The following is a 498,023-nucleotide window of genomic DNA, read 5'->3' as shown; positions in this document are numbered from 1 at the left end:
CCTCATTCCAGTTTCCTGGCTGAGTAAAGCAACTAGGGGCTCAGTGGAGAATATGGAGGTGGGGAGCCTTAGCATCCAGAATCATACAGGAAATGAAAAGGAAGGCGAGATGTTTGAAATTTCTCATTTGGAAATAAACATGTTTGGAAACTCCCAATCTGGGCTCATCCTTGTTTGGTAGTGATATATGAGCAGTTCTCTTGACCTGGAAGCCTCATTCCTAGATTAGTCCCTTCCCTTATCACCTTTAAGGCTTTATTTACTGCCTCCTCCCTTCCTTCTACCCTCCCCAGTGGAATTGGAAATCGGGCAGGATACTTTCTTATCTGCCCCTGTTTTTGTTTGTTTGTTTATTTTTATCTTTCAGGTCTCAGATCACAGAGAACTTTCTCTGAGATGCCTTCTCTTGACCACCCTGTGTAATGTTGCTCCCACCCCAGTCACTTTCTATGACATTATCTGCTCTGTTTTCTCCACAGCATTTTTAACTCTTTGACATTCTTTTTGCTTCTTTCCTTGTTTATTATATACTTTATTCATTCAAATGTAGGTTTCATAAGACCAGGCACCTTGTCTGTCGTGTTCATAGTCATAAACATTTTGCGTATAAAAGATGCTCAATAAATATTTATTGAATGAATCCACTGCCATTTTCCATTCTGGCTCAGTGATTCTCATGCTTGTGTTTTGGACTGAAGTTCACCCAACTACTAGAGGTCATTTTAAGGAGCCCCGCAAACAGTTGAAACACATTCATTTCTGGATTGGACACAATTTTTCTTTCTCTGATGTCCCACCTTCCCATATAATTTTGCCTTTTAATATCACCTGGCAATCTTTCTACATGGTCTCACTTGGGAACATCTCCTTTTCCTTTCAACGTGTTTTGAAACAACAGACATTTTTCCCCCTCCCAGTTCTGGAAGTTAGAAGTCTGAGATCAAGGCGTCAGCAGGGTTGATTTCTTCTGAGGCCCCTCCTCTTGCTTGCAGGTGGCTCCAAACTCCCTCTGTCTTCACATGGTCTTTCCTCAGTGTGTGTCTGTGTCCTAATCTCTCCTTATAAAGACACCAGTAATACTGGTTAGGGCCCACCCCCAAAGACCTCTTTTAACCTTAATTACCTTTTAAAGACCCTGTCTCCAAATATGCCTTCACCCTGAGGTGCTAAAGGTTAAGACTTCATCATAGAAATTTGGAGGCTGGAACAGTTTAGCCCATAACGTCAATCTTGTCAAGTCCTCTTTCATCCCACCCCACCCTCCACCTTCAGAGGCAGAAACAATGATCTGGGAACTCCAACTTCTCATCCTTCCTGCTGGCTTATGAATTTGTCTGTGAGAAATTCTCTCCTTTCCTCACTCCTCCCCTCAGTGAAGGGTGTCCTCCCTTTTTTATTTTATTTTTTTTAAAGATTTTATTTATTTGAGAGAGAGAATGAGAGACAGAGAGCACGAGAGGGAAGAGGGTCAGAGGGAGAAGCAGACTCCCTGCTGAGCAGGGAGCCCGATGTGGGACTCGATCCCGGGACTCCGGGATCATGACCTGAGCCAAAGGCAGTCGCCCAACCAACTGTGCCACTCAGGCGCCCTGTCCTCCCTTTTTTAATAACTCTCGCAACTAACCCAAGATGGCTCCCATCTCTGCTCTAGCTGGCTTCTCTTCCCACCACGTTTGGGTCTTTGAGCTGCCAGTTATTCTCTCATGTGTCTCTTCAATACCCCCGGTGGCAAATTTAAGCCAGAGCACTTGATCCACCACATCTGGCTCCACAGATCTCAAAACACTTCTGCACCCATGACAGGTCCTTTTCATGTTATTTTGTGTTTGGGACTCTGCTGGGGGCTATGGGCTCCTTGCCTGGAGCAAGGATGTTCTATGCAGTTATTTCCCTCCCAGGGTCTGAGGAGAGGAAGGATGGCTTCTCCGTTTGAGTGCCTATATTCACTCTACCTTTGGGGGTGGGGGCAGGTGGGGAGGCCAAGTGATGCCAGTTCGGTAATTCCTAGCTCACTCCTGGTTTGGGGGGCTGCTGGCAGTCACTCCTCTTGCTGAGTCAGGGAGGAAGAGTTTTGTGGGCTCCCAGAACTTTTTGCTGCCTTCTTGGCCTCCTTGTTTCCAGAGCCACCTGTACTACCCCTTCCCTTACAAAGCTGTTTTCGTTCCATGTCAAAAAATCATTTGAAACTTGGAGATAGGGGCGCCTGCATGGCTCAGTTGGTTGAGCGACTGCCTTCGGCTCAGGTCATGGTCCTGGAGTCTCAGGATGGAGCCCTGCATTGGCTCCTTGCTCAGCGGGGAGTCTGCTCACCCCTCTCGTGCTCGCTTGCTCTCTCTCAAATAAATAAATAAAATCTTTAAAAAAAAGAAACTTGGAAATAAGCAGAAGAGCTGGCAGAATATTCTCATTGCAGTGTTGGGCTTGACGTTCTGTCATCTCTGAGCAAAGGTTAATGTGTAAGTTTTTGTCTGTTAGAGATGCAAATAATCCTGTCTATTAGAACAGACGATCCCAAAGGTTATGGTTTATTGTCTCGTTGGACGTTAAGCAGTTTTGTGTCTAACTCCCACATCTTATTCTAACATTCCCCATCAAAACCTAGCTTCTCGAATGTTCTTTGCATTAGTCTTTTTTTTTAAAGAATTTATTTATTTATTAGAGAGAGAGAGAGAGAGAATGAGAGATAGAGAGCACGAGAGGGAAGAGGGTCAGAGGGAGAAGCAGACTCCCCGCTGAGCAGGGAGCCCGATGTGGGACTCGATCCCGGGACTCCAGGATCATGACCTGAGCCGAAGGCAGTCGCTTAACCAACTGAGCCACCCAGGCACCCTTAGTCTTTTTTTTTTTAAAGATTTTATTTATTCACTTGAGATACAGAGAGAGAGAGAGCATAAGCAGGGAGAGAGGCAGAGGGAGAGGGAGAAGCAGACTCCCCGCTGAGCCAGGAGCCCAATGTGGGGCTCGATCCCAGGACCCTCGGATCATGACCTGAGCCGAAGGCAGACACTTAACCATCTGAGTCACCCAGGTGCCCCGCTTTGCATTAGTCTTAACATCTTATTAGTTCTCTCATTAATTAAGGAGTCAAATCAGATTTTGACACCCGTTCATTTTTTTATTTGTATGAGAGTCATGGTATTATTTTTTTTGAAAGTTACACTTTAACACTCTTTTATGGTATGCAGGGGTAAACAAAAAGGAGAGGACTAGACTTTGTGGTCAAACCATTTTTAAAAATTATGTTGCTGAACTTCTCTTTCTATTATTTATCTTTCACATGAAAAATTGTTTAAATCCTCTTTCATTTATAAGGAGAAAGCTCCCAGTAATCCTTTATCATCCTGTGGCTGCCATATAATACCCTCTTTGTTTAACACAGTGGTTTGAAAAAGTTTCGAGAGTTGTTTAAAAACTTGTCTCAGACCAAACGTCTAAGGCAATACATGAGAAACATCATCGAATACCTAAAGTTAATGTTAGACGAGTGTGAAACATTTCATGCCTACGTGAGGTCATCGCAACAACAAGAAAGGAGTTCTTGATGCTTTCCCCCTGCCTTTGCTGCCAAGTTTTGACCTCTGCCAGGCATTTGCAGGGTCTCCACTGACCCTCTACCTCAATCAACTTTAACTACCTTTCAAAGTAAGTGAAAGCTTCCAGTTGCAACACCTCTGCACAGATTTCCTCTTGTATCACCATAGAAACAAGACCCTCATGGTGGAAAAAGAAAATCCCCATCTTAATGAGGAAGACTGTTGTAAAATAGGGATTAATGAGCTGAACAGCAAACAGAGTGGAAGTTGGAGTAGGCAGGAACTGAGTGACAGCAAGGGCCGTTGTAGGAAGGAGACACGATGTCTTGTTGGCCTCAGAAGGGAGAGACAAGATGTCGAGTTTAACTCCTGTTCTATGTGCCTGAGTTCCTGCACATCACGGTACTGGCATGCAGGCTCCCACTCTGGGGGCGGAGCAGTAAGAACAGGCAGAATTCTCATGGCCCTGAGTTGCCTTCGTATTATTTGGGGGGATCGGGCAAAACTGACATGTGAGATTTCATAAATGTTAGGGACTGAATGGGCGCGTTTCCCAAAAATTCATGTTGAAATCCAATCCCAAGTGTGGTGGTATTTGGAGGTGGAGACTTTTGGAGGTAATTAGGTCCTAAGGGTGGAGCCCCCACGATAGGATGTGTGCCTTCTAGGAAGAAGGCTGGCGAGCTAGCCTGTTGTGAGGGCACACTGAGAAGTCAGCAGCGTGCAACCCCAAAGAGGGTTTTCACCAGAACCTGACCATGCTGGTACCCTGGTCTCAGACTTGTGGCCTCCAGGAATGTGAGAAGTCAATTTCTGTTGTTCTCAAGTCACCCAGTCTATGGTACTTTGTTACGACAGCCGGATTGAAGACAATAAACTTAACAAAGAGAGAGTGCAAATGAACGAGAAAAATAGTTTCTAAATAGGTAAGTGGGCAAATTTTATGAAAAACAGTGCATAACGAGGAAATCTAACCGGCCAAAAAACATATGAAAAAATTCAACTTAATTAGTAATTAAGGAACTGTAAACAAAACCATGTTCATCAAATTGACAAAGATTTTTAAAGGACCATACTTAATGGTGATGAGGGATGAGATGAGTGTATTCACACATTTTGGGTGGAAACGGAATCTCTACAACTTTCTGGGAAATTGATTTTGATGTGGTGAATCAAGAACTTCAATCCACTTAATCCAAGATTTCCACTTATTGGAGTCTAGACTAGAGAAATAATTTATGAAATGTTGAATGCAACATTATTTGTAAAATCAAAATACTGGTAAAAGCCGAGAGCTCCCAAATAATGAAATTGTTCATTGTGTGTATCCTGCCAGTCTCCCCTTGCTCACCTCACTTCAACCACATGGCCCTTTCTGCTGTACCGGGAGCCGGACAGGCTTGCTCCAGCATTAAGACAATTGCTCTTGCTGTTGGCTCTCCTTGGAATACCCTTCCCCCAGATACCTGCATGGTTTGCAACCTTCCCACATCCAGGTCTTTGATCAGATGTTGTCTTGTTAGTGACACCCTTTTAAAACCTGCACCTCTCTACCATATTCTTCTTCCTGCCTTCATTTTTCCTCCTAGCCCTTAGCCCCCTCTAACATGCTCGATTACAAGTCAATCTCTCTACAAAGTTCATCGTTATCTGGTAGCCTTGAAAAAGGTTTTACATTTTAAAGCCCAATTAAATTCTGCATTTCATTGCAGTGTAAGTTATTCCATGTTTCTAAAAATAAGACAGCAAGAAGGACCTTTGAGTCAAATCAGGTAAAAGGGCAGAGACTCCAAAATGTGAAATTGGCTGAGTGAGAAGCTGTCTTTCCTTGTTATATGATGGTGATGAAGCTGGTTAAACTCTTCCGCACTGCAGACCAGGATGATAGAAAATATTGGCTGTGTAGAGGAGAAGAAATAAATTATCCTCTACTCTTCTAGGTTTTCAGCTGAGATACCCCTGGTAACAAAAAAGAGATTAATAGGAAAAAAACACAAATTTAATTTCATACCTACAGGGCCCCAAAGATATGAGACCCAAAGAAATGACCAAAGCAGGCAGCTTTTATTTTATGTTTTGACAAGGAAAAGATTAATTTGTGAAAATGAACAAGACAGAGAAGTTGGAGCTTGGGGTAAATTAGAGAGGAAGTAATAAGGTTTGTTTATGTAGCCTTCTCGGCTCCAAATTCCCTGTCTCTGGTGATAAGGACGTCCCCTTTCCTCCTGGCACAGAGAGGGTACATTTCACACCGGAGATTTCTTTTTCTGCTCTTAGGGAGACAAAGGACAGTCAGAGTGTTCTTCTTGTAACAGCTGTTTCTTATATAACTTTAATTCAAAATAATCAATATGCACATTTTGGGGCGGCCTGCCCTGAACCCCCTCAGCTGTTTCTTGCTGCCTTTAGAAAGACAAGCTTTGATCCGAGCTGACCAGGCTGAAAGCAGAAAGGAGACAATACGCAGCTCTGTAACAGAGAGCCTTCTGCCCATGGCAAGATTGCTGAGGCTCACTTACTCTTGCTTCTTGCAGAATTGCAAAACCCGGACTTTCTGCCCTGTTCTAAAATTAGCATAAAAGGCAAGGAGGGGGGTGGGAAACACAACAGGGGGATAAAATTGGGACACCTGAGAGGCAGAGAAACAAAGGAAGCCAGAGTCCTTGGGCTTTTCCCACAGCCCTTCTTCCTGGAACTATGATTTAGGGTATCCTTCCCGGTGTGGGCTGCAGCCTGATCACGGGCACAGATTATCCTGCCTTGGCTTTTGTCTCACAAAGCCAAGAGGGAAACAGTCGGATATATAACAGCTCCTCCCAACTCCCCCCTTGCCTCTATAAAAGACTGTTCCTCTCTTTTTTCTCCAGACATGCCCATGGTTTTTTCCGTAGCTTACATGTACCGAGTTGCCATTCTCTGCTACTCCTGAATTAAACCCATTTTGCTGGTCAGATAACTGGCAGTTTTATTTCTAAGTTTAACCACATGACATAATAGATCCCTTTCTTGTTAAGTGAGTTTGAGTTGGGTGTCTGAAACTTGGAACAGAAAGGGTCCTGCCTCATACCATAACTGACCATCCAGTCTTCCACAGACCACAACCTGGCTTGGGTCCCAGGACTCCTGCAACGTTCACCACTGATTGACTTTCTGGGTCTAAATCTGATGAACCCTTTCCAATCTTTACCTTCCTGGATCTATTTATTGAGTTTGATGCTATTTATGATTCTTGTCTTGAACTTCTCCTCCATTGACTTTTAAGAGACACTGGCTTTTTGTTTTTTGTTTGTTTGGTTGTTTTTTGGTGGTTGTTCCTACTTTTTTGTTTCTCCTTAATTTATTTTCCAGACCAGTGCTTTTCTCTAAAATGATTTGCTCCCAGTGTTATGCTCTTGACCTTCTTATTGTCCTCACGAGACAACTTCTCCCTGGGTGACACCATTCATGGCGGAAGCTTCAGGATCTTTATCTTTAGACTCTTGACTTCTAGATATAGTCCACTGCCACCTGGAGGTCTCCTCTCAACTTGCCTCAGATACCCTCAAAAGTAACATCTCAAATCCAATCTTGTCATTTACCCACCCAACTATGCCCTTCTTCTTTTGCTCCAATCAAAGTGACTGGTACCACATTTAAGCATTTGTCTTGGTTAGGAATCTGAGTATCATCACTGGCTCTTCCTGTTCTTTATCTTTTCATCAAATTCTGTCAATTATATTACACAAATATTTCTCAAATCTGTAGCTGCATATCTTACTGCTTTTGCCTTAGTTTGGTCCAGGACGATATAGGCTCTGCATTGCAGGACTCCAGGAGCATCCAGGTAGCCTCATGGTGAATGGAGTTATGATGGTAATGGCCCTGATTTAGGCCCTCATAACTTCTGACTTGCCTTTCTGCTACTTCTTTCTAATGTTCTCCTCACCTCCAGACTTGTTTCTCTTAAACCCTCTCTCCAAGTGGGACAAAAGATTTCTTCTTTTTTAAAGATTTTATTTATTTTAGATAGAGAGAGAGCGCATGTGCTCAAGAGCTGGGGGAAAGGCAGAGGGAAAGAGAAAGAGAATCTCAAGTAGACACTGCACTGAGTGTGGAGCCTGTCGCAGGGCTCTATCTCACGACCCTGAGATCATGACCTGAGCCGAAATCAAGAGTCTTAACTGACTGAGCTACCCAGGCGCCCAGCAAAAGATTTCTTCTAAATGAAAATGAGTGTATATTAATTTTCTGCTACAAATTTTACTGCTTGCCTTATCTTTCTACTTTAATCTTTTACCAGTTCAAATCTCTTTCTGTGCTTTCGTCTTATCAAATATTTGAATTTCCCCAAGTGTGCCATGCTTTCTTCTGCCCCATGCATTTGCATATATGCCCCTGGTGGTTTGAAAATTCATCCTTCCATCTTGCTAACTTATTTATCTACCTTCCAGATTCAGTTAGGATTAATGTCCCAGACCATCCCAGTCTGAGTTGGTAAACTTTCTTATCTTTGTCATATAATCACACCTTACATTTATCTCTATAACAGCATACAATACACCCTGTTGAAATATGTACTTACTTATCAGTCTTGTCCATTAGATGTAAATTTCTTGAGGGAAGACACCTTGTGTTATTTATCTGAGTTATTTATTCTCAGGTCTTGGTATGTCACTTGGTGCATATTAAATGCTCAATAATTCTAAGAAAATGGTAAAAAGTAAAACAGTTTTTGGCATCTGGCATCCAGCCAGTCCAGTCACATATGTTGTGAATATATATATGAAATTATATATATATCTGACAAAACTCATAAAATTTAAAGATCAAAATATAAACAAAGTTGAAATTTGGAGTAATATTTAGGTATAACCTTAAAGTAGATGAGATATTCTTAAACATGGCATGAAACCCAGAGTTCATAAAAGAGAAAGATAAATGAAAAAGATAAATATATTTGGCTACATACAATTCAACATTTTTGCATGGCAAAAGATACCATAAATTACGTCAAAGACAAATGATAGATTTGGAGCAACTATGTGCAACACATATGATTTGATTATATAATGAGCTCCTATAGATCAATCTGTAGGATCTATAGGATCCCTCCCAAACCACAACAAACCACAAACAGTTCAATGGCATAATGGAAAAAATGTGAAATAAAAAACTCATAAAACATATAATCTAAATGATCAATAAACATGAAAAGATACTAATTTCTAGTAGTAAAGAAAATTCAAATTTAAGTAAATAAGCAATAATATTATTAATGTACCCCATAATCTTCACCGTCTCTCCTAAATAAAAAGTAATCTGAAACTAACAGCCTGGTTTTTACTTTTTGCACCTTTTTCTGTGCCCAAAACTATATGCAAAGTATGATTACAATTACATAGCGTTTTCTTGTTAATTTCTTTTTAGTCATAATGATTTATTCAGTATTCCATATTATCTTTTTAATTGAAGTATAGTTAATGTACAATATTATATTAGTTTCAGTGATTCAACATTTATAAACAATACAAAACAATCACCACTGTAAGTCTAATTACCATCTGTCACCATACAAAGTTATTACAATATTATCGACTATCTTCCATCCCCGTGATTTATTTATTTTATAACTGGAAATTTGTACCTCTGTATCCCCTTCAGCCATTTGATGTACGTCCCCACGTCCTCATGTCTGGCAACCACCAGTTTGTCTCTGGGTTTATGAGTCCGTTTCTGTTTTGTTTTGTTTGTTTTGAAATCATACCATATTTGTCTTTCTCTGTCTGATATTTGTATTTGTAAAAATGGTAAGCATTTCTCTGCTGCTTTTCTCACTTGATAATATATAAGGAACATCCATTCAGGTAAATAATATATGCATGATCCATTATTTTGATAATCTGCATAATAATCTATTGAATGAATATGCTATAATATATTCAAATTTTTGTTCATTTATTGGACAGAAAAAAAATAAGTAGTATACAAAAAATAAGAATTAGATTGACATTAGGGGTGCCTGGGTGGCTCAGTCAGTTGATCTACCAGCTCTTGATTTTGGCTCAGGTCATGGTCTTGAGATCGTGGGATCCCGCCGTCTGGCTCCACACACAACAGGGAGTCTTCTTGTCCTCTCCCTCTCTTCCCCCCACCACCCCATTCTCTCTCTCAAATAAATGGATAAATAAAATCTTTTTAAAAAATTAAAACACAAGGGCGCCTGGGTGACTCAGTCGTTAAGCGTTTGCCTTCGGCTCAGGTCATGATCCCAGGGTCCTGGGATCGAGCCCCGCATCGGGCTCCCTGCTCCGCGGGAAGCCTGCTTCTCCCTCTCCCACGCCCCCTGCTTGTGTTCCCTCTCTCGCTGTGTCTCTCTCTGTCAAATAAATAAATAAAATCTTAAAAAAAATTTTTTAAATGAAAACACATTAAAAAAAAGACTTTAAACTATTCATAGCTGTCTCCTAGAAATTCTACTGATCTGTCTTTAGCCTAAAGATTTAATTAGGTAGAGAAGCAAAGCTTTGTCAAGAAAGATAAACACAGCATTATATGTAATAAAGAAAAGCCAAAATAAATAAATAAATAAATAAAAAATAAATAAATCAACAACAGGGAAATTGTTAAATTAATTGTAGATGATTTATGAGGTGGCACATGCATCTTCTAAAAGTCATATTTTTAAAGACTATGTAATGCCATGAAGACTGCTCAGGGTACAATATTAATGGTAAAAAAAACAAAACCAAAAAACCCATGGGTTTCCTGGTAAAATACTTTGTAGCCTAGAAGTTTGTTACTGTAATATCTACCTACACTTAGTTATAAAACTAAACAAACCATCACAGAACACTAGGATCAACCGCCAACTTACAAAAACTAGATATTCAAGAAGAAGGTTTTGGAAAATTTCATTGCATATGAAGGGACATTGGTATTTCTGCAGAGAACAAGAGGGCCCCTTTCACTCAATGCAGTTTGTTCTGTTAATCTGTCAGCCAGCTGGAATTGCGTACCAATGTTCTTGGTGTGGTGCTACAGCACACAGAATAAGCGGTCATGGTCTTGAAGGAATTTAATGTGCAATGTCAGAAATACAGAGGAGTATGTCACCAACTAAAATAGGTCATCAGAGTCCTTACAAACATGCATTGAGTGAAATCCAGAATCATAGTTAAGCTGGTGGCTTGAACATCAAATGACACTCTTGATGTGGGACCCACATAACTTCTAAAATCTTCCCACAGGTTACCATTATCCGCCCCTAACTTTGCACTCATTCCCACCTGATGCCAGGATGGTGCTGGGGGACCCTAAGGGTAAGTGACTTGTACTGATCATGACCATGTGTGGGTGACCAGACTGTGGTCACACATGACTCCTCACAGCCCAGCCCAGGGTGTGAGTGTGTGTGCGTGTGTGCGCTCACACTTTTCCAAGGACTCGGTTCTGGCCCTGAGTTGTTATTCTTTGAGTCCTAGGTCTTTATCAGAGGAAATGTTAATTTTTGTCTTCTTCCTCCTTTTTTTTTTTTTTTTTTGATTCCTAAGGATAAAAGGTCAAATCTCTAGTCCAGGTTATAGCCATCAATAGCCATTGCCCAAGGCACTTCTGAGCCAGCTACTCTTATTTGCAGAAGCCCCTGGCTTTGCTCTACTCAGAACACAAAGTCAGAAGGTTTCCATAAGGATTCTGCTGTGAGGGAGAGAAAGCTTAAAGAACTCCTTCCAGAGTTCTCCTGATGCCTTTGTCTAGGAACTTTTTCACTTCAGATCTAAGAACAGCCCAGTTTTCAAACAATTCACCCGATTGTTTTTAGAGTGCAGTTTATTCAAAGTTACCAAATTTTACTATTCTAACTTTAATGTGTTGCCATTTGAAGATTGGTCTTTCAAAGTTATCTGTGGTGTTATGGGACTTTTTTTTTTAAAGACAGGATTTTTGTATTATAAAAGCAATGCTTAATCTCAAAAAAAGATTAGCCTTCAAAATAAAATAAGATGAAAATTGAGAGGGAGGCAAGCCATAGGAGACACTGAACTCTAGGAAACAAATGGAGTGTTGCTGGAGAGGAGGTGGGCAGGGGTATGGGGCATGAATTGAATTAATACATGAAGCATGAAGGAGGGCACATGATGTAATGAGCACTGGGTGTTGTATGCAGATGAATCACTAAATTCTACCTCTGAAACTAATGAAAAAAGAAATACCTGAAGAAAATTAGTTTTGATGTTTTGGTAAATTTCATTTCATATCTTTTTTATGTCCTTCTTTCTACTTTGACTTTATCTGCCATTCATTTAGGAGCTTCTTGGGTTGAAAAGATACTTCTGTAATTTTCAGTCTTTCTTAAATCATTTCTGATTCCTCTATATAAATTTGTATATCTGTGTGTTTTTTCTGAGTATTGCTTTGACTGTATCCAATACACTTAAAAAGTTCTGGCATATTCTCATTGTTCATCTCTAAATATTTATAATTTTTGTTTGAATTTCCTTTTTAACTAAAGAATTTTTAATGAGGGTATTTTGACAAAAATTGTTTTGCTGTCCAATACAGTAGCTACTAGCCACACATGCCTAATGAACACTTGAAATATGGTTAGTCCAAATGGAGACAGGCTTTAAGTGTAGAATATACACTAATTTCGAAGACTCAGTATGAAAAATTAATTATTTTTATATTGATTACATATTTCAATGGTAACATTTTGGATATATTTGGTTAAATAAAACATTAAATTTCACCTGTGTTTTTTGTTCTGTAGCTATCAGAAAAATTTAAATTATGTACATGTTTGCATTTGTGGATCACATTATATTTTTATCCAATCTCAATATAGACTTATTTTTTCATTTGAACTGTTAATTTTAGTGTGTTAAATTCGTCTGCTAAGATTGGGATTTGACAACTTTGCAGTTACACTGTTAGGCTCCCAAAAGATTCATAACATATTACCTTGGTGGAGTGTACCTTTTATCAATATAAAAAACTATCCTTATTTGCCCCCTTTTTAATGCTTTTTGCCTTGAATTCTGTTTTTCTCTGATTCTAACATTTCTACATTTGCTTTCTTTTGATTAGCATTTTTACATAGTATCTTTCTGTATTCCTTTATTTTCAAATGTCCTGCATCATTTTGTTTTAGGTATATCTTTTGTAAACTGCATACAATTATTTTTTTAAATGCAATTTGAAAGACTCTTCTTTTAAATGTATTAATTCAATTCATTTGCGTTTGTTGTGATTATTAACATATTACAAATGGTTCCTGAACACTTCTTTTGTGTTTCTGATTACAAGGGTATTGTTCTCTCTTCCCTGACTTCTGACTTATTGGATCAGTGGCCTTCTGTTTTTCTCATCCTTACTCACATTGGGTTTGACACCTTTGCTCTTGGCTACCTGGCAGAAGGGCAGAAACTGGAGAAGAGGCATCCCTCCAGTGCAGCATCTGCAGAGAGTCACCCTGACCACTGTCCCCTCCCGCTGCCTCCTGTGTCTCCTGCTTCCTGGCTCAGATCACCATAACCAGTCCCGCATTTTGACAGAGTCCTCTCTTCCAGGACTTGGGACTATGGTTCCATCTTTAAGATGGCTCCTCATTCCTCACAAATTCTAGTTCATCAAGAACACCACTTCATATTTACGCATGCTGCTCTTGATTTTGTTAATCTTAAAAAGAAAACTGCTGGTTGTTTTTTAGCAACAATGGGTTTATTCCTGTAACAGCAGAGAATTGCAATTTGGGACATGCGAGCTACTGCAAAGCCACTGGCAAGTCAGGAGAACAAAAGAGAGGAACACTCTTTTATAGAGGAAAGGGGGGCATTGGGAGCAGGTCCGAGTATCCTGGCTTCTCATTGGCTGAGTTGTGACTGTCTCTCATTGGCTGGGCTGTTGCTGGGGAGAAGAAAACCTTTCTTCCTCCTTGTGCGGTTGTAAGGTAGTATAGACTTACAAGGTAAGTCTCTTCCTGTTGGAGTCTGTAATTAACAGGGAGTGGTAGGGATCACAGTTCCCCCTTCTGGCCTCCTGACTCCACTTCAGTGAGGTTTTCTTTTATTAATTATCCCAGTTTTCTTTTTCTTTTTCTTTCTTTTTTCTCTTAATCTTCTTCATAATATCTAGTGATTTAGTGTGGAGAGACAAGCAGAAGTATGGCTGAATTTATCATCTTCATCTCACTATGATATATTTACTTTCTGCTTTTTTTCCCTATATGTATTCTTTATCTTAATATAATTTTAGTCCAATATTTGCATACATAATTTTGTGTCCTGATTTTCCACTTAGCATTTTAAGTTAAGTATTTTCCTCATGATATTATAGCTATTTAAAAATTTTGTTTTAGGGATGCTTGGGTGGCTCAGTCGGTTAAGCGGCTGACTCATAGTTCAGGTCAGGTCATGATCTCAGGGTTGTGGAATTGAGATCCGTTTCAGGCTTTGTGCTCAGTGTGGCGTCTGCTTGAGATTCTCTCTCGCTCTCTCTCTGCCCCTCCCCCCACTCATTCACACACACACTCTCAAATAAATAAATAAATAAAATATTTAAAAACAAACAAAAAACCCTTTGTTTTAAATGTTTGTATAATATCCCATTAAGGAAAAATATCCACCATTTCCCTGTTTTTAGCAATTTAGGTTATTTTCATTTTTTTTGCTGTTAAAAAAATGATAAAGTTACTAGCTATATTTTATATTTTGAATTGTAGTCTTGAGTGGGGTGTTGAGGTTCTTACAATTGTGAGCAAAAAGTTTAGGTCATTCCAGACTTACTCTAATTTTTTTTTTTTAAGATTTTATTTATTTATTTGACAGAGAGAGACACAGCGAGAGAGGGAACAGAAGCAGGGGGAGTGGAAGAGGGAGAAGCAGGCTTCCCGCTGAGCAGGGAGCCCTATGTGGGACTCAATCCCAGGACCCTGGGATCATGACCTGAGCCAAAGGCAGACACTTAACGACTGAGCCACCCAGGTGCCCCCAGACTTACTCTAATTTTAACAATTAGACAATATATATGTGTGCTTAGAGCATACAGTTTTCTCTGTGCTATTGCAGTTCTTTTAGATCATATGTCACTGAACATCAGGAGACTAGAACAACTCTTCAATAGGCATAGATCTGTATTTAGGGTATAGGATTCTATCTATGTGGATGCCCATGGATACTGATATAGTATTCTCTGTTTCAAAACTCTGAGAAAGGTAAATTATAGCAAAGTTGGCCACATTTTCTGGACCACATCTCATATATTGTCCTGGTCTGACAAATGTTCTATATCTGTACTATTCAATAGGAAAGTCATTAATCACATGTGGCTACCTTAAATTGAGAACTGCTTTTAAGTGTAAAATACACATTGGAATTCAAAGACTTGGTATGAAAAAAAGTAAAATGTATCATTAATAACTTTTTACATTGATTACTTGTTGAAATGACAATATGTGGCTCCCATTATAAGTTCCATTGGACGGCATTGTACTACTATCTCATGCCATTTTGGATCAGGGATGTATGAAACCATGGATACAGCTGCTTCTTACCTTGTCTTGCTGTAACACTTTATTATTGATTTCCTGAGACTCCCAGTCCACATAGTCTATGTCACCTGCATAAGCAGCAGCTAGACTTTAACTTGAGTATTTGAGAATTTGAGAATCTAAAGATCATGATTTCCCTCCTGTTTTCGACTTCTTAGCATTCCTGCTTTGCTGAAGGTCAGGGCAGGAACTTAGTGGGTACTAATGTTAGGTAATAGGAGCATTCTTAGGTTTTTTTTCCCTTAGGTAAACAAGTTTTGTATGGTTTTTTTTAAAGATTTTTAAAATTCATTTATTCATGAGAGACGGAGATAGAGGGAGGCAGCAGGCAGAGAGAGAAGCAGGTTCTGCGAGACTCGATCCCAGGGCCCTGGGATCATGACCTGAACAGAAGGCAGACGCTTAGCCAACTGAACCACCCAGGCGCCCCTAGGTAAACAAGTTTGAAATAACTTTGAAATTGAGAGCTTTAGATTAAAAATGCACAAGTGAGTAAAGCTCTTGTGTAGGAACATATAGATTGACCATTCATCCACTCATTCATTCAACAAATATTTATTGAGTACTTACTATGTGTCAGTCTCTGTTCTTGGCACTTGAGATACATCAATGAACAAAACAAAGATCAGTGCTCTCTTGAAGTTTACTTTCTAGCAGGTGATATGGACAACAAACAGGAAACATTATAAATAAGTAAATTAAATAGTATGTTGGAAGTATAGTATGGTGGAAAAAAGAAAAAGTAAAGCAGTTTAAGAGGGATCCAGAGTGCTAGAAGGAGAGGAGGAGTAGAGAGTGGCCAGGTTTGGGTTCACTGGGAAGTGACACTTAAGCAAAGACTTGCAGAAAGGGAAGGTGATAAGTGTGCAGATATCTGCACACAGATATCTGGGGAACAGCATTTCAGGCAGAGGGAACAGCCAATGCAGAAGCCTTAAGGCAGGAGTATGTTCAGCATGTTTGAAGAACATAAGGCCAGTGTGGCTGGGAAGGGGATAACGATGAGGCCAGAGAAGTAAGGGGGCAGCACAGATCATTTAGAGCTTTCTAGAACATGGTAAGGATTTGGACTTAGCTATTGTGTGAATGTTGGTTCACATATTGAAATTCATATGTTGAAATGAACCCCGAGTTGATGCTATTAGGAGGTGGGGCCTTTGGGAGGTGCTCAGGTCACTAGGGTAGAGCCCTCACAAATGGGATTAGTGCCCTTATGAAAGAAGCCTGAGAAAGCTCCCGTACCCCTTCCATCATGTGAGGTTATAAGCTATGAACCAGCAAGCTAGCCCTTACCAGACACCGAATTTGTCAGCACCTTGATCTTGTTGGGCTTCCCAGCCTCCAGATGGTGAGAAATAATTTTTTTGTTGTTTGGAAGCCACTGGTCAATGATAATTTTGTTACAGCAGTCCAAGTGGACTAAGACAGGTTTCTACTCTGAATGATAAAAACTGCAAGTTTTTGTTTTTGTTTTTTTAAGATTTTATCTTTATTTATTTGTCAGAAAGACAGAGAGTGGGGCGCCTGGGTGGCTCAGTCATTAAGCGTCTGCCTTCAGCTCAGGTCATGATCCCAGGGTCCTGGGATCCAGCCCTGCGTGGGGATCCCTGCTCAGCTGGAAGGCTGCTTCTCCCTCTCCCTCTCCCACTCCCCCTGCTTGTGTTCCTGCTCTCGCTGTTTCTCTCTCTGTCAAAAAATAAATAAATAAATAGTACCTTAGAAAGACAGAGAGCGAGCACAAGCAGGTGGGACTGCAGGCAAAGGGAGAAGCAGGCTCCCCGCTGAGCAGGGAGCCCGACGCAGGACTCCAATCCCAGGATGCTGGGATCATGACCTGAGCCGAAGGCTTAACCAACTGAGCCACCCAGGCGTCCCCAAAACTGCAAGTTTTTTAAGAAAAAGAATCACTGCTCTAGCTGAAGTGTTTAAGGATTACTCAGACCCCTATGTTGAGGCGAGACTTTAGGCAGGCCAGGATGGAAGCAGGGAGAGGGCTGGTACTGGCTCACACTAGGTGGTGACAATATTAGGCTTTGATTTATAGAGAGGGAGAGAATCAGTAGGATTTCCTGACAGAGTGGAGGGGAGGTATGAGACAGAGAGGCCGGTGACATCCTGACTGGCACCTTATGAGAAACACTGAGCCAGAACCACCCAGGTTGGCCACTCCTGAATTCCCAACCCACAGAAACTCCGAGATAATAAATGGTCGTTGTCCGAAGTCACCAAATATTGGAGTATTTTGTTATGTAGCAATTAGGTAACTAATACAGCCTTCAAACCAAACTCCTCCTGTTTTCCCCAAACCTGTTCCAACAGCAGCCTTCTCTACCTCAGATGATGGTAACTTCATCCTTCCAATTGCCCAGGCTTCAGACTTTGGAGTCATTCTTTTTTTTTTTTTTTTTTAAGATTTATGTATTTATTTGAGAGAGAGAGAGTGGGGGGGAGGGGCAGAGGAAGAGGGAGAGAGAGAATCTCAAGCAGACTCCCTGCTGAGCATAGAGCCGCATGCGGGGCTCTATCCCACAACCCTGACATCATGACCTGAGCCTAAATCAAGAGCCAGCCACCCAACTGACTGAGCCACCCAGGTGCCCTTGGAGTCATTCTTGAGTCCTTTCTTTGTAGCTGGCATCTAAGGGGGGCAGACATGTAGGGGTGAGTCCTTAATCTGTAGGATCTATGTTAACTCCAGTTAGTGTCAAAAGTGGATTGAATTGTTAGAAACCCAGTTGGTGTCAGAGACTGGAGAACTGCTGTGGGAAATGACAAGTATTTGGTTTTGGAAAAAAACCACACGTTTGGTGTCAGAAAACATCACACATTTCCCCCTGGGAGAAGGGGGAGTCCCTGGTCCCAGCTGGCTCTTTGTCCAGGCAGCCAAGAGTGAGACCCCATGACCATTTTCAAACAATGAACTTATTACACTACAAGTATAACTTTCCACTTCGGCAGGGTTCTCAAGAGTGCCGTAAAAGACTGGGACAGACCACCCAGAATACGGAAGAAAATTAAACTGTTATAAAAGATGGACAATAGAAGAAGAGTGATTAGCCACTTCTATTAACTGGGACCTAGAATAAATTTTGAGTATGATGATTTGTCATTTATCACACCGAAGGAGATCTGCGCTTTCCTGACAAGAACCATGCCTTAGTCTGTTCAAGTTGCTATAACAAAATACCATAAACTGGACTGATTAAAAACAGCAGAAATTTACTTCTCACCATCCTGGGGGCTACAAGTCTGAGATCGGGGTGCCAGTGTGGTTGGGCTCCAGTGAGGGCCTGCCTCCAGGTTGCAGACTGCTGGCATCTTGTATCCTCAGAGAGCAGAGAGGGGAAGCAAGCTCTCTTGTGACTCTTATGAGGGCACTGATCCCATTCTTGAGAACTCTACCCTTAGGACCTCATCTAATCCTAATCACCTCCCAAAGGCACTACGTCCTAATCCCATCACATTGCGGGTAGGTTTCAACACATGACTTGTGGTAGACACAAACATTCGGCCCACAACACCCATCCCTCTGTTCTAGCTGCTGCACGTTCTCACCTCACCATTCCACAAGTGAACAGTGTGTGGACGGCCCCACAACCCTCTCCGCCAAAACACATCCTCCTCTTGCTCAAACCTCTTCCTGCATAGGGCCTTCCCCACCCTCCATTCCTGGGGGACCACGCTCAGTCCTTACATTAGACAGCTGGACATCTGACTACTTATTGTCATGTCATTAATCACTTCCTGTGGGATCATTTTCCAAAATGAAACCATACATGTCCTGAGGGCAGAGAGAAGCCTTATATGTTTTCTGTCCCCAGGTACCACCTGTTGAATTGCACAGACCAAAGGCTGAGCACAAGCCTAGCTTATTAAGAGGCAGGAGTGAAAGGTACAAAAGAGTAGATGCTTCTTCAAACAAAGGAACAGTTTAAATAGATTTTAGAAATATCAATCAACCCTTTCAATGAATTTTTATAATTATTTTCTTTTATAGATTGTTTTACCCACAAGTGCTCTACAGGTCAAAGGTAAGTGACTTTTTAGGGTAATGATGATAGAAAGATCATTTGTGGGACTTCAGGAAAGGTCAACCCAAGGATTCCACAGCCAGGAGTGAGAGGAAATATTGAACCTGAATTCTGACTAGCCTCGGGCTGAGCCAGTGTTCCTCCCCTTATGGCTTTGAGAGCTTGCCCCTCAGTAGCCTCATCTTTGATACGAGAGTGAAAATAACAGTGTCTACCTCACAGGAACAGGAGAAGATGAAAGAAGACGCATGTGGAATGCTTTGGTACAGCCCCTTCCACAGAAACGCTCAATAGAAGGGACCTATTATCATCTTTATTACTATTTTTCAATCTTCTCCAGAAGGCAGGGGATGCTGGAAGGACAGGAAGCAGAACCAGGGCTGCATTAGGAGGGAGATTTGTTTTGAGATGAGGCTGTGAGAAGCATGACAAACTCCCAGTGGGATTTTGGAGCAGATGGGCCTGAGCTGTTCCTACGGCATGACCTGGGGTTAGTGGGGGGAGAGGGCTGGAGGGCTGCCTGGCAGAGTACCCCTCGGAAAGTCTCCAAGCCAGAGGTGAGCCGCTGGGCATTGTCTAGACTGGATGAGAGCCATCTGAGAGGACAGAATAACGTGGTCCATGAGGCCCTAACAGTGAAGACACGTCTGGGCTCCAGGGTGAGGCGAGGACTGAGGGCAGAGGAGGTTGCCATAAACCGAGGAGAAAATGAAGACTAGGGCTATGGTGGTGGCTGAACAACACAAAGGGAGGGACAGAGACTAGACATAAGCAGAAACAACGGACATGGTCAGGTAATGGATGAAGGAGGCAAGGAATGGAGAAGTGAGCTCTGCTCCTTCATGGGACTTTGGTGATTTTTGTTTGTTTAAGCAGGCCCCACACCCAGCATAGAGCCCAATGTGGGGTTCGAACTCATGACCCTGAGATCAAGACTTGAGCTGAGATCAAGAGTCGGATGCTTAACCCACTGAGTCACGCCAGCGCACCTGACTTTGGTGATCTTCTAAACAAGAACCACTTCGGTGTGACCATGTTTGCTGTGATGATGGAGTGTGGCCCACTGAGAAATGGGAAGCTGGTCTGGGGAAGGGGTTGAGGAAAACTCTGCATATTCCCTGCAAGACTGAAGTGATGTTAGGACAGCCAGTGGAAATACCACAGAGACACCTCCATAAAGAACGCATGGACCTGGGCGCCTGGGTGGCTCAGTTGGTTAGGCGACTGCCTTCGGCTCAGGTCATGATCCTGGAGTCCCGGGATCGAGTCCCACAACGGGCTCCCTGCTCGGCGGGGAGTCTGCTTCTCCCTCTCACCCTCTTCCCTCTCATGCTCTCTATCTCTCTCTCTCTCTCTCAAATAAATAAATAAAATCTTAAAAAAAAAAAAAAAGAACCCATGGACCCATAGCTTCCACCATGCCAGTTGTCTTCCCAGGGTTGGGTTCAGCAAGAGGGAGGCCACAATTGGCACTATGCTTGGGGCTGTGTCATGGCCTTTAGGGGTCTTCTTTGCTCCTTGGCCCCTCTCCCAGTGAGAATGCATAGCAGCAGGACAGACAGGAGTGGTGTGCTGGCTGATAAAGTGTCTGTGATCCCTGGGCCCACAGAGGCATGAGTAAATGGGAGTCCCCGACTGGCACGGGCCAGAGTGGCCTCTGCCATCAATTCCCTTCTCCCACATCCTGCCCAATCCCCCATCCCACTACCCAGCTCTGGTAATTATGATCTTTCTAAGGGTGAGCCTCTGTCATTAAACTCTCCTATTTTCCTTTTTTTTTTTTAAGATTTTATTTATTTATTTGAGAGAGACAGATATAGCAAGGGAGGGCACGAGCGGGGAGGAGAGGGAGAAGCAGGCTCCCCGCTGAGCAGAGAGCCCTATGCAGGACTCCATCCCAGGATCCTGGGATCATGACCTGAGCCGAAGGCAGATGCTTAACTGACTGAGCCACCCAGGCGCCTTAAACTCTCCTATTTTCTAGGAGCAAAGTAAGAAGGTGGAGAGAGCAGGTGCTTTGGACTCAGACCTGGGTTTGAATATGGGCTCCACATTTATTTACTGGTGCAGTGTGTGGCTTTACGGAACCACTTCTGTAAAATATGATGGATAATAATGCCTTTATGGTAGAATGCATAATAGGACAATGTGAAAGCCTGGTACATCGGAGTGCTCAGTAAATGTTAGTTCACCTTTCCTGCTCAAAAGATTTGGAGGCTGGGACACTGGGGAATGTATTAAGATCTGGCTCCCAGGAGGAGGGTGGGGAGGAGTTTTGCCATGGCACCGCGCCTGGCCCGGAACAGGGCCCACGTTGTCATCAGCAGCTGGAAGCAGCAAAACGTGGACCGGGCAGTGGCCGCGCTGCAGGGGGAGGGGCCGAGCATGACCGGCACGGTGTGCCACGGCGGGGGGGGGGAGGGGGGCGAGGCCGAGGACCGGGAGCGGCTGGTGGCCACGGTGAGGGGCCACAGGGGGGGTGGGGGCTGAGAAGAGAGCATACAGACCCAGCCCAGGGGAGGAGGGCTCAAAGTTAAAATGCTCCTCTCCTTAGCATATTTTTGAATATTTACTATGTGCCAGGCATATACTAACACCCTGTCACATTAGTATGTGAGGCACTCGATGTTGTTATAACAGCTTTATGGTGGGAAACAGACCTGGAGAGGTTAAGTGGTAGGGATAATTGTGAACCAGGATCTGCCTGACTCCCAAATGCACATTCTTAACCACAGCTGTGGTTCTGCCCTGGGGGACCCTGCAGGGACATACACTCGAAGTCCAGTGACGCTGGGCTAACACCCGTGACAGGGGCAGATCTGTGGGCTCCAACAAGGAAATACCAGGCTGGGGAGCCCATCGTGGCCACTGTGGGAGTGGGAACTGGCCAGATATGTTTTCCAGAGAAGAGACTCCAGGTATATGGGGCTTGGAGAGTGATGATCTTCAGAAATGAGGGAGGGCTAAGCAGAGGGGTCTGCCTGGAAGTACAAAGGGGGAGAGAAGAGAGCCCAACAGCACTGAGCTCAGGTCAGGTGCAGGGCTATGACTTGGCACTGTCCATTTTTCTCTCAGAGTAAAGTCTTAGGGTGAGAGAAATCAGCCTGGGGCCCCAGTGAAGCCTCCAGAAATGCTGCTGCGTGTTCTAGGACCCATCCTCCAGGGAGCCTTCCCAGACGGCTGTGAAGGGAAGGAGAAGGTTTCTGGTCCACGGCGTCAATTCCTCCTCCCCCTCTGTGCTGCCTCTGCCTCCCGAGGCCCTGGAGCACTGTGGGGGTGTCGGCTTCCTTGTGTGCGAGACTGAGGTCAGTGCCCTGGTGGGCAGCACTCTGGAGGCCATGAGCAGGTGTGGGACGAGGTGAGGCCCGGGGAGCACGGAGCTCTGAGGTTCTCCCTGCCTCCCATCCCTACTCAAGGGAACAACCTGCATGTGTTCTCAGCTGCCACTTGTGTAACTTCAGGCCACAGCCCCTGGTTCCACGGGGTGAAGCCACCTGGGTCAGTCCTATTGGACTGGAGCCCTACTCCAAGCCCCAGAGCTGAGAGGCCACACCCTGCTCTGGCCCAGAGCTTCTCTGCTGGCTCAGGGTTCTGAGGCTGTTCCAGTCTGGACTCACGGACACCCACTCTGATCCCTTCCAGCCGGCTGTCCCAGGGATACCTCACCTGTCCTCAGACACAGCTGAGAGGAAGGACCCCATCCAGACTTGCCGTCCCCACTGGAACCCACCAAGCATTCTTGGGGCTCCTGTTGCCCCTGCTGTCCTGAAGGCCCCCTGAGAGGGCTCTGTACAGTCCTGACCCGCCCCCTCTCTCACCTGACCCTGTCGGCAGAGATGGGTCCGTGGTCAGGGTGAGCCATTCCCTCCTCGTGGAGTCTTCTTCCGCTGACCAGCTCCTGCCGTCTGTCCTTGCAGACCCCGCCCCACCTTCTCTGTTCGGTTCTCACGTTCCCTGTCCTTCCTGGCTTAGCTCCGTGCTCACCCTCCCCAGCCCAGCCTCTAGCTTCTATAGGACACTCACATTTCAGCATCACCCCTGAACAGTGCCCCACACGGAGCTGGTGTTTACTCAGTGTGAATCCTCACTCTCCTTACGGACACAGATACCACGGCACCAGCTTTCCTAGCATCCTTTCCTGATACTATTTTTATTGCTGTGTTTTTCTGGTGGGCAATGGGGAGAATCTGTGCAGCGAATGGCAGTGAGCGGGTTCTTAGGCTAAGGATTGGGCAGAGCAGGACCCTCAGACCCCTTCTCCTCCTCCAGCTTGGGGCGACACAGAGAAGAGCAGGGCACACCCCCAGCTCCCCTCCAAAGCCACTCAGGCCTATGGGACTGCAGGCCAGCAGAGGTGCCGGGGTCCCTGACAGCTGCCCCCCCACTGCCCCTGTTCTGATTTCAGGTCTCAGCCATGAAGGCGAAGGCCCAGGCTTGCGGCTGAGCGAGCTGCTGCCCTCCATGGAGAAGAGAGGGTAAGGGCAGGGAGAGCCCCTGGAGTTGGGGTGACTGCCTTGTTCTGCCCTACGCCAACGGGACACTTGGAGAAGGGGCCCCTAAGCGGAATATCCCAAGGGCAGCAGGTAGGAGGTGTGCTCTGGATGCCAGCCCTGTCTCCTGTTGCCTCCTGAACCACATCTGCAGGCTCCCTGTTCCCCGGGGGATGCAGCCAACACAGTGAAAGGGCACATTTGGAGTGAATGTGGAAGGTGCATTCCAAACCCACAGAGGAGCCTCTCACATGCTCTGTCCTTGAGAATGGCAGAGGCAGCCGCAAGAGACAGGGGCCTCATGGGATAACCCAGAGGGCTGAACCCCTCCAGGGAGGCGGAGGAAGCCCCTCGGTCCCTCCCCCTCTCTCCAGCTTTCTCCCCCTTCTTACTCTTCATCTCTTCCTGTGTCAGTCAGCACTCAGTTCCAGCTCTGGCTCTAGATTGTGGATTTGGAACTCAGGTGACTCTAGATGCATTTCCCTCCTTTGTGAGTGGCCTTCCCCGGGGCTGCTCTGACCTTGTACCTGGCTGGCTCCAGGCTCCCGGGTCTGTTCTCCAGAGACCTAGCTGCTGGTTAATCTGGTTCCAGCGAGTCCTGGGGAGACTGTGGCTTCACCGGCCCAGGTCCAACCTGCCTGGAGCCCCCGGCACCGTCTGTACTCTCCCTTCTCTCCTTATGCCTCAGCTCTGCCTCCTCAGCCCTTGGAAGCCCGTGTTCTGGAAGCATCTGGCTTCTTGGTTGTGCCTACCTTCCACCTGGTCACACCTGTCTGTCCCCTCACAGGGAAGGCTCTGTGGTGCCGATTGCCACGGCTGCTGCCCGTGCTCCTCAGTCAGTGGGGAGCGTGGAAAGGGCGGTGCGGCGTGGCATAGGGGAAGTGAGTATTGATCCTGTGTGATAATAAAATTCAAATGCACAGCACTGCATGCCATCTTGTCCGCATTTACAGTTATGCTCATTGCCTTTGTCTCATTCAGTGCGCACAACCCCAGGGCGACCACATCCAACTGTAAGGCTGTTCACTGTGCAAGGGCATCGAATCCAGAGACAAGTCAGGGCTGAAATCCAGCCCGTACCCTGCTGGCCGAGCCTGGAGGAAGGAGAGGTCTTTAACGTTTGTATTCACCAAGTCAGGCTTCTGTGGGGCTGTAACAGCTCACTGGAGAGTTCTTTTTAAAATCCACACTTGGGGGGGCGGGGGGAATAAAAAAATTAGAATAGAATAGAACAGAATAAATTAAAATAATAAAATAAAATTCACACCAGGGGGCAGCACAGGTTCTCAGTGTCCCTCCAGGACACCCCTGTGACTGTTGCACAGCGTCTGCACTCCATGTGCCAGGGGAGGGAATGGGGACGGAGGTGGGCCAGTTCACAGTACAGCAGGGATCTGGCCTTGGGGCCTTTCGGTCTAGTTTCCGGACCTGGCACTGAAGCTCCTCTCTCTGGGTCAAGCGAGCACGGGCAGACGTGGCCTCTGCTTGCCTGACTTTTCTTTAAGCCCGGGCTTCCTCCATCTCCTGCTCAGATTTTGTTCCTAGGGGCAGAGTGGGAGATGCATCTGGTCGGGGGCCCAGGAGGAAGCATGTCCCTCCTCCGGAGCTCAGGAGGGCTGGCTGGAGCCCCTCCTCCCACTTGCAGAGCACCTCTCCTTCCTAGATGCTGGCGGCCGGTACTACCAGCAAAATGCCCTGCTGCCCACCAAGTCCACGGCTGTGGAGCTGGCACCAAAGGGCATCCAGGTGACCTCCAGCCTCATGGCGAGGATTCAGGAGCTCCCAGGCCACCCACCCTGTGCGTTTCCCAGCCCAGGCATGCTCCCTGAGGCACGCACGCTCAGGCTGCTCATGCCGAGACCCAGGCCTGCGGACACCGAGACCAGCCACTTCTCACTTCTCAGTACAGAATCACCCACCTGCCAAGGGGCGGCCTCTCTTTTGCCTCTTTTTTTTTTTTTTTTAAGATTTTGTTTATTTATTTGAGAGAGAGAGAGTGCACATGAGAGGGGGAGGGTCAGAAGGAGAAGCAGACTCCCCGCTGAGCAGGGAGCCTGATGCGGACTCGATTCCGGGACTCCAGGATCATGACCTGAGCCGAAGGTCATGGCATGGCCACCAGTTCCCCTCAGCTTAACCAACTGAGCCACCCAGGCGCCCTCTCTCTTTTGCCTCTTGACAGTCCTATCTGGTACTGACGCTCTGAATTTTTTCAGGTTGAAGGTAATCTGGCTTTGCAAAATTCTTTAAAAAGTCTCTATGGATGGCAGTGGTAGGCGGTCTCCCCAGAGGAGACAGGACTGTCTGCCGCATCCTTGTCCGTTGGCCCATCCTCCTACTGTGTCTGCTGTCGCACAGCCCGGGAGCTGGGGTCTGGAGGGTGGGAAGGGCCCCACTATATGCCTTGAGGGGCCTGGGAGGTGGGATCCAGGGGTGGAGGGTACGCTGGGCCTCCAGCCAAGTTAGCCGGGCCAGCGGTCAGAGTTCATTAGCACATGGGCCACGATCTCCGTCCTGTCCTCCTTCTGTGGGGGCCGGGCAGTCAGAGGACTGCCGGGACTTTGCCCTTCCTCGGCTCTCCAGGCACCAGCTACAGCATCGGGGGGACACCGTGGTGGCTGGCTTCTCCTCAATGCTCTGATGTCCCCCACCAGGCCTAGGGGCTGTAGCTCTGGGTAGATGCCCTGGGAACCAGATGGTGATTGACTAGGAGAACAAAGTCCAGGCTTCTAGGCACTGGTTGACAAACAGAATTCTGAGACGGCTCTAGCTTAGGGTGTGATAGGTTATGGGACAGAGTTGCTCTGAGCAGTTACTGAGCTGAAATCTATTTGGTCTTTTTTTTTTTTAATTGGCCACAAACTTGTTTTGAAACTCTTCACCTTGGCTTCCTGTGAGGCTGGCACATACAAGCAGCTGCTTTGCCTACAAATGCCATCCCTGTGGTCCATTTCCTCCACTGTCCCCATCCCCTGGAAGTCCTTCCTCCATGTTTGTCACCAGCACTGGAGCCTCCTGAGAAGCAGGAGAAGAGTGTTTTTTGCCTCAGGAGTTGGGGGGTGGGGGGGGGTAAAGGTCATGCCCAGTGGTCCAGGAGGTTGGCCAAGATCTCATCCCTCAGAAGGCTGGTGGCTCTAAGAGGAGAGTCATCTGGTTGTCTCCCTCCCCACTTTCCCACCTGGGAGCCATAGAAATAATCCTGGATTAGGAATGGGCCAACCGCTGAGAGTCCCTTTCTGCCACTGTCTTTACCTCTCTGGGCCTCAGTGTCCTCAGCTGTCACATAAGGTGTTGTATCGATAACCCCCACGCCCTCTTCTCTGGCTTTCTGTGAGACTCACTCAGTGTTTCCTGATCCTCTAACCTCCAAGTCACAACGGTCTCAGTTCCAGCTCCCTCTGGCATGCGCCTCTCAGTCCTGCCACCTTGTGAGGTGATGGCCTCTCTCAGAACCAGGTTCCCATCAGGGAGCAAATAACGTGAGGGAAATTTGGGGCCCTCAAAGGGCAGTGGCTCAGACCCGTGGCCCCACCACACATAGGGTTTGCCCCTCCGGTCCAGTCGCTGTGACTCTCCGGCCCTTGTCCATCTCCTCCCCTGAGCTCACACCACTGCCTCCGCCACTTGGCATCAATGCCGCCCATGACACTTCCCTCACGCTCTTCCCTTGGCTGGCCCAGTCCCTCAGGTGCCTCACTGTTTTTCCCAGTACCTTTCTAAAACTGCCACCACTTCCCCACAGCTTCACCTCTGTTCACTCTAAGCAATGACCTTGTTGCATACTTCACGGAGAAGGGTGACAATAAGATGCTAACACATCGACTCTCCCCACTCTGTCCAGGGTGTACTGTCATTTGCTTCTCTTCTTCCCTGGAAGGCATCAGGGGAATAGGTGTATCTCTCCTCTCCTGGGGACGCCTTCCATCTCCCCTAGGGATCTTACCCTCTCCCATCCCCGCTGGGCACCTCCTTCCTCGAACCATCTTTTCCCTTCTCTACAGCTTTAAAGACAATGCAAAAGCATCCAACAAACTCAGACTCTCATATCTCTCCCAGAGCCGCTATAATGTTTCCCTCCTTCCCGTGGGAGTCCCTCTCTTCTGTGCCTCTGCAGGGTTTGTTTTTTTATTATCAATGCACATGCTGAAGTTTTATTTTCCTGCCTTTTTGGGTATTTAGGAATTTACTGTGCAGATCCTTGCTGCTCTCCACATATTTAAATACTCAGTAGGCTTGTCTAGAGTTCTTTCCCAGTCACAGCCTCCACCCAGCCTCCACACCCATTGTTCTCTCATTTTTTTTTCTCTTCTGTCTCAGAAATTGGCCATTTCTGCACTAGCTCTACAACGTGGCCACTCTCCTGGGCTCCACCGCCTGCCCAGTCACCTATTCTATCATTTCGGTCCTGCTCCAGGGAAGTTTTTCCTAGGTCTCTAGGGAGAGGGGGAGATGATACCTGCTGTGAATTTCCTCTGTGGTTCTGGAAACAAGCTAGTGTCCATAAATGTTGCTTTCCAGATGACCTTCCAAGACACGCTCGTGATCCTTCTCAAGAGAATGTAAATCATGCTACCCCCTAGGGAGCTCACAAAGGAAATAGGTAGGCTCTCTCTGCCTGACGTTTTGGGGCCTCAGGGGTCCATCCCAGGGCTCCAACTAGGCAAAGAGGTTTCATCTCCTTTCCCCTGGTTGGTATCTCAAGGCTCCTGAAAGGGCAATCTATACCCCAAGGTCCCAGCCATGAAGGATTTGGTCACCATGGTTCTGAGTCATGCCTGAAACCGAGAAGTGGCAAATCCCACACCCACCTGGAGGGCATCGGAATTTGCAATATTAGAATCCCCTCAGGACGGCCTCCAAAATATGAATCAGGATTTCCATGCTATCCATGTGTCTATGTGTAGAAGAAGGGTCATAACAAGTGTCACAAATCATTATTTCTTTGGCTTTGTCCCATCAGCTCCCAAGGAGCTCCATGGGCCTCACAGATTTTTTCAAGCGGAACCTTTCTTATCTTTTCTACACATTCTTGCTTCTGCTCATAGAAGAGGACACTTTGTACAATAGTTCAGTCCTTTCAAAAGTGCTGGTGGGGAAACATCCACCCTTTACTCCACTGCCTTATTACCTCTCCCTGTAGCCTGAGGAATAGCTAAACAGATGGGTGCACATTACTGATCGTGGCTTACACAAGCAAGGCAGTGTGCCCTGTCTCCTTCCCTTGGGCCAGCTGCACTGAGACGTGGCAGGTTCAAGTGACATCTCTAGTCTCTAGCAAGCAGGTCTGGCTTCTGCTCTATCCATCCAGGTCTCTGCTCTGGGGGGAAAAAAAAAAAAAAAAGATGTTTTACCTGAAACTTGCTGGGTACATCAAGTCAGCTCTACTCTGCCAGTTGGTAGCAGATTTAGAGAGGAGGTGGTAGCAAGCTCGTTCTCCAAATCAGCACTAACAGTGTGAAGGTGACCTTGGCTTTGATTCTGTCTCCTTCCATAAAACTCTCAGGTGCTTAGAACCCACTGGGGAAGGAGATAAGTGACTGGCTCCTTCTGTGACTATCCTGTGGTAGGAAACATTCTTCTTTCCTCCGTGACATGGTAAGAACTGGTTATTTATTATTATATTACTTTAAAATTTATATAACTTCATTTTTGTGATTCCCTTAAGTACTCAGGACTCTTGGAGTTAGACTGGAGGAAAGTTAAGGACAGTGCCATGCAGGAGCACTGGGAAGTCAAGATTCTTCTAAGACTGGGCTTGTTCACACTGGGCTTTTTAAATAATGATGGGTGAGTCAGCTTCCTTTAGGCCGGCCTCCTTGCTTTTCCAGAATTATACGGAAATCTGAATGTCTCGTTGTTTTGAACACAAGCATCCCAGCTCTATCTTGATTTTTCTGCCCCGTAAGGCAGCACGTGGAGAAGCCATGGCTCTTGCAGTAAAATACAATGAAATGCAATGAGTTGCACGGCTACATATGAACACACGTGCTGAGCAGAGCGAGAGGCAGAGTGAGATCCCCATATCCCAGGATCATTTATGTCATAAAAAGGTGCGCAATAAGAATGTATACAGATCAAGAGCTATAAATCGAATCTATTAGAACAGAATCCTTTGAGGGGAGGGAAATGGAAGTGGAAGTTGGGGAGTAAAAAAAAGGTAAATAAGTAAAAGAACAGTGGAGCCCTGGACAGACCAGTGGGGAGAGCGCCCCCCGATGTCAGGAAAAGGAATGTTACCCCTCTCTTCTGCAATTTAAAAAAGTTAGAGATGGAATAAACCCTGGGTCTTGGGATTGGATGGTACAGCCAAGTGAGGTCCCAAACAGTGGAACCATAGAACTTATAACTCCTCCCCTCGGTCTCTCAGGAAGGAAGGAACTTGTTGCTGGGCTGTGGGGCCACTGCTGTAGCGTGAGGGGAAAGGGTGAACTTGCAGAACTCTGAAGCAAAGAGGAGACAGACTGCTCCACAAGAGGAAAGTGGGGAGCTGCTGGAGAAATACAAGTAAATCTCCAGGAGTTGGATAAGGTTTGTGGGGGAAGGGGAGAGAAGAGAGAAAGAGAGTGAGAGAGAGTTGTCTTTAGTTGGATATGTGAGAAAGTACTGATAGGTAGACCGGGAAGGTTGCTGGGGCCCGGAGAGCCAGCACATTTGCATAAGGAGCCCAGGAGCATTCTGGGAGGAGAGCAGTAAGACCCACATTCCTTCTTGATGGGTTTAAAATCAGGGGTCCCCAGGACAACTAGACCAAAGCCCAATAAAGCTTCTAGCATATAATATAGGCGAATGTGTTCATGATCTCCTAGTAGGGAAAGATTTCTTTAATGGGATAGAAGAGTACCAGCCATACAGAAAAGAGTAATATATTTGACTACATTAAAAGTTAGAACTTCTTTTTATCAAAAGACACTAGTAAGAGGGTAAAAAAGTAAGCCACTGAGTGGGAGAAAATGCAACCAGCAACCAACTCAAAAGAAAATGGGCAAAAGATTCAAACACTTTACAAATTGGGATTTCCAAATAACCCACAAACATGTGGGAAGGGGCTCAGCCACACTGGTAATCAGGAAAATTCAAATAAAAAAGACAATGAGATAAAAGGCAGACAAAAACTGACGACATCAAGTGTTGGCAGAGCAACCTGAGTGCAAATACACATCTGGGCCAATTTAAATTGATGCCAACACCAGGGAAAACAGAATGACATTGTCCCCCAACATTGAACATTCCTTATGGAGCAGCGATTCCACGTCTAGGTACATAAACTACAGAAGCGTGGGCACTCGTGTAGCTTCGTTTGCCGCAGGCCTAAACCAAAACAACCCCACGTCCATCAACAGTAGAATGTATAAGCCAGTGGTGGTCTCACCATATAATGGCATACTCCACAGACATGAAAAGAAATGAGATGAACACGGACTGTTCTTGAAAAAGGAAAGAACGTACAGTAACAGGGGCTCTATATTTTCTCAAATGTAACACTGAGTCAAATTAGCCAGTCACAAAGGAGTACGTATTGTATGATTCCATGTATGTGAAGGTAAAAGAAAAGATGCAAAAACGAAACCATAGTGTTTAGGGATGCATGGAGCGCTTGGATGGTAGAACTATAAGGGGAAGCAAGGCAGTGGCTGCCACCGCAGTCAGAATACTGAGGGAGTGGTGGTGGGGAAAAAGGGGTGCATCGTGTTTAGGAGGGAAGATTCAAGGACTTTTGGGGTGCTGGTGATGTCCGTTTATTGGCCTGGGTGGTAGCTATCTGAGTATTGATCTTGATTATTCATTGTGCTTGCTGTACATTTTTGTTTGGGGCCCTCCTTTGTATGGGTGCTCCACTTTACAGTTGGAAAGTTAAAAAGCTCCTTTACCTTAATAGCAAAGGAAATGCAGATACTTGGAATGGACCTGCTTACAAAACTCTGGTAGTTGTAGTTTGTTGTTGTTGTTGTTTCTTGTGGATTAGTGCGCGAAAAGTGGTGGCACTTTATTCTTTGGTATTGCAGTTGGAGTCACTTTTCTCTCCTCCATCTTTCTGTTGGGACTTTATAGCACCCATTTGCAGCTGGGAAATCGCTCTGAAAGAGAATTCAAGGACCTGGTTATCCACCTAAGGAAAATCATCCATCCTGACCAAGTTCAGAGTATACATCAAGGATTCAAGTTCTCTAGATGTGGCATTATAATCTATAAGTGCTGGGGCGCCTGGGTGGCTCAGTCAGTTAAGCATCAGACTCTTGATCTCAGCTCAGGTCTTGATCTCAGGGTCCCACGTTGGGCTCCTCATTGGGCATGGAGTCTACTTAAAATAAAAGTAAGTAAGTAAGTACATACATACATACGTACATACATACGTAGAATCTATAAATGCTGCTCCAAAGAGTTGGTAAAGAAACCAAAGCCATCCTCCCTGAGCCAAAGAATAGCCATGTATGGACCTGGGAGTTTGTTGTGATATAGCACGGCTGCAAATGTTGATTCTATTAGTTTACATTAGACCTCAGATTTAGTACTCTGAGATAATTGACTTTGAAATCAAAACTGCTAAACATGAAGATGGTAAATCATTCTTAAATGTTGCATGGTCTAGGATTCTTGGAAGTATGGGCTAGCTTTCATGTTAGTCCTGCATGATAAATTGTAGAAAGTAGGTATGGAAAGAGAGTGAATTGATTGGGTTTAATACTTACGATACATCATTAGGAACCATTGACCAAAAAGAAATTCCTCTGTGTCTTTATTCCGGTCATATCATGTTTATACCGTGTTTAGAGGAAACTCCATAAGAGAGGACTGTTATCAATTGTTTATACATCTTAACTAATGGTCTGGAATACTTCTTACATTTCACATTGGGAGAAAGTGATAAATAATAACTGTGAGTCCACGGGGGGAGATTAGCTCAGGCAAGTTTATAAGCTATCACATATATAGAACCCTAAGATGTACCTATGGATTATTTTAAAATAAAATATCCTATTTGCTCTTAAGTGGTATATACAATTTTGTACAGTTCAATTACTAACAGTTCTGTTCTATTAGAGATTTTGCTGTAAAGGTTGAAGTGAGAGCAGGTTAAGAATAGAGTTTGTGGCATGGGTCGGCTGTCATGAGTCTGATATGGTTCCCATAGACTTATATAATCTATAAGTGTTGGGGCGCCTGGGTGGCTCAGTCAGTTAAGCGTCAGACTCTTGATCTCAGCTCAGGTCTTGATCTCAGGGTTCCATGTTGGGCTCCACATTGGGCACGGAGCCTACTTAAAATAAAAGTAAGTAAGTAAGTACATACGTACATACATTCCTTTGTCCTGGATCTCCTTCAGACCATCCTTTGCTAGTAGAAAAAGGCACATGAGCCTCAAGTGACCGATGTCTTGTGAAAATAAATGTCATAATTAACCTGTACATACCTAGCTCACCACCTCTATTATTGTTTTTATATTTACCTACCCTACCATATTTCTATCCATCACTATGTTTTTATCTATCTGGCTAGATAAGTGGCAATTTCATATGGTTCAGCTAAATGTCTATCCTTGGGGCGCCTGGGTGGCTCAGTCGGTTAAGCATCTGCCTTCGGCTCAGGTCATGGTCCCAGGGATCCTGGGATCGAGCCCCACGTCGGGATCCCTGCTCGGCGGGGAGTCTGCTTCTCCCTCTCCCTCCATCCCTCCCCCAACTTGTGTGCGTGCTCTCTCTCTCTCTCTCTCTCAGATAGGTTTAAAAAAGACTTCTCTAAATAAATAAACAAATGTCTATCCTTCATCCATCCTGCTATCTGTTCAGACAAGGACCTGTCCCCTTTAAGATCCACCTGCCCCAAACCGCCATCTCATCCCCCCGGCCCATCTTCCCCTCTCCAAGGGGCCCCCGTCTTCCCCTCCTGACCTGGAGTTCCCATCAGATGAGCACTGTGGGAATACTGTGGTCACAACACTTGGGGGTGAGGCTACCTCAATCTTAAACCTCTTCCTATCCTTTTTGCTAGAAGTGAGGTCAAATATCCCATTATGATTTGGGGTCAGAGGCAAAAGACTAGCCCAGTTGCGCCAAACTGGTCAAAACGCGAAGGGGGGTGACAAGCCCCATGTTTAAGGAAGGCATTTTACTCACCTTTACTAGTACAACTTTAACAATTGCAGCTAAATCTTGCATGTAGTCAAATGAAGATACCAACGTTTAAAAACTGTAGGTGCTGTGACATTTCTAAATTCTTTCAATAGTGATACATTTTAAAATGTTTTTAGGTCAGATGCCTGGTTAAATATGAGCCTGCTTATCACGAACCCAACATACCATTCAGGGCTGAAATTAGATATTTAACAACCCTCACATTTTCTTAAACAAAACAGAAACATAGCATTCAAAAAATGTATGCTTATTTGTGGGGAAAATGGAACAAACACTTGAAAGTGGAACTTTTCTGGGAAATCTGGGTCATATGGTTGTGTATTTTTTAAAGGATCCAGGTGATATCAGCAGAACCCAAACTGTCTAAGAACTGAGTGTTTCCACTTTGCTTTGTGCTGGGCAGACCCAGTGCTTCTGTTGCTCTGGGCTAAGGTGCACGTGATGGTGGTTTGGCTTCAAAGGCAAAAAAAAGGAACATTCTTTACCAGCTACTAAAAATTCAAATCCATTGTATCACTTTTAGTTAGTAGTGCTTTTATTTATTTTTATTTTTAATTTTTTTTTTTTTTTTTTGAGAGAGAGAGAAAATGAGCAGGAGGAGGGACAGAGGGAGAGAGAGAGAATCTCAAGCAGGCTTCACGCCCAGCACGGAGCCCAACGTGGGGCTCCATCTCACCACCCTGAGATCATGACCTGAGTCTAAATCAAGAATTAGATGCTTAATCCACTGAGCTACCCAGGCGTGCCTAATTAGTAGTGCTTTTAAATGGAACATCCATAAATAAGAGTAAAACAATTCTTCAACACAGGTAGTTGTTGTATTCATTAGGACTTGGATTCTTATTAATTCACGGAGCCATTTACCAGTTTCTATTGTGAACCAAGTAAGTGCCAAGTACTGCCATGAGGTTTGGGGATATGGAATCCAGACTAGTCCCTGACCTCAGTGTGCACCCAGTATAGGAGGTAAACAGATATTTTGGCACATCAGAGCATGGTTAGTGCTGTAACTGAGGAGTGAGCTGGGTTTGGAGGCTAAGCACATAGGAGGAGTACCACTTCCCAGTCCAGGTGGGACAAGAAGAATTGGAAGCTAAAATGCACAGGCCTTCAGCCAGGGAAACAAGACAGAGAATGGCATTCTCAACAGAGAAAGCATCATTTGTGAAATCACGAGGCATTTATGGAACTTGCCTTGGTATCCCTGGGGCTCAGACACAGTGAAAAAGGAGCAGTGGGAAATAAGGCTAGAGATAAGAGCAAAGGCCAGAGCAAGAAATCCCTCAATGTCAAGCCAAGGATGTTGGACCCAGTCCTGAGGACAGTGAAGAGCCATTGGAGGGTTTTTCTTATCCTTGTTTTCTGAATGAGACAACCCTCTGTGGCTCCTAGCTTTATGCAAGGAGCTCAGATTGAGTTCTTGGCCATGTCCAGGCCTGAAACATGATCTTCTGTCCCATAGGGTTGTTAAAACTCCAGCCTCTATGTTTCAAGGCTCTCCATTCCTTCACCATTGAGTATCTACTTTGTGCTTGGCACCTCACTGGGTAATGTTGATAGAAGATTGAATATGAAAAGTGAATTGATTAATGTAGTATTCTGCTATAACGTATAAACTCCAAAAGTGTAGTGGCTTGTTACCGGGGTCAGCATACGACCACCCACAGGCCAAATCCAACCTTTGCCCGTTTCTGTAGATATTTATGGAACATGGCCACGCTCATGCATTTATGTAGTATCTATAGCTGCTTTCATACCACTATGGCAGAGTTGAGTGTTTGCACAACAGAGACCACATAGCCTGCAAAACCCAACTATTTACTCTCCGGCCCTTTACAGAAAAAGGTTGCTGACCCTGGACTTAATATGATAGAAGTTTATTTCTCTTTTATGGAAAGTCCAGTTGGAGGGAGAGAATAGTTCTGCTCCACAGAATCAGACATCAATGGGGCCAATGGAAGCTCTGCCATCTTCAACATGTGACCTCCAAGCTAACACTGACGCTGAATCTGGGAAGCCAAGAGGGGAGTTGGGGTATGGAGGATGACACAGGAAGGTTTTATAGGCCCTCCTCTGATATGTACTTTCAGGGTAAAGCTGAGTCAAGCTGGAAAGGGAAGAAGCTTTCACTTGGAATAGATTCCGGCATTTTTATTATTATATGGGACAGAACCAGTTAATTACTAAAGTGAGACTATGTTGTGACTGAAGGGGACTGGTGGGCTTTTCCTGTCTACGAGGAATCCCATCCAGTAGCAAGGCTGTGCCGCTGTAAGGAGCCCCACCTTGAGACCAGCATAGCCTCCGGAAGCCGGCTGTCTCTGCAGCCACAGTAGTGGCAGCATGAAGAATTTGCTCGGTGCTTACTCCATTTACTTCCAGATCGAAGTCTTGTGTGGGGGTCCTCTGATTGGCAGAGCCAATGCCTATGTCCTAGTGCGGAGGAGGCAAGGATATCATTTTCTGGCTGGAGAGACAAAGGTAGAGGGGTGCAGACCCACTGGTTGGAAATTCTCCAAACTTTAGAAGAGTTTTCAAAAGGAGCCAGGCAGCCAGAAGAAATGCAGTGGTCCAAGTTTTAACATGAGCTTAAAAAGTAAGTGTCTACCTGGGATATGTTGGAGACAGTTGGTATAGTACCAAGATCAGTGGTTCTATGTTCACTGAGTAGCGACCTCGGGCAAGTTATTGAACTTCTTTGTGCCTCACTCAGTCTTTTAATCTATCAAATGAGGGACTGAGCTAAGTAATTTCTTTTTTTTTTTTTTAAGATTTTATTTATTTATTTGAGAGAGAGAATGAGAGAGAGAGAGTACATGAGAGGGGGAATGGTCAGAGGGAGAAGCAGACTCTCTGCCGAGCAGGGAGCCTGATGCGGGACTCAATCCTGGGACTCCAGGATCATGACCTGAGCCGAAGGCAGTCGCTTAACCAACTGAGCCACCCAGGCGCCCCGAGCTAAGTAATTTCTAATATCCTGTCTTCCGAAGGAAACAGCTGTACATGCACTTGTCAGACACTTTTAAGCCACTCAGAACTTGAGGACAGGCTTGTGTCCTTCCACAAATTTTGAGCACGGAAAGAGTACTTGGGACCTGATGCAGAAATGGGGACAACTTCACCAAAGATCGGTCTAATCTCAGAGAATACCATATGACACTGAATTATAAGGACTCACTGAATTCCAGTTTGCACTTGAGATGTCACTCGATTGGCATTTGGGCATATCTTTGCTGCACTGTCTCTTCCACTCATTGCTGGGGAAGATGGTGATCGTGAATCCACTGAAGACAGAAGCAAACTGAAGCTTGCTGAGCTTGGTTTGCTCCTGCTTCATCCCCCACCCCCACCTCCCAGCTCCTCTCACCCTCTCTCACTTCCCAGGAGACCTCTGTTCCCTCAGGTAATTTTAGCTGTTGATTGCTAGAAACTCAGAATTATATGACATTTCACCTTCAAAGATTATCTTAAAGCAGTATAGCAGAATTCCTTAGGAATAGGGGCAAGTGCTCCCATAAACATCAGTGATATCTCAGAAAGGGCTGACGTTTGGCTCTTGTTTTCGTTTTTAAAATCAAATCAAATCATGCTATACCTTCTTGGTTCTAGAACAGTTCCCTTAGGTCAACACTGGTGATGCCCAATGGTCTCCGGGTCTCTGGACGGGAGGGAACATGTATCTCAGACTAATGTGGTAAATGAGTTTCTAATGTGCAGTCCCAGCCTCCCTCATGTACCTTCAATTTCTCACTTTCACTGTGGGTCTAGAGGAGAAAGTGTGATGAGTGTACGAGGGAAAGGCACAAGTAACTAAGACCCACTTTTTATGGTTAGGAGGAAATTAATGTTCTGATTAAGGATGAGATGTCAAAATAATTTTTCCCAGTTTGCCCAGCAGTGTGGCAAATAGCAGAAAAGTAATGTTGGAATATGCAAAAAGCCTCCTAGGAAGGTGGAAGTCCATTTTAGAAAAGACTGAATTCGAGGGGCACCTGAGTGGCTCAGTCAGTTGAGCATCTGCCTTTGGCTCAGGTCATGATCTCTAGGTCCTGGGATGAGCCCGCACCCCACCCCCCACCGCCACTCCTGGGATGAGCCCACACCATCCCCCCCAACTCCCAACCCCCACTGCACATGCTCTCTCTCTCAAATAAATGAATAAAATCTTTTTTAAAAAAAGATTGAATTCGAATAACTTAGTGGCAAGTGGGGACCTTAGAATTATAAGTACACAAAGATGAACTTAGCAAACCACTTTCCCTGATGAAAGGAACTGTAGTTATGTTGAATGCATTTCCAATGAATAGAAATATAGCAGTATCATCTAAGATATCATGTCCACAGGAAAGTTGTGGGAACTAGAAATCCAAGGCTCCATAGTTAACTGGGCTCAAATTATTTCTACATTTTCTGTACTTCCAATGAAAGGATCTTAGATAAGAAATAAGAGCGTAGTGGATTTGGGGTTTGCAAAGAATGGACAAATTTATATGCTGGGAGCATCAGTAAATGCAAAGTAAATAGGACCATCAGGGGCTGGTATTTCCTCTGAAGTCATACTTTTCTTTGAAAGAATTTATCATATGACTCAACCAATGGAAAGAGATATGTCATTGACAATGTCCTCAAGAAGATTCCTACAAGAAATATAGTATCTGGTTTCATAACCCCCAGTCTGCTGATTGATCACAGAAGAAAAGTCTAAACATAGAAAAAACATATACTTATTAAAGGCATTTGTCAAACAACTCTGATAGGGAGATAAAATAGGGGATGGGGTATATCTTTCCCGGATGGGGTAAGTCTTTCCACACTCACACATCTCCACCCTGCTGGTCCACAGAAACATGTGGCCAGCCCTCCCACCATCCTTCATCCCTCCAGGTTGGCTCAGCCACCAGCCAGGGCCTCTAGGATCTGAACAGATCACTGGTCCAGAATCAAGATCTAGGACTTGACCTGAAGCCCACATAGCTAGGTAAGATCCTGTTGCCCATGGATAGATAGCCTAGGTCATAATCATGTGACCCATGAAACAATGAAAACGCTCAGGATAATCCCCACTGATGAACCTCTCCCTCTCCCCACAAATGCCATGGCAAGTCCTGGCCTGCATACCTTTATTTGCTGTGTTCTTTGCACATTCTACTTCACACACTGGGCTGAACTTCCGGAGTCCTCTTTGGGTAGTTCCGTCATGTCAAGAACTTACCCACCATTGTCTTCTAATTACATCTAATGCATTTTGCAGGTTTCATGAAGAATTTCTCAAAGATTGCAGTGTGATCTGCAACAGATTTCACATGCTCCCTGTTTAGTTACAGTTGTTTACCACCTTCACCAAAGGAGGAACCTATAAATCCTCGGCCCTGTTTGAAAAATGGATAAAATGGCCCAGCTGCCATGTCATTCCAGATTGAACCAAACAGGTGTCAGCTGTATTCATTAAAATAAGGCCTCCCGGAGCACCCGGGTGGCTCAGTCGTTAAGCGTCTGCCTTCGGCTCGGGTCATGATCCCAGTGTCCTGGGATGGAGCCCCGCATCCGGCTCCCTGCTCGGCGGGAAGCCTGCTTCTCCCTCTCCCACTCCCCCTGCTCGTGTTCCCTCTCTTGCTGTGTCTCTCTCTGTCAAATAAATAAATAACATCTTTAAAAAAAATAAAATAAAATAAGGCCTCCCTATTTGACAATCGTCATTCTATGTAACTTCTTTCTATTAAAAAATCCATTTGCCGCCTCTCCTCTTATCCATAATTACAAAATTCTGAATTGAAAAGGAATGAAAAAGTAAGAAAATAGTTCAAGAGAAGTTATTAAATTTAGAGACTGAATTTTCAAATAAAAGGGTTTCCAACTGTGGGGGAGAAAAAAGAAACAAAAAGATCAAAATCAATGCTCAAAGAAAACAAATCATATTTGGAAAAAATTATAGAGAGTATGTCCAAAGTCCCAGGCAAAATCAATAACAAAAGCAACACCATGACATAGTTTCACAAAAATTTTAAACTATAAGGGGGGAAAAAAAGAATTCTGCAAGAGTTTCCAAGCAGAAAAAGTAGGTCATTTTCAAAGAGCAAAATATCAGACTAGCTTGGGCTTTTTCCACTGCACTGAGCCATGCCAGATGACAATACGATGACATCTTCCATGGGAGGAATAAGCAGCCGTTCAAGAATAATGGGCCACCTCAAGCCACTTGTATAGGGAGGTACCAGAGAGACGTTCTCAGACATGCCCAGTCTCAAAAAATGTGGCAGCCAGGGCCCTTCTCTCTTTTTTTTTTTAAAGATTGCTCAAAGCTACTATATATACCTATATATACATATATATAGGTATATATAGTGTAAGGCTAAAATTAGAGAAAGAAATTTGAATGGATAATGACTAAAAAAATGAACCCGTGGTAATTATTGATACCAACTATTGTTAAAGAAGTAAGGATACCAGTGGAAGGATTATTTCTGATACCAGTGTAATTATTTGGTTTTTTTTTAAGATTTTATTTATTTATTTGACAGAGAGAGACAGTGAGAGCAGGAACACAAGCAGGGGGAGTGGGAGAGGGAGAAGCAGGCTTCCCGCTGATGCGGGACTCCGACCCAGGACCCTGGGATCATGACCTGAGCCGAAGGCAGACGCTTAACGACTGAGCCACCCAGGCGCCCCAGTGTAATTATTTGAAGAAAAGTAAGACACAGAAAGCATAAAAGAAACATGAAAGAGGAAAAAAAAAGAGAAATATCAAATTTAATTATGAATGTGAAATTGGAGTAGGGAGTAAGAAGTGCAGACAAAGAGCAGTATCCTTTCTCTTCTGTATAGGAGAGTAGAGCAGGTTTTTGATTAGGAAAAGAGACTTAGAGTGCTTATAGGATGTTTTAAGATATTAAACCCATATGGTTTTAAAGTAGGGTTTTTTGTCTTCCAAACCATATTGAAAGATAAAGGGAAAAATAGAGTCCATATAACTAGAGACAATAAAGACACCTGCTATACGTCAAAGGATTAAGGCCAAGTATACCAAAAATACTAGATTTAATATAAATAATTGAAACCCACCATTAACAGGCTGCTTCTGCCTAAATCACAAGCGAATTATCACTTAATAGCTAGAAAGGTTGGTCCAAGATAGGTCATTTCAAAACAGTAAAGAAAATAAAAACAGGGGAAAAAAAGAAATTAAAGTTGGTAAAATTAATAACAGAGTTGAGAACAAACTGAGTAAGCATGATAGAAAATTTCAATAATGAAAGCTACCAATATCCAATTAAATGGAACTGTAAGACAATAGATGTTAGGAATACGAGAAATTTTGGGGCGCCTGAGTGGCTCAGTCGGTTAAGCACCCGACTCTTGTTTTTGGCTCGGGTCACGATATCAGGGTCCTGGGATTGAGACCTGTGTTGGGCTCCCTGCTCAGCATGGAGCCTGCTTATCCCTCTCCCTCTGCTGCTTCCCCAACTCTCTCTGTCTCTCTCATAAATAAATAAATAAAATCTAAAAAAAAAAAAAAGAAATTTCCCATTGCTATATCCTCCTTCATCCTACAGTAAGCGGAAGCAAGCGCAGCAAAGACTGCGTTTTACTTTCATTAATCTGTCGTAAACCTTTTCTGTGATTCTATGTGATGTAGGAAAGACATTATCAGGGTTCGAAGCCGATGGCCAAGGAAGAATTCTTGAGGCGTCTTTGGTGCAAAAAGGTGGTTTTATGAAAGCGCGGGGACAGGACCCGTGGGCAGACAGAGCCGCACCGGGGTCAGGAGGAGGGGCCCCCATGATATACTTTCAAGTTGGGAGGGGGTTAGGGATAACGTAAGTCTCTAAGGAATTTTGGAAACAAGGTTTCCAGACCTTGAGGGAGGCTAGCTATTGTTGGGAAAAGACCATTTATTACCATCTAACAAAACCTTAGTCATGAGACCCTTCAGATGTGTATCGGTGGGCCATATGCTTGGGGGATGACTGCCAACCTGTGTCTTGGAGGGTTTAGAGATAAAGGAAGTTTCCAAAGGAATTTTTATATGTTAAACTAGACTTACAGGATCCTGGCGGGGAGGGTGTCAGGTTAGGATTGCCTTTTGCCTTTAACAGAGTATTAACATCGAGGCAGTTGAGTCCCAGGAGGGAGTGTCACCCTGCCTGTTTCAAGGGCTTGTCAGTGGGCTCTACGTAGTAAGGAATTTAATAATTTTTCTTCTGCCTTTGTTTCCTACATCACTATGGACAGAAATTAATTATATGAACAAGATGTACATTCTTGGCTAGTAATATTTCTGCAAACTTGTACGCTACCTCAATACCGTTGTGAGGGTCAGGATGGGCACACACATAAAGACCACTATGGAGTCACATTGGCCAGAGATGGTTCATCTTGATGTAAACTATTAAACACATCATTGCTCAGATAATATTCACCAGACTTTTGGTGAACTTGGTAAGTATTTCCATGAGCTCTGGTTTAGTTTGGTGTAATGGCCAAAGTGAATAACAAGGTTAGATATAAATCTCTCTTGTGCATCATTATATAGGTACTAATTTTCTCATTTGGGTTAATATTAAGGTAACTGGAAAAACAGTATCACTCATTCATAGTTTTTCTGTTTGGGGAGCTTTTTTTTGGGATGGGACAATAATAGATCCTCACAGGAACAACCCCATTCCATTAATGGAGAATATAGATTCTGCAAAAGAATGACCCTACTCCTCAAATAAGAAACTTTAATTTGAAAGGGTCAAAGGCCCTAAAACCCATCATTTATCCAGCCCTGAGGCATGCTCTGAAAGAAGGAGTGCGAACAAAGAAGGCCCTCCAGGGTTCTGCATAACAAAGAGCCAGGGCTGGCCTGGGTTTGGGGCTAAGGCGCAGATGCTACAATCTGGGAAATGTTCTGCTCACGAATATTCGTTTAAGGCTCTAAAGTCTTAGACTTAATGTCTGTCCTTGGGAGGGGTGTGTGTGAGGGGGTGGTTAACGTTAATGAAACGATTGATAGGCCTCAGAGTACAGGAGCCTCCGGGAGGAGAGGCCTTGGAGGAGAATGCTCACCCAGATGTTTTTACTAGACTTCCTGCTCCTAGAAGTCCTTGTGATTATTTACACCAGGCTTTGCAAAGTGAGCTGTGGGGTTATTACTAGGTCTCACTGATATGGGGAGAGAGGGAGCTCGACCACTAGAGCCGGCTTTCTAACAAAAATTAAAAATCCAGAGGTAATAAAAGACACCAATAAAACAAGCAAACCAGGGCTCCCAGGAGAAATGGTTGATTCCAGGACTGGGACAGGGAAATTATACAATGAGCCCGGAATATCTTACAGGGATAGTAAGTATGAGAGTGCTAAAAAAAAAAGCTGGAATAATTTGAGCAAGAACATAAATGTTGATAGTATTGGATTAAAAGCCATAGAACAAAATAAATGTCCATGAGTCCATATTGGTATCAATAAATGACTGAGTAAATAAACAAGGGAAGAGAAACAGGAAAATGCAATTAGTAAATGTAGGAGGGGTGAAGAAAACAGAATAATCAGTAGGCAAGCAGCACAGCAGAGCTGTTGCAGGCATGATTTGTTTCTAGATGCTAAAGATTAGTGAGCAAGAGTTCAAAGAGAAACTGAGTATTTGCATAGCTTCAAATTACCTCTACATGAGACAATTAGGAATTACAAAGGGAAAAATATTTGTACTGTAGAGAAATCTGGCAGACACCATCTTTTTTTTTTTTAAATAATTTATTTATTTGAGAGAGAGAGTGAACGAGAGAGAGCAGGAGTGAGGGGAGAGGCGGAGGGAGAGGGAGAAGCGGACTAGACTCCCCGCCCAACCAGGGAGCCTGATGACATGGGGCTCCATCCCAGTGATGTGGTTCTGGAATATAGGTGAATTCAGTGGGGTGAGGTCCGGAGCCGACCTCAGAGAGAATTCTTGAGATGTGTGTGGTGCAAAATGGTGGTTTTATTAAAGCGTGGGGACAGAACCCGTGGGTAGAAAGAGCTGCTGCCCTGGGGTTGTGAATGGTGGCTGATTATATACTTGGGAGTTGGGTGTAGGGAAAAAGGGAGGTTTTCAAAAGAGCTTTCATGTGCTAAAAGAGGACCTACAAGATACCGGAGCCCTTGCCATTGTCAAGTTAAGGGTGTTTTTCCCTCTAACAAGGCATTAACATTAAGATAGTTGGGGAGCTTCCTAAAGGACTATCACATATATCCCACCCAGGAGTGGGGCAGGGTGAAGGTTGTGGGGCGTCAGCTTGTGCTTTGTCCTTAGCTAACCTTCTCTTCCCGCATCACCAAGACCTAAAGATCATGACCTGAGCTGATGGCAGATACTTAACCAACTGAACCACCCAGGCACCCCTCGCAGATGCCATCTTAACCAAGGGATCAAGGTATACATCACCAGGAACAAACCACGCTGACCTCACATCCCCTGGTGAGAGGCTCTGGACCGGGGACAACAGCACTTCCATGGTATTCTTGCTAAAAAGAGTAACTTCAGCCTCATAAGAAAGCGTCAGACAGACTCAAACTGATAGGCATTCTACGAAATCACTGAACAGTACTCTTCAAAAGTATCAAGGTTGTGAAAGACCAAGAAAGACTGAGGACTTGTTACGGAATGCAGGACACTGAGGAGACAGATCAACTAAATGCAGTACGGGATCCTGAGTAGGATCTTGGGAGGGAAAAATCTGGTGAAATTTGAACAAGCGATTTAGTTTCGTTAATAGTATAAATGACAATTTCTTGGTAGTGATCATTGTACCATGGTTATGTAAGATGTTAACATCGGGGAAGGTAGGTGTAGGGCATATGTCAATTCTGTACTCGTTTTGCAGTTTTTCTGAAAAGTTGAAATAATTTCAAATAAAAAGTTAGAAATCTTATAATTGGCTTTTAAAAACAGCATTAATATATTAAGCACCTACAAATGGGAAGAACAAGAAATTCAAAGATTTCTAAAAATACTTTTCTGTTTCTTATACTTTAAGTATGTAGTTCTTTAAGGAAATTTATCTTTGTAAAGCTGTAATAACAAAAAAGAGATTTTAACTGTCGGTTTAATTAAAAGTCTTGGTTACTAAAAGAAGTAAATATAGGGGCGCCTGTGTGGTTCAGTCGTCAAGTGTCTGCCTTCGGCTCAGGTCATGATCTCACGGTCCTGGGATCCAGCCCCACATCAGACTCCCTGAAGGGCGGGAAGCCTGCTTCTCCCTCTCCCACTCCCCCTGCTTGTGTTTCTGCTCTCGTGCACTCTCTCTCTCAAATGAATAAATAAAATCTGATTTTTTTTAAAGATTTTATTTATTTGACAGAGAGAGACACAGCAAGAGAGCGAACACAAACAGGGGGAGTGGGAGAGGGAGAAGCAGGCTTCCTGCGAGCAGGGAGCCCAATGCGGGGCTCAATCCCAGGACCTTGTGATCATGACCTGAGCCCAAGGCAGACGCTTGACGACTGAGCCACCCAGGTGCCCCATAAATAAAATCTTAAAAAAAAAAGTAAATATAAATAACTTTAAAGCTTTAATATTAGCTATGTAATTGCACACAAAAAAGCATGCAATATTCCTAAATGAGATGTCTCTTTGGACAAATTAAACTGATTTAAAAATTTTGATTTAAAAGCCATTCTGTGTCTTCTCCCTGACTTACACCATGTAAAAGTGTTAACACAACCTTCTACTTTATGAAAGTCTTGGGTTTATTTTCTCATGAAAAGCTTGATTGATTTGAATTTTCTAAATTTCCTTCACTAGTTGTGCTGGTCAAATAAACTAACATCACTTTATATTTATAAAATTGCAAAATTATGTGTTCAACTAAGTTACTTGATAATATCTAATAACCTTCTAAAAAGAGATTAATTTTTTTGATTCTACAAATGACTTAATGCGTCAACTTAAATTGTAGTTTCTGGATCCTGAGTTAATTTTCAGTCTTTAAGCCAATGTAAATTTGCATTAACTAATAAATAATCTTTGGACAACAAAATTTATGTACCTGTGCTATTTAATTCTTTACACGGTAGCATCAATCACCGGATTTTAAAAGGATGTCCAAATGCCTTTGGGTCAAAAATACTTATTTTTGTAATGGACCTTCTTTGTCACCCAAGTTAGTACTTGAGAGTAGGTCTTCCCCTACATCTTTCACTTAGGTTCCTGACTAGAACGTAAAATGGTGTGTGTAACTTGAGATTTTTGAGGTGTGGAGCCTGGACAGACAAGTATTTAAAATAATATGCGGTATCGGGAAGCCCGTAGTAATTGATTGGAGATATTTGGGAACAAATTTTGTCTTTTTCCCTCATTAGAGTATCAAAGAAGAGATAAGCCTCCTAGTATGTGAACATCAAAAGCTTCTCTTCCTGAAAACAGGTGCCACGCACCCTGGTACTGGGGGGAAGCTGGTACAGCATTTATGGGGAGGTGTTTGGCAATTTTTAATCTAACTGTTTTGTTGAATGTGCTGGTCATAGTGGGGTGCAAGCTGCAGGGGAAAAAACATGATATTTACTCACTACCCTAACTTTCTTCCATGCTACACTGACTCTCCATTCTCTCCACTCTGATGAAATCTTGGGTAAATCCAATAGCTTTTCCAGTTGCTATTAAGTTGAATAGTCTCATTATATCATATTGCTATTATCATATTGCTATTAGTTGAATAGTCTCATTTTTAAGTATGAACAGGCTTGGTCCAGTTGCATATCAAAACTTTAATCTCATCCAGCTTAAACCTTCTCCCCAACCCCTGGCTCAGTCTTGACTCAGGCTCAGAAACCTGAAGCCCAGAAAGGGGCCTTGGTCAGCTTTTCACTATTTTCTTCTTGTTCTTTTCTTCTATTTCTTCCTGACTCACTCTGTGACCTCTGGCTCCCTGAGGGTTGGTGCTGGTGGAGAAAGACAAACAAAGGGTGGAAAAGGTCTTCAGGGATTGGAATAGGCATAGTGTGGGTTTGGTGCCCTTTGGGTGTGGCCAGCATCCAAATGCTTGTTCTTTTATGGGATGATTTTGGGGTTCATTGGAGACAAACATTCACCTGAACATGCCTGACCCCTCCAACACACTCTCCTGTTCACTGTTTTTGTGACGCTCACACTCAGACTCTGCTTCCCTCCCCGTGCCAATGCCCCCAGCCTGTTCTTGGTGGGCTCCTTGGCAATTCCCGCTCTCTTCCATAGGGCCTGCATCGGGTCACAGGAAACACGTGATTGGAGGAGGTACACCTGCTCCCACGCGACCCACAGAGGCAGCTTTGTCACAGATTGTGGCCTTAGGATGTTTGCACAGTACTAGTCCCTCCTTCCCCTAAATTCCACGGAAACAAACAAACTCTCTGAGTGGCTCTTATGAACCCCCTCACTTAGGTTAGACTAGAAGGGCAACAAGGTCTGGAAAGGAGAAAGAGCTTGGTGCTGCCAACTCTCCATTCTCCCACTCTCTAAAGAACCCTTCTTCTAACCTTCACCCCTCCAGGAATTCCCAGCCTTGTCTTATGGACCCTGGAGGCCGAGGTGAGGCAAAGGCAGAGAGAAAACTGGTCCAGGTATCCCTCACTTTTTTAAAGCTCACATGACAACAACACCTCACTTTTATGAAAGACCTACATTAATACTTGTTTTCATTAAATGACAGAAATAGGTGGTCTGTCACTTAGTTTGGTCTTTGGGACCTTTGCTGATAATCTAAGTCAACAGAAAAAGTCACATCTAATATCTTATTACTCTATGAAAATTAAAAATGCACATTTCCTTGCACTTTTGCACAACAATTCTACTTCTATGCATTTATCTTATAGATATATATGTGTATGTATAGAAAGACATATGTACGAAGACACTCATTGTAGAGGCGCCTGGCTGGCTCAGTTGGTAGAACACGTGACTCTTGATCTCAGGGTCATTGAGTTTGAGTCCCACGCTATGTGAAGTAACTTTTTTTAAAAAGTTACTTTTAAAAAAAGATATTCGGGGCACCTGGGTGGCTCAGTCATTAAGCGGCTGCCTTTAGCTCAGGTCATGATCCCAGGGTCCTGGGATGGGGTCCCACATCGGGCTCCCTGCTCAGCGGGGAGTCTGCTTCTCCTTCTCCCACTCCCCCTGCTTGTGTTCCCTCTCTCGCTGTGTCTCTCTCTGTCAGATAAATAAAATCTTTAAAAAAATAATAAATAAAAATTAAAAAAGATATTCTCGGGGCACCTGGGTGGCTCAGTCATTAAATGGCTGCCTTCGGCTCAGGTCATGATCCCAGGGTGCTGGGATCGAGCCCCGCATTGGGCTCCCTGCTCATTGGGGAGCCTGCTTCTCCCTCTCCCACTCCACCTGCTTGTGTTCCCTCTCTCGCTGTGTCTCTGTCAAATAAATAAAATCTTTAAAAAAAATAATAAATAAATGAAAATAAAAAAAGATATTCTCGGGGCACCTGGGTGGCTCAGTTGTTAACAGTCTGCCTTTGGCTCAGGTCATGATCCCAGGGTCCTGGGGTCAAGTCCCATGTCGGGCTCCCTGCTCAGCAGGGGGTCTGCTTCTTCCTCTCCCTCTGCCACTCCCCCTGATTGTGCTTGCTCTCTCTCTCTCAAATAAATAAATAATTAAAATCTTTTTTAAAGGTATTCCCTATAGCTCTTTTTATAAAATCAAGAGTTCTGAAATAATGTGAATGTCTATGATAGAGAATATATTACAGTACATCCATTCAAAAGAATACTCGGGGTTCTGGGATCGAGCCCCACGTGCTTGGCGGAGAGTCTGCTTCTCCCTCTCACTCTCCCTCTGTGTTCTCTTTCTCTCTTAGATAAATAAGATCTTTTTTTAAATTTTATTTATTTATTTGAGAGAGAGAGACAGAGATAGTGAAAAAGAGCACAAGTGGGGAGAAGAGGGAGAAGCAGGCTTCCAGCTGAGCAGGGAGCCCGATGCGGGGCTCGATCCCAGGAGCCCCGGGATCACGACCTGAGCCAAAGGCAGACGCCCAACCGACTGAGCCACCCAGGTGCCCAGATAAATACGATCTTTAAAAAAATAAAAAATAAATAAAATTTAAAAATAATAATAAAAAGAAGGAAGCAGCTTTAGCTTTTGTCTGGGCTGCCCACATGCCAACCAGACTGAGGAAGACCTGGAAACTTCGGGCCACCTGAGCCACAGCCACATCAGCAAACACTGGAAGCCAGAGGAGGCCAGGGTAATGCTGGAGACATGCATCATCACAGGATCAACTTCAGCAAATATCACCCAGGTTACTTTGGAAACGTTAGTATGAGGCATGAGCACTTGAGGAACCAGAGCTTCTGCCCATCTGTCAACCTTGACAAACTACGGACCTTAGTCAGTGAGCAGACACGGGTAAATGCTGCCAGAAACAAGATGGGAGCTGCTCCAATTCCTGATGTGGTGCACTCAGGCTACTACAAAGTTTCGGGAAAGGGAAAGCTCCCCAAACAGCCTGTCATCGTGAAGGCCAAATTCTTCAGTAGAAGAGCTGAGGAGAAGAATGAAGGGGGCTGGGGGGCGCTGTGTCCTGGTAGCTTGAAGCCACATGGAAGGAGCTTCATTAAATGCTAACAAGGGAAACAAAAAGAAACAGAAAACAAAACAAAACAAAAAAACATACAGAAATGGGCAGCTTTAACTTACCAATACAGTATCATCTCCAAGATATACCTTTAACTGGAAAAAGCAAGAGAGTAACATGTAAGAATTTGTGCAACAAACAGCCTGTGTATATGTGTGTATGTTGGTAAATATACAGAATATCAATGAGAAGATAAATTAGAATTTGGTACAGTTTGTCACTGAAAGGAGAAAATAGGGAGTAAGAAAAAAGGTGACTTATCTTTCACTGTATATAGTTTCTTATGTTTTCATTTTTTTACCATGTATATCTATTGCCCTTTTAACATATAAATTAATAGCCTCCCCTCCTGTCCCTTGCTAAGCTATCCCTGTAAGGTTCTGCACTCTATTTAAGAGGAGAACTTTTTGCTTGTGACCCTGATTATTTTCCTACCCTCTCAACCTAAGCCAGGTAATGCAGAAAGAAGCCCCAAAGTCCACTTTTCCCCTCTGTCTAAAAGCTTAGGTTCTAGGACGATTATAATCAACCCAGTTGGTGGGTTCCCTTGGTGTCTTTCAGAGTTCTACAGATCTGTGTGTCCCTGAATTTTCCTCTCTCCCCATACTTTATCACTCCAGAAGGCAAAGAGAAGGAAAAAAAGTGGAGAAGGTCCTTAAAATCCCTTGCCCCAAGGGTGTTCAACTCTCAACTCTCCAGGCCTGGGTCATTGTCCATTGGTAACTTTGCTGTAGATGGTTGCTGCCAGAATAATCCTTTCTTCATCTCCCTAAGGAAGGAAGTTAGAGGATGGAGGAATAGACTATGAAGCCAAGCCTTGGTTCTAGTCCTGGCTCTCTTTTGTGTTAGCGATGGGCCCTCACTGGTGGCAGTAATAACAGCACTTGGTCACAGAAACCCACCCGGGGCCAGGCCATATGCAAGGTGGCTTACTTATCCATGGCTTTTTCTTCCGTTTCCCACAAGGTCTGCCTCAGATCTCTACCATCTCCTCAAGTCCTCCACCTGCCCTGCTGCGATGCCTTACCCTTGTGTGTGTGCCCCAGCTTTGTGGAGATATTTGAGGCAGCCCCTTGTGAAATGCTTCCAGTTCCTCCTCCCCTGCATGTCTCTGTGAATTTCTCTGATTCCCCAGGTGGAATTAGGTGCTCCTTCCTCTATGACATTTGGCATTTCTCGTTCTGTCCGGAAGACCCTAGAGATCATTCCTTACATCACCATGAATTCTGACTGTTTGTCTTTGTCTTCATCAGATGATGAGATAATTGAGGGCAGACAGGGCCATGTTTATCATTCTATCGCCGGCCAATTAGCACGGGGCCCCACACGCAGCACAGCCTCCATAGTTGTGGCAGGGTTTTGTGCGGCATGAAAGCTCTGTAATGCATGTGTCTTAGAAGGATCATTCTGGCAGCAACATGGAAGGTGAAATGAGAGGAGATGAGAGACAAGAGCAACCAAAAGGCCATAACTTAGGCCCCAAGCACCTGGGATCTGATGAGGGGGAGGAGGGGAGGGTAGATACAGGAGATTGGAACCACTGACAACTCTTGAAATTAATTTGATTTTGAGGGTGAGGGAGGTGGAGCTTTCTATAGCAATGCTGTGGTCCCTGCTTGGGGCATTGGATGGATGTGGTTGCCATGGACAGAGATAAGAAAAAGTAAATAGACAATAAAATATCAAGTTCCATTTTGGCCAGGTTGATTTTGAAGTTAACTGTTCAGTAGAAAATTAGCTATTTGGATTTAAAACAAGAGAGAGGTTTGGGTTACTATATTTGAAAGTCACCAGTAGCTGCACAAATAATCCTATCCGTAAGAATTTTAAGCCAGAAGAAAAGAAAGTCATGAAGAAGGAAGAAATGACAGTATTTGATGAAAACAAAACAAAACAAGGCCCCTAGGAAAAAGAATTTTCTGTTGCTTTTCTCCTTTATTGGACAGTTTGCCATTCTTACCAGGCTCTGGCATAAATCATCTAAAATGATGAGAAATGGGTGCCTCCCATGTGAAACAGCTCTTCAAGGACCCAGTGCGACTCCTTTCGCTGGACAGGAGACACCAGACAGTCACCCAGAGCTCCAGTGAAAAAGGTACTTGTCACTAGAGGCTCAAAGAGTCTCCTCCACAAAAGGAAGGAAGCTAGATTCTGATAAACCGAGTAAGTACTAATACTGAAAAGGTTTTTCTGGCTATACATGTGAAGAAAAAGAAAGCATATTTTAAATAAATCCTGGCAGACAATGTGGTGACTTTGCAACAATAAGACAATACAGCAGCCAGCAGGTTGTCCCAGACACTGTGTACCCTGGACGGCAGCAAGCTTTAAAATTTACTCAAATAACTTAAATTCCGGTCTTAGCAAATCTGTATAAATTTAGGTCCATCATTCAGAAGTTGCTGGGATGGACGTTTCCCATCAGTGAGTGTTATCTTGGTTCCGGCACAAAGAAGATTCAAAGAGTATTTGGCCTTGGCCAGAATGGACCACCACCAGGAACAAAATGCCTGTGATATTTTCTTGCACGCACAGGACAGAACACCTGAATTTCCAGACTCCGAAAGGAAGGAAGTAGAAGAGTTCTGGGAAAACAATGCATATAATCGTTTGCCTCTCTACACTAATATCCATTTATCTCTCTATCCTCCACAAAGGGAAGTCATCATTTAGGAAGAAAAGGATCTTGACTAGCTAAGAAAACTCTTAAAATTGCAGAATTTTGAAGCACAGAGAAATGATGAGATCGCGAGCTCTCTTTGTCGTGAATCGTGGATGAACTACTGAAAATCAAATCATCTCTTGGAACTGTTTGTAGAGTTAAGGACAGAGACTAATTAAGGAAAATTTATTTAGAAATTTTAAATAGTCAACATGCATGACCTTAATTTTATTACTACAATGTCAGTAGACAAAGCAGCAAAACTTGAAGAAAGAGGAAACTGATGCACCAACAGGTGATGATTTAGGTGGAAAGCAGGATGTGACAACAAATGGGTATTGTTAAATTATTGTGAGAATTTTCAGAAGCAGATCATTTCACTAGCAGAACAGAATAAGCAACAATGCCTGGAAAGAAATGACAAATATGCTAGAATGACACTCCAAGAACTGTTATTTCTTTTAAATTACAAGTTTCTCGGGATGCCTGGGTGGCTCAGTGGGTTAAGTGTTTGCCTTTGGCTCAGGTCATGATCCCAGGGTCCTGGGGTAGAGCCCCACGTCAGGCTTCTTGCTCAGCGGGAAGCCTGCTTCTCCTTCTGCCTGCCACTCCCCCTGCTTGCTCTCTTTCTCTCTGTCAAATAAATAAAATCTTAAAAATAACTAAATAAATTACAAGTTTCTCTTAAGGTCTCATGCAAAGCAGTTCAAGTATTCTTAAAGCCAGCCAGCGCCCTGGCCACTCAGGGACACACCCAGGCTGAGCAGCTGATATTTTCCTACAAAAGAGGTCTCTCCCTCTACAAGGCTGAGATGCCTCCAGCTTGTTACATTCTGTATACACAGAGAATGGTTTTTGGTATGTTTGTCCAGCTTTACAAAAAAAAGGGGGGGGGAGGGCAGATAAAGCCAAACATATTGTTTTGCAACTCAATTACTTACATAGTATCTGGTTATATGGATACCATAAGTTACTAAACCTTTTATCCATTGCTACGTTTTCAGATTGCTTCTATATTCTGCTATTGTGACAATACTGTAGGGAATATCCTTGTATGCTCATCGTTCCATGTTACTGTAGGATCAATTCTAAGAACAGAGATTATGAGTCACATGTTAGTCATATACATTTTGACATAAAATAATTGAGAAATATTTGCTTTACATTCTTTAAGGATTTTGCATTTGAAATATTCGTTTATATAAGAACTTTGCTGCTATAAATACAAGTGGTTTTATTTCACTCACCCCCATACCTTGGTTTTGATTAATAAAGAATTATGCAAACTTTCTAATACTATGCTCAAAAATACACAAAATGTATATTTTGACTTCACTTTTCTTTAAGAAGTATTTTAAAAACAAGACTATTAAAACAATGACAGATATGATCTGTCATTTGGTGCTAAGCTTTTAGTTTATTATGTTTTGTAATTTTAAATGTAAAAACAAGAAAAATAACAGCTTTAGTTATAGATGCATTAATTAAATAATTCTCTAATGAGGACTTGTAATAAACTCTAATTCCTCTTGACTGAGGATCTCAAACGTTTTTCTCCAACTTCAACTTCCCAAAGTTGTACATAGGTGATCTAAAATTAAGTAAATAAAAAAAGTAAGTAAGTAAATTTGGGGGAGATACAGATCCAGAATTACCAGCATTTAGTGTTTAAACAAAAGCTGACACTATATAAATATTGTTGACTGTCCTCAACACAATAATGAAATTACTTTCAGTAATTAAAGCATATTATCCCATAGCAAATCTGAAAAAATACCTCTATTTAGGGTGCCTGGGTGGCTCAATCGGTTAAGCAGCTGCCTTCAGCTCGGGTCATGATCCCGGGGTCCTGGGATCGAGCCCCGCATCAGGCTCCCTGTTCAGCGGGAAGCCTGCTTCTCCCTCTCCTACTCCCCTGCTTGTGTTTCCTCTCATGCTGTCTCTCTCTGTCAAATTAATAAATAAAATCTTTAAAAAAAATACCTCTATTTACATTTATAAAAAGATGACTTTTCTAATAGTACCCTTGAAGGGAGATGCTGAAGAAATCATGGAATTAAGCAGGCATGTGAATGCAACAGTGTAAAAATATTCAGTTGCTTAAATTAATCTTTCCTTGCACAGTAAATGCAAATGCAAATTATGTTATTTCATACATAAATTTCAATAAGTAAGATTGAGGGGCTAAACTTTTAAATGGAAGAAATCACAATAAAAGTTTAACTTTTAAAATATTCAAAACTTCTATATGTCAAAAACCCATAAATAATAAAACAGTCTGATATTGGTAGAGAAATAGAACAGAATAACCATCAGAACAGAGAGTGAGGAAACAGACCCAAGTGTATATGGGAAACTAATAAATGATTAAAGTAGCATTTTAAATCAGTGAGGCAAGAATGGGTTCTTTGGGGAAACTGACCACTGAATGGAAAACTCAATAGAGTTAGATCCTTACCTCACATCATATGTACAAATAAGTCCAAATGGATTAAATATTTAAATGTGAAAAAAATCATAGACATGCTAGGTCAAAATATAGGAAAATATTTTTATAATCTTCACATGGGCAAGGAATTTCTAAGTATAAACTGAACTCCCAAAATCACAAAAGAAAAGATGCATAGATCTGATTGTAAAAAATTTACAACTGGTACATATTAGAAAATAGGCACAGTGAAAAGACAAATGACCAACTGCTGACACATGTAAATGTTAGCGACTGTTATTATATAGGAAAGTCATTCTCATTAGTGCTCACAACAAGTTAAAAGGAAATAAGACAAGGGCGCCTGGGTGGCTCAGTCGGTTAAGCGTCCAACTCTTGATTTCGGCTCAGTCATGATCTCATGGTTGTGACGTCCAGCCCTGCGTGGGGCTCTGCATGAGGAGTCTTCTTAAGATTCTCTCCCTCTCCCTCTCCCCCTCCCTGCCATGTGTGCGTGCTCTCCCTCTCTCTCTAAAATAAATCTTTTTTTTTTTTAAAGGAGATAAGACATGCAAACTCATTCCAGTTTCCATGCACACATATCCACTGGGTATATGCTAAATGCCAGTTGTGGTCCAAGGTGCTAGTGATACACATCTTGTTAAGTCTTTGGAAATTATGGTGAAAGCAATAGGGTATCATTAAAGGATTTTAAAGGGTTCAGGAAGGTTCATGCTTAGATTTGAATTTTAGAACAGTTGTGCTGGTTGTGGTGTGGAGAACCAACTGGAGGGTTGTTAAGTAAGTGGATTTGAAGATTGGAAAACCAATTGGGAGGTTATGACAATAACCCTGGTGGTGGTGATGGGGGTTTATATGGGGCTAAGTATGGGATGTGGGGGTGATGAAAGAAGAATGCTGTGCACTGTTTAGATGGTAAACTAGACAATACTTTGTGGATTGCATTTGGGGGTTGATGTAGACACAGGAAGAAAATGGCTTGAGCAACTGGGGAAAAGCTGGTGCCACTTTACTAAGATGAGGAAGCCAGGTGGAGGAGAAGAGAGTAGAGGGAAAAATAATGAGTTCAGTTGCTGACCTGTTGAGTTTTTGGTCATGTGGGACATCTAAGTGGAGAGATTCGGAGTACTGCTTAGTAGAGAAATCTGGGCTAGAGAGTGATAGATCCCAAGTGTCTCAGGTTTCAGTATCCAGGAAGAATAGATGTAGTCCCATTATCATTGTTTCCCAAGTTTCATGTGGTCAAGTCTACCATCTATATGATTATAGGAATTCTACTCTCCTGTAATTACTCGGTCTCCAAGAATTTCCACGAATTCTCATGGGATGCTTCCAAGCATCCAAGAATTGAACCTATCCTCAGTTTTCAGGGTTAGAACTGATCTCCTTACCCAACCGTGCCACACGTACAGTCGGCTGAATGGGAAATTCACAATACACAATGTTGGAGAAACCAGGAATACCAAGGGCCACACTGCAACACCTTCCACGCTCAGGTTGCGATGGGGTATTTGAGCGTGTCTGTTTCAGTGTTCACTGCCCTTCTCTCTCCTGCAGCACACACATTCTGGAAAGGTGATCAGATAACGAGCAGTTCCAGTGTCATCCTGCTCCTCTGCCTAACTTAATCCTGTGCAGTGAATTCTCCTCTGCCTTCCTCGATGTCTGTCCCTACAACCTGCCTCCTTTGAGGCTCCTCTAGTCATCAACATTTTTCTATATATCTGAATCACAGAGCCCTTCCGCCCTTACGGAAATAAATGGCTACAAGTCGTTAGGGGAAGAAGTGTCATTCAATCTCCCTCACCTGCAACATCTGAGCTCCGGTTGTTGCCAGGACAAGATTCTGTTTTGTATTTAGTATGACAATGCCTTCATCTGAGTTGGAGTCCTGCTTAAAAAATTAGGAGCTTAGGGGCACCTGGGTGGCTCAGTCAGTCAATCATCTGCCTTTGACTCAGGTCATGATCCCGGGGTCCTGGGATAGAGCCCCGCATCAGGCTCCCTGCTCAGTGAGGAGTCTGCTTCTCCCTCTCCTTCTGCCCCTCACCCTGATCATGCTCTCTCTCTCTTAAATAAATAAATAATATATATTTTTTAAAATTAGGAGCCTCTAAAAGTCTCATTCGAGACCTTCCACATTCTGGCAGGGGACTACGTTTACAACCGTCCATCCATTTCACACCCACCTGCTGATCAGCCCCTCTTCACTAACGTGTCTCAGACTCTAGATGTGTCTGCAGTCATGGACAGCATCGTCCTCCTGTGTCCGTTCCTCTGACAGCCATAAATAGAGTCTAACACTCTCATTTTATAGGCCTACAGTACTTAGCTTGAACTTTGGCATTGTCCTTATCATTTATTCATGCTGCAAATATTCTTTGAACAAAATTATTAAGGCAATTAGCATAGTGGCCAAGAACACTGCAGTAAGATTGCCTGGGTCCACAGTCTGAATTTGCCACTTTTTAGTTGTGTAAGTTCTGGCAAGTTTTTCATCTCTCTGTGCCTCAGTTTCCTGGTAAAACATGGGGATATGTAAAAATGGGGATAATGAAACACTTCCCTTTGGGGGTTATTATGAGAATTAAATCAATTCATTCAGGCAAAGCACTTAAGAGTGGTGCCCATACAAATAAGTACTAAGTAAGTTTTAGTTATTGTTATATGTTTTATGTTTAAGATACAGAATAGCACCTGCTACACTAAATTGCCTCTCAGTCACTTTCTCTGGGTCAGCATATAGGACAAATACAAAAGCTTAACATCTGTCTCTGATTGTACAGAACCTGACATGCTTTCTTGAAGAATCCTTTGACACCTTCATTTTTAACAATTTTTATCCTGCCGAGAATTGTCCCAGAATGAGCTGAACACATTTTTTTTTTTTTTTGGTCCTGACTGCATCAACTCTTTCTGGCTTCACTTCTCATTGAATGATAATTATTTGAAACTTGTTACATGCCAGGGCTAAACGTCTGTGATCCTGTCCTCAATAACACTTACGGAAGACAGGCATCAAATAAATATAAAAATAATTGCACAAATAAATATATAATAACACAATGGTAAGTACTTGAAGCAACAGGGCAAGAAGGAAGCAAAACAAGGAGCATCTAATTTACATTGGGAGGTTAGCAAGGATCCACTTATTTTTTTTTCCTTTTTTTTAAAAAAAGATTTATTTATTTAATTTTTTAAAAATTTTATTTATTTATTTGAGAGAGAGTGAGAGTGAGAGAGCACAAGCAGGGGGAGTGGCAGGCTCCTCACTGAGCAGAGGGGCTGGATCCCAGGACCCTGGGATCATGACCTGAGCCAAAGCAGATGATTAACTGACTGAGCCACCCAGGCACCCCAAAGATTTATTTATTTATTTTAGAGAGAGAGAAAAGGAGGGGGGGTAGAGGGAGAGAGAGAATCTGAAGCAGACTCCCTGCTGAGTGCAGAGCTTAACATGGGGCTGGATCCTACCACCCTGAGCTGAAATCAAGAGTTGGACACTTAACTGACTGAGCCACCCAGGTGCCCCAATGAGGATCTACTTAAAGAAGTGATGTTTAATAAGAAACCTAAAGTTTGAGCAGGAATAGCCAGGTGAAGAATGAAAGGGGGCATCTAGGTGTGTGTGAAGGCCAGAAGGAGGGGAAGAGCTTGTTGAGATCAAGGAAATGGACCTCAGCCGGCGAGCAGCGAGATGAGACCCTAGAGGGACATGGGGTCAGGTGACATGGGGGCTCGTGTACAGGGTCAGGGATGTGTGGTTCTATTCCAAGAGTTTTAGAACGTCTGAAGGGTTTTATGCAGCAGAGTAACAAATAATGGTTTTGTATCTTTAAAAGATTTCTCTGGCTGTGGTATGAAATATGGATTAGAAAGCAGTGGAAACAGATGAATTTCAGCTCCCTGAAACAATGGATATGGTTTCCAAAACACATTGCTAAGCAAAAAAAAAAAAAAAAAGCAAATCACAAAAGAATGCATTTAGATTGACCCCATTTATATAAAGTGCCAAAAAAAAAAAAAAAAGACAAAGACCCATTAAGGATTTGTATATATATGCTACAAATATAAAGAAATGCAAGGAAACAGTTATCACAAAAATCAGGATAGTGGTTACTTCTGAGGGGACACAGCGGAATTCCTGGTTTGGAAGGGGCATACGGAAGACTTTAAAGACATTTGGAAATATTCCACGTCTTAAGCTGAGTAGTGAGCGCATAAGTATTTGTTCTTTAAAGTGTTCATTTACATTATATATACTCTTTTCTATGTGTGATATATTTCATAATAAACATTTAGGCTATCTAACTCCAAAAATTTTTGTAAAATGTTAAAGTGTGAACAAGTTTGGTGATGGACATGTGAGTATATGTTATATTACTCTTTATAGGTTTCGGTGTGCCTGAAATATTCCAAAAATTAGAGTAAATAGCAAAGGGAAAATAGGTCCAAGGAGGGAGAGCATTATTGCTTACCTCCAAGGGCATCTTCTTGTTCTAACCAATTGTGCAGGTGGAGGTGTGCACCAGGGTGTACTGACACAGGCTACAAGGTCAATGTTGTTCCCCGGAGCTCTGCAATGCAATGGCTCTCTCACTGGTGGGGACGCCACCGCAGAAGTCTGGTCTGTAGAGAACGATGACTTGAGTTAGGATATGGCTTAGAGAAAAAGAGACATATCCCAGTTATATTTAGGAGGTAAGAGTGGAGTTGAGAACAGACTGGATGTCTCACTGTATCAAAGGGACGGGAGACACACCTGCTTCGTGTCATTTGGCTTTTCACAAAATGTTATTCCAAGAGCTGGGAGCTGCTGGGTCACAAATGCTTCACAGAGGCTACCTTGGAGGCTTTGAAACTTTGATACAACTTTCCCAGGCTGTGCCTTTTCCAAAGTCACTCCAAAGACCTTTGAATACTGTCCCTGTGCCAGATTTCCCAACAGCAACTGCCAAACAGCTGTGGAAGGAGCATGAAACAGAGAAGGGACTCCTGCGGCACCCCAAAGTTTGAACTGACTTCAAAATCCTTCTAGAATTCCACCTACATGTCCATGCCTGCTAAACTCCATGGTTTATACTCACATACTTAAGTCATTAAGTTATGGGTTTCACTCATTCATGCTGGCAAGTACCATAATTCCCATCCCCCTGGCATGTGCACCCACAGTCAGTTATCACCTGGCCCTGCTTCCTGAGCCCAAGTGGTCCAGCCTTCCTGATCCACCTGAATCAGCAGCCACCCAGGACCAAGAGTGACAGTGGCGATCGCCAGTCCTGGCCAGAAGAGGCAGAGCCCAGGTGCCCCACGCTCACCAGCATTGCCTCCCCTCAAGCGGCAAACATTTGTGCAGTGATTGAAAAAGAGGTTGCTGTGGCATCATAGTCTAGGCTGAGCCCATTAGAGTAGGACTGTGGGGCTCTCCAGTGCACTGCGTGTGGCTTGTGGACACTTGGGGCACCCATGTGATAGCTGATAGGCCAAGAGAACAGTTATCTCTCCTTTGTTCATTCAAAGTGCTTATTGAGCATTTCTCTGGTGGGAGCCACTGGGTCAATCTTGGTATAAAAATGAACAGGACTGTCAAAATACTGCTTGTACTTTGTGATGTGTATTGAGTGTTCTGAGAGCTACTTTGTTGTATGTTTTTTGTTTTTTAAGATTTACTTATTTGAGAGAGGGAGCATGTGCGAGTTTGAGGGGACGGGGGTGGAAGGGAGAGATATAGGGAGAAAAATCTCAAGCAGATTCTCCACTGAGCGCAGAGCCCATGACCTGAGCCAAAATCAAGGTTTGGTGGCTTAACCGACTGAGCCACCCAGGTGTCCCCTGAGAGCTACTTTGAAAAGTCTTTGAAAGTCACTGTCTTTCCTACCCATGCACTAAATTTTTCTACCTTCCTTCAAAGTTTTGCTCATGTAAAAGTCTTTTATCCATTTTACTGGTAGGGTCTATTCTATTTGTCTTTCTTTTTACCAGTGGAATATTACTTAGTTGATTTTCTTTTTTGGTTTTTTTTTTAAGATTTTATTTATTCATAAGAGACAGAGAGAGACAGAGAGAGGCAGAGGGAGAAGTGATGCGGGACTCGATCCCAGGACCCTGGGATCATGACCTGAGCTGAAGGCAGACGCTTAACAATCTGAGCCACCCAGGTGCCCTACTTAGTTGATTTTCAAAAATCCATTGACTGTTTTCTGTCTAGCAGGTATTTCTACCAGGAGTATTTTATAGCCTACGATCTTATGCTGATGCTCATGATCTATCTGATGGTATTTCTCCTGGCTTGTCTTCCCTGGGGCAAAGGAATATTAATGATGTATGTTCTTGGGGTTCTGTATGTGAGGGATACACAGGAAACTGAGTGTGAAACACCCCAGTGGGCCAGATTCAATTCAATTCACCAACTATCCTGAGCAACGCACAGTGGGGAATGTCATTGTTTATATTAAGATTCTGATACCAAAGTCTGACAAAGCAAATGAAACAAATATCATTGACCAATTTTACTTGTGAATACAGGTGGAAAAAATACAACGTTAGTAAGAGCAGATTCAAAAGTATGTTAAAAGAATAATGACCAAAAAAAAAAAAAAAAAGAATAATGACCAAACTGTAATAGCACTGTACGGCGACAGATGGTAGCTACACTTGTGGTGGGCATAGCCTAACATATAGACTTGTCAAATTGCTGGGTTGTACACCTGAAACTGAGTAACACTGTGTGTCAACTATACTTCCATGAAAAAATAAAATTAAAAAAAGAATAATGACCGGGAGTTTTATTTCTGAAATGAAAATACAGTTTATGATGAAAGAATTTATTATATTCATAAACTACAAAAGAAAAAAACCATTTCCGAAGATGCCAAAAAGGGACTTAATATAATTTAACAGGCATTTCTAATTAAATAAAAGCTATTACAGTATTACAATAAAAAGAATACAAGAGACACCAAAAGCCACATCAGATTAACAGTGAAACACTAGCAGGAAGAAGAAGACAATGAAGGATATGATCACTGCTACTTAAGTTGCCTGTGTTCATGGATTGGAAGACTCAGAATGTCATTTCTTCCCAAATTGAGCTATAGATGCAATTACAATCCAGTAAGAGTCCCAACAGCTTTTTGGTAGAAATTGACAAGCTGATTCTAAAGTCCATATGGAAATGCAAATGACCTGGAAAGCCAAACAACTTGGTGAAAGAACAAAGTTGGAGGACTAACACTCCTGGATTTCAAGGCTTATATAAAGCTACAGTAATTAATACAGTGTGGAGTTGGGGTAAAGATAAGCAAATAGATCAGTGGAACAGAATAGAGAGTCCAGAAATAGACCCAGTTACATGAAGACAACTGTGTTTTGACAAAGAGGTAAAGGCAATGTAGAGGAAAAAAGAGAGCCTTTGGACAAGTAGTGTTGGAACAAGTGGATACTTATATGAAAAAAAAAAAGAAGAACTTGAGCCATACCTCACAACATATGCAAACATTAACTCAAAATGGATCATAGACCTAACTATAGGGCCTAAAACTATATCATTCTAAAAGAAAATGTAAGAGAAAAATCTCTGGGACCTTGGGTTAGGCAAAGATTTCTTAGATACATGCCCCGAGTGCCTACAATAATCATCTTTGCTGGGAAGCCCTGACTCTTATCCCTGGACAGTTTTTTGTTGTTTCATTCTGTTCTTCCTTAGCACTTTATATATGATAGTCATCAAATTATATTATAAACATCTGTTTATATTTCTCTCCTCCATTGAGCACACGTGGAATAAAGATCATGTCTTAATTATTTTAATGTCCCAAAGTCCAATAATGCTACTTACATGATGTTTGCAACTCCAAGCTTAATCAGAAAGAAACTCTTTCCTAGAAGTCTCCCAGTATAACTCCCTGATGTCTCATTGGCCAGAACTGGGTCATGGGGTTACCTCTAAGCAAATCACCAGTTAATGGAATTACCATGATTTACTTGGACCAATTATGCCTCACTCTCTGGGGACAGGCTTCCTTTCCCCAAGGAGCGATGGCTCTTGGGTAGGCTAGCTGCATAGAATTCAACAAAAGTATGGTAATGGTGGAGTTGGTAACACTAACCAGGCTGCTTCATTTTCCACTGTGAAAGTATCATTCACAAACAACCTTGCCTTACATCTGAATCTCAGAAGGGAAAACTGTCAGATATTACTTTATTTGAAAATGAAAAGAAGAGCACAGCCCTGTTACAGTAAGAAGGAGGAAATCATTCATCTGAAACAGCGAAATTTTGCACTGAGCTTTTTATAGCTTTTTAGATAATGCATCTATAGAAAGAAGCAGGGTAAGCTTTACTGCTGAATCATTTACATCAACTCATACGATTTCAAATATTCATTACTTTTCACAATAGCCATTGTCTCAGAACATGTGCTATTATATAAACATTCTTCACAAACCTTAAAACTAATCCAAATAGAAGTATCTTTATTGTAGATGTCAGCAGCAAAAAAAAAAAAAAAAAAAAAATCTAGCCAGTGTTGTGGGTACTCGGAGTTTGTATTTTCTCTGTGAATATAGGAGCTTAGAGAAAATGGAGTGCAAGAAAAAACGTGTAAATGTTGAGAGTTGTTTCTAGCTTAACAAATCTGGCCAGCAAGCATTCCCCCCTAGAAAAACTGGCTTCTTAAAGGAAAAATTCGTATTTCTGATTTTATGTGTTTTGTTGGTTGGTTTTGTTTTGTTAAATAGGATCTTATATTTTTCTTCCACACTCTGAATCCCAGGCTCTGTCTCAACCACTTCAGGGTGTGAAAGCACTAGAAACAACCTCTTAGACCAGAGAACATGGAAAGATAGTTTTCAGGTCTGGACACAAGCAAATGGGGAGAAGAGGAAAATCTGGAGCTCCGTTTTTCATCCCCTCCCTCTGACTCTATAATGATTTACATTTTAGAGCCCTGAGAAAAATGTGGATAATCTGTACTCAGCTGCTCTTCCTCCAATCCATATGCCAAAGGGAAATCTCCCAGCTCCAGGACTGAACTCCCTGGCTACCTAGTTCTCCTCAGACCCATCTGGAAACTCCCAGATGGGTTGAAACTTCCATCAGATCCACCCTAGCTGATCCACAAGGTTTGACAGGCCCTCCTTGTTTTGACCTGAGCAGCATCAGTAACCAGGAAGGCTGACCTCACCACAGGCCTATATGCAGCCCCATTCCTAGAGTCCTGTCCTTTGGTGACTAAAGGGTCAGCAGGAAGTAGGGGTTTGTAGCTTCAGTTGTCTCTGTGGAGTTGGGATGAGGCACAACCTCAAGTGGGAAGAACATGAGAGCCTTTCCAGCTTATTGACCATTCCTTTTGCTGAAGTTCAGGACAACATTATCTGAGGCTGGAAACTGGGGGACCAAAGTGGTACTGCTGAGTGCCATGTTTCTCCATGCACCCCAGCCAGTGCTATGGGGTATCTGGAGCTGTAGGACCCCAACAGCTAGACCCTTAGCCAGAGGCCAGACCTCATCAGTTATCAGTTTGTTCACTGATCATCCAGGTTCAGGCAATGGTAGACTGACCATATCATGTTCTCCAGATGCTTCGAAAGCATCATTATGGCTGCATTTTTTTTTTCAAGACTCTAAGACTTGAGGATGTCATGCTGCAGGATCCTGGGTTCTGAAGGGAAGATGGACTGGACTATGAATCTGGAAGGCCCTGGACAATGATATCAGGACAAGTGTAACTGGTTGCAATTGTGCTGGAGCTATCTTAAACTCCCTATGATAATCAAAGGCTTGTAAAAATAATTTGCAATATTTGCATAATCCAGATGTAAGCTGAAATAACTCTGCCATTTCAGAGGACAATAAAATTGTATGGAGGGTCACAGCATAAAAACTTGCCTCATTCCTAAAACTACAGTGCTCAATGAAGGTGACACTTTCATTGAAACCAAAAACAAAACAAAAACTTCCTTCGAATCCTTGGCTATCTCTAGAACTATGCATGAACAAGGAAAAAAATCTAAGAAATTCAATGGAAGTCAACAGCTGGGGTTGGTGGCATAGATTTCAATAGCTGTCTGGTGCTAGGAGAGGCATTTTTCCATTGACCTCCAGAAGGGCCATGTCTCAAGAATATGCTCAAAGACTAAGGACTTTAAGACAAAGGGTAAAAGTGAAATAGCCTTATTCTTATAAAGCCTAAAACTAAACTTGCATAAGATGAAGGTAAACTTCCAATGATTTAGTTGCTGCTAGGACAAATCCAGTGCTCTTCAAAAAAGATATGAGGGCGCCTGGGTGGCTCAGTTGGTTAAGCCACTGCTTTCAGCTCAGGTCATGGTCCTGGAGTCCCGGGATTGAGTCCCACATCGGGCTCCCTGCTTGGTGGGGAGTCTGCTTCTCCCTCTGACCCTCTTCCCTCTCGTGCTATCTCTCATTCTCTCTCTCTCAAATAAATAAATAAAATCTTAAAAAAAAAAGATATGAGAATCCACAGTCTCTTACAATGTATCACTCATAATGTAGAATAATATTCAGTCAAAAGTTAGCAGATATGTGAGGAAGCAGGAAAATGTGACCCATAGTGAAAAGAAAAAGTGGAAAAAGTCACTAGAAATAGACCCACAGACAACCCAGGTGTTTGAATTAGCAGATAAAAAATTTCAGATACCTATGGAAAATATGTCAGAGGGGCGCCTGGGTGGCTCAGTCGGTTAAGTGACCAACTCTTGATTTCGGCTCAGGTCATCATCTTTGGGTCCTGGGATTGAGTCCTGCGTCAGGCTCACTGCTCAGTGGGGAGTCTGCTTCTCTCCCTCTCCCTCTTCCTCTGCCCCACCCCCCCACTCACATGCACACTCTCTCTCAAATAAATAAATCTCAAAAAAAAAAAGATTTAAAAAATATGTTAAAGAACTTATGGGAGGGGCACCTGGGTGGCTCAGTTGTTAAGCATCTGCCTTCGGCTCAGGTCATGGTCCCAGGGTCCTGGGATCGAGCCCCCCATCGGGCTCCCTGCTCGGCGGAAGCCTGCTTCTCCCTCTCCCACACCCCCTGTTTGTGTTCCCTCTGTCGCATTCTCTCTCTCTGTCAAATAAATAAAATAAAATCTTAAAAAAAAAACTTATGGGCAAAGTGAATAAAATGGGTGAAAACTGGGAACTCTAGAAAAGAATTGAATAGAACTTTTTTTTAAAGATTTTATTTATTTATTTGAGAGACAGACAGACAGACAGCTAGAGGGAGAGCAGAAGGCGAGCGGCAGGAAGAGGGAGAGGGAGAAGCAGGCTCTCCATTGAGCAGGGAGCCCGGTGAGGGGCTCAATCCCAGGACCCCAGGATCATGACCTGAGCTGAAGGCAGACGCTTAACCTGAGTGAGGCACCCGAATAGAATTCTCAGTACTGAAAAATCCAGTACATAAATTCTTAAAATCCACTGAATAAGATTAGCAGCAGATTGAACAATCTGGAGGAATAGATTGATAACCCTAAAGATAAATCAATAGAAATCATCCAAATTAGGATGCCTGGGTGGCTCAGTCAGTTAAACATCTGCCTTCAGCTTGGGTCATGATCCTGGGGTCCTGCAATCAAGTCCCACATCAGGCTCCTCACTCAGCCTGTAGCCTGCTTCTGCCTCTCCCTGTCGCTTCCCCTGCTTGTGCTCTCCCTCTCTCTCTGACAAATAAATTAATAAAATCTTAAACAAACAAACAAAAAAAGAAATCATCCAAACTGAAGTACAGAGAGAAAAAATATTAGGAGAAGAAAGAGAACAACAGTCTCAAATACCTGTGGAACAATTTTAAGTAGTTGTAACTGGAGTCTCAGAAAGAGAAGACAATATATTTGAAGAAATAATGGACAAAATTTTCCAAATTTGGTGAAAAATATCAAGTCTTAGATCCAAAAAGTTGGGTGAGCCTCAAGCACAATAATTAAAAAGAAAACCACATCTAAGCACATCGTAACCATACTACTGAATACCAAAGATCAGGGCACCTGGGTGGCACTGTCAGTTAAGCAGCCAATTCTTGGTTTCAGCTCAGGGCATGATCTCGGGGTCCTGGGATCAAGCCCTGCCTCAGGCTCAGTGCAGAGTCAGCTTCAGAATTCTCTCTCCTTCGGGCACCTGGGTGGCTCGGTTGGTTAAGTGACTGCCTTCGGCTCAGGTCATGGTCCCAGAGTACTGGGATCGAGCCCCACATCAGGCTCCTGGCTCAGCGGGGAGCCTGCTTCTCCTTCTGACCCTTCCCCCTCTCATGCTGTTTCTCTCTCTCTTAAATAAATAAATAAATAAATAAAATCTCTAAAAAAAAAAAAAAGAAAAAATTCTCTCTTCTTCTCCCTCTGCCCTTCCCCTCCCTCCCTCTGCCGCTCCCCCCCCGCCCCTCCCTGTTCTCAAATAAATAAATCTTAAAAAAAAAATAAAGTTCAAGAGAGAATCTTGAAAGCAGTCAGAGAAAAAAGGACACATTATGTACAAAGAAACAATGATAGAATTAAAGCTGACTTCTCTTCAGAAATAATGGAGGCTAGAAGAACAGCCTCTTCAGAATGCTGAACAAAAAACAATAGCAAAACTATCAACCTAGAATTCTATTGAGTAAAAACATCCTTCAAGATGGAGGGGAAAATGAAGACATCCAGATAGTCAAAAGCTGAGAGAATCCATCACTGGAAAACTTGTACTACAAGAAATGCTAAGGAAAATTCTGGCTGAAGGCAAATGGTACCAGATGGAAACTTAGCACTACAGGAAGAAAAGATCACTGGAAATTACAGATATATGGGTAAATATAAAGACTATTTTTTCTTACTTTTCTTCAATTCTTTATAAAGTATTTAACCCCTCAAAGGAAAAAAAAAACAATGTAATGTGGGGCTTATGATTTATGTAGAAGTAAAATATATGATGACAATTGCACAAAGGATGGGAGGATGAGTTAAGCAAACTATAAATAAAATTATACAGTAAAGTAGAATAATATTAAATCAAGTTGGACCATAATAAGTTAATGCAGAGTGTAACCACTATAGCAATCAGTAAAAACATAATACAAAAACATTTTTTTCTGGTAGGCTCTATGTCCAACGTGGGGCTTGAACTCACAACCCTTAGATCAAGAGTTGCATGCCCTACTAACTGAGCCAGCCAGCCACATGCCCCGGCCCCTGCTAAAAATCGTTTGCTTAAAGGCTAATAGAAGAAATAGAATTGAATAGTTAAAAAAATACTGCACTAACCCAAGATATGGGAGAAGGAGGAAAGTAGGCAGGAACAGAGAGGAACAAATAGAAATCAAGCAGTGAGATGGTAGACTTGAATCCAGTCGTTTCCATAATTATGTGTAATGTACAGGAATTAGTTACACCATTTAAGAAGCAGAGATGGTCAGATAGGTAAATAAGCAAGACCCAATTATATGCTGTTTATAAAAGACACGAATACAAAGACAAAGATCCATTGAAAGCAAAAGGATAGCAAAAGATATATCTTTAAAATGCCAAGCATAAGAAAGCTGGGGTGGCAGTGTTAATATCATATAAAGTAGGCTTCAAAATAAAGAGTATTATAAGAGATAAAAGGATCATTTCACAATAATAAAAGAATCCCGTTTATTCAGTAAATATAACAACCCTAAATTACATGAGCCTAAAAACAGCTTCATAATACATGGAAATAAAAGCCATAAAGCTACTCGAATTAAAAACTAAAAGGTAAGTAAATGTTTATGGAATCTCAGGATGGTAAAGCCTTTTAAACAAACAAGCACAGACAGACTCACTCCATAAAGGAAGCATCTGACCTCAAATATTTAAACTCTGATATTAAAAAATTACCATAAACAACAACAAAAGAAAAATTACAGATTAGGGCGGATGACCATAATATCTATAAATAGCAAAAGATCTATGAGAAAAGCCCAGGGATATCACCAAATGGAGGCTTTTGTCATTTTAGGAAGAATAATTTCAAAGTGAAGGTATGCACCAGATTCCATCCTAGGCAGGCAATGTCATTACCTCCTTAGTGGTGATAGTACTTACTTGACCACTTAAGAATCATCACTATAATTGTATTGGTTAGCTATTGCCATGTAACAAACCATCCCAAAACTTAGTCACTTAAAACAACAATCATTTATTATTTCTCAGGAATATACAGCATGGATGGGTGATTCTGCAAGTCTGGGCTGGTGTGGCTGATCTTGGTGAGGCTCATTCATGTGTCTGTACTCATTTGACAGGTCAGTTGTGAGTCATCCTAGATTACCCAGCCCCAGCCAAATTGGCCCAGACTGGAATGGCCAATCCAGCCAATATGCAGAAATGTGAGATAAATAATAAATGGTTACTGGTTAAAGCCACTTAAGTTTGAGATGGTTTGTTATGCAGCAAAAGTTAACTAATACACACTGTCAAAAAAAAAAAAAACAAACTTTCTGACTATCCACAAGTTATATGATGAACAGGATGATGAAAGAAAATGAGCATGTCCCTTCCTTAAAGACCCTTATAACATTCTAGCAGAAAGAAGAATAAACATGTAGTTAGCTGAAATATGTAACTACAGTCATTACAAAAGTGCCTTCTAGAGATAGAAGTGAGTCAGAGATTCTCTTGATTACTTGGAGTATGGGTTAGACTTTATAGAACCATCCATAGGTCTCTAATATATTTTATGCTGGGCTCTCCCCAACCTCACTTGAAGCCCTGCAAACTTTCTTTTAGAACAGGAAGAGCTAACTAAACTCAGGGGAGACTTAAAATTGTCCATTAGAATGCAGAGAAAAATATAACTCCTTTTTTACATTTATGTTTATTGTATCTTCTTAAAATTTATGTTTTTGTTTATATTTTATTATACACAAAATATATCAGTACGGTACTATAAACGTAAAATGTAAAAGTTTGTAAATGCTCAAAATAACTAATTGATAGCATTATAGACATCTGGAGACCCCTAATATAGACACACCCCTAAATTTGCACATGACAGACATCCCAGCACATAGAACATGTAGCTCGTTCTTATCTATCTTCAAGAAAATTCTCTTCATCAGGCATCAGATACCACCCTCCTATGCTCCTTCTTCTTTTCATGGGTCTTAGAGCTTGTCCTTTATCAGTAATTAATTGGCCTTGTTATGTGCCAGTGTCAGGCTCTGGGAATAAGTGTGAGCAAGAGTCACAGCCTCTACCCTAATGGAACTTGAAGGTGCTTTAGTCTGTTTGGGCCACTATAACAGAATACCACAGAATGAGTGGCTTATAAACAACAGAAAATGACTTCTCAGAGTTCTGGGGGTGGGGAAGTCCAAGATCAAGTCTCTAGAACATTCAGTATCAGGTGAGGGCCTGCTTCCTGGTTCATGCTTTCCTGGAAGAAGGGCAGAGAGGAAGAAAGCTCTCTTGTGGCCTTGGTAAAGGGTACAAATTCATCCCTGAGGGCCCCACCCTCATAACCTCATTCAATCTTAATCACTCCCCAAAGGTGCCACTGCCTAATATGATCACATTGGCGGTAGGGTTTCAATATAGGACTTTGGGAGGGACATGAGCATACAGTCTAGAACACAAACTCCCTCTGGTCACAAAACCCCATGTCTCTTCCTGGGAAAGATGATTTATCCATCTCCATGATGCAGAGTCCTGGCTCCTGATCCGTGATCCTGAGAGGAAAGAACACCACATGGTTTCTGTGGAAAATTCAGATCAATTTTCATGCTCTAATGCATCAGCAAACAGGATGTGGAGAGAAAACCTAAGGGATGTTCCCTGAAGGAAGAAAGCAAATAAAACACTCTCAGTGTCTGACACTGCCCCACTGTCCACCCAGAAGCAGCCTTTCCCTGGTCACGGCGGGCAGGCAGGGGAATGCTTTAGGAGTCAGAGGACAAGCAAAGATGCTGTCTCCGCCACTCCCATCCCTTTCTTCCCTCATGGTACGGTGATACCAGAGTTGCCCACAGGGCCCCTGAGTATACGCACGAGCTGAATACCCTTGATGGTGAAAGAGAACTCGTGGCCATGCACAACAAAGAAAGGAAAGACATAAACTTGGTATATGAAGGAGGGAAAAAGGTGCCTCTTTTTTTGATAGCATGAATTTTACCATCTCTTTTTGAAGTGTCAAATGGCTTTTGAACCACTCAATCATTTTCTTCCCTTTCTTCCTTGTTTTTTTTCCTATGATTTTATTTCTTCTTTATTGTCCCCCAAACCCAAAGCTATGCAGGAATGGAAGAAGGAGAATGTATGCTTCTATAGGATGCATTTGATGAGTGTTCGTAGGAAAAGAGATAAATCACTCTATTTCGTTTTCTTCCTACATGCCAAGGAGAGTAACAGTAGAGCAGAAGTGACTTTATATTATAATATTTAAGTATTGTTAACTTCACATCATATTGTTTGACTTACAGGGTATCAAGAAGAGTATAAACGTCACCCAAGGACTTTGCATTCTGTTCTGAGTAAAGGGTTAGTGTGTTTTTGATTACACACAAGATAATTGTATCATCTTAGGTGGAAGTATGACCTCGTTGTTGTCTTTATTTAGAGATTAAGTATGGTTTAAGGAGATGCATATGGGTGCCAAGTTGACAAAAGGCAACCTTGTGATGGTTAATTTTATGTATCATCTTGGCTGGGCCATAATGCACAAATATTTGGTCAAACATTATTCTGGCTGTTTCTGTGAAGGTGTTTTTTGGATGAGATTAACAGTTCAATTGGTGGACTTTAAGTAAAGCATATCACTCTCCATAATATGGGTGAGCCTTGTCCAATCAGTTGAAGGTCTTGATAGAAAAAAGACTGACCTCCCTGAACAACAAGGGATTTTGCCAGTAGACCGCCTTTGGACTTAAACTGCAATTCTTCCCTGGGTCTCTAGCCTGCTGGCCTACCTCGTCTGACTTCGAATTTGCCAAGCTCCACAATCATGTGAGTAGATTCTTTAAAATAAATCTCCCTCTGACATACTCGACAAGATGCAAAAAGAATTTCTGGAATCCCCACACTTGTGTGAGCTGCTCTCCTAGTCTGCATTGGGCTGCAGGTGTCCACCTGTCTTCACTAAAGGAGAGGTAACTGTAAGCCTAGGGGTCTCCACGGAAAGAAGACAGCGTAGTTGGTTTTCCAACCCCTTCTAATTTCTGGTTTTGCCAGTCAAATATCAACAAGTGATCCTTAAAATAAAGCCTCTTGCTTATCCATTACAATTCTCCCAGGTCTCACCATGTCCTGACCACTGCAGAATTTTTTTTTAAAGGAATTAATAAAGATACAAAAATATTCCGGGAGATGTTGTCAACATAGGAACACAACAAAAACATCCAATCCTCAATCAGCAGAAGTTTACAAAAATATAAGAACAAAGGAAGTAGAACTCATTAAATTAAAAAAAAAAGAAAAACTCCAGAATTGCACATAAATCAACCAATCTATCAATCAATCACCGATTGAAAATCATACCAAGAGAGTCTCTAGAAAAGTTACCAACACAAGAAACTCCAAGACATAGCTTCTTCGACATTTTCAACTACAGGGAAAGAGAAACTGACACGTGCCGGAGTCCAGCTCCAGCAGGAAAGGGTTCCTCGAAGGAAAGGACGGGGTCGGCGAGTGAGGAGACACAGACACAGGATCAGGTTGTAAAGGATCTCCCACCCGATAGCCTCGGAGGGATTTTATTTATTCATTAGAATGTTTCCTGTTTTTCCATTCTTTCATAACATGTGATTTTATTTTTTACATTTTATCGCAATCATTTCGGATTTAAAAACAGAGCGTGACCGTGCGAGACAAAGCGTGACCTATCTGCTATTGTGTGCTAAAGCCAAAAAAGTTATATTTTTACTCTTGCTTAAAGGTTATCTAAAGTTTATTCTTTCTCCAAAGGCAGCTTACAATGTGTGCACCCTATCTTATCAAAGTACTTATTCCATTTCTATATGTTTTCGTCTCTTGTCCTTGCTCCATAGACACCATGGAGGATTACCCCTCTTAATCCTTTCCCAGAGGCTGACAGATAATGCCCGCACCCTTTTTCCCTTAATCTTATACCATTTATTCATGTCCTCATCATCAACTCCAGTATAAGGAATGGGAGGAGTAGGGGTAAGGAAGTTAATCCTACTCCAGGGCTTGCGTCGAGGGGCATACCAGAGGTGACCTCCTATTTGTATGCAACATAGGGAGGTCTCTGTACTGTGGGAACGACATGAGATGCCCTTCTCTTAGAACACTGGTGCTTCTGAGATGCCTGTGGGATCTCATCAATAGGAATTTTTACTGGGCCTGGATCCAACAGCTCCCTTAAACGAAGCTTATCAAAGAACTCCGCGTTGCTCATGTTAGATGAATTACAGACTGGAGGACATTGGGTAATTTTACTTCTTGGCCCATCATCAGCCTTCTTGGAATCAGTTTCATTATGATTGCTTGCATAGGCATAACTAAATTTATAAATCATTTTATCATGAAACCCTAGAAAAAAATCCCATGATTATAAAGATTGCCGCAAACAAAATGAAAGGAAGTAGCAGGAGCCAGCTGTGGAGTCTCCTGATTTTCAGGATTATCACCCATACTTGGACTTTGTCAAACAGCATGAGTAGCTTGGCTCGCGCCAGACACGGTTTCAAGCAGGAAAATATGGGTCATGTTCAAAGGAGCACGCCCTCGGGCTTCGCTCTGGATTTCCCACCTCTCACAAGCAATGCCAGATGGTGGGGTGGTATCTTCCACTGAAGACTGAGTGCAAGGTTGTGACCCACCATACCTAGTTGACATTTCTTGTGGGGAGGAAACAGAAAGGGCTTTGTACTGTCTAAACACAACCTTGGTCAGCCAGCAGCCTTATGCCAAGGCTGCCCAAACAAGCACTATGAGATACTTGAGTTGTAGTTAGTTAGATAACGTGCCTGGCATAGTTATTTTTATTGACGAATGTGTACTAACTTCCAAATACCATCAGGAAAGTAACTGATTTTGCTTTGAATGTTGAAATCAGTACAGTTGAAAACCTGAACAAGGGGCGCCTGGCTGGCTCAGTCGGAAGAGCCTGAGACTCTTGATCTCAGGGTCATGAGTTCAAGCCCTCCTGTGGGGTGTAGAGATTACTTAAATAAATAAAACTTTAAAAAAAAAAAAGGCAACTAAAGGAGAAAAAAAAATGGAAGATGAGGAGCTACTCAGGTTCTTAAAAAGAAGAAAAGTAAAGGGAAGTGACAGTGTTGACCAAACAGGCAATGTTGCTTGCCTTCCTAAAAAGAAGTGCCCCAAACTGGAACTCATTCAGTAGCTATAAAATTAAGAATAATAAAATATTTTAAGATATTCAGAAGAATTCCCTTCCTCTATGTTCATCTGTTTTGTTTCTTAAATTCCACATATGGAGTGAAATCATATGATATTTGTCTATGTTATAGGGGAAGGGAAGGAAAAATAAAATCAGATAAAAACAGAGAGGGAGGCAAACCATAAGAGTGTCTAGTTAAGAGAACAACCTGAGGGTGGCTGGAGGGAAGATGGGTGGGGGATGGGCTAGATGGGTGATGGGTATTAAGGAGGGCGCTTGTTGTGATGAGCACTGGGTGTTATATGTAAGTGATGAATCACTGAACTCTACTCCAAAAACCAATACTACACTTTATGTTAACTAATTTACATTTAAATTTTAAAAAAAGGTATTAAGCAGAATTTTTAGGAGTTTTTTTTTAAATGCTTCACAGGCTAAAGGGGACCGTCATCCAGTGCCCCACCTCAGAGTTCAGTAGCGAGTGGGAGGGTGACCTCCAAGCCACTGCAGGTAGCTTCACTTTATGCAGACAAGAGACATGACCAGATTTGCATTTTATAATTTTGCCTGGGTGGCCCAGTCAGTTAAGCGTTCCACTCTTGACTTCAGCTCAAGTCATGATCTCAGGCTCGTGAAATCAAGCCCCACGCAGGTTCCCCGCTCAGCGGGGAGGCTGCTTCTCTCCTTCTCCCTCTCCCTCTGCCCCACTCCCTGCTCTCTCTCTCTCTCTCTCTCTCTCTCTATATATATATATATATCTTCCTCTCTCTAAAATAAATAAATAAATCTTATAAAATATCACAAGTGGATATGGATCGTTGCTATTGCTTCATTCATGCTCCTGATCTCTCACTTGAGCTAATATTGAGATTAGCATGTTTCCTGAATGAGAACATGCATGCGTGTTGACAGCATGTCTCTGGGGAAGGCATCCTCAACCAGTCTGTAGGGCAGCAGTGTCCTTATTGTCACAAAAGATATACTGCAGGACACCTGGGTGGCTTAGTTGGTTAAGTGTCTGCCTTTCGCTCAGGTCATGATCCCAGGGTCCTGGCATCAAGTCCCGCACTGGGCTCCTTGCTCAGTGGGGACCCTGCTTCTCCCTCTGCTCCCACCACTTGTGCACTCTCTCTCTCTGACAAATAAATAAAAATTTAAAAAAACAACTTATGTTTAGAAATTTATTTTTAAAAAAGATATATTGCCTTTAACAACATTAGCCGTTAAGATCTGATTCCAGGATCACCAAACAACCTTCTGATTATAACTAACTTCCCTTATAGATTTGTCTCTAGCAAGATATTAAACTGATCAACAAACATTATTTTTTCACTGTAAATCAAGACCTAACATTATGGTTTTTTTTTTAAGTGAGCATTTCTATGAATCCCCAATCTGCTATTTTTCTTTATTATTTTGATACAAGCCTATAATCCCTTATCCACTACTCTGAAATCCAAAAAGAAAGTTTTTTTTTTTTCATTTGGCAGCAAATCTTGACATGAACAGATGCTAAGGCTATTTATAGTCTCTGTCCTACTCAGGGGGAATACTGGTATATTTTGCTAGAGAAATGTAATGTGTTTGATTACAAGGTATCTTTGATCTGTATATATTGAGATATGGTTTTTGTCTTTTTTCTGCATCTATTGAGATAATGTAGTGTTTGTCCATTATTATGCTTTATAGTGAATTATGCTGATCGATCTCTTAATGCTAATGCTTGACAGCACCCCTCCCCCACTTTCTTTCCTCCTCTTCATCCCTACAGCCCAACGATTGCAGTGAATGTTCCTGAATTAAAAGGTACATGTGTACCTTTAATTAGACCTCTCTCAGTACCTGAATCAGATGCCTTTTCTGTCCAAATATAGCCTGCTTCTAATGGGGGCTGCCTCATCAAGGAATAGGATGTGGCTGTGATTCAGGAAGACTAGGGAGGGGCCCCTGAGCATCTCTATCTATATAAAGCTCCACAGACATTTCTGACACCCTCCTCCAGCTGAGAACCACTGCTCCAGAGAACTCTGTATCTGCTTCTCCTTGCATCTCTGCTCCACTCCTCTCACTACCAATCAGACATTCCCGCATGAGAGAGAGGACATGCCAGCTAGGAAAGTGGCAAAAGACTCAGCATCCCTGAGAACTGCCTTGGTTCTGCGGCAAATTCCGGAGTGGGTGAAAGTGTCTTCTGCAATCAAAAGAGCTTAAGTAACACAACTAATATTCTGTGATGGTCACTTTTACGTGTCAGCTTGGCTAGGCCATGGTACCCAGATATTCGGTCAAATACCAGTCTGGATGTTGCTGTGAAGGCATTTGGACATGAGATCACACTTAAGAATCATTCCCTTAGTTCTGGTACTTTGGCTACAGGCTCAAATGTATTCCCAGAATAAATGTGTGGGAGACTTCCTGCCTCCAACATTCAGAAACCTGTCCCTGGCTTCTCAGCTGGATGGGGAACCCTGGCAAAGGAAGGAACCTGGGCTTTCTGTATTCGGTTTCTCACAGGTCTCCCTAGAGCTCCCATTGAAGATGATAGCCCTTCTCACCCCGCCCAGGGACTTGGTCATCATAAATTCCCCATCTACCTGCATGAATCACCTTGTCAAAGGTGCAAAGAAGACCAAAACTCTACATTTTTTTTTTCTGCCTGAACAAGATCATAAACATTCCAACTTCTAGCCTTCCTGGTTGAGTACAGTGAGTTAGTATTCTGATGATCTGGACAGAAGCCCATTTTTACCTAAATCAAATCAATGACATACTTCCCAACATCTTTATCATCACACTTTTATGAGGAAAACCTGATTTTTCTATGAACTCAACTATGTTGATGCGGTAGTGAGAAAATTGTGAGTTTGAGCCCCACATTGGGCTCCATGCTGGGTGTGGAGCCTACTAAATAAATAGATAAATAAATAAATATAACATCAGATATGTTTACCTTCACCTATTCCTAATGCCACAGTGAGGCTTTGGGAGTTGAGCTGTGTGGTCCTGTGATGTCTACTGCATAAATTACCTGGCAATTTAAAACAAAGCCTTTTGAGGAGGGGACCAGATGATAGGTTTGGAAAGCCAGAGCTTTAGGAGAGAGTAGTGCTTGTTTAAATTAAAGAAAATTGAGATGAAGCACCTCCTTCTTCTTCCCAAGGTTCAGGGTGTGGTGGGTATTAACAGCAAGGGATCATCAATTTCTAAAGAAAACTTTTCACAAATCTCTTCAGAAATGGAGTATGTTCCTCCCCATACCCTGATTCCTTTTTTATGTTCCTAAACTGGGAGAAAGGTTTTAAAAGTCATGGAACAGGTTTTTACATATTTTCTTTGAATAGTTGCTTATGGTGACCTGGCTTTGGAATTTCTCAGCTGTAGCATCTTGTTGCCTTACTCAAAATCTCAATTTTAATATCCTGTTTTTTATATATATATATATAAATCAAAAATATAATTATAAGGAAAAAAAGGCAAATCCATAAACATAGGAGGAGATCTTAACACATTTTTTTGGAAACTGACACCAAATAGACAACATCAGTAAATATATATAAAATATTTAGAAATAAACTTAATAAAATATGCACATCTTTATAGGAACAAATAAAAAACCTTATCAAAAGATAGAGAACAAAAGGTGAGTGTAAACAGATGTTTATGTTTTCTGGATGAGATAACTTAACATTGTAAAGATGTCAATTATCCCCCAAATTAGTCTATAAATTCAATGCATTACCAATTGAAACCTCAGCAGAATTTTTAGGGAACTTAATTAGACTGTTCTAAAATGGAGTGGGTAAAAAAAGGCACACTAATAATTTAAGCAACATTAAAAGAGAAGAATGCAGGTATGTGTGTATGAGGGAGGTCTGCTTGCCCCATTAAAACAGACGTATTGAAGGCTCTAGAGTTTAAAACTGTAGTGTTTTCATGGGAGAAGAGAAATAGATCAGTGGAATGGAATAGAGAGCCCAGATACAGACCCATGCACACACGGAACCTGGTGGACAGTACAGAAGGCATCAAAACACGGCAAGGAAAGGATAAACTACTCCCAAAAAGGACTTGGAAAACTGGCTCATCTTTTGGAATTTAAAAAAAAAAATTAGATCATAAATTTATAAATAGAAAAAAACACAAATTTTCAATCAATTAAAGCAAATAAAAATTTTAACCTATTAGAAAAATATAAGGAATGCCTGGTGGCTCAGTCGGTTAAGCATCTGCCTTCGGCTCAGGTCATGATCCCAGGGTTCTGGGATCGAGTGCCACATCAGGGTCCATGCTCAGGGGGGACCCTGCTTCTCCCTCTGCCTGCCACTCCCCCTGCTTGTGTTCTTGCTCTCTCTCTCTCTCCCTCTCTGACAAATAAATAAATAAAATCTTAAAAAAAAAGGAAAGAAAAATATATAGAAGTATATCTCTATGATTTGGGCATGAATGGACTTCCTAAACCAGACACAAAAAGCGCAAACCATAAAGGAAAAGATCAATACATTTGAGGATATTTGAATTGAAAACTTCTGTGTGGCAAGAGACACCCTAAACAAATTTAAAAGACAAGTGGCAGACGATGAGAGCACATTTGCAACATATATACTAGATAAAGGATTAGTTTCCAAATATACAAATAACTCCTACAAATGTAAGGAAAAGACAGTATGGAAATGTGGCCAGAACACATAATTCAGGAGCACACAATTCATAGAAGTAGACACTCAAACAGTAAATAAGAATATAAAAGACCCTCAAACTCTTAGTTACTATGGAAAATAAAATTAATCCTAATTTATATACCATTTTCTACTAATTAGAATGACCACAATTTAAAAGATTGCTACTACAAATGCTGGCAAGAAGATGGCAGTTTTGAGCTACAAGTTAATACAATATTTTTGGAAAATATTTTGACACCAATTAAAATTTTAAATGTTTTTACCCTTCAATAGCCAGAGTCATCCATTCCACGAACATCTGTTTACTTCCTCGTCCAAACCAGGACACCCTTGAAGGCTTGCTGGCTCTCTTCTATCAATTTCTGTGACTCACCCCAGACACATGAAACTTGACACCTTTCCTCACCTGTTCCCTCCCCCCGCCCCCCCTCCGGCCCAGGGCCTTGGAAAGTGTAGAACTGTTTCTGGCCTTCACTTATCCCAAATGCAAAGCACTTGTTGTCTGTGTGACTCCAGGCCTCACGGCCAGGAAGACTGCTTCCTGTTGTTCAGGAAGTATGACCTGATTCTCTCTATTTTCAGATCCTAAGCATTGAGGGGAATGTTATCAGGTAATTGGTTATGCCCACTCTAGACTAGGCAGGGACAGGGTGTTTCTACAGCACCCCCATACTTCCTCTCTACTCCAAACTCTTCCCTTGTACCAGCTCATGGGAGTTTTCTAGTCTGTTCTATTGGCTTGCATCTTTTTCTGATCTTTTTTGATCTAAGACCTGGATGATCACTCAGAATCTAAAAATGTGGTGCTTTATTTACTGAACCTTCCTAAACTTCTACTTCCTCACTAGGTATGGTTGTTTTAAAATATGTTCACAGCTTCATTGGCCCACCTTCCCTCAAATGGTGGAGTAGAATTCCCAACACTTTGAGTGTGGACTGGGCTTAGTAACTTGCTCCTAATGAATAGAATAAAGTGGAAGTGACAATGTGCAAATTGGGATAGTAGGTCACGAAAAGTACAGCCACTTCTTGTTCATTCTCCTTTGGATCTCTCACTCTGGGGCAAGCCAACTGCCATATGGTGAGGTCGTTCTTTCAGGCAGCCTATGGCGAAGCCCATGTGGTAAGAGCTGAGGTCTCTTGCCAACAGCCAGGTGAGCAAGCCATCTTGGAGCACATTACTCCAACCCCTTTCAGTCCCAGCTGACATCTTGATTGCAACAACACAAGAGATTATGAGCCAGATTACCCAGAAAAATTGACCCACAGAAACTGTGAGCTAATAAATATTTGTTGTTTTAAGCCACTAAGCTTAGGAGTAATTTGTTATACAACAATAATAACTAATAACATGGGGGGAATTGGCAACATCTTGTCTCATGGCCAGAATGGACATAATCAAAGAGAGAAGAAAAGAACATCCGGATCTCTATTTTTTATAAGCTGAACTGCATTCCCCCTCCAAATTCATATCTTGAAGTCCTAACCCCCAGTACTTTAGAATGTGACTATATTTGGAGATAGGGTCTCTAAAGAGGTAATTAAGGTTAAATGAGGTCTTTGGGGTGAGTCATAATCTCCTGTGACCTGTGTCCTTATAAGGTGAAATTAGGACACAGACACACACAGAGGAATGACCATGTGAAGACACAGGGAGAAGGCAGCCATCTCCAAGCCAAGGAGAGAGACTTCTGAATGAAACCAAACCTGCTGGCACCTTGATCTTGGACTTCTAAGCTTCCAGAATTGTGAGGAAATAAATTTCCTTTGTGTAAGACACCCAGGCCATGGTATTTTATGATGGTCGCTCTAGAAAACTAACGCAATATTTCAAATTGTTATTGCATCACATTCTTCTATCGGTAAAGATTTGATTCCCAATATAAACAACACTCATTCTCATATGAAGGTTCTAAACTCCCTTCCAAACAAGTAGAAATTAAGTCTTTATTTAAAACTGTACTGTTCAATATATTAGCCACTAACAATAGGTGATGAACTGAGAATTTTTGAAATCCAGTATATATTTTATACTTACAGTATAAATTGTAAGTAAATATTTTAAACTTACAGTATAATTCAGATGCTAAATTTCATCAGAAATACTTGGTAGGTGTTTAGATTTAATAAAATCTATGGTTGCAAAAGTAGGTTCACATACCCACGCTCTTCCAAACATACCTAAAAATTTTCCAATAACAACTGTCAGTTTTAAATTAAAATTAAAATAAAAAATTTAGTTTCTCAGTCATATTGGCCACAATTCAAGTTCACTTTTGTCTTTGTTTCCCTTGCCTTTGGCGATGTGTCTAGCAAGAGGTTGCTGCGGCCGAGGTCACAGAGGTTACTGCCTGTGTTCTCCTCTAGGATTCTGATGGATTCCTGTCTCACATTGAGGTCTTTAATCCATTTTGAGTCTATTTTTGTGTATGATGTAAGGAAATGGTCCAGTTTCATTCTTCTGCATGTGGCAGTCCAGTTTCCCAACACCATTTGTTGAAGAGACTGCCTGTTTTCCATCAGATATTAGGAAAGTGTTACTCCTGAGGACAGTCTGTGCCATGCCACTGCTGTTCTCCCATGGTCACCCAAGGTGAGCCATTGCAAAGTTGGCAAAATACGCCCAATTTTGAATCAAAAGGTATAGAAAAGTCTTGCATTGACTTCGGTTTGGGAAGATGACAAAAGTTGTGGAGATGGATGGTGGTGATGGTTGCACAACAATGTGAACGTACTTCATGCCACTGAATCATACACTTAAGAATCTTACAAGGGTGGGGGGCGGTGCCTGGCTGGCTGAGTTGGTGGAGCCCGCGACTCTTGATCTCGGGATCATGGGTTCGAGCCCCACATTGGGTGTAGAGATTACTTAGATAAATAAATAAATCTTAAAAGAAAAAAAAGAATCTTACAATGGTAGAAGCCATAAAAAAACTATGAGATCTTGCCATTTCCGAGAACATGGTTGGACCTAGAGGGTGATATGCTAACTGAAATAAGTCAGACTGGGAAAGACACATACCATATAAGTTCACTCATATGTGGAATCTAAAAAACAAAACAATGAATAAACAAACAAAAAGCAGATTCAGTCCTATAAATACAGAGAACAAACTGATGGTTGCCATAGTGAAGTGGGATGATGGGCAAAATGGGGGAAGGGATGGGAGATACAGGCTTCCAGTCATGGAATGAATAAGCCATGGGAATAAAAGGCACAGCACAGGGAATATAGTCAAAGATATTGTAGTAGCGCTGTATGGTGACAGGTGAGAGCTACACTTGCGGTGAGCCTGGCCTAAGGTATAGACTTGTCGAATCACTATGTTGTATACCTGAAACCCACGTAACACTGTTTGTAAACTATACTGAAATTAAAAAATTTTTAATCATTAAATGGTAAATTGTATGTTTTGTGTATCTTGCTACAACAACAACAAAAAAAGCTGAAGCTTGAAAGATGAGTGTAAGACAAGGAAGAAGATGCAAAGAGACTTCTATTTTGGGCGCCGGGGTGGCTCAGTCGGTTGAGCGTCTGCCTTCGGCTCGGGTCATGATCCCGGAGTCCTGGGATTGAAGCCCACATTGGGCTCCCGGCTCAGCAGGGAGCCTGCTTCTCCCTCTGACCCTCTCTCCTCTCATGCTCTTTCTCTCTCGCACGCTCTCTAATAAATAAATAAATAAAATCTTTACAAAAAAAAGAAAGACTTCTATTTTTTTAATTTTTTAATATTTTATTTATTTGAGAGAGAGAGAGAGAGAGAGAGAGCACGAGTTGGGGGAGGGGCAGAGAGAGAGGAAACAGCAGACTTCCCACTGAGCAGGGACCCCCCCCCCAATGTGGGGCTCGATCCCAGGACCCTGGGATCATGACCTGAGTCTAAGACAGACGCTTAACCAACTGAGCCACCCAGGTGCCCCACAAAGAGACCTCTAGACAGGGGAACAGAATATGTAGTCTCAGGGGTAGAAGTCTTTTGATTATGAGAAGTAGAAAAAGGCCAGTGCTGATGGAGGGTGGGGTATTGGCAGAAGACAAGAACTAAAACCATCTCTTATCTGGGCTCCTCCTGCCCCCCAGTCTTTCCTCACTTAGCTCCCCATGTACTGAATGGATGAGACCACAGGCTCTGGACTCAGATGACTAACCGTGCAAACTGTGACCTTGGGCAAATCACCAAGTGCCCATGGTTAAGTGTAGCAAATAATAGTTCCTGTGCCATAGTGTTTTTGTGAAGATTCAAAAGCCAATACACGGACAACATATACAAAGCTCAGGCAACAAATTCAGGTCTACACAAAATGTAACTTTATTCTCCTGTAATCAAATGTTTTTAGTTTAAGCAACCATTCTAGTAGTTGCCAGAAAGTTAATCTGCATCCCAGAGGCTTTCATTTCAGACTTCCCAGAGCCACAGCGTTGGTCGGGCAGGAACCATGTGATCACACTCTTGAAAGTAGGAATGAGGGCAAGCAGTTTGTTTCAGAGGTGATGGCTGGAAGCGCCAACAAGTGAGGGTGACAGGAATCACAGAAAGGAAGGAAGACAGGGTGCCTCAATGAGCAAGTCACTACTTTGGGCTCCTGGTAGGTTTGCCAGATAAAATACAGAACTCTCAGTTAAATTTGAATTTCAGATAAACAGTAAGTTTTTAGTATGTATATGTCCCAAATATCACAGGACATAATTATACAAAAAAGATATTTATCATGTATCTGAAATTAACATTTAACTGGGTGCCCTGTATGTTTGCTTGCTTAATCTGGCAACCCTAGCTACTGGGGTTCGGTCCTCCTTGAGAACTTCTCGTGGACTACACCTCACAGATGGAACATGGCCCAGAGTTGTCCTCAATGAAGGGTGAAGAAGATGGGGCTATTTACCCACCCAGTCCCATTCACCCTTGTTTGAAGACTGCCCTGGCATTTCTGGCCTTCCTTGCTCCCAAGCTGAACATCCTCGGGCCATCCAAAGCCCTCAGGCATCGTCACAGCTTCTTGTCTTAGACTGCGGTCTGGGGGATGCTGGGAGCTAAGGGGAAACTGAGGAGGCACGGGCAGTGTCAGCTACAACGGGCCTTACCACGTGACAAGGCTGGCATGACCTGAGTCCTCGCATCCCTATGTTGTCTTTAATTTCCTTTGGCCCCAATGGTTAACTTACCCAAGGGCTTATTGGCTCAGATGCTGTGCTAATAAATAAATAAATATGAATTAAAAAAGGAATTATGGGTCCGTGATAATGGACAAGGGCTCCTGTGTGGCACATTCTTTCACACCTGTTCTCTTAAGGAAAGCATCCCCATATGGTCCAGACCCTAGCAGTGGACATCTGTCCCTTCATTCAGTATCATTCACTGCAGTAATCTTAGACTACAACCACACCACGCGTTAGCCAACCAGCTCATCGTAAGCAAAGGGCCTTAGAGTCAGGCTGGGCTCCAGCAAACCAAAGAAGGCTATGAGAAGAGAGGCCATAAGAACTGGCCCTATTTGTCCTGCTCCATCAGAAGTGACTGTCATTGGGGCACCTGGGTGGTTCAGTTGGTTGAGGGTTTGTTTTTGGCTCAGGTCATGATCTCAGGGTCCTGGGATCAAGTTCCGAGTTGGGCTCCCTGCTCAGCGGGGAGTCTGCTTCTCCCTCTCCCTCTGCCCCTTCCCCTGCTTGTGCTCTCTCGCTCACTGTCAAATAAATAAATAAAATCTTAAGAAAAAAGAAGAAGAAGAAGACGACGACGAAGAAGAAGAAGTGACTGTCATTGTACAGGAAGGACTTCTGGTCCCAGAGCTGGAGGAATTATCCAGAAGCTGACTGGCCTACTATACTATCAATCTGCCAGGAGTGAGAGTTGCCCTCTACCACCCTGGGACCGCCCTCGTGAAAGGCGAGGGGGCACCGCAGCCTTGTTCATGGGTCAAGGCTCTCGGCGGAGGAGAAGCACTTCTGTATCCCGAGGAGAAAGGACTTAGAAGCTTGCACAATAACTGGAAGGGTTGGGGAAGCAGCATGCAGACTGCAGCTGGTTCATGAAACGGGAACGGGGGCGGCCTAGGGAAGCTGCTGATGGTAATCCCAGCTGTCTGAAACACCAAAGCAGGTGATTCTCAGGAGGTAGCTGCAGGCTACAGCAAATCATATGTCTACCGTATGTCCAAGCATCTGTTCACAACGGCCAAAAGAGACACTGACTTCTCTTCTGCCTTCCAAACGTCCTGTGCGTACCTTTAATCGGCAGACTCTGACCCAGCGCATACAGGAAAGTGAGAGCGGGAAGCGGGCTCCAGACTTGCCTGCCATGCAGGGGACAACAGGGAAACAGACGGGGATGACACCGAGTTGACCCCGAGAGCCTGGCACAAGCAAATTAAGCCAAATACCCGTATCGAGGCTGGAAGGCACTCGGGACGCCATCAAAGCCCAGGACTTCTCGTGTATTAGTAAAGAAGCTCATGCACGCTATGGGCAGAACCCCTGGGGAAAATTAAGCCCAGGCAGATGTGCTGGCTTCGTAACTCTGCCAACTTCTGTCTCCCTCTCACATGTCAAGCTGCCTGGAAGTCTCAGATATGGATCTGCCACACACAGAATTCCCGTGTGGCGCACGCCATCTTTCCCTCAGCCTGAAGCATGACTAGACTCTTCAAAGGCTGGGCCCAAGAGAGCAAGGTCTAGAAAGAGAAAGGAGTTTTCTTCTCCCCTGCCTAAGCCCTCCCTGGGGCATCCCTTTGCAGGGTCCAGGGGCTCCCTGATAACCGACACAAGTACCCAAGGCCATCTGCTCTCGGTGACGCCAGAGAGGTATGGCCCGAGCCTACGGCCTCACAGGACAGCCAAGTCGTCATGCAAACAAGTAACCAGTTACCGTATGAGACGTAAGCATACAGAGTAGCAGGGAGTTTGTTTTGTTACTCTCTCAGAGGTCTCACAGGGAAGATGGTGGATAAGGAGCGCAGGAGAGAGAGGAGATTGAGTGCAGGAAGGTGAATTTGGGGCGCCATATCTGCCGAGGAGCCAGGCAGCTAGAAGCAGCAACAGCGCCCTGGAGCTGGGCTGCTGGGCGTCTTTCTTGCTGAGAATACACAGCAAAACCTGGCAAGCTCCTTAGCCTTCCAGATTCACTCTTGTTTCTCCAGGCATTTCACGCCCTCAGGGAGCCCCTGCAGATCTGTCTCCTCTCTGCTGCCCCTTCCCTCATTTCCCCTGCCTCATCAACTGGAGCCATTCACGGATGCACGGAGCATGGGCTAGGCCTAGGGTACTCAGTGTGGTAACTTGGTCATCGAGGAGCGGTCACCTGCTTAATATTTGTTGCATTGAACTGAACGGAGGGGAAAGGCTAAAGTTGTTTAAATTATTATGCCTTATGCCGTCTCCAAATCAGATTGGAGGAGAAGCCAGTCAGGGTCAGACTGAGCCAAAAGCGGGAAGAGACCAGTGATGCCTGGGGTCCTGGGCCCAGCCCCTCAAAGTTCCCTTTTGCCTTTTGTGCTGCCACATCCAAATCTACCAGCTAGCCAATCCTAACCCACCAACTAACTGCTGGGATGCAGAGAGAGGAATGACATCAGGTGACATGGGGTTGCTGTGGTCAATCCTAGAGGCATGGAGTTCTGGCTCAAGAGGAAGCAGCTCACTCCTCCCCCTCCCCTGCCATACACACTTGTCTGGTTGGGCTTGCGCCTTCTCTGAGACAAAATGTGGTTAGTGATCTCGGTCCGGCTATCCCTGTGGTGCTGGTCTGGCTCTTCCTCCCTGGATATAGCCAAGAGAAAAGATCCTTGCTAGCCCTCATCCCCACTGTAGGAAAGCCAACCCCAGAGGCCTGAGCTAGACTGGGCCTGGCTAGGCTGAGCTCCCAGTGTGAGCTTCACCTTTGGGGGTGCAGAAGCATTGATCTTCTAGTACCTGCCTCTTTTGGGGGTCTGAAACTCATTGGACAGAACTGAGCAGGACAGAACTTGAGGCTATAATTGCATTTTGTCATCATGTTGAGAATCCAAACCCCGTCCGGTCCAAACCCCCTCGCCCTATGGCTTGGCCGGAGCCTTAGAAATCAGAAGTCAAGGCAAAGCTTATCTGCTCACGCATTATTGAATGGCAAGGCAGCAAACGTGAAGCACAAAGGGCAGTGAGTGGGGGATGGAGCACAAGCGAACTCAAAAGGGCGTGTTGCAGAGCTGTCCACAGCCTCGCAAGGAACTCTGCCAGGAGCTCAGTCATGCCTGGCACCCGGGATTGGCTGGCGAGAATCACAATGCCTCAGAACCATCTGTCTGGGACAGAAAGGACAACGGCTTCATCTGTCAGCACCTTCCTAGCTCCCGTCTCTCACTGCTCCAAGCTCACCCCGTGGGGTGTGAACTCTCCTCTGTTTCCTGGTTTGTTAGCAGCTGGTGGGGGAGCCAGAGCCTCCATAGGTCTGATAAAGTCAGGTCGCTTCTCTACAATCTTTGTGTACAATCTCCCCTTCATAGGGGAGAAAGAACAACATATTCTTACTTCCCTTGGCTGTCACGATGTTTGTTTGTTTGTTTTTAACTGAGCGTAATTTGGGCTGTCTCCTCCACTGGGTCCTTGGTCCAAAGTCTCTGCCTAAAGACTCAACCTATTTTGCCTTCCCTACCTGCATGATTCTGCCAGCATTACCGTCGGAGGCTTTATAGGATGGCTGAACTATCATCACAAGATTCTGTACCACATTGCCTCAGACCAAGAGACCCATTTAGATATTGCAATAGGTGCATGACCAAGATATTCACTGGTCCTGCCATACACAGCACCACCTAGAAGCTTCCATCTAATAGAACAATGGGATGGCCTATCAAAGGCTAAGTTAGGGCACCAGCTTACAGGTAAGACGCTGTAGGGTTAGGATTCAGTGTATGCCATGTATATATTTTATATATATATTTACATTTTATATTATATATGTACATATATTTATACATATTTATACATATATATAAATAGAGATATTGCTAACAATTATTATACATATTATATTATGTATAATTATATATATTGTATTATGCATGATTGTTATGTGTAATACTTGTTACCAATATCTAGAATATATGGGCCTGGAACCCAAGGACTGGAAGCAGTAATGGCCTCTCTTACCATCAATCCTAGTGACCCACTGGTGGAATATACACTTCTGTCCCCAAAACCTTAGGCTCTGTTGGCCCAAAGTGCTAGTTCCTGGACAACAGGGAGCAGGGGGACACTTCTCAGAGTGTCAGTAAGCAGCCTCTTCCTCTGAACTCAAAGCTATGAGTACTTCCTGGTCATTTTGGGCTTCTCATACCAAGGGGTCAGTAGGAAAGGAGAGGACTTAGTAGGTAAGAGAGGATATTGATCCCAATTACCATGAGCAGCTGGGTGACTGCTACACAATTAAGAAAGGAAAGAGAACATCACATTACATATGTTATCCAGGGTCTTCCAAGAAGCAGACACCAAAACAATACTCATGAGGGAAAATAGTGAAGGAAGAACCAGGAGAGGCTGGGAAAGCCATCAGACCACCATGGGGGTCTAACTCTAAATAAAAGAAAGGAAAAGAACATTGAGTGGAAGTGTCCTAGACTGCTGTCCAGTGTAAGGAAAGTTGAGCAAAGTTGGTTGTTAGAGGTGTCTCGTATTTCCCAGGACAAGCCCACCTCGGTGTCCTTGCCAGGCTCAGTCATCGTCTGGGAACAGCTGGGGAGAACCTGGACTCATAGGAAACGTCGACTGATTTCAGAGTACAGCAGCTGGGGCCTCAGTCAATCACGCTCTCTGCAGTTGGAAGTCGGCAAGACATAGTCTCTTGGCACAGATTAGATACATACATACATACACACACACAGACACACACACACACACACACACACACACACACACACAGAATCTCCCTGTTTATTGTTCTTTGTTCAGCCCTTCGGAGCAAACTGTCTCAACAACTTTCCTTTTCTCCCTTCACTTAAGACATTTTAACCAATAATTTCAAAACTCAAATATCTAATCTTCCAAGCCACAAAAGATTGGCCAGTTTTACTGTGAAAAAACTTAAAACTTCTGGTTGGTAATGACAAAAAAAACTGAGACAGAATGTTTGGAACATGTATGATAAAAGGACTAATTTCTTCAATGTATGGAAGTGAGGAAAGCGGAAAGTGCTAACAGCCTGATAGTAAAATGTATAATGCAGTACGAACTCACGAACCTCACTGTGGAGTCTAAGGGGCCATCATACATTGTACAAAGTGGCACATTTAAGTACAACCCAAATTTTTACGTACAAACTTGAAAAACTATAACAAGTTACAAAGTCTTGTTGAAAGACATGATTGATAGTGAAAAAATGCAAACGATGCTTAAGCAATCTGCAAGGAGAAAGGCAATGGAAACACCCGGCCTCTGTGGGAAATCTTAGTCGAAATGGATGACAAATTGGCATTCAATTTGAACAAAATGTCTCCTAAAATAATCCAGTTCCATTTAGTGAGTTCATATTTCCCAAGCAAAGTTCTGATAAGAATTAGGTTCTCAGTCAGGGGTAAAAAGCTCTGATTTGACTGACATGACATCATCAACCCTTTAGTTGGTAAATTTATGGGAGTGAAATATCCTGCCACAAATCCATTTCAGTAAGTTCCGGAGCTGGGGAATTTGCCAATGGTCTGATCACTCAGGAGTAAGAGGACAATGATGACCTGGGCCCGTTGAGCTAAGGGAAGACTTCACACTGGTGGTTATCCTACTGAGGTGAGATGCTCCAGGAATCCCAGCACCAAGCAGAGCAGCCAGCCCCATGCGTCCATGACTTCTTCCTTGGAGATCCTTTAGTTCATTCTGTTGCTTTTATGAAGGTGAAAAGGGCTTGGTGCACCTGCCCCTGAATCTCAGGGTCTTCCATCTACACCAACTCTGCTGAGGCTGCTGAAGCCAGGCTGGATCTCAGTGAGTTACAGTTCTGTCTTCAAGGCTGGTGCTGAAGATGGGAGGCAGAACTCACAAGGAGGTGGGTTTTCAGCCAGGGACCCGAACCACTATTTGGCTATGGGGAAGAAGCAGGAAATACAAAGACCTCTGCTTCATTAAACGTTAGGACAGCATGAGCCTCCCAGAAGGGCTGGCAGTTGAGTGAGCAGAATCACATGGCATCGTTATTCCACTTCAAGGCCAGCATTGCAACCGTCCATGCAGTCAGGCAGCCTTCAGTCCAAGAAGGTGACTCCTGCTGGCTAGTACCTGACAGGGAGAGGGGTGGAAGAAGAAGGAGAGTGTCAGGTGGTGGAGGTAGGGGAGGATGGAGAGGCACAGATGGGAAGGCATGCAGTCCAGTCTCTTCTTTCTGCCCACATGCCTTTGCCATCACATGGAGGTACAGCTTCTTGTCATAGGGGGACGGCGAGTGAGGCTTTGCAGGGGTAAGAGTAGTGATGGGTGTATGCACTGACCATAGTGAAAAGGGACAGGAAGAGGAAAACCACTCTGAACCTCTTATTTTTATTTGTTTTATGGGCCACATCCATATAAACCAAAATACATTTTCAAGTGATTCTGAAAGAGGTGAGATGGTAATCCCAAGAGCTTTCAGGTACAATGAACTTTGTGTGTGTCACAGCTTCTGAAGGACTAACCAAAGTCTCCATGAACTATGAGAAGGGAGTGTCTTTGTATATTTGGGGTGTATGGACATAAGGATTAGAGCCATGGAGTTCCCCTCTGGAGGAGACACTAGAAGACACTTATATTAGTTGCCCTGAGACTGGTTCTTTGGCAACTACAGTGAATTATTATCTAATATAGATTCAAATATTTGAAAGTACAGGATGTCAAGAACATGGTTCATGCCATCAACTCTAAACATTCTTGCAGTAGAAAACAAATATTTACACCCTCTGTGCATGAGACTGAGCAGTGGAAGACTGAAGAAGATCTCCCAATCCTATCTATTTACAAGCAGTAATAGAAAAACAAGAACTCTCTTCTTTCCCCTAAAACTAAGTCTCTCCGTCTTCCTCCAACACACTCCTAGTACACCAGCACCTCCTTTCTCCTCCTCCCCCTTTTCCTTCCTTGAACAGACCCCCAACCTGGTAGTATGTCAGTCAGATGTGATTTGTGGATCCAAACTATTGATTTAAAATTTGAATTAGTTGTCAACACTTTATTTTTTTTAAAGATTTTATTTATTTACTTGAGAGAGAGAATGAGAGACAGAGAGAGAGAGCGCGCATGAAAGGGGGGAGGGTCAGAGGGAGAAGCAGACTCCCTGCCGAGCAGGGAGCCTGATGCGGGACTCGATCCCGGGACTCCAGGATCATGACCTGAGCCGAAGGCAGTCGCTTAACCGACTGAGCCACCCAGGTGCCCTAGTTGTCAACACTTTAGAAAGCACATAAATCCATATAAAATATAGATTTCCAGCCCACTGTATTATTTAGATTATCGGCCTGACCTCTCTGAAATATTTGAGTTTGAGATCTCTACCCCTGTGGCCAAGTTTGCCTCACCCAAGAGACAAAGGATGTCTTGTTTTTGTTTTAACTTACTGTCAGCGTCATAGACCGTTGGGATGAGACAAGACCCAAGGGTATTTGTCATCACTTTTCACTTCTTCTAACAGATGAGGAAATTGATGAATAAGAGAGATCATAGAACATGGTCAAGGCTATATATTGATTGGGAGCAAAACCAGAGGAGGGTTCAGACCCTTGTTTTCTGAGCCCATAGCATTTTCCTTAGTGTACCCATCATGTTGTAGAAGTGGGGAGGTAAGGAAACATTTTTCATTTCCCTCTTCATCTGTTATATTGATTTGACATCTGCTGTGCCCCAAACCAAAGCCACCTTTCATGGCAAATTTGAGCACCTATCATCTACCAGTATATGGCCCACTATTAGGTAATTGAGCAATTATTTTTAGATGTAACCCAGATATTCCCACTTGCTCTAGCTACCAGGGATCATGCTTCCCTTAGTATGAGAACCCTGAATCCCCATCCTGCTTGCTTATAGAAAAATCCCATCTTTTACCAGGTTTCCCTTCCCAAATATTTCTGATGATCCCCGAAGAATGCTTAATGGTCCCACAAATCCATCCAGATTGTCCCTTGTCCCCCTTGCCTGTGTCTAGACGGCTGCCCATCTCTGCCACCTGTCTCTTTTCATCACTAGCTTCTCCCCACAGATAATTCTCCCCTCAAACCACTTTCTTCAAGTCCGTATTTCTGTCCACTACTGTATTCCTCAGGTATAACATTGCACAAAACTATGCTTAAGCTTTCCATGATAACAAGATCCAGCAACTCTGCAGAGAAAGAAATGTAAAGAAAGAACTAGTTGTACTTGCTCCTACATTCCCTAGGTTAACCACCCACAGGACATACCCATTGACCAGTGCTCTCCTTTGCCCCCCGCCTGCAGGACAGTTGCAGGGGCCAAAGATAGGCCTTTGACCATTTTACTGCCTGGGAACTAGACCTTCCAGCTCTTCTGAACCCAGTGAAAAAGAAAATCTAAGTTTAAGACCAGCTTTCCACCAAACATAGTCATCCACAATGCCAGGTGTACCCACAGGGAAGACTGAACCGTGGAGTTACTTGTTTAGCAGTTTGTTTCTTTGCTGTCTTGTACCTCTCCACTCCAGAATAGTATTTTAGCTTGACTTTTCAGAATCAAAAGTCCCATTGACATTTTTTTTTACAATATTAAAAAAGCAAGGCCTCTGCTTCCCAAAAATGAATTCTAACTTGCACCTTTAACAAAACAGGAAAATTGCTGGCATTCTTAAATGCTTTTTCTTTATACTTCTAGCCAATTAGTTGTTGTTTGTTTTTTTTTTAATGTAGGGGTTTAAATTTTACTAGAAACAAGAAAAAAATGTCTTATAGACCTTCCTGGGAAGTGAAAGTTTTTATTTTTAATATCTCAACATGGTTTATGGGGAGTGAGTGATCCCCGAAAGAAATAGTTGATAAGATGGTCTTAGTTAAAATAAAAAAAAAAAAAACTTCTGTTCAAGTATCAAGAGAATTAGAAGACAAGGCACAGGCTGGGAGAAAACATTTGCAAAAGCACATCTGATATAGGACTGTCATCCAGAGTATACAAAGAACTCTTAAAATTCAACACTAAGAAAACAAACAACCCAATTAAAAATGGACCAAAATCTTAACAGACCCCTCACCAAAGAAGATATCCAGAAGGCAAATAAGCAAGTGAAAAGATGCTCCATATCATATGTCATCAAGGAAATGCAAATTAAAACAACCAGATACCACTATCCACCTTTTAGAATGGCCAAAGTCTTGGAACACTGACAATAACAAATGCTGGGAGGATATGGAACAACAGGGACTCTCATTGCTGGGAGATTGCAAAATGGAACAGCCACATTGGAAGACAGTTTATCATTTCTTGCAAAACTAAACATACTCTTACCATATAATCCAGCAACTGTCCTCCTTGATATTTACCTAAAGGGGCCAAAAATTTATGTCCACGCAAAAATTTGTACATCAATGTTTATTGACAAAACTTGGAAGGAACCAAGATGTTCTTCCCTATGGGAATGGACAAATAAACAGTGGTACATCCAAACAATGGAATAATATCCAGTGTTAAAAAGAAATGAGCTATTGGAGCGCCAGAGGCACTTGTGTGGCTCAGTCGGTTGGTCATCCAACTCTTGATTTTGGTTCAGGTCATGATCTCCACAAATAAATAAATCTTCAAAATAAAATAATAAAAATCAACCAATATAATTCACCGTATGATTCAAGGAGAAAAATCACATTATAACAATTAACGCAGAAAAATCATTCAGTAGAATTCAACATTTATTCATGACAAACTAGTAGCAAACTAAGAATAAAACTTCCTTAGCCTCATAAGTAGTATCTACAAAAAATATATATATAACACACAGATAACTTAACGAGGCCATTTGAAAGCTTTCCGTCTGGAATCAGAACAAGACAGATACCTGATAAGATCACTTCTATTTGACATTATCGTAGAAAAAGTAGAAGGCAAAAATAGATAAATATGAAATATGATATGGTCAAATGTAACAGCCTTTCCTTTTATGACTTCAGTTATTAAGTCATGCTTAGGGAAGTGTCACACGTTAAGAACATTTTTTAAAATGTTTTTTCTCACATTTTCCTCTAGTACTTCTATAGTTTCATTTTTATGTCAACTTGATTTCTGTGTAATTAATTTTATTATGGAAAGATGGAGTAGTGATCCAGCTTCTTTGTTTTTCCTAATCTCTAGCCTCTGGAAGAACTGAAATACAAGGGGACTTGAGATTTTACTTTTCATTTGATATTTTTCTGGAGTATTTCATCTTTAAGCTATATATATGTGTGTGTGTGTATATATCTATATATATCTTTTATAATTTTTAAAACCAGTTTTTAAAATGATTCTCATGTTTTTCATAGTCTTTACTTGAATGTGGCTAATCTAGGATTTTACATCTCCTGTGACAGTTAAAAAAAAGTTTTTTCCAGGGACACCTGGGTGGCTCAGTTGTTAAGCGTCTGCCTTCGGCTCAGGTCATGATCCCAGAGTCCTGGGATCGAGCCCCGCATCAGGCTCCCAGATTGGCGGGAAGCCTGCTTCTCCCTTTCCCACTCCCCCTGCTTGTGTTCCCTCTCTCACTATGTCTCTCTGTGTCAAATAAATAAATAAAATCTTTAAAAAAAAAAAGTTTTTTCCATACCTCCTCTAGCAATATGGATCTACTAATTCCCCTGACTACTTTCATTAGCCCTCCTACTAATGTCAACACTGAGAAGACTTGGATGAGAGAGAGTCCTGATGGAACTCAAGTAGAGGAGAATGACCATAGGGCCAGAGTGCAGACACCGTGCCCTAAATCCGGGGTGGGAGGTGCGTGCTATTTCCATTGACATGGAACAAAGGCAGAGCTAAGATCTTTGCCCAGATCTTTTCTGCAGTGAGCCCAGAAGGCTAACTTCAGCATGGCTGACTTGTTCAGACGCTTCCAGAAGAACTAGGAAAGTTCTCCCTAAGACACATGAATTCACCTCCTCTTGATGAAGCAAGCAGCCCCAGAGGACTAAGAGTCATGGGAATGGCCAAGGGGACTGCATTCAGTAACATTCACTCCAGTTAAACACCAGAATACGCTAGATCCCAAGTTAGCAGAGTGGTTTAAAATATGTGAAGCACTCCAATCAGCCAGAGCTTCAGCACAGAGAAGAAGACGTTTGTGACAGAGGAATAAAGCATTTAGCCCTATTGTCCTGTTCTTCTCCAAAGCTGACTTGGGTTCGATGTGATCTCTGGTCACACAGCTGAAAAAAAGAATCAGCAAGCATGCCTCGGTTGTGGTGGTACCAGGCATGGCCTCAGCACCCGTAACAATGCGACAGTGGGTTCATGGACCAGTACATTGGCAGAAATGCTCGGCCAGCAACCATCATCAGCACCAAGGACCAGGCACCCATCTATCCAGACAAATAAGGCCGAGGTTGACAAGGTGATGGACAGGTTCGAAAGCCACCTTAAACCCTCTACTATCTGTGGGACCATTCTCAGGGTGAATGAGAACTTCATTCTCCAACTAGCCAAGGCCGACAGCTCTCAAAGAGCTTCTGACTGGAGAGGATCATAGATGTGGAATATTTGTCATAAATAGTGAAACACACACCGCCCCCCCAAAAAAGAAAAGAAACTGCCCAGTCCATCACACTAATAAACATACCAGGAAGAATGAGAGACAGCCTACCCCAGACTACAGCCATCAGCAGCAGAGAGGAGGATGTGGGTGTACAGTACACGGAAGCAAAGCCCACACCAAGGAGAGGTAAACAGGTCCTGGGGCTTTACATTTATTGGTAAAGCTCTTTATTGATAGTCATTGTAATATTTAAGCACAGACAAGGAGCAGGAAGATCAGATGTATTGATAATTCAGGCAGCCACTAAAAGGCTTATAACTCAGCACCTGTCAGGGCCAAGGTTACACTGGGACTCAGGCTAGCTCAGGCCTCCTATACCCACCCTCTCTGTGCAGTGACAATGACCAGCAAGGATCTTCTGTACGGTTGATCCAGAAGAGCAAGCCCAGGTCAACACACACAGAGACAAACGGAATCAAACAGGGAGCTGAGGACTGTGATAATTAACCCTGGGTTGGCTCAGACATGACTCAGGGAAATCATAACCAGGCCCATGTGCAAGCCTGGTGAGGAAAAAATTTGCTACCTTTAAGCCAGAACTCCATGCTTCTGCAGTTGACTACAGTTTCTCATGTTCTGTGGACTCACTACACCACAGCAGGATTCTAGAAGATAAGAATTTCTGGAGGCATCTCTGGGTGCAGGCAGAACAGATTGTCTTTTCTTGCTTTTAGCTCAGTCTGACCCCTGAGCCTGGCTTTTCTTCAAATCTGATGGGGAGACAGCTAAATCCAAACAACATTAGCTTTCTCCATTAATTCAATGAAACATTATGGAACACCAACTCTTCGGTGGCCGTGTTAATCTCGCAGTACTTTAGGCCTCAATTGTTAATGTGCCATTGGTAAACTAGTGCCATTAACGTTTTGAAAAAAATCAAGAAAGCTGGTAGACTGTGATGGGGGGAGAGAGAGCGAGGTCTGCAAAGGCACCTGAAAACTGGAAGTAGTTGTTTTACTCATAGGGACGGAAGCCTCTATGTGACTATAACGGGGACTGGCTCAGTGCTCGTCCATCCCATTTCCTCTCCTGCAAACGTAGAAGGGCCACCCTGGCAATTCCGTCAGAGCTAAGTAACAACTTCTGCCCACGCCTGGCCCCTAAAATTTCCTACAAGAACCTCGGCCCATCCTCTCTCTCCTGTTTGTATGGTTGGAAGTAAAGGATTCTGAAATGATGTTGTTGCCAGAGGGAAACCGCCAGAGTCCCCGAGTTTGTACTGGAAGAAAAGCTGCCTGGGAGTGCAACAGAGAGCCTGCACTGGCCTGTGACACCAGCAATAAATGCTTTTTGGGGTAAACCACGGAGATTTGGGGATTGTTTGTTACCCAGCATAGCTGAGCCTGCCCTATGACCATGGGCAAGTGTGGAGCTGGGAGGGTCAGGCAGCCACTTTCCCCTGCCACTGGTAGTGACTTCAAGCATAAATAGACTCCTTGAAGCCCAGAAAAAGGAAGGAATTGGATTCCCTAGACAGGTCTTAGTCAGAGGGCGGGCGCCTCTCCATGGCCACTGCCACAAGCTTCCGTGGTTATCATCACTGGGATGGTCATGGCTTCTCCTTCAGGCAAAATCCCTCCTGTTCACAGGACTATGGCCTCCTTAATTGCCCCCACAGATAAATGGTGGCACCACCAACTGCAGGAGGAAGAACAATTTTAGGGAAGAAGCAAATGCAGAGACTCAAATGCCATAATACTACAATGGACAGCTATCCACCCGAGCACCATGGGTAGGAGTTTATTCCCAGAGGTCATCTGGGTTATGAATTACGTAGATTTCTTTATTCTACTTGTTTAGAACTTTCCGTGATCCTCCCAGCTCCATCCTAAATATCCTGTGGCTTCATGCCCTGTAGGCATTGAAGCTATAAACAGATTCTCAGGTGCCCTTCCCTGTCCCTGGACACCTGCCTGGTTTTTTTCACTGCAGTGATGTTGCTTACCAATAGCATCTATACTTTCTAAGTTTAAGGCAGTGTGGGATCATTTGGCCGTCACATAGTGGCCATTCAATACATTCCTGTTGAATTAATATGAACGACTCAGAGGGCATGGATTAGAGGCACACCTTAGCATCCTCAAATCAAATTTGAAGAGAAGCCACTGGCCCTCCTGATCCCAAGGCAGAAAGAGAAGAACCCAGACCCACAGTAGGACCTGGGGTACCCATGGTCAACTGCAGAATCATGAAGTTCTGGCTTAGAAGGAAGAAAATGTTCTTCCTTCCCCCAACCTCCCACCGTCCCTTTGCATTTCCTGTGTCTGAACCAAAATGCTGGAGATGCAGAATCATTAATAATACCCCAGTGCCCCTGAGAAATTGGCACTTTCTGTGAAGACATGACTTTCCCAGGGAAAGAAAGAGAGACGGAACCTAAAGGCACCGACCAAACCTGGTAATTTTGCGGGGAACCAACCCTGGTGACCAGGAATGTAACAGGATTTAACAATGGAGCGATCCATCCCTTTGTGAATTATTTGTATAGCAGTAAAAGGATATTAAACTGAATGAGGGCCTGGGTTCAGGCTCTACAGGCGAGTGGAGTCACATCAGCCCTCCCCTGATGTACCAAATGGAATATGATATATGGTTCCCGGATGCTACCAGGTATCCAAACAAACCTAAACCTATCTCTCTTTGCTCTCAGACACTGACATGGAAGCAGAGCTCCTAAGAGGAAGGAACCTGAGTCCCTCTGACCACCAAAGTCACTACAGCATGCCTGAGACTAGCTGGCAGGACCACTAACGCACCCCCGACAGAGAATCCGCAGAGAGGGAAACAGGAAGGAAGTCACAGTGGAAAGAGAGCTCAGCTGATGCTGAGAACCTCCTCTTTCCCCAACAGCCCAAAATCAGGTTTATGCCCCACCCAAATGACTCAGAGTGGCTCTGAGCGGGAATATGGGAAGACTGTGTCAGTATTATGTGGTACCCCTTTGACAGGGTATAACCCAGGGGACACACACACACACACACACACACACACACACACACACACACACACACATTTTGTAACTACATATAACCCAGTAAGAAGTGGCTCCTCTGACTGGGAAAGCTGAGGTGGTGGGGTAAGGGATTGAGGAGTTTCTGGGCAATGACACAAAAATGAATTCTTCACCAGGCTACTTTTTCTGAAGTCCTACAATGTAATTCACAAATGATTTGAAGCTCAGAGGGGAGGAACAAAATATTAACCTACTCTCCACTTCTTTTCCTGATTTCTAGATTTTTTTAAAGATTTTTTTAATTTATTTACTTAATTTGAAAGAGCACGCAGGTGAGCGGAGGGGAGGGACAGAGGGAGAGGGAGAGAAAGAATCTTAAGCGGGCTCCATGCCCATCACAGAGCCTGACATGGGGCTCGGGGCGATCTCATGACCCTGAGATCATGACCTGAGCCAAAACCAAGAGTTGAATGTTTCACCGACTGAGCCACCCAGGCACCTGCTGATTTCTGGATATTCTTAAGTAGCATGCAATCATTTTTAAAACAAAAATTGTAAAGAATAAAATTTAAATGGCTTACCACTTCCCAGACATTTGCTATTAAGTATAAATCAAAGCAATACAATACATGGGTATGGTTAGGTAAGTCAAATATTATAGAAAGATATAAAAAATTTTTCTTAAACTTACCAATTTCACTCCCTAAGGGCAACCACTACTTTAAAAAAAATGCTTATGTATCACTCAGAAAAATATTGTGTGTGCCTATGTCAGCATGCATATTTATATATTTTCATTTATATCAAAAGATTTATGTAGACTATTCTGCACACTGTTTTTTTTTTTTCCTAACTGAACATTACTTTTCACACTCACTAATGTGTCTTGGAGATGAGCACATATAGATCTACTTCATTCTGTTAAAAGATGAATATGTTCCATGATAAGAGGAGATACATCATACTCTATTTAACTAACCCCATATTAATAAGTATTAGGTAGTTTCCAAGTAAGTTATTCTGTTTTGCAATATAAATAATTCCAACATAAACATTCTTATATATATACATATATATATAAAATATGACTACATAAAATATATATAATAAAATATATATATTTACATATACCCATAAAATAAATTTCTACAACAAATAAAGAGGTTTGTATTGAAGAGATTTCCCATAGAGCCTTCTCAGTGTGATCCTTCCTGCTCCCACTGTGTAACAGCAGTTCTGTCTTGCTTAATGATCAGAGTCAGTTAGTCCTGTCAGGATGATGAATCCTTTATTTCCCTGCTGTACCTTGTCACAAGTAGCCCAAAGTATCCAGATGGCAGCCATAGTTTATAGTTCAGTAGAATTCTTGCCTTCTTCCAAATGAAAGAATTTCCTCCATGGGAATGTTGTAAATTCACAGAGCCCAGGGATGTAGGAACAGGAAAGAGATTTTCCCGAGTTGGTCACCGGGAGTGTTGGCAAACAGGGCCACTCCTGCTTTCTACTCCTTGTTTCCCAGGGGAAAATGAGGATTCATAATTCTGGAGTATCAGCTCTGATGGCCCATCTCATGTGCAGGGGCCCATTCTTTCCCATCAAGGGCCCTGTCCTTGGCATAACAGACCTGCCTCCGTTGGGAGGTGAACCTTCTTTGGAGCTCCTCTACTCTTGTGCTTAAGCCTTGAGCCTGATTCTCAGCTTTCTTTACCTTCTCACTTCAAGAAGTAAGAATCTCTTTATATGCCTCCAAAGAGGTCCTCCAGCTCTGACACTTAGCTCTTAATAACTGAATGATTATCCTCAGTTTTTGTAACCTCTTCCAGAGCATAAACATGGTTATGATTTTCCCTGTAGGTCTCAAATGCACTGCAACAGCTGAGGCGTTCCCTCCCACCAGTACACCATCATGGTTCGCAACCAGCAGAGGACAATTACTCAGCCATCTTCTATCAGTGCTCTGCCCACCACAAGCGACATCAGCTGGCTGGCCAGTCACCCAGCTCTAAAACCCTACCTCATTATCTGCTTTCTTAGAATGCGCCTTCCCTGCTTGGGTTTCCCAGGAAGTGGACTCTGAGCTGGAGACTAACTGCAAGAGGTTTATTAGGGCGTCCCTCTGGTACCGGCACCTGTCAAAGGGAAGAGTGGGAGGTAAAGTGGGCAGGGGATGGAGTCTAGCCGCAATGCAGTCTTCATGGAATGCCTCAGGGAATGCTGCAGGGGCATCTGGAGATGGGATGGCCCTTCAGGGCCCCCTGAGTTGGAGAGAGTGGTCTGCGCTCCGTACTGCTCATTCATCAATCATGAGATGTGGGCTACCGGAGAGGGGTCAAGACCTTGGCATGGTGTCTCTCTCAGCTAAAGAAATCCTGAAGGGTTTGATTGTTGAGGGTTTTCTGCCAGCAGCACTCCCAGCAGCTGAGGTAATAAATCCTCTCATCCTGAAGGATAATACTAGCAGCAGATATCAGCAACCACCACATAACTCAAGCTCTGGGAGTAGATGTACCTATTACCTAAACCCTTAGGTATTCTTAATCAATAGAAAAGTGTACCTGGGGATTATGTGCTCTGTCCCCGGCTTATTCCCAAGAAAGGGAAATCCCGAGGGGCATAGTATCTGACATCAGAGAACCTGTGCCCTCAGAGGTGGCAGAACCTATTACAATAATTTTTTAATGGCTCAATCATATGGGTGTTGGTGGGAGGCCTCAGTTCCCCACCACACGGGCCTCTTGTCAGGTCTACTGGAGTGTCCTCACCACAAAACAGCTGACTTTCTCCAGAGCAGGCAGTCCAAGAGAGTGACAAAGAGGAGAAAGACCTAATGCCACTCAGGTCCTAACCTCAGACATCACAAACCATCACTTCTGCCACATTCCATACTTTAAAGGCAAGTCACTAAGTACCTCCTCCACTTAAGGTGAGAGGAATTAGGCTCCACCTTTTGAAGGAAGTAGGATCAAATGATGTGGACATATTTTCAAACCACCACACATACAGGATTTTCCCAAATCAACAGTGATAGAAACTTCTGAGGAAGGGAGTAGACCGGAAGAGTCGAGTTAATTAGGTTTTTGTTCTTCCCCCTCTGTTGTTTTTTTTTTTAAATAATAAGTGTGTATTCTTGTCATACTTTTGTAATTAAAAAATAGAAATATTACTGACCATTGAAAATGTAGCAATCAGTGAGACTGGGAAAGAAGCCAGATGCTCATCAAAGGGGCAGACTGTGACTTTCTGCCCATCTCTGTCAAGGTCTTTTCTGCCTGTCCCCACCCAACTAGACACAGGCAACAAGGAACACAATGATTGTTGCTAAGAGCCTCTCAGAGAAGTCATCATTTTCCTAGCACACAAACAAGGAGTCCGATGACTGCACTTTATTGAGAAGTGAAAGGTTGAGGAAAAAGCATTAGAACCATTAGTCTGTTTCCTGCATCCCCATTCTTCATCCACAATTTCATTTTATGCGGAAATCATCCCATTAGCTTTGATGGCTTGATTACAGGCTCTGGCTGGGGCACAGACATTCCAGGGGAAGCATCCAAGAGGGCAGGGCTGGGTGGGTTGGGGGGGGTGGTCTACACCCTTGTGGCTTCCCTCAATCCGGCCCTTGGGCCCACTCCCTTTCCTGTATCCCACACAGACGCCCATTCTCCAACCCCCAGAGCCTGCCCCAACAACTCTAGGCACTTAGGGGAACCCTGTGGGAAGATCTGTCGACGACGACGTGCAAGCAGAGAAATCACACAGCATCTAGGTAGGGACTGTCCCCTGGGCCTGATGGTCTGTTAAGAATTGTTTCTCTCCTGGGAGTCACGAGGTCTCCACCCTTCCTGGGCCTTTGCTGACCCCTTCAGGCAAGGGAAGGAACTTCAGCTGTGTCCGCTCCAGCATAACACTCCCATCTCCCTGGACCCCGCATCTCCCTTACCTGACCCTTTGCATAGGAGAGACAGCTAGAGTCCCCAGGTTGCATGCTGCATGGATGAATCCCAGCATGTCAGGGAAGCACGTAGGAACAAATAGGACTATCTCCCCTACCTATGAGAGTGTATTTTGTAAAGGTGTCCTATCCCCCTCATTTTACAGACCAAGAACCATCCTGTGGGCCCCAAAGACATTGCTAGAGGCACCCTTGTTTTAAGCACTAACTCCCTAGTCTAGACTCAAGTCTTGCATTTGTCTCCCTTTTGGAGGCCATCATACCCTGGAGAACTCCCAGTTTGGAGACATTTTTGATTGAGTAAGTCTGCTTCTACAAATTGGTCCTCCTGCGGGTATGGGCCAGAGCGCAGACCTGAGGCAGCCACCCCAGAGGCGGTGAGCAGCAAGAGCATCTCTCTGATTCCATCTGCCACCTTGGGGGGCTTCTTTTTTTTTTTTTAAGATGACTTTTTTTAAAGATTTATTTATTTATTTTGAGAGAGTGAGAATGAGAGAGAGAGAGACAGAGACAGAGAGCACATGAGAGGGGGGGATTTTGAGAGAGTGAGAATGAGAGAGAGAGAGACAGAGACAGAGAGAGCACGGGGGAAGGGCCAGAGGGAGAAGCAGGTTCCTCACCGAGCAGGGAGCCTGATGCAGGATTCGATCCCGGGACTCCAGGATCATCATCTGAGCCAAAGGCAGTCGCTTAACCAACTGAGCCACCCAGGCGCCCCCTTGGGGGGGCTTCTTAAAAGGCAAAGTCTCTTTCTGACCTCATTCCCAGCACAACACACCCTTTCCCCAGCCTCCCCTCCTCTGAGAAAGCTCCACAAGGCCAGGTTGAGGGTCAGCAAAGCCCAAGGGTCCATCCTCCTCTAGGAATGAGAGTCCCATCTCAGCAGCGTCTCTAGAAGCATATCTCTACATATGGGTCCTGGTGTTTGTTTTCCACGGAGCAATCAGGTGGTGAAGATTTTCCCAGCACCTCACCAGTCAAACTGACCAAGGCAGTGTTTTAAAGGGGGATATGATTAGAGATGAGTTAACAAAGGGTAGATAGAAGCCTGTAAAAATAGGCAATAGCTTTGGACAGGATGGCAATATTTGCTTAAATGGCCATCCTTCCCCTAGCCATCTGAGCCCTCTCTGCAAGAAAAATCATGGCCCATGTGAGAATGGGTTTGAAATGTTTAAGTCGCTATACTGGGGATGCCTTGTAATGGTGCACTGGAGTAACATGGTGACTCCTGCACAGAGAGTTTTCCAGGTAGTATCCAACCTGGAAGTTGTCCTCTTCTCTTCAAGAGCCAGGGCTATTTATAAATACTTCAGTGCAAAACAGAGAGGGATAAGGCATTCCCAGACACTAAGCAACATGCATTTTTTTGAGAGAGAGAGAGTGTGTGTGTATGAGTGGGGGGCGGGGAGGGGCAGAGGGAGAGAGAGAGAGGATCTTAAGCAGCCTCGATCCCATGACCCTGAGATCATGACCTGAGCCGAAATCAAGAGTCCGATGCTTTTTGCAGCGCAAACAATGTACCATCTGAGGCGGGCTTAGTAATGGCCCCTGAAGATAGGAATGTCCTAATCCCCAGAACCTATAAATGTTTCCTTATATGGCAAAGAGCACATTGCAGATGTGGTTAAGGATCTTGAGACAGGGAGGGGGCGCCTGGGTGGCTCAGTCGTTAAGCGTCTGCCTTCGGCTCAGGTCGTGGTCCCAGGGTCCTGGGATCGGGCTCCCTGCTCGGCGCGAGGCCTGCTTCTCCCTCTCCCACTCCCTGCTTGTGTTCCCTCTCTCGCTGTCTCTGTCTATCAAATAAGTAAATAAAATCTTTTAAAAAAATTATTTAAAAAGAAAAAGGATCTTGAGATGGGGAGGTCATCCTGGGTCATCAGGGTGGGCCCTAAATGTGATCACAAGTGTACTTATAAGAGGGAGGCAGAGGGAACTCTTACTACAGAGAAGGAGAAGGTGATGTGATGATGGCAGCAGAGATTGGATGCCCTTTGAAGGTGGGGGAAGGAACCACAGACCAAGAGATACAGGTGGCTACTAGAAGCTAAAAAACACAAGGAAAAATGGACTGTCCTCTGAAAGCCTCCAAAAGGAACCAGCCCCACCAACACCTTGACTGTAGCCCAGTGAGACAGATTTTGGACTTCTGACCACCAGAACTATAAGACAATAAACGCATATTATTTTAAATCACTACGTTTATGGCAATTTGGTAATAATATACCATCTTTAAGCCCATCGTTGTGTGTGTGTTTTTTTAACAGCTTTATTGAGGGATAACCGCACATAAAGTGCACAATTTGATAAGTTTTGACATGCATACACTTATGAAACCATCATAACAATCAAGATAGTGAGCATATTCATGACCTCCAAAAGTTAGCTCATGCACCTCTGCAATCCCTCATTCCTGCCCTCCCTGGGCCCCCCACCTCCCCCCCGCCCCAGGCAACCACCAGCTTTTTTTTCTCACTACAGACTAGTTCATTTTATATAGGTGAAGTCCTACAGTATGCACCTTTTTTGTCTGGCGTCTTTCAACTCTACCTCATAATTTCAAGATTCAACCATGTTGTGTGCATATCAATAGTTCATTCCCTTTGGCTGTTAAACAGCATTCCATTGCATAGATAATACTACACTTTGTTTATACACTCACCTGTTGGTTCACGTTTGAGTTGTTTCCCTTTGGGCCTATTATAAATAAAAATGCTATGAACACTTCTGTAAAAATCTTTATATGCTTTCAATTGGGCGGGGGGGGGGCATAAATACCTATTAGTGGAATGGCTAGATCATATTATAGATGTGTGTTTTACTTTTCAGAAAACTGCCCGACTGTTTTCTAAAGTGCTTATACCATTTTACATTCCCAGCAGCAATAACAGCAGCTTGCTTTTATAGTTTTCAAACTCTTTCAGATTTTCATTAAGTGAAACTCAACTCCACCTCCGAAGTAAGGTAAATAAATGCAGTATTACTGTAATGAATAGTATGAAACTAGGTGATAGAGAGGAAAAAAGGAAATGAAGATCAGAGAGAGGAGGTAGGGATAGAAAGGAAAGACGGTAGTCCGAGGGAGGGAATGGGAGGAGAGGAAGGGACAGGGTGAACGAGAGAGGACAAAAAGAGAGAGGAACCCAGAGTGGGATCAGAGCCAGCTGTTAACACATGGCTCATGCAAACCAGGCTAGTGGCGACTTTAATAAAGGCCCTGTTCACGGAGCCACAGGCAGGGCTTATGAAACAACAATGGCTACTTCATACCCTGGTTACCCCCTCTAGGCCAGAAGGGTCTCAGGAAAGAGAGATTCTGGGCACCCCCGGAGCGTAGCTACAAGGAAAGGGCCACTCATCGGAAGTGGGACACAGCATTCCCTCTTGAATTGGAAGGAAGCAAGCCTCTGGAATACACACCTCCACCTCCTCCGGACCCACCATCTCCGCCTCCTGCTGATGGCTTCCATTAGCCAAACCCCACTGTAGCCAGAAGGCGAGTATGTTGATGACATCCACAGGGGCCAGCCTCCCTGGCTGGGAGTGGATGGGTGGAAAGCGCGTCTGTAGGGGCAAAAAGAAGACCTCAAGTATAGGCGCCAACAGAGGAAAGGGACAAGGAGCTAAGCTGCTTTTCCATCTGCCTCCATTAATGACGCACACAGATTGAGAAAACAATCTACAACTATTTAGACATATGCTGAGGGGAGGCAGGGCCTTGTGATGTGCAAGGCTGTGCACTAGAATTTTGCTTACAATTGGTTCACTCCATTTTGAAGATCTATTTTGAAGTAGTTAATAACTTGGGTTTTAAACACAAAACAAACAAAATGATTAATTCTAAAACTGCTGCATTTGCTGATCTTCTCCTGATTGGATCCTCGTTAAAAAGGGAAAAACTCTTCTAAATCATGAAACACGGTACTTGGGGATTTGTGTGAATATGGGCAAAGGAGGCAGGTATCTCCAGCACGAAGGCTTGAGCCTGAAGACCCCGGACAAGCTGGATGAGAAAGACACAAAAGCCTTTAAACCTTAGAGGAGATGCAGAAGGTTTAGTAGAACAGGTCCTCCTGGCAGATGGCTATTCTTCCTCTTCATCAGATGACCTGCCTATTTCTGAGTTAATCATCTGCATTCTATTCATTTCCACATGAGGACTGCTGGCAAAGGAACGAGATAATCAAGGGAAGAACTCAAGGGTCCATCAGATCGACCGGAAGAGCTGGAAACTTTCTGTGCATCCTTGCTTTTTAATCTCATAAAACCTTAAACTACATCTCCCTTGAATTATATCCATAGCTCATCTTTTATGGAACCTTTTGGGTGTCCACAAACAAGTAATTTATAATAAGATGTTTTTAGAACACTTTATCTCCGGTGGGAAAACCGAAGTCTTCTTTCTCATTGATTTTTAAAGCTGAAGGTATGAACATGACAGCGCCTGGTATGGATGAATTCACCTGCCACTTTTTACAAAGTAGACACTGAAGAGAAATCTCTAGATGATTGGCAGCAGTTTTGTCATCTGGATATGCAGTCAAGTTCCCTTAATTGGCACTTTTGGGTGATCTGGATTCTTAGCTGTCTTTGCTCAGAACCTCTGAAGGGGAACATTAAGAAAAATCGAGCTTATTGCTATTAGTTGCTTCTTCTGGTTCCCGTAGTCCCAGACTCTAATGAGGTGCCACTAACAGGACAAGTAGTTTGCTATGGTTCCACACATTTTGAGAGGTGTAAAGATCGTCAACAAAAATTTTCCATTATTTTACTCACAAATGTGAGACCATTCACGGTTAGAGTGGAAAAACAGTTAAATATGAGGTCAGAATTTGGTATTCTAATTTCAGTTATCTTACTAACTAGCTATATGTGCTCAGGTAGAATTCACCCAGTTCTTCTGCATCTGTTTCCTATAGTTTCCCAACAGAATGATTATACTTGACAAGACTAATCCACCTGACAGTGGGCATAAGATCATTCAACCAAAACAGCCCTGGGGCAGCTCCAGTCCAGGACAGATTTAATGGTATGAACAAGAATTCTCACAAAATGCAGGTAAAGAACAGCCTTGGACAGCACAGCTGTGAGCAGAAAAGGATAGAATAGACCACAGAAGGGTCAACACGGAACAGCTGCACAGGCAGAATCCCCACCCCAACACAGAGCCAGACGCCGTCCCCATGCCGGCAAATTAGCAGCACGCACCTTGGAGAACACCTTAGAGTCTCCTCAGGAACAAAACTGGCAAGGCAAACTTTGAGCAAATGCATTAACAAAGGCCCCATATTCGTCTGCTAAGGCTCCCATAACAAAACCTCACCAACGGGGTGTTTAAACAACAGACATTTATTTCTCACAGTTCTAGAGGCTGGAAGTCCAAGACGAGGGTATCAGCAGGTCTGCTTTCTCCTGACACCTCTCTCCTTGGCTTGCAGACAGCCAGCTTCTTGCTGTGTTCTCATATGGACTTTTCTCTGTGTGCTGGCTCCAGTGTGGGAAACATACCAGAACCCTCTCTATATCATTTAGAGTTCATTATATAGAAACATGCCCACGTGACCTGTATGCTCATGCTTTAACAGAGTTTGTCTGGTCTTTGTCCCAGGTTCCTGACACAGAGCTTCTAAAATCCTGGGAATTTCCCAAGTGATAGACGTGTACTTGCTATTCATGAGCCTCTGGATCATACCTGAGTTTATGCTAATAAGATGATGGGCTGGGGGTGGGGGTTCCTGGATAGCTTCAGGATGGGGGCTGGTCACTACAAAGACTAACAACCTCCTTAGAAGGTTGGGACTGAGCAACAGCCCCACCTCAAGGGTGAGGAGGAGAGTTGGGGAGCACATTCAATTACTTAGTCAATGATTTAATCAATTGCACCTACATAATAAAACCCCAGTAAAAACTGGACACAGAAGCTCAGAAGTGCTTCTTGGTTGATGAGCACATTGATGGGCCGGGAGGGTGACAGCTCCTGATTCTCCCAGAGACTGCATTCAGGAGCCTTCTAGACCTTGCACCATGTATCTCTTCATCTGGTTGGTCCTGTTCTGTATCCTTTACAATAAATGTATAGTCCTTAACTATAGTGCTTTTAGCAAATTACCAAACCCTGAAGGGGCTGTAGGAACCTCCCAAATTTGTAACCCATTGGTCAATAGGGCAGGTGACCTGGGAACCCCCAAAGTGTGCCTGACATCTGAAGTAGGAGCAGTGTTGTGGAGGACTGAGCCCTCCACTCATGGAGTCAGCGCTAATTCTGGGTGGTTATTGCCAGAAGTGGATTACAGTACACAGGCGACGTCAGACCAGTGGGGGGATGAAACAGAATCCAGGCCATATTTTGTTTTCACCACTCTCAATTTCAAATCAAAGAATCTCTTGTCAAAGGGAGTAAAAAATCTTGTCTCAAAACTAAGATGTGGGCAAACACCACTGGCTTTGGGCAGCTCAAAATTCAGATCTTGTTACCTGGTGGCCAGGTAGGCTCCAGGTAGCCCCCGGAGACTTAGTGTCAAGCAGGTTTTCTCTATTGGCCCTAACACCACTTGGGGGTGAAGTCTTGGTATTCCCCTTCCTGGCCACACTGCCACCACCGGTCATCTGCGTCTGGGAAGTGTTGCACACACACCCCCGACCCCGGGCCTCAAGCTCTGCACATTTGCACATCTAACAATGTCCTGCCATGAACCTCCTTCTCAAGAACCAGTGTGCACTTGATGTTTTGGTGACCTCTGCCTTTCATACTTCTTAAAAACTAGCCGCTGACATAAGCAGCATTCACCAAAGCCAAAACCCCTCCTTTCACATCCTTCATGGATGAGGACACTCCTTAGCTTCCCTACAAGCTTCCCACTAATTCCCCACAAATTAGTAAACCCTGAGCTGTGCTTGAGATCAATTCATCTAAGAAATTTTGTTGAATGTCTTTTAGGAATGACTGCAGTCAAACTTTAAGTCAGCAGTGGGCAGCGGGGAAAACTCCTCTTCCAGAATGCTGTCTTAATCAGGTCCATTTCAGTCCAGATAGATCACAGTTGATATATTCAATATGCCCAAGCAAGGCACGTGAATTAGAAAGATGGGGTATTCATGGTGAATATACCATTTAACAAACTCTGCCATTAACGTTCTTCAGGCCTTTCTAATCATTTGTATTACAAATTTGGGTATCAAATTTTTTTAGGACCAGAAGTAAAATCCCATTACAAATGACTCTTCATAATGGTTCTCTTCCAAGCCGTCCATGGTGGCAATGCTTCGGATCCCACCGGTAGTCTATGTAATAGTAATTGTCCAGGAGGAAAATCCCTGATTGTTTATTCTCTTTATCGTGGATACGGCTGGAAGAACTCAACCAGCCATGCACAGAGCAATTCCATTTTTTTCCCCATCGCTTTGCAGCAAATGCCTTTTTACCACTTTCCTCTCTCCCTGACCACCCTAGGCATTCTAACCATTCCTTCCAGAAAAACACATAAAAAACAGGGGTATTATAATGTTTGGAAGTTGGAGAAAGAAAAGGAATGGGTTGGCTAGCATTTTCTCCTTGTTCTCCTGGGTGCAGAGCTCCTGATCGTGCACTTGAGAGTTGGAGGCTTCGTTCTGAGTCATCCCCAGGTCTATAACCCTGGCACGCTGTCTTCTGCCTGAGCCAGTTCGGCAAGAACCACATAAAACCACATGGTGGTGAAATAGCTAGTAGAGCCTGCCCCTCAATTCCTGAGCTCCCTCCTTTATCTTGTGCCACCAAGACGAAGCTTAACTACAGGTTCCCATTTTGGGTCGATCTTATCAAGATTTCTAGAGGTCACTAGAAATCTGTCATTGCCAATTGTGTTCCTGAATCTACAAGAAAAGAATAATATTCTCTATTGCAGAGTGGACGGTAGGAAATATATGGCATACATAATTTACACACACACGCACGCACACATTGTTTACATATATTGCCCCATTTTGTTTCTGTGATTTGGGATTATGTGCCTTCTCACATAACTTTCCACTTTTTTCAAAATATTTTCCCTTAACGTAATATTCGGAGATATTTTCAGGTAGCAGTGACTGGATAAGAAAGAAGTCAAAGTGCTTTAATAAGCACCTACAGTTTTCATCAAAAATGAATGTTTTTATATACACCTGGTCCTTATAAGTATATAAATATAGTCATATTAAACCTGAAAATGTCACTGATGAGATTTTGTTATCCCCCATTTGGACCAACTCTAAAGCCAACTAAGATTGTTAAGTGTTATTTTTCATTCTCAAAGAAAAGAGAATTTTTTTTAAAGATAAAAACTTCCTGGTCACAGGGAGAACCCCAAGGACTATTCTATCTGTCTCTTTGCGTGTATTTTACCTCAAACACACACATACAAAAATCTACTTCAAACAAACCACTACCATTAACTCAAACCTGACCAATAAAGTCAGCAGAAGAGGGCCTCTGTCCCTGCCATTAGACAGAAAATACACCACCATTATTTGGGAGGCCTGGGAAGAAGCAGATCTAAACCTTTTTTCCCCTTGGAAATAGTAAGAAAAGTAAATACCAGCCTTTCAGATTCTGCGAATGAGGCCATATGGGCTGGAATTTATTATGCAAGGTCTTTATAAAACCCTCGTGCTACTTTAAATTTAACATTAGAGTTTTGTTAAATCCGGCGGTAGAAATAACCAAGACTCAGATGAAACAGTAAATTTTGCTCTGCAAACTACAGTGGTCTTCAGTGCTGCCGGCCCCCCGACAGATTGTCTTCTCATCTACAGAAAGCAGGATCGGGAATAAGACAGCACAGCAGTTCCGTAAAGGGCTCAGGACAGACACCAACCAGCATCACTTGGTGCAGGTGGAATGGGGAGCCAGCTGCCTGCCCTCCCAGCCTCCCGAGGAGCAGCATGCTGGGGCCAAATCAATGGCATGTGCTATGGAGATGTCCAGCACCGCACTCCCCACGCCCCACCCCGGCACCTTGTACTCTGCTGTTTTATGAGATGTGTATAAAGGTGGCCCCATGGGGGGGAATAAATATTTTACATATGCACACCACGCGGTTCTAATCTTAGGTGCCTACGGTTTAGGGGGATTCTCCAACATACCTCAGCTTCCTCAGAGAACTTGATAGCCCTCCATCCCGTGGGACATTGGATCTGAGAGCTGGCTCATTGCTACACGACTTAGAGAGAGGCCCAGGGTCAGAGTCCCACACCAGACAGTCCTGCCGGTCTCCACCACAGATAGCAGTATATAGTTGTACATGATACGTGCGCAACATCTGCAAGTATACGGTTGTCTGGGGGTTTTGTAACTGATAGATTTTATATTTTAGAGTAGTTTTAGGTTCCGGGTGATAATGACGTGTCAATGTAGATTCATGAGTTGTAACAAATGTGCTACTCTGGTGGCAGATGTTGACGATGAGGGAGGTTGGGGGGTGGGGGTGGAGGGTATAAGGAAAATCTCTGTACCTTTCATTCAGTTGTGTATTTGTAATGTTCCAGTTGAAACATAGGTGCTTAGAGTTGCCCTTTCCAGAGATGTCCCATCATCCCTATGACCTAAAATAATATGGGTGATAATTGTAACTTTTTTTAAAGATTTTATTTATTTATTTGATAGAGAGCGAGAGAGCACAAGCAGGCGGAACGGCAGAGGGAGAGGGGGAAGCAGGCTCCCCACTGAGCAGGGAGCCCAACTCGGGACTCAATCCCAGGACCCCGAGATCATGACCTAAGCCAAAGGCAGACCGTCAACCAACTGAGCCACCCAGGCGCCCCTGTAATGTGTGTGTGTGTGTGTTTTAATGCTACCTTGAAACTGCAACTATTGGTCCCCTCAAAGATTTGGAAGAGTTGATCAGCAGTGTTACAATGACAGCCTTGCTTTCAGGAAACATTACTGAGAGAAGAAAAAATCATTATGTCCACTGAGCACTTCATACTGTGTTGTCCTAGACATTAGCAAGTCAGTTCTTCCTCCTCTTTTCTTTCTAGTTTTTAGTAGCTTTGCCCCCATCACCCTAGCCAGAAATCATAAAGTCACCTTTGCTTTATCTTCATCCAGCCGGGCTCCCATCACAGCCAGTCACCAAACGGTCTGATTCTACAGGTCTCAAACGTCATCACCTCCTCCAGAGCCCTACTGCTCCCTTTGCTCACACCCTCAGCGCTCCCCACCTGGCCTCCTTGGTGGTCTCCCTCATGCCCACCTCTTCTCCAGAACCACCAGCGCTCTCTTTCACGCATGTACCAAATGTTGATGTCTTACCAGGAATGAAATTGTATGTCTCTTACTAAAGACACAGGGGTGGATAAGATATCTCCCCAGCTCTCAAGGATCTCACATCTAAAATGCAAATTCCCGGGGCGCCTGGGTGGCTCAGTTGGTTGGGCGTCTGCCTTCGGCTCAGGTCATGATCCCCGGGTCCTGCAATCGAGCCCCACATCGGGCTCCCTGCTCAGCAGAGTCTGCTTCTCCCTCTCCGACTCCCCCTGCTTGTGTTCTCTTTCTCACTGTCTCTCTTTCTCTGTCAAATAAGTAAATAAAATCTTTAAAAAATAATAATAAAATAAAATGCAAATTTCCTTTTGTCACTCACTTGCTTGAAATTCCCATTGCCTGTAGGATGAAATCAAAACTTATCAACACAGCATACTTTGTCACCGTTCATACTCATGGGATCTGGTCCCCATCAGACTGCTGGGCCTTGTCTCCCACCCATTCTGCCACCCGAAGCCAGGCTGCAGCCCCCTCAGCTCCCTGCAACCCGTCCCCCACTCCAAGATTCATGCAAACCACATCCTCTATCTGCAAGCTCTAGAAAACTCTTGGACTTTTCTTCAAAACAAATGAAATCTCCTCTGCTTCCCTCCCCTAACACAATAGATTGATTCCTCCTTCCTTTTCATATAGGGCTGTACAATTTCCATGCATATCTGTATCCCAGGGGGCTGCCAACCCTGGAGGATGGGGTAAGTAAGCAGGCAATTTCATTCATTCATTTACCGTTTGTCCATTATGCCTGCTCTCTGCTCTTTTCTTCTTTGTGTCCACTTTCTCCTCAGCGGGGACAGCGGTGCCAGGGGCAGGACCTCCCGCTGGGGCAGTGCCATGACTGTCACCTCACTGCTATGCAGGATGACGACCCAGGAGACACCGGTGACCTCCCAGAAGAAGGCCCAGGTGCGGCATGCAGGGCAGCACTGCCGGGCCCAGAGCTAGTCACAGGATGAAGCAGCGCCCTCACCCAACAGGGCCTTTACTCCCTTGGGAGGACAGAGCTCCTTGGGGGCCACTGAAGACAGGGGAGGCAGAGCTGGAATTTGAACCTGGTTCCGAAGTTGGTGTTTTTAACTATTTTGGCGAACAATGAGAAACAACTCCCAAGGGGACCGCTTACTCTCACCTTCCAATAGGAAGTTCTATCCTCCCTGTGGGGCAGGCTATGGGGAAAGGCAAGGGTTCCTTTGGGGAGCATGTGACCATGACTCAAATGTTTGATGGGATCAGAGCAGTCAGAGGCACCCCTTTACACAAAAACATCATACTTGTCCCTCACCCGAGCAGCGCCTAGCCAGTGTAGACACCTGCCACTCCTCAGGGCTCTGTGGTTCCTCAGCTCTTGTTCAAACAACTTAATATTTTTATTCAGGCTTCAGTCCTTCTCAAGTGGCCTGAGAGTCTTTCTGCCTCCTTCAAGGTGACCTGGCGCTTCTCTGCTTTGATCTGTTTTATGCTGATTTTCTAGCTCAGATTTTCTAGATCAGAGAGCACTTAGCTCCCCATCTCCAAATGCGTGCAGGTGGCCTCACTGTTGCCTCCCCATTCTGCCTCCAGGTAATATAAACCCATATTTGAAGATGACAAAACAAGGATTATAGTCACAGAGCAGGTCTCCAAAGCAGGACTCGAACCCACATGGGGCTCTGTGCTCAGCGAGGAGTCTGCTTGAGATTCTCCCTTTCCCTCTTCCTCTGCCCCTCCCCCTGTTCACACGCACAATCTCTCTCTCTCTCTCCCCACCCCCGCCAAAAATAAATAAATAAATCTTAAAAAAAAAAAAATCTGCTGCTACTCAATGCCAGCGGCCCTGGATCCCTGGGCCCAGGCTGGAGCGTCCGCTTCCTCCCACTTAACCTTGGCCACAGCAACCCGCCCCCGGACCCTCCCCTTGTTCCAAGCCTCCGCGGTGTCCCCACTTCACAAGCCAGAGGCTCTGGCCCCACTCCAAGACCTACCCCCCGTGGCTTCCATCCGCGCTAACCTCCCGTGCCACGCGGCCCACACCGCCCTCTGCTGGCCGACGGCGGCACTTGCACTAGCCCTTCTGGGGCTTTATCACCATCTCTACTCACCTTCACCTTTCACACTGCAGCCCTCCGCTCCTTGGCCCTCAACTCCAAGGTCTGACCAGATCTCCACCGTTTCAGCTGGACTCCCAGGAGGACCTACTCCCACCCCGTGCCCTCTGTCTAGCCTCAGCATGGCTTCCACTCCCCACCCTTCCAATGATTTGGCACACTGACGAAATGCTCTGGATTTTCCAAGGCCACGCTGATTTCAACTATTCTGTCCCATCATCAGACCATTTGGCCCAATTTTTGGATCAGAAATAGAGTCAATGGAGATTTATTGCACCTGGATGTCATTTTCGTAATTGGTGCCACACGCACAGGATACAAAATTCAAAAGGCATCAAAGAAGATAGAGTGCAAATGAAGTCTCTTCTCAGCCCTGGCCCCCAGGCCCACAGTTCCCCCAGCTCCCCCACTGAGACACTGTGACTGTGAGCAGTTTCTCATCCTTCCGAAAAGCCCACAGATCTCTGACCTGGATGGGACTGGCCATATTTCAGCAACAGCATTGGCAATTTCTTAATCATTTATAAATTAAAAATTATTTAAAGAAAGAAATTAGAAAGCTCAGCTTCAATCCCACTCCCTAAATAAATTCATGTCATTTCTCTAAACTGCATTCTAATTTTTATCTATATGCACACGTTTTTCATTGTTTAATCATGGTAATGTGAAAAGTTTAGATCTACTCCCATTGCTAATTTCAAACACACATTTCATTTTCATTATTTTTAATGGCTTATGTAATATTCATTTGGGCTAAAACCCAATTATTGGGTTTTTATTTCAAGTTTTAACAATTATAAATAATATCAGTATAACCACCTATAACTTTCTTCTTTGAATTATTGCATTAGGATAAGTTCCCAGAGTGGTAGTATTGAGTGTAAGGGATAGTTCCTGTCACATTTAGCCAAATAGCTCTTAGAAAGGTGACAGAAGTTTACAATGCCTCATACAGAAAGGAGGATACATCTTACTTCCATTCCATAAAATATAATAATTATAATTATCAACAAAAAACGCTTCCTCATACTGTTCTCACTTACGTATTTTTGTAATAGATAACTCAAGTCAGTGCCACCTATTTAGGTTTCTGTGTTTCATGTTGATTTCTGTTGGAAGCAGTCCTTAGAGCTAACTGGAAAAAGGTGACCAGTTGGCTTTCTAGGACCTTGGAGAGGTGTTTGTAGCGTCCCACATGGAGAGCAGTTTGGCAGGGTCATGAGTGAATGGGCACATTCTCATTCTCTCTCCCTCTCCCAACTCTCTCTCCCCCCCCCTCTCTCTCTCTACTCCCCCATCCTTGGTGATATGTTCCATATCCACCAAGCTCTTTTTATGTTACTAGAAAGGGCAATAGTGTTTCCAATCTACATTCTTTTAAAAGTGATCTTCTCTTTTTGAGTGTCATTGCAGATGTATTTTCCTTAGTGTGTAAAATGTGTATAAGACCCTCCCAATTTGGAGAGTGAGACTTGGACTTGAACGTGGACTCTGTACTAACTAGTTATATCTCTGGACAAATCACTCAGTTTCTCAGAGGCTAATTTCTATCAGTAAAATGAAAGAAAATAATACCTGTCCACCTCACATAATTTTTGTAAAGGGCAAATGAGAAGACGCAGGAGCGTGTGAACTGTGTTGTAAATAGCAAGTCGCTCTTGAAATGTTCTATGGATGGACTCTATGAAATCATATGATTCTTCTCACTTCAAATCTCATCTCCTATTGGTTCTGGAGAAGATATTATTGCATTTTTAACTATTGACTTAGTGCCTTTTATTTTGTCTGCTAATCCAGGAAGTCTAACTATGCAGAAATTGCGGTGCTGAGCTCTATTCCTCAGAATGGCCCTCCTGAAATGCTTCATTTCTTAGTTTAGTTTCTTAAAATTCTGGATATATTGCTCAAGGGTTTTTTGTCTTTTTTTTTTTAACCGAGTTGTGTAATTTCTGCTTTGCGCAGCCTAAACAACACCCTCAGTTTGTCTTTTGCAATGATCATTACTCTCATTCTTTTTAATTCTGACCTTCTCTCGCTTGAGAGGATATGGTATCTTCTTCATTTCTTTGAAAAGAGGCTCCAGCCGTTTTCTGAATTCTGTGTGTGGCTCCCTGTGGTTGCTCTTTGTCAGGGTTAATTAAAACAAAGCTTTTTGTATGTTCTCTCTTCTTTTTTGAGTGATGACACTTTTTCAGGGAGCCACATTAATTTTTCCATCTTAATGCATTCTCCCTTAAGTTACCCTAGTGACTGATATCTGCTGTATTACTGGAAATTCTTTAGTAAAATTCCTGATTGAATTTAATAGAATTTGTGATTAGGAGTTTGATTGGGTTTCTATTCACTCCACCATCTTCCTGGATAATTTCCCTACCCTGTCGGGTCTTTCTATCCTCTGGTTCAATAGAGTCTGGAAAGAACCCAAGGGCCAAAGATGGGATTAGAACCGAGAGTCAACCTTTTTCAACAGAAAATCGGAAAATGCCTTTTTGTGCTTTGTTGCTGCTGTTAAGGTTCATGTTACACCTAAGAAAATGGGAGCAAAGATGGAGTACTGAAATAAAATCTTACCACAAACCCCTTAATAACTCAATGTATTGACTGCATTCCTAAAGTTTCTGAACCTTCCAGGCATCTTGCAAGCAGCAAAAGTTATGTTGGTTTCTCTAGCTACAAATGAGGGAGACGCTGAATTACTTCCAAGGTCTTCTTCCAGCTCTGAATTTCTTCAACACTAAATAATATTTAACCTGCAAGTTCGGGCATTCATTGATGTGACCAGAATTATCCCCACTTCCTGCTACCTCACCTTCAAAATGCCCACCCACCCACACACAGACCTATTCTGATTTCCTCATTTGTAAACTTTTCAAATCAACTGTTATGAAACGTAAAATGAACCTGTGAAAGAGACAGTGAGGGAACTGAACCTCTAGAAGCATGGCAGCTCTGCTCCCCCAGATCTGCTCCACCACATGAGGTGCCAAAGAGTGGAGCCCACAGGACTGCTCGCACAGCCGGGCTTGGGTGAAGCCCCAAGTCCCCACCCAATGTGGACGCTGAGGGGCAGCCCTGAGGCCCTCTGGTGGACGAACTGTGGAATAGCAGCCTTCCGGGCCTTGGCAAGGGCACGGGAGCCCACCTGGGAAGAAAGTCTCTGGTGGCTCGGCCCGAGTGACCTGAAACCCTAACCCAGGGCCTACCCCTGAGGGACAGGCTAGGTGCTTGCCTCAGAAATGGGGGACTTGTGTCATTTTGAGGCACGCTATCCTTGCAGCTGTTAGATGTGAGGCTCAAAATTAGGTTGGGATTTCAAACGGGGCCATGTTGAAGGGCCTAACATCTTTACTGGTACGTTGGGTAATCCCCGCAAGAGAACATTTTTTTCAATTTAGGCAATTCAGAATGAAGTTTCTGACCCCAGGCTCTTGCCTCCCCTTTGAACTTCAGTTATACTTCATTTACATGGGCCAAACTTATGTCTCAAGAAGACACCTGAGGCAACCATTAGCAGAGAAGTGAGGGGTGGAATAGTTTTGACAGCCTGTGAATGCGAGGATATGGCTCCGTTAAACACTGATCAGCCAATAATGAGCGCGTGTCCCTTTGCCTACTCATTTGTGTAAGCAAGAAATATTTGTTCTTCACCTTGCGCCTGTCATGGCTATTTGCTCTCAGATCTCTTCTGTGTCCTCAGCAAACACTGTTCCCTGTTTACCCTTGCCAACTGCCCTCCAGCTGGAATGGCCAGTGGGAGGCCCTAGCAATGGGTGAGAGGTTGGGAAGGAAGAGAAACCAGGTTATTTTTTCCATCCCTCTCTCCGAATTTTGAGCATCATTTTCCTGCAACAGGCCCACCTCCTCACCAGACAGCCCCTCCCTTCAGGGTCCTGGACAGTCCCTGCCAGGGTCAAGCCTCAGCTTCTGATTTTACCAGCACCATCCCTCCCCTGTGTCCTTCTAGCCCTAATGGTAGCAGCAGCTTCCTGTGGGTGCTAACAGCTGGTTGTTTCTTCAGCCCATTCAGCTTCTCCCCTCTGTCCCTTACCTGTGTGATCCATTCCATTTTAAATTCCCTCTTTGAAGTGCCCAGGACGATGCTGTTGCACTTGGGAATAGGGATACAGCAGTGAGCAAGACAGGCTCGGTTCCCAACTGGTGTTGCTCATAGTTGATCACAGAAAACAAATACTAAATAAACAATTTTATAAGTATTTCAAAAGGGAATTACGTAGGAACGTGGAGCAGAGAGGCCTGATCTAAAATACGAATGAATTCTGTAGCTCCACAGGTAACACTAGAGACTCTAAGTAAGTGGGCCTTTACACCGAGCCATGGTGGCCGCACAGCGAGTCTGAAAGCCGCTTCTCAGCCTCCTGGCTCCAGCAGGGCAGAAAAGGAAGGGTCTGTAGCGAAAGGGGAAAGCGGGGGCTTTCAAGCAGGATTCCGTTCCCGGCGGCCACAGAGAAGCAGGAATGGAGTTGTTCTGTCTGCCGGCTAAGCTCTGCCTGGTCCAGCCAAGGGCAGAACCGGAATCGTGGAGGAATTATCGTCCACCCCGCCTCCGCCCCGGCAACCTCCAAAAGCATGGGAGTCAGGCAATGCCCAGGCCAACCCCACTTCAGAGAAAATGTTTTCCCAAACACTGAAGCTGCAACATGACAGGATTTTCTAGGCGTCCTCCCAGCCCAGCCCTGCACGGTGAGATTGAAGATGGGGGAGCCAGTGGCTGAGGTGCTGAGCTCCTGTGAACCAACAGGTTCCTAGTCTTGTCTTGACAGGTTCCTGTTGTTGTCCTGTTGAGCTCGGGGCACCCTGATCTTCTCCGCTTAGCCCGTCAGTATTGACGAGTTCCAGAGTCACTCAATACCTCGACTCCTCTTGCCAAATCATAAAAGCTCTAAACTTAGAGATCAGATGAGGCAGACATACTTCCTTAACCTTGGCCATTTAAATCACTGTTTACAAGATCTAAAATGTGTTTTGTGAATGGAGGTTTTCCAACTGCAGACTACAGACCAGAGTCGTTACTCAAATGTATGGCCATTCCAAGCAACCCTGCCTTACAGAGTTCCCTGATACGGAATGAGGGAGAGAGCATGTTTGAGAGTCTTCTCCTCTTTCCAAGTTCACTGCCCAATCTAGGTTCGTATTAGACCCTAGTACAACTAATAACATTCCAACTCAACATACTACAACCCACAGGGCTCTCTGGTCTTGCCTTGGAACTCCATTTACTCAGTGTCAAAACTCATGACTCAAGAAGTCATGATGGGTGGGACGCCTGGGTGGCTCAGTCAGTTAAGCGTCTTGCCTTGGGCTCAGGTCATGATCCCAGGGTCCTGGGATTGAGTCCCGCATCAGGCTTCTTGCTCAGTGGGGAGTCTGCTTCTCCCTCTGCTTGCCGCTCCTCCTGCTTGTGCTCTCTCACTCTCTCCCTCTGACAAATAAATAAAATCTTAAAAAAAAAAAAGATCATGATGGGTCAGTTATGGTAACTGAGTCAGGCCAAGAAAAGGAGGGAGTCCAGGTGTTGCTTGAGACTCTGGGCTCCATGAGAAAATGAAGCCCTAATGCCCTAAGGCATCTATTGCATGTAACAAATTAACCTGCTTCTAGAATGGTCCTAGCTATGTACCATCCTTGGGAGAATCGAGAAAGTAGTCACCTGAATAATACTCTATAGACCTCAATTCTCTTCTGGGAGCTCCTGTTGAGTAAGGCTGGCCCAGTAGCAGAAACTGGTTCCGGTAATACTTCTGTCACTCTCTTGAACCTGTCTAGTTCAAAGGACCACACACAAATGATTACACTCACAGCATTAGCACTAGTCTGGGAGGAATGTTTATTTTAAGAATATGGGTATAATAAAGGCATAATGAGAGAATCTGGCAAAGCAACCAAAGGAGCCCCCAAGAAGTCCACACCCTGGTCTCCCGATGGCCTTTTATCGTCCTTCTGCAGGTGTGAGACCCAGCAGATGCTTATCAACTTAACAAGGTGTCCATTCCACGAACCAAACCCATTCAGTTTTAACAGAAAACGTTCAAAAACATTAGACCTATTTTTATCTGACCTGATCACCTTTGCTGTGTCCATTTTCTGTAGAGATCTCCAGGAACGCCTACTCCCAACTACCCTTTCAGAGTCTTGTGGGCAGGGAGGGGACTAAGACACTGGAGTGAGGAGCGGGTGGGGCATGGGGGGGAAGGAAAGACTGCCTGGAGCTTCCTCCCTTCTCCCTGGGGCCAGGGAGACCTGGTGGGGTGGGGGTAGGGAGACTCAATAGAAGGGTGGGAAAGAGGTGCAGATAAATAACACTTAGTTTAGCACTTTTTTTTAGCAGTTGTTTTCTGGATGTTTCCATGTTTGACATGTCCTAGCCCCTTAGTTAGAGTGTAAATTCCTTGAGTGCAAAGACTAAGTTCATGCTGTAAATCTTGAATCTCTTACAGTGTTTAGCACAGTGCTTCTCCGGAAGATGCTTAATCAGCATACTGTTGATTAATTAGAATCTGCTTTGGGAAAAAAATGTGTATCCTTGCAACAATTACAATATGAGGTTTATGTGAAAGTACTATGTGAATATTATAAAGCTTAAAATATTGTATTCTTGGGCACTATGAGCCATCCCGCCCCACCATGCTTCAAGGGAGCCACCTCACCCCACCTGAATGTCTGACAGAGATAGAACCCTGAGCTAGGGAGTCTCTCTTCACCACTGGAATTGAGAGCCTAAAGGCTTCTTTCTCAATTTCCCAGAAACTGTAGTCAGGACAGAAACTGAGGACAAAACTAACCCCTACACACATTCCACTGCTGCTCTGCTCCCTCAAGTCAAAGCTTTCTCTCGCCCCACCCCCATGTGAATACGCACTTTGTGGCTGAATTCTAGAGTCTCTCCAATAGTCAGCAACCAGCTTATACTTCATCCCCCAGGGTTTGCCCCTCAGCCGGGCGGGGGTCTGATACTCCTCTGTGGTCTTGGAACCTGTGAGATCTGACTGCGCATTTCAGGCTGGGCCTCGCAGGGTCCTGACCCCTGGCATGGCTCTCTGGACTGGTCAGCCTAGAACTTGGATAGTCAACACCTTGGCGGGGAATATGATACTGACTCTCACAACCCAAACTCACATGAAATTGATTTAGTCTCAAAAGCCAACGGAGTAGATTTCAGTGGGGAATGTCACCCCCAGTGATGAGGAAAGGTGTTAGCTGCGATCCACACCTCCTACCTGGAGTAACAATCCGAAAGCAGTGAAGTGAATTCGGAATCAGTGGGGAGGGAGTTGGCTGGTGCTGAAGGATCCTTCAACCAGAACTTGACCGTGCTAACAAGCAGCCATCTCCCACACTGCAGTCCACCTTTAGGGTGACCAGAATGGCCACATCTACCAGAAGACATGGCTCTTCCCTGGGACAATATTAGAAACCCTATAAATTCTTCACTTTAGCTGCCTTCAGTCAAAACCTCATAAGCTGAGCTCTCCTTCCTTTTTCCTTAACCATTCCATTGAATTTTCAACACATCTTAGCTCTTTACTAAATATGGACCCCATCTTACATCATGTACTGACAAATAAGGATCTTCAACTGACACCACGATGACAGGGCTCCCAAGGCTTTGCTGGGAAGTTGGGTGTCTTGCCCTTTCTTTGCACTGCCTTCCAGATTCCATCTCTGCTGTACTTTGGGAACCGGTACTCTTTTCTCTTCACTCATGGCTTCCAGGTCTGCCCTGGGATCTCTACTGATCTGACCGACAGAAACTCGCCAGACCTCTTTGCTAGGTGTCACTAGCTGTTGGTGAGTATTGTGATGTGTCATCTTCCCTTCCTTTTAGGTGCTGCATTTATCCCCTCAGGGTCAATGCAGAGCAATTCTGAACACCCCACCTCTCTCCACCAAAGGCCAGAGCTCTGGGATGACTATCCAGCTGTGCAGTCAGGCATACCCTCTGGCTCTGCTCCAAGGCAAACTTGGTCTTCCTATTTCTGCCAGTCTGCAAAAAATTAACACTCAACCATCATGATCTTTATACCGTATTTACCAAACTTAGCAAAGGGAAATCTGGACTTTGAAAGCTATTCGGCAGGCTTGACTGCCCAAAGAAGTTCAAAGAACAGCCTAACCAATTGTGTCAAAGTTGATGGTGCTCTCTAGACCCATGACTAATACATTTTTATTCAATATATTTTAAGTCGCTGTACTCAAATAGGCAATAAGACCTGGAAAATGATCTGCAGTTCTGATTCTGGAGCACCCAGGAAACTTTCCAGCTCAGTGAATTCAACACAAATAGAGACAGCTTAATGTGCTATAGGACAGTGGCTTTCAACCTTTTTAGCTCCCCAGGAAGAAATGCAGGTTAAACAGCTACACAAGATACAGACACACATATGCATGCACACACACGCCTCTACATAACTGAAACAAAGCTTTCTTAAAACAGTACTGCCTTAGAGAAAGATGCATGTGAAAGAGATTTATTAATGAATATTTTCAGGGAAAAGATTTAGAGGAGTTGGGGAGTCTAGACCATGTAAGGTGCAATATCGAGCCAAGTCACAAAGAGGGTAATCTGGACTTGGCAGGGCTTAGGGGGACACCGTGGGTCACACGTCAAAGGCATCTCAGTGAGAAGACAAAAAGAGCTAGAGTATGTATATCTCATCTCCAACGGTCTTTGGTTAAGAGCTGTGGAGGGGGGTGCCTGGGTGGCTCAGTTGGTTAAGCAACTGCCTTCGGCTCAGGTCATGATCCTGGAGTCCCTGGATCGAGTCCCGCATTGGGCTCCCTGCTCGGCAGGGAGTCTGGTTCTCCCTCTGACCCTCCCCCCTCTCATGTACTCTCTCTATCTCATTCTCTCTCTCAAATGAATAAATAAAATATTAAAAAAAAAAAAAAAAAGAGCTGTGGAGGGAGGGAAGGAACATTCTTAGGGCCCTGGCTCTCCTGTCCCTTCCAACAACATGCTGGCTTTGAGGAAAGAGCAGGCCTGGATTTCCCCTGCCGCACCCGGAAGTACAGAGATCCCAAGTGACGTGGGCAGAAGAGAGACTGCTACGTTTTCTACTCTGGTTTTTCATTGCTGCATTTTGGTTTCTTATTTGCCATGGATTTGAATCTCAGCGCAGCCACTTATGATGTTATTTTACCTGCTTGAGGCTTTTCCTCATTCCTAAAATGAGAATAATAGTATCAACTTTGCTCCTTGTGGTGAGAATCAGAATTGACATAGATATCCCTAGCAAACAGTAGGTGCTCAACTTGTAGCTATAATGGTTAATAAATGTATCCTCAAAATGACTCAAAAGAGTAGTACAAAAATTTCTTTATGCTCTTGACTGTATTCAAGACATGCATGCATAAAAACCCAAGTGGTGGAGTATGGGATCCTTTGCATGGATACAACAGGAATCTGCACAAATATTCACCGCCGCCTGCCTCCACGTCTTTGTTTTTTTTCCCCTTTGACTAATGAAGCTCATTTGAGCTCCGCCTTAAATGTCTCTCTTTCATAAAGCTTTTCCAGACCACCCGAACTAAAAATACTCTCTCCCTCCTTTGAATTGACATGCCATTCTATCTGAAATTATTTTATGGCACTTTTTCCACTTTCTTTTTTCCTCTCTGCAATAGCTATTAAAATCCTGACTTGGGAACAGATAGACAAATCAATGGAATGAAATAGAATCCAGAAATAGGCTCAAATACATATGGGAATAATAAAGAAATCAAGGCATGGGGGGAAAAGTCCAACAGGGCTGAGATAACTGGCTAACCATTGGGGAAAAAAGTTAATTTGGATCTCTATCTCACTTCTCATACAAAAACAAGTATCAGATGGCCCAAAGATTTAAACATACACACACATATTGAGTAACTACATGAAAACATGAGTGAATTTCTTTATACTCTTGGAGTAAGAAAGGCTTTTCTGAGCATGACATAAAACTCAGAAGCCATAAAAGAAAAGATAAATAAATTTGATTCCATAAAAATTTAAAACATCTACATGACATTAAAAAGACATAAATCTGGGGTGCCTGGGTGGCTCAGTCCTTAAGTGTCTGCCTTCGGCTCAGGTCATGATCCCAGGGTCCTGGGATCGAGCCCCGCATTGGGCTCCCTGCTCTGTGGGAAGCCTGCTTCTCCCTCTCCCACTCCCCATGCTTGTGTTCCCTCTCTCGCTGTCTCTCTCTGTCAAGTAAATAAATAAAATCTTTAAAAAAAAAACATAAATTCAAAAGTCAAACAGAAAAATATTTTCAACCCATGACAATAAAACGGTTAATGTCCTTTCATAAAGAATAGACAAGAAAACAGAGTAAACAACCCAATAAAAGTGGACAAAGGACATGAATAAGCAGTTTATGAAACAAGAAATACAAATACCTGTAAACATACGAAAAAATATTCAATCATCTTAATAAAGAAATGTAAATTTAAAAAAAAAGTGTTTTCACCCAGATTGGCAAAAATTAAGATATTTGGTGAAACTACACACCAGGAGGCTGCAAGGAACTGGGCGCCGTCACACTGAATTGCCCTTTGGGAAGGTTCCCTGAGACCGGAGAAGGATAAGGTTTTCTGGAGGGCAACTGACAATCTCTATCAAATGCCAAAGGTACATACCCCTTGGCTTAATGACTCAACTATTAATGTGGGTTTAGTAGGAGTTCTCCTAGCTATGTGTACAAAGATGCTATTGCAACATCATCTGTATTTGAGGAAAGTCAAAAACAACTAAAAATAATAGGGGACTGACAAATAATAGTCCATCCAGATAATTTAAGAAGGAACAAGAATGAAGTAGGTCTGTATGGCCCTGCTAGTCAAAGCTCTCCAAGATATACCAAACAGGTTGAACAGCAGATACCCACACACATGAATGCACATAAAAAATGGACACTGAATAGGGCCTTTGTTCTAGTTAACTGTATTGCATCAATGTCAATGTCCCGGTCTTTTTTTTTTAAAGATTTTATTTATTTATTTGAGAGAGAGAATGAGATAGAGAGCACAAGACGGGGGAAGGTCAGAGGGAGAAGCAGACTCCCCACTGAGCGGGGAGCCCGATGTGGGACTCGATCCTGGGACTCCAGGATCATGACCTGAACTGAAGGCAGTCGCTTAACCAACTGAGCCACCCAGGCACCCAATGTCCTGGTCTTGATATTGTATTACAGATGTCACCTCTGTAAGGTGTCATCATTGAGGGAAGTTGAAGGAAGCATACACTGGGACACTAGGTACTACTTTGGAGTCTATCATTGCTTCAAAATAAAAAGGCTTTTTTAAAAACAAGGTGCAGAATGTGTGTATTGTGTGATTCTTAGGTTTTTTAAGAAGTATCAAAAGATAAGAACAATCCCTCTGTCATTACATTCAAAATGAGTGGGTAGAACATATGCAACCAGAAGGACAAACACACCCATCCCCTTCACTCCCACGGGTTTGCATGAGACAAAAGGATAATAAATTTTAAACGACCCCCATTTCTTTTGCAGAGATTAAAAGGAGTGCCGTTTTGCTCAAGAATTTGATCTGGCCCAACAAAAGAGAAAGCCCTCAGAAGTAGACTGCTCTGTCCTTTGGCAAGGCTTGTGACAGGGCTTATTCATTTCATACCACAGGCTTCTTACACTGTTCTAAAAGCAAGGTAAAGGAACTGAAACTGCTTTGCATAATAATGTCAAATGTTATCTCCAGAGAGGGCAGCCTGGCACCTCTAGGGACTCGGTTCTCTTTTTTAATGTAGCTTTGGGTAGCATTGTCCCTAAGAATGGCTGTTGGGTCTTAGAAGAGGGTGTGTGTGTGTGTGTGTGTGTGTTTTCAGTTCGTCATAGGAAAATGGGGACAGGCTCCTCTAACCTCAGGCGAGGGGACATTTCTTCGTCTCATCCTACCAGTGAGATCTCACGGGAAACACATGGAGTTCCAGAACTGGACTTGCACTATGGTGCTGGCCAGAGCCAGCCAAAGCCCACCCTGCAATTTTCTACCAACACCCCCCATCATGTAAGTCAAACTGGCAGGAATTAATAGCTTCAGGAGACTCTTGCTTCAGAGTACTCTGAGGCTCTGATTCCAGGACAAGCATAGATTCTCTGGGAGAACAACTCCCGTTGTTGCATTGGAAAGATTCTGAAGAAAATGTTAACTGTGTTTCAAGGCTATATACCTTTAACCCACTGACCTGTGCCCTCTAGCTGATAGCTTGACTAATTATAGCTTCTTTGAGACGTCAACAGAATACCGACTCTGGGGAAATAAAGAACCATGTATTCTAAGAAGATCAACCTTGACCACACTAGAAACTATCCTTCCCTGATGCTAGCAAGTTTGCTTGAGATCATATCAAGAATAATTAACTATACGACTGCTTCCCATGCATATGGACCCTCACCTGCTTCTCCTTTAAAAACTCCCTGCTTGGTGCAGGACTTTGGAGATGGTCTGCCATCTTCCGGGGTTACCCACTTCCTAAATAAGGCAACCTTTCCTTCCCAACCGACACTTGTCTCTGGAGTATTGGCTTTCAAATGCCAAGCAGCCAACCTTGGGTTTTGGTAACAAAAGAGGCTGCCAGTGAGTCCTCAGCAAAGCAGATGCCTGGTTAGAGTCAGGAGGCAGAGTGTTGAGTGGGATAAACACCTGCAAAAGGAGAGAGAAGAAGCAGGACAGAGGAGGAGGAGCTGTTGGACCCAAAGACACAGATATGACAATAAGGCCAGCCCAACAGGAAGCTTTTAAGCAAAGATGGCGTGTCAGAGGAGACCCGTGTTAGGCAGAAACGGGAAGGTCCTTGTTCCGCTGTCCTGCTCAGTCAATGGCTGAGGCCAGCCTGAGAAGGAGTTAACTGTCAGCTGAAGGCTGGCAGCTAATCAGGCTCCCAGCAGCCAGCATGAGTCCTTTCTAGAAGGAGAATCTGAGCTCGTTTCTGCATCTCCACATCTGCATCTCACAAGGACTGTCTCTGCCGGAGGAAAGGGGGAAACCACAATTTTGAAAATAGGGAATTTATGCCTAAAAGGGACCCTAGAGGAAGTCATATTAGGCATTCCTTTTGCGGGATCTGTCCCTCTATATTGTAATTCACGCTACCCATAATTCCTCTGTGAATTTCTTGGTGTGATGGAATTGTGAAGAATAAAGAATGAGGCAGCTGGGGAAGTGTGGCCTTCCCCACCTTGTCCCTTCCCCAAAGCTTGCATCTCAGCATCCACGTGGAAACCACAAGAAAGTTAGAATCCTGGAGTTCCCAGAAGTGACCAGCAGCAGAGAGCACTGAAGCCCAAGATGGGGCCAACTGCTACCTGAGAATAGACTGGGGAACATCCACCACCACCACCACCACGCATTCCTAATACAGCAGCAAAAAGCAATCCTGGGCGTAAGGCAAAAGAGAAGCTAATGCCTGTCTTATAAGACTCTTTTGCCTACCACTGCACAGAGTTCCTGTAAAGGACCTGTACAAAGACTGGATGCATGAAACTAAATGGTGTTCATGAACAGTTGCCTAAATACAGGGCAACCGGGGATAAAAATTGAAAAACCAGAAACTGAATAAGCTATACAACAGAGTTAGGAGATTCTAGATAGGTCAGTATCTCACAAAATAAATAAGCCATTGCATTTATATTTTTTTTAATTTGTTTTGTTTTGTCTTATGTAAACTTAACACCTAACATAGGGCTTGAACTCACACCCGAGATCAAGAGTCGCATGCTCTGCAGACTGAGCCAGCCAGGCACCCCAAGCAAGCCATAGCATTTGAATAAGCAGAGACCATGTCAGTCTCTGTCACTGACAGATACGTTCACTGCTTTAGTTTTGGGTTTTGTTTTGGGGGTGCTTTTTTTAAGTAAATTAGTTGCCTACATTAAAAAATCAAAGAGTTCATATTAAAATAGAGATTTCTACCTTCTGTTTAAAAAATCTTAAGATCTGGCATCATGGGGCTGGCATCTTCGATGGCAAACATGGGCAGGAGTACACATCAAGCGTACAGGCTGCGGGTCAGCAGGACCCAGCAGTCTCTACAGGCTCCCAGCCACTGAGGCCACGCTGTGTTGCCATTCTTATGAGCTTCTGACGTCAACCGAAGTTTAAACCGTTCTATGTACTAGGTAGAAGAGGGTAGGACGATAGGTAAATCCATCAGAACTAGTCAAACCTTTTTTTTTAAAGATTTTATTTATTTATTTGAAAGAGAGAGAGAATGAGAGAGAGCACATGAGAGGGGGGAGGGTCAGAGGGAAAAGCAGACTCCCTGCCGAGCAGGGAGCCCAATGTGGGACTCGATCCCGGGACTCCAGGATCATGACCTGAGCCGGAGGCAGTCGCTTAACCAACTGAGCCACCCAGGCGCCCCTGATCAAACCTTTTTTAAGGTAATTTGATCATAGCCCTCAATTGAAAACATTTGACCCAGGGCACAAAAGTATTTGCACCAAACACAAAAAATACATACACCCAAGCTTGTACACTGTAGCATTGTTTGAAATAGCAAAACACGGGAAGTGACTTAAGTGTTCATCAGTAGGAGACTGGCTAAATAAATTATGGAATATCCACACAATAGAACACTGTACAGCTATTTTTAAAAGGGAGAGAAAAAAGTAGATCTATTGTGTACCACTCAGAACATTCTCTAAGAACATATTTTAAGAAATGAAGGAAATAAAGGAGAAAACGGGAGAAAGAAAAGAAGCAAGCAGTTTGAAGGATAGTATGTATAGTGTTCTTCCATTCGTAGGAAACATTTTTAAGGGAAAAATGCATGTAATGCATAGGAAACTTCTAGAAGGATACACCAGACCAAGAGCTATATGGGGAGCAAGTAGAAGCAGCAGAGGGAAGAGTTACTTTTTTATTTTTCACTTTAAAACCTTCTGTCTCCTTTTAAAATCCTGAACATGTGTTATTTGTATAACTTAAAGACTAGATATTTAATGATTCAAATAACAGTGCTGAAAGTAAAATTTCAATTCAGAGAAAATTAATTTCTATGAGAACTGTCATTCCCCAACAGTGTCAGAAAAACGAAGCATAGCTATTCAACACACACAGCAGGTCAGATTGTCATGACTCGTTCTGATTTCACATGTGGGGATATAAATGCCTCACCAGATTAGAAAAATTCAATAAAATTTATAAAAAGCACCAAGCACTTGCCACACTTAGTAAGTGGGCGTTCAGCAAAGGTCGCTGTTATCCCCCAGCCCTCCCACCCTGCCCAGTCCTGACTCGTGTCAGTGACCCATCTAGGATGATTATTGCAAAATGCAAGATTTAAGTACCATCCCAGGTGAACATCAGCCCTCAAGGAAGATGGGAACGTCTTCCCAACAATGAAGGCATTTCCTCAGGACCTGCAGATGGTACCACCTCCATACATACAAGAGCAATCCCATTGCTTATTACTGTTCCCCATTTCAAAGAGACTCCTGCACACCCACGTATTTACCCCAAAGATTTCCTATCCCCCCATCCCACCCCCAGCCCCAGCAAACCAGCCTGATGAAGAGTAGGAGCTAGACTCCCACACCCCTTTTCTTCCCGCTATCATTTCCTGTCCACAGACCCCTTCCCTAATGTGCCTTGTGCTCTCCCCAAAGAAATGGTGCTGGAGACCAAATATCAACCCTGACCAGACAAGGAGGGGCCATGTGATGTTCACCAAGCTCCCAGGCCAGAATTCTATTTTTTCAGAACACTTTGTTCTTTGAGGTGTGGTCTCCCTCTCCCTCCCACAACCTCAGCGCCTGGATCTGGCTGCTCACTTCTGGGCAGGAGATGAAGAGAGATCAGGTCTGCCCTGGAGGCCTGTCCCTGTGAACCCAAAGCCCTGAGAACCCGAGCTCCCATCCTCCTACATACTGTCCCCACAGGCCCACAGGTGGAGAGCACTGGGAAGGGTTCCCACAGTGCATTAGCTCTGAACGGGGAAGGAGGAAGAAGAGTGTCATGCTATCCAGCCTCTGTTGTCAATAATTCATGAGGTTCAGACTGAGGGGCACCAGTGAGAGTCAGTTTTCCCCGGACATGGGGAAAATTAGACTCAAGCTCTCTTATCTCATCAGGATGTGCTGAGTACCAAAGCTGAGTACCACAGCTGTAGCTCCTTGGTTGAGGAATATACTCTAAATCCAGTGCACGCCTGATAAATCACTTGCTACCCAGACACTCCCTTTTGAACACTGAAATACCTTTTTAGCTGCTCTGCAGAACTACACATATACTAAATGAATCTCTAGCAAGTATGAATTCTATTAAACAGCGATTCCCAGAACTGAATTTCATAGCCCAGGATTCTCTTTCCTCTAATTGTAAGGACTGACATAGAGTTGCCAGACTGGTGATTTCACCAACTAACACTCTTCTCAACCTACCCATCTGCTTTCATCATCTTTTCTTAACAAAAAGACTAACACACACACATACACACACACACACAAAGGAGCAAAAGCATATCCCAAATAAAGAACTGTCAGGTTAAATAAGCTTAGCTTTATGAAACTCACTATATTGTCTTTCTCTGTCTCAGTTTGCCTGGAACAAGTGCAAACTTTGCCATAGATCAGCACCACTTCTCAGTCTGGCATTTGGAAGCCCCTGGGTTAAGTCAATTCAGCCACTGACACTTGGGTCTGTTGGGGCCTTTCTACAGTGTCCCATAAGCCATCCAGATTTGTTAATTCTCCCAGAAACCCAGAAGGGAGATCATTTCAGCCTGCTCGGCAGAAGTGTAGGGTGAAGTCTTGGACACAGAATTTATAGCTCGAGAGGACTTTATTCATCTCCCCCAGCATCCTCTGTTTACAGATGAAGAGCCTGGCCTGTAGCAACAATAATAGTAACTCTGTGGTGACAATAATTACTATGTGTTTCGTAGTTTCCAGTTTATAAAGTGCTTTTACATTCTGTAAATATTTATTGAACCGGGATGGAGGCTAAGACCTGGGGACATGGTGATTATGGAGAATTGAGTACCCCTGAGTTTGTGTTTCCACCACTGGCTGGGAGACCCTCTCACCTCTTGCTACCACTTAGGCCCTGTACGATGGGGCAGTCCTCTTGGGGTGGAGGGTACCAGAAGTCTAGTCCAGTCAGGATCTTTCCCCCTGCACACTGGTTACCATAGTGATCAGAGTCTGCCCTCCAGGCCTGTGAGGATAGAGGAGACCCATGAGCCAGTGTGAAGGGCAGTGCCACACCCTAGCCCAGCTGCTCCTCCTCATCACATCTCTCTCCCAGGCTCCTCCACCCTCACCTGAGACCCTCACCTGGTGACTCCGTATGGACCATGGGCAATCTCAAAACATTTGCCCTCTTGTGAGCTATCACATACGTAGACCCAGACTTTCCTGGAGATGGAGGTCCATCTTGAAGTTCCGGGAAGGTAAAGCAACCAACTCAAAGCTCCCCCACTCCGAAAAAATAGCAGGATCAAGCGGCGGGACGTTGCCTGAGGGCGGGGAAGTGTGTGGGTTCCCGCAAAGGAGCGGGCCCTCGAGGAAACCTGGGGGGACCGCCCAGTCCCATGCCGGCCAGGGTCCAGCCGAGGCCAGCGGGGCGCGGCGGGCCGTGCGCCGGCAGGGGGCGCCCCGCGGCCACAGCGCGCTCTGGCTGCGAGGAGCCGGCGCCGGGCGGGGCTCGCTAGCCGCCCAGCGCCAGCGCGGGCGGGGAGCGGGGCGGAGATCTGGCAGCCGGGCGGGGGGCGGGGCGGGGAGGAGGCCCGTTCCTCGTTACCGTCCTTCTCGGGTTATTACCGCCCTTGAGTTTACGGCGAGACGGCGCCATGCGGAAGGCAGTGCTCTTGCCAGCCAGCTGCGCCGGGGCGTGGAGGTCTGTGCGGATGGCCAGCTCCGGGATGGCGCTCCGGGGCCCGCTCGCCAATAAGGTGGCTCTAGTCACGGCCTCCACCGACGGGTGAGTGCCGCGGCCGGAGGCTCTGAGGCCTCCGCTCTCTGGAAACAGGTACTAACCCCATGACCTTTGCTTCCGGGCCGAGCCCTCCGACCTCACTGCCAGGCAGTCTGATTCCCGAAGAAAGGAACCACGTGGTCGGCCTGCAGCGCCTCGCAATCCTCTCGCTTTGGCCCCGCTTGCTGCCAGTCTCCTGTCACTGCTGCCCCTGGCTCAACTGCGCCACTTCAGTCTCCCAGGGCTCTGGGCTGACCAAGTCAAGCGGCCCCAGCTAGAGTCTGGGAAGACCAAACACCAAGAAATCCAAGACAGTCCAGATTTCAAAAATCCTATCCCACGGCCTCCATGGACTGTGGAGATGTTCCAGACACCCCATTTGGCGCCCCTTTCCTGGACAGGACACAAGACCCATGTGTGCAGGTTTTTGGTTAGCTCAGTACATTTTGCCCTTGCCCGACCTGTTCTATCCGTTTCTCATCCCCACAGGACTTTGCTAGATGCCTGCACTACACAAATCTAAAGTACAAATGTATGCGAAATGCTGATGACTCACATCTGCCAAGTGTGGAACCCTTACTCCCAGGGGCGTAATGTTAAAAAAATGACATTTTTTACTAGAGACCCACCCTTTCACATGCACCCCCACACATAATTTAACAATTTTGAGAAGCTGTAGACCAGTAAGGGAAGTATCTGGGGACAGGGGCTCTTTCAAGTGAGACCCTCCAATCATGCAAGGGGCTGTTGCTACCCCTCTGGCTCATTTCTCTCCCCTCAGTCCCTACAGGGTGTGGGGCATGTCACTGTGGGGATGCCTGTGGAAGGTAATGTCAGTTCCTGAGAACCTAGCCTGAGGGCCAAAACCCTAGGAAAAGTAAGTAAATGAGTGCTAAAAACACGCTAAGCACGTCCATCTGTATGGTAATGGCTCTTTTACACATAAAGCAGACAGGAGGTCCTACCGAGGGAGACCAGGAATTCAGACCTGGGCATTCTGACTTCGGAGCCCATCTCTCAACCGTTTCCCCTGTACTGGCATTGACGGGCATCTCTCTCTGCCGCAGGATCGGCTTCGCCATCGCCCGGCGCCTGGCCCGGGACGGGGCCCACGTGGTCATCAGCAGTCGGAAGCAGCAGAACGTGGACCGGGCAGTGGCCGCGCTGCAGGAGGAGGGGCTGAGCGTGGCAGGCACCGTGTGCCACGTGGGGAAGACCGAGGACCGGAAGCGGCTGGTGGCCACGGTGAGCAACAAGGGTATGGGCACAGAGCCAGGAGGTAGCTCCTTCCCTGCTTTCCTAGGAGCCAGCACTATTAACTAAAACATGACCGGTCGTTCTGCATACCAATCGACCAACACATTTTTATTGTGTGCCTTTCTATGATATCTCTGAGAATCATCCCATCCCCGTCAGAGAATCAAAAACCACTCTAATGCTTCAACCCTGCGTCATCCCTTGGGTTACCCAGGACAACAGCTGGCCCTGGTTCTCCAGTAGTTTCCAATCTAATTGGGCAGATGAGAAAGGTAAATACAATTGCAAAATAGATGTCTCCACCCAGGGGCTAATAATCAATCCCCTGTTCTTTAGCTTGTAGAGTCAAGTCCCTGGGAACCTCTTCTGGGAGGCAGCCCACCATGTTTCAGCCACCTACTGTGTGTCATTCACTTTGTCCAGAGCCTTCCCTGGTTACCTCTAAACCTGACAACAATCCAAGCAAGGCAAGAACTATTCTCCCAGTTTCGGAACGTTCAGAACATTCTGCTCTGAAAGCTGGAGCAACATCCTGAGTCCCACAGCCAGTTAGAAAGAGCTGTGAGTCAATCCAGACCTGCCAAGCTGACTACAGACCACCAGGCATTTCTCCATTAGCATCGGATCAGGCCTTTCATGCCCACTTGGATGTTAGTCTCAAAGAAAGTGTCAAAGCCAGTGTAGAGTTGGTACTTGGCACCAGCCTTCCAGCGACACAAGAAAACATGAATATCTGGCAAAGGAGGCTGCTCTTCCCTCAGGCTCAGGACACCCACTTTATTCCCTGGAGTAGAAAGGAGACTCTACCCTAAATGGAAAGTATAACAGACTGGAAGGCTGGCAGAAATAACTTTGTAATCATAGAAGAGGGGTCCCTTAAACAATGGTAAACGGTGGTATGATAGGATAAAGTCATTCCATTTTTAGGGAGCCATTTGGCAGATGCCCAACTGTGCACTGGAGAAAGCCAGATGTATGTCCAAGAAAGTCACCTTGGGGTACCTGGGTGGCTCAGCCGGTTAAGCACCCAGCTCCTGATTTCAGCTCAGGTCATGATCTTGGGGTCCTGAGATCGAGGGCTCTGCGCTGAGCGTGGAACCTGCTTAAGATTCTCTCTCTCTCCTTCTCCCTCTGCCCCTCCCCACCTCCTCTAAAATAAATAAGTAAACTTTGAAGAAAGAAAGTCACCTTGTCTGAGATTGGGACCTTGATCCTGAGGGTGAAGAGAGCCATCTGGGATCCGGGGCCAATTGCTGACTAGCCATATGAAATGTGCCTAGCAACTTAATGTCAAAATCCTGCTGGGGAAGCAACCTCTCAGCCCTACAAGGTCCACTTACCCTGAACTACAGCCCTGGCTCAGAGGTGGGGCTTGAGCTAGACCTCTAGGAGGGGGTGAGGCTGGGCAGATGGAGGAGGGACAGGGTTCCAGATGACCCTGCAAAATGAGCAGCCAGCCAAGGAGGGACCGACGGGGAGAGCGGAGCACTGTGAATTCACAGCAGAGAGCACAGATTTGGGAGTGCCACTGGAAAATGGCCTGGTGGGAAGGGTAAGGGACAGGGGCTCCGTAGCCTCCCAAAGAAGTTTAGATGTTCTTGGAGGAAGTAAGCCATGTGAGGTTTTGAGCAAGATGAAAATGGATATATTTGAAAAAGATAATCTGGCACCAGTAAGCGGATATATTAGAGTAGAAAAGACTCTGAGCCAAGGATGTTAGCAAGGAAGCTGTGGCTGTCATTCAGGTCTAGAGCAACGGCAATGGGACCAGAAGGGATACACCCAGGAGACATTGAGTGAGAACCCAGCAAGATTTTTTTCTTCCTCACCCAGTGTCAAGAAATGGGAAATAGGAGGGATGAGTCAAAAACAATTCTCAGGGGCGCCTGGGTGGCCCAGTCATTAAGTGTCTGCCTTCGGCTCAGGTCATGATCCTGGGGTCTTAGGATCGAGTCCCACATCAGGCTCCTTGCTCAGCGGGGAGTCTGCTTCTCCCTCTGCCTCTGCCTCTCCCCCTGCTTGTGCTCTCTCTCTCGCTCATGCTCTCTCTCTCAAATAAATAAAATCTTTAAAAACACACACACAGAGGCGCCTGGATGGCTCAATCGGTTAAGCGTCTGCCTCTGGCTCAGGTCATAATCCCAGGGTCCCGGGGTCGAGTCCCGCATCAGGCTCCCTGCTCAGTGAGGAGTCTGCTTCCCCCTCTGCCTGCCGCTCCCCCTGCTTGTGCACACTCTCTCTCTCTCCCTATGACAAATAAATACAATCTTAAAACACACACACACACACACACACACACACACACACACACAACCCTCAAATAATCTGTATGGCCAGTGTCAGGATGGAAAATGACTGGAGAGGGTACTTATTAGCTATCGGCTACGGGCTCTGCCTATTGTCAGCTGTTACCCTACAATGGGGAAAGCTGCTCCTTAAGAAGGGTTACTATCCGGGGCGCCTGGCTGACTCAGTCAGTTAAGCCTCCGACTCTTGATTTCTGCTCAGGTCATGGCCTCAGGGTCATGACAATGAGCCCCAACTGGGGCTCTGAGCTGATTGAGGAGTCTGCTTAAGATTTTCTCTCTCCCTGGGAATATAATGCTAAGCAAAATAAGCCAGTCAGATAAAGACAAATATCATATGATTTCTCTCATATGTGAAATTTAAGAAACAAACAAAGGGGAATAAAAAGAGGTGAAACAAAACACAGACTCTTAACTATGGAGAACAGAGGGTTACCAAATGGGAGGTGGGTTGGGGGGATGCGTGAAATAGGTGAAGGGAATTAAGAATACATTTATCTTGATGAGAAGCACTGAGAAATGTATGGAATTATTGAATCACTATATTGTACACCTGAATTAAAATTTACAAACTTAATAAGAAAAAAAAAAAGATTCTCTCTCTCCCTTTGCCCGCCCCCCCAAAGTACACGCACTTGCTCTCTCTCTCTCTCTCAAAAAAATAAGTAAATAAAAAGAATGGTTACTATCCAGTGGCTTCCTAATCTGCACTGCAAAGCTTCTCAAAAGCGTAGGGGAGCAGAATCCAGATCAGTCACTTCTCCACTTGACTATACTTTTTCTAAAAAAATATACCTATCAGAAAACAGAGCACCCAACTCCTAACCTCTTTAGTGTAGTGAGCACACAATTTAGGGCAGGCTTAGGAGACACCTGGGCGGTCATAGTGCCTTTCTCATGAATCTTCTATGGTTCCCTGTTCAGTCAAAACCTAGACTTCTCCCCTCTCCGAGCTGCTAGGCTCCCTGCCCCCCAACCACACACCTGCAGGGCACAGCACCCATCCCTTTCTTTCTTTTTTTTTTTTTTAAGACTTTATTTATTTGACAGAGAGAGACAGTGAGAGAGGGAACACAAGCAGGGGGAGCTGGAGAGGGAGAAACAGGCTCCCTGCTGAGCAGGGAACCCACTGTGGGTCTTGATCCCAGGATGCTGGGATCGTGACCTGAGCTGAAGGCAGATGTTTAATGACTGAGCCACCCAGGCGCCCTGCACCCATCCCTTTCTAGCTTATAGTGCACTTCGCTCGTCACAAGTCCATAGGCGAGACTTACACAGAGCCAAGGCAGGTGACTGGGGCTTTGTGCCAGGACACCAAAACTTAGCACCAGACAGTATCGATACCGGTTTTAAAAGCTTATGTGATTTTAAATTTTGTTAAATTTACATGTTGACAGCCCAAGCCATTCCTTCAGCAGTGTGGAAGCAACTGAACTTAGCACCTAGTTAGCAAGAATAATTAGTTAAAACGGGAGCTAGCAGATGGCACACATTGTTAATAACACCCCTCTGTGCGCCAAATCATGAAGCACAAAGTTGATCAAGGGCCCGTTTAGTGCTGCTCGCCCAAAGCATCAGAATTGCCTGTTCTGGGCAAATGCATAGTCTGGTTTCAGAGTCACGTACTGTTGGCAGATTCCGTTTGGTCACTCATTACGCTGGCATATGCCTTCGCCGTCTACTTTCAATTTATTAGCAAGGTGAGATGTTGCCTTTCTTGGCTTCCCCAGTTTAAATCTCGGTTTCTGCCTTGAATCTTCCATGCCTCCAAGCCACAAAAGGGGGAGGGGAGAGAAAATGACATCATAACTGAATGGGAAACCGCTTTAAGCCCAGGCTGGTGTCTTCCCTACCGTGGCTCCTGGGTAACCAGTTTCACAGTGACCCCAACTCACTTTCAGAGGACTCTGAAGGATTAGCTCTGCGGTAGAAGGGAGACCGGTTCTCAGATCTGCCACCACTAACTAACTAGCTTTGTGCCCTGAGCAGATTACTTGGCCTCTCCCAAAGACCCAGTGAGCAGGCTTCCTCCTTTTCCTTAGCCAGCCCCCGTATGTCATTACTGAGAAATCCACGGAACTCAGTTTCGGCCCCTGTGCCATGAGGACATTGGGCTGGGTGATCTAAAGGTCCCTCCCAGTGGTGACATTCTGTTGGTCTATTTAAAACAGTTTCTTGGGGTGCCTGGGTGGCTCAGTCGGTTAAGCGTCTGCCTGCACTCAGGTCATGATCTCAGGGTCCTGGGATCGAGCCTCGTGATGGGCTCCCTGCTCAGCGGGGAGTCTGCTTCTCCCTTGCCCTCTGCCCCTAGCCGCCCCCCCCCCCCGACTCATGCTTGGGCACATGTGTACTCTCACTCTCCCTCAAATAAATAAATAAAATCTTTACCAAAATATAAGTATAAATAAATAAAATAAACAGTTTCTCCATTCAGGTAGGTGTGGACAGATTGAGTTTGAGATCATGCTAACTCAGTCAAGGAGAACTGGAAAGTAAGCACTTGGGCAAATGGGGCTGGGACTCTGCGAAAAGTGAAAGGGTCTGGAAATGGATTTTGAGGTGGGACCTGAAGCCATGAGAATAGAGGAGCTCCCCCAAAGGGAAAGTGTAAAGAGTAAAAGGTCAACAACAGCCCTAGGAGAGGGGCGGGGGGGGGGGGCAGGAAGAAAAGCCTGCAAAAGAAACTAGACCCAAAATGTTTAGCAGCAGAACTTAGGGTAGCTGGGGAGAGAGATGTTTCAAGAAAAAGAGATGTCATTTTGACATCATTTTGTTCCTAAGAAGGAATTCTTTATCCACATTGATAAATGCACCTCCCTTACTGACCTGCAGTCCTACTTCAGACCTTACTCCTCTCTCTAGGCCGTGAACCTTCATGGGGGCATTGACATCCTGGTCTCCAATGCTGCCGTCAACCCTTTCTTTGGAAACCTAATGGATGTCACCGAGGAGGTGTGGGACAAGGTGAGAGGGGATTGAAGGAGCAGGGAACAGGCCTCAGAAAATGGCCAGAACAAACTCAGGCTGCTTTTAGAAAACGTTTGTCAAGTGCCATGGAAATGTGAGGAATCCTTGTGATCTGCACACACCTGGAGTGCACCTGGTAGAGGGCAGGTGGGGGGGTGGCTTCCTCTTTCCTTGCCCCCATTTCATTTCTGCTTCTCCCCAGTTTGGCTCTTCCATTTGCTCCTGGCTAGCCTTCTTCTGCTTCACTCTCCAGCTCTCTCCTCCACGTACTCATCCAGGCTCTTCTTCGGGTGTACTTCCAGCAGAGACGTGGCAGCTATCTGCTAATAGCTAATACGCTTAAGCCTACACAACCTCCATCCCCTTTTCAGCGGCCAAAAAAGAATGATTTCGCATTAGCTGGAAAACTTTAATAGCTGCTAGTTAAGCGAAATGACCTAAGTTACCGCTTTGTAGCTTACAACCTTTGAAAAAGACCCGTGCTCTTTTCTTCTTAACTGCAATGTCAAGGAAATCTGAGATCCAGATGTCTATAAATTCAAGTGTGGAATATTGGGTTTTATGTGAGCATGCATAATTACATTTATGATACATTTCACACACCTACAGTTTTTAATTATGAAGTCTTAATTAAAATATTTGTCTTTGTTTACTAAGGTTAATATTCCCATATGATTTGGAAATGCTAAATTTTTTATGATCTCCCCTGGTTTGGCTTTTCACTCTGATGTCATCAATAACTTCTCAGCACTGAAGTTTAAGGATACTAAAATATTATAGTTTGTTTATCAGTCTTTCACAGACATAAAGACCAAAGTGCCAAATGTGCCTAAGTGAGTCAGTTCCTGATCGATATTCTTTAAAGTAGAGAAACATCTTTCATGAGCAGTCTGAATAAAGACCCCATGAAAATCAGTTTTAAACCAAGTGATTTTTCTTTTTAATTTGCATTTTTTAAAATGTCACAGTACATCAAATATAAATTCAATGGCTGATCCTTGATTAAACTCTGGATTTTTTAAAATAAGGACATGTGGGGAGACAATTGGGGAAATTTTGTTAGGGACAGCCTATTAGGTAAAATCATTATTACCGATGTTAAATTTCTTGGTGTGATAATGGATGGAGGTGTGTAAGAATGTCCTTATACTTTGGAAAAAAATGCTAAAGTTCTACTGATAGAACATTGTGATGACTATTCAGGAAAAAAACTATACAGACACATAGATAGGACACATGGGGGAACATGTGAACAATTGGTGAATCCAGGTAAACGATATCTGGATATTCATCGTACTTCTATTGCAACTTTTCTGTAAGATTAAAAATTTCAAAATAATAAGTCGGCATGGGGGGGCACAGAAGGGGAATATCCCAGCAGTGCCTAGAACAATGTAAACGAGGGTCATGCAATTGTTTTACATGACGGATGTGGGGTTTTGACTGGAGACTATGTCCCAGCTCCCCGCAAAGTGCCCCTTCATGATCCCACTTTCCAATAAATGGCCAGCCAGACAGTCCATCCTGGAGGGCCAAAAGCATCTGACTCCTTAAGCTCAGAAGCCAGAGAAATGTTGGAACCAGCCCAGTGCCCGAGGTCAGGCCACGTTTTCCCAGAGCAGCGTGGCCCATTCTGGGGTGGGTCCAGTAGACCAGCCCAATTCCAAGTTCTCCCTAGTTGGAAGAAACACAGAAAATCCAGCTCAAATCCAAAGCGGCCCTGCTAATATAGGCCAAATCATGCTCAGCTGGTTAGGATACAAGAGGGACCAGGGTCCTTTCTTTCTCACCCGAGCCTAATGTGTCATTCTCTAGCTGAATAAGCTGGTGAAAGGGGCTTCTCCCTGGGCCTCGGCTTCTGCACTTGTCAGGTCCAGGTAAAGCATCTCGGAGATCTGCACCAGGGCCCAACAGACATCCCAGGAGCCCCGCTGGGAGTCCTCATTGCCCTGCCTTCTCCAGCCCTTCCCTCATGCTCTTTCTCCTTCTCTCTCGGTTTCAGATTCTGGACGTTAACGTGAAGGCCACAGCCCTCATGACAAAAGCAGTGGTGCCAGAGATGGAGAAACGAGGGTACAGACAGACAGCGAGAGGGAGCCTGGGCGCGGTGGGCCTTATGTGGGCTGAGGGCCAGGGTCCCCTCTGGGAAGAGGGTCACTCTCTTCTTTTTCCAGGGGTGGCTCGGTGGTGATCGTGGCCTCCATAGGAGCCTACCTTCCGTTTCCTGTAAGAGCCCCCTTCTTTGCTACTTCCATTCCGCCCCCCATCCTACATTTTTCCACTCCCCCAGCCACCCTAAGAAGTGTGTGTCCCCTTTTGGAATCACGGCACCAAGCCCCTTCCCACAAAATAGATGCCTTGCCTCCACACACCCTAACCTAGGGGTGGTTCACCCACAAGACAGTTTTCTAGCTGGCACCCTCCCTTGGAGGAGATGCCCTATTATTCGACCGCCCTTTATGCCTTCCGATAAGAACCAAGAATGAACTGGAAGCAAAGACACTAACCCACTATCTCCTCTCTCCAGGGCCTGGGCCCCTACAATGTTAGTAAAACTGCCCTGCTGGGCCTCACCAAGAACCTGGCCAGAGAGCTGGACCAAAGGAACATTAGGGTGAACTGCCTGGCACCGGGACTCATTAAGACTAGCTTCAGCCAAGTGGTGAGGACTGCGGGGACCCCAAAGGGGCATCTTCCTAGACGACGGAGCCCAGTATCTTCCGCCCCCCCTCCCTGGGCTTTTCGACATTCCCCCCCGCCTCGATACCAGCCGCCTGTTCACATCAGACCCCACAGGCACCCTTTCTTGAGGTGTGCTGTGGAGACAGGAATTCAGACTCTGCTCACATGGTTCCATATCCTTAAGGGGATGAGGACTGGGGAGACCCAGCAACAACCTCACTAGCACCTGCAAAGAATGAAACGGAAGAGGGCTGTGGGGAGCCACTGGGAGCGGAGGAGGACTGGGAAGCGGAAGGGGCTTCTCTCCAGCCTTCCTCTCAGTTGACACGAGGGCAGCACTTTCTCCCCCTCTGGCCCTCCGTCTCCTCTTCTGCCACATAAAGAGACGCCCCTTTTTCCTGCAGTTGTGGATGGACAAGGCAAGAGAGAAGAACATCAAAGAAACCTTGCACATAAGAAGGTAAGGCTGTCACAGGAGAAGGTTGGGAAGTACAAGAACGAGAGGTCAGGTCCGTCCCACAGCCCGCGGCTCACTGTCTTTTGGTCCCACAGACAACATGAGCGTGCTCTGTCCTCCCGCAAACACACACTTCACAAGTCCCTGCACACTACATCGCCGTAGTGGCACGTGCGAGGGGTCCACTTCCGTTGCAAAAAGCAAACACAGAGGCTCTGGGTTTCAGCAGAGCACTGCCCTGGGAGAAGCCCTGACTCCTCTTTCCGCCTGGTTGTGTGGCCTCCACCTCTGGGGATGCCTAGTGCCCGGGGACCAAGACCAAAACCAAAACCATGAGTAAAATGCCATGTTTCCAAAGCTCAGACTGATGATCCTACAATCCAAATAAAAGGAATGAAGAGCTTCACTAAGCCCCGAACCTCCCCTTGCTAAGAAAACTCACCCATCTCTTCCCCACAGGGCTAGCCAGACCTTTCAGGCCACTTTGTCTGGCTCCTTTTCTTCTAACTTCCCTGCCTCTCTCCAGCTTTTGGTTTCTCTGTCTTGTCCCCTCAAGGACACATTCCAGCAATGCCTACTCTTTACTGGCCCAGACATTCCAGACCCCCTCAGTGCACCCCAAGCTGTTTGATGTCAGGCATGAGCTGCACACCTAGTTCACAACTCACTCACAAGTCAGGGTATTGTCATCCTGGGGCCCCGGTGAATGTCTCCACCTATGCTTCTTGGTCTTGAATGTGCATTAGAATCATCTGGGCACTTGTGAAACTGCAGATGCTCAGGCTCTACTCCCAAAGATTCTTTTTCAATTGGTCCAGTGTAGGACCTAGGCATCTTTTTTGGTGGGATGGAGGGGGGGCGGTGAGTGGGGAGAGGATGGAGAACCACACTACTCCAGGTCTTCTAGGTTTGAGGTGCCCACTCTACCCACCTCTAGAGCATTCTATGGCAGTTAAGGTTACACTGTTCCCTAACTATGCAATCACTGATACAAACACTGAGAATTAGCACATTCTCCCAAAATGAACCTGACTTTAAGGGACAAAAACAGATTCCTGAAAAAATTGTCTGTGAGTTGAAGCTATACAAATGCAACCATTTAAAACAAACCGTTTACTGTCTCACAGACTCCCTGACACTTGAACAGTATACACATGTGTGAAACAAATAAAATCGCTGCTCACCGGTTTATCTGTATGACTTTGGATTTTGCTGTCCTGAGTTGTCTAAAAAACAGAATGTCTCTGTATTATTTGAATATAATGTGTGGTGGGTTTTGCAGGATGCAGTATTTATTATCACAGCTTATCTTCATGCTAACTCCGTTTGATTGACAGAAAGCTTGTAAGCTGGTCTTAATAAATCACCTGATATTTTTTGATTAAGCAAATTCATTCCCTGTGGGCCAGGTCAGGGGGTCTGACTGATGTTTTCCTCCCTTCCTTGTTGCCCCTCTTCCCCAGGATAGGCAAGCCAGATGACTGTGCAGGTATCGTGTCTTTCCTGTGCTCTGAAGACGCCAGCTACATCACTGGGGAGACAGTGGTAGTGAGTGGAGGGGCCCCATCCCGCCTCTGAGGACCGGGAGAGACCTCGCCAGGGCAGAGACTGGGCTCCAATTCCTGCACTCATCGACTAGCCTTTCCCACCTCTGCCTGATATACTGCTCACCTTACACCCCAGCCCACCCCCCAAATCAGTTCTGCCCTGTGAAAAGATCCAGCCTTCCCTGTGGTCAAGGTATGGTCTTATGATTCCCGCTATTGCTGTAGCCTTGGATAAAGACTTCCCCTGAGAGCAAAGGGCAGGCCTGCTGAGAAAGCTGAGTCTACCTTGGCAAAAACCAACTAATATATTTTTCTTCCCCCTGGACATGGAGGAATTTGAGGGAGATGGGACTGAAGGAACCCAGGTGGAAAGAGCAGGGCAGAAAATCAACAACTTGCAAAGAGAGATGCAAATAAAATGCGGATGATCATGTTGCTTTGAATTGGTGTGATCATTTTTCATTGTGGGGTACATAGGTGTGGTAGCCAAGCAGCGATTCTTTGTGGACTACATCTCTGCATCCCCCTAATATTCCTCCCTGTCTCCAGGACCTAAGCTTGTTGCTCAGGGGTGGATGTGTCTGCAGAACTGCCAGCTGGGAGGAGGTGGCACGGAAACTCCCGGGTGTTACTCTGGGCCTCACACCCGTGGGGTTGGTGCCAAGGACGCTGCAGGGATCCCCGGGGCTGGGCAAGCGGGAGGAAGAATGAACACCCCCCCAGATCTGGCCAGGTCCTCTCCTGGCATCGCCCTCGGCCCTGAGTTCCCTCGCGGGTAGGAGCTGGACGCGTCCCAAGCAATAGGGCAAAAGGGAGGGGCCTTGCAAGGATGACCCGGGGAGGGCTACCCAGGCCCACAAATGAAAGAAATGGGTTCTGCTCACGGTGCCCGAGGAGTGGATGGCACGGGAAGTGGACGCCACCCCCGCCCGGGAGACAGCCCAGGCTCCAGGCGACACGCACAGGGCGTCGCACGCGGGAGCGGGCGGGAGGGGTGGGCGCGGGCGCGCGCGGGGTCTCACGCGGCTCGGAGGCGCGGCGCGCATGCTCAGTCCCGCACCTCTCCCGGCGGGGCGGGAGACCCGGGCTCCCAGGCTTGGCGGGGGGGGAGGGGGGAGGAGCGCTCGCGCAGCCGCCCCTGACAGGAGCGGGCTCGGCGGCTGCTGCAGCGCTCAGCGCCCGGGCCCTACCGGAGCCAGGTCTAGCATGTGCCGCGGCTCCCCGGCGGCGGCGGCTCCTCTGCAGCAACGGCAGCAGCAGCGGCCGCCATGGCCAAGCCCAGCGCGGAGCTCACCCGCGAGCTGCAAGGTACGAGGCTGCGGTGGTCTCCGGGACGCCCCGTCCCGGAGCATCCCAGACCCAGTGCGTTCCTCCCCGCGGTGCCTCCCCCTCTCCCCGCGCCCCATGCGTTCCGACTCCAAGGCAGCCCCCTGCCCCTGCATCCTAGCTCGGGGCATCGCTGTCCCCGGAGCATCCTCCACTGCCCGCCTCGCCTCACCCTGTCAGGACCTTCCAGTCCCAGAGCCGCCCGTCCCGATCTTCGGTGACAGGTGCAGTCCCCTGGCGCTCCCTGGGGCTGACGCTCACTGATCCTAGCCCATCCCTCGGTGAGGTGTCCAGTCTCTCCTCCGGAGAGTCCCCGCTTCCCCGCCGGGCGGGGCCCGGCCCGGCCCGCCCCGCCGGGCCAAGGGAGCTGCCCCTGGTCCTGACCGCCTCTTGGCTCAGTACCCTCCCTCCTCCCGGCCCCGCCCCGGAACTGGCCCTGGGAGCCCCTCTGGCAGCCCGGCAGCTCCCAGGCCAGTGGGGCAAAGAAGGGAGTCAGGGAAGAGGGCCCGGACTGGAGCTAAAACCAAGAGCAGGGTCTCTGCAGCTCGCCTCCCGGAGGCCCCGTCTTAGCCTGCCCCCTCTCCCTACTCATACCCACACCTCAAGGTCTCTCCTGTTCGCACGGTTCTCAGACTCAGCCCACACCAAGGCCCGACCCCCCCAGCACTACCATAACCCTCTCTCGCCCCCTGCCCCAGGCCGGGGAGTGCAGGCTAGCCCACGCAGAAACCAGGACGCTCAAGGATACTCAGAGGCATGGTGCACCGTGGCAGTTTCCCATACCTACACACACACACACACACACACACACACACAATCATCAGATGTGTGTGTACACACATCTTTAAAGAAACTGCACCCCCACCACACACACACACACACACACACATACACACACTGGGATATCTGGATGGTTTTGCTAGGAAATGGGTATTGAGCTCTCGTAAACACTTAACTCCTCACCACCACCACCACCCCACCCCCCACCCCCGCAGCAGAGCTGTCTTTCACAACTACAAACACAGCACACTCATTCACCTATCCACCCCTGCCAAGGCCACGCTCGGGCTCCCTGGTGTCCTCAGAAGGCAGGAACACATGCATAGTAAAAGGCAGATGCTCACACCCAGACCACCCAGAATATAGTCAAAGGGACACCCCCACGCCCCCACATACTGACTCACTATGTATGTGTCAATGGCTGCTGGAGTGCATGGGTTGGAAAAATCCTTCACACCCTCAGAAGTGTAAGACACACCCTCCCACAGACAGTGTCACTCAGCAACTGTCCCCTGACTCAGGAACATCAGGAGCCAGAGTTTTCTCCACACCCCCCCTCCTCTCTGATAGGAAGAGAAAAGCCACCCAAGAAGGAAAGCTCTCTCTCCCTGTTTATTTCTCCTCTCATCTGACCCCACTCCTGGAGAGCCCTGGGGAGGTGGGGGTGGCCAGGGGGTAAGGGGAGCTCTGAGCAGGCCCCCCACCCACCCACAGACAGCATCAGGAGGTGCCTAAGCCAAGGGGCTGTGCTCCAACAACATCGGGTGAAGCTGGAGACAAAGCCCAAGAAGTTTGAGGATCGAGTTCTGGTGAGGGCCCTGGGCTTGGGCTGGGGGGGTTGGGGGCAGGCAGAGGGGGTATAATCAGGGGCAGCTGGGCTGCTGAGAACAAGGAGACTGGGAGGCAGGGGAGACTGGGGATGGTGGCGACGCAGAGGAGATGAAGTCTGGGGAAAGGGGCAGGCTGGACTGGGTGGATGTCCAGGAACCTGGGGTGGGGCATGAAAGAGAGGGAGGACCCGAGAGCAGGGGGCCACTGCTGACAGGGGTTGCACACAGGCTGAGGGGACTGAGGGGGGACAGGAGGCCTAGGCCCCAGGAGCCACCGTTTGCTGCTGATGTTCTTTTCCTCTCTCCGAAGGCCCTGACCTCCTGGCGCCTCCATCTTTTCCCCCTTAAAGTCCCAGCCAAGGTGAGTCGGGCTGAGGAGCAGGGGTGCACCTGGCACGCTCCCTCCAGAATCAGGCAGCCAGGCCCTAAGCTCAAGATGAGCATCCCCGTGCCCCCCCCCCCCGCCCACAGGTGGAGAGCTCCTTCAATGTCCTAGAAATCCGCGCCTTCAACACACTCAGTCAGAACCAGGTGAGTGGCATGACTTGGGCCCTGCTCTTGGGCTAGCAGGAGGAAGGAGTTGATATCTGAGGCCGTGGTGCTCCCTTTCCTCCAGATCCTAGTGGAGACTGAGCGTGGCGTGGTGAGCATGCGGCTGCCATCGGCTGAGAGCGTAGACCAGGTGACTCGACATGTGAGCTCTGCCCTCTCCAAGGTCTGCCCTGGCCCCGGGTGAGTGGCAAAGGCGGAGTCTCTCAAAGGGTTAGACAACAAGGATACTTCTCCCTCCTTCCCTCCTTCCCCTGGCCCTGGGCTCCTGGAACACTGAGGGGAAGAGCCCTCATGTCCCCACTCCTGCTTCTTCCCTGGGACCCAGAAGCTATAGCAGGGAAAAAACTGAGAGCCTCTTCCCACCCCTCTCTGGGATGGATTTGCTCATTTTCCAGATGTCTAATCCGGCGTGGAAATGCTGACACCCCAGAAGGGCCCCGAGACACATCCCCCAACTCCGAGACTTCCACATCTACCACTCACAGTGTCTGCGGTGAGCAGGGGCAGACTTGATGCGAGTGGAACCTCAACCACCCTGCCCTTGTCCAAAGTCCTCTGCACCTGGGGCTTTGCCTGCCATGAGGACTCCATAGCTCCCAGACCTCAGAGGTTCACGGTGTAGCAGGAACCCGGGACACTGGCCACATAAAATGACCTTGACCTTTCCTTGAACCCCAAGCCTATTCCCCTCGCCCTTACTCCTCATGGAGTCAGCTTGTGTCCTGCCCCATAGGTGGCTTCTCCGAGACCTATGCTGCTCTGTGTGACTACAATGGGCTGCACTGCCGTGAGGAGGTGCAATGGGTACGTTGGGCAGGGACCCAGCAGGTGGGCAGGTGGGACCCGGAGGGAGGGAGCAGGGGAGGAGGGGGGGAGCAGGTGTGAGCCAGTTCCACCTCTCCAAGGATGTGGACACCATCTATCATGCCGAGGATAACCGCGAGTTCAATCTTTTGGATTTCAGCCACTTGGAAAGCCGGTAAGCAGACGGAGCAAAGACTTTGTCCCCACCCCCTTCCAGCCTCAGCCCCGACCCTGGCCCTTCCAGGCTCCCTCTTCTAGTCCTACCTGCAGCCCAGCTCTATCTCCCCAACTCCACTCCCCCTTGCCTTCTACCTGGCTAGACTTTCCCAGGCCAACCACCCCATCCCTAGATTCTTCTGCTCACCACTTTCCTGCCCTTTCAATCTGCCCACAGAGACTTGGCCCTAATGGTGGCAGCCCTGGCCTACAACCAGTGGTTCACCAAACTCTACTGCAAGGATCTGCGGCTGGTAGGGACTAGGAGGGGTGGGAGGAGGGGCCAGAGAGTAGCGCCCTCTCTGGCTCCTGATCAGAAAAACCCCCTCTGTCCTTAGGGCTCTGAAGTGCTAGAACAGGTGCTACATACCCTGAGCAAGTCGGGGAGCCTCGAAGAGCTGGTGCTGGACAACGCCGGGCTTAAGACGTGAGGCCATCCTCCTCCCTGGGCAGTGGTGCCCCATTGATGTAGTCTTAGGGTGCCAGAACCTCAGAGCATGATACGGGCCTCCACGCTATCTCCTCCAGCCCCTCACTTTATAGAAAAGGAGATTTAGGCCCAAAAAGGGCACAAAGCAAGTTTATGGTCAAGCTGGGACTCAGAGCTAAGCCTCCTAGCCCCCCAGCTCCACGGCCTCTCCCAGTATGCTCCCTGCCCCATCCCCTTCTTCTATCAACTACCCAGCAGGGTGGGCTGCTCTAGTCTCAAGGACCCAAAGCTCGGCTTTGTCTTGACACAACTTCCCAGGTCCTTCAGAGTGATGACAAGCTCCCAGGCAGGCCCCAAGCTGGTCCCCACCTGTGGGGAACTCTGACCTCTGCAGCCCCATGCAGGCAGGCCAGTGGAGGAAGAGGGGAAGCCCAGGGGCTGGGACAAACAAATCCTTCCTCCCCTTCCCTGAAGGGACTTTGTCCAGAAGCTGGCCGGGGTGTTTGGGGAGAACGGGAGCTGTGTGCTGCATGCCCTCACTCTGTCCCACAACCCCATCGAGGACAAGGGTGAGCCCCAGCCCTGAATCCTATACCCCCACCACAATACAGACCCCTGTCCTCGCCCAGAGCCCAACCCAGGGCTGAACAGGGGCTCTCCGGCCTGATGCCAGCCCTTGCCCCAATACTGCTGTCCTTGACCCCAGGCCTGTACCCACTTCAAGCCCCCACCCTGACTCTGCACACACACCCCCCCCGCGCACCCACCGCTAGCCCCTCACTGGGCCCATGTCTCTCTCCGCTCCCCAGGCTTCCTCAGTCTGAGTCAGCAGCTCCTCTGCTTCCCCACTGGCCTCACCAAACTGTGCCTGGCCAAGACTGCCATTTCCCCTCGAGGTACTTGCACCGGGGCCCCTGACCTCTGACCTCTGACCCTCCTCTAGCACCCTCTGGAGCCTTGAGTCCTGGAGTGTACCAACACACTCATACAGCATCCCAGGGATCCGAGGGAGGGAAAGGAGCCACATCGTAGCGTGGGGAAGAGTTGTGTCGAAGGGGAAGAGGTGGGTATGGGGGCCAACCCAGCTCAGTGCCCGCTGCGCTCAGGGCTCCAGGCACTGGGCCAGACCTTCGGGGCCAACCCGGCCTTTGCAAGCTCCCTTCGATACCTGGACCTGAGCAAGAACCCTGGGCTGCTCGCCACAGACGAGGCCAATGTGAGTCCACAGAAGAGAGCTCAAGCCCCGCAGAAGCATGCTCGGGCTTCAGGACCTGGGAGTCTCTGCCCTGTAGCTTGGGGGCAGAGGGGCTCTATCACCCCTTCCCTGGCAGCCCCTCTGTCCTTGTTCCCAGGCGCTCTACAGTTTCCTGGCCCAGCCCAATGCTCTGGTGCACCTGGACCTGGCAGGGACCGACTGCGCCATTGACTTGGTGAGGGGTCGGTGACAGGAGAGCCAGCCTGAGGTGATTTAGGGAGGCCAGGGTGGGTCCCTGCCTCACCGCCCCTGCCTTGAGTGGACAGAGCTGGTGGGATGACTCCAAGTTCAGCTGAATTCTAAAGCAACGCCCACAGCTCACACCTGTGGGGTATGCCATCCCGGCCACTGCCCAGGGTTGTGCTGGCTGTGCCTAAAAGCCAGCCCTCCCTCCATTCCCCAGCCATGCACCTGGCATAGGGCTGAGCCCAACAGGAGGAAAGGATTCTCCCTCTCACTTGAACCAGGCACCTTAGGAGACCCTGGTGGCCCTGGCTTTACACAGTCACCACCTCTGAACGTCTCCCCCACTCCTGGGAGTCAGGCAGGAAGTAGACCCTCTCCACAGAGGGGGAAGCTGAGGCATCAAGAGGCAAACTGGGCATTCAGAGAGGGGCTCACACAGACTGGCTGCCGAGGGTGATGAGCCAGGACCTTGATGGGGCAGGAGGGACGGGTCCTTGCCAGCCCCTCCCAACGCCCCTCTCAGCCCCTGTGAGACCCACCATGTCTCTCCCCACAGCTTCTGGGAGCCCTGCTCCACGGCTGCTGCTCCCACCTAACCTACCTCAACCTGGCGCGCAACAGCTGCTCCCACAGGTTGGAGCACAAGGGGAGCAGGGAGGGATGGGACGAGCCATGGGCATCCCCTTCCCTTGCTGACCCCAGGAGTCTCCGCAGGAAGGGCCGCGAGGCCCCACCGGCCTTCAAGCAGTTCTTCAGCAGCGCCTACACACTGAGCCACGTCAACCTGTCGGCCACGAGGCTGCCCCTGGAGGCCTTCAGGTCGGGTGTGTGCAGGGTTGGGGGCGTCCAAGAGGGAAGCATGAGAGAAGAGGGTGAGGGGTAGAGGTGGGCCTGCTGACCTTCCTCCCACAGGGCGCTGCTCCAGGGCCTCTCCCTCAACAGTCACCTCAGTGATCTGCACCTGGACCTCAGCAGCTGTGAGGTGAGCCCTCCTTCCCCCAAGGCCACTGCCAGTCCCCCACTCATAGCCCCACTGTTCATTTCTCCAACCTTCATCAGACCCTGGCTCCATCTTGCCTCTGTGCTGCACCTCTGTGCCCTCGGACCTGACCACACCTCCAGCTTCCCTTCTTAATCTGTAGTCTGTGTCCCTCTTCAGAGGTCATTTTCAGCCTCCAGTCTCCCCCGCCCTCCCGAAAGCTTTGGGGTGGGAGATACCAGACCTTTCCACCAGAGGGCAGGAGCGAGCTATCTCCAGAGCCACAGCCTGGAGATATTTGTGACTAAAGGGAGGGGAGAGAGCCCTAGGGAAGGATCTGGTGTGGAGAAGGGGCCTCCTGATTTGACACCTGAGACCTGGCATGGCCTTCAGTCCTGGTGTGACTACTCTAATCTCTAAGCATTAAAGGTGCCCTCTCTCCCTACCCCTGCTTTTCCCCACCCCACCCCCACCGTGTCCCTGCAGCTCCGCTCAGCAGGAGCCCAGGCTTTGCAGGAGCAGCTGGGGGCTGTCACCTGTGTGGGCAGCCTGGATCTGTCAGACAATGGTGAGTAGGGGCACTTCCCTTCTTGGGGACCAGTGGGGTCAGGGGCTGGAGCATGGGGGAGAACCCCTGAGGATACTTCAGTGAGCCTCGGGCCTCAAGGCCAGACCTCTCCCATCTGTTGGCCAGGGTTCGACTCGGACCTCCTGACGCTGGTGCCCGCACTTGGAAAGAACAAGTCCCTCAAGCACCTGTTCCTGGGCAAGAACTTCAATGTCAAGGCCAAGTGAGGGCCCCCCTCCCCATACCCACAGACCTCACTACATCATCCACGTACCCTTTTGGCTCACTGTATTACCTCCGGCCCCTCCCTGCTCAAGTCACCTCCTGCTCCTCCAGTAGTGTGACCCCAGCCCCTCCCCTCCTGCTCTGAGCCCTGACTCCCCACAGGACCCTGGAGGAGATCCTCCACAAGCTGGTACAACTGATCCAAGAAGAGGACTGTGTGAGTGTCTGGGCCTGGGGAGGGACCCACGGTGGCAGGGGCTGCAGGGACCGGGCCCAATCCTGCTTTTGCCCACATAGTCCCTGCAGTCGCTGTCAGTGGCGGACTCAAGGCTGAAGCTGCGCACCAGCATCCTCATCAATGCGCTGGGCAGCAACACCTGCCTGGCCAAGGTGGACCTGAGCGGCAATGGCATGGAGGACATCGGAGCCAAGATGCTGTCCAAGGCCCTGCAGATCAATTCCTCCCTCAGGTGCGGTGCACAGCCGGCCTCACCTGGAGCCCCAGTCCCCACCCCCTACGCCCCCTCCCTGCTTGCCTCATTGCAGGCCCCCTAACCTGGAGCTCCGTCCACAACCCCCCCCACACACACATACACACACATGCCCTCCCTGCTTGCCCCGTTGCTTTGTACCCTGGCTTCCGAGCACCCTCAGGCCCAGAACCATCTTGGAGTCAGCCCCATCACCCAGGAAAGGAGGGAGGACTCCGGAGCAGGCTGTGTGAGGGAGGGGTCACCAGCTGCCGTGCACTGTCTCCCTTAGAACCATCCTATGGGATCGGAACAACACATCTGCCCTGGGCTTTCTGGACATTGCAAGGGCCCTGGAGAGGTGAGCGGACCAGGGCTCTGACCTGACCCCAGCCCCAGCCTCCCTGGGCCTGGACCAGGACTGCTACACCAGCCCCTATCCCAGCTTGCTCAACCTGTTTGCACAGAAATGTTAAGAAAGGCCAAGGGTGAGGGAAATGGTCAGCAAGGGGGCCCTGGGGAGCAAGGGCCCCTCCTCACCTTTTCCTCACCAAAGCTGTGCCACTGTGCCTCACAGCAACCACACGCTCCGCTTCATGTCCTTCCCCGTGAGCGACATCTCCCAAGCCTACCGCAGCGCCCCCGAGCGCACCGAGGATGTCTGGCAGAAGGTAGAGGCCTCAGCTGGGGGGGAGTGGGGGGGCAGAACAGCAGGGGGCAGGGGCCAGCCCACATCCCAGGCCCTGACCCCTCCCACCCTGGCTTCTCCAGATCCAGTGGTGCTTGGTGAGGAACAACCACTCCCAGACATGCCCCCAGGAGCAGGCCTTCCGGCTGCAGCAGGGCCTGGTGACCAGCAGCGCCGAGCAAGTAAACGTTTCCCTCTGGGACACACGGGGCATGCGTGGGGCACGCGGGGCTCAGGTGCGACGTGATGGAGCATGCACACGCACAGGGGGCGGGGCATGAAGGAGGCGTTCTGTGGTGGCCGTTCACTGGACTGGGCGGTGGGAGAGCAGAAGACAGGATGTTTGGGGCTTGGCCTCGAACTGGCGAGAACATGTGGGGGGCCCCAGACAAGGAGTGTGCAGGACTGCGGGAACTCCCCTGGACATTCCAGGGCCTCCCAAGAAGAAGAGAGAACAGGCCATCCAGAGACACCACCACCACCCCGTCAGTGCCAGCCTCAGGAGCACTGCCCCCAGGGGACCCAGAAATGGGGTGCCTCGGGTCCCACCTGGGAAGATGAGGGTGCAAGGGTCCCCCTGACACTTCTACTGGCTCTGCTCCAGATGCTGCAGCGGCTGTGCAGCCGAGTGCAGGAGGAGGTTCGGGCCCTGAGGCTGTGCCCCCTGGAGCCTGTGCAGGATGAGCTGCTTTATGCTCGGGACCTCATCAAGGACGCCAAAAATTCACGGGCGGTGAGAGCCCTCCGCAGCCGCCGCTCCCCCCCACCCCCCCGCCACCCCCGCAGACCGAGAGCCCAGGAAGGCCAGCCACACTACCCCAGGAATATCCGGGCCCTGACCCATGCATCTGCCCTCCCAACCCAGGGCCCCCGGGGACGTGGTCGGGCCCAGTTCTGAGTCTCTGCTGGTAACCCCTTCCTTCCTCAGCTGTTCCCCAGCCTCTACGAGCTGGGCCACGTGCTGGCCAACGATGGGCCTGTGCGGCAGAGGTTGGAGTCGGTTGCCAGCGAGGTGTCCAAGGCTGTGGACAAGGAGCTGCAGGCAAGTCCTGAGGGAGGAAGCCCACTGCCGTCCAAGGCTCAAAGCCGAGGGCTGAGGTCAGCACAGGGAAATTACTGGGGACAAGAAGGAAATGCAGAGCTGAGGCCGCCCGCCCTCCCAGGGTGTCAGGCATTGCTAGAAAACAGGGCTTGGGTTTTTTTTTTCTGCTAGCTTCCCCTTGGCCCCCAACTCTGACCTCTCCCCTCTGGACTCTGATCCGAGGACTGACTTTCCCCTGTCCATACGGTAGGGTGGAAGGGACACTGACCAAAATGTTGGGAAGCCTGAGTGTCCCAGGTTCTGCCTGGCAACCGGCCCTGGAACGTTGGTGGGCCCCTCAGTCTCACTAGACGGGGCTGGAATAAACTAGAGTCTCTTCCAGTGTGGCGCCAGCCCTGACCCTGGGCCCCCCTGGGGCTCTGGCCCCCCTTCCCCCCACACCAGGTGATCCTGGAGTCGATGGTCAGCCTAACACAGGAGTTATGTCCCGTGGCCATGCGAGTGGCTGAGGGGCACAACAAGATGCTGAGCAATGTGGCTGAGCGCGTCACGGTGCCCCGGAACTTCATCCGAGGGGCGCTGCTGGAGCAGGCAGGACAAGACATTCAGAACAAGCTGGAGTGAGAGGCGGAGGGGGTTGGCGCAGGGATGGGGGCTGGGTTTGGCCCAGAGCACTTAGGGACTTGGGGCCCAGCTATCAGCAATGAATAATGAATGGCATAATCTCCATTACAAGGGATAAATCTTTAACTAACTGCAACCTTGCTATTTAGGGTCTGACTGGTCTTTGCCCTAGAAATGGAAGTGCTGAGACTGGCTTTAGGAGCCTGGCAGTGCACACACAGATGTAAACACACACACATAGTCACGCGCACACCAAGAATCGCCTCCCAGAAACAGAGCATGGCCTCCTGGGAAGCATGGACAAAACTGATGAGTAGGGGTGCATGGACTACACTCTGCCCCCCCAGTTCTTGCTGCTCCCCCGCCAGAGCTCTCATTCTGGGTGCCACCACTCACCAAAGCAAAGGAAAATGATCACACATATCCGTAAAATGGCCAAGGTCAAGAAGAGCCGGTTTCTGGGCTTACAGCAGAGACCAGCAGGGTTCACTCAGCACCCCAATTTACCCAGCTCTGTTCTACTGGAACTCCAGGAGCCTGGCCTGGAGCCCCCTTGCTCCTCCTTCTCCTCAGTTCCTCTTGGCTCACTCTCCCGATCCACACACACTTATGCTGGGGGTCAGTGGGTGGGATGGGGCATGCCTTTATGGAGACATAAGGGAGACTAAGGTGCCTCTGTGGATGGCCAGGCCAGCTGCCCAGTCCCTTAGGCATCTGGGGAAGGGCAGGGCCGAGGCTTGGGGGCCAGGGAGGCGGGGGGCTGAGCAGTCCCATCTGTGCCCACAGTGAAGTGAAGCTCTCAGTCGTCACCTACTTGACCAACTCCATAGTGGACGAGATCCTGCAGGAGCTGTACCACTCCCATAAGAGCCTGGTAAGGCTTCTGAACCCCAGCCAGGCTCAGGCACACCCCCTACCCCACATCATCCCATCTCTCCCAAGCAACAATCTCCCAAAGCCCTGGATAGTGGGTGGTTCCCCGGGGAACCCGTTCACATTTGTCCTTCCCCAGGCCCGGCACCTGGCCCAGCTAAAGACACTGTCAGATCCTCCGTTGGGGCCAGGCCAAGGGCAGGATCTGTCCTCCCGGGGCCGAGGCCGGAACCATGACCATGAGGAGACCACAGATGATGAACTCGGGACCAACATTGTGAGTGCTCCCCCTGCTCCCCACTTTAAACTAGGAACCTCCAAAACACTGTCCCCTTCCATGTCTCTGGACTGCACTGTCCCCTGTCCCTGGGCCTGGTCTCATCCCCCACCCCAATGCAGCCTCGCCTCTTCCCTCATCCCAATGCCTCAGCCATGCAAGGGTAGGGAGGCAGGAGGGGGCTCTAAAGAGACGGGTTTGTGAGGGATAGGAGGCTTCTGGTGAGGCTCCAGGGACTTGCAGCTCAGCCCGACCCTTCATCTCCCATTTCTGCAGGACACCATGGCCATCAGAAAGCAGAAACGCTGCCGCAAGATCCGGCCAGTGTCCGCCTTCATTAGTGAGTCCCCGGCCTCAATTCTGATACCCGCCAGCTTCCCTCACCCTCCCCAGGCCCTGGTCCCTTTCCTTTTAATTCTGTCTCTCCTGCCTGCTTTCTCCCTGTGCCTCCTGCTGGCCCCTCTAACACTGCTGTGCCCACAGGTGGGAGCCCTCAGGACATGGAAAGCCAGCTGGGGAGCCTGGGGATCCCCCCCGGCTGGTTCTCAGGGCTCGGGAGCAGCCAGCCCACCGGCAGTGGCTCCTGGGAGGGTCTATCCGAGCTTCCCACTCACGGCTACAAATTAAGGCATCAAACACAAGGCAGGCCCCGGCCCCCCCGGACCACCCCTCCCGGACCTGGTCGGCCCAGTGTGAGTCCCTAAGTCCTCACAAGGGGACCAACTTCACTTAGCAATGCCACAGCCCAGAGGTTCTAGCTTTAGGACCCCAATGCCAGAGACATCAGCCTTGGGGGATCAGGCAGGGGGCCTGGGCAGGCCACCGAAAAGAGGATGGGATTTTCCAGTTTTCCCAGGTAGGAAATCTCTGTCTGCCAGACAGTGGCTGTTCCCATTTGGGTGAGGGATAGAGCCAAGAGCCACCAAGCTTAGGAAATGCCCAGGGGGACTGAAGTCTCAATTTCCACGGGGCCAAAAAGAGGCAAGGCCAAGTCCAAAGGGGAAGGCTTCGAGTGGATGGGGCAGTGGGGAGGACTTCCTGATCCAGACGAGATACCCTCCAGGACGTTCCTCCCAGCAGGTGCCAGTGACCGGGACGCGTCAGGAGAATGGGATGGCCACACGCCTGGATGAGGGGCTGGAGGACTTTTTCAGCCGAAGGGTCATGGATGAAAGCTCCAGGTGTGGCACCTAGACACAGTCCCCTTTTCTGCAGGCCTCGAGGCCCTGAAGGACTCCTGTGTCCTCGCAGCAATCATGGAGGCCTGTCCAGTGGCAGGGTCCCCAAGCCGGCCTCTCTGGAATGTTTCCCCACATTCTCATCCTTCCCCACCCAGCCCTTAACTCCCATGTTCTCTGGCTCTCCTCAGGACAGCTAGAAAGGTTGGGGTCAGGGTGAACCACGCTGGGATGGTGGGGATGGTGAACCATGCGATGGTGGGGACAGGGGTGGGTGGATGGGGTGGCAGCAGACCCTGGCATGGGATGACAGTTAGTGGAAAGAGGCCTGGAGGGTGTATTCTCTGTCACAGTCCTGCAGACTCCCCAGCATCTGTCCAGAGGAAACTGAGTCACCTGGAGAAGCTGAGAGAAGGATGGGGGGGTGGGGGTGCCTGGGAGGACGGAGCTGCTGAGGAGATGGGGGGGGAAGGAGGCTGCTGGAGGATTGTGACAGGAAGGTGAGGACGCCACCTCCCCTGAGAAGGAAATGGAAAGGTCTACGGGGCAGCAGGAGGGGCTGGGTGAGAGCGGAGAGTGGGAGGCTTATTAGACCCAGGACTACACTAAGAGCCTGAGCGACCTCCACATCTGGCGTTTGCATCTGCCCACGGCTTTCTCACTAACACACCCCGACCCTGCCCAGCTACCCCCGGACTCTGCGGACCCTGCGGCCAGGCCTCTCGGAGCCGCCGCTGCCCCCACTCCAGAAGAAGAGGCGCAGAGGCCTGTTTCACTTTCGCCGGCCCCGGAGCTTCAAGGGGGACCGGGGGCCAGGGTCCCCCACCACTGGGCTCCTCCTCCCTCCACCCCCGCCCCCACCCCCAACTCAGGAGAGCCCCCCCAGCCCAGATCCTCCCAGCCTCGGCAATAACTCCTCCCCCTGTTGGAGCCCAGAGGAGGAGAGCGGCCCCCTCCCCGGATTTGGGGGGAGCCGGGGGCCTTCCTTCCACAGGAAGATGGTAAGTGAGGTAAGGTGTTGCACCGTCCCCGGTTGCTGCTCTGTACATAGCCCACCCACTTGCCCTACCCTGGGCAGTTAATGGGACAATGCTAGGACTCGGGGGTTCTGGGGAACTTTGGTCATCCCAATGGCCCCCACTTCTTGAGCAGTCTAGGCCTGGTGACCCAGTGCATGCTGGGAGAGCTGCATGCAAAGGAGGGAAAGGAAGGACTCCTCAGAGGAGGGCTGGAGGGTCAGAGGAGAGTCAGAGGGTTGGGGCAGGGCAGCCCCAGGGCTGGGGTGGGGGGGGCAGGGGCCCTCCCCTACTCCCTTGCTGCCCACAGAGCCCCTTCTCCATCAGGAGCTGCTTGTAAACCCGAGGCCTTGTTCCAGGGCACTGAGGGGGCGGAGCCAGGGGAGGGGGGCCTGGCCCCTGGGACAACGGCACAGCAGCCAAGGGTCCATGGTGTTGCCCTTCCTGGGTTGGGAAGAGCCAAGGGTTGGAGCTTCGACGGGAAACGAGAGGTGAGGGGAGCCCAGGCACCCAACCGTTGTTACGGGTCCCTGTCTGCCTTCCCTTGCCAGCCCCGTCCCTGCTGGGCCAGGGGAGTGATTCTGTGGTGTTAGAAGGTGTTAGCTGCAGGTCTGCTCATTCCACACGCTTGCCGGCCACGAAAACCTGGGCTGGTCACCTAGCCGCCGGGAGCCTCTACCTCCTTGCCAAGCAGGCAGTCGTAAAAATACTTACCTCTAGACCTCCCTCTCTGAAACTTTGGTGACTTGATTACCACCTTTATGACTGATTTTTACTTTCTCCATATACCACCTGTATTTTTATATTTACATAGTCTTCTTTCAATCAACTCACCTTTTTAACTTACTCTGGTCCTAAGCATGATCATTTTTTCAAATCGTGGGCTTATTGTACTAGTCATGTTTTTTTCCTACCACATAGAAAATAAACACGGAACTATTAAAATAACAGTACGCTCCTTCGTGTAAACCATTTCTTACACCCCTCAGGGGATAGGGGTGCCACTGTGGGGGGGAGGGGAAAGGGTCCAAGAGTCTAGGGACCAATGCCAGGAGAACGGCGTGGGATGCCAGAGCAGAAGCCCCTTGTTAACTGCAGCCCCCGTGCGGAGGACATTTTTCTTGTGACCTGACTCAGATGTCATTTCAGGGCACAGGCCCAGACCTGGAGGGCAGCGTCCAGGCTTGGCAGAAACGGCGCTCTTCAGACGACGCAGGTGAGAATGGTCACCCTCACTTCCTCTCCTTGACCCCTCTCTCAGGGGCCCCTCCTGATGTGCCTTTCCCCTTCCCCCTTTCCCATCCCCTCCCCGCACTCCAGGGCCCGGAGCCTGGAAGCCCCCACCACCACCGCAAAGCAGCAAGCCAAGCTTCAGCGCCATGCGCCGAGCCGAGGCCACGTGGCACATAGGTATGGATCGCCTGTTCCCGGGCAGCTGCACTGAAAGCCCAGGGTGTGTCCAAAGGACCAGAAGCCACAGCCCCCGTGTTGGGGAAATTTACAACCAAGGTGGGGCAGTGAGGAAGTCACCAGGGTAGAGGTTTGTGGATATTTACAAAGCTACATCCAAAAGAAACAAGCCAATCCAAAGCAAGGTCCCACAGAACAAAAGTGGCTTTGCCAGCCAGGGTTAGGAGATAGGAACAACACTTTGTGGATGGTTCCAGGGAATTCTGGCCACCACCAGCAGAGCGGCACCCCTATTAAGAAGGCCTCTCTCTCTGCACCTCACCTGGGTAAGACGGTAGGCAAGTACCAGCCGTGCCAGACCCACCTCAGACATTACGGTCTCCTCCAAGAGCAGCTGGCCAAGCCATCCTCAGTCCACTCAGAAAGGTGCCACAAGGAAGGGGTGAGAGCCATGCCTTGGAGGTCAGAAGCCGTGGGTGTCAGTCCCCGCTCAGCCGCCACCAGTGTTGCCCTTAAGCAAGTCATTTGCCTTCTGGCTTCAGGACTCTGAAGGGGTAAATAAATTGTAGTATGATGCTTGCTTTCTGCTGGAGTACCTTTCACTTAAGGAGCCTCTAAAGGAAAGCCGGTCAGCTTGGCATCAACTTAATTGCCCGCAGGCCTCGAATATGACCCTACAACATCATTGACATGGACAAACCTCCCGACAGAGGTAGACACTTGCTCCCTTTCCCCACTGCCATCCCAAGGCTGGGGCACAAGGGCGTGGCGCAGAGGCTGTGCTCCCGGCCCGTCCTCCAAGGCCGTCCCAGCACCGAGGCCATCTCTGCCAATTATCCCATCCCACACACAGACCCGTTAAAACACCTAAAGCGAGGCTCCATCCCTCATTTAGGAAACCACAAGAGTCAGGTGCTCCACTGTGCACACACCTACCACCAGCACCCTCCAGGCCCCCTTTTACTCACACCTCACAGATACACACACAGACAACACCTTCGGTGTTGGCACACCCTCAGGCCCAGATTGCATAAAGCCACAGAGGCGCCTGGGGGCGGGGGGGGAGGGTGCCAGGGCATCTCTCCCCAAGGCTCTCACCATCTAAATCAGACTGGCAGACAGAGTCCTGGGAATGCCAGGTTGCAGCCTTGGCAGGGCCCCGGGGCACTGCAGGCCTGGCTGGGCAGCCATGCCTGCGGGCCCAGCAGTCCCTGGGCCCTGGCTCTGCCCAGCGGAAACAGGCTCAGGCCCTGCTCTTCAAGAGGAACAGCCAGGCCAGAGCGCCCCCTCCCCCCGAAAGCTGATGGGCTCAGGACAATCCTGGAGACCAAGGCCTGTGGAAACACGAGAGCAGGGGCCGTGCAGGGCAGAGACACGGGAGCAAATGCACTTACTTGGAGGGGAAAAGTCCTGGCCTCCCGAATGCCTTTTCCTGCAGCTTCTCCTCTCTTCCCATCCCCCAGCTGAGGAGAGTGCCCCCAACCACAGCCGCCAGAGCCCCAGCCCCGCCTCTCAGGACGGGGAGGAGGACAAGGAGGGGGCCCTATTCCCAGAGAGGACCGTCCCCGCTAGGAATGCCAAGGTGAGGGCCGGCAAGGAGGTCGGGAGAGGCCCTGCGACGAGGTGAAAAGACTAACTGACCCAGCATTTTTCTTCTTCTGCCAGCTGCAGGACCCCCCTTTAGCTCCACGGCCCCCCAAGCCTGTGGCTGTGCCCAGGGGCCGCCGCCCCCCCCAGGAGCCAGGGAGCAGGGAGGAGGCTGAGGCTGGGGGTGCAGCCGCAGGAATGAACAAAGCCCGGCTGAGGATGGGCTCACAGCAGGACCAGGAGGAGCCTGAGGTCCAAGGTCTGCCCCCTGGCTGGAGGCGGGGGGGGGGGGGGGGGGGGTGGGGGGGGGGGGGGGAGGGGGTCAGGTGCCTCTGGGACCTTGCTGCCCATATCAGGACCCCCTCCCGGGCTTGGAACGAGTCACAGCCTGGATAAGTGCCCGGCGGCCGATGAGCCCTACTCATGTGCCAGGCCTGCCTTGACCGTCATTTCAGGGCCCCCAGATCCAGGCCGCCGGACTGCCCCCCTGAAGCCCAAGAGGACACGGCGGGCACAGTCCTGCGACAAGCTCGAGCCTGACAGAAGACAGCCCCCTGACCCCACAGGTGCCAGTGGGGTGGGCGAAAGGGCGGTCCCCCTCTGCCTGACACGGCATACCCCACACCAAGAGGCTGGCTCTCCCTGCCCAGGAAACAGGACTCCCCGGATTTGTCCCCAGCAGGAACCAGTGAGCCAGGAACAGACTGACAGCCACTGCAGCACCCTGCCCAGCCCTCCTCTCAACATGTGCCTCACAAGGACTCAGACCCCCACCCCCCCCCACACCTCCAGGCCCTCTGCCAGCCCATCCCACAGGGGCAGGATGGCAGGATGAGGTGTGAGGACAGCAGGTGGAGGACAGGGAGGGAGGGAGCGACCTGGAGAGAGGGAGGCAGAGCTTGGGGCAGGGCCGTCTCCTCTCCTGGAAGGGCGGATCTGTCCCTCTATCCCCAGGGACTCTCTCCCTCCTTGTATAGAATAAAAAAACAAAATCACTGCCTGCCTCATCTCTGCTGTCTCCCCCATTCACTGCCGCCACCCCCCACCATCTGCTCCCCTTTAATGCTCAGTGCTTGGCCACAGTGGGGAAAGTAAGGAATCCCCCACAGGGATGGGGATGGGACTCTGACAGGAGAGAGATGGACCTGAGAGGTGCTAAATAGGAGGGTACTGAAAAGTGTCCCCTAAGTGGGGGGCAGGGGGTCATGTGCGGAATCTGGGCCGAGCTGGCTGGAACAGAGACCAAAATGACCGAAATCAGTACCAGTGTGTGTCCAGCTCTGGGGAGTGCAGTGGGATCCGAAGACTCCGGTGTACCAGGAGGGGACGGGGGCGGGGGGGCAGTGTGCTGTGTGGTGTGTGTGCAAGCTTACACACAGGCAGGCTCACGAAGGGTGGAATTAAACGGTGTTGTGTTGTCTTAGGGGTACCATTAATAGTCAGAAACCTCAAGAGTAGGGTGGCCTGAAGGTGAATAGAAGTGTCACCTTTGAGAGATGATCAAATTAATTGCTTCCCATTGGTGTACCAACACATCCCACCTCGGCATTCGAGGCTCCGTTCAGGCGCCTCTTCCTCTGTGAAGCCCTTCCTGATGACTTCCCCTAACTCATCCATATTGAACCCTCCGTCTCTGTGACCCGTTGCTTCCTGAACTAGTCCGTAATTTTGCACCTGTCACCCTTCATCGCATTTGTGTGTTAGCTTATCATCTCTCTGTCTGTGGGTCTGTCTATTCTCTAGACCTCTCAATCACCTGAGCAGCCCCAGCCCCCGGCTCCCAGGGGATGTTCAACAAATGGCTGCTAGCTTAATATGCAAGTAGCTTAGAGGATGGAGGGTAAAGATGTTCCAGTGAATCCTCTCGTGGACTCATCCCAGGTCACCATGGACCCAAATGTCTTCACGTGTGGCATGCAGCAACCCAGGCAATCGCTCACTTTCCCCAGTCTCACGAGGGAAGGACTAACATCTTGTTACCTCAAGATCTGTGTGTGACATGGCCCCTCCCACAAGGATGTGACCACACGCGTTGAATCTCGGGGGGGGGGTGTGGGGTGAGTTGCGGGCACTGGGAAGATGCCTCTGGAATCAGCCCCCTTCAGCTCATCTCCCTCCTGGCAGCCCCTGCTTCGGGATGGGGGACGATGTAAGCAATTGCATCCGTTTCTTTGTGTGTCCCTGTTGAAAAGCAGCTAGGGAACCGGACCTCATTCTCCAAGCTATGAGATGTCGCGTGGTACGGGATGGTTTCGAAGGAGCACGTGAAGATCTCCATTCTGTTGTGTTTGGGTTGGTGTGAATGGGTGTGTGTGTGACAAGTATAGCCCCGTGTTCCTTTATGTGTTACTGCGAATATCCTCGACAAGCGTGATGTGGAGAGTGCTATGAGACTGGGTGTGTTTCCTTATGTGTATCTGTGGGGCTGTAACTGTCGTGGTGTCACAGTGAGTTTATGTGCTGGCGCCTGTGTGTGTCAGGATACGTGTGAGCCCATGAGTCGTGGGTGCATGTGTCTCCATCATCTCCCCGCGTGAATCTGTGTGTGTGTGTGTGTGTGCGTGCGTGCACGCACGCACTGCCACAATGTGTGCAGGGCTGTGGGTGTGGTGTGAAGGGGAAGATGTGTGTCACTGTGTCTGTGGGGGTCCTGCCTCTGAGCCGCCCCCAGCCCGCCCTCCTCCCCCGGTTCTGTGGCTCCCTCCCAGGCAATGGCCCTGCCCCTCCCCTCTTCTCCCTCCCAACCGGTCTGTGCGGGGGGAGCTGGTGCTGCGGCCCCCCCACCCCTCCCCATCCAGGCCCCATAAATAGCAGCAGAGCCGGAGCCGGAGCTGGCGCCAGCGGCTGGAGCAGCAAGGGAGTCAGGGCCAGGGCCAGAGAGCCGGAGAGAGGAGCCCCCGACTAGAGCCCAGGTGAGCCTCCCCTTCCTCCCTAGCTCAGCCCCAGCCTGGCCCAGCCTGGCCCCGTCCCCATAACAACGTCTCCCCCGGCCCCCAGAGAGGTCTCCAGTCCTGCCGGATCCCCTCACCACCCCATGCCCCTGCCCATCTCAGGGACCCTGCGAGAACTGGGAGACTTGTGGCTGGAAGGCAGAGACCCCCACCCACCCACCCAGACCCTCCCTCACACATCCAGAAAGATACGCGCTATGGGGAGGGGGGTACCCAGCCAGAGAAGGGTCCCAGTTCTGAGGGAGGTACGGGAACTGGCACACCCTCCTGGATACAGACACACGGCTAGGGGACAGACACACAGGGCGGGGGCATTCAGACACACCAACGCACACTCGCTTGGGGGAAGCACGACACGGGAGCAGACAGCCTCACCCAGCGATGTGGACAGACACAGATAGATGGACTGACCGGCCGTGAACTCGGGCCAGCATACCCCTGCCTGCTGCTGCCCGAGGCTTGGTACCACTGCTGGGGGAGGGTGGTATGCGTGCATCCCACGGGCAGCATGGAGGGGGCTGTGGCTCCCCAAAAATCCTGTCGCTAAGAGACAGTGCCAGTGCTGCCAAGAAGTGTGAGAACAGGGGAGGTGGGGAGGGAAGTGAGAGTTGTCATAGTGGGAGCCCCTGCCAGGAACCTGGAGGGGCTCTCAGCAGGGACAGGGCTCTGTCTCTACCGGCCCAAGCCCAGCACCCTTCCCTTGCCATAAGCCACCCAGAAGGTGAGTGGGGGGAGGCGGAGAGGGACAGCCCCGCCGGGCATCTTACGACCTGCCTCCTCCTGCCCACTGCAGACTCCGTTCCTGAGGCTCGTTCCCTTCAGGCTTCCAGGGGCTCCTCCACCCATTTCCCCACCCCCTTGCCCCAGTTCAGCTCCCTCGTGCCAGGACTGAGTGCAGTGCTGGCTCAGACATCAGTCGGGAAATAGCAGAAGGTGCTGAGGTAGCAGAAAGCCTGAATCAATCAATGGCCTAGGAGCCAAGACTGCCAGGAACCCCACACACACCCCAAGCTCTCTCCAGCCCCATCCACGCATAGTAGGCCAGCAGGGGAGACAGAGGCCCAGGGCTGTGCAAGGGTGGGAGGCTCAGGTCCTCCGCTCTCCCTGTTCACAGCTCCAGGGAAGCCAAGCTGAGGGCAAGCATGGGGGTGAGTAGGGGGGAAGCAGGAGATCCGTGAGCTCCTAGGGCCTCGGGAAGCAGGACAAGGTGGGAGTGGGGCCCAGGTTCCCAGAAGACAGACCCCTCCCCTAGCAGATGTTCCCTTTCCAGTGTCCAGGCCATCTGCTCTGTCCCCACAGTGACATGTCGGACCCTGAGATGGGATGGGTGCCTGAGCCCCCAGCCATGACACTGGGGGCCTCGCGGGTGGAGCTGCGGGTGTCCTGCCATGGCCTCTTGGACAGAGACACACTCACCAAGCCCCACCCCTGCGTGCTGCTCAAGCTCTACTCTGATGAGCAGTGGGTGGAGGTGAGAATGGGCTCGGGTCTTATCTTAACTAACCTCCTGGCCTGGGAAGGAGGGGGGCTGGGAAGGGACAAGGAAAGCCTCATAGGGGAATGTGAGGACCCTGAGGGGCCTCTTCTAGGCTGTGGGGGTAACCCTGGAGATAGGTGTGCCGTCATTACAAACACAAACCATTTTACAGCTTCCAAAGTCCGCAGAGTCCCAGAGGGTCCTGAGATGGGCCCAGAGGAAGTGGCACAGCTCCCAAAGGCCTTATGGGAGCCCCAAAGGACTGATGATGGTTCAGGGGGCTGGCAGCACCCTGAGTTCAGGGTCGAACCTAGCAAGGGAAGGGCTAGTCACTGGGGATGGGGGAGCCCGAGGAAAGCTAGCATGAACAGGGTGGTCCCGGGCAGGGTAAAGAAGCCTGGGTTCCCAGAGGGCCCTCGCCCCTCCTGCCGCAGGTGGAGCGCACGGAGGTGCTACGCTCCTGTTCCAGCCCGGTCTTCTCCCGGGTGCTGGCCCTTGAGTACTTTTTTGAGGAGAAGCAGCCCCTGCAGTTCCACGTGTTTGACGCTGAGGACGGAGCCACCGGCCCCAGCAATGACACCTTCCTTGGTTCAACAGAATGCACCTTGGGCCAGGTTTGCATTCCCATCCACCCCCCGCCCCCAGTCAGCTTCTGCCTCTGAAAGCCAAAATAACAGAGAATCAGCTCTGGAGCGAGTTCAGTCTGGGCTTTGGACCCCATCTCCCCCATTCCCTGCTGTGCAGCCTTGGGCAAGATACTTAACCTCTCTGAGTCTTAGTTTCCTCATCTAAACGGTGCCTACTCTTAATGCTGCTGTGGAAATTAAGTCCAACCCTAGCCCAAGTACAGCCCCTGTGAGCACTCGAAGGACACTTATTACCCCATCCCTTGTTACCTGGCCAAGGCAGGTGGGGGGTGTCACATCTGGGGCTCCCTCCACTTCCATCTCCAGATCGTGTCACAAACCAAGGTCACTAAGCCATTGCTGCTGAAGAATGGGAAGACTGCGGGCAAGTCCACCATCACGGTAGGCAGGGTCACCTGTACCCCCCGCCTTGGGTGGGGCATTCAATGCCCCCTGCATGGACATCCATGGTGACATTATGTCCAGGACTGGTCCCCACCTAAGGGAAAGGGCAAAAGGTGGCCCTTTGGGAGGTAGGGAGAAATCCTGCCACTTGTATCCCCATTGCAGATTGTGGCCGAGGAGGTATCTGGCACCAATGACTATGTGCAGCTCACCTTCAGAGCCCACAAGCTGGATAACAAGGTTGGAGCCCCAGAGTCTAGCCCCTGCCCCCGTCTTCCTTATTAGAGCACCTAGGACCCCACTCAAGACCAGCTGGTGCTGCTCCCTTCTCAGTGTTAGCCGCCTCCCTCTGCCGACCTCACCAGGCTCATGGGTCCTTTCCTCTGCATCCGCAGGATCTGTTCAGCAAGTCTGACCCTTTCATGGAGATCTATAAAACCGATGGGGACCAGAGTGACCAGCTCGTCTGGAGGACTGAGGTTGGTGACTGGGGCCATGGGGAGGGAGGAAGGAAGAGCAGAGTAAGGGGATGTGCCTAGGAGGTGACCAGCTCTCTGGTGCCTCTCCAAGGTGGTGAAGAACAACCTGAACCCCAGCTGGGAGCCATTCCGCCTGTCCCTGCACTCGCTCTGCAGCTGTGACGGCCACCGGCCTCTCAAGGTGAAGCCCCCCCGCCAAGAGAGGACAGCCGACCCGAGCAGCCGGCCTCTGTCTGAGACACTGCCCTGTGTCAAGACCCTTCCATCTCCCTCATGTGATAAGCCCTTCCCACAGTGGGGTAAAGACCCAGGCCCAGCTCAACGTTCCCACTTTGTGTACCTTTTATCAAGGCCAAAGTCCCTGCCAGATGGAGCCAAAGAATAAAGATCAGCAGGTAGCCTCTTTGGGCAGGCTGAGGACACCTGCTGGGGTCCCCGGGACTGGTAGCCCCCACCTCCCTCAATCCCTCCCCTGCCCCCAGCAACCACAGCAAAGCAACCCTGACCCTCTCCCCTCCCCTCCTTGCCTTCTCAGTTCCTGGTGTATGACTATGACTCGAGCGGGAAGCATGACTTCATCGGCGAGTTCACCAGCACCTTCCAGGAGATGCAGGAAGGAACAGCAAACCCTGGGCAGGAGGTGCCACCAAGATCCCTGGGAGAATTCTGAGAGGGCCGAAGAGCCCAGTATATGTGATGGGGGAGAGGGTGGAAAGTACCCGGGTTCAGTCTAAGGACGGAGCCCTGGGGGTCTTGGTCTGGGAGGCTCTGCTGGAAGGGAGTCAAGGGGTCACGATGGAACTGTGACTCTGGGCTTGTGGGGTGTGTGGGGGGGGTCTAGATGCAGTGGGACTGTATCAACCCCAAGTACCGGGATAAGAAGAAGAACTACAAGAGCTCGGGGACCGTAGTGCTGGCCCAGTGCACGGTAAATCCCAGTGCCTACCTCACGTCGGACCCTCAGATTCAACCCTGTCCTTGTTTCAAAGACCAGTTTCTCCTCTTCTGAGAATTGAGAACGCTTGCCCTATCCCACCGGGAACTTCAACCTCAAAAATTGCCCTCCACTTCCCCCACAGAAGCCCCACCCAGCTCTCTCCTCAAAGGACCATCGTGCTACTTTACCTCTTCCCCTCCTGCTAGGTGGAGAAGGTGCACACCTTCCTGGATTATATCATGGGCGGCTGCCAGATCAGCTTCACGGTAAAGGCCCAGGGGTATAGGGGACACGGGCAAGAGGAAGGGGCTAAACACACAGTGAACAGAAGGAGCCCCAACCCCCCCTGCCCCTCCTGGGGGCCTCTCGGGACCCTTAGCATCGTCATCTTGTACCCCTCACCCCACTCCATGATGGGGCTACCTGTGGGCATGACTGGATATACCTTAGTCCTCCCTACAGACCCTAGCTCGGGCTAGCCTCTCTGTGAGCTCTCATGGATGCAGTGTGACCCTTTCCCCACCTCCACCAGGTGGCCATCGACTTCACCGCCTCCAATGGGGACCCAAGGAGCAGCCAGTCCCTACATTGCCTCAGCCCCCGCCAGCCCAACCACTACCTTCAGGCCCTGCGCGCAGTGGGAGGCATCTGCCAGGACTATGACAGGTGGGAGGAGGGTAGGCTGGGGAGGAGGGAGACGGAGAAGGAGGCCTTGCCCGATGGGCCCCACAGCCTTTTCTTCTCCTCAGTGATAAGCGGTTTCCAGCGTTTGGCTTTGGCGCTCGAATCCCCCCCAACTTTGAGGTAGGCTGGGTTTGAGAGGAAGGGAGGATCTGGTGGGAGAGTAGGAGGAAAGACATCTTGCTGCTCTCACCTTACCCTCACAGGTGTCCCATGACTTTGCTATCAACTTTGACCCGGAAAACCCTGAATGTGAAGGTAAGAGGGGAGATTTTCCCAGCCCCGCCCCCCCAAACAGCTTGCACAGCCTGTGCACCCCATGCAGGGGCACAGACTCCACCCTCCTGAGCACAGCCCCTGCCCAACCCACCACTCAGCTCCTGTCTTACCTGGGACTCTGGGCCCCTGGCCCAGCATCTGCCCAGCCTCCTCTCCCAGAGCCTGGACCATCCAACTTGCCCACTTAGTCAGGAATTTAGGGGGCCAGGCAGAACTGAGACAGGGAAGGACCTCCTTGCTTTAAGGGTGTCAAAAAGGGCTCCCTGCTAATCTCTGCTGGCCTCACCTCCTCACCTACAGAGATCTCAGGGGTCATTGCCTCCTACCGCCGGTGCCTACCCCAGATCCAGCTCTATGGCCCCACCAACGTGGCCCCCATCATCAACCGCGTGGCCGGGCCAGCTCAGCGCGAGCAGAGCACTGGCCAAGCCACGGTGAGGAGAGGAAGCAGGCAACCAGGCGCTGCCCCACGGGGTGTCCTCCCGGGGCGGGGGGCGGGGGGGGGGCCGGGCCAGGGCCTGGGCTTGGGGCGGGTGCCAACGCCCTTGCACACAGAGCCTACCCTTCCTCCCCGCTGCCTGCCCTCAGAAGTACTCTGTGCTGCTGGTGCTCACGGACGGCGTGGTGAGCGACATGGCCGAGACCCGCGCAGCCATCGTGCGCGCCTCCCGCCTGCCCATGTCCATCATCATCGTGGGTGTGGGCAATGCCGACTTCTCTGACATGCGGCTGCTGGATGGCGACGACGGTCCCTTGCGCTGCCCTCGAGGGGTGCCTGCGGCCCGCGACATCGTCCAGTTCGTGCCCTTTCGGGACTTCAAGGATGTGAGTGCCCGGCGCCCCCTCCCGGCCGAAGGACTCCTCAGCTCCTCAGGCCCTCAAATCTGACCCGTCTCTCCCACACCGGGTTGGTGGCCTGCGGAGGACGCTGGAGCCCCGCAGGCCACCCCTAAGCCCCGCCCCCTTGCCTGACCCCGCCCCCCACTCTCCGGCCAGCTAACCCGCTAACCCCGTCGCCGCCCCCACGCCCAGGCCGCACCTTCTGCGCTTGCCAAGTGCGTCCTGGCTGAGGTGCCCAGGCAGGTGGTGGAGTACTACGCCAGCCAGGGCATCAGCCCCGGGGCTCCCAGGCCCTGCACACCGGCCACGACCCCCAGCCCTAGCCCGTGACTGCCTCCCACCGGACCAGCCCTCCCTCAGCCTCTCAGTGAGTCCCGGGGGCCCAAAGGAGTGGACAGGGGCGCAAGGTGGGGCTTGGTGGAGCGCATCTGGGCTCGGTGTGGTGTGGAGGAAGGTGCTGATGACTATCCCACCCTGTCCCAGGTGCCTGTCCTGACCCTTGTGACTCGAGTGACCAGTGCCTCTCCCTCTTGGACCAGCTGTGGCCCCTAGGTCCTGGAAGTGCGTGGTGAGCCCTGCTCTTTCTCTCCAGGCCCCATACCCCTCAGCCTTGTGATTTTCTTCAGTGATCCTGACTTTCTGGTCGTTAATAAAGGGAACCACTCCTAGCACCTCAGCCTCTATCTATCATGCCTCAGATGTCCATGGACAGTCCATAACGCCCACCCATCCACACACACCATTAAGAAATGAGGACCAGCACCTTTCAGATCTGACCCAGAGCTCCCACGCAGCCTGGTATCTCAGCGGTTTCACCCCAACTGTGTGCCAGTGGGATCTGAGGAGCCCCTACCCTCACCTCCCAACCCCAGGGGGCCCAGCACCATGGAGGTTAATTACCAGAGATGCGGGGTGGTAATGAGGGGCTGTCAAAGGGGCAGGTTGATGCCCTCTTGCAGCTGTCTCTAGAGAAGCCCAGCTGAGCCCCCTAAGAGCTGCACTCCAGCCCCCACACAGCTGTGGGGCGGGCCAAGCAGGGGTGTTGGGGGGACTGAAGGAGGGCAGCAGGTCTTTGAGTGGATTATGAACACAGAGGGGGCATCTGAGGTCTGCGCAGCCTGGTTTTCCTGGATGTGTGAATGTGCGCATGTGTTCATGCACTGCATATCCCTGCCTCTCCACGAGTGTGGCCTTAATGTTTCAGAAAGTCAGGCTGTGTACCCTTAATAACATTAACAACAGCAGTGAACATTATTTTTCACCATGTGTGAAACTTTGTGCTACGTGCTTTAAATGCATTCACTCTCACTAGGTAGTTAGCATCATTTTCCCCATTTTTCTTCAAATCAAATGAGGCTTCATTTAAATCCACCCATCATCAAAGAACTGGTGAGCCTGGAATTGAGCCCAGACCCATCTGACTGAAGTGCCCACATCCTAAATCACTAGTGTGCAACTTCTGTACGAGCCTCATCTTGAGCCCCAGGTGTATGTATACATGGGCTGATTGTGTGTATGGGGGTAGGTTCCTGGGGATGGCGTCTCTGCCCATGTGTGTGTGCTGTGCAGGGCCTCAGCCAGTTAAGGAAGGAGTGCAAGAGCAGTGCTGGGTCTGGATTGAAGCTCCAGAGAGCAGGTGAGAACACAGGTGATATCCAGAGCCAGGGAAGAAAAGACAGGATCCTGGAGGGACCCTCCCTGCCCCAGCCTCTCCCTCAATGATGAAGGAGATGAAGGAGGAGAGGCCAAATGTGCTGTGAGCCACTCAGCCAGAGCTAGAGAGGGTGGCCAATGGCCAGTGGTGGAGAAGGAGAGGAGAAGAAAAAGAAATCCTGGGGGAGATGGAGGAGATGCCTACGATTGCAGGTTCCTGAGTGGAAGAGGGACAAGCTGGGCTAGAGGAGGGGGAGGAGGGAATAACTGTGATGGGAAGAGACAGCTGGGGAAGGGGTGGATAGAGGGGGCAGAAAGGAAGAGAGACATATGGGAGCCTCTTCCCCACCTTCAACTGCTTCTCCCTATTTATTATGTCCCTTAGAGGACCTACGACAGTGGCTGGTGAGGTAGCTGCTCCTAGCTCAATGCCTCTGCTCTGCCCAGAGCCCCCGCCTACTCTCTCTGTAGGAAGATGAACCAGAGGGCTGGGTAACCATGGCAACTGTGGGACCTCAGGATAGCCATAGGCAAGCCTGGCCCAGTCACTGATGCTTCTGGGCTTCTGTGCAATGGTGGGAGGAGGAGGAGGCTCCATCTGGCCCAATCCCCACCCTTCCACCCCATTTTCATTGGGCCTGCGGAACTGAGACTCACCACACACACACACACACACACACACACACACACACACACACACACACACAAGCCAGGAGCAAGGCTAAAGAATGAACACTTCTTAAATGGCAAGAACATTTAGCCAATAGTATCAAGTTCTGCCTGAACTTCAAGTTTAATTCACAAAATCTGCATTCTTTCAGCATCTTGTCATACTGGGTAAAATCTCACCCCAGCCCTCAGCAAGGCAGGAGGTAGCAAGGGTACCCTATGCAGGTCTGGAGGCCAAGGCAGCCTGGAGGGAGCAGCAGAGGACCAGTACGGGGGCTCATCCGATGCAGAGGCTTCAATCAGGAAGCAGGAGCAGGACAGGTAGTCCCTTCGGTGAGGTCGTCCTGGGGGCTTCTTGGGGAGGCTCTTGGGGCTCCCACACCAAGGAGATGCCAGAACTGGAAAGGTGTCAGAAGTCTCCAACCCAGGATTAGAGGAGGTAACCAAAACCCAGGGAGCAAGTGGTTTTCTCAAGGTGACAGAGGTATCCAGTGGCAGAGCTGGGACTAGCACCCAGGTCCCCAGACTCCTGCCCAGAGTTCTCTCCCAGCCCACACCAACCACTCCCAGAGCTCCTCAGGCCTTTGCTGCTCTGGGCCCTGGAGGCCACCGGGTTGGGTGGGAGGAAAGCCTCTTGGATAGAGTTCCTAGTCTGTCTTGCTGTTGGTAACTGAGATCTTGAAAATGCAGTAGTCCTAAAATGGGGAGTTTCCAAGCCTCGGAACGAAAAGACAGCTTCATTGCTAATTACCGCCTTAATGCACTACAGGTTGAAAACCTTGAATTAAAATCTAAACTGAGGGGGAGTCACACCTCTCCCTCGCCTCCCATTCGCTGTCACCCAGCCATCATCCACGCCTCCCCGCCCTCCCCCCCTCCCCCACAGTGCCCGGCACTGGCTCCTCCAGATCTCGGTGTCCTGGTCATGTGGGGTGGAACAGGAAGTGGAGGGTTCTGTGTGCTGCCTGCGTGAGGAGAGAAGACCTCTCTCCCAGAAAATGACCAGCATCTAACCTCGGAGCATGCCTTGAGGGTCCCGGAAGTTCGGGGATATTTATGTATAGTCATACCACGGAGTGTCTGGCACCAGAAGGCGCTCAGTAACCATCTAGTGAACGGTACAGTGGCCTTCTGCGTGGTGCCCCTCCATCCCCCCCAGGACACCCCTCGGTGGCCCCTAGCCGCTCAGAGGAAGAAGTGGGCGTGGTCCCCGGCCCCGGGGCCGCTCGAGGTCAGCCGGTCACAGCGAGCCTTGTAGAGGTCGCGCTCCCTGGCCAGGCGGGCCACTTCGGCCCGCAGCGCGTCCAGCTGCGCGGCCAGGCGGGCGCGCTCGGCCTCTAGCCCGCGCCGCTGCTGCAGCCGCTTGGAGCGACAGGCCTGCGCGTAACCGCGGTTCTTCAGCGTGCGGCGCCTCTGCTTCAGCCGCAGCGCCTCGTCGCGCCCGCAGCCCCGCAGCTGCCGGTTGAGCTCCCGCACAGACATCGACACCAGCGCCGCGTCGGAAAACCGCTCGGCCAGCTGCAGAGGGAGCGGCCGGAGAGCGGATCAGCGCCGGGGGCCCGCCCGGCTCCACCCTCTGGTCGCCGGCGGGACTGCCCCGCCCCCGGGGAGGCTCCGCCCCCGGCCCCCCGCCCCCGCCTTACCCGATGCTCGCCCTTCCACCTAATCCACCCCGCAAGTCCAGACCCCGCCCCAGGTCCCAACAAGCCCCTCCTCCTCGGGGAGCGCGCGCCCCTTTGGGTCCGCCCCGCGCTGTAGGCCCCGCCTCCCGCGGTCGGGTGAGCCAGTCGCGAGTCGGAAACCCGCGCCAACTCTGCGCGGTCCTCGTCGTCCCGCTCCAGGCTCTCTTGGTGTCCAGTGGACACGCGCCCAGGCAGACCCCGCCCCGCCAATGCACCTCGCTCCCCTGTCCTGAAGGCCGCAACCCTGTGACCCTCAAAGGATTTGGATTACATCCTAATGCCCTCAACACTCCCATCTGTGTCTATAATTAATAGGATGAGTCCCAATCCTTCCTGAGAAGATTGGGGGCTGGGGAAGCACGATGTTTGAAAAGGCCAACCTCATTCCCGTTCCCACAGTCTCAACTCCACTCCGTTCCCCGCACAACTCTTTCCTTGGTTTCCACAGAGTGTATTTACCTCCCTGTAAAGAACCGCTCCCCATTAATTCTCAACTCTCCCCTTTTGGTCCTCTTCTAACCCAGTCTTCTCCCTCTTCCTCCTGGTTCGGACTACCCATTTCTCTCCATTTGGAAAAAGGGGAGGGAGCTGAAGGTAGTTTTCTCTGATTTCTTTCAAGGGCCCTTTTCTCTTGCTCTCTGTCTCTTCCCCAGTCCATAACCCAGTCCAGGAATTCTCCTTCCTCTCTTGGGCTGTCCTCCCTCACCCTGCCTCCCCTCAGGGCAACTCAGTGATCACTCACCTGGGCATGCTGGGCTCCTGTCTCCTCCGGGCTCCCTGGATAGTAGCTGTGGGGCCCCTCAATAGGGACTGGACCCTGACCCTGCAGCAGCTCCACAGCCTCCTCAGGACTCAGCCCCAGTGCCTCCCCAGCTCCCAGCTGCTGCTGCAGCGTGGCCAGCCAGTACAGCTCCTCCAGGCCTGGCCTGGGGCCCTCGGTAGCCCCCACCATGCCTGGCTCACTGAAGGTGGGTGAAGGAGGCACTGAGCTGTAGGGTGTGGAGCCCAGTGAGGCTGTTGGGGGGCCAGATCGCCCCTCAGAGGGTTCCCGCTTTACCTCAAACTTCATCAGGTCAAAGTCATTGACATATTCCATAGCCAGGGGGCTGGGAGGCAGTGCCATTCTGGGGCTGGATTGGGAGGGGTGCACCTGCAAAAACAGAGGAGAGGTTTGGAGCACCTGGAGGCTGCCTGCCAGCCTCCTTCACCAGAACCTGCTTCTCCCAAAGCCCAAGTGCCCTGGAGAGCCAGAGTTCTGGAAAGTCCGGGTGATGGTGCAACTCTGTTCCCTAAAGAGTCACCTCTGGGCTGGAGCACCTTTTCAGGTGGCAGGGGCTCCTGACTGGGGGCAAGCAGCTCAGAGGCCTGATTGAGGAAGAGGATAGATGGCACAGCGTCTGGCCCCACTGGTGCCTCTGGGAGCTATGAAAAACAAGAGGAATATGGCAGTGCTCCCAGCTCTAGTGCTGGGACATACTGAGAGGCTGTCATCTCAAGAGACATCATTCCATTTCCAAGCAATCAAAAAATTTTGCTTAATTAACTGTGACAGAGTGTCTATTTTAGGACAATGGGAAGGCATGTATGCCATGAATTTTAATGTATAAGGATAACAAGTTGTTATACCTCTCTTTCAGAACACCTAGATAGATGCCTTGCACATAGAAGGTCCTCAGGGCACATCTGTTCTATGGGTTAATCAATCAACTAATCCCTTTTATAGGAGCATGAGACTTTGTAAAGAAAAAAGAAAGGTCCTAGAATCGGTTCTAGAAAGATCAGGACTGAGTGGTGACCTTCTTTCCCCAAGCCAATCTCTCCAAAGGGAACCAACTAAAATTGGTTTTCCTCCTTCTATCCAGAACCTGCTATGTTGTGTGAACTTGGACAGATCACCTCCCCCTTTCTGACCCCAGTTTCTCTTTTTGTTCAATAAAGCCAGTTAGACTTTACCGTTTCCCAAAGAGTGTTCTGGGAAATCCTAAGTCTGAGAAATACCCAAGAAGAAGTCGATGCTCAAATAATTTCGAGAAATGCTGCCTCCCATCCCCACGTTCTGCAGATTCACAAAGCACAGCAGCATATTAATCTGAGAAGTCCTTCAGTAAACCATCTGTTCAACCTCAACCCAGCGTGTCCCACACTTATGTCACCAAGGAGCTCTATTCCCTGTTATCAACCACAGAGTGTGCGCTCACCTGAGGAACCTCAGGCTGGGTAACCTCAGAGATCCCTCCCAGCCTGGAACTCCCAAGCTCTAGCCCAGCTCCCGGTTCCAACAGCCCCACTGCCAGCCCCTGAAGGGGCAAGGCAGAGAGTGCTCATCCCCAGAGCTTGGCATTTGGCTCCATCTTGACACCTCAAGCCTAGGTGGCCCTCTTTCTAACGACTTCTCAGACCCTCAGGCTCTGCCCAGAGAGGTGGGGGGGAAGGACAAGTCTTTCGCTCTTCCCGTCCCAGGGAAGGGTTGTTGCCCTATCTATTGAGCCCCTCACCCTTGAGAGGACAGCGGTGGTAGAAACAAAGACATAGATTGAAGGAATGATCCTTGGCAGGGAGGAGATGGCGAAACACTGAGAGAGGCGTCCAGAGAGAACTGAATGAAGAGCTAAGTGAGGAGGGTTATTTCTCTTTCCGCCGTGACAGCCGTGAGGGACATAAAGCCAGTCAGAGTGGGAGTGGGGCAGGGGACAGAAGTGTGAGGAGTCTTGAAGATAGACAACAGAGAGCAGACAGCAGTGACAGAGGAGGAGGCTGTGGGTGAGAGGCCTGGCATGAAGGTAGGCCCTGAATATACTCACGAGGAGGATGGTAGAGACGATGTGCTCAGTGTCAGAGCCAGGCAGGCACAGCGTCCCCAGAGACTGGAGACCCCATTGAGCGGGGCCTGGTGCCTCTGCGCTCAGAACACTCAGAACAAGGCGCTGTGGGCACCAAGCCCACAGGACACTCTTAAAGGGCCAGCGCTCTGAGGTCATCTGTGGTCCTCAGGCCTTTAGCCAATGAGGTAAGGGGATCATTTGCATATCTCATTGGCCTGGGGGGTTGGGGGGGATGAGAAGAGGGAAGAGGACAAGTATGCCTGTTCTCAAGGAAGGAAAGGGGACATCTTCCCCAACAAAGCTCCTTACTGATGGTCCGTCTCGCAGATGCTCAGTCCCCCGGTACAGAGAGCGGCTTTGGCCTGGCCAGCCACACTCGTGTGAACACCACCCGCAGCGCTCAGCAACTGAGAGCCTGGGACTGGAAGAGAGGCCCAGAGAAGCTCCCGGCGCCCTCACCCTCCAACGCTCAACAGCACCGTGGCAGTGTCTGCGGGAGTCCAAGTGGTCCCGAACCCACTCTGACCTAGCCAGTTGGGTCTTTTTCCTGTGCTCGGGAAACCTCACATTTCTGTCCCCTGCCTCACTGCCACTGTGAGGCCCCACACCCCTCACAGCTCTCGTATCAGAAAGACAGGCACCCGTCCCCTTGATGAATGCCCGGGACTTGGCCACCCAATCCTCCGCCTCTCCCGCTCTTGCTGACCCAGTCCCTGGACAGGCTGCCCAGCTCAGACAAAGGAGCAGCAGAAGGGAGAGTGGGGATCTCTGCTCCTTCCTTCCGGGCCACCTCAGGCCACGGAAATCTAATCACCACCAATCCGTCCATCCAAGACACTTCTGTAACTGCCCTCACACGCCCTCTGCTTCCCCTCGCCTTTTCCCTGCATGTGTCTCTGCCCCTCTCTCTTCCTCTCCCACCATCCTGGTTCCCAGATGGCTGGGGGGTGACCTACATTTTCAGCCTAATCCCTTAACACCTCTTAGAGCTCTCATCCCTGAGTAGAAGTTGGAACGGGGATACTAGGAATTAGCTAAGGAGGTGTTTAAACCTGTCTGAAGCTGTTTAAAACAGGGTGTGTGCTAGAGTAGAACTCCAGGAGTTAACGGCTATTCCTTACCTAGTGAGGATACCCAAACGTTCCCATGGGGTTAACAGGCCCTCTGTCCCAAGTCAGAGAGACACCTGGGTGTCCATCAGCCCCAAGGATCAACAGTTACAAAAATTAACCTGGTCCCAACTGGTAGATTCAGATGAGAACGGTAGTTCTCAAAGTATGGTTCCCCCAACCAGCCACAGCATCTGGGAACTTGCTAGAAATGCATATTCTCTGGCCTCACCTCAAACCCACTGAATCAGAAACTCTTGGGATGGGATCCCCAAAATCTGTGTTTTAATGAGCCCTCAGGGGACTTTCTCTCTCTGTGTGTGTTGGGGGGGCCTCTCTTACCATGCTCAGTACACACATATAAGAAGACCTAGATCATGGGCACCTGAGTGGCTCAGTTGGTTAAGCGACTGCCTTCGGCTCAGGTCATGATCCTGGAGTCCCGGGATCGAGTCCCACATCGGGCTCCCTGCTCAGCAGGGAGTCTGCTTCTCCCTCTGACCCTCTTCCCTCTTGTGCTCTCTATCTCTCATTCTCTCTCTCTCAAATAAATAAATAAAATCTTTAAAAAAAAAAAAAAAAGAAGACCTAGATCAAATGACATCACCCTCTTCCCACATCTGTCCTGCATTTCGTGGAGCAGAGACCATTGTCATGATTTAAGTAGTAAGGCTTCTCAGTGTAATTGCTTGGATCTAGCTGTTTTTGCAGAAGAACCAAGGCCTGGGAACAAGGCCACAGATGGGAATGGGGATCATGGAGACAGGGAATCGCACACACGTCCACGGAATGTGGCCTTGAGGCACATAGCCAGGAAAGAGGGCCCAGAACTTCCTGAGTTGAAGAAGGAGTAGGAAGTGTTGAATGCAGCCCCTTTCTCATGCCTGGCCTGGCCAGACACTTGCCCCCAAACAGCTGTCAGGTCTGTGCTGATCTTCTTGTTTACTGGAGGGCTCAAAGGAGAGGTGGGGGGGCTAAGCTGCTAACGGGCTAAAAGAGTCAGACTAAACAAGCTCAGGCAAGCTGAGCCGCTCAGGGCTCAGACCAGGTGCCACTGACTAGGGAAAGGAGTCTGGGCAGTGAGGGCTGGGCCAGAGGAAAGGAGCAAGGGCACAGAGAGGAGAAGCCGTGGCAACCAGTGGGGCCCCGGGAGGTGGTTAATGGGCCCTCTCGGTGGGGGACCCAGAGACTGGGAGATGCACACTGAGAGTGACTGACTCCAGGACATCTGGAGACAGGGAAACAGGAGTGAAAAAGATGACGCCAGGTGGACCGCAGAAATGACGGAACAGAGGAAGGGAAGCAAGAAGGCTTAGTGGAAGGGGCAGTAGGTGTCAACCTGGAATGGAGGGCAGAACAAGCTGGGGGCTCTCAATTTGTATTAGGGGAGTTGGAGGGATATAGGCCCATGGAAGAGGTAGGCAAAGTGCCACTAAGTGGCAAACTAAAAAAGAGAGGAAGTCTTCTGCAGAGGACCAAGGCAGGAGTAAGGGGTAACAAGAAGGGGTCCCTTGCTAGGAGCAAGGGACCAGAAGAGCAATGGCGGTAGAAGGAAGGGACAGAGGCAAGTTAAGACTGGGGACCAAGAGCTAGAAAGAAATACAGAGGAACAGACGGATGGTCAGGCCACAGAGGAGGCACAGTGGCCAAAGGACAAAAAAGGAGAAAGATATAAACAGAGGGATGTTGGACAATTGTGGGAAGAGGGCCAGGCAGGTGAAGGGCCAGGAGAATTGGGGTACAAGACCAAGAGGGAGGAGAGGAGACACAGTCAGTAAGCCAGGATGCCATCACTACCCCCTCCTGCACTCCCATTTTCGGAGCCCATTAGACCCTGTAAGCCCTGTAAGTTCTGGCTTTTGGCATCTAGATCTTCAGTAATGGATCCAAATCTTCAAACCTCTTCCTGATCTAGCTGGTATGTTCATTTGACAAGTGGTTTTTTTTTTTTTAAGATTTTATTTATTTATTTGTCAGAGAGAGCGAGAGCACAAGCAGGGGGAAGAGCAAGCAGAGGGAGAAGCAGGCTCCCCGCTGAGTAAGGAGCCTGGTGCGGGACTCGATCCCAGGACCCCGGGATCATGACCGGAGCCAAAGGCAGACGCTTAACTGATTGAGCCACCCAGGTGTCCTTTGACAAGTGTTTATCAAGCACCAGGCACTGTGCTAGGCCTTAGGGACACCCCAGTAAAGACTGACACCAGCCCTGTCTTCACAGAGCATACAGACTGATGAAACAGGGAAACATCAATTTATTGCCCTTAGACCCAGGCAAGAGTGGCCCCTGCCTTGGACCCTGTGGTTTTGGAAGGCTCCATTCTGGCTGTGTCCCACCCCATGGGGTGAGGAGTTCAGGCCTCCTCCTCCCACACCCAATCCCCTTCTGGACCACACTCCAGATACCCAGGAATTCTCTGCCCAAAGGGCCCCAAGCCCACTTCTAGGGCCCACATGGACCTCTCCCCTGGGTTGGCCCTTGCAGGAGTGGACCACACTACCGGTACTTACATCCCTAGACCCAAAGGCTGGCCAACAGTGACTATTCTGCAGGAGGTCTTGGACAGAACTGGGACATGTAGACAGAGAGGTCCACATGTGTGCACACGAGTCCCCTCACAGTACAAGATGGTGTCAGGAGTGGGAAAAGAAGAGGGCCCAAGGCCAGTGGCCCAACACACCCTCTCCCCATACCACCACATTCTACTGTAGAATCCTAAGGACTCCGAATAAAGTCCAAATCTGAATTCAAATTTGAACCAAATTCCAGACCATTATGTATATATTTATCAAGGTAGAAGAATAGAACATATTTTATTTAAGAGTTTCTTAGCATAAATTCTACATTTTAAATGTTTAAACACGAGGGGGCAGCTGGCTGGCTCAGTCAGTCAAGCAACCGATTCGTTTTCGGCTCAGGTCAAGATCTTGCCTTTGCTTTTGTGGAACTGAGCCCACGTCAGGCTCTGTGCTCGGTGTGGATTCTGCTTCAGATTCTCTCTCCTCTCCCTCCTGCTCTCTCTCTCTCTCTCAAATAAATAAATTAAATATTTTTTAAAAAAAATTTAAACACAAGGTTTGTGAGCCTCTATTTGCACTCTTTTTTGAAGTTTTTTTTTTAATTTACTTAAGTAATCTCTACACCTGATATGGTGCTCAAACTCACGACCCCAAAATCAAGAGTTGCACGCTCTTCGCTCTTCCAACTGAGCCAGCCAGGTGCCCCTATTTGTACTCTTGCCCCAGGCCCCACGTATGTTAGGGAGGAGCCTACATGAAAAGCAACCATTATAACTGAGGTGAGTCCCATGGAGGAGAAGGGCAGGCACTAGGATATTTCCTTTCACGAAGACATAATCTAATGGGGAGGGCGGCATCCCGGGGACAGCTCGCCTAATGAAGACATATTAAACTGAGACGGGCCGGGTGAGTAAGAAGTGACCATGTCTGGGGGTGTGGAGAAAAGGGGGATTCCAAGCTGCAAGAACAATATATGCAAGGACTCTGGGCAGGAAAGAGACACGCGTACAAAACGAACAAATAAAAAGACCAACATAGCCAGGGAGTAGAAACCAAGAAAGTGGGAAGAATGGAGGTGGGTGAGGGTGGAGATATCAGCAGAGCCTTATAGTCCAAGTTTAGGATTTGGGCTTTATTCCAAGAGCAGTGAGAAGTTACTAAAGAACTTTTGGCAGGACTGTGACGTGATCAGACTGTGTTTGAAAAGATCACTTTGGATCTAGTGTGGAGGAGGGCAAAATGGAATCAGAGTCAGATTAGGGGGCTCATGCAGTATCCAAGTTGAGTTTAGGGGATATCTTAAGCTGGAAACAAACTCTGAGATGGAAACTTGTGTACAGGTAGTTCTCTGGGGTGGGGGTAGGGGGAGGACTTTTAAAAGCAGAGAGAAAAACAGGACCGGACAGCAGGAAAAGCAGAAGTGTTCTGCAATTGCAACAGAGTCTTCAGCTGACCCCAGAGGAGCTCTGGAGCTCGGCTAGACCAAACTGAGGAAAGGGGCCAGGCCTTGTACCCCTGCATCAACCAGTCACTGGATACATGCTGCACCAGGAGAGGGGTATCACCCACAGGTAGTTCTCAGGGAAGTATTCAGCTGTGAGCCATTAGCAGCCAACACTCCAGGGCTGGGACAATGAGCACCTGGATCCTGAAGAGGGGATCTAGGTGGCGCACCACAGCATCCACTACAGGGCTACAGGGGGTCTGTAGGAGGTCCAAAGGCCAGACCCAGAGGGCCCAGGGAAGGAGAAGATTGCGGACCAGGGCAAGGCTGGTCACACCCTGCCCCCTGGTGGTGGTGTGCCTCCAAAGCTGCGCCAGCTAGTAGACCAAGCTGGGAGGAGGGCCAGGACTGGTATAAAATTATAGCAAATAAAGGGAATCAACACTACAAGGAAACCCTCTTGGGGGCCCTAAAGTTAAGGAAGGACATAATGGGGGAGAAAGATTCAGGAACGTGAGACTTGTTTATTCTTTTATTCAAACAGCATTTATTAGCTGCCTATTACAGGCCAGATTCTGCCAGGAACTAGGATAAAAATAAGACTAAACTTGGGTCCTTCTTTCAAGGAGCTAACACTTAAGTGAGGATTACAGAGATACAAAAGTAACTATAGTAAAGTGTGAGAAGTTCAAAAACAGAGGTATGTATACAGTATAGAACCAATACACATGAGATAGATGTTAATTCTTAGAGTCAAACTGACTTCACGTAAGAGGGGATGTTTAATTTAAATCTGAAGGGCAGAAGGGGTCGGCAAAAGGGTTCTGGAAACTGCAGTTGAGCATGTAGGTGGCAAGTAGGAAGGTGGCAGCGATAATGTTGGATAAATAGGAGCCAGATTACAAAGGACATCAGCTGCCCCATTGTAGGAAGCCTCGAAGGGATTTTAAGCCTGAAAGTGATATGATCTCACCTTTTTAAAAATCATAAATCTAGGGGACAGTATAGGATTGGAAGGGGAAAAAAATAACCTGGTAATGAGAGTCAGAAAGGCTTTGATTCAGACTCCATTTCTCCTGCTGAGCAGCTATGTGACATTGAGCAGATGACAACCTCTCTGGGCCTCAGTGTCCACATGCGTAAAATAGGATGGTTGTGAAACTGCATGAAATGATGCATGTAAAGCTGCTAGCACAGAGCCCGGCCTGGTGTCCACACAATAAACATTCTCTCTCTCTCTCTTAACTCATCAAAGTGAACTTATATGCAGAGTTTGGAGGGTAGCTGGCTGGGAGGGAGAGTGGGTGGCATTTGGAGAGGCAGGAGTCTAAGAAGTATCTTGGAAGATATCACCCGAAGCCAGGTGAGAGGTAAGTCCTGAACTAAGGCAATGGCCATGGGGATGGACATAGATTTGAGAGCTAATTAGGAAGTACAAATCCAAAGCTCCTGGTGTCTGATTGGCTATGGAAGAGAAGAAAGGAATAGCCTAGACTGATTCAGGTTTCTCTGGGGCAACTGCCTAGATGCTGGTGCCGTTCACTGAGATGCGGAACCATGAGAACAGGTGCAGGATTATGAAAGAAATGATGACCTTCGGCAGATGCATGCTGCCCCTGGCATGCACACCTTTAGGACTAAAAGGCGGCCAAAGAGGCAGCTGTTTGAAGCGGAGTAGGTGTGGACAGAGCTTGGATATAGGGACTGGAGGAAAGAATCCCAAATATATACACGTGAGGTTGAGTCCAGGATGGGGGCTGGGTGAAGAGCTAGAGAGTCAACAGCAAGCCCAAGGCTGGAGGCCAGCTCTCCTTGTCCCGACACGTTCTAGCACAGAACTCTGAGAAACCTGAGAATCAGGATTATTTCTGTTGCAAACAGCAGAAATCCATTGAAAATTAGCTTGAGCGAGAGAAGAAATTTGTTGACTCTTACAACCAAAATTGGGAACCTGTAGCTCTCCATCCCTCTGCTCTGCTTCCTCCAGGTTGGCTTCCATCTAGGGTAGGTTCCTGCTTTGCAGTGCCAAGCTGACACCCAGCAGCTCTAGGTTTATATCCTACCAGGCTCAGCAACCCCAACAGAAAGACAGCCCATTTTGAAAGTTTACAGAAAAAGCCCCCAAGAGGGATCTCATGTCCATCCCTGAACATTCGCAATCACTGTGGCCAAAGCGAGGAACATAGAGATTGGCCAAACTGAGAGCCTACCCACAGGAGACCCATATGATCACATGGACTGGTGAGGCGGTTCCCCAAAGGAACATCAGGGTGCTACTAACAAAAAGGGGGTGTCAATGCTGGGCAGGTGCCTACCATAGACATGTTTGAGTTTGAGTTACTATGGCATTTGGGGTGATACTTAGTGGTCTCAAGTTGCAGGGAGATGTCTGAATGGAGACATAACTTGAGAAATTATCTGAGGACCATATGTGGCAGTTGGGTGGGACAGATTAGTTCTCCAGGAGAATGTGGCAAGAACAGCCAGGACAGAGGCCCAAAGGAAAGACTCTGGGGTGGAGAGGCACCACCATTTCATGGTGAGGCAGAAGAGAGCCCTCATTAGGAGGAGAAAAAACAGGGATTTGGGAGTTGGGGACCGAGGGAACCTTAGCCCTGGGACCCTGGAAAACAAAAGCCTGGGTCTCAGAGTGGCCAGTCCCCAGAAGGGAAAAGGCAATGTCCAACCCCCGGTTTCTGGACTTCCAGCCTCCGTGGGCCCCCGCCCTGGCCTCTCCCCTCGTTCCTGGTTTGTTTGCCACCCCAGTGTCTCCCAGCCCCTATCTCTCGGGAGCAAGAGTCCTCAAAGTTACATCATGTGCAGGGGACGAGGCGGGGCGGGGGCGGGGCCTTGCGGAGGCGGGGAGCCGACGGGCCCGGCTGTCCAATGGGAGAGACGGGTTTAGGGACAAGGATGCGGGGCGTGGGGCGGGCCTAGGGCCTGGAGCCCGGGGACCCGGGGAGCGGGCCGAATGGCAGGGCGGAGAGAGGGTCGCGCCGGCCCTGCTAGGTTCCGCCCCTGCGCCCTCCCGCCCGCCTCCTTTTTAAGCGCCTCCCGCCCAGCCTTCGCTCCCGCTCGCTGCGCTCCCTCCTTACCCGCCTTCCTTATCTCCCCGGCTCCGCTCGGTTCTCGTGGCCACCGCGCAGCCCCCGCCCAGGTGCCATGGCCGCTGTGTACCGCCCCGGCCTGCGGTGAGTGAGCCCCAGCCCGGGGCCGACCCGCACCTTCCGCCGCGCTCGCTCCTTCGGGGCGGCCAGGGGGGCTCTCCTGCCCGCCCGCCTCCGTCCGCTTTCCCGGCGGAGGAGGCGGCGGGCCGGGGGCGAGTGTTCTCGATCCCCGGCCTCTCGGACCGGGCGTCTCGCGGGAGATCTGGGGCGGCTTCTGCCGCTCTGGGTCTCTCCGCTTCCGTCCCTTCCTCCCCCTCCCTGCTTTGCTGGTCTCTGACCGCACCGTCTCGACCTGCCACTCTCAGAACTTCTTCCCCCTCCTCGCTCGCCCCCGCGGAGCCCTGTCTCCTCGTCTCTTCCTTTCCTTTACAGATGTAACCCCTGTGCCCCAGTTGCTACCAGAAGCGATAGGGCCCTGGGGTCAAGGGTGCGTGAATCCCTGGGGGATTGAGCTCAGAGCTCCCCAAAGAAGGTAGAAGGTAAACCTCTATTACCCGGTCTCCCGCGAACTGGACCCTGGAGGGAAGCCCGGTGCAGCCCAGGGACTTGGGGCCAGGGGAAGGAGGGAAGCAAGGTGGAGGAGGGGGACAAGTTGCTTTCAATTCTGATACGGCTGGCTTTGGTCCCTGTCCAGGACGGGAGCCCCTAGGCCCTGCTCCCTTTTCAGAGCTTCCTGTCAGTCCTCTGTAGCCTCCCTTCTTCCCAGCATTTGTCCCAAAGTCTGAGCTGACCCCATATCTCTCTCACAGCTGGTTCCACTTTGCCAGCCGTTGAGGGTGGTCTCTGGAGCAGAGGAAAAGGAGAAGGTCCCACTTAGGGGACTGGACGGGAGTGGGGGAGCATCACCAGAGACTTCCTGAGCCAGGCCCCCTGCAGGGAGAAGCTCTCCCCAAGACTGGGTACCTTTAAAATGAATGCTCAGGGACAACTCTCCAGGTTCCAGGAGTCCTCTTCCTCTGCCCCTGTGGCCGCACTGGGTTTCCATCCTGCTTTCTCTGTTGGAAGCCAGCCCAGGTCCCACTCTAGCCAGGCTCCAGCTCCCTCATCCGTGGTCTGAGGGTCCTCCCTTCCCCAGGCTTACAGCCTCTGAGTTTGAGCTTTTTGCAGTCTGATGTCCCCCCCCCACCCCCCACCCCCACCCCCCCACCCCCCCCACCCCCCCGCCTTTCTGCCTTTCTGCTAAGACCCAAAGCTCTCTAGGCATGTGACCTCTAGGGGGAGGGACAGGGGCACGCAGTCCGTTGTGTGGAGCAGTTTCTGGTGGGTGAGGCCCTGGCATAGAAGGAGGGCAACTTCCCTCTCTTGGCCTTTGCTCTCTCTGGGTCACTCCACCCTGGGTCCAGGCCAGTCAGAGCGGACCCTGCTTCTCCCTCTCCCAGGAGTGCAAAGGGACAGACAACAGGGACCCTGCCCTCCTGGGAATGGGCACGAATCCAGCCAGTGACATTCCCCAACAGTCAGCCTTTGGCCCAGCTCAAAGACACCTACCCAATGGCAACATCTTATGCAACCTTTGTTGGCCCAGGTGGGCATCCCTAACTCTGATGCCTGGAACCCCAATATCCAGTTACCCACTCTCTGTGCAAGAGCCCTAATCTAGAAACCTGGGACTGTCCCATCTCAAAGCCTGGGTCCTTTGCTGAGGCTTTCACAGTCTTAATAGCATACACACCAGAAGAAAAAAGTAAAAACAGCTGCTTTTTTAACTTAAAAAATTATGCTTGAGAAGGGGAAGAACAGGGATGAGAGCTTCAAGTACCAGACACATGAAGCTGTCACCTGGGCAACAGGGCACCCCATCATTTCCAACATCGACCAGACACAGTGAGACGTGGACACGGGCTTAGCCTGCAATAACCTCAGCATGCCTCCAGATATACTCCGTACAGCCAGGCATGTGCCCTTATGGTCATTGGCCAATACCTGTCCCTCACTGAGACTCATGAAGGCCGCAAGATACATGTGGCCCGAACCCCTCCCACTCACCTATTCCGACCTGCCCTTCAAGGTGCCTGTGCCCAGACCCGCTCTAGCACACTCCCCAGCAGCACTCAAGCTTCTTGTCCCCTTGACTTGCCCAGCTTCCATGAGAACACCCCGCTCATTCCCTCTCTGTTTCTTGTCTTGCAGGCTTAGCTGGCCTGGGCTGAGCCCCTGGGGCTGGTCATCATGGCGCAGCATCCAGACCCTGCGAGTACTCAGTGGAGATCTGGGCCAGCTGCCCCCTGGGGTGCGAGACTTTGTGGAACGCAGTGCCCGCCTGTGCCGACCGGAGGGCATCCACATCTGTGATGGCACCGAGGCTGAGAACACTGCCACGATGACCCTCCTAGAAAAGCAGGGACTTATCCGAAAGCTCCCCAAGTACAACAACTGGTACGCCCTGGGCCCCATGACCCATGAGATGGGGGCAGCTGCTTGGACTGGGCCACTTTGGATATACCAAGACAAAATCAAATTTAACGAGACCATCCCAATGGAAGGAGCAAGCATGGGACCTTTGGGGGAAACAGAATCAGGAATTAATGGGATTGGTCTGTATTTTTACGTTAAGGAGAGAAGCTAATATAAGTAAAAACCTTTGCCTTTTTTTTTTTTCTCTCCCAAGTTCAGAGAGTTTTTGCCAAGGGCCTTTAGAAGGCTAGGCCGAGGGAACTACCCCTTAGATGGGACAAAATCTAGAGGAAGCCACTGAGGTGCAAACGGATGGGAAGAAATCAGGCCCACAGAAGACCTAGAGTCAAAGTTGGACTTGAGAGATTGGGTTGGGGGATGAGGGAGATTGGCTGGCCACATCTTCCTGATAACTCCTTCTCCCCCAGCTGGCTGGCCCGCACAGACCCCAAGGATGTGGCACGAGTAGAGAGCAAGACGGTGATTGTAACTCCTTCTCAACGGGACACAGTGCCCCTCCCCGCCGGTGGGGCCCGTGGGCAACTAGGCAACTGGATGTCCCCAGCTGAGTTCCAGCAAGCTGTGGATGAGAGGTTTCCGGGCTGCATGCAGGGTAACCGGGGCAGGGACACAGAACCAGGGACACTGAAGCTATGAACAGGTTAGAACCCTCCATCCAGGTAGCATTTTCCTCCACAGGCCGAACCATGTATGTGCTTCCATTCAGCATGGGTCCTGTGGGCTCCCCACTGTCCCGCATCGGAGTGCAGCTCACTGACTCGGCCTACGTGGTAGCAAGCATGCGTATCATGACCCGGTTGGGGACGCCCGTGCTCCAGGCCCTGGGAGATGGCAACTTTGTCAAGTGTCTGCACTCTGTGGGCCAGCCCCTGACCGGGCAAGGTGAGTGCTTGCTGCACCTAGGGGAGAACACAGACCTGTTTGCACTCAGAGGGAACCCCAAATTCCACCCATCCTCATTAGTGAAACACCCAAGTCCCAAAATCTAGGGCAGCAGTCTGGGCTGGGGGTGATGCCGTGTCGCCAGACCAGTTTGCACAAGATTGAGAAAAGTCATCCGTCCATGTCCCACAAGAGGGACATGGGAGCTGATGGATAGTATGAGGTGGGGGGCCTTAGCCACTCATTGGCACCGCCACTGCTCCTAAGTGTCTCTCCTGCCAAGCCCGATCCCTCCAGCCCCTAACGCCCCAGTTCCTGATGCCCCTGCCAGCAGTCAGCCCTATGACCCCACTGTCCCCAGGGGAGCCGGTGAGCCAGTGGCCATGCAACCCAGAGAAAACGCTGATTGGCCACGTGCCTGACCAGCGGGAGATCGTCTCCTTCGGCAGCGGCTATGGTGGCAACTCCTTGCTGGGCAAGAAATGCTTTGCCCTTCGCATCGCCTCTCGGCTGGCCCGGGATGAGGGCTGGCTGGCGGAGCACATGCTGGTGAGGGCCTGGAGAAGATCTGGGCAGCTGCGGGGAGCAGGGCGAGGGCGGGGCCCGGCCGGCAGCCTTAGCCTCACCTCCCCACTGCCAGGGGCCAGGCTGGTGGGCAGGGACTCTGCCCCAGTGACCGAAGCTTTGGCCCCAGGCTGCTGAACATTGAGGGGGCTTTGACTTGCCGCCAGCCCAGCCCTGTGGTGAGGTGTTGGCACCTGTTTCACGAATAAACATTTGTCCTCCCTGTTAACTCCTAGCTGTCCTTTCTGTGCAGACCATAACTGACCTTTGGTGACTCCTCCTTGTTCCCTCTCTCCTCAACACACAGATCCTGGGTATCACAAACCCCGCGGGGAAGAAGCGCTACGTGGCGGCCGCCTTCCCCAGTGCCTGTGGCAAGACTAACCTGGCCATGATGCGGCCAGCACTGCCGGGCTGGAAAGTGGAGTGTGTGGGGGATGACATCGCCTGGATGAGGTTTGACAGTGATGGTGAGAGGCCCTTGCATCATACTCTCGGTTCTGGCTCTTACCGGAGCATAGGAGTCTCCCCTCCACTGCTCCTGGCAGACCTGCCCCATACCTCCTGGTAGTCCAGCCACCCCAGAGACAGAAAGGCTTTCCCCATCAGATCTGGGGGCCAGCTCAGGGCAAGGAGGAGCAGAGCAGAACCTTCCATGGCCACACCTCTCAACTTTTCCGGGTTGGCCCTTCTTTTTTGTCACTTCTCCTAACAGGTCGACTCCGGGCCATCAACCCTGAGAATGGCTTCTTCGGGGTGGCCCCTGGCACCTCTGCCACCACCAATCCCAATGCCATGGCCACAATCCAGAGTAACACTCTTTTCACCAATGTGGCTGAGACCAGCGATGGTGGAGTGTACTGGGAGGGCATTGACCAGCCTCTTCCGCCTGGCGTCACCGTGACCTCCTGGCTGGGCAAACCCTGGAAACCCGGTATGTGGTGTTGGGGGAGTTGCGACACAGCCCCTCCGGGCTCAGCACCTTGATGACGTAAAAGCCTTCTCCACAACCTGCAGCCATCCTCCAGGACCTCTGGGAGGCCCAGGAAGTTATGAATAGTCCCAGTTTCCAACCCCAAACAAGATCTCAGGTCAAGTCCCATCTCCACCAAGTACTGGCTTTGGGACCTGACTTAGTTGCTTACCCTCCTGAGCTTCAGTGACCCCATCAGTTAAATAGAGGTGGTTACCAATGTACCTATCTCATAAGGCTGCTGGAAGGCTAAATAATGCATGCAAAGAGTTTAGCGCGGTGCCAAATACATAGCAAATTCTCAATAAAAATCAGCTGGAATTTTTTTTAAAAAGGAAAGGCAAGGACTGTTTTGAAAATTTTTACACAAGGAATTAGGCTCAAAGCACAGTCTATAAAGTTTGACCCATTAGGAAGGAGGAAGCCTGCCCCTCCCCCTGCTACTTGGCTCCCACCATCCCCTCTATAATAACCATTGTGTAAAGGTCAGTGTTGGGACGCCTGGGTGGCTCTGCCGGTTGAGCAGCTGACTCTTGATTTCTGCTCAGGTCATGATCTCAGGATTGTGAGATCAAGCCCCCTGTTGGCTCCGTGCTGGTGCTTGGCGGGGAGTCTGCTTGAGATTCTCTCTCTCTCTCCCTCTGCCCCCACTCTAAAATAATAAATAAATCTTTAAAAAAGACACTTCCCCGTCCCTCTAACATGCACACCCCAATCCGCCTTCCAGGGGAAATCAGACCAGCCTTTTAGCCTCTTCTTTTTTTTTTTTTTTAAAGATTTTAAAGCCTGCTTCTCCCTCTCCCACTCCCCCTGCTTGTGTTCCCTCTCTCGCTGTGTCTCTCTCTTTAGCCTCTTTCTCAACCCTGTCATTGCCCCTGGCACCTAGCAGTCCTGCTCCTCCCCCACCCCTGCACTCTGGACCTTCTGCAGTCGGAGAGCCCAGAGACCTAGGGATGGGAGCAAAGAAAGGCATGCTGGGGACGGCATGCTTGTGGTCGCTGAAGCCTACATTCACGTTTTCCGGTCTGGCCCAGCATGCTCCCTCCTTATCAAATCACCCCTCACTGTCTCCACCACCGTCATTAAGCCCTCCATGGCCTCCCCACCCTTGAGAAACTCAAGAAATCTTCCTACTTCCCCACAGGCTCATTCCCCAACCCTTTCATCATCTCTAGCTTCACAGGTATAACTAGGGCGTGGTGTGCCTAGCTGCAATTCTGGGAATAATACCCTGTGCAGGGACCTGAATTGGGGGCTGATGGAAGGGCACGAGGCTCTTAGATGCAGGTGGAGGCAGGAGCTGGGGGTGGGGAAGGGGACACAGGGGTGGGAGGGGGGGACTGGCTCTAGAACTCCCTTGCCCCCCAACCCCGCCAGGTCCTACCAACAACCTCCAGCAGAGAAGACACCATGTTGCTTCAGGGCCCCCATGGTGATGCTTTGTACATATGCCACTGATTTGGTCCCATTCCTTCTCCAAGCACCTGACAGGGCCACATGAGCTACGCTCCTCAGGTTATGCCTGCCCAGGTTATGTCTGACTTCCTCCAGCCCTTTTACTCCATCTGGGTCTGAGCAGACCCAGGGAAATCACCAAAATTCTGCTAGCTTCCAAATCAATTCCTGTTTACATTCTGATACCTCAGAAGATCCCGTCTTCTCCTATTTGCTGATGGAAAGTCAATTGTCTGAAATACTGATCTGACGGTCTCAGTTTTTGCTTTAGGTTTGAGTGTTTGCTTAAATAATAATCCCATAAATAAAGAAACCACTTCTGGGATAAATTTACTGTTCTAACCTTATGCCAATAGCTAAGCCCCTTCTCTTGAGCACTGGTCAATGCCAAGTGGCTATAGCTTGGCATAGACGGTAGGGTCTTGCTAAACCCCAATGCCTTGCCCACTCTTTCTCACATAGCTCAGCTGGCAGCACTGTTTAGATAAATAACCAATCTTCTGGGGGAGATGTCCTGGCTCCCTTCTCCCTGCTCCTTACCACACGAGGTTGCAGGGCGTTGATGACGCAAACAGAAATTGTGCAAGAGTGTGTGCCAAAGTATGTTTGTATTGGGGGTGGACAAGTCCTTGGAAGTGATAGTAGTTCTATTGTCCCTGCCAGGAGACAAGGAGCCCTGTGCACATCCCAACTCTCGCTTTTGTGCCCCGGCTCGCCAGTGCCCCATCATGGACCCAGCCTGGGAGGCCCCTGAGGGTGTCCCCATTGATGCCATCATCTTTGGAGGCCGCAGACCCAAAGGTAAGCATCATGTGGGCTCTATGCCTCCTCAGTAAAGGGTCTGGCTCTGTCTCAGGGCCCACCCCCTCTTGTACTTAAAGCCTCAGTCTGGATTGCCACTGTAGCTATCTGTCTCTAGAGCTGTCCCCTGGAGAATGCAAAACTATGGGGAGGCATACGGTTTGAAAATGGGATAGCAGAGATCCCAGGAGAGCGAGACCAGGAGTCAAGATCACCAGAAGGGATGGAGTGAGGGTCCAAAGAAAAAAGCTGCCTGTGACCCTGTTCACCCGTGTTCTAGGAGTACCCCTGGTATATGAGGCCTTCAACTGGCGCCACGGGGTGTTTGTGGGCAGTGCCATGCGCTCTGAGTCCACCGCTGCTGCTGAACACAAAGGTGAGTGCCCTCCCTGTGCCCCTCTCCTGTGTGCCCACATCGCAGCTTCTCTCCCTTCCTGAGCCAGGCCTTCCTCCTCCTGCGCTCCCCACGTGTCTCTTTTCCCAGTCCCTTTTCTTCACCCTAATCTGAGGAAGATTCCAGAACCACCAAAATTTCACCACTCCCTCCAGCCGGTGGCAGGGTGCCCTTCTCTTCTCCAGTAAGGAGGAAGAGGCCTTATCCATCCTGTTCCCCTCCCCAGGGAAGATCATCATGCACGACCCATTTGCCATGCGGCCCTTTTTTGGCTACAACTTCGGGCGCTACCTAGAACACTGGCTGAGCATGGAGGAGCGCAAGGGGGCCCGGCTGCCCCGCATCTTCCATGTCAACTGGTTCCGGCGGGACGAGGCGGGCCGCTTCCTGTGGCCAGGCTTTGGAGAGAATGCTCGGGTGCTAGACTGGATCTGCCGGCGGCTAGAAGGAGAGGACAGTGCCCGAGAGACACCCATCGGGCTGGTGCCGAAGGAAGGCGCCTTGGATCTCAGCGGCCTGGGAGCCATAGACACAACCCAGCTGTTCTCGCTCCCCAAGGACTTCTGGGAACAGGAGGTTCGTGATATTCGGAGCTACCTGACCGAGCAGGTCAATCAGGATCTACCCAAGGAGGTGTTGGCTGAACTGGAGGCCCTGGAGGGACGTGTGCGCAGAATGTGACCTGAGGCTCCAGGCTAGCAAGAGAGCACGGTGACCCCCATCCCTTCCCAGCCCCCATCTAGGGATAGGAGAGCCACCAGGCTTGCAGAAAATATGAGCGATTGGATACAACCAACATCTGGGTGCCATGAGACCAGGCCACAGACCTTCTCTGACCCTCGGTCCAATAATAAGAGACGGTCATTTATTTTCCACAACTTTCGTGCTGTTTTCATTCCCGCCTGTCTTCATGGGCTTCTAACAACAATTTCACAGTCTTCCTCTTGCAGCCCTCCAGGCAGCCAGCACCCCAGTGCAGCCTGGCCTGGCACAGCCTGGTGGTAGCCAGGATCTCACTCACAGGCAGCTCTGCCACTGGGCCATAGAAGTAGGAATTTCTGGGAGAAGGTGCATCGACTCTGTGTCCCGAGGTCTTAAAAAGATGGGAGCTTCTGCGAGCTGCTCAGTGTAGCTTCCAGGCCTAAAATTCCCGATCTCCCACTTGGACACACAGAAGCCTCTAGAACCCCATTCCCCAGTGAAGCAATTCCATTGTCAGTTGTCAAACCTGTTCTTCCTCCTGCCTGACCTGAAATTGGGACTCTCAAAGCATTCGTGGAAGCTCACTCAATATTAAGACAGCTAACACTTTTATAGTGCCTTCTGTGTGCCAGGTACTATTCTGAGCAGGTTACAAAACAATGCTTTGAAGCAAGTGCCATATTACAGGTGAAGAAACAAAGGCACAGAGAGGTCAAGTAATTGCCCAAGCCCACAGAGCAAACAGTAGAGCCAAGGGTACACAGTAACTGCATAGACATCTCTCTTAGCAGCATAGACTTGTAGAACTATAAGGACTTTAGATGGCCCCTATTCCATGCTTCTCAAACTTTCAAGTGCATATGAATCCCCTGGGGATCTTGATAAAATGTTCATTCAGCAAGTCTGGGGTGGCTGGAAGATTCTGTTCCTCTTACAAGCTCCTAATTGATTCTGATGCTGCTGGTCCAAGGACCACAGTTTAAGTGGCAAGGCCTTGGCCTAAATCCTCAGAAATCAGCTTTAGAGGGAAACCACAGAGAGTGATGATCCTCCATAAATCAGGGCCATCAGATGAGGAAAAGCTTCGCCTCTGATCCAAATCAGGATGAGTGAATGTATAAACTGAGCTTGGTAAGATGGAAGTCTGTACCCAGAAAATGAGAATAAACTTCACCAAGATGGAATTACTGGAAATTGCCTGAAAACAAAACACTGGAGGAGGAAACACCAAGTGGTTCATAGAAAACAGCCAATAACCAGCTACAACGTGTAGGCAGAAAAGAATCTAAGGTCAGAGGGGATCAAGTGCTAAAACACAGGTAGCAATGGAGTCTATTATACTTAAAAATATATAGCCAAATCCTCAGCTTCATGAACAGCATGTGATAACTGAGAATAGGGTCAGAGGCAGCATAGCACTGATGTTAGGCACACAGTGTCAGGCCCGGGGTGCCTCTGAGTGTCTTCATCTGTAAAATGGGGATGTGCCTGCACCCCAGTGTTGTTAGGGGGATTAAAAGGGTCACTCAGAACTATGCCACTGACTGACTATATGTTAGCTGCTCTCACCTTTCCACTCTATATTGATTAGAAGAGGCCCTAGAAGCCTATATCATACATTCCTGACTCTACAGATTAAGAAGGAAATGAACAATGTAAATAAAATTTAGGGGAGAAAAAAATAGGTTTGGAAAGAAGTCCCTCCAGGAAAGAGGCGGGGAACTGGGGTTCCAGGCCCCTCCTGGTATCTAAATGCTCAGTGATGTGAAGGTATGAGCCTTAAAAATGATTTTGATGACTAGAATAAAATTGGGCTGCGTGCCCTGCAGCTGCAGACACATGATAAAATATAGTTAACACATTTTAACCTTTTTATTTTATTTTTATTTATTTAAGTAATTTCTATACCCAGTGTGGGGCTTGAACTCAACCCTGAGATCAAGAGTTGTGTACTCTTCTGAGCCAGCCAGGCGTTCCCAACCTTTTTATTTTAAAATAAAACACAGGTACAGAAAACCATGAAAAACAAAGTTTAATAAACTCTTAACAGAAAGTGAACACCCTTTAAACCATCACCCAGAGAAAGAGAACTTTGCAGACACCCAAAGTTCCCCCACCCCCTCGCTGGGTTCTTCATCTTTATCACAGCTCCTCCTTCCTGGCATAAATGGATACTATGGTGCCTGATAATGTCCTTTATTTTTGTAGTTTTATCATCCAAATGTGGATCTTTGGTCATTATAGTTCAGCTTTGCCCATTTTTAAGAATTTCATTTGCTTGGGCGCCTGGGTGGCTCAGTCATTGGGCAACTGCCTTCGGCTCAGGTCATGGACCCAGGGTCCTCGGATGGAGTCCCACATCAGGCTCCCTGCTCCGTGGGAGGCCTGCTTCTCCCTCTCCCACGCCCCCTGCTTGTGTTCCCTCTCTCACTGTGTCTGTCAAAATCTTTAGGGAAAAAAAAAAAAAGAAAGAAAAACAGCAAGATAATGGATTCTTTTCCTATATTTACCATCTTCACTATAATGATTTGGTTTCCTATCATCCTGCAAAAGGATGAACAATTAGTTACTTACACACTCACACCCCATTATGAACTCATGGATTTAAACATACTTAATGTTTATTAAATTATCCTTTTAATGCTCAAATTGTCCCAACTTTCGCCTGAGAACTTGGCTTCTGAGTCCTTTTGACATTACCCTGAGAGCGTTTGCTGGCTTCTTGCTATCTGATGAGTTGTTCAGGTTCACCTTGTACATTACCTGCCCCAGACCTGGAATCAGCCATTTCTTCAAACTCTGGTTGCTTTCCATGGGAAATGGTATTTTAAGATCTAAGTGGTAGGAGTGTACATTGCTATAGCATTGGTCCATTGTTTCTAGATCTTTTCAATGGATAGGGATAGTAAATCACCTCAAGAGTTCATACTGATAGCTCCTACTCAAATTCCTGGCTAAAGGGTTTTTAACTTCTTCTGTATCACATCTGTACCTCCTATCTGCCACAAAAAAAAAAAAAAAAAATCTGGTTCTCAAGGACACAGGCCATGAGAGTATTAGAAATCCCATAATTACTCAGTTGCTTTACAGTCAACAGATTTGAAGTCCTGGGTAAATTAGCATACTTCCCCCTTTCCTTCTACACAGCGTGCTACAAGAAGATAATATATAAACACGTGTCATCAGTCACTTCAGAAGACAACTTTCCCTTGTGTAGCCCAGAGCTGGACACACGTCCCAGGAGCTTTGTGCAGTCGCCAGGCTAGAAGGTGGGGTGGGGGAGAGGGAGGACAGGGTTAGCCAGGAAAGGAGAAATGTGCTCTCTCCTCTCTAGCCTAGCCCGCCCTCTAGTGGAGATGCTAATGAGCAGGAAAGAGCCGGAGGCAGGTCAGACAGTCGACTAGCTGACGTTTACTTAGCAATCACTAGAACAGGTCCTAAAATGGGTGCAAAAGGTAGAAAAGCTCTTTGTGGCTTTAAGTGGCTTCAAGTGTAGCTGGGAAAAGCATAAGCTGCCCAAATGAAAAGCACTTTACAAAATGTCACCAAGCAACATGCCAAATTTCAAAATCATGACAGGGAAGGTCAATAGAGTTTCTCAAAATGACTTAATTATAATTATTTTAAAAGAAAAGCTATTTTCTTTCAAGGGAACACACAGTATATCCTAAGATATAAATGCTCATATACATTTAAAAAGTATTATAGGGGTGCCCGGGTGGCTCAGGTCATGCTTTGATCATACTATACCTTTGTCATTAGTTCATGCAAGGCCTTACCCATTTTATTTGTTTAATGACATGATGAACCTGGATTTTTTAGACCTTTTGTTTTAAATATTTTATTTATTTATTTGATTGAGAGAGAGACACAGAGAGAGAGGGAACACAAGCAGGGGAGTGGGAGAGGGAGAAGCAGGCTTCCCGCCGAGCAGGGAGCCCGATGTAGGGCTCGATCCCAGAACCCCGGGATCATGACCTGAGCTGAAGGCAGACGCTTAACAACTGAGCCACCCAGATGCCCCTTTTTAGACCTTTTTAATGGGGAACTGAAACCATATTATTTTTGCATCCATTACAACATGCCACCAGAAGAACTGACCATCTTTTTACAAAAACCTACCGGGGCGCCTGGGTGCCTCAATTGTTGGGCGTCTGCCTTCGGCTCGGGTCGTGATCCCAGAGTCCTGGGATCGAGCCCTGCATCAGGCTCCCTGCTCGGCGGGAAGCCTCCTTCTCCCTCTCCCACTCCCCCTGCTTGTGTTCTCTCTCACTGTGTCTCTCTCTGTCAAATAAATAAAATCTTAAAAATAATAATAATAAAATGAAAATGAAAAACCTACCAACGAAACTTGCACAGTTTCCCATGGCATAAAAATAGAAGACTGCATCATTCTAATGATACGTCTGTATCTACCATATGGACCGTAATTTATATAATCAATGTCCTCCTGTACTGAGTATATTGGGCCTATTTGTTTCCAGTGTTTTACTATTATCACTAATTGCTATGCTGAACATAAACCTTAAGGCTAGATTTAGCATATAGGTCCCAGATAGATTCCTGGAAGTGGCACCACTGGGTCATAAGGGAGTCCACCGATAGAGACAAAGTTTCCCCCAGATAAGAAATTCTCCTGGGGGGGGTGCCTGGGTGGCTCAGTTGGTTAAGCGACTGCCTTCGGTCATGATCCTGGAGTCCCGGTATCGAGTCCCGCATCGGGCTCCCTGCTCAGCAGGGATCTGCTTCTCCCTCTGACCTTCCTCCCTCTCATGCTCTCTCTCTACCATTCTCTCTCTCGATAAATAAATAAAAATCTTAAAAAAAAAAAAGAAAGAAAGAAATTCTCCTGGGAAGGTGCAAAGGTGGAAACAGCACAGACTTTATGAGCATATTTGCTTGGCAGAAGTAACATAAAATGAGGCTGATAAAAAAAAATAGACAACCAGGTTTGGAAGTTTGTATTTGAAACAATAACAATACTGAAAACCACTTGTAGGTTAAAAACTAAATGCTATTGGAGAAAAATATTTCCAGCAGATCAACTAGGAAAGGCAAGAAGTAATGAAAATTTGATTTTGGGTGGTGACGGTGAAAACAACTTCAACTAATTAAAGAATCTATAAGACTCCAAAAACTGTATTTAAAGGGCAAACAGGAGGGAAAGATTTTGTTTGTTTGTTTTAATGATTTCAGATTTTCCAGGCTGGATAACCCAGAAACCACAGAATCCTAAGGTCTCAATAAATGTCACAGGGAAACTGACAGTAAGTTACCTGACCATGAGAGGTGGGTGACCGGCAGAACCGACTACATAATTAGTAGAGCCCAGAGCAAGATGAAAATGCGGGGTGCTGGTTCAAATATTAAGAATTTCATACGGCGGGTGCCTGGGTGGCTCAGTTGGTTAAGCGACTGCCTTCGGCTCATGTCATGACCCTGGAGTGCCGGCATCGGGTCCCGCATCGGGCTCCCTGCTCAGCAGGGAGTCTGCTTCTCCCTCTGACCCTCCCCCCTCTCATGTGCTCTCTCTCTCAAATAAATAAAATCTTTAAAAAAAAAAAAAAGAATTTCATACGGCAATAGCAGGACATTAAACCAAACATTGGGTCCGTCTAAGCGCAGAGCCCTGCACAGATCGCACGCCCGTATGAGGCCGGCTGTACTGACCAGAGACGATAAGCTCCGTTCTAGGTATCGGGAGACCAAGAAGCGCCCCGGTCTGACCACACCCTCGCCCTCCCAGGGAGGGTGAGCGGCAGGAGGGCCCAGGGGAACTATGCGCCCTCACACCCATCCCTGATCTTAGAGGGCCCCTGGGAGGGCTCGCAACACTTCTAAGAGTGTGGACTGGAGGCGCTGAGGTGCCTTTGCACCAGGGCTTTTGCACTCGGCGCGGCGAGGTCACTCGACCTCTAGCCTAGGAGAGGATCCCGAGACGTGGCAAGACCCGGCCTTGGACTCAGCGGGTTACTCATAAACCCGGAGGAGGGGTACGAGGCGGCACTCGTGCACTCCCCGGACAAGTGGCCCGAAGCTAAGAGGCCCGCCACAGACCGAGGGTCTAGGGAAGGTCTGCAAATCCCGGAGAGCGGAGGGGAGTTAAGGACAACAGACGGAACCGGAAAGGCCCCTAAAGACCCTGCGTGTATTAGGGAGCGTCTGCAAAGACCGCAGAGGGAATCCAGGGGTCATCTAAAAAGTTGCCAAAGCAGCCAAGGAGTGGTCTAGAAAGGGCAGTCTCCACAAAACAAGGCTTCCGGAAGCTAAACCCGGAAGGGAGGGTGTGGAGGACTGGATCCCCGTCTGTGACGTGAACACACCCCAAAGGCGCCGGTCATCCCTTAGGGCAGGACCGACAGAAGCTGCAGCCAGCAAAATAAAGGAAGGCTGAAGCCGGGGGGCGGGGGGAGGAGGAGAAAGAGAGGCCCTTAGAGATCGTCTGGAAATTGCGAAGCCAAAAGATCTTGAGGGGCCGACAGGAAATTGCACCCTTCGCTAAAGACACCTCCAGGTAGCGAACCACCAATTTCTTTTGTAAGCCCCACCCCTCACCCATTAAGCGTAGTTTTGTTGTCTCTGATTCAGGAAACAGCCGGTTCCCCACTTACTCCTCCCAACTGGGAGCGAACGCCCCTCCTTGGTCGCGCGCTTTCTCCTTCCCTCCCATCCCTCACGCACTTTCTCCCGCCCACCTGTCTATCACTGTGCTCAGCTGTCCAGTTAGCGGGCCAAGGGGGCGGGGCCGTGAGAGGCAACGCGTGACGTCCACAGTCCTCCGGCCGGGAAGCCAGGAGATGCGTGACGAAGGAGGCGCGTGACGGAGGAGAGGTTGGCCAGCGCTGCGGCCTCCGTCGGTGTAAACAAGGCCTCGCGCTGCTGCGGGTCCTGCGACCGCTCCTGGCTGGTGGGTGGTCTCGCGCGGGGCAGTAACCGCCGACTTCAGTGGGAGGGGCTTCTGGGCTTCCTCCCTGCCTCCCCCACTTGGCGTACACACCCCCGGCACACCACGTGGGCGTGAGGCGAGAAAGGAGGGGGTGTTAGGCCGAATTCTAACTTCATTGGTTGTCGCTGCTGCCGGCTTCCGCAAAGGAGCGCTCTGATTGGTCGGTAACGGGGGGCGTCGGGGGGTCGCAGAGCCCTAAGGCTTCTGATTGGCTAGATAAGATAAGCTAATGAGGCGCTTTCTTCCGCGAGGGGTTTTGATTGGTCGGCCAGAGAGGTTACCTGGGAATTCACCCACCCACCCCTCCAGGGACTTTGATAGGTGAGTTTGAGGTAGAAAACTGAGAAATTCCTCTTGAAAGGATTCTCATTGGTGAACTAGGGTAGCGCCCTAAGCTTCACTCTGATTTTTTTTTTTGCTTCACAGGATTGGGGAAGGTTTGTGTTCCTGAAGCCTTGGGAGTTGTCACAGGCTACAGAGAAGGGATTTCAGTCTCTAGGAAGGGTCGCACTCCAAGAGATAGCTACCGCTCTATCTGGGGAGACCCTGGTGTTTCTAGAGCAGGTTTTGCTTTCACCAAACCCAAGGAGGTGACAGGAGGAGTCCCTGCACAGGACCTAATGATGCTGTGACCAGAAGATGGGATCACGGAACAGCAGCAGTGCAGGAACTGGGTCCGGAGACCCCTCCGAGGGCTTGCCCCGAAGAGGGGCTAGCCTGCGTCGGAGCGAGGAAGAAGAAGAGGAGGATGAAGATGTGGATCTGGCCCAGGTACTGGCCTATCTCCTCCGCAGGTAACTTACCCTCCAGTGTGTCCCCACCAGGGACCACCACAGTCCCTTGATCCCAACTCCAGGCAGGGAGGTTACGGAGGATAGGGAATGGGATTAGCCCAGACCAGCTGTTCTTTTTGAGCTTCCGTTCTGGACACTCATGGCGCTCAGCTCAATACCCAATAAGAGCAGTTCTTAATTAGGGAGGGTCATGAAGACAATTTGCTTTTGTGTTTGAAAGGACTGTTCAGGGGGGCCTCTCTAGCTAAGACTACACAAGTGTAATCTATTTCCCAAGTAAGTAAAAAAAAAAAATGAAAACGTTACCCTGATGAAAAAGGCGTGATGCGAGGGGTAAGGAGAAGAGCTGGGGAGATGGGTGTTGAACTGTGGAGAAGTTACTGACATGTGATACGAAGCCATGTGGATTTACTTGAAAAACAAGTTTAAACTAACCTAACTCTAACCCTGTTCTTGAGGAAAGAATGCTTTGAGGAAAGTGACCACCACCCATAATTGACTGGAAAGGTGTACCATTTGGCCCTGTTTCTTAGCTGTGACTCCTTGGGGAGAAGACAAGCCTGGGGATCCCTTTAGAATACTGTGTTCTATGCTGGACTCCTCAGGCAGAGGCTCAGAAGGAAGTGCTCTCAGAATATTTAGTCCTCTAGGAAGTCAACTGAGTAGGTCTGTCAGCCTCGATGGAATGTTGGTGTTCTCTACATCTGCTACAAGCATGAAAATTCATTTCCTACCATGTCTTATAGGAGACTGAAAATAACAGCCAAGGTCTAGTCAGCCTCAAACTTCAAAATGGGGACATTATGAGGGTTTGAAGAGCAGGTAGTCGAAGAGCTGAATAGCCATTGACTCTGAATTTGGTTGGCTTGGGGAAGGGATCCTCCCTTTTATCATGGGCATCTCTCCACAGAGGCCAAGTGAGGTTGGTGCAGGGCGGAGGTGCAGCAAATTTACAACTCATCCAGGCCCTCTCGGACTCGGAGGAAGAGCATGACAGTGCCTGGGATGGTCGTCTTGGGGACCGATACAACCCACCCGGTAAGAGGAAAGGCAGACTGAGACCCTAACATTGGAAGACTTTCATTAAAAAACCCTTTTTCTATTTTTTGCAAGAACAGTAGGTGAAGTTGAAAGAAGGTGAGATAACTCAGGGAATGAGGGAGTCTCTGCAGCCCCAGTCTATTAGCTGCATAGCTGGCCGGGAGCACAGTTCTGGGGCTGGAAGACCTAGGGTGGAACTTCTCCTTGGTACTTACAGTGGATGCAACCCCTGACACCCGGGAGCTGGAATGCAATGAGATCAAGACCCAAGTGGAATTGGCCACAGGGCGGTTGGGGCTCAGGCGGGCAGCCCAGGAGCACAGCTTTCCTCTGATGCTGCACCAGGTAAGCCTCTCCACCTCCAACCAGCCTGGCAGCAGGCCTCTTGAGGTAGCCAGAAGCTCTCCCTGCCCCAGAGGAGAGGAAAGTAAACCTTCCAAGGAAGCCTCAAGTGCTGGAGCTGGAGCGTGCTTAGCCAGCCTGCATCGGCGTTTGGTGGGACTTATGAGTGTGTGCAGTGTCCGTTTCTGTAGCAAGAGCAATATCTTTGGAGGAGGGGGCTTGGTGCGGCTGAAGTGGCTGTCCATTTCTGCTAGCAATATTCCCCAATCCCTTCCTTTAGAGAGAACGGGGCCTCTGCCACCGGGGAAGCTTCTCCCTTGGAGAACGGTCTCGAATGATGTCTCAGTGAGTATGGGGCCTGGTGGAGAGACTCTAAGGGCCAGATAGGTCTTATCCCTTAAACATTGAAGGGACAGGTGTTAAGAGGATCCTCAGGGATATTAAAGTTAGGTTGAATGGGGTCGAAGCTTGAGAGGAAACAAACTGGAAAAGTGTAGAAATTGAGAGGACGATTGAATGAATGAAAGAGAAGGGATCGTATCCCAAGCCAAAAGGGAAGTCCATCCTTGTACTCACACCCAGCTCTGTTAGGATTCTGCTAACCGGGACGTTCCTCATCCTCTGCTCCCTTTACCTTCACTTTCCCTCTGCTTTCCCAGCTTCTTGCCCAACGATCTGGGCTTCACTGATACCTACTCTCAGAAGGCTTTCTGCGGCATCTACAGCAAAGATGGTCAGATCTTCATGTCTGCTTGCCAAGGTACCAGACCCTGGTCCTACAAAGTGCCCCAGAACAAGGAACATACCCCTGACGGAGGCTAGAGAGCCTCAGACCCAGGGAACTCAGACCCTGGGTTAGGGATGCTTAGCCAGAATACGTTTCCTATGATCAAGGGAAGATTCTACATACAGAGGAAGCGAGGTCAGATCTAGAGAGGATGCAAGGAGAGGGTTCCCTAATTCTGCCTGATCCCCACTTACCCAGACCAGACGATCCGACTGTATGACTGCCGGTATGGCCGCTTTCATAAATTCAAGAGCATCAAGGCCCGGGACGTGGGTTGGAGCGTCCTGGATGTGGCCTTCACCCCTGATGGCAACCACTTCCTATACTCCAGCTGGTCTGATTACAGTGAGTATACCCCAGACTTCCACTGGCTCTCCAGCCCAGAACCTGAAGCCTCCAAATGCCCATGTCCTCTGTGCCAGGACTCCACGCCTTCTCCCGGGAAGATCACTCCCAGGGTCTGACACCCTTGCCCTTTGTTCCGTTTCTTGCCTAGCTTCACTTCCACCCTCCTTCCCCCAGACCTGAAAGATATCTTGTTTCTCTTGCCTCTCTTAGTTCATATCTGCAACATCTACGGGGAGGGAGACACTCACACTGCCCTGGATCTAAGGTACTGGCTTCCCTCTTTGGGCAGACTCATCAGAAACTTCTCAAGGAAGCCTCTCCAGGAGCAAACCTCTTGAACTGGAACTCCTGCTTAGAGGGAAAAGTACACTGGTTGCAAGTGTCTCTGTGTGGATTCCTGGGAGGGAAGGCACCCATCTTTGTCAGCCAGAGGACCAGGGTAAAATAGATGGTTGCAGGATTATTTCGGGGTTCTCATGGAGGTGACTCACATTCTGGGATGTGTTGGCAGGACTTCTTTTTCCCCTCAGAAGTACGCCTTACAACCCTCATCCGATTCTGTGTAGATTAACGGAGGCTGAGGGAGGTCCATTTAATCCAGCTCCTTCTTTGCTCTTTTCAGGCCAGACGAGCGTCGCTTTGCAGTCTTTTCCATTGCTGTCTCCTCAGATGGACGAGAAGTGCTAGGAGGGTGAGTACAGTAGGGGATGTAGCCCTCAGTCAGTGAGCTAGGAGTTCTCCCGGAGATTAGCTCTGATCTCACAGAGACTGTACTGGACACTGCTATCCAGGCAGCTATGGAGAACAACCAGCCCTTTTCCAAGGTCAGCGTTTACAAACTGCTTCACCTCTTGCTCACCGTTTCCCCAGCATGAGAGGGAAGGTCTCAAATCTCCTTACAAACATAGCTAACTTTTCTCCCACCTCCTGTGTAAAAAGAGACCAGGGCTTGCCCCTCAGCGGGCCTTTGCAACAGGGACTCTACAGAGCATACGTAGCATTGGTCCTCTCAGTTCTGGCTCCAGGACCCTCTTTATGCCTTCCCTTTCAGGGCCAATGATGGCTGTCTCTATGTCTTTGATCGAGAACAGAACCGGCGTACCCTTCAGGTATTTGCTCCTGAGACTCAGAGCCTCTGCCTCCTGGTCCGTGGCCTATTAGAAGACCGAGAGAGAGAGAGGTCCTAGGTATTCTGGCTTCCTGCTTCCCTAGATTGAATCCCATGAGGATGATGTGAACGCAGTGGCCTTTGCTGACATAAGCTCCCAGATCCTGTTCTCTGGGGGTGATGATGCCATCTGCAAAGTGTGGGATCGACGCACCATGCGAGAGGACGACCCCAAGCCTGTGGGTGCACTGGCTGGACACCAGGATGGCATTACCTTCATTGACAGCAAGGTGGGCAGGGAAGCAGACCTGCACAGCCAGGTTACAGTTGTCCAGGAGCAGTCAAGGGGGCTGAGCGTGGGAACTCCCCAAGCTCCTTATTAGTTCAGGTTTGCAAGAGCTGGAGTTTAGGGAGAGGGCTTAAGCCAAGAAACATGAGATCCTTCTGTATTCATCAGTCCTCATGGATCAGGGCAAGGCTTTCTGTAGAAGGAAAGACAATTAATCCAGGATAGAATTGGAGGCCCAGCCAGTGCCCTGGGCAAAGAAGGGGAAACCTAGCCAGGGGTGGGTTCTGTGGTAGAAAAACCTGTGGCGAGCTCGCGAAGAGGCAAGGTAAGTCAGAGGACTGGCATTCTTACCCCTCACCTGGAGAAGCAGACCTAGAGGGACAGACACCAGTGTTCACAAGCTCTGACACCTTGTTACCCATCTGGGGATTCACAGGGTGATGCCCGCTATCTCATCTCCAACTCCAAAGACCAGACCATCAAGCTCTGGGACATCCGACGCTTTTCTAGTCGGGAAGGCATGGAGGCCTCACGGCAGGCTGCCACACAGCAAAACTGGGACTACCGCTGGCAGCAGGTGCCCAAAAAAGGTGAGCGGAGAAGGGAGAATCCAAGATCCGGAAGAGTAAAGAGTCAAGGGTGGCAGTTCAGATATCTGACCCCTGGTAAGGCCTGGCATGGGCACAGTGGATGTGACTGTAGCCTGGGGCCCTCCCCCCAACGCCCCCTCACCAGGCATTAACTCTGTGTTTGTCAAACGGTGGGGAGAGTCGGGGGTTCCCAGGGCTGGGGGCTGGGGATCACTCAGAACCAACTAAGACAAAAGTATTTCAGTATCTTACAACCAGCAGAGCCGTTTTGGTGACTATTAGGTGGAGAAAGAGCCACCCATTGGGGATTGAAAAGGTGGCCATCGGTGAGCATCAATCTTTGCTCAGGACTAATGGTACAGGAGAATCCAGGCTCCCTAATCTAGGGCTCTATGTGCATCCCTCCCAGCCTGGCGGAAACTGAAGCTCCCAGGGGACAGCTCCTTGATGACCTACCGGGGCCACGGGGTGCTGCACACCCTCATCCGCTGCCGATTCTCACCCACCCATAGCACTGGCCAGCAGTTCATCTACAGCGGCTGCTCTACTGGCAAAGTGGTCGGTAAGGATCGTATCAGAACAGGGGCCTGGGAGGGGCAACAATGTGTCTCTGGCATTTCACCTGTAACCACCAGTGACCGCCTTAAAAATCCCAATGGTGACCAAGAGTGAAATTTAATTTAGCGTGGAGCAGGTTAGGCTTCAGCAGAGAAAGAGAAAACCTTGTATTTATCGGCATTTTAAATTAAGAAAGGGAACATAGAATTCTAGTTAGTAAATATAATAGATTGCCAGAAATACACACAGCTCTGTTTTGTAGCCAGTCAAGGAAAGAAAGAGCTGGCAGATGAAAGGTGGTGGGGCAGGGACAAAAAGACTGCAGCTCAGAGTAAAGGACGTGCGGCTGCTAAAGCAAGAAGTGTGTACAGAGACACAGAAACACACCTCCAGCTATAAAGAGCTTAAGCCAGTGCCATAGCTAGGGAGGCACTGGATGGAGCCCCGCTCGGAAAGAGAGAAAGATGCACCCCCGTCCAGATGAGGAAGAGCAGGTTCGGACCTCTAAGCAGACAGCCCATTCGTTGTTCACTTTGGCGGGGCCTTCCATGTCTTGTGGGTTTCTTAGAAAACTGCTGTAAAGAGCTTTAAAACCACATTTATTCTTAACTGTAGACCCTGTGACATTTAGCTAAGGGCCAGGCGGAGATACCCAAGCTCTGCTAGACCGCACACTCAACCCGAGGTAGGGGAAAAGGGAACAGAAACTGAGGAATGACAGCATCCTCTGGTGTGGTTGCTCCCCTGCAAAAGCGGGGAGGTTGCCTGAGAGGCAATAAGCAGTGCAGCTCAGGAACCATGAGGGGTGCTTAGAAGGTGCCCTGGCTGCCCCTTCTCCACTCTGGCCGTCCCTGGACAGTGTACGACCTCCTCAGCGGCCACATCGTGAAGAAGCTGACCAACCACAAGGCCTGTGTGCGTGACGTCAGCTGGCATCCTTTTGAGGAAAAGATCGTCAGCAGTTCGGTGAGGTTGCAAGGGGCGGGGCAGGGGACCAGCGCGCGTCTGGGACTTTGACCCAGGCAGGGCAGCACCCCTGACTGCTTGCCCCCTTTTGCGCCGCAGTGGGATGGCAACCTGCGTCTGTGGCAGTACCGCCAGGCTGAGTACTTCCAGGACGACCTGCCAGAGTCTGAGGAACCTCCCCGCGCCCCTGCCGCAGTGCCCCACCCCTCTACAGCCTTTTCCTCACCCCAGTAGATCTGATCTCCAGCCCCGTCCACGGGTGAGCCTCCGACAAGCGCTCTGCCTCTTCCTGCCTTTCTCCCTTCTGGGAGACCTCTGGGGAGTCCCTGGCATTGGACAGGAAGACACACAAGCCCAGGCTTTTGGGCCCTCGCTGAGCCCTGGAAGATCGTCCCCAAGGGGCAGAGTGGTCTCCTCATGTGCTTACACCCAGTTGGCTTGGTTCTCTATCTCTGGCCAGAGTCCAAAGGACTGCTGTTGTCTGAGGTGTGGCCCTTTGTCAGCAGGAGAACTCTCTTGAGTGTTTTTAATCATGTGTGAATGTAAGTGTTAGCTCCTAGAGTAGATGTCAGGTCTGAACTGAGCTGTCAGCCGGGCCCATTGCCCTGGCCTGTGTGTTGAGGACTAGACTGGCCAATCAGAAGGCTAGGCATCCTGGCCATTCTTACAGAGGTCCTGAAGGCTAGAGCTCTGGCCTTTTCGGGGAAGGTGGGATGAGTAAGGCATGTCCTCAGCACCCTCCTGGGGTGGGAATTATGTTTTCTCCCTCTCTGTCTGGGTCTTTGGGGTGGGACAGGCTGTGGTGTGAGAGGCTCCATGTGGCCCCACACAGGGCAGGCCCTCCCTCCCAGACTGTTCCTTCATGCTGGAGGCCAGCAGCTTCAAGGAGAGATGTTGAAGTAGGACTCCTTCGTCCTCTCACTGGCTTTGGCTCCCTCAATAAATTCTGTGGGAACCTGGCTCAGTGTGTCTCTGTCTCTTTTTCCTATCTGAGGTCTTTCATCCTCTCCCTTCAAGAAAATAGTTTTGACAAAGCCTTCAGATAGCTTCTCTGTGGGGAAAAATCCCCCTTTGATGCCCCCAAGATGAAGAGAAATACCAAAATCATTTGTTAACTGAGCTCTGCAACAGACAACTCCCTCACTGAACTTAGAAACTTGCAGCGAGTAGAAATCAAGATAGCAGGAAGTAAGCGCCGTTTAGATTAGAGCCTGGAACACCCACATCAGCTTTGTTCTGGGGATGGCCTTGGCGCTGGTCCGGTCTTTGAGAAGAAGCAGCCCAGAGCTGGAGAGAACCTGGTGGGCGCTGATGCGGGGCCCCATCTGGGTGCTTCATACCCAGGACCTCATCCACCCTCCCAGCCACACTTTGTACAGATGAGGAAATGGCAGCGTGCCCAGGTCAGGCGACATGCCCCAGAGCAAAGCCATGGTGTGGTCAGTAGGGGAGTTGGTCGGGCTTCACATCAGCTCTGATCGCTCCGTCCCCATGACATTTCATTATCCCTAATGCAATTTTCAAACCAGGATGCACACCTCCAGGGGTTCTCAAAGACACAGCAAGGGGTAAAAGGGATACCTCTTTCACCGCAAAACAGTTAGTTTTAAAAGAATAGATTGTCCAGCTGCCCAGCCTACACGTGTTCTCTTTCCTCTGCTCTGCCTCATGTGAAACCATCATGCCAGTCTCCCTGCCCACCAGCCCACCTTGTTCCCCTTCTGCCACTTCAACCCAGACATGCCACCCATCTCACCCAGAACCTGTATTACCTCCAGGGTGCCAAAATTAGAAGCAAATTAAAATTATTAACATCCTCAAAGCCTCTTTTATATATTTTTTAAGATTTTTATTTACTTATTTGTCAGAGGGAGAGAGAGAGAGCACGCACAAGCAGAGGGAGCGGCAGACAGAGAAGCAGACTTTCCGCTGAGCAAGGAGCCCAATGCGGGGCTCCATCCCAGGTCCCTGAGATCATGACCTGAGCTGAAGGCAGAACTCTAACTGAGTCACCCAGGCGCCCCTCAAAGCCTCCTTTAATCAAGGCCCCAAGTACCATCCATTTTTCTCATTAAGAGTTGCATTTCCAATACAATTTGAGTTTATTATTAATTATCACAATGTGTGAAATCTTTGCTATACTAATTATATATTTTGTACTACTAACAATTATTATGAGAACTCTATCCGGAAGAAGAATGTTTTAACTTCTAGGGCCTTATGATCACAGGAAATACTTAAAAATTAAGTTTCAGGGTCACCTGGGTGGCTCAGTCAATTAAGCAGCCAACTCTTGGTTTGGGCTCAGGTCATGATCTCCCAGGAGTCTTCTTGGGATACTCTCACTCTCCCTCTGCCCCTCCCCCTGCTTGTGTGCTTGCCCTCTCTCTCTAAGATAAATGGGTAAATCGTTAAAAAAAAAATTAAGTTTCGGGGCACCTAGGTGGCTCAGTTGTTAAGCATCTGCCTTCTGCTCCTGTCGTGATCCCAGTATCCTGGGATCGAGCCCCACATTGGGCTCCCTGCTCCCTGCTCCTCAGGAAGCCTGCTTCTCCCGCTCCCATACTCCCCCTGCTTGTGTTCCCTCTCTTGCTGTGTCTCTCTCTGTCAAATAAATAAAATCTTATAATATAATAATAAAATATAATCTTGTAATAAAAAAATAAAAATTAAGTTTCAAATTATATACATTTTTTTGGCAGAGAAGTGTGATCAACAAAATGTTCAGGCATAAAAACATTAGGATAACTTGTATGGGGGAAGTCTAATGGAAATATACTTTCTGACTATTAAGATCTTGTCACTTTTTTTTTTAAAGATTTTATTTTTTTATTTGACAGAGAAGGACACAGCAAGAGAGGGAACACAAGCAGGGGGAGTGGGAGAGGGAGAAGCAGGCTTCCTGCAGAGCAGGGAGCCCGATGTGGGGCTCCATCCCAGGACGTTGGGACCATACCTGAGCCGAAGGCAGTCGCTTAACCGACTGAGCCACCCAGGCGCCCCTTGTCACGTTTTTAAAATGGAAAATGGTAAGATACATAATCACTGTAGTATTTAGATTCCATTGGATATATTTAAAAGAAAGAGAGAGAGAGAATGCATTGGAAATTATGTCCTGCGCAACTATTTAAAATTACAATGAAAAATTTTTTGTCGGGCGCCTGGATGGCTCAGTCAGTTGAGCGTCTGCCTTTGGCTCAGGTCATGATCCTGGGGTCCTGGGATCCAGCCTGCTCAGCAGGGAATCTGCTTCTCCCTCTCCTGCCCCTCCCTGCTACTCATGCTCTCTCTTTCTCTCAAATAAAGGAATAAAATCTTTAAAAAAATTTTTTTGTCAAAGATGTGTGAGGGGTTCTATAGGTCTTCCTGTTAGGGTCCATGAGCAGGAACTATGTTGAAGTATGGGCTTTAGGATCTGGAAGGAACCTGATTGATTAATCCATCTTGATCGGTTTATGGATGTGGGCACTGAGGACCAAGGAGGATTAGTTGATTTTCCCAAAGTCACACAGTTCAGACCCCAGGTGTACTTGCTTGCTCATTCCTTTCACTACTTCGTGGGCCTCCACTGTACTCTGAAATCCCACCACCAGTTCTGAGGAATGAGGAAGGATGACAAAAAAGGATCTCAGAACAGTTATTGAATAACAGGGACATCCCTTGGGTAGGTTGCTCTCCGCCTTGTGGCTCCAGCCCCAGGGGTCAGGCTGGGAGGCCAATGTGAGACTTGGGACCCAGGGCAACTGGTTGGAGGACACAAACTCAGGTTTTGATGGCCTCCAAGCTGGGGATTTTCCTTGTCGGGTCACCCCCACCCCCACCCGCATCACGTGGCCGTGAGCCTAATCTTTGGGGTCCTGGAAAATCCAGCCTGGGCCACCACCATCTCTCATACAATACACCTTCCACAGGACACTTGAATTTCTTTTTTTTTTTTTTTTTAAGATTTTATTTATTTGACAGAGCGAGTGTACACATAGGAAGGGGGAGTGGCAGAGGCACTTTTTTTTTTTCTGGTTTCTGCTAGCATTTATTTGAGAAAATTTACACAAAAATCCCCAATCCAACATTTACAAGTGAATCCCCACTGAGCAGGGAGCCCGATGTGAGACTCGATCCCAGGACCCTGGGATCATGATCTGAGCAGACACTTAACCAACTGAGCCACCCAGGCGCCCTAGGACACATGAATTTCATCTCTTGGCCGTCATGATAACCATACCAAAGAATGGTCCCATCTTAGATCTGATGTCTTGTGCATTGCATAACCACCATGGTTTACATAGGGCCAGACGAGCCACTCAGAGTCCCTCACACCAGACAGGGGCTGGGGCTGGGTCAAGCCCTACGGTCATGGTGCACCCAAGTGGATACCCCTGTTGGTGTGCTCCCCACAGCCTAACTTGGACATGGCGCCATGCACAGTCATCTTGCACATCCTGCAGTGGTGGGCTCTTGTGCTCAGAATTTAGGAGAGGGGTTGGATCACACTGATGATGAGGCAGACACAGATTTTTTTTTAAATGGTTTCCAAGGTTTGGTTAGTTTGAATCTCTGTGACCCCTGATTTCCCTGCGGAGCAAACATGGTCAGGTTGGGGTGGGGTGGGGGTGACTGGTTGACCAGACAGACAGGCAGGCCCAGGCAGGCTGTGGACAAAACACTGAACCGCAGGCCTGGGCCTCCAACATGAACTAGAACATGGTTGGAGCTGGGGACACAGGACGAAAAGGAAAGGACATAGGCCACTGTCAGGACACACAACCAAAGCTAGGACCCTGCTGACGTGGCAGCCCTCCGCCCTGGCCCCTACTGCCCCCCGCCCCTCTCCCCCGCCTGCCAGCTGCCACCAGGGCTCTGCCCTGTGTCTGCCACACCTGTCACTGCCCGTCCTTGTCCGGGGGGGGCCCCATCAGCCCCTCCTCAGCTACCCAGCAGAGCAAGCGGGTAGTGGGGAGGGGAGGGAACATGGAGCGGGGGCCGGTGGTGGGGGCAGGGCTGGGGGCCGGGGCCCGAATCCAGGCACTGCTGGGCTGCCTGGTCAGGGTGCTGCTCTGGGTGGCCTCTGCCTTGCTGTACTTTGGAAGTGAACAGGCCGCCCGCCTCCTGGGCAGCCCCTGCTTACGGCGCCTCTACCATGCCTGGTTGGCAGCAGTGGTCATCTTTGGGCCCCTTCTGCAGTTCCATGTCAACCCTCGGACTATTTTCGCCAGCCACGGCAACTTCTTCAACATGTGAGTCCACTGGAGGCTGTGGGCGCTGGCTCCCTGCACTCTGGGATCCGAGCTCCCTCCTCCAGGTTTCTGTCGTGCTGCCAGTCTGGACGCTAAAAATAGGCTAAGAGGTTGAGGAGAAACTGGGAGGAGGGGGAGGGGAACAGAGTCCTGGGGTCCAGGGGAAATCAGGAGCAGGGCTGAAGAGGAACTATGGCTCTCGAAGGCTGAATGGGCCTCTAAGGAGACAGCAAGGTTTAAGTGGCTGGGGAGGAAGGGGGAGGAAAGGGAACCAGTGAGGATATGTAGGGCAGGGGACAGAGCAGGGATGGGAACACAGATGGGGTGGAAGATGGGGCGCAGGCAGGTCTCAGTAGCTAGCCTCCCTTCTTCTGTGCCCACAGAAAGTTTGTGAATTCGGCATGGGGCTGGACATGCACCTTCCTGGGGGGCTTCGTGCTGCTGGTGGTGTTCCTGGCTACGCGGCGTGTGGCCGTGACCGCCCGGCACCTGAGCCGGCTGGTGGTGGGGGCAGCAGTGTGGCGGGGGGCCGGCCGGGCCTTCCTGCTCATCGAGGACCTGACTGGCTCCTGCTTTGAGCCTCTGCCCCAAGGCCTGCTGCTGCACGAGCTTCCTGACCGCTGCAGCTGCCTGGCAGCTGGCCACCAGTGGCGGGGCTACACCGTCTCCTCCCACACCTTCCTGCTCACCTTCTGCTGCCTGCTCATGGCCGAGGAAGCCGCAGTGTTCGCCAAGTATCTGGCCCACGGGCTGCCAGCCGGGGCCCCCCTCCGCCTGGTCTTCCTGCTCAACGTGCTGCTGCTGGGCCTCTGGAACTTCTTGCTGCTCTGTACTGTCATCTATTTCCACCAGTACACCCACAAGGTGGTGGGTGCTGCGGTGGGCACCTTTGCCTGGTACCTCACCTATGGCAGCTGGTATCATCAGCCCTGGTCTCCAGGGAGCCCAGGCCACGGGCTCTTTCCTCGGCCCCACTCCAGCCGCAAGCATAACTGAAAGAAATAAAGGCAAACCTGGCCTACCTCGGGCTCTGCTCATCATTTGGTTGGGGGGACTCAGAAAGGGTGGGAAGGGTAAGAAGGGAGTCAGGCAGTCTCTCATGCGTCCCTCAGCCATTCTTTGCTTGTCCTCCATCCTTCCTGCTGTCCTTTCAAGTCTCCCAGTCCTTGCAGACTTCAAGCTCTCTGGGGGACTCGGATGTCAAGGACCCGCAACGCTAGAGCAGGTAAGAGTGCCCTTCCGTATGGGCAGCATTCCTGCTGAGCAGATGCTTTGTCTCCAGCCTGGTTGGTTGTTTTTTTCTGCCTCCTTCACTGAATTCCCCCTTCCACCTTCCTTAAGGGCCTGCCTGTCTGGGCACATTTCCTTAATAGGTATTTATTGAGCCAAGCATAGTTCCATGCCTTGTGAATAAGGAAGACAAGGTTTCTGCTGTTTGGGGGCTGATGGGTTAATGGGGGAAGCAGATGAGAAACTCACAAAGAACAGCAAACACTTCTCTTGTGCTTACTATGTTTCAGGCAGCGTTCTCAGTGTCTCTAAGCTCTTCCTATAAATCAAGACATTAAGCCCTCATAACAACAACACCACTATCAGGTGGGTTTGGTAACGTTTCTACTGTACAGTTTTAAAAACTGAGGCACAGAGGTTAAGTGACTTGTTCACAGCTAGTAGATATCAAAGCCAGGATTATAAACCCAGGCAATAAGGGTCCATTTTGCTCTAAACCGAGGACCAGCAACTACAGCCCTCCTATGGCCAGATTTTGTATGGCCTGAGAGTTAAGAAAGGTTTTTACATTTTTTTTTAAAGATTTTATTTATTTATTTGAGAGAGAGAGAGTGAGAGAGAGTATGAGAGGGAAGAGGGTCAGAGGGAGAAGCAGACTCCCCGCTGAGCAGGGAGCCCGACGTGGGACTCGATCCCGGGACTCCAGGATCATGACCTGAGCCGAAGGCAGCCGCTTAACCAACTGAGCCACCCAGGCGCCCTGGTTTTTACATTTTTAATGATTGAAAAAAAAAAAAGAATATATCATGGTATGTGAAAATGACACAGAATTCAAATTCCAGTGTCCATAGAGAAAGTTTTACTGGAACCTGGCCCTGCTAATTCATTTAGGTATGGCTGTTTACCTGCTCTAAGGGCAGAGTTGAGTAGTTACTACGGACACCATATGGCCCACGAGAGCCTAAAATGTTTACTATCTGGCCTTTTACAGAAAAAGTTTGCCAACCCCTGGTCTAAACCACACTATCCCCCCAAAATAAACTGGCTAATATCAGAGAGCTCCAGTGCTATGAATGTACTACAACAGGCTGGTTTGTAATAGAGACTTGGCAGGGAGGTACTTTATAAAGGATGATGGAGAGAGTTCCCTCTGGAGAGGTGATATTTAAGCTGAGAACCTAAGCTGAGAACCTAATGACAACCCGAGGCAGGGAAAGGGTGTGTCAGGCAAAGGGATCGGTAAGGCCAAAGTACCTGGGACAGGTATGATCGGGTTTAAGCAACAATGGAAGGCCCAGCTATTTGCAAGTGTAAGGGAAGGGGGAAAGCATGGAAGGTGAGGTTGCAGAACAGGTGCCAGGCAGGCCAGGCAAGCCTTCTGGGCCAGGAAAGCCCTTTAGATTTCATTCTAAGGTCAACAGGAAACTGAGAAAGAGCTTTAAGCCAGACAGAGGTCTGTGTGGAGAGTATAGGTGGGTTGTAGTCCACAACATGGGTCAGGAGGGAGCTGACCGGGGCCTGGGTTGGAGTGGTGACAGCGTCTGAATGTCAACACATGGGTCAGACGATGCCCGTGGAGCCAGGGCTAGGGAAGGGAGGCCAGAAAAGATGGAAGAGCGCCAGATAAGGCTTATCACCGTCCCAAGCCGAACAGGGACAGAAGAGAACCAGAGGAGTCTGGAGGCAGGGAGATGGGACGCGGGCCCTGGCCGGGTGGCCGACCTATGGGCTCCGGGAGGCGGGGAGGCGGGCCCGCGGTGCGTGGGGAGGCTAGCAGTAGGCTGCGAGACCGAAGGCGGGAAGCGAGGAGGCGGGGAGAGAGAGGCAGGGCTTCGGGAGCAGGGCGGGGAGGGGGAGGCAGGCTGGGACCCGCAGCCCGGCGGAGGAGGCGGTGGCAGCGCTCCTTTCGGCCTCCAGGGGGAGCCCGGCCGCGGCTGCCGCCCTCCGCCCACTCCTCTCCGGCTCTGGCCCCGCCCCCTCCAGTACCTCGGCTCCCCGGCTACCCAGGAAGGCCGTGCGGGTGGCAAGCGCTGCTTTCGCTTTCTCTTCCCGGTACACACTCCGCTTCTCGTGCGGCGCTAGGCCCCCCGCCCCGGCCATGGCCACACTTAGGGTCCAGCCTGAAGCCCAAGCCAAGGTGAGCGCTGCGGGTTCGAGGAGGGGCCCATTAGGGAGGCGTGGCACCGAGAGGCTGCAGGCGTCCGTGACCCGCCCCGCCCCCCCCCCCCCGGCCCCAATCGCGGGTCGGGGTAGTGGTCAATCGGAGCCCACGTGAGCCTCGGTGCCAGGAGCACCTGCGCCCTGGCCGGGGGAGACAGGCGAAGTCCGCGTGCCGGGAGAGGCCAGGCGGTCGAGGTTCAGCGGGGTGCGGTGAAGCGGAGAGCTGGCGTGGAGGGGAAGTCCACTGGCGCGGGGCCCGGGGCCACACACAGACGGGGTGCCGGAGCTGCCCCGCCACCTCATGGCCTTTCCCACGGGAGGGCCCCCGGCCCACTCCACCGGGTGCGCTGTCCCTGCCCCAGTCGCAGAGGCTCTTACACCCCTTCTTGTACAGCCCAGGAGACCCGAGGGATCTGTACTCACTTGGATCATTCGCCCTTCACCGCCAGGAATGTTCTCATCCCCCAAATCCAGCCCCACGGGGATTCACTTCACTCCCCCCAACCCCACGGGATGCATTCCACCCTTCCCCAGGTCAGGCCCTACACAACCCTAAGGGAACAGTCCTCATATAAACTGGCCATAAAGCCAGGTGTGTGAAGGGCTGCCTGTGTCCCACAGGTGGACGTGTTCCGTGAAGACCTGTGTACCAAGGTAAGACCTGCCCCATCAACACCCCACTCCTACCTAACTCCCAGGGCTCAACCCTTCCCTGCTGGGCAGTGGCAGCCCTGCTTCACTGCCGGGAAGAACATGTGATTCTGACCCCCATCTTCCCCCACCCCCACCTCACAGACAGAGAACCTGCTGGGGAGCTACTTCCCCAAGAAGATTTCTGAGTTGGATGCATTTTTAAAGGTACTGGGGGCAGCAGAAAGCTAGAGAGTAGGGGTCAAGGGGGGAGTCTGGGGAGCCATGAGAGTGAGGCGAGAGGGATGCCTTTGCCTCTAGCTCTCCTCCCACCCTGCACCAGGAGCCGGCTCTCAACGAAGCCGACCTGAGCAATCTGAAGGCCCCGTTGGACATCCCAGTGCCTGATCCAGTCAAGGAGAAAGAGAAAGAGGAACGGAAGAAACAGCAGGAGGCAAGCCGGGAAGAGCTGGGAGGAGGGACCCAATCATGGGAAAAATCAACCTTAGGCCTGACTGCCAAGAGCCCCTCTCTCCCTGCAGAAGGAAGACAAAGATGAAAAGAAGAAAGGGGAAGACGAAGACAAAGGTACCACCATGAATGGACTTGAGTCTCACCTCCTAGGAGCTCTTCCCCAGGGATTGCTCTTCCCTGCCCTCACACAGTCCCAGCCTGGTGACTGACCCGTTGCCCACTGCCTAGGTCCTCCCTGTGGCCCAGTGAACTGCAATGAGAAGATCGTGGTCCTCCTTCAGCGTCTAAAGCCTGAGATCAAGGATGTCATTGAGCAGCTCAACCTGGTGAGCCCTCCCACTCCCACCCCCAGGCTTCAGACCTAACCCTTTGTCCTCCTTAGTCCCCATCAGGTAGGGCTTAGCACCAGCCGGGTCTCAGCAGGAGAGAGCACAGCAAATGAAGCCAGAATTGTAGGCCCTGGGGCTTGGGACAGATTTGGCATACCTCCCCCCGATTGTGGGCAGGGAAGCAGAGGCCAGGAACCTGGGAAGTAGGCTGGGAGCTGCTGTGGCTTTGATGCCTTTCCCTCCTCCCAGGTCACCACCTGGTTGCAGCTGCAGATACCTCGGATTGAGGATGGGAACAATTTCGGAGTGGCTGTCCAGGTGAGAGTGCTACCCCACTCCTCTGTCCTCCTTACTGCTCCAGTCCATGCTGCTTTCCACTTTCCCCCTTGCATTCTTTCCCCAGGAGAAGGTGTTTGAGCTGATGACCACCCTTCACACCAAGCTGGAAGGCTTCCACACTCAAATCTCCAAGTGAGTGACTGCCCACCTACACCTGCATGCACACTCCGCCTTCGCCTTGGACAGAGGCCTGGGCTCCCTCTTCCTTCTCCCACTCCATACTCTTCTACTTCCTACAGGTATTTCTCTGAACGGGGCGATGCTGTGACCAAAGCAGCCAAGCAGCCCCACGTGGTAGGTGAGGCCCAAGTCAGGGTGCATGGTGGGGGAAGGACACATCTGAAGTCAGACCTGACCCAAGTCTCCCACAGGGTGATTATCGGCAGCTGGTGCACGAGCTGGATGAGGCAGAGTACCGAGACATCCGGTTGATGGTCATGGAGATCCGCAACGCTTATGTGAGGAAGCAAGGGGGTGGGGGACAGAGGCAGCTTTCCTAGGCCACCTACTCCCTGAAAGGCTGGGGGTGAAGGGTCACAGAAATTAGCCTCTCCATAAGGCTAGAAATGGGGCACAGGAGCCACTGGGGGCCTGTGACTGACCCCCACTCCTCTCTGGCCCTGTAGGCTGTGTTATATGACATCATCTTGAAGAACTTCGAGAAGCTTAAGAAGCCCAGGGGAGAAACAAAAGGAATGATCTATTGAGAACCTTCTCTCATTCCGTAATGGGTCCAGCAGAGACCTTCCTATCTTTTACAGAGGACTCCAGACTTTCCCCAACTTCAGCCTTTTGAGGTTTCTCCCTCCCCTTGCCTCCCAGGCACAATAAATAGTCATACTATTGTCCTTCAACCCAAGTCTCTTTATTGGATCCTGACCCTTCCCCTCCCACCCCCCCAGCCCTGGCTCAGGTATTTCCATTGGTGGGACCCACCCATTGGGTGATTTGGGTGTTCAGCTGCTGGTTGGTCCAGTCCTGCCGGATGTCGTCAAGGTGGCAGTCAAAGTCCACAAGGTGCTGGTGGGCCCGGCCCTCCAGTAGAGCTCCCACCATCTGCCGTGACTCTTCCCAGTCCCTCCACATCACTCTGAAATAATAACCCCCATGAAGGTCAAACTCAGCAGGCGGCCAGACACTTGGCAGAGGTTAGCATCTACAGAAGGACCCTTTGGGCAAGATCAAGGACAGAGGAGGCCCAGGAGCTGTGGGCTTCCAAGAAGAGGTGAAGGGAGTGGGGCACTCACAAGTTCTTGTCCTTGGGGACCCAGCAGGGACCATGGTTTTCCAGGACGATGACGGGGGGCACATGAGGCTGAGGCACCAGTTTCTGATTATCCAACTGTGCGGACAAGGAAGGTCTGGTGAGGGTTTCAAGGATCTCCCTTCCTACTTTCTCACCAACTCCCCACCCTGAAACCCAAACCTCACCATAATAAGGACTGCACCAGGGAAGAATTCTGCAATCCGCCCAGCGATTTTCAAGGCCAGAGGCCCAGCGCTGTATAGAGGGAAGATCAGAGGAATGAGGAGCTGGCCTTGGGTAGACCCTGTCCATCTGAGCTGGACCTCCCAGGTCTCCTAGATGATGGCGCAGTGGTGGCCTTTCCCTGTAGCGGGGTCTGGGGGGTCAGGCCTGCTTTGAAGCTTCATACACAACTGCTTAATGCTTGAGTGCAGTGGAAAACAGGTGCTCAGATTGCTGGTCAAGGTGGAGATCAAAGGTGATCTTTTGGGAGGGTAATTTGGCATAACCACCCAAATTTAAAGAGTATATGCTGACCTAGAAATTCCACTTATAAATAATTTACTGTAATAATTGGACAGTGTCTGTATTAACAAAAAATGGGAAACAATATCAATGTTTAAGGCATTAAATAAATCATCGTACTTCCATACTCATACTATATAGCTGGTAGGATAAGGTAAATCTTAGTGTAGAGAGGGAAAAATGGCAAATATTTACTAAGTGAGGTGAGAAAAGCAAATTATAAACCTGTATAATTTGACCCAGATACATGATTAATACGTAAGTAGATAACTTTTTCTATATATAAGGACATTTCCTTTTTTTTCCCCCAAAGTTGCTGGTTGGGCTTCCTCTGTGTTCTTTCAGCACTTGGCGGGGGTCACCTCAGTTAAAGTCAAGTGTCAGCCTGTTATTGATACACAGCTATGCTCCCCACCCCCACCACAGCTCCTCCAGGGAGCTCCTTCATATTTCTTTATATTCCCTCACTCCAGTACCCAGCCTAGTGCCTGGTAGTCCGTTCCTAAGCATTTGACGAAGGAAAGATGGAAGGAATGACCAAGAGTTCTCTTGATCCCCCATCCCATAACCCTTAGCCTTCTGCCTCTGGCTACTCCACTCACCTCTGGTCGTCCAGAGCTGCATTGGCATGATAGTACCCAGCCACTACCAGACCGGCCTGCGCGCCCCACACATCCACCTGCCGTGGGAAAGGGGCCATCAGAAACTCAATCGTGCCGCCCGCCCTGTAGGTGCGCACTGCTGCCAAGAGACCGGGGATGGGCTTGGGCTAGGGGTGTTAGGGGGTTTCGCGGTGGTCGGTGGGCGTCCAGCGGCGGCACCTGGTTGAGAGCGACCTCCAGCATGACGGACAGGGCCAGATGGCTGTGGAACAGGGGCACACAGTCGGTGAGACACAGACATTCTCCCGACCGCGGAGCGGGCGCCAGCAACAGCCCGTTGACGGCGGCGTGCGGGTACCGGGCGGCGTGCAGACACATCTTCACGTAGGCCCGGGCCGAGATCTCCACCTCCCCCATAGCCAGCTGGGCCCCAGCGCGAAGGCGAAGCTCCCTCCCCGGCGCCTTCCTTGGCCCTTCCCTCTGCCCCCTCACTTAGATTCGGCAGTGACGCTGACTCGGCGCGAAGGCAGCCCGCCGGCTCCCGGGGACCTGGGTCCCGGCGCCCGGCCCCCACCTGGCCCAGAACGCAGACGGTCCGGATTGCATGCTGCAGCGCCAAACTCCGCCTCCGCCCGCCCCCAAAGGGCGGCCGCAGATCCTCGCGGGTCTGGGGGACTCCCGGCCGGCTGCGGTAAGCAGCACCGGCTTCTGGAGTCCCGCCCACGTGGTGCTCTTTGATAGGCTTAAAGGTTCTCATTTTGCCCAATCATCGGCCGCGTCCAGACCTTGCCCCGCCTTTGTCTCCCGCGAACTGGAAAGAACCCACAACTGAAAACTAAAGAGAACCGCCTGCACGCTGATTGGCTAGGCTACTCGACTTCGGTCCCGGATTGCAGGATGGCTTCGTCTGATACCTGTGCCGCCCGCCCCCGCAGGCCCAGCAAAGCCAGCAGGGTGGAGCGCGCGCTGCGCGTGGGGTGTCCCAGAGCGCTCGATCTCCGAACCTGGACACTAGCGCACTGCCTTGCTCCTACTATGGAATGAGTGGATTCGTACTCTAGGCCAGCTCCGTCACTGATGAGCCGTGTTACCTTTGCCACTACAGGATATCTGGCCCTTGGTTTCCTTAATGTAGTCTCTGCAGAAATAAAGGCGTTAATTGGCTGAAGGAGGGGGAAAGAGGACAAAACAATTTACAGACCCATCCTTCCCTTAATGTCCTGCGGTATAATTTCCTTCAACATAATGCCTTGGGAGCGTTTTTTCCCTTGTCAGCTCTTGAGGAGTCCCACCATTCACCCATAATTCTGCCAGGGAAAACTCACTCCCTCTCCAGGCTTGCACTGAGCTGATGATGAGTGTTGTTCTTTCTTCTTTCCCTGATCTCAGCCCTGGAGCTTTCTCCTTGCTCAGCTTTCAGTCCAAGGCCTGATTATTCCTATAAGGGGTCTCTGCAAGTGCCACTTCTTCCAGGAAGCACTCACGAGCCCCCCAGATGTTTGAAATAATCTTGCGAAATCCCCAAATACAGGCTATCTATATGGCTGTCACGACATGTCACAATTTCCACCCTGTTCTTTAGGATGACTTCTTAAGAACAGGATGGGTTTCCCATTCATCTTTGGCTTCATGGCATCCTTTCTCTTTCCTGCAGCCACATTCACATTCGGTGTCTGGACATAGGTGACACTCAATAAATGCCTTCTGAATGAATGACACACACTGGAGATAATTCACACAAAGCATAGGTCATTTATTATTATTATTATTATTTTGTTTTTCTGGCCCTCGACTAGTACATAGACGGCTTCTCTTCACCCTTTGGGTTGATGATTTTCTCTAGGTTGCTGCTGATGATATGATAAAGCTCAGCCTGGAAGAAGGCCAGAAGGGTGGCAGTTAGGTTCTTGGCTTCTCCCCCATCCCCCTCAACCATCTCCCATAGGGGCTTACTCCACACTCACATAGAAGGCCCTCAGGTCCAGCACCATGGCCCTGAGCTCCCCATAGGCTGCCTCATCTCGCTCATGCACCAGGGCCCGATAATCCATCTGGGATGTGGGAGGCAAAGCTGAGTCAGCCCCATGGGAGGTTGGGACATTAATCTGGTTTCCTCATATAGGAAATAGGTAACTTGAGGATGAGCCCCTTCTCAGCACTAAGAAATGGAATCCCACAGGATCAAGCCAAGAAAGGGGTCAAGGTTTTTGAAGCCCAAATCAGTTTTTCTAGCCAATGCTCTTGGCTTAGTATTTTCCACATTGGGAAAGTCAGAAAACAGACAAGGAAGACCTCTAGCCCCTCTTCCTTGCCCCAACCCCAGCCAGCCTCAGCTAAAAGCCTGGTGACTATCTACTCACTACATGAGTCTCCTTAGAGGCCTTGGCCACAGCATCCCCGCGTTCTGAGAAGTACCTGCCAAAAGCAAGGGAATAAACACAGGAACGGGTAGTGAGAGAGAGATACTCCCTCAGATCCTTCCCAGAGCCCCCCATTGTCCTGATGGGACTGCCCAGCTTTGGGAATCCCAAGGAAATGTCCCTGCAGCACACCCGTGCTGGCCCTCCAGCTGCCCTCACTTGGAAATGGTTGTCTGGAAGGCTTCTACTTTTGTCTTGACTGCATTTACCCTCTCCAGCACCTTCTCCTGTGATTAAAAAAAAGAGAGAGAGATGGGAGGCAAGAAAAACACTTCATCTCCTCCCTCCTTCACCCACCACCTTCCTCCTCCTCCCAGGTCATATCTAGTTCCTATGTCTCACTCCCCAAGTCTCTCCCTGCTCTCAATGTCCTCATACACCCTTTTCTTACCTGGATTGCCACCCCAAAGTCATTTCCATCCTCAATCTTGGGGATCAGGTGCTGGATCCAGGTGATCACCTAAATTATGATCATGTAGGAATCATTCAACAAACTTACTGGGTTTTTCCTTTTACTGCCACTTCCTAATAACAGCTATATTTATTTATTTATTTTTAAGGTTTATTTATTTACTTGAGAGAGAGCGAGCGAGCACAAGCAGGGGGAGCAGCAGAGGGAGGGGGAGAAGCATGCTCCCCACCAAGCAGGGAGCCCGACTCGGGGCTCAATCTCAGGACCCTGAGCCAAAGGCAGACGCTTTAGCTGACTGAGCCACCCAGACACCCCTAATTGAGGATTTATTAAGTGCCAGACACTGTGCTACATATATATCTCATTTAATCCTCACAGCAGTTTTTCAAGATACATATTTTTATTGTACCCACTCAATAAATGAAAAAACTGAGTCACAGAGTGTCCAAGAAACTTACTTAAGGTAACCAGCGAGGTAAGTGATGGAGTCAGAATTTGAGCCCAAGCAGTCTCTAGGGCCCAAGCTCTTAAACCAACTCATGACGGCACAACACCTGCACTATGTACCTGGTACAGAGGTGGGTTCTGACACTATGGAGGTGGATACAGCACAGTCTCTGATTACACAGGGATACCACTGTGATATCAGAGGTCTAGCAGAATGAGAACACAAGGTATTGAAACCCAAAGCACAGAGGAAGTTTCCTATGTCAGAAATAGGTCCTTGAATGAAGGACTTGCATCTCTCAAGGAGACCAGGGCCGGGCCTGGCTAGTCTTCCCTTTCTCTTTCTCGCAGTTCCCAGGCTTACCAGAATGCATTTTTCTTTGAGAGTCCAGACTTCTGGCTTAACCAGGGCAAGGAGGACAAGAACCTTCTCATTTCCAGGGAGAAAGCCACACTTGGGAACTGTGAAAAAGAGGGCATTCAGGCCCCTCCTCATCCAGTAGGCACTGTGCCGTTTCCTCTTCCCTAGCCACCCCTTCCTCTCTTACCTTCTTTCTTTTCCTGCTTATCTGTTTCCATCTAAGGTAAAAAGGGGGACAGTGCCTTTAGAAAAGTCTTGGAGGCTGGAGGGCCATCATCTCCACCTGGTTTATGGTCTGAGCCCTGCACCCCGAGTGCCTCACCTCATCATCCTTGGGTGGGGGGTCTGGGATGGGGATGTCCAGTGGCGCCCGGAGAGAGGTCAGGTCAGCAACATTGAGGGAGTCCTCCTGCACAGAGCTCACTGTCAGTGGCTGCCCAGCCTATTCCCCTCATTCTGAGTCACAGCCTTCCCTCCACACAGCCCACCCAACCCTCTGCCTAGGCTCAGGCCTCACGCCATCCCAACAATTCCAGTCCACCACTCATAACTGTTCTCTGCATGCTGAGCTCAGTTGTTATCTAGAGGGGGTGGGTGGAGAGGACAGAGGCCTTGGGATGGGGTGGGAGGGGCCCATACTACTCACTTGCAAGAGCTGATTCAGGTGTACGATTTTCTGTGGCAAGAAACTGTAGAGGAACTCCTCTGCCTGTGGGTAACATTGCAAGGGTGGGGAATCTCAGAAGACGCTCCAGAGGTGTCTGAGAAGTAGCACTGGAAGGGCCCTTGTAAATAATTGACTCCAATACTTACAAATAAGGAAATTGAAGCCATGAGAAGTGAAGGGACTTGCCCAAGCTGGGAAGTGGCAGAACCAAAGTTAGGACTTTGGGGCCACAGCTTTTCCCTCCACACCAAAAGAGGGGAGAAGAAGCGGCCGAGGTGGAGAGAATATTAAGAGGAGGCAAATTAAAGGTAGAGATCAATAATTAGGAGCCTTGGGTGAAGGTTTGATAAGGGAAGTAGGGCCGAGGGTGGGTTTGGGGGTCACTCTGAGAGGTTGCAGCCCTCAAGTATTGGTCTAAGATTCCGAGTCAAATCGCTTGAATCTAGAAGACTTACCTCCTGGAAAAGATTTTGCCTGAAGACATCCACCTGCACAGAGAGCAGAACCCGGATGTTGGTTAAGGGTCTCAGTAGTCAAGAGTAAGATCCCACCCACAAAGGGATGCCCTCCAACTTGGCTCAGGCCTTTCCTACCACAAGCCAGATTTCCCTGGAAGCTCAGGCTCAGTACAGAGACTGGCCAGAGGGCAGGAATCTGGGAATCCAACGGCAGAAGTGAAAGCACTAAGGAGAGGTTGGGGGAGTTCTCTGGCACGGCCTTGGTCCCCTGGAGTACCCAGCCTGGCCTCCAGCCAGGAGGGCTCCCCGGCCCTTTCCTGGCCTCCCGATCCCCCATTACCTGTTTGCGGGCTTCCCCGCTCAGGCGCACCCCACTAGGCTTGGCCATGCTGCTCCAGTTGCAAGATCTCCGGTCTCCCGGCTCGCTGCCTGGCCTTTCGCTTTCACTCCCCACGTCCAGGCCCGCCCCCCTCAGCCCCGCCCCCTTCCTTCTTTGCCCCCTCCCTCTGGCAGGCCGCAAACCGTAGGCAGCCCCTCAGTCATTCTCGGCCTGCTGCGACTAGTAGAGGCGGTGCGGACTCGGTCACAGGCCCAGGGGCTTGTCCGAGGGAGGGGCTAGGATAAAAGTGGGACCGCGGCTACCGAATAGGGGCTGTCCCTCGGAGAAGGGGTGGGGCTTCTAGGGAGGGGTCAGGGCGGTCCCGGGAAAGTCCAGGGGTGGGTGGGAAGGGTAGGAAAGTGGGAAAGGGGGCGTTCAGTGGTGGTGCTCCCCCTAGAAGGCTCGGCTGCAGGGAGGGGCTCGAGAGGGATCAGAGTGGAAGTGGGAGGGAGGGCCGGGGGCTGAGAAGGTCTAGTAGGAATATGGAAGGGAGCAGTCTCGGGGGATCCCTCTGGGAGGGCGCCCTGCCTTCAAGACCGACTAGGGAAGGGGCAGGACTCGCTTGAGGGGCCCAGACCGGCCAAAGCTGAGTCCCGGCAGAGTGGGGCTTCCCCGGTGGGGACCGGAGCGAGGCCGACTGATCTAAATAGAGAAGGCTTTGAGGGAAAAAAGGTAACCCCGCTCCTAGGGCCATCCGGAAAGAGGCGGAACCAGCCTAGAGAAAGGCGGGGAAGAGCGCTAGTTCGGCGTTTAAGGCCCAGAGGCTCTGGGGGAGGAGCCAGGGACCATTTGTCCTTCTCATTGGCTGGGCCCTGGCTTCCCTCTTGGTCACGCCTCCTAGTTTCCTGACCCCACCCTGTCCTAGCCTTAAAGCCCTCCCCTTCCCCTGAAACCAGGTCGCAATCCCGCCCTCTTCGCTAGTGCTTCCTGTTCCCGGCTAACCCTGGCGCGGGGCCCGGGGCCTGAGACTGACCGTGGCCTGAGTGACCTGGGGCGGCTTCGCCGACCGAGTCGGGCCGCGAAGCCGGACACCAGGCGGGAGGGGTGGCGCTCAGGCCGCGCACAGCCTGCGCCAGGTCCCGGCGGGCGACGGGGCTGGGGTTGACTCCTGTCTCAGGATGCCGGGGGAGGAGGAGGAGCGGGCCTTCCTGGCGGCCCGCGAGGAGCTGGCGAGCGCCCTGAGGAAGGATTCCGGGCAGGTGTTTTCCATGGAGCAACTCCGGCCGCTATTGGTCACATCCCTGCCTCCAGCAGCCCGCTACCTGCAGCTGGACGCCGCACGCCTGGTCCGCTGCAATGTTCATGGGGAGGTGAGGCCCGGCCCCGCTCGGGAGGGGGACAGAGGACCTGAGTCCAGGGCGGGGCTCACAGCTCTGCGCTCTCTGACTGCTCTCAGCCCCGAAACTACCTCAACACCCTGTCCACGGCCCTGAACATCCTGGAGAAATATGGCCGCAACCTCCTCAGCCCTCAGCGGCCCCGGTACTGGCGCGGGGTCAAGTTTAATAACCCTGTCTTTCGCAGTACGGTGGATGCTGTGCAGGTGAAGCCCTTGGGCCCCTTATGGGAGGAGGGGACTTGGCCTGGCCTGGGGCGTTGGTTAGAAACGGCCGGAGGCTGTGCTTAATGGGAAGGGGGGTCCAGCCCTTTTGGGAAGGGGGCCTGGTTGATGGTGACTGGTTTGAATGTGTGGTAGGGGGGCCGGGACGTTCTGCGATTGTATGGCTACACAGAGGAGCAACCAGATGGGTTGAGTTTCCCTGAGGGGCAGGAAGAGCCAGATGAGCACCAAGTAGCTACAGTCACACTGGAAGTACTGATGCTTCGGACAGAGCTCAGCCTGCTGTTACAGGTGAGATGCTGAAGTGTCTCTAGTCCTGAGGACTTAAATACCAGGTCTGGGGAGCCCACCTTCACTCCCACAGGCAGTCTGGGGACCGTCATGGTGCTGAACCGTGGGCATAGTCCCCATAGCGACCTGGGAACTTCCCATACTGTTCTTCCTGTGGATGTTGGGAGACCAGGGCTTTGAGGGAGGGCCTTGTCCTAGGACTCCAGGTGGGAACTCTTCTTACCTTGTTTGCAGAATACTCACCCAAGACAACAAGCCCTAGAGCAGCTGCTGGAAGACAAGGTTGAGGATGATGTAAGGAAGGTAGGGATGGGGCTCTAAGACCTGATGACCAAAGGGGACAGGGGTTGTGGGACTGTGTGTCCCCAAACCCTTGCCCTGCCCTTTTCTTCTCAGATACTGCAGCTCTCAGAGTTTGCCCCCTTACTGAGAGAGATTGCTCCTGGCCCCCTCACCACACCCTCTGCCCCAGGTACTATTCATCCTGTAATGGGGGTGGGGCGGTTTCTAGTAGACCATATTGATGGAAATTTGGGGCCCCCTTCTGTTTATCTTCTTGTCTTCTTAAAAGAAATTAAAATTGTTTCCTTGGGTCTGGATATGTTGAAAAGTAGTCTGTGATTTGTACCCTCCCACTGCAAATTCAGATGGAACTTGGTCTTTTTCAGAAAGATGTTCAATTTTCTTCTCTCCTGTTCTCCAGGCTCCACTCCTGGGCCCTGCTTCCTCTGTGGCTCTGCCCCTGGCACACTGCACTGTTCAACCTGTAAACAGGCCTTATGCCCAGCTTGTGATCGCCTATTCCATGGACACCCATCCCGTGCCCATCACCTCCGCCAGACCCTGCCTGGGGCCGCCCAGGCCACCCGCCTGACCCCCAGGTGAGAGATCTTCTCTTCTGGGTAGGAGTGAAGTTGAGAGAACTTAGTGACTTGAGTATCTACTGGATGTTAGTTTCTATGCTAAAGACGGTTCCATGTAAGACAAGCAGCCAGTTATTGCCCTCCACAAGGTCACAGACATACCTATCAAGCAAGTATCAGTCACAGCAAGATATATTATTATGTTGTGCAAATAGATAGGAACAGGAGGAACCTAGCCTAAAGGATCAGCTCAATTGGTAGGATTTTTTCTTTCCTTTTTTTTTTTTTTTTTGTTAAGATTTTATTTATTTAAGGGGAGGGGGGTGGGAGGATGGGTTAGCCTGGTGATGGGTATTGAGGATGGCTCGTGTTGTAATGAGCACTGGGTGTTATACACCAAACAATGAATCAGGGAACAGTACATCAAAAACTAATGAAGTACTGGGGTGCCTGGGTGGCTCAGTCCTTAGGCGTCTGCCTTTGGCTCAGGTCATGATCCCAGGGTCCTGGGATCGAGCCCTGCGTCAGGCTCCCTCCTCAGCGGGAAGCCTGCTTCTCCCTCTCCCACTCCCTGTGCTTGTGTTCCCTCTTCCGCTGTGTCTCTCTCTGTCAAATAAATAAAAAATAAAATCTTAAACAAAAACAAAAACTAATGAAGTACTATATGGTGACTAACATAAATTAATTGATTAATTAAAAATAAATAAATATCTGTATGATAGGTAACATGGTATGAACTAATTTAATCCTAAATTAAACTCGTGTAGAAAAAGCACAGTAGGATTAATAATAAATCGCTTAATAATAATAAACAACAAAAAAAATTTTATTTATTTAGTTGAGCGAGAGAGAGATTGAGAGAACCAGTGGGAGGAGGGGCAGAGGGAGAAGCTGACTCCCTGAGGAGCAGGGAGCCTGATGCAGGACTCGATCCCAGGACCCTGGGATCATGACCTGAGCCAGAGGCAGATGCTTAACCGACTAAGCCACCCAGGCACCCAATCAGTAGGATTTCTAAGCACTAAGACCCTAGTATGGGTCAGGCCACATTAGGGATATCTATTAGCAAGATGTGAACTTTAAGATAGTAAACGTTGAACAGGTCATGGGTATGGAGTGTTCCAGACAGAACAACATATACGAAGGACAGGGTCTGTGTTGTCCCACAGAGAATGAGGGATGCCCGGGAATAAGGGACCTAGGCACCAGGGCTCCCTCAGCAGACCATCTCTACTCTTTTGTTACAGCTTACCTGCCTCAGTTCCATCACGGACCCAGTCAACCTCTGTGCTGACCTTGGGAGACAGCTCTCTTGTGCTTCCCCTGAAAGCTTCCCCTGATCCTACAAATGCCCGTCTGCCCTGGCACTGTGCTGCCTGTGCAATGCTAAATGAATCTTGGGCAGTGCTCTGTGTGGCCTGTGATCGGCCCCGAGGCTGTAAGGGGTTGGGGCTAGGGATTGAGGGTTCCCAAGGAGCTGGGGGCCTAGAATCTGAGCTTGCACGGGGTCGCTGGGCCTGCCAGAGCTGCACCTTTGAGAATGAGGCAGCAGCTGTGTTATGTGCCATCTGTGAGCGACCTCGGCTGGCTCAGCCTCCTAGCTTGGTGGTGGATTCTCGGGATACTGGCATTTGCCTGCAGCCCCTTCAGGTAACCTATTCCCGGCCTTCCCGGCTCTTTATTTGCACCTGTTACCACAGGCCATTCTCTACTTCCTCATTTCCTGTTTCTTTCAGTTACTCTGTGTCTTCCCCCCAGCTCCCTATCTTTCCATCTTGAGCCTCAGCCAGCTTTCAATCGGATCATTCTTTTTGCCTTCCCAGCAGGGGGATACTTTGCTCTCCTCTGCCCAGACTCCAGTCTGGTACTGTATTCACTGTACCTTCTGCAACTCGGGCCCTGGCTGGGTGTGTGCTATGTGCAACCGGACCAGCAGCCCCATCCCAGTGCAGCATGCCCCCCGGCCCCATGCCAGCTCTCTGGAAGAGCGACTCCCTGAGCCAGGGCCTCCACGACGCCTCAGTGCCCCCCTGCCCAGTTCCTGTGGGGACCCTGAGAAGCAGCGCCAAGACAAGATGCGGGAGGAAGGTCTCCAACTAGTGACCAAGATCCGGGTGAGGATTTAGGCCTGGGATGAGGTAGGGTTGAGCTAGTGGGGGAAGGGAAAGGCCCCCGTGGGTTAATACAAGTTCTTGTAAAACTTGACGTTGTTAGTGGCAGCTGCCACTTTAGTGGCACTAAAGTGTTCATTAAGTGAACACTTCCCACATGACAAATATCATACTGTGCGCTGCTCACGTGATCCATACATCTAACCACTGTCAGCATTTTGGTTCAGGCGGAGGGTGCCCTTCCTGATGGGCCATCTGTCTGGGTGGGACTGTGCCTTAGGAAGGGGAAGCTGCAGGTGCCTGTCCAGAGGAGGTCTTCTCGGCTCTACAGTACTCAGGCACCGAGGTGCCTCTGCAGTGGTTGCGCTCAGAGCTGCCCTACGTGCTGGAGATGGTGGCCGAGCTGGCTGGACAGCAGGACCCAGGGCTGGGTGCCTTTTCCTGTCAGGAGGCCCGGAAAGCCTGGCTAGATCGTCACGGCAATGTCGATGAAGCTGTGGAAGAGTGTGTGAGGGCCCGGCGGAGGAAGGTACCAGCTGTGCTGGCCGGGGTGGGGGTGGGGGCAGGGTTGAGGACTGTGGGTCTCGGAGCCTCTCACACTGTCTTTTGCTTGCCATTTCCCTCTCCGCTCCTCTCCACCCCCACCTCTCAGGTGCAGGAGCTCCGGTCCCTGGGCTTTGGGCCTGAAGAGGGGTCTCTTCAAGCATTGTTCCAACATGGAGGTGATGTGGCCCGGGCCCTGACAGAGCTCCAGCGCCAGCGCTTAGAGCCCTTCCATCAGCGCCTCTGGGACAAGGGCCCTGATCCCACCCCTTCCTGGGATGGGCCAGATAAGCAGGTACCGGGAGGAGAATCCACTTGGTGGAGCAGGGGGAAGGCTGAGGGGTAGGATTCTTGGGGTCTGACAGCCACTCCTCCCGCCTCGCCCTGAATCACATTGCAGAGTCTAGTCAGAAGGCTTTTGGCAGTCTACGCGCTCCCCAGCTGGGGCCGGGCAGAGCTGGCGCTGGCCCTGCTGCAGGAGACACCCAGGAATTATGAACTGGGGGACGTGGTGGAAGCTGTGAGGCACAGCCAGGACCGGGCCTTCCTGCGCCGCTTGCTTGCCCAGGAGTGTGCTGTGTGCGGCTGGGCCCTGCCACGCAACCGGGTAAGCCCGCCCCCTCTGCACCTGGCCTCAGGATGACTCTCTTCCCTTTGGGCCCTGCTCCGCTCCAGGCCCCCGTCGGCCCTGTCTTTTGAACCCTGCAGTTGCCCATGTGCCCCGGACAGTGTCTGAGAAGGGGAGGGCAGGAATAGGCCACCTCCTCCCCCACCTTATTTTTACTGCTCCACTATGGAACATTTCAAACACAAAACGTCAGCTTTCCTTGTCCAGGTTCCCCCAACTCCCATGTATTCATCAGCATGCTTCTGCAGTCATCAGTGCTTCACCAGTCTTTATTCCGCCTACACACACACAGTTATTTTGAAGCAAATCTTAGGAATCATATAGTCGGTCTGTAAATACTTGAGTATGTATCTCTGAAAGGTAAAAGTCTTTGAAAACATAACCACAAATACCCTTAGCCACCAAAAAAATGACCAGGGATTCTTGAACGTCATCATCAAATATCCGGTTGGTAGGAGCAGGCCCCTCTTATCTCCTGAGCCTCTGCTTACTCTAGGCCAGAAGTGGCAGTTCTTGGGCCAAATACGGTCCAATTTAGTTAGGCTGGCTCTGTACATGTTGTGTTTTGTTCTCTACTTTTTATTTTAAAATAATTGTAGATTCTCAGGAAGTTGTAAAAATAGTATAGAGTCCTGTGTGTTCTTTACCCACCTTCTCCCAATGGTGGCATCTTCTGTAATTACTGTACAATATCAAGACCAGGAAATAAACATTGGGGGCACCTGGGTGGCTCAGACGGTTAAGCGTCTGCCTTCGACTCAGGTCATGATCCCAGGGTCCTGGGATCGAGTCCCACATCAGGCTCCCTGCTCCACGGGGAACCTGCTTCTTCCTCTGCCTCTGCCTTTCTCTCTCTCTCTCTCTCTCTCATGAATAAATAAATAAAATCTTAAAAAAAAAAAAAACACTGGTACAATGTGAGCTAGACTGCAGACCTTGTTCATTTTTCACATGGATGTGTGTGTGTGGCTCTGTGCTGTTTTATTCCGCATATAGGTTCACAGAACCACCAAAATACGGATTGTTCCATCACCACAGAGGAACCCCCTGGTGCAACCCCTTTATAGTTGCAACTTTCTTTCTTTCTTTCTTTCTTTCTTTCTAAGATTTTTATTTGACAAGAGACAGAGAGCAAGAGAGCACAAGCAAGGGGAACTGCAGAGGGAGAGGGAGAAGCAGACTCTGCTGAGCAGGGAGCCTGATGCGGGGCTTGATCCCAGGGTCCTGGGATCATGACCTGAGCCAAAGGCAGACGCTTAACTGACTGAGGCACCCAGGCACCCCTAGTTGCAACTTTCTTCCCTTCCTCCTGTCACCTGACAACAACTAGTCTGTTCTCCATCTCTATAGTATTGTCAGCTCAGAGATGTTATTTGTTTGTTTGCTTTTAGTTGAATGTGAGTGCCTTCGGAGGGTGCTCTTCCGTTTACTTTAGGCCTCACCATTGTCTGTTTTCTCCCGTGACTGTCTTCAGACATTTAGATTGCCTGCCAGACACTTGTTGGAGGTTGCTACCTTGGCCAGTCGTTAATTAGACCCGGGTTTCTCAGTGGACCCCTGGCTACTGCCCCTTCCCCAGACTGGCAGCTGTGGTTTTAGACCCACTCCTCTCCCTGCCTCACCCTGTAGATGCAGGCCCTGACTTCCTGTGAGTGCACCATCTGCCCTGACTGCTTCCGCCAGCACTTCACCATCGCCTTGAAGGAGAAGCACATCACCGACATGGTGTGCCCCGCCTGTGGCCGCCCCGACCTCACCGATGACACACAGCTGCTCAGCTACTTCTCTACCCTTGACATCCAGGTACTGCAGTCCCTAGGACTCGGGGTGCCCTGGGCTTTGAACAGGAACCCTGCCCACCCACCACTTCTGCATCCTGTCCCCAGCTTCGGGAGAGCCTGGAGCCAGATGCCTATGCACTGTTTCACAAGAAGCTGACTGAGGGTGTGCTCATGCGGGACCCCAAGTTCTTGTGGTGTGCCCAGGTAAGTGGCCTGTGCAGGGGAGCTGACTGGAGGGGGTGGGGGGAGGGCAGGGTGCCACATCAGGCCTCAGATAACTTTATGCTCCTGCACCCACAGTGCTCCTTTGGCTTCATATATGAACGGGAGCAGCTGGAGGCAACATGTCCCCAGTGTCACCAGACCTTCTGTGTGCGCTGTAAACGCCAGGTGAGGCACATTAATATTTTCAGAAAGAACTCGCTAAGCTACTGGCAGGTCTGTGTCAGACTCGGGGTATGCCAGAGCACGGAACAGACATGAGCTCTGGGCCCAAGGAGCTTGCAGACTAGTCAGGAAAGGAGGGAGGGACGGAGGGAGACCGGGAGGCTGAGGGGGACGGAGGGTGAAAGGTAAGGTAACGAAGGAAGGAAGGGGCAGGGAGGGAGGGAAGGAAGGAAAGGTGAGGAGGAAGGAGGGAAAGGCGGTGCGGGAGGGAGAGAGCCTAAGTACACATGGCATAAGTTCTATAAAGAAAACAGGCATCGGAGATTAGGAGTAACAGAACAGACCTACCTAGGATAGAGAAGTCAGACAAGTCTTCTCTAAAATGGTTTAATTTAAGCTCAGGCCTTTTAATTTAAGCTCAGGCCTGAAAGTTAAGAAGCCAGCTTTGCAAAGGATATTCGGGACAGAAAGAACAACACATGGAAAGGCCAAAGTCAGAAAAAGTGTTGTGTGGCTGGAGCCCCAAGAGCAAGGGTGAGAGTGGCAGGCGGTCGGAGAGGAGCTAGCTGCCAGATCAGGAGAGGCCTTGAGGCCAAGTGAGGAAGGTATTTGCCTTTTATTCTAAGACTAAGCAAGGGGTGATACTATCTCATTTGCCTTTTAAGAAGTTTAATATTTGAGTGCTCGCTTTGGCAGCACATATTCTAAAAAGTTTAACATCAGATACCAAAAAGTGGCATCTATATTACAAAACATGATAGTAATAAAATGACCACCTGAGACCCTACCACTAAATCTCGAAACTAGAACACTCCCAGTGCTCTTGAAGCCGCCCGCCTTACATTCTCCAAGGCACCTTGGCCACAGGGTGGAGCTTGCACTGCAGGCAAGCAGGTGCAGAGGCAGAGACACCAGGACCCGAGGCAAGACCTGACCTGGCCTGGAGTAGCGGGGCCATAGTAGGGATGTAAAAAAGGGACAGGGCTGAGATAGGCTTGGGGGGTGGACAGAAGACCTGCTGGTGAATATGTGCTGGTATGAGGAAGCGAAAGAACGCAGGCTAGCCCCTCGGTTCGAGATGGGAGCAAAATGGTGAACGACAGTGCCACAAACTAAGCCGGGGACCACTAGGTAGGAGAGGCGGGGCCCTCAGGAAAGGCCCAGGGTGGAGTTTTCAGGTGATGCTGGCTTCCCGTCCTGCAGTGGGAGGAGCAGCACCGAGGCCGGAGCTGCGAGGATTTCCAGAACTGGAAACGCACCAATGACCCAGAATACCAGGCCCAGGGCCTGGCCATGTATCTCCAGGAGAATGGCATTGGTAAGGGTGGCCCTCAAGGCCTGTTTGCTGGGTTATTTGTCACTGCCCGCGGCTCTCTTCCTAAGGGCCTTGTGGAGCGGTGGCAGCCCCAGCCCTGACCTGCTGTCCTTTGCAGACTGCCCCAAGTGCAAGTTCTCGTACGCACTGGCCCGAGGAGGCTGCATGCACTTTCACTGCACCCAGTGCCGCCATCAGTTCTGCAGTGGCTGTTACAATGCCTTTTACGCCAAGAATGTGAGCCCGGAGAATGGGGCGGATGGGACAGGAGGGTGGGCGGCTGCCATCGGGTGGGGGGCAGAGGCATGGAGGAGTAGCCCAGGGGAGGAGAAGGGGAGGCCAGTGGGGTGTAAAGCATCTCTCTCTGTCCCCTCCCCCCTTCTGCTTGCTCCAGACCCTCCAATATCTCCATCTCCCCCCATCCCTAGACCCCTCATGCAGGGGTTCTGAGAAGCCAGGACCCCAACCGTCTCCAACTTCCCCTCTCCCATCTGGGTTTCCGCCAGAAATGTCCAGACCCTAACTGCAGGGTGAAAAAGTCCCTGCATGGCCACCACCCACGAGACTGCCTCTTCTACCTGCGGGACTGGACTGCTCTCCGGCTCCAGAAGCTGCTACAGGTCAGGGGTGGCCAGCCTGGCTGGGTTTGCAGATTGCCCAGGGTAGGAGGCAGGGCCCCGGGTGGCAAGAAAGGAAAGGCTCCCTGCTGGGCAGTTCAGCAGGGCTGGCATCAAGGGGAACCTAACGCCCATCCTTCTGCCCCTCCTCAGGACAATAATGTCATGTTCAACACAGAGCCCCCAGCAGGGGCCCGGGCGGTTCCTGGCGGTGAGTGTCGAGACAAGCCTGGGAGAAGGGGTGAGGGCGGGCTGGGCTCCCACTGTGTTGTGGGTAAGGGGGAGGCTTGGGTGTGTGGTCAGAGCTCGGCCTGTGCTGACTTGTGTGCTTCTGGGCAAATTAACCTCTCTGGGCCTACTTTCTTCCTCTGTGACGTGGGAATAATACGCCTACTTTGCAGCTCAGCTGTTCTGCATGAGGCCACACTGAAGCACCTGGCGCTTGATCCTAATTTCCTTCTCCCCTTGCCAAGGGATAATGACTCGCTAACTCAGTAACGAGACTTGCTAGTTGCAGTGTTTTAGATCCCGTGAGGGCAATAGAAAGAGGTTACCTATGGTTCTAATCTGCCCCACCCCTTATTACCATAAGGTAAGACCTTCCCAGAGTAAGTTAACTAGGCACCAGCTAAATCACAGCCAAAAGAGTTGTCTCAAGAGAGTATGTGACCATAAAGAGAAAGAGTAGAGATTACGGACCAAAAGCAAGCTTGGATAAAAACAGGGCCAGCAAGGCCCCTGCTTCTGTATCAGAGTTGGTCTGCCACAATGGTTTCTCTAAGTTCCCACGCCCCTCTGACCCCCAGCATCGTTAGAGCAAGTCCCCTCCCTGGAGGCTGCCTCGCCTGCCTCCGTTGATATCCCAGCTCTCTGGGGGCTTTGTGGTTAGTGATCTCCTTCCAACACAAGGGTCCCTTCCTTCCCTTATCCTTAGGTGGCTGCCGAGTGATGGAGCAGAAGGAGGTTCCTAATGGGTTCCGGGATGAAGCTTGTGGCAAGGAGACTCCTGCTGGCCATGCTGGGCTCTGCCAGTGAGTGTCAGGCACAGCATGGAGCATGGTTTTGGGGAGGGTGCACCTGGGGAGTAAAGGGGGTCTGCGGGAGTGGTGGGTCCTGCAGGGGAAGTGGGAGGGGAGCTCTCTGGGCAAGTGCGTAGCTAGGTGGTGCACAAGGAGTGTGTGCCTACCAGTGCAAGTGGCAAGAGTAGTCAGTCTTGTTCGTCTGAGTATGCCAGTGCCCGGCAAGGTGCTGGGCACACTCGCTTAATATTAGCCAGACGGAAGAACAAATACCCTGTCATCTTCCCAGGGCACACTACAAAGAATATCTTGTGAGCCTCATTAATGCCCACTCACTGGACCCAGCCACCCTGTATGAGGTAGAGGAGCTGGAAACAGCTGCTGAGCGCTATCTGCACGCACGCCCTCAGCCAGTGGCCGGAGAGGACGCACCCGCCTACCACGCCCGCCTATTACAGGTAAAGCCTCCCCCCAGCCTCACCTCTGACCCACGCCCTAGAAGTCCCCTGTCCAGCCTGCGTCTGAGCTCTAGGCCTCCAGTGTGATCATTTTCTCTCTCTTTCTGCAGAAGCTGATGGAAGAGGTGCCCTTGGGACAAAGTATCCCTCGCAGGAGGAAGTAGCTGAGGGCAAGGATGCTCTTGAGGGTCTCAAGGCCCGACCTCCTCAGGAACAGCTCCAGCACCAATAAAGAGGCATCTCCTTGCCCAGGCTTTTTGGTGGTCCTTCTTCTGGCCCCACCATCTGGGGCACCAGGGAGAGAGGGGGGTGAACTGAGAGCTTTGCTGAAAGGGTCGCCTGCAGCCCACCGCCTGACCCTCCTTGGACTCAGGGCCAGGAAGGAATTGACACCATGGATGGCCAAGGAGCCCCTCCCCCGCCAGCCACCTGGCCTGGGCTTTCTCCTCCCCTGCCTCCTTTGTTCCTTCATTCGGCTGATACTTGAGGTCACCTACTAGGCACCAGGCAGGCACGAGGGGGAAAACACAGATGCACGGGTGCTATAGGGCCTGCCAGAGGACTCAGGCCAGACTCCAGGACCCTGGCCTCCCTGGGAAGTAGCAGTGTCACAGAGATCAGGGAGTAGCTAAGGGGGTTGGGGGGGAAGGTGTTGGAAATGAGCCTGAGCGGGGAGAAGCCCTCCTGTGTGCGAACGTGGGATTCCAACAGCCAGGTCCGCAGATGCTGCTGCTGCCCTCTGGTGGCGCGCGGTTGCCCTGCAGCTCGGACCACGTGATTTCTGAGAAGAGGCCCGGCCTGGAGGAGAACTGAAACTTAGGGTGGGGACTGTAGGAAGGGGTGGAGAGATCAGGAAGCTGCCTGGACGGCTCCTGAGCCGAGGGCAGCTGCATCCTGGGACAGCCAGCGAGCCGCGCAGGTAAGACCCGCCGAGAGAGGACGTCAGCCTGGGTCTAGAGCTGGAAGGCCCGGCCGGATCGGAGGCGGGGGCTTCCGGGGCCCCTCCGCGGAACAGGAATATACAGGTGGCCTGTGAGCCAGGACGGGGTGGCTTGGCCTGAGAGAGACTGACCAGGGGCCAGAGTCCCCAGCCCTAGAGGCAAAGGACAGGAGTCCCTGCTGATAGGTTGTTGGAAGTCTCAGCCCCGGCTCCAGCTGCCCCTGTTTGTTTTCTTGCCTTCTGGCCCTGCCCACTTCCGCTGCAGCCCTGCCCCACCTACCCCGGAGGCAAGCAGAGGGGAAGGGTTGGTGGGGTCGAACCTAGATTATGGGGGTGGTGGGTGAGGGACCTATGGGGCATCTCAGAAGCCGATACTACTTCTGCAAATGCTTGGGGTGGAGACCGGGCCTCTCCCCACGAGCCACACCAAGGGAGTTCTCTGCTAGACAGCAGATTCCTGAAAAGTCTTAAAACTAAGACCAAGGTCTAAGGTCTCCTTCCAGATGTCACAGCTTGGGATGTTAAAAGGGATGTATTTCTTTGTCATTGCTAATAAAGGGAGAAACGACACAATTTGGCCCCAGAATTTTGAGAAATGTCTACAGGCAAAAGATGGATGGGATCACTGGGGGCCCTTGGCCGGGATCCAACCCCAGGGGCAGATGTTGACCCTCCCACGGTGTCGATTTCACTGATGCTACCTGCGACTCTTGTCCCCAGGATGGCATCAGGCAGGGCACGCTGCACCCGAAAGCTGCGGAACTGGGTGGTGGAGCAAGTGGAGAGCGGGCAGTTCCCTGGGGTGTGCTGGGACGATGCAGCCAAGACCATGTTCCGGATCCCCTGGAAGCACGCGGGCAAGCAGGACTTCCGGGAGGACCAGGATGCCGCCTTCTTCAAGGTGAAAGAGCCGGGAAAGCAGCCCCTCCGAGGGAAGGGTGGCATAGACACTGAAGCTCTCACCCTCCAGGGGTTGTGTCGACCTGGGTTTCAGAGAAAGGGGGGATGGGAGGGTAGAACCAGCTGTATTTTGGACACAGCCCGATACAAAGTGAAAGTGCAAAAACTGTAAAGGATTTCGAGGCAGCGGTAGCAGAGCATAAACCCGAGCGCTGGGCCTTCTGTGCTCGCGCTCAGGTGGTGGGCCGCCGAAGCTGGCCGGGGTGTGTGACATGCTGCCTCTGCTTTACTGCCTGTGTTTTGAAGGCCTGGGCGATATTTAAGGGGAAGTTCAAGGAAGGGGACACGGAAGGCCCGGCTATCTGGAAGACTCGTCTGCGCTGTGCCTTCAACAAGAGTCCTGAATTTGAGGAGGTTCCTGAGAATGCCCATAGGGATGGAGCTGAGCCCTACAAGGTGTATCGGCTGCTGCCGCCGTCAGGGACCCTCCCCGGTGGGTGTCCCCTTGCCCAGCCCCTCCTAGACGCGGCACACTGGGGACGGGGGGAGGATGGAGATGAGAGCCTTCTGGGTGGCTGCTGGGCCTCTCCCCAGGTTCCTCATTCAGAGTTCTGCCCTGTCCCTGTCCTTGGGGAGCTGCTGCCCAGGTTCCCCTGCCTGGTCCTGCCCGTCCTTTCACTGCCCCCTGTCCTACCCTCTGTCCCCAGTTGAGGCTCTGACCTTTCTCCCCCTCCACAATATTCCACAGCCCAGCCGGGGACCCAGAAATCACCATCAAAGCGACACCACAGTTCTGTGTCCTCTGAGAAGGAGGAGGAGGAGGGTACTACAAAGAATGGCAAGCTCAGCCCCTCCTTGGTTAAGAATCCCCTCAGAAATGTGAGAGCTGGGCAGGGACTGGGGGTGGGGGGCCCAAGGGCAGGACAGTCACTAGGGGAGAGATGGGCCAACGATAGTCACTGTGTCTGCAGGAGGAGGTGGGGGCCAATGGGGGAGCAGGCCATTTGAACTTTGGGAGCAGCAGCGGCAGCAGCAGCAGCCCCGAGCCTCAGGAAGGTACCACCTGCCCTGCCTCTGTTCGTTACCCCCATGCCACAGCCTCTGGCCCTTGGATTCCCCATTCCCATTCTGAACTGTACGTCTCTGCTTCCCCTGTAGGTACAGACACAACTGAAGCCCCTTTCCAAGGAGATCAGGTGTCACTGGAGTTTCTGCCCCCTCCAGACTCAGGTGTGTGGCATTTCTGACTCACCCTGCTCCCTGTCCCCCTAGCTTGTCTCCCTGTCGTCATGCACACGTTATCGGATCTGTCAGGGCTTGCAGCAAACTGGGCCCACCTTACCCAGGCAGAGGCACCGGTTTCTCGGCAGTACACCTGGCCAGACTCCAGACTCCAAACAGCTCAATTCTCAAAAATACCCCTATGCACTCTATTCCTTGGAAATCCACTTTGAGACATTAATTCCTGTGGGTCAAGCAGAGACCAGTCTCTGGGACCTTCTTATAAACTGTAAGACCCTGGGCAATAAGCACTGAGGCCTCGGGGGGCATTTGTGTATCAGCTCCTCTCCTGAGTGATGGGAAAGTCTGGCAGGAAGCCCGTTGGCTGGTGAGGGTGGCCAGAGGGCGGATGAGGAGGGAGGTGCCTTCTCTAACCTCAGGAGATGAAGCCGCTGCCCCCGCCCTCGCTTGGTTTCCCTCTTGGACCTCCTGTTTCTCACCAGCAAAATGAGGATGTGGGATTTGCAAGGAGCCCCTCCTCATTTCCTCAGGCCCTGGCGCTGACCAGGCGGACCCGTCAGGTGAAGTCCAGGTGCAGCTGGTGGTTCTCTGTCCGCAGACTACTCGCTGCTGCTCACCTTCATCTACGGCGGGCGCGTGGTGGGTGAAGCGCAGGTGCAGAGCCTGGACTGCCGCCTCGTGGCCGAGCCCTCAGGCTCCCAGTGCGGAATGGAGCAGGTGGTCTTTCCCAAGCCTGACCCACGAGAGCCCACCCAACGCCTGCTAAGCCAGATCGAGAGGGGCGTCCTGGTAGCCAGCAACTCCCGGGGCCTCTTCGTGCAGCGCCTCTGCCCCATCCCCGTCTCCTGGAATGCGCCCCAGGCACCACCCGGTCCAGGCCCACATCTGCTGCCCAGCAATGAGTGCGTGGAGCTCTTCAGAACCAACTACTTCTGCAGAGGTGAGGCTGTTCCAGCTGAGCGGACCCCACGCCCCCGCCTCTTAGTCACCCCGGGACCTGCTAGGCTCTGCCACCACCCTGTTCCCTCCAGTAGATCCTTCCTTACAGCTCATGTGCTCAGTGCACAGCCTGTGGGGCCCTGTGCTCAGCCCCACAGCTGCCTGGCAGCCGCCCTTCCCCGGCCCAGGCCTCAGAAGATGAGGCTCAGGTGGAGCTCAGCACACGAGTCCCATCTCAGGGACTGCCCCCATGTGGCAGCAGACGGTAATGGGAAGGTGCGCCCCCGGGGCCTCCCCAGCATCTACACTTACACGCACGCCATCCACGTATTTGGGATTGCTGGTGCACATTACCCACACCAGGCAGCTCCCCTGATTGCCCTTCTCCTGTCCACTCCTCCAATTCCGCTTCCTGCCTCCATTCACCTCTAAATCTGACCTTAGGAGTTAGGGGCCAGGAGTATAGGGGACGCAGGGTAGGAACGTGCCGGGGCCATGGGTGCCCTTGGTAGGGAGGGTACGAGCAGGCAACGGGGTAGGGGGTACCTCTGTGTTAGCAGCCCAGGCTGCTGCCATGAGGACTCCAGTCTCTTCCAGCAGAGAGCTTTGCAGGTTGTATAAAAATCAGTTACCTTAAAACACTTCTTACTCAGAGAAGGGGCACCCTTTCCTACTGGCACACGGGTGAGAAGCAGCAGAGTTACTGGCATTTCTCCTGACGTGAGGCAACAGCCTCGTGACCCTCAGCTCCTGTTCTGGCTCTGGTCTCCAGTTGGCCCCACAGTCACCCCTCTTTGTCCAGGATGGGCCCCTCTCTGTTCCCACCCTCCCTGTGACCTCTCTCTTCTCTTTTCTTTCTTCCAACCCTTGACCCTTTCTCTTTCATCAGACTTGGCCAGGTACTTCCAGGGCCTGGGTCCCCCACCCAAGTTCCAGGTGACACTGAATTTCTGGGAGGAGAGCCCCAGCCCCAACCATACCCCAAAGAGTCTTATCACAGTGCAGGTGAGTTCAGGGTGGGGGAAGACCAGCCTCCCTGTGTGGGTGGGGTGGGGGTGGGGGTGGGTTCCAGGAGGAGAAGGGGCCTCTGGGGGGAAAGGAACTCCTAGGGGGTAGTGTCTGCCCCAGCTGTGCTCCTGATCATCTCTTCCCCACCTTTTCTGGCACAGATGGAGCAGGCCTTTGCCCGACATTTATTGGAGGAGACTCCAGAGGAGCAGGCAGCCACTCTGTCCCTGCTGCAGAGCCTGGGGGACCCATCTTCCTCCTCTCCTCTCTGTTCCTCCTATCTCCTTTGAAAGAGACTCATTCTCCACACTGTTGACCTGCTTCCCTCGGTGATAATTCTCAGTGGTTGTCTCTGATGGTTACGTCCTTGAACTGCCGACGTACCTGGCTGGCAGAGAACTCAAGGGTGATTTTTATCCACCCACCACCTTTTTTTGTTTGTTTGTTTTTTGAGATATGCCTTCTTTCATCTCTGAGGAACTGACCTGGGAAAGTCCAAATGGTGTGAACTCAGGGGACCTTTCCTCTTCCCCCACCCCTAAAGCCAAGCACTTTATATTTTCTTCTTAGATGTTCACTAGGGATTTAAAAATAAAACTTTATTGAAAGAGGAGTCAGTATCTGCTTTGTTGGGTTGAAAAGGTAGCAGAGGTCACAGGGAAGTGCTAAAGATGTAATTTGAGAGTGAAGTACTTGGGTTTTCTTCCTGCTGACCTCTCTGGGCCCCTTTCCTCTCCTCCACCTGCAGGTTCTGGCTAGGAAGCCGTCTGGGCTCTGTGGGTTCTGGGCCTGGGGAGAGGATCGAGGTTAGCCACCAAGAAGAGCACAACCCACAGCTGCTGTTGCCACCAACTTCACATGGAAAAATCTGGGCTCCGCTGTTCTTGGCTAGAGGCCTCTGATTCGGGCCTTACAACAGTCTTAGGGTTGGACTCTGGGCTGGGGGTCTAAATGAACAGGAGAACTTGAAGTTGCCCTCAAACTATGGGCTAGAGGCACTGGGGCCTGGGAAGGGAGTGGGGGGCCAGAGGGAAGAGCTGCTGAGCCTCCTATGCTGAGGGAGGCCAGGCCCCGGTGCCTCTTCTCCCAGCACATGGGGCACTGCCACCCCAACAGAAGGGGACTCCCAGCCTGATTTCCTTGCTCTACTTAAGCCTCACAAAAGACCATCTGGCATAGACCACCATGTCACCAACACTGTTGGCTGAGATTTGAGGGCTCCAAATCAGATGACACTCCTCTCCCTTACCCCCTGTGTTTATTTTGCCACCAAACTGAAAGTTCTCCCTTCACAGGCCACTTGTCATTTTACTTCTCCACTCACGTCCAGCAGACCAGTTCAGACCTAAGTCACCACTTAGCTGATGCCGCAGCCTCCAGCTTCCCCCTTCCTGCAGGGGACACCAGCTTGGAGGAGAGGGGCCTCCCAGACCAAGCTCTTCCCTGTCATGTCGCTCTTATAAGCCTCCCCTGGTTCATCTACGTGATCAAAACCAACACACCTAGATCCTCAAGGATCTTCTTACTGTCGCATTCGACAAACTTCAGTGCTGCCTTCGAGCCTTTCTGCCTCCTTGGACCTTCCTTCTCTTCAGTCTTGCCCCATCATCCTCCTGAGCAGCCAAGAGCCCAAACAGGCATCTGCATTATCAGGGAAGAAAGCAGGTACTGAGTGCACAGGTACATGAACTCTGTTGTGCCCTTGATTTGCTAAAATCCCTCCTGGCCCTTGTTCGCACTTGCTACCTCCTTGACTTCCATCTTCTTTCTTTTCCTTTCTTTTTAATTTTAATTCCAGTATAGTTAACATACAGTATAGTTAACACGTGTACAATTCTTTATCCATTTATTTATCGGTGGATACCTATCCATAGTTTGTCTACTGTAGATAATGCTGCTATAAACATAGGGGTGCATGTATCCTTTTGATTTAGTGCTTTCATATTCTTTGGATAAATACCACGTAGTGGAATTACTGAATCATATAGTAGTTCTATTTTTATTTTTATTATTTTTTTAAAGATTTTGTTTGAGGGGCGCCTGGGTGGCTCAGTTGGTTGAGCGGCTGCCTTCGGCTCAGGTCGTGATCCTGGAGTTCCAGGATCGAGTCCCGCATCGGGCTCCCTGCTCGGCGGGGAGTCTGCTTCTCCCTCTGACCCTCCCCCCTCTCATGTGCTCTCTCTCTCTCTCTCAAATAAATAAATAAAATCTTAAAAAAAAAAAAGACGAGAGGGGAAACACAAGCAGGGGGTGTGGGAGAGGGAGAAGCAGGCTTCCCACGGAGCAGGGAGCCTGATGCGGGGCTCGATCCCAGGATCCTGGGATCATGACCTGAGCCGAAGGCAGCCGCTTAATGACTGAGCCACCCAGGCACCCCTAACTGCTTTTTAAATGTTTGGTAGAATTCCCCTGTGAAGCCATCCACTCCTGGACTTTTGTTGGGAGTTTTTTGATCACGGATTCAATTCCGTTGCTGCTAATCAGTGTGTTCAGATTTTCTATTTCTCTCTGATTCAGTTATGTTTCCAGGAATTTACCCATTTCTTCTAGGTTGTCCAGTTTGTTGGCATATAATTCTCCATAATATTCTTTGATAATCTTTTGTATTTCTGTGGTGTTATTTCTCCTCTTTCATTTCTGATCTTACTTGATTCCTCTTTTTTCTTATGAGTCTAGCTAAAGATTTATCAATTTTGTTGATCTTTTCAAAGAACCAGCTCCTAGTTTCATTGATCTATCCTTTTTTTATTTTTTATTGTTATTTATTTATTTTTTAAAGATTTTATTTATTTATTTGAGAGAGAGAGAATGAGAGATAGAGAGCACGAGAGGAAAGAGGGTCAGAGGGAGAAGCAGACTCCCTGCTGAGCAGGGAGCCCGATGTGGGACTCGATCCCAGGACTCCAGGATAATGACCTGAGCTGAAGGCAGTCGCTTAACCAACTGAGCCACCCAGGCGCCCATGATCTATCCTTTTTTTTAAAATTTAATTTTACTTTCTATTTCATTTATTTCTGCTCTAATCTTTATTTCCTTCTTCCTTTCCTTCTATTAGTTTTGGGTTTTGTTCTTTTTCTAGCTCTAGCTTTAGGTGTAAGGTTTATTTGAGATTTTTCTTGCTTCTTGAAGTAGGCCTGTATTGCTATCGGTCTCCCTCTTAGAACAGCTTTTGCTGCATCCCAACAATTTTGGACTTTTGTGGGTTTCTTTGTTTTGTTTTGTTTTTTTAATATTTTATTTATCTGTTTGTGAGAGAAAGAGCAAGCATAAGCAGGGGGAGTGGCAAGCAGAGGGAGAGGGAGACAGAGGGCGAAGCAGGCTTCCCACTGAGCAAGGAGCCCAATTCGGGACTCGATCTCAGGACCCTGGGATCACGACCTGAGCCGAAGGCAGACGCTTAACCGACTGAGCCACCCAGGCGTCCCTGGACCATTGTGGGTTTTGTGTGTGTGTGTTTTTTTTAAAGATTTTATTTATTTGAGAGAGAGAGAGAGTGAGAGAGAGAGAGTCCAAGAGGGGGTAGGGTCAGAGGGAGAAGCAGACTCCCTGCTGAGCAAGGAGCCCGATGTGGGACTCGGATCCTGGGACTCCAGGATCATGACCTGAGCCAAAGGCAGTCGCTTAACCAACTGAGCCACGCAGGCGCCCTGGACCATTGTGTTTTAATTTTCATGTGTCTGCGTGTATTTTTTGATATCCTTTTTGATTTCTTGGGTGACCCATTCGTCGATTAGTAGCATGTTATTTAATCTCCATATATTTGTGATCTTTCCAGATTTTTTCTTATGGTTGATTTCTCATTTCATAGTGTTGTGGTTAGAAAAGATGCTTCGATGCTTTTGAATTTGTTGAGACTTGTTTTGTGGCCTAATATGTAATCTATTTTGGAGAATGTTCCATGTGCACTTGAAAAGAATGTGTATTCTGCTGTTTCAGGATGGCATATTCTGAATATATCTGTTAAATCCATCTGGTCCAGTGTGTCATTCAAAGCCACTGTCTCCTTACTGACTTTCTGTTTAGATGATCTGTCCATTGATATGAGGGTTAAAGTCCCCTACTATTATTGTATTACTATTTATTACTTCCTTCATGTTTGTTATTAACTGCTTTATGTATTTGGGTGCTCCCATGTTGGGTGCATAAATATTTACAATTGTTTTATCTTCTTGTGGATTGTTCCATTTATGATTATATAGTGTCCGCTTCCATTTTCTGTCATATCCCATATCCCATCGATCAGTAGATCCCATCATTATTCCTTCAGAATCTATCCAGAATCTGACCAGTTTTCTCTGCTTCCACCACTAACACTTTGGAACAACCTACTGTCATCTCTCACATCTGTTTCTGCTTCCTTCTACATCTTTTCTACCTCCACTATTGTCCACCTTCTATCTATTCTGAACACAGTAGAGATCCTCTTAACACATAAATCTTACTATGTCATTCCTCTGCTCAAAACCCTCCGTTGGGCTCTTGACTCATTCAGAGTAAAAGCCCAAATCCTTACAGTGACCTCCACAGTCTTTGTGATGTGGCTCTTATCCTCCTAACCTCACCCCTTACCATTCTTGCTCCAGGCTCTTTGAACCCACCACATTTCTGCCTCAGGACCTTTGTACTTGCTGGTTCTTCTGTGTAAAATATTCTTCCTTCAGGTAGGTGCGTTTTGCCTCCTCTCTTCAGAGAAGACTTCCCTGAGTACCGTACCTAGATAGCAGCCCTCACTACTCTCCATTCTCCTATGCTGCCTCATTGTTCTCCTAGCACTGATCACCACTTAACCTTTTTTTTTTGAAGATTTTATTTATTTATTTGACAGAGAGAGAGACAGCGAGAGAGGGAACACAAGCAGGGGGAGTGGGAGAGGGAGAAGCAGGCTCCCCGCCGAGCAGGGAGCCCGATGCGGGGCTCGATCCCAGGACTCTGGGATCATGACCTGAGCCGAAGGCAGCCGCTTAATGACTGAGCCACCCAGGCGCCCCTACATATTTCTATTTGTCTACTTACTTATTGTCTCTCCTTCCCTACTCCATGAGGACAGGGACTTGTTTTGTTCATTGCTCCATCTCCAGTGCCTAGAGGAGTGCATGGCACATAGCAGGCATGTCATAAATACTTGTTGAACAGAGGGATGGATGAACAAATTATTATCTCCTACCCTAGGTTCTAAGTACCTTAATGGTATATGCCCCCACTTTATGATCTTTGTGCCCCAATATGAACTTATAAACAGTGACAACATATGTACAGTGATTAAAACAGTTTGTATTATGTAGAAACTCATTTAGCCAAGCACAGTGGAATAGGTACTAGAAACACTAGAATTCAAGAGAGCAGAGTTCTGGGCGCCTGGGTGGCTCAGATGATTGAGTGTCTGCCTTCTGCTCAGGTCATGATCCCGGGGTTCCCGAGATCGAGTCCCGCATTGGGCTCTCTGCTCGGCGGGGAGCCTGCTTCTTCCTCTGCCTCTCTCTCTCTCTCTCTTTCTGTCTCTTATGAATAAATAAAATAAAATCTTAAAAAAAAAAAAAAGAGAGAGAGAGCAGAGTTCCCAACCAGGCTGTCATTAGGGAGCTTTGTGGTCTGGGAAAAACTGTCCCATGGGCCTCTCTTTTCTCATCCGTAAAAGCCACCCCTGTAAAGCTCACAAGGACTAGGTTTGGAATCTCTGTCAGCCTTGACTGTGGTGGTAAATCTGGCGTCATTGCATATTCATTTGAGAAATGTTTAGTGTGCTAGTTTCCAGGAACTAGTTGAAAAAGAAAAAAAAAGATCTTAAGAGCTAGTAGACTGAAGGAATAAAATAAAATAGGGTCAGCTCAGTTGCAGTAAGAGCTGTGTTAAAGGGGCAGAAGCATGCCCTGGGGTCAAGGCTGGGAAGGGCATTCTAGGCCAAATGTGGGGCTGTACCAAGGCAGAAGGCTTGAGGACAAAGAATTGTTTGGGCCAAATGGCTTTTGTATGCGGACAAGTATGCCTTGCATCCCACAAAGCTGAGGTCTCTTTCAGCTGGGAGAACATTCACAACTGGAAAACAGCCCACAGCCTAAGTTGTTCAAGTTGAGGAAATGACTGAGCATGTTTCCTGTGAGATCTGACTTCCTCATCCATCTGCGGCGGCCCCCAGGCCACCTCACACGGTCTCCACCTGCCCAGCTGACGACGGGCCCAAGGCGGGGCACCGAGGCAGACCAATCTTTGGTACTTGGGTTTCAGGGGAAAGGGCAAGGTCTAACCTCAGGTCAGGTGCCGGGAAACGGACAGGGTAGTTGGCCCCGCCATGACCCGACCTTCTCTCGTGGTCGAAATGCCCTTGTTGCCAAGCTTGCTGGGGGCGAGGCTGGGACTGGCTCCTCGCTCATTGGTCGGCAGAGAAGTGCCACCGAGGAACCCTTGTTACCAGAGGCGAGAACGAGAGCCCATTGGTCAGGACACCTCACAATGGCCCCCCGCAGCACGCGGGCTTCTTCTGATTGGTTCGCTGCCTGCCTCGGGAGACCCCTGTTGCCGAGACCCAAGGCGGGCTAGTTGGCGCCCTGGAACGGAGCGCTCCCAAGCCCAGCCCTGTTCCCCATTGGCTGTTGTGGGTGCCGCCGCCATCTAATGACGAGGGAGGCGCCCAGCCCCGGAGCGCGCGCCCCCTGCGGCGGGGTCTAGTGCCGCGGGGACCGCAGGTGCCCAAGCCGCGCGCAAGGCCCGGGAGCCCGGTACCCCTGCGGAGGACAACCCCTCCGCCCACCCCATCCAGCCTCCCCCCCCCCCCCCCGCTCTCTCCCCTCGGGACCTGACCTGGAGCCCAGGCCGGGCCTGCCCTCGGAGAGCTCTGCTCCTCCAACTTGGAACCCGACCCGGAAGGCCCCAGTAAGTTCGAAGCAGCCACGCGGCGTGGGTACCCACTCCGGGCGGCGGAGAGGGGCGACCCAACTGCTGTGTGTGCAGTCCGCGCCTCCGGTTACTTCTCGCCCTAATTGTTTACCCACACCTGAGTGTTTATCCGTTCCTTTACCTGGCGTTCTGGGGCCGCCCCCAGCCCCTGTGCCGCCTCTCCGAGCCCTTTGCCCCGACGGGGACGAGGGTGAAAGCCCAGCGGGACGATGTTCTACTATCCCAACGTGCTTCAGCGCCATACTGGCTGCTTCGCCACCATCTGGTAAGGGCCGGGCAGTGCGCGCCGGGAGGGGCACCCAGGGGCCCCAGCCTGACGCCCCCCACCCCCACCCCCTCCAGGCTGGCAGCGACCCGCGGCAGCCGGTTGGTGAAACGGGAGTACCTGAAGGTGAACGTGGTGAAGACCTGGTAAGGCCGGGAAGGGGTGGAGCGGCCGGACCTGAGCGGGCAGGGGGCGGGGTGGGGGGGGCGGCGCTGGATGGGGTGGGCCAGGCTGTGGGGCTGGGCCTTGGCGCGGTGGTGATCAGGGCGCGTTGTCGTCCCCCCCCCCCCCCCCAGTGAGGAGATCCTCGATTATGTGCTGGTCCGAGTTCAGCCCCCGATGCCTGGCCTGCCTCGGCCCCGCTTCTCCCTCTATCTGTCAGCCCAGCTGCAGATCGGCGTGATCCGGGTCTACTCGCAACAATGCCAGTACCTCGTAGGTAAGGCCGGGAAGGCTCAGAGATGGGGCAGAGCCGCGTGGGCCGCGGCGAGGGGAGGCATGCTCAGGACCTTGCCCTCCCTGCCCGCCCTGCCCGCAGAGGACATCCAGCACATCCTGGAGCGCCTGCACCGCGCCCAGCTGCAGATCCGCATTGATATGGTGGAGACTGAGCTGTGAGTGCCCACCCTGGGCCTGGGCCTGGGCCACTCAGCCTTCGCTGGGCATCCTCCCTGCTTGGCGTCAGCCCTCTGCCTCGGTACTTGACAGCCCACATTCTCTGTCTCAGACCCAGCTTGCTGCTCCCTAACCGCCTGGCCATTATGGAGACCCTGGAAGATGCTCCAGACCCCTTTTTTGGGATGATGTCTGTGGATCCCGCACTTCCCAGCCCCTTCAGTATCCCTCAGGTAGGGCTCATTCCCCACAGAAGCCTCTGGCTGACGAGCTGAGAGCACAGGAGGGGAATGCTGTGTCTGTGCGGGTCTGACACTGGGGCTAGGGAAGGGGGCCAGTCACGGCTCTCCCCTGCAGGAGTCTGTGCTGGCGAACTGTCATGGTGGACCCCTCCAGACAGAGCCATTCCACTTGTCTGTTCAAGGCCAACCTCGAGGCAGCTCTTGTCCCAACTTCTCTCCACACAGTTCCCACTGCCACGGCTCTAAGCCAGGCCCTTGTCATCCCTTAGCCTTAGGTTTCCCTGCGCACGTCCTCCTCTATCCATGTCCTGACACGTCCCCAGCTTTAGACGGTGCTGCTGCTTCTTTCAGAGACCCCCCCCGGTCCCCCACTGCACACAGCCCTCCATGCCCCGTAATGGCCACCCTCGTTCTGTACTAGTTAAGTCCTACATACCCTTAGCAGACCTGGCTCAAATGTTACTCCTTTCTGAGAGGCTCTATCCTGGGCCAGAAGCAAATGTTGCTCTGGAACTGAGCACGTTCCTAGGGCCTTGTTTCACACTTTATGTTGCCTCTTGCTGGGGTCCTGTTCACACTGGTCTTCCTGTTAGACCATAGGCTCCCTAAGATCAAGAATCTTTTCTGGCCCCCACAACACTTGACATAAGGGTGCAGTGCTTCCTGCACAGAAAAATGGACAAGGTCTAGATAATGGGGGCAGGGACGGCTGGAAGGGAGAGCAGATGGCGAGTGAGCTCACCGCATGTTGGTGTCACAAGGCCGCAGTGTGAAGGAGTATTTTCGTCTGTTGTCTGAATAAGGTGGTGGAAGTGGGAAAACAGGGGCTGAGGATGAACCCTTCCTTTTGTCCCCAATCCTCCCCAAAGGTTCGACAGCTCCTAGAGGCTGTAAGCCCGGAGAGAGAGCTTGAGGAGGCGCCTCCTGAAGTCCCCATGGAGCCTAAGAAGCCTGGTGAGCAGAGAGCCTCTTTCCTGGAAGAGGCCCAGGAAGGCCCAAGAACTTGAAGGAATGACCATCTTTGAGCTTCTCTTAAGAGCCAGGCCCTTTGTGAGGGGGCACTTTATTTGTGTCACCTCCTCTCTGCCTCACAGGAGTCCTGTGAGATCAGAATTCTTATCCCCATTCTCCAGAGGAGGAAAGTGAGGCCCGTCGTGGTTAAGCAACCTGGCCAGGGTCAGTTTGCCTGTGGCTGGCTGGGGCCTGACCAGAATGCAGGTTGACTTGATTCCAGAGTCCGTGCTTTCGCCTCACCGCGTGGGTGTGGGAAGCTGGGAAGCAGCAGAGGGGCTGGTGTGACTCTCCTGCCCCTCCAGACAGGGTCCCGGTCACTGTGCTGTCTCCAGAGGCCATCACCCTCCAGGAGGCGGAGCCCATCCTCATGCTGCCCATCGAGGTGAGCTGTCCCCTCGCAGGAGAGCCTGAGGCCCGAGTCCTGCCCCTGGCCGGCCAGCCCGCCTCGCGTTCCCGCCCCCAGAGTCCTGCCTTCTTGTCTCATTGCAGCACTCCCTGCGCCTGGAGCCTGAGCGCCCCGCGGGCCTCCTGCCACCTGCCTCTCAGACCCGGCCTCCCAGAGCCCCTTGCCTTTTTCAGAACTGGAATTGCGTCCCCTCTCCTTACTCCTCCTCTCTTGCCAGGGTGAACGGGACCTCCCAGAGGTCAGCCGCCGAGACCTGGACCTGCTGATTGCTGAGGAAGACGAAGCTATCCTGTTAGAGGAACGGCGAGGCAAGCCTCAGCCGGTGCCGGGTGGTCAGCGCCCTGGCACGGGCAGGCTGCGCCTGGGCAGTGCCCCCGTCTCCTTTCTCCTGCACTCTGAGCTCCGATCTTCTCTCTGCAGAGGCCGAGGAGGAGCCCCGGGCTCTGGAGAGGGAGAGAGCTGTACCCCCGCTCTCACCACCAGCTCTTGCACCGTAAGGGCAGGACCCCCTGGGCCAGGTAGGCAGCCAGTGCTGCGAGGGGTGGCCTCATTTCTCTTGCCCGTTTTCCCCTCAGGGTGGAAGAGGCCGCAGAGCCACTTCCGGTCCCGGCCCCCGAGGAGGTGAAGCCAGTAGGCTGGGAGCCCGAGGCCCTGCTTGCTGGTGAGTGCCCATCGTGCCTGGGGCCTTCCTGGGGCCACACAGGTGCACAGCTACTGCAGTCAAGGGCCCCGTATTCCAACTTGCAGCAGGGAGGCCTTCTAGCTTCTTGCGTGGGTGGCTGCCAGGGCGAAGGAGGGGGGGCTGTGGCAGAGCCGGGACCTAGAGTGTTGTTGCAGAGGTGACCCCCCCGCCGGAGCTGCGCCTGCCGGCCCCGCTCAGCCCAGAGGTGAGTCATGGCCCTGCCAAGCTTTCTCCTCCCCTTTGCCCTCCTCTCCCAGAGCTGCTCATCCGTCTTCAGCTTCCCCCAGCCATGGGCCACTGCTAGCCTTCCCCAGGCCTTCGCACAAATTGGTAGAAGGTGCCCCCTGCCCACCCTCCATTTTATCCAGCCTGCGCTCCCTGGATGGGCCCTCCCCCACCCCACCACGTGAGGTCAGAGCTGCCCCTGGAGGCCCTGCCCAAGCTCTTTCCCGGGGTGCCTCTGGAGTGGGGATGCGGGGCCTGCTTCGCAGCCTACCAAGGTGACAGGAAAAGGAGTAATGGGTAGTCTCGCCCCTGCCTCCCCTCCCCAATCAGAGGCTGCGGCCCCCGGTGCCCCCCGCTCCCCGGAGTCCACCTGCTCGCCGCCGCCGCCGCCAGTTAGTGTTCTGGGACAAGGAGACTCAGATCTCCCGGGAGAAGTTCCAGGAACAACTGCAAACCAGAGCCCACTGCTGGGAGTGTGTGAGTGCAGCCCCAGGCTCTGCGGGCCACGGAGGGAGGCAGGGAGGGCCCGAGGCCGCGCATGCTGGGCCTTCTAAACTCTGGGGAGGCACCGGGAACGATCCCCAGAGTGCACGTGCTCCAGGTTTGCACAGAGACAACTCTCCACGTTCCTTTAGTGTCCCCACATAGCACATGACTGGGCACCACGTAGCAGTGGGCAGTGCCAGGCAGGTGCAGGAACCTGAGAGTTGGACGGTCAGAGGCCTTGGAACAAAGTGTTGCAAAGAAGTGGAGGAGAAAGGGCAGGGAGGAGTGCCTCCCTCTTAACTGGGCTTCTGCCTCCCCCACCCCCCCCTGCAGCCGAAGGTGCAGCCTCCCGAAAGGACCACCAGGAGCCCCATGGAGCTATTCCGAACACCAACTCACTGTAAGGAGTGGTGGGAGTTGGCATGTGGGGTCTTCTGAACCCATAGTCCTCCGTCTTGGTGTTCCTCACACGTCAACCCCCACCCCTGCCGCCCCTCCCTCCCCAGCTGGCTGGCTCCCCCCAGAACTGCTGGCCCTGTGGACCCGCTGTGCCCAGCCACCCCCAGGAGCACTCAGGCGAAGGCCACCCCCGGAGCCTGAGGAGGAGGCTGAGAGGGAGGTGGCAGCTGAGGAGGAAAGGATCAGCGATATCGAGGTAACTGCACCCCCTTCCTCCTCCCTCGGGAGCTGGCCCGCTTTGCCTGAGCTCCGGCAGGCTGCCTGCTGCCCACCTGAGCCTGTGGGGCCACATCCCGTCCCCGAGCGCAGGCCAGGGCAGGCTGGGACCGCGTCACCCTGCCCCAGGTGCTTCTGTGATGCTCGGGGCCTTAGTTCTCACTCTCTCTTCCCCAGGTCCCAAGAGAGGCCCAGGAGCCCAGCGGGCCCCTCATGCTGTCTGCAGGTAGGCCCCTGGAGAAGGGAGAGGGCCCCCACCGTGGCCACTCTCCCAGGGCCCGGCTACCCTAACTGCTGCTGGTTTTTACTAGAGGGGGAAGCAGTTCACATAAGGAAGCTGGATCTCTTCGGTTCTCCTCCCTGGGTCCCAGTGGTGGCATCCAGTTTGACCGGGGCGGGGGGGGGGGGGGGAGGGAACCTCAAGGTCCCGACCGCTCCTATCTAAGCAGGCGCACTCGGGCCCTTCCCCTCCCCCCAACAGAGCTCTCTCTCGAGGCGGCCGAGGAAGAGAAGTCCCGCGTCAGCCTCGTCCCCCCAGAAGAACGGTGGTAAGCCGCCAGCCTGGGTGCACTAGGGCTGTGGCCCCCGTCGCTGTCGCAGCCGCCCCCTTCCGCTCGCCCTGACTCCTGCATCCTCCCAGGGCCTGGGCCGAGGCCGAGCAGCTGGAGCCCCCTGCACTGCCCGCGGTGCCCGAGGTCCCGGAGCTGCCCCTGGAGCTGCCCCCGGAGCCCGAGCTGCTGTCGCCGGAGGCTGTGTGCAGGTGCCGGGCGAGGGCCGCGGCAGCGGGGTGGGCGCAGGCTGGGGCTCCGGCTGACCGCGCCCGACCCCCACAGGGCAGTGGCCCAGGAGCTGCAGGCCAACAGGGAGCCCGACTTTGGCAGCCTGGTGTCCCCTGTCAGCCCCCGCCGGATGGCCGCCCGGGTCTTCTACCTGCTCCTGGGTGAGTGTGGGCACGTGTGCGCACGGGTGGGGGGCGAGGACCCAGGCCGGAGGCCACCACAGGGCCTCCCCACCGACTGGCCCTGTCCTCGTCTCTTGACCAGTGCTTGCAGCGCAACAGATCCTCCGCCTGGAACAAGAGAAGCCATACGGGCGCCTCCTGATCCTGCTGGGGCCCCGATTCCACTGCGGTTAGCCCTGACAGAACTGCCAGGGAGCTGGCCTCATTAAACACGTCTTGCTTGCCTCGATTCCGAACACGTTTCTCTATGCTTCCAGCTCTCAGAGCTATCGTTCAAGCAGAAACTGAACTGCCTTTATTAGGGTAGGATGTCAAGACTCCATTTGCATTGTCCCACAGTGTAAAAGATCCAGCCCCAGAGACACCCCCATAAGGCAGCAAGCGGGACTGAGACTCCAAGTGGGTACGAGGCCCAGAATCTTTGGTAAGGCGCGAGCTGAAACTGGGCTGAGAGGTGTTTTTTGGGCCTGGGCAGGCTCTGCTCTCTCTGGCCCGGCTGCAGCCGCCAGTCTAGGTGAGGCCCAGGGCGGCCTGGAGTTCCTGAGCTTTGTCACCAGGCAGTGAGCCCAGGGCCGAGTGGAAGCTGTCGGTGTGCTGTCTGGCCAGAAATGTCAGGAGCTGCAGCAGTGAGGCCCTGGTATCTGGGTGGAGAGCGGAGAGGGAGAGATCGGGGAGGACTGGCCCCCAAAATCTCTAGCTAGCTGCGCCCCCCCCCCCCCCACCTGCCCCTGGCCCTGCCCACAACCGCCACCCTCACCTGGTGGGATTTTGTTCTCAGCCACAATGAGGCTGCAGATGCGCAGGAGCTCCGGAGCCACGTCTACAACCTGCGGGGGTGGTGGGGAATGGCTGACACAGGGCTGCCAGCACCCCAGGGCCCCAGGACCAAGGACAGGCAGAGTCTCCCACCAAGGACACTTTATGCGTGATACTCTTTCACATCCAAGACCACTGGGAAACCCAAGAAGGACCCGTGAAACATGGTGGGAATAATGTTTTTTGAAGGAGACAGAACTTAAGACCAAAAGAAGCCCAGACACTCAGGAGGTCCACCAACACAACGGTCTCTAAAGGTGCAGGGCAGAGGTGGACGACACAGGAATGCGGCTACCCGGGTCCAAACCTAGCTAGTTGGCGCAGACGAATCTCATTCAGAAAGCAGAGCTGTTCTGAGTGGAAGGGGCGGGGGGTGTGCGTGGAACACAGTGTGAAGGAGCCTGGCTGTAGGAAGTCAGCCCAGGAAGCTGTGGCTTCTGGCTCACACCAGAGGGTGCACATGGCCAGGGAGGACGGGGCTCCCTAGGGGAAAAACGCTTCGTGGTGAGAGGGGGCCCGCCCTCTGCTGTGACGGGCCTGGCCGCTGACCCTCGCAAACCAATGACACAGGAGCGTCCGCGGGCAGTTTCAGCTGTGGCTCTGCGTCAGCTATGAGGGGGGCCAAGCTTGCCTCTGAGCGGAGCATCAAGCCCCCCTCCGAGTTACCTGGTCAGGGCTGCTCTGGTACAGGAAGCTGAAGAGGTGCCCTATGGTGACCCACTCCTCCAAGTCCTCCTTCAGCGGCAGGGCGTGCAGGAGGGCGGCCAACACCTGGAAGCAGAGACGCCTCAGGCCCCTTGTTCTGTGCCCTCGCCCCCTCCCCCCCACCGCAGGCAGCTTCTGGGTCCTGCCCCCTGCCTCACCTGGGGCTCCTGGTTTCCTCATGGGCTGGCCATCAGCAGGCGGGCCAGCGCCCCACAGATGTTGTCACGGACGCGCGATCGTGGCGCTCCCGTGCCAGGAGGGGCAACAGAAGCCCCAGCAGCTTGGGGAAGTATCTGGTTCCACAGTCAAGGAACAGGCCCACAGACAGACACCTCCCATCCTCGAGCCCCAGGGATACTCTGCCCCCACCCCGCCCCCGGCCCGCGCACGCTGAGGATACTCCTGAGCAGGGCGGCCCCCGTGCTCTGCCAGCACGCCCAGCCCGAAGACGGCATTGCTCCGCACCTCGGGGTCGGCCTCCCGGGCTGTGCTCAACAGCACAGGGAGCAGCCGAGACACGAACTGGGCGGAAGTGCCACCCAGGCCCTGAATGGACTCTGCCAGCGTCCCCACAGCAAAGGACTTCTCTGCCACCGTGCAGCCCTGTTTCTGGTGGGGGGGAAGGTTAGGACTGCGAGTCCGGCTGGGGCTGGGAACGGGGGGGGGGGGGGGCAGGCACAGGGCACACGGGCAGGACGGGGTTCGAGGCCAAGGCGCAGGCACTCACCATCTTGCACAGCAGCAGTGGCAAGAAGCTGGCAAAGAAGGGGGCAAAGGCGTCTCCCCCCGCCGCGGCGGCCAGGGCAGGGATGGCCTCTCCAGCATGCTCTAGCAACATGGCGTCGCATTCAGCCTGCGGGGCCGGGTCAGGGGCTAGAGCACCGTGGCTAGCTCTGCCACAGGCGGGGGGGGGGGGGGGGGCACCTCTGGGTGCTCTGCCACCGCCACAGGTGGTCCCCAGGCTTGCTGGGCTGACAGGACTGGCCCCTTCCAGGCTGGGCTCGTGTGAGGCCCAGCTTTTTCTCCTGGCACGCCTACTCTCCCTTCTGGATCCTGCCCCCCCCCCCCCCCCCCCCCCGCCTGCCCCCAGGACCACCGCCCGCGAAAGCCTTTCCTGAACTTCCGGTGCCTTCGTGGGAGCAGGGATGCACCATTCAGAGCCATTACCAACCTTTTAGCAGCCCTGGCTCCCCCAGGCCAAGCCCCGGTCCACTGCCCATCCCTGCCCTGCGGACATCCCCCCAGACAGCCTGGCCCCACTGTGCGTCCGGGCCCTCACCTGCTCCCCTCCTCCTCCTCCTCCTCCTCCTCAGCGTCAGTGTCCTGACAGGCTGTCTGCAGAAGGAGAGCTCAGCTCAGCCTGGCTCTCCCTCCCCCTTCTCTCCCTCACGGGCAGGAGGGCAAGCCTGCTCGGGGAGTGGGGGCGGGGGGCGGCCGGCCCCTCGCCCCGCAGCCCCCGCCCGCCCCGCTCACCTTCCGCTGCAGCACGGCCTTGAGCACGCCGCAGAGCTCGGCGAGACGCCCGGGGGGCTGCAGCGCGAGGGGCCCGCAGCCGCGCAGCACCCCCGTCAGCGCCTCGAGCACGGCCATCACCACCTGGCGCTCCCGCTCCCCGCTCACCGCCTGCACGTAGGACGGCACCACCCGGGCCAGGGCGGCCTGCAGAGCTGGGGGCATCGTCGGCTGAGGCCCCGGTCAGGACCTGGCCTCCCCCCACCCCCGCCCCGGCACCGTCCCCGGTTTCCAGGGGCCCCGGCCTCCCCTGCTCACCCGCGGTGCTGCCTCCCGAGGGGCAGCTCTGACAGGCCTTGTGCAGTGCGCAGCAGAACTGCCCTAGGGCCTCGTGGGCCGCCTTCCGCACATCCGGGTGAGGGCACTGCGGGACCAGGAGGGGCGGGACGGGCCTGTCGTGTTCACGGCCGGCGTGGAACCCCGCGGAGCCCACCCGCTCCGGCCGCCTGGCCCTCTCACCTCCAGCAGCTTGAATACTTCTTCGAAGACGCTCTCCATGTACGGAAGGAAGGCCACGCTGTGGATGGACACACAGCCGTGGGGCAGGAGCTCCCAGGCGGGGTTCCCAGTGTCGGGAAGGGCCGAGACTCACCTGCTGTTCACAGAGATCTCCCCCAGAGCGGCACAGGCGTCTTCCTTCTCATCGAAGAAGGCGTTCTCCACACTGTACCTACAGCGGGGGGGGGGGGCGAGGCGCCAGTGATCAGGCACCAGCAGGGGCGGGTCCCACACAGGGCCCCGCCCAAAACCGGGGTTCCTCAGACCGGGAACGGCACCCCTCCGCACCCTGAGATCTCGGAGTCCTCCTCGTCTTCCTCATCCTTGTCCATGAGCTCCTCCTCTTCCTCCCCTTCACTCTCGTCGTCAAACAGAAGGAAGGAGCTGCTTCCGTCGTACTGAGGCTGGCCAGACGAGGCACAGCAGGGACGCTGGCTCAGCCGCGCGCAGGTCTCGATGCCGCCCCAGGGCCGCCCTTCCCCAACCGACCCAGCCCGCCCGCTCTCCGCTCACCACAATGCCCTCAGTGGAGCGCAGGGACAGCAGCATGAGCGTGGTGATTTGTGGCAGGTGGGGCGCCAGGCCCTCACCCATGAGCCCCGACAAAGCCGCGAACAGGCTGTACCTGGGGGAGACAGGTGGAAGCCGAACAGTCCCGGCCGCCGGAGCCAGACAAAACCGGGGAGCCGGGGGGCACCCCACGGTCTGGAACCAGAGGACCAGGTTCCGGGCTCAGGGCTGGGGGTCCAGTGGGCGGGCAGGAGGCGCTGGGGCAGGGGCGGGGGGTTGGGGTGGGGGCTCACTCACGTGCAGCGCCGCAAGTCAGGGTCGTCTACCTGGTCACACAGGCCCAGCCCCAGCTGGCAGCACTCCTCAGCCAGGGGCCGCATGGGCTCCCCCACTGCTCGAGCCAGCACCCCCAGCGTCTCTGTCGGGGGGGGGGGCGGAAGCGCTGGGTTAGTGCTAGGATGCCACGAGGAGCCAGAGGGGTGCAGGGCCAAACCGTAGGCGAGCAAAGACGGCAGCTGGGGGGGCAATTCCTGGGGGGGCAATTCAGCAATCCGAGAAGACAGCTGTGCCGCCCTGGGGGCAAGCTCCATGAACACCTCGGCCCTTCCCCGGCCCTGGGAACCTGCCTGAGCCCCTGACGCACCCAGGCTCTGGATCTGCACAGGCTGGAGGTCCTCGTGGCCTGGCAGCAGGAATCCCCGCAGGTGCTCCATGATGGTGGGGAAGTAGGGCAGCAGGGAGGCCTGGGCAGCTGTGGCTGGGAGACGGAAGGACAGGGACTCAGCGCTGGAGTGGGGACCGCTGGGACCACCTGCCCCAGGCTCTCTGGGGAAACCCGGGACCCTACCCCCTTCTCCTCACCAATGGCCCCCAGGGCGCTCACGGCCAGCTCCTTGGCCCGGGGACTGCTGGGATTCCTCAGAGGCTGCAGCATACACTCCATCAGCTCCGGAAGGTAGGGCTGCACCTTGGGCCCTGTGGGAAAGGGCAAGCCTCTAACACCCAGTCCAGGTCTCCCACATTCGGTGTGGGGGGGGGGGGGGGGGGGCGGGGCCCTCCCTGCCCCCAGGCTGACCTCCAACATGCAGCCCAGAGCTCCTTGGGGGCCTGCCACATTCCTCTCCACCGCAGACAGCTGTTCAGGGGGTTGCACATCCCACCCCCTTCATCCAAAGCAACAGCTCTGTCCCCTCCCTCGCATGGCCAAGGGCCATCACCTACCTAGGTTCTCCACGAAATTCTCCAGGGCATAGCAGGCCTTGGCGAGGTGGTTTGTGTGCCCGGGAGGCACCGACTTCAGGTAGGCGAGGAGCAGCGGCATCACCTCCCCTGAATAGCTGCTGATGTGGGGCTGGGGGAGGGGAAAGGGGACCCGAGTCAGCTGACCAGGGGTGTGCCCTCGGTGGCGGCAGGGACAGCTGAAGACAAGAAGCTGAGGGGAAGCTGGCCCCGGTGATGGGTGGGGACTCTGCAATGGGGGCCGCCCACGCTCAGCCCCACTGACCTGGAGGTTCTCCGAGAACTGGCCCAGGGCAAACAGTGCGGCGTTGCGAACAACTTGTGCCGGGTCCTCCAGGCCCTTGCACACGATCTGCAGCAGCGGGGGCAACAGCCTGGGGGGAGGGGGGGGAGGGCAGAAGCCGAGGATGCCGTCTGAGGGGTGGTGGGGCCGGAAAGGCCTAGGCTGAGCCCTTCTCCTCTTTCCCCTTGGGAAACCAGGGAAATGCCACCAGACAGTAGGCACCACCCCCTGGTCTCTATAGCTGAGGTGGCCATTTCAATTAGCTTCCAAACCAGGGCACTTGAGAGTGAGGGGAAACACTTCTGCTAATTAAGCTCCAACAGCAAACAGAGACCAGGACCGTCATGGGCCGTGTAGCGGTCCTCCCCACAGCCCACCCTCACTCTAGGACAAAGACACCTACCTCTGTCTGATGTGGTCACCAGCTCCGTCGGACAGCACGGCCAGCACCAGGAGCCCAGCCTTGCGCTGGTACGGTCTCTCACTCCGCAGGGCCTCCTCCAGCATAGGCATCTAGGGGAACGGATGGCATACTCTCCTGAAACCCTGGTCCAAGTCTGCCCATTCCTGCGGCAACCGGCCCTCCACACCTGCCATGGCCCAAACATCCTCAGCGGCGGGAGACTAGGCATACCGGGGGACAGGGGCACCAGGAGGACAGAGCCACACTTACCAGCAAGGGACAGAGCTTCTCGGGGGGCAAATGTAGTGCCAGCATGTCCACGACCTGAAAAACGACAGGAAGACTTTGTTGGACTCCATCTCTGCCCCACAGCGACCCAGGCCCCGCCCCTGCCCATTGCACATCCCACCTGTACAGCGAAGTGTTTGGGAGCCTCTCCCACCAGCCCCACCTCCGGCTCTTCCTCTTCCGAACCCTGGTCCTCAGGATCCAGCTGGCCCAGGGAGGGCTCGGCAGCCATAATGGGGAAAAGGGTGTGTAGCAAGGGTGGTAGGAGGCGATTCTTCAGTAAGGCCTTGAGAGGGAAGGTGGAACCGTGTCCCTGAGAATCTATTCCCGAGATGGACTCACATTAAAAATTCCAGCCGTGGGCACCTGGGTGGCTTAGTGGGTTGAGCATCCGTTCAATCTTGATTTCCGCTCAGGTCATGATCTCAGGGTCGTGGGATCGAGCCCTACATCGGGCTCCATACTCAGCGGGGAACCTGCTTGAGATTTTCTCTCCCTCTCCCTCTGTCCCTCCCCCTGCTCGTGTGCACACGGCTCTCTAAAATAAATAAATAAGTCTTAAAAAAAAAAAAAAAGTCCAGCCTCCTAGGCCACAAAGGGTCTAGCAGGAGATTCCCAAACTCCCAGCCAGGAGCTGGGGTGAGGCCAGATCAAGTTTTGAATACTTAAAAGATACCCCTGAGATGAACAGATTGTCCCAGGAGTGAGGCGAAGGATGGAAACAGGGGTACAGTAATGTGCATCAGAGAGTACTCACCTTGCTCTTGACTTTGACCAAGAAAGTGAGGCAGGAGAGAATCCGTACACGTATCGCATCACCCAGAGCCACATTTCTAGCCACCTGCCCAGAGACTAACCTGAATCAGAGACAGGCAAGGAAACTCCCAGCAAAACAAGCAGCAGAGGCCATGCCCATCCCCGGCTCACCTCCAGACAGAATGCGAGGACCTCAGAGAGGTGGGAGGTGATGATGGGCACCTCTGACTCCAGCAATTCATCCAGGGCCTCCACAGCCTCACAGGCCTTTGCCTGTCGGACAAACAAGTTATAGGGTTACCATGCTCTTCTTCAGTGAACCAGGCCGTGGGCTCCTACGCCCTCCTCACAACAGAGCTCTTGCCCAAATGTTGTCCTCACCTCATCTATAGGGATCAGAGTCTGCACGGCCACAATGAGCTTGGGCACCAACATCCGTGCGAGAGGCTGGAGGGCAAAAAGCATAATGCATGCTCACTCATCTCAGGCCCCAGAAGCTGGCAGCTTCCTCAAAGCCTGGACACAGGAGGAGCCCGGGTACAGCCACCCACAGTATCTCTTCTCAAGTGTTCAGGATGACAAACGGGAGAGAGTCTGAGGTAGTTCTGCATCGTGCAGGGATGAGGACACGGAAGGCCCGAGGACAGGGAGCCAGGGCAGGTGAGGACCCATGTCTCACCACATCATCAGTGCTCAGGTAAGGGGCTATGCTGGTCAGAGTGCGCAGGGAGTAGAAGAGGAGCCCCGGAGACCCCACCTCGCCAAGGGTCTCATTCAGAAGCCGAAGAAGCTCCCGGTGGTGGGGTTGGAAGGCCTCAGGCCGGGAGGTCACCACCACACTTAGCAGCAAAAGCCCCATCTGTCCAGGTGTAGAGGATGGGAGACAAAAGCCTCTGTGGTCTCTCCAGCTTGTCGGTTGGTCCCTCCCTCCCTCCCACCGTGTGCTATTACCTCTCTCTCTGGGATGTGGGGGCTGTGGGTACTGTGCTGAAGAAGCTGCATGAGCTGAGGCCAGGCCTCCAGGCCTTCCTTTCGAAAAATGGTGGCTGAGAGCTGGGCCAGGCTAAGGCTCACAGAGTGCCTGCGAACAGGAGAGATTGACCCCCCCACTCCCAATCACCCTCCGACACCCTCCCCAGCACACGCTGGGCCTGCCTCCATGGGGTGGCCAGGACAGAAACCTCCAAGTGTGGGCAGAGGGTCTGCCAAGTTGGGACACATAAGACGGTGGCTCACAGGGAGCAGCAAGGTGGGTGTGTAATCTGATGAGTCTGGCCTCACGCAGACTGGATTTCAGTTCCACTTTTCTGATTCGGGTTTGGCAGACCACCACAGCCCATTCTCATGAAATTCAGCCTTCAACACAGTCTTAGAATCCTTGCTCCCCCTGGGTCTAGAACTGACATCTTTCCCCCTCCCCGGCCCTGTCCGGAGCCGAAAGGCAAGGCAGAAACCCATAGAGGGTCTCAGCCTGGAGTCAGTCAGGATCCCAAGAGGAGGCAGGGAGGCACTTACTCGGTCTCTCTCTGAAGGGCGGTCAGGACCAGGGACTTGAGGCTGGAACACAGGTGGCAGGTGTGGGTACTTGGCCCGCCCCGGAGCCGCCTCCGCCGGGCCCCGCCCCGCCCCTGGCCCCGCCCACCTCTCCCGGTGTTCCGCCGCCAGCCGTCGCCAGCGGGTGCTCAGTCGTCTGCGGATCAGCACGGCCGCGAACTGGCGGATCTGGGACGAGGAAGCACGCATGTGAGGGTCCGAGCAGGAAGGTGCTGGGCGGGGCGCAGGGGACAAGCTGGGGCTAGACCGGTGGCGTACTATGGGACGTTCCGCGGGAAGGGGCAGGCGCCTCACCTGAGGGTCGGCCGCCGAGGCGAGCAGGTCGCAGAGGGCGGGCAGGGCGGCCGGGTCCCGAAGAGCGGTCTGGAGCTGCTCGGTGGCCTGGGAGGAGTCCCGGGGTCAGAGTCGGGCCTTTCCCACCACCTCCCGCTCGCCCCGGCCGGGTCCCCCCTGTCCCGTACCCGGCGAATGCGCGCGGTGTCCGGCAGCAGCAGCTCCCGCAGGATCTGCTCCAGCCGGGCGGGCTCCATGGCAGCAGCCGAGCCGCAGCTACTGGGTCGGGAGGGGGGAGGGACTGCACGTGGAGGCCCTGAAACCCGCTTCCGGCGGAAAGGGCGTTGCTCCGCGCCCCTCCCGTCGCCAGGGTGATTCAACTCGCTTCCCACACGGAGCTCCCGCTTCGCCACTTCCGTCGGCCTGCGCGCCTGCCGAGCCGCGGAAACAGGGCCCCGGCAAGGCAGGTTCCCCTGGCCGAGTGTTCCCAAGCTGGGAGAACTCGCGTTCCGTGCGTTCCGCCGCCGACCCGGCTTTCTAAGGGACAGTGCCCTTAACGGCAGGGCTCGGGTTCCTATATCCAGACCAAACTCTCTGACTACAGGATCCTTTTTTCTTAATAAATTTTATTTTGATAATTGTAAAAAGGAAAATCAGGACCCAAACTAAAGGCAACTTAAAAAGTTCAAATATATACTCCTTATAGAATAGAGATTTGTAATTTCCAGGCCCTGCGGGGAAGGGAGGCCCCAAGGGCAAAGGGGAAGGCAGCGATGCCATCACAATTCAGTCACTAAATCAGAAGAGACGTTGGTTGAGAGAGCTCAATGGGCCTCTGGATGTGAAGAATGGGAGAGAAGAGCAATGGTTTTGCCCCCCAAAACTCAGTCCATCTTGAGGTTAACATAGATATAACGGATGAACTTTAGGGAAGAAAAAAAGGAGATGGTGCCGAGCATGAGGAAGAAGACATAACCTGTGAGTAAGGAGTAGCCAAAAAACTCTACTGTCTGTACGGCCCCTGACATGTTGGAGCGCCGGGCATAGTAAAAAACGGAGTAGAGGAAGATGAAGAGCCCAGTGGAGCCAACACTCAGCACAGAGCGCCACCACCAGCGGTAATCCTCCCCAGACAGCTGGAAGTAGGTGAGCGCAATGGAGATGCACGCCCCCACGCTCAGCAGGATGGCGAAGACAAAGAAGAGGATGCCGTACAGAGTGTACTGTTCCCGACCCCAGACTGTGGCAAAGATGTAGTAGAGCTCCACGGAGATGGCACTGTGAAGAGAAAAGACGGTACACGGCATTAAAGGGCTGTGCACCGCCAGCCCGGTGGCCAGCTCCACACCCCCATGGTACCGGTCCGCTCCGCGCCCTGCCCGGGAGTTCCCAGCTCCGTGGGGACTCTTCTACCCACCACCAGCAGTGCTCATTCCAGAAGCATCTGCCCTCATCGGTTGGGAGCAAGGATCTTGTCTGTTTTCTTTTCTGCTGTCTTATCTGCCTGGCACTAGAGGTTCTCAACAAATTGAATATGCAATCACACGGGCTTCAAGCCCCACGTGGTGCTTGTGGACGCTAAAGTCAGAAACCAGAAAGATGGTGAAAGGAACAAGGTCTCTGAAGAGCTTTTTAAATGAGACACCCTCATCTGTGAACTGCTTCAAGCGGAGTCCTGCTTGGAGAAAGGAGGACCCATTTAATGATCTCTTAATGGTAAAGCTGAACCAGGGATTATCACTCTTAACTGGGCTAGGGTACTGGGAAAGGAAAAGTCAGGAACCTGAGAATGATGGCCATGGCATAAAGGGAGGATACCTGAAAGGCAGGAAGCCTCCAACAGTCATGTGGATGAGCGTAGACTTGTACCAAGGCTGGGGTGGGATTTCCCGGGCGATGTTCTTGGTGCGACAAGGTGCGTCAAAGGGGCTAGCATTATTCTTCCCGAAGATGCCTCCAATGACAGTGAGGGGGAAACCCACCAGCAGCCAAACCGTCAGAAGCAGCAAGATGGTGGTGGCTGGCAGAGCCTGTGTCGAACCATTAGCCCAGTGCACCGAGTTCACCACACTCCACGTCAGAAAGAAAGGCACTGCAGGGATGGGCCCCCAGAAGAAGGGTCAACAGGAGGAGCTACATCCTGGGGCCACCCACTCAGACTAGACCTAATAGGGAGAGGGGCAAAGCATCCTGCTCCCAGGCAGACCTCGCCCTTCCACATCCTGTGGTTTCCTGTTCCTTATCTTACCAACATCTCCTCCCCCGTCATTATCATTAAAGAGCAAGGCCGCCATTACATAGTGATCTAGAGTAACATGATCCACCTGCCTCCGAGGCCCTATCCTGCTGTGGCATCTGTGATTCCTAGCATGAGACATCCCTTTGGATTAAGGCCCTGTTTTCAGAAAGCTCTGGTTCAAACATAAATGTGATGAAATCTAAATCAGGATTGGGAACACAAAAGCCTTAGAATGCAGACCACTACGGCCTTTGAAATGATAAACCGGCTTGTAAGGCTAGAGTCCTGTAGCCACCTCCAAATAAAAAAAAATTTTTTGAAAGGAGAGTACCAAAAAATAAGTTCCAGAAAGAGTGTTATTTCACTCTTCATGTAATGGTTACAAATACGGGCTCTCGAGTCAGACTGCCTGGGTCTGAAACCTGCTCTACTCCCTCTTAGGAGTGTAGTGTCGGGCAAATTACTTAAGCAGCCTGAAGTTCAACTTCCTCATCTATAAAATGGGGACAATATTACCTACCATATAGGGTTGCTGTGGGGATTTAATGAGATGAAGTGTGTCGAGTGCTTACCATACTGCCTAGAACATTTTACTTACTTAATTTTTGACTATGCAAAAGAAATGCATTCTTGTCTTCTGAATGGTTTTGTTTCTTTTGCCTATTTTTATTCCCTTAAAGCCTTACTCTAACTCTATCCCAGGTTCCACGATGTATTCTAAGTTCCCCAAATCGGCCCACCAGGCCGGCCCACCAGGGAAAGGACAGTCCTCACCAGAGAAGAGGCTGGTGGTGAGAATGATGTTCCACACCCAACGCTCGCCTCCAATCTGCCGGTAGAAGTGGCTGGACACGTAGCCAGAGATGCAGCAGGTCAGGGCATACAATAAGATGGCTGCCGAGTTAATGGCCCCGTGACGGTGCACATTGAACATGCCCAGCAGTGCCATGACAATAATGCCTGCAGGATGGTAGTGGAAAGCCTATGTCAGGTCTCAACCTATCCCTTTTCTGGCAATTTCAGAGGAATCAGCCCCCTTTCACCCAGACCCAAGGTCTCCAGGAAAACAATATCCCCTGATTCTGTTGTCCAGCAAACCCACAACTGAATATACACATTCTTTCTTTCTCTTTTTTTCAAGCTCCATGCTGGGCATGGAGCCCAACGCCAGGCTTGAACTCATGACCCTGAGATCAAGACCTGAGCTGAGATCAGAGAGTTGGAAGCTTAACCAACTAAGCCACCCAAGTGCCCCTATACACATCTCTTTTAAGGCCACCCCACCCCTTAGGTCTGCCCCTCACCTGGACAGAAGATCAGGAGATCTTTCCAGAACAAACCACCTGCTTAGTTCTACCCCTTGAGAGAAATCCCTGATTTAATTTTTATCACCTCACCAGTGCCAAGGGCCAGGAACTGGGCACCCACACCAAGCACAGCACAGAGCAGACCACGGTACGGAGGGAAGCGGAAGACATCTGTATGGATAATCTTCCAGCCATTGTCACCTTGGTCAAAGTCATCACCAGAACCTGCAGACGTAGTCTCCTCATCCAAGTTGTATCGAGCCAGGTCGTTTCGAAGCACACGCATGAGAATGACAGCCACAAAACCCACCAGTAAAAACACAAGCACCATGGAATTGATGATGGACAACCAATGGATCTCCAGTGTCCTGGGAAAGAAACCACCATCATCACCACGGCGCCTGTCACTCCGACGCTCCACTGAAGTCTCAGACCAGCGCACGCTGTAGGTGTGGGTGAGGCCTAAGAACTCATCAGGTCGTAACCCATCTAAGCTGTGGGGCTTGACATCCCGCACCGAGACATTGGCAAATATAATTCGATCTCCATGGAATTCTAAGTGGAAATCCAAATGAGTCCAGAGCCCTATCTTGTGGCTGTGAGGCAGGAAACCACTCTCCTCCATGTAGCCCACAAAGCCGCGGATTGGCAAGTCGTCCACTACAAATTCAAAGTAGTACAGTTCCTCAATGGCCTGGCGCAGTTGCTCCACCTACAAAGAGCAAGTCAGGAGTCAGACAAGGCCTCCCCAGGCAGAAGGTTAGAGCAAGGTTTCACAGCCTGGACACTACTCACATTTTGGGCTGGATAGTTCTTTATTGTGGGCAGCTGTCCTGTGCACTGTAATATGCACCATCCCTGGCTTCTTCCCACTAGATGTCAGTAGCACCCCCCGTAGTGACAATCAAAATGATCTCCAGACATTGCCAAATGTCCCTTGAGAGACAAAACCGAACTGCCCCCTGTTGAGAGCCACTGGGTTAGATCCTAGTATGCTGGGATTCTCCAAAAAGAGCAATATGACTTGACGGGGTTAAGGTGTAGAAAAAGGAGAAAGGCAAGGTGTAAGAAAGTCTAGGGTAGACTAAAGAAGAGTGCCCTAAGATAGGATTTGCTAAAGAAAAAAGCATCACAGGAAAGATAAGAGTGTAAAGGAGCTAGTTAAGAAAGCCAAGAAGTAGGTATGGAAGGAAACCATGCAGGAGTGACAGCTGGGCCCTTATTACCAACAGAGCGGCTTGGAGTCAGGAGCCCTGGGCTCTAGTATCACCTCTGCAATTCAGTATCCACGTAGTCTTGGAAGAGTCGCTTTTGAGCAAGTATGTTTCTTCCTCAACTGAATGCAAATAGTACCACCTGTCCTGCCTACCAGTGGGGTTGGCGTTAGAATCAAGTCAGATCATTTCCACAGAGGTGCTATAAAACCATGAATTAGAAGGCACTGTTATTAGTCCCTGGAAGGGAGGGCTAAATGCTCGCCAATGTGGAGAGGCTGACCTGTGCAGAACTGAGCTGCATGTGGCACAGAATTCTCTTCTCCACATTCTCCCGAAAGCGGATCTCGTACAAAGACTCAGCCATTCGGTCCCCATCCAGCACTTCCCCCAGGCTAAGGCTTTTGTGACGGATCTTCTCAGGGCAGCAGACCGGAAGCTGATAGTAGTGGTAAGTCTCCTGAGGGTTGTGGTAGGGTCCCACTTTGTTGACATACAGAATGACGGGGTCACCGGCCTTGTAGTGTGTCACACCTTCCACCCCTGGCTCATGGCCTGTGCCCAGCAGCAGTATCAGGAATGGCAACCACTGGCAGCTCCAACTCGGCGGGTGCCCTAGGACTGTCATCCTTAAGGCAGTGAAACCTGTTTGAGGGAATCCTGCAGTTATGAAAACCAGGGATCAACTCCTGACGCCCCAGGTCAGGTCCTTTGAAACGAAGCCCCATAGCTCCAATTTCTCCCCGTGGCCTCTCGAACCCTCCCTCGGAAGGCCGCCCCCCGACCCCCACACAATACTGCCTCTGTCCGCCTCTGCTCTCTCGTCTTCTGGATCTGGGGTCCCCGTCCCGCAGCCCGCCTGCCCGGGACCTCCCCGCGCGCCCCAGCCCGTTTCCATGGCAACGCCACGCGGCCTCGCACCTCCAGCACCTTCCCGCGGCATCCGCGGGGTCCTCACCGCTCAGGTAGGGCTGGCCGAGACGGCGCCCGCGGCCTCTGCGGCCCCGTAGCTGCCCTTGGGCTCCTGCCCGGGTTTCCCCCAGAGCGGCGCGCTAGCGGCGGCCCGAAGAGGACCTGACGCCCGACCTCCACGGGGTTGTCCGCCGCGGTGCCTGATCACAGAGGCTGCGGCCGCACTCGGCTTAGTGAGGTGCTCCCCGACGAGCTTTCTCCAGCCGGGAGGCCGGCCCAGCTCCGGAGAGCCCGCAAGGCTCGGCTAGCCCGCCCCCCACCCCCCACCCCCGGCGGGGGGCCCTCCCGGCGATCTGCAGAGCAGCCCAGGACACGTCAGTCTTACCACTTCCGCCTCACTCGCGGGGACCTCAGCCCGGCGGAAAGCTCCTCTCCTGGAGCGGAGAGGGGACCACGCCCCCGCCGCGGCTGCCGGGACACCGCTCCGCCGACGGTTTCTCCGGCCGGGGCTACGGCTGAGGCCTGGCTGCGAGGCCTCGGACGCCCCTTCGGGGTGAGAGGCGCCGGCCGCCGCCCCCCGGGAGGACTTGGGGCACGGGCGGAAGCCGGGGAGCCTTGCCCGCCGCACGCGTCCAGTGACTGTCCAGGAGACGGACCCCGGTTGGTGGCTGGGCCCACACCTAGTGAACGCCCCGGAGCATTTGCCGGCTGAACCAGTGGGACTCGCCACCGACTGCAGAGGGCGAGCTCTGGGAGGCGGTCCATGGCCCCCAACCCGGGCGGGGGTGAGTGAGGCTTTGGGCGTCTCTATGCTAGGACAGCCCGGGCACAGTCCATGCAAGGGTCCTGGAGTCGGGATCTCACCTCACTGCTTCTCTTGACCCGTCACGAATGGTCTCCCGCCGAAAAATAAATACGTGAATAAAAATTCTTCCGGAGGCTGCATTGGAGGCCTCCCTGGCCTTATAATGACCGTCCCATGTTCGAACGTAGGCAAGCCTGAGCTAGGTCTGGTGCGGAGGCACGCAGACAGACAGGGTGTCAGCGCTTTTATTCGGTGAATTGGGCAGCCTGACAGTTATCGTTACTTGCAGGTAAAGAATCTTGACATACGTTCGACTCTTTCGATGTTTTTGTTCGTATTTATCTGTATGTGTACGGGCTTTTCTTTTTTCTATTGCAGATTACTCTGGAAAAGTTTGCCCTTATTTGTCTCGCTACTTTAAGGGGATCTGCCATTAGGGGAGTTTTAAAGATCAGACCCAGGGGCAGTGACTACCGTTTGGCCACCTGGGGGCAACATGTAAGGATGCAGACTTAAGGTTCCCTTTCCCCGGGGAAAGCAGTACAGGGGAAATCTTAACTGGCTTCTGACCTGAAAAGTCCTCCATTTACCTTCTTCTGCCCTCTCTGACCCAGCCCTCCTCCCTGCAGGAGGAGGAGGTGAGGTTCTAGGAAGTAGGGGATTGAGTTTTTTAGATAAATCAGTGAATTTTGTAATTAGAAAAGTAACTTAAGAGAAGCCAGAAACCTGGGACTCTTTCTCACTTACTCCCCCGTCCCAACCCCCCGCCTCCTCTGATCAATGCTGTCAAGCCCCCCTGCTGCTTACTTCCTCAATATCTTCCAAATACTTGCCCTCCCTGGCTGCCTAGCTTCGGGTCTCATCCTCTCGCACCTAAATTACCATGACAACCACCTTGCTAGTCTCCTGGTCACCTCCCTTCTTGGATCCATTTTCCACTCTGCTGCTGATTCATACATATATACACTATATATACTGTTTTCTGCAACAGTGGTTCTCAGATCTTGGTGTGCATCAGATTCAGCTAGAAGCTTATTAAAAACATGGAGATCTGGGTCCACGACATCAGGATCTTAGAGGAGGTGACTAGGCATCATTTTTTAAGAGGCTCTGACTTTGACTATTTTGACCAAAATTTGAACATGAGTACATAGGATAAATTCTAAAAAGCTTGGTATATGAGGCCTGTCAGACCTGGATCTATATTACTTCTCCAGGTACACTAATTGTATTCAAATTAGAAGCTTGAATGTCATGTTCTCTCAAGCCTGCAAGCCTCATATAGTTCCTTTGGCCTAGACTGCCCAATCTACCATCCCCTACTTACCTGCCTGGAGACCCCTCTTGAACAGTACAAATGCCTCCTCTATAAAGCCTGCCTCTACATCTTCCAGTCTTTGTTTATAGCACTTTATCTCACCGTACTGTTATTTTACTACTTATGTGTCTGTTTTCCTTGCTCATTACTAACTACTCACAGGAAGACTGTAATTTATCCATCTTGATATCCTCAGGACTTAGCAGTGCTTTTGTATAAAGTAGGCAGCTTAATACACGTGTTTTGAATAAACTGGTTTACCCTTTGGACATGATGCGGACAGAGCTGCCACCAAGCTACCTATCCAGAGGAGCAGAAGATGGGCGGGGCAGGGTGGGCCTCCTTACCACAGTGTGTCCTGGACAACTCATCTTGGCAGTTTGAGAATGTAGATCTAGCTTACAACAAACTTTGGAACTACCCTGCCAGCAGGATCAGCAGGCTGTCAATAAACAGGAATTTACCAGTAGCCTACGGCACAATCTGTTGTTGGAGTTGGTTTTTTTGGAAGATAGAAAATGTGATTCTGCTTTTGTTCTTTCCCCTGCGTGCCATCCCCCACCCTGCACACACACAGTCTTAAATCCAGGTAATCCCTCTAGCAGGGTCCTGGGACCAAGCCCCACATGGGGCTCCCTGCTTAGCAGGGGGCCTGCTTCTCCCTCTCCCTCTGCTGCTACCCCTGCTGTGCTCTCTCCCTCTTTGTCAAATAAATAAATTGAAGCAGGCTCGCTGAGCAGAGAGTCTGATGGCAGGGCTCAGTCCCAGGACCCTGGGTTCATGACCTGAGCTGAAGGCAGACGCTTACCAACTGAGCCACCCAGGCACCCCCAGTTTTATCTTTTAACATACATGCAATGCTCCGGCCAAAGAGAATTACTTTTCCTTCATTGTTCCCTCTGTCTTGGCAAACCCCTACTCTTCCTTGAGAACTTATCTCATGAGCTGTTTTAAGGATATCTTTACTGATTGCTCAAGCCCAAACTGGATGTTCCTCCTTTCTGGGTGCTCCCAGAGCCCCAGTACTTTCTGTCACAGCATCTAACGTAGTGTCTGTAATTGTGTTTTTTCTGCCTGCATCTCCCATTAGGGCTGTAAGGGAGGTCAACTGACCAGAAGAGGGAGATGAAGTTAAGAGGTTTGAGAAGAATAGGTTGTGGAGAATGGAAGTGAGCTGATCTGGAAAATGAGCAGGATCACTGGGCAGCATTTGGGGGTCCAACTGAGGTTAAAAACACAATGATTTTAACACAGTGTTAAGATTTTTTTTAGCATCCTTGGGTATAGGTGCTTGAATATTTTTTTTTAAAAGATTTTATTTAGGGGCACCTGGGTGGCTCAGTCATTAGGTATCTGCCTTCGGCTCGGGTCATGATCCCAGGGTCCTGGGATTGAGCCCCACATCGGGCTCTTTGCTCGGCAGGAAGCCTGCTTCTCCCTCTCTCGCTCCCCCTGCTTGTGTTCCCCCTCTCTCTCAAATAAATAAAATCTTTAAAAAAAAAAAAAAGATTTTGGACTTGATCCTGAGGCAGATGGGGAGGCACTGAATTGTTTTAAGTGGGAATCAAATCCGTGTTATGCCTTGGAGTTCAGGGTGAAGACTGGAGGGGAGCAGAAGGCTTGCTAGAGTGATCAGTTGATGGAGGCTTGACCTAAGGTGGTGGCAGCCGCTTCAAGAGCCTGGAGTGTATTATTAAAGATAGTTTTAAGAGGTAGAAGAGGTGACAGATTGGATGTAAGGGCTGAGGCAGAGGGAAGGGTCTAGGATGACTGGGTGTGTAAATTGAAGATGAGTATAGAATTCAACAGAGGGCACCTGGGTGCCTCAGTCGGTTAAGCATCTGCCTTCGGCTCAGGTCATGATCCCAGGGTCCTGGGATGGAGCCCCGCATTGGGCTTCTTGCTTGGCAGGGAGCCTGTTTCTCCCTCTCCCTCTGCCTGCCGCTCCCACTGCTTGTGCTCGCTCTCTCTGTCAAATAAATCTTTAAAAAAAAGAAAAGAAAAAAAAAAGAGGAAGTCTAGGGCAAGAACAGAAAGAGTTCAATTTTGGACATGGTGAGTTTAAGATACCTGAGGGAGACATGTCCATGTGATGTCCAGTAAGCAACTGGATGCTGGATCTGGAACTCCAGAGGACATCTGGGATAGAGATGAGATTAGGAGCAGTCAGCATGGATGTAATAACTAAAACGTTGGGAAATGGGTGAGATCCTAATGGGAGGGCATAAAGCTCTGAGGAAATAAGGCCTGTGGTAGAACCTTCCGGATATGATTAAGGGACAGAGAAGATAAGGCTCCAGTGAAGTCTGAGGAATGGCTAGAGGGAGAGGAGGAAAAGTACAGAACTTAGGGTCATGGGAAGATAAGAATGCATTTCAGAGTTCCCAGGTGGAGTCCATTCCACCCCTTCAATCTGGGATCCTTGTAACCTTGAAACTCTTTATTTTTATAAAGGTATGGAAGTGATGCTCTGCGATTTTGAAGTCTAGGCTTAGCTGTCATGCAATTTCTGATTTTTTTTTTTCCTCATGTAATTCTCTGCTACTATGTGAAGGAACTCTGGCTAGTCCACTGGATAGTGAGACCATATGCAGCAGAAACAAACCACCCAGCTAAGATGAGACCACCAGAAGAACCACCCAACTGAGCACAGCTCAACTTGCCAAAAAATAAATGAATAAATAAAAGGGTGGTTGCTTTAAGCCAGACAAACAAACAAAAAACATTGTAAGGTTAAGATTCCTTAGAATAGGCTTCTACAACACCTTGCAGTTCTCTGTCATATTCTCACATGCAAGTTTCTCATTCTGGATAATAAACTGAGTACAGGGTCTCTGTTGGCGTTATTAGCTGTTTTATCCCAGTACTCAGTGCACGGCCTGGCACACAGTGGGTGCTCAATGGACATGAATGGTTGAAGGGACTAGATCTATGGCCGGGAGGGGGGGGCGGTCTCACCAGACTACAGAAGCTGCCTCCAGGAATATGTTCCACTGTGCACTTCATTCTCAAGCCTTGTGGCCCAAGGTGGAAAGAAGGTGAATTGTGATGTATGCGGAACATGGGACCTTGGCGAATTCCGTAACCAAGAGGAGGAAGAAGTAACAACAGCCAGTGGAGACAAAAAGAACTGCTGCCCCCTTCTCCCCCCTCCACGTTCCCATTGGGGAGGTGAGCCCAGCATCCCAGACTTGCGTGACTATATAGGCAAGCATTTGGAGACTAACTTTACTTTGTTACCCCAGCCCTCAGTGGCTCAAAGTTGGCTTTCTGAGCAGATAATAGGCTTTGAAGTAGCACAGTTCCCTACTCTCAGCAAGCCCAACACCATGGGGAAGGGAGACACCTCGGAGGTAGCACCACCTACCTCAGCCTACCGCTCTGTCATGGAGGCCTATGGTTACGAGGTGGGCAAGGTCATTGGCAATGGCTCCTATGGGACGGTGTATGAGGCTTACTACACAAAGCAGAAGGTCATGGTGGCTGTCAAGATCATCTCAAAGAAGAAGGCCTCTGAGGACTATCTTAACAAGTTCCTGCCCCGTGAGATACAGGTTGGAAAGGGAACTGAGACCAAGCTGCTTAAGACTTCTCAGAAGGGGTGTGGTTAGGAGGGGGTGGAGTGAGAACCCCCACCCCCACCCCACCCCCCGCAGGGCTGACTGTCTCACTAAGCAGCATGAAAATGACTTGATGTAAATTCAATCTCTTTCCACCCACCCACTCACCTCCAGCCCTTCACAAAGTAAAAGTACAAAGCCTAGGGTTTGCCCACAGATCACCCAGCCCTCTGGAGTTTAATCCGCTTGCAGAGTTCTAAGTTAAGTTAGCCGTCAGACAGCAGGAGGGCTGGGAGCACAGCCCGGGTTCTCCCTTCCCAGGTTTGATGGGTCCCTCTTCCGGGGCCAGGTCATGAGGGTCCTGCGGCACAAGTACCTCATCAACTTCTACCAGGCCATCGAAACCACATCCCGAGTATACATCATTCTGGAGCTGGCTCAGGGCGGTGATGTCCTTGAGTGGATCCAGCGATATGGGGCTTGTTCTGAGCCCCTTGCTGGCAAGTGGTTCTCCCAGATGACCCTGGGCATCGCCTACCTGCACAGCAAGGGCATCGTGCACCGGTGAGGGCGCTGCCACACAGGCTGGGGCCTTTGGGCTCTCAAGGGGGTTTTATGCATGTTTCCCATTTTCTGCCCTCTTTTTTCTCCCTTGACCTTCCTCAGTTATCTAGGCCCATTCATCCCCTCTATTTTAATTCTCTGCTCAAGAACGTTTCTGTAGCGCCCACTGTGAGCACGGCACTCTGAACTACAATGACGAGCCCCCTGTGGTCCTCAGGTACCATCCTCTCTCACCTTTGGGCTCTGCTCACAACTCCATGGCTCTTTCCTCTCTACTTGTATCCTCATAATGGCACCTCTCTCCCACCTTGCCTTTTCCATCTCTAGCCTCTGACCCCTGGCCCTTCAGCTCCCGGTCTAATACTAAGCCCTCTCCCCAGCCTGACCCCCAGCCTTTCTGCTGCTGGTAGGGACTTAAAGTTGGAGAACCTGTTGCTGGACAAGCGGGAGAATGTGAAGATATCAGACTTTGGCTTCGCCAAGATGGTGCCTTCTAACCAGACAGTGCATAGTAGCCCTTCTTACCGCCAAACGAACTGCTTTACAAACCACCTCAGCCAGACCTACTGTGGCAGCTTCGCTTATGCATGCCCGGAGATCTTGCTGGGCTTGCCCTACAACCCTTTCCTGTCTGACACCTGGAGCATGGGCGTCATCCTCTACACTCTAGTGGTCGCCCGGCTGCCCTTTGATGACACCAATCTCAAGAAGCTGCTGAAAGAGACTCAAAAGGAGGTCACTTTTCCATCTAACTACTCCATCTCCCAGGAGTGCAAGGTGCTGGCTCCCCCAGGAGGGCTGAGGCCTCAGGGATGACCCACAGGCAGAGAAGACCCATCCTAGGCCTCCCCACCCTGGGGGAGGCTCTTTCCCACCAGACCCATCTCACACTTTAGCCCCTGCCCTAGAGAAGTTGGCGGGGAGGGACCTTAAAGGGCCACCCCTGGGCTCTGCACCTTACATGTGAGTCAAGCAGGTTTCAGCTTCTGTCTCTTTAGGCCAGAAAGGGATTATGCAAGAGGTTTCCCCCAAGGTACCCTTCCTTTCCCTCTCCTCCAGGGAGTTAAATGCCTTGCTCTTCAGGATAAAATCAGGACCACACCCCCTTTCACCAGAGTGGTGTGATGGGCTGTCCTGCTTCTCTCTCAGGTCCAGCTGCTCACTGCCTGTGTGGCACAATGGGGGACGAGCTCAGCCAAGACCTCTCTTTCCCCTGCCCTAGAACCTGGTCCTCCAGACGCTACGCCAAGCCACCAAGCGTGCCACCGTCCTGGACATCATCAAGGATCCTTGGGTGCTCAAGTTCCAGCCTGAGCAACCCACCCAGGAGATCAGGCTGCTTGAGGCCATGTGCCAACCCTCCAGCACCACTAATCGGCACCAATCCTTGGAAATCAATACCTAAAAATGGTTGAAGGAAGGGGTTGGAAGAGGAGCAAAGCAGGAGGGTCTGGGGCTAAAAATCCTTTATACCAAAAATAAATCTATTTCTGATTTAGTTTCATCAGCTGGGGTCAAAGACATTCTTTCTTCAGGGGAACCTTAGCAGGGAACCCTACTGAGACCAAGAGGTGGATTTCTAACCAGAGTCTGTAACCAGTCACCTTGATGTCTGTAAGTCAATAGGGTAATTCACAATGTAGCTCATACGTGGCTCATGGGGGAGAGGGTGCTGGGATAAACACCCACTTTGGGGAAGCTTCATTATTCTGGCTAAGTAAATGCTTATTATTTTACATGTCTGTGCATTCTAAATGTTCAAGCAGTGGGACAGAGGCCCTGGTTGCTATTTGGTTATGGCTCTGCCTCTGTTTACAGTCCAAAGGGATGGCATTATTTGTTCCCTTTGAAATGGGCATCAGGATGTGTGAAATATCTTGGTTCCTTCTCCAGATGCCACCTTAACCACTGTTGGAACAATCCCAGTGAATCATGGTCCCTCATCGATTGCTCTTAGAAATGGCAAGGGTGCCTGGGTGGCGCAGTTGGTTGAGTGTCTCACTCTTGGTTTCAGCTTGGGTCATGATCTCGGGGTTGTGGGACCGAGCCCCGAATCAGGTTCTGCGCTCAACAGGGAGTCAGCTTGGGGTTCTCTCTCCTTCTCTCTCTGCTCTTCCTGCTTGTATGCACACGCTCTCCCAAAATAAGTAAACAAATCTTAAAAAAAAAAAAAAAGAAACCGAAGAGACAGTTCAAACAAGCCTATTTACCGTGGGTTCTGAATAAAGGAAAGCTACTTGCTCCTTCATCCCTATATTCTCCTTCCCTGTCCTTGAAAATGGGCTTTGCAAAAGGCAAATGAGTAGTAAATCATGGGGCTGTCTTGGCAGAGGCATGATTGGGGGAAAGCAATGAGAGAAGACTCAGAGACAGCTCCATATGGGTCTAAGATAAATAATACTTGTGCTTAACCTCAGCACCAGGCAACTCTAGGACACACCAACTTGAAAGATGAAACAGTACCTACCTAGAACATAGTAGGTCAAGACATTGTCAACTCCCATTTGTTCTCTGTTCCAGTACTTCGTTATTCCCTTCATTACTCCCATTGTGATTCAATGCTTGAAACAAAGCTCCAAAGGCCAGGGAAGAGTTTCAGGTGTAGACGAGGCAGTATAAGCAGTATGGTTCCATCTGCCCGATTTTATTGGGAACAAGGGCACTGTAACTGCTATCAGAGAAGGGAGCCCAGGGGCTCCTCTCGCACCAAGGTCTTTTTTCAGAGTTGAGCCAGGGAGGGGAGGGCGACAACACCTTTTCAGGCAGGGTCACACTATCACCCTCAGCAGGACCTCCCCAGAAGGCTATGTTCCTTTAGCTTAGCACTTGGCACTTAAGGAAAAGAGACCAATGAAGACAGCACTGGGAAAACAAGCCCAGACTTATCAGGATACCCACTCAGCCAGCTGCTTTAGTGCTTCTTCATCTTCATCTGCTTCAGGAGCTTCAGGGACAAGGATACCCAGAGAAGAAAGAAATGTTAGGGCCGTAGCAACTTCCAACAATCCCCTGCTAGAACACTGAAAGTCGGGCGCCTGGGTGGCTCAGTCGTTAAGCGGCTGCCTTCGGCTCAGGTCATGATCCCAGGGTCCTGGGATTGAGTCCCGCATCAGGCTCCCTGCTCTGCGGGGAGCCTGCTTCTCCCTCTGCTTCTCTCTCTGTCTCTCATGAATAAATAAATAAAATCTTTAAAAAAAAAGAACACTGAAAGTTTGCTGAATTTTCTCTCCCCAGCAAAGAACCTAAAGGTGTGGTCCTTCTGCTTGCTGGGCTGCTGCTAACTCCCAGGGAACCCTTGTACAAATTAAGAAAATGTGCTTCTCTCTCCCAGAACTTGTAGCCCTACACCAGGGTGCCCAGCTTGCCGAATGAGGCACAGCTGGACTTTAGTCTTCATTCCTGTTCAGCCAGGTACCCTTATACGGTCAATAACCTGTGCAACGGTAGCAGCAGCCCTCTTTGCCCGGTTCCTTTGAAGCAGGATGTAAGAGGAATAATCTCTCCCCGTATCTATCCCACCTCCTCAAGTCCTTAAGGCAACAGAATAGCCCTGAGTACCTGGTCCTGCGGGCAGATGTGCAGAGGGTACACTGGGCAGTTCAGTGGGGGGTTCTTCCTCCTTGTCACCCACAGTTAACAAGTCCCGGGCCAATTCCTCCTGCTCCAGCTCCTCTAGCTCCTCCAACAGTTCATCCTGGATATGGAACAACAAAACTGTTTAAGATGAAGAAATGAGGGGCGCCTGGGTGGCACAGCTGGTTAAGCCTGCAACTCTTTAGTGTCAGCTCAGGTTGTGATCTCAGGGCTCTGATCTCAGGGTTGTGAGATCAAGCCCCATGTTGGGCTCCAAGCTCAGCAGAGTCCGCTTAGGACTCTACCCTCTCCCTCTGCCCCTCCCCTCCCGTGATCTCATGCTCTCTCTCTCAAATAAATAAATTTTTTTTTTTAAGATTTTATTTATTTATTTGAGAGAGAGAGAGAGAGAAACAGCATGAGAGGGGAGAAGGTCAGAGGGAGAAGCAGGCTCCCTGCTGAGCTGGGAGTCCGACGTGGGACTCGAACCCAGGACTCCGGGATCATGACCTGAGCTGAAGGCAGTCGCTTAACCAACTGAGCCACCCAGGCGCCCCAAGAAAGGGAATTTCTACTTCCAAAAACATACCACTTTTGGAGTCCCTCTCCTCCCCCAAACTTGCCCCATGATTCTCTTGGGCATTCCTTCTGGCTGGTCTCCTGCTTTCTCCCATATTCCCTGACCCCTCAGTCCCAATCACCTCATCCACAACGTCTCCAAAGCCCACAGGCCGAGATATGGCATCTGAGATCTGCTGGGCCACCTCCTGTTGTTCTGTAATGTCAGCCATCAGTTCATCCACCTTGTCAATGTCCCTGAGAACAAGATATACAGCCAGGAAATCAGGAAACAACCCTCCCGACTTTCCTGTCTTGCCTGAGTGAAGCCCCTCCTGTCTGTGGCCTCAGGCTGATAAATCCCCGGCTATCAGGTAGAAGAGGTCCCTGGGAAATTGTACAGAGGCAAGGCTGGCCTGAGGATTGATAAGAAGCCACACTGGGGAGGATAGGCTGCACTTCCCTCTCTGAAGGGTCTTAAATCATCTTTCTTTGTTATAATGCTTTAGCTAGCAAAGAGATCTTACAGGAAGCAAAGAGACCGACAGAGGTCTAGCTGTCATAGGCACGTCTATAATGTAAATTCACATTCTGAAAGGTTTTAAGATTCAAAGTACAATACCAAGCTACTTTCCCCAGCGCCTGGGCCCCCTGCTTCCCTCCCCCCGTACCCACATGTCCTGGTAGGCCTTCTTCATGCCTTGGGCAGCAAGCTCCATGGTACGAAGCACTTCTGCATTGGTGGTGGCATTCTCGATGGCCTCACGCTGAAACTCCAGGGTGGATAATGTCCCATCGGTTTGTGCCAGCTGTTGTTCCAATCTTTTCTTCCTCCGCAAAGCCTGTAGGGCGGCTGACCCAGCACACACCCTGAACATCAGAGCCAGAAGCCCTTGCTTCCCACCTGGGCCCACCCTACTGGCACCTCTCCCCCATTACCTCTCTTATTCTTGATCCCATGCTTCTTGGCCATTTGTAGCTCCTGTTGAATCTTCTGCTCCAGAAACTCCTGTTTCTTGATCAGTATCTTCTCTGTCTCCTTCAGTTTCTGTATTGCCTCTTCAGGGGTTGGCCCCTTCTCCTTCTTCCCTGGAGTCCAATCAAGCAGGCCCATATTGTGTGGAGGAAAACTATCAGCCACCAGTTACTAAGCGCATAGTATGTGCTGGCACTTGACTGCATTACTGTTAATCCCAAAAGGACTCTCTACGGTGAAGGTACTATCTTCACTTCACAAACATGAAAACGGGCACAAAGATGTTAAATTGTTTTTGTTTAAAATCACAACTAGGGGCACCTGGTTGGCTCAGTCGTTAGGTGTCTGCCTTCAGCTCAGGTCATGATCCCAGGGTCCTGGGATCGAGCCCCGCATCGGGCTCCCTGCTCAGCGGAAGGCCTGCTTCTCCCTCTCCCGCTCCCCCTGCTTGTGCTCCCTCTCTCGCTGTTTCTCTCTCTGTCAAATAAATAAATAAAATCTTTAAAATAAATAAATAAATAAAATCACAGCTAGTAAGAATAGAGGAGTAATCGAAATGTGGCAGTATGACTTTCAAATCCAGTATTCGTTTGCTATTCCAAGCTGCCTTTCAAGTCATTTCCAGGCCTTTTTTAAAAATAATAGACTTCGTTTTTCAGAGCAGTTTTAGGTTCACAGCAAACTTGAGTGTCAGGTACAGAGTTCCCATACACCCCCTGCCCCCACACACGCACAGCCGCCCCACTATCACATCCCCACCAGAGTTTGGTCACTTTTTGTAATCACTGTTGCACTTGCTGTCCTAGCAGATGCCCAAGGTCCTGACTCCACAGGATCGAACTGAATGAAGTACAGGGGCTAGAGAAAAAAAAAATCTGATCTCAATTTTCCCCTTCATCTTCTGCACTCCTAAAAAAACGGTGGCCCTTGCCTGCTTAAAATCCTTCCACACTCTCTATTGCCTACAGGATAAAATCCAAAACTTGAATAAGACATACAAGGCCCCTCTTGATCTGGCCTTTGTTTACCTCTACACACACACACAGTCTGTTCCCCTAAACACACCATACTCTTTCCTGCCTGTTTTGCACAGTTACATCTTCCTGGACAACCTCAATTCTCCACCCAGCATACCTCCAGCCTTCTGGCTCACTACCCCGCCCCGCGCTGCTTCTGTGCTTCCCTGGGTGGTAGGTACATCTCCGTCATGGAGTTGCTACACGATAGTGTATATGTCAGTTTTGGCTTGTCTTGCCCTACCAGATAGGAGTTTTAAGTAGGCAATCTTTCTTCATCACCTCAGATGCCCTCTTGGCCAGCATAAAGGAAGCACCAGTGTTTTGGAAAGGAGATGAGGACGAGCGGAAACTCATCCCCCCCGCCCCCCGACTGAACAGTGGGGACCCTCCGCTCCCGTCCCGGGCCGGCCCCCAGCTCTTCTCTCTGCGGCGGGGGAGGGGAGGCAGCCGGACTCAGGCTCCCTGACGAGGCGGGGCCTCCTGGCACGTGAGGAGGCCTCACTAGGCCGCGCATGGGGTCTTCGGGGCAGCCCCGGGCCACGGCCTTCCCCCACACCCCCGCGGCCAGCCTCGCCCCGGCTCACCCCTCCCGAAGAGTCTGCCGAGCCCACTCATCGCCACCCTCGCCTCTCCCGCCTCCGCCCCACGGCGTCGGGCAACTTCCGCCTTGCTCGGGGAGGGTGCGGCCTCGGCGCTCCGAGACCGGCCTGGGCCAATCCCTCCTTGGGGCACCGCCCCGACATCATCAACTGGAGCCGACGAGGCCACTTCTACCACGTGACCCGAGGCACCAGCCCCCAACCCACTCGCTCCACTTAAAGCGGCCGCTTCATTTTTGGCTATAAAAAGGCCGCCGCACGCCCTCCCCCCCAAAACACAGTATTTGTTTTCCTGGAAGGGAGTGTGCAGGGTCGCGCGTCCCACTGCTTGGGGCCAGTGGAAGAGTTCTTCGGGCCCTTGGCAGAGCTCAGGAAACGGAGTGCGGATGGGGCGAGCACAAGGGGGGGGGTCACAGTCAGGTGTGCCACAAGTTTCTATGGCCCAACCTAATGAAGACTAATGCCGCGCGCTCTGCTCTTGGCACCTCCAGTTAGCCGAGGCCGGCTACAACGCTAGACAAATAGAAACATGCAGGAGGACCTCTTCTGTCACACACACACATGCTTTAATAATTTACAAATACACCTGAGAATGCCTTCCTGATTTCCTTTCAGTTTTATGCCTCCGATGAGGCTCATCCACAAGCCTGGACCTCAGGGCCCAGCTTGGGCCTTTGCAAATGTCTCTAGTCCGTCATTTAGGGTTTGAAGACTCATTCCATTCTGGACATGAATGCAGGTAACGCCTAGAAGGGAAAAAAAAAAGCCACATTTCATCAGGCCTGTTGTTCCTCTCACCTTTTTTGGGTGTCACCCAAATATTGTCATGCAAATCATCCATCCCGTACATACCTACCTAACCCCTCATCCGAACCCTTTCTCCTCATTCCCCAAAGGGCTAATCTTACCACTCAGTACCCAGTTTGCTGACGTCTACGATATTCCGCTTCTCATCATCAAAGAAGATCATCTGGGAGAAAACAACTCCAGTCTTCATCTGCAACCTGTGCAAGGAGGGGCAGGGAGTGGCCCCGCTAGCTTCTTAGCTCCTTCAGCCTCTATGGTCTCCCTGCTTCTACCCTTATCTCCACCTACCTCTCAAAGTGGGTGACCTTGCTGCCTGGATAGATTTCCCGATGAGCAAAGTATCTGTCAAGGTCAAAGAGCTCCAGAAGCTGGTTGGCCCCTTCGATCTCCCCTGTCCTGCAAGAAGGTGTCAGAGCTGGGATCCGGAGGGCCAGAGCTGCAAGCCAAGTTATATTTAACCAGGGGGGAAATCAACTTGCTATTTTTCCAGGATAGGTAGGCATCCTCGGTCCTCATTCAACTCCCTATGCTTCCCGTCTGACACAGGCGGCGGCTGAGCCAATGTTTAATAAATTAAAGGCACAGGAGAGGGCCCAATGACGATATGCAAATACATGCAAATCTGCCCCGCCGAAGTTTTTGTAGCCCCGGGGTTACGCGAGACGTCTCCTGCCTGCGTCTCTCAGCTTGAGACCCGGCAGCGTTTTCAGTCGCTTTCCTCACCGTGAAGCGGCCGCCACGGGCACATCAAGGTCCCGCAACCGCTGCAGGACGTCGGGCACCTCTGGGTACAGTCGGACGGCCTGGCCCCGCCGGTCCCGGACCGCCCCATCGCTGCGGGGAGAGAGTGCGCTCAGCTGCAGCCCGCCCCACCCCGCCCGACGCCGGCCTCCCCAGCGCCCCCTCACCTGCTCCTGTGGAACGGGGGGTCTACGTGCGTGTCCACCCAGAACGGCCAGAGCGTGTAATCTGCGGGAGGACGGAGGGAAGGCTCAGGCTCGGAGCGCGCAGGTCTCGGGAGCTGCCGCTGCGGTTTGGAAAAGGAGAGCGCCCTGCGAAGCTCCCCAGGCCCGTCTCCTCACCCAGATCGAAGACCGCCAGCTTCGGGAGCCGCGCCATGGCGGGCGAGCGAGGCTTTCTTCGCGGCTGCCAGCCGCCCCGCCTGCCTTAGAGAAACGGCGACTAGAGCGTCGCCGCGCGGTCCTGCGGCCGTCTGCTTGGAGACCGCGCAAGAGCGCCTTCTGATGGTGGAGCGAGGGAAGGATTGCAGTAAAGTGCCACCGCCACCGCCCGGGGGGAACCACAGTGCTCCAGCTTCTCCAAGACACCTTCTTCCCCTACTCCTCCACTCCACCCAGCCCGGCCGGAGTCGGCTAAACTAGAGAAGCCAGGGAAGGGAGCCCTTTCGCCTGGCACCGCTCTCATTTTCTCTTACCAGTTGAGACCTAAGTGATCCATAGCTTGTGACTCCTCAACCCATCTTCAAATCGGCCTGTCTTCTGTTAAGTATAGAACCCAGAGCCCCGAGCAGCATTTTAGCCACAATGTAGTGTCCGTAAACCCCTGAGGCCTTTCTTGAACCAGGCCCAATGTTCAGGAGGGCTAAAATGGGAGAGAATTCACTGTCCTGGTTTCTACCACCCCCATCAGTAGTATACTGGTAAATGTGTAACAACCAGTTTGGGGAGAGGGACTGATTTGCCACTTGAGGCCAATTTCAAGCTACCAGCATGAAATCACTTACGGGGTTGGAAAGAGATGCCAATAATTAGATCTCCTGAGCTGGTAAGAACTGGCTGCACACCACCTTGGGTAGACTTTCCTAGAGTCTGATAATCCCCCGCCCCAAGGGCACATTCCCTCCCATTGCCCTTCTTCAGAGGTGTAAATGAGTGTGTACTGGGTCCATTTCAACTTCGTTCACATTTGTGCAATACAACAAAGATTTCAGGAGGTCAGGAAATATTTTATTGACAACTAGGGACGTGGCCATAAGAGAGGGAAGCACACAGGACTGCAAACTAAAACCCAACAGCCAGCAAGGGCCCTTTGGGCCAGGAACACTGCATCCTGGGGTCCTCACAATCTCCCACCAAACAAGACTGGGCATCCAGGAGAAGGGGCAGTGGCTCTGGTGTCCCACAGAGTGAGAGGATATATGACGCCTCATTACGAGCGACAGGGTAAGGAGGTAAAATGCAGGGAGGGTCCATCACTGCCTAAGACCACCTCCTCCTCTCAGAGCCAATACGAGGTGGAGGACTGAACCACCTAGGATCTTGTAATCAGCTGCTGTCTTCTCATCATTCCTGCAGGAAAAGAAGGCAAAAAAAAAAAAAGGCTTTAGAAATACGATGTAGAACAGGATTCTAACACTGGGTTTCTTGAGTCTTTTTCCTGGTCTATGAACTCAGATGAAAAAAAAAATTACATCTTTATTTTTACTGACCCTTAACTGAAATATTTCTTTTAATTTTGAAAACAAGCAATAAACCCACAGTGGTATTAGCAACATGGGTAACCTGTTAACAGAAATTGGCTATTTTCATATCATATTACAACTGTTCGCGAGTATTCTGAAAATATGTCAAAATTATGGTAAATTAAACCCACCATTAGATCTTAACGTATTAATAAACCATATATATTATCACAAATTTGTTTTTAGTATTTTGAGAACTAAATCTCAATATAGTTGCTCTTGTTAATCTATGTATTTTATGTCTGCAAAAATCTTATTCTGAGAAGGAATTCACAGGCTTCACCAAATCACCAAAGGATCTGAGGCTCCTCCTCCAGTATTTGCTCCCTCAATGTCACGTAAGATTGCCACACCTCATATCCATGTCAAACTCACATCTGTTTTCCACTGTAGATGAGCCGCTGCTGCTGTGGGGGGATGCCCTCTTTCTCCTCCACACGCTCCTTGATTCGCTCCACCTTTAAGGGTACAAGTAGTCAGGGACTGCAAAGGGGTAAAACCACGGAAGTGGAAAGAACAAGAGCTATGCAGACAGCATGAGAGCGAAAAGGACTAAGTCCATCAGCATTTCCAAGTGAATGTGCATGTAGGGAGACAGGCATGAAGTACCGGCCATACATTACCTTGTCTGTGGGTTCAATGTCAATCTCAATCTCCTTTCCGGTCAGGGTCTGAAACAGGCAAGGGTTTCATGAGTCCTGCAGCCTAATATACAATTTGTCTTCTAGGTAAAACACCCTGTCCTGGTCTCTGGGGATCTACAACTTCCAAGAGAAGCTCATTCTCAGCAAAGCTGCTTTGAAGAATCAGAAGGCTTTGACCCAAACCTGTATTTATCAAACACTTTTAGGCTGTAGAAAGCTCTGATAGGGCAAGATGCTATGAACCATTTGGCCCTCTTAATCCTCCTACAGGTCATTTTACACCCCCCCCCATCTTCCTACCCCCACACCATCAGAATCCATGAGAATACTGGCATTCCTTTGGATAAGACAGCAATAAGAGATGTCCTAAGGAAAGCATGCCTTTGAATCAGGATGCCCTTGTTTCCTGTATCAAAGCTAGAAACTGACATTCATATAATTCAAAGAATTCTCAAGGACACCAGAGACCACAAAAATTTCGTGAAACAATACCCCGATACTTATATTTTCTTTCTTTTAACGTTGCTTGCGACCCATTCAATTGATTTTACAATTAGTGACTCTTTTAGTCACTACTCACAGTTTGAAAAACCATGATTTTTAACATGCTCTTTGGCCTCAATCCTCAGCTAGGAAGTGGTCTGCAAAGACTGAAGAGGTTAAGAACGGCTGTTAAGCACGGTAACCACACTAAAGAGCTGATGAAATAACAACAGACTTACTCTGCAGCAAAAAGGCCAAACTAGTGTTGCACTGCGTCAATTTTTAGTTTCTGTCTCTCTGTCGGAAGGTACGAAAGAAGCAATAGCAGATAGGACTAATGAGGGTTGGGAATCGGTGAGGAACCATGGGAGACTTGGAGATGAAGGAAACGCTGCTAGTACCAAGAACCAGGGCACGGATAACTAACCTGCCTCAGCCAAGGAAGTGAGGCTGGTCCAGGAGGCCTGGCTCAGAAAGGCAGGTGCTGACTGAACACACTCCCAGCTCTGGTTCCTGAAGGCTGGCTGAGATACCGCACACTGGCGACAACCAGCAAAGGCTTACAGCCTAGCTCCTGAGAGGCCCCCGGTTCCCCAGGCTAATGTTTTTGTGTTGTGCTTGGAAGCAGCTGCATTAGGGGCTGGGAGAAGCAGGTAAGGAGGGCAATGCAGAATGGAGATTACAGCTTATTCCAAGATTCCGAGAAAGAGAGCCAAACTGCTGCTTGGCCTTCTCTATGACTGCGGGGGTTCGAGTACAGCGAGGCCCCGGACAAAGGCGGCCTCCTTCTGGGTCATAGCACAGTCCTGGCGAGAAAGCAGGACCCGCAGAGGCCCCGGGGTCGTCTGCCGGGGCCAGTCCCCAGCCCTCAAAGCCTTCTTGGGCCCCCCTATTTCCCATCACCCCTCGCGCGGAGCCCTGAGGCTGTCAGCACCCTCCAGGCTCGGGAAAGGCGTGGTTTTCCTTCCCCGCTTCTCCCGCAAGGCACAGCGGCCAGCCCAGTACCACAGCGTCTTGGCAAGGCTGGAGGTGCTCCCACCTTTACTTTAATTAGCATCTTCTTCCCAGTTTGGAGCTGCACGCAGATAATTTGCTGCTTCCACCGCTGTGGTCGCCGCTGCCGCTCCCCAGCAATCCGCTTGTGGGAGTCACTTCTGCTTCCGGGTCACTTCCTGGCTCCACCCCCTCCTCCCCCCCCATCTTCTTTCCACCGGGTTCCCGAAAGGCTCAGGAATGCTCCCGCGTTTCGTTTTGGTGGCGTCACGAATAAAAAGAAAGCGGCGGTTTAGTTACAGCAGAGGTAACGCCTCCGCGATTCTTAGAGTCCCTAGTGAGCCGGGGCTTGGAAAGCAGGGTCGGAACGAACTACTTCTCCCATCATGCCAGGGGACAGCTCCGCGCGTTCCACCCTGGGAGTCGTAGTCTTCCGCCCCTCGGATCCAAGGGCAACCTCGGTGTGTGAACTCTGTTACCCAGAAGGCCTCGCACGGCCGCTGCCGAAACTGGGATTTCCCGTTTATCCTTTGCGCCCGCAATTGGCGGAACCTGTTGGTGTGGCCCACAAGGCTCGGCGGAGCTGCACGAGGCTAGTTGCTAAGCAAGGGTGACTGTGGACAACTGCCACCTGGGCCACGGCGACAGGAAGTGAGTACCCCTATTCCGGAAACTAGTTGTGGGAATCTCCCACATTCCTCCTCACCCCCAAATCAGCCTTACTTACCCCAAATTGCTCTTTGCAAGGGTGGGAGAAGGAAGAGTAGTGAGGGTTAAGGAATGCACATTTTGGGGGTCATTCACGACTCCATTCCAGTTCTTCTCCCCATCAGATAGTACCTGGGATGGAGATACCACGGGTAATTCCAACCATGGGACGGATCGGAGGTGACAGTCTTCAGAGACCATGGCTCAGCCAATGCCCGACCTTCCATAATTAAAGCAAGGCGAGAGATGAGCCATGCCTTTAGCTGTAACAGGGCATTAAGGCCTACGGGGAGATTGGTTCAGATCCCGCCACCTGACTTTTTCTACCTTCCAGTTCTCGGATTTGTCGCTACCCCAAGGTCCCCGCCATGCCCCACATCGACAGTGACATCAAACTGGACTTCAAGGATGTCTTGTTGAGGCCCAAACGCAGTACCCTTAAATCTCGAAGTGAGGTGAGCCTACTTTCCTAGTTCTACTTTCTTGACCCCAAGCTCCTGGTGGGGCAGGACTGAGAGGGATTTCTGGTTCTTGTCCTCGTTCAATACTCATTTATTTGATGAATGAAATGCTGTTTCCTGTTCATATCTCAGGTGGATCTCACAAGATCCTTTTCATTTCGGAACTCAAAGCAGATGTACACTGGGATCCCCATCATTGCTGCCAATATGGATACTGTGGGCACCTTTGAGATGGCCAAGGTTATCTGTAAGGTAGGATTTCCCTTATGCAGGTTCCTCACTGGTGACCAGTTATGTGGGCTGACTGCAGAGGTAATTTGCATCACCACCCCAACCCCAGGTCAGCTGCCTGGCAAGTTAACAGTCAGGATGTTCCAATTTACTATTTTATCCATTTTCTCCAATACTAATGCCCTTTATCTGGTAAGTTCAAAGGCACATCTGAATTAGTAAAATTCAAAACTAAGTTTTACCCCATTTTTCTGATACATAAACATAACTTTCCTTTTTCTCCTGTCCAGCAGTTTACATACCCTGCCAACTTTTCCCACCTCCCAGGTCATGTCTTCCAAATCACATTCATCCCTCCAGTTACACCATTGTTCAGGACACTAAATATTCCACTGTTTCAGTCTAGAAACTAAATATAGTTTGAGCATTCAAAAATTCCTAGCTAGGAAGAGAAGCAGCTTATTAATTTTCTTTCATGTCTGCTACCCTTTTACTTTTATTTTTTTGACCTTCCTCTTCTTTAAGTCCTAGGTTTCTGGGAGTTTCTGGGACGTGCCCAAAATGGAATGTGTTTTTCTTATGCACAGGTTATTGTTCACTTTGAAAATAGAACATGCTGCTCCTGTCAGTAATATTACCTGCCTCTATACTTGTAGCTGAGAAGGTAGATAGTTACTCTGGGCACTCAAAGAACACATGCATTCTCCTGGTTAATCGATGTAGCCCTGGTTGATGGATTCTGCTGCTGCTTGTGGCTCTGTTAGCCTCAAGGACTTCATCTCCCTTTCTCTTTTTTCGATCGCTGTAAGTCTTTGTGGAATGTCTGTTGTTAACTTCTCTAAGGTTGATAGTTAAACAGTTTTAGTACTTTATTGCTGTTGCCGTTCACTAACTGCTTAGGAATCTTGTTGCCCACTGTCCACCTGCTCTGCCCAGTAGACTTGAGGAATAGTGAATCTGACTTTAGCATTAACAAATGTGCTAGAATACGTGGCCCTTTTGGGGACTTTTTTTTTTTTTAAGATTTTATTTATTTATTTGTCAGAGAGAGAGAGAAAATGGAGAGCACAAGCAGGGAGAGCAGCAGGCAGAGGGAGAAGCAGGCTCCCCGCTGAGCAAGGAGCCCGACGCAGGACTCGATCCCAGGACCCTGAGATCATGACCTGAGCTGAAGGCAGATGCTTAACCGGCTGAGCCACCCAGGAGTCCCTTGTGGGGACTATCTTTTTTTTTTTTTTAAAGATTTTATTTATTTATTTGAGAGAGAATGAGAGATAGAGAGCACGAGAGGGAAGAGGGTCAGAGGGAGAAGCAGACTCCCTGCTGAGCAGGGAGCCCGATGCAGGACTCGATCCCGGGACTCCAGGATCATGACCTGAGCCGAAGGCAGTCGCTTAACCAACTGAGCCACCCAGGCGCCCCCTTGTGGGGACTATCTTAATGCTTTATGTTGAGACTGGCTTTTCAGTACTGCTGATGAGTGCTAAAGAGATCAGATTTTAGAGATAGAGCCAGGTTTCACAGTAATAATAAGGTTGGATACAAGCATCTTTTTCTAGGTCTCTAGCTTGGTATGTAATCGCGAGGTGCTCATCATATCACACTATACCAGTATATCTCCAAGGTCTACTGACCTCATGGAATGATTTTTGTGTATCAGCACATTGGTGGCAAAGTGTTGCTGAGGAAGTAGAACTCAATACCAGCTTCAGCTGGGTGGTGTTGATGAGTGAGCATAGCATTAGCACTTCCTTACTGCTGGCTGACACGTGACTTCTTTGGATTTCTTGTCACTTGCAAGATTTGGGCTGTCTCTGTCAACTGCTCTCGTCTATTTGCATGTCTGCACTTTTAAAGCACCAGCAGTGTGGCACCTGGCTGGCTCAGTCAGTGGAACGCGGGACTCTTGATCTCGGGGTTGTGAGTTCAAGCCCCACGTTGGGTGTAGAGATTACTTAAAGTCTTTTAAAAAAATAAATAAAATAAAAATAAGGCACAAGCACCAGCATTCACACTGGCCTCCGAGTGCCTTTCTCAAAGTCTTGGGATATTGTTTTGCAATTTGTTGACCTATGGAATACAAGTCTGATGAGTTCACTGTATCCTTGAATTTGTCAACCGTTGACTGAAACAGATGGAAGGAAATGGACTTTTTAGGTTGGTCCGTGTCTCCAAAAAATTTGTCCTTTACTCCAGTGGAGATGGAGAAAGAATGGGGTAGCACCTTATTGGCTCCATTAAGACCTTGCCTTTTGTAAGCATTGAGACTCACTGAATTATTGCTGGTAAATGGACCAAAAGATACCCAAAAATAGGTTAGTTCAGTACTAGGCTACCATAGGGGGAGGGGCTGAGTCAGTGCAGGCAGATATTGCCTCTCTCCAGATATTGCCTCTTTCTTGTCTGTTGCTTGTCCCACTGCACCAGCAGCTTGTCTTTGTCACCTGTAGGTGCTGATTGGTGAAATCCAATCCAGATGACTTTGTACTTTGGGTGGAGTGTTGGACAAGCACTGGCTTATGGGAAAAAGCCCTACTGGTATTTGTAGGGAGAATAATGGTTAAGCTAAAATCCCAGCTCAACCAGTGGTTTCTTCAAGTTGCTTTCCAAAGTTCAGTCCTTTTCTCCCTCGGATAGAATACTATAAATGTCTGTTTCTAGAAAAAGAGACGCTTGTAAAGTTTTCTTTTTGATGGCTTTTTCTTCTCCCCAGTTCTCTCTCTTCACAGCTGTTCATAAACACTACAGCCTCCAGCAGTGGAAAGAGTTTGCTAACCAGAATCCTGAGTGTCTTGAGGTAATGCTGGTCCTCCCCGATCCCTTCCTTATCCCAGTTTTCCAGGTATCTCTTTTTGGCTTCCTGAGAACCAACCCTCACCTTCCCAACACCACTGGCTGCTCACTGGGTCATTTGTGACATGCCAGTGGCCCTCTCTCTCTCTCACAGCATGTGGCTGCCAGCTCAGGCACAGGCTCTTCAGACTTTAAACAGCTGGAGCAGATCCTGGAAGCTATTCCCCAGGTGAAATACATATGCCTGGATGTGGCAAATGGCTATTCAGAACACTTTGTTGAGTTTGTAAAGGATGTGCGGAAGCGCTTCCCCAAGCACACCATTATGGTATGTTTCCAGTACCCTGTAGTTGGTATGTTCCTCTTCCTTCCACTCTTTCCAGACGCTTCATTTTGTGACGTCAGTTCATTTCTCCTATGCTGATTTTCCTAGTCCACTGAATCTTGTCACTAGGTGATAATCCATGGTTCCATGCTTAAAATGTTCAGATTGGTTAGTGCAGTTATCTCTGTCCCTTGATACATGCCTTGTACATACCTACTGTATATATTCATCTGCCCACTGAAGTGGACATGCACTAGAATCATATTAGAGGAATCGCGTGAAAGAGTTTTATTTATTATTTTTTACAAGCTTAGGGGAGTGATGGCAAGGCCTCATTTTCTCTACAGCATCAAGGGGTCTCTCTGTACTGTCCATCAGAAGTAAAGACAGATGGATATTTAGCTTACATGACCACATCTCCCCCTTTCCCTGAAGCCAGAGATTTTATGACGTAACAGCTTAATGACAGGATGTTTGGATCTCTTGGCAAGGACGGGAAGATAAATCTGTAAATCAGCTCTGGCCTTGGTCCAACTGGACCCCAGCTTTACCCTAGTGCAACAGTGATGCTGGCCACTAACCCCCTTACCTCAGCTTGGGAAGTAGAGTCCTTGCCCAGTAGAGGAAACTTAGGTAATAATGCTGGAAGGTCACGGTCCAGGCATGCTGTGTATGAGAGCATTCAACCTCCTCTCGTTTCCGACCCTAAGACTGCCGTTTTGTGCCTCAGGCAGGGAATGTGGTAACAGGAGAGATGGTGGAAGAGCTGATTCTCTCTGGGGCTGACATCATCAAAGTGGGAATTGGACCAGGTAAGCTGCTTCACTGGGGGCCATGGGCTACCTCCCCAGTTGGCAAATGCCTGTGGAGCACTTCACTGTTCTCATTACATTTTTCTCAGGCTCCGTGTGCACCACCCGGAAGAAAACTGGAGTGGGGTATCCACAGCTCAGTGCAGTGATGGAGTGTGCAGATGCTGCTCATGGCCTCAAAGGCCACATCATCTCAGTAAGGCCCAAGGGCATGGTAGGGTATGAGGCTGCCAAACATCTGTGTTTTCTGCTGGCTGTGGAGACTGGTAGCAGTGGATCAGGACTTCTGGGTTCCTGTCAGCTTTGAAGTGGGCCGTGGGAACATCGCTCAGAGTGCTTGGGCAATCCATGTTCTTTCTTCATAGTGCTCCTTACTTTGCAGGACGGAGGCTGCAGCTGTCCTGGGGATGTGGCCAAGGCTTTCGGTAAGGATGTTGGGAGAGCATGGAGAGAGGGTCCTGTAGAAGAGGATAAGTCACCTCTGAGGGTCAAGGATCAGGCTTGGAAAGGCTGAGAAAGCCATTCAAATTCTTTCACAATATGAACTAGTGACTCTGAAGCTGTGGTGTCACCTGGGGCAAGCCAGCAAGAGAAATCCTGAGACTCTGATATGGACTGCCCAAGTGCAGGCCACGGCACCTGTAGTATCCCCCGGACTGTGGGACTAAAGTTAGAGACTTTTGCCCTTGGGACACTTGAAGTGAGTCTTGTTTAGCTGCACAGAATGAAAAGAAATGACCAGAAGATGGCAAAAGCAGCAAAAAAACAAAAGAGAGAGCAGGCAGGGAATCTCCAGAGGCTCCTTTTAAATTCTTGGGGAAATCAAGCCCACTGAGTAGAGGCCAAAGCAGAGCAGGCCTGTGTGGGTTGTGGGTCAGCTAGGGGAACGAAACCAGGAAGATGTTAGACTCGTTGTCAGGACTGAGAATTTGGCGTGAGTTGCTTCTGAGGGTGGGTATGTGGGTACCTGGGCCAGATTCACTTCTTTCCCTCCTCTGTGGATGCTGGCAGGGGCAGGAGCTGACTTTGTGATGCTGGGTGGCATGCTGGCAGGGCACAGTGAGTCAGGTGGTGAGCTCATCGAGAGGGATGATGGCAGGAAGTACAAGCTCTTCTATGGGATGAGTTCTGAAATGGCCATGAAGAAGTATGCCGGGGGCGTGGCTGAGTACAGGTATGTGCAGAGGTCCAGGAGCCGAGGGTTCCTGGAAAGCGTGACTAAGTAGGGTGGTGGCAGAACTCCTGGCTGCTGGGAGGTGCATGGTACAGTTCTTGGAGGAACAGTGGTGAGCTCGGGCTCAATGCCAGAGAGCAGGGGCGAGCCATCACTGGGCTTAAGGAACCCAAAAGGAAAAGGTAAGAAAGTTTTTCTCCTCGAAGGGCCTCAGAGGGAAAGACGGTGGAGGTGCCCTTTAAAGGGGATGTGGAGCATACCATCCGAGACATCCTTGGAGGCATCCGCTCCACATGTACCTACGTGGGAGCAGCTAAACTGAAGGAATTGAGCCGGAGAACCACCTTCATCCGGGTCACCCAGCAGGTGAATCCAATCTTCAGTGATGACAGCTAGACCTGAGCAGCTATGCCTTCTCAAGGCTCTAGCACCCGAGCACAGGGCCCCTCAGGTGGGCTCCTCAGCCATCCCAGCTACTCTATTTCGTAGTCGTTTCCTGTTGCCTCACTCCTGAGGGCGCCTGCAGTAATTCTGTACTCTGTACACACAAAATGCCCACGGCACTCACTGGGGAGGAAGCAAAGGCAGGCAGGCTGAGAAAATGAAGTCAGACAGTCAAATGTGAATCTGGGGACCCAGCATCCTGAAGATTATTAAAAGGAAAAGATGCTGATTCCTATCTAAGTGTTGAATGACCTTGGTCTGGAAGAGTGAGGCTCCTGAAATCATGTTTTGTTAATGAGCTTCATTAAATAGGATCTTTGAATACCTAAAAAGCCCAAAAGTGCTGACATAATTTTAAATATCTCAATAAAGAGATCCCAAGGACTTTGAAGAGATTCTGGATCTTTCTGCACAAGGCTGGCACCTGGGTGCTGCTCCAGGGCAAGCGGCAGTAGAGTTGGCACTGACCCAGTAAAGCCAAGGACAGGGAATACTTTTTCCACGAAGTATCTCCATTCCAGTGCCACCACCCCCAGGCAACCCGACGGCAGGAGAGTTTACGAAGTACAGTCTGCTATCAGGACACACAGATATTTTTAACATAGTGAAGGGAAATTTCCCTTTGAGGCTATCAACCCTTCTTGGCACATGTGAACACCATTTTCCAGGGGAAGTAAAAAGGCAAAGGGATTCCTCCAGCCCTGGTGAAGCCAGTTCTAAGGAATGACCTACACTGACTCGATAGAAGCCTTAATTCCCCTTCCTCACACCAAGGCAGTGTTTTAACAAATCCAAATTTTAATTAAGGATTACAAGGTAATTTTAGCAAGGTAGTCAGGTCACCCAAGCCCGGGCTTCTGCTTTATTCCCACTAAACTGTGTGTAGATGAGGAAGGAGACAGGCAGAGTGCAGAGGGAATCCCAGTCCTAAGTGTCTAGACCTGTCTCTACAGTCATGGGAGGGACAGACATGGCACTGGGGCCAGAAGTGGGGAGGTATTCATAGAAGGTGGGGATCAAGGTGTCAAACTTTGTCTTCTGATAGTTTTCCAGAGACTCCTGCAGAGAAGGGAGCAGGGAGATGCTATCATCATCTCATTCCCTGAGCCCTCCATATTCTGGAGCATGTGGGTTTCTCTGTCTTGTTCGGCTCAGCCCCTTCCCCAGCCTTCTGTTCCTTCCTACTCACCCTTCCTTCCTTCTGGCCATTTTCTTCTTCATCAGAGTCCAAAACCAAGTCCCCTATGGTAATGACAGAGCTGCACAGAGATGGAGGACACACTGCAGGAAGGAAACCAGAATCAAAGTACCCTTCTAGGCAAACAGGCCCTCAAGAGTCCCCGCGAGAGGAGGCTGTCTGACCCAGTCTGACTCAGAATACTTACATGGCTTCCTGGCTCTAGGAGGGGATAATGACAGTCTCAGGGGGTCCATGGGGCAAACCAGGCAATTCCTGCATTGGGAGCAAGCAAAAAAATAAGGTGAGGGGAAAGCAGGCAAAGAATGTACTGCTAGTAGGGAGAAGCAACTGTTCCACTCACTCTTCTTGCTCTGAAGCAAACACCTCAACTGGGTTCTCCTTCAGAGCCCTTCCCCCCGGGGTCTGGGATGGACTCTTTGACTTTCCAGTGGAAGCTGCTCTCGTGCCCCCAGCACCTGCCGGATCTGCCATGTCTGTCCCATGTTCTTCCCTGTTCTCAGGCTCAGATAGGACTTGGGTTGGTGAACCCAGATTCCTAAAGGGGAACAGCATGACTGTGGGGCGCTCCTTATGGCCTCCCTTAGTGGATGCCCATCGGGACTGGATTCTTCGCCGGCCTAGAGGGGCCAGATTGAAGTGGTGGCCAGCCGTAGGTTCCTGGTGCTTCCTTGAGGCTGGTGCCTGAGGTAGGTGTGGGCCAGGCCTAGCATTTGGCAAAGGATCGTGAAGTGCTAGTTCTGGTCGCTGAGGAGGATTCTGCTCCGTGGGCTCTGTCATGCTCGCTGAATCGGGAACAGAGCACTCTGAAAAAGAAAATGAAGCTCCTCAGAACAGACAGAAACACAACTCAGTCTGGTTTCTTATGGCTCAGGTCCATGTAACCCTTCCAATAGCCCATCTCAAAAGGTCTCAGCCCAAACAATCCACCCCCAAGTTCCTTGTTCTCCCAGATGGTCCTTGTACCTGGAAGTGGCCACCCCATGTCCACACCATACTGGCTCAAGACAAAAGAAGAAGTGATAGAAACTCCAGGCTGCATCCAACTCAGCACATCCTGAAGCTGTGGGCAGAGGGAGAGAGGCATGAAGACCACAGTCCTTGATACAGCCATCCCCCACTCTGCCCTTATTTTGTCCCAACAAAACCTGCTGTGTCTGCAGTGCAGGCAGGGCTTTTTCTAGCTGACACAAGTATTCAAAAAACAGTTTTTCCATGGCAGCCAGAAAGGGTTCCCCATACTCTTGTTCAAGTTCCTGCAGGGAGGTAGAAAGGCAGGTCAGAAGAGGACTAGGGAAATGTTGGCCACATAATAGCTTCCAAGCCAGCCAGTCTCACCTGCAGCCTGGAAGCCAAGTCCACTGGGGCCTCTGCTAGTTGCTTCACCTGTTGGCAAAAGGTCTCCTGTGCCTCCGAGACCTTCCTCAGATCCTGCTTTGTCTGTTGAGAGTAGGAAAAGCAGACAATTTAGGGTCACCAGGACCCAGTGGCCGGAAGGAGAATCAACTTTGTGGCACCCAGTATTAACTGGGGTATAGGGCTTATTCCAGGGATTACTCACTGCTTTGGGGTCCCGCACTACAGGTCCAGACTCTGGGAAATGGTGATGCAGGGCGTTCAGAACCTGGGCCCACGGCCGGCCCTGCAGGATCAACTCCACCACTACCTGTGAAGGGTACTAAACTCGCAATCTCCACTTCGGGGCAAGCTGCCCTTTTCCAATGAGTCCCAACCCCAAGCAGTCGGCCCTCGGCCCTCGCATCCCTCCCCTTTCCCGTCTTCCAGCTCCTACGGGCTCCAATACCTTGGCCTTTAGGCCCATACACAGGCGTTCGTGGTGGCGGAAGCGAACTAAACCAGGGGCAGCAGCGCGCAATGATCGCAGAAACTCTAATACTCGCGGAAAATGCTCCACGCAGCGTCCCCGCACGACTTGCCAGCTGGCGGCGGCGGCGAAGCGCAGAGCCGCGGGACCGGCCCCCGGGGGCGTGGCCATGGCCGCGGGCTCCGCCCCGGGGGCAGGCCCTCTGGGTTCCTTCCTCCACGGCGAGGCTTCTCGACTCCTCCTAGGGGCGAAGCTTCCGGCGGCTCTCAGTGGCTGCGCTCTTTCGGTCTGCGCCGGATACTTCGCGATGCGATCCTTTCCATAGGCCACCGGAATCCTGGGGGTCTTCAACTCGGGCTGGAGGGAGCCTGAATGGAGAAGCTGGCCAGCTCCAATGGCACCAGGTTCTCTGTTTTCCACACCGCCGCCCCCTCAAGCCCGAGGGCTACCCCGCTTCCGGCTCTGCGGCCAGTTTCCCTGCCCCGGAAAAGGGCGGTAATGGAGAACCAATGGGCTACCGGGCAGGGAGACGTGACGTCGTGTCATAAGGCCACGCCCCAACAGATCCGGCGTCTCTCCCGCCCCCGCTCCCTCCGCCCAGTAGCCCAGGGGCGACGGGGACTGCCGAGTCGGGCTCTCGGGGGCCCCTCCCTTTCTTCGCGGGGCCTACAGTCACGTCCTTCTCCAAGGCTGGACTTACTTGTCTGGAAAGCGAGAATCATGCCCTTCCCTTCCCCCATCGTCTGCGCCACTGATGTACGATTCCTTAAATCCTAGCCTCGAAGCAGAGCCTGCAAAACCTTGCCCGGCGGCACGCCTGCTTCCAGTAAGAATTCAGCTGTCCCTTTTTAAAAACAGTAGAGGGCGCCCGCCTTTAAAAAATAAATACAAAGTTTGAAAAGCTACGTCAGGTGGTTAACTTGGTTTTCTCAGGATGATGAGACTGTAGGTAATTTTTTGTGTTTTTCGGTGTTCGATATCTTTTTTTTTTGTACCCGGTAGTTTTAAAATAGTTTCCCTTTTCGGATTTCTGTCGCGTGCTTACTCCAGCCAGCCCCCAGATGTGATTGACTGACTTGTCTCCTTGTCACCCTTCCTGGGGTCTCTTCTTATTTTCATCACCAAGTACAGAGCCTGGCATACTGTATATTCTTTAAATGTCGGTTGAATGAATTACCTTTCCTGACTACCTTACAGGGATGTAGTGGAACTACCCTTGTTTCGGACCATCTCCCTTCCTAGAGGTAGCGCCTCCAGGATCCCTCCTTGACTCACCCAAGATGAGTCTTCTCAGGTGATCCACAGGGACTGCTGGACTGAAAACTGGAAGTTATCTTCCCTTTTAAGTTCTGCTCTTTCTCCTGGGCTCTGTATTTCTGTGCAGAGTGCCTCTCCTCACCTGTGAGTGAGAAACCCAGACCACAGCCCTTAACTCAGTTCTCCCACCTCTCCACATCTAATTGTCACCAGGTCTAATCAGTTCTACTTCCTATGGAACCTTGTTCCAACCCACCCCATTTTCATTCTCACTGCCTCTATGCTATTTCAGGTGTTCCTGTCTCACCCTCCCCACCTCCAGCCCAACTCCTAATTTCTTTACCACATTGCTTTCACCATGAATCTTCTGAAATGCAAAATTGATCATGTCATTCCTAACTGAAAGCTCTCTCTTACTTTCAAAAGAAAGCCCAAACTCTGAAATAGGGCAAAAAGATTTTTAATCTGGTCAAGCTTTTCTTCATCCATATTCCTTGCCACTCGGCACGTATGCACCTAGATGCCAGACCTCAGCAAACGGGTTTCATTTTCCAAATATACTGTGTTGTCTTACATTTCTGTGCCTCGCACATACTAGATGATTCCTCTGTCCTCCTTGCCTCTTGGACTTGACTCTTTCTCATCTTTTGTGGTTCATCTGATAACCACCTCCATGAAGCCCATCAGAGTTCTCTTCTTGGGGTCCTCAGTACATTTTATCACCACCTCTGTCGCAGAACCTATCTTGTAAGGTGGTTGTAAGAATTAACTAAATTAGTAACTATAAAGCACTTGGAACAGTGCCTGGCTCATAGTAAGTACTACATATGTGTTGTATTTTCAATGTCTACGTGTCTGTCACCCCCACTGGGCACGAGCCTCTTGAGGGAAGAGCTGGTTCCTTTCTTGTATGTGCAGCACCTTGTTCATGTGTTTACAGCTAATACAACCAGCCCCCCTTTTAGTCTTCTTTTTACTGCCTTAGGAGCTCCTTGTTTTGCAAGCCTTCTTAAATTCAAAGGTTCAAGAAGACAAGTGATCAGAGCTCAGAACTTTGGTCATGTGGTATCATGGCCGCTGCTGGCACAAGAAGGGTGTTGGGAGGGAGAACATGGGAAAAATACAGCTGAGAAGAAGAATAGAAGGTGGTTGTCCTCAATCCTTACTGTGCATAGGAGTCCACCACTTAGTGAGCTTGTTAAAACACACCTTTTGGCCTCTGCTCCGGGGATTCCGGTTCGTGAGGTCTATGCTGGTGCCCAGAAATCTGTATTATTAACATCTCAGTTGATTCTAATGTAAGTGTCTAGAGACTATACTTGAAGAACCCGGGGTAAGGGAACAGTTTCAGTCAAACCAAAACCAAATCCTCCAAGTCACCCAAATGAAAATTTCCACATAGACAAGAACTATACAAAGGGTATTGATTCTGTGTCTCTGAGCATCACCTTCCCCTGCAGTTTCCTCTCTCTGGTAAGGGACCCCTGTCCCTGTGGATGGTACCCAATTGGTGTGGCTCCACAAACCTGAAACCTGGGGGTTCTCCTATTACTGCTCCTCTCCACCCAGCCACACCCATCCCTCCCCAAGTCCTGTGAACTTTATCTCCTAGATATTCCTCCAAGCTTTCCACTTCTGTCTCCACACCACCACTCTGGCCCAAACTACCATCTCCAGTGTAAATGACTACAACTGCCTTCCAATCTGTGTCTGCATCCACTCCAACCCTGCTCCAATCTAGTCTTGACACTACAGGTAGAGTAATCTGTTCAGAACACAGTCTGGTCACGTCATCTCCAATTCCTTAAAGCTTTCAAAGGCTTCCCACTGCCCTAGGGCAGACAAAAATCCTTAATCTGGCCTATGAGGCCCCACAGGCATGGGTGGCCCTGTGCCCCTCAACTCCACCTCCTCCACTCTGCCCTTTGCTCTCTCTGCCTTAGCCACATCTTTTGTCTTGTTTACTCTTCCAGACTCCCTTCCACCACAGGATCTTTGCACAGGCTATTCCTTTTGTCTGCAGTGATCTCCCTTCCCTCTCTGCCTAGATATCCTCCAGGGTCACCTATTTAAGGGAAAGTTCTCCTAACTACCACCACCGGGCCAGGTCAATGCCTTTACTGTAAACTTCAGAGCTATTTACTCTATTTTATTTCATGCAGTTATCTATTTCTCAGACTGCAAGCTCCATAGGGCAAGAACTAGGGTTGTCCTGTGCTCTGACACTTAATCCATTGCTTGGCACACATCATTGACTATTTGTTCAATGGGTGAAGGAATGTGTCCATTAGCCACCGCCATGTCTGGACCCTGCCAGTCAGAGTCTCCTGTAAAATTCTGGTTCACCTGTAGACAAAAATTCCTTTTCCAGAAAGAACCTTAGAATAGCTGAAGGTGGCCATTATTTTAAAAAATAACTTTATTTAAAATAAAGTACAACCGGGCGCCTGGGTGGTTCAGTTGGTTAGGCAACTGCCTTCGGCTCAGGTCATGATCCTGGAGTCCCGGGATCAAGTCCCGCATCGGGCTCCCTGCTCAGCAGGGAGTCTGCTTCTCCCTCTAACCCTCCCTCCTCTCATGCTCTCTCTCTCTCTCTCATTCTCTCTCTCAAACAAATAAATAAAATCTTTAAAAAAAAATAAAAAAAAATAAAGTACAACCACTGTAGTCTTATCCATAAATCTGGGAAACATAAGTCACATCTTATAAATTTTTTGTTTTTATATTTGTAATTGACTCCATCTGGCTTATTATCAGGAAAATAAAATCTTCCTTTTGATATTTTTACTTCTTCCAAAATTTTCCAAGCACTCCGTCCAAAAGGGCCAGCCTTCCAGCTTCCATGCTTATTTGGGGAGAGCTTTGCTCTCCACAGGGTCTGTCATACTTCTTCCACCCACTCAATGTCCTCTTAGAAAATCAGCCACAGAGGGATGCCTGGGTGGCTCAGTTGGTTAAGCCTCTGCCTTCGGCTCAGGTCAGGATCCTGTGGGCTCTCTGCTCAGTGGGGAGCCTGCTTCTCCCTCTGCCTGCTCTGCCTGCTGCTTCCCCTGCTTGTGCTCTCTCTCTCTCTCTCTCTCTCTCTCATAAATCAATAAATAAAGTCTTTAAAGAAAGAAAATCACCTACAGAGGTTGGTACCTGAGGTCTCAGGCTTCAACACCCAGGTCCAGACTTTGCTCCCTGGGCCAAGGGGCTGCAGGAGCTTCTAGCATTAGCCACAGGCTTTGCCAAATCAAACCCATTCAGCTGGGGTTCAGGGACTCTCAAGCCTAGAATGGTTCTCTGAGCCTAGGATGGTCCCCTTCCCTGCTGTTAAGCCTCATTTGAAGCTACCACAGTCCACACTAATGTTCCCAATTTTAAATCTTGGGGCAGAAGGAATTAAAGGGAATACTGGTTCTTTACACTCAGGAAACCCTGGGCTACTGATGCAAAGAGTCCACCTCCTCCCTAGTGTTCAACTTTGTATACCAGGTGTCCCAGGAGAAACAAAACAGGTCACCAAGACTCTCAGACAATGACTGCTTCATCAGTCCAGGGGCACCAACTAAGAGGGCAAGTCTAGTGGATTTCCTAAAACCGAGACTAAGAATACCTTCTTTTTACTAAAAAAAAGGGGGGGGCATTGCCTGGGTGGCTCAGTTGGTTGAGTGTTCAACTTTTTTTTTTTTTTAAGATTCTATTTATTTGAGAGAGAGAGAGAGAGAGAGAGAGAACGAGCGGGGGGAGGGACAGAGGCAGAGGGAGAAGCAGATTCCCTGCTGAGCAGAGGGCCCAACAGGGGGCTCCATCCCAGGAGCCCGGGATCATGACCTGAACCAAAGGCAGACGCTTAACAAACTGAGCCACCCAGGTGCCCCAAGTGTGTGTTTGACTCTTGATTTTGGCTCAGGTCATGATCTCAAGGTCGTGGGATGGAGCCCTGCATCAGGTTTCAGGCTCAGCATGGATTCTGCTTATCTCTCTTCCTCCCCCCCTGCCCCTCCCCTTGCAAGATTAATTAATTAAATCTGTTTTTAAAAACCACTCTGTAATATAAATGCTGATGTCAAGGAAATAACCATATACATCAATATAAACAGGCATAAAATTGGTTTCCCTGGTGTAGTTTTCTGAGGTACAGTCCCAGTAGGAGTCTGCACTGATAGTTACTAGCTCCCCAGGTGCCCATTTATCTATCTTTCCTAGAGCTGGTCTAGTCATCCATCATGCCTTCTTCCCACAAATGCTCCAAAACACAATCCTCCACTGCTCCCCCTGGCTCCCAGTCTCCCCATCACAATCCAATGTAGCTCATTGTCCATTCAACAGATACTTATGGAGCACCTGCTGCATGTCACCGACCGTGAATCAGCCCTAAGTAAGGCGGTGGGGGCGGTCTCTGTCCTCATGGGCTTACATTCTAGTAGAGGGGAACTAGAGGCCCGAGGCCAGAGCACAGTAGCCACGACACCAGGGATTCTAACGCTCATCTCCACAGAATTAAAGTAGATGCCCCTCTCGAGCCCCCAGCTGGAACTTAACCCATAGTGGGAGCTCCGTATATATTTGTTTCTTTCCCTCCAGCTGTTTGGAGAACAGCATTGCCTTCCTGTTCTTTGTGTTTCTGTTTTTCTTTTTGAGGATTTCAAGCATTTCCGAGCTCTAAGAAACACAGGGGACCAGGGTAAAATGAACAAATGTGAAGCAAGTTACAAAGTTGTTAGAAATCTTAAGCTCTCACATTTTCTCCCAGGTGTTCAATTAAAAAAAGATACTGTTGTGTTGCTGCTCCATCTTTCTGGAAACTAATGAACAAAATGTATCAACCACTTTAAATATGCTCAATCCCTTTTCCCCAATAATTCTCACTCTAGGGGGTTTTTCAGGGAAATAAAAAACAAGCACAAAGATATATGTGCTTGTATAAGGATATTTATGCATGTAATGGCAGAACATTGCAAAGACTTAAACTTCCAGGAAGAAGGGATTAATCAATTAAATCATGTCATTCTATGGGACCGAATTTGTTCATCTGTTACTAAAAATGGGAAAATTTTAAAAACAAAATAAATAAAAACATAGGGAAACCACTGGAGTTTGCTCCATAAATTCATGGAACAATTAAAAGTCACATCTTGCAAGCTGTTGCCTCTAAATTGTAAGGAGCAAACATCTCTTGCGCCACTTGGTGCTAGGCCCTGTTCTGGGTCCTGGGACCGGGTTGTGAACAAGACACAGAAGGTCTCAGTTCTTCCAGAACTCACATTTCAGAGAAAAGAGACAGAATTTAATAAGCAGAAAAACACCCCAATGTCAAACAATGAGTGCTAGGCAAGACATGAAATAAAATAGGATGATAGGCTAAAGAGACCAGGGGGCAGGAAAACAAATCAGATGGGGGGCCAGGGAAGAGTTCCCTAAGGAGGTGGCCTGTGAGCTGAGACTTAAATAACAGGGCGGGGCTGGCCTTGCAAGCTGGGGGCAGTACTCCTCCAGAAGGAAAAGCAGGGGCCGGGCCGTAGAAGGTTTTGAGCCGAGGGCTGACTGGATTAGATTTACCCGGCCATCCCGGCTGCTGTGTGCAGAACAGAGGACCAGAGGGCAAGAGCGGAAGTGGGGGAAATGATCAAGAGGCTGGGGAACAATCCAGATGAGAGCTGAAGGCAGCTCTGGAGCCTGGGAAAGGAAGAGGGGATGAGGAGCAGTCAGATGCTGGACAGCTCTGTATGGGAGACAGACCATCAAGATTCGCGGACAGACTGGATGTAGGACGTGAGAGAAGGAAAAAAGCCAAGAATGACTCCAAGATTTGGGGCCCATGAAACTTGGAAAGATGGAGTTGCCATTTGCTGATAGAGGGGAGGCCATGGGAGGATTGGCTACAGGAGGTCCGCAGTTCAAGCTTGGACACGTACCACGTGGGAAGTCTATGAGATATCCACTAGACGTGCTAAGAAAGCAGGAGATAAGCCAATTTGAAGTTCAAGGGGGCCCAGTAGTCCTTACAACCACGACACTGGCAGGGCTCACCGAGGCAGAGTGTAGCTGGCTGGAGGAGTGCCTGGGTGGGGGCCTGGGTCACTCCAACACCCCAAGGCTGAGCGGGGGCGGCAGGAGGACCAGGATGACGGCCTGGAAGCCAAGACTACTGTCCAGGGTAAACACGATGTTTGCGGAGAATATTTAATGCTGTGGGAAAATGCGCACCCCAGTTACATGGGTGGCGGGGGGAACAGCGTATGAAACACGACCTTAATAGCTATTTTCAGTACCTGGTTGTGGTTGAGGTTTCTCGGTTTTCTTCTTTACAATCTTCTGTATTCTCTCAGTTCTCCATGTTGAACATGTATTACTTTAGTAAAAATTCTTAGACGAGGACATTTGAAAATAAATACTGGAAAGTGGTTTTTGCCGCTCAGAGAGAACTCCAGCCTACTTCTACCTCAAACATGTGCCTACAAAAGGCAGTTTAGATGCTTCTCTCCCACTGTAGGTGCCAGGGAAGGGAGGCGGTCCAACCCCACTCCAGCGGGCTTCCGAAGGGTTTTGGTCAGTAGACGTACCCTGGGGTCGGGGGGAGACTGGTTCTATCTCAAGAGCTGCTGAGCTGGCCCCGCTGCTGACCCCAGCCAGCCCTCTCAGAACCGGGGGTGCCCGAAACGCCACATGCATCCCCGGGACAGGCCGTGAGTCCACACTCCTTGGCCTGCCACGAACTGACAAATGTACAGAACGGTTTCATGAAAAACAGTTCATTAAAAAACAGTTTATTAGCATTTGTGCTGCCCGTGCAAGTGAAGCTTGGCTCCCTGCCCAGATGCCCTGGCCTCCCCACCTGAGCCTCTGGGGAGCAGCTCTGCAGTAGGCCCCTGACTTGAGGCAATGTCCTTGCTCATCTGACTCCAGTCCCATCACTCCTGGCCAGGGGCTAAGCCCCACCTCGAGATGCCATAGGGATGGTTTCCCCTGAGTGACTGTCGCCTCCAGCGTCTGAGAAGAAGCCCCCGCCCCCAGGGGCCGGAGCCACGTCCACCTGGATGACACCATGCACCTGGGAGAGCTGTGGGCTGTCCAAGCTGGCGATGAGCTGGCGGGGGCCTGGTCGCACAGGCACAAACTTCTGGCGCAGTGTCACTGTCTCGTTGCCGCCAATGTCCCTGTGGGCAGAGACAGGGTCATGGGCCGTGGGTGGAGTCAGGAGGAAGGACTGACGGGGCAGCCAGGAAGGAAGGAGAAGGAGGCAGAGCACTTCAGGCATTTCTGGGCTCAGCTGGAACCCCCATACCCATGGCCAGGACAAAGCCTGAGCCCCAAGGCCTCCTCAGAGCCAGGCCAGCGCCACCCTCCCAGCTGCCTGAGCCGGGAATCTTCCAGTCGTCCCAGGAGTCCTCCCTCCCCACTCCCACAAACACCTGGACAGAGACGGCTGCCTTGTCTCTCCCACCTCTCCATCACCAGTGCTCCTGCCTGGACCACACCATCTATACCTATCCCACCTGGGATTTCCGGGACTGAGGAAACTTCAAACTGAGGCTTTGGGGGCGCCTGGGTGGCTCAGTCGGTTAAGGTCTGCCTTTGGCTCAGGTCATGGTCCCAGGGTCCTGGGATCGAGCCCTGCATCTTGCATCAGCTCCCTGCTCAGTGGGGAGTCAGCTTCTTCCTCTCCCTCTGGCCCTTCCCCTGCTTATGCCCGCGCTCTCTCTCTCTCTCTCTCTCTCTCTCTCAAATAAATGAAATCTTTTTTAAAAAAACCAAGATGGGGCGCCTGGGTGGCTCAGATGTTAAGTGTCTGCCTTCGGCTCAGGTCATGGTCCCAGGGTCCTGGGATCGAGCCCTGCATCGGGCTCCCTGCTCGGGGTGGGGGGGAAAGACTGCCTCTCTCTCCCACTCCCCCTGCTTGTGTTCCCTCTCTCGCTGTGTCTCTCTCTGTCAAATAAATAAACTCTTTAAAAAAAAAAAAAAACCAAGAGACTTTGGGGCTCAACACAGTATTGCCAAATAATTTCAGTTTTGCCAAGAAAAAAAGTGGAAGAAAATTAATTATCCTCTGCCATGATCATCTTTCCAAACAGGAAGGAGCATTTTAAATACCCCAAAACATTGGAAGGATGTTATCTCAGAGAAAAAGGAAAGTTCTTCCCAGGAACAGACAACTGGCATCTTTAAAGTGACACTTTGTGTGCGTGTGTGTGTGAGAGAGAGACATACATACATGTGTTCGTGTGCACACACATACTAGTGTCTTCATTTTCTCCCTTCCTCACAGATATCTGGAAATTTAGTCCCCAACCATCCCTCTGGGAGTCACAATTTCACCAGCCTTCTAACTGGCCTCCTTGCCTCCTAGGTCCTACCTTATTTTTCCACTCTAGTCTCCAGTCACTCGGAGGTGAGCTGAACCCTTCGAGGGCTGGGCTTCCTCGGTGCTTAGGGATGAGACTGCAGCTCCCTAACCTGACACACAGGCTCCCTCTGACTCAGCCCTGCCTGCATGGCCTCATCATCCCCCACCATTCCTCCTGCCCACCAGCCCTGACAGCCAGTTCCTTCCCCTCCCTGAACTCACTCTGTTTTCACGCTCTGCTCCTGGGCTGGCTCCAGGCCCCGCTCACACCACCCCCTCAGTGAGGGCTCCCTTGAGCACCTCCTGCCCTCAGGGAAATGAGCCTCGTCCTGCTCTGAGCTCCCGCAGCAGCCCCTGTGTGCGCTTTACACACTGACCACGACCGCATCTCCATCCCTCTCGCTCGTGCCTCTTGGCATCCGTCCTCTCCTGCCTCTGCCTGCACCCTTGCCTCTGGCCCCCTCGTCAACCCAAGCCTGCCCTGGGGATCTTCTTTTCTCTGGAGCCCAACTCTGTGCAGACACCTCAGTCCTCCAAGGGAAGGAGCCCACACCCCAACTTCGAAGATGAGCCCTCCTTGGCACTAAACATTTAGTTAGCTCGGAGCCTGCTTTCACAGGGCTCCCCTGGACCACTCTGTACTCTTTCTTCTAGCGCCGTTAGCTGTGTGGTTGAAGATAAGTTACTAAACTCTGATTCTCACCTTCTGGTGTGTAATATGGGAGTGGATGCAAAATGAGGGGGTGGGGTCAGGCGGTCTTGTAGGTGCCTCTAAGCTCCATGAAGGAGGGAAGAAGTGGAAGGTGGGGACATATATATATATATACAGTCTACTGTTAAGTTATAGACCTAATTTCTAGACTTCTAATCAAAATATATAACTAGACATTAAGTCTAAAACATAACAGATGGGCTATACTGTGGCTAGTTACAAATTTGTATTTTTAACTTGTGCCCACTTTTCCATAGAAACAAGCTTCAAGTTCTTTAGGCTCAGACCAGACTTCAAAGCTCTAGGGGCGCCTCGGTGGCTCAGTTGGTTAAGCGTCTGCCTTTGGTTCAGGTCATGATCCCAGGGTCCTGGGATCGAGCCAGTGGGGAGCCTGCTTCTCCCTCTCCCGCTCCCCCTGTTAATGCTCTCTCTCTCTGTGTGTCAAATAAATAAATATTTTTAAGAAAACCTTCTACTTAATTCATATTAGAATTGAACGGTACTATTTCAGAATATAGCCTTTATTTGTAACATTATTTCCAAGAGAGGCTGCTTTCCAGCTTCCAGCTAGCAATGTCAAGATCTCTCCCAGCCCTGGCCTTAGTGTCAGCCGCCACCTTGCCACACCCACGCCTGCCAGTTAAAGTGCAGCACATCAGCTGCTACAGCTGGAATGTGCCTGAAACCCAGTGCAGGGAATGAAACGAACTCTCTGACAAGGACACCAGAAACTAGACATCCAAATGAGCACTGTCCTGCAATTACGTACTTGTTCAACCATGTTGCCAAGGCTTGAAACATTTTTAAAAACTCCTCTCAGATTTTTCTTCAGAGCCACTGAAAACCACAAGCACATCAAGTGTGCCCAGTCTAGTCCCTCTCTCTGTCCCCCTCTCCACCCCCCCGCGCCCCCCCAGACACCCCGCTCCTCCTTTACAGTCAAGCTTCATTCCTGATGGAAAAGGGCATCCCCACCCATCTCCTTATTAATTAGTCTTAGCTCTAAATGGCCTCGGGCGGTTTCTCCAAAGTCAAATCAGCCCCAGAAGGCCACCCTAAGGACATTCTAAAGACTATGATTCAGGCTGTGGGGGAAATTCCCCAGAAGGGTTTGGAACAGACTTCCAGCCTCCCCTGGTGACTGCTTTGGTGGTGACAACAAGCCATTTGGAGGAGTAAGTTTGGAATGTTTATTAAGTGGCCAGTCACCCCACTGGGTGGCACACCTTATGCTTAATGGGGTTTCCATCCCACAGCCTTTGATGTGCCAATGAGAGCAAAGTAACACCCGTCTTGGAATCTATTATATCTGAACCACCAACCCAGGGACTTCCCACTCGGAGTTCTCAATTGCTCTGTAGACCCCAGACTGGGCTTGAAGTAGCAAGGAGCCGCAGAATGTCCAAGGAAGACCTGCCTCGAGAAACCATTATCCAACCCTCTCATTTACTGGAGGGAAGACTGGGGCCTTTAAAGGCAGGGCTGGGGGGAGGCTCATACAAGCCCCACAGCTAAAGGTAGGGGCTGGATCTCCCTATGCTCAGCACAGGGGTCACCTCTTTACTTCTAGGCAGGGGCAAGAATCTAAGGTCTGGTGTAGGTGCTGAGGGGAGTCCAACTCTGGGGAACCTCTCTCCATCATCTGCAGGTGAGAGACGCCTAGAGGGTGAGCTACCTGGGAGCCCCAGCTGCACTCTCTAAGGTGAAAGAGACCCACGTAGGGTGAAATGGGGAAAAGCACTTCTTTGTGGCATATCACATCATCCATGGTCAAGGCTGGGGCAAAGATCAGGATAGCAACTATTCAGCTTCGGCCTGTTGGCAAGAGTGGTGGCCACCAGCTGGCAGAGCCTGCTCTGTGTCAGGGGAAGGGATGTGCAGGTTGGGCAGGGACCCCCAGCATCCCCTACCCAGCTGCCCCACAGGGGCCACCCCTTTCCCTCAGGCACTCTTTGTCAAAAGAGGAAAACACCTGCCCCTGTCCCCAGAAGTCTGATCTTAAAGGTCAGCCTCTGGCCTTCTCTGCTTTCCCTCTGTGCTATTCCAGGGAGGGAGACAGCAGCGTGTGTGTCTGTGTCAGAGAGGACAGCAGAGGCCCAGGGACACAGGCACTCGGTGTCCCCTCACTGGGTGCGGAGCCTCACCTGGCCCGGGGTGAGGGCCAAGGGGGCTGGTGGAGGGCCTGAGGCACAGGGCCCTCACCTTGGGAACTGCAGCTCGGCCCTCATGACGCAAAGAAAGCAAAAGGCTTGAGAGCCTGCATGTCAGGAGCGCCCAGGTGGGAAGAGCGCAGTCTGCCCCTTACGGTGTGGCTGCCAGCTTCCCTATCGTAAAGTGGGGTGGCGGTGGCCATAATCAAAATAAGAACGATCGGGGCGCCTGGGTGGCTCAGTCGTTAAGTATCTGCCTTCAGCTTGGGTCATGATCCCAGGGTCCTGGGATCGGGCCCCGTATCAGGCTCCCTGCTCGGCGGGAAGCCTGCTTCTCCCTCTCCCACTCCCCCTGCTTGTGTTCCCTCTCTTAATGTGTCCCTCTCTCTTAATGAATAAAATCTTAAAAAAAAAAAAAAAATAAGAACGACCAACAGAGGCTCACGTTGGGCCAGAGCCGACACTAAATGCTTTATGTGCATATCACACCTAGCTCCCTGAACCACCCTCGGAACCGGGATGGTTGTCATCCCTACTTTCCAGGTGAGAAAACAGGCTTAAAGGAGATAAGTCACCTGCTCCAGGGCACACAGCCAGTGAGTGTTGGAGTTGGGACTTGAACCTAATTCAGGATCCCAAAGCTTTGCTTTTAATCATATGATGATCTCGAATGTACCTTGAAGGGTTTTTGTGGTCTGCGAATGAGATAATGATTCTGAAGTGCCCGGTCGGTTCCTGAGCGCTGGGCACGTGTTAGTGATGAGTTGCTAATGAATCCTAAGTAAAGTGTTGGCTCCCTAGTGAGACCGCGGGAAAGGACCAGCCCAGCACTAGGCACATGGCAGGTCTTCTTAACTGCTGCTGGCCCTGAACCGAGTCAGGAGGCATTGCTGGCTGGCTCTAGGCTGCTGTCTTGGGTCCTGGCTGACTACTGTCCTGACCAAGAGAGGAAACAGTGTGGCACCTGGGGCAGTCTGGGAGGCAGAAAAGGGCAGGGGTGGGGGAGAGGCCAGACTCACCCCACATTAAGGATCTTGGGTCTCTGTAGCCCGGAGCCCTCAAGCCGGAAGACGACGTTGGTGAGGGTGACAGGCAGGGGGTTCTTGAAGACAATCTGTACTTCGCACTCCTGGCCAACCACGGCTGCCCCCAATAACTAGGAGAAGAAGAAGCCCACCTCCACATCAGAGACCCCAGCCAGATACAGTGGAACCATACACTCCACCAGAGGGAAAACTCCTTCTGCATCAAAATCTCCCCGAGTCCCACATTTCCACCCTTGAGAGAAACAGGGCTCTGCAAAAGCCAGAGAAGAAACTCCAACCCACTCCCCAAATGAAGCTTCTGCAGAACCAGGAACATGAGATCGGACTTTACAGATGAGGACATGGAGGCCCAAGAGCCCAAAGCCAGTATCCGATCCCCTTCTCCTGGAACTGCTCGCCAGGCCAGCCCTCTCCCAGTTTCATGCCTTTGCCCCTTGCCCTCCGACTTCCCTCAGCCCCCGCGCATCCCTCCTGCCCAGCAAGCCACACTCACTGTGAGAGAAAGGTCTGGGGTGCGCAGACGGAAGGTATGCTGCTTGGCCAGCACCTGCCCGCTCTCCTTGACGTGGCCTGAGACGTTGAGCAGCATGGACCCTTGGTCTACGAGGTGGGGCCGGTATTCCTTGTAGGCCACAGGCATGGACACGCGGTCCGCTGCGGAGAAGAGGCAAGGTGTCACCAGGGCCTGCTTACCCAGACACGGCCTCCGAAGAGGGGGGTCTCTGGGCCTACAGCCACGGGGTGCCTGGCCATCCGTGGGGCAGGACTGGGGAAGGAGCACTTACTGGCCCCTGGAGCCAGCACCACTTCCTTCTTGCTCTCCTTGAAGACAGGCCCCGTGACCCCAGTGTAGAAGGTGACCGAGAGGTAGAGGTGAAGCTTCACGGTGCGGGGGCTGCTGCCGCGATTGCTCAGCACCACACAGACCGCAAGGTCCTGCCCCATCACTGCGTCCTGGGCTTCCACCTGCATGGCCACATCTTCCGCCGAGTCGCGGCTGGAGTACACGTTGGGTTTGCTACCGTGTGCGGCTGCTGTCTCCACTGCCTTCCGCTCTGCTTCTGAGCCTGGGGGTCGAGGGTCAGCGGTGAGGTTATGGGTGCTGCCAGAGTGGCCAAGTGCTCAGCGAGAACCCCGGGTGTGGGCCAGAGCCGACCCGGTTGGAGGAATGGTACCTTCTGGGTGTTTATAGATGTGGGTGACATCATCCCGCATGTTGGATCCAATGGCCTTTGTGATGATGAGCGTGCCAATGGCCTTCTCTTCCACATACACGATCTTAAAGCTGCCATCATCCTGTCGCTGCCAGTAAACTTTGTCACTGTTGACCTGTTGCGGGGGGGGGGGGCGGTTGGTGAGCCGGGAATGAGCAAGCCTGAGTTTCTGAGGGAGGATCTGACCCCCAGCTGCAGGGAAGGCTGGATCCAAAGGTCAGGAACTTCCTGGCACAGCCAAACTGGGAGTCCTTCCAAGCTGAGCCAGAGGAAGGCCAAGAGCAGAGAAGAAGCTGGGCAGCTTCTTGCAGTACATTTTGGCATTAATAACAGTAATCCCTCATGCTCATTTGCTGACTTTACGACTTCTAAAGCAGTTTCATACCCATTATATCTTTTTTTTTTAAAGATTTTATTTATTTATTTGACAGAGAGAGACGCAGCGAGAGAGGGAACACAAGCAGGGGGAGTGGGAGAGGGAGAAGCAGGCTTCCCACTGAGCAGGGAGCCCGATGCGGGGCCCGATCCCAGGACCCTGGGACCACGACCTGAGCCGAAGGCAGACGCTTAACGACTGAGCCACCCAGGCGCCCCCCCCCCATTGTTTCTTTTGATCCTGAGCACAGGAAGCTCAGCAGCCATTCTTATCCCCCTTTTACAGTGGAGGAAACCTAGACTCTAGGATGAATGACTTGCCCAAGGTCACACAGCTAGTCAGTCAGTGCGGAAGTCAGGACCAGAGAACCCAGGCCTAACTCCAGTGCTCTCGTCCCGCCAGACTGCCCGAGAAGGCACCTGGAGCACAGCCCTCACCTCGGCAAAAATGAAGGGTGTGTCATACTTCATGTAGACCAGGCCATTTTTGATGGACTCCACAGAGCAGGGGCCACAGCAGAAGATGCCTAGGGGAGCAGGACAGAGGTCAAAGGAGGCTGAGGGGACCCTCTAATCCTGGGGAGAGGCCCACCCACCCAGACCCAGCGCCCACTGCCTCAGGGTCAGCTGCCACCTGGGGCAACCCAGGGAAGGAACACAGAGAAGAGCTCAGTTCCATTTGGCCTCAGTCAACCAGGGTGGGTCCAAACGTGGGACAAGCCTGCCCTGATAACCAAGTCACTGGCACGTCCTTCCTCCACTAGCCGAAGCTGGGTGTGGGCTATCTGTGACCCCCCGAGGTCAGGACTTCCATCCTGCAGCAGGACAAACCCAGAGCCCACGGTGGCTCTGCCTGCTGGCTGGGAAAGGAGCCACCCTCCAGAAAGATCCAGAACAAACCCTCAGCTCTATAGCCTGCAGTGTGTCCTCTCTGTGGGGAGGTGGGAGGGGAGCTGGTGGGAAATAGAGTCTGTTCTCAGCACGTTCAGAAGTTTTCCGGAGATGGGCTGACAAGGAAGAGGCTTGGCAAGAGAGGACGCAAAATAGGAAGTGAGGGCCACCCAACGGAAGAGAATCTTAGAGGGGCGCCTGGGTGGCTCGGTTGGTTAAGTGTCTGCCTTCGGCTCAGGTCATGATCTCAGGGTCGTGGGATCGAGCCCCGCATCGGGCTCCTGGCTCAGCAGGGAATCTGTTTCTCCCTCTCCCTCTGCTGCTCCCCCTGCTTATACTTTCTCTTCTCTCTCTCTCTGTCTCTCTCAAATAAATAAAATCTTAAAAGAATAAATAAACAAAGAAACAAAGAAAAGAATCTTAGAAAACACCAACACTATGGTTTCCTCTTCCAAATGAGGAAATAGGCCCAGGGAGGCCAAACAGATGTCGGAGTCTGACAAGACAATCAGATAACTGAACGGAAGGAGCGGATATTTACTAAGTAGCTGCTATATTCCAGGCATGCTGCTAATCTCTCTAATGAATGACCTCATTTAATTCCCCCAACAACCCTATCTGGCATATATTATCCCCATATTACAGACAACACCAAAGCGCAAAAGTGCAAGCAACTTGCCCAAGATGACACATCTGAGAAGTGATCAAGCTGGATCAAGCCTGGGTCTGGCTGGCCTCAGAACCCTGTGAGCGACGCACCCCACCGCTCCCCAGCGTGGGGACAGGAAGTCAGATCTCCCAGGCTCCTGGGCCACGCTGTTCCATCATGGCAGGCATCACTGGGTTGCACAAGTCAGGGAGCACCATTCGAAGAGATGACTGAGAGGGAGGGGTTTGGCCAGAGAGGCGGAATGTAGGCTAGGCAAGAGCCATCTGACCTGGGGTGAGGAAGGGAGAGGTGGGGAAGAAGGCAGCAGGAGGGGCAGGCCTGGGTGCCTGGCGCTGGAATGTTAAGGTGGGAAGGGAGGGCTGCTTGAGAACAGAATGTACAGCAGGTCCAATTTTGGCAGAAACGTGTGTGCTGGGGAAAAGGAGATCAGTAGATGATGACATCAGTGATGGTCTCCGAGGGCTGGGTTATGGGGTTATTTTCTTCTTCGAACCTATCTGAACCCTGGTTTTATTCTGTACCCTACATACAACTAAAAATGAGCAACAGAACGGACAAGAGGGGAACTTGGTGGATGAGAATGTGTGAAGGGAAGGAGTCAGGAATGCGAGAGGCTCGGCCCTGTGCCCTAGAGAAGGTCGCTCCACCTCTCTGGGCCACCACTGCCATGTGTCCCACAAGGGCTTGTGGTGGTCCCCGGCCCAGCTGATCTTCAGCATCACCAGGGGAACTTTCAAACATATAGATTCTTAGCATCAATCTATCCCTGGGATGTCTGATGTGTCAGGTCTGGGGTGGGACCTAGACATTTACTCAAAACAAAACAAAAACATCCACAGAGAGAACTGGGGGGAACTTCCACATTTTGAGTTATTCCATTCTATACTTTCCCCCATTCCAGGCATGTACTACTTATTATAATGGCCTTTTTTTTTTTTTTAAGATTTTATTCATTTATCTGACAGAGAGAGACACAGCGAGAGAAGGAACACAAGCAGGGGGAGCGGGAGAGGGAGAAGCAGGCTTCCCGCGGAGCAGGGAGCCCAACACGGGGCTCGATCCCAGGACCCTGGGACCATGACCTGAGCCGAAGGCAGACGCTTAATGACTGAGCCACCCAGGCGCCCCTGTAATGGCCTTTTTAACTTTAAATGCATATATAAATAAAAGGGCCCTTCAATTAATTATCTCCAGGATGTGTGAGTAAAAAGGCAAATGAGAAGAGTGGGTGTGTTAGGGAGGAAAACCTCTCACTGAACTCTCTTCCATCTTTTGACTTTTGAACCTGAATATGTAAATCATACAAATCGTAATAAATCATAAACAAAGGAAATTGAGGCTAATAGATAGTTACGCAGAAAGGCGACAGTTGACCAAAGGCCGGGCGGTGATTCTGTTGGTAAGCCCGTTTAAAGAAAAACGGGTAAGCCCGTTTAAAGAACCTGGATATGTAAATCATACAAATCGTAATAAATCATAAACAAAGGAAATTGAGGCTAATAGATAGTTACGCAAAAAGGCGACAGTTGACCAAAGGCCGGGCGGTGATTCTGTTAGTAAGCCCGTTTAAAGAAACCCCTGACACTGACCGAACCGGCCCTGACACTTGGGGTTTGTAACCCAGGTTGGGAGATGGGGATGGGGCCAAGGTGGGGCACAGGAGCCAGGGAGGGCCCCGTCTCACCGCTGCTGGTCTCCTGGGGTGTGGCGTCCACCACCTGCCACCCACTGAAGCCCGAGGGCAGATCTGGCCTCTTCATCCAGCAGTCGTTCCACACGTGGAAGTTCCTGGATGGATATGGAGGGAGGCCTGGGTCTGAGCAGCCTGCTCAGGGCCTCCCCAGTGTCCCCTCGACGTCCAGGTCTTGGTCATCATTCCTTCGCAGGGATGGGCAGCCCAGCCCTGGCCCCAGCCTCACCAAACAGAATCATGGTTCAGGTGCTCCAGGGGCTTCATGTTCTCATCAAAGTAGATGTCCATGGTGAGGGATGTGTCCGTGTCGTGTGCTGAGTTGAAGTTGGTGACCGTGCGGGTAGCCAGGCCCAGGCAACGCAGCACTGTGGAGGAGCCAGGGTTAGGGTTCGGGGCCCAGACCGTAATGTGGTGGTGGGTAAGTGAGGTATCGGGAGGGACAGCAGTGGGACAAGGGCCACTGGGGTTGCCAAGCTGGGTCAGGGGTCAGGAGGCCTTAGGGCCAGGGAGCGTTGAGAGTCAGGGGAAGCCAGGCCACCTGCCTGAACTTGGCCCTGCCTGGCCCTTCTCCCTCCTCTCCCCTAGGCCTCTCTAGGTAGTTAACACTAATTAATGATAATTAAGGCCAGCCTACCACCCACCCCTCCACCTGTCCTTGCACTAGAGCCGCCGCTGGGTGGGGCTCTGGTTTCCCTCCCTCTTTCTCGCAGGGCCCAAGCTGCTCCTGCCCCAGTCCCTCCACTACCTGTGGTGGTCACGCCGGCGAAGACCCAGCACTGGCCATAGGGAACAGAATAGCCAGTGCGTAGGTAGCTGAGTAGGATCTCCACGCTGCCCACCCACGCTGAAGGGTTGGTGCCTCGAGAGTAATCACCAGACCAGTTTCCAATCAGGACCCCATTGTCATCCAAGGAGTTCACCTGCCCAGGACAGGATGGAGTGGGGTGGAGTGGAGGGAGAGGCTCAGGACCTCCCATGTGGTCCCCAGCCCTGCCCCTGCCCTTCCCTTTCCCCTAAATGCCTCAGGATCTAGCCAGCAGCCTGAGCCCTGCCCATCCCTCCCAAAAACATCAGTCCCCCCCCCCCCGCCTCCCCACCCCCCACCCCTGCCGGATCTGACACAGTAATGTGAATCCTGGGTGTGCCAAGCTTTGGGTTTGGCCCTACATTCCACAAGAGCTGGGACTGAAGCCAGGAAGGGTGGGGTGGGGCCAGGCAAGGAGGAAAGAGAGGGAGTGAGACCCCTCCCACAATACCCTTTGCAAGGGCAGGATAGGGCTGAGTTCCCGGAGAAATCAGAAAGGGCAGGAGCAGGGGACAGGGGAGGCAGGAGACAGACACAGAATAGCACTCAGAGACATGAGGGTGCTCACCATGGCAGAGATGACCCGGGAGACACTGACGGGGTCCCCACGGCCTCCATATGGCATGCCCCGCCGGTCCAGGATGTACAGGCAGGCATCCAGCACCCCATGATCAAACTGGACGGAGGGAGGGCAGAGGTGACCCCTAGGCCAGCAGCACCTGCTCCCTCACTCCACCCCAGCGGCCTGTTGCTCCCCCAAGCGCATGCGGCCCTTGGCCGGCCAGCCATACCTGCCCATAGTTCCAGGTCCGCTCGCCAATCTGGGCTTCTGTCCCATAGTAAATTCTCCCGGACTCATTAAGCACATACTCCTGTCGCCAATCCTCATGGTCCACATACACGATGTCCTCTGTGTCCCCAAAACACACATGCCTGGTCCCCCCTAGCCCTCTCCCGCCCCACGCCCCCCCCCCGCTGCTGGGCCAATTCTGCAAGACTACTGTCCACAGAGGAGTGGGGACACTGCTAGCCTGATGGCATTTCTCCTGGAAAGGATGGGGGAGCATGACAGAGGTGGTGGCAGGAAGGTGACTGTAACCAAGGCGGTTCGCTAGCAGAAGCAAGTCTGCATGACCTTGGGCTGTCACCTTTCCATGCTGAACCTAGATCGCCTCACCTGGACAATAGGAGGCTGGCTTCTCCTAGAGCCAGGCACCTCACCTACGTACCTAGCCTCGGATTCTAGGAAGAGAAGCTCTGACCGGCCCTCCTTCCTGTCCGCGCCCTGCTCCTGACTCCAGCAGGCTCACCTGGGCACCAGGGATTGAAGAGGATGTAGATCTCGTTGTGGGGGTCAAAGGGCAACTGGAACTCGCCAGCCTCGCAGCGTGTGCGGACGGTGAATTGGAATTTGCCGATGATGGCGCTGGGGGAGGTGTGCACCCGGAGGTTCAGATTCTGCCCGCTGGCCTTAGTCACCTGGGCTTTCCAGCCTCCACTGCCCCCCTTGCCCACTGGGATGATCACGTGGGTGCCCTTCCCCACCTCAGGGTTGTTTCCTGGAAGAGGGGAAGCAGCAATTAGCTGATGAGGCCTCTCTGAGGGGAGATGGAACCTTGCATTTCTCCCAACCCCACCCAGAATATGTATGAGCCAGCGTGTGTGCGTGTCCCTGAGTTGGGCCACCACCTTAGTCTGTGACAGTCTCTGAGAGCAGCTCTGTCCCCACCCGATGTTTGCCCGCATGCCAGGGCAGAGCCCTAGTCCAACATCCCAAACCTGTTCCCCTGACACTGAACTCAGAGGTGGGTAGAAGAGACCAGGCCACCATCACCCTCTGCCGGCCTGACTGTCCCAGTGCCTAGGCTGGAGGAACAGAGCTGCTCCGGCTGGGTCCAGATGCCCCGAGCCCATGTGAAAGGGCAGCCCAGATCCTGAAGGCCAACCCTGCCTACTCCATGGGGCTGCAGCTTCCAGAGCCTAGAGCATCCCTGGTGGCAGTGGTGGGGGTACCCGGGAAATTAGAGGCTGGGGTGGGCAAGGCTAGGCTCTAATCAAAGGGTATGAGGAGTCGCCCGCCCCCGGCAGCAGCATAATCACCAGCCTGGGCAGTCAACGGCCACCAAGCAACGCGGTGAGGGAGGCACCTGCCCTGGGCCATGGGGACAGAGAAACAGAGACAGAGCTGGACAGAGAGGAGAGAGAGAGCCAGCCACACCCTGGGGTAGGACAACAGACCCAGAAAGAAAGACACACAGAGGCAGCCACGGAGAAGCAGCAGCTGAAGCAAGCACCTGAAGAGAAAGTGTTTTGAGACAGATGCCTCTGGAGGCTCAAAGAGGGTGATCTTAGGAAAATGCGACACCAAGACCCTCCCTGAAACACCCTCCTATGCTTGCACCTGTCTTACGCGGCAGAGGTAAGGAGTGGGGTGAGGGAGGAGCTTAAAGATGTCCCTCTGACCCTAATACCAGAGCTGGGAGGCCCTGCTAGCCAGCACCCCTGCCCCCCCATTCTAGGACTTTCGCCCTCCCACTGCAGGCCCCACTAACCAATAAGCAGCTCCAGGGCGACATGATCGGAGGACTCATAGGGCCGAGAGAAGTGGAGGACCATGTGGAAAGGCTGTCCACGGCGTATAATCAGCTCGTCGTATTCAAACTCATCTGTGTGGTGCTCTCGGCGATTCTGGTCTGACCGTGCACTCAGCAGATCCACACCGGTCACCACCAGCATGCCCTCTGCAAGGCCACAGCTCTGGGTCAGCGAAGCCCTATGGGAAGCCCAGGCCCCATCCTAGGCCTCCCAGGCCCCCAGAGACATCAGGATGAGTCTCGGGCCCCATTAAGGCCTTTCAGCTGGCAGATAAGGTGGGCAGGAGGGCCTCACCTCGGATGGTACCATCTCCAGCTGCGTTCACACCGCCGGTCCGGGAGCCAGGCTGGCGGGAATCTGAGCCCCGGGAGTCCGGTCTTCGACTCCCAGAGCTGGACCCTCGACCCCTGGAGCCTCGGTCTCCATGGGGCTCTGGGCCCCAGTCACCATCTGTCCCGTTTCGGCAGGAGCAGCAGGCACAGCAGCGAGCCCAGAAGGAACGGCCTCCTCGACGAGACCCTCTGTCTGGCTCTGGCTCTGGCTCCGGAGAAGGTGTGGGGGGGGGCTGCCAGGGGTTCCCGCCCCAGCGGCCCACATCCGACCGAGGACCGTCCGTCATGCCTGTGCAGAAAAGGCAGGGAGGCTCCGATCACCCACTCAGACCTCCTGTATTTAGACCACCCCCGCCAGCACACACAGAAGCCCTCCATCTGGAGAGCTGACACAGTCCCATCCAGCTGACTGAGATGACCTGATCTTGCCCCAGAGACTCCCCCAGACCCAACCAGGGACCCTCCCCAAAGACTCCTCTCAAGATTCACCTAGAGAAACTACCCACGTTGCAGAGAAATCTCCCTTTTACCCGCAGTGACATCCACCAAACCAGATGCCCCACTGAGAAACCTGCCCTCAAGAACCCATCCCAGAAAAGAGTGGGCACTTGTCACAGCCTCAGGACCCGGCACACAGACCATCCTTGGGACCTGCTCCTGCCAGTTACTCAGTTTAGAAGTCCATGAGCTGCCTGCCTCTAGGACCCATTGTTAGCAGAGATCCCCCACCCCTTCCCTCAGCAGAGGCTCCTTGCAGAAGACAGGCGGGTGATATGCAGGACTTGAGGTTCTTGGCATTCCCCACGTTGGGTCAGTCACCCACACGGAGCTATGAGAGTGGCAGGGCGCTGCAGGTGCGGGAGCCCGCAGTCCAGGGGCACGGAGCCTCTGCGTCGGGGCAGCCGGCCCTGGGCTGACAGGTTCAGGCTGGCCCGCGCCCCACGTTGCTGGGGCCCCGACCTGAGTCCCCTGGGCTCAGCATCGCAGTCCCCGACTGAGGCTCACCTGGCGGCGGTGTCAGCAACAGCAGCACTGAGTCTGGCGGCCGGGCTGGGACAGGTCGGGACTGCTGGGATGGAGCAAGTGCAAGGTGTGGGGCGGGTGGGTACGTGGTTTATGAGGGGGGGAGGGCGGGGCCAAGCTGTGGAGAGGGCAAACCTGATTGCTCCAACCCCCCCACCCCAGAGGCCCAGCCTCCAGGGGCTGTCTCTGGAGATAGGGGCAGGAAATGAGACCTGGCCCTGTCCCCTTTACCCTTTCGAGGAACTGCGGGGTGGGGCCGGGGTCTGTCAGGACTCAAAGCTGAGGTGAAAGTGGAAGGTCTTGGGAGACCGCACCCACTGAGGGACCCCACTCCAGGCTGATTCCTCCCAGACTGGTGCAGAAGGGGCCCCCTCTCCTGGGCGAGAAACCCCGAGGGCAATGGGACAGGGTGCCCCTTCCACCCACGCCCCTATGCAGGGGACCCTGTTCCCAAGCTCAGGTGGCCTGTCTCTGCTCTCACAGGCCCCCCACTGCCAGGCTCTGGTGCAGCCCTGGCCAGGCTCAGCCCCATGAAACTGGCCCATGGGCCTGGTCCTGCCCAGGGAGGTCCTGGGATCCTAAGCTGAAGACTGGTGACATCAGCAGCCAGGCCCTCAGACTGGCTCCACCAGCCAACCCCTGACCTGCTGGCTCTACCAGATCCTCTGATTCCCCCCCCTCCACCCATCTGTCCTTCCTTCTTCCTCCAGCTGCTTCACAACCCCTGGCATGAATGAACTGCCCCCAGCTTCCCGTGTCCCTACAAGTTTGAGATTGGGTTGGGGGGGGGTGAGGGTCAGGGTCAGGGTAGGAGCAACTTCTTGTTTTCTCCCCCCAGCCTGGGGGCTTGGTGAAGGCTTAGGCCCTGGCTCGGAGGCTCAGGGGGGAACTGAGGCCCTCTCCCTAGATGGCAGAGTACCCCCTCTCACTGAGAGGGGTAGCCAGTCAGCTGGAGTCCAGGATTCTCCAGCCTGGAATTCTTCCCAGAAATCCTGACCAACCGGCTCCAGGCACCTGCCCTGTGTGCATCCCAACTCCACCCTGGGACTGGAAAAACACTGGGGATGCCACTGAGAGAACCCTAAGGCAAAGTGGAGGTCAGGCATCTTTGGGGAAGCTCTCCTGAAAGTTCTTTGGGAATGCTGGGGCCCTTTTCTTGGGGTCTCTTCCTTCCATCCTATTGTCCTAGCTCTGCCCATGGGCCATTAGACAGAAGACAGTGAAAACGGGGTTGACAAGACACAAGGAAGCAAACCTGAGGAAGGGCAGAGTTTGGTGATGCATCGGGCAGGGTGGAGCCTCAGGGAGTGGGGACTGAGACTCCAGGACCTGGCAGGGAGCCCTTCACACCCACATTGACCTTTGCCTGCCCGGTTCCAAGCCCCAGACCTGGCAGAGGATCTGTGTCCACCTCCAACACTCTCAGGGGACACATAAGTAAAAATCAAAATTCCAGGCAGGTCAGCCAAGGGGCTTTGTTGAGGGCTGCCACTAAGAACCTGGGGCGGGGGGGGGGGCAGGGTCCTGAGCAGCCGAAGTGTGTAAGCACTTGTGGGCCCCAGTAGATTCCCAGGGAGTCAGGGTAATGCCTTGTCACACTCTCTCCCTTTTATTTCCCTTTCCCCCACCTAGCCAGGTTTGACTCAGTGCTCTAGCCACTGAGCTGCTCCCTCTCCTCCCTCCAGGAGGCTCAAGTGCCTCAGCGTTTTTGAAGTCAGGAAGAGGCGTTGGGGCGGGGGGGCACCATGGGAGTAGACACCCAGCTCAGTACTTCAGAAGTGGAGGCCAGGCTCTGCCCATCACTCGCTATTAATACGGAAGCAAGAACACGAGTCTGGAATCCCTGACCAAGGTGCAGAGCCAGCTGTGGCTCCAGCATGAGAGCCCAGCAAACGTGGGCACACCCTAGGAGCAGCTTCCTCGTCAGTACAGTGGACCTGACCAGCTCATTCCTGAGCACTTGTGAGGGCCAGCTGAGACCTAGTATTGTCAAGGGCTCTTCGACCGCAGGATGCTACTCATGAGGACCGATGCTCTTATTACAGAGGGCAGAGCTTGGACACCCTGGTTCCTCCCGGGAACAGCCTTCTCGGCTGTGGTGAATGAGCCAGGGCGCGGAGGGCATCTGGAAGGGACAGGAGTCATGGGAGAACCTTTTATGAGTCCTTCTAGCTGGAGACTTCCAGCTGCTTTGCAGCCCAGCCCCAAAAAGAACCTGAACCCAAACCCAATCCCCACCCCAGCCCAAACCAGAAGGTGAACTCAGATTTTGCGGATTCTGCCCCAATACCGAGACTTTGGTTCCCGGTGGTAAGAAACAGCAGAACTGAGTGGAAGATGAAAGCACGAGGGAGAGCTGACACAGCCTCACTCTCTCCCCTTCTTGTCCAGAATAGGTGGCAGTGGTTATGGTGGCGGCGGCGGCGGAGGGGGCGGGGGCGGCGTAGCAGCCCGAGGGGGCCTCTCCATTGTTTATTCAGTCCCAATAAGTTAAAGAGCAAGGGTGGGGAAGGATCTCCTAGGTGAGGATGCTGTTAACTGAAGGCAACAGCTCAGCCAGGTGCTCAGAGGTGCCCACTGCTTGGCACAGGGGGTTGCCCTGCAGGTGGAGGAGGGCCAGCCTGGGGCAGGAGGCAAGAGGCTGGAGCAGTGTGGGCTGCCAGAGGCCTTGGGCAGGAGAGTCAAGGAAAGCGTGGCCGGTTCCCCCAGACCTATGTGCTCCTGGGTAGCCATCATGGTTTTCCTTCCACAACAAGGACTGCGGCCCAGCGGTCTGGCTGCGAGGCATCTTGCACGAGGCCCTGGCCTGGAGTAAGGCTGCAGACTGCAAACACCTGCCCCCGGGGCCAGGCAGGAAGCCCAAGCGGCAGGCTGCATGTGGTACCAGCAAGGTACCAAGGAGAAAGCCAGCTCTGACTACAGAGGCCTCCATGACTCGGCAATGGCCAAGGCTTGCTAAGTGGAAATGCAGGCCAAAGACTGCTTTAACTCTCCCATTTTTTTTTTTAAGCAGGCTCCACACCCAATGTGAGGCTTGAATTCACGACCCTGAGATTAAGAGTCACACACTCTACTGTGACTGTCTGACTCTATCAGGGGTCCCTAACCTCCAATTTTTAAGTACAATCAGAATTCTAGATTTTTTTAATACGAAACTTTCTGATTTTTAAAATACCATGTGGTACCCAAGAACATCTGCAGGGCGCTGGTCTGTGAACTGGCTTGAGGAAGTCACTTCCACCCTGCAAAACCACCAGTGCAAGTCACCGATGCCCCATACGGCCCCAGGCTACCCTCCTTCCTTAGCCTACGCTGTCAGAGCCCCCTCTCCCAGCTTACTGTGTGTCCCTTCCCAGTGTGGCACGTCACCCCCCACCCCGGCCTGAAAGGCACCCAGAAGGATACGGTTGTTACACAGGGAGAGCTCCTGCAGCCGGGGCAGGCTGGTGACACCATCCAGGGACTCTATGGCATTATCATTGGCCTGCAGGACCTGGGGAGCAGGGAGTGCAGGGAAGTCAAGGCAGGGCAGCCAGCTGGCAGCCTGGGACTGGTGCAAGCAAGCAGGGAGCCCGGGGTGATCAGCTTACAGTGCAGGGAAAAGCTGCTGGCGTCAGGCTAGGTGATGGAGGCAGAGAAGGCAAGGGGTCATCTGCAGGGGCTGGGAGGATCTGGACACCTCTTTGTGGGGTGGGCAGACTTCTGAGGGGGAGGAAAGGGAAAAGGGCCACCTGGGACAGTGATGGAGGAGTGCTTTACCTCAAGGCAGCGCAGGGCAGCCAGGGCAGGGGGCAGGGCACGCAGACGATTGTGTGACAGGTCCAGATGAGTGACCAAGAGCAGCTGTTCCAGATGGCAGAGTACCGTCAGATCCTGAGGAGGGGGATGAGATACTCAGTGAGACTTAGGGGAGAGTCCGCAGCCACGGTTCATGAGGCACTTACCCTCTGTGCCCCACACAGGCCCTTGGGGACCCTGGCCGAGGACAGGACAGAGCAGGTGAGAAGCTTACCTTACGACCCCGAGCAGTCCACGCTCCAGAGCAAGGACAAGGGACAGGCAGGGAGTGCTGGGCTGGGGGGGTGGGTGGGTGGAGGGGTGGAGGCAGCCTGGAGTGGGGGCAGGCACAGGGGGTGGAGGAGGGCGCTGGGGAAAGCACAGACACCGGCAGGAACAGGCCTGCTGAGTCTGGGGGACCAGTCTGGAGACAATGGAAGCGGGCGGCAGCGAAGTGACGGAACTGCTCTGTTGGGAAGACTGACTGGATAGGCTACGAAGACGGAAAACAGAGCCTGGGAAGTTTGTCAGACATCTTTGGAAACCACCCAGGCTTTAGGTGCTGGGGCCTGCTCCAGAGAGAGAAGCATCGGAGTGGGGGTGGGGGGGCACGGCTCACTGTGAGGGAAGAATGAAGACATGACTGGCCCTGGAGAAAGGATGGCACGAGAGGGCCCTGGTGACTCAGGGTTTGAGACCGGGTAACCAGAATGATGGCGGCAGGTGACAGAAAGCAAGGCCAGGAAGAGGAATAGTCCGGAAGGAAGATGAATTCAATCTTGGTTAGGAAGAAAGTCCGGAAAGGCACGTGAGACTCAGGCCAAAGTCAGGGGCCCGGCGAGGCCAGAGTGCCTCAGCTCAAGCCCACAGAGAGGGCTCAAAAGCTGTCCAGGTCATGAGGAAGAAGGGAGGGCCCGAGGAAGGTACCCACGGCCGTCCGTACCTTGTGACCCAGGTGCAGCACGCGCACCTCGGCATACTCCATCTTGAGCACGCTGTTCTCCAGCAGGAACTTGCTGCGCAGGTCATCCAGGTACGCTGCCCGCATCGGGTCCACGGCCTGGCGGGGACAGGCATGGCAAGGAAGCCCCGTCAGCTGTCTTCCTGCTGCCCACTGGGCCTCCCCGCTCCCTGCTCCCACAGGCCTGGCCTGCCTTGAGGGTCTGGAAATACTGCAGCGTCTCTTTCTCATACAGCAGGGGGTCCAGTGCCCGCATCAGCAGGATGATGGTGAGCAGGCACCCTGAGGAGAGGGTGAGAGAAGGACTGTCTCTCCTAGAGCCTCCTCTGCTCCCGTCCCGAGACCCTCCCTGCTGTCCCCGAGAGGCCCTCCTGGAAAAGGGCCTCCTCAGAAGAGCAGGATCTCAGGAAATGGGGCCTCACACTTATTCTCCGGCTCCAGCTCCTGCAGCTCCTTACAGGATTCAAGTTCAGACTGGAGCACCGTGGACTTCTCCACCGACAGCTCACACCTGAAGATGGACAGGGCGGGAGAGGGGATGATGTCTCCTCGGGGTGCTGGTCGTCCCCAGTACCCAGTCTGAGATCATCTGCCCGGGCCCCCGGCCTCCTGCCCCAGCTGCCTGGTGCCCAGAACCCCTCTCCTGGCCCGTGTGCTTCCCTGCCATCACCTGAAGAGCTGCTCATCCGTGGCTGAGTCCCGGCACCAGCCCTCCTGGCGGCCTGAGAACAAGAACGGGTGGTAGAAGGGGACCAGTGTGAGAGCAGGGCAAGGATGATAAGTGCTGCCGCAAGGGGTAGAGATAGAGGCTGTGTCACCTTTTAAAAGCACACACTCCTTTTGGGCATCGCCTGCTGTCCAAATGACACGAAATGTATGCTGGGGCAACTGGTCATTGAGGGAGGCGGCAGGCAAGTCACAGAGCTGGGAGCACCAGGTTAAGGAAACGCTTGCGCCTCACCACTTCTCTGACTGCCCCGCTCCAGGGCCGCCCCAGCCCCCCACTCTGCCCCACCGGCCCTGGGATACCCAGACGTGGCTGGGCCGGGTCCTGCCATCTGGGGTCCTCCACTCCACAGCCAGGGGTGACTTGTCCACTGTCAGCAGCAAGGTCTCTGTCCCGGACCCCACCTGGCCCAGGGGACAAAGACAGACCTGTCAGCCCCAGTGGCACAAGGCCCACACCCGTGACGCTCTCCGGCAGAAGCTGCAGGACTCACTAGGACGGGCCGAGAGAGGGAGACAGTCAGACAGGCCTCGTCCCGGCTCACATGCAGGCAGCGCAGGGCATCCTGGGGGTCAGCTGGGGGGAGACACAGTCTCAGGTCTCCTTAAATCCTCTTCCATTCCTTCCAAGCCCGAAACGCCCAGCCTCTTTCCCCATTGCTCACCTCGTCCCAAGAGCCAGCGGTGATAAAACCAGGCGCTCTGATCGTTGGGGTCAGTGAAGAAGGCGTTCTGTACCAGCTCCAGCTCTGCAGAGGCCAAGGCGGCGCGGGCTAGGGCCAGGACCCTGGTGGGCCCCAAGCCACCCCAGCATCCCACCCTCACCCTGGAGTACCGCCAGCCCTCAGTTCCATTCATCTGTTGGCCCTGCACAACGGCTGCATCTTTCCCACTGGACACTCGAGAGCCCTGCAGCCAGGCGTTGAATCTTAGGTACCCCCAAAGCCAGGCACAAAGTAGGTGCTCAATGAGCCCAAGTAGCAGGTTCAGGAACAGGGTTAGGTAACAGGGCTGGAAAGGCAACAGTACAGTCTTCCCCAGCACCCTCTGACCCTGCTGACCTTTGAGGAGCACATCCTCAGGGAGGCGTCCCTGTGGCCCAGAGTCTGGCTGGGGGTGCAGCTGGGGCAAGAGACAGGAGCGGTAATGCCAGGAGGAGTAGTTGGAAAAGTTTCGGGTGATGAGGCTGTCGGTGAAGGCTAGCTCCTCTGCAGGGGGCACAGCTGCCTGCGCAGCCACAAAGCGCCGGTAGTCCCAGCAGTGAACTAGGGGAGGAGCAACAGCACATCTCAGAAGTAGGGCAAGGGGAGCTCCACGGCTGGAACCCCTGGAGTTCCCATGGCAGCCTCAGGAACACCTCTGTGTGCTCTACAGGGCATGTGTTTGTCTCCATCACCCCTTTCGCCACCAGCTCGGTGGGCCTATCCTGCCCATCCCTCCCAACTCTGGGCCTTACTGAGGCCCCAGCAACTAGCGTGTGGAGCACAGTCAGCAGACAGGCACGTACAGTTCCGCTCATCGACCTCGAGGAAGCGGGCACATAACTCCAGCTCCCGGGCCCAGTTGGGCTCTGGCAGGCGGCCCAGCAGCCAGCAGCGGTGGTGCCAAGTACCATAGGACTTGGGGTTCACCCGCAGGCAGCTCTCCAGGAAGCCCAGTTCTGTCTTCACCAGGGCCGCCAACTCCTCGGGGGACCTGCACTCAGAGGGAAACGGACTCAGGGCCCAACACTCAACCTCAGCTCACCCCTGACTTTTTACACCCGGCTCTCCGCTCCCCTATGCCTGTGCCCCTGGCTGCCCCATTCTTCCTCTGCCCCTGGACCCAGGCAGGGCAGGGCCAGTGCCATCTTCCTGGGACCCTGAACTCCTACGCACTTTTGGGCTTCCAGCTGCTGAAGCACCTCGCGTCGACAGTTCCAGAGGGTGGCAAAGTCGGGGTTGGCTCCCAGAATCTGGCTTGTCAGTTCCAGCACTGATTCATCCAGCTCACCAGCCTGGCGCTTAGAAGATAAGTAGCAGGGTCAGATACCATATCATTCTCCCACTGCAAGACTAAATAACATACATAGAACTACTGAATGTTCCGTAAACCCCACACTACACGATAAGTACCAGCAGAGCACTTCAGGAGTTTACATTTTCATTGAATGTTCACAACAACCTTATGCAGTAAGGCCCATTTTACAGAAGAGCAAACTGAAATTTAAAGAGATGCAGTAACTTGCCCAAGGTCACACAGCTTGTAAGCGACGGAACCCAGATATGGATCCAGGCAGTCTGACTCTAAGGCCCAGCTCTTGGCCTCTGTGAGATACTAAGAAGGCCATTTGGAGAAGGGGCTACCTCTGAAGGCCCACCTTCTGGAAGACAGTCCGGGTGGCTGACTGGTATAGCTTCAGCTTCTGCTCCCGCTCTAGCCTTTTGGCCTCCGCCTGCTCTTCCGACGTCTTCACCTTCAGGCGCCCGTGCTACAGGGATGGGGGCGGGGGGGGGTTGGAAGGGTGCAGGCTGCCAGACCCACCGAGCCCCCCCCCAGCGGAGCCCCAGGTTTATAGAAGGCAACGGAGGCAAGGCCACGCGGGCCATGGGCATGCGGAGGTGAGGGGCTTGACTCAAAGGTCTCACCATGGTGCCGGCTCAGGGCTCAGGACAGGGGAGGGGTCCAGTGGAAGCCCGAGAGACCTGGGGAAAGAAGTGTCGATCACGGGAGCCCCGCCCCCGCTAGCCCCGCCCCCAGCGAGTCCCCGGAAGCTGCACGCGAGCCTTGGCGGAGACCCCCGGGGTGTGAAAAGGTCCTTGGACAAGCAGCGCTTGTCCTGGAGGAGCTGCCCACCCAGACTGGGACTCGTACCCGTGCCGCCTCGCCCACAGCCCGACCGTCCGGGGCCGGACCCAAGCCGGGGCACCTCAGCAATGGGGACCACTCCGCGCCTGGAGACTACCCCTACCCGCCCACCCCACGGATCCCAGACACTCCCGCCCCCCGCGGGCGGACCCACCTGCGCCGAGGGGAGGCGTGGGGCACGCTAAGCTGCGGCGCCCGCCACCGAGCCCAGGCGCAGGCTAGAGCGGCGCCACGCCCCGGCTCTCCAAGGGGCAACGCCCTCTGCAGGCCTGGGGAGGGACCGGCGAGGGAGTAGGCGGGCTCGGGAGGCGCGTGCGCCAGTCCTCTCCGGAAATGTCAAGTCCCTATAATTAGCCCTCTGGTGCGTATGAGTGCGCATGCGCGACGGCGTAGCGCTCGTGGAAGCCGTGTGAGGCCGGCAGTTGATCAGCTGCTCAAACTAGTGTTTTCAACAGCTGGGGACTCAAGCAGTCACTATCCCACTGACCTCACTCTGGCCGCGCGGGCTGCCTCCTACTTGCCACATCTAATGGGTGGAGTTTCCTGTTCTTATCTCCACTGACTTCTGTTAGCTTTTATGCGGCCGACTTCTTTCCGCTTGTGACACCCTTTCCTGGTTTCTCCTGCACCTCTGCCCGTCTCTTCTCATCTGTTAACCTTCTTCTCCCCTAAATGTTGGTGATCTCCAGGGCCCTTTCCACACCCCCTTTCACATCGCACACTATTCCCGGAAGAACATTCACAAATTGAAGCCTTCTCCTGCTTGGAGTTGGAGCTCCCCAGAGCTCTGTCCTGGACCCACAGATTTTCTGGCCCCACACTTTCTCTGGGTGACTTCATCCATACTCATGGTTTTAATTACTACCTGTGAGCTGATAACACTCGAACTTGTGTCTCCAGTTCAGATGTCTTGTGAGCTGTAAAAACGAACATATATATGCACTCAAATATTCAAAAGCCTATTGGATGTCACCTGGGTGTTCCAGAGACATCTGAAACTCCGAAAGTAAAAAGATACTGTGTCCCATCTATTCTTTGTGTGTGTGTGTGTGTGTGTGTGTGTGTGTGCCCCATCTATTCTTTTTTTTTTTTTTTTGACAGAAACACAGCGAGAGAGGGAACACAAGCAGGGGGGGTGGCAGAGGGAGAAGCAGGCTTCCCGCCGAGCAGGGAGCCCAACGCAGGGCTCCATCCCAGGACCCTGGGACCATGACCAGAGCTGAAGGCAGATGCCCAACGACTGAGCCTCCCAGACGTCCCACGTGTCTCATCCATTCTTAAACTTTGGCCTTTATGTTTCCTATTGTAGAGAATGGCACTATTCCCTCCCCACCTTTCCTTAGGAACTCTTAAATACTCTCTCCGTTCCACTAGAAATTAAGCTCCTTTCTTCCCTGATTGTTAAAAGTGTTTTCAATGTTCCCTCATCTCCACTCTGTCCCCTCCATTATGAGTTCATCCTCTGTGCTGCTGGATCAACTTTCCTAAAATGCAGGTTTGATCTGTCACATCTCTGCCTAAAAGCCTCCTGTGGCTCCTGGACCAGCTCAGAAAGGTTTCCTGTGAGCCTTCATGGGTTTCAAGATGGCCAGTGAGTGTGTATGAATGAATGAGCATATGTGATGTATTTGTGAGAAGTGTGTGTCCATGTGGCATGTGTTTATAGCTCACATTTTAGAAAGTATGGCTCTAAATTTTTTATAGTTCTTCCACATTTTTCTCAGGTCCTGGAAATGTATATAAAGTGCCCACTATATAGTCTGTCTTTCCTAGGCCCTGCAACAAATTACAGAGGAAAAGAGACACTTTTCCTGGCCTCTTGTGCTTGTGGCCCTAGTGAGGAAAGAGTCACACCACTTACTGGTTATCTTTGTGTCAGGCATTGTGACGGGAGCTTTGCGTGCACACAGAATTACCTGTGGAGGCAGTAAGCAGAGTGCTTGTGAGCATGGACTCTTGGGCACCTGGGTGCAGATCCCAGTTTTGCCACTTACTAGCTGTGAGATCTGGGGCAAGGGACTTAACCTCTCTGTGTTGTTTCCTTTGTGTCTCAGTTTCTTCAACAGTAACGTGGAAAAAATGTTACCGACCCAGGAGTGTTGAAGTGAGGATTAAATAAAAGAATCTATGTAAAGTGCTTAGCTTAGAACAGTGCCTATACTGAGTAAGGGCTCAATAAATAGTAATGGTAGTTATATTATTATTATTTCTAATCTTCCTGAAAAATATACAGGACATTGAGGCTCAGAAAGATTAAGTAACTTGCCATCCATGTAGTAACGGGCCAAATGGGACATTGTGTCTGGTCTGGTCCAACTCTCCCACCTCACCAACTCCCTCCCTTCCTTCCTTCCTTCCTTCCTTTTCTTTCTTTCTTTCTTTTTTTTTTTTTTTGTCACCACCTGCTCTTGCTTCCTGCTCTATACACACTCAACATGTACAACCAGATACCTGGGAACACAGATGCCCACAGGTGCAGATTTTCCAGGTACTGTCTTGTATCTTAATTACTAAGGAAGGAGGAAAGGGGCTGAAGGCCAAGGTAGGCATGAAATAATTTTTAGTGATGAGTAATCTTGAAACTGGAAAGGTTGAATCAAGTAGGCTTAGAAGAGGAAGCGAGTCTCATGAAAAGAATCTGCTTCTGAGAAGATAGGGCCCAGTTTAGGAAAGAGAGGGCGGGAAGGGCATTTCAGGTATGTACGGGGACGTGAAGGTGGGGGAGGGAACACACCTGGCTGGCTGGCAGATACTGGGTACCTTTGGAGGTAAGAACAATGGAATGAATGATAGGCGTCTTGCTTTAAGGCAAAGGGAGCTATCAGGAGTTATATTTGGTCTCCTGTGTGGGAGAAGTGGGAACCACACAGGTGTCTGAGGGCTGTGATCTGAATGATGTTTAAGGAAGAGATCTTACTGCCCTCTGTGTGGAGAAAGGAACAAGCAATAATTGAGTACCAACTGAACCCCACACATCTTCTTTAATGTACTCACTACCTATATCAAGTTGGTATTATTATCCATATTTAAAATGAGAAAGCAATGCATACAGTGACTTCACAGAGGTTGAGTGGCTTCCCAGGGTTATACAGCCAGGAGGAAACACAGCCAGAATTCAAACCAAAGCCTGGGTGGCTGCCTACCACATAGGTGGGATCAGCCATTGCTAGAGGCTCAAATTTGAGCTTCTTGAGCCTGGAACCCTGGTTCTCTTCATGCTGACCACCTCTTCCCCTGCCAATTATTTCTCTGCAACCGCTCCCCAGCGCGCGCACACACACACACACACACACACACACACACACACACACACACACACACACGTTTACAATGTTCCTAGAACCATAAGCCAGTCATGGACCAGAGATGGTTTGGAGGGAGGAAGGAGACCATGAGCCCTGGCTCAGGGCCCCAGTCAAAGCTTGGCTAGAGGGCTCCTGGGTGGCTCAGATGGTTAAGCATCTGCCTTCGGCTCAGGTCATGATCCCAGAGTCCTGGGATCGAGTCCCGCATTGGGCTCCCTGCTCCTTGGGAGCCGGCTTCTCCCTCTGCCTCTCTCTCTCTCTCTCTCTGTCTCTCATGAATAAATAAATAAAATCTTTAAAAAAAAAAGGCCTGGCTAGAAGCCATGGTCTGGAGGCAAGGAGAGTAAGGGAAATATGGGTACTGGCGCTGGTGCTGGGCCTTGTGCAGAGTGAGGCAGTGTGAGAAATCTGTTGATATTTGTTTAGTATCAGAGCAGGGCTTGAGAGTGTGCTGGGTACCAGGGATACAGTGCAGGACCAAAAAGACTTGGTCTCTGTCTTCCTGGAGCTAGACTTAACGTAGTGCTGTACTAGACTAGAACTTTCTGCAATGTGGAAATGTTCAATGTCTGTGCCATGCAGTATGGTCACCACTAGCCCCATGTGGCTGTTGAGCACCTGAAATGTGCCCAGCGCAATGGATCTAATATAATCTAATTTTAATTTATTTATGTTTGAACAACTACATGGGGCTAGTGGCTGGTATTGGACAGAACAGTCTCATGGGTGAGACAGACATGTCAGCATGTAAGCTAAATTAGGACAGGGGCCCATGAGGAAGGGGCACTGACCCAGACTGAGGTCAGGGGGAGTTTGTTCTAGATCTGGTGATAGATAATGGTTTACAATTTCTTTTCTTAAACTCCTAATGTTTCTTTTTTCTTCCTGTAAAACTTGTCAATGAAGAGCAACATATATACTGAAAGTATACAGCTTTGATCCTCCTACTTTAAACTCCCCGACCACAGGTATGGGGAAGGGGGTTATCGTCTCCTAGAAATACAAGGAATAGAGAGCAATGTGAGGAGGGGGGGGCCAGTGAGTGGATACAGACCCATTATTAGGTAAGACTTTCTAGTAATTAAAGCCGTCTAAAGATGGAATGAGTGGGTTGTGAGCTTACCATCATGGGAGGTAATCAAGCATGTGTCGTTCAACTACTTTTTGACAATGTGGTCAAGGACATTGAAGAACCCACCCCAAAGTTCTGAAAGGTTCTGATACTTGGGTTGGACCAGGGGACCAGAATGACTCAAAGCCCAAGAAGATCCTCTATACCGCCCAATCCCCCAGAGTCCTGGAGTTCCTTGGGTGCCTGGTCTGAGTGCTTGGATTTTTTTCTCTTCTCCCTGCTTCCCAGTTTCTTCTGCCAGTCTGGAAAAATTCCTCGATGGCCCACGGTGCCACCCTATGCCCATAGCACACTTCCTGGCTGGGGAAAAGGAAGGAACAGTTTCACTGATGATATGGGGAGGACAGTCCCAAAAGGCAGAAGGACTCCAAAGGGAAGGTCCCTGCAATAAAGCATCGTACTTCACCCAGGGCTCAGTTAGTGCTGATTCATGGCATTTCTGCGGGAAGAGATGCAGGGAAAGGATCCAGGAAATGGGGCTGAAAAGCTGGAAAAACTCCCTGAGCCAGAAGCGGAGCTTCTGTTACAGAGAGCCAGGCACCACACATGGCAGGGGTATGGGGGGGTGATGATGACAGCATTGCCTTACAATTGCTCAGAGTGGGATAGGGAAGCTGAACAGACTCCATTTTAGACAGGCTCCATTGCTGCTCTTTCTCTGCTAGGCCCCATTTACTCATGCTCGGTATTTCCCCTTGCACCCAAGTACACCCAAGAAGGACTCCTTTGCTCCTACTCCAAGAGGGAGGCAAGAAAGTGAATCATTCTCTGAGTTTCATCCCAGGCCCCCATATACCTGATAACATCTAAGGAGAACCAGATCCTGAGCATGTTCCAGGACATTCGCTTCAAACAAACCTCGGTCAGCACTGGTGTCAATACCCCCTACCTTCAGTGATTTGTGGACTAACACCCAACACTTGCCTTTGATCAGACTTTACCCTGGATGCCTGGAAGAACATGTGCCCTGGACCCCTTTCCAATACAAACCCCTAACCCCCAGCGATGGAGAGACTCACTCCTTTTCTGAGTGTCCCAGACACTCTGTCTGCTAGACTCTATCACTTATGCTATTCAGTAAACTCTGCTCTCACCTCCTCCTGGCTCGAGTTTGAATTCTATCCTATGCGAAGCCAAGGACCCTCTTGGCTGGTCCTGTGGCACCCCCTCTAGGTCCTCGGACCCAGCCTGCCCACACATCAAGAGCACTGGTGGAGGTGGGAATGTGGCCAAGAAGCTCACTGCCTGGCAGGGCCTGAGTAGCAACCACCCCTGAACAACTCCAGGGGGCGCTTTGGGTTCAGAGCATATAAAATGTGAGTAGTGCCAGGAGGCAGCAGCCCTGAGGTTCTGCGCCCTCCTGAGAAACAGAAGCCTTGGAACAAGGTGAGACTGTGGGTGTCTGGAGCAGGAAGGGGTAGATGCTCTGGTTGATAGATAAACGTGGGGGATGAACAACTGGCTCTGAAAGGAGGAACTGCTTCCTTAGGGGTAGACCTAGCCCTTACCCCTTCCTTGTCCTCTTCCTTCATTCAACAGATAAGCAACTAAGTGTCCTCTGTGCTGGACACAGTGACAGGCAGGGGGGCCACGGTGGGGAGGAAAACACAGATACAGCCCCTGCCCTCATGGAGCTTCTGGCCCAGAGGAGGGCTGTCCAGTAAAACTTTCTAGATGATGGAAATAGTGTAGAGAGGCAGTCGAGTAACTGTATAAGCAAGTGTAAGGTTGCAGTCATGCCCTTACAGAGAGGGGTGTAGTGCTAGGTGTGTCCTATGGGTCGGGGGAGATGCCCTGTCGGGCGTGGGGGAGATGTCCCAGGGAAGTGAGCTCAGAACTGGGGCTGTTGGTGTGGGGCGGGAGCCCTGGTTTGAGGCCAGCAGCACACCTCCGTGCCACTCCAACAGGGGGGCCCGTGGGGCTTGCATTTTAGCTCATTCTGTGGGGTACAGCACCCCCATTTCCACGCTCACTGTGAACGACCCAAGGAAGCCCCTTTGACCATCTCGTCCCCTCACGTAGCCAGGTGCCACAGTGGTTGCTCAACAAACATTTATATAATCCAGCCAATCATCAAGCAACAATCACTGAGCCCCAGAACAGCTCACCCTGCGGCAGTGACCGAGACTGCCAAGGCCCCTGCTGTCACTGAGCTTATACTTGAGTCAGGGAGACACCCTCTGTAGAAACAAATACATACAAAAGGTGATTTTAGCCAGTTATAAGTGCCCCAAGGAAAATTAAAGAAAGGATTGACATGGAGTTGGCAGTGGTGGTAGGAGTCCTGGGAAAGAATGGGTGAGTGAATGAGTGAATGGTGAGCCCTTACGGTCAGAGCACGCACACTGCACCCCACTGGGCTGGAGCAGGGATTAGGAGGGGAGCCAAGACTCTCAGATCCCAGGGTGGGGGGCTTGGGGCAAGGTAGGGAGGGGTTGTCAGGGGTGGCTGCACTCCAGGCCTCATGGGCAGACCTGAGCGCTAGGGGAGGAAATGGACAGGAAGTGCCGTGGAAACTCAGAGTTCCAAGTAAGGCAGGAGTACACCCGGAAGTGCCGACAGGAGCAGCACTGTGTGCCGGCCCGCTGTGCCCCCATTCATGACTGAGGTTCGAGCTTGGAGAGGAGGGCTGGGGCAGGGAGGGCCTGGCATTGAGGTTCAGGGAACTTGCCTTGGGGTGGTCAGCCTCCCCAGGGCCTGCCCCAGGCAGAGGTCCACGGGGCAGGTGCGGGGGCAGGGGCATAACTGGCAGCCTTACTGGGCAGTCCTCTCCCAGACCCAGGCCCCTGAGCAGGGGTTGTGGAGGCTGAGATGTGTGTGGTGAGTGGGACTGAGGCCAAGGACTGAGGAAAACTAGAGAGCGGCAGTCTGGGTCCGGTGCATAGGCTGGCCCAGCCCATCTGACTCCAGGTAGGGAAGTGGAACCCTCTCCAGGAGCTCCCATTGGGCTTGGGAGCTTAGCCATGCTCTGGGTGGTATGGACACTCCAGGTACTGTTCTGTTCTGTCCCCAGGGTTCAAAGTTTCTGTGAATGTGTGTGTGTGTGTGTGTGTGTGTGTGTGTGTGTGTGTGTGTGTAGGGGGGCTGTCCAAGACCCAACCCCTGACCTGGGGGGATTGTCAACCTTATCTAGGGGATGGGGTGAGGACATCCATAGCTCGGATACTAGTCAAGAGCCAAGTGAGTGTCAGAGGTTCCCTAGAAAGGGGCGGGAGCAATGGGAGAAGGCAGAAGTTTCTAGGAGGTTGAGATGGACCTTGTGAGAACAGTTCTGGCTGGTAGAAATGGGGCTGGAGTTGGGAGGGGGTGGCACTCCAGGGAACAGAACAGCTGGATCAAAGGCACGGAAGGGAGTGTGGTCAAGTTGAAAGAAGAGCAACTCTGAACTTGGCCAGGGCATCCTTGGGTTGAGTGAACTTGGGAACACTTTCACAATCCTGACCAATTGCCAACGCTCTCTGCTAAGAAGAAAAGATCCTCCAAACCAAACGGAAACCAAACAAGGGGCGCCTGGGTGGCTCAGTTGTTGGGCGTCTGCCTTCGGCTCAGGTCATGATCCCGGGGTCCCGGGATCAAGCCTCGGATCAGCCTCCCTGCTTAGTGGGAAGCCTGCTTCTCCCTCTCCCATTGCTCCTGCTTGTGTTCCATCTCTCGCTGTGTCTCTCTCTGTCAAATAAATAAATAAAATATTAAAAAGAAAAGAAAAGAAAAGAAAACCAAACAAAACCCCCCAAAAACCAAGCAGCAGAGGCAGGAGGATGCCTGGGAAAGAGCCCGTGTTCTGGAGTCATACGTTGAAGCTAGACTCTTTTTTTTTTTAAGATTTTTATTTATTTATTTATTTATTTGACAGAGGGAGACACAGTGAGAGAGGGAACACAAGCGGGGGCGGGGGTGGGAGAGGGAGAAGCAGGCTTCCTGCAGAGCAGGGAGCCCGATGTGGGGCTCGATCCCAGGACCCTGGGATCATGACTTGAGCCGAAGGCAGACGCTTAACGACTGAGGCACCCAGGGGCCCCGAAGCTAGACTCTTTTGCTATAAACACTTGCAACCTGGACAAGTATCTCAACTTTTCTGAGCCTCAGTTTCCAAAGCTGTAAGAGAGTACTTACCTCATGTGGCAGATGTGGAAAGATTAAGTAAGACCTCAGCGGATGTAGATGCTCAGTAGATGCTAATTCCCTCAGCCTCTACCATAACACGAGTCTCTGGCTGGCTCAGCTGTGTTCAAGTGACAGTGAAAGTCCAAAGCTGAGTCACCTTTGCTCCCTCCTGCATGAGCCCCTCTGGGGAGGCCAGGCATTGTCTGTGGAGTTCTAGCTTTGCTTGTTTCTTCTGGAACCACCTCTCTAAGAAGTGGGAAGCTAAGACCTGCTCACTGGAGGACAGGTGCACATGTGTCTGTACCTGCTAACAGAGATTGCACCAAGCTGACCCTACGTCCTCCCTCTGCCTCTTTCCCAGCATTTCTCACAGGCTCCTCCATTTCCAAGGGCCTAGAAATGGGTCCCTTTCCCTCTTAGATTCCCTCATTATCGAGTTAAGCACAAGCAGCTTTCCGGTTCCTCTGCTCTCCTGGCACACAAGTCCAGGCAGGCTCTGGACCCCTTGACCTTGCTCCAAGCAAGTTGACCCACTTCTAAGCTCCCCGAGGCACCGCAGTACAGAGGGCCTCAGTATTCACCCAGAGAAGGTCCAGCCCATGCCTGTCCTTCGCCCCAGCTCAGGGCGGGCTCTGTCTCGGCAGCTCAACATGAGCTCAACGTGGGCCAGCTCGGCCTGGTCAAACGGGAAGCCCCGGGGCTCTGTGAATGGTCCCTGGGCAGGGGCACCCATGGTTGCGTGGGGTGGCTGGCCAAGGCGTGTGTCAGGGAGGGGTCAGGACAGACCGAGATGAGTAAGGGTGCCCCTGGGTGCCTGGAGGCAGGAAATGAGATAGAGATGAGGTTTTGCCGAGAAAGGCAGGCATGAGAATGTTGTGACATGCCCAGGAAAGTGAAACCTGAAAGGAACGACAGTTGTGTGCGGCCTGGGAGGCAGCCTGGCTGCACTGACCCCTCCTGCTTGTTTGAGTCCCCACCCTGTGTCTCCCCATGGTTGTCTAATTGTCTGATGATGATAACTGAAAGCACTTCGAGAGCCAGACCTTGGTTTCACGAGGCCTGCCTGCACCCCTCCCCCTTTTGCTGCCCGGGGCTGGGCACGGAGGTGGCTGCCACTGACCGCCAGCTGACCAGGAGGTGGAAGGGCAGGGAGAACGTTCAGCACTGGGGCCAGGGAAAGAGCAGGCAAGGGGAGGCCGGGGGGCCAAGAGGAGCAGCGGGAGGGCGGGGAGCCTGCGAGGGCATAGGCAGAAGGGTCCGGAGAGAGGGGTTGTGTGGAGGGTGGACCAACAAGGGGGCGAGGACCAGGGACCAGATGGGACGGGGGGCAGGCTGCAGGGGCTCTGCCCAGGGGTGGGGAGTCCAAGAGCTGGAGGGGCCTCAGAAAAGAACTCAGAGAGAGTAAAGGCCACTGAGGATTATGGGTGGGTGGAACCAGAATGAGGAAGGAAAAGGGGCAGGCCTGGGCCCAACCACCACATCTTGATTTGCCCACTGGGCTTGGGCTCCTGTGGGGCCCTCATGTGGGCTTTTCTTTCCCCTGCCTGAATTCCCACCCTCCTCTTTGACTCACAGCACCCAAAAGGGCCTTCAGGAACTGATGGGAACTTCTTCTCAGTGACTTGTCCTGAAAGCTGGAATCTACACCCCTCGGTCTAGCCCTTGTTCATCTCGGTCTGTCCTGACCCCTCCCTGACACACGCCTTGGCCAGCCACCCCACCCCACACGCAACCATGGGTGCCCCTGCCCAGGGACCGTTCACAGAGCCCCGGGGCTTCCCGTTTGACCAGGCTGAGCTGGCCCACGTTGAGCTCATGTTGAGCTGCCGAGACAGAGCCCGCCCTGAGCTGGGGCGAAGGACAGGCATGGGCTGGACCTTCTCCGGGTGAATACTGAGGCCTTCTGTACTGCAGTGCCTCGGGGAGCTTAGAAGTGGGTCAACTTGCTTGGAGCAAGGTCAAGGGGTCCAGGGCCTGCCTGGACTTGTGTGCCAGGAGAGCAGAGGAACCGGAAAGCTGCTTGTGCTTAACTCGATAACAAGGGAATCTAGGAGGGAAAGGGACCCCTTTTGTGCCTCAGTACACTCCCCTTATTTTCTTAATTAGAAATAATTAAACCTCCCCACTCCTCCTCTCTCCCCATTTTTTAAGTCTCTGGCCAGTATCCCTTCGTTCAGTTCTCTAATGGAGCTAGTTGCTTCCTCCTGTATTCTCAGGGTACTCTTTGTGAACTTGGCCATGGCACCCATCTCGCAAACTTAACTAGTCTTCCCTGGGCCTGATAGGGTGCTGGGAAGAGTGTAGGCATAAATAAACATTTTTTGGAATGAACATTGATCCCCGCCCCCCAGTGTCCTGTGACTCTGCTATTGGGTTTCTTAGATCTTGAATCTCTTCACCTCCAATCAAAACTCACTGTCCACGTTTCATTCCCTCAGAGCTCTGTTACTCTATTGCTTGTTGTTTTTTTTTTTTTTAAGATTTTATTTATTTCTTTGACAGAGAGAGACACAGCAAGAGAGGGAACACAAGCAGGGGGAGTGGGAGAGGGAGAAGCAGTCTTCCCACGAAGCAGGGAGCCTGATGCGGGGCTCGAACCCAGGACCCTGGGACCATGACCTGAGCCCAAGGCAGATGCTTAACCGACTGAGGCACCCAGGCGCCCTCTATTGCTTGCTTTGAAGAGTGACTGACGCTTGTTGGAGGGAAGCTGGGTGGTGTGCCGGAAAGAACACTGCCCCTCTGGTTCCTTGGGATACCAGGACTGAGGTCTCATTCCACGTGCTGTGGACCCTGGGGGCCTCGGTTCACTCACTTCCTCCAGTCAGTAGAAAGTCTCGATGGCTTCTAAGGTCTTCTAGGACTAAAGTGAAAATCCTTGGTGGGCCAGGGCCTGCTTTGTCTTGTGTTCTGCGTTCTCCAAGCCAAGAATGGTGCCTGGTGCAGACCGTGTTCTTAAACACTTGTCGAGAAGGAACTGACAACTTTGACGGCTACATACTGCCTGGGGATTTATATGTGTTACTTCATTTCACCCCCAAAGTGGTGGAGCCAAAATTTGTACGTAGATTTGCCTGACTCTGAAACTCATATTCTTCCCAAGTCCCTTGAGGCCTTTAGGAGGCAACACCATCACGCCAGGATTTCTTCTAATGATGGCTGTGGAGTGGAAGGCTGCAGGTCTAGAGGCCCTTATTGGTACCGTAGCATATAGGCAATGCCTCTGCCTCTCGCCAACCTTAGGAGATAATAGGAACTGAGGGTGGCGAGTGGAAGGGGGTCAGAGGGTGCTGAGGACATCTGATCACTGTGACCATGGGGTGCTTGGCCAAATGGTGGGATTTAGGACATAGTTCCAGTCACGTGCTAAGTCAGCTCTCTCTAAATAAATAAATAAGTAAATAGAAGCCCTGATTAGTAGCCTTTCTTGGTTTCTGTGGCGTGTATACTCTCGCTGAAGCTAACTTCAAGCAGCAAACGTGCAGTCACCACGGACTGGGGAGCTGGAAGAGAAGCATAGAGTCGGCGCTCACCAGCCACCCTCGCACACGGCACCGGAACGGTAAGCGGTGCTGTCCCCGCAAGCCGCAGGGAGCTCACAGTTCCTGCACGTGCTATGGCCTCAGCTCTCACTCTGCCTTTTGCAAAGATTAGAAATGGTCTTTGCACCTCTGACTGACAGCAGCCGTCCCGTTACGTTGATGGCCATCTAGGCTGCTGCTGGGGAGGCTCCCTCAGAGGGGCCCTGGGCTCACAGCCCGGGCTGCCTTGCCTCAGGCTGGGACAGCCCCGAGTAGGCCAGGCAGCCCGAAAGGGCTCGGGCAGTCAATTCCTCAGGAAGCAATTCAGGTGGTACCGTCCAGCGAGGAAGGAGCCTGCAGCTATTCCTCTGTCTCTCACCTGGATTAGGACAGTACTTTCCTCCCAAATGCCACGAAATCATAAACACCGAGGAATCTGCCCTTGCTGCCCTGAGATCAGGCCCAGCTAGAAGGCAGCAGGCATCCCTGAGGAGGTGGTGGACTGCGGGGGTGGGAAAGTACCGCAAGACAGGGGTGGGCCTGCTTCTGGTCGTGGAGGGACCCTGTCCCCTAGTGAGGCGTGGAAACAGGCCTCGTGGCCTGAGATGGGCAGCCCTACAGGGAAGAGCAGGAACACGTCTGGAGGAAAGGGGCTTTGTCCTGGCAAGGGAACTCCTTGGGGACCTAAACATTTTGCATATCTTGGAGTCTTTCTCTCAAGCACTTAATGCTTTGCTGAGCACACAATCAACAGTCAAAACTCGCTGAAAGAGAAATGAGACTTTTATTAGCCCCCAGAGTGTTTTTCAATACTAAGGCAAAAAGTGAAATGTAGGGGCAGGTAAAATTAAGGCATAAAGGAGGATCCGTAAGGGCCCACAGGGCTCACCCAGGACGCACAGTGGAGGCCTTCTCTTCCTCTCAAGGGTATGAGGTAGGCAGGAGAAGCTGCCTTGTTTCAGTGAGACAGGCCTTACTACGTAGCCCGAGGGAGGGCAGAGGCATGACGTCAGGAGGGTTAGAACTTGCTAGCGTAGAGGGTCAAAATCCACTTGGGCATACGGAGGAAGCCAGGCAAGTAGGAGGCCAGCCAGCCCAGGCTAGAACCATGCGAGAGGACCGAGCTCAAAGCCAAGTAGTCTTGGACGGGGCGGCCTGCAGACCACAGGAAGAGGAGGGTTAAGTCTTCATTTCCCACTCCTTAGACACCTCCACCTTGGCTGAAGAGCCTGAGTGGGATGTGAGGGAAGAAGGAATGGGGAGAGAGTGTGGGAGGAGGAGTGAGCAGGCAACAGAGGAAGGGAGGTCCAGCTTGGCTGTGCCGCCAGAGCTCTCACCGTCCACATCCTGAAGGTTGTAGCGCCGAGCAAGGTCACAAGATGGCAGCACCCTCCCACTCAGGCTCAGGACATTGGGATCTGTGGGCACAAACGCAGCTGAGAGGCATAGAAGTGACGCGGTGTGACAAGGTTTGGGCCCAGTGGCACAGGGAACCACTGACAGGCTTAGGTGCCCAGAATTATCTGTGTTCCTAGGAAGGTTCTCAGACCTCTGGCTCCCAGCTGCACTTCCTGTAAGCCAGCCCCTAGGCCGCTTTGGGTCTCCAGAAGCCAGAGAAAAGAAGGGTATTTTCCTCAACCATCTCCTGAGCCAGGACTCAGGACTGGATGCCACCACCCTGCAGATTCTCCAGGCCTGCCCGCCCGCTCTCTCTCTTTCTTCTTTTTTTTTTTTTATTTAAGATTTATTTATTTATTTGAGAGAGAGAAAGAGAGAGCACACAGAAGGAGAGGGAGAAGCAGACTCCCCACTGAGCAGGAAGCCCGATGCGGGGCTCGATCCCAGGACCCTGGGATCATGACCTGAGCCGAAGGCAGATGCTTAACTAAATGAGCCACCTGGGCGCCCCATCTCCAGGCCCTTTCTTGTTACCACCTGCCCCCAACCTCTTTACCTGTTGCCAGAGCCACGACACATTTGCCACTCATTTCTGTGGTCTCCGCAGAGGAGAAATTAGATCTCAACTGAAACACAAGGGCAGAGAAGTGAAGGGCTAATCTCCAAGAGAACTGCCCACATTTCTTCCCCACTTTCAGCTCCTATTCCAGGAGAGACAGGCCCTCATCAGTGCACCTGCGGGACTCAGAAGGTGCTGGAGCCACTCTTCCCTACATTCAGGTGAGCCCTGTACTCTGGCACCAGGACCCACTGCCTCTCCTAAGTGGAAACATCTTGGAATGTCAACTATGTCTGGACCTCCCAGGCTAGTTCAGTGCAGGGGTCAAGAACATGGGCTTCGGGGCACGAAGCCTTTCCACTTATGGCATACATGACCTTGAACAAGTTCCTAATGTTTCCAGGTTTCGGTTTTGCCATCTGTACAATGGAGATAATATCTCCCTTACAGCTTAAAAGGGCATAACGTGTGTCCAGTGCTCAGCCCCACGCCCGCCGCAGTAGGCACCGGGGGATTGGCTCTCCGTTGTTGTTACTGTCTTGTCATTGAGGATGGAGAGGCTGAGTTCTCTGCGTCCTCCGCCTCCCTCACCCTCCCCTTGCCCACCTGCTTCAACAGGGGATCGTCAGTATTGTCGTTTTTCACCATGATCTCCTTTATTAGTTCTGTCTGCACCAACCCTGGCCACAGAGACACGTAGCTGACCCCGTGGCGCCGCAGCTCCTGGGCACAGTCCACAGCCAGCCTGTCGCACTGTAGAAGGACAGAAGGCAGGGTGAGAGCCAGGGCACCTGGCCACATTGCCTTCCTCCCCTACCTTCCCTGCTTCTGCTGGGTACACCCAGCCCCCTAACCCTTCCCGGGAACCCTGTCTCAGCTGTCTACCGCCCCAGTGCACTGCCTAGTCTGGCCAGCCAAGGAGAACCCAGGCAGAGGAGCTGTCTATGGAGGGGCAGAGGGGGACGAGTGGGCCGCTCGGCCTTACTACTCTGAGCACTGATCTCTATCTCCTGAGCTCTAGGTACCGTCACTGTCCGATGCCTCTGTTACCCCTGTGCTCTTGGGTCCTCACCGCAGCTTTGCCCACGCCATAGGGGACATTGAAGAAATACTGCAGCCCCCCAAGGGAGGAGATGACCACGATGAGCCCCCGACCAGCTGGAACCATGAGCCGCGCTCCATACACCGAGCACAAGTAGTGGCCTCTAGAGGGTGGGCAAGGAAGGAGAAGGAATAAATGATGTTCGCCGCTGGCCTGGCTGCTGTAGCCCTGGCAGCTTCCTCTGCCCTCCAGTGGCTGGGACCGAAGAGAGAAGGCCACATAGGGGCGGCCGCAGACCTGGGGAATCCAGGCCTAGAGGCCACTTTCTGAGAGGAACACCGGTAAAACGAACTATCAGTGGGTGAGTGTAAAGGAAAAACTCAGTTTTCCACCTTCCTATGTAGGGAAAACCCAGTGCACACATACTCGGTAACCAGAAAAACATTTCATTTGCATGGGAAACAGGACCCTCCAAGTGGAAACAAGGAGAAAGAATTATAGTTTCAAAGGGAAAGCCCAATCTAAGGTAATGCAGAGGAAAGGCACAGTAAATGTATACCTGAATGCGTGTGTGGGGGAGGCTGGGCTTTCAAGAGGCTCACCAAGTGGCCTTTATTTTGGAAAATTCATCAGGGCTCAGGGGCCGAGGTCTGTACCTCTCTGCCTTATAGGCTCATAACCCTGACTCGAAAGAGATGAGAGTGTGGAGGGCCGTTCCCTTTGGAAGACTAAGCATGTGGGCATTGCCAATTACCAGTCTTTGGGCTTTCTTTTCTTGCCTCTTAGCTGACCATCCTGCCCTGTCGTCATCATCTTTCTTCTACCTTGGAAATCACAACTGCATTCTAATCCTGCTTCCTTGGGATTGCCACTAGAAGCTGTGGGTGTTCTCAAATGCTTTAGTCACAGATTTTCAGATAACCTCTTAGTTACTCCCACAAGTGGCTGATCACACCCACAGAGTGCAGTTTCCGAGAGGGCACCATCGTTCCAATAATAAAAAAAAAGGAGACACAACTGGTGTATCATGCTTGGTGAACTCTACATGCTGTGCTTCATCTCACTCCCACGCCAGATGTATGTGTAACTCTGACATGGGGGTGTCCTGGCCTGCGGATCTGGAGTGAGGATATGGAGGCTCAAATGGCAGGTGCTCACTCTCATTGACCTTCTCTTGATCTAAAACAGAAGAATTCCTTCCTTGTCTTTGTCTTCCTCCATCTTTGTCAATGTCAACTATAGGCGGTGTGCCTTACTGAGGAAAGGAGGCTCCCTTCTGGGCCATGCATTTGGATGTGCAGAGTAAGAGGCAGGAGAGAGGACAAGAGCAGGTTCAGACGAAAATTACTGACAGAAACAAGGTAAAACTCAATGTTCCCAGGTACAGATCCCCCTGGATGGAAATTCTCCAGAGGTGTAAGACAAATGGGACAAGAAGAAGAAGAAAGAGATGGGGAGGTCAGAGGGACAAGGAGAGGGCACATGGGGAAAGGTCCAGGCCCACTCAGCCCTTGTGGTGTGCAAAGGGAACACTCACCTGAGTCCAACATTGTTGATATCATCCCAAATGGAGGCAGGGATTTCCCAGAATGCCTTGTTAATGTTCTTCATAATTGCCTGGAAAGCACAGGGACTGTGGTGAGTTGGATGATCTGAAGGCAGGAAGGTATGAGGGGCTGGATAATGAAAGGGACAGTGAGTGGGGATGAGGGCTCCAGGGCCAGAGGGGGAGGTTAGGAATGTGGAACTGGAATCAAGTTTAAAGGGTACCAGGACTCCGGCATAGGCGTTATTGACCAGCACATCCAGACGCCCCTGCTGTTCCCGATCCACTTGCTCAAACAAGCTTTGCACTTCACTCTCCTGGCTTGAATCACACACCACAGGCACACACTGGCCTCCTCGAGATTGTGCCTGATGAGGGACAGAGGGGATATGAGTTTATAGTTGCACGTGAGTGTGAGACAGGAGGCAACTCTCTTCAACTCCCAGCTTGGGGGGCTGAGAGGGCAAGAGTAGGAATCAAAGCCAGCAGCTAAGGGAAGATGGTGAGCAATACCGCCCTCTGATGTCTGTTTGAGGATCTTCAGGAATGCTAGGTCCTTTCCCTACAGACCCAAAGGACTGGGATTTCAGGTTTAAAATCTACATTTACCGGGTGCCTGAGTGGCTCAGTCGTTAGGCATCTGCCTTCCGCTCGGGTCACGATCCCAGAGTCCTGGGATGGAGCCCCACATCGGGCTCTCTGCTCAGTCGGAAGTCTGTTTCTCCCTCTCCCACTCCCCCCGCTTGTGTTCCCTCTCTCGCTGTCTCTCTCTGTCAAATAAATAAATAAAATCTTTAAAAAAATAAATAAATAAAAATAAAATAAAATCTACATTTACTGAGGCCTACCATGGGCAAAGCATTGTACTCTGCTAGTGGAAGGCAAGGGACAAATAAGGCAGGAGGGCTGCTCCTGAGAAAGGAGTATCTCTCTTTTTCCTCGTCCTTGGTCATTCCCATCTCTCACGCTCTGAGCTCCCCTCTTCACCACTCACGTGTAACCCCTACTCAGTCCCAGCCCTCTGACTGTCACCTCACCAACGCTCCCGCCTGGTAACTGACAAACCAAAACCCTCAGCTATGAACTATTTCTACTTTCTGTTCTATCTCACCCACCATAAATGTGTCCCCATCCTCTAACTTCACAGGAAGAAAAATACCTTATTCAAGACCAATCCTCCTATTCTCCAGATCCATGCTCTGGGTCCTACCCTCTTACCTCCTTGCTTCCTAACTGTTCACCCATGCTCCTAGAGCATTCTGTGTCTGCCTCTGATTTCCTGCTGGACGCTATCTTTTAAAAGCAGAAGTGACATCTTACTGGTCTTGGTTAACCTCCGTGCTTCACACAATTTTTGGCAAACCAAATATTTAACTGAAATCCAGTAGAAAAGTCAACCGTAAGTGTACAGCTCGGTAAAGTCTTGCCTAAAATAGAGGGAAGCACAGGTCCACAACCCTTCAGTTGCAATTCCAAAACCCCTGAAGGTCTCAAACAGAAAGTTTTTTCATAAAACTCAGTGGCAAACTTTGACCTGATCTGAAGTTATTTATGGACTTTATTCTAGTTTGAGTAAATATTTGCATTGTGTTGAGAAATATTATGGCTGGGCGCCTGGGTGGCTCAGTTGGACCAGCCAAAGTTGCCTTTGGCTCAGGTCACGATCCTGGAGTCCCAGGATTGAGTCCCGCATCAGGCTCCCTGCTCAGTAGGGAGTCTGCTTCTCCCTCTGACCCTCCCCCTCTCATGTGCTCTTTCTCTCTCATTCTCTCTCTCAAATAAATAAATAAAATCTTAAAAAAAAAGAAAGAAATATTATGGCTTCAGGTAAGGGATTAGTGGAAGGGGTGGTCAGTGGGAAGGGCTACCTCAGGTGTTTTCTGCCCCTGTGGTTCCAGAGGAAGCACCCACCTCCTCAGCAGTGGCCCGCAGGGTGTCCATATGGCGGCCGGTGATGTAAACTGTGGCACCTGCTTGGCAGAGTTGCAAGGCGATGCCGCGGCCAATACCCCTGGAAGCACCAGTCACCACGCACACTTGGCCCTTCATGGGAGCTGCCATGATTCACAAGCAAAAGGGGGAAATCTGTGGAAGCAAAGACTTGCTCTAGGGAAGGCTGCAAACTGTGTATTGTGGAAGGGTGATCAGGATAGCGGTAGGAGAGGGAGCTAAGGTTGGGATCCTTTGAGCAAAGAGAAGTTTCAGAGCGGGACAATAGTGCAGGCTGCAGGGTAAGGCTGTTGGTCCTTTTTGGGGGGCGAACGAGTTGGTCATTGCCCCCTGGCTAGGAGCCATCGAGCGACTATGACCCCAGGGGCTGCGTAGGACTGTCCAGGGCCAGACACCTACCGGGACTCTGAAACAGGGTGACCGGGTGGGGTTCTGGCGCGGTAGCCCCTCACGGCGGGTCCACGCAGGCTGCTGGGCTATCAGGAGCTCTGGCCTCTGGCCTGGCCTTGTCGGGGGTGAGCGCGAGGCCCAGGGACCCTGAGTCCTAAGTAGTGGGAGCTCGCGCCCCTTATCTGCCCGCCACCCGTGCGGTCTTGGAGTCCCGGCGCCGTCTAGCTCGCAAAGTCCTTGGACTTCGAGAGCTTCAATTCCGGCCGCGGGGGCAGGATGGGGTGAGTGCAACCGAGTCAGAGTGGAGGCTGGGGAGCCAGTCTGCGTTCTGGTCCGGGGTCAGCTGGGGGCGTGGAGGAGGCGATCCTCAGCTGGGACAGGGACTAAGGAATGGAGGCGGGGCGACCTGGGAGCAGGTCCGCTGACGCCCGGCTAGGGGCCGTCGCGGAACTATGACGTAATGTTGCGCCCCGAGCGCGCCGGCGTTTCTAGACTCGGTCCGGTCCCCGCATGCGCCTGGCTGCTTGCTCCCCTGTGGCTGGGGAAGCTTTGGCGGACGATCAGGGGCTTTAGCATCCATGGGGCTGGGTCCGCGCTCCCCGCACAAGGCGGGGCGCCGGTTCCCAGCAGGTGGCAAACGAGGGCGCGGGGCCAAGGGGTCGGGGCGCCCCCCACCAGACCGCCGGCGGCCACCCGGCCCGCCTCCGGACCGGAGCTCGGAGCCGGCCCTAGATGCGCACCCTCACCTGAGCCCCGAAGCTCTGGGGTATTTCCGCCGGGCGCTGTCCGCGCTGAAAGAGGCTCCCGAGACCGGAGAAGAACGAGGTGGGGAGCAACCGCAGGATGGGACTAAGAGGGATTCGTTCGAGGACAGGCAGGGAAATTTTCATGGGTCCCCAGGGCGTTGGGACTTAGTCTCGTCTCCCATATCCTCTTTTTTTTTTAAGATTTTTTTATTTATTTGAGAGAAAGAATGAGAGAGAGAGAGAGAGAGCACATGACGGGGGAGGGTCAGAGGGAGAAGCAGACTCCCTGCCAAGCAGGGAGCCCGATGCGGGACTCGATCCCAAGACTCCAGGATCATGACCTGAGCCGAAGGCAGCCGCTTAACCAACTGAGCCACCCAGGCGCCCTCCCATATCCTCTTCATCGCTCCCCCATCTCTCCCTCACTCTGTTAACTGATGGAACATAACCTTATTCTCCTCTCAGTCTCTAAAATATTTCTTTTCTTGTCTCTCCAGAACTGATGGTGCACAATGTTTTGAAGGAAGTGGAGGCTCAGGCCCTAGCCTTGGCCACAAACAGGACTGGCAGTGAGATTATGCAGGAACTGTTGGGATTCAGTCCCCTGAAACCGCTGTGTCGAGTCTGGGCTGCTTTGCGCTCCAGCTTGCGCTTTGTGGCCTGTCATCGATGCGGGGTGCATGTCTTGCAAAGTGCTTTGCTGCAGCTGCCTCGATTGCTGGGGAGCCCGGCAGAGAAAGAGGAGGACGTGGAGGAGGAGGAGAATGGCAAGGATGGTCCCTTGGAGACCCTGGAGGAGCTGGTTTTGGGACTAGCCTCTGAGGTGTGTGATGATTTTCTTTTCTACTGTGGAGACACACATGGCAGCTTCGTGGTCAGAACTCTGCTGCAGGTGTTGGGAGGGACTCTTCTGGAGTCTGAGAGAGCCAGGCACCGTGGCTCTCAGTCACCTGGTAAGTACTACAAGATAGGGAAGTGGACCTAGAGGAGAGGAGAGTTTGGGAAGTCCAGAAGGAGAGAGTAAGCAGAAGAGTAATTCCTCATGACTTTGAAGAATTAGCAGAGGAATGAGAACAAGGCTTAACAAACCAAAGATTAGTGCAGAGGCCCAGAGGTGAGGATGTGTCAGTGTGTTTGAGGGACAGCTAGTAGAATGGGGCCAGGGGTACGAGTTGATTCATTTGAGCAATGGATGTCAATTTTTTTTTTAACCACAACTTACAGAATTTTTTTTTTTTTAAACATCACCGAACCTGCCTCTGTATATGTATACAGATATTGGACTCAAAACAGAAATTCGGGAGACAATATTCTTAATATGTGCAGTCTACTTTGATATTTTCTTCTCTGGTGTATTTTATTCTGTTCTATTCCATTGAAAAAGGCCTGGTTAAGATCCACTAGAGTGATTTCATGATGCACTGATAGGCAGTGACCTACATTTTTAAAAACTCTGGGAAATAAGGTTAGAGAGTTTAGATGAGACCTGATTTTGGAACACTTTGAATTCCTGACTGAGAGTTTGACCTGTCTCCTATGGACCACTGGGGAGCTGGTTGAAATTTCTTAGAAAAATTAAAACAGAAACATAGTCTCAGTTCAGTCATCCAGATGAGAAGAGATATTCTGCATCTCCAAGCTGAATCCTTGATCATCTATGGAATCATTCTCTCTCTTGGATGGTAGTTTGTGATCCCAGCACTGCACAAATTTTTGATCTTTCAGACGCACAAAGGGCCCCAGCTCGGGAATGTAAGCCAACTGATTTTGAGGTCCCTGAAACTTTCTTGAATCGCCTTCAGGACCTGAGCTCTTGCTTTCTGAAGGACATTGCCGGTAAGGAGGGTGATAGAAGGAGGGTCTAGGACCATTTTTCTGGAGGTGATTGTCATCATGCAAAGCTCTTACTTAGATCAGTCTTATTCCTCTTCAAATCTGATCTGGTTTGATATTGCAAAGACTCTGTATAGAGCCTTTATGTCCATAGTCCCTGGTACCTTACTGCTTGAGGTTTGAGGTTGTACAGGTTGTCAGGATTTTGGAAGAGCTGCTTTGATTATTTCTGCCCTCTCCCACAGTATTTATCACTGACAAGATCTCCAGCTTCTGCCTTCAAGTGGCCTTACAAATCTTACACCGCAAACTGCCCCAGTTTTGTGCTCATCTCTGCAGTGCTGTGATCAGCTATCTGAGTAGCCGCAACTCCTCAGCAGATGGCAGGTATGGTCAAGCTGTGAATGAAGTGATGTGGGTATTTTAGATGAAGTAGAATAAAGGCTGCCTGATCACGTTCTCCTTGTCCCTAGCCCCCTGCTGCTATTTCTGCGGGATCAGACGAGCTCCAGACTCCTGGAGCAGGTCCTGCTGGTGTTGGAGCCCCTGAGGCTCCAGAGCCTCTTTGAGGATCACTTCCAAGGGCAGCTGCAGGCCCTGGCTGCACACCCTATTGCCAACTTCCCTTTGCAGCGTTTACTGGATGCTATTACTACCCCTGAGCTGGTGAGTTGAGAATGGGGCTAGATCTCTTTCTGTACTCTGTTGTTTCTGCTAGTTCTTGTTCATTGGGCCTTATTTTATTGGGTGCCTGCCTCGGTGTCTCTGACAGTGTGCTGGCCATTCCCCTTGAAAGGTTATTCCTGGGGGTTTCTCAGAGCTTAGGGCAAAAGTGCCTTCTTTCCAGGAAGGATTTGTGTTAGTTTCTCAGGTGCCTGGCAGGAGACTGGCTTAATCCAGATTTGCAGCTTGAGGTTCCATGGTCCATTCAGACCCTGGGTACTTAGCTACAAATCTGTGTGAGTGCTAGGGCTATTGCCGTAGCTTCTTTTTGCCTTTGCTGCTTAGCCCCAAGGCACGCTTGCCTGTGATCTCATGGGCTGGGAGTTGCGGTAAGAAGGGCGGATTTAATTCTAGTATCCCCTTATTTTGAGAGTGTGGCCATTTAAAGTATCCTGCTCCCCCCGAGTGAGGCGGCACCTCTAAAACTGTCCCCTGGTCCTGGACTTTATGTGGCCAAACCAAAACCCTGATATTGGCAATGCCTATCTAGCGTTTTTAGTTGTTTTCAGTAGGAAGTTTTCTCTGAATAACTTAGTCCACTGTTACAGAATGCCAAAGATTCTTCATTCTGTGTCTCTCCTCAGCTGTCCCCTGTGTTTGAGGAGCTGAGCCCTGCCCTGGAAGCTGTGCTGGCTCAAGGTCACCCAGGGGTGGTCATTGCCCTGGTGGGGGCATGCCGCAGAGTTGGGACCCACCAAGCCCAGGTCCTGCAGCTGTTGTTGGAGGTGATATTACCCGCCACCCATTTATGCCCTCAGTTCAAATTCTACCAGTTAGGACTTCTCTGATCTTCGGTGGTTGTATCTCTGGACTCGAAGAGGTCTCATGCCCGAGGAGTTCACAGATACAGGGAGAAATGAAGCCAAACCCATCTCATAGCCCTGGAATGAAAATTGTCTCCCAGGACTAAGAGAACGGTTTATTTAAGGACTAAATGTTTATTCAACCCCTGTCATGTGTATAGAGGCTGGGGATACAGCAAGGCAGAGGAGATCCTGCCCTTGTGCAGCTTACTCTCTCACGTCTCCTGAATGCTTTCCCTTGTCTAGAGAGTCGGGGTTAGGGATGAGGTAGTTCTCAGATTCATCATGTTTTGTCCTCTCCTGTAGGCATTCCACTGTGCAGAGCCCTCTTCCCGGCAAGTGGCCTGTGTGCCCCTCTTTGCCACTTTGATGGCTTATGAGGTGTACTATGGACTGCTGGAGGAGGAGGGGGCAGTGCCTGCAGAGTACCAGGTGAGGTAGGAGAGGGGCCAAGCCAGTGACTAGTTGGGGGCCAGGGTTTAAAAAGTCCTTCACCCTTGTGGTGAGGGTGGTGAGGTCTCTGGCTTCATCCAGGCAGAGGTGGCAGTTTGGTGGCTGCCTCCTAATGCCCTCTCTCTGTCCTTCCAGGTGGACATGGCCACAGCCAGGGCCCTGGGGGACGTGACAGTCCTGGGGTCTCTCCTGCTCCAGCATCTGTTGCATTTCTCTAGTCCTGGTATTATACTTCAAAGTCTGGGTGCTTTGACGGGACCACAACTTCTGACTCTAGCCCAGAGCCCTGCTGGCTCACACGTGCTCGATGCCATCCTGACCAGCCCCTCCGTGACGCGCAAGCAGCGCCGCCGTGTGCTGAAGACCCTAAAGGTTCTAGTTTCTGCTTTGATGCCCCTACTAACATCCATTTAAGAGAACATGAGCTTGCCCTAGTACTGTCCTTCAGAGTCAAAGAGAGAATATGTAGTTCCCAGATTCTCTTGACTCTACCTGTAAACTTTGGAAACTTCATTCACTTCACCCCTTGCCCTCCCCAGCACACCTTTGTGGACTGCCCTAGGGGGACCTACCTTACCTGTCTCACTGCAGGGACAATATGTGGCTCTGGCCTGTAGTCGCCATGGCAGCCGTGTACTAGATGCCATCTGGAGTGGAGCAGCCTTGGGGGCCCGGAAGGAAATTGCTGCTGAGCTGGGTGAGTACCGGCACCTCTCTCTGACCTTTCCAAACTTCCCTCACTTCAGATGGCTGGGTGGCTGGAGAGGGGACTTATATTCAGCAGAGACTTCGGTTCTAAAGGATGGTGTTGGCCATGGGTTCTTAGCAATCTGCTCTCCTCCCCTTCTCGTCTGCTGATTATGCAGCCCTGTGCTCCCACCCCTCCCCTAGCTTCTCCTCTTTGGAGAGTGAGGTATTCATGATCCCGAGACCAACCCAGGGCCCAGGGAAAATGGAAGGGCCTTCACTCAGGGGGAGGCCCTTTGAGCATGGTGGGTGACTGCATGATGATACTGAACATGAGTGTTTCCATTTGCAGGGGAGCAGAACCAGGAGCTGATAAGAGACCCTTTTGGCCACCATGTGGCTCGAAACGTGGCCCTGACTACTTTCCTGAAGCGCCGAGAGGCTTGGGAACAGCAGCAGGGGGCAGTGGCCAAGCGGAGGCGGGCTTTGAACTCAATACTTGAAGACTGAAGCCTTTGGATCTGGGACTGGGTGTTGATGGGGGAAGGGTAAAGGGCATACCTGTCCTGTCCCCTTTGTAGTTTAAGTTGGAGTCAGAAGTCTTAATAATAAATATTTTTATATTTTTGTTGGAAATGTTTTTGTTATTTTGGGGAGAAGGGTATAAAGAAATCGAGACAAAGTCAAAGAGGGCTGAATTCAGTGCATTGGGAAGCTTAGGGACTGGAGGAGGTGCAAAGAATCTAGATGTAGCAATGATCAGGGTGGAATCGAGATGCTTGGGGGATGGGCCTGTGGCCTTTCAGGGTAAGTGGGAGGCCGGAAAGATGGCTGGGAAGGGAACAGCATTCTTCAGGAAAGGGTATAGGCTAGACTGGAAGGCCTTATGCTGATGGGGCCTGTAACAGTGGGGTCAGAAGACAGTGGGGAAATCCGGTGAGTCATCTCATCTGCACTGTCCTCCCATCTCCAAAGCCAATGCTGTCACAGTCCTCACAGTATGTCTCTTGGAATGAGTCTAGGGGCAGAAAGCAGCTCAGAGCCCCTTCTCAGTAGGGATGGAGGCGACCCTGCTGCTGCCAGTGCCACTGCTCGGCCCCTTCTACTACATGGCGAAGGCTGGAGGCAATTCCCAGCAGCATATGGCCCAGGCCTTGCAGCAGTGCAGAGGTCCAACGGAGGAGCTCCCTGAAGGGCAGAGACAAGATGGAGTCAGATGGGTGGGGGAACCTGGGAGGAGGCCATCGAGGGGGTTTTCCACAAGGGAGAGCTAATGGGGTAGGTGAGTGCAGAAGGAATTAGGGGGGCTGCAACTGTAGGGGGATGGGGAAACATGACCTGTTGGTCTCTGACCTGAGTACTTTCTTTGGGCCGAGTCCTTGAAAGTCACAACTCATGGAGTAGAGCCCGTAGAACGTGGCTTTGATATTGAGGCTGCCAAAGAGGTCTCGAGGGTTTTGCTTGTATACGTCGAAGGTGATGCGGGCGATGTCCTTGCTGTGCTTGGGCTTCTCCCGGCCCAGGCCATATGACAGCATGCCACTCTGTAGGGCACTTCCATCAGTACAGTGCACCCTCCCACCCTGGCACCCACCACTATTCCCCATCAGCACTAGGTCAGACCCACCCTTCCCCGGACCGTTTGACCCCTTATAAGGTGTCCTTGGCAACTCCTCGCCTCTCCCAGTGTGTCTGCCCCAGGATCATGGTTGGGCTAGAGAAGCTCGAGAGAGACTGGTGGCTGACGACAGCCCCACTGTGGCCTCTCACCCTGCTGGGGCTCCAGTTCTGCCCGCACTCCAGCACCATCAGGCATGTGTCATCCTCCAAAAGCTGGAAGAAGTCCTCACTCTCCACAGCGGTCCCATCCTCCTCCAGCACCAGTGTTAGCATCCCTCTCAGCAGCAGGGCCTCCAGTGCCTGCCCAGCCACAGGAAGCAGGAGGGAGAAGGGGCAGAGCTTAGCCATGCCCCTCCCTCCCCAGCTACCCCACATCCGTTGGTTGGCCCTAGATGCTGGCTGATACCCCAACTCTACTTCCTGGAAAATTGCCATCCCTTCAAATGGCTCCAGCTCTTGGTGTTCTTCAGTTGCTGGGGGACCCTCACTAAGGGCTGACTTCCTATTTGCTCCTATGTCATTGTCCACATCACCGTCTTCTCCCCTGTACCCCTTCGAGCCATTCCTATTGGCTTGGAATTGAAAAGCTTGCTTGCTTCTGTTGAGGTCCATCCTTCGGTCTTATCTCCAGTGTCCTACCTCACTGTCCTCACCCTCAGAGAGCCCTCCCAGAACTGTTTTCAGTAATAATGACCCTTAACATTTTTGAGTCTTCATTAGTGTCAGGCATCTATCTATGGAGTACTTTACATACATTGTCCTCCCTGACTCCTTCCAACAACTCTAGGAGGAAGGTGTGTCATTATTCCCTTTCTGTAGATGAAGAAACTGAAGTTTTGATAGACTGAACAACATCCTACAGTTTGACACTAGCAAACCAGCAAGTCCTGATAGAATCAGGCCTTGAACTTGATTTGTCATACAAATCGACACTCCATACTGACTTCTGAATGCCATCCCTCCAACCCTCCCTATCCACTCCTTCCTCTACGCCCTGGAAAAGAAATGAACTGACCTAAATACAGCATTGGTCATTGGGCTGACCGCGCCTCCCCCCCCTTTTAGCCCTTAGAGGGAGGGGCAGCCATGTAACTAACCTCAGCCTTTCTGTTCACTCCAAGTTCTCACTCTTCTCTAGCACCCTGGCTGCCCCTGCAATAGGAACTTAGGGATTTGGCTCACTTACCTTGTCTAGCAGTTCCTGGCGGGTGGCAGCTGTCAGACCTTTCCGGGTGCTCCGCTTGTGATCACAGACTCGGAAAGGTCGCTGGGGTGGTGGAGCTGAAGTCCAGACTTTCCGGCCAATCTCAGAGCTCATACTGGATACTGACCTGGTAGTTGGCAAGAAAGGTCAAGAACTGAGGAGTTTGGCGACTGCAGGGGGGATGACTGGGGATGGGGTGCTTGGAGAGTTAGGGAGGGATCTAGGTTTGGAGATCAGAGTAGCCTAGGGAGAGAGGGAGAGAGGAGGGGTGGTCAGTGGTGGTTCCATAGCTGGACAAGCCCACTGCGGAAAGTGGGGGCGGGGAAGGGAAGGGGTATGTGAGTCTCTGAGTCTCCCAGGGGGCTGAGTGGAATTTTGTTGCCATGCACTATCCTCAGAGTTGGGGGGTAGAGAGGAGGGTTAGAAATCACCTGAGCAGACCACTGGGGTTTAGGGATGAGAGGTACTCCATGGTGGAGGGAAGGAGCAGGAGAGTTGCCTGTCCCAGTGAGTTCTAGGCTGGGTGGTTCTCCGCTGTGCTGGGGCTGAAGTGGTGGTGTTTTCTGTTACAGAGCTAGGATCTCAGCCCCAGTGAGGTGGGGGATGAGTCACCCCGGACTCTGGCCCCCCCTGCCAGGCCAGTAAGAGGGGCAAAGTCCAAGGGGAGGGAAAGGGGAGGGGCCTAGATGGGATCGTGGAGGAGGGATGGAGGTCCAGAGTTGCCGCAAAAGTCACAGAAGCTTGGGTGTGTGTGTGTGTGTGTGTGTGTGTGTGTGTGTGTGTGTGTCTGGTGGCGGCGTGTGCTGAGGATAAATGGGAACAGTGTAAGAGGATGGGATGGGATGTGACCTCTGGTCTTTTTCTTTCTATGGAGAGAATTTCTAAGGATAGTTTCGGGCTCCCAGTCCTTGAGAAGTTGCATTATGTGGGATTTGCACTGAACTTGCCGCCACCTACTGTGAAAGCCACAAACTGCAGCTTTAGCAAAAGGGAGGCCAGGCTGAGGGTGGGATTGTGGGCAGGGCTTGGACATAATGAGGGGTAAGGCAGTGTGCCAGGGTGGGCGGTGAGGGGAGAATGGATCCTGCTGCACGGATCCAGGATTACCAGGATCCTGGCAGGGACCATGGACTTCCTGCTTCCCTGCTTCTTCCTCCCTGATCTAGGGGAGGGACCGGCTTTGTTCTCCAGAACGGCTTGCTTTAGCCACACTGGACTGGTCACTTTCTCTCTCACCTTTCACTTGGCCACTTAATGGGCACGAAGGAGATGTGAAGGGGGGGGTGTCCTTTGAAGACACTGAGACTAGCTTTTGGTGCCCTGAGTCTGCTCTGATTTCAGCGACAGTTGTGGTGGACATTTGTCTGGAAGCTCAGACTCTCACTAAGGCTGAACCCATCACATGAGTGTGAATCTCTGCTTTCCTGCCTCGGGGTCCGAAGCTATGGCAGCCCACTCAGACTCCTGACAAGTACAGGCTGCAAATGTGTATAATACCTCCAGGACAGCCCTCAGACCATGGGGAATACAAGCTGGGCACCAGTGTCCCAGTCTTCTGTCTTTCTGGGAGGTGTTCTGTGTACTTCTGAGAGCTTCCTGATCCCTACTGAAGGGACCCAACAACATATTCTTCCTGGCTCTCTTTTCCCCTCTTCTGCCCTGCTCCCTCACTCCTGCTTCCAGAGCTGACCTGCCAGATGCAGGATTACCTGTACCCAAGCCCTTAATTCAGGCTGTGCTTTGGAAGTAACCCAAACTGAGACAATACTGGCGTCCTGGCTCCTTGGGAGCCCCCCAGTTCCAGCTGTTGACGGGGCAGGGATCTTTCCCCTTACCTCCACCTTATCAGTGTACCAGGTCCCCCTAGAATGTCTTCATTTCCAGGCTTTGCCTGACTTCTTCACCCAGAGAAGGCTTCTTGTCGGTATGTCTCTACCAATGCACCGATTCTTTTCTTCTTATCTTGTATCCTGGTACAGCTCGGTAGTAGGGTCTCTTGGAGGTTGTGTGTTATGATTCCTCAAGGAGGTTATAAGCCCCTTGTACCTCCATGCATCCTCCAGAACTCAGCACCGTGACTGGAAGCTGTAAATGACAGCCCAGTGAGAGCCCCCCCCCCCGGGGAGGGGGGGGAACGACTGGGACAGGGCCTAAGGTAAGAGATAAGAAGAGTAGGTAGGAAACTGAGGGAAAAGGGGGCTCACCTGGATCAGAAGTCTGGAAATGGGCCAAGATAGAGCAGCTGGGGGAATGAGTAGTTTGGGTCACCTTCTCTGCTGAGTGCTGGCCAGGGAAGCCTGAGAGCATATAACAGGCAGGTGGCAAGGTTGGGGCAACTGGGGCCAGAACTGGGGGGAGGCATGAGTGCAGATGCAGGACCCAGAGTCAGGACTCAGCAGTGTCCCTACTCACCTACATGATCTGGGAATCTTATCTGTACCCTGCAGCTTATCCTGTTTCCTAGGGAGGCGGACTCTCACACGCCTGGGCGTGTTAGTGATGGGAAAGAGTAGAGTGCAGGAGGGGCCCCAGTGAGAGGCCCGAGAAGAGCCCCACCTTGGCCCTCCCCCTTCTCGTCTCACACTGCAAACCTGACAAGCACAGGTTAGGAGTAGGCACCTCTCCTGCTGCTGCTGTGCCTTTCAGCTTCCCAGGCTCCTCACGGGCCCACCATCCTTCTAGCTCCCGGCTGGGTAAGTAGCTCTGCTCATGCATGTTGACTTCCCACCACTCACGTTCCGCTGAGGTAGAAGCAATGGGGCTGGACAAAGGAGGGGCCCAACTAAAGGGGGTGGAGATGGAGGTCGCGAGAGTGGGAACCAGGAGTCAGGCCTGGGGAGGTCAGCTGACCGACAGCAGGGCATTTGGGTTCCAAGAAGTAGTGTTTGAGTTGGGGCTAGGGTCGGCCAAGAAGTAGTGTTTGAGTCAAGGCTCCGAGACGGAGGACAGGGAGGTGGGAGGAGACAGAGTCCCTAAATGCCTTCTATGGCCCTTTCCGTCTCCCCCCCCCCTGCCCCGTCCCCCCTCCCCCCGGTAGGTGCAGAAGAATGTTGGCCTGCTACCGGCCCCCGGGGAACGAGACGCTGCTGAGCTGGAAGGCCTCGCGGGTCACGGGCACGGCCTTCCTACTGCTGGCGGCGCTGCTGGGGCTGCCCGGCAATGGCTTCGTCGTGTGGAGCTTGGCGGGCTGGCGGCCCGCACAGGGGCGACCGCTGGCGGCCACGCTCGTGCTGCACCTGGCGCTGGCCGACGGCGCGGTGCTGCTGCTCACGCCTCTCTTCGTGGCCTTCCTGGCGGGGCAGGCGTGGCCGCTGGGCCAGACGGGCTGCAAGGCCGTGTACTACGCGTGTGCGCTCAGCATGTACGCCAGCGTCCTGCTCACCAGCCTGCTCAGCCTGCAGCGCTGCCTGGCCGTCACCCGGCCGTTCCTGGCGCCCCGGCTGCGCAGTCCGGCCCTGGCCCGCCGCCTGCTGCTGGCCGTCTGGCTGGCCGCGCTGCTGCTCGCCGCCCCGGCCGCCGTCTACCGCCACGTGTGGGGAGACCGCGTGTGCCAGCTGTGCCACCCGTCGCCGGCCCACACCGCCGCCCACCTGAGCCTGGAGACGCTGACGGCCTTCGTGCTCCCCTTCGGGCTGGTGCTCGGCTGTTACGGCCTGACGCTGGCGCGGCTGCGGGGTGCCCGCTGGGGCGCCGGGCGGCACGGGACGCGGGTGGGCCGGCTGGTGAGCGCCATCGTGCTCGCCTTCGGCTTGCTCTGGGCCCCCTACCACGCGGTCAACATTCTGCAGGTGGCGGCCGCGCTGGCTCCGCCCGGAAGGGCCCTGGCGAGGCTGGGCGGGGCGGGCCAGGCGGCGCGGGCTGGAACTACCGCTTTGGCCTTCTTCAGCTCCAGCGTCAACCCGGTGCTCTACGTCTTCACCGCCGGGGATCTGCTGCCCCGGGCAGGCCCCCGCTTCCTCACGCGGCTCTTTGAGGGCTCTGGAGAGGCCCGAGGGAGCGGCCGCTCTAGGGAGGGGACCATGGAGCTCCGAGCTACCCCTAGGCTTAAAGTGGTGGCGCAGGGCCGGGGCGATGGAGACCCCGGGGGCGGGGTGAAGGACAGTCAGGGATGGGAACCTTGACACCAGACCCTACAACCGGGCCTGCCTCTTCCCTGTCCCCTTCCATCGTCCCTCCCCCAGAACTCAGGGAACCACTCTGGAGCGTTTGGGGACCCTTCTCTGGCCACAGTTTGGATCTTTCTGGGCAGAATTATACCCCTGGGGCAGGCCCAGGTACCTCCAAACAGAGGGACTGCAAATGGTGATGGTACTGTGTGCTTGCAGGTTGGCATGTGCCTCTGTGCCAGAGCTGCTGACTTGCTGCCAAGAGCTACTGTGAAATACACTGGGGGGGGGGGCGGCATTACATGATGGCATAAGCATGCCCCCGCTGGTAGTTCGTCATGCCTGAGTTGTACTGAAGCCACCTGGTTCTCTCCTGGGTCAGCCCGAGGCTGGGCACTGCCAGCCTTCAGTGGCATCTTGACTTGTCCTCCCCAGCCCAGGTAGCCTGGGTCTCCCAGGCCAACCTATTGAACCACTCTGGAAATAAAGGGAGAAAGCGGAAGGAAAGGTATGGGTGCTTGAATGAGGGATGGGGGTGGGATCCATTCTCTGGGGTCTGCAAGAGCCGAGTGGAGAAAAACCTGGCTTTGGAAAGGGAAAGATAATCTGTGGGGTTTGAGAGGATAGTTTTCCTGTCTTGCAGTTGGTACAGCGGGGGAAGGAGCCCTGGGCGTCAGATTTGTCTTCCTCTCTGAATCCAACTCTTCCCCCAAAGGTCACCTGACTCAAAAAGGAGCCCAGGAGCAGGCACATGCTCACCCCTGGGGACGTTTGGGGCTTGGAGCTGAGCAGGTATGGGGAGTGGTGTGGATGGCTGGAGGACAGGAGAGTTTTTCAGGGAGGTGCCCCCTCTCCTTTGTCTCCTTTTTCTTTCTGCCAAATCTTGACTCCTCCCAAGACTGCTAGCTGTTGCTCAGCACCCTCCAATACTTCTTGGCCCCCATCTTTTGGAGTCTCTCCATCTCTAGGTCCTAAAGCTGTTCTGGATCCCAACACTTTTGAGTTTGAGGATGTAGGATAGGATTCTTTATTAGAGGGTGTCCACGTGCACACACATGCGGTCACTAGCGTGACCGACTCGTCCTTGTTTGCCCAAGGCTTTCCCAGTTTTAGTGCTGAACATCTCTTGTTCCAGTCCTCTCAGTCCTTGGCAAACTCTGATGGCCGTTTACGTGAGTGCTCCCTCGGGACCATCACCCCAGGTTCTGCATTAGTGACTGTTTACACCACCCAGGCAGAGGCCAAGAAACAACAGACGAAATTCAGTCCTCAGGGTCATGCCAGGGCCACCCAAACTGGGGCGGAAGTGGAGCTCTGGATTTGGGGGGCAGGAAGTATGCTTAGAGTATCTAGTCTGGGGTGGAGGAAGAAAGGCCATTGAGAGACATGGAGGTGGGGAGTAGTTTGGGAGAGGCAAAGACAACCCAGCTTCTGCCAGAAGGAGCCTCTGGTTAACCCTGGAGCTCTGAGCCAGAACTTTCATCCCCAAACACCGACAGCAGGGGCTTCTTCCTGTTCTCATGTGCCGGGGCAGAGGCTCCCCAACTTCCTCTCTTCCATAGTCCCCGTCTCACAGTATCTGTGGTCAGAAAGCCCTTCCTCAACTCTGCCTTCTTGCTGCGGTTTCAGCCCATTTCTTTGCATCACATCCTCTGCCTCACAGCTGCTGGGTCTGCTCTGCGCTGGCCTTTTCTCAAAGCAGAGAAAGTGGGCACGCTGTGAAGGGTAAGGGACCGCAGTGACCACCATCACATGCCACGTCTTTCCTGACAAGTGACAGAGTTGGCAGGGAAGCAGGAAGGCTCACAGTCAGACTGAAGGAAAGACTTCTCAGATCTTAGCCCCTGCAGGAGAGGTCACAGGGGGAGACTGCCCTCCCTCCAAGAAGGGAGAAGAGTGACCATTTGGGAAGGCTGTTCCTCTTTGCACATTCCTGGTTGCCCCTCCTGGCAGGGCAGGTGTGAGGCATCACTGCCCCCACCTCCTCTCCCTGTGCTCAGGCTCCACCTTTTCTGTGTGTCTGAGGTGGGACTGGACAGCCAACTATGGGAAGGTACAATAGAGAGGGCGCCAACCTCTTTGCCCAGTGCCCAGATCTTAAATCCAAATTCATGTGGCAGGCAAGCCACACAGGCAAGTGTAAGGCAAGTGGCTGGGGAAGGGCGGAGAAACCGGCATTCTGTGCGATTCTAAGGAGATCCTTTGGACTTTGGCTTCTGCCAAAGGGAAGGGAGAACTGACTGACCTAGAGCTGAAGCAACCCTTTTAAGTGAAGGAATAGATTTGGGTGCTGAAAGAGGGCCCTCCCCCTCCCCCTCCACTCATGGCTTGAATCCAAGCCAAAGACAGGGTGCTGTCCTGATGTTACCTAAACCCAAACCCATAACCTAGCCACAGGTCTAACCTACGCTTCCTATTGATCTAAGAATCTGCATTATTTACACAACGTATAAAGATACCCAACATTCCTGCCTCTCCATCTGAGGCCATTTCCCTTCTCTGGCTTCCCTCCCTCCTCCTGTATGACAGTTTATTACTCTGTCCAATTCTCCGGTCTAGACCTGCATCTGAGGGCACACCCCAGCCTACTCACTCCCTCACCCCCCCTTTCCTCTCATTCCACCTTCCTGGGCTCTTCTCATCTGGTCCCACCCATGAGGAGTCTTTCTCCCTGCTGGGCTCTTCGGGAACACAAAGACTATCTCCCCTCCCCTCCCCCAGTGAAGGGAGGGCTAGGAGTGTCAGCCCCACCCTCAGGAAGATGTGCCTTCCCCCTCCTCTGCTTCTTGGTACTTCCTCTCTGGCGGACTTAGCTGACAGCACCCAGACCTGGGGCTGGGACCCTGGAACTGGGGCTGACCTGGGGATAAGCTGCGCCACTCTGCCCTGACCTTGGGATTGGCACCAGCTTCCAACCGGTACCCGGCAAAGCCTGGAAGTAAGTATCCTGGGAGCAGGGGAGGTAGGGGTGGGGCAGGATACAACCGTGAGAGAAGGTGCAAAGGAATTTCCAAAGAAAGCCTGACCAGTGGTAAAAGGACCAGGGAGGACTTGTTCTTGTCTCCTATCCACAAACTCCTCCCCATGCCTGTTATTCCTGGTGGGCCCTGGGCAGCTCTGGAGTCGGCAGGTGACTGGGGGAAGTCGACGGGACTGAGGGGGCTAAGGGCCTGGCAGGTGACAGAGGAGCTAGGCTTCTGAGGGGTGCAGCTTTGGTAAGGAAGGCCCCCCGCCCTGTTTGGTTCTGGGTCTCAGAAGGGAAGGAGGCAGAAAGGGTATGGAAATGCTGCTGCTGTAGCTCTGTATTTGGCAATCGGGTCTGTGGGCAAGAAGGAGCCCCATCGTCCAGTTAGAAACCTGTCTTTGTGCTCTGCCAGATCCCCTGAAGCCAGGTCCGTTGATGAAGGGATGAAGGCAGTATACTGCAGAGGTGCATCTGCTGCTGCTGATCTTGGAGACGGACCAGAGTCCTCAGGCTAGGTGTATCCAGGGCGGGAGGAAGCCTCGGGCCCCCTACCCTCATGCCTGTGTTCGCCCTCACTCTCCAGGTCCTTGCAGTGGCCACGGACACTACATCTGGGGCAGTACCTCTTCACTAGGTGTCATGTTCATCATTCCCTTGACTATCGTCATACTGTCAGTGGCGCTGGCTGTGGGGCTTCCTGGTAACAGCTTTGTGGTGTGGAGCATCCTGGTAAAGATGCGGAAACGCTCTGTCACAGCCTTGCTCGTGCTGAACCTGGCCCTGGCGGACTTGGCTGTATTGTTCACTGCCCCCTTTTTCCTGTACTCTGTGGCCCGCAGCACCTGGGTGTTTGGACTGGTTGGCTGCCGCCTGTTTCACTATACCTGCGGAGTCAGCATGTACGCCAGCGTCCTGCTGATCACGGTCATGAGTCTGGACCGCTCGCTGGCGGTGGCCCTCCCCTTTGTGTCCCAGAAGTTTCGTACCAAGGCCGTTGCCTGGTGGGTGCTAGCAAGCATCTGGGTGATGTCCCTTCTGCTGGCCACACCCGTCATCATGTACCGCACACTGAACAACCAGACCCTGTGCTTCCTGAACTACTCCAGCGAACGAGCCAAGGCATTCCATCTGCTCTTCGAGGCCTTCACCGGCTTCCTGCTGCCCTTCCTGGTGGTGGTGGTCAGCTATTCGTACATCAGGCTCAGGCTGCAGGCCCGGCGCTTCCGCCGCAGGCGCCGCACCGGCCGCCTGGTGGCGCTCATCATCCTGGCCTTCGTCGCCTTCTGGCTGCCCTACCACGTGGTGAACCTGGCCGAGGCCGGCCGGGCGCTGGCGGGCAGGGGGCGGGGGCCGGAGCCGAGGGGAGACCCGCTGCTCCTGGCGCGCTATGTGTTCATCGCGCTGGCCTTCCTGAGCAGCAGCGTGAACCCCGTGCTGTACGCGTGGGCCGGCGGCGGCCTGCTGCGCTCGGCCGGCGTGGGTTTCGTGGCCAAGCTGTTGGAGGGCACCGGCTCCGAGGCGTCCAGCGCCCGCCGCGGGGGCACCCTGGGCCAGACGGTGAGGGGCGCCCCCGCCCCTTCCGAGACCGGCCCCTCCGAGAGCCTCGCGGACTCCATCGACGCTCTCCAGTGAAGCGAACTGAACTAGGCCTGGGGGTTGCTGGTGGAAGGACGCTGGCTGTCCTCGCGGCTCGGCCGAAGGCTCCCCACGTTGGCCTGACCCAGTTTACCCCGAGGCGGAGGCGGAGGAGAACCGCTAGGAGGGTGGAGCGGAAGAGGAGGGAGGGGCGGGGCAGGTAAGGGCAGAGTGAAAGCCCGGAGCAGCTTTGCAATTAAAACTGGTCTCACGTTGGGTCAGCCCTGTGTGTGGGGCGCGCGCATTAGGGGCGAGAGGCGTGCCCCGGCGCGCTCTTGCGGCGGTGGGGTTGGGGGGGTGAGGTCCTTCTCAACAGTTGAGAGGCACATCCTTTAGTTTCCCGTGATTTTCGGTTTGGGAAGGGACACAAAGAGAACCCAGAACCCCCTCTCCTGCCCCATTCTGAGGCAGGTGCTCTGCAGGTAATACTTAGAGCAACACAGGGCTACAGACCCCTGAAGGAGCTGACCAAGGAAGGCCACTCATGTGGCTTATCACTCCAGACTCCCTGAATTAGCAGATGTTCTGAGTACACATAGCACTGCTGTGGGACCTCTACCCTGAAGCTTGTGATAGGTATCACTGTTACCATGACTCCAACTTCCTGCTACTCATCTTTGTCCTTTCAGTGGGCAATGTTCTAAGGGGACGCCTCCCTTCCCTCCACCTCCCAAGGACGTCTCCCCTGAAAACAAAGTCATCAGGTTTGGGACCTGGAATTCTGCACGTCAGCTTTCTGCCAGCACCCAAAATACACTCTGATGCCCTCTGTGACCCTGGTCACTCTTAGGAAATTAAGATTCCCACAAGTGAGAGGGTTAAGTCATTCTTTCTGAGGGATGACTGTTTTAGAGAGCCTCAGACTGGCTCTGTCCCAACAGCATTTTAGGAAGATGGTAGCAGAAGTGGCTGCAGAGTACTTTTTGAATCTCTCCCATAAGGAAAGAGCAACTAGGAGAAAAACCAAGAATCCATGTGCAACATCTGTAACAAACCTAGGGTGTCAAGATATCGCTCACAGACCCCCAAATTTGAGCAGGCAGGAACGAACCAAGGATGCTTCAAGACCCCCATAATATCAGCACCTGCACAGAAGGATGCAGAAGGAAGCAAGAGGGCATCTGAGGGACCTGAGAACAAGAGAACCCCAAAACTGTCTACAGGTCTTGGCTGGAAAGCATGGGTCAATCTGACAGCAGCAGCTGAAAACAGGGAGGGACCTGACAGATCATTTCCCAGGCCTCTCGCGCCCATGCTGCCTAGGAAGCACAGAGTAAGTGCTTACTTAGTGTTTATTGAATGAATAAAGGTCAAATGACACTTTCCTAGCCATTCCTTCCCAGTATTTGTGGGTGGGGAGCAGGAAAGGACAAATCCTTATTTTGAGTCATGTGGCTAAAATTCTTTACACTTCCGAGGTGTACAAAATACTGGAATCAGGCAGGGAGGCTGAGGCAGTCCTCTTCCTGAGCTTGTGAAGAATCACTCCTTTCTAACATACTCATGATCACACTTGCATACACAACTCAGTTTAGCTTGGGAAGAAGCATCCTGTTGAGAGGCAAGGAGAAGGTGATCCGCAGCTATACCAGAAGCTTCTGACATCGATTGGCTCCAGTCATACCAGAGTCTTTTTTTTTTTTAGAGAAAGAGGAAAGAGAGAGAGAAGGGGCAGAGGGAGAGAGAGAATCTCAAGCAGGCTCCACGCTCAGTGCAGAGCCCAAAGCAGGGTTCAATCTCACGACCCTGAGATCGTGACCTGAGCTGCAATCAAGAGTCGAACGCTCAACCCACTGAGCCAGCCAGGTGCCCCCAGAGTCTTTTTATTGAGGATCTTAGAATAGAGAGGATGGGGGTCTCAGCCTAGGGTGGCCGAAGGCGGGCCAGTTCGTGTCAAATCTGTGTTCAGGAAGTAGGTGCAGAGCTGCCCTTTGCCTTTGACCTTGATGATGCCCCGGCTGTAGCAGGTATAGCCTAAGGACTGCAGCACCCGGGCTGTCTCTTCAGTCACCTGGGATTGAAAGGGTATGAGCCTGGAGTGTGGGGGTGGTGCTATCCTATCCCCCCACCCCATGCCTCCAATATGGCCTCCTCACTTGGATTTTGCCCAGGACTCCAGTACTCTCCATGCGGCTGGCCACGTTCACCGTGTTGCCCCAGATGTCGTACTGAGGCTTCTGGGCCCCAATCACTCCGGCTACTACAGGTCCATGGTTCAACCCTGACAAGAAGTGTGGTCAGGAGGAGCCCTGGGAGGTGGGGGTGGGTGGCTTAAGGAGGGCGAGGGGAGGAGCAAGCTCCAGGACTCAGGCGGGAGGCCTGGAGGTCTTAGAGGAAAGGAGGATGGGTCTGGAGGGGTCTGGCTTAGGGAAGGGGTGGCTGAGCCCCAGAGCTCCTGGCCCAGCAGCTTCATGCTCCACCCCCAGGGATGAGGCTGGTGGCGGGGGGGTCCAGGGGTGAGCTGGGGAGTAGCTAACAAAGGACTTTGGGGGAGGAAGAGCCTGAGAAGGTGAAGAGGAACTGCCCCAGCAAGGGAGGGCCCTCACCCACACGCAGGCGGAAGTCGTTGAAGGAGTGCTTATTGATGACATCCAGCTTCGATCCAAGGGCCACTGCAAACTCCACCATGGTGCCCAGGTGGCTGCAGCTTCGCTCAGCATCCTAGCAATGGGCCGGCCCACCACCATGGGTCAGTGAGGGCCCAGGAGTGCAAGCCCAGATGGGCGCTGGTGGGTAAGGAAGGGATGCTGTACCTGCTGTGTGTCCTGTCCGGAGGTGGCATTTAAGCCTGTGGCTGCCATGTAGGTGCTGCCGATGGTTTTGATCTTCTCCACCCCACTAAACTTGGGCTTTGAGAGCAGCTGTACAGAAAGGAGGCTGTGTCCCCAGTCTTTCTTGCTCTCTCCCTCCTCCCTCTCAGAAGCCCAGCCCCAGGCCTTTGGAGACGAAAGGACCAGGTTGTGGGGTCAGGGAGCGTGGCAGGAGGGAGAGTGGATTGTGGGAAGAGTTCCTGGAGAGCTGGGGGATCAGAGGAGGAGTGGCAGGGCCAGGGAGAGGAGGATGGGCCCCTGGCTGGAGAGTAAGTGGGCAGGAGGGACTGGTGGGAAATTCTAGCATCCAAGACAAAGGGTCTGGGGGACCCTTGGAGTTGTCACCTCGTCAAAATCAGCAATTATCTCATTGAGCAGCCGCAGACACTCTAGACCCTCGTGGTTGATGTTGGATTCAGAGTAAAACTCCTTAAAGTCTGGAACTGAGGCGAAGAGGACACAGACACACTCGTAGGACTGGTGGTAGAGGTCCTGGAGGGTGGGAGGCTGGGATGAGGGAGCAAGCCACGTTCTTCCCCCTGCGGTCTGCATGGGCCCTCCTCCCTGTGTCCATACTCTTGCCCCTCCATTTAAGGACTGGAAAGGAGGGAGAGGGGTAGGGCCAGGTTACCCCAGGGATGTGTGACTCAGGAGTCGAAGATCGGGTCTCATTATGATTCCAGGAAAGACAGGGGTTTGGAGTCAGGATCACCTCATAGCAACATGAAGGGAGTCTCTTCAAGAACTGGGATCATGTCGGTGGGGATGGTCTTTCTAACCTACCTTACTGCTGAAGGGTGTTAAGCCAGTTAAGTCAGTTTACAAGGGCAGCTACAATTTGGAAGATAAAATAATAGGGGAAGTGGGACAAAGGGAAAATAAAGGTAAGATAGTAAAGATGGAATCCTATTTGAAGCTGGTTCACGAAAGGGGTGACACGAAGTCCTTGTCAGGCCTAGGTTCTGGCTCTGGGCTTTCTAGCAGCCAGTGTGAAGACAGAAACGGGACTAGTTATGAGAGTCCCAGTGTAAATAAGAGAAAACACCAGGAGAAGTAGATCTACCGGTGAATTTGAGTGCAGAGAGCAACTGCTGGCGGCATAAAGCTGTGAAATAGCCCCTGACCTGTTTCTTTTCACATTCCTCAGGACAGGCCAAGAGTGTCTCCATAGCAGACAGGGAGTACAGATAAAACGGGGCCAATATGTGGGTGACCTTCTCTGACGGTCTGACTAGAGCACGTTTGAGGGTGGAGATGAACATCTACCAATGGAAATTCCTGTGGTGTTGGAAAGTTCTCTGTATGTGATGTCCAATATGGTAGCCACTGGCCAGAAGCAGCTCGTAGACACTTGAAGTGTGGCCGGTGAGGCTGAGGCCCTGAACATTCTATTTGAATTAATTTAAATGTTAAGTGGCCACACATGGCTACTGGCTACCATCCTGGATAGTGCAGGTCCAGAGGGCTGGGTGGACTGGGTGTCCTCCACACAACTCCCATCAACACTCGAAGAAGCTTCTGGGAGGTATGGAGGGGCCATGGGTTGGAGAAGACACGCCTTCTAAGTAAGAACTTAGAACACAGGGATTCTGTGCTCAGCAGACGAAGCCTAAGAGCTTATGAAGATGGAGGCACCTACCTGACAGGGACAGGGACCCGGGTGGCCACCCAACCCACTGTGGGGGGACCAGAGACGATGGGCCGAGGGCCAAGATTTCCATCTGAAATTAGTGTCTATGGCATCTGGGGCTCAGGAGTCGGGGGGGGGGAGTCACCTCGTTGCGCCGGTTCTGGCCAATGAACTGGGGGGCCACGTGCGCAGGGAGCACATTCTCCAGCAGTAGCCGTGTCAGGTTCTCCATTGTCTCTGTCTCCTCCTGCTCCTGCCGCAGCTTCTTCTGCCACAGGAAGTCCAGGCGGCAGTAATACTCATTCTGGCAGGGGTCACCAGGGGCCCCAGGGGAGACACAGTGCAGGGGGAGCCTCAGCTCCTGAGTGTTCACCCTCCCCCCCACCCCCTCGCGCTCCATGACGCCTCAAACCACACCACTCTCCAGTCTGGAGCGAAGCCTCAAGGACCAACTCTCCCTGGGGAGGCTACCTTGAAACCAGATTCAAACTAGGGAAGACAGAATTGGCAGCAGATTCTTTCTTAAGGGTGGTTTTCCTGGACGTGGGGTGGGAGGGACGAGGGAGGGAGAATTTGAGGGCACCTCCCTTGGGGAGTGAAGGAGAAAGAAAGGGAGCCAGAAGGTTCACTTAGAAGCTCCCAGTGGGCACACCATTTGGGCTCAACCCTGGAGATGGAGGATTGAGGGAAAGGGTGAGAGAGACCAAGTCACAAATATGGGGATCCCCCCTGCCTCCCCCTTCAAAGGGAAGTTCTGGAGGGTTGAGCTGGGTGACTCACCTGCCGAGCCAGGACAAGGAGGGTGAAGAAGAAGATGAAGAAGGAGATAGCTCCCATCAGTTTGGGCTCCTTCAGCACCCCTGGCCTGAGGACGCCACACATCAGGGTTGCCCCTTGCCCTGCCCCTTCCTGATGGCCTCCTCCCTACCCCGAGGGCCCATGTAGCCCTCAGCCACCCTCCCCCTTTCAGGTCAGTGAGGTGAGGACAGCTCTGCTCTCCTCCCGGAGGCCCCGGGCCCCTCTGTCCAGTGGCCGTGCGCACCTGGAGTCCGAGGGAGCCGGATAGAGGCGGGCGAGGACGCAGTCGGACAGCCAGGCATGGGAGTGCAGGAAGAGGGAGCAGGAGGTCCCCAGCCATAGCAGGAGCAACAGTAACTTCAGCTCAAAGCTCATGTGCAGAAAGAGGGAGCAGGACAGGAACCCCAGCACGCAGCAGTGCATAGAGTACTGTGGGGCCGGGCGGGGTGGTCAAGGGGCGGGGCATTTGCCACAGGCAGGGGTGGGAGAATATCCCAGGGCTCCTGTCCTGCCCAGGGCCCAGGTCCTATCTGGGGGCAGGGGGTGTCATACACACAAACACACACCGAGTGTGTTTTATGTCCATCCCAATCCATAGGATGGAATGCTTCTCAAGTAAGGGGGTGGGGGACGGGCCAAGGAAGGCTCTGGAGAAAGAGGTTCAGGGTTGTGAGGAACACTCACTGGGACGCTGATGAGAGGCAGGGACCCAGGGAGCTCCCAGGAGAGGTTGGAAGCCACGGAGGACACATTGGCAGCCCGGGAAGGGCAGTCTGATGCTGCCGGTAAGAAGAACTGCAGAAGGAAGCGAAGAGCTGAGGTGGGCAGGCAGCTCCTGGAGCACAATGGTGGCTTGTGCTGGGTTTCAGCTGACCTAGGGATGAGTGAGGGCCAGACTCCTCCAAAGGGGTGGATCCTGCTATTTCTGGGCTGGTGAGGGAGCCTTAGCGCCGGGGTCCTCTCTGGGCGGTCAGGGATGGGAGGAGTGGGTGTCCTGAGCACTAGTCTGCCAGTGGATCCACTGGGTGATCTCTTGCCAGCCACTTTACCTCTCTGGGCCTCAGCTTCCTCTTCTGTGACTTGGCTGGGGGAGGATTCCTAAGATGTCTTTCAGGGATAGAATTCTAGGAGTGATTCTAAGTCCTGAAAAACCCACCAGGCTCAGCTACAAAATCACAGTGAGTGAGCTAAGCAGTGAAGATCTGCCTACATAGAAAAGATAGGAACGATGTCCACCAGAGTGTTACAAACAATTACGCAGGTGGCAGATTAATTTTTTTCTTTATGCTTGTCCAACATTGCCAGGATCCCCTGGCCTTGGTCCAGCTGCTCTCCCAAATCCAGGGGCCCCCTCTCAGCCTCCGATGGGTCCAACAGGCCCCGATGGGGGTGCACAGGGCCCCCTGTGCCCTCACCAGGCTGGTAACAGCCATGACAAAAACGAGGAGGATGGTGGCCGTGCCCAGGGCAACTCGCAGGCCGGGCCGCGTGGCCACCAGGCTAGACAGGGTGGGCAGCCAGTGCAGCATCTTGGGGCCTTTCAAGACACACTTCTGCGGAAGGAGCACAAGAACCTTAGCCACGGGGCTGGGGCACACCCCCCTCAGGCCAGGTCATGGTCAGGGCCCAGCTGACCACTTCCACCCCCCAGCCCACCTCACCGTCAGGTGCTCTGAGAAGCAGACGAAGAGAAGGAGAAAGAAGAGGAGGAAGGTGACACTATAGGCGATGGCCAGAGCTGGGGTCCTAAAGGGAGACAAGAGTGAGTGAGGCCTTGGAGAGTCAGAGGACGCTCTGTGTGCCGGGAGGGTGCTGTGCACCCTGGTTGGGAGACATGGGGAGGAGCAGTCCTGGGGATCTGAACTGGCCCCCAGTGGGGTCTGGGCCAATACAAGGCATCGCATGCCAATGATCCGGGAAAGCTGAGGGGGTCTAGGGCAGTGGTGGTGGGGTGCGGGGGCTAATGAGGTAGGGACAGTACTGGAAGGGGGTAGGGGGCTCACGAAGGGGCCGAGGCCCCATCAGGCCAGTGTCTGGGCCTTCAGGCCGAAGCTCTTGCGCCTGGCTGAGTTTTGGACAAGTCCTTGCAGCCCCTCCTAGCCATGGACTAAAAACGATGACCTCCTTTCTAAGCTCATTTGCTGTGAGATTTGGGCTTCTCAATGAAAACAGAACCTGTTTTCAGGACCCAGAGACAGGCATGTGAAAGTGCTCGGATTATGTAGACAGTCCACAGGATGTAAGATAGTAAAATGAAGGCTGTGATTATCACTGCTTCCCCAGAACACATACTTCCTCTGTGGCTCAGTGTCTGAAGCCAAGGGAAAGTGGGTAAAGGAAGAAAGTGTGGGTCAAGGATCAGCAGGAGCCTGGTGGTCACTGTACGAGACTCAGGGCCGTCCTTGCCTGGGGCTCTCACCTGTTGGTCACCAGCATCTGGATGATGAAATTGGAGAGGAAGACCAGGAAGGTGCAGGCTGCATAGTATTTGAAGGCAGGGAGGGCAGAGAGTCGATACTGGAAGGACAGGGGTCAGTGTGGCAACAGGGGCCACCAGGGCTGTCCAACACCTTGGAGGTGTCCATCGCAGGCAAGGAGCGGGGGCCCCAGCCTCACGCCCCCCCCCCAGTTCAGTCTCAGGTACCCCCTACTGGTTTTCCGAGGAGCCACCCTCCTCCCTCCCATCCCCACCTAGGGATCCAATCGACAGGGTGACATCCATTTGGAGAGAGGCCCAAGCTCCTCACCCCCAGGATCACAAACGGAGCAGACCTGGGAGGTGAGGTGCGACCATGGGGCTTGCCTGCTCCCCAAGGCCAAGGAACTAAGGTTAGAAAATTCTCCGCTATCACCCCCCACACCCACCTCTTTCTCCAGCTCCTTCTCTCTGAAGTACAGTGTCAATGGGTTGAAGTCCTTTGACTGCTTCCACTGTCTGGTGGGAGGTGGAGGGCAGTGAGCCCCAGAGAGGAAAGGGCAGGGCAGGGCGGGTGGGGGGTGGTGACCAGGTGTGTGTTTCCCTGGGCTGGAGCAGGGAAGCCGCTCCCTTCCCCCGGGGTCCTCAGGGGAACACATCCATCCCATACCGCGGGGGCCCAGCCCCGAAACCCTCCCGGCCGCCTTTGGTTCTCCATACTTCTGAGAGTTGAGCTGTTCGATGACCTGGAAGAACTTGGCGTCCCCAGTGTCCAGGTCCTCATCCAGTCCCCGGGGGGTACGGCTCCTGCATGGTGAGAGCCCAGCCTGTCACCACAGGAGACCCTCCATAGCATGCGGGCCAAGCGGGAGCAGCCCCCCTAGGGAGGATGGAGGCAGGTCACTCAGACAGAGTTGCGGGGGCCTCCTCACCGGTCCAGGCTCCACTGGGGGCTGAAGGAGGCCAGGGCCTTCTCCTGTTGGGAGAACACAGCGCAGGGGGAGATGAGGCGATGCTGAGCATCCTTGAAGCCTCTCTGCAGTGAGGCATTCCATGTCTATACACGTCCTTGGCCATGAGCGTCTGATGTGTTTCCCCTGCCTCTAATGGCTTCTTCTTTCCATCAAATCCCACCTGTCCTTAAGGGAAGGGTCAAACCACATTTATGCCTTAAAAGGTCTTCCGGACTCTTCAGACACCCAGGGGTCCTTATGCTCTTATTTCCTCAGCTTTCTACCACTTATGAGACAACTCTGTAGGCTTGAGGGGTGGTCATCTTCCCTAAGGACTGAACAAATCCCAAAGACGGGGACTTGCCCATCCCCCCAGCATGCCAAAAAATCCTCGTTGGTTTAAACTGAAGTGATGACGCCGAACATTCTGACTCCTTTGTGGTCAAGCTGAGCTGGGAGGTGGTGGGAGCAGAAAACAAAAAAGCAAGAAGAAAGGGAAAGAGGAAGGAAGAGAAACAACCTGGTCACAGTAATTCTTTTCTGCAGTAAAAGGAAAGCGTGCTGTGTGGAAAGATATGAAAGCAGGCAGACACGTAAGTGGGTGAGTCAAACCCCAAGAAAGAGAGTGAAGAGCAGCAGCCTGCCCAGGGCCAGGCGTCTGGTGACTGTTCTTTCGCTCTCCCCTGGCTCATGTGAAGGCAGCAGGGTCACAGGGGGCCACCTCATCCCCCCAAACCCAAACCCGGTGTATGGGAGAGGGAGAGGAGAGGAAAAGGGAGATTAAGAGGGATGTTCTAGGTAAGAGCCCAACTACGCATCTTGGTTCGGGCCTAACTCATTTCAAACTACCCACCTGCCTCTCCACCTTGCTCAATGCCTGTATGTTATTCGAAGGCAGAGAAAACGTTTTATTCATTTCTGTCTTCTCAAGAACTAGCCTCGTGCCTGCCACATAGTAGGTGCTTTAAGATTGTGGAAAGGATGGATGGATGGATGGATGGATGGACGGATGGACAGATGGATGGTAGGTATATGCTAGCACTAACAACGCACCACCACCCCAGAGGTCCCCATTGTTTAAGGGTAAGCTGATGTGATTCTCAGGATTCCTAACATTTGACTGAGGGCTTGGCACTTCAGGGGCTGGGAAGTGAAATTCTGGGCTGGTGAGGTCCTGCCTTGGGAGATACCCTTGAACTAGGGGTTCCAACTTCTCCACCCTGACACTTCTTAGCCTGCACACTAGTGGGGTCTTGGGGGGGTCTGGCATGGGTTCTGGGGGGGCATCTCACCATGGGCATTGCACCCAACACTGTCTCACAGTCCCTGGGCTCCCACCAGAGCCCACCCTCTACTCTACCTCCTCCCCCCGGGGGGAGGGGGGGCTCCATCCTGCAAGAGTGAACAGGGTCTTGGATTCTTTCTTCCTCTCTCTCCTGCCTGCTTAACCCTTCTGACCTTTCCCCTACCCTATGTTAAGGCTTCGATTTAGGTATTCTCCTGAACCACTGCTGCCAAGGTCCCCCCACCCTACAGTGCTCACTGATCTCTGGCCTGCTTTCTTGCTGGGTGGGTGGGGAGGGGAGCCAGCACACAGAAAGTGTACTCTGAAGTCATCCCATATACCCAACTGGGTCTACCTAGTAGAGAAGATTCTGAGTGGAAGATCTGCAGAAAGGTGGCTGGGAAAGTTCTGGGAAGATCAGATCAAATGGAGGAGGGCAGGATGAGGGACCTACTCCTAGGGCAAGCCTTTGGGGGACACGGCCTCTGTCCCTGCAAGAGGGTGTTCTGGTTGCTTGTCACCAAGCACCAAACCTAAGAGCCTGCTGGTGGGGGAGATGAAGACTCCTGCACCAGCTAGTAGGACACCAATGAGCTGAGGGTGGCCAAGCACAGGATCAGCCAGTATCCACCGTCCCCTTGTGTCCTCTCTTCCCTCCCCCCCTGACCCCTGCCTGCTCAGGGTGACGTCCTTTAAGGCCATGTGAGATTTTCACTGTCATCTCATTTTATTCTCATACACATGCTGGAGAGTTGGGTCAACAACTGATTTGCCCCCACCTTCCCAGTCCTGGTGGGGATTAAAAGAGAGTGTGCAGTCTCAGGAATGGAGCTGGACAGAGACATTTCCCCATGGGAATGGCTGTGAGCACTGGCTTCGGAGCCAGAAGTGTGGCCTATACCTCTGTGGTGCTGATGGAAAGGGGTTCCCGAGTGGAGGCTGGGGAACAATGGCCATAGATCTGATGTATATAGGATTCTGCATCTCAGGTGAGCCCAGAGGGCGGTGATCTTTGCCCTGTCTCTGGAAGGAAGGACAAGGAAAGGCCTGAACCAGCAACTGGGGCAACCAGACAGTTCAGGACCTCGGATGTCATCAAGTGACTCACTGGTGGTGAGGGCGGGGAAGTTGGGAGGGGTTCGTAAGTGCTCAGGCTCACGACGGAGGTGCACTTACCGGGAGAGGGGTGGAGGTGGACACAGGGCTCTCTAGGTGGCTCAGGTGGGCAAAAGGCTTGGCTGCGCCCCAGGACTCCAGGTAGCGGGTCATCAGCAGTGACGGCCGCATCTTGGGACCCTCGAGAGAGGACAGCAGCCCTCCCGCAGTGCCCTTCTCATCCTCCTCCTCAGCCTGGGGCATATGAGGGCTGAGAGTCAAGATCACAAACGCTTTCTACATTCTCCCCATACCCCTTAGAAGGTTGGCTCTCCTCCCCCTCGACAGACACCCTGAGACCCAGGAATTCAATGTCTGGCATAGGAGAAGAGATCAGGCCTGGTGGCTGTGGGTGGTTAGGATGGGCCAGCCCATGGGGTCCAGGCTGGGCTTTTACCCGGGGATCGATGACTAGGTAGGTGGGCTCCCCTAGCTCCCGAAGGTATGGGTCCCGGTGTTCCATGGATGCATCCTCCACAGCATAAGCCCCTGCCAGCAGGGCCAGGGTAGCCCCTGTAATATGTACTCGTCTGGAAAGAGGGGGCAGTGAGAATCAGGAGGGAGGGCCTTCAAACCTCTGATTTTTTCCCAGGATCCTTCCTGGAGGTCTGACTTTAAGCAAGGCCCTGTGTTCCAGGAGGTGTCTCCTTGCACCCCTCCCTGCATGCCAGGATCTCCCCGAGCCTCAGGTAGGACTGTGCTCATTTTAGGTAACTGTGAATAGGGTGGCAGCATGTGGGAGGCCCGCTGGTTTCTTCCTGTGGCCTCCTGCAGCCCCACATCTCACCCTGGCACGCCGCCCGCCTCCATGTGGTTGGCCAGCGTGACATCATGGGACCAGACATCATACTGCCACTTCTGTAGGCCGATGACTCCGCAGAGCACACTGCCCGAATGCACACCCACACGCATGTTGATGTCTACGCCAGTGGCTGCCCGGAGTTTCCTGAGCAGGGTATGCAGGGGACAGTCTGAATGCCGCCTTCGGCTCTATGCATGCCACACCCCTCCCTCTCTCCAAGAGGACCTCCACTACCCTGCCTGCTCCTCGCCCACATCCATCCCTTGGTACCCCTCCCACCGGCCCCCCTGAGCTGACCTGATGGCCCGGCACATGTCCAGCCCCATGCGCACGCAGTTGATGGCGTGGTCTGGCAGGGAGAGCGGAAGCCCAGAGACACAGTAGTAACAGTCGCCCAGGATCTTGATCCGCATGCATTCATGCTCCTGGGAGTGTGTGTGTGTGCGTGTGCGGGGTGGAGGGGGGAGGGGGCACCTGGTTAGAGGTCAGAGGAGGCACGAGGGGGCTGGGACAGGTGGGAGCAAATGTGGTATTCCTGAAGAACTTCTGAGGTTGGGAGTCTCTGGGTCAGATCTAGGGATTCCCTTAACTGGATATGGGGCTGGCTGAGGTCTGTGGCTCTCCCCCAGCTTCGGCACGTGTAGGGTGTATTCAGATTTGAGCACATGAGAGTAGCCTCAAGACTGCGGTTTTCTGGGGGAGCCCTAAGATTAGGTTTGTTGGGGGCATCCCTGGGGCCTGAACAGGTGGCTGGTCTAGCTTGGGCTGATGTTGCACAGGGCAGAGATTTCCCTTGGAAGGGCTCCCTAAGGTCAGAACATCTGAAAATCTCTCTAGATCTGGTTGTAGTGTCCAGAGACCCCTACACCGGGCGCTCTGAGAATATTTGGGGGGTGTTGTCGTTGGGGTATTTGTGGGGCCTTGTTGAGAAGTCTCTCCAGGTTTGAGGTGTGTGGTGAGCAGCTCCATACCTAGGGTTGTTTGAAAGGGTTTCCTACTTCCATTGGAATATCTTCCATTGGAATACATGGGCTCTGAAATGGGACTGGGATCTTAGGTGGCAGGAGTTTCCCTTGGAAGGGGCTATCCAGGGTGGGGCATTTGAAGGTCCCTGGGTAGGGAGGGAGGTCCCCTCTGACCTTGGCAATCTGGTCGAACTTGCCAAAGAGCTCGTTGAGCATGAGCACCAACTCCTTAGGGGAGCACTCACTGGCCAGCCGCGTGAAGCCCACGATGTCAGCATATAGCACGCTGGGCAGGGCAAATGGCGTCAGTGGGGCCAAGATCTCAGCCCACACCCCTCGCCCCTCTGGCCATCCCCTCTCATACCTGACTCCCTGGTGCCTCTTGACATAGAGGCTGTGGAAGTTGTTGGTGCTCTCTGGCCGTGACCCCTGTCCAGCCTGCAGCCGTGCCATGATCTCTGCCTTCATCTCTCGGGCCAAGTAGGCAGGAAGGATAGACAAGAGAAGGTGTTCCTGGAGGAGATCACTATGAACACCCACCCTCTTGCAACCTAAAGCCAGGAGTCCCAGCCTCCCAATGACCTAGGAGCTCACCCACTTTCCCCAGCCCCACCAGGTGGGCCCCAGGGTACTCCCCCAGATCCTCCCCATCACATAGAGCTGGGCTTCAGCACCCCATCCTGCGCTATCACCTTTAGGGACTGAACTCCCAGCACCGATGCCAGAATGACTTCTTCGTTTAGTATCCCAAAAGTGCTTTTAGAAGCTTCAGGGTTTTCGAGACTTAACACAACTTTCCAAGGTGGGCAGTTAGCCACGTTTTACAAAGGAGGAGAGAGAAGGGCAAGTAACCTGCCCAAAGTCATTCGGCTTGCAAAGGAGCCCCATTGTGTGATGTAAACAACTCCTTTCTCAAACCCCGGTCCCGCCCAGCCTCCCAGGCCCAGCGGACCTGGTGCTTCTTCTCGGTGTCCAGCCGGCGGCGCGAGTGCAGGGAACGAAGAGCCTCCCGGAACGTGGCGCGCAGCGCGCGCTCCATCAGCGCCTTGTGGTACGCCCCGGCCACGTTCCCACACAGGAATAACACGGCGTTTGCTGCCAGCTGGGGGAGGGGAGTGGCTACGTGTGTAGCTGGAGTTGGTCCCCAAGAGGGTTGAGGAGGACTCCACAGTGAGAGACCGGAGTATTTCCAGGCCATCGGTGCCACACTGCCCAGTCCCTCGGGGGCGCTTCTCCTGCCCCAGTATCCCTGCTCTAGACTCAGTTGAGCACCAACAAGGCCTCTTAGGTCTAGAAACGCTTGCACACACATTTCCTCTGCCTAGAATACCACCCCACCATCTACGCCCCTCCGTGTCCCCCGCAGCACAAAATTACTCAAGCACCAATTTTTACGTTTGCTGTGAAGTTTCCATCATCCGCATCTGTCCCCACAACTCTGGTCCCCTGGGGAAGTCCCTTCCCCGTGGGCCCAGAGGGGTCTTCTGGGGTCTGCAGCATCGTGCTGCAGTGAGTGGTGTACCTGCTCCACGAGGGCACCGTCTGGGTGCATGTGTTTGTACCCTGTGCTTAGCGTGGCGCCCTGCCATGGAGTCCCAGCTCAGCAAGCGGTTGGTGCATGCTCAGAGGAACAAACGCGGCGTGCTCCCCAGTGGGCCCTGGGCACAGTGGGGGCCCCGGGGGCGCGGCCTGGGCTACGTGAGTGCGTTCTCACCTGCGGCAGCAGCGCCGGCCGGGAGTCCGGCTGAGGCCCCAGGTACAGCCCAAGGACCAGCAGGTGGGAGAGTGATGAGGCAAGGCCTGCGGCAGCGGCATCCCACATGCCCAAGGGCAACATGGCATACACGGTGAAGATGATGAAGAGGAAAAAGGACACCTGGGGGAGAGGCGCACGGGAAGCTGCTGGCTGCTCTTGGCCCGGGCGTCCTCCTGCCCCCTGCTCCACCTGCCGCTCCTCTCACCTGGTCCCAGGCGCTCACCAGGCCCCCAGTGAACTGGAAGCCGTGGCCTAGCCCGAGTAGCGCGGCCCACACCAGAACCGACAGGGGGCGTGTCCAGCGCTGCAGTCGTTGCTCGCGGGAAGCCAGGCCCAGGAGCAGCGAGAAGCCACCCAGTGCGCACAGCACAGTGGTCAGGAAGCCCCGGTCTGAAGCTAGATCCTGTGGGGAGGGGGTGCTTGCGGCAAGACTGGAGTGCGGAGTTTGGGGCGCTCCTCCAAGTTGAAGAACAGGCAGCCCCCCAGGCCACCTCTGAAAAGTGTCTCAAACTCAAGTCGGAAAAGGAGACAGTGCCCCTGGGCTGGCCGTTCAGATTAGGTTGAACCATAGGAAGTTGCCAAGAATCTGTTTTTAATCTACAGAGCCAGGGGGCGCCTGGGTGGCTCAATCATTAAGCGTCTGCCTTTGGCTCAGGTCATGATCCCAGGGTCCTGGGATCGAGCCCTGCATCGGACTCCCTGCTCGGCGGGAAGCCTGCTTCTCCCTCTCCCACTCCCCCTGCTTGTGTTCCTGCTCTCGCTCTCTCTCTGTCAAATAAATAAATAAAATCTTTAAAAAAAAAATCTACAGAGCCTGCAATGCAATGGTTCAACCTCATATCTCACTGGCAGGGTGCGAGAGCCTTGGGTCATCTACCCAGGGCCTACCCATATGGCGCATTTGTGAATCTATGACCTTTCTGAGCTCATTTTCTCATGTGTCAAATAGGAACTGGAACACCATCCTGGGGTCCTGACACAAGTGAAAAAGCCTACGTCACAGAAGGCACTTAGGAATGAGTGTATCCAAATCTGGCCAATTTGCTCAGGAGATTCCCTGCCCTTGGCACAAGTCTGGGAGTAGCCACGCCCCCAGCTCCAAAAAGTGCCCCAGCAGCAGGGGGCACCTGGAACCTCCCTCGAGGCAGGGCAGGGGAGAGCGCTACACTTTCACCACCCACCTCTGGGCGTCGACCTCCTGCCGCTGTCCCTGCCCTGTGTCCCCACCTCTTCCTGGACTTCAAGGTGGCCCAGCAAGAATTGGTCAGTTTAGTGGTTTCCCCAACTCGCTTCCAAAAAGTGAAAAGAAAACTTGGAGCAAGATATTCCCAGAAATGGAATTGAAGACCCCCTTTCTCCTAAAAAAAAAGGCAACTGGAAATGGCTTTATTTGGGGACTAAATGTGAGTGGGAGTCCATGGGTACAGCTGCCCCACGGCCCCTGTGAGAGAAAGAAAACCAGGAAACGGATTCCCACGGGGCCCCATGTAATTTCCCTTCTGGAAAACTGGAAAACCCGGTGTTGAATTTACTCTAGAACCAGTAGATCACAGAAGCTCAGAAGGTCTGTCAGTCCCCTGAGAGAAATTAAAAGCACCCAGGGCTCGGCTTTCTCCCAGCAGCCCAGCGACTGTGGCCCAGAGAGGTGCAGTGACTTGTCCAGGATCACTACATTTCCTAGCAAGGCTCGGTGCTTCTTTCCTGGGTTCCAGCAAAGAACGCATGTCAAAAAGAAGACCCCTCCCTAAGTCTCTACCCGGAAAACGCCCTCTAGACGGTGACCCTCCCGCCACCCTCGGGAAGGAGCCCCCCCCCCACCAGAAGGAGCCCCGCTCACCCTGCCGCTGGCGTAGGCGACAGCCAGCATCGCCAGGAGCGCGCAGAGCAGGATCACCAGCAGCAGAAGCAGCAGTGGGTACTGCTGGCTCAGGCTGTAGTAGGTCTCGTAGAAGAGGTCTTCGCTGGGGGGCGGCCGGGGACTGAAGAGGCGGGCCATGGTCCCCCTGCCCCGGGCTGCGTCGCCCCGGGGGTGGACGGCGGACCCCCGGGCTGGGGAAGGCCAGGGGCTGCGTTACCGCCTGTGGCCGCTCGGGGCCCCAACTGTGCCTCTCTCACAGGGTCCAAGCCACTTCCACCCCGTTTCCCCAACCGGGCGGCAATCCCAGCTGCCAGGCACTCCCCGTGGTCTCCCAGCCTTTTCCCAGTTGGCTGTGAGAAGACTGCCCCATCCTTCGCTCCTCCTCCCTCAAACCCAGACTGCAGAGGTGCCCTAGCAAAAGCCTCGGCTGCGGGTGGGGCAGGATTTGGGTTTGAAGCAAAGGAGCCTCGGGTTCCTCTTTTACCCCCGAACTCACTGCCGGGATGCTGCAGCGGCTTGAATGGGCGAGGCGCAAGGAGGGAGCCCAGGGCAGCCGGTGGCGGAGTCCCGATCGATCGCCGAGAAGCTAGTGGCTCAGAGCCCCGGGCGGCGGGCGCTTCCCTCCCTGCGCCGGGGCCCCCTCCCACTTCCCCGACGGGACTGCCCTGCCCGGCCCCTTCCCGTGCCGAGGCGGACTCCCCAGGCCTCCTCCCCCCCCATTGTCTCCCCTAACACTGTCGTTGCCTCCCCGCTCCAGCCCCCTCGAGCAAGGGAATGCGAACCGTGGGAGAGGCGAGGGGGTGGGGTGGGCCAGGCTGAGCAGCAACTGTCAAAATGGGGGTGGGCCCTTGGCCACCGGGAGAGTGAAGGAGCGCTGGAGCGAAGGCTGGTGAGAATGTAGGGAAGGATGTGGGGCCCAATCGGGGCTAGGATTTAGGTCGGGTTGGGGCCGGGATGGGGGCGGCGGGTCGGCCCGTTCCGCTCCCCTCCTGCCTGGATGCAGCTGCTGTGGAGTCTGAACTGTTCCTGTCCCACCCGTCCAGCTCCATGGGAGGGGGCACGTCTGTGTGTAGCTCTGTGGAGCCAAAGCTTTCCACTGCAGACACCAGCTGAGGGTCAAAGGGCTCCACCTGGGCAGCCACGTGCGCGGGAGCGCAGGCGGTGAGCGCTTGCGGTGGAGGGGAATAAGAAATCAGGCTGACCTCAGAGAGGCTGGGGGCATTGTGCAGGGCAAGAGATGTGCCGGGGTCTTCCAATGCCCATGGAGAGCCCTCTCCCCAGGACCCCACTGCAGCGTCTCCCTAGCCCAGAGGAAAAGGGGGGCAGTGAGACTACCCCCAGAATTTTGGTATAGGGTGGGGTCTCAGCCGATCTAGAGGAAGTTGTCCGCCCAGAGATTAGAGCGGCCCCTGGAGCCAAGGCCTCAGGGATTCCTTCCTGCCGCCAGCTGGGCCCTGACCTTGTGTGCCACGCCACCGCCCGCTCCCAGCCCCGAGCATCCCGCTTCCGGCCTCAGCTAGAGGGCAGGGCCTCCCTCCGGGTCAGCTCCGCAGTCTCCCATCCGCGTCTCCACCGCCGGCCCCTGGCGTAAGCCTCAGCCTCCCAAGTGTGGCGCTTTGGTTTTCAAAACCCATCACGTTTATTGACTTCTGTGTGCACGAATCAGTTGGCCTTCAAAGAAAGCCTCAGCTAATTGCCTCACATCCAAGAGGTAGCTCAGAAGGTGCGTCATACCGGCCCTGCAGCCGGCTCCGGGCTTCTTGGTTCTTGCGGCCCTCCTTTCCAACCTACTTGTGGGGGGCACGCGGCCTGCCTTGACCCTGGCCCCAAGGCGCCAGGCCTGGCGTGGGCAAGGCAGTTCCGTCTTGTATAACCAAGTAGTTGTTGTCTCCCACCTGCACCGCATGGCTGTCGCGTATGGTAACAGGGATCCCTTTAAGAGAAATTGTGTTGGTGGGGCGGTGAAGCAGTCGGGAAACGGACTCAAAATTAGGAGGAGCGCGGGGTGGAGGGGCAGCGGCACCTTGTGTCCATCCTGGGGAAATGCAAGTATGGGGTCTCTAGGGCAGCCTGCAACTGTGTCAAATGTGCCCTTGGGCTTTGTGCTGCCCCTTCAGAACTGGGTTTTCAGAAGCTCAGAAGGAGTGGCAGCTAATGTCTGAGACCCTGAGATTTGGGTTTTTTTTCTTCTAGGAGCTCCTCTGGGCCAACAGAGCAACAGCAGAAGTTAGGGGTTCACAGAGCTGGTTCTGGGGAAAGTCAGAAGGCCCAGGGCAAATCCAGGCTTTGCTGTGTGACCTCAGCAGGACCCAGGCCCAGTGGGTGTCAGTTTCTTCATTTATGACATGAGAAGTTTGGGGTAGTTGGCCCCTAGCCCTTTCTCCCTCCCGCTACCCAAGGTAACCTGGATCTCTAGACAGTCTTGAGGAAGAAGCCATTGGGAGAACTGAGTAGGAAAAAGGCAGGAGTGAGGAGCAGGTACCTGGTTTTGGATTGGGCCGTGGTGCCCTGGGAGACCAGTTGGTGCCACGTCTCTTAGCCCCCTGCAAACAACACAGCTCTCTTAGGCTCCCCGTCTCAGGACTGGTTCCCCTGCCGCATCCCCCTCAGCCCCAAGTTCTCCCTGGCAAGGGGGACAGGAGTCACGGGACTCCCAGTGCATCCTCTAGTCCTGCCAGTGTCTCACCTGATTCCCTTCGGGTTCAGGACCTGGGGTCCAAGCCAAGTTGGGGCTGGGCATCCGATTTGTGAAAAGTGAGGTCTCTGGAGTTTGGGGAGATGGGGCTGTTGAATCGGAAGGTATCCCTGCTGTCTGGGCGGGCTGAACTTTGTCTCCCCATGCCCTGGTCCTCTCAGGAAGGTTTGTGCATTTTTTAGGAGCAGAGCTGGGGGACTCCTTCAGATTTAGTCTGTTTAGCATCTCAGTGACTATGATGTCATGGCTTCCTGTGGTTCCCCTAGGGCCTTCCGTTTCTGTCCCTCCTGGGCCTGGCTTAGGCGCAGACAACATCCTGTTGCTGCCCCGGTTTTCACACAGGAACTTCTTCACCTGCAAGGACACGGGGAGCTTTCTGGGCACGGAGGTGGGAGAGCCAGCCTAAACCCAAGGGAGGAGTCTCTTGGTCCATAATCTATTACCTGGGAACTCAGTGGTGAGGTGGGGAGAGTGAGGACAAAGATTAAGGCACAAAGAACAGTGGTCAGTGGGAAGTCATTGAGTGGCCAAGGGAGCCATGTTGTGCCATCCTTGCCCAGCTCCTGGGTTGGGGGGGGTGGCAATGGACACTCACCATGGAGACTGCGGCATCCATCTCCTTGGTTACCAGACTGAGGGCTTCCTCGGTGTTTGGTCGGCATTCTGGAGACAAGACAGAGTGGGTGGCAAACAGGTGAGCCAAACCTTCCCAGGGAGAAGCCCTCTGCTGACAGATCCAGGCCTACCCTGGCTGTCAGATGACTGGCCAGTTCACCTTGGAAGGAGGGCCTGTCCTTGGGCTCCTGGCTCCAGCAGTGCTGCATTAACTCCGTCAGTCCTTCCAAGCCAGGAGTCTCAGGGCTGGGCTGTGGCAGCTTGGTCAGCGGGGGCCGGATCTGCCTCTCACACCCTGCTTCCTGCTCCAGCGATGTCTGGGCCACTACTGGGGTGGGGGTGGGGGACGCAAAGAGAAGACACTCAGGGTATGAGGGGCCACTTGCTCCATCATGGAAGGGGGAAAGGAGTGTAGTCCAAGGGGAGGTGAGGAGAAGGTCGGGTAGCCTGAGTGGGTAAGCTGGAAGAAAGAAGGTGTGGAGGCTTGCGGGAGGAGGGCACCCGGAGTTAAGGATCCCAGGGTCTGCCCAGAGTCTTACTCTCAGCTTCTCTTCCAGCTAGCACTGCCCACATTAGGATCCCGAAGCTGCAGGAGACACAAAGCTGAGGCCTGGCCCAACTGCTGGCAAAGATTTCTTTCCCATATACGGTCCCCTAGAAGGGCCCAGAGAGGTGTAGAAATGTGGAATGTGTGTTTGGAGTGGGTACCTTACCTGTAGACATCACTAGCCATGGTGGCGTTCCGGTTTACATCAGCCAACAGTTCTGGGGCCAAGTAGGCTGGGGCTGACTCCCCAGAGCCAACTCCTGACCTTGAGCCTCTCTGAAACGTGGACAGGCCAAAATCTGCCAGCTGTAAGGGAAGGAAGAGGGGGAAGGTAGACGATGGACAGGGCCAGGCAGCTTCCAGAATCCCCTCTCCCACCACAAGGTGCAGGTCCAGCCTTATAAAGGGGGTTTTGAGGGTTAGGGGAATGGCAGGACCAGTGGGGCCCTTGGGTTGGAGGTCTGGGTCCCCTCTTCAGGGGGCTGGGTCAAGGTCTGAGTCTCCTGAGCTAGGTCAGCCATGGGTCTTTGGCCGGACTTGGTGGGTGGGCCTGTGGAACTGACCGTATGCGATAGGGTCCCTCCCACCTGGTAGGGTAGGAGCTAAAGCTCCTGGTTGGGCTTTGACCCTCGGGCAGCCCTGTATCCAGAGGGAGATGCTGAGGGTATGGAGTAGAGAGGGCTGCAACAGGTTCTGTGTCCAGGGGCTGGGCTGGGCTATGGACAGGCTGACCTTGGCGTGCAGGTCTGAGTCCAGCAGGACGTTGGAGGGCTTGATGTCCCGGTGCAGAAGCACGGGGTTCCGGCTATGCAGGTAACACATCCCCAGCACGAACTCCAGCAGCAGGCGGCAGAGGAGAGGCCAAGGACGAGGACAGCCGGGCTGCAGCAGCCCTGCCAGGGAACCATTTTCCAGGAACTGAGTCACCAGAGCCGGCCCGCAGGTGGATTCCCACTGTAGCTTCTGGGTGACCCCCAGCAGGAGCAGTAGATGCTGGTTCCGCAGACTTGCCATGGCCTTCACCTCCCTGGATATCGCCTCCCTACACTCCGGGAAAGAGTGCAACGGCGCCCTTGACTCCGGGACGATCCCTCCCCTCCCCATTCAGGCCCAGCAGTGGCCCCTCCTCCTTGGGCAGACCCTGGGAGGCCCGTGGCTCAGGTCACTCACCCCTTCAAGATTTTGACCGCCACATCTAAGTCCCACGTCCTGTGTCGCGCCCGGAACACCACCCCGAACCTGCCTGCGCCGATGAACTCTGGGTTCTCCAATTCTTCGACACACACCAGGGAGGCTGGGGTACCGCCGGGCCTGAAAGAGGGGGTCTTCCAGCTCCTCCCCGTACCGCCCCCAGCTCCGTGACCCCGGTGACTCCATGTGGTCAGTTCAAACTCTAGCTCCCCCGGCCCCGTGCCCCCTCCGGGGGGCCCACGGTGAGTGTATCCCACCCTCCACTGACCATAACTTGCCGCCAGACATCCGGCTGGAAGGTGCAAGTCCGCACGGAAGGAGGGACTTCTGGGAGCGGGGTTTGTGGCAGAGAGGGGCAGGGGTCGTGAGAGGGATCAATCTCTAGGTTTGCTCCCCTACTTAGGGTGACTAAATCACTTCCTTCTTGGGCGGGTGCATCTACGGCCCCGCCCCAGCGGGGAGGGAGACAGAACGGAAGCCTTGAAGCCTCGGCTCAGCCAGGGGTGTCCGACGACGCGGTGGACGCTGGAGGCAGAACGGAAGCGATTGCTTTTCTTTACTAACTCAGGGTTCCTGAGCACCTGCCGCGGATCGCAGTCAGCTTAACTGTCCCTGGGCACTTGGGTGCCACAGGAGGAGTCCTCATCAGCCAGGAGCCCACGGTCCACTCTGGCAGTTGGGGTCTCTCCCTTCTCCCACAAGATTTCTGGCTCCACCACCTACCCGGGGTGCGGTGGGGAGGGGATGGTGCTGAGAAATGTTTTATGTTGCTAGCGCTCAGCAATCCCCCAAATGCCCCTACGATCATAGCTGACAATTCTATAAAGCTTGAATGTGCCAGGTACCCGTATTAGCTTATCTGATGCTGACGTCAACCCTAAGGGGATTGGTACTGCTTTTATTACTTCTTTATGGATGAGGAAACAGGCACTTAAGTACTTAAGGTAGCTTAAGTACCTTGCCCAAGTCAGTATGGAGCTGACTTTAAGCCTAGCTCAGAACCATCAAAGGGTTCCTGTTTTCCGATAGGCTTCCGGGCCTCCACCTCCCAGCTGGCCCTGAATGTGGCTAAAGAAGGTGTGAATAGTGTAGTGAAGGGTCCCTGTCTGTATTCCTGCCCAGTCCCTGACAGCTAGCTGTTCTTGCTGAGGCAAGCCCTTGGCATTGGTAGTGACTTGACTCCCAGGGCATGGTGGTAAGCTAGATGAACTGGCCCAGCCAAGTGTGTCTGCCATTGTGGTGGACACTGGAGGGGAAACGCATCCCTGCCCTCTCCCCCCACACCTACCCATCCATGCAAATTCCCTGGTTAACACATGTTCCCAAACAAGCATATACTCTGGACAAGGGCCTTTGGAAACTCAGGAGCTTGGGGAGCCTTAAGGATTTAGGGTAGACAAAAGGTGTCTATGTTTTACCCGCTCCCTACTCTCCACTCTTGGGCTGGCTACCCAAGGCCTGACCGTGGCTGGACGTTGTGGAAACTCTATGTGGCCAGTCCTAGGCACTCAGTCCTTCATGGGGAGACTCGACTCTCACTGGAAGGTGATCACCTTGGTATGCACTTTCCATTCTGTCCGGTGGTCCTTGGGCTCTGCTGGCTGGAGCAAAAGTGGCCAGCAGTTAACTGTGGTTTCTGGAGCAGCTGGGAACTCCAGGAGCCATCCCATGAATTTTGATGGAGCCCCAGTTTGTGCTATTTTGGAGCTATTTAGGGAATTCTAAGACTGTAGTGTCTTTTAAAAGCCAGTACCTGGTAGGTACCCAATAAATATTTGTTGAATTGAATTAATACATGAACAACCAAGACTTTGGGGGCTTCCTTACAACTTAGATCACTCCAGCTGGAGCTCCATACTCATTGGGAGGAGAAAAGGTGGTTGAGCTTCTCTAAGGTGTGGGAGCTCTCGCCTGTACCTGCATGGTTGACAGAACCCACCTGAAGTTGACTTTATTGTAGAGACAGGGTGGTATCTCACAAACCATAAAGGCAAGTGCGGCAGGTTCTCAAGTCTAGTCCGGAGTCAAGAGCCACCAGAGAGGGCAGCCATCCTTTTCATGATTCTCTTTTGGGAGAAGACCCTGGGCTCCTCTTGAGGGGGAACAGGCAGAAAGGCATGAGAAGGGTGCTTACCGACCTTTTTGTGGCTGAATAGCTTCAGATTGGAATAAGGACCTGAGCATCAGGTGTAAGCAGCTATAAAGCATGGGGTTGGGGAGAGTGTCAGAGCCTGTACTCCTTTTTGACTCAAAATAAACCAAACCCATTTAAAAGAAGGACGGGCAGCGAGAGGAGCCTGGAGTGAGTGCCTGAAAAGACCCTCTGCTTCTGGGTGGAGGAACCACCTGGCAAAACAGAGTTGATTCCTGGGTTTTGGAACTGTGGCCTTACCTGAGGCCGAGTGCCCCTGATCCCTAGCAGAGCCTCTGCCTCTGTCCCTGTCCCAGGCTTTTGGAGTCTATTTAGGTATCTCTCATCCCTTCAGTTCTTTGCTCCTGATTATCTTTGGTTACCTTCAGCCCATGCCTAGTACCTGCTTTGGTTCCCTATCCTTAGTTGTGGGGGTGGGAGGGCAGAGGATGTGGTTTCTCTTCTTACATATTCCTAGCCAGAACTAATTCTTATCTGTTGTTTGATGAAGAGAATCCAATTATAGATCAAATGGTATTAATTGAGGTGATGGCAAAAAGGATTATGGAGAATTTTCATTTTCCTTAGTGTTTGGATAGTTTATATTAGCATATATTACTTAAAAAAAAGATTTGATTTATTTGTCAGAGAGAGAGAGAGCACAAGCAGGGGGAGTAGCAGACAGAGGGAGAAAGCAGCCTCCCCGCTGAGCAAGGACCCCGATGCGGGACTCGATTCCAGGACCCCAGGATCATGACCCGAGCCAAAGGCAGATGCTTAACCAACGGAGCCACCCAGGCATCCCAGCATATATTACTTTTATAAACAGTTGAAGAAGGAAGAAGATCATATGTATGCAATAATTTAGCTGTAAGGATATTCACTGAAGTGTTGTTTAACACAGTCAAAAAAACAGAACCCTAAATATCCAATAGTAGGAAAAAGATTATACATAAATAAATATATATTACAAAGATTATAAATAAATTATGTAGTGGATAACTATGTAGCCTTTAAAATGATACTCTAAACCTATGTTTATTAATATGACAGGTGTTTATCATATATGAAGTGGGGAAAAAAGCAAGTTATAAAGCAATATGTACCATATAATCACATTTTTGTTTGTTTGTTTCAAAAAATTCTCTTCCAGTAGCATGACAGAGTTCTCAAAAGCCTCCCATAGCAGGATACCTAAATGCTACATAAAACATAACCAACACATTAAAAAAATGCCTTAGTGAGCTCCCAAGAAAAGAAAGGTAATCTCCCCAGGGCATCCCCCTGAAACTAATAAAATAAAACAATACAAAACAAAAAGTAAATAGTAAGCAAACAGCAGGTCAACTAACTAAAAGCGTAGAGTTTGGGGGACTGGGAAAGGGATATAGAAGACTGGGGAGGAACCACAGAGTGAGCCAGTCATAGGGCCTAGGAAGATGGAAGAACTAAATGTAAGACACCCTATTCCCTAAAAAGCTGGGATCCTCAAATGGGCTACCTTCTCAGTAGAAAGGAAAAAGTCCACCTGCTTACAAAGGGAACCTACAAGAAAGCCTGTCTAGGCTGCAGCACTAGATGTTAAAATTAATTAAAAATGTTGGTTCCCACATGAGCTCTGCTCTCACAAGGAACTGTGGTTGCAATGTTTACTCTTCCTTTGATCAGCAAACCATAAGCTGAAAAATTTAAGTGGCTCAGATTATTAATGCCCTCTGGAATCTGGCAGAAGCAAACTGAATCCTCCTTAGAGGACAGCATGATCAACCCAAGCTTCTGGATTAAATTCTGCCAAATAGAGACTCACACAAAAAATTTCTAAATATGTAAGGATTCAAAGCACCATGAGGGAGAATCAATAAGAACAAAAATCAACAGGGTTGGATCTTTAAGGACTGCAGAATTTGGAATAATCAGATGAAGAATCTAAAGAAGCTTCTGGGAAATGTTTAAAGAGAAAGAAGATGGAATAGAAAAAAAATGAGCAAGGAATAAGAGAGTATAAAAAATGAGAAATTTAAAAAAGTATGTGACATTAAAATTGAAGTTGCGGGGGCGCCTGGGTGGCTCAGTTGGTTAAGCGACTGCCTTCGGCTCGGGTCATGATCCTGGAGTCCCGGGATCGAGTCCCACATCGGGCTCCCTGCTCAGTGGGGAGTCTGCTTCTCCCTCTGACCCTCTTCCCTCTCGTGCTCTCTATCTCTCATTCTCTCTCTCTCAAATAAATAAATAAAATCTTAAAAAAGAATAAAATTGAAGTTGCAATGCTTGGTTAAATAGAAAACACAGTTGTGGGTGCCTGGGTGGCTCAGTTGTTGGGTGTCTGCCTTTGGCTCAGGTCATGATCCCAGGGTCCTGGGATTGAGCCCCATGTCAGGCTCCCTGCTTGGTAGGGAGCCGGCTTCTCCCTCTGCCTCTGCCTGATGCTCCCCCTGCTTGTGCTCCCTCTCTCTCTCTGTCAAATAAATAAATAAAATCTTAAAAAAAAAAAAGAAAAGAAAAGAAAACACAGTTGAAGAGAGAAATAGTGTACCAAAAGATGGATCGGAAGAAATTCTCCAAAACGCAGCAAAAAGAAACAAGCCGATAGAAAAATTGAGAGACCAAGAATGAAGAGGTCTCACAATTATCTAATTGGATTCCCATGAGGAGAGAAAAGAAAAGAAAAGTTGGGGCAAGGCAATATTTGAGGAGAAAATGGCCGAGATTTTTCAAGATTTGATGAAAAACGAGAATCCACAAATACGAAAAGCACGGTCTATGTCAAGAAGGATTACTCTAAAGAAATCCATATCTAGATACATTTCAGCAAAACTGCAGAATCGTGAAGACCAGGAAACAGTCTCACAGGCTAGAGAGAAGACATAGATCATCTACAAAGGAACACAACAGAACCAATAACACATTTCTCGGCAGCCACAGTGGAAACCAGAAGACACTGGAATGATTGAAAGTGGTAAAAGAGAGGGGGAAAAAGTCTGTCAACACAGAGTGTATATCCAGAAAAATTATTTCTTTCAAGAACAAAGTCTTTAAAAAAAAGGTATTTTCAAATAAATGAAAGCTGGGTGCCTGGGTGGCTCAGTTGGTTAAGCAACTGCCTTCAGCTCAGGCCATGATCCTGGAGTCCCAGGAACGAGTCCCATATCGGGCTCCCCACTCAGTGGGGAGTCTGCTTCTCCCTCTGACCCTCTCCCTTCTCATGCTCTCTCTCACTCTCTCCCTCTCAAATAAATAAAATCTTAAATAAACATAAATAAATAAATAAATGAAAACTGAGTTTAACACCATCAGACTCGTCCCTCAAGAAATTCTAATGGATGTGAACCAAGAAGATAAAGAAAACTGAAATCAGACAGAACATGTGAAATGCAAGAAAGAAGAGCAGTTTTCTCAAAAATTCAACCACAAAACCAATTAGCATCATACCAGACCCACAGAAATGGGAGGGGGTGGCTCATTGATTTAAAAAAGACCTGCTACGGGGGAGGGGGGGGCTGGCTGGTTCAGTGGGGGAGAGCATGTGACTCTTGTTCTCAGGGTTGTAAGTTCGAAACCCACACTGGGTGCAGAGATGACTTAAAAAAAAACAACAACAAAATCTTTTTAAAAAATAAAGACAAAGATAAAAAAATAAAAAGACCTGCTACCAACAACTCCACTTCTGCGTATATACCCAAAGGAACTGAAAGCAGGGACTCAGATATTTGTATACCAATGTCTATCACAGCATTATTCACAGTGGCCAAAAGGTAGGAACAACCCAAATGCCCATCAATGGATGAACGGGTATACAGATATGGTATATATACATATAATGGGGATATTATTCAGCCTTAGAAAGGAATACGATTCTAACACATGCTAAAATGGAGATGAACCTTGAAGCTATTATGCTAAGTAAAATAAGCCAGTCACAACAAGATATATATTGTACAATTCCACTTATATGAGGTACCTAGAACAATTCAATTCTAATTATTAGAGACAGAGGGAGAACGGTGGTTGCCAGGGGCAAGGGTGTGGAGGAAACGGGTAGTTACTGTTTCATGAATACAGCTTTAGTTTGGGAAGATGGAAAGTGGGAAGATGAAGAGGGGAAGTTTCTGGAGATGGTGATGGTTATACAATAATGTGAATATACTTAATGTCAATGAACTGTACACTTAAACATTATTAAAGTGGTACATTTTATGTATGTTTTTAATAAAGATTTTATTTATTTGAGAGAGAGACAGCACAAGGAAGGAGAGCAAGGGGAAAGGGAGAAGCAGACTCCCCGCTGAGCAGGGAGCCCGATGCAAGGCTGGAGCCCGATGCAAGGCTGGAGCCCGATGCAAGGCTGGAGCCCAATGCAGGGCTCGATCCCAGGACCCTGAGATCATGACTTAGGGTCATGACGCTTAACCAGCAGACGCTTAACCAACTGAGCCACCCAGGCGCCCTGATTTTATGTATGTTTTACCACAACAAAGACCTGCTAAAATGATGGCTCCATGTTTTAGATGGTGAGATGTGAAGATTTATGTTAGTCAACATTTAGTTATTTGATTTGAACATTAAATTTTACTGGGGAGAAAGCAAAAGTATATATTTATATATAATATATGATGTAGGAAAAATGTTAGGGTTCAAAGCCAACGGCCGAGAAAGAATTCTTGAGGCGTCTTTGGTGCAAAAAGGTGGTTTTATGAAAGCACAGGTCAGGACCCGTGGGCAGACAGAGCCGCACCGGGGTCAGGAGGAGCGGCCCATGATATACTTTCAAGTTGGGAGGGGGTTAGGGCTAGCATATGTCTCTAAGGAATTTTGGAAGCAAGGCTTCCAGGACCTGGCTTTATTAGTGTCTAATAAAACCTTAATCATGAGACCCTTCAGATGTATATCAGTGGATGATATGCTTGGGGGATGACTGCCAACATGTGTCTTGGGGGTGGGGGGTGGGGTAGAGGTAAAGGAAGTTTCCAAAGGAATTTTTATATGTTAAGGTAGACTTACAGGATCCTGGGGGTCTGGCTAAGATTGCCTTTTGCCCTTAGCAAAGTATTAACATCGAGGCAGCTGAGTTCCTAGAGGAAGGTCACTCTGCCTGTTTCAAGGACTTGTCAATGGGCTGTAAGTTGTAAGGAAATTTAATTTTTCTTTTGCCTTTGTTTCCCACATCAATATATATATATTTAGAAAAATATAATAATATGTATACATTTTTGTATATTATAATATATAATACATATTTAGAAAAATATCTAAACGGACAATAGAAAAGCTTTAAAGTTATGGCTGCTGAGTTTACAGGCGATTTTTATTTTCTTCTTATGTGTCATATTTGTATTTTTTTATTTGCATTTCCTAACTTTCCTAAAACGAATTCTCAAATAGTACATTTCAGCCTCCTCTTTTCCCCCAGGACATTGGCCAGAGATGCAGCCACTTCCCTCTGCCACCGGCCACCTGCCCTGACCCGGAAACGGACTCTGTGGGCTCTTGGTTTCCTGTAGCTATTAAGGAGGCCTACTGGCAGCATCTTGGCTACTTGGTTGAAGTTAGCCCTTGGCAGTCCCATGATGAGTAGGATTTTGACAGACATAAACCCGGGAGAGGTGATTCCAGTCAGAGAGGATGTTGCGAGCTAAAGGTGAGAACTTTGGAAAAGGCAGGAATCCAGACTGCCTGAGTGACCTGCGCCCCCCACCCCCAGCACTGTTCCCATCATCACTGTCATCAACGATGATAAAAGCTGGCCTTTTTTACACTTGCTAGTTCCCAAAGCACTTACTGAAAGTCACCTCAGTTCTGTGAGGTTGGACCTCTTGTCAATTCTGTAGGTGAAGAAACGCAAAGGCCTCGTTCTTTTGTCTGGACATGAAAAACAAACAGAAAGCGATCAGGAAGCTATTTGGGCGGCAGTGTGGACCTCTCCTGCTCCTCGGGGGTGCCCTTATCTCTGCTCCCAGCTGCTGAAAAACAAGCCCTCACCAGAGGGGTAAGGGTGAACTACGGACAAATGAGCTGTCACTTTGGGGGACTGGGCTGCACTCAAACTTGGAAAAGTCACAAAACAAACCCCAGGGTTTGAGCAGAGCTATGGGGAAAGTGTTCCACGCGGAGCGGGATCTGTGCTATTGTGATTTACAATAAGAAGTATATTCGACCCCATTCCTGGAACAGCGCGACGAAACCCTTGGAATTTCCTGTAAGGAAAGAGGAAAGAGGTGTCTTCTGTTACGTTAATGAGGTGACCTTCGGAAAGCCGGGAGGTAACCTGAGGGAGGGTGCTGGTTGCCGGGGTTGGTCGCCCGTCCTGTAATTGGAGGATTGAAACTTCCAGTTCTACCTCACTCCTCCTCCTCCGACCTCTGTGGGAGGGGAGATGAGCTGGAGGTTTAATCCATCCCCTGTGGCTGATGACTTGGTCATGACTGTGTGACGAAGCCCCATAAAATCCCGAGAGGATGGCATCTGGAGGGCTCCTGGGTTGGTGACAGGAGGTGCTGGGACAGTGGTGCTCTCCTGGTGCAGGAACACCGTGTCCTTTTCTGCACACCCTACCCTATGCGTCCCTTCCATCTGGCTGTTCCTCAGTTACGTCCTTTATAATAAACCAGGAATCTAGTAAATAAAATGTTTTTCTGTGTTCTGTGAGCTGCTCTAGCACATTAATCAAACCCAAGGCAGGGTTCAGTGGAAGCTCCAGTCTATATATAGCCTTCTTGGTCAGAAGCACGGATGACAATCTGGATTTGCAATTGGTGTCTGAAGCAGGGTGTATGTGCGTCATTCCTGTGGGACGGAGCCCTTAACCTGTGGGATCTGATACTATCTCTAGATAGATCGTGTCAGAATTGGGTTGAATTGTAGGACACTCTGCTGGTGTCCAATCATTTCTCGGTGGTGTGGGAAACTGCTCTTGCTACACACATGTTGGAATCAGGTCCGGAACTTTAGGATCCCACCTGCCGTGCTCCCTGCTTCTCTCTGCCCTTGGGGTTGATGTTTTGGGAGCCCTTTCCAGTGCCCAAGATGTGCTCTTTTCCTTCAGCCGTCCAAGCAGGTCAAAGGCCCTTTTTAACTTGTTTTTCCTTAGCAACGGTGAGAGAACGATGATTTCACAAAGAACCGTGCTGCCCCTAGGGCCCTCTGCCCCCGCAAAATGGAATCGCTGCTCATTTGTCATCTCTTTCTTCGCAGAGCACGTGTGAATGATGTCCCGTTGGCAGGTTGGAAGTTGCCTGTCCGCACCCTCCAGGCAGGGGAGGCTGGGAAGGGTAATTTTTCTTTTTATTCTACCTTAGTGAGATGGGACTAAAACGATTTTGAGCAGCCATCAGTGGTAAGTGTCTGCACACATATGACCGTCATAATGTCCCTTCAATCACTGTGGAGTCCTCCTCTCTTTGCTTACTTTGTCTAGTTAATGCTGAAGATCTAATTCTGATACTCTCCCAGCCCCTCTCATCCCTGGAGGCTGGGCGGGGCGGGGGGGGGGAGTGGAGGGCAGGCCACTGCTTCAAATCGCTTCTCCTGCTGGATGTTTGCTTTATGTATTTATTTACAGAGGGAGTTGAGTATAGCTGGATGTTTAATTTATTTATTTACAGAGGACATTGAGTATAGCTGGATGTTTAATTAATTAATTTATTTACAGGGGGAGTTGACTATATAGCCTGATGGTCAAAGGTCCAGGCTCTGAGGTCAGACTACGTGGGGTTGAATTCGGGCTCTGCAATTTACTAGCTGGTTGACATTCAGCAAGTTACCCAACGTCTCTGAGCTTCAGGTAATAACAGTCCTTACTGGATCGGATTGTGTGGGGCTGACTCGAAAGAAGTCATGAGGGGCGCCTGGGTGGCTCAGTCGTTAAGCATCTGCCTTTGGCTCAGGTCATGATCCCAGGGTCCTGGGAATGAGCCCCACATCGGGCTCCCTGCTCAACGGGAAGCCTGCTTCTCCCTCTCCCGCTCCCCCTGTTTGTGTTCCCTCTCTCGCTGTGTCCCTCTCTGTCAAATAAATAAATAAATAACATCTAAAAAAAAAAAAAGAGGTCATGAAAGAACGCAGCGCATTTCCAGGCACAAATTACGTGCTTCATTAGTGACAGGCACTCATGCAGTAAACATTACTGTGTTTTCTAGTTCACAGTGTATCTGTAGAGCAGAGACAAATGATTTAACTACTACTCCGTGAAACAGCTCTTCCTTCTGGTAAATTCCCTGCCGCACCCTTTCCTCCCAGGGCCCCTTCAGTGACTCACCCCTCAGGTATTCTCTCTTCTCTCTTCCAGACAAATGTCCTGAGGGAGGGATTGAGGAAGTCCGTTGTGTCCCTGCCTGTGTAGTCTTGGGGAGAGAGGACTTTAGTCCTGGGTTTCTAGCTTCTCAGCTGAAAGGTACTTGAGTTGTGTGCCCGACACAGAGGTGCTCCCCGTTGTTGACTGGAGGATGGGCTTTGGGCCTGAGGCAGCTACATTTGGTGCCCCGGGCCACATGTCCTCGGGCCACCTTTGATTTGAGCTGTGGTTGCTCAGATGGTCCCATAACCCTGCCAGTGCCTCATGCAACAGGCCTGTCTCTGCTTCAGTTAACAGCAGTGTGGTGAGAAGAGTGGAGGTAATGCTGAGGGCAGTGCCTATGCAGTAGAGAACACGGGCTGGTGCCGCAGCCTCCTGTCCTCTGAGGGTTAATTCTGAGGTGCGTTCTGCAGTTCCACAGAAGGCCTCTGGCGGGACTTGATGAGGGAACAGAAGGCCAGCTCAGGACAAAGTGGAAGCTGGCACCCTACACCCCTCCCCCGCTTTGGGCTATATGTGACATTCCTCAGGCACTCCGGGCTGCCCTAAAGGAAAAACAAATGGTTAACTGATAGAGATTACAGTCCTCCTGGACGGGAGTCTCCCTCAGTTTACAAATGTCCTAGTGATTTACAAGAAAGAAGCTTTCTTATCAATAGCCTAACTTCCAGAGACCCATAACTCAGTTTCCTAAAGCCCTAGAATCACCCTCCCCTCCATAAAATTAAGGGATGCTGAGGCAGAAGGAAATGTAAATGAAATTGTATTTCTTCTAAACCTAAAGCTCATTGACAAGGATGCGTGATGGGAGGAATGTAACATTCCTCCAGGAAACTCCCAACTGTCTTCATGTTAGTGCCTTGGCTTGACAGTAACCAGGCCTCTAGTATCCTGAGAGTCTTTAGCATATGACAGTCCTTCCGGACACCCCCTTTTTCCTCACCTCCCCAACTCCTGAGTATATTATCAGCCACCCCTCACAACCCCAGGGGCAGCAGCTCTTTCTGCCCACGGGTCTTGTCCCTGTGCTTTAATAAAACCACCATTTTGCACCAAACACATCTCAAGAATTCTTTCTTGGTTGTCAGCTCCGGCCCTCACCCCACCGAACTTCACATATATTCTAAAACGTCATCAGACTAAGCTCCGTATCAGTAGCTAGTTCAATATGTACTTGTCGACTGGCCTTTTCTCCTTCCCTGGCTCACATTTTCTGCTCCCCCCGCCCCTGATCCCTGGGACCACCCTGCAGGAAGTCTCCAGTTCTGGTCTCAGGCACTGTTTGCAGGGGAACACAACCCAAGCCCTCTGCCCTGTTTCCTCCTCATTGTTTCTCCTCTGATTGTCTTTGTGACTAGGATCCCTCCCTGTCTGCAATGAGAGGGGAAAGGAAGGGAACAGAAAGGAATCTAACTGCCTCAGAGATGGGGCCTAATTGTATTCTGGCATCTAGGATGGGCTAGGACTCTCTCTGTGATCTCCCTCAAGTTTTAGCAACAAACCTGTGAGGCATATTACTATTAGCCCCGTCTTAGAGATGAAGAAGCTGTCCAGAGGCTGTGAGAATTTAAGTAACCAGCTCAAGGTCATATGATAGCTTTAAGGCAGAGCAGATTTTAAACGCAGATCTCTGGGGCGCCTGGGTGGCTCAGTCGTTAAGCGGCTGCCTTCGGCTCAGGTCATGATCCTGGGGTCCTGGGATCGAGCCCCACATCGGGCTCCCTGCTCGGTGGGAAGCCTGCTTCTCCCTCTCCCACTCCCCCTGCTTGTGTTCCCTCTCTCGCTGTATCTCTCTCGGTCAAATAAATAAATAAAATCTTTAAAAAATAAAAATAAACCCAGATCTTGGCTCTTTTAGCTACTTGCCTTTATGAGTGAGGTCCTTTGATAGAATCTGAAAGCAGGACTTTGAATCAAGTGAGACTATTGGGTTTTTAAAAATATTTTAATAGCTTTATCGATGTAGAATTGATATTCACTAAACTGCATGTATTTAAGGTGTATGGCCTGATGAGTTTTTTTAAAATAATTTTTTATTGTTATGTTAATCACCATACATTACATCATTAGTTTTTGATGTGTTCCACGATTCATTGTTTGTGCATAACACCCAGTGCTCCGCGCAGAATGTGCCCTCGTTAATACCCATCACCAGGCGAACCCATCCGCCCACCCCCCTCCCAGATGAGTTTTGACATATGTTTATGCCCATCAGACCATCACCACGATTAGGATGGGGAGCATATTTATCGCACCACAAAGCTTCCTTTTCAATTTCTCCCTTCCGCCCTTCTATGCCGTTCCCCATTTCCTGGCAACCCCTCATCTCCTTTCTGTCACTTTAGATTGGTGTGCATTTTCTATTTATTTATTTATTCATTCATTTAATTAATTTATTTAATTAAATTTAAGTATTTATTTCTTAAAGTAAGCTCTAGACCCAATGTGGGGCTTGAACTCACGATCCAAAGATCAAGAGCAGCATGCTCTACCAACTGAGCCAGCCAGGTGCCCCGCATTTTCTCTTTTAAAGATTTTATTTATTTATTTGAGAGAAAGAGAGAGAGAGAGAACGACAGGGAGGAGCAGAGGGAGAGAGAAACTCAAGCAGACTCTGCGTAACCCTGGAGCCTGATGTGGGGCACAATCTCATGACCGGGAGATCACGACCTGAGCTGAAACCAAGAGTCAGATGGGGCTTAACAAACTGCGCCACCCAGGCGCCCCAGAGCATTTTCTATTTTATATAAATGGATCACATAATTTGTATTCTTTTTTGTCTGGCCTTTCATCCAATGTGCTTATTTTGAGATTCACCCATATCGGTGGGTGTACCAATGATTCATTCTTTTTTGTTGCTTTGTAGTATTCCTTCGTACACAATTTCTTCATCCATTCACCTGTTCCTGGACAAAATTTCTGGCTGTTACAAATAAAGCCCCTATGAATATTCACATACAAGTCTTTGTATGGGCATATACTTTCACTTCTCCTGGGTAAATATCGAGGAGAACCCTGCATAATCAAGGTCAGGACAACAGAAGGGAAACCAATGAGAGAAACAAGTCAGCAAGGCAGGAGCAGAATCAGGAGACAATCATCAGAGTCAACCGCTACTGAGAAGGCATCTAAGTTTGGGGTACCCCCAAAGAAGAACCTGAGCACAGTTTTATGTGCAGGTAGACTTTCAGGGAGGGATCGCAGGAAGCAGGAGTGAGGGAACTGAGAGAGTAAGACAGGGAAGGAGGAAAAGCCAACAGAAGGGTGTTTTATTGAGATTACAGTTGTGGGCAAAGGAAGCTCTATTCCAGTAGAACTGCCAAATTTAGAGACTGCCTCCCAGGATTATCCACATGAAAGATGGGAGGCTGGAATATTCATCCGCCAAGGTGTGTAGACCTTGCTCAAAGATTGCTCCTGGGGCACTAACTCCTTTGCATTTCCTGGCCGTGTTTGCATCAGAATAGGCAAAGAGAGGGGTGGTATGAAAGCTCCCATTGTGTGGAAAAATGATCTGTGATGGTTAATTTTATGTGTCAACTTGAAGGGTATTTTTGGATGAGATTAACATTTAAATCAGTGAATTTTGAATAAAGCAGCCTTCATAGTATGGGTAGGTGTCACCTAATCAGTTGAAGGAATTATCTAGCGGACTGCCTTCAGACTCCATCTGTACCACCAGCACTTCTCTGGGTCTCCAGTCTGCTGGCCTTTGGGCTGAAACTGGGATCTCAGCTCTCCTGGGTCTTAAGCCTGCAGGCTCACACTGCAGATTCTGGACTTGACAGTCTCCATAATGGTGTGAACCACTTCTTTGTAATACATCTCTAAAATATATATTTACACACACACACACACACACACACACACGCACACACACCCTATAGGCTCTGTTTCTCTAGAGAACCCTGACTAATACAGCCCTGAAGCAGAATGTAAGTCGAGGTGCAGACTTGAGGTGGGATGCTGGCCGTGCAAGGTGAGCCTGGCCTCACAGAGAACTGTCCATCACAGCTGCGCCTGAACCCAGAGATGTGATGAGCACGCACATCTGCTAGAAATGATGAACAAGGTCAAGATTGCCTGTGGGGTTTGGTAGCAAAGAGGACTTTGGTGACCTTTGTGAAGGAAGATTTAAGTTTCATTTTGAGTGCGTTAGTGTGTAGGATCTGAGGAAGTAGAAGCAGAGAGCAGAGAATCCTGTTCAGACATTTGGTGATAAAGTAAGGAAAAGAGGAACAGATATTAGACTAAGCAAGAAGAAAGATCAAGAGATTCTTTTCTTTTTTTTAAGGGGGGACAACCTGGGACCCTGGAGAAGAGGGAGTGGCAGTAGAGAGGGAAGAGTCGCAGGCCTAAGAGAGGGAGTAAGGACCCTGAGTAGTGGCTAAGGGTGGGTTTCAGGGGCTCCGGTAGAAGGATTAGGCTCGCACCAGAGATAAGGATATAATTTTTTATAATAAGTAAAAAAAGAAAAAAACCCCAAATAGGAAATAGGTGAAGATAGTACGTTGTGCTGAAGAGATAGGAAGGAAAGTAGTTTCCATCTGCTCAGACAAGTAGGGAGGAGAGATATAGTGCAGAGTGTGGGAAGAACACAGATCTGGAGTCAGACTGATAGACCTGGGCCGGGATTAAAGCCTCACCATTTCAGAGTTTTTTGTCTTTGGGAGAGAGACAATTTCCTTATACATTTTATACAATGGGGAAACTAGTATTTGTTTAAGGTCAACAAGTGGATAGAAGTATATGATGCATATTTACTGTATCTGACACATAATGGGCATTCAAAGATAATTATTAAGTAAAGCAATTTTCTGAATGGGAAAAATTAAGTGGGACTTGGGCATGGATCAGCTCCAATGGGAAGTGAGAAATAAAGACGATCATTTGGATTTTTTCCGCTCTAGATTTTACATTTGCTTAATAGATTTTATTTATCTGCTGAAATTTTCCATCTTATCATTTGTTTTCTCAGACTTATTGATTGTAGTTATTTCAAAATCCATGTCTCATAATTCTACTATCTGGTTCTGCTGTGGGTCTGTTTCTATTGAGTATTTCTTTTTTTTTCTGCTTGGTTTTCAGCCACTTAATGATATCTTCTTGTATGCCTGGTAATTTTTTATTGAATGACAGGTATTTTGTATGAAAAATCATAGAGATAGACATGTCTCTTGATAATGCTAGGTTTCTTCAGAGATAATTCTTTTTATTTCTGGTAGGCAATTAGAATAGAAGAAAATCACTTTCCTCCAGTATGGGGTCCAGCTGATTTGAAGCTGCATTTCAGTCTTAGTCCGGGCTCTTCCATTTCTGAATTATCCTTTGTGCCAATTGTCAATTAAGTCTCAGCTCCAAACCCACCCTCCACTTCCTGCTTTGCGATATTGGAGCTGGATTCTGTAACTCTGTCTCTTTTGCCAGTTGGCACAATGTTAAGCATTGCCAGTAGAGGGTGCTAGAGGAACACTGGAGGAGGAAGAGGTCTCTTCCTAGCTCTGGTGTTCCTTTGGCCAGGCTCCAGCGGTGTGTACAACTTGTTCAGGGCAGGCTGCTGCAGAGCAGTGCCATCGGCAGGGCCCAGGGATCAACAGCTTCGCCTGGCACCTCCTCGGGTGGCTTCTCAGTGAATTGCAGCTGATGAGGCACCTTCCCCTAGATGACTGGACAGCTTTGCAGTGAATTCTGAGGAGCGGCATCTCAGCTTCTCAGTGATTCTTCTGCCAGCCCATGAGTCATAGTTCTCTTACGTGAGGTCTGGATCTCAGCCCTGGGAGTTTGGGGCAAGGTGGTGGTCTTCCTTGACATTTTATTCCAGCCCTAGAGATAGTGGCTCTTCCCTGTATCTGTTACTCCTGTCTTCTTTAGAGCTCTCTTTTCTTCTTACCAGCCAATTGCTCAGTACTCTAATACCCTATTATAGTCGAAATTTTACATTAAACTGTCCTGGTTCAAATTCTTGTGTGATTTCTGTCTCCCGATAGAACCCTTACTGATACAGCTTTAGTCTGAGGGTATAAGTTCTTCAGGGGCCCTAACTGAAATCCTGGGGTTTTAATCAGGGTCCTCCTTCTTGACAGGTCTTGAACTCCAATTTTTGTTTTCTCAGTATAGTAAGACTGCTGAAATTTTTTTCTCAGACTCTTACTTCATAATTGGGGACCATTATTCTGTCTACCACATCTTGTTTCTCATGAACCATCTATTCCAGTATTGGATAAACAATACCATGTATTAGTCACCAGGTCAAAGTACAAAGAGCACTTAACCTCAATATGATATCTCCATGACAGTGAATTGAATGATTGTTCAATAAGCTTTTTCACTAGTCGGTAGGATTGTATGCAGAGAATATGTGGGACATATGCACTTGGATATGGAGTAAAGATTGAGCAAAAGGAAATGAGACTCCTTCCATATTCTAGCAAAGCAAGCTAGATGAGATTCTAAGGGACCAGGTAACAGTTCCTATAGAACAAGTTAAAGGTAATGAGGGATGTGGAATTTTAAGGCTTGGTTTTGCTTCCAATGGTATTGGATAGCTAAAGGTGGAAGAATAAAAAATCTTAGAACACAGAATTATCAATCTGAAAGCGCAGAAGACAATATAGCACAGTTGCATGCATCTTTCTCTGTAGATGTCAGATATAAACTGAATGCTGAAACTGATCTTGCATGCCGTTGAACTGCAGATAAATTTGCAACCTTATCAGGATTCTGCAGTGATTGGGGTGTCTGGGTGGTTCAGTTGATTGAAGGTCCAACTCTTTTTTTTTTAAGATTTTATTTATTTATTTGAGAGATAGAATGAGAGAGAGAGAGAGAGAGAGAGCATATGAGGGGGCAGGGGCAGAGGGAGAAGCAGACTCCCTGCTGAGCAGGGAGCCCGATGCAGGACTCGATCCTGGGACTCCAGGGTCATGACCTGAGCTGAAGGCAGTCGCTTAACCAACTGAGCCACCCAGGCACCCCAAAGGTCCAACTCTTGATCTCTGCTCAGAGCTTGATCTCTGCACAGATCTTGATCTCACGGTTGTGAGTTGGAGCGCCCTGTTTGGGCTCCGTGCTGGGTGTGGAGCCCACTTTAAAAAAAAGGGGCGGGGGATTCTGCAGTGAAGGTAAGAATAATGATCTGGAAAAAGATCAAGATCTTGACAATCCAAATACGGACACAAGAGGTGCTCCTGGCTGGCTGAGTTGGTGGAGCATGCGACTCTTAATCTCGGGGTTGTGAGTTCGAGCCCCATGTTGGGTGTAGAGATTACTTAAAAATAAAAAAAATCTACCCCCCCCAATATGGACATAAGAAAAGAACTAGGAGTCTTGGGAAAACCCAGTCCCATAGTCTTCTTTGAAATGTTTTTTCATTGTGTCCCTCTTGCAGAAGGGAGAGTGCTTTACTATTTTGCACCCCATACCTCACTTCCTTTCCTGTGACCAGGATGAATCAGAGGGTGAGAAACAATAACATGTCAAAGTAAATAAGAATGATATTCAGAAGGAGCTGCAGGAAATTTCTAAGGCAAAATCTGGGGAATTCTATGTGATCATGAAATTTAATGTGTATGATCATGAATTTATTAAAAATGGCAGAACATAATTTTATTTGTTTTTTTAACATTTTATTTTTTTATTTGAGAGAGAGAGAAAGAGAAAGTGAGAGAAAGCATGAGCAGGTGGAGAGGCAGACGGAGAGGGAGAAGCAGACTTCCCCACCGAGCAGGGAGCCCGATGCAGAGCTCGATCCCAGGACCCGAAGGCAGATGCCCAACTGACTGAGCCACCCAGGTGCTCCATAATTTTATTTAAAAAATTTTTTTTATGGTAACAAGATTTTTGCATTTATTTATTTATACTTCCAAGATTTTATTTATTTATTTATTATTTATTTATTTATTTTTGCGAGTAAAGTGATAGAAGTTTATTAAGTGAAGATACAGAAAAAGCTCTCAAGAGTGAGAGGGGTCCTGACAGGGTTGTCCCAAGATTTTATTTAAATTCAAGTTAGTTAACATATAGTGTAGTATTGGTTTCAGGAGAAGTTAGTGATTCATCACTTACATATAACACCCAGTGCTCATCACAAGTGCCCTCCTTAATACCCATCACCCATCTAGCCCATCTCCCTACCCACCTCCCTCCATCAACCCTTGGTTTGTTCTCTATAGTTAAGAGTCCTGACAGAACATAATTTTAGATTGAACCAAATTGATTGCAAATTGGTCTATAATGTACATTGTGAATGTATAATGTATATTGTGAATGCTTAGCCCACAAAAAGCTCAGCATCTGCCATTTTAAATGTCTCTATGGTTTTGCCTTTTGCATGATAATTCAGGAGAAGCATAGGTCTTGCTGAGACTTGAGAGAATAGTGTCCCTGGTTACAGAGAGAGGACTCTTGCTTTAGACATCATGGACTGCATCCCTTAAAGAGGATCACCATAAATCTCATTAAGCTGTTTCTTCTTAGCTATAAAATGAACTTGATTTGTTCTGTGTAATACATAATGAGGATAATTATGTAGTAAGTCAGGAAAATATCCTGTATTAGAGGAAAGAGACTATGTATGTAATTGGAATTTATGGATAATCCCCAACTCCCATTTCTCTAGTTTGCAGAGGCTGCTAATTGGCTCCAGGAGTCTTTCTCCCCATTTTCCTTAGTAGTAGAACATGACATTTTTAGCTAGACGTATGTCCACTTGGAATAAACACATTTCCCAGCCTCGCTTATAGCTATATATGTGGTCATATGACTAAATTCTGGCCAATTGGAAGTAAATATAAATGGTACGGGGATGGAGAGGGTGTGTATTCTTCTGCTCTTCTTTTTTGTTCTTGGTTTAGATATGGTCATGATGGCTGGACCTTGAGCTGGATTCTTTATGGGTCTTCCATGAAGTGGAATGCTAGGGATGGTGGAATAGCAAGATGGAAGGAGCTTGGAAGCCAGATAGTTGTGGAGCTGCCATACTAATGGCAACATGGCAAGTACTGATAGAGAGAGAGAGCGAGCACAAGCGAGCCATCAAGTTCCAGACAGAACCTATATTCTTTTTATGACCTAGTCTTTTTTTTTTTTTAAAAGATTTTATTTATTTGACAGAGAGAGACACAGCGAGAGAGGAAACACAAGCAGGGGGAGTGGGAGGGGGAGAAGCAGGCTTCCTGCTGAGCAGGGAGCCCGATGCGGGGCTCGATCCCAGGACCCTGGGATCATGACCTGAGCGGAAGGCAGACGCTCAACGACTGAGCCACCCAGGCGCCCCTATGATCTAGTCTTGAAAGTTATTGTATGCCATTGGTCAAGGCAGTTACCAGCCCCTGGTCAGAATCAAGGGGGAGAACATAGACCTCTCATCTCTGGGTGGAAGGACTAGGAGTTACACTGTAAGAAGGGTATGTTGAATGGGATTAAACACATATATCTCTGGAAAATTAAATCTGTCACAGTCTGCCTGTTGGTCATAGCAATTCACATCCCTCCCATAGTCATCCCTTCCCCTTAAAATCTTCAAGTCTAGGACGCCTGGGTGGCTCAGTCGGTTAAGCGTCTGCCTTCGGCTCAGGTCATGATCTCAGAGTCTTGGGATTGAGCTCCGCATTGGGCTCCCTGCTCCGCGGGGAGCCTGCTTCTCCCTCTCTCTGCCACTCCCCCTGCTTGTGTTCCCTCTCTTTCTCTCTCTCTCTGACAAAAAAATAAATAAAAATCTTTGGGCGCCTGGGTGGCTCAGTCGTTAAGCGTCTGCCTTCAGCTCAGGTCATGATCTCAGGGTCCTGGGATCAAGCCCCGTGTCGGGCTCCCTGCTCAGCAGGAAGCTTGCTTCTCTCTCTCCCACTCCCCCTGCTTGTGTTCCTTCTCTCGCTGTGTCTCTCTCTGTCAAATAAATAGATAAATCTTAAAAAAAAAAAATCTTCAAGTCTAATCCATCATGGCACCAAGCTCAGGTGCAAGGGCCCAGATCTCATCACCTAGCTACTGGACCTCAAGCTTGAGCAAACAATATGTAACAAATCACCCCCAAACTTAGTAGCTCCTTTCAGGTATATATTATCTAATTGGGAGATAAGATGTAAACATGTGAAAAGTTATATACTAATAAAAGGGTTTAATAATAAGCAATGCAACAGTTTTTTTCTGACTATATATATGTTGCTTTGTGTAAAGAAAAATTTCAAAATTAAAATGGATAGTCATAAAAAAGAATGACATACTGATTCCTATGGCATGGATGAACCTTGAGAACATTATGCAAAGTGAAAGAAGACAGGCACAAAAGTTGACATATTATATTTATATGAAATGTCCAGAATAGACAAATCTATGGAGACAGAAAGTTGGTTAGTGGTTTCCAGTAGTTAGGGGAATGGGAGAATGGAGAATGACTACTAATCACCCTTTTTGGGGTGATGAAAATGTCCTGGAATTAGATATATATGGTGAGGTTGCACAATTTTGTGAATATACTAAAATCTACTGAGTTGTATGCTTTCAAAGAATGACTTTTATGGTATATGAGTTATATCTCAAAAATGTTTAAAATTATTTTTAAAAAAATTTTTAAAGATTTTATTTTTATTTGAGGTAGAGCAAGTGCACAAGCAGGGGGGAGGGATAGAGGGAAAGGGAGAAGCTGGCTCTATCCCAGGACCCTGAGATCATGACTTGAGCTGAAGGCAGACGCTTAACGACTGAGCCACCCAGGTGCCCCAACATTTAACATTATTAAAAAGTTTTCTTTGATCAACCATTGAGTGAGATAGATGTACAAATCTGGCTCTTTTGTCTGTATGGGAAGATCAATTTTTACAAAGTCATTGACAAATTTGCAAAAATTAAGACCTGGAACAGAAATTATAATGTTATAATTTATTCTTAGACCAATATGTAAATGTTTTTCCTTTTTATTTAAAATAAAAAGTATATGTATATAATTACAATTATTAACCCATTGCTTTTTTCCTTTCTTGTACGATAACATGCACACACACACACACACACACACACACATACCTATATATGTGTGTGTTATATATGTGCATTACTGGCGTCTCGTACTGGCATTACTATGAGCATATTAGGTCAATAAAAGAAAACGTGTACTCTACTATATTTCTTTTCTGGCCATGATTGTGTTTCATATCATGATTAATACTGAAAATAATTTTTTGTTACAGAAGAGATAGGCTTTAAAAATGATATATATACTTCAGTTGTCAAATGTGTAAGGTTGATGTTAGATGCTGTTATTGAGAGTCTAAATTAGAAAAAAATCAAGGGCTAAATTGGGATGGCAATGAAGGGAATAGAAAGGAAGTAGATAGATATCGCATGAATAAAACTGATGCTTTTCTACAGTTACAAGGGCAAAGAAGAGGGAGATGTCATGGAAGAAATATATTTCCAACTTGATAATAACTGGCAATTCTTGGGGGCTCAGTTTATAAGTATAGGTACCCAATGCCTAGAACTGCCTCTGAACATATGGGTGCTTCGGTACATATTTTTTGTCTGAATGAATGGATGATCTTGTACAGAACACATCCTAGCTGCCTCATATACTCTCCATCCGTTTTTTACTCTAGCTGTTACTATGGCAACCAGCTGCTTGCAGGTGTCACCCGACAGTATCTGCTCCCAACTACAGCTCCTTTCTTTGCCCTTGCCCAGGGACTCCTTTGCCGCAGCCTTGTGGGGCATCTGCCATTCCTGACACTTGTGTAAACCTGGAAGAGTGAGGGGATGAACACTCAAGGGGCAACTTTTGACCACTGGGGGTAAGAGTGAGTGGATAAATATTCCTCTCTATGTCTCTTTTTATATATATTTTTTTGATTTTTTAAAAAATTATTTGAGGGGCACCTGGGTGGCTCAGTCAGTTAAGTGGCTGCCTTCGGCTTGGGTCATGATCCCGGGACCTGGGATTGAGCCCCGCGTCGGGCTCCCTTCTCGGTGGGAAACCTGCTTCTCCCTCTCCCACGCCCCCTGCTTGTGTTCCCTCTCTCGCTCTGTCTCTCTCTGTCAAATAAAGAAAATATTAAAAAAAAATTTGAGAGAGTGAGTGAGAGAGGAGGAGCAGGGGGAGGGGCAGAAGGAGAGGGAGAAGCAGACTCCCCAAGGAGCAGGGAGCCTGAGGATGATAACTACGTGGGGCTCAATCCCGGGAACCCAGGACCATGACCTGAGTCGAAGGCAGACACTTAACCGACTGAGCCACTCCTCTCTATGTCTCTTGAATCACATTCTATATGGCTCACAGAAGGTTCCAGTGGGACAATGTTCCAGTTGCTCAGACAGTGACCAGCTGAGTACCACATCCTTGGGCCTGCCTTCCTGGTTTCTCTCTTCCCATTCCCCACTGGCTTTTCTCTTGGGATTGCTTTCCACAGTAAGCTGCCTACATGTCGTTCTTGTCTCAGGCTCAGCTTTTTGGGGAAGCCCAGGCTAAGACTGATTCCTATGTAAGATATGGCATGAATGGAGGAGTTAGCACTGGTAAAGGACCCACAGACCTAGCTGTGTCACTAACCTCCCTTGAAGAGATGGGAATGTTTATCACCGTTTTCAGATGCACGTGTACTGACAGGAAAAGATCTTAAAGCCATTTATTAACAGAGAGAAAAAAAAAAGCAAGTCAAGAAAAGTGCTTGTAGCAATGGTCTCATGTTCCTGAAAAGAGCAAGTGTGTGTACATATATGCTAATAAATGTATACAAAATAGTGGACTATCACGGTTTACTATATAATTTTGTATGGCTTGAGTCGTTTACAAGGAGAATGTATCTGTGTAATTAAAAACAAAACAAAACAAAACAAAACTAAACAAAACAAAACCCCCCCAAAACGATATCGTCCCTCTCCAAGGCCACTGAATCAAGCCTGGGAAAGTGCAGAGCAGAAGGCAAAACGCTCCACCAACGCAAGGTAAGACAGCCGAGCTGTGCTCAGGTTTGCCCGCTAGGGGGCAGCGGAGCGAGAACAAAGGCTAGGCGGGCGAGAAACCTGGGACCCGAAGGGAGGGCGGCTGGGTCTTTGTGGTCGCCGGGGAGCGGAAGTGTAGGGCAATCTAAACCTACAAATACCTCTTCTTCCACAGGCAGGACATGGCAGAAGTCATAAATTCCATCCCTCTGCCGCAGCCCAGACGGATCGGAGGGTTTTCAGACTCCAGGGGCCGTCCCCCTCCACTTCCCCGGAGAGAAGCTTGGCACTCTGAGCAGTCTTCAGTCTCGTTCGTACCACTTTTGCGCTCAAAAACTCTCCACTCTTCCCCTCTGTTCCCCACCCTCCCCCCGAAACCGGCAGAGGGGAAATTGAGTCACTGGGAGGCGAGGCCCGAGTCGCCAGGGGAATGTGCGCCGACGCCAGCCCTCAGGGCCTTCCAGATGCTTGGAGGAGGGGAGGGTTCTCCAGGAAAATATACAAAGGGGGGGGATGAGAGGGGGAGGTGGCTGGCTGGGCAGTTGCTGAGCTAGACACATGGAGAAACGCTGCCCAGGATCAAAGGAAATATGACATTTGAAAAGAATGTGCGCGTCTGCTTGTACAGCGGAGGGGGGCGTGGGGGTGGCGTGTGGGCAATCAGGGGGCCGGACTGGGGTCTCTACCCGTGCCCATCTAGCCTCCGCTTCCCTCCTCCCTCTGCACCGCCCCCCCCCCAGGTGGAGGCTGGTCGCGGGTCTCAAGGGTGTTCCTCGCTCTCCCTCCCCGTGGGTCTCTCCTTCCTTTATTTCCGAGATGAAGCTGGAAGGGAAATGTAACCTGAGGAGACCAACCAAAGGCGGGGGGAAAAAAAGGAATAATCAAACCAGGCCGCCTCCCCGCTCGGCCCCGGGACATTCTTCTCTCCCCGCCGGCCTGGCCTCTTATCCCCGCCCCTCCAGCGTCGCGGTCTTGGGCTCCGAGCCGGAGCAGCTCCGCACGTCACTGGGGTCCCCGGGGGCTGGGGGGGGTCCCCAGGGCGGGCCAGCGGGAGGACGGGAGGGAAGGGAGGGAAGGGAGGGGAGCCGCCTCGGCCGCGGCGGAGCTCCGGCCCGCCGGGCCAGCCCTCCCCTCTTCCCCTCTGCCCCGCAGAGCCTGTTTCTCATTAGAGTAACGGGCGCGGTCCCCGCCCGGCTCCCGAGTGTTTGTAAACGTCTGACCCGAGGGCCGTAGCTTAACCCTTTAGGTGCGGGGCTGGGGCGCCGCAGGGGGCGCAGCCCTGAGCTGGAGGGATTTAGATTAAAGGTCGCTGCGGCCTGTTAGAGAGGTCTGAAGTATACCTTCGGTGCTGGTGGTGGGGAGAGAAATGGTACCTCCCACACCCCGGTCCGCCTTCCGAGTCAAGAATCTCCTATCTAATTCCCTCTCAGGCCAACAGCCCCTCCTCCCCATGCCTGCCCTTCCTGGAAACTCCAGTCCGAGTCTTCCTTCCTCCCCCCGCCCAGGTGACAGGTGTCCAACCCTGGGGCCCACAAGGTCGCCGGGCTCCGGGCTCTTAGAAAACCTGGCTAGGATTTTTCAAGCTAGTCGGAGCGGGATGCTATCGGATCAGAGATTCATTCCAGACTACAGTTCTAGCGAGGAGGGAGCCGACTTCCCGTGGAGGCTAATTAATGGCCCCTCTGGGTGGCTGGGACTAGGGCAGCGGTAAAGCCCGGCCTGGATCACCGCCCAGTCAGGGGCTATGGACCTTTGAACAGTTCCCCAAGACGCCTAAATATTCTTCACCTTTGAGGGTTGGGGAGAGACGGTGGCTGAGAGGGCTGACTCGGTTGGGCTTCCAGAAAGCCCAGGCAAGGCGGCTTCAGGGGAGCGATGACCTTTTCCTTTTCAGAGCAGCCTGTAGCCACTCTGAACCCCAGAGGCCGCTGGGTGTCAAGGCTTGGATGGAAAGGGGAGGAGAGGTGTCCTTCCTTGAGAGTTGCAGGCTGCACAACTCTTCAGAACTTAAGAAAAGATCTCCCTGGGCTCTCCACACTATAGGCCCAGGACGTATCCGCTTTAAGGCGCTCGGACCCGGAGCCCCCGAACTTAGACTAAATTGGGGGGTTATGTGGTGGTAGTGCTCCCTGCGGGATATGATTGTCACGAGTGCGGGCCAATAAGCTTCAGTAAGGTTGCACCACGCTTGAGGGAGCGTTTTTCCAATTCAGTTTTGTTCTTTTTTTTTTTTTTTTTGAGGGGGAGGGACTGGAGAGAGGACAGAGGGAGGGAGGGTGGGGGAGGACGAGGGGCGCGTGGTTTTCCCATCTCATCCCTGGAGGAGGGGCTGGAGCATCCCGGGCAGCCAATCAGGGACAGGCTGGGGGGGGCGCTTTGAAGAAGTTTGGGGAAAAAAGTTTGGAAAAGTTTCTATAATAACGAGGGGGCGTCCGGAGGGAGGAGGCAGCGGCGGAGGAGGGGGCGTCTCAGAGGAGGGGAGGGAGGGAACCACGGGTGAAGATACGGCAGCTTCCTGAGCTCCCCCCCTCCCACCCAGACCGGGACCTGGGGGCTCTGGCCGGCTCCATGGGGGCCGCAAGCTGCGAGGATGAGGAGCTGGAATTTAAGCTGGTGTTCGGGGAGGAAAAGGAGACTCCCCCGCTGGGCGCGGGGGGGTCGGGGGAAGGTTAGTGCGGGGCTGGGAAGGGGTCTTGGGGTCAGTGAAGGAAAGGGCCAGGGGATCCCGAGTCTGGGGATTTTAGGGCAGCGAGCCTGGGGTGGAGGATGAGGGGCTCAGAGGTGGAGGGGAGTCGCAGGGCACGGGGGTCTGCGGAGGTGAGGCTGGGGGCCGGGCACCACTTTCTCCTTTTTAGGTCGTGATTGGGGTGGGGGCGGGGGTGCCGTTGGCTGCGCGCCGCCTCTCGGCTGGGCCGTCTGTCACTGGGATGGGGGGCGGGCGGGAAGAGCGGCCCCGAGAGCCCCGGGCGCCGCCAGGGGACGGGGGGGGTCTCTGGACCGTGCGGCTTGGCGGACCCGGCCCTGGGCCCGCGGACCCGACGCCGGGGCCTGGGGGAGCTCTCGGGCCCCGCTAGGGCGCCCCTCCCCCTCCTCCGCCGGCCGCAATGAGAGGCAGATGGCGGGGACTGAGCCGGGGGCGGCGGCGGCCGCTCTCACGGAATCCGCGCTGCCCGCGTCCCCCTCCCGCGGCCGGGCTCGGGCCCGGCACGCAGCATCCCCTCCGCTGCACCCCCGTCCCCAGCTGGGGGGAGCGAGGGAGGAGCCACCTCCCCTTGTCGCCACAGCCCCGGCGCCCCCCCACCCTTGGCCACCGTTGCGATGGCAACTGGGGCTCCTGCCAGCACCGTTTGGGGGTTTGGGAACCGCTGCTAATTGGGTTCATGTGTGAGTCGCCCCCAGCCCAGCCCAGCGCCTCCCTAAACACGCCTCCAGGCCCAGCTCCAGCCCCTCTTCAGTCGCCTCCCTCACCTTAAGACCCGCCCCGTCTGGTACCCCAGGTCCCAGGGCCAGGGGCTCAGGAGTGTCAGGTTCTCCGAGTGGGAAAAGGCCTGGGACGTCTGGATCTGTGTACTCCACCTTCTGAGGTCCAACTTTGCTTTTGTCTTCGAGGCTCTGAAGGGCACCTCAGGGACCCCCCCCACCTTATGCTGAGGAGGGGGTGGCATACAGGACTCGGAGGGCTGGCCACTCAAGGGACCCAGACATCTCACCTGCTTCTCTTTGTCCCCATCTCCTGTGGCATCCCTCTCTCTGTCCCCCTCCCTTCCCATTTTGACAGAACTGGACTCAGAGGACGCCCCGCCATGCTGCCGTCTGGCCCTGGGGGAGCCCCCTCCCTATGGCGCTGCCCCTATTGGCATTCCCCGGCCTCCACCCCCTCGGCCTGGCATGCATTCGCCACCACCCCGCCCGGCCCCCTCACCTGGCACTTGGGAGAGCCAGCCCGCCCGGTCAGTGAGGCTGGGGGGCCCGGGAGGGGCTTCCGGGGGGGCTGGGGGAGGCCGTGTTCTTGAATGCCCCAGCATCCGCATCACCTCCATCTCTCCCCCGCCTGACCCGCCGGCTGCGCTGGAGGACAACCCCGATACCTGGGGGGACGGCTCCCCCAGGGATTACCCGCCGCCAGAAGGTTTTGGGGGCTACCGAGAGACAGGCGGCCAGGGCGGGGGCCCCTTCTTCAGCCCCAGCCCCGGCAGCAGCAGCCTGTCCTCGTGGAGCTTCTTCTCCGATGCTTCAGACGAGGCAGCCCTGTATGCAGCCTGTGACGAGGTGGAGTCCGAGCTCAACGAGGCAGCCTCGCGGTTTGGCCTGGGCTCCCCCTTGCCCTCGCCCCGGGCCTCCCCTAGGCCGTGGACCCCCGACGATCCTTGGAACCTGTATGGTCCGAGCCCCGGAGGAGGCCGGGGGCCGGAGGATAGCTGGCTACTCCTCAGCGCTCCTGGGCCCACCCCAGCCTCCCCACGGCCCGCCTCTCCATGTGGCAAGCGGCGCTATTCCAGCTCGGGAACCCCGTCTTCGGCCTCCCCAGCTCTGTCCCGCCGTGGCAGCCTAGGGGAGGAGGGGCCCGAGCCACCGCCACCACCCCCATTGCCTCTGGCCCGGGACCCTGGCTCCCCCGGCCCTTTCGACTACGTGGGAGCCCCACCGGCGGAGAGCATCCCGCAGAAGACCCGGCGGACTTCCAGCGAGCAGGCCGTGGCCCTGCCTCGGTCTGAGGAGCCTGCCCCGTGCAATGGGAAGCTGCAGGCAGGAGCTGAGGAGACTGCAGCGCCCCCCGGGGGGCCTCGGAAGGAGGTGGCCGGCATGGACTACCTGGCAGTGCCTTCCCCGCTGGCTTGGTCCAAGGCCCGGATTGGGGGACACAGCCCCATCTTCAGGTGAGGATTGTGCCTAGCCCCACCTGTGTCTCCAGCCATCCCACTGAGGGAGCAGGAAGGTCAGGGGATGGGTTTGAAGAAAGGTCCTGGTTCTCTGCCCTTGGCATTTCAAAAGAGAATCTGCGACCAGCTTGATGGCTGCCATCTACCCAGTTTTGGGGAGAATTATAAAACCAAACCAAACCCAAACCCCACCCCCTCCAGACGTGATTTACAAAAGGACAATCACTCCCTGTGGACAAATAAGGAAGAACCTCCCTACCCCCCCAGGAGGACCACTTAGGTAAAGAAGGAGTGCCCCTAGGGTGTCCCCCACCCCCAGCTCTGTGCTGGCACTGGCTGGGCATAAGCCTGGCTGGATTTCAGCCCTGCACTGGGTAGCAGGAAGTCTCTCTTCTCTCACTTAATTTCGAGGACCCTGACTTATTGATTAAAAGTGTAGCTGCTAATTTGAATAAAATAGCTTGTAAGTTAAAGAATTCACATTAAAACAAGCGGGGCTTATAGTTCTTCCACCCCTTTCACTCTCAATAATCCTAAATCTGGGGATGTCAGATTGAGCTGGCTCCATCCGGGGAAAGAAACCTTAATGCCTGTTCCCCTGGGTTCCTGTAGGCCAGGGTCGTATGGGGCTGTGGTGGGCACCGTAGGATGACTTAGCAGCATCCCTGGCCTCTAGCCACTAGATGCTAGTGGCCCCCTCTCCCCTAGTTGGGACTCCCCAAATTGTCTCCAGACATTGCCAGCCACCACCTGGAGGATATCTTCGAGCTCAATACAGGAAAATTGCCCATCTGTAACCCCCAGCTTTCTGGACCTGACCTGTCCGCCCCCAACTAGAGGAAAAGGTGCTGGAAACAGTCCTGGCTTCTGTCAGTCACTGGCTTGCTTGGCCTGCTGTATTCTCCTCCCCTGGGGCCTCAATTTCCTTATTTGAAAAACAAAGGGGTGAACCTCTGAGGACTTTTCTGGTCTGAAGTGGTATTCCTTTACTTGACTCTTCCCATCCAGGTCTGGGGATTATGATTAGGTCTAGGTTCACCTCTGTATCCAGGTGAATGAACCCTTGCCACCCCAAACCCTGTGCTCAGAGCTGGAAAGAAGGGAGTCTCAGGCCTGGGGCCATTTTCCACACTCTCATCTCAAGGGGCTCTGAGAGGGGTGTCTCCTATTTCCCCTTGCTTCTGGGCTTTTGGACTGTCTTATTTCTGCTGTGATTTCCTTTCTCCCATACCCACGCCCCCTCCTCCCTCACATCCCAGGGAGCTGGGCCCAGTGCTTCTCTGACTGGCGTCTGAGGCTGCAGATGATCACTGCTCTTCTCTTCTCTCCAGGACCTCTGCCCTACCCCCGCTGGACTGGCCTCTGCCCAGCCAGTATGAGCAGCTGGAGCTGAGGATCGAGGTGCAGCCTAGAGCCCACCACCGGGCCCACTATGAGACTGAGGGCAGCCGAGGGGCTGTCAAAGCCGCCCCTGGTGGTCACCCTGTAGTCAAGGTAAGGGGCAGAGGGCAGTCCTGATAGCCTTTCTCTTCTCCAATCCCAGATCCCTGCAGATGGGCTCCAGCTGTGCCGACCCATGGCACTGCCCTTTCCCACACTCCCTCTCAGCATTGACCCTGCAGGCAGGCTGGGGGAGGGGCTGGAGTTAGGGGAGGAAGGGTGTACTTCAAGGACCCGGATATACTTTCTATTTCTCTGTCCCTCCACCCTGCCCCCCCCTCCATTCTTCCCATGGGACACCAGCCTCATGTCTACTCTGGAAAATGGTGGTGTGCCAGATGTGGGGGAGGGGTTAGGCTGAGGCCAAAGTTCACTGGGAGTTAGGTTGTCTGTTGAGTTGGGCCAGTCTCTCTTGGAAGATTTTCCCCTTTGCCCAGCCCAGTTTGGGCCTTATTCCAAGAATAGCACTGTGAACTCCAGGCCACGTTTTCTCCACAGCTGGTACCCAATCCCCCCGGGGAATCCTTTCCAGGATATCCTTTATCTTTCACCGTCCTCATCCCCTGGTGGACTGAAAACCCAGGGATGGATGAAGGATGAGACAGTGGGGATTTCAACTGGGTGGCCTCTCTCTCCCTCTGCCAGCTCCTAGGCTACAGTGAGAAGCCACTGACTCTACAGATGTTCATTGGCACTGCAGATGAAAGGAACCTGCGGCCTCATGCCTTCTATCAGGTGCACCGTATCACGGGCAAGATGGTGGCCACGGCTAGCTATGAAGCTGTCGTCAGTGGTACCAAAGTGTTGGAGATGACCCTGCTTCCTGAGAACAACATGGCAGCCAAGTAGGTCCCCATTTCACTTCCCCTTGGTCTTCAGGCTTTAGGACCAACTTTTCCATGAGGTCTAAGCTAGGCCCACTCTTCCTCTTCCCAGAAGAGCTAGACATCACCCCTAGGAGCAGGTTTCAGGCTTTTCACGATCTAGAAGAGGACTTTGGGGGTTAGGGAGCACGTTGGAGAGACCACCTTTGATTAGAGAATCACCCCCCACCCTTAAGGCTCCCAGATGAAGTCATTCAGGGCTTTGGATGAAGGATGGGGGGCTTCCCTCTTGTGGGGGCATCACTATTCTGGTTTCAGCTGGGAGGGCTTGCCTTCCGTTCTCTGCCTTCAGCATTGACTGTGCTGGAATCCTGAAGCTCCGGAATTCAGACATCGAGCTTCGGAAGGGGGAGACAGACATTGGGCGCAAGAACACACGAGTGCGGCTCGTGTTCCGGGTGCACGTGCCCCAGGGCAGCGGGAAGGTCGCCTCGGTGCAGACAGCATCAGTGCCCATTGAGTGCTGTGAGCAAAGAGGCCCTGAGCCGGCTCTGTGTCTCCTGCCACTCACTCTCTGTGTGTCTGTGTGGCTTCCCATCTCTTCTGCGTTGTGTCCTGTGTCCTGTCTGTCCTAGGTAGCCCTGAAAGGGACTCAGCACTTATTCTCTTTTGGAGGGGGTGGGGGCAGTGTTCTAATTTATCCCTGCTGCAGACTCTGTCTCTGGGCTGGACTAGAGTGGCCCCGGCCTCCATCTGTCCCTGGGTGGCTCTGTGTGCTTGTTTGGGTACCTCTGGCCTTCGGTGACCTTGTTCATCTCTCTCTCTCTGCCCGGGCTCCTTACCTGGTCTGTGTGACCCCAGGGATACCGTTGATTTACTTGTGTGTTTGCTGCTGAGGAGGACTCCTCCAGGGTCCTGCGGCCGTTATTCCAAGGAGGGTGGGGGCAGAGGGTCCTGTCCGCTTGTACTCAGCCCAGCCAGCTTCTTTCCTGCCCTGCTCTGCAGCCCAGCGCTCGGCCCAGGAGCTGCCCCAGGTAGAGGCGTACAGCCCCAGTGCCTGTTCCGTGAGAGGAGGAGAGGAACTAGTGCTCACTGGCTCCAACTTCCTGCCAGACTCCAAGGTGGTGTTCATCGAGAGGGGCCCTGGTGAGCACCCACGGGGGCGGGGGGCAGGCAGGAAGAGTTTGGACTGCGCAGATGAAAGATCTCTGGCGCTGTCCCTAAGCTAGCAAGTGGAGCCTCCATTTCCTCATCTGTAAAAGGGAACAGAGAGACTGCCCTTCCCATTGTCCTGTCTGCTTCCCATGGGGAGGTGGGTGTGACAGCAATCTCAAAGGCTCAAGAGGGTGGGGGGGGGAGGTCCTTGGCTGGCTCAGTCAGTGGAGCAGGCGACTCCTGGTCTCGGGGTGGTGAGTTCCTGAAACCCTCCTGAGTTATGGGCCTGGTAGCACAACCGTGATTACAAAGCCTGTGAGGGCCCTGAGGGCAGCTGCAGGGCTGGAGAAGGGGAGACTGAGGGGTCTGGGTAAAACCACCGCCTCCCCTAACCCTGCCCATCAAGAGCCCCAGCCCCTACACTCAAATTTAGCACCCTGAGACCATGTCAAAGCAGGTTCAGAGGTTCTAGATCTTGAGACTGGGGTCTCGTGGTCTTCCTTCAAGCTAGGACCCTTTCCTAACCTTGAATTTCGTCCCAGCACTGTCATGGGAGGGAATGTTTGGAGCTGGGTGGGGGGGTTCAAGAGTTGCCTCCATCATGAATTCTCTCTGGTTCCTGGGCTGGCCCTGCCATTTCTCTTGGTTTCAGTTTGCTGCCTCTTCCATCCAATTGAATAAACACTCAGTGGGCTCCTCTGTGAGCCAGGCCCCGTAGGGGACTTCTGAGTCTGGCCTTGGCTCTAGCAGGAGGGAAAATGGCAGCGGGCAGGGGGCAGGGGCCCTGGAGCTGGGCTGGAGCTCTCTGTTCCTCCTGCACAGATGGGAAGCTGCAATGGGAGGAGGAGGCCACAGTGAACCGGTTGCAGAGCAACGAGGTACCCGTGTCACTAGGGCACCCACCCCTGGGGGGTGGCGGGAGAAGTCAGGAAATTCACAGATCTGTCTCTTGTCCTTGGAAATGGAGTCCAGAAGCTACCTTTTCTTTTCTGAAGGAGGCAGCCTGGCTACCGTAGAAGCAGGTTCATCTCAAGGGAATGAACTTTGCTGTTAAGCAAATGAAAAAAAGCCAGGGGGTGGAGCTTGGGTCCTTGGGAGGGCTGGGCTGAGCCTGGGTCCCTGAAGTCTCCCCGCCTCATCCTGTGCCGTTCCCCAGGTAACGCTGACCCTGACTGTCCCCGAGTACAACAACAAGCGGGTGTCCCGGCCAGTCCAGGTCTACTTTTATGTCTCCAATGGGCGGAGGAAGCGCAGTCCTACCCAGAGTTTCAAGTTCCTGCCTGGTACGCTCTAGGACAGCCCACGGTGGGGGTGGGGTGGGGCTATGGAGAGCTGAGACAGGGGCAGAGGGATGCAGGGCCCTCATCGTGAGGGGCCAAGCCACGGCTGAAGCCTGGGGATGGAGAGGTGGTTGGAGGCTGTGCAGTGGGGAGATAGCAAGCCCTCTCACCAGTGTGTCCTCCTGCTTTCCCTCCTACCTAGTGATCTTCAAGGAGGAGCCTTTACCCGACTCGTCTCTCCGCGGCTTCCCTTCAGCACCCGGCCCCCCCTTTGGCACTGACATGGACTTCTCACCACCCAGGCCCCCTTACCCCTCCTATCTCCATGAAGACCCTGCTTATGAAACTCCTTACCTGTCAGAAGGCTTCAGCTATGGCACACCCCCTCTGTACCCCCAGACGGGGCCCCCACCATCCTACAGACCTGGCCTGCGGATGTTTCCTGAGACTGGGGGTGCCACCGGTTGTGCCCGTCCACCTCCAGTCTCCTTCCTTCCCCGGCCCTTCCCTAGTGACCCCTATGGAGGACGGGGCTCCCCATTTCCCTTGGGGCTGCCATTCCCCCCTCCAGCCCCCTTTCGGCCTCCACTACCTTCATCCCCACCACTGGAAGGCCCCTTCCCTCCCCAGAGTGGTGTTCACCCCCCATCTGCTGAGGGATACAATGAGGTAGGGCCAAGCTATGGCCCTGGGGAGGGGGCTCCGGAGCAGGAGAAATCCAGGGGTGGCTACGGCGGCGGCTTCCGAGACAGTGCCCCTATCCAGGGTATCACGCTGGAGGAAGGTGGGTGTGCGACTGGGGGCTGTGAGTGTGAGTGTGCGCAAGAGTTTGCTCTGCATGTTTGCTGAGGGCTGGACTTTGGCTTCCCAGAGATGGGGCGTCCTCGGTCCCTCAGGGCCAGTCGGAGGGTCTTGGGAGGCAAGCGCTTGGTGCATGGGGCCGCCCGAATCCAGTTAAACTTAGTTCCAGAGGGTGCATGGAGTACCTGCCCCGCCCTTCCGCCTCTGCTCTCTGCCCCAGCTCACAAAATCTCAGGGCTAGAAGCACTTTCAAGATCATTCAGCCTAGCTCCCTCAATTTGCAGATTCAGACACTGTATTTCAGAGAGGGGCAGGGGCTTGCAGAGGTCCCAGTTGAGCATGTTTTCCCTTGCCTCAGCTTTCCCCTCCACGTGGTGACTGTGGTCAGGATTGGTGGTGAGGAGCCTTGGTATTTTGTGTCTCCTTCCTCCCACTGGCGACCCCCCGCCCGCAGCGCTGCTGACAGCCACTGCCCTAACGTTGCAGGCCGAGCCGGCAGGAAAGGGCTGGGATGGGGGCCTGGGAGCCCACGTGGATGGAATTGAGCGAGATTGGATTGGGACCAGGTATCAAGACATTTTGGGGAAACTAAGGACCAGTGGAAGAGAAGCCAGTAGAGGAGGAGCCTAGAGGAATCCTAGACTGAGGCCTGCCTGGAATGGATTGGGGGTCTCTGGAGAAGGAGGGGACCAGTCCCTAGCCCAATCTTTCAACTGCCCCTCCTTTACAGTGAGTGAGATCATTGGCCGAGACCTGAGTGGCTTCCCTGCACCTCCCGGAGAAGAGCCTCCTGCCTGAAGCATCGCCTGGCAACCCCAGCTCCCCCCAGCCTTGCCCACTTTCCCTTCCTCCTGGGGTGCTGGTTCCAGAAGCTTGGGGCCGATCTAGCTCCTCTTTCTTCAGCTTTTGCCTCCTCTCCCCTGCCCCTAGCTGAGGTGTGGCCCTTGGGCCTGGTGCTGCCTTGGAGGGCTAGGATGGGAGTGGGGTCCGAGGCCGGGAGTGAGGACAGACGGGAGTGAAGGCTGTGTCTAGTTGTGTACAGGACACGGTTGCTGGGAGGCTGGGGACAGCTTGATGGATAATAAACTGCTCACTGACTAGTGCTTCAGGCTCCAGAAGTCTTTGGAGAGAGAGAGAGATGGGGCAGCTTACTCTAGCCCTGGTCCAAGGAGGCCTAGGGGTTGTATCCCAAAGAGTTTCTCAGTGGACGGGTGCTGGGGAAGGTTTGGAGGGACTCCAGAGGCTCCCCAGCTGGGGTGAGGTTGGGGGCCAGGGCTGGAGGAGGCCTGTCCTCCATGGGAATTCAGATTCTTTAGGAGCTTTGGGATGGGGCCCAGGGATTTGTGAGTTTTCAAGTTCCTTTCTCTTGCCGCTGCTCAGATCATTCTGATTCATAGTCAAGGTCCCGAAACACCAGTCTAGTCCCTTTCCTCCATTTATAAAGGAGGAATCCCAGGCTCAGAGAGGGGGGGCTTGTCCAAGGTTACACAGCTAATCAACTAGCAGGTTGAACAACCACACTTCTGGGCTCCTGTCCCCAGCCCCCTTCAGATACCCTGACCCCTGGGGCTCAGGCCCCAGCGAGGTTTATCTCCCTGGAGTAGGGTTGGGGGTGAGGGAGGGCTGGCATGGATCCATCTACACTGGATTCTCCCACCTCCGGGGACTGTGAAGACATTCTGGAAAGATCTGTGCTTCAGAGGTAAGCTAGGAAACCAAACAGCTCCCCAGCAGCTCTACCACCACTTGCCCTGGCTCAGGGCATTGTATGACCTCCTGGTCTATCTTGCAGGGATACCCACATGTCACCATTGATAGGCCAGGGTTGGAAACCTGGTTTACCCCAGTTGACAGGCTATGGGACCAACCAATGGGCTGGGGAGACTCAGACCTTGTCTGCCCTGGTCACTTGGAGCCTGGTACACAGTAAGCACTAAGTACCACCAGGCTGAGTTGGTGAGGCCCGGCTGCAGGGGCCCACACTCAAAAGATAGGGAATTAGTACTTGAAAAACTTGCCTCACCTAAGGTTGGTGGGGCCTCTCTATGCCCAGTGGGTCCAGACAGGCCTGGCAAGTACCTATTTTTTCAGGGGCAGGTGTGACGGAAGCTGGATTGGAGGGTTGGAAAACTAGGGTGATACCTTCTCCCCACCCCCTTCCATCTGGGTTGCTGCTCTGAAATGAATTTCCTTTGTCTTCCTGAATACAAATTTTTATGAACCCAACTGACATCAAATGATCAGCTCACTGGGCTTTGGCTACTTTTGAAAGATAACCCTCAGGGGCGCCTGGGTGGCTCAGATGGTTGAGCGTCTGCCTTCGGCTCAGGTCATGATCCCGGAGTCCTGGGTTCGGGTCTCACATCGGGCTCCCTGCTCCTTGGGAGGCTGCTTCTCCCTCTGCCTCTCTCTCTCTCTCTCTCTCTCATGAATAAATAAATAAATAAATAAATAATAAAAAAAATAAAGATAACCCTCAGGGCGCCTGGCTGGCTCAGTCAGTCTCTTAAAAAAAAATCGAACAGTTCAACTCAGTAAATATTTTTTAAAAATAAGAAGATTTTATTTATTTATTTAGAGTGTGAGCAGGGGGAGGGGCAGAGGGAGAGGGAGAGAATCTCAAGCAGACTCCCACTAAATGCAGAGCCTGACATGGGGCTCCATCTCACAACCCTGACTGAGATTGTAACCTGAGCCAAAATCAAGAGTCGGGCACTGAGCCACCCAGGCACCCAGTAAATAATTCTTGTACAGATAGTATGTCAGGTCTTGGAGGGGGGCAGTGAATAATTTTCATATGGGGTATAAAAGGAGCAGAGATCAGGAACCTGTCATCCAGCTGTGGGGTTAGAGGGAAGTAACTTAAGGATGACAGAATTAGGGGACGGGCAGGTTAGGCAGAGGTACCAGAATGGGCCAAATCCTGGAGGAGAGAGGCAAGCAAGGAAGGCTAACAGGTGGAGGGCTTGGCATCTTGGAGGAGCCAGAGAGGTTCTGTTAGGTGGGGGTGCAGGCTAAGTTCTGGAAATGGGCGACTGTGAAGGATTGGAGAAGTAAGCAGGGGCTGGATTCTGAGGGGCCTTGTAGCCACGCCAGGGAATTTAGAGTTATCCAAGGATAGTGGGAGCTTCCCTTCCAGATGGCAGGCCTTACACTGGGAGTGATCCAATAGATCTGCCATGAAAGTCTTCCTGGGGTCGAGCTGACATCTGCCTCCCTGTGACTTGCTCTGCCAGGGCCTGTTCTGCCCTCTGGGCCCACACTTTATGGGCTTAACCTCTCTTCCTATTGGAATCCTGCCGTGGGTCAGCCTCCCAGGGTCATTGTCTCTTCCCAGGATCCCTACAGACATCTAGGTCCCTGAGGCTGGAGTTGAAGAGAGAGAGAGAGGAGAAGGCCAGATCTTCAGCTGGTGCCAGAAAAGACTTTCTTGGCCTGGGTTTCTCAAAGTGTGGTCTGAGGATTTCTTGCATTTGAATCACTGGGGACAGTTTTTTGGTTTTGTTTCTTGTTGTTGTTTTTCAAAGATTTTATTTATTTATTTATTTTTTAAGATTTTATGTTTATTTATTTGAGAGAGAGAGAGCATGAGAGAGAGAGAGAGCACAAGCAGGGGGAGCAGCAGAGAGAGAGGAAGAAGCAGGCTCCCCACTGAGCAGCGAGGGCTCGATCCTAGGACCCTGAGATTATGACCCAAGCCCAAGGCAGCCACTTAACTGATGCCACCCAGGAGCCCCCAAAGATTGTATTTTTAAGTAATCTCTACACCCACCGTGGGGCTCAAACCCACAACCCTGAGATCAAGAGTTGCAAGCTCTGACTGAGTCAGCCAGATGCCCCTGTTTTAGTTTTTAATGTAGACTCCTAGGCAAACCTTGACTTACTCAATTATAGACTGTGGGGGCAGGGCCCAGGTATCTGCATTTTAAAAAATCTTTTACTTATATATTTATTTATTTGAGAGAGAGAGAGAGAGGAGCAGAGGGACAGGGGTAAGCAGACTGCACGCTGAGCGCAGAGCCTGACTCTGGGCTGATTCCACGATGCAGAGATCATGACCTGAGCTGAAATCAAGAGTCGGATGCTTAAGGGACTGTGTCACCCAGGTGCCCTGGTATCCGCATTTTAAAGAGTGCCCTAGGTAATTATTCAACACAAGAATGCTTGAGAACTAGAGTCATTTGTGTGCTCCTTCCCACTCCAGACTCTAAAATAGCTCCCCGCCCCTTTCTCACAGATCGTGCCTGGGCTGTCCTAGGTGAGGCTCACCTGGAAAAGCGTTCTTAGGAGAGGGGAAGGGCACACACATTCTTGACATTGCGACCCATCTCTCCCCTCACCTGGCTCTGTCTTGCTGCTAGATAATCTCAGTTGCTTGAAGAAGGTTGCAGAAAAAAACGGCACTTCCTGGAAATTCCAAATGTGGGAAGGGCAGAGGGATTTGGCTGCTTTTTTTGGGAGCTGGTTTTAGTGGCCTCCGTGTCTCATTCCTCACTTAGCCAACTCCCCACAAAGTCCCCCAGGGCTCCTACTGTGTGCCAAGCCCTGAGCTAGACGTGAGGGCTGTGGGCATTACCCCGGGGCCTTGCTGTGGAGGAACAGATAAACCAGTGAGCAGTAGGGGAGACCTTCCTCCCTGGAGACAGGGGTGAGGTGATTTTATGTGAGCTGTCCAAGAGGCAGAAACGGTCTGTTGCCATGGAAACACTGGGAGCTGAGCTTGAGAGGGAGGGTCAAAGAACATTTTACAGAGGCAGGTGATTTTGAGCTCCATCTTCAAGGAGGAGGGGGAGTTTTCTGGATAAACAAGATAGGCAGGAGAGGGGTCATGCCTGAGGGTGAAAACATGAGGTCAAGACCACACTGGTGGGAAAGAATCAGACTTGGGACCCTTCAATCAGTCGTGTGGAGGACTGATTTGGTCAGAGGACCTACAGGTGTGGATGTGTGTGTGTGTGTGCCCATGCGTGCATGATTTAAGGTTTAGAAACTGTATGGAGAAATAGTGGTAGGGAGATCAGAAAGGGTTTTGCAGTAGTTTAGGCAAGAGAAGTTTGGTCTTTACCTACTGATTAACTTAGCTAAATAGGTTCGGCTAAGGTGGGGCGGTCAGGGAATAGAAAAGTTCCTGGGCTTGAACGCTAACTCAACCATCAACTCTCTGTGTGATCTCTAGCATGTCCCAGACCTAATTAGGCTCTAGCTGCCTCATCTATAAATGTTTATCGTGATCCTACTATGCAGCAGCCTCTGGGCTAGCTACCGGGGATAGAACTCTAAGTGAGACAAACATGGTTCCCTCTCTCACGGAACTCCAAGTTTATAATAGGCAATTACAGAACAATGTGTAATGGTGGGGAAGTACGGGGGGCTTCGGGATCTTTTAGAAAGCTCACTGAACCTATCTTTTCCCATTGTTTGTGTATCTCTTATAGTAACGGTGGATGACTATGTTTTGAGAGAGTCTATTGAATCCGTCCCTTTTGGGGGTGGGGGAGGGGGTGTGGACAAGACGTTCCCTGAAAGGAATGGATATTCACAATGTCAGTTGTCCTGGATGAAGAGCATCCAGGGTCAGGAAATGTGGTTTTATCACTCAGACCTTGCATAGCATTAGAAGGAGCATCGCTCTATGTTTTTCTCTCTTAGGCCTGAACCCTGAGGATCTAGTTAGACCTGAGTGCATCCAAGTGGCCTCTACCACAGTGGGGCAGGATCCTGGCAGGGCAGTAAGTCAGGGAGCCAAGGCTGGGCAAGGTGGCCGTTCGTGAGTAGGTTGCACCACATTTTATGTTCCTCTGAGTAATTCTTTTTAGCTCTTTTTTTTTTAAAGTTTATTTTTCTTTCTTTCTTTCTCTCTCTTTTCTTTTTTTTTTTTTTAGAGAGAGAGAGAGAGGGCTGGTGTAGAGGATGCATGGGTGTGAGTGGGGGTGGGGGTGGGGGGCAGATGGGGCAGGAGGGGAAGGGGCAGAGGGAGAGGGAGAGTGAGAATCCCAGCAGGCTCCATGCCCAGCACGGGCTGCAGGGCTCTATCTCACAACTCTGAGATCATGACCGGAGCCGGATGCCTAACCGACTGAGCCACCCAGACACCCCTCTTTCTTTTCTTTCTTTCTTTCTTTTAAATATTTATTTATTTATTTGTTTAAGTAATCTCTACACCCAACATGGGGCTCAAACTCACAGCCCCGAGATCAAAAGTCACATCCTCTTCCTACTGAGCCAGCCAGGTGTCCCTCCTTTTAGCTTTCTGTAATGTCTTAGTTTCCTAGGGCTGCTGTAACAAAGCACCACGAACTAGGTGGCTTCAAACAATAGAAATTTATTCTCTCATAATTCAAGAGGCCAGAAGTCTGAAATCAAGTTGTTGGCAGAGTTCGTTCTTCTGGAGTCTCTGAGGGAGAATCTGTTCTAGTCCTTTCTGCTAGCTTCTTCACGGTTGTTGGCAATCTTTGGTGTTCCTTGGCTTGTAGAAACATCATTCCAATCTCTGCCTCTGTCATTACATGTAATTCTTCCCTGTGTCTCCTCTGTGTTCACATTTCTCTTATAAAGACACCAGTTACCTAATCCGGTATGACTGTATCTTAACTTGAATACATCTGCAAAGACCCTATTTCCAAATAAGGTCTCATTCAAAAGTACCAGAGGTTAGGACTGGAACATATCTCTTTTGATGACCAATTCAATCTAGCACACTGAATTTCATGTAAAGTTTTGTCAGTCTTTCTGATCTCAGTTGTGTTATGGCAAGTTAAGCAAGGGTGTCCATGTTTGGACCCATGCAGCGTAAGGAAGAGCACTGTCTTTTGATGCCAGCTTGGCGGATGTAGCCATGAGGCATGGGATTCCCAAATGAAAGGTGATTTTGAAGTAGCTACTTGAACGAGTGAAGAGTAGGATTTTTAAGGCCAACTCCCTCATTCCTCAGGAGATTCTCCTTTTTCTGCTGTTCTTGGACAATCTCCCTTTTACTTGGGATGCCGGGAGATTGTAGATTTACTTACAACTACATTTCTAAACTGGAAAGGTAACATGATGAACAAGAAGTAAACAGTTAAATGAGAATGGGCATTCTCAATGAGCATTTAGCATATTAAAATCTCTGAAGATTCCTCCAGGAAATAAATCCCTTTAGCTGTATAATCCGATGTTACCTAAATGTACTTGGTCATGAAGCTCTTTTATTTAGGACAATACACTATTAGTTATCTGTTCCTATATAACATATTATCCCAAAACTTAGTGGCTTAAAACAACAATAAAAAATTATCTTTCACAGTTTCCAAGGTCAGAGATTTGGGAGTGGTTTGGCTGAGCAATTTTGGCTTGGAGTCTTTCCTGAGGCGGCAGTCATCTGAAGGCTTTGTTGGAATGGGAGGACGCATTTTTGAGGGTTCAGTTAGGCTGGAAAGTTGATGCTGGCTATTGGTGGGAGGTCTCAGTTCTTCATTTCATGGGCCTCTCTACAGGGCTGCTTGAGTGTTCTCATGACATGGCAGCTGGCTTTCCCCAGCATTAGCAATCCAAGAAGCCAAGGTGGAAACTTTATAAGCTAGCTTTGGTCCTCTCCATTATACTCTGTTAGTTACACAGACTAGCCCTGATTTACTGTGGGAACAGCAGCAAGTGAGGGTCATACGGACCATCTGGGAGGCTGGTACCACAAATATGAATCTTCACGTATTTATTCATTCAGCAAATATTTCCTGGTGCCTGCTATATGCCAGGCAGTGTTCTAGACGCCAAGGATACAACTTCAAACACAACAAACACGTCTCTATCCTTGTGGGGCTCACATTCTAGTGACACCTCACTCACTCAACATCTGCTTGAGACAATTTGGGAAATACTGCTTCACAGGGACATAGAAGAGTAAGTGAGAAGTGTGACTACAGAAAGTTTAATGCCAAGACAGGGGAAACTCGTAATACCATGGAAACTGGGGCTCCTGACCTAGGCTTGACATTCTGGAAGACGCAAAAGGACAGGGAAAGAAAACAGATCAGTGGTAGCCAGGGGAAATGATTAGAGAACAAGGAATGGTTGACTCTAAAGGGACAGCACACAGGAATTTTTAGTGCGATGGAACTGTTCTGTATAGAATGGCGGTGAATACATGACTATACCATTATCAAAATCCATAGAACTCTACAAAGACCAAAGTCAATTGTATACAAACAAACAAACAAAATCATTCAGTCCCAGGATGTAACATATGAATTTAACTATATTACAAATATATATGAAAAAGGTGGTGGGGGTTGGGGTGGGGGGAAAAGCTAAAATAAGTAAATTTGGAAAACAATGTTTTGACTGGATACTGTAAGGCTACAGACAAAAGGAACCATAGATTAAAAAAAAAAAGAAAGAAGGAATCATATATAAACATTATAGTCGGTAAATTTGTCACAGCTTGACAGTTCTGAAATGATTTAACATGTATGTTAGTTTTGAACAAATAAGTAGATAAATTGTAGCTAATGGGACCTAAGGTTTTTACTGTCAGGGAAAGAGGGGTTGGTTGGGAGAAAGCCTAGAATAAACCTTGTGGGCTGGATTTGAGTTGGAGATACCAGTATGAACTCATGCTTGATTTATATACATATACACATAGAATTATAGAATATATGTGATAGATCTATGTAGGTAGCTATCACTCTATATAGATTCATAAGCTATGGATATCTGTATTATATATAATATTTATTATATTATATATCTGTATAATATTTTTTATAAAAGATAAAATAAAAGTATGATATATTATACTATATATCTGTGTGATATGTATAATATATATTATATAATACAGACATACAAATAATATAGAGATAAGTAGTATGTATATGCGAGCTAATATACATACATATATTTGCCAGTTTTGTCAGCTAAGAAGTCCCAAAAGAAGGGGCACCACGTTAACAATGAGCACACGTAACATCAAGATGTTGGTGTCTAAATACCATTCTTCAATAAAAAGAACCAGGGTTCCTTGGAAAAATGACTAATTCTAGGGCTGGACTATCTAATGCAAGATAAGCCTGGAGCAACTTGAATTTCTAGAAAGTTAGGGCTAAAAAAATAAGCTGGGGGGGGGCGGATATCAAAAGAATGCAGGAGCCAACTCAAAAGATGTCCTAATAGCTAAGGCTGAAACAATTTGAGCAACGTAATAAATAACAATGATATTAGATTATAACACAAAAAATAAAATAAATCTCTGTAAATCCATACTGACACAAATAAATAGTTGAATAAATAACTCACTGAGGGAGAAGGGACAAGTTTTCTTTAAAGAAGAAGTCCAATTAATAACTGTAGAAGGAATAAGTGAAATAGAAAATCACCATTCGACCATCACATTAATAATTGCTACAGGCAAGATCCATTGATGAATTAGGCTAAAATCAGTAGGTAAAACTTTAAGGAAGAACAGGATATTTGAGGGCCTCAAAGTATCTGTTCCTAAATATACTAATTACTGTGAGGGTTTTAAAATACAATCCCACATTCTTTGGTACCCCTTGCTCTACGAGGTACAGTTTACTTAATCCCTCTTACTTTGAACGTGGTATGGACTTAGCAACTTGTTCTAACACAGAGAGTACGGGAAGGGAAAAAGAGCAATTTTACAGTAGAGAAACCAAGGAAACACCACCTTAAACCAAGCAGTCAAGGTTAACATCATCAGCAATAATTCATGTTGATATCAGATGTCCCTGATACAATGCATTGAGAAGCACACATCACCTCTGTGATATTCTTTCCCAAATCCCATAACCTCAGTGTAACTTAAATTGGGCAACATTCTCCAAAAGATCTAACCACAAATCTTGAAAGGGGTTGAGATTTCAATTTTCTTTTTGAGGAAACACACACACATATTTATATATTGATGCCAGGAAGGGAGGGAAAAGCTGAAGCTCTAGGAGAGGGAGGGGCCGTGTAATCTAAAGCTTTGTGATTCCGTAACCTTTGGAGATGCAGCCCATGTATGTGCAATACTCAGACCCTGCCTCCATCCCGATGTGTCACTGGCCTTTCACTTTCCACGGGACAACAATTCTCAGTTTTTCCCTTTCCTCCACATAGGCAGTTGCTGTTTGTGTCCTTGTCCAGGCTGGAGAAAAGAAGAGAGACCTCCTTTCTTCCCAGTGGGACCCAGCCCAGCTTCAAGTCCTGCCCAGCTGTGCCGTGGACAGGTGGCCTCCTCTCCCTCCAGACTGCCCCAGGGCTGATCGGTGTTCGGATTACCACCCAGGAATGCTGGGAGGGTGCCTGACACCAGGGGGCAGCAGTAACCAAGTGGAAGGTGGGGTGGGCAGGCGGGAGGAGAAAGGTCGGAAAAACAGTGCCCCGTGCCTGTGTGAACTTCACATCCGATTCTCTTGTGCGTTTTCACAGATTGGCTCCCACTTCTCAGAATCATCAGTCGTTTGGCACTCGGAAATCATAGATTTGCCTCGTTAACTGTAATTTTAGGGAGCGTTCCCTGTTTCCCCTGCCAGATTGTAAGGTCCTAAAGAGCAGAGCCAGTGTTTATATTTATAACTCTTTGTGCCTCCTTGTGCAGTGAATAATAAAAGCTGCCATTTTGTGATGCATATTAGGGGAGTGCATTCTGTGTTTTAACTCCAAGTTTGCTGCAATCCCAAACTAAGGCTCGGAGATTTCACCGAGAATAGCAGTGACAGAAATAGGTAACAGGGGTGCGCACTCTGCTCCCAGCACCTCATCAAGCCCTTTACATAGCTCATCTCATTTAATCCTCTCCCAACAATCCTATTATTATCCTTGTTTCGTGGCTGAGGAAACAGAGGCACAGAGGGCTTAAGTAATGTCTAGAGATTGGAAGGCTAGCTCCCAACTCCAGGTCCAGTGATCTTTCCCACCATCCTGCCCCCGATTCCTTATCACATGAGTGAAATAAGATTAAAAGTAAACATCCAAAGGGACGCCTGGGTGGCTCAGTCGGTTGAGTGTCTGACTTGGGCTCAGTTCGTGATCTCGGGGTCCTGGGATCGAGCCCTGTGTTGGGCTCCCCACTCTGCAGGGAGTCTGCTTGTCTCTCTGTTCCTCCCCCTGTTTGTACTCTCTCTCTCTCCCTCTTTCAAATAAATAAAATCTTAAAAAAAAAAAAGAAAAGGAAACATCAAGGGCTCCCTTCGAATGAGGTAGACAGCCCAGAGATTGAACTTCAGACTTTTTTTCCCCAAGATTTTATTTATTTATTTGACAGAGAAAGACACAGCGAGAGAGGGAACACAAGCAGGCGGAGTGGGAGAGGGAGAAGCAGGCTTCCTGCGGAGCAGGGAGCCAGACATGGGGCTCGATCCCAGGACCCTGGGACCATGACCTGAGCCTAAGGCAGAGGCAGACGCTTAAGGCTTAGCGACTGAGCCACCCAGGCGCCCCTGAACTTCAGACTTTTAAGTTTTTTTTTTTTTGACAGAGAGAGAGAGAGAGAGAGAGAGGGAGACAGTGAGAGAGGGAACACAAGCAGGGGGAGTGGGAGAGGGAGAAGCAGGCTTCCAGCTGAGCAGGGAGCCCGATGTGGGGCTTGATCCCAGGACCCTGAGATCATGACCCAAGCCGAAGGAAGATGCCCAACTGACTGAGCCACCCAGGCGCCCCCACCAAAAAAATTTTTTAAATAAAAAAAACTTATTAACTGCCTGTTGTGAGTTTGTAAGAGTTATATCTTTGTGTGGCTCTCCCAGGTCAGGCAAAAGGCATATTTCTGAAAGCCATTTCAGCACAGGGATGGCAAGCAATAACTTAACTCTGTGTGGAAGTTACCACAAGCCACATACATCTATCCCACTAAACTTATAATTAATGTTTCTCCAACCTACCTTCCTTTTGCTGGATCCCCAAACTGCTCTTGGCTCTTCCAACATCACCTGACACAAGGGGAAGTGTGACAGAGGGAAGCCTGAAGGGAAAGACACAGTAGTCTTACACACTGGGGTTAAAATCTCTTTTGCACATTTCACAAAAACATAAGACTTCGTGAACACATGACAGGGGCTTGTGCTCCGGGGGGCCCCCTTCAGCCTCATCTTCCTTAGCACACAGTACACGCGCCTCTGGTGGGTGCTGGCTGGTGCGCTGGGGCATTCAATCAGCAACTGGGTGGTTCCCTACAGCCCTCCTGCTCTTTTTTTTTTCTTTTAAGATTTTATTTATATATTCGACAGAGAGAGAGAGACAGCGAGAGAGGGAACACAAGCAGGGGGAGTGGGAGAGGGAGAAGCAGGCTTCCCGCGGAGTGGGGAGCCCGATGCGGGGCTCGATCCCAGGACCCTGGGATCATGACCTGAGCAGAAGGCAGCCAATTAACGACTGAGCCACCCAGGCACCCCAGCCCTCCTGCTCTTGCACTAGGCTTTACAAAGTTCACTTTTATAGGTCTTGGACCTAGTTCCATATTAGGACAGTTCTACCCCCTACTTTTTTTGAATGATAGCATCCCATTGCATGAATGGACAACCATATTTTGCCACGGCAAACAATGCTGCAAAGAATTTTTTTAAGCGCGTGTGAGAATATATGTGTAAAATACATTCTTTGAGTGTGATCGCTGGACTCCAGAGTATATCCAATTAAAATTTAATATACACTGCTAAATGCTGTCCTTGGAGGTTGTGAGGACATGCTAGCAGGGTCTGAGCATGGTCAACAGTGTGTTAGCAAGCATTGCTGATTTTTGCCACTCTGCAGATGAAAAATCTTGCCATAGTTGTTTTTTTTTTTTAAGATTTTATTTATTCATTTTGACAGAGAGAGACACAGCGAGAGAGGGAACACAAGCAGGGGTAGTGAGAAGGGGAGAAGCAGGCTTCCCGCCGAGCAGGGAGCCCGATGCCGGGCTCGATCCCAGGACCCCGGGATCACGCAGACGCTTAACGACTGAGCCACCCAGGCGCCCCGATCTTACCATAGTTTTGATTTGCATTTCTCTTATTGAGAATGAAAGGGAACATTTTTTCCCATATGTTTAAGAACCATTTATATCTCCTCCTTTGGGGACTGTTTATATCCTTTGTCCATTTTTTCTATTGAGTTAGTCTGTTTCTTTTCTTTTTTTTTTTTTTGAGATTTTATTTATTTATTTGACAGAGAGATAGAGCGCACAGGTAGGCAGAGTGGCAGCCAGAGGGAGAGGGAGAAGCAGGCTCTCTGCTGAGTCGGGAGCCGGACATGGGGCTCGATCCCAGGACCCCAGGATCATGACCTGAGCCGAAGGCAGCCACTTAACTGACTGAGCCACCCAGGCACCCCGAGTTAGTCTGTTTCTTACTGATTTGTAAAAGCTGTTTAAATATCAAGGAAATCAGCTCTTGGTCTGTGATATAATTGGCAAATCAGTTTCCTCGGCTTTTCATTTATCTTTTGACTCTGCTTATGGGGTTTATTTTCCCAGGGGGGATAAATGCTGTATTTATGTAACTGAATGTATATATATATATATAAAGATTACTTATTTATTTATTTGATACAGAGAGAGACAGAGAGAGAATACAAACAGGGGGAGCAGCAGAGGGAGAGGGAGAAGCGGGCTCCCTGCTGATGCGGGTCTCGATCCCAGGACCCTGAGATCATGACCTGAGCCGAAGGCAGATGCTTAACCGACTGAGCCACCCAGGCACCCCTGTATTTTTTTTTAAGATTTATTTTCACAGGGCTCCCGGGGGGCTCAGTCATTAAGCGTCTGCCTTCGGCTCAGGTCCCGCATCGGGCTCCCTGCTAGGCCGGGAACCTGCTTCTCCCTTTCCCACTCACCCTGCTTGTGTTCCCTCTCTAGCTGTCTCACTCTCTGTCAAATAAATAAATAAAATCTTAAAAAAAAAAAGATTTTATTTTCAAGTAATCTGTACACCCATCTTGGGACTCAGACTTGCAACTTGGGCTTCAACAGTTACATGCCCCACTGACTGAGCCAGCCAGGCACCCCTATGTAACTGAATGTATTAAACAAGTTTTTGATGACTTCTGATCTGGTGTCATTCTTAGAAAGACCTGCTTTCTCCAAATATAATAATAAAAACATTCTCCCATTGTTACAGTATTTTTATGATTTGATTTTTAATATTTAAATAATTGATTTTTCAGGGATTTGTTTTCGTGTACGAGGTGAGGTGTGGATATTTTATTTTTTCGTGTACGAGGTGAGGTGTGGATATATTTATTTTATTTCAGAAAGCTACCCCATCGTCGCAAGATCTTTAGGGAAAATTCATCTTATCTTCACGGACTGAAAGGCTATCTTTGTCATATACTAAATTTCAGCGTGTAGTTGCTCTTCTTTTCTACATTGTTGGTCTCTTCCACTCAACACTTTGTCTATTCATGCACCAAGTTGCTACTAGAGGCTTATATGTTTTGATTTCAGACTTTCAGCTTCCTGAACTGTGAGAGAATACATTTCCGTTGTTGTAAGCCACCCCCCTGGTTTGTGGTAACTTGTAATGCTGATACAGTGAGGGAGCTGGGATTTGAAAGCGAGTCTGAGTGCGAGCCTGAGCCCTGTGTTCTGAATGGGAGTGCGGGGGTATTCATCCCTGTTGCTGAGAGAGTGTGTGATGGGGAGGAGCTGGGGAAATTAGTGTATCCCCAATTTCCTTGGGCCTCGTCAGCCTATGGGTGTTACAGACAAAGGGGTATGCTGGCCATTCTGTGTCCTTCCCCATTCTCCTCTTTGCTCTCCAACACCCTGCCCAGTGTCCAGGAGGCTGAACTCATTGGCCTGCCACCACCCTACTTCCTTGCCCTTTGGCTTCCGTCCGGGTTTGGCCAATGCCAGTCACTGGCAGCAAGTTGGAAGTGCTCCCTCCACGCTGGGTCACAGCTTGTCAGTGGCTGTGCATCTTTACCTAAGGCCACAGCTCCTGTCTTGTGGCCCCTCTACAGCTCCAGCTCTGGTCCATTGGTTGGTTCCGGTAACCACTTCTTCCCCTTTCCCTTTCAGGCCTATGGTGGTAACAGCTTCCCCCACACTAACCCTAGAACCGCTTACTGGTTTTCCTTCACCCTGCCCACATCCCTATAGAGATCCATTCTGTAACCTTCCTTCAGCCATTCCTTTTGAGGGGACCATGTGCTTCCTACGGAGATCCTGACCAAATACGGGGAGTAACTCCAGTTTTCTTGGCTCTTGCCTCTGCTTGCTTATTTGAAACCACCTTAAGTCCTGACCATTCTTTTTTTTTTTCTAAAGATTTTATTTATTTATTTGAGAGAGGGAATGAGAGACAGAGAGCATGAGAGGGAGGAGGGTCAGAGGGAGAAGCAGACTCCCCGCTGAGCAGGGAGCCTGATGCGGGACTTGATCCCGGGACTCCCGGATCATGACCTGAGCCGAAGACAGTCGCTTAACAAACTGAGCCACCCAGGCGCCCAGTCCTGACCATTCTTTGTGCCTCTGGGAAGCTACTTCTGTTCCAATGGGAGCCCTCCAGGGCAAGCTGCTTAGGATTCTGGCAAAGTCAGGGAGAAGCCTGTCTTCCCTCTGGGTTATTCCCACACAAGGGTCCCAAGCAGGCTGTCTGGATCCCAGGGCTCCCCACCCCCACCTCCAGCCACTGGAATCAGCTTATATGTCAGGCTTACAGGGCAGGCCCCTCCTTTCATCCCGAAGAGCTTTCTCTGGAGGCTTCTCATTCCTTATGCAAGCGGGCTCCTGGCAGGGTGTGCTACCCTGTTGCCAGACATGCCGAGACAGATCGGATTCTCCTTAGACTTGAGCGGGGATCCTTTCATACAAGGTTGGGAAGGTAGGTTTGGGCTGCAGCAAGGAAAACCTCTATCACCATCGAACAAGTTTTAACTTATGTTGTAGGCGAGGAATCACTAAAACAGATTCACACCGGACAAGGCTTGATCAAAAATTGTTAAGGGCTTTGCACATCATCATCTCAGCGCAGGTTCCTGCTCTGCCTCTAGCTGAACTGTCCTCTCACCAGAGAGGTCCCATTGGGCGCTCTTCATCAGCCCAACATGCTTTCTTTCCAGTAGAATATTTATCATCCCCTGAAATCACAAGTGTTTTCTTCTTCTCTCTTCTCCCAGTCCATGAGGGCCAGGAGTTAACTTAGTCAACGCTCTACTCTCAGGGCCTGGCTTATAGTAAACAATAAATATGTGTCGAATTTGTTGAATGAGTGAATGAATTTGGCCCAGTGAATGAATTTAGATGAGGAAGCCCAGAGAGGTCAAGGACTCAGCTACCTGCTTAATCGTGCACAACTCATCACTGGCGAAGTCGGGACTGGAGCCAGGCTATTTAATTAAATCGACTACATTCAGGAGGAGAGGCAGGAGGAGGGGATGGGCTAGCAGGAAGGGTGAGGAGCGCCTGCTCTAGAGCCAGGCTGATGACAGTGGGCAAGAGGGGATCTCTGGGAAGCTATGGTGACATGTGGGCCAGAGGTGATGTGGGGACAAGAGACAGATCTAGGAAGGGAAAATTAAAATGTATTGGGTATCTGTTCTGTGCCAGAAAATGTGCCAGGTGTCGTACCTGTACCGTGCGGTCTGATTTGCAACCTGTGCTGTAGGTATTATTATCCCCATTTTTATGAGCTGAAGAAATGGAGTCACAAGAGTTTACATAAATTACCCTCTTTTATCCATTTATCAGGTACCTGACTCCTAAACTTGACCTCTTTCCATCCTCTGCACCGCCCCTTTAAACTTAGGATTAAACCTGAGAGTTTTCCTTGAAGATGCCCCTGTGCGCGGGGTCCATGGTCACTGGGAAAAGGTCAACAAGAGTTACGTACTTATTCAGGGAAGAGTGAGAAGCAGGGGTAGGAGGCTCTCACTTTGCTTCCGAGGAGAAACTGAAGCTCGAGGAGGCAGGAGCCTCTTCTGAATCAAGGGAGAGCAGACAGCGGTGGGAAGAGTGGAGAGGACCTGACGTGCGCCCTGGGGGTCTGCTTCCAGGCGCTCTAAAGCGGCCAGACAGGGACGTCAGATGGGGCCGAGCAGAGGGCTGTGGAGCCTCCTCCTTTTCTGGATTCCAGTCTAGGGAGAAGCACCAGGAGTGGGGGTGGGCTGGGACAGGATGCGCTGAGTCCAGTCCAGACTAGGAGCAGTGTGAGCACCCACATCTCCCCAGGCTGGGCCCCACATGCCATGGCCCCGTGGGCCAGATGTTCCAGGGCTGGCCGAAAATTAAAGTCCACTGCCCTTTGTCCCCATAGGTACACTTGTGTCTGTTAGAATGCCCGTCTCATTTGGGGTTCGTAAAATAAAGGTCACTGAAGCCCAGGACCCAGACTGCGCCCTTCCACAGAGCCAGGTTCTTCTGTTCAGGCCGCAGGGCTGCATAAGGTGTTCTTTGTGCGGACGACGCCTCCGGGGCAGGGTGTTGGGAGGGGGCCCAGCCCAGAGCTAGTCCCTGACCGCTGATGCCAAGCGGTTGGCTGTGGGTCAAGGGTTGAGCGAACCCTCAAAGGCGGCATTACAGGCCAGACCCTCACTCCCATCCTGAAGCCTCCCCTCCCGGCATTACTCAAACTCGCTAAATGGGGCTTTCATAAACAGCGCGAGTCTGAACACTCGGGCGGCTCTCCCGCCCCTCCAGCCCTGGGGGCTTCAGGAGGGTCTGGGCTGCCTGCCAGCCCCGGCTGTCCCCAGACTTGGGGGTGGGGTAGGGAGGAGGTGCCGTTACCCTCAGCTTCCTGCTAGGTTTCCAGCCCGGAGTTTCCTCAGGCCCCGGCCTCCCCGGCTCCCCACCCTGCTCTCCCTTAACCCTTTCCTCCGGGGCCGGGGGGCGGGGGGGGGGGAGGAGTGGCACAGGTCCGCTTCTCCGGGGAGGGCTGGGAGGGGCGCGGTGGGAGGAGCTGGGAGAAAGTCCCAGAAATCAAGCCCCCTCTCCCGCACCCGAACGCCCCTCCTTCCCCTTCCTCTTCCTTCCACCCAGGAAAGGGGAACGTGGAAGGAAATTAACTTTGACCCCTGATTCTGGCTCGGGGCCTAAAACTTGGGTGGAAGGCGGAGGTTTCGAGGACCCTTCCGCCCCCTCCTCCCCCCCCGCCTCGTCGCCCCCTCCCCCGGCCCTCCGCGCCCCTTCTAGCCACTCGGCAGACTGGGAAAGGGTTCATCTTGCGGGGGCTGGCGCAGTGGTGAAGGGGGAAGGCTGGGGGCGGAGGGAAGGGCGGCGGGAGCCCCAGCGGTCCCACCCCCAGCTGCAGCCCCTGGCAGGAAGAGATTGTCGCGGGAGCCGCCGCCAAAAGGGACGGAGCTCGGGCGGACGGGCGCCCTGGCAGTGGCGGGTGGGTCCTCGAGCCGGGAGGACCCGGGCCCGAGCGCGGGGCGGAGGGCGGGGGGGGGGGAGTTGGGGGGCGCGCCGCTTGGAGGAGGGGGCGTGGCCTGGGCTCCTCCGGCACCCGGCTGGGGCGCCTCCCGCGCTGGGAGCCCGGTGACAGTGTCGGCGCCCTCGTTCCAGGGGCGGGCGGGGCAGCCATGCTCCTGTCCGGGGGCGACCCTCCGGCGCAGGAATGGTTCATGGTGCAGACCAAATCAAAGCCCCGGGTGCAGCGGCAGCGGCTGCAAGTGCAGCGCATCTTCAGGGTCAAGCTGAACGCCTTCCAGAGCCGTCCAGACACCCCCTACTTCTGGCTGCAGCTCGAGGGGCCCAAGGAGAACATGAGCAAAGCCAAGGTAAACAGCTTGTCCCCACCCCCACCCGCCCCTTCCAGCCAGACCCCTCTCACGCTCCCCTGTCCCGGGGAGACAGGGGTCCCCAGAGGTCCCTCGACCTGGATTCGGCACTATGGCGGGCAGGTAGTGGGCCAGTCTCCTGCCTTTCCAGATCCGCAGCCTTGGTTCCTTCCCTCTGGTTCCCTTTTTCTTTTCTGCCTCACCCCTCTCCTGCATGTCACTTCTGTCCCTCAAGTGCTCTGAGAGAGCCTCCGTGGTTGTGTGTTCCCCCATGAGCCTTCCATGGCCAGGACCCCAGCATCCATAGCCTGCTCCCCCATCCGGGGAACAACTTAAGGTCCAGCATTTCTATGGCCTCTGCAACACCTCTTTGTTCTCCATCAAGATGCTGGAAGGCCCAGGTGCTTCTGTCTCCTTTTAAGTCTCCTTAGATCCTGGGCTGCCCCTTGGAGCCTCTCAGAGTGCTGGACTAGAGGGGCCCTTAGAAACCCTTCTAGAGCAATGCTGGATTTTACAGATGCGGTATTGGGGATCAGAGAGGGTAAGGGGCTTGCCTGAGGACACAGTGTCAGGTGGGGGTGGGGGGAGGGTGGCAAGTGCTGGGACCAGAACCCAGGGCTCTGGGCTCCCTGCTCCACACTCTTGATGCCTTAGCAGCCTCTTGCAGGGGCTGGGATGTGTGTGTGTGTGTGTGTGTGTGTGTGTGTGTGTGTGTATGCAGCTGCTCTGGAAGGCAGCAGCCCTTGGGGATGGGTGGGAATCTTGGAGGAGGGCTGTGGGCTTTCAGATGAAAGGGCCTGCTGTGTGGGGCAGGGCGCTGGACAGGCCAGGTCACAGTGCACCTCTCTTGCATTCTCCCAGCTTCTCTCACAGGCTTCTTCCCTACTTGGGCCTCTCAGGTTCCCTCTGACCCCCAATCATGGTCAAGGTCTCCCTCTTCCCCTAGATTCCCTTATCTTTTCCTGGTAGGAATGCTACAGCTTCCCTGGGTCCCAGGTCACCCACTCCCTGTGCACCTCTCATCCACCCACCAAAACACACCCCTTCCCCAGCTGGGTCTATACCAATATCCTAATTGGTCAAGGCCATGGGTGGGGGAGCCCAGAATACACTGGCCAGTGGCAGGCAGGCAGGCTGGAAAGTTCCTCCCTCAGCCCCTCCACTGGAGCTGCTTGGTCAGCAGTTTTTCCAGTTCTGACAGAGGTGCCGGGGGAGGGGAGGGGTGCCTGCCCAGAGAATGGATGGGCAGGAGCCCCTGAGATTCAGACTTTTCAGTAGCTGGGATAGGGTGGGTTTACAAGAGGAGCCTTTGGGGTTGTTTTGGGTTCTTAATCTTTTTGTTAATTTGAAATAGAACGACTCACCCTTTTATGGGATTTGTACTTTCAGAGGTGCCCAGCGCCCCTGCCCCCTGCTTTAAATCCAGGATCAGCTTCTCCAGGCTTGTCTGCTCCTGTTTCCACTGCCATCTCAGGGTTCCTTGGGCCACTGATCCCTCCCTCACACCCCAGGCCCTGCTAATGTAACCAGTGGCTCTCTCGATTCCCCTACCTGTCACCTCATTCCCCTTTGTCTTCCCTTGGGGGAAAGGCCCTGTTTAAGATGGAAACATAACCTGAGGGTCTTCTGGGTAAGTCCCTCTCTTATTGCACAAAATGAGCAGAAAGAAGAGATGGTTGGAGGTTTGGAGCAGGAGAGCAGGGAGGGTGGAAGGATAAGGCTTTGTCCTAGGAGTCAGGAGATCTGGGCTCAACCTGTTGTCACCAAGCTATGTCTGGGACAGAGGGGTGTGGCAGAGAGAGTTTGAGATCAGGGTTTGCTACCCTCTAACTGGGTGACCCTGGGTCAAATAATTTACTCTCCCTTGAGCCTATTTCTTTATCTATAAAATAATAATAGAACACCCACATCGTGGAGGGGTTGTGAGTCAGCTGAAATAATGCATGCTTAAGTACGTTTGCAAATGTGGAGAGCTACGGGATGTAGATGGCAGTTATTGTCATTGTTTTTTAAAGATTTATTTATTTATTTTGGGGGGCGGGGGAAGAGGGAGAAAATCTTCAAGCAGACTCCCCACCAAGGGCTTCATGGGGGTAGGGGGGTGCCTCCATCCCAGGGCCCTGAGATTGTGACCTGAGCTGAAACCAAGAGCTGGGTGCTCAAAAGACCCAGCCATCCAGCTGCCCCATATAGGTCAGTTATTACTGTACAACTTTGAACGAGTGCTTTTGTCTCTGATTTTCGGTCTCCTTGTTTGTAAAGTGAAAAGCTGAAATTAAAGTAAGATGAAATGCTCCCCAAGGTCCAGCAGTCTCATACGTGACAATTTCTCAAGTATGAGAATGTCTCGTGGCTTCCGTGTGGAGGTGCTGGGGCTGAACCTAATCCTAAACGATGGGGACTCGGAAGCCTGCACTTTGATAATGTGCTGTGATACACAGGCCAACAGGCAGAGAGGACCTAGTGAGACCAGAGGCTGAGGGATGGGAGAGGGGTGAGCGTGGGGTTGGCTGGATGGGGAGGGGAGGAGGGGTGAAGGAGACAGGCTCATCTGGAGAAGGGCCCGGGTATGTTTCTAAATTATATGCCCTGGCTTTCCAGGAAAATGTCTGTAGAACTCAAGAGTGCCTTTCAATTGTTATCTTGTGGTGGGATTTAAAAAATAATGAAGACATTTGCCGGAAATCACCTTCCCAGGCGGCAAAAAAATGTGGGGTGGCCTGGCCTCTCTGAGGTGTAATCAGCAGGTGGAAAGGAGGGTTTTAATAATGATCAGAGTTGCCCACGGACAAGCCCTGCTCAGCCCTCTGTCCCTGGCAACGATGTGAGGAAGCGTTGAGCACAGAGAGGAGAGGTGACATGTCACTTTTCTCCTTTCTGGAGATGACGGAGGGAGGTGAGGGGGAGCCAGAGACTGGGTTCAGGGAGCTGTGGGACAGGGCAAGGTTTGTTGACTTTGGGCTTGGCTTGTCAGATGGAAGCTGAGCTGTCCCTTGCTCCCCACGTTGGTGGCCAGGGATATGCTGGAGCTGGCTGCTACTGGCCCACTGTTAACATTTCAAGAAGTTTGCAAACCAGTGGAGTCCCATTGGTAGTTTGAAATCAGCCATGGTGGGAGTATTTATGCCATAGAAATTGTCAAATGCTGCAAATCAGGGCTATCCCCCCACAGCCCCCAGGGGCTGATGCTAAACTCTTACCAACACACTTAATTGGGTTTTGGGCAACTAACCTTTCTCTCTCTCTCTTTTTTTAAACTTAGTTTTTCTTTTATCAAAGTAATGCATAATTAAAAAGTCCAATAGTTTTTATTTTTTTTAATTTATTTGACACAGAGTGAGAGATAGCAAGAGCAGAAACACAAACAGGGGGAGTGGGGGAGGGAGAAGCAGGCTTTCCCCGGAGCAGGGAGCCCGACGCGGGGCTCGATCCCAGGACCCTGGGATCATGACCAGAGCTGAAGGCAGACGCTTAACCGACTGAGCCACCCAGGCGCCCCAAGTCCAATAGTTTTTAAAAAGCACACAACAGGACACCGTGATTCCCTGCCTTGTCCCTCCCAACTCCATCTTCAGTGTTCTTCCTCCTAGACAGTAGTCCCTTTGGCGTTTCCTCATCTACGCATTCCTTTAAAAAAAAAATATATATATATATACACACACACACACACACACACACACACACACACACACTATTATCTTTTGGTTAATTGATTTTATTTTTGTATATTTATTTTTCTATTTTTTAAATTTAAATTCAGTTACTTAACAGATAGTGTGCTATTAGTTTCAGAGGTGATTAAATGATTTTAGATCTCTCTCTCTCTCTTTTTTAAGATTTTATTTTTAAGTAATCTCTACACCCAGCGTGGGGCTTGAACTCACAAGCCCGAGATCAAGAGTCGCATACTCCACCCAGTGAGCCAGCCAGGTGCCCCAGTTTTAGATATCTTTTTACCTTCTCTGTTGTAGGTGAGGGTTTAGACCCTTACCTCACCATCCATTCTTTTTTCCCAATATAGTTACGTTTCAATTTTCTGTCGAACCTGCATTTACTGTTTGCATCATCATGCCTGGGCATGCATCATTCACATCTGGGCATTGCCATGTACTCGGCTTATGTTTTCTTTCTCACTTTTTTATTTCACTAAGGTAAGAACCCCTTGTTTTTCCATTTGCTTGTTTCTCTTTGTACCTGTAGCCCATTCTTACACCTTCAGTAGCCTTTCGCTACAGTTTTCTAGAAGGCCGATCTATGGGCTCAGGGTGTTCTTGCAGTTCCAGCTTCCTTGGAGACATCTTTCTGTCTAGCCAGGACTGCACGGCTGTCATCTGAGATTTCAGTTTGCTGTCATTCTTGGCATCCCTTTGCCTTTTTTCTTTGTCAAATGCTTTGTTTACTGGACTGAATGTCTTTCTCTTTCTTGGGTTGGTGGGTCACATCCATCGATGGCGTCATCAAGTGAGGAAGATGGTGCGGTGCTGAAGGGTATGCTGGTGACTGCTCTCAACAAGCTTGTCCCTTGTGTCCTACCCTCCAGTCCGAGCTAGCTGTCCCCCATGCCTGCTGATGCTTGTGGTCTTAGAATAGTGCCTGGGTGCTCAGTGACGATTTGTTGACTAGATGAATCCATTCTGAGCTCTCTCTTCACCATCATCCTGGAGATTGTCTTTGCTTTTTTCCTATGTCCTTTCTTGATTCGTTGAAAGATGCTCCCCAGCAGCTTCCTGAGAAACATCCCCCCCACAGAAAGATTTTGTAGGAGGTAAAATGTTGGAGGAGGTAAAATGATACGCACATTGGCATATCTACATTGAACATCTGAAGGTCACTTGATATGGATAGTTTGGTTGGTATTGAATTATAAATGGAAACTTATTTTCCTTCAGAAATGCAGAGGTGTTATGCCACTGACTTCTTGCTTTTGAGACATCTGAAGCTCTTCAGGTTCCAGGTCCTTTGTGTGTGAAATGTTTTCCCTCTGGAAGTTTGTAGTTTTCCCCACTGCTTTGAGGTTTCTCAGTGAGACCCCTTTGTGTGGGTCTATTTTCATCCGTCTTTGGTTACTACTGCGGTGGTAGTCTGTGGGCCTATCTGGGACACTCATGTTCTTCAGATCTAGAAATTTTTCTGGAACTATTTTGTTGATGATTTCCCCCCTGTGTTTTCTCTGTCTTCTCTTTCTAGAACTCCTCTTCAGACATTGAACTTTCTGGTCTGGTGTTCTTTTTCTTATTTTTTCTCCTGTTCTCCAATTCTAACTTTTTGCTCTGTTTCCCGGAGATTTCCTGAAGTTTATCTTCCAACCTTTTTATTTTTTAATTTGTAAAAAAGATTTTATTTGTTTATTTGAGAGGGGGTAGGGGCAGATTGAGAGGGAGGGAATCTCAAGTGGACTCCCCACTGAGTATGGAGCCTGACCTGGAGCTCAGTCCCACGACCCCGAGATCATAACCTGAGCTGAAATCAAGAGTCAGACGCTCACCCGCCTGAGCCACCCAGGCACTACACTGCCATCATATTTTTAATATCTAAAAGTCATTTATGGGGGCGCCTGGCTGGCTCAGTTAGTGGAGAATGCAACTCTTGATCTCAGAGTTGTAAGTTTGACCCCCACATTAGATATAGAGATTACTTAAAAATAAAATCTTAAAAAAAAGTCATTTATGTTCTCTGAATTCTCTTTTCAAAGGGGCGCCTGGGTGGCTCAATCAGTTAAGTGGCTGGCTCTTGGTTATGGCTCAGGTCGTGGTCTCAGGGTCCTGGGATCAAGCCCTGCATTGGGCTCCACGCTCAGCAGGGTCTGCTTGAGGATTCTTTCTCTCCCTCTCCCTCTGCCCCCTCCCTGCTTGCACACACACTCTCTCTCAAATAAATAAATCTTAAAAAAAGTAGTATTCTATTCTTGTTTAACGTGCTCAATGTTCTTTATTATCTCTCTGAGAGAGCAATGACAGTAAACATTTTGAAGTTTTCTTCTCCTTGCCTAGCTTCTCTTCCTTCAAATTGTTCCCCGCCCCTTTCTGTATGTTTTCTTTCTTTCTTTTGTGGAACCCAACGTGGGGCTTGAACTCATGACCCTAAGATCAAGACCTGAGCTGAGGTGAAGAGTTGGATGCTTAACCGACTGAGCCACCCAGGCGCTCCTGTATGTTTATTTCACATTAGAAGCTTTCCTCATATGTCATGGCAATCCATGCACGAGGCTGACACTTGTTGGTTTTGAGCTTGGTGTACGGAGATCTGAGGGCATTGTCTGTCAGGGAACCTGTTTGGTGATCTTTAGGTCTTTGCTCTCCAGCTGGCCAGATTTCCAGAATGTTATTTCTCTATTCTCTGTCCTGGAGGGTCACGGTCTGGCTGCTGAATTGCCGAATGGGAAGAATGGGTTTCTCTGCACTCAGCTTTCATTGTAGACTTCATCATTTGGCCTTCCTCCCTTCCTTCATGTTTTTTTGTACGGTCTGCACACCCTCACGTGTGTGGTCAACCTCTAATCCCGGGACCTTGTTTCCTGCCCGCTAGGTTGTCCAGAGAGCAAACCTCCAGGTGTGTGAGGTACTTACCCAGCCTTTGTGTAGGGGGCTGGTTGGTCTCTAACTGCTCCTTGAACAACTTTACCTCAGTCTGCCTTTATACTTTTAAATTTTATTTTATTTTTAAGTAATCTCTAGACCCAACGTGGGGCTCCAACTTACAACTCTGTTGTTTCTTTACCTTTTTTTGTTGAATGGTATAGACAGCACCGTGGTTAAGACCCCAGACTTTGGAGTCAGGGTGCCTGAGTATCCCAGCCCACTATCTGTGTAACCTTGAACTTGTGCCCTTCCTTGCTCATCTAAAATGGGGATGTAGTAATTTCCTTCTAGGGCGGAGAGAGGAATAAATGAGATCATGTGTATATGGAGCCTGACGCACAGTGAGTATTCGATGAATATTAGTTCACATTTATTATTTGGAAAAGGGTCCTAGTTTTTAATTTATCTTTTAGTTAAAAAATATTGAACAGTTAATGGAACCATAACTATTTTAAGCTCTTTGCACAAAGAGAAAGAAACCACCCACAATCTTCTTCTCCAGCACATCTCTTCATTTTTACATATTGTTTTTCAAGTAATTGGAATGTAGGGTGCTGGGGTGGGGATTGGTTAAGGTCTACAATAATTATCCCGCATCTGGTCAGATTCACCCTTGCCAGACAGTGGGACCAGCTGAGGTTCTAGGTGGGAGGGGTTGGCTTGGGATGTCTATCAGGTTTTGAGCTGGTTTTGGACTGATCGCAAAGGGGTTAGACCTGGGCCGAAGTGCCTAGGTGTATTTAGGCCCTTTGGGGAAGGGGTTGGATGTCTGTGGCCTGGTCCAGGTAGAAGAGGTAAGCATAGGCCTGAGCAGAATGGTCTGAGGAGGGCGCTGGAGTGGTCTTCAGAATGGCTGCTGGAGATCTAAAATGGAGCCTTTGTTCCTTAATGGAACTGTTAGGGGAAAACGGGAAGAGGGATGGCTGTCACGGACGTGGGATGTGCAGGGGCAGGAGGGACCGGAGGGCAAGTGCAATCAACATGGGCTGGCTGCTTAAGAGGGAGTGCCCATGCTCCCTTGGAGCTCATGGGGCCGTGCTGGTACAACTCAGCCGTGTAAGGGGGGAACCCCAACCTCTCCCCTCCCAGCGGCTGCTGAAGACTGAGTGTGTGAGCCCTGTAAACATGAGGACTTGGTCTGCCCAGAGAGCCAGAGGCCTTCGTTCAGGTTCAACCATTGTGCATATCTGCGGGGTTCCCCTGGATGCTGGCCCAGTGACTTACCTCCTCCTCTCTTCCCTCTGGGCAACAGAGTTACCATGGTTACAGGTACAGGTTGTGTTAGAGACCTTCTGGAGGGGGATTAAGCCAGAATCCCTCAGGATTACCCTGTAGTCACTGTGCAGTCTGAGGAGGTAGAAAGGGCTCTGGTTTCAGAGTCAGACAGATGTGGATTGTGCTCCTGGCCTATCAGCTTCTAGCTGTGTGTCGTTGGTCAAGCGACGTGTCCCTTCTGAGCATACAGAATGCAGATAGCTAGGCTAAGACGCTAGGCTAAGCACTTCCTTTTTATTAATTCATCGAAGCTTCATAATAGCTTAATGGGGGGGGGCTGTTATCCCCATTTTACAGATGAGGAATCACAGGCACAGGGAGGGTAGATAACTTGCCCCAGGTCACATAGGTTCCTGGCTCATGGAGGATATTCAGTAGTGTGCAATTCCCCTTCTCCTAGCTAGCTCACATTTCTAGAACCCCAGGGTAGGACTGGACCTTAGGGGTAGCTCACTTAACAGGCGAAGGGACAGAGGTCCCGAGAAGAAGGTAAATTTCCCAGTTAACCTACCTAACCTGTTGCAGTCAAGTTGGAACTAGAACCAGGGCCCCTGACTCCAAGCCTAGGTGCTTTCCCCTTCCCCTGGGTGCCTCCCTCATCCTGTCTGAGAGTTCCCTGGGAAGAAATGAGTGTGTGAGGGGGGACAGGACCAGGAGAAAGGGGCGGGCCAGGGGGGCGGCATTTGGATTATGGTAGGCAAGGGGAGGGCATGTCCTTGGGGTTGGGGAGTGCAAGCCAGTGAGTGCAGGCCCCTGAAGGGATGACTTCTTTTGTGCTTGCTCTCCCTACTGTGGCCTCAGGAGTATCTGAAGGGCCTGTGCAGCCCGGAGCTGTGGAAGGAGGTTCGCTACCCTCAGGCCCTGCACTGCGCCTTCCTTGGGGCCCAGGGCCTCTTTCTCGACTGTCTCTGCTGGAGCACCCTGGCCTACCTGGTGCCTGGCCCCCCCGGCTCCCTGATGGTGGGGGGGCTGACCGAGTCTTTCATCATGACCCAGAACTGGCTGGAGGAGCTGGTGGGGCGGCTGCGCTGGGGCCCTGCCGCTCTGCTCACACCCCGGGGGATCTGGGAGGCCGAGGTGACCAGGGCCTTCGGGGCCCTGGTCTGGATCCGTGGTGACCAGTACGCAGGGGATCTGCTGCAGCTGCCCCCAGCGGTCCAAGAGCTGCTGCTGAGCCTGGTGCGGGACGCGGCGGGCAAGGAAGACATCATCGAGTGGCTCGGCCGCATCGGTACCTCCGAGTCGCGCTCTGACCCCGAGGTCCTGATCTGCCCTCCCCACCAGCAGAAGGAAGGCCCAGCCATGGTGTCCGTGGGAGACGGTCCTGGGCCCTTCCTGGAGGTGGGGACCCTCCAGAACAGGAGTCTAGAACATTCCAAGAGATTAACCAGTCTGGGAGCCACCAGGGCCCTGGTATCGGGCACCCCCGGCCAGAACACACAGCAGGAACCCGCCAACCAGCTGGTACGGTAAGTTCTGAAGAATCTCTTTGCTTCTCGGATCCTATCCCTGCTCCCCCACCCCAAGGACATAGTGGGGGACTTAAATGGTCTAACCACCCTTCCAACAAACTGGGGCTTCCTCCAGGGTCGATTCCAGCAGCCATGGTGGCACAGACAGCGCTCCCCGAGAGGAAGGGCCGGCGCGAGCCACCGGCAGCCAGGACTCCACAGCCCACACACAGGCCCTGTCACAGCAGAGGCAGGGCCAGAGAGTGGAAGACAAAGTCCCCTTCCAGCCCCCCGTGTCAGCCCTGGGTGTGTGCCCGCCCTGGAAGGCCTGGACCCCGGGGCCAGCCTTTGGGCCCTTGTGGCCGGGGGCTATCGCGGCCACCTTCTGGAGGATCAATGAGCTGCACTCCCTCCACCTGGCCTGGCTCCTGTCCCAGGCGTGCTTCAGTTTCCCTTTCTGGCAGAGGCCGCTGGGCCCCATTCAGTTCAAGCTACCAGGGCAGAATCCTTTGCCCTTGAATCTCGAGTGGAAGCAGAAGGAGCTGGTTCCTTTGCCCAGCATGGAAAGCCCAGACTGCAGACCGGATGCGGGACCAGGAGGAGAGGCGGCCCTCCAGAACTGCTCGAGGCCGGAGACCCCCCAAAAAGTCATGAGTTTATTGGTGGTCTCGGGGGGCTCAGGTGTAAAGGACAAGACTAGCCCTGGACTTCCACAGATAGGGCCACCCTTGACCTCTGTACCGCAGCTGCAAGCTGGAAGCGAGCCAGGGGATCAAGGAAGCGGGCAGTGGGATAGTAAGGGGCCAGAAGAGGGGCCCTTTCCGGCACTGCCGCCGGGGCAAGGAGTGTCTACAGCTCAGGGGGGACCCGTGGCTCAAGGGGGGCCGACCGCTCTGTCAGTACCCGATGCTCAAACAGTGCCTGAAACTCTCGAAGTGCCCATGGCTGCAGCAGTGGCCACATCTCAAACCCCACCCGCGGATCAAGGGCTGCCCGCAGTCCCCAAAGTGCCTACAGCCCAGACGACGCCGGTGGTCCACGCAGAACCTGCAGCTCTCGAAGTGCCTTCGGCCCCGACAAAGCCAGCAGCTCCAGGGGTGCCCACGGCTCAGAAGGCCGCCGGGGCTCCACCGGCATCAGCAGCTCCAGAGGTACCTGCAACTCCAAAAACTCCCGCGGCTCAGAAAACGCCCGCGGCAAAATCATCACCTGCGGGGCCCAAAGCACCCAAAGCTCAAATTGGGCCTGCATCCAAAACAGGGTCTGCTGCCCCCAAAGCACCTGCTGCCCCCAAAGCCTCCAGAGCTCCCAAAACACCTGCGGCTCAGAAGACGCCCACAGATCCGGGGCCAGTTTCGGATGGGGCCAAACCCCTGGGCGAGGGCCAGCCTTCGTCAAGGGGCAACGCCTCCTTCCCGAAGGGCCAGGGGGAGGCCGAAAGGCAGGGTCCCCAGTCCGGCAGCAACTTGGCTCCCAGTAGTAAGCACCGACCTCAGATGCAGGGGCTCCTGGGGGCCCGGGAGGGCGCCCCGAGGCAGCCGCCTCGCCACCCACAGGCCAACAGCACAGTGACCAGCTTCCAGAGGTACCATGAGGCTCTGAATACACCTTTCGAGCTGAACCTGTCGGGGGAACCCGGGAACCAGGGGCTGCGGCGAGTGGTCATTGACGGCAGCAGTGTGGCCATGGTGTGAGTACCCAGGGGCGTGCGGTGGGCTGGGGGTTCTGGGCAGCTGGGGCAGGGCGTGGCATTCCCTGGCTCTGAGGGAGGGCCCAGAGGAGGCAGGGCCATGTTCCTCAGGAGGGACCTGTTCCCTCACCTCCCGCCCCCGCCCTCCCCCCTCCAGGCACGGCCTCCAGCACTTCTTCTCCTGCCGTGGCATTGCCATGGCGGTACAGTATTTCTGGAACCGGGGCCACCGAGAGGTCACTGTGTTCGTGCCCACCTGGCAGCTGAAGAAGAACCGGAGGGTGAGAGGTGAGCTGCCCGCTGCCTCTCTGTCCCGACTGTGGCCCCTGCCACGTGGCCCTTCCTCTGAGCAGCCCCTGTCTTCTGCCTTTCACCTCCAGAGAGCCACTTCCTGACGAAGCTGCACTCCCTCAAGATGCTTTCAATCACCCCCTCCCAGCTCGAAAATGGCAAGAAGATCACCACCTACGATTATAGGTGTGCCAGTCCCAGGCCTTCCTTCTGTAGGGCTCCGGGGGCTGGGCTGCTATGTCAGGTGGAGTCCTGCCTCCCTGCTCTGGGGGGATGGAAGCCAACATGTCCGAGGGTCCTGTCCAGAGTCCCGTCAGAGAGGATGGCCTGGTGCGCGCGCCCTCTGGAGGCAGAGGGAGGGACACCGTGGGGCGAGGGCTCCAAGGTCGGCTCTACCCCAGGCCAAGGGGGAGTCCTGACTTTGGGACTCCACAGCTCCATTCCCTTAGTCAACAGGCTTTCTTCCCCCATCACCTATGGGCTGAGACCCACTACTTTGGGCAGGACTGGCCCAGGGGACCTCTGGTGCTTCCGGTGAGCTGCTTGCCCAAGTGACTGATTTGGGGCTCCAGTTTGGGCTAAAGTTCATGTCTTAAGGAACTGCCTCAGTCTCCCCCCTGCCCCCAGCCCTGGCACTGGGCAGAGGTATGTGTGTGACTGTATGTGGTTGGAGCCCTGGCTGGGCTCTGAAAATGGAGTTAGACTGGCCCTGTCTCCTCGGTAAAACCCCAGTGCCTCCCTACTTGTCAGTCCTAAGCACCCAGTCCCCAGCGTGGCTGCAGGACCAGTATGCACAGGGCTGGTGTGTGTGTGTGTGTGTGTGTGTGTGTGTGTGTGATGCTGCCTCTGTTGGGGTAGGGAAGGCCCTGCCATAGTCACTGGTCCTAGGCTGGAGCTGATGCTGGGCACACACAGGTCTTGGCTGCCCTTAGGCCCCTCCTACGCTGGGCAATGGGAAGTTCTGTTCCTCCCCACTTTCCCCAAGACCTGGCATCTACCCAGCCTGGGAAGGGCTGGGCATGGTAGCCCAGGCATCCCTCCTTCAAGGGCTAGGCCCTTTGGGAAGGTCTTGAGGGAAGATGGCTTTTCTGCAAAGGCCCCTCTGCTGGGCACCTGTGGAATAGCATGCCTGGGGCCACTGGAAAGGCAACCTCTGGGGAATGCCGAGAAGTAGGTGGCCTTTGCTTTCTCTCCTGGTCACAGCCCTCTTTCAAGGAGAGGTGATCCTTGGCAAAGTGGATTTGTTTATTCAGGTATGTGTTTTTACATATGTTTATGTGTATATACGTATATACAGGTGTATATGTAGCGTGTATACGTACATATAGATGTATGTATGTCTTGGCACGTATGAGAATGTTGTGCATTGGTGAAGAGGAATAATGGAATATTTGTGTGCATGCTGTGTGCCAGGCACCGAGGCAGACACTTCAATGTCCTATCTCATTCAGTTTAATCCTCACAGCAATACAGTGTAGGTATTTACGTGTCCATTTTGCAGACGTGGGAACTGCAGCGGTAAAAATGCATGTGTGAATGCGGACGAGTGTGCAGGCTCCCGTGTGCGTGTCTGTGCATGTGTCTGAATGTCTGTCTCTTAAATAGGGGTCTGTGTTTGTATGTACAGTTGGGGGTGTGCATCCAACCTCACCCTCCCGGGGGCTAGTGGTGATCCCGGATGGCCCCATAGACGAGGGGAGGGGCTCCTGAGCCCTGGCTCCCTGACTACCAAAGGCAGCATTTTTGGTCCGCACACCTCCACGTGACACTAAGAGTTCATTTTCCCAGAAGGCCTGGCAAGGGAGGGTTGCTGGGTGGTTAGCAGCATCCCTTCTCCCTGCAGGTTCATGGTAAAGTTGGCAGAGGAGACAGACGGGATCATTGTGACCAATGAGCAGCTCCACATCCTGATGAATAATTCCAAGAAACTGATGGTCAAAGATCGGTGAGGTGATCCCGGGGCTGGAGCCGTTCCTTCCCTGTGGATGTCGGGTAGCCCCTGGCAGGGAGTGCTGGGCCCGGGAGAGGGGCCTTGGAGCCGTGCCCACCAGCACCTGCCTGGGAGGAGAGTGGGTCTCAAGCCCCGTCCGGACACCTGGGGGGCGATGGGCCGTGGGTGAGTCAAGGCCTCCTCTATGACCATGTCCCCTCTCTCCCGGATCCAGCCTGCTGCCCTTCACCTTTGCGGGGAACCTCTTCATGGTGCCGGATGACCCCCTGGGCCGTGATGGCCCCACTCTGGACGAGTTTCTGAAGAAGCCAAACAGGTAATGGGCCGGGCCTCCGCTGCCTCCCAGCCCCTCCTGGGATTGACCAGAAACGTCTCGGTGCTAGCCAGCGTTTGTCTAGTGCTTAGCAATGAGCCGAGTGGTTCCATTTTCCAGGTCTTGACACTTCTACCACATATTAATGCATCTGTAAACCACCCGTAGTATGGTTTTCCAGTTTTCCAATTTTGCACACTGCATGCACCCTGCCGCCGTTGGCATTTGTACTCAATGTTTTATTGTTTTTTTTTTTATCCAGATCTATGCCGTGTGAATTCACATGGCTCATTTTAATGGCTGTGTGGTATTCCATTCCATAAGTACCCAACGGATGTATCCAATTTTTTGTTGGGGCTCATTTGACATTTTCCGTATCATGCTATCGGCACCGGTGCTGCCGTGGACAGCCTCATTCTTGTTTCCTGGTGAATAAGGGGAGCTGTGCTGGAGTACATTCCGGTGGATTTTCCCCCTATCTATTATCTTTGATTCTCACAACTGGAGTTAGACATACATGACCATTATGCTGGGCCAGGTTTGCAGTAACTCATGCCCTGGTATCTGCCCCCTCTGAGCTACCTTATTCCCCACCTCCTAGTTCCCAGGGCCCAGCAGGGTGTTGGGACAAGGCGTTGCTTCTGGGGCCAGGTCCCTCAGTCTCATTTCCCTGGGTTTGTCTGCTGTGCGCTCCCAATCCCTTGTCAGGCCCTGTTCCCTCTTTTTTTTTTTTTTAAGATTTTATTTATTTATTTGACAGAGACACAGCGAGAGAGGGAACACAAGCAGAGGGAGTGGGAGAGGGAGAAGCAGGCTTCCCGCGGAGCAGGGAGCCCGATGCGGGGCTCGATCCCAGCACCCTGGGATCATGACCTGAGCCGAAGGCAGACGCTGAACGACTGAGCCACCCAGGCGCCCCTCCCTCTCTTGACTTTCCCCTGGCTTCCTCATCGTTGGGGCCGGTTGGAAGTGCCAGTCACTTCACTCCTACCATATCATCGGCTTAGATCTCGTTGGAAATGTTGCTTGGTTAATGAGGTTTTGGTTGGATGAGCCCTCAGGGCACAGCCGAATCTCTGATATGGAGGCCTGGCATATGCTGGAGGTAGAGAAGGCACCGGGGGGGGGGGGGCGGGCAGGGTCCTGACAGAGGCTCTGCCGTGTCGCCTGGCACGCTGGCACTTGGCCCGGCCTCAGGGACACTCGGCCACGGGATGAGGCTCCGCAGATGCGGTTTTCCCCTTGGGGTGCCCCTCCGTCCTCCATGAGGCCCCTTAACGCCTCCGATCTGCTCTTCTGGTGTAGGCTGGACACCGACGTTGGCAACTTCCTGAAGGTGTGGAAGACCCTTCCTCCCAGTTCGGCCAGCGCCTCTGAGCCGAGTGATGGTGCTGCCCCTGCGCCTGCCGAGAGTCTGTGGAACATGGAGGAAGTCATGGAGGAGAAGGAGGAGGGGCAGGACGGGGGGCAGAGCGAGGGACAGGGCGTGCAGGAGCTGCCTGAAGAAGACGCCCTGGACTCCTCCCTGGCATCAGTGTTCAGGGCTGAGTGCCCTTCCCTTTCAGAGGAAATCCTCCGGTGCCTCAGCCTCCATGACCCCCCTGACGGGGCCCTAGACATCGATCTTCTGCCCGCGCCGGCTTCTCCCTACCTGGGCATCCCCTGGGATGGGAAGGCTCCCTGCCAACAGGTCCTGGCCCAGCTGGCCCAGCTGACCATCCCCAGCAACTTCACTGCACTCTCCTTCTTCGTGGGGTTCATGGACTCCCACCGGGATGTCATCCCTGACTACGAAGCTCTCGTGGGCCCCCTGCACAGCCTCCTCAAGCAGAAGCCGGACTGGCAGTGGGACTGGGAGCATGAGAAGGCCTTCCTGGCTCTGAAGCGAGCCCTGGTGTCTGCCCTCTGTCTGACAGCCCCCAACGCCCAGCTGCCCTTCCGCCTGGAGGTGACAGTGAGCCAGGTGGCCCTAACGGCCGTTGTCTATCAGGAGCACTCAGGGAGGAAGCACCCCATTGCCTATACCTCAAAACCCCTCCTCCCCGATGAGGAGAGCGAGGGCCCCCAGTCGGGGGGAGACAGCCCCTACGCTGTGGCCTGGGCCCTCAAACATTTTTCCCGCTGCATCGGGGATGCCCCGGTGGTCCTGGATCTTTCCTACGCCTCCCGGACCACCGTGGGCCCCGAGACGCGGGAGGGCCGCAGGGTTTCCAAAGCATGGTTGATCCGATGGTCCCTCTTGGTACAGGACAAAGGCAAGAGGGCCCTGGAATTGACCCTTCTCCAGGGCCTGCTGGGAGAAAACCGACTGCTGACGCCCGCGTCCTCAATGCCTCGCTTTTTCCAGGTCCTGCCTCCTTTTTCCGACCTGTCCACTTTCGTCTGCATCCACATGTCGGGCTATTGCTTTTACCGTGAGGACGAGTGGTGTGCTGGCTTTGGTCTCTATGTCCTGTCTCCCACCAGCGCCCCCGTCTCCCTTTCCTTCTCTTGCTCCCCTTACACTCCAACCTATGCCCACCTGGCGGCTGTGGCCTGTGGCTTGGAGCGCTTTGGCCAGTCCCGCCTGCCTGTGGTTTTCCTCACACACTGCAACTGGATCTTCAGCCTCCTCTGGGAGCTCCTGCCCCTGTGGAGGGCTCGAGGCTTCCTCTCTTCGGACGGCGCCCTGCTACCTCACCCAAGCCTGCTCTCCTACATCATCTCGCTCACCTCTGGCCTCTCTTCCCTCCCGTTCATCTACCGAACCTCCTACCGGGGCTCCCTGTTTGCTGTGACAGTGGACACCCTGGCCAAACAGGGCGCACAGGGGGGCGGCCAGTGGTGGGACCTGCCAAAGGATGTGCCGGTCCCCGCCGTGTCCCCCCACACCATGGGCAAGAGGCCCGACCTGCTGGCGTTGCAGCGGAGCGACGGCACCCTGGCCGAGATCATTGCCAAGCTGCAGGCGGGGCAGAAACTGCCTGGCTCCTCCCCCTTCAGTTCTGTTTTCAGCTCCCTCAGCCTCGACCAGGAGAGCGGCCTGCTCATGTTCAAGGGGGACAAGAGGCCCAGGGTCTGGGTGGTCCCGAGGCAACTCCGGAGGGACCTGATTTTCTCTGTGCATGACCTGCCCCTGGGTGCCCACCAGAGGCCCGAGGAGACCTACAAGAAGTTGCGTTTGCTGGGGTGGTGGCCTGGGATGCAGGAGCATGTGAGGGACTACTGCCGGAGCTGCCTGTTCTGCATCCCCCGGAACCTCACTGGCAGTGACTTGAAGGTCCTTGAGTCTCCCTGGCCCCTCAGGTCCACTGCCCCCTGGTCCACCCTGCAGATCGAGGTGGTGGGCCCCATCACCATCAGCGAAGAGGGCCACAAGCATGTGCTGATCGTGGCCGACCCCAACACCAGGTGGGTGGAGGCGTTCCCACTGAAGCCCTACACGCACACGGCCGTGGCCCAGGTGCTGCTGCAGCATGTGTTTGCCAGGTGGGGTGTCCCTGTGAGGCTGGAGGCCGCCCAGGGCCCCCAGTTCGCTCGGCACGTCCTGGTGAGCTGTGGGCTGGCCCTGGGAGCCCAGGCTGCCTCCTTGAGCCGGGACCTCCAGTTCCCCTGCCTGACCAGCTCTGACGCCTACTGGGAATTCAAGAGGGCCCTCAAGGAGTTCATCTTCCTGCACGGCAAGAAGTGGGCGGCTTCCCTGCCCTTACTGCACCTGGCCTTCAGGGCCTCCTCCGCCCAGGCCACGCCTGTCCAGATCCTGACGGGGGACGAAGCCAGGCTGAGCGAGCCCCTGTGGTGGGAGATGAGCAGTGCCAATATCGAAGGCCTCAAGATGGATGTCTTCCTGCTGCAGCTCATTGGGGAGCTGTTGGAGCTACACTGGCGGGTGGCTGACAAGGCTAGTGAAAAGGCGGAGAACAGGCGTTTCAAGCGGGAGAGTCAGGAGAAGGAGTGGAATGTGGGCGACCAAGTCCTTTTGCTGTCCCTCCCCAGGAATGGCAGCAGTGCCAAGTGGGTGGGCCCCTTCTATATTGGGGACCGCCTGAGCCTGTCTCTCTACAGGGTCTGGGGCTTCCCAACTCCGGAGAAACTGGGGTGCATCTATCCCAGCAGTCTGATGAAGGCCTTTGCCAAGAGCGGCACACCCCTGTCCTTCAAGGTCTTGGAGCAATGACCGGGGTGGTGGGAGAGCCCCCACTCCAAGGTCCTGGGCTTTTGCTGCTAGGCCACCCCCAGCCCCGGGAAGTGGCCTCACAGCCCCCTGGGGGCCTCGGTTGTGCCTTTTGTGGAGAAGTTAATTCACAAAGCTTTGCTGAATTGCCTTGAACTGGGGACAAGTGTCCCTACGGAAACATCCCCAGTTTGGGGTATTGGGAGAATCTGTCAAAGGCTGTGAGATACGGGCCTCTGGCGATTTCACCCTGGGGTAAGGGTAGGCCAGGCTCAATGTCTTTCCCCGAGTATTTCCTTTGTCCTGTCACACGTGGACAGGTATATATATACACATGCCCCCTAGAATTTTACTTCTGGTGTGCTTCTGGGCCTCAAAACCGGAACTCCATTCCCTCCTCTAATGTGGACTCTTCCCCTGAAGGTTCAACTGGGGGCTCTTGCCCTTCAAGTTGTCACAGCTGACACAAGTCCATGAGGTTGTCACAGCTCATTCCCAGTCTCATGGCCACCTTCCTCAGGCCAGGCTAGGCCTGCCCAGCTGTCAAGGAGGGGTTGGCAGTTCTGGGCCCGAGGCTCAGCGCTGGGGTACGCCGACCGTCCCACTTGTCAGCAGGGGAAGGTCGAGGGGAGACAGTCGGCCTACCTCAGTTGGCTCCAGCCAATGGAGACAAGTCCCCGTTCCTTGCTTCAATGGCATCAACCATACAGAAATCAAGGATCTCGATGCCGAGTGTGGCATCTCCACCTGACAAGCTACTTCAACTAGACCAAGGGGCCCAGGCCTCTTTCAAGGAGGGCAGGGCATCTGAAATGAGCAGTCTGGCACACGGTGATGTGCTGGCGTGGCTCGCCCTCCCAACCCCACCCCAAAGCCCACAGCCCTCTCCTCCTCCCGTGTCTACTGTGCCCTGCATCCCCAGACCCTGCACAGCGTGTGACTGCTTTGGTTGGATCACCCCATCCCCTGCACCTGCCTTCTGTGTAGAGCAAAACCCAGCTCCCTCCGAGCCACTCTCTGCAGAGATCATCTTGTAGGGAGAGTGAATTTCTCCTAGGTGTGTGTGCTTACACTGACCTCTCCGAGTTGCTGTTTCCACCCACAGAGCAGTTCCAGGTGAAGGCCAGCACCGTGTCACTCCAGCAGGGCCTCTGAGTAATTTTATTTCTCCAAAGCTGAGCCAGTCTCCTGGCCTGGCCCAGGTTGCCAAAGCACTTGGCATTGCTAGAGCTAGGCATTGCCTACCATTGCGTCCAGTCTGCCTGTTTTGCAGCCAAGGAAAGAGGCCCAGAGGGGGCATTGATGTGCCCAAAGTCACACAGCTACTTGGTGGCTGAGTTGGGACCAGGATTCAGCTTCCTGACTCTCAGTTCACTTTAAACAGGGTTGTGGCGACAGGTTCAAGGGAGAGAATACCTCAGAATCCTCTCTGGTTCCCCACTCCCAGCTCTCGTAGACAAACTGCTTCGATGTTGCCCTTAAACCATTTCCAGCCATTCATTCTGTCCGGGAGAGAATGACTGGGTGACAGCTGAGAAATTGAAAGGTGAGCTGCGGGCTTGTTAGCAGATACCGTCTTTCCCTCTTTTCCCTCCACTCTCTGCTCCCTGGCTTCTCTGCCCCCTCCCTCCAATAGTATGCCAACCTCCCCTCCGTGCTGGACCCATGTCCTCCCTCCCTCCCCAGCCCCCCAGCTGTTAACCACATTTATGATCTTATACCCTTTTATATGATTTTTTTTCATTCGATTGGTCAATAAATGGATCCAAATGGAGTCAATGTCCGGTTCTTTTTATTTGTTTAAATTTTTTTAAATAAAAATTTTATTTATTTATTAGAGAGCGAGCGAGAGAGAAACAGCATGAGAGGGGAGAGAGTCAGAGGGAGAAACAGGCTCCCCACTGAGCTGGGAGCCTGATGCGGGACTCGATCCCGGGAATCCGGGATCATGACCTGAGCCGAAGGCAGTCGCTCAACCAACTGAGCCACCCAGGCGTCCCGTCCAGTTCTTCTTAGCTACGGACTCAATTCTGGGAGTGGGGAGGGTGGGAGGCAGTTGTGGGGGAACCGCTGCCGCACGTTTCCCAGGCTGACTTGCAGAGTTGAAGGCCTGGGCACCACCCTTCCGAGCTCATCTGACCCATGGTCTTATTTCACAGATGGGGAGACTGGCACCTAGCATCGACAGGCGTCAGGCCCCACTGCTGGTTTGCAGCAGGGCTGGGAGGGACTGCATGTTTGAGTCCCCCCCCCAATTCATCTGTTGAAACCCTAACCCCCAGTAGGATGCTCTTAGGAGGTATTAGATATTAGAGGTATTAGAAGGTATTAGAAGGGCCCTCCGGAGGTAATCAGAGATGAGGTCATTAAGGTGGAGCCTCCTTGGTGGGATTAACGTCCTTATTAGAAGAGAAAGATGCTAGTAGTCACTTTAACTCCACCATGTGGGGTACAGCGAGAAGGTGGCCATCTGCGAGCCAGGAAGCGGGCTCTCACCACACACTGGATCTGTCATCATCTTGAATGTCCAGCCTCCAGAACTGTGAGAAATAAATGCCTGTTGTGTAAGCCCCCCAGTCTATGGCATTTTGTTATAACAGCCTGAGCGGACTACGCCAGTTGCATGCCAGCTAACATTTCTCTTCTTCCTGCCCCTGGACTCTTGCTGTTACTGCCTTTCAGGCTCAGAGACCATCCTAATGGTGGCCAAGCTTCCCAAAGTTGGGCTTCTGCTTCTTGCTGCCTTTTTCACCTGCCCCCCAATTTTTTTTAAAGATTTTACTTATTTATTTTTAAGATTTTATTTATTTATTTGACAGAGAGAGACACACAGTGAGAGAGGGAACACAAGCAGGGGGAGTGGGAGAGGGAGAAGCAGGCTTCCCGCGGAGCAGGGAGCCCTATGTGGGGCTCGATCCCAGGACCCTGGGATCATGACCTGAGCCGAAGGCAGACACTTAATGATTGAGCCACCCAGGCGCCCCGATTTTATTTACTTTTAGAGAGAGAGAGAGAGAGAGAGAGAGCACGCGTGAACATGGTGGGGTGGGGGGAGAAGCAGAAGGAGAAGACAATCTCAAGCAAACTCCATGCTGAGTGCGGAGCCTGATGTGGAGCTCGATCCCAGGACCCTGAGATCAAGACCTGAGCCCAGAGCAAGAGTCAAATGCTTAACTGACTGAGCCAACCAGGCGCACATCACCTGCCCAAGCTTCTGTCCAGCACTGGCAGGGGTATGGAGTGGTAGGAAGGAAATGTCCTTCCTGAGAACTCCCCAGTTTGTCTGTACCCTGTCATTCATTATTTGTGGAGCACCTATGTGCCAGGCCCTGTCTAGGTGTGGGGTGGGTAGCAGGTAACGTGAGTGATATGGTCTCTGCCCCTTTGGTACCCACAATCGGGTGAGGGAGATGATTCAAGATGACTCAACAAGCAAATACAGAGCAGGGTGGTAAGAGAGAATGTGGTAGAGGAGCCTGTGGCTCAGGAACCTGGGATCTCAGCTCACAGGCCATTCAGAGAGGTCCTGGTCTTCCCGGCCCGCCTTCACCAAGAGCCATGCACATGCTCTTTGTACAGGGCAGCAAGTGAAAGGCTTTAACTCCTAAGTGGAAGGCTGATCAGAAAGGTGGCTCAGCAAAATCTATTTGCTATTCAGGATGACTTTAAGCCATAATCAGATTTTACCCACATTGGCTTCTGAGCCCTCTGATGGTGAGATTTTTCTTCTTCGCTATGGAACAACTTACAAGGTCTGAGCAGGATTTGCGATTCCTCCTTTCTTTGGGGGAGTGAATAAAAAACGTCTGTCTACAGTTGAGCATCATGGGCATGGTAGACTACCAGTCACTGCTTCTCTCATTTACACCCATCACGATTTTCCCTTCTTATATGTGGCACTGGCAGGTGGGCTTCCCCAAGTCTCTAGCAGAGAAATTACAAAACAGCCATTATGCAGATAGTCCCATGATGTAACACAAGCTGTAAAGACAAAGAACGTTCCACACTGTATCCTGTTCCCATGTTAAAACTTACATAAACTAGCTGGTGAGATTAGGACCGCTCAGCTTTGCCATACCATGCTTTCTGAGCAACCAGTTACTAAGTCCTTGTGTTCAGGGTAAAAGTGAACACATCTGAATGAAAGAAGTTTTGTAACAGGTAAGTGGCCACTATAAAACAAAACAAAAGTCCTACCTGCTTTTTAAAGATTGCCCAAGAATCTTTGGGACATGCACCAGTTTTAATTATTTACTAATCCAAGTGGTAACAGTCACTTACATATATAGAGCACTTGCTTTGTGCCAGGCACCGTTCTAAGTGTTTCCCAACCCTGTGGAGTAGATCTAATTCTTTTCTCCATTGTGTAGACTCTTGGCCCAGAGGTCACTAAAATGTTTGTGGACTCAACACATTTTGAGGCACAGAGAGGTTGTCACAGAAGGTCACATGCAGCTTCTAAGTGAGAGGCTCCCACGCCACCATCTTAACTGCTATGCTCACTGCTTCTCACTCGAGTATATTCACTTGGTTGCTAGGGTTACTCCCCCCTCCCTCCCCCCTCCCGCCTTCAATTTGTGGCTCTCCATCTTTCACTAATGTGTTATACAGGGTCAGTTAAGATTTCTCCATTTCAGGTTGGTCCAGATTAAGATGCTTTACAAACTAAAACAGGTCCTGATTTACCTCAGGTGGGCCCAAGAACGATTCTCTTGGTCCTGATAAATTTTGACTTGAAAGCCATGCCTTCTTTTTCTGTGGTGTGATGAGAAAACAGTGATTTTTGAATTGCTGCTTGGCTATTTCACAGTACGGCAACCTGGCTCATGCCCAGAGGCTGGGCCATTTTCAAGGATCAGAGCTCAGGATGCCGTGCTCCTCCTGCCTCCACCCCGCCCCAAGTTCCCACTTTGCTTTTCCTGGGGCACCTTTTAAAATAACCACTTAGAGTTGAGTCCACAAACATTTTAGTGATCTCTGGGCCAACCACCTTATGATTAATAGGTGCTTGTTACCCTGCTCTTTACCTCCTGCTCGCTCACTCATGACCAGTGATAGACGACTGCCCTTCCCTTGGTTCATTGAGTGAACCCCCACCTCTAAGCCTGGGATTTGTAAGTAATAAATCTTGTGTCTTTTCTTCCTTTGTGTGCATGTACTGAAACTGCACCTCCAGTGAAAATGGCCCTGGGGTTTTCATGCCCCTGAGGTGAAAGCTCAGACAGGGAGGGAACGACCTGCCTACGACGTCCATGTGGGTGGCTTGTGCCTCCTCATTCAGCAGGTCATAAGCTGCATAGTTTTAATTTAATATACCAGCTCCAGGTCCCCCAACAGAGGATGGTGCTGCTTTCCCTCCGCTAGTACCTGGTGCTACTTGGTAAGCCTCCACATTCTTGCAGATGGTGAAAATGAAGCAGGAGAGTTTGCTGAGGCTGGACTGCCAAGGATCTCAAAAACCACACAAAGATATGTCTCATTCTGAGACTCACACCCCATCCCCTAAAGGGCTTTAGGCAGTGAAGCTCATTTACAAAGATCATTATGGCAGCCCCAGTGTGGAGAAGGGGTGGAGGGAGGTGAAACTGGAGGCCAAGGGATAAGTTAGGAAGCTTTTGGGGAACTAGGGTCACTTGGGTGGCACAGTCGGTTAAACATCCAACTCTTGATTTCGGCTCAGGTTATGATCTCAGGGTCGTGGGATCGAGCCCTGAGTTGGGTTCCATGCTGGGTGTGGAGCCTGCTTAAGATTCTCTCTCTCCCTCTCCCTCTGTCCCTCCCTCACCCCCCAAAAACACAACCCCCCCGGAAACAACAACAACAACAAAAGGTTTTGGGAAACTCCATTTGGGAGATTGGTAGTTTGAGCCAGGGTGGATGGAAAACCATGGATGGAACCCACGGGTGTAAGTGATTGGCTATGGGAGGGTAAGGGAGAGGGGGAGCTGAGGACAATGGCTAGCGCTGGGTTAGGGCAACTGGGAGGTTCCATTTGCAGAGAACAGACACACAGAGAGAACAGATCTAGGAGGGAAAGTCTCATTTTAGGAGGTCGACTTTAAGGTGGGCTGTCCAAGGCATGAGTCTGAGACTCAGGAGGGAGATCAGGGAGAAAGATAACAAATGTGGAAGCTGTCAGCACATGGATGAGAGTGTGTCAGGACAGAAGGAATCTTAGGGCAGAACCTTGAGGAAAACCAACATTTAAGCCATGGGCAGAGGTAGAGGAGCCTGGAAGAGAGACTGGAGCCTGGGCCGAGAGTGGAGGGCAAGCCCAGAAGGCATATAGTCAGGGAAACCAGCGCAGAGAATTCTCGTAAGAGGGTGAGGTCAACAGGGCCAAATGTTAGGGAGAGCCCGAATAACAGTGGACGCAGGAAGTGTCCACTGACTTTAGTGACACAGAAGTTGTGAGTGAGCAGCTGAGAGCAGTTTAGGTGGAGCAGTGGAGGCCACAGTTGACTTAAGAGGTGGGAAACTGGTGAGCATAAATATTTGACTCTAAAGAGGAGGAGAGATGGCACCAACTAGCCTTGGGGGCATATAAAGCCGAGGACAACTCTATACCTACAACTATTTCCATACCCATCTTTTTCTCTTTCAGGTTTAAGATACTTGAGTCTAGTTAGCTGCTGAAGGGAAGGAGTAGAGAGGGAGAAGTTACACCTACAAGAGAGAAGCGAGGAAAAGAAAAGGGGATGTCTGCAGGAAGTGAGCTTCGTGACTGGTGGATGGAGATGGCAGCCCTGACAAGAAGAGGGACCCAGCTTCTGCTGAGCCAGATTGGACGAAGCAGGGCTGAGAGCGGTGAGTTTCTAGATGTGGTGGTGGGAAGGGTTCCTGCCTGGTGTTTCTGCTGCTTCTGTGAAGGGGGCTGTCTGCTGCTGACAATGGGGCGGAGTTGGTGGTGTAAAAGGTTTCGGGAGAGAACAGAAGGCTTCAGTTGGATGCTGGGGAGGATGAGGAGAACACCTGGCAGGGGAAACCGCAGGAGACTTGGACGGAGGCTTGAGGACCAGGGGTGGCTGGACACCATGAGTTTAGATCTATAGCGCATCTTTCAGTGGTGGGACTTTCTCTGCCACAACCAGCTGCCAGGACGTGGGCATAGGAAGGTAAAACAGCTGGATTCTATTCTTAGGATCCTTAAAGTCTGAGGAGCTTTTTGTACCTGGAGAGGAACACTAACCACCATCTGTGCTTTATTTGTTGTTTAATCTATTTACCTTGTAAACCTACTTAAGCAAAATTGTCTAAACATTTAAACACGATTTATACACCAAATAAATCAAAATCCATGTATTTTACAAATCAGATGATTTAAACATTGATTGTAAACTTAAATCCTCATATATATTTCGATAGGATCACCAATTTAATGTATTAACTTCTCTAAAAGCATGATTTTGGTAAAGCACACACATCTTACAAGGACCATGACGTTTATTACACCTACACTTACACTTATTATAAAAATGGGTTTGTAGACCCAAGAGATGGATACTATCTCAGTTTCGCCATCCAAAAAAAGAAACTTATCCCAGTGCAGATGAAGTTTTGTATTACTAATCAACGAATTCTTGGTTGGGACCTGGGAACTGGATCCCCTTCTAAAATGACTGAAATCAGAGCCAGTGTTTACCTTGAATAGCATGGGAATTCCTCAAGCCCACACTTCTTCCACATGATTAGTGTGTTGTAGCTGGATGCCTTTCCTTTAGATGATGCCATCTTTAAATTTAATGACGAGGATATTCCAAAAATGTCCATATTCCATGCAGATGTTCCCAAAATGTCCATGCCCTGATCCTTGGAAACTTGAATTATGTTTCATGGTAAAACGGACATTTTCATATGTAATTTAGGTTAAAATAGGGAGATTATCCCGGATTTTCTGGGTGGGCCCAATCTAATCATGTGGTCACTTAAAATCAGAGAACTTTCTCCACTGAAGTCAGAGACATGACTGGGTCAGGGAGATTCAAAGTGTACGAAGGGCTTGGCCCAACATCATTGGCTCAAAGATGGTGGATCTCAGTCCCACAGCCATAAGGAACTGAACTCTGAATGAGCTTGAAAGTGGATTCTTCTCCTTCAGCAAGGAAGGCAGCCCTTGCTTTTGACCTTATGAAACCCCAGATAGAGAATCCAGTCATGCTCTGCTGGACTTCTGACCTACAGAAAACTTTGAGATAATGGATAGGTGTTGTGTTAAGCTGCTAATTGTGTGGTAATTTGTTACACGCAGCAATGGAAAACCAATACAACAACTTCACTGTCATTATTGACAAATTTATGTAGCCCATTTGCACTTTTAAAAACATCTAGTTGTTTTCCCCCAACATGCAGTTTCCTCTTTTTCCTCATTATAAAACTTCTAATGTTTAGCTGAGCAGAGCTGCCTGGAATAAAGACTCTACCTCCTAGCCTCTCTCCCTGGCCTGGTGTGGCCAGGTGTGACTAAATTCTAGCCAGTGAGATGCAATTGGAATGTGGGATGCGTCTTTTCAGAAGGCTTCTATAAAGGAAAGTGTGCCCTTTCTTCCTTCCTCCTTCCTGCGGGGCTATGAGGCTGATGTAATGGCTGGAATGCAAGGAGCCATGTTGGGCCATGAGATGGCATGCTAACGATGGTAGAACTGCAAGAAGGGAAACTCAGCTGTGATCACCATGAAACTGCAATCCGGCTCTAGACTCTTTTTTTTTTTTTTTTTTAAAGATTTTATTTATTTATTCGACAGAGAGAGAGAGCGCGAGAGCAGGAACACAAGCGGGGGGGGGGTGGATAGGGAGAAGCAGGGCCCCCGCTGAGCGGGGAGCCTGATGTGGGGCTCGATCCCAGGACCCTAGGATCATGACCTGAGCTGAAGGCAGATGCTTAACGACTGAGCCACCCAGGCGCCCCGGGCCCCAGTTTTTTTTTTTTTTTTTTTTAAGATTTTATTTATTTATTTGAGAGAATGAGATAGAGAGAGAGAGAGCATGAGAGTGGGGAGGGTCAGAGGGAGAAGCAGACTCCCTGCTGAGCAGGGAGCCCGATGCGGGACTCAATCCCAGGGCCCCGGGATCATGACCTGAGCCGAAGGCAGACGCTCAGCGACTGAGCCACCCAGGCGCCCCCCTAGATTCTTTATGTGCGAATTCTTCCATGTGAGACAGAAATAATCTTCCTTGGTTAAGCCATTATTATTTTGGGTTTACTCTTACTGAAATCTCATTGTAATTAGTATCGTAACATAGAGGCTCCCTTTCCCAAGAGATGAAGGATCAAGTTTGAGCTGTGAGCAGTTATCTTTTAGACGTTTGACTAATTCATCATCTTGCAACACACTGTTGGACTCCCTTTCTTCCTAGTTGTAATATATGACCAGATGGTGCCAATCAGTCTTCTTCATTCTTGACACAGTTCCAACTTTCTCTGGAATTACTCACAGCTCTACGTGTCCACCCCTCCCTACTTATACAGATAAAGAGAAATGAGTGTACCTTATGAAGAGATAAAATACCTACTATTTTTATACTCTTCTACTTATCAGAATTAACTAAAAATATACCATTATATTTGTTCTTCTCCACTAGGTATATTAACTATCTTTTTGGATATTTTATAGTGACTGTTTCCTTTTTGAATATCACTCCAGAGTCATGGATTTTAAAAATTCACCTTGTTCTGATTAATTATATTATTTTCCTTTTTTAAAAAATTAAAAAAAAATTTTGGGACGCCTGAGTGGCTCAGTCAGTTAAACGTCTGCCTTCAACTCAGGGCATGATCCCAGGGTCCTGAGATCGAGTCCCGCATTGGGCTCCTTGCTCAGCGGGGAGCCTGCTTCTCCCTCTGCCTCTGCCTCTCCCCCTGCTTGTGCTCTCTCTCTGTCTCTCTCTCTCTGACACATAAAATCTTAAAAATTTTTTTTTTAATTTAAGATTTTATTTATTTGAGAGAGAGAGCGAGAGAGAGCATGAGTGGGGCTAAGGACAGAGGGTCAGGAAGAGGGAGAAGCAGACTCCCCACTGAGCAGAGAGCCCAATCCCAGGACCCCGAGATCACGAACTGAGCCGAAGGCAGGTGCTTAACCGACTGAGCTACCCAGGTGCCCCTATTATTTTCCTTTTGATGATCAAATTGTCACAGCATGTCATTTGGGAGCATTTTAAGACGGATTCCTTTGCCTTTTCAGCTCTACCTTTACAGTTTAAAAAATATCCTTGCTTTCTGTCATTAACAACATGTTCCGGGCCTAGAGTTATTTAAGACATGGAGCTATTTATTCTCTAAGGAACACTGAGTTCTATTTATTTATTTATTTATTAAAGATTTTTATTTTTGGGTGCCTGGGTGGCTCAGTTGGTTAAGCGACTGCCTTCGGCTCAGGTCATGATCCTGGAGTCCCTGGATCGAGTCCTGCATTGGGCTCCCTGCTTGGCAGGGAGTCTGCTCCTCCCTCTGACCCTCCCCCCTCTCATGTTCTCTCTCTTATTCTCTCTCTCTCAAATAAATAAATAAAATCTTAAAAAAAAAGATTTTTATTTTTAAGTAATCTCTACACCCAGCGGGGGGCTCGAACCTACAACCCTGAGATTAAGGGTCACATGTTCCACTGACTGAGCCAGCCAGGCACCCTTCCCCCTGAGTTATTTAATCTAATTAAATTAATTAATTAATTAATTAATTTTTAAAGATTTTATTTATTTGAGGGAGAGAGAGAGTGAGCACAAGTGGGTGGAGGGGCAGAGGGAGAGGGAGAAGCGGACTCTCTGCTGAGCAGGGAGCCCAAGGTGGGGCTTGATCTCTGGACCCTGGGATCATGACCTGAGCTGAAGGCAGCCGCTTAACCGGCTGAACCACCCAGGCGCCCCTCCGTGAGTTATTTTATTTTATTTCATTTTATTTATATTTATTTTTTAAAGATTTTTAAAATTTATTCATTTGAGACACAGAGATACAGAGAGAGAGAGAGAGAGAGAGAGAGCATGAGCAGGGGGAGAGGCAGAGGGAGAAGCAGGCTCCCCGCTGAGCCAGGAGCCCGATGTGGGGCTCGATCCCAGGACCCTGGGATCATGACCTGCGCCAAAGACAGATGCTTAACCATCTGAGCCACCCAGGCGCCCCTCCATGAGTTATTTTATTTTATTATTTATTTATTTATTTATTTATTTATTTATTTATTTTAAAAGATTTTTATTTATTTATTTGAGAGAGCGAGAATGAGAGATAGAGAGAGCACATGAGAGGGGGGAGGGTCGGAGGGAGAAGCAGACTCCCCGCTGAGCGGGGAGCCCGATGCGGGACTCGATCCCGGGACTCCAGGATCATGACCTGAGCCGAAGGCAGTCGCTTAACCGACTGAGCCACCCAGGCGCCCCCCTCCGTGAGTTATTTTAAAGGTGAATAATATTTGAGGCAAAGATCCTGGTGCTAAGAATGCATATCAGATTTTTCCTGATGTTGTTTCTAGGCTACTTTAGTGACAACGTTTGAAAAAGTTATTTCTTTTGAAAACCACAAATTCACATTGGTATTTCCTATTTAATTCAAGCATTACTAATTTCCTTTTTTATTTGACTTGACTATACAAGCTTACATTTATCTTCTCAACAACATACCTGCCTGTAACTTGTAACCCCTGATCCAAATTGTAATGGCATCTTGTCTCTTCAGTGATCCTGCAGTTTCTCACTGACCATCATTCTCTAGTTGCTTTACTGATAGGTTCATCCATGCTGGGAGAATGGGACAGCTCGGTAAGACAGAGAGATTTTATAATACCAGCAGGAGAGTGGCTGAAGGGATGAATCATAGCATCCAAGATAACAGGAAGTTTAAGAAAGGAGGACAAGACAGCACAAATCAGGAGAAAGAAGAGAGGCTGAGGGATTATCTGGAACAGGTACAGTGATGGTAGCTGAGAGAGCTGGGAGGTGACCGTCAGGGTGTGGAGTGGTTGAAGTTCAGATCACAAAGGTGGAGCAGTTCTAGGAGGTGGCCTTATCATTGACACATTCCATGCCTGGAGATCTACACTTGCTCACATGTGACTTTCTACCCCTACCTCCAGCTGTCTAAGGAAACTCAGTATACCCACTCTTGGCTAGAGCGAACACATACACCCCATGTCTTGGATGGGGAGGGGAAGGCCAGAGTCCATCTGGGACCTAGCACAGATGGATACCCAGGTTCACTGCCTGTTGGCCGTTCCCATGTAAATGAAATACGTATACCACGTTCAGGCTGGGCACATGCCCTGCCTGCCTCACCAGCCACAGGCTCCGGGCCGCTCTGTGGTCCTCCCCGCACTTCTGCTGGTGCCTAAGCCTCCTGCCCTAGCCCACACAGTGCTGGCTCAGCTTCTGATTGTGCTGGCCAAGATCCGTGATGCTGGCACACCTCACAGGAAGGAGCCTGCAGGGTACACTGAGGCTGGTCCATCTGGGCCCCAGTGGGGGCCTGTCAGGCTCACCTGGGCCACCTGTCCCCAAATAGCACTGAGTGGAGAGCTGGGGGTGGAGGAACAGGAAGAGCAGAGTCTGCAAAGTAGCACAGACCTCCCTACCTGCCAAACCCCACAGGCACAAACCCTGCAGTGAGAGGCAGGGGGTGGGAGGGGAGGTAAGAGGGGCCAGGTCCCCAGACACCACAGCTCTACTCTTCACTCTTCACCGTGGGTGTTAGGCACAGGGTCCCATGCAAGAAGGTAGAATACAGGCAGCCAGAGGGAGCCTCTCGCCTACCCCAGAGAAGCTGCTTCTGGGCAGGAGAGGGCAGAGGGTGGAGGTCAGAGGTCAGGGGTTAGATTCCAGTCCTTGAAAAGCTTGAACCTTTAGAGTGGGAAAATGAGGAAGCCAGAGAAGCTTGAATATTTCCAGCCACCCAGGAGGTTCCCCCGACGCAGGCGCAGGGACACCCGGTCCCCCGGGTCCAGGGGCAGTAACACAGAGCTGGTGGCTGCCTCTCGAGTCACATCAGGGTCGTTGGCAAAGGCTGAGATGACAGGCCATGTGTTCAGCATCAGGCTCACCTGGGGAGGTGAGCCCAGTTAGCACTTCTGCCCAGCCCTTGTCCCAAGACCACCCACTTTCTGGAGGGCTGCTTCTTTTCTCCAGCCCCCAAGGGACTCTGTAATCCTGGGAACTTGGGGCTCAGTGCACTCTTGGAGGGCTGAGAGGTGGCCAGTGTTGGCCTCCACCTCCTCCACCCTCTCTGCTAGGCTGGTCCTTTCCTCCCTTGGCCCTGCCAGCCCCCCACCCCAGAGGTCAATGGAGGGTCTACCGAGGAGTCACAGCTGACTCCACTTATTCACCCTCCCTCCCCTCCCCTCCTGAGCCAGGACAGGGCCCCAGCACACAGGTCACCTGGACAGTTTGGCGGTTGTACACCTTCACCACATGGAACCGGAAGCTATAGACACCACGGACAGGGGCCACGAAGGAGCCTGAGGCCCGGTCAAAGCCACCACCCTCATTTACCAGGACCTGTGGGAAGCAGACTCTGCTGAGTGGGGCTCGGGGAAACTACTGGGTTGTGGGGAGGAAAAGAAGGGGTGGCAAGAAGACAAGAACAGGAGGAAGGCCCAGATTGAAAAGAAATGGTGAGAAAGGGCAAGGAGGGATGTGGGTAGGAGTGTAGGGAAGGGAGATGGGCAGTGGCGCAGAGGAGCACCTGGTCACAGTGGGGGGCTTTTCCTTAAGAGCAAAGTGGGTTTGGGTAGTTGATTCCAGGTCCTTACAGGTCATCTGGACAAGGGTAGGGGGATTACCTGGTCGAAGTAGATGGCCCCACCGGTGCCATTGCTGATCTCTCCTGCTGGCTCATGATGGTGGCTTCGGACTGCGGCAAATGCCACTCTTCCAGGGGGCGCCTCTCCCAAGGCTGCTCCCCCAGGCCCCCCTGCAGCAGCTCGGCCAGGCTCACAGACCACCAGGCACTCACCCTCCAAGAGGACAGGCTCTGCCCCCTCTTGGGCCCACCCGCACCCTAGAGCCAGAAGCATCAGGGCCGAGGGCAGCCTGGGGCTGGGTAGGAGACCTGGTAGCCAGTGTCGCTTGGCTCCCACCATGGCTGAGTGGCTCTGTGACCCACAAGTCCTCCTGTCTTCTGCCCCCTCTTGGTGTTCCTTTCAGTTTCCGCTTCTGGTGGACTCTCACTACCTCTCACCCTGCTCCTCAGCCCTCTCTCTGGGTCTCACTGTTCCCTGGTCTCAACATCTCTCTCTCTCCATACCTCTCTGTCCTGCCTCTCTCTCCCGCCGTCACTGCAGTTCCCTCCTCCTTGGCAGGGCATGAAGTGACAGCAGCAGTTGGGCTTGAGGAGGGAGAGGAGGGATGAAGCAGCCAGACAGGAGGGCTATGGCCAGAACCCCTGGGTTCAACCCCTCTGGAGAGCACTGAAGGCTGCATATGGGATGACAGAGAACTTGGTGTGTTCGTAAGAGTGTATATGTGCCCGTGAGGACGTGTGAGTGCCCGTTATGTGTGTGTGTGTGTGAGTGCATGTGTGTGCAAGAGAGCCCTACAGTCCCTTCCTTCTTCTTGTTCCTCCCCTCTTCAAAATCCCTTGCTAGTCAACGGCCCTCAGTGGCCCCTTTCCGCTCTTGGAAAAAAGCGGGCGCCCTTGTCTTTTCCCCACAATTGTTTTGGTGGAAAGTGCTTGGGCCAACGGTGTCAGTATCTTGTGACCGTGGGTCAGTCTCTTTCTCTCCTTGGTCTTCCATATTTTCATCCGAAGGTAATGGATTAGTCCCTTTAAGGCCTTCTTCACCTCCAGCTCCCAACGAGTGGCTCTTCTCTCCCGAGAAACAGCTGCTCAGAATGAGCGAGAACCCAGACTTACGCGGAGAGGAGAGCCCCTCAGCCAGGCTTGGACGCGGAGCCCGGCGGAACTGCGGGCGAGTGGGCCGGCCGGGGAGGCGGGGCCGGGGAGGAGCCGGGCGGCAGGAGCGCGCTAGGGCCCGGAGCCGGCCCAGCGCGGGGTGGGGTCTGGCTGACTCCACCCCGGGCCAGGAAGTGACTCAAAAAACTGGTCGAGATGTGAAGACAGGTCCCCGTTGGGTGAGGACTTCGGGAAGGCCCGCCCAGGTTCGGCCCTCCCCCTGCCCCCGCCCTTCTCCTCTGGGCCTGGGGCGCGGGCGAAGCGGGGGCCGGCAGGCACCGAGAGGCGCCGGCGGGATTGAGGCCGAAGCGGGCGGCCGAGGCGGGTAGGCTCGCTCTCCCCCGCGCCCGGGCCGCAGGAGCCGAGCCGGAGGCCCCAGTGCAGAGCGCGGCCGGGGGGAGGGGCGGCGGCCGCAGGCGGCTGTGGGCGGTACCCGGCCTGGCCCCTGGGCCCCGGGTGGGGCCGTAGCGCGCCGGAGAGGAGCGGCGGACAGCGGAGGGAGGGGGAGAGGTGGGAGGGGCTAGAACCTTGGAAATGGCAGACCAGGGACTCCAGAGGACATCACAGTTCAAGCCCCGGTGAGGATTCGTCTTTAAGAGGCCGCTTTGGACCCGGGGACTGCAGAGACCTTGAGGAGAGAGACTGTTTTGTCATCTGTTCACTTCTGGCCTCCAGACCGAGCTGGAGCCCCCCACTCTTCCTGCTTAGGGCCCTGGTCAGCCTTTTCCAAAGGCCAGATGCCCATCCCCAACAGGCAGCCTTGTTTGCCCATGACTTCCTCTCGGAGAGAAGACCCGGTTCCGCATAATCTGACATTCCTTTCCTAGATGGACCCAGGGTGTTTACTAGATGGGTAACTAGGTGCGACCTGTTGATAGCTGGTGTCGGCTGGGAGACCAAAATTTGGGTTGAGGGGACGAGGAGGCTCTGAGCTGCCTTCTCTCCTTCCAGGGCTGGGTGGCCAAGCAGCCATGCCTACGTGGGGGGCTGGCTCACCGTCCCCTGACCGCTTTGCTGTGTCTGCGGAGGCTGAGGACAAGGTGCGGGAGCACCAACCGTACGTGGAGCGCATCTTCAGCGTGGGGATGAGTGTCCTCCCGAAGGACTGTCCTGAGAACCCTCACATCTGGCTGCAGCTGGAGGGCCCCAAGGAGAACGCCAGCAGAGCCAAGGTGAACACCCCTCTCTGCCCCTTCAGGGAACAGTGACTCCCTCCCCTACACGGAGGCAGAGGAGAGGAGGGTCTGCTGGGGAGGATCTCCACTCCTTGGTTGTCTTACTGGCAACCTCAGTGGCTCTGAACTTTGAGGGACTTTGCAAATCTGTATTTCTGTGGAGTTTTGGTTTCATTTCAGCCGTGATGAGCCAGGTTCTGCCAAGACTTAGCGACAGGTGATTCGCTCAAATCAGTTGTGACTGGGAGATGATCCAGTTGGGCAAGCAGGCCCCACCAAGGAATTCAGTGGGGGATGGGAAGGCAGGCCACATTGCTTCCTTCGGTCAGAGGTTCCAGTACAGCTCCACCACCTACCAGCCCTGTGACAGAGTCTCCCGTTTCCTTATTTATGAAATGTGAATAATAGCAGTGTCCTCCTCATTGGGCTTACCGTGAATGAGATAAAGCATGAGTTCAGCAAAAGTTAGCAATGACAGTCATTATGGTGGAAATATATAACACACATACACATGCATAAATATTTAGGGAGACAGCCTTGTTAATTATAATCAGTTAATTATAATAGTACCTTAAGTTGAATCAAGTTCTAAATGGAAATATTAGCCATAGACTATCAGCTTAAAAGGGAAGGAAATGGATTCTTGATCCCTTTTTAATCCTTACCTTTGTCAGGATCTATGGGGCTCCGTTGTTCTGCCCAGGCATCCTGGAGCTCAGGGTGGGATGCACTGGGCTTGAGGAGGCTACTGGGCCATGTAGAATTGCAGCAGTCTCCTTTTTCCCTACCTGCCCATTCCTCCCCCAGGAGTTCCTGAAGGGTCTTTGCAGCCCAGAGCTGCAGGATGAAGTCCACTATCCACCCAAACTGCATTGCATCTTCCTGGGAGCCCAGGGCTTCTTCCTTGATTGTCTGGTCTGGAGCACATCAGCCCACCTCGTCCCAGGGCCCCCCGGTTCGCTGATGGTCAGTGGCCTGACCGAGGCCTTCGTCATGGCTCAGAGCAGAGTGGAGGAGCTGGTGGAGCGGCTGAGCTGGGACTTTCGGCCGGGGCGAGCCCCTGGAGCCTCCCAGTGTGCTGGAGTGCTGAGAGACTTCTCGGCCCTGTTGCAGCCCTATGGGGATGCCCACAGAGAGGCCCTGCTGCAGCTGCCCCTAGCTGTCCAGGAGGAACTGTTGAGCCTGGTGCAGGAGGCAGCCAGGGGGCAGGGGCCCCAGGCACTGCCCCCCTGCGGCGGGGGGAGTCCCGGCCCACTGGGTGCTCAGTACCAGGGCGTCAGAGCTCCCTCGAGTGAAGGCAGGGAGTCCCTGGACCCTGGACCTACGGGGTGGCGAGAGTCGAGGGGAGAGAGACAGGTTATGGAGAAGGAGGGAGGGAAGCAGGGTGGTCCCAGGGAGATGGATTTGGGGTGGAAGGAACTGTCTGGGGAAGAGGCTTGGGAGAAAGAAGGGGCCTTCAGATCACAGTCAGGAGGAGGAATGGCAGGGCAGGTAGGGCCCCTGACAGGAAAGGCCCTAGGCAAGGAGGGGGTGCTTCAGGACAGAGGAAGGTTGGTATGTGTCCAGGGCGAGCCTCCTGGTGCCCAGGGCCCCTGTCAGAGGGCAGCTCAGCCCCGGGGAGCCTCCCTCCTGCAGCGGCTACACAACGGGAAAGCCTCACCTCCGAGGGTGCCTAGCCCTCCACCTGCGCCCGAACCCCCGTGGCACTGTGGAGACCGAGGAGACAGGGGAGATAAACAGCAGGTCGCAGCGCGGGGTCGTGGGTCTCCGTGGAAACGAGGCTCGCGCGGGGGCAACTTGGTGACCGGCACGCAGCGTTTCCAGGAGGCCCTGCAGGACCCTTTTACCCTGTGCCTTGCCAATGTCCCCGGCCAGCCAGACCTCCGTCACATTGTCATCGACGGCAGCAATGTGGCCATGGTGTGAGTACCCGGTGGGCCTGAGGATCCGGGGTGGGCGTGGGAGGGATGATCTGAGCAGAGTTCCTGACCCTGAGCGGCCCCTCCTCTGGGGCCCCGGAGCACTGACCGCTCCCCACTGCAGGCACGGCCTCCAACACTACTTCTCCAGCCGGGGCATCGCCATTGCTGTGCAGTACTTCTGGGACCGAGGCCACCGGGACATAACCGTCTTTGTGCCTCAGTGGCGCTTCAGTAAGGATGCCAAGGTCAGAGGTGAGTTGGGCCTGGTCTTTTGTAACTTGGGATAGGCCCCGCTGCGGCCTGAGGATAACCCCGTTGTGCGCCTGTGTTTCTCTAGAGGGCCACTTCCTGCAAAAGCTGTACTCCCTCAGCCTGCTCTCCCTCACTCCCTCCCGAGTCATGGATGGCAAGAGGATCTCCTCCTATGATGATAGGTACTTGCTTCTCTCCTGGCCCCCGTCTTGAGATTCCAGGAACACAGTGGGGGAACTGAGGGAGAGACAGAAGCTCCTGACCCCTTGTGCTGTCTCTAAGCCTGGGCAGTGGGGAAATGGCCAGTCATTCCTTTGTGGACCTGCACGAATGGGTCAGTAAACCTGCCCCGCAGGCGTGATGAGACAGATGGTGGACAATAGTGTGTGTCCATTCATTCATTTTTCGTTCCTCAAGCTGAATGCTGCCTGGTATTTATGTAGTGCTTTCCTGTCTAGAAAATCCTAGTTTAATGGAAAGCTGGTGACATAAGTAACTGACAAGTACCTTCTGACAACCCACATTTCCAAACATGTAGAGAAATTCCCCAACGTTCTGGAATCGCCAGGGTAAATGTTCCAAATCACAAGTCAAATGAAGAGACACAAGCCATGGATTGTAAGAGTACACAAAACATGTTCTGACAGAAAGGTCACTGGACTTAGAATCGGAAGATCTGAATTTGAGCCCCAAGTTGTACTATTCATTGACTCTGCCCGTGGACCCTTCTCTTAGCGGGCTCACCTCTTTGTCTCAGGGTCCTCTTCGTTTGGTCACCCTCCTTGTGAATATCAAAAGGAGCTAAGGGATGTGCTTGCCTCACTCAAGGTACTAGGCAAGTGTACAGTGATATTCCTTAACTGTTCACAGACCCAATCTAGTGTGGCAGTGGGTCTCGTCTCTGTCCTACAGAACCACAGCCATAGGGTAAGAGTGGTTAGCTCTCTTGACCAAGGCTATTACATGGCAAAGGAAAAGTGAGAACTTAAAACTGCCAAATTGTTTAAATGAAAAATGCAGGGCACATTCCCTCCCCAGAGTTTACACAGTGGGGAAATGGGCAGATTTTAAAGATTTTATTTATTTATTTCAGAGATAGGGAGAGCAGAGGTGGGAGGGGGTGGAGGGGAGGAGTGGAGGGAGAGGGAGAGAGACTCTCAAGCAGACTCCACACTGAGTGCAGAGTCCGATGCGGGGCTCCATCCCACGACCCTGAGATCATGACCTGAGCCGAAATCAAGAGTCGGACACTTAACTGACTGAGCCACCCAGGCGCCCCAGAAATGGGCAGATTTTAAAACCCAATTAACCAGTTAAAAAATTTTTACTACTACAAGTTCTTTATCCTCTAGGATTTTCAGTTTTAAAGAAAAACTAGTTTCCAAACTATAGTGCTTACATATTTTGTCTTTTCAAACAACGTTTCCTCCCTAACAAGCAAATGGTATTCTACAAAAAGGCAGTTCACTTTCTCCCAATGCTCTTCTGTTTTATGTCTAGATTTCACAGATTATCCAAGATATGGAACCTTTCCACACCAGCACTGACACAGAATTGAAACTGAAGAGCGAGTCAGTTGTAATGAGTTTTAAAGGCACGTGTCTGTACAGTTACGTAGGTCCCAGTAGGCAGACAGCCCAATGCGAATTTGGAATTTTGTCTGGTTACAGTGAATGACACAGTGGTGCGTGGCATAGGCCTACTGAATGAGTAGTGCTGAGCAACAGATGAAGTAACACGATAGTAAAATACCCTTAACCAGCAAATGCCTTTTGTATATCCTATGAGACCATGGATATACCTTCATTTGTTTCCCAGACAGAAACTCAGAACCAGACATGTTACACTGAATCTGGATTACTAGTGTCCTGGGTGCCACACTGTCTTTCCAATACTGGCTGCTCACTTAGCGCCTAGCAGTAGGCGCAGGGCCTGCAGAAGGAGGTGAAGACGCTGGGAATTAGGGTGGGCCTCATCATTGACTTCGCAGCCCACACAAACCCTACACCAAACACAGTGGCAGCTTGGAGGAAAGGGAGCCCCCTTCTGGTAGGAGTTTTCTGGGAAGGGAGGGATTTGCCAGTTTTTTGTCCATTGAGGACTTGGGCTAGGCTGCATCTTTTAGTTTCTAAACTTGTTAGAAAAGACCCCCATCCACTGCCTCGTGAGTCCTATTCCAGTCTTGTGGAGTCAGAATTAACGAAAGTGGGGCCCAGACATCTCTTTTTTTAAAAGTTCCCTGGTGATTCTGTTCCTCAGTGAGGTTAGGGAAGCACCTCCAGATGGAGGGAATAGTTTGAGAAACGTGGCAGTCAGCACAGGACATGTTTGGAGAACGGGGTGTTATCTGATCATTGATTTTGGCAGAGTTGAAAGTTCATTAGGAATACCAGGCGAGATAAGGCTGTAAGGGTGGCTCGAGCTGGGCTTCGAAGGCCCTAGCTGCCAGGCCTGGGCATGTGGACTTTACTCGGTAGATTAAAGGGCAAGCAGGGGAGAGATTTGTTGAGGGGAAGGCAGGAGAGACTGAAGGGTGGTAAATGGTTGGGGTCAGGGGACCCTCTTATCAGGAGGCTATGCAGTGTCTCAGCTGCAGTGTCCAGATAGCTAAGGGTAACAGTATGACTGGAAAAGAAGGGGCAGAGTGGAACGCTTTTCAAGAGAAGAACCCGATAGATGTGTGACTGACTGGTGGGGTAGGGTAGAAGAAGACAGGGCTGGAGCCAGATCTCACTGTCTCTCACTAATGAGGCACAAAGTGTTGGGTGGAGGATTGTGGTAGGTGGAGGGGATGCTATTGGAACACCATCCTGGATTCATCTTTGTTTCCTCTCCAACCCGTGGCACCTAAATCTGGCAGGCACTTGGTGGCTGGGTCAAGGTGAGGTGGGGGGCCAGATCTCCATCTGCAGAAGTGGGTCATGGGAGTCGATAATACTCCTTAGGGTTGGGGCCTTGGAGAATCCCAGAACGGCTGCTGTGATTTTTGAGACAGGTTCATGGTGAAGCTGGCCGAAGAGACCGATGGGGTCATTGTCTCCAATGACCAGTTCCGGGACCTGGCGGAGGAGTCCGAGAAGTGGATGGCGATCATCAGGGAGCGGTGAGAGCCCTCTCCTGAGAACAGGGCGTGTACTCAGACCTTTCTCTAAACCAGTTCTGCTCCGCCACCGGGTGAAGACTCTGGGAAGGGACTTGATATGGTCTCGAAGGATGGTGGCCAGTAGTTTTCTGGTGGTGCTGGTCTCAGCTGTCTGGGAGGTTCGTCAGAGCCCCTCTGTGACCATACGTTCTCTTTCTGCACCCAGCCTGCTGCCTTTCACTTTTGTGGGAAACCTCTTCATGGTTCCTGATGACCCGTTAGGGCGAAATGGCCCCACACTGGATGAGTTCCTGAAGAAGCCAGTCAGGTAATGCCCCACATTCTCCCAGGCAGCCCCCAGCCTTGGCCCTCTGTCTGCAGGGACCTTGTAGATCCCGAGTCTTGGGGGCAGGGTGACCTCATCTGGGCCAGCTTAGTTCTGTACTGGTTCGGTTGCTGTGGGCCTGGCCTTTTAACTGCTTTTCGGGGCATCCTGATCTGGGCCCTCCTGGCTGGGAGGGGAGCTTCCCCTAATACATATTTTTGGTGGATTATTTGGAACATGGTTGCTTTTACTTACAGCCAGTTGTATTCCACACACCCTCTGCTGGACCATTATGGAAACGATCACTGTATTAGACTAGAACTAGATCGTAATAGTGACAGGCTTCACCTTCCTGGTTCTAAAGGGACTGGTCTTCTCCCCTTCGGAAGTGGCTTGATGCTGCCACTCAGTGGTCAGCTTGGGGAACGTCAGGACTGCGTCTTCACCGTGGCCCCAGCGTTACCTGGGAGGCCCATTGAGCTCTCGCTTCCCTCCAGGATGCTCATCAGCTCTTCGTGTACCCTCTGCTTCTTCCCAGGGCACAGGGGGCTTCTAAGGCTCAGCATCCTTCCAGGGCTGTCGCAGAACCCGGTCAGCAGCAGCAGCAGCAGCAGCAGGGGAGAGAAGAAAGGCAGCAGGAGGAAAAAGGCAGCAGTGGCATCCGGAAGACCCGGGAGACTGAGCGGCTGCGGCGCCAGCTGCTGGAGGTGTTCTGGGGCCAGGATCACAAGGTGGACTTCATCCTGCAGCGGGAGCCATACTGCCGGGACATCAACCAGCTCTCTGAGGCCCTGCTGAGTCTCAACTTCTGAGCCTCCCCTGCCCGACTGCCTGCCTGCCACCCGGTCAGCTCCAGCCTGGCCCGGCTCGGCTCTTTCTGTGAGAGTCCTTGTGCTGCTCAGACCCTGACCTAGACTCACTCTGAGTTGGTGGGACTTGATCTCATCTTGAGTCAGGACCTCAGATAGCTCTCAAGAGGTTCTGCTCAGCCTTAAGTTCTCAACCTTGCCATAGCACAGGGTTTCTGTAGGGAGTGGGGGCCCGCTGGGAAGAGCGGGTCCTGGAAGTGGGGACTGCCGGCTCCTCCTTCAGACTGAGTTGGGGATGGAGGCTTGGGGCGAGGGGGCGGTTGGGGAACGAAGAGCAGGTGGCAAGGAAGCGAAGTCTTTCCTCCCCCTGGCTGTGGCTCTGGATGCCAGAGGGACAGGTTGCTTCCCAGACCTGGCTGGACTGCTGGGTGCATCGAAGGGAATGCTGGGCCCTGGGGAGGCCCTGGGGAGGTGTTACGGGGTCTGGGTCACAGTGGGGCAGCAGGGAGCTGGTGGAGAAGGCAGAGAGGGAGACTTGGCTTCCGGTCTCAGCTATGTCTGTCTGTGACCTTGATGGAGCTGCTTGGCCTTTACTTCTGCTTGTAAATCAGGGCTAAAAATGCCAGCTGGGAAGAGAAATGAGAACACAGAGGAAAGCTCCTCGGAGGAAAGGTACTTGCATCAAGTCTCAGGTGTGTCTGTCTGTGGCTGCACAGGCTGCCTAACCAAAACCTCACTTTGCCAGAGCTGAAGATCCTCTGTCCCCAGGGCCTAGGCCCTAGATTTTAATTAACACTGCATCCTCAGTATCATATGCCCTGTAATGGCTGCGTCCCTTTTGGGCAACCCCCCAAATCCACATTTACAAAACAGTTAATTAGGGGTGACTGTTTGCATTACCAAAATACTCTCAGGGTTCCTGTAAATGGCAGCTCTCCTGTTGTGTTCAAGTGTTTACAGATGAACGAATGTGTCAGAAAGTCCCCGGTTAGATGCACTTGCTGAAGTGTTGAGCGTTCACCAAACTGATGAAGCCATGCTCTGCAATGACAATGTTAATGTGATCTGACCCCAGCATTTTCTCTACAGAACACATATGTGGCATAAAGTGAGCCCCGCTTCTGCTGTGTGTGTGTGTGGGGGGGATGGGCGGGTTTTCAGAGGTTGTTATCGAGATGAACCAGTTATCTGGAAAATGAAAACTGAAGAATCCCAAGTCAGAAGGAGGGTAACTGACTGGCCACCAGATCAACCACTGTTACATAAGACCATTGCCTCTCCATCCTGATTCCTACATCCTGCCCTTTATCTTTTTTTTTTTTTTAAGATTTTATTTATTTATTTGACAGAGACACAGCAAGAGAGGGAACACAAGCAGGGGGAGTGGGAGAGGGAGAAGCAGGCTTCCCGCAGAGCGGGGAGCCCGATGCGGGACTTGATCCCAGGACCCTGGGATCACGACCTGAGCCAAAGGCAGCTGCTTAACTGACTAAGCCACCCAGGCGCCCCTCCTGTCCTTTATCTGCTTAAAGTCCTGTGCAGGGAACCTGACTACCTCCAGGTCGCACATTCATCCGTGGACAGCATTGGTCAGTAGACCTTCCTTTAGCACAGCCCCCAAATACGCTTTTCTGTTACTTCTACCCCTTGAGATGGGTCATTCCCTTGGGAACAATACAGAGCCCATCAACTTCCTAAAGAGCTCAAGACCAGATAAAGAAGTAGCTCAGGTGCCCTTGGATTCTGTGCTGTCTGGGATCTGTGGCAGGTCCCTGGACATGGTCCTTTTCAGGCTGTCACTTCTCCCTGAGACAGCAAGTTGACTACTGCCACCTCAGTTCTTCGTTCCAGCAACCAGTGTGGGGAGCTGGATGATGCTGGAGAGTCTCTGGGTCCCAGGGTCTTCACCCCTCCTCCCCATTGCTGCTTTATTCCACTAGCCCGTATTGACCTGAGCTGGGGGCAAGTGTGTTGGAAAGAAGCTAGTTAGGGGGTGATGGTGGCTCAAAGACAGCCCAGAGTCCTCTGGGAAGAAAGGAGATTGGTTAAGATGGCCCAAATTGGGGGATACGGGAACTGCTGGTTAAGTTGTGGCCAATAACCAGGGCAGGAGGCCAGGGGTATCATCTGCCCTTTTGTGCTGGGGACCCTGGTTGCCTGAAGTCCCAGTCAGATGAGAGGCAAGTCCTCAGCTTCTTACAGACAGGGATGTTGGCTTTGTCCTACTGCAGCTTGACTTAGGACAATGTGTGATTGCTTTATTCACTGCTGTTCAGTGATAGACTGAAGGCTGTTCTAGACTGGGGCTTTGTCTCTTCCTCTGATGCACCCGAATGGCACTGTGTGGACAAGTATGCAGGATGACCACAGAACCCACTGTTACTGGATCATCATTTCTCTCATTTTCTAGTCTCCACCTTTATTATAACCTCATGCCCCAGACTTGTTACCATTCTGGCAATGGAGGGACCCAGAAGGGAGATGTTGCCCATTATAACGTTCAGAGCCCCACGTAGGGGAAAGAGTCATCCGGCATTTTCTCGGACATAAACTCCAGGAGAATCTAGGCCAAAGAAGCAAACCAAAGCCTGTGAGATAATTTATCTTTATTGCCTCAATAGCAGAGCATTCTACACAACATATAAAGGATACCTGGGACAGTAATGGAACACGTAGGGAAACCAAACTTGGAAATTCTTTTACAAGGAGTTGAAGAGGTTAAGGACCCAGCTTGATGAGACTGCAACCGTGACACTGTGGACAGTCTCTCAGTTAAATAAGGTGGAGCAACAGAACAATGAGAAGGAGGGCAGGGAGGGGAATCCCTAAGAACCAGAGGGTTTCAGGTCTCAGAGGAGTACCTGAGCGTATTCAGTCTCTAACCAGGAAGCCTCTGTAGAGGGGCAGGCCTCAGGCCCTGCCAGGAGCCTCCCCACTTAGGCTACGACTTCCTTCAATGCAGCCCCTAACTCTGGGAAGGAATACTGGTAGCCCGTGGCCAGTGTCCGCCGTGGGACCACCTTCTGGCCCTCCAGCAGCATTATGGCACGCTCTCGTCCAAAGACCGCCTGCACCACCACGCTGGGGAGAGGAATGAAGGCTGGGCGGCTCAGGGCGGCACCGAAGGCCTTGGCAAACTCAGCATTTGTAGTGGTGGGGGCTGGAGCCACTCCATTCAGGACCCCCTGCACGTGGCTTGCTTCGACGGCATGGGTCAGGATTCCTGCCAGGTCCCTGATATGAATCCAGGGGAAGAACTGGTGGCCCGGGCCAATGGGGCCCCCCAGGCCCAGGCGGAAGGGCAGTAGCATGTGACCGATGGCACCGCCCCCACGGCCCAGCACAACCCCTAGAACAGGCAAGAGGGACAGCATGTGAGGCTCCTCAACCTCCAGGCTGTTCCAGTTTCTCCCGGTCTCCCCGTCTCCATGCCAACTTAGCTTTCTCTGGGGCTTCGCGTCCTCCCACCTGCAGGCTGGCCAGAAACGGCAGCCTCCTCTCACTCTGGATGCTCAGCTCCCCTGACGCCCCCAGGCCCCCAGCCCAGGGTGGACATTCCAACCCTGTCTGATACCCAAGCCTGGTTCTCACCTGAGCGCACCACCACCTGGCGTGTAGACTCTCCAGGAAGCCTGGCTGCAGCTTCCCATTTGGTTACCAGGTTGGAGAAAAAGTCAAAATCCCCTCCTGGGCTGTCCTCATCATACTCCACAGTCAGGCTGGGCTGGTAGTAAGCTGCCGGTGGAACAGCACTGGTTTGCCCCAGTATCCTCGGTCCTGCCTGGCCCTTGTTCCTCTTGGTCTCACCCTTCTCGGCCCCTGGGATCTTCCCATGGGAAGACAGAGCCATAGATACTTTCTCTTTGAGCTGCTCCATGGGTTGACCCGTTGCTGCCCTGGGGTAACTTATCTTTAATTGCAGGGCTAAGTTGAGGGGCTGCTAGTGTGTAGTGGTTAAGAGCAAAGACTTGGGGGCCAGGCTGCCGGAGATCCACTCTGAGCTCCACCATTTATTAAGCCTGTGACTTCAGGCAAATTATATAAGCTCTCTGTTGGCATCTTTAAAATGGGAGTCATAATAGTACCTACCTTCTAGGGGTCCTGTGGATTAAATGCTGTAATACATATAAAACACTTGGAGTAGCAGGTGACATATGTTCTATAGTTGTAATTATCCCGTCCCAATGGTGAAATATAAGAATCAGGAATTCCGTTCCTAAAGAACTGTGCCATGACAGGCAAGGGACTTGGGAGTAGGTGGGACTTTTCCCGGCATCAGGAGCAGTGCCACTATCCCCTCTTCCTCTAGGGATCCCCATTTCTCAGTGAAAGTACACAAAGGTCAGAAGAAATATGCATGGATGGAGGGCCTAGGAAGTTCTGTATTTGGAAAAGACCAGCACTCTGGGGCATGTAGAGCTAGAAGGGCCTGAGCTAGCCCCTCACTGTGACCTCTCTTCCTCTGGCTAATATAAAGGTGGTGATTTGGGACATACCTACACCAGTGACTAAGACCCAGGCCTGGGGGGGTTGTGGGGCCTTGTTGATGGCTCTAGCCAGTATCTGGGTGGTCTCCAAGCGGCTGCTGAGAACCTCTTTTTGGAAGGTTTCATTCCACCTGCAGGAGAAACAAAAAGGAAATGAGCCATGAACATATCCCTTTCTCTTTCCGTGGGGCTCTGTGTTTTCTCTGACAGGGGCTCTCTTTCCGTGGGGCTCATCCAGACCCATTTCTAGGTAAACCCTGCATTGTGGTTTAGAGAAATAGTCCATCTTTCCTGGGGAAAGAAAATGAATATATTTTGGGCATCCTGAGTTATAAGTGAGGACGAAAGTCAACGGCTGAGAGGGCAGAAGGGCAGGTAGGTGTGCAGGGAAGAGTGGGGCGGGATGAGTAGTTTGGGATTGGAGTTTAGTTCTCAATCTGACATCTCCATTCTCCACAGCTCATCAGGGTCACACCGTCCTCCCTCTGCTCTGAAGGCTATCAGCTTCAGGGCCGTGGCTGACCTTCGGAGAGGGTTGAGGATGTTCTCTCCCGCCAGGTTGACAGCGGCATCGCAGCGGGGCAGCCCCGACGTAGCAAGTTCATCCTGTCAGAGAAAACACAGTGCTGGGCGGGGGGGGGGGGGGGGGGGGGGGGGGGTTGTGGGGGCTCGCCCTGCGCCGCCAAACCGGACCGTCCCCCAGAGCTTCCAGAGGACGGACATACCCACGTGATCCGATCGGGCCCCGGCTTTCGGGAGACCAACGTCACTTCGTGGCCCCTGGCTTTCAGCAACTGGGTTAGGGCTGTCCCAATGAAGCCAGTCCCGCCACCTGGCCAGAAAATACGAGGTATTTATCCTCTCGGGGTCGCCTTCCGTCCCCGCTTGTGGCCCCGTCCTCTGCTGCCATCCCAGCTGACTTCAGACTTTTCCCCTCCTTCTCGCCCCCTCCCCGCGATGCAGAGGTGACACAGGTCACAGGGACTGGGGAGATTCGGCTTCCTGGGGTAGGAGGCCAAGGCCGCTGCACGATTACCTGTGCACGTTTTAGTGCCCTCCCTCAGAGACTGCCTCCCACCTCTCAAGCTTTGTTTCAACCGTTCCATAAGCCCGCCCCCGACTCTCCCTTTCTGCCCTCCCTCACCCACAAGCACCCGCATAGCGACCAGGACCTAACGCGCTTGCGCAAGATTTGGTGGCGGTAGTGGGGGTGCCCAATCTTGGAAACGACTACGCCCTCTGTGCGCATGCGTCTTTCGGGAAGCGCGCTCCAATGGGGGGGCGGGCAGGATTGAGATTGGGCGTGGCCCTGCCTGGCGACCCGGAAGAATTCATAGAGAAGGCAGTATATTTCATTGCAAGGAGTGGCGGGGACGGGCGGGGGGCGGTGGACACACACCGAGTGGGCGGGGAAAGAAGGGAAGAAGGCCGAGGAGGCAAGGCTTTCATGCAGAAACAAACCAGAGCAAAACTCCAACCCCCCAAAACCCCTTGACCGAAAGCCTGTAGGTACTCAAACCGCCGAAATTTGGACGTCCATTCAGCCTGGTGGATCAGTAGTAATGCAAGAGAATTCGTCTACCCGTACTATGGATTTCTTTCGACCCGGCCTCTTAGCTTTTCTTTTCCCTCTTCCGGTTCCTTCCTGTCTTCTTTAGAACATTATAAAGTTACCCTCCTCTTAAAATAACACATCTCCAGCCCTTTTCTTCGAATGCGAAGGCCCTCTCTCTGTCGTCGCCTGCATAGCCAAACTTCTCAAAGGAGTGGTGTCCATTTTCTATTCCCTAATTCACTCCCGTCTTTTTTCTTCTTTTTTCAAAATATGGAATGCTTTGCGAATTTGCGTGTCATCTTTGCGTAGGGGACATGCTAATCTCTGTATCGTTCCAATTTTAGTGTATGTGCTTGGCAAAGCGAGCACCGCTCCTGCCTTTATCATTCATTGACTCTAGGCAAGATCACCAATTTCCCGTGTCACCAAAACGAATGCCCAGTCATTTTTCTTGACTTTTGTTTCACTGGACACTTGCTGGACACTTCCTCCCTTTGGAAATGCTCATCTCTTGGCCTCAGTGAAAGCCACAGCTCTCTTCTGGGTCTTTCTCCTGTCTTTTTTCAGTTTCTGTTGCTTCCTTCGCCTCCTCTGAGGTCTTAAAATGTTGGTATTTCTCGAAGCTGGGTCCTAAGACCTTCCTCTCTTCCCTCTGCATTTTCTTCCAAGTATCTATGTTGGTGAATTTGAGTCTGGACACCTGGTTCCTGGACCTGCTTTGAAAGCATAAGCAGAACTATAGTTGTGTTAGTTGCATTATTAACTTAGGTCTACCTTCTGTTTTGTTCCCTACTTATGTTTTAGCACCTCTTATCAATCGTGAACTTTGCCTTTTCCACCCCTACTCCCTGTTTACCCACTGACTGTGGAAAACTAATGAGTGCTGGACAAAAACATTTGTCTTGAAATTTTCTGATGTACCAGGTCCTGATTGACCCTTCATTCTCTGGAATAAATGCATACCTCCCGATTGCCCCCTTTCAGGGTTTCAAGAAACCTCTCACCTTCCTCTCACATACTCACCTCCTTCCCCAAACATATGTAAGGCTTTCGTTTTGTAAGCTGTCCCTAGGTTCAACAGGACAAGGCAGCTTTGGAAATGGCTGCTCTGCTGATAATAGAACTTTCTTTGCTTCAAAACTGGTGTCTCAGACATTGGCTTCAGGTGCACAGACAAGTTTGAGTTTCGGTAACAATTTAGTTACCAGTTTTTTAGAGATTTCCTAGTATCCTATGCAACCTGAATCTCTCCTCTGGCCTCCTAACCCCTATTAAAACTTTCTACTAGACATCTCTTTTTGGATGTCTGAAACCCTGTTGATTTTACTTACTAAATATCTCCCAGCTCCATCTGTTTCTGTTTGTCTCTGCTACCACCACTCTTCTTTAAGTTATTATCCTCTTTTGTGTAAATTTCTGCAGTAGTCTCCTAGTAGGTCTCCCTGCTTCTGTGTGTTTCTCTTCTCCAAACTGTTCCACACATTGCAAACTGAATGATTTAAAAACTTGTGGGAAGAACACTATGGTGGCATATATCTCCTAGAAAAAAACAAACCCTCCCATTGCAAATTTCCTGGATATGCTGGGTAAAGTTTACACATCTCCATTTAAATGCATTGTGAAGGGAACTAGAAAATAAAGGAAACCCTCAGAGACCAAAAACAAAGGTTTTTGAGGTTACCTTGTGGTTGGTTTAAGTCTCAGTAACCCAGAGGCTTGGATGACAGCAGATGATTCCTGGGACCCCTGCATAAAGCTCTTGGTGGGCTATGTCCTGAGGAAGGGGGAGGAGGGGCAGGCTCAGTTCCAGGACCCTGGGATCATGACCTGAGCTGAAGGCAGACCCTTAACCACCAGAGCCAGCCAGCTGCCCTGATTCGAAGTCTTCTATTTGGAATCTCAGAAGAGAGGAGACAGAGGAGGGGACACAGAAAATATTTATAGAGATAATAGCTGATTACTTTTCCAAATTAATGAAAGATATGACTACTCAGATTCAATAAGCAAAACGAATCTCAAGTAGAATAAATAAAAAGAAATCCATACATAGTCACACCATATTTAAAGTATAAAAACAAATACAAAGAAGAGGTATTAAAAGAGGGCAGAAGTAAAAGACAGATTATCTATAAAGAAATAATAGTTAAATGGACAACAGACACCTTCATTACAACAATATAAGCCAGTGGAGTAATACAATAAAACCTTCAAACGTGAAAAGAAAATAATTTTGCCATTCTAGAACTATTTACAAACTGGCATTCAAGAGGGAAGGTAAACCAAGGGTAGTTTTAGACAAGACAAAAAAGAGATCATTTACTATCATCAGACTTACAAATTTTGTCAGGAAGAAAGAGACTGATTTCAAAAGGAAGGTGTGAGATGCAAGAGAATAATGGTCCAAAAGTTGGTAAACAAATGGGTAAATATAAACAAATATTGACCAAATAAAGCACCACAATACTATTTGATTTGTGGGTAAAAATTGAAGCAGAACTAAAATCTGAGTCAGCAATAATGCAGCTGGAGCTGAGTTGCTGGGGAAGGATAACAATGCTGAATAATATTAAACTTTGTGACATAAACATTTGAAAAATGTACTATTACATATTAGAAATAAAAGGTGCACTTCCAAGTCAGTAGAAACAATAATCGAATCAATTCAAAAAAAGTTATCAAGAAATAATAAAAAAAGAAAGTTTAGACAAAACTGGAAAGCTCAAAATAAGATAAGAGGAATAATCAGTATCCATAGTACATTTAAACAGACTAAGAAATTGAATTAACTAGATGCACTGGAATTACAAATTTCACCATGGGTGAATCTTACAACTATAATGTTAAGACGAAAAAGAACTTGAAGGAAAGTAATTGCAATATGGTACTATTTATTTTAAGATTAAATATAGGCAAAATAATGCACTTTTTATTGAGGAGACAGATTTGCAGTTAAAGTAAAAAGGAATGCATGGGAGTGAAAATGAAAAAAAAAAAAAAACCCAAAAACCTCAGGATAGCATTTACCTGTGGGGGTGAGCAGAAAAGCAGTCCAGGAGGAGTACTGGGGAGACTGACTTCTTATTTCTTAGGTGAGGTAGTGGGTACGTGGGCATTCGTTTTGTTTTTCTTTGTCTGAAATAAATAAGAATATGTAGTGGTTTGAAAATTTATAGTCCATCTCAGATGTGTGGAAACAGAACCTTTTTTTAATTTTAATTTTTAAAAAAGATTTTGTTTATTTATTTGAGGTGGGGGAGAAAGAGAGAGAGAGCACGAGTGAGCATGAGCATAGCAGGGGGAGGAGCAGAGGGAGAGGGAGAAGTAGACTCCCTGCTGAGCGCAGAGCCTGCCACTGACTTGGGGCTGATGCAGGCTCGATCCCAGGACCCTGAGATCATGATCTGAGCTGGAGTCAGACACTTAACCAACTGCGCCACCCAGACGCCCTAGAAATTTATTACTTATAGTTGAACACAACTTGCTCATGAACGCGTCTCTTTGGCAGTGGAATAAACTTAAACTCAACCAACCAAAGTAACTTTCTCATTTCTAGTTTAAAAGTTCTCAGTTCACTCAGTTTTCTGTGAGTAAATTCTCAGTCTTTCAGAGTACCTCATCCGTCTTCTCCCTTCCCTCTCCCCGCTGGACACCTGGGCGTAGGAGATCTTTGGTCCAGGCACTGCCATCCTGTGCGGAAGAATCTCTTCTCATTCCGCCTTTGCATGTTGCGTTTCCCAATAGGCTGAGACACGGCTGGTTAGGCCAGGCCTCTGGGCATGGTGTTTGGATACTAACTCCCAAGCTTCTGGGTGTTATATCTTCTACCTATGATACCCATGGTCTGGAGTGTCTCCTAGGAGAGTGAGGAACTCTCAGCTTGTCTTCTGGCCAACAGCATGGAATGTACAGGGCTTGGTATAAGTCTCCCCTTAGGCTCATCTCTTGGTTATTTGCCATAATCATTACTGCCCAAGCATCTCGCTGCAGTCTAGCACGATTAGTTATATACTGCTGTTAACAAATTATCTCAAAACTTAGTGGTTTGAGGGGTGCCTGGCTGGCTCGGTTGGTAGAGTGTGCGACTCTTGATCTCTTGGGCTTGTAAGTTTGAGTCCACGTTGGGTGGAGATATGACTTAAAAAAATAAAATTAAAAAAAATAATTAGTGGTTTGAAACAACAACAATAATATTTATTATCTCATACAGTTTCTGTGGGTTAAGAATCTGGCAGCTGCTTAGCTAGGTGATTCTGGCTCAGGGTCTCTCAAGAGGTTATGGCCAAGATAAGGGTCAGGGCTGCAATCATCTGAAGACATGGAGGATCCTTTCCCAAGGTGGCTCACTCACTTGGCCCTTGGCAGGAGGCTTTCATTTCTTGCTGGCTGTTGATAGAAAACCTCAATTTCTTGCCACGCAGATGTCTCCATAGGGCTGTTAGAGTGTCCTTACGACATGGCAGCTGGCTTCCCTGGAGCTAGTGATCTAAGAGAGTAAGATTGAAGCCTCCCTCAATGCCCTTAATGACCCACCTAGACTTGGAGGTTCCATACAGTTGCTTTGACCATGATCTATTTGTTAGAAGTGAGTCACCAAGTCCAGGTGGAGGGGAATTTGGCTCCAACTTTTGAAGGGAGGGGTGTCGAAGAATTTGTGGACCTATTTTAGAAGCACCACAAGCTCTGTGCTGTAATTAGGACTTCTCTGAGAGGCTCGTAGTCTGTCAGCTATGCTTGGGGATTGGGGCACAATCCTGCTGATTTCAGATGTATCCTCTACCTCTCTGGGTCCGGGATCTCTCTCTGCCCCTCTAGCTGAGTTTCTTCTCAGAGAAGCCATGCAACATTTATAATCTAGTTTTGACCTCGCCAAATCTCTCTGAGCTCCTTCCCCACACCCAGGAAAACCTGTGTGATGGGCAACTGTTCTGATGTCATATCCTGTTTCCTTTCTATTCTTCGATTTATAGAACAAATTCTTTGGTCAATCTTCCAAGATCCGATTTGTTGGAACACCTAAATAATTTCTTCTTTCAACAAAACTTTGCTCTTGCAAGTGAATCTCCTACTTTCCGGGCTATTCCAGGCTCTTCTCCATTGTGATTTGGCTTTATTTTCAGGAAGATTTATCCCTTTTATGGCAAGGATGGCTTCTTGGCTCCTAATCCCAGCAAAAATCTCAGAATTGGCGGCGCCTGGGTGGCTCAGTCAGTTAAGCATCTGCCTTCGGTTCAGGTCATTATCCCAGGGTCCTGGGATCGAGCCCCGCGTCAGGCTCCCTGCTCGGCGGGGTCAGGGAGGCTGCTTCTCCCTCTGCTCCCTGCTCATGCTCTCTGTTGCTATCTCTGTGTCTCTCTCAAATAAATAAAGCCTTTAGAAAAAAAAATCTCAGAATTGACTCTCATTGGACTGATTTGGTTTGTGTGTCCATCTCCAAACCAACCACTGTGGTCAGGTATGGAGTGTTCTGACTGGCTAGGCTTGGGACATGTGTCTCCTGCTGGACCAGGGTTGGCGGGGGGCCCTGCTCACCGTCCTCCAGTGTGGAACCCCAGCCAGGTCGCTGAGGTATCAAGGGACTCCTCCCCTCTTCAACCACACCCTAGTTATTGACAACCCCTTCTTTCTCTCCTGGCTTTGTTTTTTCTTACAGTGAGCTGGGGACTGGGCAGAGGAGGTTCTGCTAAATCAGATGCACCATGGATTCAGGAAGGGTGGAGTTTCATCAATATCCTCATGGAGGTGAGGCAGGAGTTCCTTCCACACCTTTGTGCCCTGCGTGGGAGGGGATATACATAGGGACAGTGCTAGCTCCCAGCAACCACCTCTTCGTTCCCGGAGGCTGATGGGGAGCAGGTCCTGTCTGAGTGTCCTCAAACTCCCCTCAAACTCCATAAAGTCTTTCTTTTTCTGAGTCCTGGTGATGAGTGGGTTGACTTCTCCTTCCTTCTTAGCCTCTCCTTAACCGAACTAGTTAAGTTAAACTGTCTGCAGCTCTCACAGTCCATCTGACACTTGAGCAGCTAAAACATTGAAATCTGAGCCAGACAACAAGACATGAGAAATTTCTGTCTGCATCTGGGTGTTGGGGCAAATGCAGCTGGTTTGCCCTTCAGGGAGACAACGGTCTCTTCTGAGTCTTTAGCAATCACAAGGATCTCATTCATTGAAATGGGACTGTTTCCCCCACAGCTGCTTCCTGAAACAGCAAAAGGAGCTGAGCATGGTCCCTTTGGGTGGTGAAGCCATCACCACAGGGCACGATGGGAAACCAAGACTTAGGGTGGTGTCCTGGCTGCTCCCCTCAGCTTGGGCACAGGACGGGGGGTTTGCTGGTGACAGGCACCTCTGCCCTTCCCCTCTGCCACCTCTAACTGTGTGAATGTCCCCTGCTTCATTTTGTTTGGGCAGATTTTTGCAACTTCTCTCAGACTCTGGGATGTTACTTGCTAAATGCAATTCATATCATCATCTCACATAGTTTCTTATTAAAATATGGCAGAACCAACCAACCAACCATCCAACCAAGATCTTGATACTGGAGACACAGCAGATTAAGGATCCTAGAACCCTCTTCCTCCCTTTAAAGATAGTCTCCTCTGACCCCAGATTTTGTGGTGACAAAAAGCAGTGTTCCCGGAAGCTCACCCTCTGTGGAAATGCCGCTTTTCTCTGGGGGCTCCATCTTCTCTCTTCTCTGCTCCCCATGCAGAGCTCTAGATGCCACCATCTTCAGTCAGACCTCTACCCAGACGTCTGTTCCCAGTGGAGCCTTACTCAGGACCCGATACCGTCTCACCTCCAGCATCAGCCCCATCTCCTGCTCTTGGTCTGGACCTACTGGGAAGACCAAGGGCCCCTGAGATCTCTCTGAGTCTAATTTCCAGAGCAGCGAGTGAGAAGTGAAATGAGCTAAGGATTGCCCTCCTATGGGCTCTGCCAGTGCTGGTGTGTGTGTATGTGTGTGTGTGTGTGTGTGAGAGAGAGAGAGACAGAGAGAGACAGGGAGAGACAGAGAGAGACACACCCACAGAAATCAGCCTTTTTGTTAGGCTGAAGGGAAATGTTCAGCATGAACAACAGCTCTTCTTGCACCACCAGAGGCCTCACTAGCCCAGAAATTCCATTTCCTACCCTCTCAAAGGGAGAGCCACCATCTGCAGACAGTTGTCAGCGTTCTTGTTCTGGGCTGTAAAACGGCCATCGGGGGCTTTTCCTGGGTTCGTTTCCCCTGTGGCCAACAGTGAAGCAAACAGATATAGGTGGGAAAAGCCACGTCAAGTCAGGGGACAGAACGTCCCCCTATTTCATTGCTGGATCACAGATTACTAAACAGGAGATTTGCAACTCTTAGTGGAGTATGAAGAACTTAACAAAGTCTTGTCTGATCAGCAGGGACTTCATGGGAAGATGATCTATGGGACAGAATTCCAGAGAAAAAGCAGGAGGTGGGTAGGCAGCTGAGGGTGAAGGGGCCCAGTATGTGAGGAATTTATTAAAAAAATAAATAAATAAAAATAAAGATTTTATTTATTTGATAGACACAGTGAGAGAGGGAACACAAGCAGCGGGAGTGGGAGAGGGAGAAGCAGGCTCTCCACTGAGTAGGGAGCCTGACGCGGGGCTCAATCCCAGGACCCTGGGATCATGACCTGAGCCACAGGCAGACGCTTAATGACTGAGCCACCCAGGCGCCCCTAAATAAAATCTTAAAAAAAAAAAGGGATGAAACATGAATCTAAAACAGCAGATCTCTCTCCACTGTGGGTCACCTGACCAGTCCGAAGAGTAAAGAGAGAGGTTAGAGCATCTGTTACTTTAATGAGAACTGTGCCGCTTGAGGAAGGGATGGACCATGCTTCGTTAGAGTGGAATTAGAGCTGATGTTTTTACCTCGGGTTTGGAACTAAGCTGCAGTATAGACCAGGCCAGGTGTGAGCTGCACTTCCTTTACTAATAGTGTTTATGCCCAATTAAATCCAGCATCCTGGGGGGAGAAGGAAGATCACAGATAAAGTAGGAAAATTAATTAATGAAAAATTGAAAGGTAAAATATTAAAAGGCAGCAACCCTGTAAATTAAGAAAGGAAATGTCTGGATTGTTGCTTCCAGGCATTAAAAAAATATCCTCATTGGTGATTAACCAGCATAGTCAAAGAGGCTGCTACAGGTAAAAATATGCCCAGGTCAGGGGCGCCTGGGTGGTGCAGTTGGTTGGGCACCTGACTCTTGGTTTCGGCTCAGGTTGTGAGTGGGCTCAGGGTTGTGGGATTGAGTCCCGTGTGGGCTCCATGCTCAGCGTGGAGTCTGCTTGAGATTCTCTCCCTCTCCCTCTGCCCCTCCCGCTCGTGCTCTCTCTCAAATAAATAAATAAATTTTTAAGAAAAATATGGTCAAATTGGCTGAGTGAGGAAAAAGAGAGGACACTGGATGGCAAGAGTTAGATATCAACTAGAAGTAAGGTTACCAAAACACTAAGAGGGACTGAGAGCTACTTAACAACAACAACAACAAAATCCAAACTTTTAATTGCTATGCGTAACACGAATATCACTCAGTGAGTTATCATGGAGTGTGCATATTCCTATAACTGCTCCCCCACTCAGGAACTGAACATTACCAGCTCTCCAGAAGGCCCTCATTCCCCAACCACGTGCCTTGTCCTAAATCCTGCCTTCTCCATCCTCAGCAAAGGTAACTGCTACCTTGACTTTGAACACATACATTGGTTTTGTTAGTTTCTGAAATGGACTAACACAATAGGTCTTTTGAGTCTTGTTTTTTGTCTCCTTCTCAATAATATGCTTGTGAAGTTCATCCATGTTATTGGATGTAACAGCAGTTATGTTTTATTGTGGGGTGTATCCCATGTACTTGTATCATACAGCAGTGGTATTTATTCATTCTACTGTGGATGGACTTTTGGATTGTTCCCAAGTATCCTGTCATTATAAGCATTCTTGTTCATGCTTTATGATGCAGGTCTTTCTTTTGGCTATATTCCTAGAAGTGGAATTGATAGGTCAGAGGATGTGCATGTTTTGTTTCTCATCGGATGCTATCGAAGTGGTTGAGTCTGTTTACACGAACTCCAGCCCTGTAGGAGTGTTCCTGTTGCCCTCCTTGGCAGTACTGATATTATCAGTCCTTATTTGTAGCCATTCTGGTGAGTGTGTAGTGGTATTGCATTGTGGTTTTAATTTGTATTTTCCTGACAGCAAATGAGGTTGGGTGCCTTTCATAATGTTTATTGGCCATTTGGATATCTTGTTTTGTGAATTTCTTATTCAAGTCTTTTGTCTGTGTTTCTATTGGATGGTCTGATTTTTTTCTTATTGCTCGACAGGTATTACTTATAAGTTCTACATATGGGATACAAGGATTTTCCTCTACTCGAGATTTGCTTTTTCATTCTCTTAAAGGTGTCTTTTGATAAACAGAGGTTCTTCTTGTCATCCAATATATCATATCACTTTTCCTTTGAGACAGTAGTTCTTAACTGGAGGTAATTTTCAGATAAAATACAGGACATCTAGTTAAATCTGAATATCAGATAAACAATGAAACAAATTTAATATAAGTATTTCTCAGATAATATTTGGGACACATACTATTTTGCTGTTGTTGATCTGAGATTCAAGTTTAACTGGGTGTTCTGTTTTTGCCCCCTAAATCTGGCAACTGTACCCCCAGGGGACGTCTGACTGTGCCTTGGAGACATTTTTGGTTGTCATAACTGGGATAGTTTTGGCAGTGGTAGTGACATCTAGTGGGAGGCCAGGGCAGCCCCCATAACAAAAATGTATCCAGTTCATAATGTTAGTAGTGCAAGGTGGAGAAACTTACTTCTAAGTTAGTGGTTTTTGCGTGCCTTGAAGAAATCGTTCCAAACCCCAAGGTAAAAAGGTACTCTCTTGTCACATTGTCTAGAAGTTGTATTGTTTTACCTGTCATGTGTGGACTGCCTAGAATAGATTTTTCTGGGTTTGTGAGATGAGGTCAAATTTCATTTTCCCGTGGATATTCACTTGGCCCAGCAGTACGTACTGAAAGGACTGTCTTTTCCCACTGTCCTGCGGTTGTTCTTTTATCATAGTCCATAGGTGCATGTGTCTCTTTCTAGAGTCTATTCTGTTTTGTTGCTTTAATTGATTGTCTTTGCCTCAACATCACATTGTACTAACTACAAGAGATTTAATAAATCTTGATTGCTGGGAGTATTTTAGTCTGGGTTTTCCCAGAACAGACCCTGATACAAAGATTTGAGTGCAAGGAATTTATTTGTGATGTGACTCCTGGAAGCGTCAACAGGGGAGTAGAGAGTAGAAGTAGAGTAGGGAAGGAATGAGGGAAAGAAAATACAGGGTGTGTTACTGAGCAGATCAGCGCTGTGGACACCCAGAGCTTCATGTCACCTGGGACTTTTGGGAGATGGTGTAAGACAGTGCCTCGGAGTTGTCTCACCAGCAGAGTGATGACACTGGGTTAATTACCCACCAATTTCCATCCCTTATGGGGTGAGGCCACTTGAGGGGCCGCTTCTCATCTGCTGTGTGCCCTGGCTGAGCATGCTCTTACTCCAGAGAAAGCTTTTAGGGAAAGAGCTGTGGATGACCAGAGTGAGAAGCCTTCTGTGGAAGCACCCTTCAGTGAGCAGTGATGGAGTAGGGACAGTGTCAGTTCGGGTCCCCTCCTGCCCCACATTGAGTTCATCTCACCTTGGCATTGATTCTTCAAGGGAGTGGTCATTTCAATTTATATAAAAAGTACATATATATATATATATATATATTTGGTAACTATCTATAAGAGATATTATTTAAAAAAAGATTTTATTTATTTATTTTAGATAGAGAGAGAGAGAGAGAGAAAGAGAGTGAGTGGGAGGGGCAGAGGGAGAGGGAGACAGAGAATCCCAAGCAGATTCTGCGCTGAGCATGGAGCTACATGTAGGTCTTGACACCATGGCTCCGAGATCACAACCTGAGCAGAAACCAAGAGTCCCACACTTAACTGACTGCACCACCCAGGTGCCGCATATAGGAGACATTATTTTAAGGTACTGTCTCCCACCACCGTGGGAGCTGGCAAGTTTGAAATCTGTAGGTCATGCCAGTAGGCTGGAAATTCAGGTAAAAGTTGATGTTGCAGTCTTGAATCTGAATTCCTCAGGGCAGCCGTCTAGAAACAGACAGGTTTTCTCTGTTGCCATCTTGAGAATTCCTTCGTTGGGAACCTGTCTTTGCTCATAAAGCCTTCACCTGTTGGGATGAAGCCCCCCTGCATTATGGAGGTTTACCTAGAGTCTACTAATTTAAAAGATTTTTTAAAAAAGATTTTATTTATTTATTTGAGAGAGAGAGAGAATGAGACAGAGAGAGAGCATGAGAGGGGGGAGGGTCAGAGGGAGAAGCAGACTCCGCGCTGAGCAGGGAGCCCCATGTGGGACTCGATCCCAGGACTCCAGGATCATGACCTGAAAGCAGGTCATGAGCTGAAAGCAGATGCTTAACGACTGAGCCACTCAGGTGCCCCTAAAAGATTTTTTAAAAAAGGTTTTATTTATTTATTTGAGAGAGAGAGAGAGAGAGAGAGAGAGAGCACGAGCAGGGGGGAGGAGCAGAGAGATAAATAGACTCTGCCCTGAGCAGGGAGCCCAAGGCAGGGCTCGATCCCAGGACCCTGAGAGCATGACCTGAGGGGAAACCAGGAGTCAGATGCTTAACACACTAAGCCACCCAGGCGCCTCACAAAGTCCACTGACTCAAATGTTAATCACTTTGTAAGGACAGGCTACAGTCCCTTCAGTGGCAGCTGGTCCTAGGGTTATCATGAGTAGTTGTCTACCTCCTCTGTCACCTATCCCCCATCCCCCGCCCTGCTCCACTCCATGGCCAGCTCTTCTGTTGGTTTAAATTGTTTACCCACTAGGGTAACCCAGACCTTTATCTCTGAGGTTCCTGGGCTTTTTTTTTTAGGGTAGAGTTGCTACAGCTACATGTTTCCATTGTCACTTGGCATAGAAGCCCCAAGGAGTGCCTCATACTCCTCCCTGCCCTTATTATGTGGCAACAACTCTATCTTTGTATAATAATAAGGGTGAGTTATCCATGTCAGTGGGGTAAGTTCACTGTTGCCTAGGGATTCACTCACGATCAAGACAGGCTTGACATGACAGTTGGCAGCCATAACTTTAGATTTAGTGGAACCCTTACTATATCCTCCGTTCTGGTGGAAGCAAGTCCCCCAGTCTATGCCTGGGAACCAGGGCTTTTAATTCAGTTGGTGTGATCACAGTCACTTGATGTCCCAAGATCAGATACTCGTGTCTATTAGGGTCCTTCCACAGTCTGCAGCTCCTGTCCCGCAGCTACAGCTCGAGCTAGTGGAGGTGGAGCTTCAGCTCTCCTTCTGTGTTCCAGTAACCGTTCCTTACCCAGCCCCCTTCATGCCAAAGGGACAGTGGTGGCCTCACACTGTTGCCAGCTCTGGGATGCATGACCACCCCCTATTGGTTTCCTGTTCCCTTTGCACAAAGATCCTCCATTAGACTTTTCCTAAATTACCCTGCGTGATTGTGCCATCTGTCCCTGCTGGGACCTGACAGACAGACCCTTTGACGATAAAGGCTCAAAGAACACGTTGATGTAACTGTTTCATGGCCCAGAGGTGGGGCTGGTAGTGGAAAACTTGCAGTTGGTCATGCTGCACTTTTCAGAGCCTGCAAGCCCAACACAGGTAAGCTCATGTGTGAGACAAAAACCAGAGAAGATTGTCATCAGGAAAACCATCACGAAAACTAGCAAAAATCTCAGCTTCCTGGCTACCCTACCCTCATCCTAATTGATGAGGAAATGAGCTCAAAGTAAAGCAGCCAATTCCTCTTCTGGGGAGCCATGGTGTTTCCTGGCCCTAAAGCCACGTAACAGAAACAAAAACACAAAACTCCAAACACTTAAACTAACCAAATAAATTGAAAGTACTGAAAGGTTGAGTAAGGACAGAATCCTTTCATCATTTAATCAAAAACAAACACTCAGTAGGGGCACCTGGGTGGCTCAGCCAGTTAAACGTCCGACTCTTGGTTTGGGCTCAGGTCATGATCTCAGGGTCCTGGGATTGAGTCCTACGTTGGGTCCACACTCAGTGGAGAGTCTGCTTGAGGTTCTCTCTCTCCCTCTCCCTCTGCCCCTCCCCCACTCATTCTCCCTCTCTCTCTCTCTCAAATAAATAAATCTTAAACAGACAAACAAACAAAACATAGACTCACTAAATAGTGGCCCCAGTCATAAATCGCATAATCTGGGCAGAGATCTGTTAGCTTCTTCTTAATCTCTTGTGGCCTGGTGGAGGGATGTTCAGTCAAGGGATATTTTACAGTGAGAAGAGGAAAAGTCCAGGGTCTTCCCAGGAAAAACAAATCCTGCATTACATTACACTGAAGTTTTGAATTTTCCCACATGATTGAAAGTTTTTGAAAACAAATTTTTAATGAATTCTAAATATTCAATCTTGTGAATTTACCATCTAAACTTGGCTCTGCGGCCGGGATTCCAATTTTTCAATTATTAACGATGCTGAGATTAAAATCTTCATTCACGAATCTTTGTGTAAGACATTATCTCTGATTACTTCTTCAAGACGAATTGCTAGAAAGAGTTTCCTTGGGGCGGAGACTCACTCTGCCCTCAGAAACCAGGAGAGCTATCAGCCTCAGGCCCCCATTGTACCTGTCCCTGTTCTCTTGCCCTGGCTTCTTTCCTCCAGCCAGTCCCTCAAATGGCAAGACCTTGTGCTGGATAGACTCTAGGCTTTTGACTTCCTACTGGTTTTGATGAAGCCCTTGTGGCTGGGTGTTGCTCACGCAGAACTTGGGATGCTATCCCTCCTTTTACCTGCTCCAGCTCTCTGTTTTGTAGCAGGGAGCGAAAGACAATCTTCTTTGCATCTCTGACTGGAAGTTCCACAGATGGTAGGTCTTCTCTTATCGAGGTGGACTGTGAGGAGGGCCCTATGTGGCACCAACTGCCTTCCCTAGATCGAATATTTAAACCAGTGGTTCTCACTGAGGATGATTCCTGCTCCCCTGCCCCCTTGGGGACCACTTGGCAATGCCCTGTGAAACTTCTGGTTGGCAAAACTTAGTGGGGAAGGGTGCTACTCCTGGCACCTAGTGGGGAAAGGTCAGGGATGCTCTAAACATCTGACATCTTTGCTTGTGATTCACACTGTTCTTAGTGATTCTGAATATTACTAGAGAAAATACGAATTGGTATAGAGTAGATGATTATAGCAAGGATCTGGTGTAACATCTTGTTTAAGTCGGAAATACCGATCCTGCCTCTCCAGGGATTCCCTCTCCTTTTTTTTTTTTTTTAAAGATTTTATTTATTTATTTGACAGAGAGAGACACAGCAAGAGAGGGAACACAAGTAGGGGGAGTGGTAGAGGGAGAAGCAGGCTTCCTGCGGAGCAGGGAGCCCGAAGCAGGGCTTGATCCCAGGACC

At 50.8% G+C, this 498,023-nt stretch overlaps 35 protein-coding genes and 1 non-coding gene across 67 annotated transcripts; 18 read left to right on the top strand and 18 right to left on the bottom strand.

The window, feature by feature from the left end:
* The first annotated feature begins 132,094 nt into the window (after positions 1 to 132,094).
* LOC114217937 (dehydrogenase/reductase SDR family member 4) lies at positions 132,095 to 143,938 on the top strand. Of its 2 annotated transcripts, XM_028114883.2 has the most exons (8): positions 132,095 to 132,285; positions 133,347 to 133,524; positions 138,705 to 138,806; positions 140,812 to 140,882; positions 140,984 to 141,035; positions 141,337 to 141,471; positions 141,896 to 141,951; positions 143,412 to 143,938. In XM_028114883.2, exons 1-8 carry the CDS (start codon positions 132,155 to 132,157, stop codon positions 143,524 to 143,526), a joined length of 840 nt encoding a protein of 279 aa, XP_027970684.1. In that variant the 5' UTR covers positions 132,095 to 132,154; the 3' UTR covers positions 143,527 to 143,938. The 2 variants fall into 2 exon arrangements, with proteins under 2 accessions (XP_027970684.1, XP_027970685.1); XM_028114884.2 differs by lacking the exon at positions 138,705 to 138,806.
* An 825-nt stretch (positions 143,939 to 144,763) lies between these two features.
* CARMIL3 (capping protein regulator and myosin 1 linker 3) lies at positions 144,764 to 161,519 on the top strand. 2 transcript variants are annotated; one of them, XM_028114892.1, is made up of 40 exons: positions 144,764 to 144,803; positions 146,316 to 146,410; positions 146,742 to 146,792; positions 146,903 to 146,962; positions 147,048 to 147,163; positions 147,379 to 147,476; positions 147,717 to 147,787; positions 147,889 to 147,962; positions 148,182 to 148,257; positions 148,342 to 148,430; positions 148,908 to 149,002; positions 149,243 to 149,329; positions 149,540 to 149,649; positions 149,786 to 149,863; positions 150,431 to 150,507; positions 150,589 to 150,693; positions 150,787 to 150,856; positions 151,340 to 151,421; positions 151,548 to 151,644; positions 151,809 to 151,863; positions 151,944 to 152,116; positions 152,409 to 152,477; positions 152,694 to 152,787; positions 152,888 to 152,986; positions 153,409 to 153,537; positions 153,733 to 153,846; positions 154,291 to 154,466; positions 155,257 to 155,344; positions 155,483 to 155,620; positions 155,897 to 155,960; positions 156,104 to 156,312; positions 156,701 to 156,801; positions 157,484 to 157,799; positions 158,174 to 158,305; positions 158,964 to 159,030; positions 159,135 to 159,224; positions 160,688 to 160,806; positions 160,890 to 161,070; positions 161,267 to 161,377; positions 161,494 to 161,519. In XM_028114892.1, the coding sequence occupies exons 1-40, from the start codon at positions 144,764 to 144,766 to the stop codon at positions 161,517 to 161,519; spliced, it is 4,122 nt and encodes a 1,373-aa protein (XP_027970693.1). The 2 variants fall into 2 exon arrangements, with proteins under 2 accessions (XP_027970693.1, XP_087881188.1); XM_088025062.1 differs by having other exon boundaries at positions 156,698 to 156,801; positions 161,491 to 161,519.
* A 2,092-nt stretch (positions 161,520 to 163,611) lies between these two features.
* On the top strand, positions 163,612 to 169,816 carry CPNE6 (copine 6). Its single transcript, XM_088025060.1, has 16 exons — positions 163,612 to 163,723; positions 165,040 to 165,233; positions 165,674 to 165,853; positions 166,193 to 166,267; positions 166,436 to 166,510; positions 166,666 to 166,749; positions 166,841 to 166,930; positions 167,285 to 167,389; positions 167,591 to 167,677; positions 167,893 to 167,952; positions 168,219 to 168,352; positions 168,436 to 168,490; positions 168,574 to 168,625; positions 168,947 to 169,080; positions 169,235 to 169,471; positions 169,679 to 169,816. Exons 2-16 carry the CDS (start codon positions 165,066 to 165,068, stop codon positions 169,814 to 169,816), a joined length of 1,674 nt encoding a protein of 557 aa, XP_087881186.1. The 5' UTR covers positions 163,612 to 163,723; positions 165,040 to 165,065.
* A 3,108-nt stretch (positions 169,817 to 172,924) lies between these two features.
* On the bottom strand, positions 172,925 to 184,790 carry NRL (neural retina leucine zipper). The gene is made up of 3 exons (XM_028114824.2): positions 184,478 to 184,790; positions 174,233 to 174,640; positions 172,925 to 173,326 (listed from the first exon to the last, which is right to left on the bottom strand). The coding sequence occupies exons 2-3, from the start codon at positions 174,611 to 174,613 to the stop codon at positions 172,994 to 172,996; spliced, it is 714 nt and encodes a 237-aa protein (XP_027970625.1). The 5' UTR covers positions 174,614 to 174,640; positions 184,478 to 184,790; the 3' UTR covers positions 172,925 to 172,993.
* Positions 184,326 to 193,919, top strand: PCK2 (phosphoenolpyruvate carboxykinase 2, mitochondrial). Of its 2 annotated transcripts, XM_028114821.2 has the most exons (11): positions 184,645 to 185,028; positions 185,929 to 186,074; positions 186,680 to 186,925; positions 187,372 to 187,556; positions 187,643 to 187,846; positions 188,208 to 188,395; positions 188,718 to 188,880; positions 189,126 to 189,344; positions 191,502 to 191,639; positions 191,920 to 192,015; positions 192,260 to 193,919. In XM_028114821.2, exons 2-11 carry the CDS (start codon positions 185,971 to 185,973, stop codon positions 192,712 to 192,714), a joined length of 1,998 nt encoding a protein of 665 aa, XP_027970622.1. In that variant the 5' UTR covers positions 184,645 to 185,028; positions 185,929 to 185,970; the 3' UTR covers positions 192,715 to 193,919. The 2 variants fall into 2 exon arrangements, with proteins under 2 accessions (XP_027970623.1, XP_027970622.1); XM_028114822.2 differs by lacking the exons at positions 184,645 to 185,028; positions 185,929 to 186,074 and adding an exon at positions 184,326 to 184,573.
* Positions 193,920 to 199,648: 5,729 nt separating this feature from the next.
* DCAF11 (DDB1 and CUL4 associated factor 11) lies at positions 199,649 to 206,828 on the top strand. 2 transcript variants are annotated; one of them, XM_028114788.2, is made up of 15 exons: positions 199,649 to 200,002; positions 200,108 to 200,475; positions 201,386 to 201,513; positions 201,734 to 201,861; positions 202,139 to 202,203; positions 202,518 to 202,618; positions 202,844 to 202,990; positions 203,204 to 203,258; positions 203,616 to 203,684; positions 204,045 to 204,102; positions 204,206 to 204,391; positions 204,827 to 204,980; positions 205,390 to 205,542; positions 206,398 to 206,504; positions 206,604 to 206,828. In XM_028114788.2, the coding sequence occupies exons 2-15, from the start codon at positions 200,321 to 200,323 to the stop codon at positions 206,736 to 206,738; spliced, it is 1,641 nt and encodes a 546-aa protein (XP_027970589.1). In that variant the 5' UTR covers positions 199,649 to 200,002; positions 200,108 to 200,320; the 3' UTR covers positions 206,739 to 206,828. The 2 variants fall into 2 exon arrangements, with proteins under 2 accessions (XP_027970589.1, XP_087880793.1); XM_088024667.1 differs by lacking the exon at positions 199,649 to 200,002 and having other exon boundaries at positions 200,338 to 200,452.
* A 4,644-nt stretch (positions 206,829 to 211,472) lies between these two features.
* Positions 211,473 to 212,759, top strand: FITM1 (fat storage inducing transmembrane protein 1). Its single transcript, XM_028114888.1, has 2 exons — positions 211,473 to 211,738; positions 212,122 to 212,759. The coding sequence occupies exons 1-2, from the start codon at positions 211,473 to 211,475 to the stop codon at positions 212,732 to 212,734; spliced, it is 879 nt and encodes a 292-aa protein (XP_027970689.1). The 3' UTR covers positions 212,735 to 212,759.
* A 2,202-nt stretch (positions 212,760 to 214,961) lies between these two features.
* PSME1 (proteasome activator subunit 1) lies at positions 214,962 to 217,754 on the top strand. The gene is made up of 11 exons (XM_028114863.2): positions 214,962 to 215,105; positions 215,750 to 215,782; positions 215,924 to 215,986; positions 216,102 to 216,212; positions 216,301 to 216,346; positions 216,461 to 216,558; positions 216,811 to 216,879; positions 216,965 to 217,032; positions 217,140 to 217,194; positions 217,272 to 217,358; positions 217,527 to 217,754. Exons 1-11 carry the CDS (start codon positions 215,067 to 215,069, stop codon positions 217,605 to 217,607), a joined length of 750 nt encoding a protein of 249 aa, XP_027970664.1. The 5' UTR covers positions 214,962 to 215,066; the 3' UTR covers positions 217,608 to 217,754.
* A 45-nt stretch (positions 217,755 to 217,799) lies between these two features.
* Positions 217,800 to 219,984, bottom strand: EMC9 (ER membrane protein complex subunit 9). Of its 2 annotated transcripts, XM_088025059.1 has the most exons (6): positions 219,848 to 219,984; positions 219,493 to 219,535; positions 219,274 to 219,350; positions 218,332 to 218,401; positions 218,148 to 218,242; positions 217,800 to 217,990 (listed from the first exon to the last, which is right to left on the bottom strand). In XM_088025059.1, exons 1-6 carry the CDS (start codon positions 219,877 to 219,879, stop codon positions 217,810 to 217,812), a joined length of 498 nt encoding a protein of 165 aa, XP_087881185.1. In that variant the 5' UTR covers positions 219,880 to 219,984; the 3' UTR covers positions 217,800 to 217,809. The 2 variants fall into 2 exon arrangements, with proteins under 2 accessions (XP_087881185.1, XP_027970663.2); XM_028114862.2 differs by having other exon boundaries at positions 219,493 to 219,984.
* Positions 219,985 to 221,005: 1,021 nt separating this feature from the next.
* PSME2 (proteasome activator subunit 2) lies at positions 221,006 to 224,505 on the bottom strand. The gene is made up of 11 exons (XM_028114916.2): positions 224,379 to 224,505; positions 224,036 to 224,068; positions 223,560 to 223,622; positions 223,236 to 223,322; positions 223,101 to 223,131; positions 222,917 to 223,014; positions 222,085 to 222,153; positions 221,853 to 221,920; positions 221,634 to 221,688; positions 221,238 to 221,324; positions 221,006 to 221,146 (listed from the first exon to the last, which is right to left on the bottom strand). Exons 1-11 carry the CDS (start codon positions 224,424 to 224,426, stop codon positions 221,066 to 221,068), a joined length of 720 nt encoding a protein of 239 aa, XP_027970717.1. The 5' UTR covers positions 224,427 to 224,505; the 3' UTR covers positions 221,006 to 221,065.
* Positions 224,506 to 224,948: 443 nt separating this feature from the next.
* On the top strand, positions 224,949 to 236,245 carry RNF31 (ring finger protein 31). 6 transcript variants are annotated; one of them, XM_028114909.2, is made up of 21 exons: positions 224,953 to 225,727; positions 225,814 to 225,960; positions 226,114 to 226,269; positions 226,504 to 226,563; positions 226,666 to 226,741; positions 226,973 to 227,150; positions 228,380 to 228,782; positions 228,956 to 229,246; positions 229,524 to 229,772; positions 229,896 to 230,081; positions 230,187 to 230,393; positions 232,044 to 232,217; positions 232,301 to 232,399; positions 232,496 to 232,585; positions 233,786 to 233,900; positions 234,016 to 234,134; positions 234,326 to 234,517; positions 234,668 to 234,725; positions 235,449 to 235,545; positions 235,823 to 235,991; positions 236,102 to 236,245. In XM_028114909.2, exons 1-21 carry the CDS (start codon positions 225,536 to 225,538, stop codon positions 236,153 to 236,155), a joined length of 3,312 nt encoding a protein of 1,103 aa, XP_027970710.1. In that variant the 5' UTR covers positions 224,953 to 225,535; the 3' UTR covers positions 236,156 to 236,245. The 6 variants fall into 6 exon arrangements, with proteins under 6 accessions (XP_027970715.1, XP_027970710.1, XP_027970709.1 ...); XM_028114908.2 differs by having other exon boundaries at positions 226,504 to 226,572; positions 228,959 to 229,246; XM_028114907.2 differs by having other exon boundaries at positions 224,954 to 225,727; positions 226,504 to 226,572.
* A 996-nt stretch (positions 236,246 to 237,241) lies between these two features.
* On the top strand, positions 237,242 to 241,633 carry IRF9 (interferon regulatory factor 9). Its single transcript, XM_028114915.2, has 8 exons — positions 237,242 to 237,832; positions 238,138 to 238,324; positions 238,580 to 238,710; positions 238,803 to 238,887; positions 238,990 to 239,061; positions 239,672 to 240,013; positions 240,902 to 241,017; positions 241,182 to 241,633. The coding sequence occupies exons 1-8, from the start codon at positions 237,527 to 237,529 to the stop codon at positions 241,308 to 241,310; spliced, it is 1,368 nt and encodes a 455-aa protein (XP_027970716.1). The 5' UTR covers positions 237,242 to 237,526; the 3' UTR covers positions 241,311 to 241,633.
* Positions 241,634 to 247,797: 6,164 nt separating this feature from the next.
* REC8 (REC8 meiotic recombination protein) lies at positions 247,798 to 253,711 on the top strand. The gene is made up of 19 exons (XM_028114852.2): positions 247,798 to 248,176; positions 248,254 to 248,322; positions 248,473 to 248,615; positions 248,715 to 248,790; positions 248,904 to 249,024; positions 249,903 to 249,987; positions 250,350 to 250,429; positions 250,671 to 250,761; positions 250,874 to 250,946; positions 251,029 to 251,114; positions 251,291 to 251,340; positions 251,691 to 251,837; positions 252,180 to 252,246; positions 252,353 to 252,501; positions 252,699 to 252,747; positions 253,003 to 253,069; positions 253,162 to 253,281; positions 253,355 to 253,461; positions 253,565 to 253,711. Exons 1-19 carry the CDS (start codon positions 248,121 to 248,123, stop codon positions 253,654 to 253,656), a joined length of 1,728 nt encoding a protein of 575 aa, XP_027970653.1. The 5' UTR covers positions 247,798 to 248,120; the 3' UTR covers positions 253,657 to 253,711.
* A 38-nt stretch (positions 253,712 to 253,749) lies between these two features.
* IPO4 (importin 4) lies at positions 253,750 to 262,763 on the bottom strand. The gene is given in 31 exon segments (XM_088024666.1): positions 253,750 to 254,123; positions 254,240 to 254,309; positions 254,965 to 255,069; positions 255,162 to 255,236; positions 255,239 to 255,296; positions 255,404 to 255,612; positions 255,731 to 255,863; positions 256,295 to 256,338; positions 256,477 to 256,670; positions 256,774 to 256,879; positions 256,975 to 257,032; positions 257,108 to 257,185; positions 257,302 to 257,417; positions 257,527 to 257,638; positions 257,821 to 257,941; positions 258,167 to 258,280; positions 258,385 to 258,498; positions 258,745 to 258,874; positions 259,028 to 259,136; positions 259,449 to 259,558; positions 259,719 to 259,772; positions 259,858 to 260,022; positions 260,494 to 260,577; positions 260,664 to 260,765; positions 260,874 to 260,939; positions 261,172 to 261,351; positions 261,444 to 261,573; positions 262,008 to 262,049; positions 262,135 to 262,214; positions 262,341 to 262,427; positions 262,508 to 262,763. Coding segments are annotated over 31 exon segments (3,246 nt in total). The 5' UTR covers positions 262,577 to 262,763; the 3' UTR covers positions 253,750 to 253,992.
* Positions 262,764 to 262,952: 189 nt separating this feature from the next.
* Positions 262,953 to 268,492, bottom strand: TM9SF1 (transmembrane 9 superfamily member 1). Of its 3 annotated transcripts, none has more exons than XM_028114851.2 (6): positions 268,377 to 268,492; positions 267,363 to 267,724; positions 265,956 to 266,577; positions 265,333 to 265,518; positions 264,138 to 264,411; positions 262,953 to 263,597 (listed from the first exon to the last, which is right to left on the bottom strand). In XM_028114851.2, the coding sequence occupies exons 2-6, from the start codon at positions 267,705 to 267,707 to the stop codon at positions 263,204 to 263,206; spliced, it is 1,821 nt and encodes a 606-aa protein (XP_027970652.1). In that variant the 5' UTR covers positions 267,708 to 267,724; positions 268,377 to 268,492; the 3' UTR covers positions 262,953 to 263,203. The 3 variants fall into 3 exon arrangements, with proteins under 3 accessions (XP_027970652.1, XP_027970650.1, XP_027970651.1); XM_028114849.2 differs by lacking the exon at positions 268,377 to 268,492 and adding an exon at positions 268,001 to 268,294; XM_028114850.2 differs by lacking the exon at positions 268,377 to 268,492 and adding an exon at positions 268,038 to 268,294.
* A 194-nt stretch (positions 268,493 to 268,686) lies between these two features.
* On the top strand, positions 268,687 to 275,742 carry TSSK4 (testis specific serine kinase 4). 4 transcript variants are annotated; one of them, XM_028114856.2, is made up of 4 exons: positions 270,439 to 273,668; positions 274,024 to 274,238; positions 274,619 to 275,015; positions 275,461 to 275,742. In XM_028114856.2, exons 1-4 carry the CDS (start codon positions 273,444 to 273,446, stop codon positions 275,641 to 275,643), a joined length of 1,020 nt encoding a protein of 339 aa, XP_027970657.1. In that variant the 5' UTR covers positions 270,439 to 273,443; the 3' UTR covers positions 275,644 to 275,742. The 4 variants fall into 4 exon arrangements, 1 of the variants encoding a protein (XP_027970657.1); XR_003611067.2 differs by lacking the exons at positions 270,439 to 273,668; positions 274,024 to 274,238; positions 274,619 to 275,015 and adding an exon at positions 268,687 to 269,085 and having other exon boundaries at positions 275,461 to 275,546; XR_003611066.2 differs by lacking the exons at positions 270,439 to 273,668; positions 274,024 to 274,238; positions 274,619 to 275,015 and adding an exon at positions 268,687 to 269,085 and having other exon boundaries at positions 275,388 to 275,542.
* Positions 275,743 to 276,861: 1,119 nt separating this feature from the next.
* CHMP4A (charged multivesicular body protein 4A) lies at positions 276,862 to 281,055 on the bottom strand. Of its 2 annotated transcripts, none has more exons than XM_028114855.2 (6): positions 280,949 to 281,055; positions 279,309 to 279,458; positions 279,045 to 279,222; positions 278,513 to 278,627; positions 277,797 to 277,932; positions 276,862 to 277,182 (listed from the first exon to the last, which is right to left on the bottom strand). In XM_028114855.2, exons 1-6 carry the CDS (start codon positions 280,977 to 280,979, stop codon positions 277,124 to 277,126), a joined length of 669 nt encoding a protein of 222 aa, XP_027970656.1. In that variant the 5' UTR covers positions 280,980 to 281,055; the 3' UTR covers positions 276,862 to 277,123. The 2 variants fall into 2 exon arrangements, with proteins under 2 accessions (XP_027970656.1, XP_027970655.1); XM_028114854.2 differs by having other exon boundaries at positions 279,309 to 279,499; positions 280,949 to 280,991.
* Positions 281,056 to 281,507: 452 nt separating this feature from the next.
* Positions 281,508 to 282,998, bottom strand: MDP1 (magnesium dependent phosphatase 1). Of its 2 annotated transcripts, none has more exons than XM_028114817.2 (6): positions 282,853 to 282,998; positions 282,679 to 282,739; positions 282,494 to 282,604; positions 282,059 to 282,166; positions 281,872 to 281,967; positions 281,508 to 281,709 (listed from the first exon to the last, which is right to left on the bottom strand). In XM_028114817.2, exons 1-6 carry the CDS (start codon positions 282,887 to 282,889, stop codon positions 281,658 to 281,660), a joined length of 465 nt encoding a protein of 154 aa, XP_027970618.1. In that variant the 5' UTR covers positions 282,890 to 282,998; the 3' UTR covers positions 281,508 to 281,657. The 2 variants fall into 2 exon arrangements, with proteins under 2 accessions (XP_027970618.1, XP_027970617.1); XM_028114816.2 differs by having other exon boundaries at positions 281,882 to 281,967.
* Positions 282,999 to 283,715: 717 nt separating this feature from the next.
* On the bottom strand, positions 283,716 to 286,541 carry NEDD8 (NEDD8 ubiquitin like modifier). Of its 2 annotated transcripts, none has more exons than XM_088024665.1 (4): positions 286,425 to 286,541; positions 284,876 to 284,923; positions 284,628 to 284,710; positions 283,716 to 284,079 (listed from the first exon to the last, which is right to left on the bottom strand). In XM_088024665.1, the coding sequence occupies exons 1-4, from the start codon at positions 286,434 to 286,436 to the stop codon at positions 283,983 to 283,985; spliced, it is 240 nt and encodes a 79-aa protein (XP_087880791.1). In that variant the 5' UTR covers positions 286,437 to 286,541; the 3' UTR covers positions 283,716 to 283,982. The 2 variants fall into 2 exon arrangements, with proteins under 2 accessions (XP_087880791.1, XP_027970619.1); XM_028114818.2 differs by having other exon boundaries at positions 286,419 to 286,536.
* A 331-nt stretch (positions 286,542 to 286,872) lies between these two features.
* GMPR2 (guanosine monophosphate reductase 2) lies at positions 286,873 to 293,711 on the top strand. The gene is made up of 10 exons (XM_028114814.2): positions 286,873 to 287,023; positions 287,415 to 287,535; positions 287,674 to 287,793; positions 290,486 to 290,569; positions 290,720 to 290,893; positions 291,621 to 291,702; positions 291,792 to 291,898; positions 292,085 to 292,127; positions 292,714 to 292,876; positions 293,083 to 293,711. The coding sequence occupies exons 2-10, from the start codon at positions 287,449 to 287,451 to the stop codon at positions 293,270 to 293,272; spliced, it is 1,050 nt and encodes a 349-aa protein (XP_027970615.1). The 5' UTR covers positions 286,873 to 287,023; positions 287,415 to 287,448; the 3' UTR covers positions 293,273 to 293,711.
* TINF2 (TERF1 interacting nuclear factor 2) lies at positions 291,164 to 296,765 on the bottom strand. 3 transcript variants are annotated; one of them, XM_088024664.1, is made up of 9 exons: positions 296,323 to 296,615; positions 296,080 to 296,184; positions 295,857 to 295,958; positions 295,667 to 295,774; positions 295,485 to 295,581; positions 294,862 to 295,324; positions 294,706 to 294,773; positions 294,510 to 294,601; positions 291,164 to 292,160 (listed from the first exon to the last, which is right to left on the bottom strand). In XM_088024664.1, exons 1-9 carry the CDS (start codon positions 296,512 to 296,514, stop codon positions 292,074 to 292,076), a joined length of 1,314 nt encoding a protein of 437 aa, XP_087880790.1. In that variant the 5' UTR covers positions 296,515 to 296,615; the 3' UTR covers positions 291,164 to 292,073. The 3 variants fall into 3 exon arrangements, with proteins under 3 accessions (XP_087880790.1, XP_027970613.2, XP_087880789.1); XM_028114812.2 differs by lacking the exon at positions 291,164 to 292,160 and adding an exon at positions 292,678 to 294,379 and having other exon boundaries at positions 296,323 to 296,765; XM_088024663.1 differs by lacking the exon at positions 291,164 to 292,160 and having other exon boundaries at positions 294,386 to 294,601.
* A 7,571-nt stretch (positions 296,766 to 304,336) lies between these two features.
* On the bottom strand, positions 304,337 to 321,872 carry TGM1 (transglutaminase 1). Of its 3 annotated transcripts, none has more exons than XM_088024660.1 (16): positions 321,726 to 321,872; positions 319,418 to 321,560; positions 318,375 to 318,701; positions 318,038 to 318,226; positions 316,796 to 317,044; positions 316,277 to 316,395; positions 316,054 to 316,161; positions 315,426 to 315,600; positions 314,907 to 315,045; positions 314,672 to 314,775; positions 311,865 to 311,953; positions 311,013 to 311,166; positions 310,623 to 310,904; positions 310,331 to 310,491; positions 309,811 to 309,947; positions 304,337 to 304,742 (listed from the first exon to the last, which is right to left on the bottom strand). In XM_088024660.1, the coding sequence occupies exons 3-16, from the start codon at positions 318,697 to 318,699 to the stop codon at positions 304,514 to 304,516; spliced, it is 2,460 nt and encodes an 819-aa protein (XP_087880786.1). In that variant the 5' UTR covers positions 318,700 to 318,701; positions 319,418 to 321,560; positions 321,726 to 321,872; the 3' UTR covers positions 304,337 to 304,513. The 3 variants fall into 3 exon arrangements, with proteins under 3 accessions (XP_087880786.1, XP_087880787.1, XP_087880788.1); XM_088024661.1 differs by having other exon boundaries at positions 319,418 to 319,481; XM_088024662.1 differs by having other exon boundaries at positions 319,418 to 319,478.
* Positions 321,873 to 321,894: 22 nt separating this feature from the next.
* On the bottom strand, positions 321,895 to 328,033 carry RABGGTA (Rab geranylgeranyltransferase subunit alpha). Of its 3 annotated transcripts, XM_028114811.2 has the most exons (17): positions 327,901 to 328,026; positions 327,527 to 327,583; positions 327,259 to 327,369; positions 326,777 to 326,901; positions 326,407 to 326,594; positions 325,961 to 326,164; positions 325,565 to 325,648; positions 325,394 to 325,476; positions 325,203 to 325,304; positions 324,992 to 325,097; positions 324,844 to 324,895; positions 324,596 to 324,684; positions 324,367 to 324,455; positions 324,156 to 324,272; positions 323,195 to 323,308; positions 322,841 to 322,928; positions 321,895 to 322,102 (listed from the first exon to the last, which is right to left on the bottom strand). In XM_028114811.2, exons 2-17 carry the CDS (start codon positions 327,527 to 327,529, stop codon positions 321,954 to 321,956), a joined length of 1,704 nt encoding a protein of 567 aa, XP_027970612.1. In that variant the 5' UTR covers positions 327,530 to 327,583; positions 327,901 to 328,026; the 3' UTR covers positions 321,895 to 321,953. The 3 variants fall into 3 exon arrangements, with proteins under 3 accessions (XP_027970612.1, XP_027970610.1, XP_027970611.1); XM_028114809.2 differs by having other exon boundaries at positions 324,844 to 325,097; positions 327,901 to 328,033; XM_028114810.2 differs by lacking the exon at positions 327,901 to 328,026 and adding an exon at positions 327,753 to 327,841 and having other exon boundaries at positions 324,844 to 325,097.
* A 12,540-nt stretch (positions 328,034 to 340,573) lies between these two features.
* Positions 340,574 to 347,132, bottom strand: DHRS1 (dehydrogenase/reductase 1). Its single transcript, XM_028114917.1, has 9 exons — positions 346,703 to 347,132; positions 346,265 to 346,438; positions 344,578 to 344,721; positions 344,345 to 344,424; positions 342,838 to 342,970; positions 342,372 to 342,518; positions 341,763 to 341,832; positions 341,146 to 341,226; positions 340,574 to 340,963 (listed from the first exon to the last, which is right to left on the bottom strand). The coding sequence occupies exons 2-9, from the start codon at positions 346,412 to 346,414 to the stop codon at positions 340,827 to 340,829; spliced, it is 942 nt and encodes a 313-aa protein (XP_027970718.1). The 5' UTR covers positions 346,415 to 346,438; positions 346,703 to 347,132; the 3' UTR covers positions 340,574 to 340,826.
* Positions 347,133 to 347,190: 58 nt separating this feature from the next.
* Positions 347,191 to 352,574, top strand: NOP9 (NOP9 nucleolar protein). Its single transcript, XM_028114929.1, has 10 exons — positions 347,191 to 347,518; positions 347,937 to 348,392; positions 349,165 to 349,275; positions 349,518 to 349,659; positions 349,746 to 349,938; positions 350,580 to 350,720; positions 351,105 to 351,230; positions 351,387 to 351,623; positions 351,843 to 351,948; positions 352,291 to 352,574. The coding sequence occupies exons 1-10, from the start codon at positions 347,272 to 347,274 to the stop codon at positions 352,446 to 352,448; spliced, it is 1,917 nt and encodes a 638-aa protein (XP_027970730.1). The 5' UTR covers positions 347,191 to 347,271; the 3' UTR covers positions 352,449 to 352,574.
* A 50-nt stretch (positions 352,575 to 352,624) lies between these two features.
* Positions 352,625 to 355,234, bottom strand: CIDEB (cell death inducing DFFA like effector b). Of its 2 annotated transcripts, XM_028114930.2 has the most exons (5): positions 355,194 to 355,234; positions 354,745 to 354,889; positions 353,709 to 353,858; positions 353,292 to 353,482; positions 352,625 to 353,126 (listed from the first exon to the last, which is right to left on the bottom strand). In XM_028114930.2, exons 1-5 carry the CDS (start codon positions 355,232 to 355,234, stop codon positions 352,988 to 352,990), a joined length of 666 nt encoding a protein of 221 aa, XP_027970731.1. In that variant the 3' UTR covers positions 352,625 to 352,987. The 2 variants fall into 2 exon arrangements, with proteins under 2 accessions (XP_027970731.1, XP_087880785.1); XM_088024659.1 differs by lacking the exon at positions 353,709 to 353,858.
* A 707-nt stretch (positions 355,235 to 355,941) lies between these two features.
* On the top strand, positions 355,942 to 358,883 carry LTB4R2 (leukotriene B4 receptor 2). Its single transcript, XM_028114753.2, has 3 exons — positions 355,942 to 356,250; positions 357,362 to 357,459; positions 357,800 to 358,883. The coding sequence occupies exon 3, from the start codon at positions 357,810 to 357,812 to the stop codon at positions 358,881 to 358,883; it is 1,074 nt and encodes a 357-aa protein (XP_027970554.2). The 5' UTR covers positions 355,942 to 356,250; positions 357,362 to 357,459; positions 357,800 to 357,809.
* Positions 358,884 to 361,648: 2,765 nt separating this feature from the next.
* LTB4R (leukotriene B4 receptor) lies at positions 361,649 to 363,689 on the top strand. The gene is made up of 2 exons (XM_028114877.2): positions 361,649 to 361,806; positions 362,417 to 363,689. Exon 2 carries the CDS (start codon positions 362,473 to 362,475, stop codon positions 363,463 to 363,465), a length of 993 nt encoding a protein of 330 aa, XP_027970678.1. The 5' UTR covers positions 361,649 to 361,806; positions 362,417 to 362,472; the 3' UTR covers positions 363,466 to 363,689.
* A 1,570-nt stretch (positions 363,690 to 365,259) lies between these two features.
* ADCY4 (adenylate cyclase 4) lies at positions 365,260 to 380,547 on the bottom strand. Of its 2 annotated transcripts, XM_028114843.2 has the most exons (26): positions 380,393 to 380,547; positions 379,876 to 380,087; positions 378,244 to 378,441; positions 377,997 to 378,158; positions 377,235 to 377,384; positions 376,647 to 376,795; positions 376,457 to 376,568; positions 375,615 to 375,742; positions 375,303 to 375,461; positions 374,913 to 375,045; positions 374,537 to 374,710; positions 372,055 to 372,098; positions 371,843 to 371,929; positions 371,572 to 371,641; positions 371,126 to 371,223; positions 370,368 to 370,452; positions 370,122 to 370,259; positions 369,391 to 369,501; positions 368,951 to 369,135; positions 368,689 to 368,773; positions 368,054 to 368,212; positions 366,624 to 366,770; positions 366,222 to 366,329; positions 366,015 to 366,129; positions 365,565 to 365,689; positions 365,260 to 365,479 (listed from the first exon to the last, which is right to left on the bottom strand). In XM_028114843.2, exons 2-26 carry the CDS (start codon positions 380,032 to 380,034, stop codon positions 365,327 to 365,329), a joined length of 3,234 nt encoding a protein of 1,077 aa, XP_027970644.1. In that variant the 5' UTR covers positions 380,035 to 380,087; positions 380,393 to 380,547; the 3' UTR covers positions 365,260 to 365,326. The 2 variants fall into 2 exon arrangements, with proteins under 2 accessions (XP_027970644.1, XP_087880784.1); XM_088024658.1 differs by lacking the exons at positions 370,122 to 370,259; positions 380,393 to 380,547 and having other exon boundaries at positions 379,876 to 380,380.
* A 964-nt stretch (positions 380,548 to 381,511) lies between these two features.
* On the bottom strand, positions 381,512 to 385,364 carry RIPK3 (receptor interacting serine/threonine kinase 3). The gene is made up of 10 exons (XM_028114890.2): positions 385,213 to 385,364; positions 384,924 to 385,064; positions 384,486 to 384,795; positions 383,920 to 384,059; positions 383,746 to 383,792; positions 383,367 to 383,534; positions 383,187 to 383,254; positions 382,583 to 382,945; positions 382,379 to 382,439; positions 381,512 to 381,829 (listed from the first exon to the last, which is right to left on the bottom strand). Exons 1-10 carry the CDS (start codon positions 385,230 to 385,232, stop codon positions 381,684 to 381,686), a joined length of 1,464 nt encoding a protein of 487 aa, XP_027970691.1. The 5' UTR covers positions 385,233 to 385,364; the 3' UTR covers positions 381,512 to 381,683.
* A 25,472-nt stretch (positions 385,365 to 410,836) lies between these two features.
* Positions 410,837 to 419,764, top strand: NFATC4 (nuclear factor of activated T cells 4). The gene is made up of 10 exons (XM_028114943.2): positions 410,837 to 410,957; positions 412,068 to 413,166; positions 414,501 to 414,663; positions 415,255 to 415,454; positions 415,786 to 415,958; positions 416,439 to 416,579; positions 417,411 to 417,466; positions 417,745 to 417,871; positions 418,071 to 418,652; positions 419,400 to 419,764. The coding sequence occupies exons 1-10, from the start codon at positions 410,858 to 410,860 to the stop codon at positions 419,465 to 419,467; spliced, it is 2,709 nt and encodes a 902-aa protein (XP_027970744.2). The 5' UTR covers positions 410,837 to 410,857; the 3' UTR covers positions 419,468 to 419,764.
* A 17,379-nt stretch (positions 419,765 to 437,143) lies between these two features.
* On the top strand, positions 437,144 to 456,756 carry NYNRIN (NYN domain and retroviral integrase containing). Its single transcript, XM_028114738.2, has 8 exons — positions 437,144 to 437,341; positions 445,996 to 446,663; positions 446,782 to 448,335; positions 448,493 to 448,623; positions 448,716 to 448,812; positions 450,470 to 450,571; positions 450,792 to 450,893; positions 452,196 to 456,756. The coding sequence occupies exons 1-8, from the start codon at positions 437,144 to 437,146 to the stop codon at positions 455,044 to 455,046; spliced, it is 5,703 nt and encodes a 1,900-aa protein (XP_027970539.1). The 3' UTR covers positions 455,047 to 456,756.
* Positions 456,757 to 467,233: 10,477 nt separating this feature from the next.
* CBLN3 (cerebellin 3 precursor) lies at positions 467,234 to 469,268 on the bottom strand. Its single transcript, XM_028114920.2, has 3 exons — positions 468,801 to 469,268; positions 468,397 to 468,516; positions 467,234 to 468,062 (listed from the first exon to the last, which is right to left on the bottom strand). Exons 1-3 carry the CDS (start codon positions 469,098 to 469,100, stop codon positions 467,865 to 467,867), a joined length of 618 nt encoding a protein of 205 aa, XP_027970721.1. The 5' UTR covers positions 469,101 to 469,268; the 3' UTR covers positions 467,234 to 467,864.
* A 782-nt stretch (positions 469,269 to 470,050) lies between these two features.
* On the top strand, positions 470,051 to 478,589 carry KHNYN (KH and NYN domain containing). 4 transcript variants are annotated; one of them, XM_028114838.1, is made up of 8 exons: positions 470,051 to 470,118; positions 470,864 to 471,084; positions 471,895 to 473,009; positions 473,131 to 473,261; positions 473,347 to 473,443; positions 476,257 to 476,364; positions 476,570 to 476,671; positions 477,207 to 478,589. In XM_028114838.1, exons 2-8 carry the CDS (start codon positions 470,884 to 470,886, stop codon positions 477,478 to 477,480), a joined length of 2,028 nt encoding a protein of 675 aa, XP_027970639.1. In that variant the 5' UTR covers positions 470,051 to 470,118; positions 470,864 to 470,883; the 3' UTR covers positions 477,481 to 478,589. The 4 variants fall into 4 exon arrangements, with proteins under 4 accessions (XP_027970639.1, XP_027970641.1, XP_027970638.1 ...); XM_028114840.2 differs by lacking the exon at positions 470,051 to 470,118 and adding an exon at positions 470,157 to 470,237; XM_028114837.2 differs by lacking the exon at positions 470,051 to 470,118 and adding an exon at positions 470,428 to 470,773.
* Positions 478,590 to 480,066: 1,477 nt separating this feature from the next.
* On the bottom strand, positions 480,067 to 483,195 carry SDR39U1 (short chain dehydrogenase/reductase family 39U member 1). 3 transcript variants are annotated; one of them, XM_088024657.1, is made up of 7 exons: positions 483,109 to 483,195; positions 482,690 to 482,796; positions 482,488 to 482,570; positions 482,071 to 482,095; positions 481,285 to 481,417; positions 481,069 to 481,212; positions 480,067 to 480,826 (listed from the first exon to the last, which is right to left on the bottom strand). In XM_088024657.1, exons 1-7 carry the CDS (start codon positions 483,122 to 483,124, stop codon positions 480,414 to 480,416), a joined length of 921 nt encoding a protein of 306 aa, XP_087880783.1. In that variant the 5' UTR covers positions 483,125 to 483,195; the 3' UTR covers positions 480,067 to 480,413. The 3 variants fall into 3 exon arrangements, with proteins under 3 accessions (XP_087880783.1, XP_027970740.1, XP_027970739.1); XM_028114939.1 differs by lacking the exon at positions 481,285 to 481,417 and having other exon boundaries at positions 481,974 to 482,095; XM_028114938.1 differs by lacking the exons at positions 481,285 to 481,417; positions 483,109 to 483,195 and adding an exon at positions 483,001 to 483,072 and having other exon boundaries at positions 481,974 to 482,095.
* A 588-nt stretch (positions 483,196 to 483,783) lies between these two features.
* LOC114217998 (U6 spliceosomal RNA) lies at positions 483,784 to 483,888 on the bottom strand. The gene has a single exon (XR_003611082.1). It is a non-coding gene; the product is annotated as a U6 spliceosomal RNA (small nuclear RNA).
* Between the last annotated feature and the right edge of the window lie 14,135 nt (positions 483,889 to 498,023).

Source organism: Eumetopias jubatus, unplaced genomic scaffold, assembly GCF_037043125.1.
Source record: "Eumetopias jubatus isolate StellerSeaLion01/CBP00866 unplaced genomic scaffold, mEumJub1_p1.0 scaffold_7, whole genome shotgun sequence".
Taxonomy (NCBI): domain Eukaryota; kingdom Metazoa; phylum Chordata; class Mammalia; order Carnivora; family Otariidae; genus Eumetopias; species Eumetopias jubatus.
Note: the sequence above shows the minus strand (reverse complement) of the source record. Positions and strands in the feature narration are given on the sequence as shown.

Coding starts and splice junctions, on each gene's coding strand:
- LOC114217937 (XM_028114883.2), top strand. CDS start 132,155: ATGCGGAAGGCAGTGCTCTTGCCAGCCAGCTGCGCCGGGGCGTGGAGG. Junction 138,807..140,811: donor CCGAGGAGGTGTGGGACAAG/GTGAGAGGGGAT, acceptor TCTCGGTTTCAG/ATTCTGGACGTTAACGTGAA. Junction 141,036..141,336: donor GAGCCTACCTTCCGTTTCCT/GTAAGAGCCCCC, acceptor TCCTCTCTCCAG/GGCCTGGGCCCCTACAATGT.
- CARMIL3 (XM_088025062.1), top strand. CDS start 144,764: ATGGCCAAGCCCAGCGCGGAGCTCACCCGCGAGCTGCAAG. Junction 148,258..148,341: donor ACTGCAAGGATCTGCGGCTG/GTAGGGACTAGG, acceptor CTCTGTCCTTAG/GGCTCTGAAGTGCTAGAACA. Junction 151,864..151,943: donor TGATCCAAGAAGAGGACTGT/GTGAGTGTCTGG, acceptor TTGCCCACATAG/TCCCTGCAGTCGCTGTCAGT.
- CPNE6 (XM_088025060.1), top strand. CDS start 165,066: ATGTCGGACCCTGAGATGGGATGGGTGCCTGAGCCCCCAGCCATGACA. Junction 165,234..165,673: donor CTGATGAGCAGTGGGTGGAG/GTGAGAATGGGC, acceptor CTCCTGCCGCAG/GTGGAGCGCACGGAGGTGCT. Junction 167,953..168,218: donor GCTGCCAGATCAGCTTCACG/GTAAAGGCCCAG, acceptor CACCTCCACCAG/GTGGCCATCGACTTCACCGC.
- NRL (XM_028114824.2), bottom strand. CDS start 174,613: ATGGCACTGCCTCCCAGCCCCCTGGCTATGGAATATGTCAATGACTTT. Junction 173,327..174,232: donor CAGGAGCCCAGCATGCCCAG/GTGAGTGATCAC, acceptor CTCCCTCTGCAG/CTGGCCGAGCGGTTTTCCGA.
- PCK2 (XM_028114821.2), top strand. CDS start 185,971: ATGGGCACGAATCCAGCCAGTGACATTCCCCAACAGTCAGCCTTTGGC. Junction 188,396..188,717: donor GGCTGGCGGAGCACATGCTG/GTGAGGGCCTGG, acceptor CTCAACACACAG/ATCCTGGGTATCACAAACCC. Junction 192,016..192,259: donor CGCTGCTGCTGAACACAAAG/GTGAGTGCCCTC, acceptor TCCCCTCCCCAG/GGAAGATCATCATGCACGAC.
- DCAF11 (XM_028114788.2), top strand. CDS start 200,321: ATGGGATCACGGAACAGCAGCAGTGCAGGAACTGGGTCCGGAGACCCC. Junction 200,476..201,385: donor CTGGCCTATCTCCTCCGCAG/GTAACTTACCCT, acceptor ATCTCTCCACAG/AGGCCAAGTGAGGTTGGTGC. Junction 202,204..202,517: donor CGGTCTCGAATGATGTCTCA/GTGAGTATGGGG, acceptor CTGCTTTCCCAG/CTTCTTGCCCAACGATCTGG.
- FITM1 (XM_028114888.1), top strand. CDS start 211,473: ATGGAGCGGGGGCCGGTGGTGGGGGCAGGGCTGGGGGCCGGGGCCCGA. Junction 211,739..212,121: donor CACGGCAACTTCTTCAACAT/GTGAGTCCACTG, acceptor CTGTGCCCACAG/AAAGTTTGTGAATTCGGCAT.
- PSME1 (XM_028114863.2), top strand. CDS start 215,067: ATGGCCACACTTAGGGTCCAGCCTGAAGCCCAAGCCAAG. Junction 216,213..216,300: donor AACGGAAGAAACAGCAGGAG/GCAAGCCGGGAA, acceptor CTCTCCCTGCAG/AAGGAAGACAAAGATGAAAA. Junction 217,359..217,526: donor TGGAGATCCGCAACGCTTAT/GTGAGGAAGCAA, acceptor CTGGCCCTGTAG/GCTGTGTTATATGACATCAT.
- EMC9 (XM_028114862.2), bottom strand. CDS start 219,690: ATGGGGGAGGTGGAGATCTCGGCCCGGGCCTACGTGAAGATGTGTCTG. Junction 219,351..219,492: donor TGGAGGTCGCTCTCAACCAG/GTGCCGCCGCTG, acceptor TTCCCACGGCAG/GTGGATGTGTGGGGCGCGCA. Junction 218,402..219,273: donor GCAGCTCTGGACGACCAGAG/GTGAGTGGAGTA, acceptor CCCTCTATACAG/CGCTGGGCCTCTGGCCTTGA.
- PSME2 (XM_028114916.2), bottom strand. CDS start 224,426: ATGGCCAAGCCTAGTGGGGTGCGCCTGAGCGGGGAAGCCCGCAAACAG. Junction 223,015..223,100: donor TAAGCAGGAAAAGAAAGAAG/GTAAGAGAGGAA, acceptor TCTTTTTCACAG/TTCCCAAGTGTGGCTTTCTC. Junction 221,325..221,633: donor CCTCTAAGGAGACTCATGTA/GTGAGTAGATAG, acceptor CCCACATCCCAG/ATGGATTATCGGGCCCTGGT.
- RNF31 (XM_028114907.2), top strand. CDS start 225,536: ATGCCGGGGGAGGAGGAGGAGCGGGCCTTCCTGGCGGCCCGCGAGGAG. Junction 225,961..226,113: donor GTACGGTGGATGCTGTGCAG/GTGAAGCCCTTG, acceptor AATGTGTGGTAG/GGGGGCCGGGACGTTCTGCG. Junction 234,726..235,448: donor GGCCCGGGCGGTTCCTGGCG/GTGAGTGTCGAG, acceptor CCTTATCCTTAG/GTGGCTGCCGAGTGATGGAG.
- IRF9 (XM_028114915.2), top strand. CDS start 237,527: ATGTCTACAGGCAAAAGATGGATGGGATCACTGGGGGCCCTTGGCCGG. Junction 238,888..238,989: donor CAGCCCCGAGCCTCAGGAAG/GTACCACCTGCC, acceptor CTTCCCCTGTAG/GTACAGACACAACTGAAGCC. Junction 240,014..240,901: donor AACCAACTACTTCTGCAGAG/GTGAGGCTGTTC, acceptor CTCTTTCATCAG/ACTTGGCCAGGTACTTCCAG.
- REC8 (XM_028114852.2), top strand. CDS start 248,121: ATGTTCTACTATCCCAACGTGCTTCAGCGCCATACTGGCTGCTTCGCC. Junction 250,947..251,028: donor TCACCACCAGCTCTTGCACC/GTAAGGGCAGGA, acceptor TTTTCCCCTCAG/GGTGGAAGAGGCCGCAGAGC. Junction 253,282..253,354: donor TCGCCGGAGGCTGTGTGCAG/GTGCCGGGCGAG, acceptor CGACCCCCACAG/GGCAGTGGCCCAGGAGCTGC.
- TM9SF1 (XM_028114849.2), bottom strand. CDS start 268,022: ATGCCGCGGGAAGGTGCTGGAG. Junction 267,725..268,000: donor GCCGCGGGAAGGTGCTGGAG/GTGCGAGGCCGC, acceptor TCCCTCAAACAG/GTTTCACTGCCTTAAGGATG. Junction 265,519..265,955: donor GTTCCTGGCCCTTGGCACTG/GTGAGGTGATAA, acceptor ACCATCCTGCAG/GCATTATTGTCATGGCACTG.
- TSSK4 (XM_028114856.2), top strand. CDS start 273,444: ATGGGGAAGGGAGACACCTCGGAGGTAGCACCACCTACCTCAGCCTAC. Junction 274,239..274,618: donor AGCAAGGGCATCGTGCACCG/GTGAGGGCGCTG, acceptor CCCTCTCCCCAG/CCTGACCCCCAGCCTTTCTG. Junction 275,016..275,460: donor CCATCTCCCAGGAGTGCAAG/GTGCTGGCTCCC, acceptor CCCCTGCCCTAG/AACCTGGTCCTCCAGACGCT.
- CHMP4A (XM_028114855.2), bottom strand. CDS start 280,979: ATGAGTGGGCTCGGCAGACTCTTCGGGAGGG. Junction 278,628..279,044: donor AAGAAGGCCTACCAGGACAT/GTGGGTACGGGG, acceptor TCTTGTTCTCAG/GGACATTGACAAGGTGGATG. Junction 277,933..278,512: donor TTGGAGACGTTGTGGATGAG/GTGATTGGGACT, acceptor TTCCATATCCAG/GATGAACTGTTGGAGGAGCT.
- MDP1 (XM_028114816.2), bottom strand. CDS start 282,889: ATGGCGCGGCTCCCGAAGCTGGCGGTCTTCGATCTGG. Junction 281,968..282,058: donor AAGGTCACCCACTTTGAGAG/GTAGGTGGAGAT, acceptor CTCCTTGCACAG/GTTGCAGATGAAGACTGGAG. Junction 281,710..281,881: donor CGTAGACGTCAGCAAACTGG/GTACTGAGTGGT, acceptor TTTCCCTTCTAG/GCGTTACCTGCATTCATGTC.
- NEDD8 (XM_028114818.2), bottom strand. Junction 284,711..284,875: donor ACATTGAACCCACAGACAAG/GTAATGTATGGC, acceptor GTACCCTTAAAG/GTGGAGCGAATCAAGGAGCG. Junction 284,080..284,627: donor ATCTACAGTGGAAAACAGAT/GTGAGTTTGACA, acceptor CTTTTCCTGCAG/GAATGATGAGAAGACAGCAG.
- GMPR2 (XM_028114814.2), top strand. CDS start 287,449: ATGCCCCACATCGACAGTGACATCAAACTGGACTTCAAGGATGTCTTG. Junction 287,794..290,485: donor TGGCCAAGGTTATCTGTAAG/GTAGGATTTCCC, acceptor TCTTCTCCCCAG/TTCTCTCTCTTCACAGCTGT. Junction 292,128..292,713: donor GGATGTGGCCAAGGCTTTCG/GTAAGGATGTTG, acceptor GGATGCTGGCAG/GGGCAGGAGCTGACTTTGTG.
- TINF2 (XM_028114812.2), bottom strand. CDS start 296,514: ATGGCCACGCCCCCGGGGGCCGGTCCCGCGGCTCTGCGCTTCGCCGCC. Junction 295,325..295,484: donor CATGGGGTGGCCACTTCCAG/GTACAAGGACCA, acceptor TTTCTTTTTCAG/AGTGCTCTGTTCCCGATTCA. Junction 294,380..294,509: donor ATGGCCAGAAGGAAGGAAGG/GTGAGTAGGAAG, acceptor CCTTCTCTGCAG/GAGTCTCTGGAAAACTATCA.
- TGM1 (XM_088024660.1), bottom strand. CDS start 318,699: ATGACGGACGGTCCTCGGTCGGATGTGGGCCGCTGGGGCGGGAACCCC. Junction 318,227..318,374: donor TGGAGATGGTACCATCCGAG/GTGAGGCCCTCC, acceptor GTGGCCTTGCAG/AGGGCATGCTGGTGGTGACC. Junction 316,162..316,276: donor GGACCTGGAACTATGGGCAG/GTATGGCTGGCC, acceptor CCCTCCGTCCAG/TTTGATCATGGGGTGCTGGA.
- RABGGTA (XM_028114809.2), bottom strand. Junction 325,098..325,202: donor CCCGGCCCAGCCACGTCTGG/GTATCCCAGGGC, acceptor TGGTGCTCCCAG/CTCTGTGACTTGCCTGCCGC. Junction 324,685..324,843: donor ACGGATGAGCAGCTCTTCAG/GTGATGGCAGGG, acceptor GTCCATCTTCAG/GTGTGAGCTGTCGGTGGAGA.
- DHRS1 (XM_028114917.1), bottom strand. CDS start 346,414: ATGGCAGCTCCCATGAAGGGCCAAGTGTGCGTGGTGACTGGTGCTTCC. Junction 342,971..344,344: donor ATCAACAATGTTGGACTCAG/GTGAGTGTTCCC, acceptor CCCACCCTCTAG/AGGCCACTACTTGTGCTCGG. Junction 341,227..341,762: donor TGTCGTGGCTCTGGCAACAG/GTAAAGAGGTTG, acceptor TTGTGCCCACAG/ATCCCAATGTCCTGAGCCTG.
- NOP9 (XM_028114929.1), top strand. CDS start 347,272: ATGGGGCTGGGTCCGCGCTCCCCGCACAAGGCGGGGCGCCGGTTCCCA. Junction 348,393..349,164: donor CCGTGGCTCTCAGTCACCTG/GTAAGTACTACA, acceptor TTGATCTTTCAG/ACGCACAAAGGGCCCCAGCT. Junction 349,660..349,745: donor AACTCCTCAGCAGATGGCAG/GTATGGTCAAGC, acceptor CCTTGTCCCTAG/CCCCCTGCTGCTATTTCTGC.
- CIDEB (XM_028114930.2), bottom strand. CDS start 355,234: ATGGAGTACCTCTCATCCCTAAACCCCAGTGGTCTGCTCAG. Junction 354,890..355,193: donor AACCCCAGTGGTCTGCTCAG/GTGATTTCTAAC, acceptor GCCAACTACCAG/GTCAGTATCCAGTATGAGCT. Junction 353,859..354,744: donor GCCAGGAACTGCTAGACAAG/GTAAGTGAGCCA, acceptor GTGGCTGGGCAG/GCACTGGAGGCCCTGCTGCT.
- LTB4R2 (XM_028114753.2), top strand. CDS start 357,810: ATGTTGGCCTGCTACCGGCCCCCGGGGAACGAGACGCTGCTGAGCTGG.
- LTB4R (XM_028114877.2), top strand. CDS start 362,473: ATGTTCATCATTCCCTTGACTATCGTCATACTGTCAGTGGCGCTGGCT.
- ADCY4 (XM_028114843.2), bottom strand. CDS start 380,034: ATGGCCCGCCTCTTCAGTCCCCGGCCGCCCCCCAGCGAAGACCTCTTC. Junction 369,136..369,390: donor TGCCTCTCATCAGCGTCCCA/GTGAGTGTTCCT, acceptor CCGGCCCCACAG/TACTCTATGCACTGCTGCGT. Junction 368,774..368,950: donor CCGGCTCCCTCGGACTCCAG/GTGCGCACGGCC, acceptor TGGCGTCCTCAG/GCCAGGGGTGCTGAAGGAGC.
- RIPK3 (XM_028114890.2), bottom strand. CDS start 385,232: ATGTCTGGCGGCAAGTTATG. Junction 384,796..384,923: donor GCGGTCAAAATCTTGAAGGG/GTGAGTGACCTG, acceptor CCCGGAGTGTAG/GGAGGCGATATCCAGGGAGG. Junction 383,793..383,919: donor ATGGCTAGTGATGTCTACAG/GTAAGGTACCCA, acceptor TGTCTCCTGCAG/CTTCGGGATCCTAATGTGGG.
- NFATC4 (XM_028114943.2), top strand. CDS start 410,858: ATGGGGGCCGCAAGCTGCGAGGATGAGGAGCTGGAATTTAAGCTGGTG. Junction 415,455..415,785: donor GAGAACAACATGGCAGCCAA/GTAGGTCCCCAT, acceptor CTCTGCCTTCAG/CATTGACTGTGCTGGAATCC. Junction 417,467..417,744: donor ACCGGTTGCAGAGCAACGAG/GTACCCGTGTCA, acceptor GCCGTTCCCCAG/GTAACGCTGACCCTGACTGT.
- NYNRIN (XM_028114738.2), top strand. CDS start 437,144: ATGCTCCTGTCCGGGGGCGACCCTCCGGCGCAGGAATGGTTCATGGTG. Junction 437,342..445,995: donor AGAACATGAGCAAAGCCAAG/GTAAACAGCTTG, acceptor CTGTGGCCTCAG/GAGTATCTGAAGGGCCTGTG. Junction 448,336..448,492: donor GGCAGCAGTGTGGCCATGGT/GTGAGTACCCAG, acceptor TCCCCCCTCCAG/GCACGGCCTCCAGCACTTCT.
- CBLN3 (XM_028114920.2), bottom strand. CDS start 469,100: ATGGTGGGAGCCAAGCGACACTGGCTACCAGGTCTCCTACCCAGCCCC. Junction 468,517..468,800: donor GGGCCATCTACTTCGACCAG/GTAATCCCCCTA, acceptor TGCTTCCCACAG/GTCCTGGTAAATGAGGGTGG. Junction 468,063..468,396: donor ACAACCGCCAAACTGTCCAG/GTGACCTGTGTG, acceptor TCACCTCCCCAG/GTGAGCCTGATGCTGAACAC.
- KHNYN (XM_028114838.1), top strand. CDS start 470,884: ATGCCTACGTGGGGGGCTGGCTCACCGTCCCCTGACCGCTTTGCTGTG. Junction 473,010..473,130: donor GGCAGCAATGTGGCCATGGT/GTGAGTACCCGG, acceptor TCCCCACTGCAG/GCACGGCCTCCAACACTACT. Junction 476,672..477,206: donor TTCCTGAAGAAGCCAGTCAG/GTAATGCCCCAC, acceptor GCTTCTTCCCAG/GGCACAGGGGGCTTCTAAGG.
- SDR39U1 (XM_028114938.1), bottom strand. CDS start 483,070: ATGGAACGGTTGAAACAAAGCTTGAGAGGTGGGAGGCAGTCTCTGAGG. Junction 482,797..483,000: donor GGGCACTAAAACGTGCACAG/GTAATCGTGCAG, acceptor TTTTCTGGCCAG/GTGGCGGGACTGGCTTCATT. Junction 482,096..482,487: donor ATCCTCAACCCTCTCCGAAG/GTCAGCCACGGC, acceptor TTTCTCCTGCAG/GTGGAATGAAACCTTCCAAA.